Genomic DNA, 576,716 nt, shown 5'->3' on the forward strand with positions numbered 1-576,716 from the left:
TATTATTTTATCTTGGAGGGGAGCGGGTCGAGCTTTCCTCTCCGCCCCGACCGGGGCCCTGGCAGCCGAAGACCTCCAGGACCAGCTACCACCATGCTGAGACCACTCTCCGCACACATGAAGGTACTGGCAGAGGGACAAAGCCATGCGGGTTCCGGGGCCGAGACCTCCAAGCCTACTCGAATTGGAGTCGAGCATCTTCCACCCAGATCCTCCAAATTCCAGTAGGCGGGGGTCACACCCACCACCTGGCCCCCTGGCGCCATGTAATCCCATCAGCGGCCAAGACTCAGAGACTATAAAATCCAGATCCCGGAACCGCGCGGCCGCATTTGCTGCCGCGCAACATCTTATCAGAACTTTTCTTTATGACATCTTATTATCTCATTCCTACTTTGGACAAACTTGCAGGCTATCGAATGTAGCCTGCCCACAGGGCAGAGTCTGGCAAACTCCCCGTGGCGTACCAAATATGCCAAATACCAGTAACAATGATGGGTCTCATTCTCCTAAAGAGCCGTGAATATAATCTCAGGGCTAGGATGAAAGAGACGTTACTGGGGCCTGCTCGAGGCAATCGACGATCAACAGGATGATGAAATGAAAATGAAATGAAATCAGTTGTTGTGAAGAAATTTTTGACAAATTCCTACATTCATTCATAAATGGATATAAAAGCCCTCAACAAATAGGAATAGAACACACCTAAAACCATTTTCATTTTCAATAGTGTAAAACTGAAAAGATTTCCTCTGAGATCAGGCACAAGGCAAGGAAGTCCAATGTCTTCAGTTTTATTCAATATGGTGTTAGAAGTCCAAGCAATAGCAATCAGGCATGAAAAATAAATCAAAGGGATCCAAATTGGAAAACAAGTTAAACTACCACTATTGACATATGACATGATAAAATTCCACTAAAACGTTACTATAAACTATAAACCTATATTGCAAAGTAGCAGGATAAAGATCAATAGAGAAAAATCTCCTCAATCCTATGCAAACAATGAACTAGGAAAAAAAGAGATCAAGAAACTACTCTGCTCAAAACAGTGTTCAAATAACCAAGTACCTAGAAATCAAAAGAAAACATTTATTATGGAAACTATAAATAGCTTTTATGAAAGAGATAGAAGAGGACCTCATAAAATGCAAAAATATTCCATTTTTCCATGGGCTAGGCAGACCAATATTGTCAAAATAATTATACACAATCTATGCAATCCCCATCAAACTTCTGATGACATCTTTCAAAGTCTTAGAACAGTCATTAATAAAGTTTGTATGGAAGCATAAAGCACCCTTAATATCCAAAGTCACACTGAGAAAGAAGAAAGTGGGAGGTATTACATTCCATAACTTGAAATTATACTTAAAAACTATAGAAATTATAACAGCATGGTACTGGAATAAGGATAGACATGCTGAACAATGGGTTAGAACTAAAAGCCAAATAACCCCTCAGGTCTATGGTCAACTAGTTTTTGACAAAATGTTGGGTATACAGAATGGGATAAAGATAACGTCTTCAGAAACATAGGCAGAACCCTTTATAAAATTGAAGGTAAAGGCGTTTTCAAATATGAAACACGGGTGACCAAGCAAATGGGAGAAAAGATAAACAAATGTGACTACATTAAATTAAGAAGCTTCTATAGCTCAAAGGAAATGATGACCAAGATACAAAAACAGCCCACGGAGTCAGAATAATTATTTACCCAGTAGTCATCTGATAAGAGGCTAATATCAAAGATATATAAGCCACTGGTAGAACTTTACAAAAAGAACTAACTACATCCAAAAATGGGGAGAAGAAATGAACAGAAACTTCCTCAAAGAAGAAATACAAATGGCCAAAAGGCACATGAAAAAAATATTCCCATCATTATTCATCAGGAAGATGCAAATGAAGACAATAATGAGCAATCAACTCACACCACAACAACTGGCTCACATAAAAAAAAAAAAACAAGAACAATCAGTGTTGGCATAGATGCAGAGAGAAAGGGACTCACATTCATTGTTGTTGGGAATATCAATTGGCCCAGCCCTTTTGGAAAACAATATCACTTCACTTGTATCACTTGTTATCCTGTTGATCATCTATTTGCTCAAGTGGGCGCCAGTAATGTTTCCATTTGTCCCTGTCGTGTGCTAGTGTAGCCCAATGGCATCTGCTCGCTCCAGGAACACGAAGAGCCTCAAACTGTTTTTTCAGGGTTTTGACAAAGAAATCTGACCATCTCGTAGATGGGCGGCCACGTGTTCTTTCGAAGTCCCATGGAATCCAGTTGGTAACAGTTCTGGTTCAGTGGTCATCTCTAAATTGCATTACATGTCCGGCCCATCTGATTTTCGACGCCTTTGCGAACGAGACGGTGTCCCTGATTCTCTATCATTGATGGAGGTTGGGACTCTAGATTCCTTCTCTCACTTGAGTGAAATGTGATATTCCAAGCATAGTTCTTTTGATTCCTCTTTGGGTACCCGAATAGCATTCTCGTCCTGCATATGTTAGTGCAGGAAGAATGGTGGAGTTGAAAAGATGCGCCTGGAGCCAGAGGTTCTTTCTCCTCTTAACTTCTTCAACGCTCTTGAAGGCATTCCACACCGCTCTCTTCCTCCCGCAGTTCTGGCACCAAGTCATTCCTCACGTTGAGTACTCGACCCAGGTACACATAACTGCTGCATTTGCTGCATATTCGGAAAACAACATGTTTTTTTTTAAAAAAAAAAAAACCTAAAAGCGGAGCTTCCATAAACCCAACAATTCTACTCCAGGGATTATATCTTAGGGGCCCCAAAACACAGCGGAAACAGCACACGCACTTCTATATTCCTTGCAGCACTATTCACAATAGCCAGAATCTAGAAACTAACCAAGTGCCCAAGAACAGATGACTGGTTAACGACTATGATACATCCACAGAATAGAATACTATGCAACCGCCAGGAAAAATAAAGTCATGAAATTTGCTTATATTTGGAAGGATATGGAGAGTATTGTGCTGAGAGAAATGAGTCAGAGAGAGAGGAACAGGCATAGAATGATTGCCTTCATCTGTGGGACATAAAAAGCATAGTATGAGACCAATACTGAAGGATCATAGAAACAAGGGCCAAGAGGATTGGTTAATGGGTGGAAGCATGTCACAAGTGGTAAGGGTCCACTATGACAATGATACTTGGAAATGATCGCTCTGGTCAATAACTGAGTGTTGAAAGAAGGTAAAGACATATACATGATAACATTTCACTATCTGTATTGCAAACCATGATACCCAAAAGGAATGAGAAAGAAAAAGAGATGAAGAAAGAGAAAGAGTGAAGAAAAGTGCCTGCCATAGAGGCGGGCTCTGTGGGGAGGGAAACTAGGGACACTGGTAGTGAGTAATGTACACTGGTGAACTGATGGGTGTTGGAACATTCCATGACTGAAACTCAATAACGAACAACTTTGTAACTGTATATCTCACAGTGATTCAATAAAAAATAAAAAGACAACCTCTTCAGCAAATGATGCTTGGAAAACTGGATAATCACATGCAAAAATATTAAAAAATAAAGTTGCATTTGTATTTCAGTCTATTTATTTATTATTTGTATACACCTTATGCAAATGTCAATTCAAAGTGTATCAAAGACTCTGAGATTAGATCAGAGCCTATAAAATATATTTAGGTAAACATAGGAAGGATACTTTAAACCTGGACTTCAAAAGTATTTTCAGTGATATAATTCCATTGGCAAAGATAACATAAACAAGAAAGAACAAATGGGATTACATAAAATTAAAGTTTCTGCATGGCAAAAGAAATCTGTACTAAAACTAAAACGCAGGGAACTTTTAGTTCCCGTAGGGACAGGATGGCATAAATTATTTCACTTAATGCATTAGAAAAAGGGCTGGTATCTCATCTATACAAAGTAGTCAAAAATCAGCAACAAAAAATCCAAAAACCCTATCAATAATCCTGGAGAGGAACTTAACAAATGCTTCTCTGAAGAACTAATATGGTGAGGAAAGAGTGATAGTAGGGTGAGTAGTGCCAAGCAGCCAACCTGAGTTTGGCTCCAGGCACCCCATATGACCTCCCAAGCCTGCCAGGAATGATCCTTGAGCACAGAGCCAGGAGTGAAACCTGAGCACCACAAGATGCTGCCCCAAACTCTTCCACACCAACAAAAAAGAAGATATACAGATGTCCAATAGGTATAGGATAAAGTGTACATTATCAACAATGATTATAAGGAAAATTAAAATGTATATGAGCATATGATATTATCTCACACCGGTGAGATTGACATATGTCAAAATAACTGGAAAGAATCCTATGACAGTGGGGATTTAGTGAAAAAGGAACTCTCATCCACTACTTGTGAGAATGTTGTGTGGTTAAACCCCTATAGAAAACAGTATGGAGATTTCCTTTTTATTTTTATTTTTTAAATTTTAATGTAGAAAAAAGCTACAATTTTTAAAAAATGTTTATTAGTGAGACACCATGAGGCACAGTTTTAGACTTACAAATTTTGTGCTTGGGTAAAAAAGCTACAATTTTTGATACAATTCTAAAACAAATTGATTAGATAACAAAGCTACAATATTAAAATTGATAAGTATAAAAAGTCAATTTTATGTGAAAATTGTTTTATCTCATCATGGAGTTGTTAAGTCCTTGTCTAAGAATTTAATAAGCCACTTGTTGCCAGTTGAGCCTTCTGTGTCATTGTTTTTGTTTGTTGAATTTAGTTGGTTTCTATGTTACTTTCCCATTTAATTTAGTGTACTCCTACTAGAATTTCAGTATTGAGGAATTAGGAAGTGTTTCACAGCCGCTTATGCAGCCACACAGTCCAGAGACTTCAGGATCTATGACCTGGGCCATTAGTGAAGCAGTGAAGTTGAACTGCTGTGTGTGGCATGGCTGCTGAACCGTGTGTGGGTGCATCTACAGGGGCTTTGGCAGGGCTTGCACTCAGCTTGTTCTCCTTCCAAGGCTGCTCTAGAGTTTTCAATCATAGGGCCCGGTGTGTCCATGAATTTTAGCTGATTGACTTGCATCTCCTCAGAGACTTAATCTTGAATTGGTAGAGCATGGGCAGTAGGTGAATCACTATGACGGTGGCTGTGGGAGGTGGGCTGTTATGGAGATTTCTTTTCTAAAAACCAAGAATATTTCTGCCATATGACCCAGAAATTTTACTTCTCAGTTCTACCTCCAAGACACAAAAACATTCAGTGTAAAAGGATACACCATTGTTCACTGCAGCGCATAGGTGCAGCACATAGGTTTCTAGAATATGAATCAACCCAGGTGTCAAATAACATTAGAGTGGCTGATGAATGTTGTATAGACACAATGGAATGCTATGTAGCCACAAGGAATGATGAAATCATGCAAATGAGTTGGAGGATATCATGTTAAGTGAACGATATCATGTAAAGTGAAGTAAGCCAGAAGAAGAAGGTCGAATACCAGATGATCTTACTTATCTGTGAGAATAACATGACAAAGGGATACAAAGTACGTAAAATGCCAAACCCTCGGCTCTATAGAAATGAAAAGGACAGGGTAGAATAGAAATGAAATATGGAAGTAATAAGAGGCAGACTAGAAAATAAAGGGTCAAGGGCATTGAAAATATTAGTGATGTAGCGGTATGGTATATGTATATATTTAAACCACACAGCCATCGATGTTCTAATAAATGGCACCCAAACCAAAATAATTAAGTGCTTAAAATGTGTCTGTAAAGGTGGCAGGCTGGGGAGAGTCGGGATTGTGGGGGCAGTGGTGGAGAAAAGTTGACACTGGTGGTGGGAATAATGTTGGATCCTTGGATGCCTAAAATACTATTATTGAATAAAACACTATTATTGTCATATTTGTAAGTCACGGTTCCTAAATAAAAATTTTTATTTGAAAAGAAAAGTTCTGTGGGTCTTTCTGAACCCAAATCATTAAGTTCAATTGCAGTCATACACTCACCTGATGCCCCATGGTCAGTTTGTTCCATTTCTGCAGGATGTCTTTATTTTTCAAAGGCAGAGTTTTCCTAGTAGTGTGCAGTTTCCTACTATAAAATCTCATGAATCTTCATTGTGATTATTCTATGGTCTTTTTCATAAACTCCACATAGCCTCTTTTCCCATGATTACTACAATTAGTGCAATAAGTTACGTTTGTGTGATGGCCAAGGCAGGAGGACTGTTTGCACTGTAGTATATACCTGCTGCAGAGCGCATCCTACTTTGGGATGCATTCAAAATTGTCCGTCTTCACATAACACAGTATATGGGACAAAGCACAACTTCATAAACCAGAAATGCCCAACCATATTTTGTACTTGCCTTCTTTATGTTAAAAAGTACAAAGTGCAAGCAGTTTATTTTACACCTTATGGAACTCATGGTACATTTAGTGGCCACCCAAGAAATTTATTGATGTGCCAAATTCCTGAATTTTCTAGGATTTATTTCCCATGTTGTGAGTGATTATCATTCAGCAAGAAAACTAATGTTCAGACCACTTTCCTTTTTTTTTTGATTTTGGGGCCACCCCCAGAGGTGTTCAGGGCTTACTCCTGGCTCTGTACTCAGCAATCAATTCTAGAGGGGCTTGGGTGCCAGGAAAAAACCCAGGTTAGCCACATGCAAGTCAAGTTCCCAGCCTGTTGTACTATCTCTCTTGACCCTAAACTATTTAAATTTTTACTTTAATTTTTCGGAATCAAGACCTCTGGTCTTAATTAAGCCGGACACCTCTGGTACCCAGTCACCGCCATTTCAAGGCCACTCTCCACATGCTCAGACAAGCCTCACGCATGAAGGAACCGGCAGAGGAACCAGGTGCACAGGTCCTGGGACTGAGATCTCCATCCGATCGGGACTGTGCCGCCTCCACCCAGATCCCCCATTTTCCAGTACATAGGCAATTACACCCATAAATTGCCCCTGCCGCCATGAAATCCATCAACGGCCAAGATTCAGAGACTATAAAACAAAGCTCCCGGAAGAGAGTGATGCAGAGTCTCCTGCCCCCGCATCAGGGTGCCTTCACCGGGCCCCCTAGGAGGTGAGTGGGTTGAGTTTCCTTCCCCACCCCGAGCAGAGCCCTGGCAGCCAAAGACCTCAGGTACCCAGCCACAGCCATGCTCAAGTCCACTCTCCACACTCTCGGACAATCTTCACACATGAAGAAACAGGCAGAGAAACCCAGGTGTGTGGGTCTCTGGGCTGAGATCTCCAAGCCTGCTCGGATTGGGACTGGGCCTTCTCCACACAGATCCCCTATTTTCCAGTAACTAGGCAGTTACACCCACAAACTAATCTGGTGCCATGAAATCCCATCAAATGCCAAGACCCAGAGACTATAAAACAAAGCTTCCATATATCCCTCTTATAGTATAGTTCTCCTTCTCGTAGAACCCGACAAGCTACTGAGAGTATCCTGCCTGCACGGCAGAGCCTGGAAAGCTCCTGTGGCGTATTCAATATGCCAAAAACAGTAACAATGATGTGTCTCATTCCCCTGACCCTGAAAGAGCCTCTAATGCGGCACCATTGGGTAGGATGAGTAAGGAGAGGCTGCTAAAATCTCAGGGCTAGGACAAATACAGACATTACTGGTGTCCACTCAAGCAAATTGATGAATAATAGGATGACACTGATACAGTCATACAGTGATTTTAATTTTTAATTGTTTTGTTACAATAGTGATTGCAGCTGTGGTTTTGATGTACAAAGTTATTGCAACTAAACTACTAGCAAATTTCCCCAAATCCTTCACTGACATATTCACTCCTAGCCCACTTCTTCCCCTATCTCCCCACTTCTCAGCAATCTAAATTTTTATAATCCAAAGCTAAGGCTCATCATTGTTCAATATTGTTAATTTTTTTGTTTTATTTTCTATAAACCACAGAAAGGTTATATCATTCTGTTTTTGTCCTACCTCTAGCTTATTTTGCCTAACCTTGTTCCTGCAAGTTCCATCCAAGTTGTAGAAAACTCCTTTGTGTATATATACCACAAATTCTATATCCATTTGTTGTTGTATATTTAGGTTGTTTCCATAACCTGATTATTTTACAAAGGACAACAGTGAATATAGGTGGGCAATCACCGGGTCATATATAAGCTCTATTCTCTTTCAGTTACTGTTTTTGAGAGTCCCTCCTATCATAGAGTCTGAACCAACTACACTTGTGTCTTTTTCATCACATCTCTGTGAACCCTGGTTATTTCCAATCTTTTTGATATATGCCATTCTCAAAAGTGTGACATATCTCATTGTAGTTTTAATTGGAAATTCTCTAGTCATTAATGACAATTCACTCCTTTAAATTTTTTTCTTTTTGATTTTGAACCGGTATCACCCTGCTGAACCCCTCTCTTGACATCAATGATTACTTCTTTGTAGAGTGGTGAGATCCTGGTAGTGAATTCGCAATACAGCTCACGGAGGATCTTGATGTATTGGGCTTGAATGCCCTGATTGGCTAGGGCTTCAATGACCGCTTCCGTCTCAACAGAATCAAAGGCCTTCTTTAAATCAATGAACATGCCACCCTGGAGAACATCATGCAACGACTGGAATGGGAAGGAATGGGAGTGAAGATAGATGGTCAGCAACTACACCACCTCCGCTTTGCTGATGACATTGTTTTAATAACACCAAACATCAGCCAAGCGGCACAAATTCTGGCAGACTTTGACCGTGAGTGTGGAAAGGTAGGACTACAGCTGAACCTTACGAAGACAATGTTTATGAGAAACAGCCTCGTTCCTGATGCCCCATTCGCTCTCAACGGAACGACTATCTCCGAATGCAACAGCTATGTGTACCTAGGTCGAGAAGTCAACATGACAAATGACCTGGCACCCGAGCTGCGCAGGAGGAAGAGAGCAGCTTGGAACGCCTTCAAGAACGTCGAAGAAATAGCTAAGAGGACGAAGAAACTCTGGCTCCGGGCACATCTCTTTGATTCCACTGTTCTTCCTGCATTAACATATGCCTCAGAGACCTGGGCCCTACACAAACAGGATGAGAACGCTATTCAGGTCTCCCAAAGAAGAATAGAAAGAGCTATGCTTGGAATATCACGTTTCACTCAAATGAGAGAAAGAATCCGGAGTTCCCACATCCGTCGACGATCAAGAATCAGGGACACTGTCTCGTTTGCCAAGGTGTCAAAAATCAGATGGGCTGGTCACGTAATGAGATTTAAAGACGACCGCTGGACTAGACCTGTTACCGACTGGATTCCACGGGATGTCAAAAGACGGCGTGGCCGCCCACCTACCAGATGGTCAGACTTCTTCATCAAGATCGTGAATGATCGGTTTGAGGCTCTTCATGTTCCCAGAGCGAACAGATGCCATTGGGCTACACTAGCACGCAACAGGGACAAATGGAGATGTTACTGGTGCCTGCTCGAGCAAATCAACGACTAACGGGAAGTTAAGTGATTAAGTGATTTTGAACCACATCCAGCAGGTCTCAAGTTATACTCTTGGCTCTGTATTCAATAATCGCTTCTGATGGGGCTCAGAGATTATATGAAGTGCTGGGTATCTAACTTGGCTTAACAGTGTGTATGACTAGCATCTTAAGCCCTGTGCTATCTCTCTGGCCTACAATGAACTTTTTTTCCATATTAGTAATGTCCAACCATGCGTTTACTATGTGGATGTGTCTTTTCATTGCCTGTCTCCACTTTTTGATGAAAATAATTTTTTATTTTCTTGTTGAGATTTCAGAATACTTTATCTATCCTAATAATTGTCCTTATTTAATGTGTGTTATACAAATATGTTTCCCCTATTCAACTGAGTGTCTTTATTTTTGCCTAAGTTCCCTGTCCTACATAAACTTTTAATTTTTATGCTGTCTCAATTGTTTTTGGTGTTGTTGTTGTTTCTGTTGGCTATGCCAATAGAATCAAATCATTAAAAGCATCTCTAAGATCCACATCTTGGGGAGATTTTCCTGTTTCACCAATGTATGTTATTGATTCTGGTCTCATCTTGAGGTCTTTAATCCACTTTAAATTAACTTATGTGTATAGTGTGAACTATAGATTCCAGTTTCTTTCCTTTTTATTGCACATGGCTATTCATTTTTCTCAAGACCTCTTGTTGACAGAATAAGAGACTAACACCGAAGAATAGTTGAGATAAGTACCACGAGGTTTGCTCCATGGCTTGGAGGCCAGCTGCACATGCTGAGGGGTGGGGGCGGGGAAGGCAGCTCAGATAGAGAAGGGAACACCAAGTAAAGGGTGTTGGGAGGATCCGCCCAGGATGGGAGATGCATGCTGAAAGTGGACTATAGACCAAACATGATTGCCACTCAGTACCTCTATTGCAAACCACAACACCCAAAAGGAGAGAGAGAACAAAAGGGAATGCCCTGTCACAGAGGCAGGGAGTGGGGGGGGCTAGGGGGGAGGGATACTGGTATCATTGGTGGTGGAGAATGGGCACTGGTGGAGGGATGGGTACTCAATCATTGTATAACTGAAGCCCAAGCACAGAAATTTTTAAGTCTATAACTGTACCTCATGGTGTTTCACTAATAAAATTTTTAAAAAGAATTAGTAATAACTGGAACATGCAAAAATAATTTTGTTACTGCTCATATTTCTTGGAGGATAAAATATAACAAAAGACAATAATAAAAACAATTTCAATTGTGATTTTAGGAAAACCTATTCTTTCATCTATTCTATTAGGAATATATAAAAATATAAATCATATTTCATGGTTTTCCATCACAATGTTTGCATATTAAAAGAATACAATATACAAAGGAGCAAAGGAGCTTTTAAGTAAAATATTACAGACTTAAGAATGCTTATGCATACCTATGTTGTTCAATATCAGAAATAAATATCTGATGATTAAATAAATACATTTACTATAAAGAAAAACAAAAAGACCTCTTGTTGAAGAGGCTTTCTTTGGTTCACTTCATGTACCCAGTTCCTTTGTCAGAGATTAACTGTTTATATCTCTGAGAATTAATTTCTGGGCTCTCCGTTCTATTTTATTGGTTTGAGAATGTGGATTTAACCCAGAACCACACGGTTTTGATAACTATAGTTTTATTTCACAGTTTAAAGTCAGGGCATGCAATGATATTCATTTCTTTTATTCTTTGGGTAGCTTTAGCTGATTAAGGGAATTTAATGATAACATGCAAATTTTAGTATTTTTTCTAATTCCTTGAAGAATGTCTTTGAACTTTTGATGGGGATTGCGTTAAATAATTTTTGAAAGCAGTTTCAGAGTTGTAGGAATCAGCACACTTACACTGAAACAGTTTAGAATACACATCGTTAGAGCAATGTTTTTCTACAGTTCTTTTATGTAGATGTTTCAAACAATGAAAACCACCAAAAAAGGGCAGAAAGATATAAGCCTGTGTACTATAGCATTTAGTACACCCTCTCCATATATAAACATTCACCTGGGAATGGCTCCACCTGGTGAACTAACAAGGGACTCCTTTAGTCCTTCTTTCCTCTGAACATCTTGTTTCCTGTGAGCACAGATCCTTAACTTTTAGCTCAAGACAGGACTCGTGGCCAGCTGGCATCAAGAGCACTCCCAGGAGAGATAGCTTTTGGTGGGAGCTTTTAGCACACATCTGCCTGATCTGGAACATGGAGCCCCTTGTCCGAGTCTCCTGCCCCCACCCCGGTTCTATCCTGGCTGCAACTTCCTCCTCCTTCCCCTGGAGAAACTCTGAAATTCTCTTTAGATGGGAACAAGGAGGTGGATTGCCCAGATTTGTGATGGGAAGGTAGAAATCAGGGAGAACACGTGCTCTGTACTGTCCAGACTCCAGTCCCAAGGAGTCCCAGGGGCCCGTGCAAAGCTGACTAAAAGAGAGAAAGAGTGAAAGCAAATGTCAAGCAAGTCCAGACAGCAGTGAGGCTGTCTGTAGGCAGACTTGATTCCTTACAGTGAGCACAGAGTGAGGGCAGGGACTGAGCTTCACACACACACACACACACACACACACACACACACACACACACACACACACACACACATACTGAGCCTGACTCTGGTATGGGGAGGTGAGGAGGCAACACTGGGAGGAAGACTGGACCCAATTTAGCACTTAGTTCCTGGCTTCTTCTGGGACTAGCAGTGTGAGTCCCTCCCAAGCTTTACCATTTCCTAGAGAGCCATCCATCATACTGAGCTCTGGGCCCTGATATGCCCGCCTGGGACTTCTCCCACATAGCTTCCTCCTGCGCAAAGCCCCCAGTCAGGCGTGCTGTCCTGACCCCTCCTTTCATGGTGAGAGCTCCCTGGCTCCATTATACAGGAGCTCTGTTTCCCTTTCTATAAAACTGCCTCAGTAATTCAGCTCTCTGGATCTATTTAGATCTCTAATTGATCTGCTAGTCGGAGAATATATCTCCCCAACCTCTGCTCTTTATTTTCTTTATTTGTTTTCTGAAATGCGTTCGCTTTTCCTGACTCTTCACAACTGGAACTGAAACCAGAGCTGTAAAACACTGTATGCCAGTAGCTGGAATGAAACTGCATCTCTATTCAAACTGCTTATTCATATTGTATTCCAAATGGTCTTTTTTGTGTGCCAAAGTTTTTACCAGTAGCAACAAACTGTTGGAGAAATAAGTGCTAAATGTAAATTAAGTTAGGCCAACCATTGGAAATGACTGGTCAGCAGAGATAAATCTGAAGAGTGGGAAGCAAATTCCTTTTAATTAGGAAACAGGGATTTACATGTTCCATCAATATGTCTTTATCTTCCTTCTTATCTTCCACTTACTTAGAAAGGAAGAAGCCAAAGAATAGGAAGTCTAGAAATGCAAATAAATTTCAACTAGTTTCTAAAGTCTAGATCAGTGGTTCTTAAATTTGAACTACCAAACTCACCTTTGAAATTAAGCTTGAGAGTTTGGGTCTCAAACGTGTTCTCTAGTGGTACTGATGGTATTGGTCTGAGAACCACAATCTATGTATTGACACCCCCTGCTTAATGGTCTGCTTTAGGCTTGATGATCAGTCCTAGGACTTGACAGGGATCACCATATGAACTGGAGGAGCTTCTAGCTCAGTGAGGTTGGGCCTTGGGTGGTGCTCAACCGCTGTATCCTGTGGCAAAAGAGCACAGGTTGCACCTGTTCCTTCTTGTCTCTTCACTGCCTTGGCTCTTCCTGGGTGGTGGAGGGAAAAGCGGTGTAGAGAACCCCAGATCTCCTGGCCCAAGATGTGTCCTTTGCTCACCTTGCTGTAGATCTGGGTGTTCTCAATGGGAGCTTGAGACAGTCTCCTGGGATAGAAATTGATTAAGCCCAGGTATCTGGACCCACTGCCACCCAGACCTTTATCTCAATAGTTTTGGGACCCTGCAGCTGACAATATACATTTCTGACAAATTCCCAGGTGATGCTGAGTGGTGCCTCCTGGTCAAAGGAATAAAAGTCTTCCTGTGTTCTTTTGTCCGAGGCAGTAAGGATTGGGCACTAAGAAAACACAAAGCAGGGAGCAGCCTCACCAGAGGCTGAGGATTTACTTGGCACTGTCCTCCCGTTGTTCATCGATTTGCTCGAGCGGGCCCAGTAACGTCTCCATTTTGGAACTTTTTACTGTGTTTGGCATATCGAATACGTCAGGGGTAGCTTGCCAGGCTTTGCCGTGCGGGCAAGATACTCTCCGTAGCTTGCCAGGCTCTCCGAGAGGGGCGGAGGAATTGAACCCACTCGGCCGGGCTGGCTGCGGGCAAGGCAAATGCCTTACCGCTGTGCTATCGCTCCAGCCCTTACTTGGCACAAGACTAAAATTTTAAGTAACTTGGATTTTTAGAGTTAAGGATTTCTAAGAAAAGTACCAAATTAAATAAAGTTTTCATTAATCCTAAATATATTTGAGACGAATTGTTTCACAATGTTAAGGATCAGCTATTTCAACAAAAGGGAAAAGGTAAGAGAATCAATATTTGTTGAGTCTGTTAAGCCTTGCATTAGAACCTTCAGTCTATTGCCTATTTGCTTCCTGCAACAATCATAGATGAAGGACATCAATAAAAGATGATATTCCAATCTTTTCAGATGAGGAGGAAACTGAGTCTCAGGGAGCTTAGGTGAGCTGCCTATGGTCACACAGTTGATAATAACTCAATGATGGCTTCCAATTCAGGCCTGAGGTCCCGGGGAGATGGCTCAAAGGGTTGAAACACATGCTCTGCATGCAAGAGCCATAGGTTTGATTCCTGTCACATCTGGAAGCCACCCCCCAATACTGCAGTTTTTAGACCTGAACAAAAGCAAACTCAGCCCTGTCTGACTCCACAGCCCGTTTCACTGTACCCTGCTCCTGAACAAAAAAGAACGCATCTTTATTGAAAGAGCAGGAAATACAGGGCACGGTGTTTTCAAAGAAAACATGAGACATGAAATGATTGTCATGGCAACTAGGTAATGAGAAAGGAGGCTGAAAGGATAGGTCAGGGATAGATTGCGAATGTCACTCCAGGAATTTGTCTTTTATTGTCGTCAATGAAGAGTCATTGCACAAATTGAAGAAGGGGGTGGGATGTTAAATTGACCGCAACTCAGAGGAATGGAGGATAAAAATTGCTGTTAAGAGCAGAGAAAGGGGGCACATAGGGCTCAGGGACGGGAATGGAGCTTACAGCCTGTCCCGGTATCTCATCTGGCAGCAGAGAAAACAAGATCCAGAGTGGAGAGGCAACTTGCTGAAATGATGTTGTGAGACTCTGTCCCCCGCCCCCCACCTATTAGTGCAGAAGTCCTTTTCTCCCCCAGCATCAGTGAGCTTTGGTGATCAACAGAGCACAGCTGAGCCCCTGGCCAAGAATGATCCAAGGTCAAGAAACAATTTCTTTTCTGTGACTGGCCAGTGTGGGAGCATAAACCTCTCCGCCTTTTACACAGTGTAGAGCAGTGTTTCATATGGTGGCTGCTACCAGCCCCTGGAGGTTGCTGGAAACTTCTGGCGTGGGGGGGCACAGGAGTAGCCCAGGTGCAATTGCTAGGTGTTTTCTTAAAATACGGAAATACGGTTGAAGGTTGATTTCTAGGGACCTTGTGAAAAGTGCTTTTTTTTTCTTTTTGAAAATGAATCAGGTGGTAAGCCAAATAAGTCTGGGAAGCTCTGAGCAGATCAACTCAGAATCATACTTGTTCCAGAGCTTTCTGCAGGATGGGCTAAGATTGTTGTTGTGGATGTATCAAGTTTTACATCTTCCTGGGGCTCAGGTATTGGTTGTGAGATGGTTCAATCAATAAAGCTTCTGTCCCTAGAGCTTTGTCCGACATTGTTCCCCTGGGCATACAGCCTGGCATTCTTCCCTAAAGTTAGTTTGGTGTAATTGCTGGAACAATACAGGGCTTAAGTTTTTCATGCTTTCACACCTAGTTCAATCCCTGGCACCATATAAAGTCCCCAGCGCACAGCATCAGGAGTAAGCTCTGAGCACTGTCAGGTGTGGTTCCAAAACAACTACGAAAAATAGAACAATTTGATGAAATCAGGACAATAATCTGTGTCTTCTGATTCTTAATCTATCCATCACACCTTGTAGACCTCTTGCACATATTTCTCCTTGACTCTCTCCGGGTTCCAGATCCATCCAAGAATTTGGGGCAAGGGAACTTAGAGTATGGGTCAAAAGATGCAGGAAAAAAGAGCTCCTCACCACCCCCTCACTACTCAGCCACCACCAAGAGTGCTCTGCATGGAGTTGTGGGTATAGGTTTATCAAAAGTGGGAACTCCCTTTTATAGGTAAATCATCCAGGAGGAAATCTGAAGTGATTGTCTGACTCCTCCAGGGCTCTTCCACTAGCTTGCAACAGTTGCAAGCAGAGCTCAGTCTGGGTCAGGAGGAAATTGAAAAGACAGTGATGTCCGTGGCTCAGGGCTTCAGACACAAGGATGCCTTGTGCGAGGGTGAAACTGGGAATGAAGCCTGAAATTCCATCAAGAGGGAGATATACTAGAGATTCTAAAGCATTCCTCCCCTTTACTGTTTTGCTTCCTGGTCTATTCCCTTTCTTGCTTGCTTTATGTATGAGTTAAATCATTGTGTATTTGTCTTTCTCCCTCAGATGCAGTTCACTTGAAAATACACCTGAAGTTCTACTCATCTTGTAGCAAAAGGCAAATTTCATCTTTTCTTCTGACAGATCTGTATACCGTTTTGTTTACCACATTTTCTTTATCCACTCATCTGTTTTTGTGCACTTGGATTGTTTCCAAACCTTGACTATTGCAAATAGTGCTGCAGTGAACATAGATTGTATTATCTTTAAGAATTAATATTTTTATATTCTTGATGTAGAACATAAGGAGTGAAATCACTGGGTTATATTATATGGTAGTCCTAGTTTTATTTTTTTAATTCTCCATACTTTTTCCATTGAGACTGAACCAAACAAAAGTCTCACTAACAGTCAAATGAAGGACCCCATTTTACTACATCCTCATCAGCAGTTAATTACAACCTTTTTGTTATATGCCTGATGTAAAACAATTTGTTGTCATTTTGATTTTCAATTTCCTGATAAAAAGTGATGAGCAGTTTTTCATATGCCACCTAAATTTTGATAGCTTTATTCAAATGTATGACATCTATCTTTTCATAGAAATAAAAATCCTCATTTCTATAGTGAGTCTAATTATGTTATGGTCTACACTACTGTCTAAATTTAATTCCTAGAGAGGAACGCTATCACCAAATTTCTTAGTTGTTCTTGTGCTCCTCTCACCGACATTTATTCAGGTCCTGCCTAAGGTGTAACCTGTGTATTCCTGTCTAATTTTTCAGTCTTGTTCATTATATCCACTTCAGTCTCTTTACGTCTGTATCTTTTCTTCTATTTTCCACTATTGCCACAGATATCTTGGTGTTCTAATTTCACTTAGGGTAGATCATCACTTTTTCAATACTTTCAGGAACCACCCTATTTGGTATTGCTCCTGGTTCTTGCCAAGGTGTTAAATCCCATACTTCAGAATTGTGTTCCCACTGATAAACTTTATTTAATCTTAAAGTCCTACTACCTGATGAAACATGCTCAGAATACAATTTCATGTGACCTCTAACAAATTCTGCCAATCCATGCTGCCTACATTTTGAAACTCTTTCGAGTATAGTCACTTTCTTCTTTACTCACTTTCTTCTTTAGCAGTTCTATCTAGCATGTACCTCCTCTCTGACTTAACCATTAAGTTAGTTCTAATTACTAAGAGGAAATGCGCTCATGTGTTGCCTTGTGGGGCAGATGGTATTCACCATCCCCAAACAAGGTGTTGGGTGAAGGACAAGAATTAGGAGGGAAGTTGTGACAATTCTGTACCCTCACCGATGTCAGGGAAACGTGGAGATTCCCCATTTGGGTGGCATCAATCTAAAAACCACCCAATCATGTGTCAGAGTCCTATTTTTTCCCATTTAGCTACCTGGTTTTGGAAGAGCAAACCTATGTCTCCTGTTGGAGTGCAATAACCACACAATGCTATAGGTCTCATTGCTACTATTTCCCTCATATTTCTCAAATGTGTAATTCATTCCCTTCCTCAAATATACCACCCCAATTTGCCAGTTGGTAAAGTGCTTAACAATAGTAGGACTGCCACCTTGTGGCAGGGGAGTATCTATGTTCCACCTGTCCATGATGGAAGGTTGGCGGGTCCTCTGACTGCCAACTGGGCTATGATTGATCTAGCTTCCAAATCCCATCCCAGTGAAAGTTTAACTCTCAATTTCAAGAAGTATAAATTGAATTCCCCAGAAATTACAGTCCAAAGCAGAATATAAGCATGTAGAGTGCTTATTAAGAGGTGCCTTTTAAAATTACACCTGTGAAAGGAAACATATATAGACAGATGCAAAGGTTGGACTGCGTTTCAGTTCCAACAACAACCTCAGCCAAAGAAAGATCTGGAGGTAGACGGACCTTTCAAAATTGTCTCAACTTGGACTGAGATACAGAAATCCTTCATCCTTTTTTATCTGTTATTGCCCTAGAAAATTTTGTGACCTTGACTAAGATAACTGTGTACCCGTGGCAATCACAAAAGGGACTAAAAATTGAATGCAGCTTGCCAACAATTTTCTCAGCAGTTCAGCCAAAATGTTATTAAATGAAATGGGAGTTGAGTTGCCTCACCACGGTATCCACTACAAGCACCAACTCTGGACATTAAAAATTGTCAATTAAGAGTAAAGAACAAATCACCCCATGTTTCCATACGAACTGTATTTCAGAGTATGCAAATGACCATGGTTGATGAGGGTGAATTCTATCAGAGGGAGCCAATAATAGTACTGTAGCACTGTAGCACTGTCCTCCCGTTCTTCATCGATTTGCTCGAGCAGGCACCAGTAACGTCTCCATTGTGAGACTTACTGTTACTGTTTCTGGCATATCAAATATGACATGGGGAGCTTTCCAGGCTCTGCCATGTGGGCGGGATACTTTCGGTAGCTGGCTGGGGCTCTCTAAGAGGGATGGAGGAATCCAACCCGGGTCGGCAGCATGAAGGCAAACACCCTACCCACTGTGCTGTCACTTCAGCTCGAGCCAATAATAAACTTCAAGAAATGATTGGATTAGACTTTATCATTTTGCAAACCCAATGTTTTTTTCAGACAAAAATATAATTGTTTCAATTAATTAGATCATACGGTAACAGGTTGATGGGGAACCTCTAGTGGAAAGTTCAGGGTGATTCTATGTGAACCCACTAATCAACATCCCTGTGTTGGCCAGTGCATACCTCCTGATGTGAGGCAATAAGAAGGGTACAGCACCACTTATCAGTGTCCCTACCTTTAAAATACTGTACTGGGTCCTAATCTTTAAAGCCAATTTACAGTATATAATTAAGTCACACTTATTTCTCTGCCAAGAGAAGCAAGCTTACAGCAGAAAGAAGCAAGTTGACAAATCAAAAATGAGGCATTCAGCAGTGCAAGTAAATTGGTACTCCCCAACAATTCAATAGTAAGAAGAGAGAAAAAAAGGGAAAATGTCAGAGAGTACAATGGGTAAAGTGCTTCACTTGCCTTCATGCTGCTGACCTGGGGTTGGTCACTACCAGGAGTGATCCCTGAGAAAAACGCCAGGAATAAGCCCTGCACACAGTCAGAAGTAGATTTAAGATACAAAGCCAAATGCAATCTTATTTGGTTTTAGGTTAAACAAAATGACTTTTCTTTTTAGATAGTTGAAGAAATCATAATATGGTATATGAAGTAGAGAAAACAAAGAAATTTGTTTGTTGTGAAAGTGTTATTTGGGGCAAAAATTTGTGAAAGTACTGTACTTCAGTATAATAAGCATTTGAATATGCATTCAACTAGATAGACAACTACAATGTTAAAGATATACTCTCTCTTTGACTTGCTAAGTTATATGTCTATATTTGGTTCTGGAGTAGAATTTCACACCAAACAACACCAACTACAAAAGGTGTTTTTGTTTTTGTGGGGGTGGTGATGGTGGGGGCCATACCTGGCAATGTTGGGCTTACTCCTGGCTCTGCACTCAGGGATCACTCCTGGTGGTGTCCAGGATTGAACCCCAGTTAGCCATGTGCAAAGTAAGCTTTCTACCACTGTTTATTGCTCTGGCCCCCAAATGAGAGATTTTTTTTTTAATTCAGAAGCTTGACAAAAAGTTGAAAGATCAGGATTATCTAGTTCTGTGAACATGGCAAAATACGTGACTTGTTGACAAGAGCAAATGATCTTTATCTTATAGTCTATGCTAAAAGCAAACCCCGCACATGCTATTAGAAAGCACTATTCTGTAGAAATAGTGCCATAAACCAGTGATCTGTACTTTAAGTTGTTGAAACATGCAAGCCAGAGTAGTCAGAATGCTTTCCCATTCCTCGAGCCTGCTACCTTACCAACAGCACTTATCTGCGCTGCCCAAGCCCCCACACCCCTCACCAACACCCAACTTTCGGAGCAACATGAATTATCATAGATGAATGATCAAATTAAGGTTCCATTATGTCAAAGAACAGTTCATTAAAATTAAATCGCTTTTTTAAAAATATAATCAAGTTGTGTACCTAAAAGTGTACGTTAGAAAATAGAACGAAAGAGGAAAACAGTCCTTAATTCTAACCCTCCAAACACATTCTTGGACTTTATCATTTTAGGTATTTTTCTATGTGTGCATGTATTTGCCCAGCAGAACGGGCATCCTGTTCCTTGCTTGATCATTTACACCGTTGAGTTTCTTTAATTCCCTCCCAAATCTTTGCCACATCAGCAAGTATCCAGCCAGAAACTTATCAACTGCACAACGTGAGAGAGCGCGCGCCTCACTGAACCAAGTTTCATTGGGAAGAAAGTGTGTTTCAATGTCTCCGTTCACAAAGGGCTTCCCCGTCTGTCTGCACAGCTTTCGGGGCGATTTGCTACTTTCTAGAAAGTTCTGTGTGCTTCTGGAAGCATGCTAGCCGGCGTCATCAGAAGCCTTTGCCCATCCCACGAGCCTGCTATCTTCCCAGAGAGCAAAACCGGAGAGTCTTTCGAACTTGCGAGACTTGTCCTGTCCTGCCCGTTAGTCACGCCGCCCGACTGGGGACTCTTCCAGAAAGCCCTACACCCTCTCCCTCCTCTCCTTCGACCCCTCCCCTCCCCCCGGACCCCCCTCCCCGCGCTTTCCCGCTCGGGCGCCTGGCCTATGGCAGACGCCGGCAATTAATGAGGGGCGGGGATCGAGGAGCGGCTGTCAGGAGGCCGCCATATTCCTGTACGGTCCCCGAGGCCGCCCCGAAGTCGGTGGGTCGGGAGAGGTGCTGACAGGGCGGGGCCGCCGCGCGCCTCTGCCGGCCTCACCCCTCCCTCCCGGGACAGGTGGCTGCGGCGCGCCCCGCCCCCGCCAGCTGCGGGGGTCGGGAGGGGGGGAGCGCGGGAGGGCGGTGCGCGGACGGCCGCCGCCAGCTGCGAGGCGGAGTGGAGCGGTCGGCACTTCGGGACGGCGGGGCGGCCGGTCGGGCGGCAGCGAGCGAGGACCCAGTACCGTGGCGGCCAAAAAAATGCTCCTGTACCGAGGGGCCCCGCCGGGCCCGGGAGCGCAGGGCGGCACGCCCGGCCGGCCAGGCGGCAGCCCGCAGGCCTATGGCATTCGCCTGAGCACGGTAGGTCGGGGGGCCCGAGGGGGCGAACGCGCGGCGGGGTGCGGGGAGGGGGCGCGGGGAGGCCTCACTCGGGACGGGACGCCCTCTCGCCCCGCAGATGAGTCCCCGCTATCTCCAGAGCAACTCCTGCAGCCACACGCGACCCTTCAGTGCCATCGCGGAGCTGCTAGGTGAGTGGCGGGGGCGGGCGCGACCGCGCGACCACCCGGGGTGGCGGTGCCCACGCGCGGGCCGCCGACGCGGGAGAAAGGTGCGTGGCGGGCGGGGGCGGGGGAGAGAAGGGGCCGGGACCTGGGCGACTTGGGGACCCGCCGCCGGGGCTCGGCTGGCGAAAAGGGGCGGTGGGGGGGACGGTGCTCTCTCTCCGGGATGGGACGCGGTTCGGAGGATGAAGCTGAGCACACCAGGAGCGTCCGAAAAGTTCGAACTTGTGTGTGATTTTTCTCTCTGACTCGCGATGTTCCGCGCACTTGGGGCTAGTCGCTCCGTTCACGTTGAATAGGCGATGCATAGGAATATCGGGATTCGAGGCGGCCGGGCTCCTTCGGGGCTGGCGCTGGACGGCGGGCACCCTGCTAGCGGAGAGACGTTGGAGGGGAGCCGGGAGGGACGTAGGGGAATGGTCTTGGAAACGGAGTTATTTAACGTTTGGGACCAGAGAGTCTGGGAATGATGGGACATCTCTTAAGAGATGACACGAGTGCATTTGGCTCCCTGCAACTGGGGAGGGCAGGATCCGTGGTCCACGAGCGCCCTCACACCGCTGGAATGAATACTTAACCTCTCTCTGCGCCACCGATGTTTGCTTTTAAAGAGCTTTTGGTTGAGCCCTCAAAGCCAAGCACACAAGGCTTTTGCAGCCGTGTGCTAAAATATTCCGTGGAAAGCAAAGAAGAAACACATTCCTGCACCGAAAATTGAAGCCGCGCACAGGGCAGGGCTAAATGGTCCGAAAATGCAAAGATGAGAGGGAGATTTTGAAGGGCGAGGTAGCGCCCAACAAAACCTGGAAATGGTTTCAAAACTCCCCAAACAGGCCCCGGGCCCTACCTAAGTTGCTCTGGGTTGTCCTTGGTAAGAAAGTGAACAGCAGAGGGATGTGGTCAGGAGGGTTGTTTATTTGGAAGGGTGATTGTGATTAGTTTTACCATTACACGGAATGCTTGCAAGATGCATGATGATTCGAAACTGCAGGGAAAATACCTAACACTGGCACGTTTTGAGCCCAAGAGACAAAACTGTATCTTTTACTGCTGTGGGAAATATCTAGGTACCTGCAATTTACAAAAAGGGGAAGGACAAAGAGAATAAAGTAACAATTTATATCCTCACAGGACAAAAACATCATCCTATACTAAATTGGGGGTTGGGGCTCTCCTTGCTAGAAGCTTCCAGAGCTACAGCCAGCCTGGGGGGGGTAGGGAGCAGGGATAGGAGGAGAGCTGTGTACGCAGTAGCCTTTTGAGTCATCTCTCCAGCTCCCTGCGCACTGAATTTTAAGGGTGGCTTGAAGATGGCTGTTTGGTATTTTTGTGTAAAAATGATTTTTGATTTAAGCATTATTTAAATAACCTCCGCCTGGCCCAAATGTGGCTTAGATTCCCTGTATTGTTTGTGTATATGCATTTATACATGCTTACACACATACATACCAACACACAGATTACAAAAACAGATAATGACTATTGATGATAATGCTTCTAAATAGGGAAAGGGAAAAACAAAGTGTTAAATGGTGGTCCAAAGCTTTCATTTTATGTTTTCTTTAAAAATAATTGTCTCCATTTGCATTAATTTTCTAGCGAATCATTCAATAAATATTTATCAAGCAATAACTGTGGATCAGGCCACGTGGGAGTACAAAAATGAATACAACAAAGATTCACTACAATATGGGGAAGACAAATTAGGTACAGAAGGTTGGTGCTTTGTAATGCTGGATAGAAAGACAAATCAGAAAAAGATACAAACAACAGCTGAATAGAAATATACATCAGAAAAACTGCCATGGAGTTCAGAGGAAGGAGGGATACCTTTCAGTTTACGGGAAAGATGAAGGTTGGGGAAAGCTCTGTAGAGAGGTGACATTTGAGCTGAGATTAGAAGGATTGGGACAAGTGGATATTTTCCAGAAAATTATTCATTTGATAAATATTTATCAAGTGCTGTCAGTGGACCTGGCCATGTGGGAGGTACAAAAATGAATACAACACAGGGGAAAATAAACGAGGCGCAGAAGGTTTGTGCTTTGTATAATAATAGATAAATCAGAAAAGATAAAATCGTCTCATGCTGCGACATTCAGAGGAAGGAAGGATGATTTCCAGCTTAGCAGAAGGTGAGGGTTAGGAGAGGCTTTAAGAGAAGGTGACACTCGAGCTGAGATTTGAAGGATTGGGACAAGTGGATTCGGCTGTAGGGAGGGGAGGGCATTCCAGGCAAAAGGAACAACTGTGTGAACAAAGGCATGAAGAGTACTGAGTTTTATTAAAACATGGAGTTAAAAATGATCAAAAGTGTAGGTCCTTAGACTTTACAAAGCACTTACACTAATATATTATATTTTGGTTTGGGTCACACCCGGGGGTGGTTAGGACTTATTCCTGGCTCTGCACTGAAGGAACATAGATTCTAGGAGGGGCTCAGGAAACTTTATTAAGCATTAAACCTGGGTCAGTCACATGCAAGGCAAGCACCCTACCTGCTGAATTCTCTCAAATAACAGTCTAGACAAATAAAAATTTTCATTTTACTCTCCAAGGTCAATGTAGTCATCATCATTATTGAGATAAGGAGAAAGCTCAGAGAATTTAGTTGCCATTTCTATAACTACATTGTAATCTTTCACATTGAGGAATCAAATACAAATCCTTTTTATTCCGTGAACTAAAAGGGGAATGAGTTTAGAAAAGCAGAATGTGATTAGAAGGCTCCAGGATTTGGCTTTCCCTTCCAGAAGCTTCTTTTGCAGCAGTGGTATTATCATGATCAGGTTACACTTAAGGAAAACTAATCTTGTTGCATTTTATTGAATGGATTGGAGAAGCTAGTAGTGTGACTTTGAAATTCTAGGTAGGAGATTATTGCAGTATTCCAGATGAGAGAGAATAAGCTCTGTAAGAAAGTGGCAGTCAGTGAAAATGGCAAGATAGGGAAAAAACTAACAGTATATCATGTAAGAGGGCAGGAGGGAATTAAAAATGACGTTAGAATTTTGAAACTATGGCCCTTTGAATGTTGGCACTATGTACATATAGGGAACAAAGGGAAAATGAGTGTGTCAGAAAGGATGGCCCTTGATTTATACCAAAAATACTTGTAGATGCAGGATATCTTTAGGGCTAACAGCTTGGCCATGGTGACTTTGCAGGAATCCACCTGGTTTTCCTCTTAGAACAGTGAAAGGACAGGAGGCCCGTGAAACACTTTGTCAGAACCATTTCCTACTTGCCATCATTCTCTCCTGACTGGCCGGGACCAGTTTTGCTTTCTCTGCCAGGTTCTGAGTCCTGAGGCTTCAGTTCCAATGCTTTTGGGATAAACAAGGGATTAGGGAGATAGGGTCAGAGGAGAAGCTAAATTCTCTGCAGTCTGTTTTCTCATGCTCACCCCTAAGTGTTTGAGCAAGGGGAAGGATGGAGGAGGGACCCTCTACTAAGGAAACTGTGTGCAAGAGAGAAGACTCCCTGGGATCTGGTATTACATTGAGTTGTGTGAGACCAGTTAGAAGATAAAGAAACCCCTGGGTCTGGTAGTGAAGCTGTTGCCTAGATGGTGGTTAAGGGCATAGGTGTAAGTTTCTCCCACAGTCCTCTGTTCATATGCTATGTGCCCTGAGATGTGGGAGAAGAGAGATCCCTGGCATCTATTACTACGTGTTTGGAAGGTTAAGCAACAAGAGGAAGGACTGAAACCAGCCACTAGATTGGCACCTTATGCTTTCTTTTGCTTAGGCTGATTTCATTATTGCATTTCCTTGCTTGAACCCAAGTGGAAGGCCATTTAAAACTGAGAGTGCAAAGCTGTGGCAAGTCCTGCTACTTGAGCTCACCCAGATCTCTACGTGTCCCCCTCCCCCCAGTACTCTACCAGCTTACAGCCAAGGAGATAAAATAGCTAGCTGCTTCTGGCAACTACCTTGTGACTCCTGAAGTGCTTCAGCTAAAACTCTTGGGTGTGTTCCTATAAAAAGCACCTAGTAGGTCAGAGAGAGTTCAGTGGGCTGAGTTCATGCTTTGAATGTGGGAGGCCTGATTTTTTTTAAGTTATTTTTTGGACTGGGCATGCCTGGCTGAGCTTGGGGCTTATTCCTGGTTTTGTGCTCGGTGATCACTTCTGGTGGAGTTCGGAGACCATATGGGATACAACTCAGTTCAGCTGAGTGTGAAGCGAGTGCTTTACCCATTGTACTCTCTTTAGCCGGACACCTGGGTTTAATCCCTGACATCACATGGTCCCCTGAGTACTGCTGGAAGTGGCCCCAGGAACAGGTAGCTAACTGCAAGTAGCCCCCTGAGTACCTCTGGGTATGCCTCCCACCCCTTCCCCAGAAACCCAAAAAGAAACCAATAAAGTTGGAAAACTCAATTGAAAAGGAAGATGAAGTGATTTTATGGAAGGCCTGCAAGCTGATTAATTGAATACATTGATATATATGGAATATATATATGGAATATATATGGAATATATATATATGGAATTGGAGCTGATTGTGTCTTTGAACTGTTTGTATAGTATTAGGGAAAGTATCCCATGTGTCCAAATTTTCCAGTGTAGAAATGATGACTTATTGGTTAACAAGCTCAGTGTATCAATCACAATGACCCTGGCTGTCTGCCAGCCAGAGTGACTGATAGTTCCCCAAACAATTCAGGCCTGCCTGCTTGGCAAGTAGTTCCTTAAAACAAAGTAAGCAGCTTTTCAATGCTCAGTCTGTCAGTTCAAGGAAAACAATGGCTGGCCCCTAGGAGAAAATAAGTAAACTTCTGATAAAGCTGATGCTGCACATCAAATTTGCAGTTCCTGCCCAAAGTTGGCCTACTTGACCCTACCACATGATGCAGGTCTTTGGCCCCACCTGGTCCCCAAAGATCTGAGGTTGTGGGTGATGTATGACTGCTGTTGAGGCTTTTTGGGTTACATGTTTGTAACAACATGGTTTTATTGAGTACTCTGGTAACATCTTTGTGGCCCTTGACATGAAGCTGTCTTACTTTTGTTTGGTTGGCATTCACTACATCCAAGTGGTTGCAATTGATGATATTAAACATACTGTAAAAATGACTATTTGGAGGCTAGAGGGTTAGTACGGGGGTTAGGGCACTCACTCTCCTTGCTTTCAGCGAGCTCTGGATTAATCCATGATACTGCACAGGGCTGGAGCGATAGCACAGCGGTAAGGCATTCGCCTTACAAGCGGCCAACATGGCCGACCCGAGTTCGATTCCTCTGCCCCTCTCGGAGAGCCCGGCAAGCTACCGAGAGTATTCAATATGCCAGACACAGTAACAACAAAGTCTCCAATGGAGACGTTACTGGGCCCGCTCGAGCAAATCGACGATCAACGGGAGGGCCTTTACCTTTTACTGCACATATGAACTCCAAGCACAACCAGAGTGATCACTGAACACAGAGCTAGCAGTAAACCCTGAACACACTCAAGTGTGGGCCCCAGCACCCCATCCCAAACTGATAGTTTGGGTATGTGAAACACCTCTCTTCTAAGGGATGTGGAGATTCCCAGTAGAGAAATGTCATGCTTTAAGCAGTGGTAGTAGGATGGATATGTAACCGTAACCCCACCCAATCTCTCAGTTTAGCCAGGTAGTATCAAGTAAAATAGTATAAAGGAAGCGATGAAAGGGAAGATTTGTGTCTTGATTTGAAAGCTAGTAAAAATAAGAGTGTTTAAGGAACCTGTCCAACAGATTGCACAGACTGGCCTCCCATTCAGACCAGTGAACCCTGTGATATCTTTACATGATGTGTGTTAGCGGCTGTTGATTATATATAAACTTGTGGCAAAAAGACATGACCCTTAGATAGTGGTGCCCCCTGGGTCACCAACACAACGCATATGTTAGACTATGGCTGTACTGAAAGTTTAACTCCTTTAATTCTAGGTTCTCTATTTCTAAGTGGAATCATTTCTCTGTAAGCATTCTTGCTACAACAACTAGAATCTAGGAAGGGAATTAAGTGCTTTTACTTTACTTTTTTTAACTAAGAATTTTTTGTATCCAAATATGAATAACATTAAATTTACCCTTTCACCTATTTTATTGTATTGTTGAAGAATTTTAAGTACATTCACATTACTGTGCAACCATTATCACCATCTACCTCCAGAAACTTTTCATTTTCTCTAATAGAAATGGTCTTTGTCCAACACCAATTCTCCATTGCTCCCACCTTCCAGACCCCAGCAACTACTTTCTTTTTATAAATTTACATATTTAATGTAAGTGGAATCATAAATCTCTTTGTCATTTATTTCTCTTAGCACACTATCGCCAAGGTTTGTTAATATTGGAGTTTGTGTGATAACTTCCTTCTCCTTCAAGGCCAGACAACATTTTATTGTATATCCCACATTGTGATGATGCATGTGGTCACGTGGACTTCTTCCACATTTTGGCTATTGTGAATAATGAATATAAAGGGAATATTGTACAATTTATGGTTGTTATTGAATATTATGAATATTAGTGTACCAATGTATGTTTAAGTGCCTGCTTTCAGTTTTGTGTTCACCTAGAAATACAGTTGCCAGAGCATATGTCAATTCTATTTATTTCATATTAATCAATTTTTAATCTTTTTTCAGGAATCGTTATACCATTTTACACAGTTTATGCATTGTTTTATACTTTCAAGATCAATACACACAGTTCAGATTTCTCCACATACTTGCCAACATTTTTCATTTTCGGTTTTTGGTAGTAGCCATTCAAGTGGATGTGAAATGATATGCCATTGCTATTTTGATTTGCTTTTCCCCTAGTGATAGATGTAGAGCATCTTTTCTTGTGTTGAGTGAACATTTTAATAGTTCCTTTGTAAAAATATGTATTTAAGTCCTTTGTCTACTTTAACAAGGTTGTTTTTGTTGTTAATTGTAGTTCTATATATATCCTAGATATTAATTACTATCAGATGTATTATTTGAAAATATTTTCTCCTACCCCTATGGGTTTTTTTTAATTCTGTTTATAATGTCCTCTAATATGTTTATAGCAGTCATAAACATTTTAATAACTAACATTGTACTATAATGTACCAGGTTCCCATAATTGAAGATTACCCATCATTAGTGGAGAAACTCTGGTGAAGGATGTGGTATTCAAATGTTGTATACATGAAACCTTATCATGAACAGTACTGTAAATCATGGAGCCTAAAATTTTGAAATAAAGAAGAAAAAGGCAGTAGACTTTCAAAAATAAGTCCAGTTCTATCGTTCATCATATGTTTGTTGCCTTTGTCTTTATTTATACCTCCCTATCATCCTTTTCTTCCAGTAACCATTGATTGGGCTGAAGCGATAGCACAGCGGGTAGGGCGTTTGCCTTGAACCCGACCGACCTGAGTTTGATTCTTTCGCCTGTATTTCCTCCGCCCCTCTCAGAGACCCCTGCGAGCTACTGAGAGTATCTTGCCCGCACGGCAAAGCCTGGCAAGCTACCCGTGACATATTCGATATGCCAAACACAGTAGCAATTGTCACAATGGTACTGGGCCCGCTTGAGCAAATCGATGAACAATGGGAGGACAGTGACAGTGACAACCATTAATTTATTTTTAAATTTTTAGAATTTTATTTTATGTTTACTCTGCTTTCATATGAAAGAAATAATTTGGTGTTTGTTTGATTTACTTTACAACCATAATACTCTTTAGGGCCATCCCCTATATAGCAAATTACAGGATTTCATCTCTTTTTTTGATTTTTGGGTCACACCCAGCAATGTTCAGGGCTTACTCCTGGCTCTGCACTCAGAAATTACTCCTGGCAGTGCTTGGGGGACCATATGGGATGCTGAGAATTGAACCCGGGTCAGCCGTGTGAAAGGCAAACGCCCTATCCACTGTGCTATTGCTGCAGCCCCAATTTCATCATTTTTAACCTGAACAGTATTCCACTGTATATACAAATACCAAATCATTTTTGTCCAATCATCAGATGATGGGGCAATAAACATGGAGATATATAAGGCTCTTCAAATTAGCCTTTTTGGGAAAATACGCAGAAGTGGAGTATCTGCAGTATATGGAATTGCGTCTGTTTTAAATATGAAACTAATTCTCATTGCCTCTTAGGCTGGCAGAAAGGATAGTGATCTTCTGTGCTCTATAACAAAAGAGGTAATTCATAAAATTAGAAAATATAGTGTTCACAAATGAGCTTTAATATAAGTAATATGCAACTTGGTACTAAAATTTCAGCTTGCCTTTTTTCTTTCACTGAGTGTGTTCTAGGGCAGTTAAGTGGCTGGAAGACAAAAAGTTATAAGATGACAACAGAACAAAATGCTTTGTGTATAGGATGAATTATAGTTCCCAAAGACCCTGAATTTTGAAGGGAGAAAAACAGACTGCATATCAGTCATCAAAGGAAATAAAAAATTCAGCTTCGTAGCCATATTTGCAATCCTACTTGCTGTTGCTGTAACCTAGCGATTGTATTACTATTAATGTTTTCTGCTCACCTTCTGGGACATACCTAAAAAGGGAATAGAAGACAATTTTCATATCTATAAGACTCTAACTTGAAGAAACTATTAGAAAAAGAGACCTAATATCTAAGATTTCTACCTTTTTCAGATAATGCTGTAGATCCAGATGTATCTGCCAGGACAGTCTTCATAGATGTTGAGGAGGTTAAGAATAAATTCTGTTTGACCTTTACTGATGATGGATGTGGGATGACACCTTATAAGCTACATCGAATGCTCAGGTAAAGATGTCTTTATTCTATTTCCTTTGTTTTAAGTTAATGAATTTTAAGACTTAATAGTTCTCTTTAAAGTTTTGCATTCCTTTTTAATTTGTTCAACACATTTTTATTGAATGTCTATTATGTGCAACAGTACTGGTCCAGAAACACATTGTTTTTTGTGCTCATATAACTTTTGGCCTAGCTGTAAATTCATTAAAAATTGAGCCTTTAATCACAACTGATAAGTATATTTGGAAAGTAGAGAATGTAGTGGGATAAGCCAAGCAGGGGGAACACAGTCTGATGCAGGAGGCAAAAAGCCTTTCTAAATCAAGTGATATTTAGGCTGAGATCGAGTAGAATTTAACTCGTAAATAATTTATAAAGGTAATGATGGATGAGTGTTTCCTCAAGTCATTCCTTCTCTCTTTTTCGCAGATGAAGTTGAGTACTGTCCATGTGGCTTCCCTTGCTAATGTGCAAAGCATGAGTAATAATAGAGGGGTGCTATAGAGGAGGGAAAGGGTTCTAAACTAGTAAAATGAAAAGCATTTATTTTGTTGCACTTTCCTTTGAAGATATTATAATCCTAAAATCCTTTGGGTAAGGAAATTCCTTTGATCCTTCAAAGAAAAATTAATTTGAGCATAACCAATTTTAAATTTGGTTGTTCTTTTTTCCACTCAACAATCTGTGGACCGTGTGTCTCAGACCCTCATAATGAGAAGAATATTTGAGGAAAGCCTCTTAGAAGTAAGACAAGAATGTGGCCAATATGTTGGTGAAAATTTGGAACTGACTCTATCTTTTAACTTACGGCATCACTTTTATCTCCTAACATTAACATACTAAGAAAAATAGAACTTCATTATTTTTTCTTTTAATTTTTTTATTTTTTCAAATTAAAGAACTGTGATTTATGAAGTTATAGATTGTTGAATTTTAGGCATACAATATCTCAACACCAATCCCACCACCAATATCAACTTCCCTCCACCATATCCCCATATTCCCTTCCCACCCCAACCCCTGCCCCATCCCAGCCTGTCAACATGACAGTTACATTGCAAAGTTTCAGTGGTTTCAGCTTAGATATCATGTTTTCAGAGTTGTTGAGTCTGCTGCGTGTTGGATATATGGCTGTACCCTTCATTCATATCACCAGTATAACTGAAGCACTGAAGCCTATTCACCTATTACTTCCCCTTCTCTTCATCTGCACTTGATTTTCTTTTCTACTCTATACTTCTCTAAACACTGGGGTCAAGGGTTATGTAGGCATTACTCTTTTACTCTAATACATTTCCTCATCCAGTAGTCTGCATTACACAGATAAGTGAGATCATCTCGTGTTTGTCTTTCTTTTGGCTTACTTCACTCACCATATCTTTCAGTTCCAACCACATTCAGCAAGTTGCATGGTTTTATCATTCTTTGTAGCTATTGTGTATATATACCACATCTTCACAATCCACTCATCTGCCATTGGACATATAGGTGATTCCATATTTAGCTATTGCAATTAATGATGTTGCATATATGTCTTTTTGCGAGAGTGCTTTTAGTCCTGGAGTAGATGCCCAACAGTGTAATTGCTGGATCATAGGGTAGTTCAATTCTAAGTTTACTGAGAACTCTCCATACTGCTTTCTGTAGGATTTTACCAAACAATATTCTCACCAGTAGAGGATAAAAGTTCTTTTATACCACATTCCCACCAACAGAGATTGTTTCTACTATTTTTTTGTGTGTGTTTTGGGTCACACCCGGCGATGCTCAGGGGTTACTCCTGGCTCATGCACTCAGGAATTGCTCCTGGCGGTGCTTGGGGGACCATATGGGATGCTGGGAATCGAACCTGTGTCGGCCATGTTGGCTGCGTGCAAGGCAAACGCCCTACCCGCTGTGCTATCACTCCAGCCCCTGTTTCTACTATTTTTGATATGCGCCACTTTCGCTCATGTGAGGTATCACAATGGTATCACAGTGGTCTTCTTGATCTGGATTTCTCTGTTGTTAAGTGATGCTAAGCAAAAATATAGAACTTTGGATGTGATGGAGACAAAGTGTTTATATACTTTATTTAAGTTGACGTGGTAATATATTTTTATATAATTTAATATTTATTGGAGTTTCCATTAACATAACTTCTCTCCAATTTTTGGGCTCTTCAGTTGGTGCTCAGAAGGCCTTGGGGGACTTTTCCTGTGATTTTTAGCTGTTCATTATTGTTGCCCAAGGATGTGGTGCCGTTGGAACCCCCAGTGCTACCCCAGAGGAATTCTGGATTGTGTATAGTAAATATACTGTTTTTTGGAGGGTTGGACCCACAACTAATGCTGCTCAGGATTTTTTGCTCACTCTGCACTCAACTATCAGTCCTGACTGTGTTCAGGGGACGATCGGAGATACTAGTGTTTGAACTCAGCTTCATGCAAGGCAACTTTCCTGTCCGCTGTACTAACTCTCTAGCCCCTGGATTTTATTCTTGCTTGTATCTTAAAGTTGAACAGATAGAATTTCCCATTTATTGAAGAGTATCATTTGTTTGTGATATCTTTGGATTTTATTACTAAGTATATTAATTTTCCTAATTTTAGTTCAGGAACATTACTTTTTGTCTTTGGAAAAAGTTACAGAGGTCATAATTCAAAATTATGATGCCTATAGAAATTCTTTTTACTTAAAACTTTTGCTTCATTCTGTCCACATTTCCTAGCTCTTAATGCTACTCTTATTATTTTCAGGCTAATAAAAGTTATATAACTGTAGCAACACTTTCTGCCATAAATAGAGATTCCAATGAAAATCAAATTAAAAAGGGAAAGCCTATCATTAAAGTCCTTTAAGGTCCATGATTAACTTCTGGGGATAGTATCTGAACCAGATAATCTCTGTCTTTAGTTCCCTTTTTCAGCAAGGTGAAAAACCACTTTTAAAGGTCAAGCAAGGATTAAACAGCCACAGAGCCATAGATTGAAGATTTTTGCTACCCTCTTCTTGGAAATCCATTTCCTAGGAAGTCTGTTCTAAAAGGAACAGAGAGTAGCAACGTGCCTAGCAGTTGTCTTTCATTCTTTTATTACACGTGTTACATCACCAGTACATCAAGGCAACAGCAGTACCTGCCATTGTATGTCCCTGGATTTACTAAGGTTATGTTGGTCAGAGGCCAGTCTGAATTTCCTTCTTTGAGCCTGGAGAGAAAATACAGTAGGGCGCTTGCCTTCTGTATGGCTACCTGGGTCTGATTCCTGGAATCCCATATAGTTCCTCCCAAGCCCCGCTAGGAGTGATCCCTCAGCACAGAGCCAGGAAGCCTGTGCACTGAGCATTTCTGGGTGTGACCCCAAAACAAAAATGTAAATTCCCTTCTCTGGATCATCAGTTAACGACATTTTAAGGAATTCTGGAGCAGTCTGCTGCATTTCTAGGTTGTAACAAATAATAGGTGTCCAGGCTCTCTTTGTGTATAAACAGTGTTGTCTCTTGCATGAATTGATAGAACAAGTCTCCTTGCCTAAAGCAGAATATCACTGTAGAAAATTATTAAGCTATACCAAGCTATGTTAGATTCATTCCTATAATTCTGTTATTGTGAAGGTCTTTATATTGAGTATAGCTCATCTCATTTTATTGGACTTCATTGTGCTTCACAGGATCTGTATAACTTTGAAAATGAAAGTTTTTTTGGCAAGTTGAGTAAGTCAGGTAACACCATTTTCCAACAGCATATGCTCACTTCATATCTCTATCACATTTGAGTAATCACACGATATTTCAAGCTTTAATATTATTATTAGTATTATTATGGTGGTCTATGAACTTTGTTCTGTGATGTTACTGTTGTTTCTTTCTACCAGTAAAAATGGTTTGACTCACTGATGATGGTTAGGTTTTAGTAATGAAGTGTTTTTATTTATTTTAGTTTAGTTTAGTTTTTTTGGGGGGGTCACAATTGGCTGTGCTCAATTCTTACTCCTGGCTCTGTACTCAGGGATCATTCCAGGCAGGGCTTAGAACATCATATCTGCTGTGGGGCATTAAACTCAGGCCGGCTCTTTGCAAGGCAAATGCCCTTCTTTCTCTGCCCCCCCAAATGAAGTGTTTTTAAGTTAAGGTGCATTGATTTTTTAGGCATAGTGCTATTGTACACTTAAGTAGACTACAGTATAACTTTTATGTATAATGGGAAATAAATTCACATGACTTGCTTTATTATAACATTTGCTTAATTATGGTGGTTTGGAATTGAGCCTGTAGTGTCTCCAAGTGTACCTATGTATTTGAGAGGTATCTTGAATACATTTTGCAGTTTGCTGTTAGAATGCCTAAAATTGGAATATAAATGGGATAAAAACATAGCTGAGGGGTCAGAGTGATAGAACAGCAGGTAGGGTGTTTGCTTTGCATGCAGCTGACCTGGGTTCTATCCTTGGCATTCCGTATGATCTCTGGAGCACTTTCCGAAGTTATTCCTGAGGCAGAACCAGGAGTAACCCCTGAGCATCATTGGATGCCCCCCCCAAATAAAGGATACATGGGAGGAATTAAGAGACACATAGCAAAAAAACAGGAGTATACAGGACCAGTAGCAAAAAATATCCAATATTTTCAATTTGTCTGTTATTACTAACTTTGTGGGGGGTGTGTGAGGGGAAGAAACCCATGGCAATGTTCAAGACCATGATGGTGCCAGAGAACTAACATGGTGCTACTACATCCAGCCCATGCACTCCAGCCCTTGGACCATTTCCCTGGTCCTCGTCTCATAATTCCTCTCCATTTCTATTCTGTCCATATCCAACATGGGATTTTTTTCTCTTTGGGTGGTTCCAGGGGTTGAATCCAGGGCCTTACGTATGCAAGGCAAGTGCTCCCATCACGGAGCCACATCCCAGCCCCTCCCAATTCTGCTATGGTTCTGTCCCTGGACTACTGCTTATCTTCTCAGACTTATACAGTTATTTGGTCACCTCAGACTAAGTCTGCTTATCTTCTAAGCCTTATATCTTCTCAGTTATTTGGTCACCTTAGACTAAGTCCAACAACAAGAACTTAAATGTGTACTGAGGGACAGAGACAGCAGAGAAGGCAGGAATGACTAGGGAATTAAGATAGCCACATTGTTTTTATGTTTTGATTCCTTTCTGATGACCATCTAGTTGAAATTTCTGTGGCATTAGAGAATATTACAGTCCAGGAAACCATACAGTTTCATTTTGTGCAGAAGATAGAATTATTATTTATGAAAAACCTTGAGTTTCAGTTGTAATGTTAGATCTGAAGTAGAGGTAGAGAATAATACACAAGTCTTAGAATGACTTCTAGAGATGCTTAGAATCAAAGTCCCTTGCTACTTTATTATTTATAATACACTGTGTACTTGGTATGTAGTAAATCCCATAACCACCCTGTCTTTTCTAGCCAGTTCTTCCACAAAAGGAGTATGAATGCCCATGTCTTACCAACTTCTATAATTTTTATTTCATACTAAGCCCCATAGGCTACTCCTGACTTGGTGCTTGAAGGTCACTCCCACCAGTGCTTGTACTTGAACCCTAGGAACTTGTAAATCCTGGGCTCCTTTTGAGCCATCTTCCAAGCCCTTAGAAATCGCTTTCTGGAGCACCAAATAAAGGGTGTTGGGAGGATCCTTCCAGGATGGGAGAAGCATGCTAAAAGTAGACTATAGACCAAACATGATTGCCACTCAACGCCTCTTTTGCAAACCACAACACCCAAAAGGAGAGAGAGAACAAAAGGGAACGCCCTGCCACAGAGGTAGGGTGGGGTGGGGGGAATGGGAGGTGGGAGAGATACTGGGACCTCTGGTGGTGGAAAATGGGCACTGGTGGAGGGATGGGTATTGAAACCCAAGCACAAAAATTTGTAAGTCTACAACTGTACCTCATGGTATTTCACAATAAAAATTTAAAAATAAAAAAAATTTTAAAAAGCCATAAAAAATAAATCGCCTTCTTTTATGTGGAAGAATTATACACAAAGCTTCTTTAAGTGTTTACTGTAGAAGAAAAGATTGTTGTTGTTACATAACCTTGACATTGGAAATTAAAAGGTCTTAACAAACCACGATTTGCTCAAGCGGGCCCAGTAACGTCTCCATTGGAGACTTTGTTGTTACTGTGTCTGGCATATCGAATACTCTCGGTAGCTTGCCGGGCTCTCCGAGAGGGGTGGAGGAATCGAACTCGGGTCGCTGGAGCGATAGCACAGCGGGTAGGGCGTTTGCCTTACAAGCGGTCAACATGGCCGACCCGAGTTCGATTCCTCCACCCCTCTCGGAGAGCCCGGCAAGCTACCGAGAGTATTCGATATGCCAGACACAGTAACAACAAAGTCTCCAATGGAGACGTTACTGGGCCCGCTCGAGCAACAAACCACAGCTTTTTGGAAACAAGCAAGAACCTCATCTCTTAAGTAAGAGCCAAGGCCAAGCTGCTCACGTGTTGTAGATAGAGCATCTGGATTTTTTTGAAAAGTATAACTTCTATTTACATGCAAGAGATGCCTTTCTTAGACTGTAAAACACAAGGATAAGAATCATGACTCTTTTGAACAGTTGTGTTTCCAGGGCGTAACACACTATATGGCACATGGTAGATTCTTAATGCATATTTATTGAATAAATGATGTGTTGTAAGATGTTGAATAGTGCAGTATTTCTCAGTTGTGTACCACATGGCCCACTGTGGTCCCCCAGGATATTCCAAGGGGATCACACATGAATATCACATAAACATGGGGTCACAATACAAAACTAGTGGCTGAGTAGTAGGATAGAAGTTAAGGTACATTGATTTTTTAGGCATAGCCAGTTATTGCTGGCTCTGCTCTCAACTGTCAGTCTTGACTGTGTTCAGGGGACAATAAATTAGGAAGAAAACAAGGTTTAAAGGTTACCACGATTGGAAAAAAGTTATCTAGTCCGTCTAGAAGGAAACTTTAAAATTAGTTGGTGTTAAAGAAAGGTATAATGAGGACAATAATAATTTCTTAGATTTCAGATCTTTGATTATTTTTGTTCTGTTATTTTGGTCAGCTTCTGAATGGAGAATTTGACTCACAGAGTAAATTGGTTTTTTAGGGACTACAGAGCTCGTTGAGGTGACTCAGTGAAAGGCCCTTAATAGACTAAGAAGAGAGACATACTGCAGCTGTTTGCTGATATTCAGAGGAGAACTACCTATTTTTATCCCTTGGCCATATTCCAATAAACTGTCCCAGCAGATAGGGCAGAGGATAAGAATTAGAAGGGTTATCCTTTGGGTGGAGAGTTGAAATTGTCTCAATACATTAATCAAGATGTATAAATCAAATTTCTAAACACTGATTGTCATATTTCTAAAGGGCGATATAACCAGATTAGGGAATGTCTGTTTTTGAACCTCTGACCAGTTTCACTCTCCAGTGTTTTGGTTATCTCTATAGGATATATTGTGATATAAAGACTCTTTCTCCCTTTACCTTCATTCTACTTCTATCCTTCAGAGCAGTTTTTATCTTGAAAAGAATGCTAATTGCCCATGACCTTCTTCAGGTTGCTCTGTTAGTAACAAGAGGCTACTTTTACGAAATGTGACTCTAATTCAATGAAAGTATTTGTTTATACATAAATATCAGAGCAAAATAAGTCTTATTAACCCATAGTAATATTCTGTGCTTTTAGTAGATTTTCTCAGAAAGCCCAAGAGGAAGAGAGAAAGAAAAGGCTCCTTACAAAGTGTTCTTTTGTAATTATTTCAAAGTTAAACATTGTCCTTCACCTAGCCCTGGGCACAGTTTTACCTTTCTGTTTTCTTTTTTTCTTCTTTGTTTACAGCTTTGGATTTACAGAGAAAGCAATAAAGAAGAGCCAATGTCCAATCGGGGTCTTTGGTAATGGTTTCAAATCAGGCTCCATGCGACTTGGAAAGGATGCTCTTGTTTTCACCAAGAATGGGGGTACTCTCTCTGTTGGACTCCTCTCTCAGACCTACTTGGAATGTGTCCAGGCCCAGGCAGTTGTTGTACCAATTGTTCCATTCAGCCAACAAAACAATATCCTTTCTGGAAATGGATAATATTGGCTTAAAATGAGCCTAATATGGTGATTTGGGGTTTTTTTTGGGTGCCCACATCTGATGGTGCTCAGGAATTAGACAGGATCACTCTTGGTGGGAATCAAGGATGCTGTGGGATGCCAGGGATTGAACCCAGGTAGACTGCTTGCAAGGCAAGTGCTCTACTTGCTCTACTATCTCATGAGTTTGATAGAAACCTTTCCCTTCAGTAAGTTATGTTGAGTGATCAAGTTTTCATTTTTCATATAGGTGTCTTAAGTGAAATAGAATGCCCTTTGATGAAATATATACATTTTAGCAGGAGAAAATAGATGTTTAACAGTATTTACACCTCCTCTCTACATAGGAGACAACCCAGGAAATTTGAATAACTTCTTGAAGTGGCCCAACAAAAGATATTTGGGGTTAAGGGAATGCTACTTTGGAGAGTTTGAAAGAGGAAAGGCACAACAATCAAAACTATGGTTGCTAATGCTGAGTAAAATCTTTAATTCTCCATTAAGAGTTTCTGGAAGTTTGTTCTTTCTAGTAGGGAGGAGAATAGGCCTTACAAATGAAGATTTCCCTTATAAATGTAAATGTATCTTACTGAAGGGCAACTTAGAGATTTTACAGCTTTTCTTATGTTTACTGTTTATGAATTTTTTTAAATAAGTGAATAAGGACAGGGACTCAGAAATGCTTTTCTCATTTTGAAATTTCCACTGTGTCATGATTTCATCTAAATTATAAATTATATAATTTATCTCTTCTCTGCATCGTTATCAAGGAAAAGTGCCCAGAGCTTGCTTGCTATCACTCTTGCTTCTCTCTTTTGGTTTTGGACCACACCCAGTGATCTTAGGGGTTATTCCCGGCTCTACACTCAGGAGTCACTCCTTGTGGTGCTTGGGGAAACATATGGAATGCCAGAGATAGAACCCAGGTTGGCCATGTGCAAAGGCAAATGCCCTATGTGCTGTGCTTTCTATCAGAACCCAAGCTTTTTCTATTTTTTCTTTTGTATGTACCTGAATTTATTACATGCTCCTAGAAAAATATTGGTTATCAGCTTATCTGAGAGCAGATGAACTCCTTTACCTGTACCTGAGAAAGCTCTGTTAGACACCAAGTTGTTTTGACCCTAAGTATTATGGCAGTATATTTTGAACTCGTTTTTTTCCAGAGTCTAAGTAAGACTCAGCCTTTGATATATTTCACAAACACAGTTCTGTCTTTGTTTATATTGTATATTTGAAATTACATCCTGAAGGAGTAACTGACCTTGATACTTGTCTGTACAACATTTCTCTATTCCCCTGTTTGTTTTTTTATGTAGCGGTAACATCCCATTCTTGCTTTCTCTCTAGTATTTTGTTAAATCTCTCTCGGAGAGCTCAGCAAGCTACCGAGAGTATCCCCCCTGCACTCCTGCACGGCAGCCTAGCAAGCTCCCAGTGGTGTATTTGATATGCCAAAAACAGTAACAATAAGTATCACAATGGAGATGTTACTGGTGCCCACTCTAGCAAATTGATGAACAACTGGAGGATGTTCACAGTACTACAGTGCTATTTTGTTAAATGTAAAACCTAAAAGGCAGATTGTCTTAATAGTATCTCTTACAATGTTAATTTTTCTTTAACTACATTTGCTTTTACAAAAAATGATTGTTACTGAAGATTCCTTGCCAAGCCTAGAAGCCATCCTGAATTACTCCATTTTCAACAGTGAAAATGAACTACTGTCTCAGTTTGATGCCATCCCAGGCAAAAAAGGAACTCGTGTTCTCATTTGGAACATCCGCAGGTATAGTATTCCAAGGGCTAAGGATTCTAGTAAGATAAGGTATGAAGCACATTTAAATTAATCTGTCTAGATATGTGGAGTAGATGAACGATAAGAATTTGCTCATCAAGTCATACCTTTTGTTAACTTTCTTAGAATTACAGCTGTTTCAGATAGTGGTTCTTGTTGGTAACTTGGTGAGGTAGAAAATGCCTGTCCATCCAGGGACTGTTTACACCAAACAATTTAAATGGTTCAATATTAATCTTTATATCCTCAAAAATCTTTAAAAACAGCTATTTTTATATGTATGGGCATTGTTTTGAGATGAGTAATTGATAGTTACTGTTTCCTTTTGACAGAATATAAACTACAAGAAAGAGAAATCAAAGTAGCAAAGCTCAAAGTAGCTGGATTAGAAGTATAAAATATCTCTAAGGAATATGAATTTGAATTATAATGTGATTGGATTGAGACTGTGTTTTCAGAGCTAATAAAAAAATCTCAGAATAATCTATAATCATGTCCTGTCAAATGGATATTTAACAGTGTTTCCTAAAAATCTTTAATATGAAATAGAGGTATGTCTGGTATGTTTAATATAACAATGTCAGGTATATTCATTCTGTGTTCTCCATAGGTCAAGAAGTTTCCATTATTTAGTTGGGTAAGACATAGAAAACCCACAAGAGAGAGATACTTTGAATTTAAAAGTGGCATCATGTCTTAATTTAGGTCTTTATGTGTCCTTATGGAACATAAGTAAAATAATTTATTTTATAAAGAACTGTTTCCTAAATTCTCTTCAGTGATTTAAATACATTAAACTGGCTTATTTATCCCTTCATACATAGATTTTAAGTGTGAGTAAATAAAAGATACAAGGGTGATATAAGTTTGAAAAAAGGATTGTTTAAATAGTGTTTACCAGGTTGCTTTATTACAGGACTTCTCCGAAGCTTAAATATGCCAGTGTGCATTGAATACTTGAGAGCACTGTAGTAATGCAATATATACTAATTTCAAAAACTGCTTCTCCAGAGCTCTTTTATTTGTCTGGCTAATAGTGAGAGGCAAGGTTATTAGGGAACCCCTCCACATTAGTAAAGTAACAATACTAAACATTATCCTGGAAAATACAGAATATGCTATTATCGTGATACTGCCTTTATACATGCTACATACAAGAGTGACTTTGACCCACTCCTGAAGACGGAGCTATAGTTTTCTACATGGAAAGTCTGAGCTCACAGAACCTGGAATGTGAGGGAGGTAACTAACACTTGAGGTTGAGGTGGGTCTGAGAGCTAAGAATTATTTCTCAATTTTATTTTATCACCCTCCGCCCCTCTCAGAGAGCCCGGCAAGCTACCGAGAGTATTCGATATGCCAGACACAATAACAACAAAGTCTCCAATGGAGACGTTACTGGGCCCGCTCGAGCAAATCGACGATCAACGGGAGGGCCTCGAGCATTTTATCACCCACCTTTTTTATTTCTTATTTAATAGTATCTTGGGAGACTAGTAGTTTATAGAAAAACATTTGGGAAAAAATTTCTAATATATTTTCGTACCACCCATAATTTCTTATAATTTTTCCAGGGACAAAAATGGGTCTTGATTTTTTTCTCTGGTAGTTGTTAATATAGCATACAGTGTTGGAATGGACCAGAGCAAAGTGGCCCCAAAGGATTATGGGAGCAATAAAGGTCCTTATGAACATAATATAAATACTATTATAGCCAATTGTTACTTAAATAGATGTTCTAGAATACAAGCTAGAATATTCTTTCTATAATAACCTTATTTTCCTTCTGAGAAATAAGGTTAAATCTGGAGAACGCTTGGGCATCTTATTAATCCTACATTAGTGACTAATTTAGTAAAACTAGATGTTGACACTTTTCCTTAGTTTTGGGGGATGAAAATAACATTGAGTGGCCTACCCAACTATTCCCAGAGAGATGGGTTTATCTTAAAAATCTGTTTTAATGATAGCTTCATTACATTTGGTCATCAGATCAGAAACACTATTGCATTTTTTTCTGTGCTTAATATGACTACCTCTATAAAACAGTATATTTGCTTAGACTGGAAATACTTTAAATATATTATGTCATTCTTTACACGTTGGTACTTGTCTTTTTTACTCAGAAATAAAGATGGAAAGTCTGAACTGGACTTTGGTACGGATCAGTATGACATTTTGGTGTCAGACTTTGACACAGAAGAAAAAGAAGGCAGCAGTGTTACCTCTGCATTGCCAGAAACAGAGTATTCATTAAGGGTGAGTAAGAGTGTTTTTTCTCAGCTATGAGAGGTAAGATTTTCTATAAGATGAAAATATTATAGAACAAGTTCTTACTTTATTTACATAAAAATAACCTTTTAGCCCTGTGCTAGGATGTCATTTTATTGTCTCCACTGAAACAGTTGACCTAATGTAGTCAACAGCACTTTAGTGTGGTAGCTGACATAGTTTAAAAAGATGTAGAAACTGGAGCCAATTCTTTGCCCAGAATAGATTTCAGTTGCTTGCAGTGTTTTATGGTGATGTCAGTAGCACTGGCAATACAATATAATAACTTTCCCTTCACGGTTCCACAGGCATTTTGCAGTATTCTATATATGAAACCACGAATGAAAATTTTTCTGCGTCAAAAGAAGGTGACCACCCAGATGATTGCCAAGAGCCTGGCCAGTGTTGGATATGATGTATATAAACCTACTTTTACAGTATCCTTATAAGTATATGAGGTTCACCTCTTCATAGATTACCAGGTTGGCACAGAAAAACCAAAATATTTTTAAATTAAATGTACTTTACAGGGGTCAGAGCAGGTACAGCAGGCAGGATACTTGCCTTGTATGTGGCCAACTTGGGTTCAATCCCCAGCATCCTATATGGTGCCACTTGCCTGGCATGAAGATGAACCTGTTTCATCCCCTGCACCACATATGTTCGCCCAAGCACTTTCTGCAGCTTCCTGAGTACTGATTTGGGAGTAGCTCTTGAACACTCCTGGGTATGGATCAAGTTCCCCTGTTCCAAAAAAAATCACCTGAAAATTATGAGAGTAATGTAGTGCTTGACTTTTTGAGATTTTTCTTTAGCAGGTTCTCAAATTATTTTCATATAAGACATACTTCCATTTTAAAAACCTCAACTGAATGTAAAGAGTTGCCAAGTTTGAGAATCTCATCTCTGCTATAAGGAAAAATCCATATTGATGGGTTTTTGCTGATTTTTATTAATATGTTATTACATTGAAATAATCAAAATGTGGACAACTTGTTCATCTTATGGATTTAGTGTGCTGTTTATAGTAACAAATGTAGACTTAAAGCTGACATAATTTAGGACAGTGGGAATTAAGGTTAATTTTCTATGGTAGTATTAATCTTCAAGTTTTACATGGATTTCCTGATACTTGTTGCAGCAACTAATAAATAATTACTTATTTTAGCTTGTATCCCCCATTACACTGGAAACACATTTCAAACATGTGAGAAAATCTTGAACCATGGAAGTTAGGTTCACTTTGTTGAATTTTGGAGCAAAACAAGTCTTTAAAGGCTGAGAATTTATAAGCTGTTTTAAATAATTTCTCTTCTAATTTATTGTCTTCTAAACAAAATTCTTGGTCCAGGAGACATGTTTACGGTCTATTTGCCTTATCAGAGGCTTTAATATAACTTGTTATGTCTTTGTTTCTCTGCCCCAATATTAGAAATAGTCATTCTCATTAAAAAATTGTATAGTTGTTAATCATTGGTTGGATTTGGGGGCAAAACAAATCTTTAAAGGCTGAGAACTAAGAAGCCATTTTAAAGAATTTTTCTTGTAATTTAATTTATTCTAAACATAGTAGTTGGTCCAGGAAACATGTTGACAGTCTTTTTGCTTCATCAATAACTTTAACTTATCTTTCTCTGGCCCAGTGTTAGAAGTTATGTTCCCCTTTGAAAAAATCTCTGTAGTTATTTCTCCTTATCAGATTGTTTTTCTCTTTGGGGGGAGGGGGCACTCCTGGCAGTGCTCAAGGCTTACTCCTGGCTCTGCACTCAAGAATCACTCCTGGTAGGCTCAGGGGACCATATGGTATGTTGGGGATTAAAAAGGGTCAGCCGTGCGCAAGTCAAGTTCCCTACCCACTGTGCTATCACTCCAGCCACTCTCCCCTTTATTTAATTCACATCTTGTTTGCCAGAAAAAATTAAAAGGTCTTACATATATTTATCACAACCAGAAATAGCGTTATTAGTGTTTATAGGTGAGTTTGTTCCAAAATCACTATAAACTAGGATCTTGTTGCTATATAGTTTTTTTAACTTAAAAATTTAGTTTGGAGGAATAAATTTTAGTTTAGAGTAAAAGCAGTCATTATCATTTCTCCTTACAGCAATTGTAGATTATGTATTATTTTAAGTGATTTATTTTGATTATTATGTCATAACTAATAAAGAACAAAATCAGTTTTCATGTTTGTTCTTTCCGTTTTGAAAAAACAAATAATGAGCATTAAGTTATAATCATGAAAATATATAGTACAGTAGTAATAAAATGGTGTATTTCCTGTAGAGATAACTTACCAAAATATTACAGGAAAATGAATTAATTAAACAATATACTTTTCTTCTGATAACTGAATACTTTACCATGAAATGCCCCAAATCAGTCCAGTATTTAGAATTTTTTTAAGTAAAGTAGTATTTTCTGGGGTGCTGGTGGTGTGTGCCGTATCTGGAGGTGCTGAGCTTACTTCAGGAATTATGCTCACAGGAACCATATGTAGTGCTGGAGATCGAATCAATAAATCAGTGACTACATGTAAGGTAAGCATCTTCCTCTTATACTATTTCTTTGGCCCCAAGTAAAATAGTTTTTATTTAGAGTATATGAGAGAGAGAGACACACACACATACATGAGAGAGAGAACATGGGTTTCTCCAGAGGGAACAGAGCTGAGAGTACTTATCCCAAATTGAAATGTGGGTGACTTCCAAGTTGGAGAATACTCCATAAAGTGAAAGAAAGAAATTACATATCTTAATGTTGAGCACAGACAATTCCAGCTCCTACGATAGCGAATATGCTTGGCCATAATATTTTTTTTATTTTATTGAATCACCATGAGATAGTTATAAGCTTTCATGTTTGGGTTACAGTCACACAATGATTAAACACCCATTCCTCAACCAGTGCACATTCTCAACCACCAGTATCCAGGGTATACACCCCCCCCCGTTTCCCACACTCCTCCTGCCTCCATGGCAGACATGATTCCCCATAATCTCTCTCTACTTTTGAGCATGGTGGTTTTCAGTACAGGCCCTGAGAGGTTATCATGTTTGGTCCTTTATCTTCTTTCTGCACACATTCCCCCATCCTGACCGATTCATCCAGCCATCTTTTTCTTAGTTATCCCTTCTCTATTCCAGCTGCCTTTTCTCCTTTGCTCACGAGATAGGCTTCTACCTGTGGAGCAATTGATCTGTCCCGTGTATCTACTATCCTTAGATGTCAGCCTCATGTAATGTTGTTTTATACTCCACAAATGAGGCCACAGTATTTAATGCCCAAAGTTGTGACTGTTTGAAAATTCTAAAAAAAAAAAAAAAAAAAAAAAAAAAAAAAAAACCCTTTGATTGAAACTGTAGTCAAGCCATCTTTATCCTGGACCTTTATAAACCTCTTAAGATGTCAAGTGACCTACATTAATCAATTTGTGTTTTATATTGGATATATGATTGACTTTAATTTGAAACCATAAATGTGAAAGGTTCCATTAAAATAGATTCATACTACTAGCACTGCAGTAAAACACTATTCTTCTAAAGATACAGAGTTGAAGTTCAAGTTAACAAATGGAAGTGCTGGGTTCAAGTAGCTGACAATGTGCAAAATTAGATTTGTAATTGACTTTCTAAAGCAATACCAACAATGACTAGAAATAGATTATAGTTATTTTACATCATCAATCAATAATTTTAAGTGAAGGACTTTTCTACAGTTCTCTGTTAATAAACTTGCCGCTTTCAATGTACATTTGGAGCTACCACGAGGAGAATAAATTTGATGTAGCGTTTTTTGCTGTCCTGTATCCTTGAATTTCTTTCAGTGTTTTTTTTTTAATTTTTAATCTGTTATGGCTTCTCATATGGTGAAGAGGTGACGCAGGGGCCATTCTCAGCAATACTCAGCTGCCACCCTGCTGGTGGTTCAGTGCTAGGACCCAAGGATACAGTGTTTCTTGGGCCCTGTGGTGCTTGAGAGGGCCAGAATCACCCTCACAGTACGAGGGCCTCCTGAATAGCATAGGAAACTATATGCCTTCAATTCAGGTAGGCCTCATGCCAGGCTTGTACTCTAGCCCCTGTAATATCTAACAGTCCTTGTATTTCAATGTCTTTTTCTTGTTCATTTTTTTTGCTCTTTGGGTCACACCTGGCAATGCACATGGGTTACTCCTGACTGCACTCAGGAATTACTCCTGGAGGTGCTCAGGGGACCATATGGGATGACGGGAATCGAACCCAGTTTGGCTGAGTTCCCTACCTGCTGAGCTATCTCCAGCGCCTTTGTTCATTTTTAAGGCACTGTGATTTATAATCTTGTTAATAATAGAGTTTCAGTCTTACAGTGTTCCAATTCAAAACCCACCATCTTGGTGTTCTGTTTTAAAGAAATCCACTCTAAAATATGTTTCTTCTGGTTATTGTTTTTAAGCACAAGGGTTGGTGCAGTGGTACATCAAGCAGGGTCTTACTTTACACAAGTCAATTCTGGTTCGATCCCGGGTACCTCATATGTTCCCCCAAGCCTTGCCAGGAGTGATCCCTAAGCACAAAGCCTGGAGTAAGGCCTGAGCATTGCTGGGTGTGGCCCCCAAACTAAATCAAAAACAAAACAAAAATATACTAGTTTCTTTCTTTTGTGGGTTCCTGTCAGAGCAAATCCTATACATACATTCCATATGTACCTCAACTTTTCTCAAACCCTTTCCATTGAACCAGCTACCTTCCTCTATTAGAATTCGGGCTAAATGAATTCACTTAATAGGCATGAGTAAAATTAACCACTAATAGAATTTCCCTTGAGGTCACTGAGGGACAAATTTACTGATGCTGATTTATTTATAGCTCAATTATCAAAGACCTTTTTGTCCTTTCTTTTACTAGTTTGAGGAACTACCCAGTATACTCCTGCCCAACAATTTGAAATTTTTAAAGCAAGCAACAGAAAGTATTTAGCATTCTGTATCCTAAAATGTTCATTTTACTTATATAGATATACCAGACATCTATCCCCAATAACATGTACAAGGCCCTTGCTCCACTTACTTTCCTTCTTCCTCTTTTACTTTCCCTCAGTTCCTTTCCTTCCCTGTCCTCCTTCCTGTACTCTAGGGTCAAGAGGACATAGGCATCCCCCGACTTTAGTACTTTCAGCCCCTTGTCATGATAGTCTACATATCACAGATAAGTGAGATTATCCCTGTGATTGTCCTCCTTCTTCTGACTTAATTCAATTAACATTATACTCCTCAGTTACATCCAATTTGCAGTGACTTGCATGGTCTTACTGTTCTTTGCAACTGCTTAGTATTCCATTGTGTATATATACAACACCCTCATAATGCACTTGTCTGTTTTAAACACCTAGGTTTTGGGTTTTTTTTGGCTTTTTTGAGGGGTCACACCTGGCGATGCTCAGGGTTACTCCTTGCTCTGCACTCAGGAATTAATCCTGGCGGTGTTTGGGGATGCCAGGGATCGAACCCAAATGCACTACCCACTGTACTAGCATTCTGGCCCACACCTATATTTTTAAATATAGTAATTAGTTATTTTATCTACCCAAGATTTTGAACTTCTTCCCATAAAATGTGTTATACAAGGAATATCCATTATTTCTTACCTCTAAAAAAGCTTTTGTTGTTAAGTACTTTTGCTTTCATTGTATTTCAAGTGGATAATGGAGTGAATAATGGGTCTTACCATATTGCTTATAACTAGGCAGATTTGTTTTGTATCATTTTCAACTTATGGGAGTTGTAGCAGAGAGACTTGGCAGCAGATTGAGCAACTAGCCAAGTTTAAGAAGAGTCTTGCTATTATCAGTGAATTATTATTTTGATATAGTGTCTCACATTACAGTTTTTCTATACACAAATTTGTAGTTACGTGTTTTAGAAACTGTTCATATATTTTATTTTTGCTTTTTATTTGGGGTGTGGGCCACACCCAGTGATGATCAGGGCTTACTTTTGGCTCTGTGCTCGGGGATTAGCCCTGGTGTGGCTCAGGGGATCATATATGGTTGCAAAACAGGTTCCCTAACTGTTGTACTGTTAATTTTGTTCTGTTCATATATTTCAAATATTTCTGAATATGTTTAGTTTCCATTTATGGACCATACCAGTGGTATATTGAGCTACTCTTGGCTAGGTGCTCAAGGGTCAGCCATGGCAATGCTCAGGGGACTGATTGTAAAGTGCAGGGAATTAAACCCCAGGGTCCTACATGAAAAACATAAATATTACATTGCTCTCCCCACTAATTTTAAAGACATAATTTTAAGAGCTAAATAGTAGACCTTGTGAATATACCAATTTTATTCAGTCATTTCCTTATTGTTATTTACATTAGTCATATTATCTTTGCAATATTTTTCTTGCAATATTTTTTTGCAATTGGTATGTTTCTGTATCATAAAATTTTATGGGTTTCCCTTTTTCTGTAGGATAAGTTATTAGAAGGATAATTACTTTGTTCTAAGTTAAAAATACTTTTAAAACTATTGCTACAAACTTTTAAAATATCCTCCAGAAAAGTTTCATCAATTTATTTTCAGAGGCATTTGACGATTTTCGCTGTGATAGAACACCACATATGTGTTAAAGCTTATGGTTTGCTCCTTAATAATTTTCTCAGAATAAGCAGGTGAAAATAACTTTTGGATTTTCTTGCAAAAGTAATAACCAGTTTGGAGTAATGATGTACCATAATAATCGACTCATAAAGTCCTTTGAGAAGGTGGGCTGCCAAGTGAAGGTGAGTGGTCAGTGTTTTGTTGTCATGGGATGCTAAAATAGAATGGAAAGGAATTAAAATCTTCATGGGGTATAGATTTCATTCATGACTTTTACCCCTTATTTTATGATGGTTGTTAAATCTGATCCTTAATTCTGTCTTGTAACAGTGAGCTTTCTTGTATTGAAAGTCTTTCTGCTTCTCACTCTTCAGTTAATCAATCCAGCAATTTTACTGAATGCACTTTCTAGGTATCTGTTAAAAAGAAAAGTAGAACATCAACAATTATGCCATGTCTATAAGTTTTTAGTGCTTAAGAGTAACTTTATATTGGGGGTGGGGTAGGGAGACTTGAAATATAGTGGATGTATAAAATTCGACGGCTGATGACCAGGATTTGGGTCCTGTGTTTTTAATTTACAAGCTGTGTAATGTTGGGTAAATTAATTTCTCTGAGGTTCAGTTTCCTTACCCATAAAATGGAAACAGCTATTTATTTGCTCTTCCTACTTCACAGCTTACATGACTGAGATAATTAAATGAGATAAATTAAGTAAAGGTAGTTTAATCTCATATCAACAATTTAAAGTAGTAATATTCATATGTATCTCATTCATTGTTGTTTTACAGATAACATTGTAAAAACACACAGAATAATAAATGGCTTTACATTACACAGTAGAGCAGGGGCTGGAGAGATAGTCCAGGGGTTAAAGTGTAAGTGAACCTAGTTCCATACCTGGCAGTGCTGTCCCCAGAGCACCTCTAGGATGATCCCTGAGCACAGAGTCGGGGGAAAGCCCTGAGCACCACCTGGTGTGGCCCCAAATGCAAAGGAAACACTTGAACAAACTAATATGAAACCAAGCTTAGCTAGTTTCTAGCCTATATTGTATAGTCTTGTTATATGTTATATATGATCTTTTGCAATTCATGTTTATGTACCAGTCTAATTACAGATTGCCTCACTTTCACTAAAGAATAAAAAATTTAAAAGATTTTTAAAAAATTTCCAGGTCTCTTGAAACAACTTGTAATCATTATAAGACTAATTCTCTGTAGTAGTTGTTTTGTGAAATACACATACAAAAATATTTTATAATGTTTGATGATTGCATATCATCTTACCTTTTACAGATGAAGTTTGGTTTTAGTTACCTAGGAAAGTAGTATTTAGCCTTGATTTATAATATTGTCATTTAATTATTCAAATTAAGTCTTACAGGAATCCTATAATATAAAACTGATAAAAGTGAAGGTAATATAGGTTTTAATCCCTAGGAAATGCAGAGATATATGGATCATCGAGTGCAAAATCTCTGCTGTAGAATTTGCTAGAGGTTCTAGTTCAATATAACATTTGCGATGTATTGAAGTACATTCTGAGTGTTTCATTACAAATATTGACCGCTTCTTACCCATGAATGTTATGTGATATTTCTATTATTGCTTGAAACAAAAGGAATTGCCTCCAGGCATTCAACAGTAATGTGAGTATTAAGATTAATATTTTTCTTTTAAGCCAACTCATGGAGAAGGTATGGGAGTAATTGGAGTTATTGAATGCAACTTTTTAAAACCTGCATACAACAAACAGGACTTTGAATATACCAGGGAATACCGGTGAGTTATTCTGAACCTGAACTATATCTGGTAGTTGAAGATGATTCTCTTCTCTGAAGTTTCCTTAAATAATTTCTAAAAACCAGTCAAAGCATATATTTTCCAAAATTAGATACTTTTAAAATTTAAGTTTTTATTAAAGTAACATTATTTTAAAAACATTATATAGCACTGGTGGAGGGAGGGGTACTCGATCATTGTATAACTAAACCCAAGCACAAAAAAATTGTAAGTCTACAACTGTACCTCATGGTGTTTCACTAATAAAAACTTAAAAAAACATTATATAGGTTTCAGTTAGAGAGAATTATAATTTAAATATATTTATACTACATTATGCTAGCCAACAGAAAGTCTAGTTTCCATCTAAAACTGTAATTTTTTTTCCTTTTTACCCACCTTATCCAGCCACCTCCTTCTATTTCCCTTCTGGTTACTATCATTTTGTTATTTTGGGGGAGTCTTCAGAAATAACTAATTCTCTTATTTTTTTATTTTCCTTAATATTAATGAGGTAACACAGTTTATAGTAGTCTTAATATTTATGTTATAGGCCAGGGATGAAGAATATCCATCCCACAGACCATATAAGGCCTTCAGAATCTGTTGGTCTGGCACTGGTATATTACCAGAGAGACATGTATTCTTGTCAGCTGTTTGCAACCCTGTCAGCTGTTTGAAGCCATCTGCCTGTATTATATGGCCTGCAAATGGTGTTCTGAAATATCCAAATGGCCCTTGGCCGAAAAAAAGATTCCCCACCCATGCTGTAAGCATACAATGCTGCTACACCACACCTACCACCATAGTGCCAATATAACTCCACCACCATCACTATATCCCTTCTCATCTGCCCTTCTTCCCCAACTCTTTTAGTCCTCCTTCCCCCTCTTGATAACCTCCATTTTCTTATTAGAATCTGAAAGTTTGTTTCCATTGGCCGTTTGTCTATAAATGAGATCATCTGAAACTTGTCATTTCCCCTGAGATTTATTCCACTTAACATGAGACTATCAGTTGTATTAATCATATAGCAAAAAGTTAGATTTTACCTTTCCTTGGAGTAGAACTGTATTCCAAAGTTTATATAATCCACATATTCTTTATTTACTCATTTGTGGGACACTTGGGTTGTTTCCAGATTTGGCTATTGCAAATATTGCAAAGAGTGTAGATATGCATACATCTTTTTGAGTTAGTGTTTTTATGTTCTTAGGATAAATTCAAAGGAGTGAAGTTTTATGTAATACGGTAGTTCTATTTTTAAATTTTTGAGAAAGGTTCAGACATTTTCCATAGATACTGAATTAGTTTACAGTCCCACCAAGAGTGGATGAAGGTCCTTTTTCACTATATTTCCACAAGTCCTGATTGTTCAATATGCTTCCTTGAATATCCTGTTCTCATTCTTGTGAATTTTTTTATTTGCATCTCCCTGATTTTTATATACTTTTCATTTTAACCTCCCTGATAATCAGTGACATTAGCTAGGCACTTTTTTGTTGTGTATGTTGGCCATCTGTATGTCTTCCTTGAAGAAATATGTTATACACATATCCTACTTTTTTAATGGGTGGGTTGTCATTGTTGAGTTTGTTGACTGCTTTATATATCTTGGATATAATTTTTTGTAAGATGCATGATGTATGAATATGTTTTTCAACACAGTGGGGTGCTTTTTCACTGCAATGAAATATTTTAGTTCACAGTGAAGATTTTTTTTGATGTAATTCCGTTTGTTTTGCTTTCTCCTTTTCCTGACACTGAGGTCAAATAATTGAAGAGACCTTTGGAGAGTTCTATGTTTTCCTTGTTTCATTTTATGGATTCAAGATCTTTAATTCACTTTGAGTTAATTTGTGTATGCAGTGAGGAAGTGATCTAATTTGAATACTTTGAATATGGCAACCATAATTCCCATCAGCATTTGTTCAAGAGCCTTCTTTCCTCTAAGCTGTGTTGTTCGCTCCTTTGTCATACATGAACTGTCTCTATATCTAAGGGCTTGCTTCTGGGATCTCAGTTCTATATTTCTGTGAGTCTTTTATTATAGTACCATACTTTTTTCATTACTACAACTTCACAGTATAGTTTAAAGTCAGGGAATTTAAAGCTTCTCATATTTTTTTCTCAAGATTGCCTTAGCTATCTATAAAGTTTTATGGTTTCATAAATTTAAATAGCATTTTATGTATGTCCTTTAAAATGTCATCGGCATTTTGATAGGAGTTGCATTGAATATGTGTAATGCTTTTTTAGCTGAATACCATTTTAACAATGAAATATTAAAATCCAAGGAACATGAACTATTTTTCCATGTCCTTGTGTTTCATAGTGACCATATTCATTTCATAATAACCATTTTCAGTTATTTCCTTTCATCTTCTTTATTGAGTAGATTCCTAAGTACTTACTTTTTTTGACATTGTTATAAATGGAGTTGCTTCTTTGATTTCTTTGTCTTATATATCATTGCTTCTTTGATTTCTTTGTCTTATATATATCATTGTATACATCTTATATAAAATACAAGATTTTGTGTATTGATTCTGTAGTTTGATACTTTACTATGTATGTTGCTTTTATAATTTTGGCAGAGTTTTCTGTATAATATCATGTCTTCTACACGTAGTTCAGCTTCTTCATTTCCAATCTGAATCATTTAAATTTATTCTTCATGCCTAATGATTATAGCTAGGACTTCCAGTACTGTGTTTAATAATAGTGGTGATAGTGGACTTTCTTGCCTTGTGCTTAATCGTAGAAGTAAGACTTGTTTTTTTTTGCCACTGAGTGGTATTATAAATGTCTTTATTAAAGTATATTCCATCTATCCCCATTTAGTTGAGATGTGTGTGTTGAATCTTATCAATTTCTTTCTCTGCAGTAATTTATGATTTTTATAGTTCCTTTTGTTGATGTAATGTTTTATGTTTACTGATTTGCATGTACTGAACACATGCTGCATTCCTGGAATACATCCTACTTTATCTTGGTATATCATCTTTTAATGTATTATTGAATTTAGTTTGCTAAATCGCTGGAGCGATAGCACAGCGGGTAGGGCATTTGCCTTGCACGCAGCCAACATGGCCGACCCGAGTTCAATTCCTCCGCCCCTCTCAGAGAGCCCGGCAAGCTACCGAGAGTATTCGATATGCCAGACACAGTAACAACAAAGTCTCCAATGGAGACGTTACTCGGCCCGCTCTAGCAAATTGATGATCAATGGGAGGGCCTTTACCTTTACCTTTGGGCTGGAGCAATAGCACAGCAGTAGGGCGTTCGCCTTACAAGTGGCCAACATGGCCGACCCGAGTTCGATTCCTCCGCCCCTCTCTGAGAGCCCGGCAAGCTACCGAGAGTATTCGATATGCCAGACACAGTAACAACAAAGTCTCCAATGGAGATGTTACTGGGCCCGCTCGAGCTCGAGCAATGATTTACCTTTCAAATGTAAATGATAATACCACCAGATGGAATATTCTTGTTGAAGTGCTCATTTTGTTGAGGTTTTTTTTTTTTTTACTATTCTCTCTTTTCTGACTAGTAAAAATCTCATCTGCAGATCTGCTTTGTGAATCTTATGGGAGTTTCTTTGTATTTAAATTACTTTTTTGGCCTTGTAACTTTCAATATTCTGTTTCTGTCTTTGGCTTTTGTCATTGTGAGTACAATGGGTCTGGAGCTATTTGGGTCTATTTTTGCTAGGTCCCTTTGACATCTTGGCTCTGGAAGCATGCACTCCTCTACTCTGGGAACTTTTTATCAGATATTTTTGGTTACTCTTCATCAGATTTGTCTTCCTGTTTCATAAGGTCTCCAACGATTGTTGCATTGTTACTCTTGGACTCATCCAAGTTATCTGATATGCTGTATTTTTTGTCAGACTTTTTTTCCCATCTCCTTTATATCTAAAGGCTTCTTAAATCTTTTCTTATAACTTACCAATCTTTTTTCTCATATGCTGTTATTCTGAGGATAACCTACTCAGATCTTCTATTGAGTTTCTTATGTTACAGTCATACTCTTCATTCCTGTCGCTTCTTTTTTCCCCAATTTTGGTTCACACCCAGTGAAGCTCAGGGGTTACTTTCTCTATACTAAGGAAACACTCCAGATTATATTCAGGGGACCATAAGGAATGCACAGGATCAAACCCAGGTTGGCTGCATGGAAGGCAAATGCCTTACCTTCTGTACTATTTCTCTAGCCCCTTCTGTCACTTCTGATCATAGTTTTACTTCACTTTCATTCTTGTGCTTTGCTAACTGTACCATCGTTTCTTTAAAATGTTTAAAAATTTAATTAAAGGACTGTGATTTACAAAGTTACTGATACTTGAGTCTTGGATATACAATATTCTAACCCTAATTGCAGTCCATGTCCCTTCACCTGTGTTCCCATGCTTCCTACTGCTCCCCCACCCCACTGCCAGCAACCTCATCAGGCACATTTCTAAGTTTGGTGGTTGTAGGTAGGATCTCATGTATCCCACATCACCAATATAACCAAGACCTCTAACTCTTTTTCCCACATTACTTCTTCCCTTTTTATCTTCTTCCTAGATTTTTCCTTCTCTGTCATTTTCCTCCCTATACTCTGGGTTCAGTGGTGATCTAGGCATCCCGATTTTATTATGTAATCTTTCCTCATCCAGTTATTCCATATACCACAGAAAAATGAGTACATTCCATGTTTGTCCTTATTCTGGATTTCTTCACCAACCATATTTTCCACTTCCAACCTGGTTGGAGCAAATTGCATGCTTTAGATGAATTATGAAGGTGTGCTATCATTCCTTGATGCTCATTAAACATCCTCGGCATGGTGTCACTAAAGTTATTTTCTTAGAGTTTATAGATCTGACTGTTATTGGTAGAGTCTTTCAAGCTATTATTTTCACTCAATAAACTTGGTGGACTTATATGTGTGTTTGCTCTGCTTTTGCTTTGCTGGGGTTGAATTTTTTTTGAGTCTGCAATTAGGCTGGATGTGAATCTTTTCCTTCTTTGCCAGTATTCACCAGTGACAGGAGTTACAAGTGTGTGCAGTGTGAGGTGTGATGCGTAGAGCTTATATGGCTGTATGGTTTAGAGTATATGCAACCGTGTTATGGGCATGGGGTGTGTGTGTAGGTCGACAAGATTAAGTGAGAAAATAGGGTCTGAGATATGGATGTGGGCCTATTGAGATGGCAGAAATCAGATGTGGAGGCCACCAGGACCCACCTGAGAGGAAGGGGAATCCACCTTTCATCCCAAGAAGGCACTTGGGGATGTCTGCTGGTGGTTAACCTCTAGTGGAAGGTTGAATGAACAAGTAGAGGCTCTGAGTTTTAGAGGTTGGCTTCTATAGGTTCTTTCATTTAGTGACACAAAGTTGATAATAATAGTTTATGTTCTTTAGTATTTTTGTGGTATCAGTTGTATAAGCAAAGTGGGTAAGGCATTTGCCTTGCACATGGGTGACTTGAGTTTTATCACTGGAATGATATATAGTCTGTGAGCCTGCCAGGGGTGATCGCTCAGTGCAGAGCCAGGAGTAAGCCCTGATCACTGTCAGGTGTGGCCCCCAAATAGAAATCAAACAAAAAATATTGTGAGATTATATTTATTATTTGAAACTTGTTTCCTGATGTAAGATTGTATTGCTGTGAACTCTCCTTTAAGTGCAGCTTCTGCTATGTCCCCTATATTCTGATAGTGCATTTTTTCATTCTCCATTCTCTCTTGCTTCCAACAATCACTTGATTCCTTTGATTTGCTCTTTGATTCAATGATTGTTCAATACTGTGTCATTTAGTCTCCAAATATTTGTATTTTCTCCAAATTTCTATGCTTTGTTTCCTACCTTCATAGCATTGTAGTCTGAAAAGATGCTTCATACAATTTCTATTTCCTTGATTTCATGAATACTTCTTTTGTCTACCTTCATGCGGTCTACCTGGACACTCTCCCATATGTACTGGGGAAGAATGTGTACGTAACCTTTTGGGGGTTAGAGAACCCTCTAAATATTGTTTAAACCCAGCTCTTCCTGTTCATCTTTTAAGTCTTTTGTTTCCTTCAAGATGGGTTGGAGGTTGTCTGGTTGATCTACCCAGTGGTGAGAGGAGAGTATTAAAATATACTGCTTTTGTTGTGCTGCTGAAGATGGTCTTTATTCCAGCCTACTAGTAGCTGCTTTCTATATTTGAAACTTCTTTATTTGGTATATGTATCTTAGTGCACAAAACTTTTCTATATGGATTGATACCCGGATATTATATAATGTCTCTACCTCTCTCTTACTGCCATTTTCAGTTTGAAGTTTATTTTGCTTTGATATAAGATGAAAATCTGCCTTTTATTTTATTTTTTTCTTTTTGGGTCATACCTGGCGATGCTCAAGGATTACTCCTGGCTCATGTACTCAGGAATACTCCTGGCGGTGCTGGGGGACCATATGGGAGGCTGGGAATTGAACCCGGATCAGCCGCACGCAAGGCAAATGCCCTACCCGCTGAGCTATTACTCCAGCCCCACAATCTGCCTTTTTAGACTGTTTGCCTGTGGAATTGTTTTGCAGAATATTTACTTCTAATCTATGTTGATTATGAAATTTCAGGTGTGTGTTTGTAAGCAGCAGGATGTTGATATTTCCTCATCTGACCATTCTTTGATTTTAATTGGTGATTTCAGGCCATTTCTGTTTACTGAAATTACTGAAGTAGACATTTGTTACCATTTTTCTATATGGAATTTGGGTATTTGTGAAGTTTATCTTTGTTTATTTGACCTTCCTTTACTTTTTCCCCCTTGTACTTGAATGCTTGCCTCTTATGTTCCAGTGGCCACTTCTTGTATTATTTGTCTTGAGATTTCCATAAAGTTCAACTCTGGAGTTGTAAGCTTATATAACCTCTATTATATTTAAAGCAAGTCAACATTGAGTTCATTATAAGAGATCTTGTTATTTCTCACATTTTATGTTGCTTGTATCTTATTATTTCCAAGTACTACTACTTATTTTAGAGAAGATTAGTATTTAGCATTTAGTGGCCATGCATTTCTTTAATAATAATTTATTTGAAAAACTTTGTGTCGTTTTTTCTAATTTGATGGATGACCTAGCTGGATTATTTTTATTTGGACATCCTTTTTTATTAAACATATTGACAGTATCATACCATTACTTTCTGGCTTGTTGGTTTTATTTTAAAAATCTGCTGTGGGTCTTATTGGAGTTCCCTTTTATGTGAGCCTTTATTATTGCTGCTTCAAGACTTCCTTTTTAAACATTTTTTGAGTGTTTTGGTGGGCAACACCGTATTCCTGGCTCTTTAACTTCTAGTGTTCAGGGGTACTGTATGGGATGCTGGGGACTGAATTCCAGTCAACTGCATGCAGGGGAAAAGCCCTACCTGCTCTATTATTGCTCCATCCCATGCTTTCAGACTTGTATGTCTATCTTTGGCATTGCTGTTTTAATTATAATGTGTGCTGGTGTTTGTTCTTCTCTTTGGCTCTCATTCGTTTGTAACTTTTAGAACCTCCTAAATGTGTATGTATGACTTCTTCCTTAGATTGGTGGAATTCTTGGCTGTAATTTGTTCAACCAATAATTTTTAAATAAAATTTATTGTTACAAAAGATGAGAAATTTATAAAACTTCCATATATTACAGTCATTTTCCCTTTATTAAACATCTTACTATTGTAATAGAAATTTTTATAATTGACTAATATCTGTGTATTCTTTGAAACTAGTTATTCATAATTAAGTTTTTACTTAATATTTTTGTTTTGCTCCAGAATTCTATGTAGAGTAGATTACATTTGTTACCAAACCTGTTTCCTTAGCTCCTTTTTTTAATTAATTTTTATTAGTGAAACACCATGAGGTACAGTTGTAGACTTACAAATTTTTGTGCTTGGGTTTCGATTATACAATGATCAAATACCCATCCCTTCACCGGTGCCCATTTTCCACCACCATGGATCCCAGTATCCCTCCCACCCCCATCCCCCCATCCCACCCTGCCTGTGTGGCAGGGCATTCCCTTTTGTTCTCTCTCTCCTTTTGGGTGTTATGGTCTGCAAAAGTGGCATTGCGTGGCAATCATTTTCGGTCCATAGTCTACTTTCAACATGCATCTCCCACCCTAGGAGGATCCTCCAAACACCCTTTATTTGGTGCTCCCTTCTCTATCTGAGCTGCCCTTTCCCCTAGAATGCCTGGCTGGCCTCTATGCCATGGAGTAATCATCCTGGTACTGATCTTGACTATTCTTGGGTATTAATCTCCTATTTTGTTACTTTATGTCCCCCAGATGAATGCAATCTTTTTATGTCTATCCCTCTCTTTCTGACTCATTTCGCTTTCTTAGCTCCTTTTGACTGTAACTCAATCAATAAATGTTATCCTTTTTCTTCCCTTTCCCTTCTGAACATTTGTGATATGGATGTCATCCCATAGATCTAAGATTTTGTTAAAATTTTTCTGGTCTGTTCTTTCAATGGTTTCATCTACCTTATTCCAAAAACACTGGTATATTCCTCATATATGTTACTTTGCTGTTGAGCCCCTTGTGTCATTTTTTGTTCAAAACTGTGTCATTTAGCTCAGTGATTTATGATTAAAATTTTCTCATGTGCACTTTCTTAGTTTCTCTGTCCTTGTTGTGGTTTTCTGTTTCCTCAATTCAGTAAACATCTTTGGTATTGTGGCTTGGAAGTCTTCATCAGGGAGCTTGGGGTCCTTCCCCAATTTTTGTCTTCATCTATAAATCCAGGTGAATCTCTGTTGTTTGGTGCAACAGGAGAAGCAGGGAGAGGGTCTGATTTTGTGTGGGCCTGGACATCAATCTGGGGTTTTCACTTGCTAACTCTAGTCAGGGACTGTGGCTCTGAGTTGGTGTCATTTTGGCCTGTTGCTGGGAATTTGCAGTTAGAAGCTTACTGGCAGACCTGGACTGTGTCCCAACATTTGCAGTTGTTGGTGCCTGAGAGTGGCTATGGTGTCAGTATCCAATAGGCTTGAGCAGCAAATGGGGACTTGTAGTCACAAATACCAAATAGCAACTGTAGCACCAAGCTAACTTACATAGCTACCGGGGTATTTGCATTTGTCAGGGTCTGGAAACAACTATATGCCAGGCTCAAGAAGACCTTGAGCCTAGAAATATACTTGCCAATGTCTTACAGTCCAATAGCATAGCATTTGGCAAGGCCTCTGGAAACAAATTTGACTAGGCCTGTACTGCAGCTGAATGATCAGATGCTCAGAAACGGGCTGTATATGGGCACAACTGACAGTGGGAGGAATTGCCAGTTTAGATTTTCATTTGAGCTATCTGCTGTCAGCCAGGTGGGTGTTGGGAGGATCTGGCTTTGGTAGCCTGGAGTGAGTGATTGTCACTAAACCCTCTGTTATTGGCATCTAGCTTAGAGATGGTGGAATTTGCCATAAGGTTGGCTCTCACTCAAAGAGAAATCAAGTGATGGCTTTTTTAAAATCAAATTGAAAGGTATCACTCAGGCCCCTCAATAGTTTTCCCAATATAGCTTTTGCCTCCCTATTAGGTTTTGTAGAATTGTAAATTTAGGCTACCTATTTTTTTTTGTTTTGACTCCTCTTTTTCCTAGAGCAGAATTCTACAATTTAGAAGCCCTTCCTGGACTGTTGGTCAGTGCTTTGCCCTGCCCTCTTCCTTGGTGGCATTGAAGTCTTTAGCTTTTAATTATGGCTGTTCTATGTTCTGTAGATCTGGATTGATAGCTGGATTTTCCAGTGAACTTTTTCAGTAGAGCCTCACACAGAAGTTTTTATTTAATTTTGGGAGTAAATACTACTGTGATGACAGGAGAATCCTGTTGTTTCCTTCTTGTTTAGGCTACTTGGTCCCACCTCTTTGCCATTTTATTCTTATTAAGAGTTTTGTTTTTTTTATTTCCTTATATTCTACACATTAATGAAACGATATAATACTTAAGGCTTACCGATACATTTTTGGAGCTTGGTTGAGATAAACTTTACTTTTAGAAATAATGGACAGAGCACTGGAGTTACATACTATAATATTTATGAAACAAAAGCCTTGAAATTGTACTTAATGTAAATAGGCAAGTGGATTTGAACTAATTATTTTGGATGATAAGCAGAAGATTGACGTTTACACTGTAGCACTGTAGGACTGTCCTCCCATTGTTCATCGATTTGCTTGAGCGGGCATGAGTAACGTCTCACAAAAAATTGTGAGACTTATTGTTACTGTTTTTGGCATGTTGAATACGTCACAGTGAGCTTTCCTGGCTTTGCTTTGCAGGTGAGATACTCTCGGTAGCTTGCCAAGCTCTCTGCGAGGGGCAGAGGAATCGAACCCGGGTCGGCCATGTGGGCCGCGTGCAAGGCAAATGCCTTACCCACTGTGCTATTGCTCCAGACATTTACACTAAATGATATTTTTGAAGCCTGTGGAAAAATCGAGAAGTATGTATTAGAGAAACAGAAAAACATAGTTTTTAAGTAAGAATCTGGACCATAATGGGAATTTTTAATTTATTTATTTTATTAGTGAAACACCATGAGGTACAGTTGTAGACTTACTAACCTTTGTGCTTGGGTTTCAGTTATACAATGATCGAGTACCCATCCCTCCACCAGTGCCCATTCTCTACCACCAGTGATTCTAGTAGCCCTACCCCCCAACCCCATTCCCCCCTATCCCACCCCACCTCTGTGGTAGGGCATTCCCTTTTGCTCTCTCTTTCCTTTAGGGTGTTGTGGTTTACAATAGAGGTATTGAGTGGCCATCCTGTTTGGTCTATATTCTACTTTCAGCACACATCCTGAGCGAATCCTCCAAATACCCTTTACTTGGTATTCCTTTCTCTGTCTGAGCTGCCTTTTCCCGCATCATGTGCTGCCAGCTTCCAAGTCGTGGAACAGACCTCCTGGTACTTATCCACAATGTGAATTTTTGACTAGGACTTTGACCTTTAGAATGGAAGTTTAGAAATGGTAACAATTTGATAAATTTCTCAAATCTGTCATACTCTTTCTCTTATTTTAAAGGAATAGTTGATGTCTGGTAATTATTCAACTAATTACTGTAAAATACAAATGTTATAGATAAACAATTACTATATATCTACAATCTATGCCATCCTTCACACGTGCCTTTTAAATTTTAGACATATTAGACTCTTGGGTCAGTATTTTTAGTTTCAGTATGATGAGTTTCAGGAGATTGCAGAGGATTCAGATAGATACTGGAAAGTAGATACAGTTGGTTAAACACACAGGATTTCTAATTTAAGTATTAAATATATGATAAAAATCGTATTGAAGAGAGACAATTAATATACTACAATGTATGCTTAAGTCTATTGAAGACCATAAATTTGTATAACTCTTACCCCAGTTCTGGCATCCCTTATGTTTTATGCTCAGTTAATTTTTATATAAATTGAAAAGATATTTAGTTTCAAGAATAAATGTATTTTAGAAAATTAGAAAGTTTGGTTATGAATCCATTTGAAGATGAGTATTACAGGTATCGAATTTACAAATGCTGAGTATCTTACAAGTCATGCTGTGGTACTGTCTATAAATAAATCCTTTGGTATCATTTTTAATAGTTGTGGATATCTTATTTCATCTGCAACCATCAGAGCTCAAACTTAAACATTTTAGACTAAAGTTCAACTTAAGAAATTCAATCAGGGGGCTGGAGCAATAATACAGCAGGTAGTGCATTTGCCTTGCATGTGGTTGACCCATACTCAACATCGCATTTGCCTTGCATGTGGTTGACCCATACTCAACATGCACACAGCTAGGAGTAATTCCTAAGTGCAAAGCCAGGAATAACCTCTGAGCATTGTTAGGTGTGACCCCAAAAAAGCCAAATCAAAAATTTCAATCAGGAGAGATAGCTTAATATGTTTAATACATACTTTAGTATGGAAACCCGTGTTTGATTCCTGACCCTGCGCGGTCTCCTTAGCACTGCTCAGAGTGACGCCTAAACACATTGCTGGAAATATTCCCCATGAATCACCAGGTGTGGCTCAAAATAATGAAATAAAGGAAAAATGCAGTCTGTACATATTAACTAAGTCCCCCCCCCCCCCGGTACATAGGCTTTTCCAGAAAAACCTAAAATTTGGTTCCTGTCTTTGGGGAAGCTGCAGTCCATTTTTAATAATAACATACTGTTAAATACATAAAATAACTTTGAGGGCAAGAAAATGGCTACTTGATTAATTAGAACCGCAGTAGTATATAGAGGAAAAATTCCCTGATAAATAGATAGAAAAGGTTTTAGTAGAACGTGAGAATAGAGATTTGCCCTAAAGGATGCAGACTTTAGAAAAGGGAGGGAAGGAAACATGATTCTAGGATTGAATTGTTGTATGAACTAAAGTTCATCGAGACTCAGAATGGTAAGAATATAGGGAGGAACTGGGAACGTAGTTCAAAGGAGATGGAATACATTCCTAGAATGTGAAGCCCTGACTTTGATCCATGGCTTACATGGATCCCTGTGCACTGCCACATATTTCCCTGGTAGCCCTTGAGCACCACTGGCATGGCGCTGGTGGCCTAGTACCTTTGGGTCTGAGCAGCATTGCTTGGCCCAAGCAGGGCTATGTCAAGTGTTTCTGGGAGTGACTCCTGCACTCTTTCAGTACTGCTTTGGAGTCTCCACACTGAAAAGAATATAAGGAGTTATATAATAAGAGAATTATACTCGAGTGAAGGAAAACAAAGAAAAATAGAGGAGGGCTGTATCCTAGAACAGGGATTGGCAAACTGTTAAGGGTCAGGAAGTTTTGTAGGCTTTTGGGGCCATAATGTTTTATGCTACAACTGTTCAGTCCACTATAGCATAGAAGCAGACATAGACAACAAATAAATTGATGAATATTTATTTGTGTGTATAGTACAGTTTTCTTTCTTTAAAAAAGGAGGGGCAATAGCCTGAATGGACTTAGCCACAGGAGATAGTTTACTGACCCCTGTCTTAGAGTCCCAAACTGTGTGCTGAGCTGCATACAATGAACTCATGGAGAAGCAGTAAGATATTTTAAATCTTTGCGGGAAGTATGTGACTCCTCTGTTCATGTACAATAGAAATTGCTTTCTATTGCCGTCCTAACAGATTGCCACAAAAGCAGTAGCTTAAGACATTTATTATCTTAGAGTATTACAAGTTGGAAGTCCAACATGGATCTCATGGAACTAAGAACGTGGGGTATTAGTAAGGCTGCATTTATTTCCTGAAGCTTGAGACCTGTTTCCTAGTCTTTGTGGCCCCTATTCTCTTCTCCAGTCTTCAAAAACCCCAGTGGTGGCTTGAGATTGCTTCTCATCACATCTTCCCAAGACCTGGCATCTGTCATCACAACTCTGACTCTGACTCTTATACTTCACTTTTTGCTTTTGAGCCACACCCAGAATTGTTTCATTATCATTCCTGGTGGTGCCTGGGGACCATATGCTGTTATAGGGATCAAAGTGGGATTGGCCACTTGCAAGGCAAGCACCTTGTAATATCCTTCTAACCTCTGCTTTACTCTGACTGTGAAAAAATGTCCATATTTTCGTGGAAAGAGGTTTCTCTTTGCTGAATATAATTTGTATATCTATCGACAAATATTACTGCACTGCTCTCACTATTCTATGTAGCACTGTAGCACTGTCCTCCCGTTGTTCATCGATTTGCTCAAGCAGGTCCAGTAACATCTCCGTTGTGAGACTTGTTACAAATTTTGGCATATTAAATATGTCACGGGTAGCTTGCAAGGCTTTGCCTGGCAGGCGAGATACACTCAGTAGCTTGCCAGGCTCTCCAAGAGGGGCAGGGGAATCGAACTCGGGTCGGCCTGGTCGGCTGCATGTAATGCAAATGCCCTAACCGCTGTACTGTCGCTCCAGCAGGTATTCTATGTATAGAATTATAAAATAGTCAAAGACAATAAAGACTGCAGATCCCCCTTAGAACCAGTCAGCTAAAACTAAAGGCTGTGCTCTGAATAATTTATTTGTTGCTGTTGTTATTGGTGTTGCTGTTGGAATGCTGGAGTTGGGGAAACTTACTTTGGCAGTTCTTGTGATACCAGGGATTGAACCCAGAAACTCAGGTGTACAAGGTAGGTGTTCTGTCACTTGAGACACATCCCTTGACCACTGACTTAATTTTTGTATCATTTTTTTTTACTTTGTATTGGGAACCTTTGTAAATATCTTATTTTCTTTTCTGCACTTCTTTTTCTATGTCCTTCAAAGTAAAGCACACTACGTTTACTTAGATTCCCTTCACCATTTTTCTTGTTAATCGCTCCTTTTTCTAAGATTATCTTAGTTCTGCTGTTACTATTCACTGGTTTATTTTTATCTTTTTTTTGGTCCGTCAATTTTTATCTCTGTAATGCACTTATGACTCATCATCTAAGACTTGTCTTGATTGTTCTGACTTTCCCTCTTTGTATAATCGCCCCCAAATTTATTCTGTTTTGTTGAAAGTAGAAATCTTTTCCATCCTTTTAGTGCTGGGCCAGTGATGCTCAGGAGGTGCTCCAAGCTCTGTGCTTTGCCTGCTGTACTACTGTACTCCAGTCCCTAGTCCTTTATTCTTTTCTTTCCTCGTTTTTAATTTGTTTGGGAAACTCACCCAGTGATGCTCAGTAGCTATATTTTTAACATATTAAGGAAGCTTATTGGTTTTTTCTATACATTTTTAAAATTTGCTCATTTTGATGTGAGTCAGTCTATGAGGTAATAATCACTTTTAATTTTTATTTTTCTGGTAATCACTGATTGTGAGCATCTTTTTTCTTATTAGCTGTCTATATGTCCTCTTTGGGGAAGTGTCTGATAAAATTCTATGCCCCCCTTTTGATATTTACCTTTTTAGTTGTTTTTTGCATACCTTAGATGTCAGTTGCTTATCAGATATCTGCATATATATATATATATATATATATATATATATATATATTCAGGAGGCCATTTTTCTTTTGTTCTATACTTTTGCTATGCAAAGCTTATAAATTTAATGTGGTTCCAGTTTTTATCTTTGCTTTCATCTTCCTTGCAGTTGGCATCTAGTTCCCAAAGAAATCTCTTTTTTAAATGTTCCACAACACTGAGGTTGTGTAACATTTACCCTATTATCTCCTATGTGCTTATGGTTTTGGATTTTACAAAGGTCTTTAACCCATTTTGATTTACTTTTCTGTAAATGACGTTTTTAGAAACCAGTCTAATTTCATTCTTTTACTTGTAACTATCCAGTTTTCTCATTACAGTTTTTTGGGACCACACCAAGCAGTGCCCATGAGCTACTTCTTGATCTGTACTAGAGATTACTTCAGGAGATTCTCAAGTGGATATATGTGATGCCAGGGATCAAACTAGTGTCTTGTAAAGCAAGTGCCCTAACTCCCATTCTTTTCCTCCAGCCCTTAGTAACAATTGTTGAAAAGATTTTTGTTTCTGCGTTGAGTGACCTTGACTCCCTTGGTTAAAATATCAATAATCTATGGGTTTGTGGGCTCTTAATTCTTTTCTGCTGATCTCTATGTATACTTTTATTCCAAAAGCAGTTTTAAATTACTATCAATTTGTAATATACAGCTTGAAGCCAGGTAAGATGGTTCCTTCATTACTGAGTCAGAACTGAGAATATTGAAATTGCTTTTAAATTCAGCCATTAGTTTTTTTTACAATTCCATAAAACCTTAGAACATTTTTCTGTTTCAGTTAAACATATCATTGGGATTTCATTGGGGTTGCTTTATATTTGTGTTAGCTTTCATTCGGATGAACATTTGACTTTATTCTTTCCATCCAAGTACATGTAATGTCTCTTTTATATTTTATGTTCTATGACTTTTAACAGTGTCCTGTAATTTTGATTATGCAGTTCTTCACCTCCTTTTAAAAAATTATTCCCAATGATTTCATTCTTTTAGACAAAAAATAAATGGAATTTTAAATTTATTTTTGATTGTCATTTGCATATAGGTATGTGTGATGATTTGTAAGCAATTTCTAACTTTATAATCAAATATTTAGTGTTTTTTATTGCATCATCTCTATTGTATCATTTCTATACCTTTCTATGTATTCATCTGCACATTATGTTTTCACTTATTTTCCTATTTCTTTTTTACTTGTTATATAAGACCTCTAAAATCAAATTAAATATAAATAGTGAGAATGGGTAGCCTTGTCTTGTTCCTGATTTTAAAGGAAAGCTTTTAATTTTCATCATTGAGTGTATTTACTGTGTGTTTATAGCATGTAACATTTATCATATAATATAAATATATTATTTTATCTCTTTTAATCATAATTGGGTGCTGAATCATGTCACTTTCTCAGCATCTATTTATGATTTTCATCTTACCTTTTACTGGAACTTTTTCATCAATTGATTTGCATATGTTCAACTATCCATATATTCCTGAATTAAAACTCACCACATAATTCTTTTAGTATATTGATAAAATTTATTTTCTATTTTGTTGATTTCTTGTCTCTATGTTCATCATGGATATTCATCTGTAGTTTACTTTTTTAAAGATATTTTAAGGAGTCTAAAGAGAATTAGTTTAAATACTTATTTGAAGGTTTGGTAACTGTCATCTGGTCAAGGATTTTTGTATTGTGGGATATTTTTATTATTGTTTCAGTTTACCTACTTGTGATGTTTCTACTTGGGTTTTCAGGAAATCTATCTTAAGGTTAGCTCATGAGTAATTTTAATTCCATCTGCAACCTTAATTTCCCCTTGACAAGTAACCTAATATATTCAGAGGTTTTAGGGATTAGGACATAGGCATCTTTGCAAGACTATTATTCTTCCAAACACAAGCTGCTCTTTTGCCCCATAAGATCCACTTACAGGGCAAGGGAATTAACTCACATGCAGGAGTCCTGGTCCCCAGACAACACCAAGAGTAACTATGAGGCATCAGTGGGTATGACCCCCAAACCAAAAAAAGTTGACACCCATTTAAAACTAATACAGAATACACTAAGTCCCTTCAAAAAGAGACCAAAAATCTCATTGGTTGTGGCATCAACTCTAAACTAAACTCTAGAATCTATACACTCTTGTGTTACTTAATAAACTTAGAAGTTCTAAATCTCATCATCTAAATCCGGTATGAATGATATTCTGGATTGTGACACATCCTAAAACAAAATTCTCCTCCAGTTGTAGATGTATCTGATTGGTTGGATGCTGATTATTTTCCTTCCAGTGGTGTGGCAGCTGTAGACACAGATATTCAAATTATAGATATTCCAATTTAATTAAGAAGTGAAAAATAGAAAAATAATGAGTCACAGTTCTAAGATTATCACATCAGTAACCCCATTAAATTTCAAAAGGCCCAGGGAGATAGTATAGGTGGTAAGACACTTGCATGTAACTGCATCAGCCATGATGCAATTTGAATACCTACTATCCCCTATGGTGCCTTGAGCCCCACAAGGAGTGATCTTTGAGGACCGTGACAGGAATAGCCCCTCAGGGTGAAGCCCCCTCCCCAAAATAAAACAAATTAAGAGTCTGAAAATAGGGTCCAGGAAGATAGTACAATGGTCGCCAGGACATGGCCGATGATGGTTCAATCCCTGTCATCCCATGTGGTTTTTCAAATACTGCTAGGAATTATCCCTGAGTACAGAGCCAGGAGCAAGCTCTGAGCACAGCTGAGTGGAACCCCAAAATTAGCCTTATAAACTGTGGTTGTGACCCCCATCTGAGGTTATATGAATTAATGTGGGAGTTGTAAAAAATATAAGTTCACTTTAAAATTAATATATAATTATCATAAATGCTTGAATTATATACCTACTTTGTATGCCTGCATAGTGGACAAAGCTCATGATGCTCTGCTGTAGACCACAAATACCAGAATAGAGGTTGAACATTAATCAACAGTGGAGTCAAGGCAGGATTTTTGTAAGAATGCATAGGATTTCTAGTATACAAGTGCAGTGTTTTGATTGAGATGATAGTTAGATGATTGTTTATAGTTGACAAAACTGATATAATTATTAACTTTAGGGACATTTAGTCAATGCTTTATATAGAAGTCCAGGGTATGATCTCTAGGACTGCATGGTCCCCAGAGCACTGCTAGGTCCCAGAGCCTCAATGGGAGTGATCTTTTAACATTGGGCTAGCAGTGGTCATCAGAACCTGTGGATATGACCTGACATATACAAAAACAAAGACTTTATTTGGTTGTTAAGCCTAGCAAACAGTGCTTAGGAGACCCAGGGTCTACTCCCAGTGCTACTCAACCAGAAAAGTCAGATGGTTCAATTCTCAAACCCAGACTCAGACTATTCCACTGGGGATCAGGAGCCTCCAGGGCCTTGTCTAACAATGCTGGAGGGATTGTATAGTGCTTGGGCTCAAACCTGGATCAGCCATAAGAGAAGAAATCCCCTGAACCCCTGTACAATCTATACATAACCATTCTTAACCATTTTATGTGTACAATTCAGTGGTGGTATTCAGCACATTTATATTCTTTTTTTTCTTTTTGGGTTACACCTGGCCATTCACAGAGGTTACTCCTGGCTTTGCACTCAGGAATTACTCCTAGTAGTACTCAGGGGACCATATGGGATGCTGGGAATTGAACCCGAGCTGGCCACGTGCAAGGCAAATGCCCTACCCGCTGTGCTATTGCTCCAGACCCCGCATATTTATATTCTTATGCAACCATCATGGCCGTCCATTTCTGAACATTTGATCTTGCAAAACTGAAACTATATACCAATTAAATAGCTCCCTGTTATCTCCTCCTCCTAAGCTATTGCAAACACCATTCCACTTTCTGTTTCAATGATTTTGACCATTCTGAGTACCCCATTTCAGTAAAATCAATTTGTCTTTTTGACATTGGCTTTTTTCACTGAGCATAATGTCCTCAGCTTTCTTCTTCCATGTTGTAATTGTATCATAACTTTTTTCACTTTTTAAAGGCTGAGTAATAATCTGTATATGTATACAGCCATGTGTCGGTTAAGGATGTGTAAGCCAACAACATATTACACATATGGCAGTGGTCCAAATAGGTTCAAATGGTTTATGTATAGTCTAGGCTTGTAGTAGGCTGTAACATCAAGGTTTGTATAATTGTACTCTGACATTTTCATGAAGATGAAAATCACTTAATAAACTAGTCAGAACATATTTTCATCATTAAACAACACATGACAGTATGCTGCGTTTTCGCTTGTGCATTAATCCATAAAGGAAACTTGGATTCCATCCACATTTTAGCTATTGAGCTGTGTAGTTTATTTTTTCTGTTGTTAGTTTATCGGTCCTTTCTTTGGTTTCTATTTCCATGGAATACCTTTTCCCCCCTTTCACTTTTTCTTTTTTTCTTTGCTTATTGGGTCACATCTGGTGATGCACAGGGATTACTCTTGGCTTTGCACTCAGGAATTACCCCTGGCGGTACTAAGGGGACCATTTGGGATGCTGAGAATTGAACCCGGGTTGGCCACGTACAAGGCAAATGCCCTACCTGCTGTGCTATTGCTCCAGCCCCCACCCTTTCACTTTCAACCTATATTTCTTTGAGTCAATAGTTTAGTCTTTTTGGATGAATATATTAGAATCCTTTTAAAAATATTTGTTTTATTTTTCATTTATATTCTTTTAAAATACTATTTTTAAATATTAAGCACCATAATTTACAATACTAATCCTGGTAGGATTTTATGGATACAGAGTTCCAACACCACACCCTCTACTATTATTTTTTTTATTGAATCATAATGAGATACAGAGTTACAAAGCTTTTTTTTATTGAATCACCATGAGATAGAGTTAAAAAGATGATCATGATCTGGTTTCAGTCATACAGTAGTCCAACACCCATCCCTCCATCAGTGTACATTTATCACCACCAATGTCCCCCAGTTTCTCTTACAAAATCCTCCCCCCAGCCTGTCTCTATGGCAGTCTCTCTCTCCCTCTCTTTCTCTTTCTTTCTCTCTGTCTCTATCCATCTATCTATTTCTATCTTTCTCCCTACCCCCTTTCCTCCCTCTCTCCCTGTCCCTCTCACTCACACCCTCCTCTTCCACCCTCTCTTCCCCCCTCTCCCCGCTTTGGGAAATTATAGTTTGTAATACAGAGACTGAGAAGTTATCATGTTTGTTCCTTTACCTGATTTCAACACATAGTTCTTATCAAGAGTGATTATTTCCAACTATCTTTGTCATGGTGGTCCTTTTTTCATCTCAAGTGCCTTGAGGTAGGCTTCCAACCATAGACCAGTCCTCCAGGACCTTATTTCTACTGTCCTTGAGCATTGGTGTCATATTATATTTTTTACAGCCCACTAATGAGCCACATCATTTTATGTCTATCCCTTTTCTGATTCATTTCACTCAACATGGTATTCTTCATCTTCATCCATTTATAAGCAAATTTCCTAACTTCATTTTTCCTAACTGCATTGTATTCCATTGTGTAGATGTATCATAATTTCTTTAACCAGTCATCTGTTCTCAGACATTCAGTTTGTTTCCAGATTCTGGCTATTGTTAATAGTTCTGCAATGAACATAGAGATGTAGATAGAATTTCTGCTGTGTTTTTGGGCCCCCAGGGTATACTCCCATAAGTGGAATTGTTGGACCATATGGAAGCTCAATTTCTAGATTTTTGAGGCATGTCTATATTGTTTTCCAAAAAGACTGCATCACTAGACTTCCCACCAACAATAGAGTGCTTTTCTCCCCACATCCATGCCAACATTGGTTTCATTGCTCTTGTTCTTTTTGATGTGTGCCAGTCTTTGTGGTGTGAGATGGTATCTCATTGTTGTTTTGATTTGCATCTCCCTGCTGATAAGTGATGTAGAGCATTTTTTCATGTGTCTTTTGGCCATCTATATTTCTCCTTTGAGGAAGTTTCTGTTCATTTCTTCCCCCCATTTTTTGATGAGGTTAGATTTTTTTCGTGTACAGTTCTAACCAATGCTTTAAGTATCTTTGATATTAACCTCTTATAAGATGGGTATTGCGACACCCTCTGTTAGAATGCCCACTTCCTCGTAAATCAAGGTCCTAGGTTCTTCTCCCAACCCTAAAACCCCATTCCCAAACTTAGTTCTGTAGACCAGTTTTCAGGTGCTGTTCTTAGGGCATTGTTGTTTCCTTATTATAGACCACATATGAGAGATCATTCTGTATCTGTGTCCCTCTCACTCTGGTTAATATAACTCAGCATGATACTCTCCACGTCCACCCACATGGCAACAACCTGCATAATTTTTCTTATAGCTGATTAGTGTATAAGTGTATAATTTTGCCTTATGTATATGTACCATAGTTTCTTTATCCATTCATTTGTTCGTGGACACTTGGGTTGTATCCAGATTTTGGCCATCACAGATTTTGGTCATTATGAATAGTGCTGCAATGAATATAGGGATGCAAATCTCTTTTCTCAGTATAGTTTTTGTAGGAAACCAACAAGTGGAATTTCTGGGTCCTATGAAAGCTCACTTCTTAGTTTTTTGAGAAATTTCCATATTGTTTTCCCAAAACGTTGAATGAGCTGACATTCCCATTATCAGTAGATGAAGTTCCTTTTCCCCCACAACCCCTCCCAACACTGTTTCTTTTTTATGTTAAGTGTCGTCACTGGTATACGATAGTGTATCACTGAATCCCCCTGATAACAATTGATGCAGATCAAGTTTTTCATACACATTTGGTCATCTATATGTCTTATTTGAGGAAGTTTCTGTTTATCTCTTCTCCCATTTTTTGATGGGGTTGTTTTTGTTGTTGTAAAGTTTACCAGTGCTTTATATATCTTAGATATTAACACTGTATCAGATGAGTAGTGTGCAAGTTTTTTCTTCCAGTGTGTGGGTAATCTTTTTTATTCTGGGCATTGTCTCTTTTGCAGTAAAGGAGTTTCTTAATTTTGTGTAGTCCCATTTGCTATCTTTTCTTGTGTTTACTCAGCCAGTAGAACTGAATCACTGTAGGAGCCTCTTGATTCAGTGTCATATATGTTCTGCCTGTATCTTTGTTAATATATTTTATCAGGGGGTATTGTGCCGCCAGCAGGTCCATCTCTAACTGTGAGGCAAGTGTATCAGCAGCCTGATGGCACTGTCAGACTTTCAGATACCCCAAAATTGCTGCTGTGCCTTTGACTAGACCCCCAAAACCTGGGCAAAGTTTACCAAGAAAGTAAATGGCCAAAAGTTAGGTATGTGGGAGACACACCCACAAGCCACCTCTGGCTCAGCTATATAATTTGAAGCATGGCCTCTCTGGTTCCTGATCGAACTGCTTAATGGCCATGATCCCAGAGACTCAGAAACAAATCTCAGAACCCAAAGGCTTTTGGCAGAAATGCGTCCTGTTCCTGCAGTAGGTTCCTGGCGCTGGGCCCCTCCAGGTGGGAATAGGTTTCGTGCCTTGGCCTGTTCCCCCTGGCGGCCCGGTGACTGCCATCGTCCATTGGACAGTCAGGTTTGGGCCTGCAGTGACGAGACACGCCGGGCCTCACCAGATGGGGGTGAAACCGGCCCTTTCCTCTCCATCCCAACGAGACCCCGAGTTGCCTCCTATAAATGGCCTCTCTGGCTACTGATCAAGGTGATTAACGGCCATGATCCCAGAGACTCAGAAACAAATCTCGAAACCCAGTGGCTTTTGGCAGAAATGCATCTGGACCACATACAATGTGGCCGCTGCCTCAGAGCTTATAGGAAAGCCAGGTATGAGCTGGCGGTGATGGGGAAACTGCAGTCTCATGGGAAGCGGGGTGGTACTGGCTCATCCTTCATGCCCTATGAGGTCACGAGTTGCCCCCCATGAGCGGCTCTCCGGCATGGCCATGGCTCCAGAGGCAAAAAGACTTAGTCCAGAGCCCAGCAGCTTGTGGCAGAAAAGTGAATGGACCATGCGTTAAACTACGGTGCCATGCCTCCCCAGGAGGGAAAGGGTGTTGCTCTCTTCCACCTTCCTCCCCCCCCCCCCCCCGGCAGCAAGGTGGCTGCTGGTTCAGAGCTTATAGGAAAGCCAGGTATGAGCCGGCGGTGACGGGGCAACTGCAGTCTCATGGGAAGGGGGGCGGTACCGGCCCATCCTTCATGCCCTACCGAGGTCACGAGTTGCCCCCCACAAGTGGCTCTCTGGCACAGCCATAACACCAGACACACAGAAACCAATCTCCTAATTATCTGGCTCTTTGCAGAAATCCAAAATCCAAAATATGATTCTCATAACCAGCTATAGAAAAAGTATTTCACAATGCCTTTTCAGCAATTCTGATTGGTTGGGGAGGGGAGAATTCTAAACAATAATGGTGAATCTTTTGTCGAAATAATGTAATCAATGTAGGGAAGTGTTAAGTAGAAATCATCTGCCTTACAGGCATTGGAAGGAGTGGGAGGGGGGTGATATGGGGGTTCTTGGTTGTGAAGAAGGAGTACTGGTGAAGGGAAAGGTGTTTGATCATTGTATGACCGAGATTTAAACCTGAAAGCTTTGTAACTTTTCCCACAGTGATTCAATAAATAAATATAAGAAGAAAAAAATAATAAAATTCTGAAAAATAAGGTGGAGTTCATGCCCAGTTCAATCAGCTAATCAGTGGCTGAATAAATAGCAGTACTCCTACATAAAAAAAAAATATATATATATATATATATATATATATATATATATATATACACTTTATCAATCCAGGTTTGATAGCAAGATTTTTAACACATTTTGAATTGAATTTTATGCATGTTGTGAGAAAAGGATCTGAGTTCTTTTTTTTATAGATGACCAGCCAGTTTTTCCTACACCATTTGTTATTGGATTGCTCACTTTATACTTTTGCTCCTTTGTCAAAGATTAGCTATCTCTATACTTGTCCATTTGTTTCTGAACTCTCTATTCTATTAGTCTTAGAATTTGTCTTTAATCCAGTACCATACTGTTTTGATAACTAATTACAGATTTATAATATAATTTAAAGTTAGGGGTAGAAAACGCACCCCACCCCCTGCTAATTTCCCTTTGATTGCTTTGGCTATTTTCGTATATCGGAATGTTAATATTACTTATAAATTTTAACAGCATTTAGTGTTCATTTTTAAGTGTTATTGTCATCTTATAGGAACTTTATTGAATATGTACATTTATTTGTTTTTTTAATTTATTAGGTACCATGATGTTTATTCATGATTGGGTTTCAGGCATACATTGTCAACACCAATCCCTTCACCAGTTCCTACTTCACTCCACCAATTTTCCCTGCCTCTTTTCCTCCCACCTACCAATCTGTGTCTGCAAGGGACACTTTTTAGAAATACATGATTTTTGCATGTGATTTGCTCTACTGTTGCCTGTAGAGTTTCATATATAACACCTCACTTACTTTGAACACTACCTCCCTTTCCCATTTGATCTTTCCTGCATTTTGAGTTGTCCTTCCTTGTCCTGTTCCCCAGCCCCCTCAGTTGGTATGTTTCCTGCTGACTACCAGTTCTCGTGTTCTTTGTTTCCATTATATTTCCCCTTTCTTAATTCCCACATTGTTTCCTTGCACTCCACATATAAGAGAGGTAATTCTGCGTCGGTTTCTCTCCTCAATTACTTCACACACATGAATTTCGAGGTCCTGCTATGTAGCAATAAACTGTATGACTTTTATTACAGACGAGGCTTTAGAGAACTGTCTCAATTTCTGTTGAAATTTAATTGGGCTGTTAATGTGCTCTGTTTACACTTGATTCAACTTTGTGAGGATATAAGAGTGCAAAAACATTATCCATTTACTTTAGGTTCTCCAGTTTTATGACATAAAAAGTTTCATAGTGATGCCAGATGAGTTTTTGTATTTTTGCTGTGTCTGTTGTGATAGCTAATCTTCTCTCCTTTCATTTCTGATTATTTTTTAAAGTTTTCTCTCTTTCTTTGTGGGACTTAAAATGGTTTGTGTTATTTATCCTTTCATGACACAGCTTTTGATTTCATTGATCTTCTGAATACTTTATTTTGATAACAATTAGTTGATTTCTGCTCTGATTTTTATTGTTTCCTTCCTCTTGCTTGTTTTGGGTTCTCCCTGTAAGTCTTAATATTTTCCTTTTTAAAAACTTTTTATTGATATTCGCAGATGATATACTATACTTAGAGAACCCTAAAAACCTCTACCAAGAAACGCCGAGAAACAATAGACTTGTATAGTAATGTTGCAGGCTATAAAATCAATACCCAAAAGTCCATGGCTTTCCTATATGCAAACAGTGAAAGAGAAGAAAGTGACATGAAGAAAACAATCCCATTCACAATTGTGCCCCAGAAAATCAAATACCTAGAAATCAACTTAACTAAGGAAGTAAAGGACCTGTACAAAAAAACTACAAAACGCTACTTCAGGATATAAAAGCGGATACAAGGAAATGAAAAATATCCCCTGTTCATGGATCGGGAGAATTAACATTGTCAAAATGGCTACACTTCCCAAAGCACTGTACAAATTCATTGCGATCCCTATTACGATACCCATGACATTCTTCAAAGAAATGGAGCAAACAGTCCTGAAATTTATATGGAACAATAAGCCCCCACAAAGAGCTAAAGCAATTCTTGGGAAAAAGAAAATGGGAGGAATCAACCTCCCTAAATTCAAACCCTACTACAAAGCAGTAATAATTAAAACAGCATGGTACTGGAACAAAGACAGAGCTGTAGACCAGTAGAATAGGGTTGAATATACGGACATCTCCCCTCAAGCATATGATCATCTAATCTTTGTTAAGGGAGCAAGAAAAGTGAAGTGGAGCAAGGAAAGCCTGTTTAACAAATTGTGTTGGCAAAACTGGATGGCTACATGCAAAAAAGTAGGCTCAGATCTCTGCCTAACACCATGTACAAAAGTAAGATCAAAATGGATTAAAGACCTCAACATCAGACCGGAAACCATAGGGTACACTGAAGACGAAGTTGGCAAAACCCTCCATGACATTGAAGCTAATAGTATCTTCAAATACGTCACGCCACTGGCCAAGCAAGTGAAAACAGAGATATATAAATGGGACTATCTTAAACTAAGAAGCTTCTGCACCTCAAAAGAAACAGTGACCCAAATACAATGACAGTCTACAGAATGAGAAAGGATATTCGCCGAGTACACATCCGACAAGGGGTTGATATCAAGGATATACAAAGTACTGGTTGAACTCCACAAGAAGAAAGCACCCAACCCCATCAAAAATGGGGCGAGGAAATGAATAGAAACTTCTGCAAAGAAGAAATCTGAATGGCAAAAAGGCACATGAGAATATGCTCTACATCACTAATCATGAGAGAAATGCCGATCAAAACAACAATGAGATATCATTTCACACCACAGAGACTGGCCCACATCCACAAGAACAAAAGCAACCGGTGCTGGAGCAGATGTGGTGAGAAAGGGACCCTCCTTCACTGCTGTTGGGAATGCCGACTGGTTCAGCCCATCTGGAAAACATTGTGGACGATTCTCAAAAAATTAGAAATTGAGTTCCCATATGACCCGGCAATACCACTCCTAGGAATATATCCCAGAGAGGCAAAAAAAGTATAGGCGAAGTGACATCTGCACTTGTTTGTTCATTGCAGCACTCTTTACAATAGCCAGAATCTGGAAAAAACCTGAGTGCCTGAGAACAGATGACTGGTTAAAGAAATTTTGGTACATCTACACAATGGAGTACTATGTAGCTGTTAGAAAAGATGAAGTCATGAAATTTACATACAAGTGGTACTTCATGGAAAGTATCATGTTAAGCGAAATGACTCAGAAAGAAAGGGATAGACATAGAAAGATTGCATTCATTTCGCGAACAAAAAGTGTCAAAATAGGAGACTAACACCCAAGAGTGGCCGAGATTAGTACTGGGAGTTTTGCTCCATGGCTTGGAGGCCAGCCACAAACTCTAGGGGAAAAGGGAGCTCAGATAGAGAAAGGACCACCAAATAAAGGGTGTTGTGAAGATCCTCCCAGTATGGGAGAAGCATACTGAAAGTAGACTATAGACCAAACATGATTGTTACTCAATGCCTCTTTTGCAAACCACAACACCCAAAAGGAAAGAGAGAACAAAATGGAATACCCTGCAACAGAGGCAGGGTGGGACAGGGGTTGGGGGTTGGGAGGGATACTGGGACCCGTGGTGGTGGATAATGGGCACTGATGGACCGATGGGTGTTTGATCATTCTACAGTTGAAACCAAGCACAAAATTTGTAAATCTACAACTGTACCTCATGGTGTTTCAGTAACAAAAATTTTAAAAAGATGTAAATGATGGAGAATGGGCACTGGTGGAGGGATGGGTACTGGATCATTGAAAAACTGAAACCCAAGCACAAAAATTTGTAAGTCTACCACTGTACTTCATGGTGTTTCACTAATAAAAATTAAAAATAAAATAAAATAAAAACTTTTTTATTGAATCACTGTGAGATACAGTTACAAAGTTTTCATGACTGAGTTTCAGTCATACAATGATCAAACACCCATCCCTCCAGTGTGCATTTCCTACCACCAGTGTTCTCAGTATCCCTCCCCCCACTCCCACCCCATACCACTCCCGCCTCTGTATCAGTAACCTTCTTTCTTACTCTCTAATTTGGGGCTTTATTGTTTGCAGTACAGATAATGAGAGTTCAGCATGTTTGATCCTTAGTCTTCATTGAATACATATCTCCATCCCAAGCGATCCCTCCAAACATCATTGACTTAGTGGTCCCTACTCAATCCCAACTGTCTTTTCCCCCATCACATTTGGCAGACTTCCAAACTGTGGAGTGATATTCCTGGCCCTTGTTCCTACTGTCCTTAGGTGTTAGTCTCATATTATGTCATTTTTATTCCACAAATGAATGCAGTCATTCTATGTCTGTCCCTCCCTTTCTGACTCATTTCACTTAGCATGATAATCTCCGTGTCCATTTACTTATAAGCAAATTTCATGACTTCATCTTTTCTAGCAGCTGCATAATATCCCATTGTGTAGATGTAGCAAAATTCCTTTAACCAGTCATCTGTTCTTGGGTACTCAGGTTGTTTCCAGATTCTGGCTATTGTGAACAGTGCTGCAATAAACATACAAGTACAGATGGCATTTCTACTGTCTTTTTTTGCATCCCCAGGATATATTCTCAGAAGTAGTATTGCTGGGTCATATGGAATCTCAGTATCTAGTTTTTAGAGGAATGTCCATATTGTTTTCCAAAAAGGCTGGACCAGTCAGCACTCCCACCAACAATGAATGAGAGTCCCTTTCTCCCCACATTTGAGCCAGCACTGGTTGATCTTGTTCTTTTTGATGTGTGCAAGTTTCTGTGGTGTGAGATGATATCTTATTGTTTTGATTTGCAACTTCCTGATGATTAGTGATGTGCAGCATTTTTTTCATGTGCCTTTTGACCATTTGTATTTCTTTTTTGAGGATATTTCTGTTCATTTCTTCTCCTCAGTTTTGATGAGCTTGGACGTGTTTTCTTGTAGATTTCCACCAGTGTCTTGTATATTCTGGATATTCAGCCCCTGTCTAATGGATATTGGGTAAATAATTTTTCCCGTTTTGTGGGCTATCTCGGTATTTTGGACACTCTTTCTTTTGAGGTGCAAAAGCTTCTTAGTTTAATGTAGTCCCATTTGTTTATATTTGTTTCTGCTTGCTTGTTCAGCGATATTTCATCCTTGAAGATCCCTTAAGCTTCAATATCATGGAGAGTTCTGCCTACATTTTCCTTCATGTACCTTATGGATTCAGGTCTGATATTGCAATCCATTTTGATCTGACTTTTGTGTTCAGCATTGCACAGAGGTCTGAGTTTATTTTTTGCATGTAGCTGACCAGTTTTCCCAGCACAACTTATTGAAGAGGATTTTCTTGCTCCACTTCACGTTTCTTGCTCCTTTATCAAAGACATTTCACAATTATCACCTTTATCAAAGACAATTCACAATTCTTGCTCCTTTATCAAAGTGATCATATACTTGAGAGTCTATAACAGAATATCCAATTCTGCTCTATTGGTCTCTGGGTCTGTTTCTATTCTAATTCCATGCTGTTTTAATTACTACTGCTTTGTAGTGCAGTTTGAAGTTGGGGAAGGTGATGCCACCCATCTTCTTTTTCCTAAGGATTGCTTTAGCTATTCTTGGGGGATTATTGCTCCATATGAATTGCAGGGGTGTTTTGTCAATTTCTTTGAAAAAAAGTCATGGTTATCCTTTTAGGAACCACATTGAATCTGTATAATGGTTTGGGAAGTATTGACATTTTGACAGTGTTAATCCTCCAAATCCTTGAGCAGGGGGTGTGTCTCCATTTCCTAGTATCCTAATTTATTTTCTGAAGTAGTCTTGTGTAGTTTTCTTTATTTCAAGGTACTTGATTTTCTTTTTTTATGTTTTTTTTTTTGTTAGTGAAACACCATGAGGTACAGTTATAGACTTACAAATTTTTGTGCTTGGGTTTCAGTTATACAATGATCAAGTACCCATTCCTCCACAAGCGCCCATCCTCCACCACCACGGGTCCCAGCATCCCTCCCACCCCCATCACCCCCATCCCATCCTGCCTCTGTGGCAGGACATTCCACCTTGTTCTCTCTTCTTTCGGGACCTGTGTTTTGCAAGAGAGGCAGTGAGTGGCAATCATGTTTGGTCTATAGTGTACTTTCAGCATGCTTCTCCCACCCTGGGAGGATCCTCACAACACCCTTTATTTGGTGCTCTCTTCTCTATCTGAGCTTCCTTTTCCACTAGCACGTGTGGCTGGACCCCAAGTCATGGAGCAAAATTCCTGGTACTAATCTCAGCCACTCCTGGGTGTTAGTCTCCCATTTTGTTGTTTTATGTTCCCCAGATGAATGCAATTTTTCTGTGTCTATTCCTTTCTTTCTGAGTCATTTCGCTTAACATGATATTTTCATGTAGTACCACTTGTATGTGAATTTCATGACTTCATCTTTTCTAACAGTTACATAGTACTCCATTGTTTATATGTACCAAAGTTTCTTTAGCCAGTCATCTGTTCTAGGGCACTCAGGTTTTTTCCAGATTCTGGCTATTGTAAAGAGTGCTGCAATGAACAAACAAGTGCAGATGTCTCTTCGACTGTACTTTTTGCCTCCCTGGGATATATTCCCAGGAGTGGTATTGCTGGGTCAAATGGGAGATCAAATTCTAATTTTTTGAGAATCATTCATACTATTTTCCAGAAGGGCTGAACTAGTCGGCATTCCCACCAGCAGGGAAGGAGGGTCCCTTTCTCACCACATCTGCGCCAGCACCGGTTGCTTTTGTTCTTGTGGATGTGGGCCAGTCTCTGTGGTGTGAAATGATATCTCATTGTGGTTTTGAGCGGCATCTCTCTGATGATTAGTGATGTAGAGCATATTCTCATGTGCCTTTTTGCCATTCGGATTTCTTCTTTGCAAAAGTTTCTGTTCATTTCCTCGCCCCATTTTTGATGGGGTTGGGTGCTTTCTTCTTGTGGAGTTCAACCAGTACTTTGTATATCCTTGATATCAACCCCTTGTCGGATGTGTATTTGGCGAAAATCCTTTCCCATTCTGTAGACTGTCTATGTATTTTGATCACTGTTTCTTTTGAGGTGCAGAAGCTTCTTAGTTTAAGATAGTCCCATTTATCTATCTCTGTTTTCACTTGCTTGGCCAGTGGCATGACATCTTCGAAGATACCATTAGCTTCAATATCATGGAAGGTTTTGCCAACTTTGTCTTCAATGAACTTTATGGATTCCGGTCTGATATTGAGGTCATAAATCCGTTTTGATCTTACTTTTGTGCATGGCGTTAAGCAGAGATCTCAGCCCACTTTTTTGCATGTAGCCATCCAGTTTTGCCAAAACAATTTGTTTAAGCGGCTTTCCTTGCTCCACTTCACTTTTCTTGCCCCTTTATCGAATATTAGATTATCATATGCTTGGGAGGAGATGTCAGTATATTCAACTCTGTTCCATTGGTCTGCAGCTCTGCCTTTTTTCCAGTACCATGCTGTTTTAATTATTGCTGCTTAGTAGTAGAGCTTGAAGTTAAGCAGGTTGATTCCTCCCATTTTCTTTTTCCCAAGAATTGCTTTAGCTATTCGTGGGGGCTTATTGTTCCATATAAATTTCAGGAGTGTTTGCTCCATTTCTTTGAAGAATGTCATGGGTATCCTCATAGGGTTCACATTGAATTTGTACAGTGCTTTGGGAAGTATTGCTATTTTGGCAATGTTGATTCTCCCCATCCATGAGCAGGGGATATTTTTTCATTTCCTCATGTCCTCTTTTATTTCCTGAAGTAGCGTTTTGTAGTTTTCTTTGTACAGGTCCTTTACTTCCTCAGTTAAGCTGATTCCCAGGTATTTGATTTTCTGGGGCACATTTGTGAACAGGATTGTTTTCTTCATGTCACTTTCTTCTCTTTCACTATATGCGTACAGGAAAGCCATGGATTTTTGGGAATTGATTTCATAGCCTGCCACTTTACTATACAAGTCTATTGTTTCTAGGAGTTTCTTGGTAGAGGTTATAGGGTTCTCTAAATATAGTATCATATCATCTGCGAATAGTAAGAGCTTGATTTCTTCCTTCCCTACCTGGATGCCCTTAATATCTTTTTCTCCCCTAATCGCTATTGCAAGTACTTCCAGTACTATATTGAACAGTAGTGGAGAGAGTGGGCATCCTTGTCTCGTCCCTGATCTTAGAAGGAAGGCTCTCAGTTTTTCCCCCTTGAGAATGATGTTTCCTGTAGGTTTGTGGTAGATGGTTTTACTTTTATTGAGGAAAGTCCCCTCTATCCCCATTTTGGCGAGGTTTTCATCATAAATGGGTGCTGGATCTTGTCAAATTCTTTCTCCGCATCTATTGATATGATCATATAAGTTTTATCTTTTCTTTTATGATATGATGGATTATGTTGATTGATTTCCAAATGTTGAACCATCCTTGCATCCCCGGGATGAATCACACTTGGTCATGATGTATGATCTTTTTGATGAGTTGTTGAATTCTATTTGCTAGTATTTTGTTGAGAATCTTTGCATCCGTGTTCATCAGGGATATCGGCCTGTAGTTTTCTTTTCTTGTGGTGTCTTTGTTTCCTTTTGTTATTAGGGATGTATAGGTTTCATAGAAACTGTTTGGGAGAGTTTCTGTTTTTTCAGTTTCCTGGAAAAGCTTGAGAAGAACTGGCAATAGGTTCTCTTTAAATGTTTGGAAAAATTCGCTAGTAAATCTATCTGGACCTGGGCTTTTGTTTTTGGGAAGACTTTTGATTACAGTTTCAATTTCCTTGATGTGAATAGGTCTATGCAGGTACTGTATATCTTCTTAATTCACCTTTGCGAGATGATAGGAATCCAGGAATTTATCCATTTCTTCTAGGTTCTCTTGTTTCGTGGCATACAGACTTTCAAAGTAGTCTCTGATGATCTTTTGAATTTCTTTGGTTTCTTTTGTGATTTCCCCGTTCTTATTTCTGATCCGATTTATTAGGATTCTGTACCTCTGTTTCTTTTTGAGTGTTGCTAGTGGTTTATCTATCTTGTTTATTTTCTTGAAGAACCAGCTCTTGGTTTCATTGATCTTTTGGATTATTTCTTTGTTTTCCATGTTTTTGATTTCTGCTCTAAGTTTTATGATCTCTTTCCTTCTGCCCAATTTGGGCTCTTTCTGTTGTTCCTTTTCTAAGATCTTGAGCTGCGAAATCAAGTTGTTTATGTGAATTCTTTCTTCTGTCTTGAGGTATGCTTGCAGAGCTATAAATTTTCCCCTTAAAATGTCTTTTGCTGTATCCCATTAGTTCTGGTAGCTCGTGTCTTCATTCTCATTTGTTTCCAAGTATCTTTTGATTTCGTCCTTGACTTCCTTCCTGATCCACTCGTTGGTCAGCATTGGGTTGTTTAATTTCCAGGTGTTTGATTTTATTCTCCGTGTCTGTGTGTGATTCACTTCTGTCCTCAGTGCATGGTGTTCTGAAAAGATTGTTGATACTATTTCTATCTTCCTGTTTCCGTTTAGGAATGTTTTGTGGCCTAGAACATGGTCTATTTTGAAAAATGTTCCATGTGTACTGGAGAAGAATGTGTATTCTTTCTTTTTGGGGTGGAAAGCCCTGTATAGGACTATAAGCCCTTTCTCTTCTATTTCTTCTGTCAAAGCCAATGTTTCCTTGCTGAGTTTTGTTCTTGTTGATCTATCCAGAGATGATAAGGCGACATTGAAATCTCCAACTACTATTGTGTTGCTAGCAATGTCCTCCTTAAAATCTGTTAGCAGTTGTTTTAAATATTTAGCCGTTTCCTCATTAGGTGTGTATACATTTAAGAGTGTGATTTCTTCCTGTTGTATGTATCCCTTGTTGAAGAGAAAATACCCTTCACTGTCCCTTCTAATCTTTTTCAATGCAAAATTAATGCTGTCCGATACTAGTATGGCCACCCCAGATTTTTTGAGGGAGCTGTTTGCTTGCAGGTTTGTTTTCCATCCTTTGACTTTGAGTCTGTGCTTGCTCTGACTGTTGAGATGAGTTTCTTGTAGGCAGAAGAATGTTGGGTTCTGTCTTTGAATCTATTTTCCAAATCTGTGTCTCTTAATTGGTGAATTTAGACTGTTGACATTGAGAGAGATTATTGTTATTTGGTTTTGTGTCATCTTTCTGTGAGAGTGTTTTGTGGTTGTAGGGTGTGTCTTGTCTTATAGTAGTCCCTTTAGGCCATGTTTTAGGTTTGGTTTTGAGTCTATGAAGTTCCTGATTTGCTGTTTTTCTAGAAAATAGTGTACTGTTCCTTCGATTTTGAGTGAGAGTTTAGCAGGATAGAGTATTCTTGGTGAAGCATTCATTTCAGTGTGTTTTTTCACTATATCTCACCACTGCCTTCGGGCTTCGAGGGTTTCCTCTGATAGATCTGCTGTGAATCTAAGGAGTGCTCCTTTGTATGTGATTTTCTTCTTTGACCTTGCTGCTTGCAGTATTGTATTTCTATCGGCAGCATCAGTCATTCTAACTGTGATATGTCTTGGAGTGTTTTTGCTAGGGTCTCCTTTAGCTGGTACCCTTCTGGCTCCTTGAACCTGAATGGCTGCATTGTGGAGCTCTGGGAATTTTTCAGCAATGATATGTTTGACCGTGTTTTTTTCGTTAGGATTGTTTCCCTGAGCTTCTGGTAATTCAATGATTTTAATGTTGTTCCTCTTGGAATGATCTGCTAGGACTCTGATTCTCTGTAGAGCTAGTTTGAGGTCCCTTGCCACTGTTTGTTGTTGCGTGTTGGCTTGGTGCAGCTGATCTTCCAGCTCACTGATTCTTTCTTCAGCTGCAGTCATTCTATTGTTAAGAGAGGAGACTGAGTTTTTCATTTAATCTACTGAATCTTTTAATTGTGACATTTCTGCTCTCATTTCTTCGTGTAATTTGTCGATTTTTTCTGTCATGTTACTGGATGTCTGTCTGACTGTTTCATTGAGTTGATTGAACATCTTCATAACTTTGTATCTGAATGGTATGTCAGAGAGATCCCTTAGGTGAGCAGTATTGACAGAATCTTTTAGATTGTTTTCGTTGTCCTCCCCTTGTGGTGGGGATTTGTGTTGTTTCTTCATAATGCTGTGTGGGTTGGGGACTAGATTTCTTGGGGACTAGGTTCCTTAGTATGGCTAAATTACCTGCAGCCGCTGAAAAATTGGCCACGCCCACTCATACAGAAATCACGCCCACTTGCAAAGAGGCTACGCCCCTACAGGAACCTGGGTTTGGGACGAGATTGGCGCAGCGTGAGGAGTAAAGAGGGGAGGGCAGAAGCTCAAAACTGTTTTTCTCCAGGCATCTGGGGGGACTCCTGGGGTCTTGAAGGGAGAGATCCAAGTCCCGGGTTCAAGAACCAGCGGATGAACTGACCTGGGTTTGGGACGAGAGCAGCCCAGCGTGAGGAGTGAAGAGGGGAAGGCAGATGCTCAGAACTGCTTTTCTCCAGGAGTCTGGGGGGATGTCTGGGGTCTTGAAGGGAGAGATCCAAGTCCCGGGTGCAAGAACCAGCGGATGAACTGACCTGGGTTTGGGACGAGAGCCGCGCAGCATGAGGAGTCAAGGTACTTGATTTTCTGAGGCACCATTGTAAACGGGATAATTTCTAAATATCTCTTTCTTCTCTTTTATCATTTGTATATAGGAAAGCTATGGACTTTTTGCTATTGATTTTTGTAACCTACCACTTTACTATACAATCCTATTGTTTCTAGGAGCTCTTCTGTAGAGTTTTTAGGATTTTCTAAGTATAGTATCGTGTCACCTGAAAATTGTGATAGCTTGATTTCTTCCTTTCCTATCTGGATGTCCTTGGTATCTTTTTATTGCCTAACTGCTATGGCAAGTACTGTATTGAATTCAAGTTGTGAGAGTCAGCAACCTTTTCTTGTCCCTCATCTTAGAGGGAAGGCTTTAGTTCCTACTCATTTAGAATAATGCTTGCTGTGTGCTTGTGGTAGATGACTTTTTCTATATTGAGGAAAGTTCCTTCAAATCCCATTTTGTTTAGAGTTTTTCATATAAATGGGCGCAGAATATTTTCAAAAGCATTCTCTCCATATGATCATATGGTTTATATCTTTCTTTCTATTGATATGGTGCATTATGTTGATCGACTTGTGAATGTTAAACCATCCTTGCATCCCCGGGATGAATCCCACTTGGTCATTGTTTATGATCTTTTTGATGAGTCATTGGATTCTATTTGCTACTGTTTTGTTGAGGTTCCTTGCATCTGTGTTCATCAGGGATATTGGCCTGTAATTCGTTTTTTTTTGTAGTGTCTCTGTCTACTTTTGGCATCACTTAATCACTTAACTTCCTGTTAGTCGTCGATTTGATCAAGCGGGCGCCAGTAAAATCTCCATTTGTCCCTGTCGTGTGCTAGTGTAGCCCAATGACATCTGTTCACTCTGGGAACATGAAGAGCCTCAAACCGATCGTTCATGATCTTGATGAAGGAGTCTGACCATCTGGTAGGTGGGCGGCCATGCGGTCTTTTGACATCCCGCGGGATCCAGTCGGTAACAGGTCTAGTCCAGCGGTCGTCTTTAAATCTCATTACATGACCAGCCCATCTGATTTTTGACACCTTGGCAAACGGAACAGTGTCCCTGATTCTTGATTGTCGACGGATGTGGGAACTCCGGATTCTTTCTCTCATTTGAGTGAAACGTGATATTCCAAGCATAGTTCTTTCAATTCCTCTTTGGGAGACCCAAATAGCATTCTCATCCTGTTTACGTAGGGCCCAGGTCTCTGAGGCATATGTTAATGCAAGAAGAACATTGGAATCAAAGAGATGTGCCCGGAGCCGGAGGTTCTTCGTCCTCTTAGCTATTTCTTCGACGTTCTTGAAGGCGTTCCAAGCCACTCTCTTCCTCCTGCGCAGCTCGGGTGCCAGGTCATTTGTCATGTTGACTTCTCGACCTAGGTACACATAGCTGTTGCATTCGGAGATGGTCGTTCCGTTGAGAGCCAATACATCAAGATCCTCCGTGAGCTGTATTGCGGATTCACTACCAGGATCTCACCATTCTACAAAGAAGTAATCATCCATGTCAAGAGAGGGGTTCGGCAGGGTGATACCATTTCACCAAAACTGTTCAGTGCCACCCTCGAGAACATCATGCGACGACTGGAATGGGAAGGAATGGGAGTGAAGATAGATGGTCGGCAACTACACCACCTTCGCTTTGCTGATGACATTTTTTAATAACACCAAACATCAGCCAAGCGGCACAAATGCTGGCCAACTTTGTCCGTGAGTGTGGAAAGGTAGGACTACAGCTGAATCTTACGAAGACAATGTTTATGAGAAACAGCCTCGTTCCTGATGCCCCATTCGCTCTCAACGGAACGACCATCTCCAAATGCAACTTTTGGTATGAGGGTGATATTTGCTTCATAGAACTTCTTGGAAGTATTCCCATTTCTTCAATTCTTGGAAACGCTTGAACAGGCTTGGGAGTAGGTCCTCTTTAAAGCTTTGGAGGAATTCACTAGTGAATCCATCTGAGCCAGGGCTTTTGTTTTTTGAGAGGCATTTGATTACTATTTCAATTTCATTGATATTGATAGGTCTGTTCAGTTATTCCAAGTCTTCTTGGCCCAGCTTTGGGAGATTATGGGAGTCTAGGAATTTATCCATTTCTTCGAGGTTCTCTTGTTTTGTGTCATAAATATTCTCAAAGTAATCTCCAATTATCCTTTGAATTTCTGTGGTTTCTCTTGTGATGTACCACTTTTTGTTTATGATTCTGTTTATTAGGGTCTCTCTTTCTCATTCCTTTTGAGTCTTGCTAGTGGTTTATCCATCTTGTTTATTTTCTCAAAGAACCAGCTCTTGGTTTCATTGATATTCTGGGTTATATTTTTGGTTTTCATGTCATTAATTTTTGCTCTAAATTTTATTATTTCTTTCCTCCTTCATGGTTTGGCCTTCTTTTGTTGGTTATTCTCCAAGATCTAAAGCTGTGATGTATGTGGGATCACTCTTCCTTCTGGTAAAATGCTTGTAGAGCTATGAATTTTCCTCTTAACCTAGATTTTGCGTTGTCCCATAAGTTCTGGTAACTGGTATCTTAATTCTCTTATGTTACCAGGAATCTTTTGCTTTCTACTTTGATTTCCTCTATAAGCCACTGGTTGTTCAGTAGTGAGCTGTCCAATTTCCAGGCATTTGATTTTAATTTTTGTTTCTGTGTGTGATTCACTTCAATTTTCAGTGCATCTTGGTCTGAAAAGTTTGTTGATACAATTTCTATCCTTTATTTTATGGAGGTATGTTTTGTGACACAGAATATGGTCTATCTTGGATAATGTCCAATGTGTACTTGAGAAAAATGTGTATTCAGTTTTGGGGGAATGAAATGTACTACATATATCTACTAAACCCCTGTCTTCTATCTCTTCCTTCAGATAAAGTATACCCTTGCTGAGCTTGAGTCTGGTTGATCTATTAAGAGGCAATAAAGTGGTGTTGAAATCTCCAACTATTATTGTGTCATTATCAATGTCTTTCTTCAAGTCTATGAGTAGTTGTTTAAGCATTTTGCTTGCCCCTAGTTGGGTAGATATACATTTAGGAGTGTGAATTCTTCATGATGTATAGATCCTTTGATCATTAAGAAATTACCTTCTTGCAGCTGGACTGGAGAAGGAATCACTAAGTAAATGATGGTTGGAGGGTTTGTTTGGGATGGGAAATGTGTGCTGAAAATAGAAAAAGGGCCAAATATGATATCCTCTCAGTATCTATATTGCAAACCATAATGCCCCAAAGTAGAGAGAGTATGGGGGAAATTGTCTGCCATTGAGGCAGGGTAAGAGTTGGGATAGGGGGATACTGAAGACCTAGGTGGTGGAAAATGTGCAGTGGTGGAGGGATGGGTGTTTGACCATTATGTGACTGAAACTCAAACATGAAAGCTTTGTAACTGTATCTCACAGTGATTCAATAAAGAAATGACTTTCACTGTCTTTTGTAACATTCTTCAGTATGAATTCTATGTGGTCTGTTACTAGTATGGCCACCCCAGATTTTTTGAAGGCATTGTTTACTTGTAGAATTGTTTTACATCCAATGACTTTGAGTCTGTGTTTATTAAAACTGTTCAGATATCTTTCTTGCAGGCAGAAAATGTTGAGTTCAATTTTCAGATCCATTCTATCCACTCAGTGTCTTTAAATTGGTATATTTAGCCCACTGATATTGAGAGAGATTATTGTTAAGGTGTTTTGTCCCATATTTCTGTAGTAGGTTTGTGTGTTTGGGGAGCTTTGTCTCATCTTAAAATAGTCCACTTAGTTTTTCCTGCAGCCATGGTTTTGAGTTTGTGAAGTTCCTGAATTGTTTGCCTGTGAAGCTGCATATTCTTCCCTCAAGAGTTAATGAGAGTCTATCTGGGTAGAGTATACTTGCTGAGGATTTCATTTCATTAATTTTTTTCATGATGTACCCCAACTGTCTTCAGTCCCAGAAAGATTTGTCAGATAAGTCTGCTAAAAATCTTTTTTTATTTTATTCATTTATTTATTTATTTTTAATTTTTATTAGTGAGACACCATGAGGTACAGTTGTAGACTTACAAATTTTTGTGCTTGGGTTTCAATTATACAGTGATCAAATACCCATCCCTTCACCAGTGCCCATTTCCCACCACCACAGATCCCAGAATCCCTCCCAACCCCCATTCCACCCATCCCACCCTGCCTCTGTGGCAGGGCATTCCCTTTTGTTCTCTCTCTCCTGTTGGGTGTTGTAGTTTGAAAAAGAGGCAATGGGTGGCAAACATGTTTGGCCTATAGTCTACTTTCAGAATGCTTCTCCCATCTTGGGAGCATCCTCCCAACACCCTTCACTTGGTGCTCCCTTCTCTATCTGAGCTCCCTTTTCCCCTAGCATGTGTGGCTGGCCTTCAAGCCATGGAGTAAAATTCCTGGTACTAATCTCAGCCATTCTTAGGTATTAGTCTCCTATTTTGTTACTTTTTATTACCCAGATGTAATCTTTCTATGTCTATCACTTTCTTTCTGACTCATTTCGCTTAGAATGATACTTTTCGTGTAGTACCACTTGTATGTAAATTTCATGACTTTATCTTTTCTAACAGCTACATAGTACTCCATAGTTTAGATGTACCAAAGTTTCTTCAACCGGTCATCTGTTCTCGGGCACTCAAGTTTTTTTTCAGATTCTGGCTATTGTAAAGAGTGCTGCAATGAACAAACAAGTGCAGATGTCACTTCAACTATACTTTTTTGCCTCTCTGAGATATATTCCCAGGAGTGATATTGCTAGGTCAAATGGGAGCTCGATTTCTAATTTTTTGAGAATCATCCATACTGTTTTCCAGAAGGGCTGAACCAGTCAGCATTCCCACAAGCAGTGAAGGAGGGTCCATTTCTCGCCACATCCGCGCCAGCACCGGTTGCTTTTGTTCTTTTGGATGTGGGCCAGTCTCTGTGGTCTGAAATGATATCTCATTGTTGTTTTGATCTGCATCTCCCTGATGATTAACGATGTGGAGCATTTTCTCATGTGCCTTTTAGCCATTGGGATTTCTTCTTTGAGAAAGTTTCTATTCATTTCATCTCCCCACTTTTTGATGGGGTTGGATGTTTTCTTCTTGTGGAGTTCAACCAGTACTTTGTATATCCTTGATATCAACCCCTTGTCGGATGTATATTTGGCGAATATCCTTTCCCATTCTGTAGACTGTCTTTGTATTTTGGTCACTGTTTCTTTTGAGGTGCAGAAGCTTCTTAGTTTAAGATAGTCCCATTTGTCTATCTCTGTTTTTTCTTGCTTGGCCAGCAGCATGACATCTTTGAAGATACTATTAGCTTCAATATCATGGAAGGTTTTGCCAACTTTCTCTTGGATTCCGGTCTGATGTTGAGGTCATAAATCCATTTTGATCTTACTTTTGTGCATGGCGTTAGGCAGAGATCTCAGCCCACTTTTTTGCATGTGGCTGTCCAGTTTTGCCCGCACAATTTGTTAAAGCGGCTTTCCTTGGTCCACTTCAATTTTCTTGACCCCTTATAGAAGATTAGATGGTTGTATGCTTGTGGGGAGATGTCAGTATATTCAACCCTGTTCCATTGGCCTACAGCTCTGCCTTTGTTCCAGTACCATGCTGTTTTAATTATTACTGCTTAGTATACAAGTCTATTGTGTCTAGGAGTTTCTTGGTAGAGGTTTTAGTGCTAAGTATAGTATCATATCATCTGTGGGTAGAGGTTTTAGTGCTTTCTAAGTATAGTATCATATCATCTGTGAATAGTGAGAGCTTGATTTCTTCCTTTCCTACCTGAATGCCCTTAATATCTTTTTCTTGCCGAATCACTCTTGCAAGTACTTTCAGTACTACATTGAACAGCAGTGGAGAGAGTGGTCATCCTTGTCTCATCCCTGATCTTAGAGGGAAGGCTCTCAGTTTTTCCCCATTTAGTATGATGCGTGCTGTAGGCTTGTGGTAGATGATTTTAACTATATTGAGGAGAGTCCCCTTTATCCCCACTTTGGCGAGGGTTTTCATCATAAATGGGTGCTTGATCTTGTCAAATGCTTTCTCTGTATCTATTGATATGATAATATGATTTTTATCTTTTTTCTTGATATGATGGATTATGTTGATTGATTTCCGAGTGTTAAACCAGCCTTGCATCACCAAGATGAATCGTACTTGGTCATGGTGTATGATATTTTTCATGAGTAGTTGAATTCTATTTGCTAGTATTTTATTGAGAATCTTTGCATCCGTGTTCATCAGGGATATCGGCTTGTAGTTATCTTTTCTTGTGGTGTCTTTGTTTCCTTTTGGTATTGATATGGGCTTCATAGAAACTGTTTGGGAGAGTTTACATTTTTTCAATTTCCTGGAAAAGCTTGAGAAGGACTGGCAGTTTGCCCTCTTTAAATGTTTGGAAAAATTCGCTAGTGAATCCACCTGGACCTGGGCTTTTGTTTTGGGGAAGACTTTTTATTACAGTTTCAATTTCCCTGATGTTAATAAGTCTATTCAGATACTCTAGATCCTTCTGATTCAGTTTTGGGAGATTATAGGAGTCCACGAATTTATCCATTTCTTCTAGGTTCCCTTGTTTCATGGCATACAGACTTTCAAAGTAGTCTCTGATGATCTTTTGGATTTCTTTGGTTTCTGTTGTGATATCCCCCTTCTCATTTCTGATTCGGTTTATTAGGGTTCTGTCTCTCTGTTTCTTTTTGACTGTTGCTAGTGGTTTATCTATCTTGTTTATTTTCTCGAAGAACCAGCTCTTGGTTTCATTGATCTTTCGGATTGTATCTTTGGTTTCCATGTCATTGATTTCTGCTCTAAGTTTTATGATCTCTTTCCTTCTGCCTGATTTAGGCTCTTTCTGTTGACCACTTTCTAAGATCTTGAGCTATGAAGTCAAGTTGTTTATTTGTATCCTTTCTGTAGTCATAAGATATGCTTGCAGAACTATAAATTTTCCCCTTAATACGGCTTTCGCTGCATCCCACAGGTTCTGGTAGCTCGTGTCTTCATTCTCATTTGTTTCCAGGTATCTTTTGATTTCGTCCTTGACTTTTTTTTACCCACTCGTTGTTCAGCATTGAGTTGTTTAATTTCCAGGTGTTTGATTTGGTTCTCTGTGTCTGTGTGTGATTCACTTCTGTCCTCAGTGCATGGTGGTCTGAAAAGATTGTTGATACTATTTCTATCTTCCTGATTCTGTTGAGGTATGTTTTGTGACCTAGCACATGGTCTATTTTGGAAAATGTTCCATGTGTACTGGAGAAGAATGTGTATTCTTTCTTTTTGGGGTGGAAAGCCCTGTATAGGACTATAAGCCCTTTCTCTTCTATTTCTTCTTTCAAAGCCAATGATTCCTTGCTGAGTTTTGTTCTTGTTGATCTATCCAGAGGTGATAAGGCGATGTTGAAGTCTTTAACTACTATCGTGTTGCTAGCAATGTCCTCCTTAAAATCTGTTAGCTGTTGTTTTAAATATTTAGCTGTTCCCTCATTAGGTGCATATACATTTATGAGTGGATTTCTTCCTGTTGTACGTATCCCTTGATGAAGAGAAAATAGCCTTTGCTGTCCCTTCTGATTTTTTTCAACGTGAAATTAATGTTGTCGGATACTAGTATGGCTACCCCAGCATTTTTGAAGAAGCTGTTTGCTTGCAGGATTGTTTTCCATCCTTTGACTTTGAGTATGTGTTTGTTCTGACTGTTGAGGTGAGTTTCTTTTAGGCAGAAGAATGTTGGGTTCTGTCTCTGTATTCATTTTGCCACTCTGTCGCTTAAACTATGAATTTAGACCGTTAACATTGAGAGAGATTACTGTTACGGGGTTTTGTGTCATCTTTTTGTAAGGTTCTGTTGTGGTTGTAGGGTTTATCTTGTCTTATAGTAGCCCCTTTAGCCCTTGTTTTAGATTTGGTTTTGAGTCTATGAAGTTCCTGAGCTTCTGTTCATCTAGAAAATAGTGTACCATTCCTTCGATTTTGAGAGAGAGTTTAGCCGGGTAGTGTGTTCTTGGTGAAGCATTTATTTCATTGAGTTTTTTCACTATATCTCACCACTGCCTTCAGGCTTGAAGGGTTTCCTCTGATAGATCTGCTGTGAATCTAAGGGGTGCTCCTTTGTATGTGATTTTCTTCTTGTACCTTGCTGCTTGCAGTATTGTGTGTCTATCGGCAGAATCAATCATTCTAACTATGATTTGTCTTGGAGTGTTTTTGTTAGGGTCTCTTTTAGCTGGTGCCCTTTGGGCTCTTTGAACCTGAATGGCTGCATTGTGGAGCTCTGGGAATTTTTCAGCAATGATTTGTTTAATCGTGTTTTTTTCGTTGGGATTGTTTCCCTGAGCTTCTGGTAGTCCAATGATTCTAATGTTGTTTCTCTTGGAATCGTCTCCTAGGACTTTGATTCTCTGTAGAGCTATTTTGAGGTCCCTTGCCACTGTTTGTTGTTGCCTGTTGGCTTGGTGCAGCTGATCTTCCAGCTCACTGATTCTTTCCTCAGCTTTGGTCATTCTATTTTTGAGGGCACAGTCTGAGTTTTTTATTTCATCTATGGAATGTTTGATTCGTGACATTTCTGTGTGTAGCTTTCCAATTTCTGCTCTCATTTCTTCCTGTATTTTCTTGATTGTGCGACCTATTGTTTCTTTCATGTCCTCTTTCAATTTACTGGATATCTCTCTGGCTGTTTCATTGAGTTGATTGAACATCTTCATGACTTCATATCTGAATTCTTTGTCAGAGAGGTCCGTTAGGTGAATAGCACCTACTGAGGCTTCTGGACTCTTTTCATCGTCCTCTCCCTGCCGTGGGGATTTGTGTTGTTTCTTCTTGTTGGTGTGTAGGTGTAGGGACTAGATTTCTTGATATGAGTAAACTACCTGTGGCCGCGTGAGCGTTTGCCCGCCGAAAATTAGGTCACGCCCACTTCACAGACGCCATGCCCACTTTTAAAACGGCCACACCCCCACGGGTACCTGGTGTGGGGGGGCAGTAAAGACTGGGTGGGGTGAAGACCAGCTCAGCTTGGGGGACGAAAAGGAAGAGGCAGAGAGGCTCAGAGCTGCTTTGTCTCCCAACATCCAAGAGGATGCCGGGGGGCTTGCAGGGTGAAATCCAAGTCCCGGGTTTGAGAAGTGGTGGATAAACTGACCTGGGTGGGGGAGAAAACCAGCTCAGCTTTGGGGACGAAAAGGAAGAGGCAGTGAGCGTCTGCTGTAAATCTTAAGGATGCTCCTTCACAAGCAATTTTCTTCTTTGATTTTGCTGTTTTCAGAATTTTCTTTCTTTTTCTTTAACTCAGAAAATTTGTTTATTATAACTGCATCAGCTCAACTTTAATCCTCCTGAATTAAATCTTCATTTAAGTAATGGAGAAGGAATTCAGATTTAAAAAAATAAAATCTAGGAAAATGAGGAGGTCCTTACAGTCTCCATTACAATACAGATTCAATGAGGAAATGGCAAGACAAGAGAAACAATATACTTAATCACAGTTCATAATGATTAATCCTACTAATTACTGCCGTGCCTTTCTAAAACAACAAATATTTTAAATTCATTCAACATTAGAAATGAAGGCGAGGGGGAAAAATAATAAAATCAAAGTCATTTGTTCTTCATGCACTGAATTTATAATCATCAAGGGTAGTCGGAAATTAAAGAGGATTTTTTTCCTTTTTTTAAAAAAGTTTCTAAAAATGGAGAAATTAAATTTCGGGTCTAACCTGAATTGGTGACAGCCATTTGCCACTAAGTGTGAATGAAGGTTGGGGAGGAAGATGGATAATCTGGTGGCAGTTCAAAGTTCAGCACAAGTGAAGGCAGAAAGCAAATGGTGTGTTCAAAGCCACCATTCTGGAGACACTCATTTGAATTGTCTCTCACAAATATCTTGAAATTCTGTAGCAAGTCCAAGTAGATCCTGGTTTCTCCGCCTTGGACAGACTCTGCTTTTCTAAATTCATCTCCATCATAAATACTCGCCAGGGCCAGCAACTCATCCTCCTGGGCCTCTCGGTCCTCAGACAACATTTAATTTTCTAAGGCGCTGTTAATAACCACCAGAAGAAAAGGATATCAACACCGTGGTTCGGATCTCAGTTCAGAGTCTGGGAGGGTGCAAACCCCATAGGTTCTGAAGACAATGGAGATGGGACAGCTGGAGCTCGGGGTAAGGCCAAGCCATGGAACTCATACAAGAAACACTATAGAAATTCAGCCATCCTGTTTCTTGGTCCTTAGCCGAGAATAAACCAGGGCGCCCCTTGGCCCCAGAGACTCGGGGCCAGTTCCAGATGAGTCTGGGCAAACCGGAAGTCGCTGACCCCCAGAATTTTATTTCTATCTATGGTTTTTGTCATTCTGATAAGGATGTGTCTTGGAGTATTTCTATTTGGATTTCTTTTAGCTGGTACTCTTCAGGTATTCTAAATCTGCTTGCATGCACTCTTAAGCTCCGGGAATGTCTTAGCAATGTCGTTGACAGTTGCTTCTTCATCAGGGTTTTCTTGTCTTTCTGGGAATCCAATGATTCTTATGTTATTCCTCTTGGCTTCATCCCGATTTTCTCTTGATATCTCTTGATTTATTTTGAATCTCATTTCCGTTTTCTGCTCTTGTCTGGAGGTCCTCTGCACCTCATCTTGGAGCTCACTGATTCTGTCCTCAGCAGCTGTTATTCTGCTGCTTTGGCCTTCCACCGAGTTTTTCATTTCACCTACAAAGTTTTTAGGTATGTCATTTCTGCTTGTATTTTCTTTTGCACTTTCCATATTTCTGCTCTCATATTCTCTTGTATTTTATCAAGAGTGCATAACATTGCTTCTTTGACCTCCTCAGACACCTTAAAAGCTCCATTCTAAATACATCATCTGATAGGTTTTATAGTTCATTATTATTGTTTGATTCATCTGGGCTAGCAACTTCAATCACTAAGCCTGGTGAGTTTCTGTGTTTTTTTTCCACTGTGACCTTTGAGTTTTGAAGTTTTTTCCTGTGTGTTGTTGTATGTGTTGGCCCCTGAAGTAGTACTGTCTTTGTGTGTTAACCATGGGTTATGACTATGTAAAGAAATGTGAGGCCTGGGTTAACTAATACCTCAAAGGTAGGATGTAGATGAAGTAACCTCTTTGCATAGATGTGATAGCATCTGTGCACATAAGTCTTTTTCTGGTTATTTAAGTTGTAGTGTTAAAATGTTTATTTGGGTCCTTTCTTTCTTCCTAATGAATGATTGTGTTGCTGTGAACTTCACTTTTGACACTTCTTTGCTTTGTCTCATGTTCTGGTAGCTTGAACCTTCATTCTCTATTGCTACCAAGGATCTTTTGATTTCCTCTTTGACCCTCTGGATGTTTATTAGTGAGTTGTATTTTGAATTTCCCCCACTTGTTATTGTAAATAATACTCTACTTTCAAAGCTTTGTGGTCTGGGATGTTAGTTGGTATCATACCTATCTTCTTGATTTTATGTAGTTGTTTTGTTACCCAAATGTATCTATTTTAGAAAATACCCTGTGTATACTCTAAGAGAATGTGTACTCAACTTAGGGGGAAGTAGGTAAATGGCCCTATATCTTTCTGCTACATTCACTTCTTCCTTCAAGACTAGAGTTTCTTTACTGAGTAGTTGCCTAGTTGATTTACAGAATGATAGTCTCCTACTACTACAGTGGTGGTGTTAATGTCTTCTTTCTTCATTTCTCTTAACAGTTACTTTATTTTGATGGACAATCATTAGGTGCATATATGTTTAGGGATATGAGTTCTTGATATATCAATTCTTTGGTATTTGTGAAGTGGCTATATCTGTCCCTTACTGCCTTTTTAAATTTCAAGTCTGTTGCCTGATAAAAATATAGCCATCTTGGACTTGCAAGTCAAATGCCCTACTCACTATACTGTTGCTCCAGATCCCCATCTTGGCATTTTAAGGGAATTGTTTGCCTGTAATATTATTTCCTAGCCCTTGACAGAGCCCATATTTGCCCCAACTGTTCAGGTGTGTTTATTTTTGTAGGCAGCAAAAAGTTGGCTTCAATTTTCTGATTCATCCTGTTGCTCTGTGTCTCTTCAGTATTTCATTCTCTGAGTTCAACATGTTCCTGAGTTGCTTCCTGGCAATCATCTGATAATCATAACTTCCTCTCAACATATTATTTGGCTCTGTTCTAGCTTTGCAATTTAGCCATTTGACACAGTCGATAATGTCAAGCACCTTTATCTCAAGTCTAAAAGTTCCCCAAAATTTGATGTCATGGTACATTTTCAGACTCATAACCATGTTACCTTCAAGCAAAGTGACTGTTTGACATTTTGATTTGGTTATTTTGACATAAAATTTATGAAGGAAATTTACAAAGTCATTGTGTTCTTATTTTCATTTCTTAAAGTGTAGATGTTCAGAACTAATATTCTGAATTGTTGACTTTTGTTAGATGGTAGTATATAGAAATTGAAAATCTTGAACATATTCTGAACATTAATTTTTTAATTTATTTTAGATTGACAATAAATGCCCTAGCTCAGAAGCTCGATGCTTATTGGAAAGAACATTTTGATAACTCAACCATTGCCAGACCAATACCGTGAGTAGTAAATACTGAATCTGAAGTGGGTAATGTCATTAAAGTTAATTGACATCATGAATAATTTCTGGTTAGTATCCAGAGAAAATGCAAGGAACAAGTGGGAAAGAGTAATTTGTTTTTTGGGGGTGGAAACACAACTAATGGTGTTCAGGGGTTACTCCCTGCTCGGTGCTCTGGGGTTGCTCCTTGTGGTGCTAGGAGATCATGCCATGTTGGGGATTGAATCCAGTCCTTCTGCGTGCATGTATTCAGTCAGTCCACTGATATATTACTCCAGCCTGGGAGAGCTTTTCTTATAAAATTCAGTTGACTAAAAATAGGAAATCATAGGTACTGATTTATCATTCTCTAAAACTACATCATTCCAGTTTAACACGTGTGATTTTGATAATAAATAGATTTTAACTCTGTAAGTTTATGCTACAGATAGTAAGATATAATGGAAGATAATAGTCATTTAAGTCGTACAGTCCTGGGGGAAATATGGATCTGCTTCTTAATAATTTGATGAGCTATGTTATGTAAGTAACTTTATCTCTCTGAGAATAGTAAATTAGATAACAGAACATTTTAATCCAGTGCCTAGCATGGTAATTATTCAGAAATGTTAGCAAACTTCGCTTTCCCCTTCTACTGGTAAATGTTGTTAGACCTGATTAAAGAAATTTGAGAGTAGACATATAGAACCTTGCATATAGAAGAAATATAGAATTTATTGAATCTAAGACAGGGAGATAAAGGATAATGTATCAAGATGAAATGGCTAGGTTGGCCAGGAATAGAACATAGTAAAGAGGGTAGAACATTTAAACTGCACATATACTCAGTTAAATCACCATCAAGACAGATTAAAGTATTAAAAATATATCTGGGGGTAAACTCCTTTGTTTTTTAATGGAAATGATAAGGCAAATTTTGTTTGAAATGCAAAGTGATTGATAAATAAATATTAATAACTTTTGCTGATCCAATCTATTTCAACCTCCATAGATTGAAAGAATTACGCATTTGAATGAGATTTCATTATTTACCTTTCACATGATCATGATCGTGAACTTTCACATTGCCAATGAAATTGAAAAGTGTTTGTTTACTGCTGAAGTGTGTATATGCCTATCTTTTTGGAAGGAGAATTGTAATGATGATTATTATTTGAATACTTACTATGTTCTTTTATGTGTTTGCACTTATTTATCACAATAATCCTAAAATATACTTTTATTATTTCTTTACAAATATAGAGAGCTTAAGTAATTTTCTCAAGATAAAAAAATAGAGAATGGGAGGCAGAGAGGTAGTATAGGGTTAAGGCATTTACATTGCAAGATTCCATCTCTACTTCAAGTCCTGGCACCATATGTAACCTCAAGCACAGAGACAAGGCTATCCCTTGAACATTGCCTGTTATGCCCGCCCCCCCCCCACAAAAAAACCCTAGAAGACAATGATAGATAAAAGATTGAATTATAGGTAATCAAGCCCACAAACACAAGTTCTTTACCATGATACTCTTCTTGATAGATGCAGTGAGAATTATAGCACAACCTCCTCAACACCTATTTATCACAAAAGCATGAGCTAAAGACAAGCATGAGTTCATGAATGAATCCACCATGGTTTGCATATAACCCAAGGCAGGGACTCGCTGTCTCTTAAATGTGTTTGTGCCCAAGAGTGTAATATTGGCATGCTTCTGCAAAAGACTGTCCTGTACATGTAAAAAAAACCAAATCTCTCCATTTCCACTACTGCTCAAACTGCCTTTTGCAGACTTTGGTTCAAAATAAAATAGACTGTATGGACCTATATTGACACAAGAGGTCAGACCTGAGCTTAGAATTTAGTGTTTGCTTGCTACATGGAGCTCCCTGAACTAGGATATAATCCCAAAATGTGTAAAAATCTATTGGGTAAAGCAGAGTTTTAAAATAAGAGAATGTTTTCTTTGATTGATAGAATTTCAGGTGTTTGTATGCTTGCTTTATATATTTCTGTGTTTTCCAGTTTTGGCATAGTTGAACCTGTTTTATAATAAGAAAAATGCACTACTAAAAATAAGAAAAAAAATAAGAAAGTTACATAAATCACACCACTGTATTTAAAAGTGCATTGAAAGAAGAATAACATATATAACGTAACATAAAGTCTGTCCTTGTCTGTCTTTTCTGTAGCCTTTCCCAATCCTACTCAAACCTTCCTTTCACACCTTAAGTGCTAATTACTTCCAATAGATGTAGTCTGTGTCCTTTCACAGAGAAGTGAATTCACTTTAAGGTGTGAATTAGATAGCTAGGTTTTTGAATCCTGAGAGACGGAGTGGATATGCATCTTAAGAATAGAACACTCAACATAGGAGTACAAATGAGTAGTATTTCTTAATCATACAGTAATTTCATTTTTATTGAACTTTCAAAACTTTTCTGATCCATACCTGACAATGCTTATGAGTTACTCCTTGTTCTTTGCTCTGAGTTCTCTCCTGGCAGTACGCAGGGAACCATATGATGCCAAGGATCTAACACAGGTTGATTTGCATGCAAGGCATACAAATCTCTTTGTCACTTTGCTCCCCAATTTTGGCAGGGCCTCAATTAGCGGTACTCAGGTTACTCCTGGCTCTGCACTTAAGGATTATTCCTAATGGTGCCGTATGGGGTGCCTGGGATCAAACCTTGGTTGGCTGCATACAAGGCAAGCACCCTACCAACTGTACTATCATTCTGGCCCCATGCACCCTGTTTTCAAAAGGAATCTCCATACAGTTTTCCATAGAGCCAACACTTGATGATTTCAGTCTTTTTATATAAGCCATTTTCTTAGGTGTGAAATAGTATCTCATCATTTCTATTTCCTTTTCCCTGATTAAAAAGTGATGTTGGATATTCCTGTGTCTGTGGCTACCTGTATGTCTAATTTGGATAAGTATTTAGTTGGCCCATTTAAATTGTGGCTTCCCAAACTTGTTTGGTTTTTGTTGTTGAGTTATGGGAGTCCTTTGTATATTTGAATAGTGACCCTCTGTCAAATTAATGATGTGCTGAATAGTTCTAGACTCAGTAAACTATGGTGGTTACCAGAGGGAAAGGAGAGTAGGAATAATGAGCAGTAGGATCTTTTGTTGGTGGGATGGCACTGGAATTTTGGTAGTGAGTGTGGTGACAATTATATAGAGAGAAGCATTAAGTTAAACCTCCAAGAGTCTATAATATTGTGGGCTAATGATGAGTCAGTGAAAATATAAAGTTTAAAACAAATTAAAAGATAGAACTCTAGAAAGGTTTTATATTAATAATGTACCCCAACTGTTTAACTAGATCCACCATTTCTAATTATATCACTGTCACTGTCCTCCCGTTGTTCATCGATTTGCTCAAGTGGGCCAGTAACATTGTGAGACTTGTTGTTACTGTGTTTGGCATATCGAATATGTCACGGGGAGCTTGCCAGGTTTTGCTGTGCAGGTGAAATACTCTCGGTAGCTTGCTGGGCTCTCCAAGAGGGGCAAAGGAATTGAACTTGGGTCGGTCTCTTGGCCGCGTACAAGGCAAATGCCCTACCCGCTGTGCTATCGCTCCAGCCCTAATTTATATAACTTAACCAAATTTATATTACTTTTAAAGATAATTTGGCTATATCATGCTAATAAAAGTGTGATTTAAATATAAACAGAGACATTTTTGAAAGAAAACTCTAGGGATAAAAGGACTAGGGAGCCTGAACGCAAATATTTTGGAGGAATTTGGGGGACTCCCAACTGTACTCAGAACTTATTCTTGGCTCTGAGCTCAGAGATCACTCCTGGTGGGCTCAGGAGACCGTGTGCGGTTCTGGGAATTGAACCAAGGTTAGCTGCATGCAAGGCAAGAAGTTTGCCCACTGTACTGTTTCTCCAGCTCCTGGGGACAAATGTTTTGATGATGATGTTTCAGTAACACTTTCAAATGTATTCAAACCTGAATTTGAGTTGAAGCAAATAAAATGATTCTGTAGGTTCTGTATCTCAGTAATGCTGTAATACATAACATTTTCATAGTGAATTTTAGAGTTAAAATGAATACAGGATTTCAGTATCTGTGTATTATTGAGCATAAATAAAGGTGACTCTCCACATTAATACATGCTACTGTTTTTTCCATATGCATAACTGGTATAGTTCTATCATTTTATTTCTTGAGTTCAGGCACATTTTAGACATTTAGATCACAGTAGTTTCAACACATAATGTATGAAAATATGTTCTTTTACCTTCAAGGTGAGCTTTTCTTTCTGTTTTAGTTTCTGTTTAAAGGTTATACTCGACTATTCTCAGGGCTTACTCCTGCCTCTATGCTCAAATATTCCTGGTGGGGCTCAAGACACCGACCATACATTGTGCTAGGGATCAAACCAGGGTTGGCCTCGTGCAAAGCAGGCACCCTACTCTCTGTACTATCTTTCCAGCTCCTTTCTTGTGTTCTTTTTGTTTTGCTTTGGTTTTTGCCACACCTAGCAGTGTTCAGGGCTTATTTCTGGCTCTGACCTCAGACATTACTTCTGGTGAGGCTTGGGAGATCATATGAAGTCCCTGGGATTGAATCTGAGTCCACCACATGCCAAGCAAGCACCCTCCCCACTGAACTCTTTCTTCAGCTCCTCAAAGTGAAGCCTTTCTAATGTAAGATAGCATAGAGCTAGAATAGACACAGTCACACTTTTGTTTACTTTAATTTAGGAAAATTCCTGACCAGACCTGGGTACAGTGTGATGAGTGCCTTAAATGGAGAAAGCTTCCTGGCAAGGTTGATCCATCTACATTACCTGCAAGATGGTTTTGTTACTACAATTCCCATCCAAAGTACAGGTAAGGCTAAGGTTCAAATGCTATGCCTCATATAGCTCCTGATGTGTGTCAGTATTCTAAAACACTATGCATCTCAAGTCTGTACCTGTTGGCCTAGCAATCCAATCTCTGTTCTAACAGGCTTCACCTTTCCTATCCTCCTTATTTTTCATAAAAATACAAAATTTAGACTTTAACCAGGCCTGTGGCTCTATTGTTACCCATATAGTCCTACTTATCTACTACTCCATGATTAGATAATGTTATTCCTCTTACTCAAAATGACTGCTCATTCTATCTGCCTATGCAAATCTTACCTATTTAGTAAGTTAAAATATTCTATGTGATATTTTTCATGTTGGTAGTAGTTTATAGCGCTTTTACTCTTCAGTCATTTGCTCATTTTTCATTTTATAGTTTTGGTATATATTTCTTATGTATATAGGTTGGTTCTTCAAGAGATTTAAGCTCCATGAAACCAAGGGCTTTGGACTTCAGATTGAGTTGATGATTCTCTTCAAATGCTTCCTGTACTTGTATCTGTTGTTGAAGCTATTGTATATTCAGTGCTTTCTGTTTACATGTTTGCTTTCCAGATATGCTGTATGTTCTTGGACATAGAGCCTGATATATTCATAAATACTTATTTTCTTTAAACAAATAATTTTCATTTTACTTAGTAGTCTGTGAATTCATAGTAATCAGTTTAATACAGCCATGATTTTCTTAATTTTTTTCCTACAAGAAATGTGGTATTAAAAGATACTAAAATAGCGTATACTCTCTAGGAAAAAATTAAATGGAGGAAATTAGATTAAGTGAATTCTAAATCTATAATATGTAAGCGGTCTCCTATAGACTCCATATGTGCGTAAGCACATCTCCATGGAAATTAAGTAGGTAAGCAGGAGTGTGTGATTAGAATATGGGACTAACTGCTTAGAATACTCATTTTTGTCTGTACCACCTATAAGTTCACACTTGTGGAATATTTTGCCACTTATGAAGTAGAATATCCTATAGGATTCCAATTATTACTAATTTTTATTTTGAGGATACTTTTGACAAATGAATTGTAACTTTTAATACTCATTTTAGATTTTACTGTTGAAATTCTGATTCTCATGTTTTACATATAGCGATGTCTTTCCATTTATAGAATTTCTTTATTTTCCTCTTCTTAAGTCTCTTTAAGTAAGTAAGTAAAGGCCCTCCCGTTGATCATCGATTTGCTCGAGCGGGCCCAGTAACATCTCCATTGGAGACTTTGTTGTTACTGTGTCTGGCATATCGAATACTCTCAGTAGCTTGCCGGGCTCTCCGAGAGGGGCGGAGGAATTGAACTCGGGTCGGCCATGTTGGCCGCTTGTAAGGCGAATGCCCTACCGCTGTGCTATCGCTCCAGCCCTTTAATATTCATTTTATAGTGTCAGTTCCTCATCACTTTTGCTGTTCCCCACTCATAGCTTCTGTTTTTATCCTTCAGGCATTATCTTCTACTATAGGGATTCTCGTGCTTCTAGACTACACTGTTAGAGAGAAACTATGTACCTGCACCCATAGAGTGGCCTTGAAGGAAGAGAAGCATAGTAGAGAGGAGAAAGCAACTCCAGTTAGGAGTCCAAAGTTCCAGTTTCCCAACACTATAGTATAAAGTAAAGTAAAGGTCCTCCCGTTGATCATCGATTTGCTCGAGCAGGCCCAGTAACGTCTCCATTGGAGACTTTGTTGTTACTGTGTCTGGCATATCGAATACTCTTGGTAGCTTGCCGGGCTCTCCGAGAGGGGCGGAGGAATCGAACTCGAGTCGGCCATGTTGGCTGCGTGCAAGGCAGACGCCCTACCCGCTGTGCTAGGGGTGGTCATATCTTTGAATGCTTCAAATATCCATGGTATTGAATAATAAGAAATATTTTGAAACTTTATGTTACAAAAACTAGTATAATATGAGATGTTAGAAATCAAACAAGGAAAAGTCCCAAAACTTTAATGCCTAAATGTATACTCCTCTCTATACTGCAGGAGATGCTCTGTTCCAGAGGAGCAAGAACTCATTGATGAAGACCTGCACTTGAGCAAAGCCAAGAAACAGTTGAGTATACTGATATGGTGTTCCGTGTCATAAAGTAGATGCCCATCATAATAGGATGGGGTGGGTATTGTGATGATAAAGGATGTATTTTATTTATTTATTATTATTATTGTTTGGAGGTTCTAGCAGGGGAGCGCAGCTACTCGTATACCCTCGACCGAAGACTGGTCCGTCGAGCGATAGCACAGCGGTAGGGTGTTTGCCTTACAAACAGCCAACATGGCAGACCCGAGTTCGATTCTTCCACCCCTCTCAGAGAGCCCGGCAAGCTACCGAGAGTATCTTGCCCACACAGCAGAGCCTGGCAAGCTACCCGTGATGTATTCGATATGCCAAACACAGTAACAAGAAGTCTCATGATGGAGACATTACTGGGCCCGCTCGAGCAAATCAGTGAACAACGGGAGGACCGGACCAGATTATTATTATTATCATTTGCTTTTTGGGTGACACCCGGTGATGCAAAGGGGTTACTCCTGCTTTATGCATTCAGGTATTACTCCTGGAGATGCTCGGGGGACCATATGGGATGCTGGGAATAGAACCCGGGTTGGCCGCGTGCAAGGCAAATGCGCTACCCGCTGTGCTATCACTCCAGACCCTCATATCTTTAATTCTTGATTTTTTCTGATCATCTTATGAATATCTCAGCTATTGGGTGCCTTTAGTTTATTCCCCTCCCTCCACAGTCCCTCTCTATTTTGATGAAGCATTTGAAATCTCTATGGAGTAGCAGTGTTCAGGAAGGCGCTCTTTGTTACTCAATGAATCTCACACCATTTGTAATTTGGAAAGAACTTTGTAATCTAAATCTACAGTGGTGATCCATGTCAGACTGAGAAATTTCAAAAGTGAACTAAAAACACTTTTATCTTCTAGAGATCAAACTGTTGAGAAGAAGAAGGTGCCAAAGGAAAATGAAACCCAACAGGTAAGAGATAGTCTGCCCTCTTCCTTTTCTCACTTAACGTTTTCCCCAACAGAGGACACAGGTTGAAGGAAGCAGCAATCTTGAAAGCTGACATAGAAATATTGAGCCATTTCCCTTGTGGTCTTTTTCCCCTTGATTTCACTTTGTTCTGCTATTGCTAATGTTCAGAGCACCAAAATTAGAAGAGCTAAATTATTTTCTTAGAGATGGTCTTAGTACTCATTGTGGACAGTGTAAATGTCACATTCTGTGTCTTAATATTCGGGGCTGTGTTCCATCCTCATACAGGCTGCTCCTGTTGAGTGTGTGGTTTTCCTCAGTCTTTTTTTCTTCCAGGATTCAGAGGTGATGCTTTCCTCCTTCCTTTTGGGAAGAAAGGGTGGTTCTTTGTGTTCCTCCCCCATCCCTGCTTTCAGGCTGGCTGGCTTTTATAAAGACTCTGCTGTTTTGAATTTTCAGGAGCACTGTCTCTCGGACATGGTTGCCCAGCTCCGGACGCTGAAGGGTGCAATAAGGTTGGCCGTCCTTTCAGGGACACTCCTTTCCTGACAGCCACCATAGCACCCATGAATCTACCCCACCCAACCTTGACTTTCTGCATGACTTTCCTCTTGATCGTCTTTCCTAGAGATAGCTGCTAGTCGCATGTTAGACTCACCTTCCACCCACTCAAGCCAGGGTAAGGTCAGACTGGTGAGGATAGAGGCAATTTAATACCATTTCCTCTTCTGACATCCTACCAAGACCCAGGTATATAAACAGGGTATCATACCCTGAAGTCTTGGCCTAAGAGCCTGATCTAGAGATTGGGAGATTTCCTGGGTCTGCCTTGTCCTCATTCAGTTTACCTCCCTTTAATATACCTGTACCTTCATCACTTATTCTATCTTCATAAGCTGGCTCTCCCACGAGATCCCAGACGCATGTCTCTGTGTGTGCACTATGAATATATGTTAGTCTCTCGCATGCATTTCTTCAGCACAGACACTTGCAGCAGTGCTTATTCCCTAAACCTTCCCCTCATTACAGCTCTCAGAAGAGTGAAAGCCCAGCTCTAAACTGGGTCACAGGAGAGAACTAGATAGTTGTTAGGGGGCCTGGGTTAGCTGTGGGTGGGATAACTCTAGGAGCCAATAAGTGAGCTGGGGAGGTCTGATGGTGTTTAGGTAAGGTTATAACTGAACGTGCCTGGGTTCAGTGTGTCCTAGTGTACGTTACTGCGCGCTGTTTGTTTTGTGTAGGAAACACTGTTTTTTTATTTGGTCAAGTATTTTTTCCTAGCATCCGAAGGATTGACTCATCCTTTGGTATTTAGTTTGATATTGGATTTTTTATCATTTCTTTCTTTCTTTTCTAGGCACCCTCTGTTCCATTTAAGATTCCTACTATTCAAGATATGGATGAATCAAATAACAAGACAGTTAGATATGAGGGAATTAATAGCCCTACCCAGCTTCCATCTCCTGGAGAAGAAAACAGAACACCTTCTCTTCAACTTAAGCCCCTGGACACCAGTGCTTTTCAGTTTTCCAGGTGAGTAGAAAACATGGACTGCTCTTTAGTAAGACTGAGTCAGTTTTCCTCTAAACTAAGCTGATGTAGTTATCTTGTTTATTTTCCTAAGGTCTGTGCTTAGGACTCAGAAGGAGAAATATCATTTTTGTGTTAACAGAATTATATCTTGTATGTGCCCCCCACACTTTTTTTTAACATTTTGTTATATTAAAACTGCTGCTCTGTGAAGTATATATAATTTTTTAAGAAAAAAATTCTGATATCATCATAGATGAACTCTTTTTTGTATCTTATGTGTTCACATTACTTTGGAAATTGTGTAAGTGAAATATGGGGCATGAAAAAATTTTTTGAAGAGCATATGCAAATGTAAGGCAGCATTATATAGATATGCATTTTATTAGAATTATGTATATCCAGTTTTCTATGCTCCTTATGCCTATCAAATATTGCCCATGTCATTATAAAAATTACTATTAGAAGTTTGTGCCGTTAGGTACTAGCCATTTAGTTCATTGTTTTCTGGAATAAATTATTAGAATAAATTTTGGCTTTGAAATTTTGGGACATTTCCTTGTTTAACTTCTAGCATCTCATCAATACTACTATGCTAGTCCTTGTAACATATAGTGTCAATATATTCCTTTGTGTTCAATATCAGGAATATTTGAAGCATTCAAAGATATGACTGCCCCAATCCTATAGTGTTGGGAAACTGGAACTTTGAACTCCTAACTTGAGTTTCTTTCTCCACTCGACTATGCTTCTCTCTTCCTGCAAGGCCACTCCATGGGGCAGGCATATAGTTGCTCTCTAATAGGAAAAAGTTCTACATTCATCGATAATGTGACTCATATAGTAGGGTATGAATGTTTCATTGACTTTTCCAACTTAGACATATTTTATAAGATCATTTTATTAGTTTAGCTTCTATTAAAAATTTTATTCATGTGCTGGGTGTTATAAGGGTCTTCTATCTGCAGCACTTAATTATGGAATAATCACTGTATAAGGAACTTGCATACCAGTAGAGATGTGTACCTACATGAGATACAGAAGAAACAAGAAACAAGCAAAAGAGTCATTAACAGTCGGTATAATGTGTGTGGGAGAACATAATTAAGTGCTGCAGATAGAAGAACCATATAACACCCAGCATATGAATAAAATTTTTAATAGAAGCTATACTAATAAAACTAATAGAACACTAAGGAGATTGAATAAGAATATATGTGAAGCATCTAGAGCAGTCTAGTATTGAAACTACATTTCCTGAGATTGAACTATAGGTAACCAAATGATACAGTTCAGTTTTAGTTCTTGGAAGGCTTAAGCCCAATTTTTCTCTGTTCTCAACCAATTGGAATATCCATTGTAGGTTAAGAGGAGTATATAGTAAGTACTATGTGTTTTTAATCATATTATTCTCTAAGATGATTATGGAATATTAAGGTATCATTGGTTTTGAAGGATATCCTTTCTCTACTGTTAACCACTTTGGTTTTCTTTGTTTTATATAAAGTGAGTGCTAGCCTGAAGATGTAAAAGATAACCATGTGTGTATTTGATCAGTGCAATGTGGCAGCATATCCATTGGGTGGCATACTACATCAATATTTATTGGGAATTTTATATGTAGAACTGCTATATTCAGAGTTATATTTTGGCTATAGAGTACATCCGAAGTACTTTGTGTGAAATTTCAGTTTGAGATAGTATTCTAAGGAGAAAGATATGCATGTAAGTGAAGTCAATAAAAACATGTGTCATGTAAGTCAGTAAATGATGATTGTATCGGTCATTTCAAGTAAAATGTATAAGGAAATTCATGTTCTTTGAGTGGAATCTGCTACTAAACAAGGAAAAATGAAGGTGCTCATAAGATTATTAAAATATATTGGATTAAGGTCTAAAGTAGCCATAAGCATATGCACCAAAGGGAGAATCAGTGACTGTAATTTATTTAGCTATTTAGAGAGATTGTGATTGTGTTTCAGAAGCTGATTTGTTCCTGTTTTTAAATGATAACCAAAAAACCCCTTCCAAATTACACTGTAATGGTGGCAGGCAATATATTCTAATATGTTTAAAGGAATACTTGGAACAACAAATACGAAGTAGAAATAGAACAGTTCTGCAAATGAAAAATATTGTTTCAGATGCAAGGATGAACTGAGAATTTAAAAATATCATCCTTTTGGGAGCTGGAGCAATAGTACAGAGCATAGGGCATTTGCCTTGCACGTGGCCAACCCGGGTTCGATTCTCAACTAAGCACCGCCAGGAGTGATTCCTGAGTGCAGAGCCAGGAGTAACCCCTAAGCATTGCCAGGTGTGATCCAAAAATCAAAAATGAAAGAAAATAAAATAAAAATCTCATCCTTTAGAAAAATTTCCAGAATACAGAAATGAGTAGCGTGTTAGATTCTTTCACCAACAAATAACTATTTAACTGCAAGAAATCAGAAACTACTTTTTTTAAAAAAAAAAAGAAACTCATTCTGTATTCCTAAAAAATGTTCTAGTGGCAGTCAAAAAATCAAATATTCGGGGCTGGAGTGATAGTATAACAGGTATGGTATATGCCTTGCACATGGTCAACCGAGGTTAGATCCCTGGCATCACATATGGTCCCCCGAGCACCGTCAGGAGGAATTCCTGAGTGCAGAGCCAGAAGTAACCCTTGTACATCACCAGGTATGACCCACAAAGCCAGAAAAAAAGAAAACAGTCATATATTCATTCAGGATGACCAATTAAATATCAAGAATAACAGCAAGAATTGCTGGCATTTTGCCAACCCCATTCCCATTCCAAAGCTGTGTTTTAAGAAAGCAGCTTGAGGGGATGTCATCCAGTGTCTCACTGTGCTTTCACCCGGGAGGGACAAGTCTCTAAATAAAATATTTTACTCTTGGAAAATTACCACCCCTCTCCCCAGACTTTGCATGGTGGCATAGAGATTCTGTTAGGGAGAGAGACAGGCCTTGAATATGAAAAACTAACTCTACCTGAAGGAAATGACTCTATGAATCAGATTGTGGAGAGTTCTGTTCCTAAGGGAATTATGAAAAGTAATGGGAATATTAATAAAGAAAAGAAAATATTCATAGTTCCATGACACAGGTTACCCCAAGCAGAATGGCTGAAAAATCAGAAATCTGGTTAACAGAAGGTCAATGAAAAAATACATTTAAAAAAACCCTTTGTAAGGTGAACTTGAAAGTAGTCCCCTAGCTTTATACACTGATAAATCAGTAAAAGACAGGAGTCTCAGTCACACAGTCTCTGGCAGTCACTGGCTAACCAACAAGCTTCTTTGATTCAGTGTCAACACCTGAAAAATCAGTATTAAAAGTAAATCATCCATAGCCCTGGTATCCTGGAAGATTGAGTTACTACTCAAGGCTGTGTCTGTCAGAGGTGATTGTAATGGGAAATCTAAGCTGCTATTACCCTATTGTATATGGAGCACAAACAAAAAAAAAACTGTAACTGTTACAGCAGTCTCCAAACCACATATCCCATGGTAAAAGGCAAATATCAAACTTTTTTAAGGGGGCCCAAGCACAGTTTTGTTTTGTTGCTTTTTGTTTTGTTTTGTTTGGGGCCACACTAGGCTATGCACAGGGATTACTCCTAGCTATGAACTCAGGAATCACTGCTGATAGGGTTCAGAGGACCATATGGGATGCCAGAGATCTTAGGTGGACGACTGCATGCAAGACAAAACAGTTATACTATGACTCTAGCCCTCAAACACAATTTTTGATAAGTGACCTACGATGCTCAGATCAACATTGAGAAAATAACCTGAGCAGGGACAGTTAGAAACTGAACACTGTGGAAGAAATAAATTTCATGGAGGTTAACTCCTGCAAGTCACTAAAGAACAACCAAGCAAACATAAACAGCATTGACTCTTCAAGAGGAGGGGATAAGAGTTGTTACCTTATGTTATTTGAAATAGCTCACTGTCAGTTCAGAGAAATAGTATAGGGGTTAAGGCACATGCAGCTGACCGTAGGTAGAACACTGGCACCACATATAGTCCCCCAAGTACCACCAATAGTGATCCTTGAGCACAGATCCAGGAGTAGGCCCTGAACATCACCGTGCAAAAATATCCCAAATCAGAATAGCAGGTGTTTCAGTAAGAGAGATAGTATGGGATTAGAACACATGCTTGCATGCAGCTAACCTTGATTAGGTCCCTAGCACCTCATCATCCCCCCTGGCATTGCCAGATGTAGCCCTAGAGGTGTTCCCAAGGACCATTATGGTGGCTTGGGAAGTCCTTGGCACATTAGGACCCAAACAGCACCATATCCTCAGGCCCTCTCATTGAGGAGTAAGCCCTGAGTACAGCTGAATGTGGCCCCCAAACAAAAAAAAATGTAATTTTATCCCTAACCCGTTACACATACAATTTGCTGACAACAAGTGTTATTAAAGGAGAAATGACAATAGTAGGAATAAAGTAAGATAGCATCTAGTTGGGCTGAAGGAATAGCACAACAGGCTGGGCGTTTGCCTTGCAAGCAGCCAACATGGTCGACCAGAGTTCGATTCCTCCACCCCTCTCAGAGAGCCCGGCAAGCTACCAAGAGTATCTCGTCCGCACAGCAAAGTCTGGCAAGCTCCCCGTGATGTATTCTATATGCCAAACACAGTAACAACAAGTTTCACAATGGAGACATTACTGGACCCGCTCAAGCAAATCAATGAACAACGGGAGGACAATGACAGTGACAGCATCTAGTTATAACAGAATCAGTCTGATCTTGGTGTTAGTCTCGTATTTTGTTACTTTATGTTCGCCAAATGAATGCAGTCTTTCTATATCTGTCTCTCTCTTTCTGACTCATTTCGCTTAGCATGATACTTTCCGTGTAGTACCACTTGTATGTAAATTTGATGACTTAATCCTTTCTAACAGCTACATCACGGTCACAGTCATCCCGTTGTTCACCGATTTTCTCGAGCGGGCCCAGTAACGTCTCCATCGTGAGATTTGTTACTGTGTTTGGCATATCGAATACATCACGGGTAGCTTGCCAGGCTTTGCCGTGCGGGCAAGATACTCTCAGTACCTTGCCAGGCTCTCCAAGAGGGGCGGAGGAATTGAACTCGGGTCGGCCATGTTGGCTATGTGCAAGGCAAACGCCCTACCCGCTGTGCTATCGCTCCAGCCTGAACAGCTACATGGTACTCCATTATGTAGATGTACCAAAGTTTCTTCAACCACTCATCTGTTCTTGGGCACTCAGGTTTTTTCCAAATCTTGGCTATTGTGAACAGTGCTGCAATGAACAAACAAGTGCAAATGTCACTTCTACTATACTTTTTTGCCTCTCTGGGGTATATTCCCAGGAGTGGTATTACTGGGTCAAATGGGAGCTCAATTTCTAATTTTTTGAGAATCGTCCATACTGTTTTCCAAAAGGGCTGAACCAGTCAGCATCCCCACCAGCAGTGAAGGAGGGTCCCTTTCTCGCCACATCCACGCCAACATAGGTTGCTTCTGTTCTTTTGGATGTGGGCCAGTCTCTGTGGTGTGAGATGATATCTCATTGTTGTTTTGATCTGCATCTCCCTGATGATTAATGATGTGGATCATTTTCTCATGAGCCTTTTAGCCATTCGGATTTCTTCTTTGAGAAAGTTTCTGTTCATTTTGTCACCCCATTTTTGATGGGGTTGGATGTTTTCTTCTTGTGGAGTTCAACCAGTACTTTGGATATCCTTGATATCAACCCCTTCTTGTATGTTTATTTGGCAAATATCCTTTCCCATTCTGTATACTGTCTTTGTATCTTGGTCACTGTTTCTTTTGAGGTTCAGAAGCTTCTTAGTTTAGGATAGTCCCATTTGTCTATCTCTGTTTTCACTTGATTGGCCAGTGGCATGACATCTTTGAAGATACCATTAGCTTCAATATCATGGAAGGTTTTGCCAACTTTGTCTTCAGTGTACCTTATGGATTCCGGTCTGATGTTGAGGTCTTTAATCCATTTTGATCTTACTTTTTTACATGGTGTTAGGTAGACATCTGAACCCACTTTTTTTGCATGTAGCCATCCAGTTTTGCCAACACAATTTATTAAAGAGGCTTTCCTTGCTCCACTTCATTTTTCTTGCTCCCTTAACAAAGATTAGATGATCATATGCTTGGGGAGAGATATCAGTATATTCAACCCTGTTCCATTGGTCTGCAGCTCTGCCTTTGTTCCTGTACCATGCTGTTTTAATTATTACTGCTTTTTAGTAGAGTTTGAAGTTAGGGAGGTTGATTCCTCCCATTTTCTTTTTCCCAAGAATTGCTTTAGCTATTTGTGGAGGCTTATTGTTCCATATAAATTTCAGGAGTGTTTTCTCCATTTCTTTGAAGAATGTCATAGGTATCGTAATAGGGATCGCAATGAATTTGTACAGTGCTTTGGGAAGTGTAGCCATTTTGACAATGTTAATTCTCCCGATCCATAAACAGGAGATATTTTTCCATTTCCTCGTGTCCTCTTTTATTTCCTTAAGTAGAGTTTTGTAGTTTTCTTTGTTCACACGCAACTTCTTAGTGTTAAATGGCTCTGTTCAGTAGTCACTCTTGGCTGTGCTTAGGGGACCATATGTAATGCTGAGAATTGAATGAGTCAGCTGTATGCAAAGAAAGTGCCTTAACCTCTGCACTATCTCTGTGGCCCCAGAAACTACCCTTTAAGAACAGAAAATAAAAATGGAAATTTTTGAGAAGAAACTTACAATAATAGTCATGAAAATTTCAAAGAAACGGTTCAACAGCAAATAAGATTTGGCAGAAGAAAACTTCATCAAAATAGAACATAAATCAGTCACAGATTATGATATCTGGAAAACTGAAAGAAGAAATATGGTATATTATTGAGTACAGGAACATAGTTCAAATGAGAGAACAAGAAGAGAAGAAAATCGCTAGAAAATTATTTAAGGACATAATGGTTTAAAGTTTCCAAATTGAATATGAACACATATTCAGGAAGCTTAGTGAGCTTAAAATTGATTCAGTTATTAGAGATTGACAACAAAACAGCACAAATATTGAAAGAAAATGGCATTTTGAGACTTTCTTGCCCTAATGCAGCTTTGTTCCCACCCACTTCATTCATCGTATATAAGAGAAATTAGTGCCTGACTTATGAGAAATAATGCAGACCTAATGGCTGAAAGCAAATAACACCAAATAATAATTTGAATTTATATGAGAAAACAGTACTGGCAATGGTAACTATAATTATAAAGGAAAATATAATATGTTTCTTTTTGTTTCAATCAATTTAGATTATATAAAACTTTATATCAATATGTAATTTTATAGATGTGTATAATTTTATCATTGAGTTCATATGTACATATAAAATTTGACAAAACCACCACCAAAAGAAGTTGGTGGAAGCAAAACTGTGTTATAGTAGAAAAGTGCCAAGAGATACAAAAGAAATGAAGAAAATGAAAAAGGTTGATAGAACATAAATATTATTAATAATATAATTATATCATTGCTCTGTTTCTCCTCTGAGCTTTCTTAAAGACATATAAGACATATAAGGAAATAATTTATAATTATTTTGTTATAAATATTAAGCTAGACAAATATTGACATGAAAAGAGGAAAAATAGAACAAAATAACCAAAAAGAAATGACACATACAGGAAACAGAAATCTAAGTAGGAGAAATAAATTCTATAATGTTGATAACAACAGCAAATGTGACTAAACAATCTAATCAAAAGACAGATGATCATATTGATTTTATAAAATTTAGTTATGCTGGTAAACAAGAAAAAACACTTTATATTTAAAGATGTAGCACTGCACCGTAGTACTGTCCTCCTGTTGTTCATCGATTTGCTCGAGCAGGAACAAGTAATATCTCACAACAAATTGTGAGACTTGTTGTTACTGTGTTTGGCATATTGAACACGCCATGGGTAGCTTGCTAGACTTTGCCATGAGGGAGAGATAACTCTCAGTAGCTTGCCGGGCTCTCTGAGAGGAGTGGAGGAATCGAACCCGGGTCAGCCGTGTACAAGGCAAACACCTTACCCGCTGTGCTATCGTAAGTTGGTTGAAATTTAAAAATTGGAAACTGCAACCATAATAAAGCTGGAGTAGTTCTACGAGTGTCAGACAAAATACACTTTAAACAAAAATGTTACTAGATATGTAGAGAGGGACTTTTAATTATAATAAATTCCATCAGGAAGATACAATAATTATATCCATATGTGAACCTAACACCCTCCAAAGGTAATAAAGCAAAAACAGAATTGAAGGGAGAAATAGATAATTTAACAGTGGTAGTTATAGATTTCAATATCCCAGTTTCAATTAAGGGTAGAAGATCAACAAGGAAACAGAAGAACAATAAGGAAATAGAAATGTTGAAATGATAGCATAAACCAGCTGGACTTCACAGATATATATACACATAGAACAGTCCATTCCATATTCATTTTTAAGTGTACATATTGCTTCTTAAGAATAGACCATGTGTTAAACCATAAAAGGATTGACATCATACAAATTATGTTTTCCAGACACAACAAAATTAAATCAGAATTAAAAACAGAAAGAAACTTGAAAAATTAAAGTATGTGAGAATTAAAGAGCATACTACAGTATGCTGATGAACATGTGGAAATGAGCAAATGAAAGTAGCAAATGAGTAAGAGAAGGAACCACAAGGGATGCTAGAAAATATCTTGAAGAAAATTCAAACAAAATAAAACAAGTTGTAAATGCTTACATTGAAATTGCTTCTTGCTATTTGGGTATGTGGGCGAGCAACATCTAACCTTCATGTTGTTTCTGACTCAGTTCAGATTTCCCTCTTGGGAGTGCTCAGGAGCATCAACAGGGTTGGCCTCATACAAGTCAAGTACCTTAACTCCTTGTACTATCTCTCCTGCTCCACTTATATTTATGTTGAAACTATACCACAAATGATCTGTACTCAAATTTTAATTACAAAACTAGAGCCAGTTGAACTCAAATCAAGGAAAGAAGGAAATATTGAAGTTTGAAATAGAAGTGGAATAAAAAACAGGAAAATAGAGAAAAATCAGTGGAGTCAACACTAGTTTTTAAGAACATATTGGGTTGGAGTGTGTATTACTGGTGTTCACAGAAATTGCAGAGAAATGTGGGCAGGGCAGAGATGCCTGACATGATCAATATCACACTTGAACTCACTGAAAATTGAAAATTTGTTTTTACCTAGAAATATTTTAGTTTTCTGGGAAGAATAGTCATAAAGATTAAAATGGGGGCCCATTTTGTTGCAAGATACTACATTGCCTATGGATTTTGCTGGAAGCCAACTGTTTTGTTAATTCCTTCAGCTGTTCGTGCATATCATAAATGAAATGGAAGGTAGTTTGAGTTCACTATCCTGGGCTTCCCCAAAGAAAAGAAGGAGTGACTATTTGCCCACCATAGACGTTTCTCCCCCGCCCCAGGGGTAAATGCTTTGAGTTGGTTGATTACATTTCTTTATTTCCGAAACTTGGCCCTGTATTTTAATTTTTACAAATGAATAAAGTCAGTAACCATAAACGTTGGCTAGTAAAGCCAATATATGGTATTCTCTTCAAATATAAAAGTCTGTCTAAATGTTTGAGACTGGAAGGTTTCTGTGACCTGTTACAATTTATGAATTAACTAGGTTCTTCTCTTTTTCTCTATGTACTACACTAATCTTTTTCATGACCTCTTATCTTTAATATTATCAAAGAGGAATTTGCATGTGCATTTTTTTTGGTTTGTTGGTGCCATTTTTCATTTACTTGCATTTTGGACAGACATCTAAGTCAGACTGCTTTAGTCATAGTTTACAAATTCTTACCAAGGCCAGACTGATTCTGTTATAACTTTATTCCTTCCATTGTCATTTCTCCTTTAATGACACTTGTTATCAGCAAATTGTATGTGTGAAGGGTTAGGAATAAAGTTACATTCTTTTTTTTGTTTGGGGGCCATATTTGACTCACTCCTGGCTGTACATTGAGGGATCATTCCTAACAGTTTGCAGTGGACCTTATATGGTGCCACGAATCAAACAGCATTCAAGGCAAGAACCCTACTCGTTGTACAATCTCTCCAGGCCCTGAAGTTGTATTCTTGATGTGCAGTGATCTGCAAATGTAATTTGAGCTCAGTTTTAACCTAGGCCTATGGAATAAAAAGAGCCCCATAACATAAGAGCCTTTATAGTACCCATTTCAAATGTGATTTCTTCTTCTTGCAGTAAGTACAAATGGATCCTTGGTGAGGAACCTGTTGAGAAACGAAGAAGGCTCCAGAATGAGATGACGCCTCCTCTAGATTATTCTATGCCTGGATCGTACAGAAGGGTAGAGGCGGCTGCAGCCTTCCCAGAAGGGGAGAATAGCCGTGATAAATCTAGTTCTGAGAGAAGCACACCACCCTATCTCTCCCCAGAATACCCAGAAGCAAACAAGAATACCAGTCGAAGTAGGGAGGTCTCAGTTCTGTGCTCTGGTGCTCAAGATCAGCACCAGGGGTCCTTGTTTGCTGAAGAGGTAGAAAATCAGATGCCAAGATTGGTAGCAGAATCTAACAGAAGCAACACCACTGTACACAAGGAAGAAGTAAACAAAGGACCTTTTGTAGCTGTTGTTGGTGTGGCAAAAGGTGTTCAAGATTCAGGGGCTCCCATTCAGCTGATCCCTTTCAATAGAGAGGAGCTTGTTGAGAGAAGAAAAGCAGCAGCTGAATCCTGGAACCCAGTGTCTTTTGCTTCTGGGTCCTCTACTGCAAGCCCTTCTGCAGCCACTGGTGAGAAAGGAAGAGGCTATGAGGAGGGTGCAGGTCGTAATATGCCAAAGGTGAAGAACCAAAGAGAGCTGGACGAACTGAAAAGAACCACAGAAAAATTGGAACGTGCTTTGGCTGAAAGGAATTTGTTCAAGCAAAAGGTTAGGACAGTATTTTACGAGCAGGAGTGCAGTTGTTGTTTGTAAGGGGCCAGCGAATTGGAGCTCTGATGGATTCATGTTCTGAAACCCTTTAAGCAACATAAACTATTGAATAACTCTATGATATATCCCAAATAGATTAAATCCTAAGGGACTTGTCATGTCCGGGAATGAGAAAGATTCATATGTAGATGCATATGTATAGAGGACTCTCAGGTTAAATATATTCAGTCAGGGAGGAAAGGAGAAGAGAGATAGGAGGAAAACAAAAGGAGAGGAAAGGATGAAAGAAGAGATTTGAGGATGCGATGGGGGAGGGGAAGAGAGAGGAGAGAGTAGTGGAGAGGGAGGGGAAGTGAGGAAAGGAGAGGTGAGGGTGGGGAGAGGAAGGTAAAGAGAAAAGACTGGAAAAGAGCAAACAGAACAGTAAAGGTTAGAAAGGGTCTAGAGAATATATAGTCTGGTGCTCAATCCAGTATGTGATTTGCCTCCAGCACTGTATACAGGATCCCATCCACTTGTTCTGAGTGGAATTTCTGGCATTTGCTTTCGATTTCTATATTATGTGGGTTCATTGACTTGCTCTTTTGTGGGCTGTAGGTGGAGGAGCTGGAGCAGGAAAGAAATCACTGGCATTCTGAATTCAAGAAGGTCCAGCATGAATTGGTGACCTACAGTGCCCAGGAAACTGAAGGCCTGTATTGGAGCAAGAAGCACATGGGCTATCGCCAGGCTGAATTCCAGATTCTGAAAGCTGAGCTGGAAAGAACCAAAGAGGAAAAGCAAGAACTGAAAGAAAAACTGAAGGAGACAGAGATGCACCTGGAAATGCTGCAGAAGGCTCAGGTGTCCTGCCGGACCCCAGAGGGAGATGACCTAGAAAGGTTAATTAATAGGGTTTAGTTATCAGCTTGTGAGTGCTAACGGGAAGAAGCCCTTAGGACACCCCTCATCCCCATGTACCCCATGTACCCATGTTAAGGGAGAAAATCTTAACTTTTAATTCATGAGCCACCAAAGATTGAGGAATTACTGCTTAGAGAGTTGTAGTCGCTTTCCCTGTGCTTGGTGGCTTAAGTCCCTGCGCTTTCTTCCTTCTTTCTAGTTAATGGAAACATAATTGTTGAAAAACTTAGGTCCATTTTTAAGGAGCTTCATTTTGTTCTGTTGGCTAATGACTTCATGTCATCTCTTCTCCTGCCCATCATACAGGGCTTTGGCAAAGCTTACGCGGCTGCGTATCCACGTCAGCTATCTCCTTACTTCTGTCCTCCCTCATTTGGAGCTTCGTGAGATCGGGTTTGACTCAGAACAAGTGGATGGGATCCTGTATACAGTGCTGGAGGCAAATCACATACTGGATTGAGCACCAGACTATATACTCTCTAGACCCTTTCTAACCTTCGCTGTTCTATTTTTCCTCTTCCCTTCTTTTTTCTTTACCTTCCTCTCCTCTCCCCACCCTCCCCTTTCCTTTCCTTTCCTCACTTGCCCTCCCTCTCCACTCCTCTCTCCTCCTCTCTCTCCCCCTCCCCTGTCCCATCCTCAACTCTCTTCTTTCATCCATTCCTCTTCTTGTGTTTTCCTCCTTTCTCTCTGCTCCTTTTCTCCCTTCCTCTCTTCTCCTTTCCCCGATCCCTTTCTACTCCTCTCCTCTCTCTCACCTATTGCCTTATATAGATAAATTTGGGTAAATACTGGCTCTTAATCAGTCTGCTTCTATTCAGCTTTTGGTGTGGAGGAAGAATCTAGTTTAAATAGCATTTCAAGAATTCAGGAATAGAAAAACAACAATTGCCAAAACTAGGTTACCCGAAAGCTTTAATGTTCGTGATACTTGGCCTATTTCATATGCTTTCTAAAATAGTTTATATTCATTTAGGTTAAATAAGTCAGCAAATATTGGGTCCAATGAACCAGGTGTTTTGGGACAAATTGTGAAGTTTAACTCATGGCTTCAGCTTTCAAGGATCTAATAATTTAGTTGGAAACAAAAGACATGCACCAAGTGAACTAACTTGTACATGGAGGTGATAGAGACATAAGAATTTCGGGGGTGGAAATGCAAGGACTCACCTCAGAAATGGAACCTAAACTATTCTTTGTTTAAAAACTAAGCATGACCACACTGTTAACATTGGTTTTTCTTTAGGTGGTAGGACTGTGGTTGATATTTTTTCTGCTTCCTCTCTTCTGCCTTTCCAAGTTTTCTATATAATAAAGCTGATTTTTCCTTCATTGAAAAAATAAACTTCTTTAAAAGATCAAGTAGGACTGGATTTACATATCAAATGAAGTATTGTGTGTAAAAATATACAAGTAAAATAGATGTATGGCTTATGTTAGCATTACCTCAGAATGAATAAAATGAACAAGGGCACAGGAAAACACTAGAATGTGAAAAATGTGTTTAGTAGGCATGATGCTAAAAGGAGGTAACATTAAATCATGACCCATCTACCCACTGCCCTGCCACACCTTTGGCAGTTGGAACTTCATAAAGAATTTTTGAAAAAAAATCGTAATATATATTCCAAAACCACAGCGGGTAGGGTGTTTGCCTTGCATACTGCTGACCTGGATTCTATTCCTCCATCCCTCTCGGAGAGCCCAGCAAGATACTGAGAATATCTCGCCCGCACAGCAGAGCCTGGCAAGCTTCTCGTGGCATATTCGATATGCCAAAAACAGTAACAACAAGTCTCACAAGTCTCACAATTGAGATATTGCTGGTGCCCACTCAAGCAAATTGATGAACAATGAGAGGACAGTGCTACAGTACATATATTCCAAACTCATATATAACCAAACTGCCATTTCAGCTATTGAGTGAGATATTTTATAGCAACAGGATCTATTTGCTATCCCTCAGAACACATTTCCCAATCTCTAGGTTGGTATCGAAGGCAAGTCTCTATTCATTGCTTTATTTCATTTATATAACAAGTACTCTCAAGAGTTCAAGGTACTCTTCAAACAATACTGAACAGTGAACACATAAAAATATACCAAAAGTAAGACATTTAAAGAGATGTAATAAGAGAAAGGTGGTGTCAGGCAGGTGCAAAAGTATTAAACAGTCCAGAGGAATTTTGTGGATATTTATTCTTTCTCTCCTCTGGGGAGCTCATTCAGAAGACTCCCAAACTAAGGATAGACATTCCCATGAGGTTGCAAGAAGTATGGATGGAGGGAGAGCTGAAACCAAGGATTCCTTATTAGAATCAGTATTTTTATTTGTTAAAAATATTTGAAAAAATTGGTCACTGTGAAATTGCAGTTATTTATGATTGGTTTTCAGGCATACAGTATTTCAATGTTACAGTCCCATCACCACTGCTCACTTCCCTCCATCAATACCCCTACCCCCATTTGCCTCCCACCCATAAGTCTGCTTCTACAAGAAGTCTTTTTTTAAAAAGTGTGTACTCTGTGGTTTACAGTACTGTTGCTAATAGGGTTTCAGACATAACCCTTTACCGTCCTTCTGCCTCACCACTTCCTCCTAATTGAATGCTTCCTTCTAGCATAGAGGTTGTCCTCTACCTGCCTTATCAATCCTTTTTCCCTTACACTCACCAATACTGTTTTTTCAAATAAAAGCTGCTGGGCTAGAGCAATAGTATAGATGGTAGGGGGCTTGCATCACACACAACTAACCCAGGTTCTATACCTAGCAAATCATATGGTCCCCCAAACACCACCAGGAATGATCCCTGAGCACAGACCCAAGAATACCCACGCCCAGGGCTGCTGGGTTTTGCCATAAAACAAGAAAGATGGAATCTGCATAGGCTATGCATACAAACAATATGGATGTGAAGGTGGTGGAATACAAAAGTCAGGAAATTCGGGGTGTGTATGTGTGAAGAGTGTGTGAAATCTGTCCTAATCCATGAGACATAAGTGAAGGCATTTCCCACTTCCCAGCCCCATTCTGCTGCTTCTAAACTCGGATACTTGTGTGAGTACATTCATGATGATACCAGGACTACCTCTTTAATATAGGTTTATAATGAAACCATACCAGCAGTCCCAATAGTATGTTAAATGTCACAGTTGAGAGACTGGCATGTGTGGTATTCTTAGCCGGACTTAGGATACTGTGTGGAGGCAAGTGACATTCAGAAAATGTGGGTTTTCTGGCTATTCTGTTAAGTAAACTATCTTCTTCACAGATGTCTCACATTTCTCCCCATAACTTTACATTTCTACAACCAGCATTTAGGTCTTTATTTCCCCATGCCTTGCTAATTGAAATAGTTTCTTTACTACCCTTCCTTTTCGTCTATTCTTTCTCTTCCAATTACCATGCTGCCACTAAACAGTTTTGATTACTTCATCAGGTTGTGCCTCTTCTTAAAGTGTAGTGCTCCCAGTTGCCAACCAAGTGCAATAGCTATTCCCATCTGGCTTCAACAAAGCTTTCTCTCAACTCTCATCTTCCAACATTCCAAATACAAGCCAAGTTCCACGTAAACAGCATTTTTTTCCGTGTGTAAAACTGCCTCTAGAATATCTTTTTCTCTACTTTGATGTTTTATTCCCTTTACCTGGAATGCTCTCTCTTGTGTTCTTTCCCTTGGCTCAAATGTCATTCCTCCCCACCACCCTCCGCGAAAATTCCTCTCATTAACTCAGCCAGATATGACATTTCCATTGAATATTTTTTGTGTTACATCTAAGAGTCAGTAAAAATGTCTTCAGTCTTGTCATTCCTATTAGAGTCATACTAAAATATTTATCTGCCTAAATTTACAGTGACACATCTAACATATTTCAAATAAAACATTAAAAAATAAAAAGTGACACCAATACCTCATTTTAGAAAATGGTGCTTCAATCCATCCAGTTGTTGAAACTAGAAACATGTAAGTCACTCTTATGTTTCCTATTATCAAGTCCTCCATACCAAATTATCAAGAAATATGTCCATTCTGTCTCCAAAATGTATCTAAACTCCATTAAATTTTACTACAGTTACCTTAATCCAGAGACTACTGAGAGTGTTTCGTCCAGATAGCAGAGCCTGGGAAACTATCCGTGGTGTATTCAATATGCCAAAAACCAGTAAAACCCTGACCCTGAAAGAGCCACCAATATGGCAGCGTTAAGAAGAATAAGGAAGGAGAAACTGATAAAAATCTCAGGGCCGACCTAGTCTGCCACAACGAAGAAAGACAAAAATGACTGTCTGTACTTTCAATGCATGTACGCTGGCATCGGATTCATCCATTGAAGACCTGATAGTACAAGCGCAAAAGATCAAGTACGACAACATTGGTCTGACCGAGACGAGAAGGCATCAATCACATCACGCTATTTTCGACACTGGGGAAGAACTGTTCCTGGAACATGCGACAAAAGAGGCGTTGGTGGTGTTGGTGTCCTTCTCAACACGAACATGGCCATAAACATTGATTCATTCGAATGCCTAACAACCCGAATCGGACAATTACACTTGAATAGATGTGGCTCACTGCCAGCAGTTTCTATCTTCATTGTCTAGGCAACAACATCCAATTATGATGAAGGAGAAATTGAGAAGTTCTACATGGAGCAGGAGAAGTTCTATAAAGAAGACCACACCTTCTACAAGATCACTGTCAGTGATTTTAATGCCAAGATAGGACCGAGAAGATCAGCTGAAGAACTCCACATTGGGACCCATGGCCTAGAATGGAACAAACAGGGTGAGAGACTGTCTGTCTGAGTTCATCATGTTGACGGAGACCATCCATGGTAACTCACAGTTCCAGAAGGCCGAATCTAACCGTTGCACATGGGAGTCTCCTGGTGGACGGTTCCACAATGAAATTGACCACATCATATTCAATTGACAGTTTTGCCTGAATGATGTTGCTGTTGTCCCAAAATTCCAAATGGGATTGGACCATTTTCATGCAAAATTCTACTTCATAGAGCAGGGAGAAAAGGCTGCAAAGTTTAAGAAGAGAACTCCCAGAACAACCACCAACTGGGAGCTCCTTGGCACTATTACAGCAACATGGGAAGATACCGTTGTTGACAACATTGACGAGGAACACGATCGACTGGTTCAGCCCCAACATGATTGTGTGAGGAATGCCAATAGAGAGATAGCCACAAAAAAAAGCCTGTCTTTGAAAACTCTTGAGCTTATTCGCCAATGTGTTTTGGCGCATTCCTCAGGCAACCACAAGCGAACATCCGAGTTTGCAAAGCAGTGCAGAGATGCGATAAAGGAAGACTTCAAAGAGAGAAGAGCAGAAGTGCTGGTAGATGTGGCAGAAGCCGGGAAAAGCAATTCGTAACGCCTGCCTGTCCTTCGCCAACTACAAGACCAAGATGACTGCCCTCCGACATCCTGATGGATCTGTCACATCTTCCAGAAGGGCAATGGAGAAGAATATCCATGACTTCTACTCAGATCTCTTTGATAGCCACGTCCACCTGCACACATAGCAAATTCCGCAGGATGGATATGTCGTTCCCAATGTTCTTCCTTCCGAAATCCAACATGCCATGTTGTTGGTAAAGAAACGAACAGCACCTGGCCAAGTAAAGTTCAAACCTGAACACCTGAAGAACCTGCTGTCAGTACTCATCAGTTACGCTGGCTCGGCTCTTCACACGCTACATGTCTGAGTGCAAGGTTCCGTCCTAATGGAAAATCAGCAGGACTGTACTACTGTACAAGAAGGGAGACATCCACGATATTGGCAACTATCGCCCAATCTTCCTATTGTCATCTACAAGCTGTTCACTCGAGTCATCCTGAATAGGATTGGCAGAACACTAGATGAAGGACAACCATGCAAGCTAGCCAGGTTCCTAAAAGGATTTAGCACCATCGACCATATCCACATGATAACCAAGCTCATTGAGGTTTCTCAGGAGTTCAAGATGCCACTCTGTCTAACGTTCATTGATTTAAAGAAAGCCTTTGATTCTGTTGAGACAGAACTGGTCATTGAAGCCCTAGCCAATCAGAGCACTCAAACTCAATACATCAGGATCCTCCGTGAGCTGTATTACGGATTCACTATCAGGATCTCACCATTCTACAAAGAAGCGATCATCAATGTCAAGAGAGGGGATCGACATCGGGAAGTCCCAGATGGGGTAGGTACCGCATCCCGCCTCCCCCAGATGGAACCCCGGTGACCAGAAGCCTCTACAAGCACAGCTCAAGTATGCGGGAACTAGGACTTTTCCTCAAATCTGCCGGGACTACAGCTCCCAGGTAACCTCTGATTCCGGAAGTCAAGCCCACAGCCCGCCCCCTAGCGCCATCTTTACAGCATACAGCCGAAGAGAAGGGCCACATGGAGGGCGGGATCCACAGCTCCCAGAGGGAAAAAAAAAACAGGTTCCAAAAAGAGCCGAGATCATCGGGAAGTCCCAGATGGGGTAGGTACCGCATCCCGCCTCCCCCAGATGGAACCCTGGTGACCAGAAGCCTCTACAAGCACAGCTTGAGTATGCAGGAACTAGGACTTTTCCTCAAAACCGCACGGCCGCATAAGCGGCCGCGCGACATCTCTCTATATACAAAGTGATCAATGGGAAGTAAACCACCAAAGGTTTCTCCCTGAAAATCAGAGTTAAGTTTGGAGCACGGCCACAGCCCCAGAAACACAAGGACTTAATACAGAACCCAGCAGCTTGGAGCAGAAAAGTGAACGGACTATGCGTTAATCCAGGCCATCATGTCTGCCCGGAGGGGAAAGTGTGTTGCCCCATTCGCCCTCTCTTCTCTGGAAAGAAGGATGGCGGCCACATGGGAGCCTTGTGGACAGCAGGTATGAGCCGGGGGTGTGGGGGCGACTAAAACCTCCTGGGAAGGGGGGGCGTTTCGGTCCGCCCTTCACGCCCTACCGAGGCCACCAGTTGCCCCCCACGAGCGGCTCTCCAGCACGGCCACGACTCCAGAGCACAGAAACCAATTTCTTAACTATCTGACTTTCAGTAGAAATACTTCCAGGGTCAATAAGTAAAATAGCAGAAATCCAAAACCAACATTTAATTCTTGAACCCAGCTGTAGAAAGCAAATCACTTCACAATGCTTTTTCAGCATGTCTGATTTGGGGGGGGGGTAAACTCTAAATAACAGTGGTGAATCTTTTATTGAAACAATGAATCTAATCAAAGCAAATAGAGTGTTAACTAGAATTAATCTGCCTCACAGGGACTGGGTGAGGTGGGGGGTGGGGTTTTATTGGGGTTCTTCATGGTAAAACATAAGTATTGGTAAAGGGAAATGCGTTTGATATTTGCATGACCGAGACCTAAACCTGAAAGCTTTGTAACCTTTCCCACAGTGATTCAATAAATAAATAAATAAATAAATAAAAGAGAGGGGATCGACAGGGTGATACCATTTCACCAAAACTCTTCAGTGCCACTCTCCAGAACATCATGTGATGACTGGAATGGGAAGGAATGGGAGTGAAGGTAGATGGTCGGCAGCTATACCACCTCCGCTTTGCTGATGACATCGTTCTTATAACACCAAACATCAGCCAAGTAGCACAAATGATGGCCATCTTCGACCATGAGTGTGGAAAGGTCGGACTACAGCTGAATCTCATGAAGACAATGTTTATGAGAAACAGTCTCCTTCCTGATGTTCCATTCACTCTCAATGGGATGAACATCTCCGAATGCAACAGTTATGTGTACCTAGGTCAAGAAGTCAACATGATGAATGTCCTGACACCTGAGTTGCGCAGGAGGAAGAGAGCGGCTTGGAACGCCTTCATGAATGTCGAAAAATAGCTAAGAGGACAAAGAACCTCCGGCTCTGGGCACATCTCTTCGATTGCACTGTTCTTCCTGCATTAACATACGCCTCAGAGACCTGGGCCCTACGAAAACAGGATGAGAACGCTATTCGGCTCTCCCAAAGTGGAATTGAAAGAACTATGATTGGAGTATCACGCTTCACTCAAATGAGAAAGAATCCGGAGTTCAGACCTGCATTGACGGTCAATAATCAGGGACGCTGTCTTGTTTGCCAAGGCATCAAAAATCAGATGGGCTGGACACGTAATGAGATTTGCAGATGACTGCCGGAATAGAGCCATTACCGACTGGATTTCATGGGACGTCAAAAGATCACGTGGCCGCCCACCTAAGAGATGGTCAGACTTCTTCGTCAAGACCCTGAAAGATCGGTTTGAGGCTCTACGTGTTCCTAGAACGAGCAGACACCATTGGACTACATTAGCACGCAACAGGGACAAATGGAGACATTGCTGGCACCTGATCAAGCAAATTGATGAGTAACGGGATGTCAAGTGATCAAGTGACCTTAATCCAAACCCTCATCTCCCATAATTGCAAGTCCTGACTGATATCCTTGCTTCCTCTCTTTGTTACCTCCGTTGTCTTACCACTCCAAACATAGTGATTTTATTAATATATAAATCATATCATGTGACTGTTACCCCTCTTTAAAGACCTTCAGTGACTTCTTATTGCAGTTAAAATAATTTATACTCCTTACATTGTCCTAAAAATAACTCTGCACATTTCTGATTTGTCCTTTGCTACTCCTACCATATCACCCTTACTCTTATTGTGGTCTTCATATTATAATATAATAAGGTCTTGCCTCAGATCCTTTACCCACACTGGAATGCTCAAATCTCCAGTCTTGGCCTCATCCTTTGGGTCTTTGTTTAAATGTCAACCTTCTGAAGTCTTCCCAGGCCACTTTGTTCTCTATCACTGTTTCCTGTTTTAAAATACAGCACGTGGGGCTGGAGCAATAACACAGCAGATAGAGCATTTTTCTTGCACGTGGTCGACCCGGGTTTGATTCCCAGCATCCCATATGGTCCCCTGAGCACTGTCAGGGGTGATTCCTGAGTGCATATCCAGGAATAATTCCTGTGCATTGCCGGGTGTGACCCAAAAATCAAAATAAAATAAAATACAGCACTTGCAATTCTGTATTGTTTCATCCTTCAGTAATGTTAATTTGGTACCTACTGTGTGCTGTGATATACAGTATTAACATAAAGTCTCACTCCTCCTTCACTAGTAAGTTCTATGGTGGGAAGGGCAATTCCTATTTTCGACTGCAAACATATGCTAGAGCTTATCACAGTGCCTGGCATACAGTAGGTAATCAGGAAATAATTGTTGGTGAATGAATTTATGACAGGAACTGTTTTGTTCATATCTCAGTCTTAAAAGGCCTAAAACAGCACCTCATTCAGAAAAGGAGTTGGATAAATACCATATAAGGGAGGTAAATAACAATCTAACACATTAAACTCTAATCATGAAAAAAACGGACACATTACTGGCAGAGAATCAGTGTGAGTTGGCATTGCCTAATGTGTCTCTTTAGCTGATCTTTGATTAGGATAATTAGAATAGCTATCAAACGAGAACAGGAATATGAATGTTCTTTACCTCATTCTGAATATTCTCAAAAGGAGTCTCCCAAGAACGCAATTTTATTTTTTTTAATTTTTATTAGTGAGACATCATGGGGTACAGTTGTAGACTTACAAATTTTTGTGCTTGGGTTTCAATTATACAATGATCAAATACCCATCCCTCCACCAGTGCCCATTTCCCACCACCACGGATCCCAGTATCCCTCCTCCCCATCCCCCCCATCCCCCCATCCCCCCCATCCCCCCCATCCCCCCCTGCCTCTGTGGCAGGACATTCCCTTTTGTTCTCTCTCTCTTATTGAGTGTTGTGTTTTGCAAAAGAGGCAATGGGTGACAATCATGTTTGGTCTATAGTCTACTTTCAGCATGCTTCTCCCATCCTGGGAGGACCCTCCCAACACCCTTCACTTGGTGCTCCCTTCTCTATCTGAGCTCCCTTTTCCCCTAGCATGTGTGGCTGGCCTCCAAGCCATGGAATAAAATTCCTGGTACTAATCTCGACCATTCTTGGGTGTTAGTCTCCTATTTTGTTACTTTATGTTCCCCAGATGAATGCAATCTTTCTATGTTATCCCTTTCTTTCTCAGTCATTTTGCTTAACATGATACTTTCCATGAAGTACCACTTGTATGTAAATTTCATGACTTCATCTTTTCTAACAGCTACATAGTACTCCATTGTGTAAATGTACCAAAGTTTCTTTAACCGGTCATCTGTTCTCAGACACTCATGTTTTTTTCCAGATTCTGGCTATTGTAAAGAGTGCTGCAATGAACAAACAATTGCAGATGTCACTTCGACTATACTTTTTTGCCTCTCTGGGATATATTCCCAGGAGTGGTATTGCTGGGTCAAATGGGAGCTCAATTACTAATTTTTTGAGAATCATCCATACTGTTCTCCAAAAGGGTTGGACCAGTCGGCATTCCCACCAGCAGTGAAGGAGGGTCCCTTTCTCGCCACATCCGCACCAGCACCGGTTGCTTTTGTTCTTGTGGATATGGGCCAGTCTCTGTGGTGTGAAATGATATCTCATTGTTATTTTGATCTGCATCTCCCTGATGATTAATGATGTGGATCATTTTCTCATGAGCCTTTTAGCCATTCGGATTTTTTCTTTGTGAAAGTTTCTATTCATTTCATTGCCCCATTTTTTGATGGGGTTGGATGTTTTCTTCTTGTGGAGTTCAACCAGTACTTTGTATATTCTTGATATCAAGCCCTTGTCGGATGTGTATTTGGCGAATATCTCTTCCCATTATGTAGGCTGTCTTTGTATTTTGGTCACTGTTGCTTTTGAGGTGCAGAAGCTTCTTAGTTTAAGACAGTCCCATTTGTCTATCTCTGTTTTCACTTACTTGACCAGTGGCGTAGCACGCAATTTTAAATACTGAGAAATAAAGAATCAAATCAAGTGACATCTATTCAGAGCAGATCTTGAAAGTGAGAACTAAAAATAGGGGGAGAACCTACAGTTCTTCATTACTTTTACTTTAAACTGCTACGGTTTTATTTCATAAAAAAGGAAGAGGAATCATCCACAATCAAAAACCGGAGGGCTAAAATGGGTAAGGTGTTTGCCTTGCATGCTGCCGAGTTGAGTTCGTCCCCAGCATCTCATATGGTCCCCCAAGCACCGGTAGGGGTAATTTCTGAGTATAGAGCGAGGAGTAACCCCTGAGCACTGCAGGGTGTGCCCCCCCCAAAATCAAAAGAACAGGGGGTAGAGAAATAGTACAGCGGGTAAGTCACTCATCTTGCATGTCACTGACTCTGGTTTGATTCTTGGGGTCACATGGTCCCCTGAGCATTGCGGAGTGACACCCGACCACCAAGCTAGGAGTAGACCACCAAAAACTGCGTTGTGTCACCCCCAAGCAAAGAAAACAACATGTCTCAAGGAAATCAATTCTTAATCCATGTTAACACCCAAGAATGGCCGAGATTAGTACCAGGAATTTTGCTCCATGGCTTAGAGGCCAGCCACACATGCTAGGGGAAAAGGGAGCTCAATAGAGAAGGGAACACCAAATAAACAGTGTTGGGAGGATTCTCCCAGGATGGGAGAAGCATGCTGAAAGTAGACCATAGACCAAACATGATTGCCACTCAATGCCTCGTTTGCAAACCAGAACACCCAACAGGAGAGAGAGAACAAAAGGGAGTGCCCTGCCACAGAGGCAAGGTAGGATGGGGGGTGGGGGAGGGATACTGGGATCCGTGGTGGTGGGAAATGGGCACTGGTGGAGGGATGGGTATTTTATCATTGTATAATTGAAACCCAAGCACAAAAATTTGTAAGTCTACAACTGTACCTCATGGTGTCTCACTAATAAAAATTTAAAAAATTTTAAAAAAGAAGTCATTCAGCACATGAATGCTTGTTGCAGGAACAAATAGGCACCTAGCAGTGGACTAGAGGATGGAAGCAGATTCTTTGTGGCCCCAGGGGATAGGAAGATTCGCTTTCCCACATCCTGTGATTGCAGATAATCGGGTTTAACAATTTAGAGACAGAGGTTTAATTGGCAAGCTCTCAGTTCCCAGAGGCAATCGCCAGTATTAAGGCGTTTTTTTTTTTTTTGTAGCCCCAAGTTCACTCTGAAGCCTGGGAGTTTACTTGGGAAAGCTGGTGCTGAGCTCAGGCTATGTCTAATTTTGCCAAAAGAATAACCTGTACTTGGGCACGAGAGTATTTCTAACTCCTGATTTACATTAGACAGAGATAAAATTCAGGAGCCATATCTCCTGATTTGAAAAGTAAGGCTCAAGATACAATAATAATAATAATAATAATAATAATAATAAATGAGATTATTTGAAATAGCTGAGAGTTTGAGGCTATATAAAGGCTTTAATCTTTAAGTGAGACCCAATGAGTATTGAATTCTCTATTGGAAAATAAAATCTGCCAAAATTTTTTGTTAATTGTCTCTAATACCAAGCTAACAGTTTTTATATGAATCACCAGAAATCCACAGCTCACTTTTAGGTAATAATTGCTGAAATTTTTGAGCTGCTTTTAGTTACCAAACACATACCATGTGTCTGCTCACTGAGTCCTTAAGATGTGTCAAGAAGACTTAAGGCAGGAGCTCAAAGAAGCGTTTCAAAAGTCCTGATCTTCTAGATGCCCTATTCTACAAGGAACAGAAAGGTGGAGGTGTGTGGGGCGGGTGTTTCTGGTATAGGGGACAGTATATGAAAAGTGACAACTGGGTAGAACGGTGAATAAGAAACATCATAGGGGGCTTGAGGAAAAGGACACATGATCTGAAGGATAAGGAATGAGGGAATAAGGGATTGGGAACAACAGCAAGAGATGGCTGTACTAAATTTGCTTAACAAAGGTGCAATCAGATGGCACAGATTCGTTAAAACTTTCCTCATTTTGTCCTGGTGTTTGGGAAATTAACTTTAGTTTGCTGGTCCCTTGTATAAAGTATTTACTTTAGTACTAGAGCTTAATGGATGCCGGTTTGTTCCAGTGAAATTTTTCATAGAACCTGAATAAAAAAGTTATCCCCCCTTTCCTTCCAATTTCTGGCTTATGTTTTTTCTTTGGTTTCTTTTAGGGAAGACAGTGTTGGGACGGACCCGGTAGTGTTGGGAGGTAGGGAAAAACTACTCCGGGCTCTATACTCAAGGGACCACATGGTGCCAGGGATTGAACCGAGGTTGACTGCATGCAAGGTACTATGCTTAACCACTGTTCTATCTCTCCAGCCCTCTCCTTAGATTTTGTTTATTTGGTTGCAGAAGGCTGGGCAATACTTGACCACACACTATCACGGACCACACATTCTCTCTCTTGCCTGCCATTGACTTCCATTAATAGATTCTGGTGTTAAGAAGCCTGCTCAAGGTCTTCATGGTATTTAGACTTTTGCAGAATTTGATCTTGAGAAGTTTGGTCTTTGGAAGTATAATTCCTTATTAATATCAATTTGGATCTGCAGTAGAAGGTATGCTATGTCATCTGCCTTTACTTCCCAAAGGCATACACGTGCATTCTGTTGTGACTTTGACAATGCCCTTTAGGTCACAAATATGGATAAACAAGTGAGCTTTTTGTTGAGGATCTGATGTATGCACTGACTATGCTCTGAGGCAGATATAATCCCCATTTTTACAGTTAAGAATACTGAAGAGTAAAGAATTGAAGTGCTGTTCCCCAAAAGCACAGATAGAGAGTGCAGTGGCAAAAGCAGGCCCAGCTTTTTCTGACCCAAGAGCCCAGACTATTTTCCCACTCCATCATTACCTCGAAAATGATTAGTCTCCTCTTCTTCCTTTTGGTAATAGAATACTAAAATTGACTCACATCAGTAGGAATTCCCAAGAAAGAAAGTTCTACAATCTCAGACAATGTTTAACGGCCCTCATGATCAGGAAATTATTCGCTTATGTAACGAGTATCCCTCCCAACAACGTGAAAGTTCATGTCCTCTTGACTGAGTTTTTCACTCAGAGCTGTTTCTTGGCAGCATTCCTGATATCAAAACAGCCGTAGAGATCCTAATATTACACTCCAGGAGGTCTTGGACTTGTTGACCTCTGCTTGTGAGTGTTCTCACTGGCTCCTTTGAACACAACCTACCCCGCCCCGGACAGTGCTGAGTTGGGTAAGTCTCTTGTGGAGTGAAAAAGTGACACTCAAGAACATACTGGTTGTTACATGGAGAGGAATCAAATTAACTACTCAGGGTGCCTCTAGAATTGACAAGAGGAATATGGTACCACCTTTCTCATTTGTCTGCATATTTCTGTCTCCATTTTTAAAATTATTGTATCATTTGGTTGAAGGGTATTTAATATTACTGAGTCTTCTATTCCATACCCCACACCCATTCAAACTTCAAATATCCATTGTCTCTGAATTTGTGTGCCATATAAAAAATCCATTCATCTCATCTTCTCACTTCTTTCAGGGCTAAGCTGAGAACACCCACAATTTCTTGTGTTCATGGCAAATCTATGGCTGAATGTATTTCTCTCCCTAAAAAAGTGTACTTGCTCCTTAATCAAGGCATTCAGTTCCTTTACACCAAAGTAGTAGGGCCTTTACAATATCATCTGATATTCTTTCTGAAGGATGCATATCTGCCCTCTTGAAACCCATTAGGTAATACAAGAAATAAATCCAAGTGAAAAGACTGCAAAGAAGAGCTGGAGCAATAGTATAGAGGGTAAGGCATTTGCTTTGCATGCATCCAACCCAGGTTCAATCCCTGGCACCTTTTATGGTACTCAAACTCTGCTGGGAATTATCTCTGAGTAGTGAGCCAGGAGTAAGCCTGGAACACTGCTGGCTGTGGTAAAAATGAAAAAAAAAGACTATAAAGAGCATCTTCTCTTGGTACTTTAGGTGTGATTTTTATGAACCTTGAGCAACCCGCATAGACCTGTATCCAATAGCAACTGTTAGAATTATTGAAGGAAAAGGGCTACACAATTCTGGATTTCCTGCCACACATCTCATACTCACGTAGCATCTAGTTTCACATCTCATTATACTTGCTTCTATCTGTTTGAAAGCATTCAAGTTATCTCAATGCTATCCCCACAAAGTCTTAGGCAAATAGAAACCTTCAGAAAGCCCTCTTAGGAGTTGACTAAGTGCCATTCTGGAGGAATGGGACTTCAAGGATAACAGAAAATTGGAACCTACCTGATGATTTGCCTTTATATATAGTACATACTATTTTGTTGGGACCTAACACTTGTTTTGTGGAGAATGCACAGAATTTATTGTGGGTGAGAGTTAGCTAGAAATTACTAAGCTTCAAGAAAGTGGTAAATTGTGTGAAGTGAGGAAGGTGGTTAGATTATAGCCTCTGCATGGCTTTGCCTGATAACAGCCTGTTAATATTTTATCTGCAATCGCATCATAGCATGTAGTGAGCCACCACTTAAAGAAAAAGGGAGCGATAACCTGCTGGACTTCCTGTTTGAGGTTTTTTTCCCGTTGAGATAATACAACTTCTCATTAAAGGTAGGAGCCGCTTGGGCCGGGAGATCAAGCTGGATGAAGGCCAGGTGTCAATCAACTGCGGAGAAGCATATGTATATTCTAGTTTGAGGCCTTGGCATTCCAGAGTGGGTATCTAATAGCATAAATCAGTCCTCTTGTCTACATATCCAGACTGATTGGAAAGGAACAGTTATCTCAGCAAGGCTTTGTTTCTGTGCCACGAGAACTGTACTCATTCTCTTCTTGTTGTATTTTGGGGCTAAACCCAATGGTCTTCAGGACTTACTTCTGGCTCTTTGCTCAGGGATAACTCCTTGCAGGACTCAGGCACCATACATGGTGTTGAGTATTGAAACCAGGTTGAACACATGTAAGGCATTTGCCCTACCTGTTATACTCTCAACCCAGCCCTCTCTTTTCAGATGTCTTTTAACTACTGTTTTATCTCTGGTCCTGAATTTTTTCTCAGGTTGCCTCAATAGGCAATAAGTCTGCTCCATAATAGTTTTGGAGACATATTTAAGAGAAGGAGATGAGGGGAGAAGGGCTGGGACCCAGGTCACTGTCTCCATTAGCACTACTTTGATGGATATGCAAAGGAGTTCTGGGTATGTTAAGAGCATAATATTACACCTTAGTCCCTCCTGGTCCCACTATTTCTCCATTTCCTGTGGTCTTTTGTCTAGCAGCAGTTTTTTGGGACAGTCCTGTACGCAGAAACTCAAATAGTGCTAGACCTTCATTTCATATAAATGGAGACTTGAGTTGAACTCCACAACTTTTTAAGAAATGAGCTCCTGATACTCTTAGCTTTGACTCTTTATCCAGGTCTCTAACAGAACAGACCATGTTGTTCCTTGTACCACAGTGAGATGTGCATATCTTATCTCCTCTATCTCAGCTATTGGTTCATACAAGGTATAGACTTTACCGTGTTTTCCCTTTTTGCCCTCCCACCCTTTAGCACATTGCCTGACATGGAGAGTATAGTTGGCAGAGGTTGTCTAGATGACAGGCTAGAGAGAGGGATGAATGGATGTTTTGCTGGAGGAAGCTCTTTCAGAAAGTCTGAGCTTGGCTTGCTGCAAAAAGAAAAAAACAGTTTTGACCTTTTTCCCCCCATTAACCATCACATTAGTGGTAGGTCACTAAGGGCCCAAGGGGGAGAAAACGTGAGTCATACTGTTATCAGAGATATGAGGGAGGGCTGAAATATCTCACCTTGTGCAAGGGTCAGAGCAGTGCAGTAGGGGCAAAACACAATGGCCTTTTTAACCCCTTGGTCCATGGTTAATCTAAATTACTTTATGATGGGAGGCAATGGGGTGAGCGAAACACTGTTCAACTTGGATACAGATGCAGGAAGAGTTCTAGGAAACTATTTAGACATAGCTTTTCTTGCTCAACCAGCCCAAGAGTACAGTTGCACTTTGTCAGGTATACTCAGGTTTCTCTAGCTGAGAATGAACTTCTCACTTCTGTCATAGAATCTTTCCAAATTATATGGAAGGAATACTTATCTCCCAAACAGCATCATCCTAAGAAGAAAGGATACTCTTAGCTCTATTTCTCTCCAATGTGCTTATATTCCAGTAGCAGCAAGCAGGACTGCAAAACTCTGAAGTGCAGCAGTTGCCATGACACCTTCTGAGAGAACTTCCCAGCCCCATATTATGGTGGAAAGAATTTCGAAGTTGAGGAACTCTGGTCTCCATGAGTATAAGGAAATGACTATTCTGATATTCCATTTGGCTACCTAGAATACACCTGCATTGTTGGGGTATTTGGAGAATGCAATGAAATCATAACCATGAAAGTTATTTGGCTACCAAGAAAGGGCATCATCAAAACCCATACTGCTGCCCCACTCATCAGTGCAGAGTTAGAAAGAAACATGCCTGCCACCCTTCAGAGGCCCCACTTAGTAACTCTGCGTGGCTCTTGATGTCATATCAGGGACATGACTTATCAAGCTTTGGTCCATAGAGCCTTTACTCTCCATCCATTTTTTTTGCCTTTTTGGGTCACACCCGTCATTGCACAGGGGTTTCTCCTGGCTCATGAACTCAAGAATTACTCCTGGAAGTGCTCGGGGAGAACATATGGGATGCTGGGAATAGAACCCAGGACGGCCACATGCAAGCCAAATGCTATCTGTGCTATCGCTCCAGCCTCTCCTCTCCATCCTTATTCCTATCTATTACCACTCACTGTAATCGGGCTTGGAAATGTCAGGATCCTAGCCTCTGCATCAAATAGGTCTCATTTTAGGAGTGTAACCATAGTGCTGTGTGTACAGGCTTCAGTGGACTGAGGCCCACACGACTTGATTAAGCTGAACCTTGTAGGGTACCTTTATTGTGCTACCACAGTTAACATTGTTATGAATTAGGTTTTGTTCATCCCCCATGAAGTGATAACAGGGTAAAATTGCAGGTCCTCTTAGACTCTCATACCTCCAGCATTAAGGGAATTTGATCCTCGGTGTGTGTCTTAATCAAATGAGGACTTGATGTCCACATCCCTGACACACCATGATGGCAAGCTATGGTCCTCCACAGTAGGAAAGAAAGTTCTAGGTAACACAGTGAATTGGTTCTTCTTACAGTCTCCCACTCATGGGAGACCAGGAGAACTTATATATTTCCAATGTTACTCTACTTGCCTCATTTTCCTTTGGGTGTATAGGGGGAATTTAATAGATCCTTCCTACTGACTATGAATATTATTTGATCTGTAGACTCCTATTTTGTGCATTAGAATATTGGTGAACTTATACCGACTGTGTGACTGGGGAAATCTCTTATGTAAGTCTATGCTTCCTCATCTACTTAATTGCAATGAACAAATTTATTATACCACCTTTATAACAATTTTTAAAAGAATGAAAGGAATTCACACACAGCCATTTAATAAGTTAAGTACTTTGCATGAAAAGCATGAGCCATTAGCAAGATACAAAGGTTAATTTCTCCAGAAAGCGGGACTGGATCTTGGTTTCTTAATGTCTCAAGTAAAAGCCAGAATTTTCTATCCACCCATTGGAGATAAGGACCTTCTTCCATTCTATCCTCCCCTTAGCCCTTTTTTATCCATCATACTTGTCTTATCTGGGCTACCTTGAGTTAATAAAAAACAGTTACTCAAGTAACAAGTGTTTATTAATCACCTACTGTGTGCCCAGAAGCCTTACAGATAGCCTAAAATATGGCCCTTAACCTCCAAGAGTTTACAATACATGTGTAGAATCACAGACACACACAAAGATTAACTTAATCAAAATTTACAAATGATAAGCATCAAAGAAGCAATTTATGCATCGAAGGTTGCAGGGCAGAGGGGTAGGTGAGGAACGGAGTGATCAGAGGTGGCTCAGTGAAGGAAATGGTAATGAGCTTACTCTCCCTGTATGAGGAAGACTTGGCTAAAGAGTAAGGGCCTTGTATTATGCAAGAACAATGTATACATAGGCAAGAAGGCAGAAACATGAAAGGCATCTTAAATCAAATTAAGGGTCTCCTACTAGCACTGAGATTTTTAGGGGTGTACTGGAGTTTGTCAGTAGATGATCATACTTAGGCTAAGGGAAAATTTGCCTGAGACACCTAGCCTAAGCCCCCATCAAAGGAAAAATGGTGTATTGCATGTTCTATAGCTATAACTGTATTTCTACCTGGGAAACATTCTCTATTCTCCCACCCTATGGAAATCCTAGGCCAGTGATGTGCTAGCGCTCAGATTAAGGCTCTAGCACCTTGAACACCATTGCTTCATACTGGAGACCTAAGATGACTTCTAGAAACTGTGGAATGTCTGGCAAAGGTTGGTGGGGAATATACAAAGTATGACAGAGATAATTTGGTGCTGCAATCTTTCAGGGACCATAGAGCTTTGTGGATGAACTCAGGGACCTGACTCATGCTTTAAGCTGATGTTGCACATGGCAGACTCTCTGACCTGAAGAAACACCCACTGGAGCCCCCATCATCCAGTGTCCACGTGCCCAATCAGCATTTTAGATACCAAAGTCCTTTCTCAGACATCAGGGAGTGGTATCATCTTCCCCCACATCTCCCACATTTTCATCCCACAGCCAAGGGATATCTCTAGAAAATACAATTTCCCCATTCCTAAGGAAAGCCAAGTGGAAGCTCTTAGTCTTGCTGTTTAGCAGGAGTGCCCTAAAGGAGGCGGGGTGGGGGGGTGGGGAGGAGGCAGAGCTTCAAGGAAAGTTGGGGCTGCAGCTTCTGAGGCAGTTCCTCAGTGAAGTCAGTCAGCTGCTGCATTGAATATCTGTAATGTCTTCTATGAACAGTCCCCAATATGTGGGCTAGAATACCAACCCACAAGCTTGAGGAAATTTGGACAAATGCCTTTGGCAGTGGTTCTGTTCTTGTTGTTCAGCTGCTTTTTCTCCCTCTCATTTCATACCAAGTTGTTCTAAGTTCGCTTGGACTGTGGGATGATGCTTTTCTGTTTATTCACAAAGCAGTTCAGACAATGTGGAGTCATAACATAACAAGATGGGGATGGACGCGTTGTTACTGGCCGATTGGAGGATTCTTTTTGAGAGGGGATTGTTAATTAAGTCAGAGCAATGCCCATAAAATCCAACAGTCCTCCTTCTCTCTTAGAGAGAGGGTCCTTGATTACAGAGCAGGTCAGTCAGTGGGGTGTGAAGAATGGTTTGTCAGACGAATTCCCAGATGAACCAAATTGCATAGAGGAGCCTCTGTGGTCTGACCCAGCCTAGGAAGTTGGGACTTGGGACTGTGGGCTAGAATTCAAGGCTGGGGATACAAGGCAACCAAGCTGAAGGGAAAAGAAAGGGTGTCTTTGCAAGCATCTTGACAATTCAACCTACGCACTGTCACACCAGCTCCCACTTATGCCTTTGCTTGATCCAGCAGCCACAGTCAGTCTATCCTCAGCAGCACCTTCTGACATCCTCCAGTGGCAATGCCCCTCACCTGTGGCCCTGGCAGGCTGTCCACTGTTTGTCACAGACCCAGCCACCCCCAGCTTTGGCCCCTGGTTCTTCACACATACCCTGTTAGGCTGTAGGAGTTAAACTCATTCTTGGTTTTGGATGGTTGAACAGGCCTTGGAGAGCTCCTAGTGGTGAGGGGCTGAGCCTGGTAGGCGTCATAGTAGTTGGGGCGATTTCGCTGGGATGGACAGGAAAAGCAGAGGATGATTCCACCTCCCAGGGAGAAGAGGGAGGAAATAATGCCCAAGTAAAGTGCCTCTCCAATTTCAAATTTCATGCTGTCAGGAACCAGTGGGGAGTAGAAGTCCCGCAGGATTCCATGAAGATTCCAGGCAACCGGGATGAAGCCCAAAAGGCCCCCAAGGAAGAATAAGACTCCGCCCACCACAGCCACCTTGTCTTTGACGTGGGAGTTCTGGCAGAAGACTGTGCATCTCATGCCGACCACAGAGATAATGCAGGCCAGTGAGGAAATGGCGCTGGACGTCACCATCATGGCCTGGGCTGCCTGGATGTCGGCAGGCAGGCCTAGAAGGGTGCTGTAGATATCACATTGGGTGATGCCTGTGCTATGGGTGGCACACTCCATCCAGAGACCCTTGGAAAAGCCGACTGCTGTCACAATGCTAGCACCAACGTAAGAACTTGTTCGCCAGCTGGGAAGCAGCATGGCCACCACCGTGCCCAACAGCCCCAGAAGGCCCAGGAGATAGCCTATAAGTTGGAGGCTAAGAGAGGCCATGGCAGACCTCTCCAAAGAAATATCTTCAGGCCTTGTTCCTTCTTCTTCTGGCTGCAGCTCTTGATTTTTGGATTCCAGCCTCTAATCCCTCATTTCAGAGCATTACTGCTAGGCTGACTTCTTTCCTCCTTAGAAGAATCTGTGGGTGGCCACAAGCAGGCTCAAGAAGGCATCTAGAAGACCTAAAAAAATCCATAAACCAGATTAAATATTGACCAGAAGCTTATGAGAAACTAGAAAATGCTGGATGCCTTTTGACCTTTGTTATCTTTAGAAATAACACATGAGAAAGGAAGGAAAAAAAAAACTTTGAAAGTAGAGCCAAAATGTCAGCTCCTCCTGCGTAGGCACATGCTTTAGATTGGCAAATAGACAAAGCCAGGGGCCAGACAGGTGGCTGCTTTCCGAGAAGGTAGTGGCAGTTGTGACTATGTTAACTCTGGGTCAGGCTGTTGGCTGGCATGATTCTGTTTCAAAGGCTTGCTGTTTAACACATTGCCCAGCAACAGTGTCACGGGGCCCCTCAATTGCAGACCAAGGCCAAACTCCAGTATACTGAATCAGGAGTGCAGGTCCTAGCATATAGCCTTGGACTCCAGGTTATCAGACGCCTCCTGAATCTTTAAAGGCCTGTAGAGCAGTGGTCTGGCCCTGGGTCATCATGTCCAAGGTGAAAACAAATTCCAAGGAGTTGGGGCAAGCAAAAAACTTTCAGTGTATACTCTGAGAGTTCATGTCCTCACAGAAACCACCCAATTCCCCTTCCACTGGCTAACCTATGGCCTACTCAAGGTAGCAGAGTTCAGACATTTCCTATCTGCTTTCCTCAGAAATATCCATCAAGTTAGGTGATGTTGGAGGAATCAGGAAAAAACACATTGTTCCAGGGCCCAATGGACCCTGAAATTCTCAATAGTATTTTAGGGGGACTAGGGTGAAATAAGGATAGAGAAGGCATTCTGTAACAGAGGACTATGTGAAAGGCACAATTCTGAACTAATGCTTTTGAATTTCAGAATTTATCACAATTTTTTTTATGTTCCAGGAGTGCTCATTTTTTCCAATTTCAAGGCATTAGGGTCAAGGTCATGACACGTCCTTTCCCCACCGTTCCAGAGCCTCAAGCAATGGATTTTTAGACAAAAGTTTCAGCAATTTCATTTTTAGTCTTCAAGTTTTCTCTTTCTCCATTCATATCTTAAATGTGAGTATTTTCAGAAGCTCGTTCTTTATCTCAGTCAACACTGTAACTCAGAGCATACAGATCTACCCCCTGACTTCTCTCTTAGCTATCAATAGGTATTCCTTAATCTTTATTTCCAGTATAGAATTCCCAGACTGCCAGAGAAATAACCTATTTAGAATTTTCACTTGGAAGGCTGGAATGATAGTAAAGTAGGTATGACACTGGCCTTTTATGCAGATGACCCAGGTTGATCCCCAGTACCACATCTGATCTCCTGAGCCCACCAAGAATGATTCCTGAGCAGAGTCCAGAGTAAGCCCTGAGCACAGCCAAGCATGATCCAAAAAAACAAAACAAAACAAAAAAACAATGTTCAGGTGGAAATTTCACAGTATTTCAAATGTAACATTCTAAATAGAACTCATCCCCTATCCCATTGCACCCTCTCTAAATAGTTTCTTTTTGAATTCTCTTGGTCACCAAATGTCATCTCAGTGGATCAAAATCATAGGAGTAATCCTTGACAACTTCTTCATACTTATCCCTCACTCTCTCTGATTACTTTGCACCAATTCTATATCATGGTTATACCCCAGATACACAGAGCTCCTTTATCCATCCCCACTGCTGAGCCCTCATTTCAGAGTGGCATTGTCCTCTTTTCCATGAATTATAGAAATGGCTTCTTAACTGATCTTCCACTCTCACCTCCTCCAATTCATTACCCCAATGTTGCTAAAGTGATTTTTCAATGTATTAATCTGATCAAGTCACTTCTCTGAATAAAACATTCCTGCAGTTCCCTGTAGACTAAAGTCCAAACTCTTCATGATCTGTGATCTCTTAAACTTCCATATCTTACTATTGTCCTCCACATACCCTAACTCTTGCTGAGTCGAATTTTTCTTACTTGCTCAAACTTGGTTTTTGTTTCTAACCCAGAATTCAGCTGTCTTTTTATGTGGAATTTCTAACATTTGTCTCCCTCTATTTAACATTTGTCTTGTGCTTTAGGGTTCAGCTCAGATGTCTTTTCTCCTTGCCTGGGTAAAATGTTCCTCCTCTATGTCCTTATAGTAACTTGTGTTTACTTATAGCAAAAGTAACAAAGGTAATATATACTGTAAAGTGATTCCTATGTGACCATCATATGCCCTTGAAATGTGTTAACTCAACACAGTAACCCTTTATGATAGGTATAGATGAGAAATTGAGACACAGGTGATACTGAATTATACTACACTTCCTTGTTTAATTCCTTACTCTTCTTCACCAGTCTGAGTTATTTGAGATCAAGGGCTATTTACTACACATTTCTATATTAAGTTCCTTTCACAGGCATAACCCAGAAAAAAGTCCAAAAATTCATTTGTAAGTGACTGAATAAAAGTAGTAAAGACCAAATATTTCTGTTTGCATGGTGACAGGTGGGGGTATGGATTAGGGGTAGAGATAGAATATGGGAACACTGGTGGGGGGTTAATGTTGAGATGTTATATGCCTAAAACTCAACTATCAATAACTTTGTAAATCAGGTTCTTTAATTAAATAAAATTATGAAAATTAAAAATAAGTACATAAAATTAAAATAAGAAAAATAGTTAATACTGAGGCTTGAGAACAATAAGATATTACTTTTCTAAATTAATGAGTGACACATAGGAGTAAGAAACCAGAGCCACCTTAGAAAATATTGATAGGGTATCCAAAGAGGACAAGGAAGGAGAGGGAATGGAGAGGAAAAGACACAAAGAGAACAAACACAGAAAAGTAGAATAGAAGAGAGAAAATAACAAAACCATTTTATATGTATATAAAGTACCATTTTATATGTATATAAATTTGCTGAAAATGTATCTCTTGTATCCAATTCTAAACACTTTGAAGGAAGAGACAGTATATTAAGCTTCTGTAGCAGCACTGGCACATAGTGGATAGTCATCACTGATGAATATGGCAATGCCAGTGTTGATGCAAAGCAACATGGACTGAAGCCAATGAAACATTTGCTCATTGGTGGGGAAGGAAATCTAGCTTGAATCTCTGTCATTTACTCCATGTGATGCCAAGCAAGTCCTTTCTAGGCATTGGTTTTCTTACTGTCAACATGAACACAATTCTACCTTTCCTCACCAAAACTATACATCATCCAGGAGCCTTCAATGCTGCTTGGCAGTCCTTATACCGCTCCTTGTGACAACTGCAGGTACTTTTGTATTCTTTACCCTACCTTTCCACGCTCTGTAGTTTGTATCCTGTATTGAATGTTGTCTTCACAAACAGGAGTCTTAGACAAACCCTTTAATGCTGATGTTTCTACCTCTTCGCCATTCACTTCTATATTCAGACTTATTTCATTAATTTTACACTAAAAATTTTATCAATGGGGTTATCAACAATTCCATGATCCCAAACCCAAATATGAAAGTGATCATAAGAGAAGAGTCTGTATCCAGAGGCAGATCTGACTTGGTAGGAAAAGGATTAGGAAAAGGGTTGAAAAATGGTTTGGGGCAGTAAGGGTAGAGTCACATAATGTCATCACTGAGGCTTGGACTCTTTAGTCTGAGTTGGCATAGATGGGCAGGAGGAAGAACAAATTTTTGGAGTTTATTCAACTGAAAGAAATGGCCCAATGGGAATAGCATTTAGCTAGGGTCAGGAAGGCAAGGGTGAACAAAAAAGCAGATGATTGGGTAGTTGGGTTAGGTTATATTTTTTGTTTGCATATGAGCAGTAAAGAGTTTAGAGATCTGAAGACTACCTTCCCATCTCTGTTCAACCTGGAACCAGTTGAGGAAGTTCCCTCACTTATCCAGGTCCTGAGAATGAATTTGCTTATCTCCAATTTTGAGTCTCAAATAAGGTAACAAGGAAAGGAAAGTCACTTTGGCCAATGTAGGCGACTAAGCAGCTGTTATTAGAAGCAGGCATCTTTAAACTATTCTCTTTAAGGAGATCATCCTAGAAGTAAAGCCTGGCTACTTGGAAGAAACAGAAATCTAAACCTGACCAGCTGAATCTGACTTCTGGGCTTGGGGCCAACACACCCCAGGGTCCAAAGGCTGAACAAGAAGGTTTCATTTAGGATCCTTACCTAATCTTCCTTAGTGGAGGGATTGAAAAGGCAGAAGAGGATTAGGAGAGTCAGGACTGACAGCAGCTCCTGAATTAACTCCTTCTTGCCTGGGCAATTGCCCCGCTAAACTCTTCATTCCTTGTTCTAAGAGTTGTGCACATTTCTCCATTTGGGGCACCCACAGAAGATTGAGTGGATCAGAACAAATTGGGTTGTCAAGTCCAGAAAGGACTTACATAAGCATCCATTGGAGGATGGAGTCCTCATTTCTCCATCTCTTGGTCTCAAAGTCATTCAGAGGTATCAGAGATTCCTTCCCACTTCTGGGAGCTTTGGCAAGTGGCAAAACCATTCCCTTGGAGCCCTAAACTTTATAAACTGCTTTGTGGACAAAGTAAAAGTTTGTCTTTGGCGTAGTTCACCTTACTTCTGCATCAATTGAGGACAATTTGAGGGACAAAAGGAGAACCTGGGAGACTTTCTTCCTTAAAAAGATGAGTTTTGTCATAGTGATCAGAAAAGCCTCTCACTTTAGAATTCTAGAAGACACTAAAGGTCAGAATGTAGAAAACAGTCATTACCCATAATCCCCAATTTATTTTGCTATAAGTGTTTTATTTCCAACTTCATTTTCAAAAGGATACATGAGAATAATTTCACTGTACACTTGTAACTGCAATTGGGCTCTAATTGACATGTCACATTGTATTTGTTAGCGTTTAACAGCATAACAATTTGATACATGGACATATTGCAAAATGATCACCACAATAAGTTTGGTTACTATCACCATGCACAATCAGTATTTTTTGCTTTTCTTGTGACAAGAGTTTTAAAGATCTTCTTACCAGCTCTTTCTTTTACAGTGCCAGGTTATGAACTGTAGTCTCTGTACTAAAATTACATCCTCAGGAATTGTTCATTTTATTACTGGAAGTTTGTCCTTTTGACCACCTTTATCCATCATCCTGATGTCCTATTTTTGGCTCCTGGGCAATAGCCAACCCGGTTTTTTGCATCTATGAAATTGATTGTTGTTTTAAATTTAATATTAAACTGAGTTCCTATGTTGTTTTTATGTGATTTCTTTTGCTTAGCTTAATGCCCTCAAAATCTATCCATGTCATGGAGAAGGGCAGGATTCCCTTCAAAGAAGGACTCTCTCATGACAGACTTACAAACAAGTGGAGGAACATTAAAGTCTCAAGGAAGACTTTATAATGATTCAGAAATCCATACTCTTTGGACTCCGTGAATCTTTATGCTAAGATAGAGGCACTGGAGCTGACTATGAGGGAGCACCCCTTCTTACTCTCCTCAATTCCACCGTTAGGGTCAACTGTAAGGGGAACTGTAGTTCCTTTCCTTGCATCCAGATATAATTCTGGGCTTTTTTGTCCTTAAATGCTCCATTGTAAATGATCTGATTTGGAGAGTACCGCATTGGCCCTGCGGGCTCAGGGGCTGGAAACTGTGTGGTGCACTTAAGGAAACAAACGTTGCCAACCTATATGCCACCTCAATTTTACTTCTCATACCCTCACCTCAGAAACCCAAGATGGCCTAGCCTGGCTGCATCACTGGCCAAATTGTGAACAAGTAGAAAGCAATAACCCACCTAAATGAACACAAAAGTCAGCAAATAAATTAGAATTGAAACACTTACAAAGCAGTTTTCTTTGCAGAACCTTGGAGGTTGCTGTGCCTGGAAAGAATAGAAAGAATCTTGAGTACTGGAGAAAGGTACACTGGGACCCAGGTGAAGGTGATAAAGGCTTTCTAATTGTTAGCCACAGCTTTGCAAAATCCATCTGCAAATCTCACCCTTGGGTCAGAGACTTATTACAGATCAGAATTAAACCCCTGGAGGCTATGGAAGATTGAGGTACTAAAAGGAAAAAAAACTTGGGTGAGATTTTTGTTTTTCCTGTCAAAAACTCCAGCTGGGCTTTTGTGTGGTGACCTCTGAGAGCCCAGGAGAAGCCTTGTGGGGGAGTGGGGTTTGGTCCAAAGAAGAATTCAGAACATTCCAGTTTTGTAGGTGGGGAAAGAAGGGGGACTCTGTTACTGTTAGGTGTCTCTGGCTGGCAGCCCTGAATCCCAGCAGGAAGTATGCCTCATAAACAGCCCCCTTGAGCCAAGCAAACCTTCAATGCCAACAGCTCTGCAGACTCTTCCACCCGACTTGGTTCTCCAACAAGTTCCAAACCCTAGTCCACCCCCAAGATTGGTCACGGGGCACTGGAAAAACATGTGTTCTGCCGGTTCTGACTCTAGTATGCTCAGGGTGTAGATCCTTAAAAAAGGACTGGCCATGATGACCATGATAACCATTGGCCATCCCTTTGCAATCACGGTCAGCTTTTATCATACATACTCTGCATCACTTTTGACTCTTTTTGGGGTCTGTGTATCACACATGAGCTTAGTCTTGGTTCTGACATTTGGCATCACTCCTGGTGAGCTCAGGGAACTGTGTGTGGTGCCAGGGATCAAGCCCAGATCTGCCGAATGCAAGGCAAACATCCTACCCGCTGTACTATGGCTCTAACCTGAATCACTTGAGACTCTTAGAAGTGCCATGTAGTGGCATACAGAAATTGGCTTTCTTCTGATGGAAAACGATGTTTCTTGGTCATTTTTTTCTCATAAAAACATATTAGAGGCTTTTGCAAAAAATACATTGTAGCACTGTCCTCCCATTGGTCATTGATTTGCTCGAGCGGGCCCAATAACATCTCCGTTGTGAGACTTGTTGTTACTGTGTCTGGCACATCAAATACGTCATGAGTAGCTTGCCAGGCTTTGTCGTGTGGGTAAGCTACTCTTGGTAGCTTGCCCAGCTCTCCGAGAGGGGCGGAAAATCGAACTCAGGTCAGCCGGGTGCAAAGCAAACGCCCTACCCGTTGTGCTATCACAAAACACAAGATCTATAAATAGAAAAGTAGATGTCCTCATAATACCACCAGTAAAAGATATAATGCGGACCACCATAAGCATTTTGATATGCTATAGATGACATGAATAGAAGTATTTCTTAAAAATAAAATAACATTATATTCTAAAATTATCTGATTTCCTATTATTTCTAAATAATTTGATGATATGGCGTTGGCATTCTCTATTTCCATGTCAATTAAAATTCAGAACTATATTATTCTCTCATAATAGCACTGTTTTCTATCACACACTATCAAGCCATTAACTCATTACGCACTTTCGTATTTCGCTTTTCACTCTTATAACCTAATATTATTCTCTCATAATCACAGTCTCCTATCTTATAGAAATGTATCATCAAGCCACTAATTTATTAGGTAACTTCATATTTCCCTTTTCACACTTATAACCTAATATCTTTGCATATAATAATTACAAGTTCCTAGTAATAGACTTCCTAGGTCTAATTTAAAAGTCTTACAATAAATTGCAAGAGTAGAGTAGCTATTGCTTTTCATATATTAGATATGCCTATTACAATGTAGTGGAATTAATGAATTAGCCATCATTTCTGTTGAACAGTAATAGACTTGACACCTTAGTTTCTAGATATCTGGCTCAGTAAACTTTAAACTTTAAAGCGTACACACAAAGCACCAACTCTTTCCCAGTGATTCCCATGTAGAAATGATAAAGCCAGCAGTATTGAGTAGGGAGGACACAATTCATCCAACACTTTCCACAGTGCTGAGGGTTTTTAGACACACTGTCTCATTGAGCTACTGCAGAGGAAAGTCAGGCTTGAAACAACTCTTGAGCTTGGCTTTTAATAATTGTGTTTTAGCCCATTGTTCAAATAATAATAAATTGAGGGTCATGTGTTGCTGAATGTGAGTTCAGTGAAGCAAACTAGAAATCCTCCCCTTCTCCAAGATGACCCATATAATGCACTTGTGAATAGGGAATGACTTCCTCACTCCGATTCCATCTTTTTTAATTTTTTATTTTAATGAATCACCGTTGAGATACAGTTACAGACTTACAAACTTTCATGATTGCTTTTCAGTCAAACAATGTTCAAATACCCATCCCTCCACCAGTGCCCATTCTCCACCACCAATATTCCCAGTATCCTTCCCCCTACCCCCACCCATTTTCATCCCCTGCCTCCATGGCAGGCACATTTCCTCTTATTCTCTCTCTCCTTTGGGGTGTTATGGTTTGCAATACAAGTACTAAGCGGCCATCATGTTTGACCCATAGTCTATTTTCAGCATGCATCTACCATCCCAAGCAATCCCTCCAACCATCATTCACTTAGTGGTCCCTTCTCTGTCCCTTCTGCCTTTTAACCCAGCATATGAGATCGGTTTCCAAGCCATGGAGTGATCCTCCAGATCCTTTTCTCTACTATCCTTAGGTGTTAGTCTCATATCATGCTACTTTATATTCCACAAATGAGTGCAGTCCTGTTCACAATAGTCCAAATCTGGAAACAATCCAAGTGCCCTAGAACAGATTTCTGGTTAAAGAAACTTTGGTACATCTACACAATGGAATACTATGCAGCTTTTAGGAGAGATGGAATCATAAACTTTGCTTATAAATGGATATACATGAAGAGTATCATGCTAAGTGAAATGAGTCAGAAAGAGAGGGACAGATGTAGAAGGACTGCACTCATTTGTGGAGTATAAAACAACATAACATGAGGCTGACACCTAAGGATAGTAGATACATGGGACAGGAAGATTTCTTCATAGCTGGAAGCTTGCCTCATGAGTGGAGGGGAGAAGGCAGCTGGAATAGAGAAGGGTTCACTAAGAAAATGATGGCCTGAAGAACCGGTCGGGATGGGTGATGTGTGTTGAAAGTAGATAAAGGACCAAACATGATAACCTCTCAGTGTCTGTATTGCAAACCAGAATTCCCCAAAACAGAGAGAGAGTATGGGGAATATTATCTGTCATGGAGGCAGGGGAAAGGTGGGAAAGGGGGGATATACCAGGGATATTGGTGGTAGAGAATGTGCACTGGTGGAGGGATGGGTGTTTGATCATTGTGTGATTGTAACCTAAACATGAAAACTTGTAACTATCTCACGGTGATACAGTAAAATTTAAAAAAAAAGAAAAATCATGTCTGAGTTTCAAGCCTAAGGAATTTTGGTCATAAAAAATGAAAGTAAGCAAAACTGAAAGGGTGGGAGGGGTACCAGGCTTATCTTCTAGCCAGTTGTACTACCTGGGAAAGTCTTCAAATTTTGTTTTTCCAGGCTTTGCCAATTGATTTTCTAAAGCTGGGATAATGCACATGAAAGTATTTTGACAAGTAGACTATTCTTGTTGTGTGAAAGATAGAATGTGTGGTGGAGGGGCACCTTATCAGCTTACAGTGACTATGTGCAATTGAGGACAGGGAAAAGCAGAATCGTGGGGGCAGGTGCCAGGGCGGATAAGGGCATTGCGTTGGCAGGATGTGGTTACCAGATTGGCAATTACTCAAGGACTAGGTTCTAACTCTTTGTTTTCTATAGGCGGGCACTGTCAGATCCTGTTGGAAACAAGCCAAAGACTATGACTCCTCAGTATTGAGCCTGGAGGCTCTTTAGTCATCTGCTAAGATCCCTGATAAGATCAAACGTGTATAGATATTTTGGGGAATGGAGTGAGGAGTGAAAGAATACAGGAAAGAATAATAGGGAAAAGCAGTATCTCATTAAGAAGACTGAATAATAAGAAAATCAAGGAAGATAAGGGTGTGGGAAGGGATGGGCTGAGGAAGAGAGCAGTTAAAGTAGGAAAGGGATCTTAGAGGAAGAAAAGCTAAGAGAAATTTGAATAAAACAAGATTCCGAAGGAGATGGAGGAGATGATGCTATGAAAAAGAAATACAAGGATAAAATATAAGAGGAAAGGGGCAGGCCTCTATGAGGGGTTATATCTAAGGCAGAAAGGGGACTAGGAACATTCTATCCTTGCCAGTCTAACAAACCAGGTTCTTACCAAGGTAGCAAATGAGCCATAAGTCACCAATATAATTGGAAAACGACCATTTTCCAGTCCTCCACTTTGCTGACCTTTATGTACCAGCACCCTTCATGGCTTTGCCTTTCTTGAAATGTTTTCTTCTCTTAACCTATGTGGTATAACTCCCCTGGATGATCCGCCTATATCTATTTTCTTCATTGATTTCTCCTCAGACACTCCCTTAAATATGGTCCTTCTTAGAGCCTGAACATAGGTCTTCTTCCCTTTTTATTTGATATTCCCACTCTCAGAAGTTTCATTTATTGCCATTCGTTTTGATTACCTTAATAACTTCCAAATTGTCCCTTTATGTCCAGATTTCTTTGCACTTCAGACCTCTATATACTTCTGTTTGGATAGCTCAAAATTGTCTCAAATCCAATATGTCCAAAACTGTATGCTGGATTCCTTTTTAAAAAATCAATCCGCTCTCAGTCCTCTCCATCACAGAAAGGCATAATTCAAGCTAGAAATATCAGTCAGAGTTAATTTTACACATTTTCTCTTTGTCTCATACAATACAATCCATTTTATCTAGAAATCTTCCCAATCTTACACACAAAGTATAGCTCTTTCATCCATTTACTGGATTCTCATGTGAAAATGATACCTCTGTAACTGTTACTACCACTTCTCAAAATATTTAGTTTTAAACCACTTTTAAGAATTATTTAAAAGGGGTCAAAGTGATAGTACAGCAGACAGGGCTCTTGCCTTGCACATGGCTGACCCAGTTCAATCCTCAGCAGCTCATATGGTTCCCCAAGCCCTGCCAGAAGTTATCCCTGAATGAAGAGACAGGAGTAAGCCATGAGAACTGCCATGTGTTCCCACCTCAATCTTCCAAACACATAAGGATTATTTAGTAAATTATTTAAATTTCTTTCAACTAGTGAATTGATAAACTGGCACATATGTAGAACAAAATACTACCCAACAATAAAAAGAATGAAGCTCAGATATATTATGCTGAGTTAAAGAAGCCAGACTCAAAAGACATATCAGTGCTTGATGTATGGAGCGATAGCACAGCGGGTAGGGCGTTCGCCTTACAAGCAGCCAACATGGCCGACCCGAGTTCGATTCCTCCGCCCCTCTCAGAGAGCCCGGCAAGCTACCGAGAGTATTCGATATGCCAAACACAGTAACAACAAAGTCTCCAATGGAGACGTTACTGGGCCCGCTCGAGCAAATTGACGATCAACGGGAGGGCCTTTACCTTAATATTCTTGAAATGACCAGATATTAAGTATAGAGAAGAGAGAAGCATAGCAAGGGCTGTACTTGGGTTGGGGTGGAGAACAGCACTGAGTAGAGGGGTGTTATACAGGAATTTTTTGTGTGTGTTTTAACTACTACGGATGCTTCATAGTTCTACGCAATGCTTAAGATTCATGGAACTGCACACCTAAATTAATGAATTTATGCATAATTTTACATTTTGTTTCACAGACAAAATGGTGTGTATGTGTATTTAAAATAAATAAAGGTATTTATTAGTTAAATATATTGAAGATGCCTGGGGCTGGGGAGAAAATGCAACGCATAAAAAGATCACCTTGCATACAGCCACTTCAGGTTTGATCCTCTGCATCCAGTATGGCCCCCTGAGCCCACCAGAAGTGATACCTGAGCACAGAGCTAGGAGTAAGTCTTGAGCACAGCTGGATATGACCCCAAAACAAAAGAAACAAAAACTTGAAATTTCCTAAGGGCTTCCATTTTAGGAGTATTACCTATCAATGCTTACTACATTAATTTATCATTGCTAAATATTATAACAACTTTTATATAAAATATAACTTAAAACACATTTCAATGTTAAAATAATAACATTTCTATAAGAAATAATTTTCCACTACAAAAAACAATAAGGCAGGAACACTGAATTTTTGCAAATATTAATATCTGGTTGAATGAAAAAACAATTTAATTTTTACCTCTGTCCTTGCACTTAATTTGTTATAAAATATTGTTTTACATGAAGTACATGAAGAAAATCTCATAAGAAAGTATAGTCAGAGAAGAGTAGTATTTAATAGCTTTTTAAGGCAGAAATCTAAGAATGATTTCCAACACACCATTATCTGTGTACACATTTCTACTTTTTGAGAATGGGTATTTGTGATGCATTATCATTTTCATGATCATGCCATGTGCATAATCTTTCTTTGATCTACTCATTATCTTTTAAATTTTGTGTGATTCTTTGCTATTTTTTGAGTGCCCCACATTGAACTCAGGGCCTCAAACATACAAAGCAAGTGCTCTATCTCTTAGCTAATTCCCAGCCATTTATGTCAGCTATTTGGGAAAGGAAATTTATCCAGTGATGTCTAAATCAAATTACTTTCAATGTGATCAGAATTCTTTCTAATTTTCTCTGGCTTGTGGCAGAAAAGGAAATTAGAGAGCTTTGAAAAGTCAGAGTACTTGATGTGCCATTTGTGGTTTGAAAATGGAATGGACCACATGAAAAGGCCATTCAGCTTCTAGGAATACTGATTGACCTTTAACTACCAGTCAATAAGGCAATAAGAGCCTCAGACTTACAACCTGCTCTGAATTGTTCTAACATCCCGAATAAGCATGGAAACAGATCATTTTCCCCAGAATTACCAGATAAGAGTCAAGTCTAGCTCACACCTTAATTTCAGTCTTTTGATATCCTAAGCAGAAAATTCAATTGAGCTCAGGTGGACTTCTGACCTACAGAGCTGTTAAATAGTAAATGGTGGTTGTATAAGTTGTTAGTTAAGTTAGAGATAATTTGTTATGGCAGCAATAGAAAAATAATGCCTTGTGAATATTCTTCTTTAATACTACACCTAGGGGCCAGAGTGATAGCACAGTGGGTAGGGTGTTTGCCTTGCACACAGTTGACCCAGGTTTGATCTCCAGCACTTAGTATGGTTACTTAAGCACCGCCAGAAGTGATCCCTGAATACAGAGCCAGAAGAAAGCTTTGAGCACTGGCAGGTGTTGTCAAAAAAACAAAACAAAAAACCCACATAAAAATGTCACAAATGATAGTTTCTTGATATAATATTCTTGAAATGACAAAATATTAAGTATAGAGAAGAGAGAAGCATAGCATAGCATTGTGTATATATGATGTTGATCTCAAATCATATGATCTTATTGTACTCTGATACATTAAAATCCATCGTTCTAGGGGTTAGAAGGATAGCTCAATAAGCTGAGTTCCTGTAAGCATACAGGAGGTCTGGGTTTGTTCCCCAAGGAGCAACCCCTGAGCACAGAGCTAGAATTAGCGCTAATGTTATATCTTGCCATTTATTATCCTTGCATTATTTTTAATGTCACACATTAGTGACCTGGAAAATTTTGGCCCAACCAGATTTATAGAGCTTCCAATTATTGAGTCCTTTAATAATTGGAAGACATTTTAAAACCATATTTATTATTATTGACAGATCTTATTAAAATATCATTTGACCAGTCCTCCTGACCCCTGTTTTTAATTCAATGGTTGGAAGCTTTCCACATGTGTATGGGGGGCAGTTAGAATAGAGAAGGGACCAGTATGGCAATAATAGTTGCAAGTGATAGCTAGAAATGATCACTCTGAACAAGAACTGAGTGTTTAAAGTCGGTAAAGGGATAAACATGATAAACTTTCAGTACCTGTATTGCAAACCATAATGCCCAAAAGGAGAGAGAAATGGAAACAGACAGAGAGAAAGAAGGAGGAGGAGGATAAGGAGGAGGGAAAAGGAGAAGGAGAAGAAGAAAGAAGAAGGAGAAGGAGAAGGAGGAGGAGGAGGAGGAGGAGGAGGAGAAGGAGAAGAAGAAGAAGAAGAAGAAGAAGAAGAAGAAGAAGAAGAAGAAGAAGAAGAAGAAGAAGAAGAAGAAGAAGAAGGAGGAGGAGGAGGAGGAGGAGGAGGAGGAGGAGGAGGAGGAGGAGGAGGAGGAGGAGGAGAAGGAGAAGAAGGAGAAGAAGGAGAAGGAGAAGAAGGAGAAGGAGAAGAAGGAGAAGGAGAAGGAGAAGGAGGAGAAGGAGAAGGAGAAGGAGAAGAAGAAGAAGGAGAAGGAAGAGGAGGAGGAGAAGGAGAAGGAGGAGGAGGAGGAGAAGGAGGAGGAGGAGGAGGAAGAAAAGGAGGAGGGGAGAAGGAGAGGTAGGGGAGAAGGAGAAGGAGAAGGAGAAGAAGAACCTGCCACGGTGGGTGGGAGAAGTGACAGGGAAAGAGGGAAACTGGGGTTATTGCTGGTGGGAAATGGACATTGGTGAAGGGACAGGTGTTGGAATATTATATGACTGAAACCCAATTATGGACAACTTTGTACCAAAACATCAGTGTTCCAAACACATACACGTGTGTTTATATGCTGTAAAATTAAGCACCGGTGGACAAAAAATTTATTGTAATTAAAAATGCATAAATAAAATGTCATCGGAGTATTAAGTATTAAACTCATAGTAACAGATGCATGTTTTCCAAACTTCTATTTTTTCTTGACAGATCTATTTATTCACTTTCAACAATAATTCTACCCACATACCTATGTCTGAATCATCAGTTTTTATTCCTTCAAGTTAAAAAAAAAGTGTTCCACAAAACATTGGCTAGATTAGCTTTCATTACAATGACACAAGTGAATTCTCTCATGATAATCACTATTTACTATGGAGTAAAAATTGTAAAAAAGTAATGAAATAGTTCATAGATTGTGCAGCAAAACATTGTATCGGAGGGAAGAGGGACTCAGAAGATTAAGTCATTTGCTCTAGGTTACACAGTGAAGGGCTGGAGCTGGGACTCAAATTTAACCCTGTAGCACAGTAGCACTATCCTCCCGTTATTCATTGATTTGCTTGAGCGGGCACCAGTAATGTCTCCATTGTGTTACTTATTGTTACTGTATTTTGGCATATGGACTATGCCACAGGGAGCTAGCCAGGCTCTGCCTTGCAGGTGGGATATTCTCGGTAGCTTGCCAGGCTCTCTGAGAGGGATGGAGGAGTCGAACCCGAGTTGACTGCATGCAAAACAAAATGCCCTACCCGTTGTGCTATCCCTCCAGCCCTAATTTAACCCTAGCATCCCAAAATACTTTTCACAGTAATCCAATACATAAGGGCCTGGGAAAATGGCTGCTTTCTATGTAAACGCATAGTTGAAATGGATAGTAAGAGCTGTGTCAAGCGTTATCTAGAAAGAAGCACTGATCAAAATTTCAGTTGTCTCTATTTTGTAGTCAGGATTCGGTACCATTGGTAGGTCAGATCTAGCCACAGAGCTCTGGTGATGGCCATGATAAGCACCTATATGGGGCACCATCAATCACTTCCATTGGCCCCTCCTGCGATCTGCCTGGCTCCACAAGTAACACACCTGGCCCTCTAACAAAGGACACTTCAAAGCAGTAAAGTGCAAACATTGTAAGCAGTCACTAAAATGTAAACTATTTCTGAAGTGGGGGGAATGAGAGTTGTAGTCATTAATTTGTCAAACTCCTCCTTCCAGAAATGTCAGTAATTACTACTATCCTTTGTTTGCTTGGGTAGGGCCATGAGAATACTGAGACTAAAGAGAAGAGAAGTGAATTCAGCATTGCTCCATCTTCTCGAGGCCTAAGGTCAGACTAGAAAGGAGGCTGGCTGGCAAAAGAGGGGTTAAAGAGTCTTGCCAGAGAAGCCAAGGATGAGCTTGGATGCATTAAACTGAGGAGGGAAGTGGGTGACTGGGAGTGACCTTCCCCAGCACCCTCTCCCCCATCCCTCCTCCTTCCTCAGAGCTCTGTTTTTCTAGGCCCTGTAGTCCAAATGAGGAGCAAATGGGGAACTGCAAAGGGCTCAGCCCGAGAACTCTGCACCACATGGGCCACAGTCTTTGCTCAAATGGTGATCAGAGAAGCAGCCCATATACTTGGAGAGCTGATCCAGCAACAAACTGTTCTACAGAGGGGACCCCTGGTCTCAACAACCTGGGGGCTCCATTGCTTGGCACATTTGGGACATTTGGACTTGGAGGTAGAGGATCCAGCCACCATTTGCTATTTTTGCTTTAGGAACAGTCTTTAGTGAGTGTCTCATAGCAGACCCTGGTTTACCTCTTGCTTCCCCTGGACCTCCTAATTGGCCCTTTAGTCTTCCTCCCACAACTCTAGGATCTCTGGAATAAGACATAGGGAAGGAGGGAGATAGAGTAAAATCTTTTTTCAGGTGTTCCTGATGCTGCCAGTTTAGCATTAAAGAGCTTCCTCCATAAGGTTTCTCCTGTCTTGGGCTTTCACCTCTCTCTCTGGAAAGTTCTCTTTCTTTGTTGTCCGTTGTCCCCAGTGACAGTGCAGTACAGTATAAAATAGGGGGTAAAATCCCAGACACTGAGTTCAAATCCCAACCTGTCAAGTTTAGCACTTAGACCTCAGGCAAATTCAGTGAGGCTTAGAGTAGTATCTTTCTCATAGGATTATTGTGAAGCTTAAATTCATCCATGCAAAATGCTTAGAACAGTGTCCTGTACATAAATGTTTAACAAATGTTCTTTACTCTTGCTAACTGCCTCTGTACAGTTCTCCCTGCCCAGATGCCAGTCTCCCTTCTTTCTGCTCCCTTAAGCCAAGTCCCATGCAATCAGCCTCTTCTATATGAAGTCTTGGCATTACCACTCTCCTGGTCACTGTTACAACCCCCAGTTGAGCTAAGAACCATGTTGACACTAAAGCCTGCGACATAGGCAGAATTGACATAATTTATCACAGATGGCAATGAATGTCCCAAATGTAGTTAAGATTTGTGAGTGGAACCCAAGGTAAGTATGGTAATTTATTTTGGCAGCAATCATAGCTATTGCACAGAGTTGTTGAATGATCATGTTGTATACCTGAAACTTACACAATGTTCTAAATGAATGTTAGCTAAATAAATTACATGTTTAAAAAAGAAATGTATTTTGGGGGCTGGAGCGATAGCACAGCAGGTAGGGTGTTTGCCTTGCACGTGGCCGACCTGGGTTCGATCCCTGGCATCCCATATGGTCCCCCAAGCACCGCCAGGAGTAATTCCTGAGTGCAGTGCCAGGAATATCCCCTGAGCATAGCTGGGTGTGACCCAAAAAGCAAAAAAAAGAGAAAGAAATGTATTTTGTAGTATAACCCAGTACATTCATGGATATCTCTCTACATCTAGATCTAGTTATATGACTAAAACGAAATGTTTTGCCATGCTCCATTATTTGCTATCCCTTTATTCCGTTAAATGGTAGTTGCAACATACTGAAATTATTGTAAGCCCTGTCATTAATTGTGACTCATAATTTTCCCTATGATAAGCCCTGCATAGGGTGGGAGTTTGACCTTTGAAACCACCCCCAGCAAACATACATATAAAAGGTCATGGTCTGTTTACAGAGGGAAGGTCATGTCAAGGAGAGCTGTGGTGGAGTGTAAGGAAAGGGCACTGGAGGCAGCTGATGGGACAGGCTGAATGGGCTTAGGCAACAAAGACCTTCAACTGCCACAAATAGGAAACAGGATGTTTGCTATAGGTGACTAGAAATCATTGGGAGTTTTTAAGTAGGAGAAGGCCATAGAAGGGAGATCACTGGAATGGCTGTGAAGAGGCTTGATTGGAAAGATCAAGTCAAGGAAAGGGAAAATTATCTAGAAACTATACATATCTATGAAACTATCAGACCTCTGGGTGATATAGGACAATTGAATAATTGAAGAAACAAGTAGGAGAGTGCGGAGCATGGAGAAAAGTAATTAGTGAATGGCGAAGACTATAATCAGCAGAGCTCAGTGGCTAAGGATTTTAGCTTGAGTGACTGGCTAATATAGTGCTATGGGTTGGGTAATAGTTAAAAGGGCTGGGGCCAGGATGTATACTTTCATGTGGGAAGCCTGGACTCGATCCGTAGCAGTATATGGCCTGTGAGTTCTGCTGGAATCAACACCCAGGCCTCAAATAGCTCCTGAGAACCAATGGAGATGCCCCCCACCCAAATTTTTATGTATACACACATATATACACATATACATTATATATGCATATCTATATATGTAATGCTGGTTACTAGAAAAAGTACATAGGAGGTTTTGGAGGTGGGGACAACCGTTGGAGTGAGTTTGAGATATTCATGGGGAAATTTGAGCTCTTAATGTTACATTCATTCAACAAACATTCAGTCTTATGGGACTGACAGAGAGGGTCAATTTTATTTTAAAAAATAAGAATATTTTTAAATGAACTAATATCTACTATTCTCATCTTAAAAAGAGAGAACATTTTGCCACTAAAAAAAGGAAAAAGCATAATATTGGGATAAAAGACATTAATTCACCAAATCAGCTTTCTTTTTCCATGCTCCCTATTCTCCTACTTGTTCCTTCAATTATCACTTCATTCATCATCTATCAACTGAAGACTTGATAGCTTCATAGATCTGTATATTTTCTAGATAGTTTCCCCTAGATAGATTATGGAAAATCTCTGCTTTTGAAGTTTTTCCTATTTTGCCATGGTCCTTAGTAAACATGACTATGACTAATCTGATTTGTTAACTGTAATTGAGAACCACACTGCTTAGGAATGGGCAGAGGAAGAAAATTCAGCAAAGAAAAGACCCCTTCAAAATAAGGTTTTAGAAGGAGTAAGAAAATAAGGAATTTCAGAAACAAGGTTTGTGGACTGGCTAGATAGTACATTAAGCCACTTGCCTGCCATATGTCTGGCCCTGATTTGATATCCAGCACTGCTTGCTGGCCCTTGAGCACTGTCAGTAGAGACCCTTGAGCATTGCCAGGTGTGGCCAGAAGCAAAAAATATAGAAAATGAGGTTTTGACACACAGCATCTTTTGTCACTCATAGTTCACAGAGATCTTTGAATGTAGCCAGTAGGAGGTTCATAGTGACCTTTTGTATTGTCCTTTCACAAGTGTGAGAATGGGCCCTAATTGTTATTGGTTGACATTTGAATCAGAAGTGGAAAAAGTGAAAGCCTATAGGAGTGTTTCTCACCCAGGGGCCGGATGGCCCCTTGTGGGCCCCCTATATATTCCAAGGGGACCACAGGTGAAAATCATGTCAGTGTAGGGAGCCAGAGTACAGCCTGAGACTAAGAGATCAACTTGTAGTATAGAGATGGGAGAGCTATAGAATGGTAACAAGGTGGAAAAAGAGTGTCATAGTCAGAGACATGGTTGAGAAAAACTGCGCTAAAGTATGGACTCTACTTTCAACAAATTTAAGGATGTATCACTGTATCACTGTCATCCTGTTGTTCATCGATTTCCTTGAGCAGGCACCAGTAACACCTCCTTTCTTCCTAGCCCTGAGATTTTAGCAAGTGCCACATTGGAGGCTCTTTTAGGGTTAGGGGAATGAGACCCATCATTGTTACTGGGTTTTGGCATATCAAATATGCCATGGGGAGCCTGCCAGACTCTGCCATGCAGGCAGGATACTCGCGGTAGCCTGCGGGGTTCTCCAAGAGTGAGAACTAAACAATAAGCTTGAACTAGACAAGCTTCCAGGAGCATGGTTTTATAGTCTCAGGATCTTGTCCGCTGATTGGATTACATGCCACAGGGGGAAGTTAATGGGTGTAACTGTCTAGCTACTGGAAGATGGGGGATCTGGGTGGAGGAGGCCCAGTCCTGATTCGAGTAGGCTTGGAGATCTCAGCCCCGGGTCCCACACACCTGGGTTTCTCTGTAGTTTCCTTCATGCATGAGGCTCATCCAAGCATGTGGAGAGTGGTCTTAAGCCTGGCTGTGGCTGGGTTCCAGAGATTTTCAGCTGCTGGGGCTCTGCTCGGGGTGGGGAGGGAAACTCAACCACCCCAACTTAAGGATGAAGGAAATGAAAAGGAGAAGGAAGGAGAGGAGAGATAGTGTGTATATGTGTGTATGAGCTAGAGAGTGAGAGTGAGCGGTGTGTGTGTGGGGGGGGGGATGAAGGGAGTAAGAAAATTCATTTGCAGAGGGACAAGTTTTGCTTCGGTGGGTAACAGAGACAGTCATTTTGTTACCATGGAAAGATCTGATATAAAAAAGTGGACACCTTGAAGATAGACTCATGGAAGGAGTATGGGTGGAGTTGGTGCCAGGGATTAGCCTTTAAAGAGTGGAGTACCTTGTGCCCTGCAAAAGGAGAGCTGGAGGTTAAGGAAGTTAGGCAGGTGGGCCAATTTGGGGAGGGCAGGGCACTGAAGTAATTCACGCATGGCACCAAAGTAACTCAGGCATGAAGGCCTCTGTTTTCTCAGGCAAGTGGGAGGAGAGGCTATTCTGTTCAGGGGCAGGGCAGGAACATGGTTGGGAGTTGAAGTAACTCTGGCATATGGCCCAGGGAATTGTGGAAGCTGTTGCTGAGAAGCAAGTCATGGTCAAAGTTGGTTGAGGAGAATCAGGGCCAGTTGTAGTTATATGAATCTGCCTTCTTCTATGAAGATCTTGTCTCCTTTCCCAGGCTATAAGCATCGTGGGACAATGTTCACGGCACTCTCCTCTGATGCATGTTCCCTTGGCAGGCAATGACCATCAGTGTCTGGCCCAGTCCTCTCAGAAAATTCTAGCAAAACAATCATTGACCAAACTCAGAAGTACTTCAAGGCTGTTGGGGGGGGGGATATAGAGGTAAGAGTTTTAAATGCTCTGAAAGCAAGTTCTTAATTTTGACAATGTCCACCATCCTGTTGACCACCATATTTCTGTTTTGTGCAAAGACCAAAATAGAGCAGCCATGCTCCCACATCACCTAACAATGTTGGCAGGTTTTAGACTCCTCAGTTACGGGAAAAGGCAGCAAGAAGTGCCAGTGAGTTCATTTCCCCTAAGTTTAATGAGACAGAGGCAAGATTAAAAGAGAGCAATTGTCTAGTGAGAACTTTTTTTGAACTTTTTTTTGTCTAATGAGAACAAGAGACTTTTTTTCTTTTGGGGTCACACCCAGCAATGTTCATGGGTTACTCCTGGCTCTGCACTCAGGAATTACTCCTGTCAGTGCTTAGGAAACCATATGGGGTGCCAGGAGTTCTACCCAGATTGGCCGCATGCAAGGCAAATGCCCTACCTGCTGTACTATCACTTGGGCCCCACAAAAGAGCCTTGAAAGTTCTCTGGACTCTGTGAAAGGATGGTGAAAGCTGGTATGAAGAGAATTGCCATTCAAGAGAGTGAAAGACCTGGTTAGTCTCTGTCATGGAAGGTTCTGGCTTAATGAACACAAGTTCAAGGTGGGGAGATGGCGTGACTGGGTCTGCTTGGGCCTGAGCCCTGGACTCATGCCCAACTATCCTTCTCTTCTGCCTCCGTTTATAGGCCATTCACCCAAAGTCAAAAATGCCTTCCTTTTGACATTTCCAATCATGTCTCTTCAGTCTGCCTAGCTCCATTTAAGTTCTGTTCCCATTTTATTTTATTTGTTATAACTTTTTTGTTGTGTATTTGAGAAGTTCAGCTCCCCCTTTAGTATGCAATTGTTTTTTTTTAAATTTTTATCTTTGGTGATGAACTTGGTGTTGCTTTGATATTTTGAATTAGTCTGAAAGTTTCTGGTAATAGTTGAGATTTAGTCTACTTACCTAGCTAATCTGCTTCTTGTCAGTAAATTGCTTCACCTCTTTAACGTTTTGACACACATGTATGTACAGTTTTCCAAAACTAAAAGATAGCCATTGACATTCTTTACTGAAAGAGGATATTATTTAGAATATTAACTTTCCTCACCTTTTCCTCTTCACTCTCCATTTTAGTCATTGGCGCAGTGCAAACCAAATCTTGTTTTCCAGAGATAAATTTAGCAAGAACTCTCATTAGCTTGATAGAAGCTGGAGCTGCAATTCTTTTTTTTTTCTTTTTGGGTCACACCTGGCCATACACAGGGGTTACTCCTGGCTCTGCACTCAGGAATTACTCCTGGTGGTGCTTAGGGGACCATATCAAATGCTGTGAATTGAACCCAGGTCGGTCACATGCAAGGCAAATGCCCTACCCGCTGTGCTATCTCTCCAGCCCTAGAACTGCAATTCTTTTAGCAGCTCCACTTACTCCTGCCACCCTATCCCCCCGACAAGATTTCCCTCTCCAGAATGCAGTCTTCATCAGTACAGGGGCCGAGAGCTTCCTTCTGTTCAAGGTAGTGCATTCCACTGCACTCTTTTCACCACATATAATAAACCTCTGTTTATTGGGAGCCAGTACAGTGCCAGGCCCTTGGTATAGGAAGTGGATGGATTGTTAGAAAGGTTTCCTTTGACTGAGCCAAAATGTGTCTCCGTTTGGCTTCCAGTCACGGGTCTCAGCCATGCCCTTTGAAGTTACACAGAACAAGTGTAATCACTTTGCAGTCTAATCCTCAGATATTTGAAAATGGCTGTCATTTTCCACAGCCACTCCTTTCCCCTGTGTAGATAACTCTTTCTTTCTTGTTTCTTTTTATGTGCTTTTACTTCTTTTACAGCAAGTCTGGTAGAACTTTTTAGAATGTTCAGGAAAGCATGAAGAAGGGAGAAAAGGCCATACTCCTACTTCCAAAACTAACCACAAAAAGTGTATCGTCTTTTCTCTACTAAAATGGAATCATCCTCCATGTTACGTTACCCAGGTTGATCATTTTCACTGAGCACGAGTCATCAGTGTCTTAACTTTAATATTCTACCAAGTACAATTTAATCTGTAATGATTTCTTAAACCTTCTTCATAGAAAGGGGCGTCCTCTCAGGAGGTTCTCAAAGGACTGAAGGTCACTCCTGGTGATTCTCTACAAAACTGGCTCAATGGAAGGCCCTGTTGCTTTGACCCTGTGGTACTGGGGATTACCTTTGTCACCCCAGTAGCACTTGGGGCCTTCAGGGCTGCACCTGATGATTCTGGGAGGGAGAAGTAGTGCTAGGAATTGAACCTTGATTCTGCATAGGCAAGGCAAGTGCTTTTACCACTGAAAGATCCCCTGGCCTGAACCAGATTCTTTTTTTTTTTAACTTTTTGGGTCATGGCGATGCACAGGAATTACTCCTGGATTTGAACTCAGGAATTACTCCTGGCAGTGTTTGGGGGACCATATGGGATGCTGAGAATCGAACCTGGGTCAGCCGCGTGCAAGGCAAATGCCCTACCTGCTGTACTATTGTACCAGCCAATGAACCAGCTTCTTAAAGAGACACACTTTTATTAGGTACTTTCCAGTTTTCCTTTGCTAGGAACAACATAGTGAGGCTAGCATTGAAGTGAAGGGAGGGGGTAAGTGAATAGAGAAATGAGGAGCCTTTGAATCAAATTATTCACTCTATTCTAGAGTCAGATTTTTTTTCTGTGCTGGGAATCATATTTCCTAGAACCTGATTGCACATGGACACTTATCATTTGCTTGCAAGGCCTCATGCTAGTTAGTATAACTGGTCTCCTATTACTGTTAAACATTAGGGTTGATCCTAATTGCTGACAATTATGAGCCCAGCTGTGATGAAGAGTAAGAAACTAAATTGGTGCTGCGACTGGACACTGAGGCCCTGGGTCCTATTTTAAGGGCCACTAAAGCATAAGGAGCTTGCCCAGTAGTTGTAACTGGAAGCGTGTTGGCAAAGGCCCAGAAGACTGGCTCAGGCCAAGTATGGTGCTCATGCTGCAGAGCTTGCCTGGAGTCAGTACCCATTTTCCCAACCCCTGTCACAGACCATTCAGGCTAGGGTGGCCCTATGAGAACAAAGGCCTAGAAAAAGCCTCATCTCACACATGAGGGAACTGAGGCCTTGGGGCCTCAGCAACTTATCAGATATAACTCAGCCTCTCTGCAATCCCCATGCCCTGGAACTAGAAGCTGAGAGAAGAGAATTGGAAACTGACAAGAAAGAGTACTGCCTGTTACTCTCCTTTATTCCCTCACTGGAAACCACTAAAACCAGAGAAGGGATTCAGGTACTTGAGCAAATAAACATTCCAGTAAATGGGAAGGCCAGGAAAGATGTCTGAAAGATGAACTCACAGGCAATTGGACCCCCTCAACTAAGAGTTTCTTGTTGTCCTAAATGAGGTGATGTGTGTGATGACAGAATCCCTCTATGGGACCCACCTGGCAAATCTATTTGGGGTTTGAGCTCAAATCACTCGGGAGTGCCTCAGGTTCCTTAACCAGATCAGCCCTGCCTTCTTGGTGTTGGGAACTCGCTTTGCACAAAGCCTATCTTGCCAATACTCTGTGCCCGGCAACTTTCTGTGGTTTGAGGTGCTAATGACCTCCCTCCCTATCGCCCCCTCCCCCGTCATTCTGGTGTTGCTACTGCCTGGGAATTCGCACAAATGGTGTGTGATTTGCCCCTTCTGTGTTTTCCTTTCTGAGTTGGAGCAAAAGAAAACCCCTCACCCCCTACTAACACTCTGTTTATTCAACTGGAAGCGATTTCACACCCAGGAACCCCACTCGCCCTCCCTGAGTCCCCTTCTTAAATCTTTATCCCTCCTCCAGGTCACTCAGCTCTGCATTTTTCTGAATAATTTATGAGTCCAGGCAGGCCTTTATAAAAGGGTCTACAGGAAAGGGCTGAAGAGCGCTGGAGATTCTGAGAACAAGGATCCCCTCCAGCTTTGACAACCTTAGGATGGACCACGCTGTTCCTGCTGCTGCTGCCCCTGCTCCAAGCCTAGTCCCAGCCCTGACCCCCATAGGGCGTCCTGGCCTGTCCAGCATCTCATTCCTTTTCACTTCTCGGCAAGAAGGGGATGAGAATAGGAGGTAAGTGCAAACTTGGCCTCCGTCAACCTGAACTCGGGTTTTGTGGCATTTCTTAAAGAGGCAGGCCAAGGGCCATCCAGGGTGGCTCTGTTCTCTGAGGAGGAGAAATGCAATTTTTACAGCCCAAAACTAATCATCCCCTCACTAATTCCTCTGGATTGTCAGAGGGGAATTGGTGACTGTGGATGTCACCAAAGATGAAGACAGCACAAACAGCCCGAGTCACACAGTTCACAAGGGAAACTGGAGAGTGTCGCAAAACCATGGGTTTAGCACAGCCCCCGCCAAGCCTCAAAAGCAAGGGCAAAGCATTAAGAAGTCTTTCACAGGAAGGGGCACTATGTATTTCTGGGGGCATCTTTCAAGATCTCCATCTGCTTCCCATCCTTTGGAAGTCTTCTGAGGAAGAAGTGGAATTTTTCCTGGGAAAAGCCCTGGACTATTTCTCTCTGCACCCCAGAAAGATAGGAGGACTCTGGGAGGCAAGATATTTTCCACCCAACCCTGGTTCATTCCTCTAAACATTTAACAGATCACAAACATTTACTGAAAGGTCTGCTCTGTGGCAGGCATTGTGGGCTTCAGATCTGATCAAACATGAAGCTGCCCTTAAGAAGCTCAAAGGCAAATAAACAGACAATTACAAAACAGGGGTGATAAGAGCGATGATAACATTATTGACGCAGAGCAGAGGGACATCTGTCCTCACCTGGGCTCAGGGTCCTTTGGCAAAGCTTCCTGGAGGCGACAGCACCAAAGCCAAGTTTTCTGGAGACCGCTTTTGTTATCTCAGGGAGTCAACATTTCAGTCTCTTCTTCCACCAATAGATATCTCTTGTTTATTCTAGACATGTTTGGAGACCCTGGTTGTCTTCTACAAGTGACTCCGTAAGGCAGGTGAGAACGTTTGTGAATTTGGTGAGTTTCAACCGCTGTTTTAAGTGTTCATGCAGCTCTCTGCAGTTCCACAAACCTAGTCCCTTCCCTGAGGGCACTTGATCTTAGCCCAGGGCAGCAGTCCTGGGAATGAGACAGCATACATCTTCACTGCCTCATTCACATTTGATTCTCACAATGGCCCTAGGCATAGGCTTAGACCTGGTTTCAGTGACAGTTTGAAAGATTAAAAAGACTGAGGGTCCAGTTTAGGGAAGGGGTTCAAGCAGACCTACAACTAGTCTTAACTAGAACTGAGGTTGTACCCCTGGCACCTTGCCACAGGGTTCTTCCCCTATTCCTGCCCCAGAAGCTTTAGCTGCTCTGGGAGAATTCTGTCCCCTGGACCATCTCCAAACTTGTGTTAGAACAAGGCCAGGAAAGCAAACAAACCTCAGGACTCTGTCCACTTGTTTTTCAACTACCACCAGGACAAACCCCTGGTTGTGGGAGGAGACAGGACCCCAGAGATATCGTAGGTCTCTTCTAGGTCGTTTTACCTGCAGATTTCTGACCCCTGACACAGTGGAGGCAATTATCTGGCTATGGACTTTGAGCCACATGCTAGCTTTTGCTTTGGACAGGCCATTTGTGGGGCAACAGGTGCTGAGTTCACCAAGGCTAACTCCGAGTTCCATCACCCCGTCAGGTAAGCTTCTGGAACCAAGTTCAACATTTGACTTAGACCCTTTGGCTTTCTAAATCTTCCCAGCATCTCTGTGAATAAGGGGGAGGGAGGTAAAGCTATGACCCCAGTTTCATCAACCAGAAAATGGAAGATTAAGGCGCCTAATCAAGGTTACCAGCCCTGGATTCAAGTCCTTGATCCCTAACAATGTGTCCCTTATGGGTGAGTCAATGAAGGAAACCTCAGAAGAGATAGAGGACACAGGGCTAAAGAAATCTTAGTTAGAGGTCTTCTAGGATTGAGGGTGGGATCAGTACAACGTTGATATCTACTAAGCTGGAGATTACCCACAGCTATAGCACCAGCTATACCTTTATACCCCAACTCATTTTGAAACATTCCAGAAGTCCTGTGAGATCTCCTGTTGCTTTCCCTCTCATCTGTTTGCTGCAGGGAGGAAGAGTTTTTTGGTAGGCTTCCAGCTTGGCCCTACAGCACCTTCTTCACATATGAATTCTAAATTAAGAAGCATGTCACTTCTCTGTCTACAGGCTCTTCTGGCCTAAATCTCGCTCCTTTGACTACCTGTACAGAGATGGGGAGATTTTACTGCGAAACTTCCCTGTTCAGGCAACTATCAATCTGTATGAAGACTCGGACAGTGAGGAAGAGGAGGAGGTGGAGGAGGAGGAAGATGAGAAGGAGAAAGTGGAGAAAGATCAAGAAGAGGAGAAAAAGGACACAGATGGAAAAGGACCACAAGGGGATGTGAGGGTACAACAGTCAACACCACACAGAGCCCCAGCTTATCCGCCTTCACCACCTCTGCCTTGTCCAAATTGAACTATTCTTCTTCTGATAGAGCTCAGTGTCTGGAAGGACTCCAGGACATCGATTAGCCAAATATCTTTAGGCACATTTCCCAGGCTTCAAAGCTGAGTCTTTGAGTTCCTAGCTCACCCTTTCTATGCCTAACTGGTCTATGGCATCTCATGGTGTGGGCTGCTCTCATGGAGATAGTGGGAGGGTCCTAGGAACACTAAGGGAACTCAGATCTGCTTTGTGAAGTCACATGACAGCAGATCAGGACTGAGCATGTACAAATAGAGAACAGTTACTCTTTTTTTCTGTTTTTTTTTTTTACAGTTGTAGACTTACTTACTTTGTGCTTGGGTTTCAATTATACAATGGTCAAATACCCATCCCTCCACCAGTGCCCATTTCCCACCACCACGGATCCCAGTAGCCCTCCCACCCCCCATCCCCTCCATCCCACCCTGCCTCTGTTGGAGGGCATTCCCCTCGATAACAGTTACTCTTAGGGGCCTCTTTATACTCCCAATCTTCCAAGTGACAGCATAGTCTTGTCTCCTGATTAAATTCTGAATTCTTACTTTACCTTCATAAATCCTAACATTAGATCCAAGCTAAGTTGCTTTCTGACAGACCTTGTAGTAAGGGAAAGGGGCTTCAGGAGAATCGGCTTACTTTGGGGACCTCTCCTATGCCCCATTTTTCCTGCTGTACATTGAAGGGGTCTGTATGTTGGCATGAGATAAAACAGGAGAAAAATAAACTATGATGTTTGACCTTTTCCTAGAACTGTGCTGATTTCTTAACTGAACTCTGCCCATGTTATGAAGCCAGGAGCAGAGAGGGTCAGAGACCAGCTCAAGGCCAATTCATTGCTCTACCTGAGGTTAGTTGACAGTTTTTTTCTCCCTGGGATGTAATCAGGCTTGATTAAACTTCAAAGACAGCTTAAAAAGGGAGCAAAAAGCCTCTCTGAGGGAAGCTTGGAAGTTGGGAGTTTTGATGGGGATTAAGGAGGGATAGAGAAATGCAGTTTAATTTGAGCCTTGTAGATGGGTACGTGCAAGTGGGGAGGGAACCTCAGGCATTACTAAATCCTATCAATTTGCTTCCTTAATTCCCTTTGTTTCTACTGCAGTAGTTAAGATCCTCAGGCCCACTCGTGCTCCATTTTTCTTGCCTCCAGCATGTACCTTTGCAATCATCCCTCACACTAGCTACAAGAACAGATCATGTTGTATCCCTATCATAACTCTTCATTGCTTCAATGGTTGGACTCATATTTAAAAAATGAAGCCACAGTTCATCTTGAGAATTTATGGTTTCTCTACTTATATATTCACAGACCAAGCCCTTCACTTGCTATTCTTACTTCTTGTCTACACCATACAATTGTTTGGTTGTAGCCTGTCTCTTCAGACTAATCTCAGTATTTGAAGTCTACACTGCTTGATCTTGAATGTTCCATGCTTTCTAAAATTTTTCATGAAATGTGTTTTTATTTTTCACACACTTCATAAACTCCCATTCAACCAGTTCGGCTGATGAGTGAAGATACCTCTCTTATGAGAAACCTTCACCAAATGTCAAGTCCATGTTGGGTGTCTCCATATGTTCAGTGCCTCTTGTATACCATATCATCTGTTCCATGTCTGTAAAATAAGATGGCACTGTGTTTGATTTGATAGTATGCCATCATCGCATAGCACACTACCTGGTAAAAGGAGGCACCTAGAAAACATTGGAGGAAAAAAGATTCTAAAGCAGCTCTTGGGAGAGCAATCTCTGTGCCTCCACTATATGGCTTCCCATATCTGTTTAGTTACAAACAATACAGGGTAGTGTCTTCTGGTTTAGGAGCAAAATACTTTCCTTTTTCCCCTCAATGTGACACAGGCCACTCCAGTTAGAAGCCTTGACAAAAGTTTTTCCAGAATTGGACACAGCCTTGAGCAGGACAACCAAACTCACACATTGGTGCCATCTTTTGGTCAAAATTTAACTTTGTTCCTTACTTAACACTGCCAGGCAGGTAGATGAATTCTGACCACTTTAACGGCTATAGTCCATTATGTTTCTACTTATAAAACTAAGTGAAGTCTTTCCTGTGCTAGCTGTCTGACTTCGGAAAAATTATATACCCAATCTGTGTTCCAAGATTGTCATCTGTAAAATTGGGCTAATAATGACACTTCCCTTTAAGAGCAGCGTTTTGAGGATTAAATAAGATAATAGTGCATATGCTTCCCGAGCCCATGTGCTGCTTGTGCCCATGTGATCGAGCACATGTGGAGCCCAAGCACATGTGTTGCCTGCATCTCCCCTCTTGAGACGTGTACTTTCATATTTCCATATCTAATGCTGGTGTGTGTGTAGGGACTTTCTTGGAGAAACCCGGATTCTCCCTTGAGTGAGTTACTCTCTCACTTTCTCTCCCTCCTTCCACCTTCCTAAAAACCTCCAAATAAAATATGTTTTTACTTCAAAAAAAGAGATAATATATGTAAAGGACATAGAATTTCCCCCAGCACATAGAAAAAGAACCAGATGTGGTATACATAGGAATCAGATTCATAGAAATGGTTAGTATTAATTTTACAACAGAAATGAGCTTACAAGCTAGAGGCAACTAATAACAGGTTGTTTTGTTTGTAGTTATGATTCATATGGGTCATGGCCGCCTGATCTCCTAAGCACCATTTAATGGCTCCTCAGAGAAAGAATCTTTGCCGTATCTGTCCTCCATTACTTTGTAAAAAATGAAAAAGACCACATATGGCTTCCTAAACAACTCTTTACAGTTTTCAAATTCCTTTTTCCTTAAGACATAAGTTTCAAACTTCTGTTTTTTTGTGCTCTAGCAGGAACACCCTTCTGAATCAAATGCAGAAGCCCAGTATATGCACCAAATAAAGATGAAGCTGCACTGGAAGTATCCACAGTGGGATTCAGAATTCCACACCCCTCTTTTCACTGTCGTGTAAATGAAAACTTTCCACGCTCATCTGTGTGGCATATTCAGGGATTCCTAGAGTGTGGCAAAGACCAATCGGAACTTACTGTCCCAAGGGTTAAGCTAAGATCTGAAGTGTATGGAGGATTAGTATTTTAATGTGTCCAGTGTTCCGTTTAAAATCCTTGTTTTGGGTCTTAAGGTTCCAAGTATTTTATAGCTCAAAAATTTATTGAGTCCTTTTACCATAGGCAATAGGGTTTTAAAAGCCTTGGAACCCCAATATCCTTGGTATTAGATCACATAGAATTACAAATCCGTAAATCCGAGGCTTAAAGACCCTAGAAAGCCTTGGAGCAGTAAATCTAAACTCAGAAAGAACATCTTTCACTTTTCCTACCCTCCTCCACCTTTCTGCAAACAGACAAGGGCTTACTGGTGGACATTTTACCTCACTTTGTCTCATGCCCTGAAATGGCTTCTGACCCTCTCCCCCACAAGGAGTTACTAAGTGACTGGTATTCACTGTTCTGACCAATCAGAGACCAGCATGGGATACTTCTTCGTTAATGGGTGTATCCAGTTGCAGCAGCAACCTCCATATTTGAATCTTGCCTCAGCCGTTTAATGATTGTGTGAATACCGAGAAGATTCTGTAACCTCTCTTAAACAGTTTCTCCACAATGAAATGTGGATAAGAACAATATTTATGTTTGCATGCACAACTCTGGCTCAGAGCCAGCTGGTTCATGCCAGTGCCCCACATTTCCTCCATCTGTCTTCCATCTCCCCCACCTCATTGCAAAAGCGAGGGCACATTGTTAATGTGATAGCGATAGCATAGACACACACAGAGGTGGGGGGAGAAATATTACCAGAAAGAGACAGCCGCAGTTCCTTAATTAGAGAAACATTCGTTGAGCACCCACTCTATGCCAAGCATTAATATCCAAACAATTAAGAGCATTGCAGGCAGATGCACCTGGGTCCAAATCTCATCTCTGCCACACGCTGGCTCTATCTAGAGACCCATTTCCCTTGGATGCCAAGGTCAGTTCTCTGCTCTTCGCCCTCTCACTACTACTTATAGTTCCTTATTATACCTCTCTGTCGCTTTCTCTCTCACACACACATCCACACACATTGCACATAAAAGAGTTGCCTAGTCTCTAGCTCGGGTTAATGAAATATCCCTTTCCAGCCCCCAGTAAGTATTATCAACCCTCCTCTCCACACTCGCCCCAACTGTACCTGTGTGGTTATCTAGTGGGCAGTTGGTCTCCTTTCAGCCCCAGGCCCCTGTTGTAAAATGGTTGCCAATCCTCCTCCCAAACATGGTTGTTAGGTGCCCTGGGTTCACTCTTCTGACCTGTCAGAGGTCTGGTGTTTCTTACTGCATTTTTGGTTTACTCCCAGCTGGCAAGGCTTGTAGCAACCTCTGTTGTGTGCACACAAGCCTGGGTACAAAACCCTTGCTAAGAGGGAGTGCTCAATAAGTGGTTGTCGCTACAACACTCTGTCAGGCGCTTGCTACTCATGTTACACTCAGGAGCTCCTCTGGTACTAGAATGACAACAATCCTAGAAGATCTGCATGGTGACTGTGCCCATGTATGAATGACAAGCGAAAAAGTTAGCAAGGTGTTCATACCTGAGTTTGTGTGTTTGCACGGAGGTTGCTACAAGCCTTGCCAAAAACAATAACACGGGGCTCACATTAGTTGGGTACCATGAGCTAAGCCCATCATTCATAGCAGGACATGGAGAAGGAAAGGAGACAAATGTCCTAAATAACAACAGAGGTGCAACTGGGGAGTTGATAGTAGATGGCAATACCCACTGAGGTGGAAGTAAGGGCTTTCTCCATCCAAAGATTAGGTAACAGGGTGATTTAGAGGATTAAGTTTATCATAACTTGTGTTTATTAATCCTTTCTATGTACTGGTAACATGGCTAGAAGTTTTACATAGACTAACACCTTTAACATAGACTAACCCCTTTAACCCCTTTAACATTAGCACGCTGAAGAATGGTTAAGTTAGGGAAACTGAGGCTTATATCTTATATATATAAGAATATTTATATATGAATAAATATATTATTTTCAAACATGCTTCCAGGTCCATGGATGTGGGTCTGTGGTATGGCACATCTTGCATGTGGAGGAGCTGGGTTCCATCTTTGGCACCACACACACACACACACACACACACACACACACATATCCCAAGTGCTCTCAAATAACATGGTTGGCACTTTACACATATGACCTACTTAATCTTTATATTAGTGTAACTACTGTTGTATCCTTAATTTTACATATGAGAAAACTTTTTAAAACAATTTTTGAATGTAAATTTTTTGGGGGGGGTGCTAAAAAGAGAGTACAGTGGGTAGGGCGTTTGCCTTGCATACAGCTGACCCGGGTTTGATCCCTGACATCCCATATGATTCCCCAAACACTGCCAGTAGTAATTTCTAAATGCAGAGCTATGAGAAACCCTTGAGCATTGCTGATGTGGCCCCAAACCCAAACAACCCCCCCCAAAATTATATTTTTATAGCATAGTGGTTTACAAAGTTATTCATGATTGAGTTTTGGTCATACAATGCTCCAAGACCAATCACATCACCAGTGTCAATCAACTTCCCTCCACTTTTGCCTCCAGTTTCTCACCCTCCTAATTTGCCTTCTCTATGAGAAGCAACTTTTAAAAGCAGGCACTGTGGATTACAATACTGGTAGGGCTTCATGCTTGACAACTTCCTCCAGAGTGGCCACCATTCTCTGCTGTTGTATCAGTGTCCTCCTCTCCATTCTAACCCCCCATTCCCTTCCCTGTGATCAGTATCCTATGAAATCCAATTCTATTTCTATTGCCTTTAAATATTTACTGTTTCTTTACTATGTTACATTATATCTCACCATGAAAAAGGTCATTTTGTGCCTGGTCTCTTTTCTGACTAACTTCACTCAACATGTTACTCTCCAGCTCCATCCACTCATCAGCAAAGTGCCTAATTTCACCTTTCAGTACAGCTAAGTAGTATTCCAGTATGTACATGTACCATGATTTCTTTAACCAATCGCATTTCCAGATTTGGGCTACTGTGAATAGTGCTGCAATAAACATAGGAGTGCAAATGTCTTTTCTGAATCATGTTTTGGGGCCCTTGGGATAGAGTCCACGATGTGGAATTACTGGATTGGAAGGAAGCTTGATTCCTAACTTGTTTTAGAAATGTCCATAAAGGTTGGACCAGTCTGTGTACCCAGCAACAGTGAATGAGGGTCTTCTTTTCCCCAAATCCATGGAAACTGAGGCTCAGGGAAGTTGAGAAATCAATTAAGGCCACGCAATTCATAAATGGCTGAGCCACAATTTGAGAGACTAAAGCACTTTTCCTAGGATTCCATTCTTTCTAATTACAGAGCTATTTGTTAGGGAGATGAGGTCTGCAGGGCTTGCTGAAGGGGTGAGTCTGTGGGAGGTTGGGAAAGAGCAGTTTTCAGTTTGGGCTGGAGGGAAATGAGTCAGAGGTTAGGAAGAATTCCAGACCATGAAGAGTTGAGGGTCTTGAAAGTTGTCACCAAGGAAAAGAAATCCAGGGGCCTCCATGCCAGGCTGAGCTTCCAGTAAGGGGCTATCAGAGCTAAGGATTGATGAAGGCCTTCTATTCTTCCTCAGTGTTGCGTGGATCCTGAATGTAACGGACCTTGCCTGGACCAACGTCCTTCTGACTGAAGAATCTGAGTCCAGAGAGAAGAACTAGCATACCTTGTGTTTAGCATTGCTCTTGCATTATCCAAAGTTTGTTTAGCATTATCAGCAGGGTGGGTGACACTAGTGTCATGTTTACAGACAGGAAACTAGGGCTCAGAGAGCTGAGATGACAGTCAGGATGTGAGGAAGCTGAGGAGAGAACCAGACAGTATAACTAAAGAGTCCTGTCCCTTAATTCTGGACTTCAACTACCTTTCTTTTCAACTCATTCCCCAGAGAAGCCCTGAGAGTTCATCAGGTCTTCAGTTCATCTCATATCGTGTGACATGCATGAAAGAGAAATGTACACTTCCATGCACAGATATTTAAAAGATCTCTATTATTGGGCATGCCTGGGTCAAAACGCCAGTGAAAAGGACTGAACTGTAACTAGGATTTGGGTTCTTGGAAAAATCTTTCACTCCTGGCGTCTATTAACAATACAAGATGTGCGCCCCCTGGTGACTGCATTCTAGACTGATCAAATAAAGCTCTAGGTAAGAAACCAAGAGGCCCATCCACAGAGACTCTAGGGCCAGTAATTTAGTGCATGAAGATTGCAGGGGCAGGCTCTGGAATGACACTAGACAGGCATTCAAATACTAGGTCTACGTTTTGTTAATTAAGTGATCATGGTTGAAATGCCTAATTAACCTCTAAGTCTCATTTTCCTCATCTGAAAAAAGGGATGTGTGATAATAATACCGACTTTACTAGGTTATTGTAAGGATTAAGTGAGATAGTGCATGTAGATAACTCACAAGAGTGCTTGGACTTTGTAGATGTGAGATACATCTATACATTACATATGTGTGTACAGTGTATGCATGTGTGCAGATACTCATATGTGGATATGTAGATAGATATAGATAGATACAGATATAGATATAGATGGATATATAGATAGAGAATAACTTATTTTTTATAGATGCTATCATTTTGATAGTTATGTACTTGATCTTCCCAATACCCTGTCTTACAGTATTAAGTCTTTGATGCTTCCAACTTCACTGTCTAATTCCAAGGAAGTTACTATCAATACATACATTAAGGGCTGGAGCGATAGCACAGCGGGTAGGGCGTTTGCCTTGCACACAGCCAACATGGCCAACCCGAGTTCGATTCCTCTGCCCCTCTCGGAGAGCCCGGCAAGCGATTGAGAGTATCTCGCCTGCACAGTAAAGCCTGGCAAGCTACCTGTGGTGTATTCAATATGCCAAACACACTTGATCACTTGATCACTTTACTTCCCGTTAATCGTCAATTTGCTCGAGCAGGTGCCAGTAATTTCTCCATTTGTCCCTGTTGAGTGCTAGTGTAGCCCAATGGCATCTGTTCGTTCTAGGAATACGAAGATCCTCAAACCGATCGTTCATGATCTTGATGAAGAAGTCTGACCATCTGGTAGGCGGGCGGCCACGTGGTCTTGAAGTCCCGTGGAATCCAGTCTTGTGGGCCAGAGCTGGGCTAAAACATTTACTTTTACCCATGTACTTTCAATAATCTTGGACTGCATACTTTTATCCTTCAATATCGGGTTAATATTAATTACCTTTGCCTACACAGGTTTTTATTCAACAGAGCTTTACATCTATGATCTGATTTTAATCTCAGTATTTTTTCATGAGCTCTGCCAGCTTTCCAATGTGGAAATTGTAGATGATGGGAAAGGAAGTGACTTCCTCAAGGTTGCACCACAAATCACAGGACGACTCAAGACTAGCTCCAGGAATCTTCAGTGTTTTCCTGCCAATACTTATAGTGCCTCGGGATCCTGGGTTCTGACATGAGAACTCAGGATGCAGGTCATTATTTGGAAGCCTCATTCCTGCATTCTCACAGTTTATAGCTCTACTGAGGCCACGGCTGGATCCCCAGGAAATTATCAAAATGATGATTCTCCTAAAAGAAATGGCAACTTGTCTTAGTGACATAAGAGAGCACGTCTCCTGCCACACAGGCCAAAAATACAATTAAACATTAGCTGACAGGATAGAGGGAAAAATGATCATTATCTCCCTGTGCATTGGGGAGAAATTAGTTGCTGTCCTGTACTCACAGTTGTCAGCTTGATTTAGCTAACCATGTCATGCTGAACAGAACTATGTGGGCAGCTCTGTCCTTAGCCAGGGTGAGGATTTGGAGGCATCTATGTGTGTCATCAGCATAATTCCTGATGGCAAGCACCTGTTGGTAGTCCATGAAGGAGGCACTATGAGCTTTCTGTATCACTTGACATGACGCTGGCAGCTGAGAATACAGAGCTTGATGGTCAGTCCCGGGTGCTGGCCTCCTCTGGTTTGAACACACTGACAACAGCACAAATTCTAAGCACAAAGACTTCCCCCCTTAGTCCCTCCGTGACAAGCTGACATACTATCAAGTTGGGGGGTCTCCAAAGAGGAGCTTCTTGTTAGTTACTTCCTCCTGGAGCATTGGATCTCCTCCAGGTGGCACTGAATTTCTTTCTGCTGTGAGCTGTTCTTCCTTCTCTCATCACCATAGCAACCAAAGAGCCAGGAGTCAGCACTGACATCAAATCCGACCCACTCGATATTTGTAGAACAAGAAGTATACTTCCTTTCTAATTTTTGGGAGAGGCAACATTTGCAACCCTCTCCCAAACGCTTCAGTCTTGGTTCACAGTGGAGAGCAAATGTGTTTACCTGTAATACTGGTATTTTATATGCTGCTTAGACATTCCTATATCAGAGCTACTCATCTTATTGGTCTCAGATGCATCATCAAGCCATGGCAGTGAAAAATCATATACACCTTGTGACTACTGAATCTCCTCTTCTGGATGATTAGGTCAGGCCAAATTTGTTCAAGATCTTCACTTCTAGATTCAGAGTTCAGGAAATAGCTTAAGCAGCATTTTCCAATCCATTCAAAAACAGTAACAACATAGAGGTTTGTACTATAAAATTAGAAAGAGGGGATAAAGGGTTACTAAACCTAAGCTGGATTCCTAATGTCAGATTTTATATGAACATGCTGTAGCAGTGTTGCAATTCTAAAAAAATAAGCACAAATATAGCAAATGCAATTAATTAAAACAAATGTTATTTTGTTTCTTGCTATTCCATTGGGGTTTTTTTTGCATATAGAGCTTTCTTGGTGGTAGAGCTTGAGGGGAAGAGTGAAGGGTACAATTAAGACATGAGAATCCTTCCTTGAACCTGTAGAATTTAGGAATGTTTGCCCAGCGTCTGTCTTGAACAGCCAATGGTTATCCTGGGCAGACGGAATTTACATGTTAAACTTCCTCACTTTCCTCTGAACAATACAGACCCGGGAAACAAAAATCAGTTTAAATTTAAATCCTAAATTGACCTACTAGTTGCATACAGCTCTTTCATGAACACCTGTTAGTGACCTGACTACAGAGGGAAACATGAGCCAGGAGAAGGAGCTTTGTCTTGGACAAACAGCAAAAAATTTCTTCTGCTCAGATGTGGTTCATCAGCAGAGCACTTGCCTTGTGCGTGTGAGGCCCTGGGTTTGATCCCGGGCACTGAAAAAAAATATTATCTTGTTCAGATTCATGGAAATCTAATTATCATGACATTCTAAAACAAAGGGCATTCTAAAACAATCCATACACCCCTCCTACACCCTGCTGACAGAGTAACTGTTTTAAAACTTAAAACAGGAGGCTCAGAGTCAGTGGCTAAAAGTGCCTCCGTTGTTAGATTGAGCCTTGAGTTCAATCACCAAACACATATGCTCAGCATGACCCTGGAAACTTTGGCACCACAAGAGTGCATGTGATCTCTAGCATTAAACTCGATGGTGGAAGCAGAGCAAGTAAATGATGCAAGGCCCTGCGTCACAACTAAAGATGTGCAAACACAATGCCCACGAGTGCAGGCCCCGGAGACCTCAATGAGAATGTGCACAAATGAGTGTGATCGCCAGTGAGCTCATAGGCATGAACCAGAACTAAAATATGCAACCCTCAGTGAGCACCATATCTAAGTGTTCAGGCACCACAACCAGATGTGTGATTCCCCAAGCCATTGCAACCGCAACAAAAGGGAAAGGACGGAGGAAAAGAAGAGCTTAAACTACAAGTCATGCTAGTACTTGCTTTATGTCCAAGAGGATCAACTAACAATTAACCCAAAGACAAGGACACTGAGAAAGTCCTGCAACTGGGGGAAACTAAGCCCCCTATCCCTTATAACTCAAGAGAGGATCAACACATTTGTTGCAAAGGGGAGGGACATGGGGGAAATTCACAGTTCATCAGATAGAGGTAGGTGAAGATCTCTAACGGAGGTGCTGAGGTGCTCCACTCAGGCCAGGATTTTGAGTAAGGAGAATAAGAAAGATAAAGATGTAGAATTCACTTTCTGCCCTCATTCCTTGGGACTGCTACTGACCCCCTGAAGCAACTGATGGCAGACTGCTAAAGCTTAATACAGAGCCGTCTAGGGATCCATGGGATACAAACAGGAACCCTCCGTGGCATGTCCCAAACAGCAGCTGGAATCCCCACTCCCCTCCTACACCCTGCTGACAGAGTAACTGCAAAACCTTAGTACCTGCAAAAGTTAGCTGAAGGGCAGACTTCCTTGCCAGACCCCTCAAAAAAAAAGCATCAGTGCCACCTGCTGGATAAACTGCAGAAGTTCATTAGTTCATCTCTCTCTCTCTCTCTCTCTCTCTCTCTCTCTCTCTCTCTCTCTCTCTCTCTCTCCCTCTCTCCCTCCCTCTCCCCCCACCCCGTCTTTTTCTCCTCCCCTTCTCCTCTCTCTCACAAACACATACCATAAACACACCAAGGGATATTCAAAGCTGAACAGACATAGACAAAAATAAACATGTGCAAATCTACAATCTCAAAGGAATATGACATCCCAAGGGGAGAACAACTTTCAGAACCCTACCTCAAAGACATTGAAGAGAGAGATACAGTACAGGAGATAAAGCACACACCTTGCATAGGGCCGACACAGGTTTGATCCCAGACATCACATGATATCCCAAGTATTTCTGAGTGCAGCCATGGAGTGCCCCCTTAGCATCTCCAGGTATGGGCCTAAAGTTCCCCAAGTACACCAGGGTTGACCTGGATAATCTCCAGCACCATAGGGCCTGAGCATTGCTGTATTCTTGGACCCTAGCACTTCACCACCAGCCCAGATGGCTTAGAATCTCTGGGAGGGGCCCTAGGATTCCTAAGCTTTCTGAATACTGCTTGTGAGAACCCCCCCGCCCCCCCCCCCACGGACACATACTAAAAGAAGTCATAGAAGAGTATATTCCTCTGAAGGCAGCTGGAATAGAGAAGGGAATCACTAAGAAAATGATGGCTGGAGGAACTGGTAGGGATAGATAATGGACCAAACATGATAAAGTCTCAGTATCTGCATTGCAAACCATAATGCCCAAAAGTAGAGAAAGAGTATGAGGAATATTGTCTCCCATGGAGGCAGGGGGAGGGTGGGAACGGGGGAGCTTACCTGGGATATTGGTGGTGGGGAATGTGCACTGGTGGAGGGATGGGTGTTTGATCATTGCGTGATTGTAACCCAAACATGAAAGTTTGTAACTATCTCACGGTGATTCAATAATTTTTTAAAAAAATAAATAAAAAATAAAAAGTCAAACAATAAAGAGTATCTTCCCTTAATAGACAGCTTTAAATAGCTTTACTAAGGAAACTGGAAGAATTAGAAGAAAATTCAGAAAGATAAGTCCAACTGATACATGAGAACTCATATAAAAGCTACCCCCAGAGATGCAACAAAAGTTTGAAAAAGAAATAAGCTCAGACATAAAATTAGTTAACAGAAAGCAGAAATTGAAGCTTTAAATAGAAAATTGCAAGAAAAGGGATGTGAAGTGTCCAGTAAATGAGATAAAGAGTACCAAAGAAATCTAGTGAAATATAGTAGACCAAAGGGAGGAGAAGGCTAAATTCAGCATAATGCACCAGTAATTTAGGTGGAAGAGAGAGAGACATAAGACGCAAAAACATGAAGAAACTCTATGAGAACTAGTCAGCTCCATTAGGAAAGGTAACATTAGGATAATGGATTTCCTCATAGAGGAAGAGAGAGAGAGGGAACTGAGAGCCTGTTCGAAGAATTAATAGCAGAAAGTCCCCCCCCCCCGCCAAAAAAAAAAACCTGGGGAAGGAAATGAAGAACATGATGATAAAACAGTTCCTGGATATTTAAATGCAAAGAGACCTAAACCAACTCACATAGTAGTAAAACAATGAAGAGTTCAAGACAAAATTAAATAATATTAAGTATTTAAAAATATTAAAAATAGTAAAATTAAATAATATTAAAATAATTTACTTTTTATTATTAAATAATAACAAATAAATTATAAAGGTATGCCAGTCTGGCTACCATCAAATTTCACAGCAGTAACTGCGGAAAAGGAGAGAATAGAATGACATAAAAGTTAAAGAAAAAAGCTGATAGCTAGAATACTTTATTGCAGCAGACTCACATATGAGGGAGAAATAAAGGTCTTATAGAGAAACAAAGAGTGAAACCATTTGAAAATGGTTGACATCCCCTTCAAAGTTCTATCTAAATCAAGAAAAATGAAAATTCATTAAAAATTGAACAAAAAATAGGGTCGAGAGTTAGTCCAGCTGGATGGGTGCTAGCCTTGCATTGTTCCTGGCTTTGTTCTCAGGGCCCAGCATTGCTCCTGGCTCTGTACTCAGGTGGTGCTTGGGGGATTCCCATGTAGTGCCAGAGACTGAAACAGAGTCAATCTTGTGCGAGACAATTGTCTGAACTCCTGTGCTATTCTCCAACCTGCAGAATATACCTTCTTTACAAGTGCCTACAAAAAATTCTCTACAACAGACAATATGTTAGGGACAAAAAACAAATCTCAATAAATGGATAAAGATTAGCTACATATATCCATATTTTCGAATAACAATCTTTAGATCATAATCTTTTCAGATCATATTGTATAAAACTAGAAGTCAAGCAAAAGGAGTGGAAAATCATGAATGTGTGGCAAATAGACAGCATGCTATTGAAGAACTATTATGTCAGTGATGAAATCAAAAGTGAAATAAAAATATACTTGAGATGAATGAACTCGAAGATCCAAGAGAAACTGTAGGATACAGAGAAAGCAGCACAAAGAGGAAAGTCTATAGCAATAAGCTTATCAATTGAAACAAGAAAAATCACAAATAAAAATTCTAAGATTCCTGCATGCAAAGCATATATATTATTCCTATTGTTCTGAGTTACTCTCAACATCAGGATAGTATTGGCACTCCACGATAAGTACTTCTGCCTCATGTGAGCTAAAAGAATATGTGTGTGAATGTAAATGTAAATGTGACAGATGGGTACACACATACATATAAACAAGTGTTAAATATGATGCTAGAATATGTAGGAAGAGTGCAATAAAATTTAAAATATAGAAATCCTATTAGAATATGAAACTCTCTAGAAATATCAAGTTACTATATACAAGAAAAATTGATTTTAGGAGAAGCATATTCGTTTCTTTCTGTTAATATTGTGAAAATATGTTGCTTGGCTTTATCAAATTAAAACTAATTAATAGGGAGCATATAGATATGCTGTTAATGAAAGTTATGCACAATGAAACTCAAACTTGTGTATATATGTGTATATTACAAATATTAACTGAGATACAAGAATTCTGTATAGTTGTACAACAAACTTGAATAATACCGAATTTATACTAGTGAAAAGATAAGACAAAGATAAAACAGAAGGTCAAAAAAAGAAAAACCCTCTCTCTTAGGCATTTGCCTACACGTGGCCGACCTCAGATCCCCAGCAGCATATTATCATCCTTTGAGTAATTCCAGGAGCGATCCCCAAACACAGAGCTAAGAGTAAGCTCTGAATATGTTTCTCGTGACTCAAAACGCTAAAAAAAAACTGAAGAAAGAAGCAGAAAGAAAGTTATCATAACCTGTTTTGAATCTTGCTGTGTGTTCGTATACAGTTAGGAAAGTCACTTAATGAGAACATCATTTTTTTGGACATTTGTCTAACTTCAAATAATTTTGTTCTTCCTTAAACTGTCTCTGGGACTCTAAATTACCAATCATGTCCTCCTCCTTATTTTGCAAGCTTTCTTTTCACCTTGAACAAAGAAGATTCAATTCTTCTTTATCTCAAAGAAAGCTCAAATGGAGGAGGAAGACAGTGATGGAAGGCAAGTGACTCTAGTGTTAGTGGTGTGAAGTAGTATTGCAAGTATGAAGCAATAATTTGGAACTTGCAAAACACATCATTTTAATAAAAATAGAGAAATATTTCTAATATTGTCATTTATATTCTGAAACTAAAAACTGCATTTATTCTTTCTCCTTAGTATATACAGATATTGATTTATAATGACGCATATTGAAAAACAATATACAAGCACCACAGTGAGCTGTACAACCCCTGATCATAGCAACAATAACAACATCAATGAAGGGAAGGGAAGGGAAGAGAAGGAGAAGGGAATGGGTGGAACTAAAGTCTAGGTCAAGATGCTTTTTTGGTGAATTCTATCCAACTTTCAAAGAATTAATACCTATCCTTCTCAACTCATCTATAAAATTGAAATGAGGGTAAACTTCTTCTCTAAAGCCCATTCTTTATAGCCAGTATTATCCAATCCTAAAGCCATGCAAGAACATCACGTAAGAAAAGAAATATGTTCAACAATCACTCCTGGCAGTGTTCAAGGTACCATAAATGATGCCGGGGATGGTGCCTGGGAAGGCCATGTTTAAGGCAAATGGGCAAGGGATTTCTTCAGTTGATCACTTGACATCCCTTTACTCATCCATTTGCTCGAGCGGGCGCCAGTAACATCTCCATTCATCCCTGTCGCGTGCTAGTGTAGCCCAATGGTGTCTGCTCGCTCCAGAAACAGGAAAAGCCTCAAACCATTCATTCAGGGTTTTGACGAAGTAGTCTAACCATCTTGTAGGTGGGTGGCCACACGTTCTTTTGACATCCCGTGGAATCCAGTCGGTAACATCTCTAGTCCAGTGGTCGTCTCCAAATCACATTATGTGTCCGGCCCATCTGATTTTCAACGCCTTGGCAAATGAGATAGCGTCCCTAATTCTTGATCATCGATGGAGGTCAGAACTCTGGGTTCCTTCTCTCACTTGAGTGAAATGTGATACTCATTTAAAAATTATTTAAATGAGTATAGAAATCTGTGATATTAGAAGTGATAATTGTATTTTTTCTGGGGATGAGGGAAAGGGATAATGATTGGGTGTACACAGGAAGGGGATGTCTGGAGTGCTAGCAAATTTGTACCCTACTGATGGTTGCATGGGCATGTTCAGTTTTTGATAATTTATGTATAAAGTTTAATAATTTATTAATAAAATTTAAAACTTATACAAGGTTGTCAAGGATCAGGTACATTTCCCCAAGCCCATTTAGCCAGCTGGCTTTCTCAAAGCTAATAACTGTCATAGGCACTTTATATACTTTTCTAGATATATACTACTCAGTAAAGAAAAAAATCTTTAAAAATTTCTGGTTTGGAGGCCACACTTGGTGGTTCTCAGGGATCACTCCTGGTGGATCTAAGGGAACTATAAGGGGTGCCAGGGATTGTACCTCAGTTGTCCACATGAAATCCAAGTGTTCTGCCTGCTGTCTCTTCAACCCCACTGAATCATTTATTTTTCTTTTGAAAATTTGTTTTTTTTCTTTTTGAGTCACACCTGGCAATGCACAGGCGTTACCTCATGGCTTTGCAGTCATGAATTAACCCTGATGGTGCTCGGAGGACCATATGTAATGCTGGGAATTGAACCCGGGTCGGCCGTGTGCAAGGCAAATGCCCTACCTGCTGTACTATAGCTCTAGCCCCTTTCTTTTGAAAATTTTAATTCTTCAATTATATACGGAAAAGTTGATTTGCTCATATGGTTTAGTTTCTGAGTTTTAACATATGTATAAATTCATGTATTTACTATAACAATCAGGATTTAGGACAGCTTTACAATCTCCATACTCACATTCCTTTTTATAAACACACCTTTCCTTGCCACTCACACCTGGCAGCTACTGATCTATTCCCTCATTAATATAGTATGATCTTTTTCCAAGGATATTTATCCCTTAATACATGTGAATAAAAAGAAAATGCTGAATAATACTGTGTTTTTGTCTACTTACGTCAAAACAAGACCTGACAGTGAAGGTAGAAGTTGGTTTTACATAACTTCTGGGTAAGAAGAATTAGCTCTTACTGAAATATGTACCAAGGGGAGTTTGGTAGACAAAGCCCTGAAGCAGCTGTCCAAAACGAATTATTCCTATCAAAAGATAACAAAAGCAAAGATGAAAATGCAGTGTGATGAGAGAAGGAATAGAAAATTTGTGGAGGCCAATTTCAGTACTACTGTATTTTCCACTTCTTTTCCAGTCTTATTTTGGGGCCACAGCCAGTGGTACTCAGGATTTACTCCTGGGTCTGTGCTCAGGTATCATTTCTGTACTCAGGAGACCATATGAGATTCTGGTAATTAAATCTGCATCAGCTGCAGGCAAGGCAAGTTGCACCCGCTATGCTATTGCTCCAGTCCCCATTTCCCCACTTGTGTTTCATTATGAATTTTAATCAGATGAAAGCTAGTAGTTAACATTCAGCCATTTTCATATTGATTGAGGTCTTGGGGCTTAGTAGATCACCATTCACCCAGATGTCTGCAAATTACTAACCAGATAGAAGAGATGCACAACTAAATCCAGTTGTCAATTCCAATCATATAAGGAGGTTCTTCTAGATGTGGTAATCAAGAGAGTGAATACTGTTCACTAGTTAGAGTGATGTTTAGAATATTATTAAGTTAGGAAGGTAGAAGTCCTTAATATATGTCTGATATAACAGGGGAAGGAAAAAAGCTAATCCCCTGAGGTATTTTTTTATTTCTAAAACAAAACAAAGACTGTTTCCATCTCCTCTTTCTTTTCAGTCTCATTTTGAAGATATGAGAAAATAAGCTACTCTCCATAAATTATGCTAACCAATGAAGTAAATGAGACATGAGCATTGAAATACATACATATAAGGGAAGAAAACAAATTCATTTTTTTAATGTTTGGGGAGGGTATTGGATAAAGTGTACACAAGACTGGTGGACCTCGCACACAAGACAGCCCTGAGCACACGAACTGAATTGTAATATGATTCATTAAGGTCTTTGTATGGCAAGGAGAATCCTTTCTCTGTATATAGGTGTGTGCGTGTGTGTGTGTGCGTGCGTGCGTGCACGTGCACATGCTCTCAAGCAAATGTGTCTATCTGCGTGGGTTAGGGAGAGAGATAGGGCAGGGGATGTGACAAAGAGAGAGGATGAATGGAAGGAGGTGAACATGAGGTACCAACTTCAAAAAATCTTGAGGAAGACTGAGTACTGGTGATGTAATAGGCCATCAGGAGGTTGATGATCTGGCCTTTCTCCCTTATAACCTCAGAAAATCCTTAAGAAAATATTGAAAAATTACCATATACTGAGTGTGTTAGATTCATTTTAGAGGAAGATGAGGGTGGGATTTTAGACCAGGCTCTAATGAAAGTTCTCAGAAAGCTCATGTGAATCAGAGAAACACAATAAGTAAAATCCCAGAGAGAATTCTGTGCTTGTTGTGATACTGAATTGGGGTTCAAGCTAAAATCTTTGATAAGGGTTAGATACGGTGGCTTGGTATTTTGCTCTATAGCACTTTCACCCCAGTGTGTCTGTCTGCAGTGCTGGTAAAAGCACAAACCCAACTTCCCAGATCTCCCTACAGCTTGTGTACTGAACATTCTTGAGCATAAACTGAATGTCCACACAAGAGGTGTAATACAATTCTTGCTTAACTTCTGCTGTCTCTTGCTGATAAGCACAGTGGTTGAGATGTTATTCTTTGGGAGGATTACAGGGCTCAGTCATTAACTGTGTGGGAATCAAGATGCGGTTCATGCAGTTCCTATTGTGCTGGTGTAGCTTGTGCTATGATGGCTTCCTGATGGTAGCAAGGCCAACATGGCTCTGGGGTTAGAAATGTAATGACCAGAAGCCATCTTGGTTTTGTGGTGTGATATGGAGAGTTATTCTTCAAAGTTTAGCTTAGCATGTTTCTTCAGCCCACACATGGAATTTCAGAAACCATGCAATACACTTTAAGAAATTACTTCCTCTTTAGACTAGGTAGTCTTCTGTTCTCTGAAACTGGACTTTAACCAAGAAAATAGGCCATGCTAGGAGTGCTGACAGACAACTGTATTTCAAAAAAAATGGGAAGCTGCAATAGTAACCTGATTGGATTAGATTTATTGATGATTCTGTATGAGAAGATGGGACTTTGGTGATCCATAGCACATAATGGCATTCCAATCCAATTACCACGATTTGGCATCTACAACCATGTCAAGACTTTATAGACAAGGTTAATGCTGCACTGGATTTTTTGGTACCTTAAAACTATGATGTGGTAGAAAGATTGCACTCATCTGTGGTATCCAAAGTAATGGAATGGGAGACTGACACCCAAGGATAGTAGAGATAAGGACCAGGAGGTTTGCTCCACAGCTTGGAAGACAGTTTCAAATTCTGGGGGGAAAGGCAGCTCAAATAGAGAAGGGGAAACCAAGTAAAGGGTATTTGGAGGACCAGCTCGGGTTGGGAGATGTGAGCCGAATGTAGAATATAGATAGAACACAATGGCCACTCAATGCCTCTAGTGCAAACTACAACACCCAAAAGGAAAGAGAGAACAAAAGGGAATGCCCTGCCACAGAGGTGGGGTGGGGTGGGGGTCTGGGGGGAGGGTGGGATACTGGGATCATCGGTGGTGGAGAATGGGCACTGGTGGATGGATGGGTACTCGATCATTGTATAACTGAAACACAAGCACGAAAGTTTGTATGTCTGTAACTGTACCCCCACGGTGATTCACTAATAAAAAAAATGAAAAATAAAATGAGATGGAATGCAACACAAACACACACACACAAACAAAAGAACTGTGATGTGGGATAACTTATAGCTGAACTCCTGAGGTTGAAGAGTTGGAGGGGACCCAGGGATAGTGTTGTGGCAGAGCAACCACTTTGTAGCCATGGGACTGAGTTCAGCCTGTGGCACCAACCCAAATACTGGGTGCATTCTCAATAGCACTGCTTTTACAATCTTGGGCACACTACACGAAGTGTGTGCAAGCATTGTAACTATAGTGTGCCACACCCAGAGAATACCACAAGCAAGTGTGTGGCCCAGGGAAGCATTGCAAAAAAAAGTCTGCATGAGCACCACTAAAGTATGCAACCTGTAGTAAGCACCACAACTAAAATGTGTAAACACCACAACCAAGAGCATCTAAGCTCTGGTCACTGAAACAACTACCAAAGGGAAGGAAAGGCAAGGGATTGCAAGGAAGAAGAAATGTCCATTTCAAGATTATATTCCCACAGAGGACCTGGTTTATATTCTTTCATCTGCTGACATATAGGTGATACAGCTGAAATTCAGCCTGGTCCCAAAGGTCATTAAGCTATAACATGCAGTAAAGAAACAATAAAGCAATAAAATTTTAATTAAGAATTATGATACAGTATTGAACTCACAGCCTGTTCATGTGACTTTTGCGAAAGGACACTTATTAGGTTAGAGTAACAATCCTAGAATAAAGTGGGATTTCTTGTAGTTTACATAACGTGATTACAACAGTGTGAAAAAACTTTCATGGCTTGGCTGAATAAAATAACCACACTGCACCACCACTAATATGCAAAAGGACCTTTGGCCTTGTGTCACCCTAGCCCTGATCTTCAGCCCCTCTCCCCACCACCAAACTGCTTGATAATCCCAGTTCTGGAACTGAAGCTAAGAGTTTGTCCTTGTTTAATATTGTCTAGTCCCTTATTTCCCTTATATACTGTAAATGAGTGAAATGATTAAGTATTCATTCTACTCCTGACAAAATTGAGGTTTTAAAAATAAGTATTGTCTCAGCCACTCCATGCGGTGGTTCGGGATCGTGAGGGTCACGCCTAGATGTGTCTGGGACAGTCACGAGGTGCCAGGGATTGAACACAGAGCTAGCACAAACAAGAAACATATCCTCCCACCTGAGAAATAACTCTGATGCCTGAAATTGGGGCAATGGTCATTCATTGGTCATTCAGAACTTATGTAATCAAAAGACAGATTTCAATGCTGAATTTATAGGTAATGAGCCAATAAATTTACAAATACTGTATGGTTAGTTCTTAGTATAACACTGATCTCCCGTTGTTCATCGATTTGCTCGAGCGGGCACCAGTAACGTCTCCATTGTGAGACTTATTGTTACTGGTTTTGGCATATCGAATATGCCATGGGGAGCTTGCCAGGCTCTGCCATTCAGGCGGGAGACTCTCAGTAGCTTGCCAGGCTCTCTGAGAGGGATGGAGGAATCAAACCCAGGTCAGCCATGTGCAAGGCAAACTCCTTATTGCTCCAGTCCATTCTAAATGTATGAATGCATATTTGAAGTACCCATACTCAGCCACTGATAGAAATACAGTTCTCTGATCAGTATAGTAAGGGTTAGTGATAGTAGGAAGAGCAAAGAACTGATTGTACTGTGTATCAGAAAATCAGAGAGCTGAATGCATATCAAAAATCTGAAATATGTGTGTATTTGTGTGTGTTAAGTGGGGAGTGATTTTTTTTTATTTAATCACCATGAGAAAGAACATCACAAAGCTAATCATGTTTGGGTTTCACTCATACAATGTTCCAACACCCCTCTATCAGCATACATTTCCTACAACCAATGTCCCCAATGTCCCTCCCACCAGTCCTCTACCTACACTGCCCTCACCTGCCTCTATAGCAAGCTATTCTCTCTCTCTCTCTCTCTCTCTCCTCTCCTTTTGCACATTATGGTTTGCAATACTAAGAGGTTATCATGTATGTTAAGGGCTTTCAGTAACTTTATCAGAAAGATATAGCTGGAGTAGTCTTTTAAAACTAGGTGGTGTCCCAGACGCATGGAGAAAAGCAGTTCTGAGCGACTGCCTTCCCCTCTTCACTCCTCATGCTGCGCTGATCTCATCCCAAACCCACGTCAGTCCATCTGCCGGTACTTGAACCCAGGACTCGGATCTCTCCCTGCAAGACCCCAGGCATCCTCCCAGACGCCTGGAGAAAAGCAGTTCTGCGCATCTGCCTTCCCCTCTTCACTCCTCACTTTGCACTGATCTCCTCCCAAACCCAGGTTTACGTGGGAGCATGGCCTCTTCATAAGTGGGCGTGGCTTCTGTAGAAGTGGGCTTGGTCTATTTTTCAGCAAGCTAACACAAACACGGCCGCAGGTAGTTTAGCCATACTAAAGAACCTAGTCCCCAAGGAACCTAGTCCCCAACCTACACAGCAATATGAAGAAACAACGCAAATCCCCATCACCAGGGGAGGACAACAAAAAGAATCCAGAAGACTCTGTTGATACTGCTCACCTAAGGGATCTCTCTGACATAGAATTCAGATACAAAGTCATGAAGATGTTCAATCAACTCAATGAAACAGTCAGACAGACACCCAGTAACATGACAGAAAAAATCGACAAATAACGCAAAGAAATGAGAGCAGAAGATCAGCTGCACCAAGCCAACACGCAACAGTGGCAAGGGACCTCAAAATAGCTCTACAGAGAATCAGAGTCCTAGCAGATAATTCCAAGAGGAACAACATTAGAATCATTGGCCTACCAGAAGCTCAGGGAAACAATCCTAACGAAAAAAACACGGTCAAACATATCATTGCTGAAAAATTCCCAGAGCTCCACAATGCAGCCATTCAGATTCAAGGAGCTCGAAGGGTACCAGCTAAAAGAGGCCCTAACAAAAACACTCCAAGACATATCATAGTCAAAATGATTGATGCTGCCGATAGAGATACAATACTGAAAGCAGCAAGGTCCAAGAAAGAAATCACATACAAAGGAGCACCCCTTAGATTCACAGCAGATCTATCAGAGGAAACCCTCCAAGCCCGAAGGCAGTGGAGAGATACAGTGAAAAAAAAACTCACTGAAATGAATGCTTCACCAAGAATACTCTATCCTGCTAAACTCTCACTCAAAATCGAAGGAACAGTACACTATTTTCTAGACAAACAGCAACTCAGGAACTTCATAGACTCAAAACCAAACCTAAAACAAGGGCTAAAGGGGCTACTATAAGACAAGACAAACCCTACAACCACAACACACCCTTACAGAAAGATGACACAAAATCCCATAACAATAATCTCTCTCAATGTCAATGGTCTAAATTCACCAATTAAGAGACACAGAGTGGCAAAATGGATTCTGAGACAGAACCCAACATTCTGCTGCCTACAAGAAACTCATCTTAACAGCCAGAGCAAACACAGACTCAAAGTCAAAAGGTTTGAAAACAATCCTGCAAGCAAACAGCTCCCTCAAAAAAGCTGGGGTGGCCATACTAGTATCCGACAGCAGTCTCTGTGGTGTGAAATGATACCTCATTGTTGTTTTGATCTGCATCTCCCTGATGATTACTGATGTAGAGCATTTTCTCATGTGCCTTTTAGCCATTCGGATTTCTTCTTTGAGAAAGTCTCTGTTCATTTCCTCGCCCCATTTTTTGATGGGGTTGGGTGTTTTCTTCTAGTGGAGTTCAACCAATACCTAGTATATCCTTGATATCAAGCCCTTGTCGGATGTGTATTTGGCGAATATCCTTTACCATTCTGTGGACTGTCTTTGTATTTGGTCACTGTTTCTTTGGAGGTGCAGAAGCTTATTAGTTTAAGATAGTCCCATTTGTCTATCTCTGTTTTCTCTTTCTTGGCCAGTGGCTTGGCCAGTGGCGTGACATCTTTGAAGATACCATTAGCTTCAATATCATGGAGGTTTTTGCCAACTTTGTCTTCAATGAACTTTATGGATTCCGGTCTGATGTTAAGGTTATAAATCCATTTTGATCTTACTTTTCTGCATGGCGTTAGGCAGAGATCTCAAAATGGGAGGAATCAACCTCCCCAACTTCAAGCTCTACTACAAAGGAGTAATAATTAAAACAGCATGGTACTGGAACAAAGGCAGAGCTGCAGACCAATGGAACAGATTTGAGATCCATCTGGACCTGGGCTTTTGTTTTGGGGAAAACTTTTGATTACAGTTTCAATTTCCTTGCTGTGAATAGGTCTATTCAGGTACTCTATATCTTCTTGATTCAGCTTTGGGAGATGGTAGGAATCCAGGAATTTATCCATTTCTTCTAGGTTCTAGGTTCTAGGTTCTCTTGTTTCATGGCATACAGACTTTCAAAGTAGTCTCTGATGACCTTTTGAATTTCTTTGATTTCTGTTGTGATATCCCCATTCTTATTTCTGATTCGATTCGAGACTCTAAAAATTAGAATTTGATCTCCCATTTGACCCAGCAATACCACTCCTGAGAATATATCCCAGAGAGGCAAAAAAGTATAATCGAAGTGACATCTGCACTTATTTGTTCATTGCAGCACTGTTCACAATAGTCAGAATCTGGAAAAAAAACCTGAGTGCCCGAGAACAGATTACTGATTAAAGAAACTTTGGTACATTTACACAATGGAGTACTATGTAGCTGTTAGAAAAGATGAAGTCATGACATTCACATACAAGTAGTACTTCATGGAAAGTATCCTGTTAAGCGAAATGAGTCAGAAAGAGCGGGATAGACACAGAAAGATTGCATTCATCTGAGGAACATAAGGCAACAAAATGGGAGACTAACACCCAGGAGTGGCTGAGATTAGTACCAGGAATTTTGCTCCATGACTTGGAGGCCAGCCACACGTTCTAGGTTAAAAGAGAGCTCAGATAGAGAAGAGAGCACCAAATAAAGGGTTTGGGGAGGATCCTCTCAGGGAGGAAGAAGCATGCTGCAAGTAGATTATAGACCAAACATGATTGCCACTCAATGCCTTTCTTGCAAACCACAGGACCCAAAAGGAAAGAGAGAACAAAGGGGAATGCCCTGCCACAGAGGCAGGGTGGGATGGGGGGGATGGGTGGTGGGAGGGATGTTGGGACCCGTGGTGGTGGAGGATAGGCACTTGTGGGGGGATGGGTACTTGATCACTGTATAACTGAAACCCAAACACAAAAATTTGTAAGTCTCTAATTGTACCTCATGGTGTTTCACTAATAAAAAAAAACAAAAAAAAGAACTAGGTGGTGGCTTTGGGGTGTGGACATGACTGTTAGGGCATCCAGAAATACAGGGAGGTGGGGCAGGTAGCACATCCCAACCCCGAGAAAGCCTGGAAAGTTTAGTCACAAAACCTGCATATCTGAATTTTTCTGAAGGTTAATGTCTCAGTGAGGTCTAACAGTGGAGTCCATTCAGGGGCATGGTGGCAATTTTGGACTGTGGGAGCAAGGGGCTCCTGGGTGCTCTGTTTGTGCAGGCACTGGGCTAACGAACTCCTCCTCCATGGTATCCTTGTCAGTACAGCCTTCTGCAGATCAGAGATTAACTGCAACTTTTAATCTATTTTGAGATTTATTCACGGGTCTCTGAAGCAAGGCTGATAAATGAGCTTGTATGGCTGAGAGGAAGGTGGTTTGTGAGTATGGCTCCTACATACCTAACTTTTGCTGGTTTAATTTTTTTCTTCAGGAAACTTGGTTCTGAGTTGTTGGAGTCCAACCAGAGGCACAGTGGCTATTTTGGGGTGTCAGGAAGCCCGAAATGCACCAACAGGCTATTAATGCACTCATCTCACAAGTCCAGGTTGGGCCTGCTGGTGATGCTGTGTCCCCTGGGTCCCAGTGGTGATGGCAGCAGTGGCCCTAGTTGGGACCAGGACTGGGACAAGGGCTTCTACCATTTGTGGCTTGGGCGCTTTGGGCAGGCTGCAGCCACGAGTCCAGTAGAGCCTGACCAGTGGGCACACACCCCTATACTGTGTCTCGAGACAGCTGGTGCTCAGGGACGTTTTCCTCGAGAATATGCTTTGGGTGGTGCAGACTGGTCTGAGGATGAAATGGCAGCAGGGATACCCTGCCAATAGTTAATCACTGGGGCCCTATGGTGGGAACCTGGGCTGCACCATCAATGCTAGAACCTGCACTACATGGTGGTGCTGAGTTGGACCGGAAGAGACCTATTCAGACACGTTAAAACTCTGTTGCTGCCCAAAGCGCTGGGAGCTGCAGTAGTTCCACCAGCTGGTAGCTGCACCGCCGCTATCATCTGCGGTGGGCAAACAGTTTGGTTTCATTTATTGGCACTCTTCCTGAGAGAGAATATCCAAGGGGCACCCACATTCACTCATGCAGAAATTTTATGACCCTATTGGCTGGTCACAGCGCTGAGAGCTGCCGTCCCTCTGCCAGCTCTGGCACTTGTCACTGTAGCGCTGCCATCTTGACCCTTCAGTGACTTTTTTTTTACTCTCATTTACCTTACCTGTTAAACCTACATAGACTTGAGTAAGACTTGGATTACCAAAATTGAATCATTCGTCCCCAATAGGAATGTTTTCAAAGCTAGACAGATCGATAGATCAATCGTCAGAAATTGCAATACACTGAAAAGAACAAGATTTGATATGCAGACAGAGATAAGAACCTGCTGCTTGGGTCGGTGGGAGACTTCCTGCCTTCCCTGTGTGAGGCCCTGGTTCAATTTCCTGGCACCACCCCACATGGCTCAGTGCCATTCCCTTGCACCACGACCACCACAGAAATAAACGGAAGGAAACATTAAGAAAGGACATTGCTTGCAAAGGAAGATAAATAGAATTAGAAGCTATTGCTTGATGTTTCTGGGATGGGGAAAAGATGTTTTGATGACAGAAATGGAAATTGCAATGTAATGTGAATTGAGTGATTTTTGTCTTGGAAAGTTGCTGGCCGGATACTTTGCACATAACAAGCTTAATTTAAATAGCCAAAGAAACAGTCTGGCCATTAAAGGCTGGGGGAAAAAAAGACTTCGTTGAACTTGTTGAATTCAAAGATTAACTAAAAAGTTCCAGTGATGTGAAGGACAGCGTCTTGGTGTCCAAAAGTACTGTGGGTCAGAGTGATAGCTCTTGCCATAGAATACTGGGAAGGGGAGTTTGCCTTGCACGTGGCCAGGCCTTGTTCAACCTCCAGCATCTAATACAGTACCCTAGACACCTCCAGGAGTGATTCCTGAGTGCAGAGCCAGAAGTAAACACTAAGCATTGCCGGTTGGGTTCCCCAAACTAACAAAAATATAAAATCACTCTAAGTTTGTCCACCTTAGAACCAGAGCATTGATGTAAAAAAGCTATCAATTGCCATCCTACTCTGCTATAGATTGAGATGCTCTAGTTAGAAGCCTCTAATTAGTAAATCCTTGCCAATAAACGGAAGCGATTCTGGGAAATCAAACATCTGAGCAATTTTATTACAGTGGACAGAGTACTGATGAGTGATCATTAGTGGTGGAGAAAGTGTGACTTTACATGAGGAACCACTTTCTCCCCTTCTGGTTTAGGTATATAGTTATAGATAATTATCAATTCATTTCCCCATTTTTACACTAGTTTTTAAATCAGGTGAATTGTGAGTAATTGCCTTTTGTAGCTCATGGTACAGCATATATAAATGGGATTGAGATGGATTAAGAGGACTGGAGACCACCCATTGATGAATTTCAGTAACCAATAGGAATTTGAATTTCCTCTTAGGAGGAATGGTTAATAGGTTAAAAGGGTTAATTTTTGTTTGTATAAGGGGAATTTATGTTATGATGCACAGCAGTGTACTATTGAATCCATTAAGTATACTGGAGAAGTATGGAAAAAGGATTTGTTGCATGATAAAAGAGGTGGATAAGTTTAACAGATGCCTGCAGTGGATAACTTCCATGATGCAGTGCCTATGCAGTTGAGCGGTCCTCTTCCCTTGAGAGTGGAGTAAGTGGGGAGACCTGACTTGCTTTTAACAAGCAAACTATGGCAAAAGATGTCTCTACCCTGAGATTGATACCTTAAACAAGACCCCATCTTGCTACCAGACCTGCTCTACAGGTTGCCCTTGTTGCACTGATGAAGTGGCCATTGGGTGTGGGGACCCACATAACAAGGAACTTGTGTGTATCCTGAAATTCAAGAAAGCTACTGGTAGTTATGAGGTTCCATAGATTCTCACAAAGGCCTCTATGAGCTGAAAGTGCCTTCCTGCCACCTGCACAGGTGGAAACTGAGGACTCCAGATCTACTTATATGAGGAGATGGATTCTGCCAACATCCTGAATGAGCCTGGAAGTCCAATCTTCCCTTGGTTGGCACCAGCTTGCCTGACACCTTGGTTACATAACCATTTATGATCCTAAGCAGAAAACACTTTTATGAGCAGAGTACTGACGCAATGAAATACGAAGTATGTGCTTTGGTAATCTGTTACACAGCAACAGAAAGCAAATATAGTGCTATCAAAGCCTATTACAGCTTCTTAGAGGGCCTGCATTTACAAGATTCCGTTGAAACTTGTATTCTGGTTATATTATATAGACCAATCAGATGGGTACTGAAACTTGAATGGTAAAGGGAGGTGGGAACTATGATTTGACTATTTTTGATGATCAATCTGGTTGCAGAGATGATTGTTTTACTGCAATGTATTCAGTAGCTTATGAGTGCTGAAAGGCAGGATATTTGGAACTGATTTTGCTGGTGTAAATTATAGTAAGTAAAGCATGGCTTTGGAAGTAGCAGCTGTAGTGTTGGTTTCCATCATGCCAGTAGGAAATAGCAGATTCCTAATTGTAGAAGAGTTAGCAACTCCCTTGGTGGCCTGGTTCTGCCAGTGTAGCTTTGCAAGTTGTTCTTGAAAGCTCAATTTAGAGGAAGTTCTCTTGATAATTCTGTAAGCCATTGTCTGTGTGGTAATAAATCATTTCCTGTACTGCCTAAACTAATTAGAATGAATTCTATTCTCTACAACTGAAGCTCAACGAATATAGGAGGGAAGTCTTCAAATGTTGAGTTAAACAGATATAAAAATACATTGCAATAAAGAAGTGTAGCACTTTAAGCCATTTTTATATTTAATAGATTTATAGAATTTATTTTTATAAAGACAATTACAGTTACCTTATTACATAGTTAATTTAACATGGAAGATATAATGCATTGGCTCAGTTTGACACAACTAGGAAACAACTATAAAACTCTGTTTTTAATATTTCTCCTTGTAGACTCAGAAAATAAATACTCTTTGGGGGACTGGGCTACCAAGAAGTACTCAGAGAGGCCGGGGTAATTCTAGTGACAGTCAACCAACCAGGCAGGATGGTTCAACACTTAGGCCCAGCAATGTGGTGCTGTGTGGACTTATCTGGGTCACTATGGTAGAGCTCATATGCCTCTCAGATTACACCTGTTGGTGCCTGGAGTGACCATGAGGTGTTTGAGATTGCATTGTGGGCCTTGCACGTGGCAGTCATGTACCCCTGAGACCTGAACCTTAGCCTCAAAAAATAAATGATTTCAACTTCCACATATACTCTTTTTTCAACTCAAAAATATAAGTATTCAAATTTAATCTAGGTGAAAGGACAATGCTATAATCTTTAATATCCCAACTTTAAAACCATATTAAATATTAGTTAAGAATTTTTTGTATATACAGCTGACAAAATATTCAAAGTTTGTGCAATAGTATCTTTTCATATTATCACAGAATCTTGTATCTTTCTAGAGATATTTTATTATAATTTAATAATTATTGCATTAACATCCAACTTAATACATATAAACTATTAACCAAACTAAAATTTGGATGTATTTTACCAAATAAGTTTTGAGAAGCGTTATAGAAGCTTATTTACTATTTCTTTAAATGCTAACTTTCTTAAACAGATGGGACTGACCCAAATCCTTTTCAAGACATTATTATGAAGTGTCTGGCCAAATCCAGATTATAAAAAATTTTAAAAGTCAACTTGAAAATTCTCGAGCCTCTCTGAAAATAATATACTTAATGGTGATGCTGCTTCCTATATTAGGTCTTCTCCACTGTGGATTCTTGCCAAAGGCAAAGGTTGTCTCCTGGGTCACTCTAAAAGATCATACGTAAAAAGTCTAAAGACTTGTTATTTTTCTTTTAGAAATGTTCTTAGAGCTCAGGAGTCTTAGGAGTCACATCTGGTGGCGCTCAGGACATCAATCAGTGCTGGGTCCTCTGCATGCAGCCTAAAACACCAATGGGCTTAAAATCAAAGCATATGAAGAAAAAATAAAATTCCAAAGGCTGGGTGCAGTTATGTGTGCCTTAAGTGCTGGGATTATTTGGGAGGCTGAGGCTAGAGGATCTCATGGATCCACTACTAGCTTGTAGTGCACTATATAAATTGAGCATTTTCCCTAAATCTGGCAATATATGACCTTTTGGGAATATTATTTAAGAATCAGACCAGAAGAGAAAAAACTCCAATGGATGATATCTCCTTACAATTTCCTAACAATTAATTTTCTTGAAGAAATAACACAGAAATTGGACTGGTGTAGTTCGTTGTATATTTTTTCTTCTTTAAAGTGCTAAAAATCCCATTATTTCTAAAGGAACTTTCATTGTAATTAATGGAATGTAAAATGCATAAAGTTTATAGAAATTATACATCTAAGTCAGATAGTCAAAGCTTTTTAGATACCTGCAATCCAATAATTTAATAATCTTTAAACATAAACTCTATGGGCCTGCTAGGCTAATACAATAATTCAGTCTATCTAACATAAACATGACTGGTGAAAAAAATCTAAAATATAAAGCTAAAACTAAAACAGCCACAAGCTAGTCTGAGACAAATGTTACAAGAGGCAGTACTCAAAATTTCAACTAATTTATCAGTCTAACGAAAGACCTATACAGTTAATTGAATCATTCCTTACCCTTTCTGAAAAGGCTGGCGTTATCCAGCGTAAATCTAAATTCAATATCAGTATTCCTTACATCAGCCCACAATTTTGAGCTCCTGACTTTTTACTAGTAACAGTTAAGTCATCAGTTACTGAATCACTCAGTTAAGAACAAACACGTTTACTAAAAACTTTTATTATTAGAAGACTGAATAACACTAACTTTAAAAAGTCAGTATTATTACTAAGAGGTTACTTGAAAAGAGGCCTCCATATGGTAATTTTGTAGATAATTAAGGCTATAGATCTAAGAGCCTGGTTTTCCAAAGCATTCTAATAGGATTGAGGCAATTTGGTAAGTAACTTTTATCTACATGGCACATAAACATTACTAATACTTAAATACAATGCCACATTTTCAAAATAATCAGCAATTCATATGTAAATAGCAGCACAGATTAGTAATTTTTAAAAGTGGTATCATGGTGCCCTCTGGTGGTAACATTTAGCCTATTCCCCTGATACAGCATATAATGTGAAATACAAAAAGTACATTTGTATCGGAGGATATAAAAATTAGAGTTCACCATGAAGGAACGAGTTGTTGTGCTTCCGAATACCTAATACCTTTAAAAAAAAGAAAACAACAACTTTCAAGCATATCGGTAACAAGATAAATCCTTGAATGTCTACTCACAGATATCTTTAAAAAATTACTTGTATTAGTAGGCAATTCATGTTATATCTTAATTCTACAATTTAACTGAGAGCTCTTTGCATTTTCTAGTTTAGCTTTTACATCAACGGGCTTCTCAAAAAACCTCACCAGTGCTGGCTCATTCAACAAAGAAGCAATAATCTGTTCAAATGCAAATGACCACTGAGGTTCTTCCTTGGGAGAGGAAGAATCTTTCTCTAATAGCCTCTCAGTTTCCTCCAGCCCGGGTCCTCCAGGAGCACAAACTATCTCAGAGAATCCTTTGGCTGATGGTGGAGGGCTATGCAGTTTTCTTCCAACTTCTTCCATCCTGAGTAAAAGGTTGGTTACAACAGCAATGGCTTGATATAATGACTCTTCTTCAGGGTCCCCGTGAAATAAGTTAAATAGGGTCTTTGAAAACTGAATAAATTGTGACTGTAAGACACAAGTTGAAAATATCATAATCAACATTATACTTAGAAAATATTAAAAAAAAACCTCAAAAGTGATTATGTATAATACATAGAAGTTGGATCATATAACTTTCACCACAAGTAATTAGAACTGATTAGAATTAGTCCTCAAATAAATCCTGGTTATAGAAAGATGGCTATAAACCATGGAAGAAAAATTTATGTAAATTTTCTTCTCATCTGTGGCCTAACAGCAATGCATTTTATATATATATATAATAATTAAACACGTATACATATGACTATATATCTATATATAAAATAATTTCTCAATAGCTTACCTGCTCAGTGTTAGGTGCTATATTTAAAATTAGGCAAAGTATTATATTTCCCTATATATAAGTCATTTATTTGTTAACTGATCTTAAAGCAAGGTTTATGAATAAATTTTTCTTGATGTTCCTGGAAGACATGAGTGGCAACTCAACAATGATGATTTATATTACAGAATGTTCGGTGATTTATCTAGTACAATAAAACAGCTCTTAGAAGCCTATTTGGACATGATTCTCTTTAAAAACTAAGCTGAGGCCCAACAGAAAAAATATCATGGCTTGTAACTGATAATTCATGAACATTTAGAGGAAATATGTGTCAACTGAAAAATACCAGTTATTAGATGTTGATTGAGTTTTTGGACTGAGGAAAGGAGAAAAACACTTTAAGAGGTATTTTGCCCATGGGCAGTCAGGAAGGGCTTTGGAATACCTCTTAGGTGGTCCTCAGGAAGGGCTTTCTTGTGTTGATTTGGCTACTTGATTGGGTGCAGTGTCGGCCCAGAATGCTGGGGAGTTGGAGTGACAAGAGAGATGGAGAGAGAAACAGAGTTGGAGAGATGAGAGAGAGAGCAAGGCAGCAATATGGGCTGTGGAGAGACTAGCAAGGGGCACAGAGGGAAAAGAATATAGAAGGATACAGGAGCAGGCACATGGAGAAAGAGCACCCAGGCTGCAAGATGGAGTGCAGAGAGATGAGTGGGAGAGACAGGAGGAGACCGGAATGAGGGGGCAGTGTGAGACTAGAATGATACTTTCCCTGTAGTACCACTTGTATAACTGAAACCCAAGCACAAAAATTTGTAAGTCTACAACTGTATCTCATGGTGTTTCACTAATAAAAATTTAAAAAAATAAAACAAATATTGTAAAGGTAAAGGTAAAGGTAAAGGCCCTCCCGTTGATCGTCGATTTGCTCGAGCGGGCCCAGTAACGTCTCCATTGGAGACTTTGTTGTTACTGTGTCTGGCATATCGAATACTCTCGAAAACAAATATTAACAAAATAAAATTTAAAAAGGGAGACTGGGGCAGGCGTGTGGGGAGAATGGAATAAACAGCAACCGATCAACCAACCAGCTTGGCCCTCATTTCCTCCACCGTTTGCCCCATGACCTGGGTGGCTAGGGGAAGAGCCACTGGGGCCTCCTCCTGGCCGCCCCCGGAGATTTTATACACATGGTGCTATCTCTTCAGAATGATTCTTACTATTTATTATCATACACTAAGTAGTCTATAAGGGGCTTAGACTTGTGTCAGTAGTAATTATTAGTATTATTTGAACAGGTTCAAATACAAGATGATTAGTGAATCCTTATTTATTTAATTTTAGTAATTTCTTAGCTTTAGTGCCTAGAATCGGGAATTTCATGTAGCAGACACTAAAAAAATTACTGAATTAAAGTGAAAATGGAAGGTATTAAAAATATACATTTTAGGAGCTGGAGTGATAGCACAGCGGGTAAGGCATTTGCCTTGCATGCGGCTGACCCGGGTTCGATTCCCAGCATCCTATATGGTCCCCTGAGTAGTGCCAGGAGTAATTCCTGAGTGCATGAGCCAGGGATAACCCCTGTGCATCACTGGGTGTAACCCAAAAAGTAATAAATAAATAAATAAAGGTAAAGGTAAAGGCCCTCCCGTTGATCGTCGATTTGCTCGAGCGGGCCCAGTAACTTCTCCATTGGAGGCTTTGTTGTTACTGTGTCTGGCATATCGAATACTCTCGGTAGCTTGCCGGGCTCTCCGAGAGGGGCGGAGGAATCGAACCTGGGTCGGCCTTGTTGGCCGCTTGTAAGGCGAACGCCCTACCACAAAATAAAAATTAAAATATACATTTTATTGGTGCAAATGTCATAGCAGAGGAACTATATTAAAAAACTAAGTGCACATCAGTATTTAAAGCAAACAATTATTAAAAATGTGGCTCCTGGAGCTGGAGAGATAGTACAGTGGGTAAGGCACTTGCCTTGCACATGGCTGACCTGGGATTGATCGTCAGCATTGCTTATGATACCCTGAGCACAGCAAGGAGTAATTCCTGAGTTCAGAGTCAGGGGTAACTCCTGAGCATTCCGGCATGTGGCTCAAACCCTGCCACTCCCCCTCCAAAAAAACCCCAAAAAATGAAAAAAAAATTCACACGACTGTATGCCTGTCTAGAATTGTAATTCTTTGGGAATTTATTCCCAGAGAAACCCCAACTGTAGGTTTACAAAAAATGTTATACCTGAAATTTAGAAACTATGTGGATTAGTTAACTATATTTACAGTATAAGAATTCAGAATTTTGTGGTCACAAGACAGTTCAATGGGCTGGAGTGAATATATTGCACCCAGAAGGTCCATGTTTGGTCTTGGTATCAGATGGTCCCCTGGGTACCACCAAGAGTGGCCCTGAACACTGAGTCAGGAGCGGCCCCTGGGCCTGCTGGTGTAACAGCCCTCCCCCAAAAATATTTAGAACTTTTTTACTTGAAAATACTATACCTGATTCATTCTTGGTAAATCCTTAATGCTTTCTTCTTTTTTAGAAAGTTCATCTTGCCACTGACTCAGATATTCTTGAATATCAACTTTTTCTTTGCCTGAATGAGGGGAATTAAATCATTTTATAACGAGCAAAATATATTTTTCTCAATCTTAAAAGGACTAATCTGGTGGAAAGATATTTCATTATCACTGAGATGCAAAATTCTACTTCTAAAATCCAAGAAGTTATATAAAGTTACCTTTTATTTTACCCATTGTATCAGAAAATTCTCCATTTGTATTAAATTAAATTAAAACTTGAAATTTGTTGTCTGCCATAGAGGCAGACTGAGAGGTGGTAGAGGTGGGAGGGAAACTGGGGACATTGGTGATGTTAAATGTACACTTGTGAAAGGACTCATGCTGGAATATTGTATGATTGAAACCAAACCATGAACAACTTTATAACTGTGTATATCTAACAGTGATTTAATTTAAAAATAAATAAAAATAAAACTTTTACGTTTTGGGGGGAGGGGGGCGGGGCGGGGCAGAACACAGCATATGGTGGTGCCCAGGGTTTCCTAATGACTCTGTGCTCAGGGATAACTCCTAACAGAATTCAGAGAACCATATGGGATACCGGGAATGCAACCCTGGTTGGATGTGTGCAAACAAGCATTCTATGTGCTGCACTATCTCATCTCTCTGGTTCCTAAAACTTTTGCTTTGGAAGGAATGGGAACTAGGGAAGACACCATGAGCGAGGGAGAAGGACACATTTTTGATTAAACAGCACATTATGGCTTGATGATATACATTTCAGGTAAATATTCTCATATATTATATTATGTTTAAAATAGCTTCTATATAATATTCTTGATCACTTGATCACTTGACTTCCTGTTAATCGACGATTTGCTCGAGTGGGCGCCAGTAAAATCTCCATTTGTCCCTATCACGTGAGAGTGTAGCCCAATGGCGTCTGTTCCCTCTGGGAACATGAAGAGCCTCAAACCGATCGCTCATGATCTTGATGAAGAAGTCTGACCATCTGGTAGGTGGGCAGCCACGCGGTCTTTTGACATCCCATGGAATCCAGTCGGTAACAGCTCTAGTCCAGTGGTCATCTTTAAATCTCATTACGTGACCAGCCCATCTGATTTTTGACACCTTGGCAAACAAGACAACATCCCTGATTCTTGATGGTCGACGGATGTCGGAACTCTGGATTCTTTCTCTCATTTGAGTGAAACGTGATATTCCAAGCATAGCTCTTTCAATTCCTCTTTGGGAGACCCTAATAGCGTTCTCATCCTGCTTGCGTAGGGCCCAGATCTCTGAGGCATATGTTAATGCAGGAAGAACAGTGGAATCAAAGAGATGTGCCTGGAGCTGGAGGTTCTTCGTCCTCTTAGCTATTTCTTCGACGTTCTTGAAGGCGTTCCAAGCCGCTCTCTTCCTCTTGTGCAGCTCGGGTGCCAGGTCATTTGTCATGTTGACTTCTCGACCTAGGTACACATAGCTGTTGCATTCGAAGATGGTCGTTCTGTTGAGAGCGAATGGGGCGTCAGGAATGAGGCTGTTTCTCATAAACATTGTCTTTGTAAAATTCAGCTGTAGTCCGACCTTTCCACACTCACGGTCGAAGTTGGCCAGCATTTGTGCCGCTTGGCTGATGTTCGGTGTTATTAAAACAATGTCATCAGCAAAGCGGAGGTGTTGTAGTTGCTGACCATCTATCTTCACTCCCATTCCTTCCCATTCCAGTCATCGCATGATGTTCTCGAGGGTGACACTGAAGAGTTTCTGTGAAATGGTATCACCCTGCCGAACCCCTCTCTTGACATCAATAATTACTTCTTTGTAGAATGGTGAGATCCTGGTAGTGAATCCGTAATACAGCTCACGGAGGATCTTGATGTATTGAGCTTGAATGCCCTGATTGGCTAGGGCTTCAATGACCGCTTCTGTCTCAACAGAATCAAAGGCCTTCTTTAAATCAATGAACGTTAGACAGAGCGGCATCTTGAACTCCCGAGAAACCTCAATGAGCTTGGCTATCGTGTGGATATGGTCGATGGTGCTGAATCCTTTGCAGAACCCAGCTTGCTCGCATGGTTGGAACTCCGGCTTCTTTCTCTCATTTGAGTGAAACGTGATATTCCAAGCATAGCTCTTCATCTAGTGTCCTTCATCTAGTGTTCTGCCAATCCTATTTAGGATGACTCGAGTGAACAACTTGTAGATGACAGACAATAGGCAGATCGGGCGATAGTTGCCAATGTCATGGTTGTCTCCCTTCTTGAACAGTAATACAGTCCTGCTGGTTTTCCATTAGGACGGAACCTTGCATTCAGACAGGTAGCGTGTGAAGAGCCGAGCCAGTGTATTGATGAGTACTGATGGCAGGTGCTTCAGGTGTTCAGGTCTGACCTTGTCTGGGCCGGGTGCTATTTGTTTCTTTACTGACAAAATGGCGTGTCGGATTTCAGAAGGGAGAACACTGGGAACGACATATCCATCCTGTGGAATTTGGTATATCAGCAAGTGGACATGGCTATTGAAGAGATTTGAGTAGAAGTCATGGATAATCTTCTCCACTGCCGTTCTGGAGGATGTGATAGATCCATCAGGACGTTGGAGGGCAGTCATCTTGGTCTTGTAGTTGGTGAAGGATAGGCGGGCGTTATGAATACTTTTCCCGACTTCTGCCGCATCTACCAGCACTTCTGCTCTTCTCTCTTTGAGGTCTTCCTTGATCGCATCTCTGCACTGCTTTGTGAGCTCGGACGTTCGCTTGCGGTTGCCTGAGGCATGCGCCAAACCACATTGGCGAATAAGATCAAGAGTTTTATTAATACTCTTAATATGCAGATATCAAAGTGGTCTTATAGTGGCTCTTTTTTTCAAAGATTTAACACACTTCAAAATCATGATATCAATTAATGTGATATTTACAGTCCTATTTAAGGACTGTAAATAACTAGGTGGATATACTGAACAACCTGGGGGAAGTTTCATGATCACGATCATGACCATCCTGTTGTTCGTCGATTGCCTCGAGTAGGTCCCCAGTAACGTCTCCTTTGTCCTAGCCATGAGAATTTTCTTAAAAAGTGCCAGATTTGGGGCACGGAGGCCCAGCTCTGGGCAACAATGCTGAACGGCTCCAATTCCAAACAGGTACAGCCCGCCCCCAAGGGCCTGGGACCCTCTCTGGGCATGCGCCGCTAGATCCAGCTCCAAGAAAACCGGTTTTCTCCCCTGATCTGCGCGGGACGGGCACGGAGGCCCAGCTCTGGGCAACAAAGCTGAACGGCTCCAATTCCAAACAGGTACAGCCCGCCCCCAAGGGCCTGGGACCCTCTCTGGGCATGCGCAGCTAGATCCAGCTCCTAGAAAGCCGGTTTTCTCCCCTGATCTGCGTGGGACGGGCACGGAGGCCCAGCTCTGGGCAACAAAGCTGAACGGCTCCAATTCCAAGCAGGAGACGTTCCCAACTCCTCGCCCAGTGCCAGGGACTCTTTCTGGAGCCGCGGCCGCTAATGCGGCCGCGAAATATTTTCCCACTACATATGCCATAGGAACCATAAGCTACCTTTTTAGATGGAAACTTCTCTAGTTTAGCTCAGCCACTAGAAACTCAGTAGCCAATGACTCATAAGCCTATCTTAACTCACACTGCATATCAAGCAGAATAGTAACAGTGAACGTGAAGGACTAAACCACACTTCTCACAATGGTAAAGCAACGCAAAAGCCCACCAAACTTTCATATTGAAGAGTCTAGCCCAGATGACACCAACAGTACTGTAGTGTTAGACAACCACTCTGACAAGGAATTCAGAAGGGAGCTACTTAGGATGCTTAGGGAACTAAAAGAAACAATGGAAAGCAATGCCAATAGAAGACAAGAGGATTTGAAGGCAGAAATGAGGAAAATGCAATCAGAAATGTCAGACCTGAAAAATCTTGTAGGCGAATTGAAAAGCTCAGTGGAAGACCTCAGCAGCAGAGTAACAGCTGCTGAGAACAGAATCAGTGAGATCAAAGATGAAGTTCAGAGACTCTCTAGAAAAGAGCAGAAAATGGAAAAGAGACTCACAATTCGGGAACAGATGGCAAGAGAAGATCGTGATGAAGCCAAGAGGGGTAACATAAGAATTATTGGAGTCCCAGAGGGACAGGAAGAAAACCTCGATGAAGAAGAAACTGTCAAAGACATCATTGCTACAACATTTCCAGAGCTGAAGAAAACTTGTGACCACATTCAGGAGGCCCGAAGGGTACCAGCTAGAAGAAATCCGAATAAAAATACCCCAAGACACATTCTGATCAAAATGACCAAAACCTTAGACAGAGACAAAATTCTGAAAGCAGCAAGATCGAAGAAAGAAATCTCTTACAAAGGAGCATCCTTAAAATTCACAGCTGATTTTTCTGATGAAACCCTCATGGCCCGAAAACAGTGGTGGGACATAGTAAAAAAACTCAATGAAATAAATGCCTCCCCCAAAATACTTTTCCCAGCAAGACTCTCATTCATAATAGAAGGAACAACACACAGTTTCACAGACAAACAACAGCTCAGGAACTTCATAGACTCAAAACCATGGTTACAAGAACAACTAAATGGGCTACTTTAAGGCAAGAAAGGCCCCTCAAATACACCAAATTTTAACATAACAATGGGACAAAATCCCATAACAATAATCTCTCTCAATGTCAATGGGCTAAACACACCAATTAAAAGACATAGAGTGGCAGGATGGATTAGAAAATTGAACCCAACATTCTGCTGCCTGCAAGAAACACATCTCAATAGTCAAAGCAAACACAGACTCAGAGTCAAAGGCTGGAAAACAATCCTACAGGCAAACAGCTCCCATAAAAAAGCTGGGGTAGCCATCCTTATATCAGACCACATCGATTTCAGAGTGAAGAAGGTCATAAGAGACAGTGAAGGCCATTTCTTATTGATCAAAGGATCTGTACAACAGGAAGAACTTACAATAATAAATGTATATGCACCTAATGAGAGACGAGCAAAGTACTTAAAACAACTACTCATAGATTTGGAAAAAGACATCAATAGCAACACAATACTAGTGGGAGACTTCAACACCGCTTTGTCACCTCTTGATAGATCAACCAGACTCAAGCTTAGCAAGGGCATCCTTCATTTGAGGGAAACAATGGAATAAAGGGACTTAGTAGATATATACAGGACACTTCATCCACAAAAAGCTGAATACACATTCTTCTCAAGCGTACATGGAACATTCTCCAAGATAGACCACATGCTGAGCCACAAAACATGCCTCCATAAAATTAAGAAGATAGAGATTGTATTAACAATCTTCTCAGACCATAATGCGCTGAAATTAGAGGTAAATCACACAAAAAAACAGAAAACTAAATCAAACACCTGGAAATTAAACAGTGCACTATTGAAGAACGAGTGGATTAGACAAGAAATCAAAGAGGAAATCAAAAGATTCCTAGAAACGAATGAAAATGAGGACACGAGTTACCAAAACTTATGGGACACAGCAAAAGCTGTGTTAAGAGGAAAGTTTATAGCTCTACAAGCATTCCTCAGGAAGGAGGAGCGAGCACACATAAGTAACCTAACCTCACAGCTAAAGAGCTTGGAGAAGGACCAAAAAAATGAGCACAACCTGAACAGGAGAAAGGAAATAATAAAACTCAGAGCAGAGATTAACGAGATGGAAACCCAAAAAACAATCCGAAAGATCAATGAAACCAAGAGCTGGTTCTTCGAGAAAATTAACAAGATCGATAAGCCTCTAGCAAAGCTCACAAAGAAGGGGAGAGAGAAAACCCTAATAAACCGAATCAGAAATGAAAAGGGGGTCATTACAACAGAAACTACAGAAATTCAAAGGATCCTCAGGGAGTACTTTGAGAAGCTTTATGCCACGGAACATCAAAACCTTGAGGAAATGGATAAATTCCTAGACTCCTACAGACTCCCAAGGCTGAACCAAGAAGACCTGGAATACCTGAACAGACCTATCACCATCAAGGAAATTGAAATGGTAATAAAAAGTCTCCCCAAGCACAAAAGTCCTGGCCCGGATGGATTTACTAATGAATTCTTCCAAATCTTTAAAGAGTTCTTACTCCCAATGCTCTTTAAGCTTTTCCACGAAATTGAAATATCAAAAACACTTCCGAACAGTTTCTACGAAGCAAATATCACACTGATACCAAAAGCAGACAGAGAGACAAGGACTTAGCACAGAGAACCAACCGCTTGGAGCAGAAAAGCAAATGGACTATGTGTTAAACCGAGCCACCAAGCCTGCCCGGAGGGGAAAGGGTGTTGTCCCGCTCACCCGCTCCTCTCTGGAAAGAAAGATGGCGGCTGCACGGGAGCCTTGTGGACAGCAGGTTTGAGCCGGGGGCGGGGGGTAGCAGGGGCCTCATGGGAAGGGGGGCGTTCTGGGCCGTTCTTCACGCCCGACCGAGGTCACCAGCTGCCCCCCACGAGCGGCTCTCCGGCACGGCCACGACTCCAGAGCACAGAAACCAATCTCTTAACTATCTAACTTTTAATAGAAATACTTCCAGGGTTAATAAGTGAAACAGCAGAAATCCAAAACCGCGCGGCCATGCGGCCGCGCGACATCATTTTGTTCTTAAACCAAACTGTAGAAAGCAAATCATTTCACAACACTGTTTCAGCATATCTGATTGGGGGGGGGTCGTAAACTTTAAACAATAATTGTGTATCTTCTATCAAAACAATGTATCTAGTCAAAGTAGATAGAGTATTAACTAGAACTCATCTGCGTCACAGGAATTGGGAGGGGTGGGAGGTGGGGTTCTATTGGGGTTCACGGTTAAAAATAAGTATTGGTAAAGGGAAATGTGTTTGATACTTACATGACTGAGACCTAAACCCGAAAGCTCTGTAACTTTTCCCACAGTGATTCAATAAAGAAATAAACTATTAAAAAAAAAGCAGACAGAGATACCACAAAGAAAGAGAATTACAGACCGATATCCCTGATGAACACAGATGCAAAGATCCTCAACAAACTACTAGCAAATAGAATCCAACTACTCATCAAAAAGATCATACACCATGACCAAGTAGGATTCATCCCAGGGATGCAAGGATGGTTTAACATTCGAAAATCAATCAACATAATCCATCATATTAACAAAAGAAAAGATAAAAAGCATATGATTATATCAATAGATGCAGAGAAAGCATTTGACAAGATCCAGCACCCCTTTATGATGAAAACCCTACCCAAAATGGGTATAGAGGGGACCTTCCTCAACATAATTAGAGCCATCTACCACAAGCCTACAGCAAGCATCATCCTCAATGGGGAAAAACTGAGAGCCTTCCCTCTAAGATCAGGGACGAGACAGGGATGCCCACTCTCTCCACTGCTGTTCAATATAGTACTGGAAGTACTTGCAATAGCGATTAGGCAAGAAAAGGATATTAAGGGCATTCAGGTAGGAAAGGAAGGAATCAAGCTCTCACTATTCGCAGATGATATGATACTCTACTTAGAGAACCCAATAACCTCCACCAAAAAACTCCTAGAAACAATAGACTCGTATAGTAAAGTTGCAGGCTATAAAATCAATACCCAAAAGTCCATGGCTTTCCTATACGCAAACAGTGAGAGAGAGGAAAGCTACATGAAAAAAACAATCCCGTTCACAATTGTGCCCCAGAAAATCAAGTACCTAGGAATCAGCTTAACTAAGGAAGTAAAGGACCTGTACAAAGAAAACTACAAAACGCTACTTCAGGAAATAAAAGAAGACATGAGGAAATGGAAAGATATCCCCTGCTCATGGGTCGGGAGACTTAACATTGTCAAAATGGAAATACTACCGAAAGCATTGTAAAAATTCAATGCAATCCCTATAAGGATACCCATGACATTCTTCAAAGAAATGGAGCAAACTCTCCTGAAATTTATATGTAACAGTAAGCCCCCACGATTAGCTAAAGCAATTCTTGGGAAAAAGAAAATGGGAGGAATCAACCTCCCGAACTTCAAACTGTACTACAAAGCAGTAATAATTAAAACAGCATGGTACTGGAACAAAGGCAGAACTGCAGACCAATGGAACAGGGTTGAATACACTGACATCTCCCCTCAATCATATGATCATCTAATCTTTGATAAAGGTGCAAGTAATGTGAAGTGGAGTAAGGAAAGCCTCTTTAATAAATTGTGCTGGCATCACTGGACGGCTACATACAAAAAAATGGGCTCAGAACTCTGCCTAACACCATGTACAAAAGTAAGATCAAAATGGATTAAAGACCTCAACATCAGACCAGAAACCTTAAGGTACATTGAAGACAAAGTTGGCAAAACCCTCCATGACATTGAAGCTAATGGTATCTTCAAAGATGCCACGCCACTGGCCGAGTAAGTGAAAACAGAGATAGATAAATGGGACTATCTTAAACTAAGAAGCTTCTGCACCTCCAAAGAAACAGTGACCAAAATACAAAGACAGTCTACAGAATGGGAAAGGATATTCGCCGAATATACATCTGACAAGGGGTTGATATCCAGGATATACAAAATACTGGTTAAACTCCACAAGAAGAAAACATCCAACCCCATCCAAAAATGGGGCAATGAAATGAACAGAAACTTTCTCAAAGAAGAAATCCGAATGACAAAAAAGCACATGAGAAAATTCTCTACATCATTAATCATCAGGGAGATGCAGATCAAAACCACAATGAGATACCATCTCACACTTCAGAGACTGGCCCACATTCAAAAGAACAAAAGCAACCGATGCTGGCATGGATGTGGCGAGAAAGGGACACTCCTTCACTGTTGGTGGGAATGTCAACTGGTTCAGCCCTTCTGGAAAACAGTATGGACGATTCTCAAAAAATTAGAAATTGAGTTCCCATTTGACCCAGCAATACCACTCCTGGAAATATATCCCAGAGAGGCAAAAATGTATAGTCGAAGTGACATCTGCACTTGTTTGTTCATTGCAGCACTCTTTACAATAGCCAGAAACTGGAAGAAACCTGAATGCCCAAGAACAGATGACTGGTTAAAGAAACTTTGGTACATCTACACAATGGAGTACTATGTAGCTCTTAGAAAAGATGAAGTTATGAAATTTACATACAAGTGGTACAATATGGAAAGTATCATGCTAAGCGAAATGAGTCAGAAAGAGAGGGATAGACATAGAAAGATTGCATTCATCTGGGGGATATAAAGTAACAAAATATGAGATTAATACCCAAGAATAGCTGAGATCAGCACCAGGAGCATTACTCCATAACTTAGAGGCCAGCCGGGTATCCTAGAGGAAAGGGCAGTTTAGATAGAGAAGGGAGCACCAAATAAAGGGTGTTTGGAGGATCCTCCCAGGAGGGGAATGCATGTCGAAAGTAGACTATGGACTGAACATGTTTGCCACTCAATGCCTCTTTTGCAGACCACAACACCCAAACGGAGAGAGAGAACAAAGGGGATTGCCCTGCCACAGAGGCAGGGGGGGATGGGAGGATGGGGGGGGGATGGGGGGATGGGGGTGGGGGGGATATTATCCAGGTGGTGGAAAATGGGCACTGGTGGAGGGATGGGTATCTGATCATTGTATAATCGAAACCCAAGCACAAAAAATTGTAAATCTACAACTGTACCTCATGGTGTTTCACTAATAAAAAAAAGGAAAAAAAAGACAAAAAAAATAAGAACTGGTATTACTAGAACATTAGGAAGAAAAAAGAATTCAACTTTTTGAAAGGTTGTATCACTCATTTGTTTATTCATTCAATGAAATATCATGGAACTGAAAAGTGAAAATCCAAAAATATAAATATGGTTCCTTCATAGATCTAATAAAACAATCACTAGTTTTAATGATTATATAAATATGACCGAGTTGTAGAAGAAACATTAATTTGGCTCTCCTCTACAAAAAAGCATGTTAATGAAAATTAAGCATCTTTCTCAAGTAAGTAAAGACAGTCATTAAAGTAACAGGATTTGAGAGGTAGGAAGAATATTTTGCTACTATTTCAAGAATCCCCCTACCAAACTTAGTAGTGATTTCATTCATGTAACAGTTAAACAAAAGTTTCAGCCCCTTCATGTCTACAGTTAGAAATAAATGCAAATAAAGATGTCTCAAATGCATAATTCTCTGTGGCTTTAGAAACCAATAAAATAAATACATTTCTTCAAAAAAAAAAGTGCCAGATTCAAGGTTCTCTCAGGGTTAGGAGAATGAGACCCATCATTGTTACTGGTATTTGGCATATTGGGTATGCCACGGGGAGTTTGCCAGACTCTGCTGTGTCGGCAGGTTACATTCGGTAGCCTGCCAGTTTGTCCAAAGTAAGAATGAGATAATAAGATGTCCTTCAGGAAGCTGGGTTTTATAGTCTCTGGGTCTTGGCCGTTGATGGGATTACACGGCGCCAGGGGGCGAGTTGGTGGGTGTGACCCCTGCCTACTGGAACATGGAGGATCCGGGTGGAGGATACTCAGGCCCTGATCCGAGCAGGCTTGGAGATCTCAGCCCCAGGTCCCGCATGCCTTTGTTCCTCTGCCAGTACCTTCATGTGTGTGGAGAGTGGAGGTCTTCGGCGCCATGTAATCCCATCAATGGCCAAGTCCCAGAGACTATAAAACCCAGCTCCAGGAAGAGAACAGGGCAGAGTCTCCTGCCCCCATGCCTGGGGGAAGTTTAACATTTAAATAATTCTTCAGCAATAAATCACCTATTAAGTAAATCTTAACTCAAAAACATAAAAAATGATGTGTTTTTGGAGAACAACTAGAGAGTTCTCTATCACATAAAAATTGCAAAGAAGCTAAATGTCCCTAAATATTAGGTTAGTTGTTGGAATGAATTATTCTGCAACAAAACAATGGAAGAATTTGTTCTCATTAAAAATGTGATAGCTTAGGGCATATCTTAGTGCTCTGGAGTGCATCCTTTGCATGTGGGAGACCTAATTTTGATCTCTGGCAATCCATGATCCCCAGAGCATCAAGCTAGGAGTAGCCCTTGACAACTGTAAGATTGGCCTCCAGAAAAATAAAGATAGATCCAAATATACTAAAATGAAAAGATGTCCATTGTATACTGAGAAAAAAAATTAAAAGTAAGTAGTAAGGGCAAGGAATATGATTCGTTGATTAATACACTTATCTTGAAAGCATGAGACCTGAGTTTGATTCTTGAAACTCTAAGAAAATAAAATGAAAGAAAAAGCAAGGATAGGGTGATAAAAGGTGATAAAGTGATTTGCAGGATGCCCTCTCAACAACGATATTGCAGAACACAGTGCTTAAAAGAAAAGAGAAAAAGAAAAAAAAGGAGGAAAAGGTGTGTGCCATAGACTCATGATGGGGGTGGGGAGGAAAACTAGGGACATTGGTGGAGGGAAATGGACATTGGTAAAGGGTGTTGGAACACAGTACACCGGAAACTCACTGACATAAAGTTGTAAATAACTTTATAACCTTGTAATTTATAATGATTTAACCAAAAGAAAATTTAAAAACACCAAAAAATGCAGATAGTTGAACTGTATACAATACATGTTTTTTTTTTTAAAAAGAGAGGAATGTCTACCTATGTATATACCTAAAAAAACCTGGAATGGATATTGGTCAAAATGTTTTCACATTTGATTCAAGGTAGGATTGAGTAATAGATCTGTACTGTATGAATTTTTTTATAAGGATAACATCATTTTTAAAATTTTGGGGCCACACCTGACAGTGTTCAGGGCTTACTCCTGGCTCTGTGCTCAGCGATCACTTCTGCCAGGCTTGGGGGACCATGGGGTGCCATCTAGAACCCGGTTGGTAGCATGTAAGGTAAGTGACCTACCTGCTGTACTATCGCTCTGGTCCTTTAGGATAAATTTTAGAATTAAAGTAATTATGGAAATAATAAAAATGAAAAGAATATGGGTCTGTTTTACTATTTTATATAAAATCTAAGACTTAAGTATCAGGAGAAAAAATAATAAATTGCTATACACAAAGTAACTAAAACTCGAGGCAAATCCGCAGCTTTTAAAGAAAATCCATTTTTCTTTTATGTATATATAACTCAATTTACAAAAATAATAACAATAAGCTAAATTATATTACTAGATCAAAGTACCTTTCTCAGGGCTGTTTTTTATGGATTTTGCTTCCTTTTCATCCAAAGGCTTGGAAACTAGAAGAAAAGAGGGCAATTGAATTTTACAAAAATATAATAAATTCTGAAAGTAAACCAATATTTTATACAAGACCTAATAAACACATCTTCTCTTCAATTCAACTAAGTCAACTGAACTGACCTGGCATCGTTCCCAAAATGTAATCAAGAACTTGTTCCTTTGTTTTTGAGTTATACCCAGCAGTGTTTTGCGGGTATTCCCACCTTGGTAGGTATTTAGGGTTTTTTCCTGCCAGTGTGGGATCAAACCCGGGGCTTCCACAGGCCTGGTATGTGCCCTAGCTTTTTGAGCTATTGTCCCAGTCCAATCAAGAAAAGTTAATTTTTTACAGTAAAAAAAAGAACACTGGTGATAAAACCATACTAAACAAAAAGTCTGAGAAAAAAACTATGGGAAATATTTAGGTTATATTTAATTACATTAATTTTGGGACTATATTATATTCTTAATAACTTTTTAAAAATTATATTTCTTTCATTACCAAGGGAAAATGAAATCAGAATATGAGCTACTAATCTGGATTACTGCAAAAAATTCATTGTACAATTTGTCACAATACTTCTCTTTTCCTAAAGTATGCCCTTATCTATAAAAACAAGATTTTGGACGAGATCAGTAGTAAGTTCTCTTCAAATGTAAAGTCCAAATACTAACACAGAATGACCACAGACATATTAATCTCAACACAGACCTTTGTAAGTCATTGCATATGTATGAAAAAGAAGTAAAGGGCACAAAATAAATTCTTAACAGCTCCAAATTATTGGCTGGATACATATTCATTCCTGTTCTCTAGCCCAAGGAGTGATTTATAATAAGTATTCAGTTGGAACAATAGCTATGACCTTCAAATCTCAATGATTCTATTGTCTTCTTTGCAGTCTAACAATGCGTGAAAATGGTATTATACATTTAAAAAATGTCTGCAATGTAAGTAGAAACCATGCACTTCCTTTTTAATCCTCCAGTAAACAAGAAATTCCATAAACCCCAAACCAAAAATCCAGTTTAGGTAGTTAGTCAAATATTTATGGAGTACTTACTATATATTTAGCACTGTGCTGCTATCATAGCACCAAAGAAAGGTAAAGCATAATTACCCCTAATTTTACTAGCAGCTAAAGCTTTCTTTTTGTCTCTTTATTTGTGTATTTATCTGTTTTTTGGATAACACCCGGCGATGCACAGGGGTTACTCCTGGCTCTGCACTAAGAATTACTCCTGGCGGTGCTCAGGGGACCATATGGGAAGCCAGGAATGGATTCCGGGTCAGCCATGTGCAAGGCAAACACCCTACCCTCTGTGCTATCACTCGAGCCCCAGGTAACGCATTTTTAATGATTTTTCATTAAGATCTGTCTGAATGACTAATCATTAACACAGGTAATTTTTTAAACAGATATTTACCATGGAGTTGACTGAAATAAAGTAATTCTTCCTTGGAGAGTTCATCTCTCTTTGAAGGATCCTTTGGTGTCACTTCAGTATAAGCTGAAAACAGTCCAAATCACATTTACTAACAATGAGGGTCAAAAATGAATCATATAATGGGTCAAGTAAATTTAAGGGGAGAGTGAAACAATGGGCATATGTGAAGCGATGTGAACAAGTAAGTAAATAGCAAAAAGTACGGTATCACTCTGAGTTCTGCTATTTCTCCTATTAGCTTTGAGACAACTTCCTAAGGGTCATTACAAATTGAAATAAGAGTACATGGCAGTTAGAAATCTCTGGGAATGTGAACTTAGTTATTTAAAAATTCTTGCAATAAAGAATTAAAGGGGAAAAAATCATGAAGTTCAGCACTTTAACACATGCAAACTATTGTGCTCCCCCTTTCTATTTTTGGTCCTTCTACTGAAAGCTTATTAATTCCTAGGAATACAAGACATTTTAGTGGCAAACTGACCTGACATGTAAAATACTTCATAAGGAAATTATTAGGTTCTTTTGTTTGTTTTAATGTTCTGCTTCTGATTTGAATGTGTGAAGGGTTAAAAATGGCTTTTAGCTCTTGGGTTTTATAAAGAATGGTTCTTGGCTATCAAAGGGTAACTGAAAAAGATCTCAGATATAACTTTAAACAAATAATGAGGTGTGATTTATTTTGTGAATTTCCCTATTCAAGTTAAGAGATAGTTTTGCAATGTTCCCTTAATGCCTAAAATCATTTTCCCAAAATTTGAAGTGGACTTGGAAAAGGAAGCCTCTGAAATTCAGTAAGAAACACTTGACTCATTTGCTTAACATTGAGATAGTGTGAATAGAAGAGAAAGAAACTTCAGCTTTCGTGTCAGACCTGTTTGCCTCTTTGCTATGGATCGTATTAACTATGTGTGAGCTTTGGCAAATAATTCAGCATTCCTTTTTATTTGATTTTGGGCCTAATGGGCAGTGCTCAGGTCTTACTCCTGGCTCTGTGTACCTGATGGGGCATGAGGGATCATATGCCCAAGGCAAGTGCCTTACCTGCTGTATTATATCTCTAGTCTCGGGATTTTCTTTTTTGCTTTCTTTGGAAGGGGAGTTATACTTGGTGATGCTCAGGGGTTACTCCTGGCTCTGCACTCAGGAATCACTCCTGGTGGTGCTCGGGGGAGCTATATGTGATGCCAATGCTCGAACCCGGGTCGGCCGCATGCAAGGCAAACATCCTACCTGCTCTGGCCCAGGCCTTTGGATTTCTGACCCTCAGTTTCCTCACTGTCAAAATTAGAAGGCTGATACCTACCTTTTAGTGATATTACAAGAATTAAATAAAGGAAGTTGTGTAAACTCAAAACCTCAACAGAGCAAATTCTGAGTAAATTCTAGCATATATTTTATTTCCTTTTTTAATTTTTTATTATCCTTGTTACCATATCTCATTCATCAGAATAATATAGTGTTTTTTCAAATTTGTCATTTTGTCTAAAGATGTATTCTAAAATCTAATGACAACAACAACAACAACAACAAAGCTCAACCTTATACCAAGGGTTAAATGATGAATAGTTCTATACACAAATTATGATTAAATTCATTAGCCACTAACAGGAAGGGAACAAATCAGTCAAGCTGTTACATAGCACTTGATCACAAATCAGCAAAACTAATGGCAATATGATCGGTGGGCCACAACGAAATATCACCTTCCATAACATAAAAGTTATTTCAATTGTTAAATGTAATTATATTTATAAATAAAAATGTTAATACAGAATCAACTCTTGTACATCTTTAAGAACTTTGTTTTAATTCTTTTTTAAATTTTTGCTTTTTGGGTCACACCTGGCATTGCACAGGGTTACTCCTGGCCCTGCACTCAGGAATTACTCCTAGCAGTGCTCAGGGGACCATATGGGATGCTGGGAATTGAACCCGGGTTAGCCGTGTGCAAGGCAAATGTCCTACCCACTGTGTTGTCGCTCCAGCCCCTGGTTTAATTCTTACCTGGAGGAATATGCAGTTTAAAAAGCAGTTTAATTTTCTCAATAAAGCTTCCATTGTACATTATGTCTGTCCAAAAAAAATCAATTGAAAATAATCATGTATCCAAAGCATATAAAATCAATTCCAAGAACACAGATTAAGATACAGTCAGGTCATGGTCCTCCCGTTGTTCATCGATTTGCTCGAGCGGGCCCAATAACGTCTCCATTGTGACACTTGTTACTGTGTTTGGCATATCGAATACGTCACGGGGAGCTTGCCTGGCTTTGCCATGCGGGCGAGATACTCTCGGTAGCTTGCTGGGTTCTCCGAGAGGGGCGGAGGAATCGAACTCGGGTTGGCCATATTGGCTGCATGCAAGGCAAATGCCCTACCACTGTGCTATCTCTCCAGCCCAGATTAAGATACAGGTATTAGGAATTAGATTCATAAACTTCATGCTATTTACACTAACAGTTAAACTACCACTCAGACAGATGTTTTCCTTCAAGCACATGTAACTTAAGGCAAAAAATATCCTTCGTACAGAGGGTAAAATGTTCTTTTCCCCAAACTCGAATTGACTTTTTTTTTCTTTTAATAAGGCCTTATATCTCATTTTAGGAAAGAACTCTGATTCTTTGGAAAACCCATGATTAGAAAGCATTCTAGGGTATCTGGAAAAGCAAAGAAATCATACAATTGTAAGATTATCTCTAGGAACAACTAATTTGTTGGGTATTTGTTTCTATATCGTATTTTTAGGCTACATGTTAGTTTTGTAGGTTTTTTCTTTTTGGTTTGTTTTTGGCCACACTTAGTGGTGCTCAGGGCCTACTCCAAGTTCTGCCCGTAGGGGTCACTGCTAGTGAGTTTGTGAGGACCATATGGTGATGGGGATCAAACTTGGGTCAGCAACATGCAAGGCAAATGCCTAGTCTCCAGTACTATCTCTCTGGTCCCTTAAATGTTAGACATTCTTTAAGTGGCGAAAGCCCTTCTAAAGTATCATTGTGTCTGGGTGTGGGAAAATGGGGATAGTCATTTCCTTTATGTTAAGAAAATGAAATAATATATGTCTAACAGTTCGCTTTTCTCAGAGGATTGGAAAAATGAAAGCAATATACTGAAAATTTTGCAGCAAACACCCAAAGAGCAGTTATTGCTAATGCTAACTCAGGCTGTCAAAATCTAAACTGTCAACAACAGGCAATATTAAGTATTTCTATGGGTACCTTTATATATATGGGCTGGAGTGATAGCACAGCGGTAGGGTGTTTGCCTTGCACGCAGCCAACATGGCCGACCCGAGTTCGATTCCTCCGCCCCTCTCGGAGAGGCTTGGCAAGCTACCGAGAGTATCTTGCCCGCACGGCAGAGCCTGGCAAGCTCCCCGTGACGTATTCGATATGCCAAACACAGTAACAACAAAGTCTCCAATGGAGACGTTACTGGGCCCACTCGAGCAAATCGATGATCAACGTGAGGACCTTTACCTTTATATATATATATATGCACATATATGAATATGTACATATATAAACTACAGTGCTACAGTACATATATAAAGAAGAAGATTATTGGATGTAACCCTACCAACTGCAGAGGAGAATTCCTTGAAGTTTATAAGGCAGTCAGAGTTTTCATCCAGCAATCTGAATGTCCATAAAGCTAGTGAGTCTCTGTTTGGAGAAGAAGTCCAAGGACTCAACAAATGATACAACACTCTGAACTGCTGGCAGTCAATCTGATATTGTTCCAAATATGGCAGACTGGGATCATGGTACTTCAGAACTGGACAACTCAAACACCAATAATAAGAAAAAAACAGTTCTTTCTATTAAAGACAAACAAGAAAAAAGAAGTCATTAATTAAGTAACTGTATTATAATATTTTTTCTTCAAAGATATCTACTAAAATAACTAAAGATAAACTATGTAAGAGTGGTTCCAGTAAAATACTTTAGAAAGGGTATTTTATACTTAAATAAGAAAAACAGTACCTTAAATATGACATAAAGTTCATCCAACTCATGAAGGCTCAATTTCACATCTTGTGATACGACACGCAACTTTGAAAAGATTAAAATCACTTTAGAATTTAACACTTGAGCATGGAAATTCCCTACGAGTCCATATACAAATCCTTTGCCAAAATGAAATAATTTTCTTTTACTTTTTTTAAATGAATACTAAAGAAAAAAGCACCACTTTGTTCCTTAAAAAAGTTCTACATAGACTATAGTTCATTTCTATTCTGCATTTTGACTTTCATCTTTTGAGACTCAGAAATCACTGCCAAAGGATATCCACTTAACATCTATAAATATAAGCAACAGAATTCTAAGTATCATTCCATATATTCCTCTTTCACCACATAAGCAATTCATCAAGTCATCATGTGAGGCTCTCAGGAAACACTTCAAAGGCATTAGGATATGCATATCCCTTCTCCGTGCCAAGAGACCTAATCCAAGAATGAATAACCTTACCAAATATGTAATATTATCCGAATCCATGAATAATAAGCACTGTTTCATACATTTAGAAAAGTTAAAGAATAAATACAGAGGCTAGTTTTGTTGCTTTTAACCAGTTTGCTTCATTTAACTCCTCATTTCAAAGAAAACTCTGGTGCTTATGAGAAGAAAAGGGGGAGTTGGTGGAATGAATTCATGTAGAGATGTCTTTTTATGATGGAACAGACTACAACTCCTGTCACGGGTTTGGTGAATCCTATATACATACTTAAATGCTAACCTTTTTTAAAAAATTAAATTTTATTATAATTTTTGTGTTTTTCTTGGGGGAGGGGGAGGGTTACATCCAGCAGTGCTCAGGGCTCTTATTCCTCAGGGCTCTTATTCCCAGTTTTGCACTCAAGGATCATTCTTGGCAGGCTTGGGGAGACCATATGGAGTGTCGTGGCAAGCTACCCGTGGTGTATTCACTATGCCAAAAACAGTAACAGTAATGGGTCTCATTCCCCTGACCCTGAAAGAGCCTCCAATATGGCAGCACTGGGAAAGACAAGTAGGGAGAGGCTGCTAAAACCTCAGGGCTGGGACAAATGGAGATGTTACTGGTGCCTACTCGAGTAAATCAATGAACAATGGGATGACAGTGGTACAGTGACAGTGATTTTTTTGTGTTTTTCTGAGGGGGTCACATCCAGCAGTGCTCAGGGCTCTTATTCCCAGCTCTGCACTCAAGGATCATTCCTGCCAGGCTTGGGGGACCATGTGGAGTGCTGTGGATTGAACCCAGGTTGGATGCATGCAAAGCCTGAACTGCTGTATTATCTTAACTACTCTATATTATTTAACTTATCATTTCTTATTACTTCTTATACACTACATTATCTTAACTGCTATATCTTATTTTAACTGTTGAATATACCTTAACTACTGTAGTATCACTCTGCCCCCAGAGGTATTATGACGTACTGCTAAATTCTATAATGTTGTAAACTAATGATAACTTTAAAAGCAGAAAAAAAACTGACAGAGGTCAGAGGAGAAAATGATAGAGGTCAGATAAATTCTCATTAGTGAAATAAAAAACTCTTTGCCAGGAGTAATTCCTGAGTGCATGAGCCAGAAGTGACCCCTGTGCATCACCAGATGTGATCCCTAAAGCAAAAAAAAAAATTTAAAAAAATAATAAAACGTCCCTTGTTACTTGGACTTAAAAAAAAACCCAGTAGTACAGACAAAGGAAATGTTGGCTTATTAAACAAACAACAAATATCAAGCAAATATGATAAAAGAGATCATAAATAAACATCAATAGAGGAAAGAACAAAATAAGCAGAGATATATTACAGTCTAGCACAGGGGCAAGGTATGTTATTCAGGGGTAGAGAACATGCCTCACATGTGTGAGACCCTGAGTTTGAGCTTCAGCATTAAAATAAATAAACAAGAAAAAAAAAACAACAGAAACAACCACCCAGCACCCAGATACTAGTAATAAATATCTGCCTAATGAATTCCATAAAGATTATTCCATCATATCTGAAAGACTAATGATATTCACACAATGGACTATTTCAATTGGGAAAATCATTAATCTATTTCACTGTCACTGTCACTGTCATCCCGTTGTTCATCAATTTACTCAAGCAGGTGCCAGTAATGTCTCTATTCGTTCCAGCCCTGTGATTTTAGCAGCCTCTTCTTACCTGTCTTTTCCAAAGATTGGAGGCTCTTTCAGGGTCAGGGGAATGAGACCCGTTATAGTTACTGGTTTTGGCATATCGAATACAACACAGGTAGCTTGCCAGGCTCTGCCCGTGTGGGATACTCTCGGTAGCTTGCCCGACACTCTGTAAGGCATATATATATATATATATATATACACACATATATATGTATATGTATATATATATGTGTGTTTATGTACACACTCATATATAGTTTTTTTCTGCTTTTAAATATATATATATATATTTCTCTCTATGATCTGTTGCCCACTGTCTGAATTCCATCAAACATGGTATGGTAATTATGGACAATGGATAGAAATGGTCCCATGATGTGTCTGGAAAGTAGCCTGGAGCGTGGTGGTGGTTGGGTAGTGAAGGTCGGCTGCCAGGACTGGGTCCCTTGGGGCGGGTCCCTTGGCTTTCGCCTGCCCCTCTCTGGGGCTCCCCGAGTGGAAACAGCCTGGCGCAGAGTCCCTAATCTATTCATACAACAAAAATTATATTAGTTGTGTTAAAGATCTAAACATTAAAAGAGCAATACAACTGAATTTAATATTTATAAGATAAAATGGTTATAATTCAAGTAATTTTATATAGGGAAGGCCTTGCTAAATCTGACATGAAATCAACAATATAAGAAAACAGAGAAAAGTTTGACTACAATAACTAGAAACTTTTATACATTTTGTTATACTAATAAAAAATTAACAATATTTGCAGAGGGAAATATTAGTCACAAATATAATTAAGGATTAATATCACTAATTTACAAGTTCCTACCATTAATAAAAATAAAAATAAAAGACAATAAGAAAAATAAGCATAAACTATGAGTAGGAAATCACAAAATAAAAAAGACTAACATGGTGATCAATGAAATAAAAACAAAAGTGAGTCTTGATTTTTATCTATAAAATTGGCATAAGTTAACGATTTTTAATAAATTATTTTATAGGAATGTGGGGAAATGGGCATCCTTACACACAGGTGATATGATTATAATTAATTTTTAAGATTTTATAAAATTTTGGGTGATAAGTTCTATCAAATTTAAAATGGGAACAACACCCCACTAAAATTTTCAGTGGACACACCCACTTTTACTTTCAGAAAATTACACTGCAAACTTAATACTACAAATGTTTGATACAAGATGCATAAGGGCATTCAGATAAAATATTTCTGTAAGAGGAAATTATGGCACACACTAAATGCATCATAGGAAAAATATACATTGATAAGGAAAAGTTAACTGACTTTCATATTATGGTAATTAAGTATATTTCAATTTAAAACAGTAAGACAAGTGGTGTACATATAGATGCACTCTTATGTACTGAGCATAATAAATTTCTGAGTGATGAAAGTAAACTGCACAATAAAGTGACTGATTTGATATTGTTTACAAACCAGTGTTTCCTGCTCCCCCAACATACACATACACATCTATATCCATAGATATGTAGAAAAAGGATCCGGAAGAACATATAGCAAATCATTTTAATATTGATTATTCCTGCAGTGAGAAACTTTGTTTTATACATTTCTATCATGTCTAAACTATTTAAAATGAGCATTTGTTATTTCAGTAATTTAAAAGGTTTCTATTTATATCAATCATTTTTCAATAAAACTAGTGGAAAAGTAAATCAGAAAAAGGAATCTAAGATGCTGACAACAAAGGAAAAATTTTAAAATAAGGGCTCTATGTAACTATGTCACAGAAACATAACTGAATTATTTAACTGAAATTTATACCTGGAACAGTCAGAAATGTTGATCCTCCCAGATTTGTATCTCTGAGGACTTGGCTTTGAAATAGGTTTACAAAATAAAAACATAAACAGTACAGAATGATCTTAAATATTAAAGTAACTTTTCTCACCAGGATTCTAGTAATCTTACCCACTTTACAGATCAAATCAATATCAACAGCTTCTTATATAGTCATACAAATACTGAAATAATGTGTATTTAAAACACATTCTTGTGTATATTTTTAGGCTTTACCTTAGGTATCAAAAATAGTTATACACACACAAACACATATACATACTGGTTATCACATAGCTTAGTTGTTCATTTATTCACTTTTTTATTTTTGGGCCACATTTGGAAGTGCTCAGGGATTACTCCTGGATCTGCACTCAGGGATTACTTCTTGTGGGGCCCTGGGGACTATATGGGGTGCCTGGGATAGAATTCCTGTTGGTCACATATGAGGCAAGGCAAAGCAAGCTGCTATACTATTTCTCCAGTGCCAGTTTTTTTGATGTAGCACACCACAAATAATCCTTACCTTCTTACATCACAGCATTCAATACTAAAGGTCAAACAACACAAATAAATTGGAGAAGCCACTATAATTCAAGCAGAAAAACCCAACGTATTTTCTCTCCAAAAACTTACAGTAAGCTGAGCTGTGTCAAGCACTGAGCTCAAAAATTTAGTTATTTTAGAAATTCTTTTAGGGGTTGGAGCAATAGCACAGCAGGTAGGGAGTTTGCCTTGCACGCGGCTGACCAGGGTTTGATTCCCAGCATCCCACATGGTCCCCTGAGCACCACCAGGAGTAATTCCTGAGTGCATGATCCAGTAGTAACACCTATGCACTGCTGGGTGTGACCCAAAAAGCAAGGGAAAAAAAGAAATTCTTTAAAAACAAATATTACTTTTGAAATAAAGTTGGGAAAAGTTACTCCCATTGGTTTTTCCCTATTGGATGGAAACTCACCACATTGTGCTTTGTTGTTTCCTCTAGTGTCTGTATTACATATAACCTGTTTCGACAGCGCATGCTGTGTATATCTTCATAGCGAATAGTACCAAATTTCTGTAAGAAATATGATTTCAGTGGATACTCATTCATAATACACATCTACCCCTCTCAATTAAATTTCATCAGATTTGGTTCTCAGAAGCCTTGCTAGCTATTTCTAGCTATTTTCTAACTTGTTCAGTGATTATGCAAATCTTCACCTCCCACATTTCAATTTTTCTACACAGTTGCTAAAGAGAATTCCATTTACTATGTGTCTTGTCTAGACTAGTACAAGATCATTAGCAAAATTCTTAGATTCTAAGAAGAGAATAATTTTCTCCTTTTTATATAGAGTGTGGGTATTCTTAAATCAGCCATTTTTTTATGAAAGCAAATGAACAGTTTCACTTAATGAAAAGAAAACTGAATAAAATATGCTGTAAGGTAGACTCCCTTTATCTGCAAGGGACAGTACTATGCTACTTTATATAAAGAATATCAGTATTTATTTATTTTGGTATTCACAGGGGTCCTAGAACCAATTCATCAGATAATCCACGGGATGCATGGATACTGTTTTTTTTTTTCCCGAAACACATATACCTATAGTAAAGTTTATAAGTTAGGTACATTAATAGCATAATAATAGCACTGTAGCACTGTCCTCCCATTGTTCATAGATTTGCTCGAGTGGGCACCAATAACTTCTTACAACAAATTTTGAGAACTTGTTGTTACTGATTTTGGCATACTGAATATGTCACGGGTAGCTTGCCAGGCTCTGCTGTGCGGGCGAGATACTCTCGGTAGCTTGCTGGGATCTCCTACCCGCCATGCTATTGCTCCAGCCCAGCATAATAATACTAATAGTAAAACAGAAAGAATTATATCATAATAAAAATTATATACAGGTAATGAGCAATCTCAAAATATCTTGTATGAAATGCTGTTGATCAATGGCAAATTGAACCACAGAAAGTAAGACTCTCACTAATGCAGAACTACTACAGTATAAACTGAAGAACAGTTAATAAGATTCATTATTAAAGTGATGCTGGATTTCAAAATGACATTGTAACTGGTACCTTATTCTTAATAAAACAGTAGAGATATATAATATAGAATTAATCACAGTAAACATAAGTTCTATTTTATTTATGGCATAGAAACACTTACTTCATTTGATTCTCTAATCAAGTCTGCAATATCCACTTTGATATGACTGCTTTTTTTCCCATCACTTATATTTGAGCCCTGTTGAACACTCGAAGGCAACGGGCTATCCTTATTAGTGACACTGTCAAAGAACCTATGCAAAAGTGATACTAGACTCAGTTGAGGTAACATACAGCTGGTGATGTTACATGGTAACTGATTTTGCCATAGTTAGTCAAAGGTGAATTTCAACTACTTGAACAAGCCCTCAAAGCAATAGAATTTAACAACAGTTTAATGACAGTTTAACAACAGTTGAGTGCTAGGGTACTGTTGGGTACAGTGGGTTGGCTTGCAAGCAGGCAAGTGGGGTTTGATCCCGGGCACCAAATATGGTCCCCCAAGCATCCCCAGAAATGATCCCTGAGTATAAAGCCAGGAGTAACTCCGGAGCATTGCCGGAGTTATTTGGTTGTGGCCCCCAAACCAAATAAATAAATAGGAAGCAAGTCAGGGAAATGGGATGGTAAAGAAATTGAAATCAGAGAAGGAGAAGAGGAAGGAAACAAACATGCTTCAAAAACATTTAGCAAATAACAAATAGCCCAGTAAGTATGAAAAATCAAGGGACATGTAAAAGATATAGTAAGGGCAAATAATAAAGCTTTGATAGTGTTCTTAAAGCCAGAATGAGATGTTTGTACTTGTATGAATGAAATGAGATTCTGTATGTAATGGGATTTGATGCATGAACCATTACAAGAGTTACCAAATTAAACTTCATTTATATAGTATTTATGTAGTGTACACACATTTTAAATATATTTCATTACAAAAATAGTGTTAATTTGTGGGGGTGGGGGTAGGGTTGGTCCACACCTGTCAGTGCTCATGGCTAACTACTGGTTCTGTGTTTAAAGGATCACTCTTTTTTTGCTTTTTGGGTCATACCTGGCGATGCACAGGGGTTACTCCTGGCTCATGCACTTAGGAATTATTCCTGGCAGTGCTCAGGGGACCATATGGGATGCTGGGAATCGAACCTGGGTCAGCCACATGCAAGGCAAACGCCCTACCCGCGATGCTATCGCTCCAGCCCCTAAAGAATCACTTCTGGCAGGGCTCAGGGGACCATCTGGGGTGCCAGGCATTGAACCTGGGTCAGCTGCATGCAAGGTAAGTGCCCTACCTGCTGAACTACGCTCTGGACCTCTACCTTACAAAATAGTATTCACAGAAAGGTACTAGGAAAATAAAGCTCAACGTAACTGACCCAAACCAGTTGGAAACCAGAACAATTTTCCCTACTGGATATTTAACATTGCCAACTATTATCCTCCCCACCTTAAGTTAATTTTACATAAGTATATTTTAAAGTTCATCCTAGGCTATAAGTCAAAATTCTAGCACATGGAATCAACGGTATTAATAGAACTTTACAGATAATTTAGACTTTCATTTCAAAGTGATTTACTTTGGTTATATTCTACTTGGTGACTGAAGACTGGACTTTAGGTGTAGACTTTTCATTAAAATACTTTCATGAGCTTGGGCAAACTGTTCAAGGTTTCCAGAACTCAGTTTCCTCATCTTTAAAATAAAATAAGGGTGATCCCTGGCTGCAGAGTCAAGAGCAAGCCCTGAGTATAGTGGATGTGCCCCCCTGCAAAAAATACAACAGCAAAAAAGGAATTTGAGCAACATAATCTCTAAGGGTCTCCTCACATTTAAATCATAATGTTATGGGACTGCAGAAATAGTATAGCCAACAGGGGGCTTGCTTTGTACGTGGCTGACCCAGGTTAGATCCCCAGAACCTCATATACTCCCCCAAACCCACAAGGTGCAATACCTGAGCATAAAGTCAGGAGAAAGCCCTGAGCACTGCCAAGTATGACGCCAAAACAACCTCCCCCAGATGTTATAGGTCTGATAGTACCTGTTTAAAGTTGTCACAGCTTCAGCATCATCTTTACATGCCAGCAGTTTATCTAAATTATACTCAATTATAGTCAATCCCAGCTGTAAAATGGACCGTATTCCATCATAGAAGAAACAGTCTACCACGTTCACTGCACTTTCAATAGGCAGCACACTAATAAAAAGTGTGAGGAACCATGAAAGAGAAACTGAGGAAAAGAATGTCATATCAGTCATGCGTTCTGTGAGCTGGGGGAAGTGGTCCCTGATAAGTTCCTCAAATACTGCCTGATCCACCAAGGCACCTGGAGAACAGAAAAGAGGTTTTACGATGAATACTTCTCAAAATGATTTGTTTTAATACCTTCCTAGTCCTATTTGTATGCTGATATAGCTAACTTCTCTTTTATAAATTATGACCTACTTTAGTGTTTTATTTAGATTTCGCATCTCTGTATCTACTAGCAGTATCATGTATCAAGTATTTGAAAAGCTCAATTCAAATGTCAAATGCATTCAAACAGTTATTTATTGAGTATTTATTATGTGCAGAAATCTGAAATAATTATGGCATGAGATACATCAATTTAAGAAATGGCTTCATCTTAAAATAGCTTCGATCTAGTCAAACTTAATATAAAAACACAGCTATGGCAAAAGATAATAAAATAAAATGACCCGAAGGAAAGTACGCAATTTGTGCTACATGGATGGATCTGGAGAGTGTCAAGCTGACTGATGTTACTCAGAAGGAGAGGGACAGATATAGAATGATTTCTCTATATGTGGATATAAAGAAATGTAGTAGGGATCCCAATTAACAGATGCCCAAAGGCAACAGAAATTGAGAATTGGTTTTCAATAGGAAGCTTAGTACATGTGAAGTGTGGGGGTTTAACTCAGACTATGGTAGAGGGAAGCAGACAGTCTGGTGGAGAGTTTGTGATGTAATCTTTAATGTATAAAATCCTACCAATAATAGTTTTGTCAACCATGGTGCCTAAAATACTGTTTAATAACTGACACAATGGTTTATGAATGTACAAAAGGGAGAACACTTATTGTTTTATGTAGGGGGTCATAGATCTTATATTTGATGAGTGAAGAAAATATACAAAGAATTTAATTAAGAATTTAATTCTTGGACAGAGAGAAAGTATAATAGGGAGGTTGCCTTGCAGATGCCAATGCAAATTCTACCCTAGGAACCATATATGTTCCCATGAGGACCACCGGCATTGACCTCTAAGCACAGAGCCAGGAGTAAGCCCTGAGTACCAACAGCTATGGGCTCCCTCCAAAAAAAAACCCTAAAAATAAATAATTTAGTTCTTTTTTTAAAAAAACCATGCAATCAACTATAAAATCCAGTAAATATGGAGATTTTTATGCTGATTAGAATTCACACCTTATCAAGAAACTATCAGAAATTACACAGTAATTCCCAGTATTTCAGATTTCCATTGTTCTAGTATTACAAAGATGGTACACTTATATTTTCTATTTTAGGAACAGAGCTTCCACGGGAGGGTTGGAAACGGTAAAGGGAAGTGGGCTCTCTGGGGATGATTGTGGTGTTGGAATGATGTATACATGAAAAGTGTGATTAAGATATTGTAAACACTGGTACCTCAATAAAATGTTTTTTAAAAATAAGTAAATATTGGGCATTTTATTTTATAGAGGTCCATTAAACAAGCTTTCTAATTGGATATTCAACAACATGTCAGTGAATGGGACATGTGAAATCAAAATATCACTTCAATATTATTTTCATTTTTCTATTTCAAAACCTTGGGGTAGAGAAATAGGACAGGGTTTAAGGCACTTGCCTTGTATATGTTGTGACCAACACTGGTTCAATCCCCAGTCCTGCATAGGGATCCCTCAGCACCACTAGAAGTGATCCCTGAGCACAGAGCTAGGAGTAGGCCCTGAGTACTGTTGGGTGTAGCCCAAACCTCTCCTCCCCACACCAAAAGAAACCCTAGTCGATCAGTTTATACATTTGACTGGTAATTGGCTGAGCAAGAGATTTAAATATTTATAAAAGAAAGATGTTTTTATGTGAGAATTTTTTTACCAATGATTCGACGATTAAAATAATCAGGCAACATTCTTTCACAAACCGCAACCAGAAGCCAAAATGCTTCTTCCTCTTTTGCATACAGAAGCAATACTGAAGTCAAAATGTTCATTGCCTAAAATTCATAGAAAACATCAAAAGTAAGTAGGGCCCAAGTAATTACATTTTTCCTTCAAACACAATAGTTCTTAACAGTAACTACTACAAGAGTATTCAGAACATAAACATTAGAACACCGAGTCACTGCAAAGCAACAGGAAGTAAAGTCAAGGTAACATTTGTTAATCATATATTTTACATAGTAAATTCAATGAAAATAACGCAGTAATATCATGAATATAGAAAACAGTAAGTAAAGCCTCTTAAATGTAGGCAGTATAATTTCAGAAAGCAAATTCACGGTCACGGTCCGGTCACGGTCCTCCTGTTGTTCATCTATTTGCTCGAGCGGGCCCAGTAATGTCTCCATCATGAGACTTGTTGTTACTGTGTTTGGCATACCGAATACATCAGAGCTTGCCACGCTCTGCCGTGCGGGCGAGATAGTCTCGGTAGCTTGCCGGGCTCTTGAAGAGGGGCAGAGGAATTGAACTTGGGTCGGCCATGTTGGCCGCTTGTAAGGCAAACGCCCTGCAGCTGTGCTATTGCTCCAGCCCAGAAAGCAAATAATCATAATTATTGAAAATCTGAAAAAATAACTTTTATGCACATACTAAAATGGTGAAACAAAGTTCACCTCTATTTTCAACCACTGCAAAGCAGAATATCCCTTAAATGTCAATCAACTTCAGTTATGTCTAGAACCAAACACTTCTTTCCCTAGGGAAAGAAAGATCCTCTGCTTTGCTATTGTAATTCAATTTGTCTTCAGACCCTAGAGCTACTCCTTAACTGTATAAAACTTCAAGGGCAGCCAGGGGTGGCTCCAATGGCTCTTTCCCTGGTTGCCCATGTTCTGGGTGGGCCTGGGCCTCTCCCCCAGCCTGGGCGGCCCTGGTCCTAGGGCAGATGGCAGAGGAGCTGAGGGCCAAGCCGGTGTATAGATAAGACGCTGTTTATTCCATTCTCATCCCCGTTCACTTCTGTCTCTCTGTCTCCTCTCCCAGGTCCCAATCTGTAACCCCTTTCTCCTTCTGGCTCTGACTCTGGATCTCGATCTGGATCTTGGATCCCCCAGTCCACTATTACAGTCTAGTTAAACCCCCCAAACCTAGGGGTTGGGGCTTACACATAGGTGTGGTCACAATCAGTAGGGGTAAAGTTCTTTTCCTCAGGGGATGCTTCTTCTAGGACAGATTCTCTTTCAGCAGGATGACCCACCCAAGGGCAGAATCCCATGGGTGTGTTTCTCCTCTCCTTGTCCAACAAACACATAAGCATTCATAATATTAATCATTTTGTATGGACACAGTAAGAGATGCATTAAGCTTTATAGAATTGCTCTCCTTGGGTCATCCCGTTCTGAGACTATCGTGCTCAGGCCAGATAAGTCTTTCCTATCCCTAGCAGGGTCCTAGTCTCATCGTTACTTTTAGATCACGACAGCATTTGTCCATGATCAAGCTCTTAACTTATGGTTAAGAATTGTGGCACTTTGGCCAGGCCCATCTCAATGCCGGGGTAGCACATAGCTTACCATCCATCTAGTCCCTCGTCGGGACCCTGCTTTGGGGGACGTTAGGAAGTAAGGGAAACTGAGGCTTAAGTTGAGAAAGCAGATGCCCAGGAATGAATAATATTTGAAGCCAATTAAATCCCAAGTTACAAAAGCATAATATTAATTGTCTTCTTGTGTCTATACAAAAGGACATGGCTTTAAAGTAAACTATTCAAAAAAAATAAGGAGAAGAGAAAGGCAATAAATATTAACTTATAATATAAGTCCAGTGTCCTAGAAAGATCTGACCTTAGAAATTAACAGAAACTGATTAGGGGAAAAAACTGATTGATGGAGAAGTGGTTAGAGATAAACAAAAGAACAGGAGTGACTCTGGAGCACTTTGATTAGTGTGACCTGGTAAACCTAAGCTCCTTGTGGCAAGAGAGAAAGGACAAAGCAATGTTATCCTACACTCCACAATATATTTTACATTTGCTTTATCCTCTCTAGTCCCTTTAACTGCACACCTTTCTCCTTCTAATTAGTTTGCACACATTTGACTATAACTTTCATTTAACATTAGACAAAAACCCTTGTTATAAAAGTACTGAATCTTTCAAGTATAGAATTTGGAAAATGTGGAAAGGTGTGGAAAAGTTAAATCTTTCCTACGTACCCAAAGATCACCACTTTCAACACACTGGTGCTCTTTTTGTGTTTTTTCGTCCCTTTCTCTCTTTTAAAATTTGGACCAAATAGTATATATTTTTTCATTTAGTATTAAACATATTCAATGACATTAGATAGCACTGTAGCACTGTCCTCCCATCATTCATCGATTTGCTTGAGCGGGCACCAGTAAATGTCTCCATTGTGAGACTTGTTGTTACTCTTTTTGGAATAGTGAATACACCATGGGAAGCTTACCAGGCTCTGCTGTGCGGGCGGGATACTTTCAGTAGCTTGCCGGGTTCTCTGGGAAGTATGGAGGACTCAAACCCAGGTTGGCCGTGTGCAAGGCAAACACCCTACCCGCTGTGCTATCGCTCCAGCCCGAACTTCTAAAATGGTATTTTGTTTAGCACTGTCCTCCCATTGTTCATTGATTTTGCTTGAGTGGGCCCAGTTTTGGGTCTATACCCAACAGTGCTCAAGGCTTTTTATGTACTCAGGGATCGCTTCTGGTAGGGCTCGGACAACCATATAGGGTGCTGGGAATCCAAACCAAATTGGTCTCATGGAAGGCAAGCTCCCTACTCACTGAACTTTCTCTCTCTCCAGCCACTAAAATAGTATTTTAAATGACTATAAGATTATTACATCCATTGAATTTAGTATAATTGAATGACTATTGTACATTTTGGTCAACTCTAATTTTTCATAAACATATAACAATGAAATTGGCCCTCCCGTTGATCGTCGATTTGCTCGAGCGGGCCCAGTAACATCTCCATTGGAGACTTTGTTGTTACTGTGTCTGGCATATCGAATACTCTCGGTAGTTTGCCGGGCTCTCCGAGAGGGGCGGAGGAATCGAACTCGGGTCGGCCATGTTGGCCGCTCGTATAAATATTTACCTAAGTGTTTTAAAATTTTCTTATGTAAGACACCTAGAAATAAATTTTGTCTAATAATACTATTTTTACATGAGCTGATTTCTCTGGGAACATAATATAGAGGTCTTCAATGTGTTCAATCCCCAGTATTCCATATAGTCACTCCAAGCAGTGACAGAAGTGATCCCTGAGCACAAAGCAAGGAGTAAGCCCTGACCAACACTGTCTGTGGTACCCACACAAACAAACAAAACATAAGTTGGTATTTTCAAGTTGCATTCCAGAAACACTACATCAACTTAATTTAAACCAAGATAGTTTGTTGGATGCCTAATTTATTACTGCTTGCCAATACTAAGCATTATAGTAATTATAATGGTCTATGTTGATTTAATAGTGAAAAAATATCTCTTTTTAGTTTTAATTTGAGGATGAAAATTTTTATGGTTTTTGGCCACATCTGGTGATACTGGGGCTTACTCCTGGCTCCGTGCTCAGAGATCTCTCCTGGAGGACTCAGTTGTGGGACATATGTGATATTAGGGATTAAACCCAGCGATTTGCAATGCAAACATTCTACCCACTGCAGTATCTGTCTGACCTGAGGTTGAACTTTTTATGGTTTTATTGTTAATCTATATTTTATGTTCTGTGATTTCATGTTTTCACTTTTTTCCTTATATTTTTCGGGACCCGGGGCGTAGATCTCCAAGCGTGCTCGGATTGGGACTGGGCCTCCTCCAACCAGATTCGCCATCTTCCAGTATGTAGGCTTTACAACCACCAACTGCCCCCGGCGCCGTGTAATCCCATCAATGGCCAAGACCCAGAGACTATAAAACCCAGCTCCCGGAAGTGCACGGCCACATTTGTGTCCGTGCAACATCTCATTATCTAGTTCTTACTATGGAGAACTTTGCAGGCTACCAAAAGTATCCTGCCCACACGGCAGAATCTGGCAAACTCCCCGTGGCTTTTTCAGTATGCCAAAAACCGGTAACAATGATGGGTCTCATTCTCCTGACTCTGAAAGAGCCTCGAATGTGGCACTTGCTAAAATCTCAAGGCTAGGACGAAGGAGACATTACTGGTGCCTGCTCGAGGAAATGGATGAACAACAGGATGACAGTGATACAGTGAAGTATTTACATTAAGGTATCAATTCCTTGTCAGATCTGGCATATTTTATCACAGCCTCAATTTTGCTTATTATGCTCCTAGTCAGGAAGCCATATTGGGAATGATGCCAGTCAAAATGGCCTCTGAAAATGCTCTTTTGGGTCAATGACAACAGGATCCTTTTAACTGGAATGTTCTTTCATTCTATCTTTTTCTCTTAATTCCTCCATGATAATAAATTATTATACAAATAATTTATTCCTATTATAAACTATGATGGAACTCTGTTTATTTAATAATTTGTTGCATTTGTTTTCATTTGCCAATGAATATATTTTAACACCTACTGGTCTATATACTTTAAAGGGTAGAACGCTTACCTAATTCAATGTCATGGCCTTAAGCAACTAACACGGTATCATTTTTACAAACCAAGGTATTAAGGTTTCCTTAAGGTATTGTTACACTTAAGGAAAAATTTAAGTATCCCCAATACTATTCTACTTAGAATAATAACATCTACTGTCAAACTCAATTCAACTTCTGTTTGTATTACCACAGTTTTCAATTTTTTAGAGTTGGATTTAAAATAATAAAAGATAAAGGCCCTCCCGTTGATCGTCGATTTGCTCGAGCGGGCCCAGTAACGTCTCCATTGGAGACTTTGTTGTTACTGTGTCTGGCATATCGAATGGTTTTATCCCTTCCCCCGCCTGGACGAGACCCTGAATTGCCGCCCACAAGCAGCTCCTCTGCTCCTGAATGGCCATTACCTCAGAGGCATACAAACCAATCTCGGAATACAGTGGCTTTTGGCAGAAATCCCTCTAGACTTAATTATTAAAATACCAGAAATTCAAAATCGCACGACCGCATTATCATACACGCTTCATTATCAGCAATAGAAAACAAATTATCTAATGATGCCTTTTCAACAGGTCTGATAGTTGTAGGGAAATTCCAAATAATAACAGTGGGTTTTTTGTCAAAAAATTGAATGTAATGAAAGTAGAGAGTAAAGTGAAAATCAAATGCCACACAGGCAGGGGGAGGGATGGGATGGGGGGTATACTGGGGTTCTTGGTGGTGGAACATGTGCACTGGTGAAGGAATGGGTGTTTGATCATTGTATGACCAAGATTTAAACCTGAAAGTTTTGTAACTGTTCTCATGGTGATTCAATAAAAAAATGGTTTTATCATTTATAATTATGCAGAGAGCTGAGCTCATACTTAAGTCATACCTGGCAGTATCCAATTTTGGGATTCCTGTATGCATAAGCTGTAAGCACCCGCCTCAGGGCAGATATACCAGTATCACTCTGAAAGGCTGGATGCTCAGGAAGAGAGCGACGCAAATCACGTTCAATTTCATCAGTAGTCAAGTTGCAGGTACCAAAGGACTTCTCAACCACGTTAGCATAATAGCCAGGATTAGTAGCCATATCATTAACAGCACCTGTACAGATGAATGCATTAAGTTATGGTACCAAAGGAATATAGTGAAGCTACTATTTCATATATACATGAAGAATGAATTACTGTAAAATTTAGCTGTATGCTCAAGCGATCTCAAAATACAAACAGAAGGAAAAGCTCCACACTAGAATCTATAATCCCAGACCATTAATCTTACCTAACAGATGAATATCCTGAAGTGGATTTCCTCTTAAATTTGTTTTGACACTAAGAATAAATATTTTTTCCTACCATCAATCATATCTTTCCTAATAAACTAATCTGCTGAGACAATGGATGTGTGAATATATAGCTAAGTAAAGATAAATCTTCTGTTTGATTAGTTAGAAATTATGAGTATCTTCCTAACAATCTTTGTAAATATTTTAATTTAGCTTAGTGTATAACTAATAGAATGGGCACAATTAGTATCTGATAAATGAATAAAGTAAACACAATACCTGAAAAAAGGAGCCAGAGCTCTCCTCTTAAGGTCTCTGGAATTCCTCTTACAACCAGATCTCGAGTTCTTTTGGTTCGGAACATGCTAACACCACGCCCACATTCTGCAAATAGGATGTTCCATGACTGTTCTTTCATCTTTTCTTTCAGCTATAAAAAAAATCAAAGCTATGGAACACAGAGAAAATAACTATTTTCAAATAACTGATTACTCTATTTCTCATGAAACAACACCTATGAAAATCAAATATAGAAAGTAAAAGTCATTATTTACATTGGGCCACTGTATCATCTTTTAAACTCATGTGAGTATAATGATTAAAATTTACTATGTAAATGTTTAGTTATTTTCTTATATATAAGATTCTTTTCCATTATACTTGAGAGGCAAAGTGTTGATCCTTCATTCTTCCCCAAGCATCCCAATTTTAGGATTAGCTGAAATCTATGCAAATAAAAGCCAATGGTATATTTTAATCTTCTATATTAATTCTTGATAACACTGTTTATGTGTAATGGAACTAAACAAATCGTACATGGTACTTAGTGAAAAACCTTTTCAGCCCTGAAGAGTTTTCAATTGTGGTACTCTCTAATCTGTACCAAATTTTAATTATTTTATTTTGAAGCACAATATCTTTATTCAGGTAATATAATAGGAGAGAAAGAGCAAAAGTAAGGGAAATAAGAACAGGAAGGGAGAGGGAGAGATAGGGAGAAGCTGAGAGGGGGAGAGAGAGAAAAAGAGATATGTTCAAGATTGGGTTTCTCAAGGGAGCAGAGAGCCGATGTATTTTTAGTTTAATTTAAAAACAAAAGTTTTGAAGTCACACTCAGCAGTGCTCAGGGGCTACTCCTAGAGCACTGCTCAGGGGACCATAAAATGCTGAGGATAAAACTTGTTGCTGGATCGGACCTCCACATGCAAAGCACACGCTGCAGCATTTTGAGACATCTCCCAGGCCCTAAGATATTTTGTTTTGTTCATATGTAAGAGCATAAATTTAAATAGTATCTTTTCCTACCATAATGGAGTTAAGAGTCTCCAAATTCTGTGGATGAAATACTGTCATTAAGGCTTCTGTGTTCACAGTTTTGCTGCACTCCCTCTGATCTGCTGGTACTTCAGTACTGTCAGGTGAATCTACAGAATCAGAACTTACAGGAACCTGAAAAAGAAAATTGCGACTGTTCCAAATGTATCCTTAAAAGGTCCTGCATTAAGGACTTCATATGATGATATGGGATAGTGGTCTAGCCACATATCCAAAACACAGAGTCCACAACACTGAAAACATGAGATCTAAGCTGCAACCATGGGAACTTTGTGATGTGCCTGTCAAGTTGACAGTTGGGGATGGGGCAGGAGTTGGGTGGAAAGGGAATATGGGAACACTGGTGAAGAGAAGTTGACACAGGTGGTGGGATTGGTGTTGAAATACTATATGCCTAAAACTCAACTATCAGTAACTTTGTAAATCATTTCTTTAATAAAAAAAGTTCCTGCATAAGAAAAAGTACTAAAAGATTACATGTCATTTATAACCAGAACCTATAAACATAAATAACAAAGCACTGTTTCAGAAAAACGTTACTTATATCAAAATTAAAGGTGTTAACAAACAAATGTCTGGAGCAGTAAACTTGGGATTCTAATTAACCCACTCTTCAACGGAAGCAACAAAACATTGATTGAGAAAACGTCTGAAACAAACCAGTTGATAGCACTGGAAATTAACCCAGGATACACAACACTCTAAAGGATACATTCAAGTAAAATTAGTATCACCAAGAACACAAACTGTGATAACTCAAGTATATTACCAACTCCCCCTCCTCCCAAGCTCTGAAATATGTTTGCCATGAAAATCAGCATTATCACAGTCAATATATTTTTTGAACTTCATTAAAAGTCTCATCCCCAGAATACAGTCTGGTATTTTCATCAAAATAGCAGCACCCTGGAAAAATGTACATTTCTAGCATGTTATTATCTTATTTGTTATTATTATTTGTTATTTGCTTCGAGTTCAACTCTTTTGAAAAAAAGCATGATCTCTTGGAACGTTACAGAACACTACAGAACTTTATTGGTAATAAATATCACAAGTCCCTATTGGCAGTTAAAGTGGGAAGGTCGGAGATGTTTGAGCAGTAGCATTCCTGCTGAGATACATTGCTCAAAGTCTGGTCAGGTCCTATTCGCTAGAGCCTCTGCTTGTGCTCCTCAGGCAATGTGTCTCTCTTATCAGCATTTTCCCATAGCCCTCTACCTCCGGTCCTCTAGCTAGATCCTCCCCAGGCCTTTAACTTTGTACACATTTCAATAGGTGGGGTTAATAAAGTCTACATTCCCTACTTTGCCTCTGCAGGGGACACCCAGTATAAAAGAGCAGAAGAGCAATTGCTCAAGCCTGGGTCCCTGCCAGGGTGTGAATAAATCGTGTCTCTAAGGGCTTTGTGAGAGAGTTCTCTGGTTTTTCCCATTTTGGCCTGGTGAAAATTCCACAACATGTAAGTCTATGTATGATTTCTATTTGGGGCACAGAACATCCTGGCTAAAAAAAATTAAAAGACCTGGCAATGCAGATGACCCTATGGAACTCTGGAAAACTCCAAAATATTCTTGTGGAATCTAGAAGTATGCATATACAATGCAAAGCTGTAAATATGACCAGGAAAGATAAGGGCCTGGAGAAGCTCCCAGGAACTCAACTCTGGCTGACTTAGAAAACAGGAATTATAAACTAAGACTGATTTATGACATGTCTGCATAGGACCTGCCTCTTTTATAACTTGATTTTCACACAAAGATAGCCCTAGACAAAAAAGTAAATAGTGTTCCAAGGTATTGAAGGCAATCTAACATTCCATTTGATCGATCAATTTATATGAACTACATAAATTATTTATGAATCAGGGTTAAAAATAGAAATAAGACTTAATTATTTTTAAAGTAACATAAGGAATGTCCTGGAAGGAATCCAATTCTTAGATTTTGTAAACAGAGAATGTAAAGCAGCTATTATATAGTCAGAGAACAATGCAAAGAAAGCTATGTTTAAAAAAATAAAGAACCTATTTAAAAACTAGGCAAAAGATTTTAACATAGATTTCACATATACATATCCAATAATAATATGAAAAGATGCTCAACATTAAGTCATTAGGGGATTACAAATTAAAACAACTATAATTGCATATCTATTAAAATGGATAATATTCAAAACACTAATAATTCCAAGCACTTCTGAGATATGGAGCAACTGTTGATTCACTGCTGATGGAGATATGAAATGGCAAAACCACTTTGGAAAACTGGCAGTTTCTTAAAAATATAAACATAGTCTTACCACACAATACTGCACATTTGTTCCTGTGAATGTATGTAAGAGAGAAAATTTATGTTCATACAAAAACCTGCATGTGAATTTTTTTGCTCTTTAGGTCACACCCAGCAATGCTCAGGGGTTACTCCTGGCTCATGCATTCAGGAATTAATTGTGGTGGTGCTCGGGGTACTATATGGGATGCTGGGCATCAAACCCGGGTCAACCACATGCAAGACAAATGCCCTACCCGCTGTGCTATCACTCCAGCCCCGGATGTTTTTTTTTAAATGTAGGAGTACTGCCATTTATTGTACATAGACGTTTATAGCAACTTCTTTCACAGTTGCCAACCAAGGTGTCCTCAAATATATGAATGAATAAATACTCAATTATATATAGATACTGGGATTTTTTCTTTTTTTAAATTGAGATGTATTTAAGAAATAAAAGAAATAAAATACATAACCTTTCAGTACCTGTATTGCAAACCATAATGCCCAGAGAAAGGGAGAGAGAGGCAGAGACAGAGACAGTGACAGAGACAGAGAGAGAGACAGACAGGCAGAGAAACAGAGAAGAAAATTGCCTGCCATAGAGGCAGGCTGGGGGTGGAGGAGGGTTAGCAGGAAGGAAACTAGAGATATCGGTGATGGGAAATGTACACTGGTAAAGATTGGGTATTGGAATATTGTGTGATTGAAACCAATCATAAACAACTTTGAAACTGTATCTCATGGTGATTCAATTTTAAAAAAATCAACTACCAACAAAATTAAAGTTTAGATTGAAAAAGTCCTATCATACCAAAAAATGTGGAGACTGCTTTAAATAAGTTGGATATCCATTCATGAGTAATCTCAACCATTGCTGGCACAGATGCGAGGAAAAAGAACTCTCACTGATCGTTGGTTGGAAATGATGACTATTCAACTTACAATTATAAAAGCTTCTCAAAAAATAAAGGTTGAACTTTCATATGACCTAGCAATTCCACTACATGACATCTACCCCAACACACTATTTTGAAAGACATTTGTGCCTGTATGGTCAAATGCAACACTATTAACAACAACTCTGATCTATAAACAATTCAAGTATCCAAGAACAGAATACAGGACAAAAAATGTGGTATATATACACAATGAAATAATATTCAGCTACAAGAAAAGATGAAATCATGAAATTTGCTGTTATGTGAATTGAACTAGAAAATACCATGCTGAGTGAAGCCAGTCAGAAAGCAATGGATGGATAAAGAATAATCTCCCTCATGTGTATAAAGAAACACAGTAAGGAAGTAACAAATGTCCAAAGGCAACAAAAAACTGAGAACTGATCTTCAGATATGAGCTTATCAAGAGGGTCCATGGGCAGATGGCAGTGAAAGATGGGGCACTGGTATGGTGAAATAGACACTCTGATTGTAGTGTGGCATTGGAATGTTGTATGTATGAAAGTATTAACAGTACTGAAATCACAGTGTCTTAAAAACTGAAGAAAGAAAATATTTTTAATTAAAATTTAGGAAAAAATGGGGAAAGGAGATGGATGTATCTGCAAAGGGGACAAAGAGATGACCAGAATCCATAAGAAAAAAGTGTTTATCATTGTTTATTATCAGGGAAGTTCAAATCAAAATGACAATGAGTTATTATCTCACATCAGTGAGAATGGCATATTCCAAAAAGACTGGAAAAACCAGTGCAGCAGGGATCTGATAAAAAAAATCAGACAAACCTCATTAACTTGAGGTAGGAATGTTGTCTGGTTTAATTTCTATAGCAAACAATATTAAACCTTCTCAAGAAATTAAAAATAGAACTGCCATTTACTATTGTGATTTGACTCCTTGGAACAAATGCATACCTTTGTTCTTTGTGAAATTATATGTGCACACAATGATATATTATTATATTACCCAAAATATGGAGACAAGTCAAATACTCAATGACAGTGGGTAAAGAAAGTGTAGTATATTAAAATCTTTTACATGATTATTTAAAACAAAATAAAGGGTTAGAGGCTGGAGAGATAGTACATTAGGTAGGGTGCTTGCTTTGCATACAGCGAATCCAGGTTTGATCCCTGAAACCACAAATAGTCTCCCAGACACCACCCGGAGTTATTCCTGAGCACAGAGCTGGTAATAAGTCCTGAGCACCACTGGGTATGGCAGAACATAAGTCGTGGAGGAAGGAACACGAACATGGAGCTAGCTCAGGCCTACTGATAGTGGGAGCTGTTTACAGCTGGTGGTTCTTGCTTTGCAATGCTGAATTACAAGACAGAGTTGAAGCTCAGGAAAAGCCAAAGTACTTCTTCAAGCCAACCATGAAAGCATGAATCTAATATGTCTGTTTTTATTTTTTGCTTTTTGAGCCACACCCAGCAATGCTCAAGCAATGCTCAGGGGTTACTCCTGGTTCTGCACTCAGGAATTACTCCTGGCAGTGCTTGGGGAACCATATGGGATGCCAGAGATCAAACTCAAGTCGGTCATGTGCAAGGCAAACACACTATCCGCTGTACTATCTCCCTGGCCCCTGAATCTAATAAGTCTTCATGGTCACCCTTCCTGAATGTAAAAACAAATTTTACTATCAACATGAATCTCTTCTCCAAACAAACATGCCTTGAATTGTTCTTCAAAGATGGGTTTTCCACAGGGGCCAGAAGGACTGGTAAATGGTTAGAAGCTTTCCACAAGCTTGGGGGGTTAGGATAAAGAAATGACCAGTATGATAATAATAGTTGGAAATTATCACTTTGGACAGGAACTGAATGTACAAAGTAGGTAAACAGATATACCTGAAAACCTTTCAGTACCTGTACTGCAAACCATAATGCTCAAAAGGAGAAAAAGAGAGACGAGTGAGCAAGAGCAAGAGCAAGAGCAAGTTAGAGAGACAGAGAGAGATAGAGAGAGAAAGAGAAGAAAAGTGCCTGCCATGGGAGGAGGCAGGAGAGAAAGTGGGGATATTGATGGTGGGAAATGCACAATGGTGAAGGAATGGGTGTTAGAACATTATGTTACTGAAACCCAATCATGAACATCTTTGTAACTGTGTTTCTCACGGTGATTCAATTAATTAATGCATATTTTTTAAAAAGACACTTTTCAAAAGCTACCACATTGTCAGGGGGTTCTCATTTTTTAATGTCCAAAATATAAAGTCAAAACATTTCAGATGACGTATAATGAATATGCAATGGAATAGAATCACGATCACGATCACGACCACCCTGTTGTTCGTCGATTGCCTCGAGCAGGTGCCAGTAACGTCTTCTTCGTCCTAGCCCTGAGATTTTTTTTTTTAAAGTGCCATATTCAAGGCTTTTTCAGGGTTAGGAGAATGAGACCCATCATTGTTACTGGTATTTGGCATATTGGGTATACCACGGGGAGTTTGCCAGACTCTGCCGTGTGGGCATGTTACATTTGGTAGCCTGCCAGTTTGACCGAATTAGGAATGAGATGATAAGATGCCGCGTGCTTCCGGGAGCTGAGTGTGATAATCTCTGGATCCTGGCCGTTGTTGGAGTTACACGGCAGTTGGTGGGTGTAACTGTCTAGTTACTGGCAGGTCCAGTCCCAAACTGTACAGGCTTGGAGATCTCAGCCCCGGGTCCCACACACCTGGGTTCCTCTGTCAGTTCTTTTATGCGTGAGGCTCATCCAAGTGTGTGGAGAGTGCTCCCAGCAAGGCCTTGGCTGGGCCTCGGTGGTCTTCAGCTGTTGGGCCCTGGTGGAGACAGTCAGGCATAGGGTAGGAGACTCTGTGGAATAGAATAAACACTCCTATATGTTTGTGTCCTACAGCTTTATTAAGAAAGTCTCCATTTGTATGTTTTCTAGATTTTTGTTAAGAAAATAAGTTACTGGTGGAGGGATGGGTACAAAATTGTAAGTCTACAACTGTACCTCATGGTGTTTCACTAATAAATATTTTTTCAAAAAAAGAAGAAAGTAAGTTTACAATTGCATTTAAAAAAGAAAATGTAGGGGCTGCAGAGATAGCACAGCGGGTAGGGCATTTGCCTTGCATGCGGCCGACCCCAGTTAGATTCCCAGCATCCCATATGGTCCCTTGAGCACGGCCAGGAGTAACTCCTGAGTGCAGAGCCAGGAGTAACCCCTGTGCATCGCCAAGTGTGACCCAAAAAGCAAAAAAAAAAGAAAGAAAATGTAGTATATATACATAATAGAATACTTCTCAACTATTTGAATAGCTTTCATTTTCTACAACATTGATGATAGTACATGAGAGTGTCTTGTTAGAAAAATAAGTCAGAAGGTGGGCAAATGCTGGATACTCTCACTAATATTTGGTATATAAAGAAATAAAGGAAGTGAATGGACAGTATCCAATGGAAACAAATCCGCGGGCTTTGACAACAGAATAGAGGTTGCTTTATGTGTGTGTTGTGTAGGCATGGTAGGAGGGTATTCAGGCATGGGGAATAAAATAACAGACTAGAAGTGACAAGAGGATAGTCATGGAAGTTCTTTAGCATTTTGGTGGGGGAGGAGGTAACTAACTTTCTACTTCAAAAATATTAGCATTAACACTACTGTAACCATGTTACCTTAGTAACAATAAAATACCAAAAAAATAAACAAATTTTAGCTATGTATTATGAAAAAGTGGCTGGTTCTGGAGGTCTTTGGCTGCCAGGGCTCTGCTCGCAGCGGCGAGGGAAACTCAACCCACCCCCTCCAAGGGGCTCCAGCGAGGACTGCCATGCGCAGGTGCAGGAGATTCTGTGCTATTCTCTTCTGGGAGCTGGGTTTTATAGTCTCTGGGTCTTGGCTGTTGATGGAATTACTACAACCATTCTGAGACCACTCTCCAAATGCACGAAGGTACTGGCAGAGGAACAAAGGCATGCGTGTCCCGGGACTGAGATCTCCAAGCCTGCTTGGATCGGGACTGAGCATCCTCCACCCAGGTCCTCCATCTTCCAGTAGGCATGGGTCACACCCACCAACTGCCCCCAGCACCGTGTAATCCCATCAACGGCCAAGACCCAGAGACTATAAAACTCAGCTCCCGGAAGTGTGGCTGCGTGACATTTTATTATCTCGTTCTTACTTTGGACAACCTGGCAGGCTACCGAATGTAACCTGCCCACACGGCGGAGTCTGGCAAATTCCCCGTGGTGTACCCAATATGCCAAGTACCAGTAACAATGATGGTTCTCATTCTCCTAAACCTGAAAGAGCCTTGAATATGGCACTTTTTAAAATCTTAGGGCGAGGACAAAGGAGACGTTACTGGTGCCTGCTCGAAGCAATCGACGAACAACAGGATGATCGTAATCATGATGAAAAAGTAATAAGACTCAAAGTTAGAAATGAAAGGGGAGATATAACTGATACCATAGAAATAAATTATAGGAAACTACTATAATAATTACATGGCAACAAATTGTACAAGATAGAAAAGAATTCTTAGAAAAACAACATGAAATTGAATCATGAAGAAAACTCTAAATAGCCAGTAAAAAGGAAAATGAACCAGTAGCTAAGATCCAGAGACCTACACTATTGAATTCCTCCAAATATTCAAAGAAGAATTAATACCAGTCCTCCTCAAACTCTTCCACAAACTGAATAGGAGGGACAACTTCCAAACCTGGTTTTATGAGACAAGTGTTTTCCAGATACAAAGCCCAAGTAAGGAGACTGAAAGAAAAGAAAACTATAGACCAACATCCCTAATGACTACTAATGTGAACACTTTCAGTCAAATACTACCAAACCTAGTTCAACAACATAACACTATGATCAAGTGGGATTTATCCCAAAGATAAAACGATAGTTTGAGACACACAAAAGAATCTTGGAACCAAGCAGTCTGCTACCGAGATGCCTCGACACTTTGCACCAGGCCCCTCTCACCAGGCTACTCCAGACGGAAGCAGGTGCTGTCCCTCTGCCTGCCCCCTAGAATCCCGGCTATCTCCCAGAACCCAATGAAAAGCCCAGGTACATGGGAGCAGTACCGGCAAAAGCCAGGCCTCACGGGATGGGGAAGGAGCCAGTCCCTCCCCTCCCCCATCCCCGCCCTGTGGGACCCTAAGATGATGCCCACTAACTGCTTCTGGCTACTACTTAAGCCCCTTAATTGCCGTAATCCAGAGACACACAAAAGAATCTAGGAATTGAGCAGCTCACTGCAGAGATCTCTCCAGACCCAAATTATTAAAGGTAAAGGTAAAGGCCCTCCCGTTGATCGTCGATTTGCTCGAGCGGGCCCAGTAACATCTCCATTGGAGACTTTGTTGTTACTGTGTCTGGCATATCGAATACTCTCAGTAGCTTGCCAGGCTCTCCGAGAGGGGCAGAGGAATCGAACTCGGGTCGGCCGCGTGTAAGGCGAACGCCCTACCCGCTGTGCTATCGCTCCAGCACCAAATTATTAAAATTTCAGAATTTCAGGAGCACATGGCCACTCCTGCGGCCATGTGACATTACATGCTGTTCATAACAAGCAACACAAAATAAAGTTTCTAGCATTGCATTTTTGGCAGGTTTGAGTGGTGGTGGGAAAATTCCAAATAATGGTGGGACTGGTGTCGAAAGATTGAATGTAATCAAAGTAGAGAGAGAGTACTGTAGATATTTTCGGCCACACAGGCAGGAGAAGGAGTGAGATGGGGTGTGGGGATACTAGGGATTTTGGTGGTGGAAAATGTGCACTGGTGAAGGGATGGGTGTTTGATCACTGTATGCCCAAAACTCAAACATGAAAGTTTGTAACTGTATCTCATGGTGACTAAATAATAAAAAAAGACAGATTTCTGAAGTGATGCCTGCACTTGTTTGTTCATTGCAGCACTGTTTACAATAGCTACAGTCTGAAAAATACCTGAATGCCCAAGATCAGATGACGAGTTAAAGAAAATTTGGTACATCTACACAATGGAGTACTATGTAGCTGTTAGGAAAGATGAAGCCATGAAATTTATATACAAGTAGTACTACATGGAAAGTATCATGTAAGTGAAATGAGTCGGAAAGAGAGGGACAGACATAGAAAAATTGCATTCATCTGGGGAACATAAAGTAACAAAATAGGAGACTAACACCCAAGAATAGCCGAGATAAGTACCAGGAGGTTTACTCCATCACTTGGAGGCCAGCCGCACATGCTAGGGGAAAAGGCAGCTCAGATAGAGAAGGGAGCACTAAATAAAGGGTGTTGGGAGGATCCTCCCAGGATGGGAGATGCATTCTGAGAGTGGACTTTAGACCGAACATGACTGCCACTTAATGCCTCTTTTGCAAACCACAGCACCCAAAAGGAGAGAAAGAACAAAGGGGAATGCCCTGCCACAGAGGCAGGGTGGGATGGGGGGATGGGGGAGTGGGAGGGATACTGGGATCAGTAGTCGTAGAGAATGAGCACTGGTGGAGGGATGGGTATTTGATCATTGTATAACTGAAACCCAAGCACAAAAATTTATAAATCTACGACTGTTCCGCATGGTGTTTCACAATAAAAATCTAAAAAAAAAATTTCCCGACATGTAAAAGCTCTGTACAAAAATATTATAAAATGGTCCTTGGTTTTATAACGATACAAAAGATAGTTCAACACATGCTAATCAATAACAACATTAATAGACTGAAATATATAAGTTACTTGATTATCTCATAAATGGAGAAGAAACATTTGGCAAAATTTAACATCCACTCATACAAAGTATAGGCCATATATGACAAGTGTTGAGCTAATATATTCAGTGGTGAAAGGTTGAATGCTTTCTAAGATCAGGAACAGGACAAGTAAGCATACTCCAACTACTCCTATTCAATTCAGATAAAGGAATTATGCAAGAGAAATAAGGATCCAAATCAAGAAGGAAGAAGGAAAGTTGTTCCTGCTTATTACACAATCATGTTTCTATAGAATTAAAGACTACCAAATAAGCTGTTAGAACTAATTTATGAATCCAGTAAAGTATCAGGATAAAAAAATCAATATACAAAAAGTAACTATATTTGTATATACTAATAATGAAATATCTGAAAAATAAATTAAAAATCCCATTTATATGGACATAAAATGATAAAATATTTGGGGATAAATTTAGGAAGTTAAAATGCCATACATTAATATAAATTATTATTTCAAATTATATAATGAAATAAATTGAAGACATAAATAAATGACAATATACCCTTTGTCTATGGTAAGAGAATGTTTATATCCATAATATTCAAAGTTATCTATAGATTCAATACTAATAAAATTCCTAATAAAATTCCAATAATTTCTTGCAGAAATAGAAAATAAATTCTAAAATTCATAGTGAACTACATGAGATCTCCTGTAGCCAAGAAATAGCAAAGCTGGAAGCATCTTCCTGATTTCAAAATATATTACAAAGCTATAGTAATCAAATAAATGACATACTCGAATAAAATCATAGAATTGAAAGTCTCCCCACTTCCCCAACCCCATATATAGAGCCAATTAATATTTGACAGGGAAACCAATAATACTAATTGGGGAGATGATAATCTCTTCAATAAAGTATGTTAGAAAAACTGGACAGTCACATTCAAAAGAATGAAATTGAACCTTAATCATAGTCCATGTGCAAATATGATCTAGTTTGACTAAAGTCTTAGACATAAGATCCACAATCATAAAATTATTAAGGAAAGGAAAGGAAAGGCTCCATGATAAGATGCAGTGCTGGTGATAAAACTCTAAGGCTCTAAGGCATGTGCTCTAACACTTGAGTCACATTCCTAGAACTTTGTTAAAGTTTTTGGCTATGACATTAAAAATATAAGCTAAAGTCAACAAATAGGACTAAATGAAACTAAAATGCTTGTACACAAATCATGCAATTTGACACTGCATTGATGGATCTGTAGAGTATCATGCTGAATAAAATCAGCCAGAAAGATAGAGATAGATACACAATGATCTCTCTCATGTGCAGGATTAAAAAACATGGTAGGGGAATAGCATTCACAAATAAAACATAAACTGAGAACTGATTTTCAGTCGGGAGCTTTCCACATGGGAGAGAAGGAGGACATAGCAGGAGGGTCCACTGGAGTATTTGGACATTCTGTTGGAGGATGTGGTAGAGGAAAGTGGACATTCTTGTGGAGTGTGGTGCTGGAAGCTTTATGTATAAAACCATACCAATAACAGTTTTGTAAGACAGGGTACTTAAATTTTCATAGAGGTGGGAAGGCAGGGGGTGAGGGTCGGGGGTGATAGGAGGGAACCGGGGGAGACTGGTGCTGGGAAATGTACACTGGTGGAGGGATGGGTGTTAGAATACTGCATGACAGAAACCCAATTGTAGGATAACACTCTTTTGTCCTTCCTCAGGTAGCTTAGGTTTGTCAGGTCACACCCATCTAAGAACACTGAACTTGTATTGTAAGCAATGTCCTTTCTGGGTGGACACAGGAAGACAGTTAATAATAATTCCGAATAATATTTACTCCTGGGCATCTGATTTCTTGACTCAGTTGCCCTTAGTTCCTAGCACCCCAAAAGCAGGGTCCCGAAGAGGGACTGAATAGACCCAGGGCAAGTTGTGAGCTACCCTGGCATCGAAATGGACCAGGCCAAAGAGCCACGATACTCAACTATAAGTTGAGGGCATGATCATGGACAAATGCTGTCATGATCCAAAAGTAAGTAACGACGAGACCAGGACTCTGATGGAGCTAGGAAGATTAACCTGGCCTGAGGACTGCAGAATGTATAGTGAGATATTCTCAGGAAGAACCAAACTAAGTTTATATCTCTTACTGTGCTCATACAGAATGACATTGCTAGAAATATTAGAAGTAGATTTATTACAACTATTTAAGAAGATTACTAACTGAGGGGAGAACACACTCTTGTTGGGATCTCACCCTTGAAAGGATCTCCTAATAATGTGGAGTAATCTCTGTAAAATGGGATTTTATCCTTGAGTTAATCTCCTGGAGGAGTGGTTTTACCTCTCTTTGTTGATTTGTCAATATTCAACCCACCTTTATGTCACCGCCTTATGTGACTGCTATATAAACTAAGATGGTAGGCTCGGGGGAGGAGAGTCAGAAGCAAGAGAGCTCGGGCTCCAGAGATCCAGAGTCAGAGAAAGAGGGGCGCAAGCTTGAGAGAAAGAACAGCCATCCTGATCCAGGCACACACAGGGCTCAAGAACACCGAACACAGGCAGTGAGAAAGAGCCATCCAGTGAGCCCGTGAACACACAACCTTCAGTGTGATAAGATTTTACACCCAATCATGAACAGCTTTGTAATGGTCTATCTCACAGTGATTCAATAAAAAAGTTAAAAAAAATTTAAAAGCTTATACATAGCAAGGGAAACTAGATGAAGGACAACCATGTGAGCAAGCTGGGTTCCGAAACGGATACAGCACGATCAACCATATCCACATGCTCATTGAGAGTTCAAGATGCCACTCTGTCTAATGTTAATTGATTTAAAGAAGGTCTTTGATTCTGTTGAGACTGAAGCAGTCATCGAAGACCTAGCCAAACAGGGCATTCGAACTCAAAACATCAGGATCCTCTGTGAGCTGTATTAAGGATTCACCACCAGGATCTCACCATTCTACAAGGAACTGATCATTGACGTCAAGAGAGGGGTTTGGCAGGGTGATAACATTTCACCGAAACTCTTCAGTGCCACCCTCGAGAGTGTCATGCAACAACTGGAATGGGAAACAATGGAGTGAAGGTAGACAGTCGGCAACTACACCATGTCTGCTTTGCTGATGAAATCATTTTAATAATACCAAGCATTAGCCAAGCAGCACAAATGCTGGCCAACTTTGACCGTGAGTGTGGAAAGGTCGGACTGCAGCTGATTCTCACCAACACAATGATTATGAGAAACAGATTCGTTCCTGATGTTCCATTCGCTCTCAATGGAATGAACTCTCTGAATGTAGCAGTTATGTGTACCTAAGTCGAGAACTCAACATGATGAACAACCTGGCACCTGAGTTGCTCAGGAGGAAGTGAGCGGCATGGAACGCCTACAAGAGCATCAAAGAAATAGCTAAGAGGATGAAGAACCTCCAGCTCTGGGCACATCTCTTTGACTCCACCATTCTCCCTGCATTAACATATGCCTCAGAGACCTTGGTCCTATGAAAACAGGATGAGAACTCTATTTGGGTCTCCCGAAGAGGAATTGAAAGAGCTATGCTTGGAGTAATATGCTTCACTCAAGTGAGAGAAGGAATCTGCAGTTCCGACCTCCGTCAACAATCGAGAATCAGGGACTCTGTCTTGTTTGCCAAGGCATCGGAAATCAGATGAGCTGGACACGTAATGCGATTAGGGGATGACCTCTGGACTAGAGCTGTTGCTGACTGGATTCCACAGGACGTCAAAAGATCGTGTGGTCGCCCACCTATGAGATGGTAAGACTTCTTCGTCAAGACCCTGAACGAACGGTTTGGAGCTCTTCTTGTTCCTGGAATGAGCAGACGCCATTGGGCTACACTAGCACGCAACAGGGACAAATGCAGATGTTACTGGTGCCCGCTCGAGCAAATCGATCAGTAACAGGATGTCAAGTGATCAAGTGATACATCAAGTGAATATTATGGAATGAAAGAAATTACTATTTTAAAGCCATAGATAAAATATATGCTTAATGTCCAATATATATGTATGTATATATATATATATATATAAAACTCATACAACTCAATACCATAAAGATATGAATAAGATGGTCAAAGGGGAATGACAGATATAACTCAAATTGTAGAGTGCATGAAAGGCCCTGAGTATGATCCCTTGCATCACATGACTACAAAAGCAAGCTGTGTATATTCCTTCTGGTCCCCATGAACAGAAACAATTATAGTACCAGGGTGTCTGACCACAGAAACATTAGGTCTGCACTGCCAGTCCAACCCTTACAACCAACTTCACCAGCGTACTTGGTGTAGCCCTGTAAAAATGGGTAAAGTATCCGTATAGATACTCTTCTAAAAATGGCATTACAAATGAGCAGCAAGTATAGAAAAAGGTGTTTTTTTTTCTTTTTGGGTCACACCTGGCAATGCACAGGGGTTACTCTTGGCTCTGCACTCAGGAGTTACTCCTGGTGGTGTTCAGGGGATAATATGGGATGCTGGGAATCGAACCCAGGTCAGCTGCGTGCAAGGCAAACGCCCTACCCACTGTGCTATCTTTCTAGCCCCCAGAAAAAGGTGTTTAACATCACAAATTCTGAAGAAAAAGTAAATCAAAACCACAATGAGACATCGCCTTATACCTGTTACAAGGGCTATTATAAAATGCAAGAGAGAACGATTTTTGGCAAGGATATGGAGAAAAGGGAATCCTGTAGGCTGCTAGAGTGAATTGGTACAGCTAGTAAGGAAAATAATATGGAGCTTCCTCAAAAATTAAAAATAGAACTACCAGATGATACAGCAATCCCAATTCTGGGTATATACCTAAAGAAAATAAAATCATTATGTCAGAGCAAATTTCTGCACTGCTATGTTCATTGAAGTATTATTTACCATATCATGGAAGGTTCAGTTTACTCTTTATGATACACAGTTTGTTGCTGTAAGACATGAAACAACCTAAAAGTCCATTGACAGAATGTGCTATATATTCACACATCCAATGGAATAATTCTTAGTTCTAAAACTGGAAGTACTGCAATTTGCAATAGCATGAAAGAACCTTGAAAGCATTATACTAAGTAAAGGAAGTAAGACAGAAAAAGACAGCTATGTATGATCTCACTTTTATATGGAATCTACAGTAGCTGAATCTGAAGTCATAGAAATGGAGACAGGAACAGGACATAGCACAAAGGTAGGGGCAATTAGAAGTTGTTGGTCAAATGGGACAAACTTACAGTTATATTAGAAGTCCTAGAGATGTAATATACAGAACAGTGACTATAATGAACAAAATATAACGTATTGTATACTGGGAAGCTGCTGTGAGAGATTTAATTTATTTCAAAATATAAAACATTTTGAGGGCTGGAGAAAGTTCAGCAGGTAGGGCACATGACTGATCCAGTTTCAATCTCTTGCATCCCATAAGGTCCCCAGAGCCCTGTGAGGAGTAATTCCTGATTGCAGAGGAATTATTCCTGAGTACTGCCAGATGTGCCCCCCAAACCCAAAAAGACCCTATAAGACATTATCACACACAGGAAACAAACTGGACATGTGAGTGGAGAATATTAACATATTTACACAAGAAAGTTAAGAATTGAATTGCGCTTGATTCTAACTTTTGATTTCTAAGTCAGAAGTTCCATGAGCCTGTACAGGCTAAAAGTTAATAACCAATACTCAGCGAAACTTTCAAATCAAATGCCAAAGCCCTGGACTCAATCTAAATAAATTGAACTGAAATTTCTACAGGTGAGGTATGGATGTACTTTGTTTCTGGTTTGGTTTTGGGGCCATACCAAGGGTGTGTTCAGGGCTTACTACTGGCTTTGTGCTCAAGGATCACTCCTAACCCCTGATCTAGTAGGGTTAAGGTGGCCATATGTGATGCTGAATAACAAACTTGGGCCAGTCATATGCCAGGCAAGCACCTGGGCTGCACTGTCTCTCTGACCTTGATGTAGTTGTGGTTTGTTGTTTTCTTGTTTTTTTTTCAGAGGTGGGGGGACATACCCAATGTGGGGTGCCTAGGATTGAACCTGGGTTGTCTGTGTGAAAGGCAAACACCCTGATCTCTGGTCCCAGAGCATATTTTTTATGTAGGAGTACTGCTATATTCAGCCACTGATTAGCTGATTGAATTGGGCATGAACTCCACCTCTTTTTCCCCATTTTTCTATAATTTTATTTATTGAATCACCATGAGAGCAGTCACAAATCTTTTGGGTTTAAGTTTCGGTCATACAATGAAACACCCATACCTTCACCATAGCACATTCTCCACCACCAAAAACCCCAGTATACCCCCATCCCACACCCTCCCCCTACCTGTGGGGCAGATGATTTCCACATTACTCTCTCTCTATTTTGATTACATTCAATATTTTGACACCAGACCCACCATTATTATTTGCAATTTTACCCCAACACTCACATCTGCTGAAAAGGAAATAGTAGACAATTTGTTTTCTATTGCTGGCTATGAATAACATATGATGTCGCGTGGCTGCAGCAGCGGCCACTCGATTTTGAAATTTTGAAATTTTAACAATTAAACCTGGAAGGATTTCTGCCAAAACCTGCTGGGTTCCGAGATTTGTTCCTGAGTCTCTTGGATCATGGCCATTAAGCAGCCTGATCAGGAGCCAGAAAGGCCACTCATGGGCAGTGACTCGGGGTCTCATTGGGAAGGGGAGGAAAGGGCTGGCTCTATCCCCATCCTGTGAGGCCCCGCATGTCTTGTCACTGTGGGCCCAAACCTGACTGTCTAGTGGCCTATGGAGGATAGTGGCCACCGGGCCGCCAGGGGAAACAGGCCAAGGCATGAAACCTAGTCCCACCTGAGGTGGTCCAGCGCCTGTAACCTACTGCAGGGACTGGACACATTTCTGCCGAAAGTCATTGGGTTTTGAGATTTGTTTCTGAGTCTCTGGGATCATGGCCCTTAAGCAGTTTGATCAGGAATCAGAGAGGCCAACGCCTCCAATTATATAGCTGAGCTGAAGGTGGTTTGTGGGTGTGTCTCCCACATACCTAACTTTTGGCCGTTTACTTTCTTGGTAAACTTTGCCCCAACTTTTTGGGGTCTGCCAAATGCACAGAAGCAATTTTGGGGTATCTGGAAGTCTGAAGGTGCCATCAGGCTGCTGATGCACTCGCCTCACAGGTACAGATTGACCTGCTGGCGGCACCATACCCCCACCAGACCATATTTATTTTTAAGAAAAAAATTACAGCTATATCTAATGTGTACTGATGGTAGAAATCTAGTGCTACATACCAGGCTGTTCTACTGCTATTTCTCAAATTGTTCATTGATGGCAGGTTTATTTATAAAGAGAAAAACATATAAATTAAGTGATACAAATGCTGAGATTAACAAAAGATAATACTGTCTTTTGAAAATTTGTTTGGAGAAATTAGGGTCTGGTACCATTTTACTCCCCAAAAATGGGAGCAAAATGTTCAATTGTCTACTAACTGCGCAAATGTGAGTAATCATTTTCAAATTATGGAACTCAATTTCTTCATCCATAAATCAAGGTTTATAAATTTTATTAACACGTAACAAACATAATATGATTAAAGAATGCATATGTAAATGTATTATGATATTAAATGTATATGGATATTATTTTTGTGACAATAATACCCCTACATATAGAGTTTATATATATATAGTTTATAAAGAGGTCTTTTTCAACTTTTAATGCTGATTTGAAGTCTTGTCTCTAAATTAATGATAGAAGCAAGAAAATGCATTTACTACAGACAGATGTGATGGATTTACTGAAAAAGGATAAAAATAAAATAATGAACAAAGCATATAAATAAAATAATTATTAAATAACAGTTACAAGAGAGTCAATTTTAAATGTTTTCACTACGAAAATAACAAAATGGTAATTATTTGAGATAAAGAATATGTTAACTTTACTGTGATTCTATTTCACAATACTTACATGTTATCATACCATTATATCGTATACCTTAACTGTAGCACTGTAGCACTGTCCTCCCGTTGTTCATCCATTTGCTCGAGCAGGCACCAGTAATGTCTCCATTGTGAGACTTGTTACTCTTTTTGGCATATCAAATATGCCACAGGGAGCTTGCCAGGCTCTGCCATGCGGGCGGGATACTCTCGGTAGCTTGACGTGCTCTCCGAGAGGGAAGAGGCATCCAACCTGGGTCAGCTGCGTGCAAGGCAAACACTCTATCCGCTGTGCTATCACTCTAGCCCTTAAACAATGTTATATTATATTTCAGTCTGAAGGTGAAAGAACCTAGAAGTTTCTGAATACATACTGAAGTTCAATACATATATTGTTGAATATATATGCATATACATATACATATACATATATGTTATCAAAGCACAAAAACATAAAGGAAATTTAAATGTATTTTTCTAAGGAAAATAAGCCAGTCTGAAAATAAAACATATGAAATTATTCCAACTAAACAACGTATGAAAACGGCAAGATCACGGAGGTGGTATGAAATATCAGTGGTTGACAAGGGATACTGGGATACAGAGATGAAGAGGAAGAAAACAGGACGTTCAGATAAGAAAACTATTCTGTGTGACTCTAAAATACTGAACCAAGTTGGGGCTGGAGTGATAGTATAGGGGAGTGGGCATTTGCCTTGCATGCGGCCAATCTGGGTTCAATCCCTAGCATCCCATATGTTCTCCTGAGCATCACCAAAAGTAATTCCTGAGTGCAGAGCCAGAAGTAAACCCTGAACTCTGCTGAGTATGACCCAAAAAGCAAAAACAAAACAAAACAAAAAACCCAGTACTGAAAAAGTATATTACACATTTGGCAAGACTCACATTGCTGTACACCATAAAAAAGTATGGGCTTTAGTTAACAATGCATTAGAGGCCAGAGAAATAGTATAGAAGGCAGCACACTTGCTATGCATGCAGCCAACCCACTTTAGATCTCTAGTACCCCATATGGTCCTCTGAGTTAGCCAGGAGTGGTCCTTGGGTACAGAGCCAGGAATAAGCAATGAATACTTCTGGGTATTGCCTCCCAAACCATGATGATGATGATGATGATGATGATGATGATGATAATAATAATAATAATGCATCAGAGATCGCTAACAAGAACATGAATCATCATCAGTGATTATCAGGGAAATGCAAATCAAAATCACAGTGATAAAATGCCTCACACTAGTGAGAATAGCCTATGTCAAAAAAGGTCAGAAACAACAAGTGCTAGATTGTTGGGGAGAAAAAGGAATCCTCAGTCATTTGTTGGAAAATAGGCACCCTCATTCACTGGTTGGGGCAAATATAAATGAGTTCAGCCTCTGGAGAACATAGTATAGAGAGATCTCCAAAAAAGAAAACTAAAACTATCATATGATCCAGCAATTATTGTCCTAAGTATTTTCCGAAAGAATACAAAAACACAAATTTGGAAATAAAATATAAATTTACATGTTTATTGTAGCTCTATTCAAAAGAGTTAAGATCTGGAAACAACCTTATGGAAAAGGACTTGGCAGACATATACATGGAATAATACTCAGATTTAAAAAAGATGAATTCTTGCCATTTGTGGCAACGTGGATGGAACTGGAGGGTGTCATGTGAAGTAAAATAATTCAGAAAGAAAATCCCAATAAATCATATAAGTCATAGTGCTTTCATATAATAATATTTGAGGAAAAAAGAAAAGAAAAATTTTCTTGCTTGCAAGTGGAATACAGTCCAGTTTCTGGCAGCCTAGCCTAAAACAAGTCAATGTCCCCTGATCTCTCTCATACACACACATGTGTGCACACACAATGAGACTGTTGAAATGAAATAATCTGCATTTTAAATGCTCACAGCTTATTTAAAATCCCCCATCTCAGCATAACTTAAATAAAGTTTTAAAAAATATTTAAAAAGAGAGAAGTAGAGGGACTGGAGCAATAGCACAGTGGGTAGGGCATTTGCCTTGCATGTGGCCAACCCTGATTCGATTCCCAGCATCCCATATGGTCCCCCGAGCACCACCAGAAGTGATTCCTGAGTGCAAAGCCAGGAGAAACCCCTGAGCATCACCAGGTGTGACCCAAAAAGCAAAAAAAAAAAGAGAGAGAGAGAAAGAGAAATAGAGTGAGATGAGACAATGTTCAATAAATAAATATAAATACAAATCTTTAAAGTCTGATTATTGAAGTGAGGTCACCAAGATGGAGGAAGTAGGATGAAATGATTCAACTGTCTATGGTGTCAGGATATTGGCATTTTGGTGGTGGTGGTGGCACATGGTGTAGTTATTGAGTTTGAAGTCAATAACCAGTATTTATATTAATATAAAGTGTATCCTGAGAGCACAACGAATGAGTGAATGTTCCCTCCCTCAATGTCCTCAATGTTAACAAAAATACCAACTATACAAATGCAACAAGTTAATAACAGGGAACACTGGGCACTGCAGAGTGGGTAGACTATATGGAAACTGTACTATCTGTGCATTATTTCCATAAACCTAAAATTGTTCTAAGAAATATTTAAAATCTAGAGTATTTAAACCTAAATAAAGTATGGGCCGGAGTGATAGTATAGTGGGTTGGGCATTGGTCTTGCATGCGGCCAACCCGGGTTCAATGCCTGGCATCCCATGTGGTCCCCCATGCATTATCAGGAGCAATTACTGAGTACAGGGCCAGGATTAACCCAAGCATCGCTGGGTGTGATCCAAAAAGCTTAAAAAAATAAAATCTAAAGTATTACAGCTGTTTAATCAGAAAAGAAAGCATTAAAAGATAAACCAACAATGGATGATTTTTATTTTTAATGTCTTCAGTATCTTTTATTCTAAATATATAGTAATATACATAAATATACTAAATATATGTAGTATATAAAGATATACTACTATATCTTTTATCAGTGATTTATTACTATAAATGATTATTTATTACTATAAATAATACTATTTGGAGGGATTCCTGAACAGTGCTCAGAAGGCCTAGGATTCTTGGCCAATCAGGCTGGTTGTACAATGTAAGAATATGAGTGTTCTTGAACACTGCAGTGCTGGGGATTACCAGGGTCAGTTTGGTTGTGCTCAGAGGCCTCCAAGCTTGCACCCATCAATTTACAAGAGACCATGTGTTGTTGAGGATTGAACCCTGGTCAGCTCCATGCAAGGCATATGCCTTAAACCCTGTAATATCTCTGCACCCTCAACTGTCCTCAAAAGAAATCCTCTACTTTTTGGGACAATGCCAGAAATCTAACTCAGGGCCTCACATGTACAAGGCAAGAAAAGCTCTATAACTGAGTCACACCCCCCAGCCCTTTGTCATTTTATTATGCCACACTTAAATGCTATTTTATTATGCCATTATGCCACTTATTAGGAACTCCAACTGGGTGCAGAAAGTTCTCTCATTGTGGTTTTGAGTTTAATTCCCCATATGACTAATTATACTGAACATCTTCCTGTACTTATTGGTCTTTTTTGGAACATAAATGCCTTTAGCATCATTTGTAACAGCCAAAACCACAAAACAATCCAAATGTTAATCTGCAGGAGAATATAATAAGATCTTCATATTAACAAAGTGGGATATGACTCAGCAATAAAAAGAGTAAATTGTTAGTATATATAAGCACAGGAATATATCTCAAAGTGATTATACTGACAGAAAGAAGTCAGACACAAATGAGTACATGCTATACAAAATTCTTGATCTGCTGTTGCTGAAGAATAGGAGGACAAGGAAATTTTGGAAGTAATTGTTGCTTTTTAAGTCTTTACAGATGTTTAAAAATCATCATATTGCATGTAAAACATACCTCAGAAAATCATATAAAATGATAAGTATTGGCCATTCTTACAGATACAAGGAATACAAATATATTATAATAGATACAATAAATATATAGTATATACATTGAAATATTTATTCAAATCCTTTGACCTAATCAAATACTTTGCTTCCTATCTATTCAAGTCCTTTGACCTATCTAGTATAATGTAATATTATAATAGATACAATAAATATCTATTCAAATCCTTTGACTATTGAAAGCACAGGCTTGTTTGCCTTTTATTATTGAGTTGTATTCTGATCAAATTCTGATTCCTATCTATTCAAATCTTCTGACCTATTATAACAATATTATAATAGATACAAGAAAAATCTGTCCAAATACTTTGACCATTGAAAACCAGGCTCGTTTGTCTAATATTATGAAGTTATGAGAGTTCTTTGTATATAACTGAAAAGCTGACTTTTTTAAAATTGAGATTCTATGGTTTATAATACTATTAATAATGGTTTCTCATGCACATAATTCCAACACCATATCTATCACCAGTGTCCCATCTTCATCCCTCAAAAATCTCAACACCCCTCCTATTTCTCCACACCCCTGCTAACCCAACTGCCCATTATGTTGCCTTTGGACTTTTGTGCTTTTCCTACTGTGTGTCTTTATGTCTCACACATGACAGATCATTCTGTATCTGCCCTTTTCCTTATGACGGACTTTCCTTAGCATGATATCCTCTAGTTCCATCATGTTACTGCAAATTGCATGATTCTGTTCAGTTTTAGAGCTGCATAGTACTGAAGAGCTGACTCTCTTGGACATTAAATTTACAAATATTTTCTACCATTCTTTGATTATTTTTCACTTTATAGTACCTCATTGTAGTATTACTTATAGCATATTTATATTACCACTTTTCATGTTATTGCTATTCAAACTGCCTACTCTTTTTCTTTTTTGGGCCACACCCAACAGTGCTCAGGGGTTACTCTTGACTCTGCTCTCAAGAATCACTCTTGGCAGTGTTTGGGGGACCATATGGGTTGCCAAAGATTGAACCTGGGTCAGCTGCATGCAAGGCAAGTACCCTACCTGCTATACTATAGCTCCGGCCCCTACTTTTTAATTTTGTTTTGGTTCTTTGTGTTAAAGCTAAGAAATAAAAACTACCTAATGAAACATCTGGAATATTTATTCCTATGGTTTCTCCACAAGTTTTATAGTTTCAGCTCATATATAAATCTGATATATCTCAATTTTTTGTATGGTATGAGGAAAATGTCAAACTCCATTTTTCCTGTGACTATCACTGTCCCACACTGTTTGTTAAAAATACCATTTTCAATAAAATGAGGTTCCCCCATTGAATATTCTTAGCATCCTTGCTGAAAACTCCTAATCAGAAATGAAGGATTCTATATCTGGATTCTCAATTCTACTACACGAGTCTATATTCTGCCCTTCTACCTGTGTCACACCATCTACATCTGCAGTAAAATTAGAAAGTGTGAGTCCTCCAAGTTTATTTTTCCTTTCAATACTGTTTTAATAGTTCTAGGTCCCTCACATTTCCATATAAATCCTATAAAACCCTATGTTTGACTTTTAAAACATATATATTACCCTGCTGGATTTCTAGAATTTTGAGTTACCACTTGAATTACATTAAAATAAAGCTTACCGACACATTCCTTTCATTTCAGTGGCTTACAGAGTAAAAAGAATGTCCTTGACTGAGGAGGAAGAAAAGTATCAGTTGAAGATAGAAAGCCTGAAACCCAAGAAGCCAATAAGTCTTGAAGTGTTAGGTAGTAAAAGGATTCAGCAAAAGCTAGAGATATCCAAATCAACAGAAGAAGCAGATAAAGATAAAAATAGTGAAAAAATGAATATGGATCCTAAATTATATTTTTTAAAGAGCCTATTTTTGGACAAGTCTATTTTACTCCTCTATGCTAAAATTAGGTGTTTGAATGAGGTATTGTGTTATTATAAATACAGACTTTAAGAAAATCATGGTTATCATTTAGATTCCAAGCCTCAGTGAAAGACAAATGCTAAAGGAAGAATTTTATCTATTGGGAGTGGCTCCTGAGCACTGAACACCACTAAGTACTACCTAAAAAACAAGCAAAAAATCCCCCCTAATAACAAAGTTTTGGCCTAAATCATACAATATTTGAATTTTTGAAGAACGACTGAACTATTATGTAGATTGGTTTTTTAAAAAAAAAAAACTAAGCTTGGGTCAGGAAAGATAGTACAGGGGATAGGACTCATGTCTTCCATGTGCCAACCTGTGTTTGATCCCCAGCACTACCTGGCCTTTTGGGCATGGCCAGGGAAAGTCCTGAAGACGTCTGAGAATTGCCAAGTATGTCCCCGGAAGATTCTTGCACCACAGGGCACAGCACTGAACTTCCAGCCAGACAGACTGAGTAACACAGGAGTGACACTTGGGAGAATTTCTCTCTTGAAGAACCACAACTAATAAACAACAACAAAACCCCACTAATCTTAATCCTCCCAAAGGTTTTAATTTTTGGTTTTGGGGCTAAACCTGGTAGTGCTTAGGGTTTATTCTTGACACTGTACTCAGATTCGCTACTATTAGGCTCAAGGGACTATATGGGGTGCCAGGTATTGAACTCAAGTCAGGCACATGCAAGGAAAATGCCCTATCTGCTGTACCATTGTTCCATTCTGAACAGTATTTTTGCTTTGATTTTTCTGAACCTAAGATTCTACCCATGCCATACCAGGTCTTAAACATCCATTAATTTGGATGGTCACATTTGTGACAGGAATATTCTATTGAACAATTAATGCCTAAGCAGAAACTAAGTCACATGTAGTAAGTGAGTTGATTCCATAATAGGTATTCCTAAATCAGTTCGGTTTTTGGTATCTGACACTACCAAAAGATGTACCATATGCGTCTAACAGTGAAGGAATGGAAGGGAAAAATTAAATATTTTTAAATTGTGCAACTTTTCTACAAACAGGTTTAAATTAGAATACCTTGGAGGCCAGAGTCATAGTACAGTGAATACTTTTCTTACAAGCGGCTAGCCTTACAAGTGGACAACTTGGGTTAGATCCCTGACCCCACATACAGTTCCATGAGCCTGCCAGGAATGAGTGCAGAATCAGGCATAAGGCCTGAACAGAGCTGATTGGTGCCCCAAAACCAAAATAAATGGATCAATTAAAAACTGATGTAGGCTGGATCTATAAAAATTAAATTTTTTAAAAATTTTGTTTTAAAATTCAAACAAAAATAGAAAGAAACATTGCTCTCAAATATTAAAAGCTGATCTGAAAATATGTTCCTATTATGGTTTGTAATTTAAAATTATAATTGTATCTTTTCAAGGCGAGAGAGACGGTACAGAGAGAGACTAAGGTTTGCCTTGCAAGTTCCTGACACAGGGTCCCTGGAGCCCTGCCAGGTGTGATCCCTGAGCACAGAGCCAGGAGTAAGCCCTAAGCACCACTGTATGTGGCCCCCATAAAAATTAGACACTAATTTTATCTTTTAACAAATTTCTGCTTTTGTTACGTCGAAGTAAATCAATCTATCCCACAGACCAAATCATTTGTGTTTTAGTTGTGATTTCTATTACAGTTAGATATAATATGACATATTATAGTCACAGGAAATGTTACTAATTAATGCACATAAACATAGTGTGTGCTAAACTATCATTTTCTGCATTACTGTGTGGAATACGGAACCAAAAATAAGAATGTAAGGGATCAGAGACAGAGTTAGGCAAGTAAGATGCTTGCCTTGCATGCGGTCAACCCAGATCAATCCCCAGGACTCCACATTGTCCCCCATCTCCAGCACCCACCAGGAGCAGTCCCTCAGTACAGTGCCAGGAGTAAGCTCTGGGTACAGTCTTGTGTGGTCACAAAACAAAAAAGTTTAGAACATGACATAGTGTTGGTTACAAAGACTAGTGAAACATGTTTATATGGGTAACATGAACAACATGGATCTGAGCGGTACATGTATAAGTAACTCTGGACTTTCTTCAAAACAGGCAACATAAACTTATGGTGTACAGTCTTTTAATGCATTTTCTCTTATATTTTTCTTTTCTCTAGCTTTTTAAAAAATAATGCAGTATCAATGCATACAATTTGCAGAAAATATTTGCTCAGTGACTTTTTCTTATCAGAAAGCTTTCCTGATATAAATGTTTAATTTTTTCGGATGCTGGTCTGCAGAAGATATTTGCATTTCTAAATACTTTAAGCCAAAGTAACTCAATTTTTACAATTTCCTGATAGTCTATAATTCCTATTATTATAATGTAAGTTCAAAGCATCAAGTAAGAGACATTATCTTTTAGGCCACTGTGTTTAAAACTAAGCTAAATGGCTCAATTTTTCTTTCACTTAGTAATTTTGAAAAATAACTTTGCTTAGTAGTGTTTATTTCTTGAGATATGAATAAAAGACTAATTTATTTTCAAATCCCTGGATCAGAATTTTTCAAAGCCTATGTATATAACTAGAATTTAATGTGACTTTGTAAAAGGTGGAATTCAACTGATATCTATGTAAAAATTTAGATAGAGTAGCTGGGGTTAACTGCTCTTCAGATTCACAAACTAAATCTCCGAGCAGATGTAAGCCAAGCAACTGGTCCTTCCAACTAAAACTCTGGTATGCCTCGGGGATGAGGCAGGCCAAGTCCCCACACCCACATGCCATTGCTTTCACCATGCCAACAGCCTGCAGCCTAACTTCACAGCTTCACTAAGAATCTTGAAAGACACATGCCAATGCTGCAGATTCTTTAATTTTTGGATCATGAGGCCACATATGCTGTCGTGGAATATCTCCAAATTCCACAGTACTGAAATTCCAGTCAGAGCACACCAATTTTGATGGGTAACATATAAGTCAACTAAACTCAATCAAAATCAGTAACACAAAAGGCTCAACTAGCAAAGAGCAGCTTAGTAAATTCTCAGACAAAGGCTTGACCCCATGATTAGATATAACAATTTTCACAAATCTTCTTTTACTCATTTTGATAATTCTTTGGTTGCAACAAGCAATATAAAACAAATAATTTGTGTACACTAAGGGGGCAGTCTTTTGGCATGACTGGGAAAATGGGGACAATGATAACTCAGGTGGTGGGATTGGTTCTGGGAACATCAAATGCCCATAAAAGAAGTACTATGAACAACTCTGTAAATCATTCAATAAAGTAAAAAATAAAATTAAAGGAGAAAAAAAGAACTGAAGCTTATATGTAACCCTAATTACATTGGGGAGTATTTGTACTTTGTTTTTTTTTTATTTTTATTAGTTCTCCTTTTATTACTATGAGAGTTTACCTAGGGAAGCCTGTATTCAGAAGACAGTAATATAGAATATGCCATAAAATAATATGAGTGGTGGCAATCCATTTTCTCATTACTAAATTCCCAGGGGTCGCATCTGGAGCTGCATTTATTTTTTTATATTTATTTATTTTTTAATAGTGAGGCACCATGAGGTACAGTTGTAGACTTACACATTTTTGTGCTTGGGTTTCGATTATACAATGATCAAACACCCATCCCTCCACCAGTGCGCATTTCCCACCACCACGGATCCGAGCATCCCCTCCCCCCCAGCCCCTATCCCACCCTGCCTCTGTGGCAGGGCATTTCCCTCTCTCTCCTTTTGAGTGCCACGGTCGGCAAAAGAGGCATTGAGTGGCTATCATGCTTGGGCGACAGTCTACCCTCAGCATGCTCTCCCATCATGGGCGGATCCTCCCAACACCCTTTATTTGGTGTTCCCTTCTGTATCACATTTTTGATGGACCCACAGGAAAAATTTTCTAAAGTCTTTCCTTATTTCCATTTAGGTTTGTTGATTTATCCTTTTCAAAATTATGTTTAAAACAGTATTTTTGGGTGAAATTTATCATGCTTGGTAAAATAATGTACTGCATGCATTTCTTCTTGTTTATCGAGGTGTTGCTATGTAAGTGAAATAGAAATAGTTCCTGTCTAAAAGTACTCTTCATTGATTTTTAGTGTACTATTGTTAAAGCTAGATATACAGAAAATACATATATGAGCCAAGAGTCTTCATTATGATGAAATAAAAATCTCAAGTGAAGGAACTGGAAGACAGCATGTTGAGTGAAGTCAGACAGAAGAAGAGGGATAAACACAGGATGATCTCACTTATTGTTGGTATATAGAATAACTAGATGAGGAAACGACTTGTGACCTCTAACCCTTTAACTATCTCCCTTGCCCTTCAAATTTGAATTTTAGTGAAAATATAAACAGTTATAATTGGATATATTTTATTCTATGAAAAATAAGATTCTAGCATTGAAAATTAATTTGACTTGAATTTACATTTTCATAAAATATTTACTACACATCAAAATTACGATCTTATCTCTTCTTTGTTAAATTTATTTTCCTTTTCTAATATTAGAATAGTAAATAAATAATACCTTTTTCTTTGATCCACAGTATATATTAGACTGACCTATTCAAGAATTTTATTATGGTATAGATAACAAAGCTATTTCTTCGACGTTCTTGAAGGCGTTCCAAGCCGCTCTCTTCCTCCTGCGCAGCTCGGGTGCCAGGTCATTTGTCATGTTGACCTCTCGACCTAGGTAGACATAGCTGTTGCATTCGAAGATGGTCATTCCATTGAGAGCGAATGGGGCGTCAGGAACAAGGCTGTTTCTCATAAACATTGTCTTCGTAAGATTCAGCTGTAGTCCTACCTTTCCACACTCACGGTCAAAGTCGGCCAGCATTTGTGCCGCTTGGCTGATGTTTGGTGTTATTAAAACAATGTCATCAGCAAAGTGGAGGTGGTGTAATTGCCGACCATCTATCTTCACTCCCATTCCTTCCCATTCCAGTCGTCGCATGATGTTCTCGAGGGTGGCACTGAAGAGTTTCGGTGAAATGGTATCACCCTGCCGCACCCCTCTCTTGACATCAACGATCACTTCTTTGTAGAATGGTGAGATCCTGGTAGTGAATCCGCAATAGAGCTCACGGAGGATCCTGATGTATTGGGCTTGAATGCCCTGATTGACTAGGGCTTCAATGACCGCTTCCGTCTCAACAGAATCAAAGGCCTTCTTTAAATCAATGAACGTTAAGCAGAGCGGCATCTTGAACTCCCGAGAAACCTCAATGAGCTTGGTTATCGTGTGGATATGGTCGATGGTGCTGAATCCTTTGCGGAACCCTGCTTGCTCGCATGGTTGTCCTTCATCTAATGTTCTGCCAATCCTATTCAGGATGACTCGAGTGAACAACTTGTAGATGACAGACAATAGGCAGATCGGGCGATAGTTGCCAATGTCATGGATGTCTCCCTTCTTGAACAGTAGTACGGTCCTGCTGGTTTTCCACTGGGACGGAACCTTGCATTCAGACAGGTAGCGAGTGAAGAGCCGAGCCAGTGTATTGATGAGTACTGACGGCAGGTTCTTCAGGTGTTCAGGTCTGACCTTGTCTGGGCCGGGTGCTGTTTGTTTCTTTACCGACGAAATGGCGTGTCGGATTTCGGAGGGGAGAACGTTGGGAACAACATACCCATCCTGTGGAATTTGGTATGTTGGCAAGTGGACATGGCTATCGAAAAGATTTGAGTAGAAGTCATGGATAATCTTCTCCATTGCCGTTCTGGAGGATGTGATGGATCCATCAGGACGTCGGAGGGCAGTCATCTTGGTCTTATAGTTGGCGAAGGACAGGCGGGCGTTACGAATACTTTTCCCGGCTTCTGCCGCATCTACCAGTACTTCTGCTCTTCTCTCTTTGAGGTCTTCCTTGATCGCATCTCTGCACTGCTTTGCAAGCTCGGACGTTAGCTTGCGGTTGCCTGAGGCATGCGCCAAACCACGCTGGCGAATTAGCTCAAGAGTTTTCGAAGATAGGCGACTTTTTGTGGCTATCTCTCTCTTGGCGTTCCTCGCACATTCATGGAGGTGCTGAACCAGTCGATCGTATTCCTCGTCAATGTTGTCAACAATGGCATCTTCCCATGTTGCTGCAATAGTACCAAAGAGTTCCCAGTTGGTGGTCATTCTGGGAGTTCTCTTTTTGAACTTTGCAGCCCTTTCTCCCCGCTCTGTGAAGTAGAATTTTGCACGAAGGAGACGGTGGTCCAATCCCGTTCGAAATTTTGGGACAACAGTGACATCAGTCAGGCAAAACCGTCGATTGAATATGATGTGGTCTATTTCGTTGTGGAATCGTCCAACGGGAGACTCCCACGTCCATCGTTTAGATTCTGCCTTCTGGAACTGTGAGTTACCATGGATGGTCTTGGTCGACAAGGACGAAGAACCTCCGGCTCCGGGCACATCTCTTTGATTCCACTGTTCTTCCTGCATTAACATATGCCTCAGAGACCTGGGCCCTACGCAAACAAGATGAGAACGCCATTCAGGTCTCCCAAAGAAGAATAGAAAGAGCTATGCTTGGAATATCACGTTTCACTCAAATGAGAGAACGAATCCAGAGTTCTGACATCCGTCGACGATCAAGGATCAGGGACGCTGTCTCATTTGCCAAGGTGTCGAAAATCAGATGGGCTGGTCACGTAATGAGATTTAAAGACGACCGCTGGACTAGAGCTGCTACTGATTGGATTCCATGGGATGTCAAGAGACCGCGTGGCCGCCCACCTACCAGATGGTCAGACTTCTTCGTCAAGATCATGAACGATCGGTTTGAGGCCCTTCATGTTCCCGGAGCGAACAGATGCCATTGGGCTACACTAGCACGCGACAGGGACCAATGGAGACGTTACTGGCACCCGCTCGAGCAAATCGACGACTAACGGGAAGTTAAGTGATTAAGTGATAGATAATAAGGTTGTAGCAGTGTTAATATTTATGGGATTGCTGTACAAAGTTACTATACTCCACAATCACCAAAGTGTTCAAGATCCTCCATTACTATCCCCAAGATGCCTCTAGTCTGCCTCAATATATCCCTACTACTTGGTAATCTGAGTTTTGGAATCCAAGGGTTTGCCATTTTTTGACACTGTTTATTCCCTTGTTTTACCTTTCCGTAGCATAGATGAGTGAAATCATTCAATACTTGTCCTTTTCTCTGACTTATTATGCTTAATGATACCTACCCATTCCATCAACAGTAAAGCAACACATAGATTAATCTTTTTGCCCAGCTGCATAATATCACATTATGTATATGTACTACAAATTCTTTATCCGTTCATCATCATTGACATTTGAATTGTCTATGTGGGCTATTATACTTAGTGTAATACTGAACATATCTGTGCATATATCTTTTTCAATGAATGGAATTGTGTTTTGGGGTTAGATGTCAAGTAGAATCACAGGGTAATATGGAAGTTCTGTCCTTATTTTTAAAGAAATTTCCTTGCTTTTAAAAAAGGTATTCAGACTGTGTTAAAATTGTTGCAACTCTATAGTGATAAGAACACATAATCATTTGATAATGTCAATAAAGTTTTAAATTATGTTTCCTTAAAAAGTATACAGTTCTTCATTCTTCTGCTTTATGAAGTAAATCAGAAAAATGATTTCTTTAGTTTTCAATTAAGGAAAAAAAAACAAATATGCTTAGGAATGTTACCATGAATTCTATTGGAAAGAATGGACAAAAATACAAACATTTTCATCAAAATGATTAAATTACTATATAATTACCTCTGTGCCAGTATCAGGATTCTTAACTGAAGCTGCCCCACACTTTAACTTGAGTTTTGACACAAGCTGCTCAAAATCTTTTACTTCACTGAAGCGATATGCTCTTTTTCCTTTGATGCTAATGACAACAGATTTGTTGGTATCATTTATCTTATCTATAGCTAAAACCTGGAGGGTAAAAACATACATGAATTAATCACATTTTCTAAGCTGTTGACACCTTAATCAAAATGTATTTTATGTACACTTTGGTGGCTAAAAGATTTGGTCCAGTTGTATGACCTATGAAGAAATAGACTAGGAATATGAATTATACCACGAAGGTAAAAATAATCTTAAAGCATGTTATTAATTTCTCCAAAAAAAGGTTTAACTAGCATGTAGCCTGTAAAAATAACACAATAAAGACAAAACCATTTTAATAAAAATATAAATTACAAACAAAAAATGACAATACATAATTAAAAATTAAGTCCTGCAATGGGCTAGAGTGATAGCACAGCGGTAGGGCGTTCGCCTTACAAGCAGCCAACATGGCCGACCCGAGTTCGATTCCTCCGCCCCTCTCGGAGAGCCCTGCAAGCTACCGAGAGTATTCGATATGCCAAACACAGTAACAACAAAGTCTCCAATGGAGACGTTACTGGGCCCGCTCGAGCAAATCGACGATCAACGGGAGGGCCTTTACCTTTATAAGTCCTGCAATGAACTGAGAAAAAAAAACAAGAAACTTATATACTTGTGGAAAACTATAGTAGCTACTGGAGTAAATGGAAGGTGGATATGAGGAATGCAGAGAGGTCTCTTTGGTAATAAGGTGGTAGAGAACTTTGATGGTAGGTGAGTGATTCGTATATAAATATATAGGTGTCAAATTATATCCCGTAAATTATATAATGCTGTAAACTAATGATAAATCAATTTCAAAAGTGGGGGCATTATGTGATGCACATTAATCCCAAATGCCCAACACGGAGTCAACTTAAATATCCGTCAACAGATAGCTAGATTTAAAAAAAAATCTGTTGTATATATATTAGATGAAATACTATTGTGCCATTAAAAGAGATGAAATTGTGTCTCTTGGAACAGACAAAACGGATGGATTTTGAGGGGACTGGGAGACGTGAAATGAGAAAGTGAAAGACACTTATCAGATGGTTTCACTCGTTGGTGAAATTACTAAAGCAAACAAACAGGACACAAACAGCAAAACGATCACCTAGAATCAGTAAACATTACAGTGATTACCAGAGGGATGGAAGAAAAGTGGGAGGAACAAATAGAGTGCTAAATATAAATAGAATGCTAGAAACAGAGATAGGCGAGAAAATGAGAGCTAGAGTTAAGGGAAAAAATGTAGTATATGAAATCAAATTTGATATTTTGGGGTTATGTTTTGGTTTGGGGCGGGGAAGCTGTGCATATGTAGAGTGGGTATACTTTCAATTTCTTTTTGTTTGTTCTGGGACCATACCCCATGTTGCCAATGGCGTACTCCTGGTTCTATGATCAGGGATCACTCCTGGTGGAACTGAAAGAACAAATATGCTGGGAATTGAAACCAGGTCAGTCATGTTTAAAGGCAAGTGACCTACCCACTAGTGGTACTACTGTGTCAGACCCTGTACTTTTAATTTTCCTGTGGACCTAAAATTGCTTTGAAAAGATAAAACCTTAAGAAGTGGAAAACAGGCTATGGGACACATTTGGTCTAGGATCAGAAAACAAATAAATAAAATCAGTGCTGAAAATTTATTTCAGAATTATACAAAGGCTACCAATTTTCTCTGGATCATGTGCTTCAATGTGATAGTGTTGCTTATATTGTAAATGTGTGAGTGACCAAATTCCATTTTGAGTCATCCCAAACCAGTATCTTGTTTGTAAAAATTATTTTCCTTTCTATTTTCATTCACAGTAAGGACTCTTATCCATGTATTAAGAGTACTCATCCATGTCCTGAAGAGTACTCATCGTGAAGTATAACACTAAACTTAAAAAAATAATCACTTAAAATTACTTAATGGATGTTGCATATTGAGTTTTTAATCATTTACAGCATGAAGGGACATTTTAATCTGTGAATGATAACATTTTCGAACTAAAAACTGGTATGCAATCAAATTTACAGTACCTCTCGTAATGGGATGATTACACTACAGAGATTACCATCCTGGCTAGCAAAGCAGACATAGTTTTCTGAGATGCACATTTTCCCATGAGTATTGAAGTGGCTGAATGGTACCCATAAGAAACATTCATGTACTTCTTTCAAAGTCTCCTCTTTGGGCAGTCTAAAAAAAGCATTAAACTGCTCACTATGGGCTCGATTTTCCAGACCCCTGTAGGAAAGAAATAAAAGGCAGGGGGAATCAAACGATGGCTTCTAAAGGATATTACCCATATTAATCTAAATGTACTATAAAGCAAATAATGAATTCCTAACAAACTCCTATTGTTTAACTTGTAGATAATAATGCACAAAAGTGGACCCCCAGGAGCGGCTCTCCAGCAGGGCCATGGCACCAGAGGCACGCGGACTTAATCTAGAGCCCAGCAGCTTGTGGCAGAAATGTGAATGGACTATGCATTAAACTACAGTGTCATGCCCCCCTGGGAGGGAAAGGGTGACTGTCTCTTCCGCCTTCCCCCTCCCTCCCCACACAGCACAGCAGCCGGCCGCCTCAGAGCTTTTTGGACAGGCAGGTATGAGCTGGCGGTGACAGGGCAACTGCAGCCTCATGGGAAGGAGGATGGAACCGGCTCGTCCTTCACGCCCAACTGAGGCCTTGAGTTGCCCCCATGAGCGGCTCTCCAGCACGGCCATGGCATCAGACACACAAAAACCAATATCATATTTATCGGGCTCTTGGCAGAGATCCCTCCAGACTTAATTAGTAAAATATCAGAAACCCAAAATCATATGGTTTTCATAACCACTAATAGAAAACAAATTATTTCACAATGCCTTTTCAGCAGTTCTGATTGTTGGGGGGAAATTCCAAACAATAATGGTGCATCTTTTGTCAAAATAATGAATGTAATCAAAGTAGAGAGAGAGTTAAGTAAAAATCATCTGCCTCACAGGCATCGGGAGGGATGGGGGGGCTATACTGGGGTTCTTAGTGATGAAAAAGAATTACTGGTGAGGGGAGGGGTGTTTGATCATTGTATGACCAAGACTTAAACCTGAAAGCTTTGTAACTTTTCTCACAGTGATTCAATAAATAAATTTAAAAAATAATAATGCACAAAAGTTAGAGACAAAACAGGTCTTTGAACCATCTGTTAAGCAGTGATTTTCTGCAAGATTGTTATAACCGTACTACATATTCATAATATGTAAATATGGCTAAAGACTATCTTGACAATCATTTTTGTATCTGTCAATTAAAAAATCAAGTTACCCAGTTCAAACAAAATAAATAACAAAAACTGAAGGCATCAAAATACAGAATGGAAGAACAGTCTACTGAATTTTATAAGTATGTGAAGCAAAAGTCTTAATAGATTTAAAATATATTTAAACTGGGGCTGGAGAGATGGTACAGTGGATAGGGCATTTGCCTTGTACACGGCCAACCTGGGTTCAATACCCAGCATCCCATATGGTCCCCCAAGCACCACCAGGAATAATTCCTGAGTGCAGAGCTAGGAACAACCCTTGAGCATCATCTCCAGGTGTGGCCAAAAAAGCAATATATATATATATATATATATAAATAAATATATATATATATTTAAAGTGTAGGCAAAATACAACAACATTGCTTATATAGTATTGGTAAAGTTTAGGTGTCAATAAATACATATGACTTGCTAACTGATATATATATATATATAAATGAAAACTTAAAATAGCACAGTTTTTCTAGAGATACTAAATACTTGTGCTGAGCAACAATGTCATCTGGGGTAATAAATAAATTATGCAAGTTATAGCTCAAATCCAATGAAGTAAAAACTAAATTCATCTTTTCAGCAAATACTACTGATATGTGCAATACTTTACGTTGACTTCAAAAATAATTCTAATGTGAACAGAATATAATTTTTAACCTCATATAATTTGTAATTTGGTAGATTATTTAACTATTATTTGTATGAATTAAATTTTATTCATATTATTTATATGAATTAAAGTATATCCATGCTATATTAGTTTAATGGGCAAAACACTGTAGAATAATATGTATTTGATTTCATTCATTTTTAGCAATTATTTTTTAAACTCATATATACTAAGGCATAGGTTACACACTGTATTTAACCACTGTCATTGTCTCCTATTGTTTAAATTATAGAACACATATGAAAAAATGAAAAGCCAAGCAGTAAATATAGTTCATTTTAAGAAAAATATCATCTGGAAACTAATCTATTATTCTTAACTTACCAGGATTCATATATATATATATATATATATATAATTTTTGGTAAGCTCTCTTCAAATGCACATTGATATAATATATTTACTATATCTTATTTATTACAATGAAAAATTTATAATTATCGTTTAGGAGATATTTTAAGGGGAATCAGATAACTAAAAATTTATGTTTAATGGTGGCCAATCTAGGGATAAACCATAAAAACAAATGCCTAACATTTATATTATAACAAATAAGATCCTTAATCCTTTTAGAGTTCTATTTATAAATCTAGCATACTAGGACCTAATTTTGGCAATAAAGTATAAGAAGTTTTTCTTGCTAATCTATTTCACCCAAAAGCAGGCAGTATCACAAAGGAATTATTATGTACACAGATTTTAGAGAATCTTGGGAATGAATAAAAGGAACAATTGTACCAGTTAAGGCTTGCAGTAATCATACAACCCTCAAGGACACTTATTGTGACCTATCTATAAGACTGCAGCTTAGATTTCACTTACACTTTTCCTTACAGTCTATACCCTCATCCTCCTTGACAGAAGCTGCTTTCACTAGCTATTTCTGGATTCTCTCCTCTCTCCCTCCCTTGCTTTGGCACGCTTATTTTAGTCAACAGCTATGAGTGGTGAGGAGAATGAATGGGTTCTGGTCAGTTTCACCAAACCAAATATCATGGCAAAAAGCTATCAGAGGCTTCTGATGTAGGTAGTGATAATGATTAACGCTAATCTAGTGCTTTATATTTTACAGAGTGCTTTTGAGGCCTAGAAAAGCACTTTTAAGCTCAGTGGCTTAAAAAATCTGTCCAGGAAACACCAGCCAGGAGGTCAGCTCTCAAACCCTGGTATCACCACATGCACCACAATGACCCTGACAGTCTCACAGTCTCATCTCTGGCAGGAGGAAAACATGTTTTTATATATTATATTGCTTATTCCCCACATGCATTATTTTCTTTGTCGGGGGTGGAGGGAGTTTCGGCCACACCTTACAGTTTCCAGAAACAATTCCTGTCGCTGTGGTAAAGAGTTCTTGGGGGACTGTTTGTGGTGTTGTGGATTAAACATGGGTCAGTCACATGCAAGGCAAACACCTTTTTCCTCTGCTATCTCTCCAGCCTCACATAAATGCACTTCGAAGTGGAAATAACAGAAGAGGAAATTGAGGTCCAGAGAGATTATGATACATCCAAGTGTTATGGTAGTCTCATTCTAAAGTTCATGCTCTACTTACTCTACTAACTTACCTATTTATGGAAAAAAGCCACTCCCTATAGATATGTGTAAAAATAAATAATACATGTAACAACTTCAGACCTCAAATTATCCAGACAACTTGCAGAGAAATTTAAGGTTAGATTAAGCATGCATATAAAAATCTCTACATTTATAAAGAACTGGGAAAATCCCGCCAAGATCTCAAGAACTAGCTTTCATATCTAGCATCTACTCCTTAGAATTAAATTTAATGGAGATGCTATTTATGTAATGTATATGAATACATAAAATATCCCAAATACTAATGATAACCATCAAAGAAAACCTATATTACACAGAAGTATGATTGTACTTACATCTTTTAATGCTAATAAATTCTACACTTTGGTCAAATAATACTTTTAAAACATTAATTAAGCTTTGATTACCTCTTGGTAATTTGTAGAGGATCATCGAGGACTGGGTCATTATCAAATGTTTCCTTATCAAAAAGTCTCTTTATAGCATAGTTGGCCAATTGTTCCATCAGAAGGTATGTCTGGTTTATATGCAAGAACATTGAAAAGTAGTGATTTTCTCCTTGGGAACACACATGAATGCTCTCAGTCAGTAAGACATTGGAGCTCTTTTCAAGTTTTGAAATGGCATCCCAGGAGATAATGAGTTTTACTGCAAATAAAGAATTATAGGGAGATAATTAAAATTAAGTAAAATTTATATTTTACTTAACTAATTAAAATTTTCAAAATTGACTTATGGTTATCAATAAAGTCTGTTGAATCAACCACATCAAAAACACCATGGACAACTAAAATACTTTAGAGTTGATGGTTAGTTAAAAATTTGAAGCATAGGGCCAGAGCAATTGTACAGCATGTAGGAGCACTTGCCTTGCATGTGACCGATTGTGATAAAATCCCTGGCACACCATATGGTTCCCCAAATCCTTCCAGGAAATTAATCTCTGAACACAGAGCCAGGAGTAAGACCTGAGCACAAAGCTAGGAGTAAGCCCTGAGCACTGCCAGATGTAGCCAAAAAACAAACAAAATTTTGTGGTTCACTTGTTTGTTTTGGAGCCACATCTGGTGACATTCAAGGATTATTCCTCACTCTGTACTCAGGAATTACTCTTAGTGGTACTCAGGGGACCACATGGACTACCAGGGATCAAGCCTGAGTCAGTCACATGTAAGGAAAGTGCCCTATCTGCTGTACTATCTCTTCAACCTCAACACATTTTTTGAAGTATAACCATGAGCATATAATTATGGACACTATAAAGAACAAACAGAATGTTATTGAAAAAATAAACTGTATTTAAATGTTATTTTACATAATTACCATCATTTGATGCAAATTCTATCTGGATGTGATAAACGATACTGTTGATCCCTTTTTTGTACCTGTTGCAGTTTGGGTACTATGGCATTTCTTTTACTGTTGTCAGGGATCAAATACAGTGCTCACACATTCAAGGCAAGTTCTCTACCATTTATCTAAATCCCTAGACCAATATATATAGAAAGAGGGAGAGAGGGTAGGGGAAAGAGAAAGTTTTGCAGTGACAGGGATCAAACACAGGGCCTCACATATGAGAGGCATGTGCTCTACAATAAAGCCATATCCCCAGTTTCTGGGTTTTATAATGACATTGTATTTCCAAACAAGTACTAAAACAGAAACAAACAAGAAGTTTAACAACAGGGAAAGAAGCAATAATATACTGGATTGCTCCATTATTTAATATTCATTTAGTCCCCCACAATATTTAAGGAATCCTACACATACTTTTAATATTTATTTTCCACAACCAGGCTAAAAAGTACTCTTTCTCCTGATGAAATAAACCTTTTAATATCTAGCAATAATTGCACTTTATATAAGGGCTAGAATGTATCTCAGTGGAAGAGAGGTTGAGCTGCATACTCAGTACCCTGGTTTTCATCCCAAGCACTGTACAAAACAAAAAAACAGAAAAAATTACTTTTAATACCAGCACTTTATATACAACATAAAACCACCACATAATTGATAGGGCAGTCAGAAAGCTCCAAGTTCTGGTAAGCAAATGAAACTACTTACTTTCTGATCCCAACAAAAAAGAATAGAAGCTCAGAAAATTGGTGCTTAGATAAAGCCATCCCTGGCAAGGAACCCGTCCTTTCCAGTAACTGCAGGAGTAGTAGGTGACTAACTTCTCTTGCTCTGGCAAACCAAAGCATTTTTCAAATTTCAAAAGGGCTTCCCGAAATTTCTCTGGATCATCTTCTTTCGCAAAAGATTGCTTTCCCTCTTCAGCAATTAACCCCTAAATGAATCAAAATATGTCCTGAAAATTAATCATTAGCTACTAAGAAAAATACATTCTATACATTCAAATAGTGCTTTAAAATGGAATATAGCCAGGGGCTGGAGACATAATCCAGCAGATAATGTGCTTGATCTCATATAACTGATCTAGGTTCAATCCCCAGTACCCCAAATGGTTCCCTGAGACCACAGAACAAGCAATAAGCTCTGAGCACAGCCCGCTGTGACCCCCATATAAAAAACAAATAAACAAAAAAAACTAGGTACATAGATGTGTATGTGTGTGTGTGTATATATAGATATATATGTGTGTGTGTATATATAGATATATATGTGTGTGTGCATATATATATATATATATATATCACTGTCATCCCTTTGTTTATCGATTTACTCGAGCAGGCACCAGTAATGTCTACACTCCTCCCAGCCCTGAGATTTTAGCAGCCTCTACTTACTCATCTTTCCCAACGCTGCCATATTGAAGGCTCTTTCAGGGTCAGGGGAAAGAGACCCATTATTGTTACTGGTTTTGGCATATGGGTAGCTTGCCAGGCTCTGCCAGATACAAAGAAGCAGGGACCAGAGTGATAGTGCAGCAGGTAGGGTTCTTGCCTTGTATGTGACTGGTCTTAGTTCAATCTGAGGTACCATACATGGTCCCCTGAGCCCTCTGGAGTGATTCCTGACTGCAGAGCCAAGAGTAAGCCCTGAGAAAAACCAGGTGTGGCCCAAAAAACCAAAATAAGAAGAAAAATATCAAAGGAGCAGATTTTTTTCAGTTTTATAGCTAGACTTTTTCTAAAAGGCAGCTATCACAAAAATAGGTGCTACATGTAAGCATTTTAATTCACTGAAGAGTTGATTCAAATTCTAAACTTAAGAGGGATTAAAGTTAAAATATCCTTAAGATCCCGCCTTCTCCAGATGGAATCCCGGTGACCATGAGCTTCTACAAGCATGGCTCTGGCATATGGGTACCAGGGTATTTTTTCCGAACTGCAATGGGGCCGCCCCGGCTCCCAGGCAACCTCTGATTACAGAAGTCATGCCCACAACTCGCCCCCCAGTGCCATCTTACAGCACACAGCAACAAAGAAGAAAACCGGCTGGAGGGCCCCACAGCTCCCGGAGAATGCTCTGGGCCCCAAACAGAGCCATCACTGGAAGGTCCCAGATGGGGTAGGTGCTGTCTTTCCGCCTTCTCCAGATGGAATCCCGGTGACCATGAGCTTCTACAAGCATGGTTCTGGCATGCGGGTACCAGGGCATTTTTTCCTAACCACGCGGCCTCATAAGCGGCATTTCCTTATATGCAAACTGATCAATGGAAAGTGAAACATCCAGCATTTCTCACTGAAAATCAGGCATGAATGGTGGTGGGGAAATCTGAGCAAAAGATAATGCTCAACCAAAATGCATCTGGACTGTGTATTTAACTATGGTCCTATGCCACCCTGGGAGGGGAAGGGTGTCTGTCCCTCTGCCGTCCCCCTCTGCAGGGGTGACATGGTGTTCTGCATTTTTTAGAGCGTAATGAACAGCCAGGTATGTGACTGCATTGATGAGGCACGTGGGGCTTTATGGGATGGGGGGGTGGAATCGACCCTGCTCTTCGCCATGACAATGCTCCGGGTTGCTACCCTCAAATGCCTCCTCTGGCTTTTGACTAACCATGAACCCAGAGGCACACATACTAATCTCGGAACCCAGGGGCTTCTGGCAGTAATCCCTCTCGGTATATTACTAAAATATTTGAATTCCAAATTCACGTGGCCACTATTGTGGCCACACAACATCATATGCTCTCCATAATCAACATTAGAAAACAAATTTTCTAATGATGTCTTTGTGGCAGGTCTGAATGTTGGGGAAAATTCCAAATAACAGTGGTGGGTCTTTTGTTGTAATATTGAATGTGATCAATAGAGAGAGAGAGAGAGAGAGAGAGAGAGAGAGAGAGAGTAAAGTGGAAATCTGCCACACATGTGGGAGGTGGGTGGGAGGGGAGTATACTGGGGTTCTTGATAGTGCAAAATGTGCACTGGTGAAGGGACAGGTGTTTGATCATTGTATGACCGACCGAGACTTGAACTGAAAGGCTTTGTTACTGTTCTCATGGTGATTCAACAAATAAATAAAAAATATATTTAAAAAAAGGGAAAAAAGTTGTTTTACAGTTACTACAAAAAATATCCTTAAGAACATTCACAAGGTTACTAAAGACTAGCCATCAACTTTATAATTTTCTTTAGCAATATTTTGGGAATTTGTATGTCTCAGCCAATCCTAAAAGGTATCTGTAGAACAATGATCTTTAATTCAGTTTTTGATATGCAACAGAATCAAAAAATGTATATTTATAAAATATATTCATGCCGCTTACTCTTATCTTTCCTTGTACAAAATTAGTAATATCTTCATTTGAATCAAACACAGACAAAGTCTTCATTATATTTTGTTCCAACCAGTCCCAATGTTTGGTTATTTCTTCTCTGTTGGCCCCTGATCAATCATATAAGAGAACAAAGAATCAAGTAAAGCTCCAGAACAACACTGCTCTTGAAGTTGAAGTTGATAAGCTCAGTTTAACAGTAAATATATATTTTTTTCATTTTCAAAAATGATGGCCATGAAGGATGAAGGCAATACATATATTCTCTACTTCATCCCTCCATGTAGACATGAACAATATTTTCATTATAAATAGAATAATGCATTTAATTAAACCAGATAAAATAAATGCAACTCACACGAAGAGATAAACAGGATGGGTTACTACAGGATCAGTGTGTTTTAAATGACCATGCAGAAAACCACAGTATATATAATTTAACACACTGCAATATACATAATTTAATATTAAGTCCTCGAACCAGAATACTGTCCTATAATCTGTGACTGATTATAACATGTCATGTAATAACACACGTGCTATGTAACAGTATGCATTTGTACTGCCAAAATGTGGATTTCAATTGAGGCAACTATCTTTATCATAATGTCTTAAAGTTTTGCTCAGGGCCACACTATTCATTAAAAAGCATAGTAATCACAGGGGCTGGAAAGATACAGTACAGTGAATAGGGTGCTTGCCTTGCACATAGCTGACCCAGATTTGATGTGCAGGACTCCATATGATTCTGAGTCCAACAGGCATGATCCCAGAGTACAGAGCCAGAAGTAAGCCCTGAGCACAATTGGGTGTGATCCAAAGCCAAAACACAATAAAACAACAACAAAAACCAAAAATGCATAGTAATCTTACAGAAATCTCATGAAAGAGGTTAGAATCTCTGTGGCAAAGTTAATTCATGTGAAGTGCTGAACCAATTTTAGGTGATTTATTGAGGGTAGATTAAGAATTACGTTAGTTTTGGGTTTCTTTGGCTTTAAATAACTTCCTATCTATCAATATCCTATAGCCTACATAATCTTTAACATATCCCCAGCACTGTGTGTTACATAAATTTCATTCAAAAGATTCACACTTCTTAGTATATTTTATAATACATGGACTATTATAAATTAAAAATGAAGTAATACTACATAATAGCCTACTGTCTCAAATTTCGTTAGTGACCATAATGAGTTTAATAACTTTCTATGATGAACCACTCTAAGTCAGGGGAGAAATTTCAAGCCGGTACATGGTCCTTTTGGCATATGGGAACTTCAATTAGTTTGAAAATACCTTTTTTAGCATTAGGTTAATTTGAGGGAAAACATTATATAATCATGCTTTTATTTTAAGGTAGAAAGGACAGTTTTTCTAAGTAAGACAGAAGTCTCATGATGTCAGCAGGTGTAATGTCTTCTTCATTTAGTTTAAATGGCAGCACACATGGAGTTTAGGAGGAAGATATGAAAAACAAGTCACATGTCTTAAAAAATAACCATATGTACATTCTACATTCACACATGAGTTATCTACAACAGTGTTTCCCCAAATTGGTCAATAATTTCCCCTGGGGAGTGCTGGGATGATGGTGGGGTGTTAATTAGTATCCATGGCTGCAACTGAGGTCCATTGAGCACTGTTTTCCTGAAATAGGAATCGTAAGCCAAACATGTTTGAGAATCTCTGACCTAGAAATTCATGTGAATCCTTTTAAAATCTATTTGAAACGAAGAAGGAAAGAATGAAAAGGTAGTCATTTAACATTAAAAAGGCCAGAAATCTGGTGTTCTAATGATAACCAATACTATAATAGTATAATAAAAAGAAGTAATTATCATTGGTTTTGTCTATTTGGGGGTTTGGGTCACACAGCGTAACAGGCTCTGGCATTCAAATACTTTGACCTATCTCCCAGACACATTGTCATTTTTGTTATTGTTGAGTTGCTGGAAAAAATTGGAAAAGTTGGAGAAAAATATCCATATTAGTATCTCAATAACAGTAGCATATTTATATAGAATTACCCATAAGTTCTTCCATTGTGTTTCAAAGATATAACAAAAAGTTGTTCATATTTCATATTTCCTAAAAGAAACAATCTTTAGTTTTGGGTTTGATTTTATTCATCTGAGTTACAGAGTTCAAACAAAGTAATTCAAGGAAAAGTTCTCATACTTCCAGGAGTAGGATGAAACAGAAGTAGACTGAATAAATGAGTCATACAGCAATAGCATTAACCAAAATCTGAAACAGCACCAGTGAATACATGCTTCAGGCTTCTCATGATAATGATTTTTTTAAAAAAAACTAGAATCTGTAATCCTTAACAATTAAGTTATTCTTATGTCAGAGTGGCAGAGGAGTCATTCATAAATCTCAAAACATTTTGCATGTTAAACAATTTTTAGTTTCTTAGTATGCAATTTCTTAGTATTCTCATTTGTTAAAATTATGTTTTAAAAATATACTTACCACATGCAATTGACAAGTAAACTTGAGAATCAGGTGTCTGATGTAGGATGCGAAATGGAGCTACTTTTGCAGTTGAGTCTAAGACTGAATCAAGTGTCCCAACCAGAAGCCCTATTGTAATAAAGAGAAAGGTGTATAAAGATTTTTACCAGAGATAAAAACAATAAAATATCCTGTTATATGATAAACAACTAGTGGATGCACCACTTATCTTCTATTCCAAAGTTACCAGTTAGAGAATTTTCTTAAAAAATATTCAGAGGGTCTGTATTTTCTTTCAACCTAGAATTGTCAAACTCAATTGTCCAAAAAAATCACAATATACTTGCAGTAATCAAATACCACTTTCAGAAAGTTGTAGGCGTAAAGGTTAAGACTGCAGATTCTGATACCAGACACTTCTTGGGTTTGTCTGGATCTTGGCTCTGTCACTTGTGTCAAGTTAAGCAAGCTGATTTATCTTTCCTTCATTCCCATTTGTATTATAGGGGGGTTAAAACTTAAAACTAAGTTTGAAAACAAATGAGTTATTGATAGATGTAAAACTCTTAGACAATGTTTGGCACATTCATTCTAAAAAGAATCTAAGAAAATGTTGACTATTTAAATAAGTAAAAATTTTGAGTAATTAAATACTAAGTTTAAGGAATTTTTAACAATGAATTCCTCTATTTGGAACTGAAAGGTTTTGATGTTTTAGTTCTACCTCATTTATCTAATTATATTTCTAAATATAATTTAAATCTATTCCTACCTAGAATAAATTTTGCCATTTGAAAAATTCTCCCATATTAATCTTATCTCTATCTAGATTAATAACTAACTCTGAGGACAATAACCTTGTCTTCTTCCTCTAGGTTTGCATGCCTAATTTTCAACATACAACCCCTAGCAACAGGAACAAATTTTGTTGACTCAACAAAGTAAATAAATCTACTTTCCTTTTCTGGAAGATTTGATTATTTGAGTACTGGCTTTGTTTTATGATGTACTTCCCTTTAAATTTAGCTACAAATTCTATAGGAAAATTTAAAATCAATTATAAAGTAGAATACTAGGAAAATTCTCTATCTTTACTGACTATAAAGAGTTAAGATTTTAAGCAAGTCTTGAATTAGAATACAGGTAATCTGGTAGATATGAGGTAGAAAATTATTGTCATAGAAGAAATCAGAAGAGAAGGAGATAGAACAAAAAGATAAAGTAAAATCTGACTCAGTTGAAAGGGTGAGAGTGGTTGCAATAATCAGTAAAAAGCAAAAATAAGGGTCACAGATGCAGCATAATACCAATTAGCAATCCCATAGAGGATTTTGACAGTAAAGTAGCAATCAATAAGATTTTTGGGGGGGCGGCTATAGAGACAACTGAACTAACCGGATTGCCTTCTTTGCATACTGAAAGCCTGGGTTTGTTCCCCTGTATAGCATGTTTCCTTTAGCACTGCTAGGAGTGATCCCTGAGTACTGAATTAGGAGTATCCCCTGAACAACTTGTTGCCCACCACCCATAAAAACCCCAAATATTTTGGCAATAGTAACATGTGCATATTACAGGGAAAAAAGTTACCTGTTAAGAAAAAAATTATGGTATAAATCAAAGACTTTAACACTTTGATGAGAAACAAGGAAGTCCAAACAAATACTACGAAAGGGAAAGTAAAGGGAATAAGAGCACAGGAATAAGAAAAGACAGAGCAGCTAGAGAGTAAGAAAAGACAGAGAAAGCAACTATATTTAAACTTATAATGCAATTTGGTGAGTTTCCGAGTGATACTCAGAGGGTTTAGGGCTACTTCCAGTTTTTCTTTGGTCAACCAAGTCAGCATTGGCCACGTGCACTTCAATCCTTGTATTATTTCTCTAGTTCCTTATAATGAGGAAATTACTGGAAGGTTTTAGGATAAGAGGAAACCATTCTATCACCAGTGCTAATTCATCAGCAAAGCACATAATTCATATGTGAGACCTAGGGTTTCTTCCCTGGAACAACATTAAAAATGTAATAATTCTACCATCTTCAGCAAGGAGTGAGACATTTGAGACTTTGTCAAAAGATGAAAGGTTAAAAACAAAAGTGGAGTTCCTCAAAGGCTAAGTAAAATTAAAAGCTGAAACATATGTGACAGCTTCTTTACAGCAATGAAACTGAATTTATTTAGGAAGTAGAAAAAAGAGGAGAATGTTTCCATTTCAAGACAGGAGAATAAAAATATTCAAAGGAAAGAGAACAATGAATAAAGCAATCAAAGGAAGCAACTATCTTCAGGATGAAAAGGCAGATGAATATCTCTGTATATAAATATACATACAACAATGATAAAAACTGTCAAAATAAAGGAAATCTACATTCAAATAAAAGCATTAACTAAGTGGTACTGTATAAATTGCTGCATTTGACAATCTTTGTCTTCCAAGAATTTAAAATCTAAAAATGGCTCCCAAAGAGAACTATTATTAAATTTGGGATAGGAAAATCATTTATTTAATCTTCACTACATTTCAAATAAAACTAGCTTAACTCTTATTTCCTAATTATATATGCTAGGAAAAAAATAGCATTATAAAGAATGGGGGAAAGAAACAAGGCAAAGAAGGGCTTGTCTCAGGAAATATAACAGTGAGTAAAAGTAACTGTGAGATGGCAGAGGCCACAGATAACCATTCCTGAGTAACATATAACAATCCTACAATAGTGAGTTTTGAGACTGGAGATAAAACAGCCAAAATCTCTGGTTAGAGAGGTCTTTTTCGATAGCAAAAATATCTGCAAGATTTTATGTATCTTATTATGTAGCAAGGAAACTGTTCAGCTTTTGTAAGTATATTAAATCAGGCAGTTTGCATAAAGTTAGGTTAAAAAATATCTGGAATCTAGTACTAGAATACCTTTCCAGTCATTAGGGAAACTCTTCTCTCATTAACCTACCATAATTACCAAGTGCCTGCAAAGAATTGATATGTGCTGATGATAGGGTGAGAGGATGGAAGGATGGTTGAACGGGGACCCTAAGACAACAGTGGAAGGAAGGAGGCACTCTGGTGGAGGGTCTGGTGTTGGAACAGTGAATGTATAAACTCTTATTGATAACAATATGTAAAGCTTGGTCCTTAGAATTTAAACGATTTAAGCACACAAAAAAACCCAAGCAGAAAACTTTGAGTTTCTTCTTTATGTACCAGAGCTTAGACTCTGACAGCCTGAATATCAAGGTCATGACTCAGCCTACACCATAGAAGTCCCATAGCTCTACTAAATTTGGAACTGAGTAGAGACTGCTAGCTGCATGACTTAACAAGAGATTTTTAAAAATATCAAGAAATTAGAACCATCTATAGAATTTCTAAGCTATATTAAAGGTACCAAAGTCCAAGATCCTGGTTAAGTTCTATGTATTTTAGGTAGCATTCTGCCCCACTCAAAAAACATCAACCTGTTTTTAAAGGGGGAATACAGGGGCTAGAAAAACAGTGCTGTGTATATGGCATTTGCCTTGCAAGCAGCTGACCTGGGTTCAAGCCCAAGTACTCCATGTAGTTCCCCCAAGTCCCACCAGGAGTGATTTCTAAGCATAAAGACAGAAGTAAAGCCTGAGCACAGTTGGACTGGCCCCCAAACAAAAACAAGTCAAATAAAATACAAAGGAAATTCACCATATGATTGATGTAAAATACTTTTTATTAAATGGCCCAGCAAGATAACAAAATGAGAATTTTGTTGCTTTTTAAAAGACATTTGCAAGTAACTATTTTTATTCGCAAATAATTTTTTTGGACTGCAGAGAGATAAATCACCATTGACTTAAGAGATGAAATACATTCTAACAGGTCCTGAAGTCTATTTGCCAGCATATCCATCTACTCTATCATTGACAGAAATTCTGCCTAGCCTTTTCCTTCCTAAGCCCGGAGTTTAATTCTTCCAAGAAAGCCAATTCCACACTGGTAGGGATTTATTGTTTGTTTTGTTTTGTTTGGGGGCCACACCTGGTGCTGCTGAGGGCTTACTCTTGCCTCTGCATTCAGGGATCTCTCCTGGCCAGGCTTGGGGAACCAATCATATGGGGTGCTGGGGATGAAACCTGAATCTGTCACATGTAAGACAAGCCCCTTCTTACTGTAGTATAGCTCAGACCAGGTAGGGATTTCTATTTAGTAGAAATTCCTTTCTCAGATACATGTAAAGTTTTATATATATGTTAGTTATGGCTTCCTCCATGAGCTTCTACCTGCCTCTGAGGTTCCATGCTCAGAAAGGCTGTGCTTGGTTTAACTGGTTTAAATATGTGGTTGAGCTGGAGCGATAGCACAGCAGTAGGGTGTTTGCCTTGCACGCAGCTAGCCTGGCCGAGCCGGGTTCAATACCTCCACTCCTCTCGGAGATCCTGGCAAACTACCAAGAGTATCTCGCCCGCATGGCAAAGCCTGGAAAGCTACCCGTAACGTATTCAATATGCCAAACACAGTAACAACAAGTCTAAAAATGGAGACGTTACTGGGCCCGCTTGAGCAAATCGATGAACAATGGGAGGACAGTGTTTGTTTGTTTAAATTTGTGGTTACTCTTCTGTAGTGACCACCTGAAATTCTCAACTTTTTAAAAAATGTTATTTTCCAAAATGGGAGACTAACACCCAGGAATGCCTGAGATTAGTACCAGGAATTTTGCTCCATGACTTGGAGGCCAGCCACACGTGCTAGGGGAAAAGGAAGCTCAGATAGAGAAGAGAGCACCAAATAAAGGGTGTTGTGAGGATCCTCCCAGGGTGGGAGAAGCATGCTGAAAGTAGTCTATAGACCAAACATGATTGCCACTCAATGCCTCTCTTGCAAAACACAGGACCCAAAAGAAGAGAGAGAGAACAAAGGGGAATGCCCTGCCACAGAGGCAGGGTGGGACGGGGGGGATGGGGGTGGGAGGGATGCTGGGACCTGTGGTGGTGGAGGATGGGCACTGGTGGAGGGATGGGTACTTGATCATTGTATAACTGAAACCCAAGCACGAAAATTTATAAGTCTATAACTGTACCTCATGGTGTTTCACTAATAAAAAAAATAAAATAAAAAATGTTATTTTCATTCCACACTAGATCTCTCAAATTATGTAGCCAATCCTGGTTATAGTGGCTATTTCTGAACTGAGAGCAGATAGTTGAACAGTATTTCCTTCTTTATACCTCCAGGTGTTAAAATATTTTAAATATACACACTTTTTAATTTGGCCACAGAAAATTGGTTGGATCTGTTGGCAATATCTGCATCCTCCCATAAGATGCACCCCTATAGCTGTATCTACAAAGTCAAAGAAATGCCCTTTTCTGCTGAACTTATTTTATCATCTCAATTTCATAAATCTTTTCTGTTGTTTTTGTTTTGGGGCCACACCTGGCAATACTCAGAGGCTACTCCTAGCTTTACAGTGTTCGGGGAAACACATATGGTGTGGGGAATCCAACCAGGTCCAGAAGCACACCGGACAAGTACCTTAGCCCCTGTATACTTTGCTCTATGACCCTCAAATTCATTAAATGTTAATTAATAAAAAACTAATTAGTTATTAGCCAGCACCCTTTGTAGAAATTACATCTGATTTTGTTTTCCTTTGTATTCGGCCCATACGCAGCAGTGCTCAGTGCTTACTCCTGGCTCTGTGCTCAGGAATTACTAGTGGCAGGGCTCATGGGTTCATATGGGATGCTGGGAATCAAACCTTGGTCGGCCACATACAAGGCAAACACCCTACCTGGTGTACTATCTCTTTGGCCCCAAGAATTACACTTGAACAAGAGAAAGTAGTGCTCTTTGTAGGGTTGTGTGTTTTCCTAACTCACTTGCTTTTTCTACTAAATATAAGTGCTTTAAAACAGAACTATGAATGCATGCTTATGTTAGAAGAATCCAAAGCCAGTGTTCTAGCATTTTGAAACCTGCCAACTTTACACAAACCACTTTGGAAAAACAAAGAAATTATTTTATCCATTCTCCTCTTCCTGCATTTTTTCAATGATGCTTACTTGAAAACTGTATGTATGTAAAGAGCCATTTCCTTCTTTAAACCACAATCTCTGTCTACTAAAAGACTTAAAATTGGGGGTATACCGGGGATATTGGTGGTGAGGAATGTGCACTGGTGTAGGGATGGGTGTTTTATTATTGTGTGGTTGTAACCCAAACATGAAAGTTTGTAACTATCTCACGATGATTCAATAAAAAATTTTTTAAAAAAGATTAAAAATTGTTAAGAGAAATAACTAATGTCACAAATGGCATATTACTATTATATAGGTGAAAAATTAAGAATTATGACCATCTTTACAGCATCTCTTTTGGGGTAGGGTGGGAGGCTCCTAAGCAGTTCTTAGGGGGTCACAGGTGCCACTTGCAGCAATATTCAACTGGGTAAGCAGTTCACTGCAAGATCCCTGAACAGTATTGTTCGGGCCAGCAGTCGGACTACCAGGGACACACTTAGTAGTGTTTAGGGTCCTTCAGGGCTCTGCTGTGTCATGTGGTGCTGAGGACTGTTGTGTGCACCCCTGACCTCTGGGCTATCTACTCAGTCCCTACAGTACCTTATTTTTTTAATTTTTCATATTTTCTTTTCTTTCTTTTTATTTTTTAATTTAAAAAAATTTTTATTAGTGAAAGACCATAAGGTACAGTTGTAGACTTAAAAACTTTTGTGCTTGGGTTTCAGTTATACGATGATCGAGTACCCATCCCTCCACCAGTGCCCATTCTCTACCACCAATGGTCCCAGTAGCCCTCCCACCCCCCACCTCATCCTGCCTCTGTGGCAGGGCATTCCCTTTTGCTCTCTCTTTCCCCTAGGGCCTACAGCACCTTCTTATACTTTATAACAGATGCACTACTTTTCACTCTGATGTCAACTCGATCCCTAGTGTCTGGTTGCTTCTCTCTGACCTGACAGGGTCAGATCCCAACCTGGATCACAGGACCCTGGGAAAGACATTAAGGAGATATGAGAGCTCCACAGAGATAACCAAAACTTAAAATACAAGGAGGTGGAGATAAAATGGCAGAAAAGGGAGCAATTTCAGACGGCTCCTTGGCCTCCTCAACAAAGTCACAGAAAACAAAATAAAACACAGAATTAGGGTGTTTGCCTTGCACGCAGCCAAACCAGGTTCGATTCCTCTGCCCCTCTTGGAGAGCCCAGCAAGCTACCGAGAGTATTTCACCCGCACAGCAATGCCTGGCAAGATACCTGTGACATATTCTATATGCCAAACACAGTAACAACAAGTCTCACAATGGAGACGTTACTGGTGCCCACTCGAGCAAATCAAAGAACAACGGGAGGACAGTGCTACATGGGACCTCAACTGAGAAAGTTCACTGGAGAGTCCAGCAACCATATGCAGGAGATTGCTGTGGAACAAGGAGGAACAAGCAGTGAAACTCAGAGCTAAGGAGCAGGAGTTCAGGGAGGGGGAGGTGTTGTGCAGAGGCTGCCAAGGCAATGAACTTTGCCCTGGGCAAGATGAAAACTGGCACCACAACCCTGAGACTCTACTCTCACAGAACCTGATCTGGAGAGGAGAACCAGGCCAGACCTGCCTTTACAGCAGGCACACATGGGCATCCCCTTGTAAGCCTGCAGGGGGCTCTGATCCCTTTCAGAACAAGAAGCAGCTCACCAGCAAATTATACTAATCCAAGCTGAGAGCTGACCTGTGGTAAAGTGACATCTGTTTGCCCCAGGGAAAACAAAAGCAGCCCTCCTCCCAAACGCATGTGACCAGAGTACAGACAGAGGAATAAATGCCTAGAATCAAAAGTGACTTTCACTGGAGACTAATGAAAGCTAGCAACAGACCAACCATTAGCTGCCGTGCACACCTTCAGCCTGCATTTGAATGACTTACTTTTGCTTACAGCCAAGACAAAATTAAACAGTGTTTGATGACAGCAAATGCTTCCCAGATTGATTTGCATGTAGCAAATAATCAGGCGCAGGCAAATGCAAATACCCTAGTAGATAGCAGATCTGACTGAAGTTACAGATGTTACTGATCACTTCTGAGGACAAAGCCCCATTTGATGCCCAAACCTTCGGGGTAATGGCACCACAGCCATACCAGTCATAGGCAACTGTGAACTCTGGGATGTAATAAAGGTTTGCCTGTTGTGGCTGCACATTCCCAGCAATGCTCTGGGGCAAGCAAGACAAGCTAAAGAACTATGGTCTCTGGGTGAAAAAAGCCAGTATGAACTTTAAACCACCATCCAGGTCTGCACAAAATGAGACCATAGACTTCATATCACATATAACACAATAAAGAGAAAAAATAATTTTTCTGCATAGATAGACGAAGACAAAAAGCCCAGGAAGGAGCCCAAGTGCACAAGGAAACTCTAAATTCCTCGATGACCACTTCAAAGTGGCAAAGGTAAGGATGTTCACTGAATTTAGCAGAGCAACAAAACAGGACTCCAGCAAAGGGAAAAAAAAGTATGGGAAACTTCCCATCAGAAATCAATAACTAAAGAACATAGTAGACGAACTAAAAACCATGACAGAGTGGGTAGGCAGCAGAAGGACAAAAGCCTGGAATAAATAACATAAACTCACGTCTTAAGAAAGCAGTAAAAGAACAACAGCTGAAACCCAACGATGAAGGAAACAATAAAAGTTAGAGAAGAAATCAATGATATGGAAATAAAAACAGGAAGTATGAATGAGCTCAAGAGCTAGTATTTCAAAAGAGTAAACAAACTCTTATCTAGACTCACAAATAAAATATAAAGAAAATTCTAATAAATTATAGAAGTTATAAGAGATAACATAACCATAAAAGATCAGACAAGAATTACTATAAACAACTTTATGCCACTACCTTGAAGAATTTAGAATGGTTAAATGTTTAGAATTCTATTAACTACAAGACTGAATCAGGATGAAGTAGAAAAACTAAACACATCAATTACTAGTATAGAAATAGAAACAGTAGTCAGAAATCTCTCACAAAACAAAATCCCAGGTCCAGATAGGTTCACTACTAAGTTCATCTAAACCTTCAAAGAGAATCTCCTACCCATTCTTCTCAAGCATTTACAGAAAGCAAGATAAACAGGAATTCCTCTTAACTGTTTCCTGGAGGCCAACATTATCTTTATAGCAAAAACAGAGAGGCATGACTGAAGAGAAAATTACACACCAATACTCCTGTTGAACATAGATGCAAATATCCGCAACAAAATCTGAAGGAATTAAATACAATATCTGTATTGGAAAAATTAACATTGTTAAAATGACCTATGATGTAAGCATTATACATATTTAGTGTAATCTATATCAAAATTCCAATAAAATTCTTAAATGACAAAGAAAAACCACTAATAAATTTGTATGGAATCATAACTCTCCAAATAGCTAAAGCAATTCTAGAAAAAAAGGATGGGAGGCATCACTTTCCCTGATTTTAAACTATAGTATAAAGTCACAGTGTTCAAACAGAATGGCTCTGGAATAAAAGTGGATACTTGCAGCAACAGAACAGAATTGGGAGCCCATAAGTAAACCCTTGGATGTATGGACAGTTGATAGATAAGAAAGGATATAAAGGATATAAGAGCTTTAAATAGAGGAAAGAAAGTCTCTCATATGGTGTTGGAACAAAGTGTATAGCTGTATGCAAAAAAGAAAAAAAAAGAAACTTATCCCCTATATAATATCCTCATAAAGGTTAATTCAAAATTAATCTTTTGAAAAAGGGAACTACAAACTGAAAAGTATCTGTGCTGTTAAAGAAACAATGTTAACATAAAGACAACTCACTCAATGGAGAAAATATTTGTACACCCTACATCTTTTGATACCAAGATATATAAGGCACTCACAAAACTAAACAACAACAAAAAATAACCCTGCTAAAAATTGAGAGAAATTATAAACGATATATCTTAAAAAGACAAACAGCCAACGGGTACATGAAAACAAATGTTCAGAATTACTATGAGGGAAATAAATGTCAAAAGTCAATGAGATCTTACTTCAAACCAGTGAGAATGGCCTATATAAAAAAGTGTGAAATAACCAGTGCTGGTGGGGATGTGGTGGGAAAAAAGCACCCTAATTTACTAGTAGTGGGGATGTCATCTGGTTCAGCTTCTATAGAAAAGGACTTTTCTCTGTGGAGACTTCTTGAACAATTAAAATAGAACGTCTTTAAGCATCTGGAGACTCCCCTACTTGGCATCCATCCTATGAACAGAAAAACTAATTTGAAAATATATATGCACATCTATGTTCAATGCAGGGCTGTTTACAAAAGTCAAGATCTGGAAATAACCTAAATGCCGAATAATAGATGAGTGGATTAAAATAAGTTGTATATATTCCCAAAGGAATGCTTCTCAGCTCCAAGGAAAGAAAAAGGAGGGCAAGCACTAGATGATCTCAGGCATATTTTGAGTATAAAGAAATAATGCAAGGGAATAGACAATGGCTAATGAAATAAAATCCCGAGACTCTGCCAACAGAATTGAGTCTGCCAAAGTGGAGGCGGCACAGCAGAGGTGGCTGAGAAGGGACCTAGGGACAGCAGTGGAGGAATATTGGCATTATATGATGAAAACAGTAATATTAATACTATTTTAAGCCTTGATACTTGACTTAAAAATGATTACTTATCAACAAACAAGCAGGTAGCTCTCAGAAAATTAAAGAAAATAAAACATCTGGTTAGGTAAAGGAGTAAGAATTACAGCACATGAATGAAGTCATATATAATACAGGGTTTTGGTTTTTGACTGTTTTGTGGTACTGGGGACCTAACGCAGGGTCTCACACATATACTGCCAAATACTGTACCATGGCACTTACATCTCTGTCATAGTATAGTGAGTATAGTGACTTTTAAAACATTACTTAATATACAAATGTGATTATCCCAGTTTAAAAATGTCACTTCTTTTTATAGTCATGATGGGAAATACATCCTGAGAAACTGAGACAGATTTTGTTGTTATGCTAATGTCACAGTATGTCATTACACAAACCTAGGAAGCATTCACATGCATTAAGCTATATGGTATATGCTATTCAGATCACCATTGTAAATGCAGTCTGCTGTCACTAAAACACTGAAGCAAAACAAAAACAAGATCAACAAGACAGTAGTTGAGAGAGCAATGGAGACAAAAACTAGCGTTTCCCGGGTCCTCTTTTATTCAATGCACTTCCTCTTTCTATTGCTGAAGTATATTGCTATTCTACAACCTTTTTCTAGTTGCTCAGATAGATTCTAATATTTTAAAACAGAAATAAATGAATCTGAATCACTTATGTCCACAACTGCCATCTTTTTGTTTTTGTACTCTCATTATTCCTCCTACTTAGAAAGCCCTCCCCACTTCTCTCTACCACATCACATCCCAGATCTCAGAGAGGAATGATTTAATTAATAACAACCCAAACCAGGTTTTGGCAAGATACTCCACAGATGGCACTCTGGGATTCTGCCTCCGGTTCTTAACCTATTGTATTAATCATCTTTAGGAATTCTCTGTACCATGTAACAGGACATCTAATAAGCATACAAGACCAGAGATGCCCAGAAAAAAATTGATTTGAGATTTTCAAATATCCCTCATTCATGAATATGACAGCAAAACCATGTTGATATTATTATTTACTCTCCACGTAATTATATATTGTTTGCTTACTTGTCTGTCCCAAAAGATTATACACTCAGTGACAATAGAACTGTTTTTGTTTTATTCACTAGTTCAAATCAACACCCTAGAAAGTGTTCAGCTGCTTAACCCATTTCTCTGTTCCTCTTCATAACAAAACCTATGAAGAACTATATATAGTTACTCTGACCCCAAACTGGCATGACTCATATACTCTAATGCCCTTGGTTAATAGATCATTTTTAAAGGCCCTCTATGTTTCAAATGTATACTTATATAACACTTTTTCATCACACATGTCTGGGTCCATGTCCCCTAACCCTGTTACCCTCCGCCACCTTTTATAACAAAACTGCAAGTAGGAGATCCAAATTACACTAATCAAATTTTAAAATGTGAGTGTCAAGGAGAATGCCTGGGAGTGGGGTGGGTTGGAGGGAAATTGTCACTGGTGATGGGATAGGCAATGAAAAACTGTGTACGTGAAACTCAGCCCTAAATAACTTTACAAATTAAAATGCCTAATTAAAAATGCATTGCTAAAAGGAGAATTTTTTTTTAAAAAAGGCCTTCTTTGACCAAAATCATTTAAGTTACCAACCTTCTCTCCACTCTGTACCATATTTTCGTTTTGTTTTTATAGAGGCACAGTGATTTACACTACTGTTAGTGACAGGAGTTTCACACATACAGTGTTCTAACTCTCACCACTGGGGTACCCACTCTCTCTACCAATGCTCTATGGTTTCTTCTCATCAGCACACTCTCTCCTCTTTGGTAAATTCAGTTCTGTAGACTATTGTCTTTGGGCATTTGTTATTCCCTCATTATGTATCTTTACACCCCAGTCTGAGAGAGAGAGCATTCAATATTTATCCCTCTCTTTCTCATTAGCTTCACTCAGCCTGATACTCTCTAGCTCCATCCACATAGTGGCAGTTGCATTTTTCCATCTTATCGCTGAGTAGTATTCCATTGTGTATATAGATGTCATCATTTCTCTATTCAACTTGGACATGTGGGCTGCTTCCAGATCTTGCCTACTGTAAATAGTGCTACAATGAACAAAGGAGTACAAATACCTTTTTGAAATAGTGTTTTTGGGCCCTCCCTTGGGGTAGATGCCATAGAAGCTGGATTGTATGGAAGCCATACTCTTAGTTTTTCAGAAGCCTCAAAACTATTTTCCATAGAGACTGAACCATTAGACAGTCTCACCAACAATGGATAAGGTTTCTCTTTTCCCCAAATCTGTTCCAGCGCTGGCTTTTATTTGTTCTTTTTTATGTGTCAATCTCACTGATGTTTGGCAGGAACTCATTTACAAAAATTTCGATTTCACTGATCACTATTTTTCTTTATAGCAATTATCACTAAGACATGTTGCTTACTTCTCTCCCTCAAGTAGAATATGAACTCCATGAAAATAGGGATTTTCAGTTCACTGATGTTATTGCCAGCACCTAAAACTGTGCATGGTTTTTTTGGAGGGGGAGGGAGAGAAGGGAGGCTTAGGAGTCTAGGGGCCAATCTTGGCAACACTTGACAAACCAAGCTGGTGGTTCAATGTTTGGTTTCTCCAGCACCACCAGGTCCGGTGGTTCTAGAGTGCCTTCTGGACCACACCCAGCAGTGCCTGGGGGCATGTAGTGTTGGGGTTCAAACTCAGGTTCTGGAACATGTTTGTATCTTCCCTTGAACACTGAGCTATCTCCCTGGTCCTCTCCTCTTGGCTTTTAAAAGACACTGGGTAGGGCAGGAGAAATATTGCAGAGGTAACATAGCCCATGTTTGATCTCTGGCACCTGTTAGGGTCCCCTGAGGTCCACCAGGAGAGAATCTGAGCACACAGCCAGGAGTAATCCCTGAGCACCATTGTGTGGGGACCAAAAGAAAAACTAAGAATAAATAAAAGGAACTGGATAAATAAATATGTTGAGTGAGTCTTTTGTAAGATCACTTTAAAATTTATTCTAGCCTTGCTGCAAAAATAGTGAAAAGCTAGGGAAATTTTCTAAAAGAAACATATGATAAAATCTGTGTCATAGCTGTAAGCAATGTAATGGGAATTATACTGTATTTTACTTTTTATCATTAATTTGTTAGATTAAGTTTAGCTCATCTTCAACGCATAGTCTTCCCACAACTGGCCACTAGAAGTTTTCACGAGCTGAATTGTTACTTCTTCTCCAAGTATTATGCTTTAAAAATAATGCTAAAGGTTTGGCACATGGGACTCAGTGACAGAGCACATGTCTTGCATGTGTGAAACTCTGGGTTTGATTCCTGATACCACATGTTCCTTCATTCCTTCAAGCACTGCCAAGTATGACCCCTAAGCATTAATCTGGAAGTGGTCCCCAAGCAGTGCAAGGTGTGGCCTAAAAACAAACAAACAAATAAAAATACCACTGATGAAGAAAACAGTCCCTTGCCCACATTTCAAACAGACTAATTTCAAATAGGCTAATACCAGAGCAGCAGCAGCTGCTGCTGCTGCTAATGGGAGCTGAGTCAAGGAGACGGAACATAATCAAGAAATGCATTCAGGATGTCCTTGAGATGGTCAGAGTCCCTTTGTAACCTAGGTAACCTGGGAATGTACTCCCGATGTGCTCATGTCCTTAAGATAGTCCTGACCCTTCTTTGCAAAATAACATTCTTTGAAATTTCTGCTTCTGTCCTCTTCAGCCAGCTGCCTGCAAATGCCCCATCAGATATTCTATAAAACAAAGCTCTCGTCTTTGTTCAAGGCAGTCTATGTATAGAAATACTGTTTAAGCATTCCAGGTTCAGGAAAATCATATCTTCAAAAAAGAAAGATTTTGTGATATTTTATTCCTATTTGGTACATTATTCTGATAGTATACTATTAATGCATTGTAGGAATATTAACATTTTGCTTTTGTGGTGATACCATCACTTGCTGGATACACTGTCATATTTCAAATCAATTTTATACAGGACATGGACAAAGAATTACAAGGGGGTCTTGGGAGATAGTTCAAAGGATTGGCATACATGATCTGCATGCCAGAGACCTGAGTCCAATCTCTAGTGCCACAGGGTCTCCAAGCACTGCCAGGGAGCAACCTCAAGCACTGAGTGGGAACAGACCTCGCAAATCCAGGTGGGGTTCAGAAATCAAAACCGAAAAAGTTATTACTAGGAAAAATTGTTCCTTATTCTTCATCACAGAAAACGAACTTTACACCTTATTCCTTCATTAATGGGCAAATGAGCATCAAAAATTTATATAGCTCCTTATGAGTTTCAAAACCCATTTGTCGCAATAACAGGGCTATACAAGAGGGATTATAATTTCCTTTCTAATTTAAAGTTGAAGAGACACATAAAATTACAAAAGAATCTGGGAGGGGCTGAGAGACAGCACAGTGAGCAAGGCCTTGCAAGCGGCTGACCAGTGTTCGATTCTTGGTACCTCATATCATCCTGTGAGTACTTCTAGGAGTGATCCCTGAGCACAGAGTCAGGAGTAATCCTTGAGCACTTCTGGGTATGACCGCAAAACAAAAACAAAATATTAAAAATCTGATAACATAAAGTTGACTGGTAAGTGGAAACACCAAACTCTGGTATCTTCATCTATCTGTGGATGTTAGATTATAGCTTTCCTATTAAAAGGAAAGCTATGTGGGGTATCTTATTAGGGAGGGGAAAGTCACACTGTGCACTCCCTTCCACCTTCTTTGGCATATTTTGATCCTTGTGAAGCCAAATAATGGTATTTTTGAATGAAAAGTGGGAGCTTTGTAGGAGGTTTAAGAAAAAAGGAATACTCAGAGCCATCAATTGTTTTTAGTCTTGCTTTCTTTTTTTTGAAGGGGGGGTACAATTGGCTGTACGCAGAGCCTGCAAATGGTACAGTGTTCACTTGTCTGCTGACTTGGTGCTCAGGGGTACTCCTGGCGGTGCTCAGGACATGTGGTATGTGAGGTAGAACCTTGGTTTTCTGCAAGCAAAGCATGTGCTGTTGCCCATTGACATCTAAATTTCTGGATCCTCTGCTTTTATTCTTGAGAATGAAATTTGACAGAAAAAAAATCAGTTTCCTATAGCATAAATATCCACAATCTAAACAACAAAATTTACTCTGCACATAATCTACCTCACTATTACTTAAACTTAACTCATTTTGTTTGGGGGCCACATCAGGAGTGGTGCTCAGGGGAAATTCCCAGCTCAGTGCTCAAGGGTCACTCCTGATGTTGCTGGAGCGGGAATAGACCAAGAGATTCTGGATCTCTAACCCCCAAGGAGGTTTCTTACTTGCAAAGCACAGTTATATCCAGTTGAGCTATCTCTCCTGTGCTTAACCTTAACAGTTGAAGGTTCATGCCCCTAAGGTAAATTAGACTAGGAGTTTACAGTTCAAGGAAACACCCCAGTACAAGGGAAGTGAAGGATGAGAAAACACTATATATCCCAAGAGTTAAAAAGAGTCAGAAAGAGCGGGATAGACACAGAAAGATTGCATTCATCTGGGGAACATAAAGCAACAAAATGGGAGACTAACACCCAGGAGTGGCTGAGATTAGTACCAGGAATTTTGCTCCATGACTTGGAGGCCAGCCACACGTGCTAGGGGAAAAGGAAGCTCAGACAGAGAAGAGAGCACCAAATAAAGGGTGTTGGGAGAATCCTCCCAGGGTGGGAGAAGCATGCTGAAAGTAGACTACAGACCAAACATGATTGGCACTCAATGCCTCTCTTGCAAACCACAGGACCCAAAAGGAGAGAGAGAGAACAAGGAGGAATTCTCTGCCACAGAGGCAGGGTGGGATGGGGGCGGATGAGAAGTGGGAGGGATGCTGCGACCCGTGGTGGTAGAGGATGGACGCTGGTGGAGGAATGGGTACTTGACCATTGTATAACTGAAACCCAAGAACAAAAATTTGTAAGTGTATAACTGTACCTCATGGTGTTTCACTAATAAAAAATAAATAAATAAATAAATAAAAGGAAAAAAAAGAAAATTATCATTTCTCAAATGAGTACTGGTGAAGGAAAGGTGTTTGATCATTGTATGACTGAGACTTAAACCTGAAAGCTTTGTAACTTTTCCCACAGTTATTCAACAAATAAATATAAGAAGAAAAAATAAATAAAATTATGAAAAAAAAGAGTCAGAAGCTTATAGGTAGGCAGTTAATAATCCCTCCGCTAACAAGAATAGTGATGACAAGAATCATCACAACTTCCCTGTTCCCCCCTAAAACTGCTTTCTATCATTCAAAAATATATTGAAAGGGATTTTTTTTTGCTTATTGAGCCACACCTTGTGTTGCTCAGAGTTTACTCCTGGCTATGCGCTCAGGAGCTAATCAGAGTGGCAATTGCTCATGGATCATATGAGGTGTTGGGCATCAAACCTGGATTGGTTGCATGCAAGGTGAGTGCCTTACTCTTTGTACTATCTCTAAAGGCCCTCAAATGTCTGCATTTTAATAAGTTTTGCTTCCTATTCTTATTTCCATAAAAAACAAGATTTAGTAAAGTAGATTAGCAACACAACACGCAAAGACCTGCTTCTATGGTATTGGAATAAAGACAGACCCTAGATCAATGGAATACAGTTGAATATCTTAACACAGACTCTCAAATATATGATCATTTAATCTTTGATAAAGGAGCAAGAAACAGTAAGTGGAACAAGGAAAGACTCCTCAACAAGTGGTACTGGGAAAACTGAGCAGCCACATGCAAAACAATGAATTCCGACCTTTTTAATGCCAAGCACAAAAGTCAGAACAAAATGGATTGAAGACGTCAATATCAGACCTGAAACCATAAGGTATATGAAGGAAAATGTAGACAGAACCTTCCATGACACTGAAGCTAAAGGCGTCTTCAATGATGAAGCACCCCTAATCAAGCAAGCGAAGCAAAGATAAACAACTGGGACTACATTAAACTAAAAAGCTTCTGCAATACAAAAGAAATGGTGACCAAGATACAAAGACAGCCCACAGAATGGGAAAAATTATTTACCCATATCCTATAGGGTTAATATGAAAAATATATAAGCACTGGTCGAACTTTAAATGAAAAAAAAAACATTCAATCCCATCAAAAATGAGAAGAAATAAACAGAAACTTCCTCAAAAAAGAAATACAAATGGCCAAAAGGCACATGAAAAAATTCTACAACACTAATCATCAGGGAGATTCAAATCAAAACAACAATGAGATATCATCTCACTCCACAGAGACTGGCATACATCAAAAAGAACAAGAACCAGTGCTGGCGTGGATACGGGGAGAAAGGGACTCTCATTCACTGTTAGTGGGAATGTCGACTGGTCCAACCCTTTTGGAAAACAACATGGGCATTGCTCACAAAACTAGAAATTGAGCTTCCATATGGCCCAGCAATACAACTCCTGGGAATATACCCTATGGGTCCAAAAAACAATGCAGAAAAGTCATCTGCACTTCTATGTTCATTGCAGCACTATTCACAATAGCCAGAATCTGGAAACAGTCTGAGTGCTCAAGAACAGATGAATTAGATAAAGAAATTCTGGCACATTTACATCATGAAATATTATATGGCTACCAGGAAAAATGAAGTCATGCAATTTACTTATAAATGGAAAGACAAGGAGAGTATCATGCTGAGTGAAATTAGCTAGAGGGAGAGGAAGAGACAGAATGATTGTGCTCCTTTGCAATACAAAAAAAACCCACAATATGAGAGTAATACTCAAAAGGCAGTAGAAATAAGGGCCATCAAAGGTAGTAGAAATAAGGGCCAGGAGATCTGGTACATAGATAGAAGTCTGCCACAAGTGTGTGTGTGTGTGTGTGTGTGTGTGTGTGTGTGTGTGTGTGCGCGCGCGCACGCGCACGATGAGGGGCAATTAGGAGAGAGAAGGAACTACTATGACAATGATAGTGGAAATGATCACTCCAGAAAAGAAATGAGTACTGAAAAGGGGTAAAGGAATAGGCATGATAACCTTTCATTGTCTGTTTTGTAACTCATAATGCCCAGAAGGAAAGGGAGACAGAGGGAGAGAGAAACAGAGACAGAAACAGATAGAGACAGAGAGACAGAGTTAAAGACACAGAGACAGAGACAGAGACAGAGTAAGAAAGAGATGAAAAGTGTCTGCTACAGAGAGAGCCTGGGAGCAGGGAGAGAAAAGCTCCAGGCATTGTTGGTGGGAAATGTATGCTGGTGAAGGAACGGTCGTTGGAACATTGTATAACTGAAATCCAATCATAAACAACTTTGTAACTGTGTATCTCACTGCTATTCAGTTAGGAAAAAATCCCTGGTTATACTATTTACAATGGAAAAATCAAGAGTAAAATATTCCCAACAAACTAAAGATTCCTGACAGATTTTTCTGAGTCTCATTACCAGTACTTTATAGCATAAAACCCCAAGATTCCACTCCATGATTCCACTAGCTCCCATCTGTCAAGCAAAGGAAATTGTTGATTTATGCTTAATAAAGCAAATAAGCATACATTATTTTAATTACATCAAACTAGGTGCTAAATTTAGGTGCCACAGAAAAGTCATTATCCTTATCTGCCAGGAGGCATAAGGAATAATGTAAGGCAACTGCAAAGTTCCAGAAAGTTCAACTATTTGTGGAAATGGAGGAAAAGTACATTATCTATGAAATAATCTTATGTATAACAACTTTGTTATCAATTTTGTTAACAATTTTTAAATTTTTTATCCATAAGATATGCGACCCTGCTGTAAACCAGGACAAAAAGTAAGAGAGATAGACAAATGCTAAGTAATCAATTATCCACTAGAGGACATTTAGGAAATTTAGAAGAGGATTCCAGTATCCTAACTCTAAACTAGTTACCTAGTAAAACCCTCTTAGGATGCACTGTGGTTCCAATTCTGTTATTGGGGGGAAAAAGTCAACTAACTTCAAGTCTACCAATAGTGTTATTTATATAGCTGGGAGTTACTGCCAATGATCAAATGGTGAATAAAAGAAATCTTAAAAGTATAATTCTTAACTATCGAGATAATCATATTTTCTTCATTTTAAACAAAATGTATAAATACATCTTTATTATTTTTGCTATTTTTGGTGGAATACTCCAGCAGTATTCGGGGGCTACTACTAGTTTTGTGCTTTGTGGTCATTCTGCCGGTGCTGGAAAACCATTTACAGTGACCAGGATTGACTCCGTGCACTGCAAGGGGTCACTCCTTTTTGTTGTTGCTATTATTATTTTTGGTTTGGGGGCCATGCCCAGAGATATTCAGGGCTTCCTCCTGGATCTGCAGGAACCACTTCTGGTGGGGCTCAAGGGAGCATATAGGATGTCGGACAGGGAACCTTGGGTCTTCCAAGTGCCCTACCAGCTGTACTATCACTTTGGCACAATAAGGGGTGACTCCTGAGCACTAATGAGTGTGGACCATTCTCTATCCCCAAACACACACAAGTCAAATGAAAAATAAAATACAAAAAAGGAATGATTATTTAAAGTAAACTGCAACAAATACCGCATAAAGTTGATTTGATTTTCAGGAGATTCATTTATCTATTATTTTTCATAAATACAGTTGTACAAAGTGAAATAAACTTATTTGATAAATGTTATCAGGAGCATCAGGAAAATTATGATGACCAATTAAAATTATAAGGAACTAATATATGCTATATCACACTGGCCTATAAGATCTACTTTATATTCTGACCTGTTCCACGATGGTCTTATATAAGTAAATTACATCACTATGTAATTATGAACCATGATTATCGTTTTAATCTGAAATATTTGCCACTGTTGACTATACTCATTTGCAAAATAACACTTATGATTTAGAAGCAAACAAACAAAATGAGTGTCAGGGAAATACTACAGGAGGAAATGTATCTGACATACTAACCAAGTTTGATCACCTGCACATTACATAGTCCCTTGACTAACCACTATCAGGGCATCATTCCTAAGCATACAGCCCTTGAGCTCCGGTGATGTTTTCCAATCCATGCTCCCAACATCACCAAAAAAAATTCAGATGTGACAAAATGTGAAGCTAAAGAAGGCAATTTCTGTTGCCTTTTATATTTGTCTTTTGGAGGAAGCAACTAGATCTCCCTCATGCAGAGTGTTCAGCCCATTGAGCTATCTCTCCAACCTCCGTTGCTTTATTTTCATGAATCCTGTAAGATTCAAATAAAAAGTCTAATAGAACCTCAGAATTCTCTCCACTCTCTTAGTTCCTTGGTAAAAATAAAATTAACAGTACATGTTATCATCTTTAACATGCTTTGATTTGGCATTTATCTTTCATTTCATCCTCTCAACGGTAAGGTAGACACCATTTTATAGAAGAGCAGCGTGACTTTCTCCACGAATGTTTACTCAAGTCTCTGTCATTTAATTATAATGATAATGTTCCTGCTTTATTAGATGCTAGTTATAATTGAAATGTGCCCTGTTTACTAGTTTACTAACCCGGCCATCACTTGTTATCCAGACTATTTCAAAAACAGGGAACCGAGTTTTAATATTGTAGCATTACATGTGGCACAACAGTGCGTGCTAAGGTTGAAAACGTGGGAGCAAAAACGAGCAGATTCCAACAAGAGATGTGGTTGGGACCAAAATCTAGGGTTTCAGACGTTTCCTCCCCTTTAATCACGGGGCAAAAATCAAACCTGGTTCACCACTTCAAAGACACAGACCAAAGGAAAAATTGACACAAAGTCGAACCCTCGGGTGCCAGATTTCCAAAAGTTACAAGGTCTCTGCCCAAGACCAGGGATCCTAAAATAAAAATTCTTACAGACTTGAAATACTTAACCAAGGCACATTTCTTAATCCATAAGGCAAGGAATGGGAGGTGGGCTGCTTGAGGGGGTATGAGTTAATTTCCGTTGGTTTCCCTGGTTTGATCAGGGCTTTGAAAGGACAAGGACACACACTCGAGAAAGAGAGAAACCAAGCACAACGCTGAAATAGCCTTTTGGGGAGGTGCAGGGGAACGGGATCCCAAGGACTGAAAACTTGAAGATCAAAAAAAGATGCTAAATTCGGAGAAAACGGCAATTCCTAGTCCTATCCCTCGTCCCACCTCCTATGACCGTCCCCCCACCCCTTCCTGAATGTCTCATTTGATGCCTCTTTCCCAGGATGTGATCGGGGCCCCTCCCTTTCTTCTCACCGTAACCACCGCCCTCCCACCCGCCCCAAACACACACACACTTAAAACTCTCCAAGGTGGTGATTATCGATCCGGAGGTCAGTGGGCAAAAGTTAAGTCCGCACTTGCTAACTGGCCCGGGTCACCACACTCAGCCCGGCTAGGCGAGGTCTACCAGCCCTCATCAGCCCCCTCCCCCATGGGAAGCGTCAGGGCAGGTGTTTAGGCTCCTCGAGAACCCCTGATTTGCCGGGAAGGAAGCCCTCCTCCCTCTTTCTATCCCACCCAAAGAGCCCAGTGCCGGTCCAGGGGCGTTCTTCGGTCTCGCCGAGGGCAATGCAAAGGTGGTGGCGGGAGACGAACCCGCGTCCCGGCGCTCGCGGTCTGGGATGGGGTCGCAGTTCGCTACGAGTAACTGTTTCCCTCCCACCTCTGAAGAACCCACAAACCTAGTCCCAAGACGGGTGGGGGGCTGGCCAAGAGCTTACCTGTGAGCCCCCCTCCGCCTTCCTCCCCGTAGCCCCGACGCCGTTGCAGCACGAAGTAGTCATTGGATCTTTCCATCATCCACAGCTTCAGCGCATTTTTGAGGAGCACTTCCTCGGGCTTCAGCCACATCTCGGAGAACTTTGGGGCGCCGGGAGCGGCGACCCCGATGCCCTCCTAGCCTCACCGTGCACCCGTTTCCTCCCTCTACTCTCACCGAAGCTTCTTGAGGCGGCAGCGTCTCGGGTTCAGCTTTTCCACACTCCCCCCCCCCCCCCCCTTCTCTCCCACGTAGGCAGAAGGATCGCCAATTCCCTCCCACAGCGCCACCGCTCGACGGGGAAACAGCTCCCTCGCACTGCCTCCTGGGAGTTGTAGTTTTCTGACGCTCTTGGGTCCGCAAGGAACCGAAGCGCTGAACCACACTTCCTACCATGCACCGGGGCGGGGGTGAGCAGGGGGTGTCTTTCAAAGCCATACCCGCCACCGGTTAAGTGGAGTTTGCAGAGTGAAAGTTTAAAGCTTTTCGCCGGCCTTAAAATGAGAGAGCCCCAAGTTTGCAGACACTGCTGCTTCTCACGTCGAAGGCTTAATCCAGTTCCCGAAATTCAAGACGGCCCATTCTGGGAAGCAGCATCTGACGTTTATTGAACTCGTAGTGGATGCTATGTTATCCCATTTACAGAAGTCTGGCGAAGGAAATCCTCTCCCCTACTTGGTCAGTTGCTGATGATAAAAACGCAGATCGGCGACATGACTTATCCAAGGCCCTCAGACCAAGAGGGTCTGATGTAAGTTACATCTAATTCCAAATCTTCCATTAAACTCCTTTTGTTCGTACAGGAAGAATAGAAAAATCAGAAATACCCAGTTTTTTTCCACTCCGACCACCCCTCCCTCTGCCCCACCGCCTGCCGAATCTGTTGATTTAACTGCTACGATTTCTTATTAAGTCACGAGAAGGTCTGACCTTGCTTTTAAGAATCTAATAAAGGATGTTTGGAGGATCCTCCCAGGAGGGGAGATGCATGTCGAAGGTAGACTATGGACTGAACATGTTTGCCACTCAATGCCTCTTTTGCAGACCACAACACCCAAACGGAGAGAGAGAACACAGGGGATTACCCTGCCACAGAGGCAGGGGGGGGGGGGATGGGGGGATGGGGGTGGGAGGGACATTATCCATGGTGGTGAAAAACGGGCACTGGTGGAGGGATGGGTATCTGATCATTGTATAATTGAAACCCAAGCACAAAAAATATTGTAAATCTACAACTGTAAAAAAATAAATAAATAAAAATTAAAAAAAAAGAATCTAAACAATTATGAGCTCTTCTTATTTTTGTAAACTCTCCGAGGAATATAAAACCTTTCATGACTAACCTTAGCAATGATTCCCAGCAGTTTAAAGCAAGGTGAGTGAATCCAGTGGTTTCTGTGATATTTTGAGGAACTTTATGTGTGTATTTGTTTATCATGCTAATTTAGTCCACCAGAATTAGGGTTCACTGCATTGAAAAACAAACAAAAAGTGTATGGAAGGAAGGAGTCAGAAGTTTACTTACGAAAAAATTTTAAAAGGACTTTATGTTCAAAACCAAGGGGCTTTTAGAAAGCAGGCTCAAGGTTGAAATACTGGAGCCAAGAATTCTGCATTGGAGATGTTACCCTCCTTTTCTTCACTCTCCCAAGATATAGGCCAGCTCAAAACTGATAGATATGTGCTCACAAGTAGGAATTTTTCTTGGTTTAGAAGAGGATGAGTTCTAGGTTCTTTTTTTTACTAAACAGTCCAAGTAGTCCCAAATCATATTTCTGGAGGTGATAAGTAGCAAATTTTTTTTGTTTCCCAAAGTGCAGTCTATCTTTGGTGTGCAGCCATTTCAATTTGGATACACAAAGATTGTTTTCCTGGTAAAAGATCTGTAAATATATCAGTACCAGAGAGATGTGAAGCTTCCTTATTTCTTTTTACCTTCACTTTTCTTTTTTATAGCCTTCCTCATCAAATCACATTCTTTTCCAATATTTAGCTCTAATCTTTAAAAATTAGAGCTGAACATGAACTTTCCAGACTGGTTTTTCTGCTTTTCTCCTCCATAACTCCATCCAGATATAACCACATGCTCCTAGTCATAGAATTAGACACACTTCAGACTCAGAGCAGGGAATGTGGAGTTTCTGCGTTAGTTAAAAACGTTTGCCATTTAGAGAAAATGCTTTCTCCAAATTAAATTACTCTTAAATTACTCCTGTGATGTAAAATGTTGGATTGATCATAAACTCCTCTTCAAGCCTTTGCAAATAAAAGCATCCCTCTGAAAGTGCTTAAATAACAGAGCCTGCCACTCTACTCAATGTACAATTGTGTATGTTAATGTAAATTGCTTCTAAAGAAAAAAGATTGAAATAACATACATTATATACATTATATGTTTATATATACACACATATGTGTGTATATATGTGTGTACATATGTAATATATATATGTAAATGTGTGTGTATCCAGCAATGAAGGTCAGAGAAGTCAAGTGACTTTCCTAAGATCGCATGATGAAATAAATGGCAGGGGTGGAATTTGAACCTAGATTTGTCTAATTACAAACTACGACCTGCATATATACATATATATTATGTATAAACACGTATATGTATACGGCTTATATATAAACATGCACCCCCTTCCATGGTCCAAAGTTCTTCTATTACTCAGTTCTCATAGTTTATATCACCGTTGTTTATTCAAAGTAAAAACTCTGGAATAATTTCAAATTTCCTACTCTCACCATCTGCACAGTCTCAAACACACACCCCTCTGCTTCTCATTATGAAATTCATGCCATCCTAATATCATTTCAAATTAGCCTCATGTCACTTTCTTGCTGTACTTGTAGACTACTTTCTGAACTCACCTGACTCTTTTTATTTTTGTTTTCTGGTTTGCCCAAATCACATATTGATTGACACAATGTTATATTATGCAAAGAATACTTCTTTCATCTAGACTCAGTCTTTCAACTGACACAGTTTTTTAAAATCTGAGCCTTAAATAACTACGTGAAGGGATACCAGGAAATTCCAGAAAGTAATTCCATACTCTGTGTTATGGAATCACCAAGGCTGTCATTCATGACTATATTTGCTTCTTAGTTAAAACAAACTTTACAAGCTTGGTTTATGATTTACATCTGCAGTAGGTTTACAAGTAATCAGATTCAAAGTAGATGGACTACTACTAGAGGGTGACAATTTAGAGATTTGCTGCTCAAAATTCAGGGTCAGGACAGCAACATCTGCATGATTTGGGAGTTTACTAGAAATTCATAATCTCATACTCCATTCCAGATCTAACAAATCAGAGTGTACATTTTAACAAGTCTCCCAGGTAATCTGCAGACATGTCAATGGCTAATATGTACTAATTTAAAGCAAATTAGATTTTTGAAATCAAACTCTACAATAAACCGGAGGTGATTATATTTTCATTAAAACCTACATAGCTATTTTAAAAACATAAGCTTGTTAATAAAATTTAGATAAAATCCTTTTGTGTTTTGTGTTTGGATGCTCAGGACTCATTCCTGGCTCTGCATTCAAGGATCACTCCTTGCCAGATCAGAGATAATATAGAGTGGCAGGGATAGAACCCAATTGGCTGCAAGCAAGGCAAGTGTCATACACAATGTACTATCTCTCAGGGCAATACCTTGAAAAGAACAGTCCCTTGACATTTTATTTAAAAAACTAACATTACCAAATGGGGTGGCCGGAGGCAAGGGATGGAAAAAATGGGCTAGGGTTGTGCTTGAGGATGGTAATGAAAGGTCTTGGGCACTCTAATGGTGATGAAGTACAAGGCAAATGCCCTATCTTCAAGATCATGAAAATGCACAACCTTGCAATCATGTTATAGAAACTGCAATTAGAATATTGAAAATTAAATCCAATATTGGAAAATAATACTTTTATTTTCAGAATATGCTCATTTAATTTTTCTAAGGGCAGTGTCTTCGAACTGGGATATTTGTAGCACTGTAGCACTGTCCTCCCGTTGTTCATACATTTGCTCGAGCAGGCACCAGTAACGTCTCCATTGTGAGACTTGTTACTATTTTTGGCATATCAAATGCGCCTCGGGGAGCTTGCCAGGCTTTGCTGTTCGGGCCGGGAGACTCTCAGTAGCTTGCCAGGCTCTCTGAGAGGGGTGAGGGATGGAAGAATCAGCTGTGTGCAAGGTGAACATTTGGTAAACATTTATGATTCTTTGAATTTTTACCAATTATTAAAGAACAATTGACAAACTAAAGTTCATCCATTGTAAATGTATAGTTTGGTGATGTTCAGTGAATATTTAGAATTATGTAATAATCGGGAAATTTCAGTTTCAGATCTTTCCATCACTGAAAAATTGTTCCCTGTGTGCAAGGCAAACACCCTACCCGCTGTGCTATTGCTCCGCCCTACGGATATTAGTACAAAAGAAATTAACCATTAACTAGTTACATCTACTACTCTGTAGCCCCGGCTGGAGCTATAGCACAGCAGTACGGAGTTTGCCTTGCACACGGCTGTTGCAGCTGACCCGGGTTCGATACCTCTGCCCTTCTCAGAGAGCCCAGCAAGCTACTGAGAGTATCCCGCCCGCAGGGCAAAGCCTGGCAAGCAACCCCTGACGTATTCAATATGCTAAACACAGTAACAAAAGTCTCACGATGGATATGTTACTGAGCCCCCTGGAGCAAATTGATGAACAACCGGAGAGTGCTATAGTGCTACTCTGTAGCCATCAAAATCTAGATCTGTAATACAAAAAATATTTTACATTAATGAACTTGTTGGGTTGGAGCAATAGCACAGCGGATAGGGCATTTGCCTTGCACGCAGCCAACATGGCCGACCCAAGTTCAACTCCTCTGCCCCTCTCAGAGAGCCCGGCAAGCTACCAAGAGTATTTCGCCCGCACGGCAAAGCCTGGCAAGCTCCCCGTGGCATATTCAATATGCCAAACACAGTAACAACAAGTCTCATGATGGAGATGTTACTGGGCCTGCTCGAGCAAATGGATGAACAACGGGAGGACCGTGACTGTGAACTTGTCAATTTCTCTAGTGAAAAGGTTAAGATGTCGTGGGTAGTATTTTTCAAACTTTCACTGAATTAGTCTAAGGTAGAGGACCTGATTTCTGCTACTCTAAAATTAACTCTCAGAAAATCTCTCCTTCTTAAGTCAGTGTCTCCCTGCACATTAAATTTACCTATTGCTACTGTTAATGAGCTCACATTTAATTATATGTATAAAATATAACACCAGAATTTTCTTTTTATTATCATTATCAGAGATTATTGAAGAAAATTCACAAGTGACACAGAATGCATTGCCCTTGTTTCTATACCCAAAACATTTGAAAACATACATCTACACCAAAAGATAATTTTACAATGCCACAATTTATAACATGTAAAATGTGGCGGGACAAACTTCAATGGAATATTATTTAGCAATGAAAAAGAATGGAGTACTTGAAATGCATACTTCAGTATGAATGAATCTTGGAAAAAATGCACAAGTGTAAGCCAGTCATGAATCCACATGTTCCTTAATTTTATTTATATTGAATGACCTAAATAGGCAATCTTTATTTAGGTGTGGGGGGGGTGTTGACCCACATCAGCAGCACTCCCGGGCTTTTCCTGGCTCTGTGCTCAGGAATGACCCATAGTGGTGTTCATGGGACCATATGCGGTGCTGAGAATCAAATCCTGGTCAGATTCTTACTAGATTAATGTCTTTTTTTTTCCCCTTTATTGTATTTTTTTTAAAGTTGTAGATTTACAATTTTTTGTGCTTTGGTTTCAATTATACAATGATCAGATACCCATCCCTCCACCAGTGCCCATTTTCCACCACCATGGATAATATCCCTCCCACCCCCATCCCCCCATCCCCCCTGTCTCTGTGGCAGGGCAATCCCCTGTGTTCTCTCTCTCCTTTTGGGTGTTGTGGTCTGCAAAAGAGGCATTGAGTGGCAAACATGTTCAGTCCATAGTCTACTTTCGACATGCATCTCCCCTCCTGGGAGGATCCTCCAAACATCCTTTATTTGGTGCTCCCTTCTCTATCTGAACTGCCCTTTCCTCTAGGATACCCGGCTGGCCTCTAAGTTATGGAGTAATCCTCCTGGTGCTGATCTCAGCTATTCTTGGGTATTAATCTCATACTTTGTTACTTTATATCCCCCAGATGAATGCAATCTTTCTATGTCTATCCCTCTCTTTCTGACTCATTTCGCTTAGCATGATACTTTCCATATTGTACCACTTGTATGTAAATTTCATGACTTCATCTTTTCTAAGAGCTACATAGTACTCCATTGTGTAGATGTACCAAAGTTTCTTTAACCAGTCATCTGTTCTTGGGCACTCAGGTTTCTTCCAGTTTCTGGCTATTGTAAAGAGTGCTGCAATGAACAAACAAGTGCAGATGTCACTTCAACTATACATTTTTGCCTCTCTGGGATATATTCCCAGGAGTGGTATTGCTGGGTCAAATGGGAGCTCAATTTCTAATTTTTTGAGAATCGTCCATACTGTTTTCCAGAAGGGCTGAACCAGTGGACATTCCCACCAACAGTGAAGGAGTGTCCCTTTCTCGCCACATCCATGCCAGCATCGGTTGCTTTTGTTCTTTTGAATGTGGGCTAGTCTCTGAGGTGTGAGATGGTATCTCATTGTGGTTTTGATCTGCATCTCCCTGATGATTAATGATGTAGAGCATTTTCTCATGTGCTTTTTTGCCATTCGGATTTCTACAAAGCAGTAATAATTAAAACAGCATGGTACTGGAACAAAGGCAGAACTGCAGACCAATGGAACAGGGTTGAATACACTGACATCTCTCCTCAATCATATGCTCATCTAATCTTTGATAAAGGTGCAAGTAATGTGAAGTGGAGTAAGGAAAGCCTCTTTAATAAATTGTGTTGGCATCACTGGACGGCTACATGCAAAAAAATGGGCTCAGAACTCTGCCTAACACCATGTACAAAAGTAAGATCAAAATGGATTAAAGACCTCAACATCAGACCAGAAACCATAAGGTACATTGAAGATAAAGTTGGCAAAACCCTCCATGACATTGAAGCTAATGGTATCTTCAAAGATGCCACGCCACTGGCCGAGCAAGTGAAAACAGAGATAGATAAATGGGACTATCTTAAACTAAGAAGCTTCTGCACCTCCAAAGAAACAGTGACCAAAATACAAAGACAGTCTACAGAATGGGAAAGGATATTCACCGAATACACATCTGACAAGGGGTTGATATCCAGGATATACAAAATACTGGTTAAACTCCACAAGAAGAAAACATCCAACCCCATCCAAAAATGGGGCAATGAAATGAACAGAAACTTTCTCAAAGTAGATTAATGTCTTACTCATTTACTGTCTCTCTACCCAACCCCTCACTCCCCACCCCCGAATAGTCAATCTTTAGAAACAGAAAGAAGATTGGTAGTTGTCTGGGACTGGAAATGGCAACAGAAATTGACCATATCTGACTCTGAGGGAACAATTTTTCAGTGATGGAAAGATCTGAAACTGAAATTTCCCGATTACATAATTCTAAATATTCACTGAACATCACCAAACTATACATTTACAATGGATGAACTTTAGTTTGTCAATTGTTCTTTAATAGTAAAGTAAAGGCCCTCCCGTTGATCATCGATTTGCTCGAGCGGGCCCAGTAACGTCTCCATTGGAGACTTTGTTGTTACTGTGTTTGGCATATCGAATATGTCACGGGGAGCTTGCCAGGCTCTGCCGTGCGGGTGAGATACTCTCAGTAGCTATAGCACAGCGGTAGGGCGTTTGCCTTGCACGCGGCCAACATGGCCGACCCGAGTTCGATTCCTCTGCCCCTCTCGGAGAGCCCGGCAAGCTACCGAGAGTATCTCGCCCGCACGGCAGAGCCTGTTCTTTAATAATTGGTAAAAATTCAAAGAATCATAAATGATCACCAAAGAACCTCCACAAAACTTGAAATATTTTGTTCTAAATATATGTATCATTTATTTAGTGGCATCAGATAAACATACTGCTGCCACAGAGTCATGGTTCTGAGATTTTGATCCATGCATGTTTGTTCCTAAAATGCTTTACAAAAACAGTTGAATACAACTGTTTTTCAAGGGCTCGAGTGATAGCTCAGCAGTAAGGTATGTGTTGACTCCAGTACCTGCCTGGATTGTGTTGCTCCCTAGTGCTACTGAAAACTTGAGAGTACTGGGTATAGCCCTAGCAGACTCCAGCATCATCTAGAACATCAGAACATCCTCCCTGGCTGGCTGAGTACCCTAGGAGTAGCCTCTGGATTCCCTGATCACTTTGTAGCTCCACTCCAAGACAAGAAGATACTTCATGAACAACATCCCAACAGCTGTACTGCTAAAGAGAAAGAAGAAGGAAATGTTTTTATTCCCAAGGGCCAGGAGGATCGGTCCATGATTGGAATCCTACTTCAAGTGCTAGGAGATAAGACAGTTGGGATAGAGAAGGGACCACTATGTCATTGATGGTTGGAGGGATTGCTTGGGATGGGAGATGTGTGCTGAAAGTAGACAAAAGATCAAACATGATGGCCTCTCAGTATCTGTATTGTAAACCATAATGCCCCAAAGTTGAGAGAGAGTAAGAAGGAAACTGCCAGCCATAGAGACAGGAAATGTGGTGGAGAGGGGGTAGTAGGAAGGTTACTGGGGACATTAGTGGTAGAAAAGCTACACTGGTAGAGGGATAGGTGTTTGATCATTGTATGACTGAAACTCAGTCATGAAAGCTTTGTAATTGTATCTCACGGTGATGCAATTAATTTTTTTTTAAAAAACTGATCTTATTCCTTGGATAGTATAACGATAGATTGGCAGGACAGGAGAGATAGCTAAACTGACTGGAGATCATGCTTTGAATACAGAAGGCGTAAGTTTTATTCTTGGCACCATATAGCTCCCCAGTCATTGCCAGGAACAACCACTGAACACAAAAACACGAGTTGTCCCTAAGCACTACTGGGTACAGACTCTCAAACAAATTAACAAAAAGAAACAGACATTAAGATTTTTTTCTACCCTAATATGATAATCATTCTCATTATTTACCTTGCATTAAAAATTAGTTTATAACAGGTTCAGTAATATTACAATGGCAGTAATTCCTAGATTCGTAATGAAATATGTGAATTTGAGAGAGCAATAGTATAGCAGGTAGGGTATTTGCCTTGCATAATAAATAAACATGCAAGCCTGGCATCCCATATGGTCTGTGCACCGCCAGGAGTAATTCCTGAGTGCACGAGCCAGGAGTAACCCCTGTGCATCACTGAGTGTGTCCCAAAAACCAAAAAAAGTCATCATATGTTAAGCAGACACAAACTTTTATTGGAATATTTATTTACACTTTATATTTAAAGAGAATCAATACAAATCAGCACATATTTACAGCATTTCAAATCAGTGTACAAGAATGCAATGGTTTCATCCATTTTACACTTTAGCAAGCAAAATACATGTCTATTCTGATTTTGCCTAAATTCTACTGGAATTTGCACTGGAAACAAAATTCTAGAACCAAAGATAAGCCACAGAGAATACAAATAAAGTGCATTTATAAAGAGCTATATATCACTTTGGTGGATGAAGCTTCAAACTTTATATTAAGGCACCAGGAATTCTCCCCCCACCCACTACTCTTTTTCAAACACCAAAAAAAATGCTTTTCACAAAATTTATAGATATATGGATGGATTTCTGTTTACCAAATACAATTTTAGCCCATTTAGGTAAAATGTAAACTCAATTTTCAAAAGTTGACATTGTTTGAAAACATTTTCTACAGACTAATTTCTGTAGATTCGTACACAAAGATCAGTTTCTAGTTTTTGTGAGACTTAATCATGATCATTTTTACAGAGTGTGATAATTCACATATTTGGCTTTGGAGAATTCTACAAGTTTGATAAATTGTCCCATGGCATTTTTGTAAGAAACTATTTTGCCTGTAATCATGTATTAAATTGGTGTCACTAGTAATGCCTATCAATCCAGTCCTGTCTATAGTCTCGTATAAACGATGCTCAAGATCTCACACAAAACACATTTAGCTTAATTTTAAAAACAAGAAATAGTTAAAATGAATATTCAGCTTTAATCTTGTTCTAACAACTCAATGTAGCTTAAATAGACATGTCATGAGGTTTTAGCCTAAATTTGTATTAAAATTTCAGATCAATATACACACCTGGAGAAAAACCTTGACACATACATAGCCCAAGCTAACATAGTATTTTAATTAAGATAGTATCATAAAATAACATGATTACAGCTATTCCACATTTTAAAAGCAGCATGTTTTTATAAGAAATTTGTTACAAATGAACAATATGACTACTTGAAGACAGTTGTTAATGTTTAAAAATGTTCTATAACTATTGAGAAGAAACTCACCTATGAAAACCATTAAGAGTGTGAGTTTGTGGAAAAACAGTTAATAGGTTAAATATTTTAAGCCATTTAATTATAGCATAGTATTAGTCATCTCAGCACTTTCAGTATCATTCTTATTTTATTAAATTTATTCAGTCCACTGATAGTAAACTAGGCCCTCATTGGCAGTTATGTTACGACTAAATGTTCAAGTTTTCTATTGACACAGATTTACGATTTAACTTCTTGAACAGCAGACTCTTGATCAGTAGTTTCATCTTCTTCAAAGGTTGGGTTATCAACATGAGGAACAACATCCACGGTCACAGAATTTGCTTCATGGTTTACCAGCTGCAGATTTTCATCTTTAAAAAGAAATATCAACTTTAGAATCATTTCACCCCTCTCTTCTTTAAGAAAAATTTCAACATGCACATTCAAGAAACTTTTGTCACATTCCATCATACTGTGGTTATTACATGCATTTCCTATTCCTTTAGTAATTACATAATTTTTACTATGTCTTACATTAAGTCTGGCATATCGAATACTCTCGGTAGCTTGCCGGGCTCGTAACAACAAAGTCTCCAATGGAGACGTTACTGGGCCCGCTCGAGCAAATCGATGATCAACGGGAGAGCCTTTACCTTTTACCTTACATTAAGTACATAGAGAAGTATTATATTGATTCAAAGTTACTTTTAAAAATGACTCCTTCTGCGTCTTTACTCCAATTATAATAGTTCTTAAATCTGGCTTTACATTTCAGTTACCCGGGGCACTTAAAAATTAATTACACTTTTTTATATGAAGAGAGATAATGATGATGATGATGATGATGATGACGACGACGACAATGACAGATGGATAAACCACTATAACTAACCAGGAAATTTGGGGAGTTCCTAAGATGAGAGATGAACAATGATAAATATAATTGGGGTTGGAGGGCAACAGGGGACACTGATGCACAGGGGAAAGGGTGGGTGTTGACACATTATATGACTAAAATCCAGTTATGAACAACCTTGTAACTGTTTATCTTACAATGATATAATTAAAAAGTAATATAATTATATTGAAGATGAAATATATAACAATTCTGAAGAAAAAGAGACAGAAAATAAGTAACTGTGGAAAAAACAGTTTTCCCATATCCCATAGACCAAAAGCAAAAGTTCCATGCAATAGTTAGTGAAAATATTTTTTTACAAGGATGTGAGCTTGAGGAACAGAAACTATTTTATGTTCATTCTAAGACTGAATAAATAAGTAAACGTTGTGAATTATGGTAGTAGAATTTCTCATTGTCAAAGTAAAGAGTTACAAATAAGGAAAGGGGTAAAAGAATAAATCCCATGGTGTTGGGAATCAGTATGAGCTTGCTGAAGCATTTTTAAAAGTGTTGTGAAGAGATAGTACAGAGGTTAAGGTACTTGTCCAGTACCAGCTGATTCAGTATGTTTCTGGTACAGCATACTCTCCAACACTGCAAGGAGTAACCCCTGATCACAGAAACAGGAGGAAAATGTGGCCCCCAAACAAAACAAAAAATGTTTTAATATGTCTGTGTATATATATATATATATATATATATATATATGAGTATATTCACTATTTCTTAATTTTCTTCATTGGAAGAGCTAAAAGCAATCAATAGTAGTTCAATACCAATGAGTATATCTTGTGTCTAGATCTTGTTCTGCAAAATTCAGTTACCATAAAGCCCCAGGTTGGTCACTATGGGGAAAGCTCAACTATAAAACTACCTCTGGAAAGGCATGCAGGGTACATTTTCTCTGTCTGAGAGATTTACTTGCCTCTCATCCTAAGATGAATGGATCGGATCTCTGTTTCTGTCTCTCTCCCCTCTATCTCTCTCCTTCTTCTCTTTTTCCCTCTTTTCTATTTCAGTAAATAAACTATTTTAATATGTCGCCTAATTTAAAAAAAGAATTACCAATAAAAGGCCTTCTGAAAAAATGGCTGATTTTTTTCAAGCTAGGGCGATGACAAGGTTAACCTAGATTTTTGCCTGCAAAGCACAGTCTGTAAGCCAAATACAAAGCTAAAAATGGTTTGCACATATGTTTAAAAGGTAATGTAAACCTAAAAAGAATTCAGAAGCTTTATGACTTCAGAGTCAAAACTTCTTACTATCTGTCCCTTCAAGAAAAATATTTGGGACCAGAAGGATAGTACAGTGGTAGGGTGCTTGCCTTGTTCACATCTAACCCAGGTTTGATCATATGGTCCTCCAAGTACTGTCAGGAGTGGTCCCTGAACAGAAAGGCAAGAGTAATCTCTGAGCACCCCAGTTGTGGACCAACACAATAAAAACAAACAAACAAAAAAAATTTGGCAATCTCTATCCTAGAATATCTTGTAGTGCCAGAAAGTAAGGAAGTGCTCAAAACAAAGATGAGCTGTTGAAAGAAAACAGAAACCAATTTGAGGAAGTTCCTAATGACCAAATCTAAAATAATCTAAGCAATGAAAATGAGATTAACATATAGGACACAAAAAATATCTATGAACCCATACAATTATAAATAAGTGCAAGGATAAATGGAGAAAGAAATAGCTCCACTTTAAAATAGAAACTTAATTAATGTAGATAGATGGAAATAAAAATCATCATTTGGCACACACTTCAGTAATAAGTATGCAAGCTAAGAAGCATCAATGACTGCTAAAATTAGTGATGAAAGTATGATGAGAAACAAGAATATTTATATAGTCTCCAAGTGTGTCTCTATAATAATTACAAAGAGAAAACGGTAACTTTAAGGAGAATCTTAGCTGACACACCTTAATGAAGTGAGCATAGTTAAAATAATCAGTCTTAGTAAGACATGGACAGCCTGTGCTTCTCTATATGGTATGAAGCAGACAAGGGCACAGCATCACTTCTGTTAACTATTACAAGAATTAGAAAATAGACAATGCACATAATTACTGGAAAAGAGCAGACAAGATAAACTTGAGACCATAAAATAAATAACCTGTATTCTTCGATAGTGTTAAGATCAGAAAAGGCAAAGACTAAGGAACTATCACAGGTTGGAGTCATGAAATGACATTATGAAGAACAATCTATGCAAATGCAATCTATGCATTCAGCTAGACACTGAAATATTTCCCTCTTAATTTAGGAAGCACAGCGGTAGGGCGTTTGCCTTGCACGCAGCCAACATGGCCGACCCAAGTTCAACTCCTCTGCCCCTCTCGGAGAGCCCGGCAAGCTACCAAGAGTATCTCGCCCACACGGCAGAGCCTGGCAAGCCGCCGTGATGTATTCGATATGCCAAACACAGTAACAACAAAATCTCTAATGGAGACGTAACTGGGCCCGCTCGAACAAATCGATAATCAACGGAAGGGCCTTTACTTTACTTTACTTTTAATTTAGGAAGAACACACTGTCACCATTCCCAATTAACATGGTATTGGAAGTTATAGCCTGAGAAATCAGGTAAGAAAAAAGAAGTAAAAAACATCCAAACAATAAAGGAAGAAGTAAATCTTTGTTTTCATATGACATGATATAAACACTCCACACAAAAACTGAATTCGGTGGTTACAGGATACTAAATCAACATACAAATATCAGCCACATTTACATACACTTAATTTGTAATACTATTAAGGAGGTAAGATGCATATGCTAAAAACTGTGAGATACTGGTGAAAAATCTGGGGATAGAAACAAAAATATTTTTAAAATGTCTATATTATAAAGCCTTTTTGATTCATGTAAACTCATCAAAATAATAAAGGTATTTTCACAGGAATATCAAATCAATTCTAAAATTTATATGGACCATAAAGGACTCCAGGTAGGCAAAACAATTTTAAGAAAGAAAAAGATGAAGAAACCACATTCCTGGATTCAAACTATAATACAATGCTATAGAAATAAAACTTTAAAAAATGTAATACTGACAAATAGATCATAATCATAACCCTATGAATAAACCCATGTATTAAAAAACTGAAGAATTAGCAAAGAATACTCAGTGCATGAAATAAATGGAACTTGAAAAATTAAATATCAACATGCAATAGAATAAAATTGGACCCCTACCATACATCACTCAAAAATTGAACTCGAGGGGCTGGAGTGATAGATAGCACAGTGGTTAGGGCGTTTGCCTTGCACGCGGCCGACCCAGGTTCAATTCCCAGCATCCCATATGGTCCCCCAAGCATGGCCAGGAGTAATTCCTGAGTGCATGAACCAGGAGTAACCCCTGTGCATCGCTGGGTGTGACCCCCCCAAAAAAAATTGAACTCAAAATAGTTAAAGACTTAATTGTAAAACATGAAACCACAAAAATACTAGAAGAAAACATAGGGTAAATGTTCCTTTACATTAGTCTTGGCGATGTTATTATGGGTAGGGACCCAAAAAGCATAAAAAAATTAAAAATATACACAGGGGGTACATCAAACTGTCAAAAAAAAAACCACTGTCCTCCCATTGTTCATTGATTTGCTGGAGCAGGCCCAGTAACATCTCTACTTTGAAACTTGTTGTTACTGTGTTTGGCTTATTGAATACATCACAGGTAGCTTGCCAGCCTTTGCCGTGCGGGCGAGATACTCTTGATAGCTTGCCGGGATCTCCAAGAGGGATAGAAGAATCGAACCCGGCTCGGCTGGGCTGGCTGCACGCAAGGCAAATGCCCTACCGCTGTGCTATCGCTCCAGCCCACAAACTAAAAAATATTATGTACAGCAAAAGAAGTTATCAATGGAATGAAGACGCAACCTACTGATGCGAGAAATTATTTGTAGATCTTAGATAGGGGTTAATATCTAAAATATAAAAGAACTCATAAAACTTGATAACAAGTAAGCAAATTATACCATTAACAGTGAGTATAAACGGGACTGTAGCAATAGTGCAGCAGGTAAAGTACTTGCCTTGAATGTGGCTGACACAGGTTCGATCATGGTCACCACATATGATGCCCACCCACCAAGCTCACCAGGAGTGATCCTGAGTGCAGAGTCAGGAGTAACCCCTGAGAACTAATGGGTGTGACCACATAAAATAAAAATTAAGTGTAGTAAATGAATATTTTCCAAATAATATATGTAAATGACTAACAGGTACTTTATTTATTTATTTATTATTTATTTTGCTTTTTGGGTCACACCTGGCACTGCACAGGGGTTACTCCTGGCTCATGCACTCAGGAATCACTCCTGTGGTGCTCAGGGGACTGTATGGGATGCTGGGAATCGAACCCGGGTCAGCTGCATGCAAGGCAAATGCCCTACCTGCTGTGCTATTGCTCCAGCCCCCTAACAAGTATTTTATTTTATTTTATTTTTATATTTTTATTAGTGAGACATTATGAGGTACAGTTATAGACTTACAAATTTTTGTGCTTGGGTTTCAATTATACAATGATCAAATACCCATCCCTCCACCAGTGCCCATTTCCCACCACCACGGATCCCAGTATCCCTCCCACCCCCCATCCCCCCCATCCCATCCTGCCTCTGTGGCAGGGCATTCCCTTTTGTTCTCTCTCTCTTATTGGGTGTTGTGGTTTGCAAAAGAGGCAATGGGTGACAATCAAGTTTGGTCTATAGTCTACTTTCAGCATGCTTCTCCCATCCTGGGAGGATCCTCCCAACACCTTTATTTGGTGTTCCCTTCTCTTATCTGAGCTCCCTTTTCCCCTAGCATGTGTGGTTGGCCTCTAAGCCATGGAGTAAAATTCCTGGTACTAATCTCAGCCATTCTTGGGTCTAACAGGTATTTTAAATGATATTCACCATCACTAATCATCAGGGAATGAGAATCAAAATGGGAAAAATGTATTTTCACATTTGTTAGCATAGTTGTTATTAAAAAGACCAATAATAAGTATATAAATATTTGGATAAAAGAAAAATATTGGGGAGCAAGTTTATAGACTGTAACCAGAAGTGCTCACAGGATTTTCCTAGCTTGCTGTTTGGCGTAAACTCTTAGTGATTCTTGGAGAATCATGTGAAACCAGTGATCAAAGCATATTCACTTGCCCTTTATGGTATCTACTTGGTCCCTACCTCCACCCCCCCCCCCCAAAAGAAACATTAATGCGCTGCTGGTGGGGATATAAATTGGTTCAATCACTATGGCTAACAGTATGAAGAGTCCTTAAAAAGACTAAAAATATAACTATACATAATACATCAATTACCATTTATGGGAATTTATCTGAAAGAAATTAAATTCCTGGGGCAGAGAGATAGTACAGTGTAAGGCACTTGCTTTGCATGCAGCTGATGCAAGTTTGATCCCTGGCACCACATATGGACTCCACCAGAAATGATTCTTGAGAGCAGAGTTAGGAGTAAGCCTTGAGCACTGCTGGGTGTGGCCCCCAAACCAAAACCAACCAACTAAACAAAAAAAAGAAAAATAAAGAAAGAATAAAAGAATGAAAAAATGGGCTGGAGAGATAGCACAGAGGGTAGGGCATTTGCCTTGCAAGCGGCCGACCTGGGTTCGATTCCCAGCATCCCATATGGTCCCCTGAGCACCGCCAGGAGTGACTCCTGAGTGCAGAGCCAGGAGTGACCTCTGTGCATTGCCGGGTGTGACCCCCCCCCCAAAAAAAGCAAAAAAAAAATTAAAAACTTAATGAAAAAATGAAAGAAAGAATCTCGAAGAGATATCTGTACCCTTATATTCATGGTAGCATTATTCACAATAGGCAAAAACATGGAAACATCTTCACTGTCTGATGTCAGATGGATAAAAAACATTCCAATATACATAACGGAATACTTTCTTTAGCAACAAGATGAAAATCCTGCTATCTGTAATAATATGGGTGGAAGCTGAAGGCATTCAGTGATATGCAGTAAACCAAAGACAAATACTGTCTAATTTCACTCACATGAGAAATTATAAAGAAAAATATCACTGAAATAAAGTAGCATTACGAGGGTCTAAGTTTTGAAAAAAGGGAGAGAAGATGGCTAACAGTGACAAAGTTACTTTATGGACATCAAATTCCAGCATCTTGACTAGAATTAACCATACTGTTGAAAGTTGTTATCCTTTTTTACCTTTATTTATACTGTGAACTTTTTCTTTTCTTTTTCTATTTTTGCAGTGCTGTGGATAGCCAGGCCTCACACATTAAAGGCAAGTGCTCCAAGGAGCTACATCCACATCCCTACACTACTTTTTTTTAAATAATTACAAACATTTGTATATATTACATTAATTTTCACCACTAAAGGTTGAATTCCATTTTTATCATAAACATGACCGATTTTACCTTCATTCATACTTCCCCTGCTGATTTTATACCCTAAAATTTTACTTTAATTTTATTTAGTTAAATGATTTTTTTTATGCCCCACACAAGGGGAATCATATAGTGGTAGCTTTTCCTCATTTGATTTATTTCGGTAAACATAACAGCCTCTAGGTCTATCCATCCATGTTGTTGTAAATGTTAAGGTTTCATTTTTATTAAAAATAGCTGGGGCTGGAGCGATAGCACAGTGGGTAGAACATTTGCCTTGCAAGTGGCGAACCCGGTTTCGATTCCCAGCATCCCATATTGTCCCCTGAGTACTGCCAGGCGTTAATTCCTGAGTGCATGAGCCAGGAGTAACCCCACTGCATTGCTGGGTGTGACCCTCCCCCTAAAAAAGCTGAGAAGTAGCATTTAACTATGTACATATACCACCACCTTTCTATTTTAAAATTTATTTTTGGGACATCACTATACCCACCAGTCTTCAGGGGGCACTCCTGGTTTAATGTTGGGGGTATTTCTCCCTCTTGGTGGTGCTCAGGTGACCACGTGGTGCTAAGGATCGAACCTAGGGCTCTACAAAGCACATTGCAAAGCACACTTTCCAGCCCTTTGAACCATTTTCCAGTCCTATACCACATATTCCTGTTTCAATAATTTCTTGATGGGACCCTTGAGTGTTTCTAACTCCTAGCAGTTGTTCATGATGCTGCAATGAATTAATATTCTTTTTATAAATGTCCAGCATATAATAACTATTAACAGACTTGTATTTTTAATTTTTGAGAAATCCACGTATTGTCTTCCAAATAATAGCGACACCAAATTACATCACCAACAGTATACAATGGTTCCCCTTTTCTCCACATCCTCACATTTGTTACTTCTTGTCTTTTTGTGAATAGCCATTCTCACACTTGTGAGGTGATAGCTCACTGGGGTCTCATTTGCATTTCCCTAAAATAAGTGAGGATGAATATATTTTTATGTGCATTTTAGTCTTTTCTGAGTCATCCTGGAAGAAATGTCTATTCAGGTAAATCTGAATTTTTTTTTCAACACACATATGGACATTTTTAAATTATTTGAGGTTATGGATTAAATAAAACTTTCCTTGACTGAGGATGTGATGTGTTTGGTTATGGGTTTGGTGTCTCGTCTCATGAAGAAAAATAAGTAGCAAAGTAACTTTACTATAAATTTAAATTTAATAATTTAAAAACTTTAAATTAAATAAATTTACTATGATAACCACTCTGTAATAAAGTGTAGCAAATAACCATGTTATATATAACAAAGTTAAAGTTCACAATGCTATTGTTTATCTTAAATCTGGGGGATGGGGAAAATAAAAATATAAAAGCAGGTAGTGGCCCCTCTGTTTCAATAACCCTCCAGGTTACTTGATCCTTAATAGAATTTTAAAACCAGTGCCCTTTGAGTTTGAGAAACAGAATGTAACAATGGTGTACATGGATATGGTCTTAACAATTTTATGCCTATTACATATTAATTTTTGGGGGGAGAGGCATACCTGGCAGTGCTTAGGACAATGGGATTCTGGAAATAGCATCGGAACCTTCCACATACAAAGCATGCATGCACTCAGCCCTTAGAGCTATCTCCTCTGCTCAAAGGTATCAATTATCACCATAATAATCAATGGTTCATATGCAGAATAACTAAACAGATATACATAATAACAGAGAACATCAAATCTATTCTAGAGACTATTTGTTCAGCACATATTTGAGAGAGGGAGATAGATATACGTGATCTGAAGAGAAACCAGAGTATCAGCATATGTCTATTATCTACTATATTGCAGGCATATTTCTCTATATGTAAGTATACATAGTATACATTGTAATATACTAGGTGCTAGGTATACTAAAGTGAGTGAGACATTTACCTACCAAAAGAACCCTAAAAATTTTTAATGCAATTTAGTGCAATAACAGCAATGACAGAAATTCTATGGAAACATATAGTAGAGCCACTCATGAGTTAAAGGAGGTTGGCCAATGGTGGGACCAGCTTTTAAAGGAGGAACAAGAGTTAGATACACTGGGTTTCCTCAGTTTCTTACGGGACAAGTGGAAGGAATGACAGAAAGAAGATAGTAGTTCAAATGATGAATTTAAGGTGGGAAATTAGGGGATGAGTTTGAGATAAAGTACACTGAATCAGGGGCTGGAGCAATAGCACAGCGGGTAGGGCATTTGCCTTGCACGCAGCTGACCTAAGTTTGATTCCCAGCATCCCATATGGTCCCCCAAGCACCGTCAGGAGTAATTCCTGAGTGCATGAACCAGAAGTAACTCCTGTGTATCGCCAGTTGTGACCCAAAAAGCAAAAAAAAAAAGTACAATGAATCAATAGGAAAGGGGAAGAAGATTTAGGTCCCCCTAATTTCTTCTTCATGGCAATTGGATAGGTATGAGTATTACTGTTTATCCAGAGAGAGAATACAGGAAGTAAAATATGTATCATGTCATGTGCTTCTCAATTGCTCTGCAAAAACTGTTTAGCTTATCACCTTCCCACACAAGAACAAAAGAACACCATAAAAGTTGGTCGGAACAATTTTTAAACAACCCTTGCATTACACTTAATCATGCTTTCCTTTATCTTCACTGAATTTTTGTTAGCAAAGTTATGAGAACAAAATTGACTTGGAGCAAATAGATAATGGCACTGTGATAGGAAGAACAGCCCACATATTCTTAGGTGTCGTAAGATTCTGTTATAATCTAGGGAATTTCCACAATGAAAATGCAAGAAATACAAGATATCTGCCTTCATAATAGCAGTATTCCTCTCAATGTCTCCAAAAATGTGATCTACTACACTGATAAGTCTACAAAGAACAAAGGCTTATGACACAGGAAACAGAAACTTCCTAGAGTTATTTTAACAATAAGATCTTCTGATTTTATGCCAAAATGAGAGTTGAGAAAAATCGTTCAAAATTTTAATTATATTTTCCTAACTGAGGTAAAATTAGATAAAAAGAGTGTTAATCACAATGTTAACACCACACTAAACCCATCAAGAAAGTGCTAATATCCTTCTACCACAGTGCACTAAAAATATGGAAAAGTTCAACATTAAAAGTCTGGTGGGGGGGTTCTAAGAAAAGAAGTGACAATATTTCCTAAAATTTCTTGACTAGTATGACATTAACATCATGCATTCGTGGTTTGCATGGATTCTGAATAATATTCAATTTTAGTTTTTGTGGTTTGTTCATTCATGGCATATAATCAACAGGTGGCAGCAAATACAATCCTTAAATATAGTTTCTGATCGTGCAAAATATGGGGTAGGGAGAAGTTTTGTATAAACCAAGCATTTAGAAACTGAATTATATATTGTTATTTCTAAGAAACCTTTATCTGAAATTTTTGTTATTCTGTGAACTACAACATCTTCAAAGGTTTAAATCATCTATTTAGGCTCCATATGTCAGGAAGCAGATAGTAAATGCATTCTAGAGAAGTTTTCCAATAAACCTTTTTCTTCTGACAATAATGCCTTCCTGATGCCTTTCATGTTTCAGGTATACTTAAATAAATGTTTGTTAAATTGAAGTAGAGGTGCATTCTTATTGCATCATTGTTCATGGAAAATAAACTTGAATGTGTTAATGGATGAATGGAAGACATGCTAAAATCACAACTATCCTGTAGAGTACATAATCCACAATGGAACAGTTGCTGAGCACTCATTGACTCCCAGCTTGGTGCTTACTTGTTAACTGCACATGTTCCTCCACAGGTGGTTCATCTGTCCCTTGAACTGAAGCATATCCAGATGATGCAGTCTCACTGCGATTATCCTCCTCATGAGGAGAGGCACTGTTGGATGCTTCATTGGACACAGGGACCTGCAGAGACACTGATCCATCCTCAACATCCACCTATGGAAAAGATTTGAACAAAATAAAAAATTCTCAGAGTACGTGCTTTTCTTGAAATAGCATTACATAATTACTTTATAGGTAACTTATTAGAGCAATATTTAACTGGTTTATTTTGGTGGGCTGGGGGAGAAGTTTGGGCCACATCCAGATGTGCTCAAGGCTACTCCTGCCTCTGTATCCAGGTATCACTCCAGGTAGGCTCAGGGGACCATATGAGGTGCCAAGTATTGAATATTGGCCTGTCATGTGCAAGGCAAGTTTCTTGCACTACAACTCCTACTCCCTGTTTATTTATTGTTTTTATTTTTGGACCATAACCAGCTGTGCTCAGGATCTGCTCTCAGGGATTACTCCTGGATGCCTCAGTGAACCATCATGCCAGATATCAAACCCAGGTCAACTTTGTGCAAGACAAGCACCCTTCTCATGTACTATCTCTCTTAACCATTTGAACCTATATAAAATCCCTTTTGATGAGAACAAAATGTCTTGCTGGTCCCAAAGAGGGCAGATCAAATAACTAGATCCATTAATGAGATGGAAGGTCCTAGAGGCAGAAAATTTTGACATCTGACATATTTCTCTGGGTGATCCTAGCACTTTATAAAAAGTGTCTAGAATAATGAAGTCATTCAAAAAATTTCTTGCCATCCCCAAGAGAACTGAGAATTTCTGCAATCTATATATCTCCTCAAATCTGGGAGATTTTGATGAGATAAACTTTCTGTGTGTACTGTGAGGTAGCAAGTAGGTATTCATTTAACCAAATATAATTCTGAATTTGGATTTATCATACTTGCTCAAACTATACTCATTCAACTAACAGTTTGGTTGCTATGCAAAAGTAGGAAAGTAAAATATAGGGATATCAAAGTCCATTTGGTAGATTACTGGCAATCACTTGAAAGAAAAAGTACATTTGAAGAGAAGGAGGAAGAAGGAAAATGTAGGTGGTTCACCATGGCACCTATCACTATACTATGCCAATGTCACTATATGCTTAACCCATTACATGTCTAAAAAAAACTAAGGATATTATGTTCCGATCCAGTTACATAAATAATACACTGATTAATTTCCCATCTATAAACTCTTAGCAATGCTCACCTCAATTCCCAAAGCTTTGAGAATGTCACATTTGCACATGGGGCAAGTCCTGTGTTCCAGCAGCCATGGGTCAACACACGTCTTATGGAATATATGGCTAATAAAAGGGAAAAATCCACATAATTCAGTTATCAGTTATGGAAGTGCAACAATTTTCCCAATACACTAACAGGTCACTCTGTAATTTTGCTTAAGTTATCTATCAGATGCCTCCTTTAAACAAGCTATGGCAATATTAACACTGGAGAGGACTCACAGAAAGAACATTGAAAATTTTATAACACGATTTTTTAAAATACAAAAAGCAGACTGAAAAGATAGTATAAAGCTGGGGACAGGATAAAGTGCTTGCCTGCATGAGGCTGACCCTAGTTCAATCTCCTGCATTATGCACGGTTCACAGTGCTCTGTAAGGAGTGAGCCCTGAGCACAAAGCCAGGGGTAAGTGCTGAGTACTTCAGGGAGTGGCACCACACTTCTCCATTATGATATTATAGAATATTGTATATACACAAATATATAATATATAATACTATATATATATATAAAGCCTCATTACTCTGGCTTCAAAAGATGTTTTCAATACTCATTACTTTTGTAAAAAATAGCTAATATATTCCCAGATCTAACACTTAGTTCAGTATTTAAAATCTCAAAGACCTATAATTACATATAAAATGGTGGTATGGTTAGCCAATAATTTTCAATAATATAGTACAATATTGCACTGAATATTAACATCGTGCTGAAACTTCAGAAATGCGATGCATTCTGAAGGGTCGGAGAGATTGTGCAGGGGTCAAGGTACTAACTGTGCCTGCAGCCGATCCTAGTTAAATCTCCAGCACTTCATATGGTCCACCAAGAATTGTAAGAAATCATTTCTGGCCACAGAGTCAGAAGTAGCCCCTGGACACTGCCCAGTGTGGCTAAACCCTCTCCAGACAGCCCCAATGTGATGCATTCTTAGAACATCAGTACTGACTAAATGAATGAGTTTTTCAGGGTAGCTGAGGTCATTCAATGGGCTGGAGTGCATGCTTGGGATGGAAGGAACTGAGTGTGATCACGACCACCAAATTCAGTGGGTGCAGTGCTGGTAGGTGTGAAGCATCAGCATTGATGTGGCCCTGGCGATCCAGCACTGCTAGGTCTGTGCAGCACCACATCACTGTACCAAGTACCAAATCATCCAGTCCACATCTAGGCCAAGGGATAGAATGACTCCAGGGCCCCACCAGCTGAATAATGAGTGTTCAAAATTGACTTTTAGGATTGGAAATATAGTCCAGAAACTAAAGGCCCTTGCCTAGCATGTGGCTCCAGTTATGAACCTGATTTGAATCCTTGGTACCACATACGGTAACCCCAAACTTCATCAGACATGACCTCTGATGACAGAGCCAGGGATGGACCTGAATACTTCTGGATATGCCCCTCTCCTGAAATGTGACTTTCAATAGAGGAAAAATAAAACACCCAGGAAGAAAGATATCACAATAGGTATGCATATGCTGATTTTTATTTTTTTTGATGTCATCCAGCTGTACTCAGGGTTTACTCCTGTGCTTAGGGATCAATCCTGGCAGGGCTTGGGGGATTATATGTGACTGTAGAAATTGAATTCAGTTTGACTGCATGGAAGGAAAGCACCTACCACCATTTAGCAGGGTATGTGGGGGGACTTTCATTATCTCAATGGCATCCTTTTAGAGAGCTGGGGCTTGGGGCCACATCTAGTGATGCGTGTGGCTTACTACTGGCTCTAAATTCATGTATCACCCCTGTCAGTGCTGGAGGAGGAACGATTTGTGATGCTGAGGATGAAACCATCCTCAGTTGGCTGCATGCAAAGCAAGTGCCTTGCCCCATGTACTAGCTCTCTGCCCTCCAATAGAATTTTTAGAATGAATTTAAATAACTTAGTTCCAAACTGCACCAGATTGTGGAAATCTTATATGTTAATCCTATAACAATTTCAATAATAGAAAATAAAGTACTCTCCAATAAAGTAAAAAGTAGAAATAAATACTTATTAAAGAACTGCTGCACTGCATAAGGTATTAAGGGTTAAACCTAGAACTTAACACAGGCAAGACATGCAATGCTTGCTCTATCACAAGAGCTACATTCCAAGCTACTCATATAAATACTTTCTTTCCATCAGTTTGGAAATATTCAAAGTAGTTATTTCCCACTACAATCACTTTTTTGGTAAATGAGCAATTTTTATTGGTGCAAAAGAAAATCAAACTTACTTGCAGGTTAAAATGCGCACTAAGTCATTTGGCTTATACAGTTCAATGCACACAGCACAGCTATCTCCATCAGGGCCAATTTCCTATGAACAAATAATATTTGTTACTCTGTTGACTATGGAAAATATGTAAAAATGCAGAGCAAGATGGAAATAAGCGTGAACTTAAATTTCTTTAGAAGAAGCATCATATTTTGAAATGACTACATTGAAAAAATAATTTAAATTTATTTAAACTTAATTGAAATCTCTTTAAAGGACAAACTCATAGAAATAGTAAAAAAGGTTGTTTCTGGGGACTAAAAAATTAGGGTGAGGTTGATAGAGTATAGAATTTCATTTAGAAGATGAATATGGCATGAGGATATGATATAAGATATAGCAACTAGAGTTGATCACACTGTAATTAAAATTTGAAAAGAAAATTATTTAGACTTAAGGTAAATGAATAAAATCAACTAAGAGGGGAAGAGCACAAAGAGAAGAATTTAGCCCGATTTAAATTGTCTTTTCTCATTTGAGAATTCACATAATTCCATTTGTATAAATTCTATAGGTAGCTTTTCCCATTAAAATGTTTATGGTAAATCTAAATTTCACTTTTTATACAGTTTTGGAAACATGCAGCCATTTAAGTCTCTCTCCACCATGAAGATTTCTATTGCTGCCCTAAATTCCTCAGCACCCCTTTGTTGTGAATTCTTCCTCTTACTCTCTGGAAACCACTAGATACATTTTTAGACCCTACAGTTTGAATTTTTCCAGAACATTCTATTAATGAAAACATCCATTATATATTTCAGGGCTTATTAAACTTTTTCCACTCACAATTCATTTCACCAGAGAAATTCAACATGGGTGAGTACTTCCAGAACCATTTCTAATTCATTACATATTTGATTTTTAATTAATTTTATACCATTTTTACTTAGGCATGGGGATTTAAAAACTTTGTTACTCATACTTTTCATGGATACAACATTCCAAGACAACACCCACCATCAGAGAGCCTGCCTCCCTCCATCAGTGTCCCAGGAACACACCCTCTACCCATGTAGGCTCAGTTCTACAAATACAAATCTTCAGTTCAGATAAACTCAACCATTTGTTGTTCCCGTACTATGTTTCTTTTTATCTCATATTTGAGATAGATATCTCTCTTTTTAAATTGTGGAGATGGTAACACCTTGCTGGAAGGGAGAGGGATCTGCACCCTGTTCCTAAAGGCCTTAGTGTTGTCAGAAAGTGCCTCACAGTTGTTAGCTAAGAGACTGAAATCAATATACCTGGCTGTGTGTGGCAGGGAGCAGATATTAAGGAGATGTGGAGTTGTTTAATTAATTTTCAGACACTGTATATGCAGAAACCTTTTACTGTAGCAAAAGTTTTGCAGCCCCTACTTCTCCACCCCAATAAGTTACTAGAGCGTCATATGTGGTTGTGACCCACAATTTAAGCCAGTATCGACTATTGGGCATGCCTCCTATTTTTCTTTTTGTAGTTCAAGTAACTCCTAAAAAAATTTACTTAAGAGTATAAAATCTTTTATATAATAATGAGTACTTTTGCATAAGGCAAAAATTATTTCTAAGTGAATGAGACTAGATTTGACTTTGGACTTTATTCTTCAAGTTGTAGAGAACAGAGGAAAATAGATTATTTATAGAAAATTCTATTTATATCCTTAGAGTACAATTTAGTGATGGAAGAGACACTAGTAAGCAAATTCTGGCATCTCAGAAGCTGTTGTCAAAGACCTTTATTTTCTTGAATTTTAAGAATGCTTAAGTTCTTTCTTCATCCTCTATTTTGGGTGCCAAATAAAATTCTGAATGTCTCATATTGATGATTTTATATTCTACAGCCAGGGGTACACCTGCAGACATACTGCTATACAGGAAAGAGTGCAGTGGCTTTTATAAAGAGATTCAAGCACCTTAGTGCAATAGTTAGCTGAAGTGGCTCATTACTCTCTACTGTAACAGTTTTCTCCTCTTTAATGATATTACCTGCTTGTGTCTTCCATTTCCAGGTTCTCTATTTGCATAAAAATTCACTTCATCATTTGCACAAAAAATTATCACAGCATCTACAATATGGCTTCCTTTCCTTTTTGTTGGCTTTGGGGCCACACCAGCCAGTGCTCTGAGCTTACTTCTGCCTCTGTCCTCAGGGATCACTCCTGGTGGTACTCAAGGAATCATATTTGGTGCTCAGGGGACCATGAGTTGCTGGACCCCAGAACATCTTCAATATGACTGAGATCTCATTATATGTGTGTAAGCTCAGCAGAATGAATTTCTACTACATAACTGTCCTCAAGTTCCAGAATTCCAACCTGTTCATCTAAATCCATTAACTTTAATTCATATTCAGATTTTTTTCTTGATTTAGAGCTTTGAACTCTAGTGCCAAGGTATCAGCATTACCTTCAGCCCTTTATGAAATGATGTCTTCAATGCCAACATATTTTAGTATTTTGGACATGTTACAGAAATGCACACCCTGGGCTAGGTTGCTGTCACAGTGGAACATGTCAAATCCCTGGGTAGGGTAGAAAAAGCTGCACCAAGATGGGATGGGACAAGTCCAAGCTCTGCAAGTTCACAACACTGAAGCTGATATCCTGGCAGGTCTTGTTAATGAGATACTTATGGACCTTCAGAATCTTTTTCAGGATGGGACCTTGGACCAGGCATGCCTTGAATGTGGTGCAGGATCTCAGTGACAAGGATACAGGTTAGTGAAAAGGAATCTCCAGCTTAAGATTCACAGGGTGAAAGCGAGAAGACTAACACAATAATTGTACCTGAGATGGAGGAAGAACTCAGCCCATGGGGCCTGTAACTGTTTACTAGAGTATTGGGTATGATTTTTTCACTTAATATTGTGCATTTGATATTCACCCATGTTGCCTTTCTAACAAATGAAATACAGTATGTCTTTATGGTTTTAGTAAGCACTTTCCTAGTTGTGAAGAACACTGAGCATATTACATATGCTTTTTGTGCCATCAATTAACTTTCTCCGGTAAAATATCTGCTGTTCCCATTTTTCGCTAGGTTAGCTCCTCAATGCACAACTTTTAGAGTTCCTACATATTCTGGGTATAGTCATTTATTAGATATGTGATTTACAAATGTTTTCTCCCAGTTTATGGTTTGTCCTTTTAGAATTATTAAAGTATATGCAATATTATACTGATCTCACAGATAATCTATAATGAGTCAATATGTGTACTTATTGTGCTTAAATTTAATGAAATTTACGACCATACAATGTTCACTGTATCACTGTTATCCTGTTGCTCATCGATTTACTCGAGCAGGCGCCAGTAATGTCTCCATTCCTTCCAGCCCTGAAATTTTAGCAGCCTCTCTTTACTCGTCTTTCCCAATGCTGATATATTGCAGGCAGTTTCAGGGTCAGGGGAATGTGACCTGTATTGTTACTGTTTTTGGCATATCGAATACACCACAGGGAGGTTGCCAGGCTCTGCCGTGCACCATACAATGTTAGTTTTAAGAATTTATTCTTTGATAATTCTTGAAGTAAAAAAAAATTTCCCTTTAGGAAACTTGATTTTGGTTTACTTTCTGAGTAACTTTTGTCTAACCCAAGATATGACCGTATTTTCCTCTAAAATTTTCTTCTAAAAGTTTCATAGTTTCATGTTTCATATTTAGGTCTTTGATCGATTTTGAATTAATTTTTACAGAGGGTATAAAGTTTTGAGGTTTTTTTTTTATTATGGATAGTCAATCATTGCAAATAGAGAACTAACCACTAGCTATCGTTTTGTCATTGAATTGCCTTTGCTTCTTTGTTGAAATTTTAAAAATAATCCTTCAAATCAGGTAATGTGAGATACCCAAATGTGTTTTTCATCAAAATTGTTCTAGTTATTTCAGTTCCTTTGCTTTTCCTTATACTCTTAACATCAACCTGTCAATCCTAGAAGATTCTAATAGGAATTTCTTTAAAACTTCCCTGAGTCCAGAGATTCATCAGGGGAAAAGTGCAACTCCTTACAGCAGTGAGTCTTCTGACACATGAACCTGGTCAGGGTATAGTGCCACATTTATTTCTGTTTTTAAAATTTCTTCCTTTCACTGGTGTTTTGCAGATTTTAGCACACAAATCTTGTATGTATAAGAGTTACACCTCAATATTTAAAGTTTTGGGCGCTACTAGAATTTACATTTGTATTTCAATATGGTCTGTAGCATTCTGATGTTCCGTGAACCTGAACAGGGTATAGCGCCACGTTTATTTCTGTTTTTAAAATTTCTTCCTTTCCCTGGTGTTTTACAGATTTTTTTGACACACAGATCTCGTATGTATAAGAGTTATATCTCAATATTTAAAGGTTTGGGTACTACTAGACTTTACATTTGTATTTAAATATGTTCTGTAGCATTCTGATGTTCCATATCGATGGTAGTTTTCAACCATCCTGAATCTGAAAATGAATGATCCTAATCAAAACTGTAGTAAAAGACTTCTTGGTTTCCTATTGCAGTTCTAACAAACCACCATCATTTAGTGGCTTAAAATAACTAATTTATTCTCTTATTTTTCTAGACAACAAGTCTAAAAATCAAGTTGTTAGTAGTACCGAATTCATCCTAGAGACTTAGGAGAGAATCCCTTAACTTTTCCAACTTCTAAAGGCTGTGCACATTCCTTGGATTTAGTACTTTATATCACCCCAACATCTTGCTTCCATGGCCACATCTTTTCACTTGCTGTAGTGAAATATTCCTTTTCTTCCTCCCTGTATAATATAGGACAATCTCCCCTCCTCAAGAACCTTAATGACATCTGCAAAGTCCTTTTGTGCCATATAAGGCAACATTCCAGGGATTAGGACATTATTATCTTTCTTGTAGGGTGGTGGTGGTGGTCATTATTCAGCCTATATTCTGCACAACACATATAAAACTGTCAGTAAGATTTATAAATTTCAATAAAAAGCAAACTTTGGGAGAACAGTTTTAACAACAGCTTGGTGTGTTTCTTTAAACCAAGTAGTATTTTAAGAAAATCATAATTGCACCTTGTCTCCTTGTTTCAGGGTACGCAGCTGAAGCCTTCCAATAGCCTTTTTAGCATCTGCCTTTAATTGTCTCTGTAATAAAAAGGATAACAGGTATTAGAAAAAACAAGTTTCAAGAGAAATTTGATGAAAAAGGTAGAAGAAGTTAAGAAGAGTAATAAATATTTATCATGCAAAAGTCAAGAATTGCAAACCACAATGCTCAAAAGTAGAGAGAGTATGAGGGAAATTGTCTGCCATAGAGGCAGAGGGAGGGTTGGGTGGGGGGTGGCATACTGGGTACATTGGTGGTGGAAAATGTACGCTGGTGGAGGGATGGGTGTTTGATCACTGTATGACTGAAACTCAAATATAAAAGCTTTGTAACTGTATCTCATGGTGATTCAATAAAAAAGTTTTAAGTGAATATAGCAACGATTTTTATCCTATTTTTTCTTCTATTTTAGCTTTTGGGGTCAAAACCAATGGTACTTAAGGGTTCTTCCTGGCTATGTGCTCAGGGATTGCTTTTGGCAGTGTTTGCAGGACCACGTGGCACTGTGAATCAAGTCTGGGCCTCCTGTATGGAAAGCATGCATTCAGCCCATGGATGACCCCTCTGGTTCTATAGATGAATTTTAAAAGACAGCCTTAGGAATGAAGAGATTGCTCAATAGTAGAATACATGCTTCATAAGTATCAGGCCCTGGGTTCTGTCACTGTCACTGCAAAAAAGGTAACATTTACCCCATTTCTTTTTGATCAGGAAGTTTCTCAGATTAATAAAAAGTTTTTCTGTATTATGTTTGCATACCTTCTTAAATAACAACTTTGGACAATAATGGCAAGAGCACATATTTCTACTCCATATGGATTCTCATGCTATTATTTTTTTTGTTTTGGGGTCACACCTGGATGTGCTGAGGATTTACGTCTTACTCTGGCTCAGAGACCACTCCTGGTAGGCTTGGGGAACCATGTGGATTCCAGGGACTGAATTCAGGTCAGCCACATGCAAGGTTAAACACCCTACCTGCTGTACTATTGCACTAGCCCGATAATACCAATTTTTAAGAAGCTTTTCTCAGTAAAAAATTCAGTAAATGAAAACATACGTGATTCAATAAGCATAATGAGTTCATGTGATATGTGTTTAAATATCTGTGGCAAATACATATAGCAATTAAATAATTTATGTATATACATAGGTGTTTAGGGAAAACTCCTGAATGCCCAAACTTACTATTACGTAGTTATCTTTCTATGAAAGATGTATGGTTTAATGCCAAGTTTATTAGATAAACTACTGCACTGCTACCACAGAAAAGGATAAACTTCTATTGCTTCCTAACCAGCAAATAACAGCAGTTAGTGTAATTAACATAGCTGCTATTGTAGCCTAGCCCTTAGCAGGAAAGATGTGTTAACCAATGCCCTTTCATTCTCACTTTGGATTTAATTGTAAATTTGCACATAACAAAATTCTTTAAGGGTACTTCATTTTGAGCACAAATACTGTCCCTTCAGTTTTGTTACTTGCCATACTAATAACAGAGTGACAGTGAAACAAAGTATACCCAGGGCCTTTAGAGCTGATGCCCCAAAAGGAAGAAAGCTTTGCTCAAAATCTCAGAGTTGGTTGGTGTTGGTAATACCAAAGTTCAGGGCAAAGTATTCTTTTTCTTGATATCAAGGTAGTCTTCTTTCTTGAGTGTAGCTTTGGAGCATAAAGTCAATATAATTACTTTCCTCTATTTCTATTTTATAATTCAGTTACCTTTTCTATTTCTTTGAGGTGAAATTGGTTTATAGTAGCGTTTAGGTTTTAGGAAAACAGCCTAACACCTCTTGAAATATTTTGGGGGGGAGGTACCTTAGGTTACACCTAAGCACCTTAGGCCTATTTCTGGCCCTATGCCCAGGAAAAACTAGTGGTGCTCAGCAGATCTTATTGGGTAAGATCAAGGTTGGCAATATAATGTTCTATCAGCTGTTATTGCTCTCTGATCCAGTATCTATTCTCTTAATGGTCATAAGATTTTCCTTAAGGATATAATATTCCCTTTTCAAAGATAAGCAAGTGGAGTCTTTGAAAAATGTCACGTGACCATCCAAAAGAGCATGGAGTCTCTCCCTGATGGCACCTGTGCTAGAACTCTGCTTTTCATATTCTAAAGTTCTATAATATGAATATCTGTTACTCAACTTCCATCTGAAGTTCTTCCAACCCTTGAGTTTTAGGGTCAGATAAACTGGGGTCAGTTAGTACAGTCAACAACCAGTATGCCCACAATATTCCGGCCCTGAGATCTTTCCATAGAACAGGAGCTATATAGGTACCAAAATGAGAAAAAAAAAATCAAATGGTGAGAAAAACTGATCCAAGAAGAGCAAATGGGGTAAGAAAAAAAAGCAGTTGATGATAAGCCTGGTAAGTCTTTGACAGTCATTTTATACATTCTAAAGAAATCTTTAGACCACTTCTGATTTGGGTTATAGCAACAAGCTCTTCAACAGTTGTGGAAATGCTCTCATAAGGGGGTGATACATTTCTAAAGTGTTTACCTGATTAAGTCACTAGTCATAACACCTGAGTTTGCAGTGTGAGTGTTTATGGATTAGGCATGAATACTAAATATATTATTTTATGTAACCATGTTCAAGACTAAGGTCAATTAATTTAAGGGATGGTGTCAAAGACAAGCTTTAAATGCAATATCCCAGTCTATGCTGATGAAAAGAGTAGAGGCTACCTGCAAAAGAAAAAAGGTGGGGACTATCCAAAATATACAAGCCATAGAGACAGGCTCAGGGAGTGTGGCAGGAGGGAAAACTGGGGACATTGTTGGTGGGAAATACACACCGTTAGAGGGATCAGTGCTGGGACACTGTATGACTAAAATCCAACCATGAACAGCTTTGTAACTCTGTATCTCATGGTGATTCAATAAAAAAAATACAAGAACATCTAAGATTCCAGAAGATCCGAAGGAAGGCTCTTGATTATGAAGGGCTCCTAAAAATGATCTATTAGGATCAGGGAGGTGGTTCAGTAATAGAACTCAGTCCTGGAATGTATGAGGCCCTCAGTTTCATGCCACCCAACCCCAAAACAAAGAAACAAAAACAACCAGGATGGGGAGAGTGCAGCAGTTAGGGTGCATGCCTAGCATGCATACAATTTCAGTTAGATTATCAGAAGCACAAGGTCCCCCAGGCATCACAGGTGAGGCTCTGAGGACCCTGGAGCATCACTAGTGTATCTCCTGGGTGGGGCCCCTTTATCCTCAGCATCACAGGGTCCCAAGAGCATTGCACCCTGGGGGCCTTGCATAGAACTGCCAGCCTGGTTGGTTAAGAGAAATACCTGTGGGGCCTCTGGGCCTCCTGAGAACCTCCTGGGAGGTTCCTAAAAGGGAAAAAAATATCTAAAAGACTTGAGCATAGCACAAAGCAACGTTTAAAAAAGTAGTCCTAAAATTTAAAAAGTGGTTTAAAAGAAAATTTGAGTATATAACACTTCCATTGAGCTTTATTTTAAAGTATAGAAAAGTCATTTTCTTTCTGGAAAGAGAGAGAGAGAGAGAGAGAGAGAGAGAGAGAGAGAAGAGAGAGAGAGAGAGAAGGGAGAGGGGGCTCAAATAAAGGCCACTCTCAAAACTTCCATTAGTACTCAAAATAATACTATCACACTGATAACTAAGAATTTCCAAGTTGTATTCATTTCTCTAAAGTGAAAATACGGGGCTGGAGAGATAGTACAGCTTGTAGGGTGCTTACCCTGCACATGGCTGACCAAGGTTCTATCCCTGGCATCATAGATGACCCCCTGAGCACTGTCAGGAGTGACTCCTGAGTGCAGAGGCAGGAGTATTCCCCTGAGATTTGCTAGGTGTGTGATCCAAAAAACAGAAAATAAAAATAAATATATGGGGGGTGGGGCATGCAGGGATATGGCTCAAGCGGTAAGGGACATGCCTTTTGCATGTGAAGTCTTGGTTCTATTCCTAAAACTAACTGGACCCTCAAGTACTGCCCGAAGTTGTCCTGGTCCCCGGAGAACTGCCATTTGATGCCTCCACAATAAACTAAGAAAGCATGAGAATAAATTTAAGACTAAGTAGATTATACTAAATATATGTTTAGGTAATAATTTAAACAAGATTTCTGAATGCACATGTCTCAGTATTTAACAATAATATGACCCAGTGCAAACTATAATTATATTTTATATTTCAAGAATCTATATTTACACAAATTATATTGAATATGATTTACTGAAGCCTCTCAACCATATCAGATTTTGCAGCACACTGTTTCCATTTCCTACCATATTTTATAACTATAATATTTATATATTTTCCCTCTTACTCTTTTGTGAGTAGCTGAAAGATGGGGACTTAATTATTTGTATTTAATGTGCCGGTAGTGACCAATTGATTTAGAAAATGAAAATATTTTCATAATTTTCTCATCCAAGTCACAAGTTCAGTCATTAAATCCTGTTTTACTAAGTTTGGAAAAGAATGTTTTAAAACAGCATTTTTAATGGGTATATAGCTCCATGTGAATCTCCAGAATACACCAAGAGGGCCACAAGTTAAAAATTACCTATCTAGGGTCTGATAGCACAAGACTAAGGAGCCAACTGTTAGGACAGAGGATCAAAAGAGGAAGGGGCCACAGTTAGAAAATAGTTGATAAACATTGTTTTAAGGACATATTTTAGATCTGGACAGTGTGTTGGGTTCAACCCTACACTTTTGAAAAATGTCATCTTGGTTAATCATTAACAGCCACATGGAAGAGGCATTTTAATACCCAGGTTTTATAGACAAGAAAGGGTTTAGAAACTTGACTAAAGTCCAGACAGCTGTTAGTTGCAAAGCTGTGATTCAGTTCAAGCCCAGGTTCTATCTGGTTTTAAAGGCCGGATCTTGCCATTATAGTACATTGCCTCTGTTGTGTAACAGCAAAGAAACCTTTAAAAGGTTTAACATTCTTGTAAAGAAGAGAAATGAAAGGAATAAGAAAAAATTCTGTTAGCTATTATAGAATCCTTGAATCCTCTTAAATTGACTACTATGATTGAGAGAAGACTTATAAACAAGTATTTTATACCAAGGTCTGTCCTCATACTCTTCAGTCTTAAGAGATAGATAGCTTAAGTATATTTGACAGTAAAGTTAAAGACTGAGTCAAAAAAGTTTCTGTTTGCAAAGAAATCCAAGCTATAAATGTAGCTTGGAAGACGTTCGACTATAAAACCAGCTTTTGAAGAGCATGTGGGGCTCATTCTCCACTCTGGAGATTGGCCTACATCTCAACTTGACATATGCACCCTTGGCTATTTCCCTTGAGAGAAGCCCCTGTTCTCTCTTGATCATGTATCTTTCTCTTTTTCTCTCTTGGCATTTCTCTAATGTGAAAAAATTTCTTTAAATAAATCTATCTTTACTTAAAAATAATTTTGGATACTGGGTAATATTCTTAACAGAGGAACCAGAGTTATAGTACAGCAGATAGGGCACGTGCTCTGCATGTGGCTGACCTGAGTTCGGTCAAAATATGTTTCCTGAGCCTGCCAGAAGTGATTTCTGAGCACAGAGCCAGGAGGAAGCCCTGAGCACTGCTTAGTGTGGCTCAAATATCACACAATGATCAAACACCCGTCCTTCCACCAGTGCACATTCCCCACCACCAAAATCCCGGGTATACCCCCTGCCCCCCCTTTCCCACCATCCCCCTGTCTCCATGGCAGACAATATTCCCCATACTCTCTCTCTACTATGGGGCTTTATGGTTTGCAATACAGATGCTGAGAGGTTATCATTTTTGCACCTTTATCTACTTTCCATAATAATATTCTTAACAGAAGCGTAATCATTATTCAAATTATTCAGCTGCTACTATCACTCTTGTACCTGAAGAATTTCAATTACATAGGTCTTTTCTTTTTGGTTCTGATTTTGACTGAAATTCAAAGCCAGGCCAAATTTTTAATCTATATGTCAGTGTGTATATTTTAAATTATAGTGAAATCAAAGAAACCTCATTTGTGTTTTTAGAAGCAATTAAATAAAATAGACACTTTAGTCTGATGTGGTGTCAATTTTGTCAGTCTGGTTTTTGCTCGCCAACTTGTTCAACTTTTAACTGGAATTCACATAGTAACACTAAGCATTTTGTCAAATTTGACAAGGACAGTGTGTACAACAGTAAAAAGGAGGGGTGGGTATAAGCAAGCAAGATGTTTCTTCATATAAATCAGCACTTTAAAACTATTTTCATTAAAATTTGGCACAGAATTTATAGAACAGAGTACTAAAATGAATTATCGTAATGAAATTCTCTGCTTCAGATATATTCCTGGGAACAAAATCAATGTCTGAGTCATATGGCTATTTAGATATATAAGTGAAAGAAATTTCCCAATTAAAATCCCACACATAGTATTTTGAATGGGTTTTGAATGAAAGTATTCCCAAAGGAAAGAATACATAAAAGTCCTGAGATCCAGCACAAAAACTTCCTTCTGTTCAACAAGAAAGTCAGAGACTATATAAAGCTGGGATCTACTCAAACAAGAATTTGTTTAATCTGCTCTTCTTCTACAAAAGCCAGAATAATGCTTTATGTTAAAATACTCTAATTTTCACATGTAGACAGGAACAGATGTCAATGTGCAGACACTGCTTAGTTTTCCAGTTCATTTCTTGTGCTAACAGGGAAACCAGTGCCACTGAAAATACTTCAGATATCATTAGTCATGTTCTAATGTCAAGGACACATTTGAAGAAATTAATGTAGCTTAATGCTTACTCATCAGAGACCACACAAGAGTGCTATCTCTTAGACTCAAATCACAAGGTCATATCTCTGCCTAAGGCTAGGGAACCAATTTGAGTCTCAGAGAGAGTCCAAGGCTCAGAGGTGGGGCTATCACTGGGCAATCCTGCTAGCATCCAGCCAGGCCTACTTAAACACCAGGAACCAGACAGTGAATCCAGGAGCATATCATCAATCTTAACTCTTCTGTGAGGCAGCCATGGAAAGTTAGTACAATGGTCACATTTTAGTAATTTAGCATCATCACTAAAATGAAGAACAGTTCAAGGGCCAAATTCCCAGGATTGACTGAGGGCCAGTAATATTTTCTTGGGAGATCTTTAAGGAGTAAGCAAATAGATCTACTGATATTTTTTTCCTTAAAATCCATTCCCTTGATCTTTTCAATTTTTATTTGGAGGCTGGAGTGCTCCTACACAATACTCAGGGGGCATTGGGGCTACTCCTAGTGAAGTCCGTTGTCTCAATGCTTGGTTTAGCAATATGGGGTATCTTGGCCTGGTGGTGCTGAAGGTTACATGCTATGAGGCTCAGGAGACAGTGTTCAAACCCACCAGCTGGGTTTGAACACAGGTATTGCACGTGCAAGGTATGCATCCTTGACTGCTGAGCTCCAGCAGTCTGTTGGGCCATACAGCTTTGGGCCATACTGTTCCAGCCCTCCACCAACAAAACAATCACAGTTGCTAAGTTTTTTAGGAGTATGTTACAATAAAATATTTCTAATATTTGTAAAAGCCAATGAAGGCTGAAAATAGTCTCAAAGAAGAAATTATTCCAGGCTTTAGGACTCACAAATATTTTCATATTTAATTATCTATGATCACTTGTTCTTTGCGATACACTTATACAGATATATTTACTAGAGTAACAAACTAAACCAAATTCTTTCTCAGATCAATTATTCTCCATTGGTATCACCTCTTGAGGAGGATTCAGCCAATTTTCAAATACATTTTATTCCTACATTATTTATTTATACAAGGTGATTGAATAGTTATCAACATACATCACAAATGGTTATGTATGGTACAGGTTGGCTTCTAAATAAATATGGAATCATCACAGGGCATACATATTTTACCTCAACAGGTTGTGTTTTCCATGACAAAGTCTATTAAATCTTACTAGAAGAATCATTCTTTGCCTACATACCTGGTAGTGTCATAGACAAGTGTTACCTAGTGGTGATGATCCTGTCATTTCTAGATTCCCTGTTAGTAAAGGACAATTATAATTATTTGTCTAAATTTACATTTTATTATACATTTTAAAAGTCCTCCTTGATCACTGTGTAGCAGGGCAATTTCTCTCCCATGGGAAATACCTGGGTATTATTCACTGGCTTTTCTATTCCTATTGGCTAGTCATAATTTTCGAACAGCCTTTCTTCAAGAGTCCAATGACGTAAAGTTATGATTTCACTCAGAAAATTTGCATAAGTCTTGGGGTCTATGTATTCAAAGAGGCTCTCTCTGAGTTCCATATGTAAAATTGGAAAACCATTTGAAGTAAAATTACAAAATATGCCTTTTCTCCATTGAGTGTTAATATTCTCCAATATTAAGTATTGGGGCTATATAATAGAGTGCTATTACCAAGGTTTTATTATTTTATCAAAGTAGATTCCTATTGTTTACCCTTACCTTTCCTTCCTTCCAATCTCTCTTAGTAATTTTTCTTTTCCCAAAAAACTTTTCATTCTTCATTAAAAGTAAACTGAGTTTGTTGAATTATCCCTCACCTAGATCCTATTTAACCTAGAATCCTCTTTTATCTCACTAGACAATGTTTGATCCCACACATGCCTTATTGCCACTGAATCTGATTACTTGAATATAGTTATGGTATGGGCTGAAGCAATAGCACAGTGGGTAGGGTGTTTGCCTTGCACACAGCCAACATGAATTACCCAAGTTCAATTCCTCCACCTCTCTTGGAGAGCCCAGCAAGCTACCAAGAGTATCTCGCCCACATGGCAAGGCTGGCAAGCTACCCGTGACTTATTCAATATGCCAAAAACAGTAACAAGTCTCACAATTTGTTGTAAGATGTTACTGGTGCCCGCTCGAGCAAATTGATGAATAACGGGAGGACAGTGCTACAGTTAGGGCATACGCATTTTACCTCAACAGGTTATGTTTTCCATGTCAAAGTCTATAGCAGTCAGTTTAGTCTTAGCAGTTTAGTCACAAGGTATTACACAGTTTTCCTTATCTTGGATTAGGGTTTTTTCCCGGGGGTGGGGGGACACAAGGCCATATTAAGTTCAATATCTTTTTCAACAACATGCCATTGATACTTTTCACCTTGCTTAAAGTTTTTCATTACTAAAATAGGACAAAGTTACATATGCTCTGACAGGTCAACTATGTAAGGTAAAAGGTAAGGTAAAGGCCCTCCCGTTGTTCATCGATTTGCTCGAGCGGGCCTAGTAACGTCTCCATTGGAGACTTTGTTGTTACTGTGTCTGGCATATCGAATACATCACGGGGAGCTTGCCAGGGTCTGCTGTGTGGGCGAGATACTCTTGGTAGCTTGCCGGGCTCTCCGAGAGGGGCGGAGGAATCGAACTCGGGTCGGCCATGTTGGTTGCGTGCAAGGCAAACGGCCTACTGCTGTGCTATTGCTCCAGCCCTATGTAACCTCTGTGTTCTATTCATTAAATATAAGCATTTCTAGTAATCAAATCTTTTACATTTATCAGTTTGCCTCACGTGATACAGCTTGTGTCAAAAAACATTCAGATGATACATGGGTGGTTCAGTGGGAGAATACTTTTTTTTTGCTTTTTTTAGGGTCACACCCAGAGATGCTCAGGGGTTACACTTGGCTCTGCACTCAGAAATTACTCCTGGTGGTGCTGGGGAGACATATGGGATGCCGGGGATTGAACCCAGGTCAACCACATGCAAGGCAAACGCCCTACCCATAGTGCCCCAGTCAGTGGGAGAATTCTTGCCTGCCACACAGGAGGTCGGGTTTGATTCCCAGCCCATGCAATGGATGTTTTCTGGAGCCAGAGTGATAGCACAGTGGTTACGGCACTTGACTTGCAATGCAGCCACTCCGAGTTCTGTCCCTGGCACCCCATACAGTCCCGGAGCCCAAGCGAGAGTGGTCTCTGATACTGGTGATAGGATGATGCTGGGAAAATTGGACAAAGAATTTGATCATGGCTCATTGTAAAGTTGGGTGTTATGAATAACTTTGTAGATTACAGGACCTCAATAAAAATATCCTTAAAAATCGTTCAAAAGGAAGAAATTTATGAACACTCGATGTCCTGGTATTCTAAAGTTTCCATAACTCAATTTCATTACCATATATACCAGTAATATGAGAATAATGCTGTGAACAGTTAGTTGTAGTTATAGCCATTTTATATACTAAGCTCTGTTTTTACAAAAAGGAAGTTCTATCTTTACAAATAATGGTTATTTATTTACTTGCAAATAAATATCATTAACATGTAAATGATATCCTATACTCTCAAATAGTGATAAGCAAAAGGAATCCAAATCATATATCCAATTCTTTAATCACCAAGGGATAAGCAAACAGCTCATTAAGTAGTAAAAGAAACCCTTTCAAAAGAAAACCCTTTTCAAAAGATGAGAAGTTGTGTGAGTATCTTTCCGTGTGTGTGTGTCTTTGTATGTGTATAAGTTGGTGCCAAGAATCAAACCCAAGGCCTTATACAGGTAAAGCATGAACTCTTCCAGTGAGGTACTCACCTGGCTAAAATATTTATGGATTATTTCTATTGATGATCTTTTTCACAAAAGTTAATTTGTAAAAATATAATGAACTATGAAAATTAAACTGCAAAATGAAAGCAAACTATTCCATAAATCTTATGTAACAACAGGGAGCTCTTTACAAAGTCTAGAACAAGTTGATGAAGTTTAATACTACATATCAGATTATTATAGCCCTAAGAACACAGAAACACACACCCCACAACAAATATATGCAAACACTCCTGTCACTGAAACTATATCCTTTGAATAGTCAACCGTACAAAATTTTTTCCAACCTCAGAGACAAAAATAGCATAACGTCAAATATTAACAGTGTGAAACTACTGAATGGTCTGGCGCAGGAATTTTAAACATCCTTTTGACACAGCAAGTAACAGGCTGAACCTGTCACCAATGTGATAAGCTGCTTCTGAGGAGAACGATAGAAGTCAATTAACTTTAAGCACTGAGATAATCATCACTCATTACCACATGCTGGTTATAATCTTTATGAAGGTCTTATAATAAGATTTCAATTTCTCATCTGTTCCTGAATTCAATTAACTCTCTTGTCATAGGGAAATCCTCATTGTTCCCACACTCCCAAATAAATTGGGCTCCTTTTCTTTGACTACAGCAGAAAGAGTACATGACCTAGCCAGAATTTCACTGACTTTGAAGGAACTTCAGGAGATATGAAAATGTATTATTGTCTTTTCTATGGAATAAGCTGAAAGCACTAAATACTGAACATTCTGGAGATGGAGCAAACCACTCTGTGGGAAAGGAATGAATGATGATGCAGAAGCCATAGAATGGTTGCAAAGTAATCAGATTCTGAATATGGAATGGACGTAGAGCCAGCAGGATTTACTGGTGGAGATTATATGGAAATGTGAGAAAAACGAGGAGTGAAAAACCCTGATTTTTTAATTATAGGGTATTATAAAGGCACATATTATATAGAATATATTATGTTATATAGTCCATATAATATGCATATATTATACATGTTATAGGGTCTAGAAATTCTTTTGTAAAATGGAAGTCATAATAATATGTCTGTTGTGTGTCCACAGTAGCAGAAGGCAAGAAAGAGGACAAGATATGTAGCTTTAGGTGCATATATCTGGGTAGAAGTTGCAGGAGCTTGGGGAAGTACTCTTTGTATTACTGCCATTTCCTCACTATTAATTAACTTCCAGCTTTGATGTTGATAGTACAGTTGGAGGTTTTAGGGATTTGTTTTGTTTCAGTTTTGGTCCACACCCAGTGATGGTCGGACTCCCTCCTGGCTCTGCACTCCGGGATCATTTCTGTTGGGAATCAGGGAACCATATGAGGTGAAAGGGATTGAACCCGGGTCATATGTGTGCAAATCAAGTGCCCTACACACTGTATGACCATTCTGGTCCCAGGTTTAGAGATTTAAGGAGAAGGGAACATGTATCATTAGTCACCCAGTAACACAGGAGAGGGAATGGTTGAGAAAACATAATATGATTGCTAGGCAGCATGAACGGCTCACTCTGAGTTTATGGCCATAAATTTAATGTGTGATCAGCCAATATAGATGTAAATGTTGTTCTGCTACTTCAGTGATGCAAAGGGCAGGCAGAAAGCATGCTGGAAGTAGGATTTAACCAGGGTTATTTTTTGATAGCAAGTGGAACAAAGAGCAAAAGGGATCAAGGGAACAAAAGTCATATGCATGGCAATTAGCATGGAAGTTGAGCTGGGTAAAGAAATAAGTGAAAATATTCAGGTGGAATGAAGGAGCAATTTAAAGGTGGCAGGATTAATTCCACACTACCATAGGATGTGGTGGGTACTGTTTAAACTACCAGGATACTGTTGCTCGGCTATTGCCATACCTTCTATTTAATCAGTATTATAATGAAAACTATGAATAAACAAATCTTTGGAGTTGAGCACAGTGAATTATTTACACCAACTTCCTCAATTAGTCCTACTCTATCTTTCCCGATCTGTCACCCATGCAAACATATGTACAGACACATACATATATACATACCTTTAAGTGGTGACTACAAGTTTTCTATTATGTGGGAAATGGGGGTAAGGGTTATTTCCCTTGCACTTGACTTTGGGGTTGCACAATGAACTGTGTTCAGGAGTCACTCCTGGCGCTGTGCTCAGGCATTACTCCTGGTGGACTTGGGGGACCATATTAGGGTTCTGGGATTGAATTCAGATCAGCTGCATGCAAGGCAAGTGCCCTGCATACTATACTCTCTCCAGCCCCCTCCCTCGAACTTTCTAATTATTAACTTTTCCATATTGAATTTGAAGTGCTTTTCTAATTTAGAAAAATAGCACTGTAGCACTGTCCTCCCATTGTTCATCGATTTGCCCTAGCAGGCACCAGTAACATCTCACAACAATTTGTGAGATTTGTTATTACTGTTTTTGGCATATCGAATGCATCATGGGTAGCTTGCCAGGCTTTGCCATGCAAACGAGATACTCTTGGTAGCTTGCTGGGTTCTCCAAGAGGGGCGGAGGAATTGAACCCGGGTGAGCCACATACAAGGCAAACAAACGCCTTACCTGCTGTGCTATCGCTCCAGCCCTTAGAAAAATATATTTTGATAAATATATTTACACCCAAATAAAAATTACAGGCTGGATATGCTCCCTGGAGTTCAAAGATTTCATGGGGGCAGGAAAAGAATTGTACACAAATTACAAAATTGCCATTTTTTGGGGATAAAAGATAACATATTTTTGAGTTCTTTTGTTTTGGGGCCACACCCAGGTGTGCTCAGGGCTTACTCCTGCCTCTGGGCTCAGGGATTACTGCTGGCAGTACTTCGGTGACCATATGAGATCCTGGGGGTCGAACCCCGGTTGACCATGTGAAAGATAAACACCCTGCCCACTATACTGTCACTCTGGCCTCAGCTGATATACTTTTAAAAAATTCACAGGTTTCTGGGATGGATAGATAACTCAAAGGGGTGGAGCACATTCCTTGTCTGCCCAAGTGCCCCAGGTTTGATCCCTGGTACCACATGAGCTCTGCATGAATCCAGCAATCCTGGGAATAGCCCGCGTGGTTCTCAGCACACTGCAGAGCGTGCCTGCCAGAGCTTCTGATCATCAGATCTCAATCACTGGCAGTCGATGTCAGGCCTCTCAGACCAATAAAGAAAAACAAACCTCACCAGGTTTTATTAAGTTTATGCATGAATTATTGTCTGGCCAGTGAAATTTTCTGAAAATACACAACCCCCAAACTATAATTAATACAGCTGAATATTTTTAAAATTGGAATAAAGGAACATTACCAACCTGCTTCCGGCTTTGAGCTCTTGCATTTCGCAATCTTCGAGCAGAATAAAAGATAAAATAGCCCACGGTTGCCGCCGTGATAATAAAAAAGGACACAGACACGAAGAAAATGGAATAGTGATTCACCCAAGGGCCGTGTTTCTTCCCTACTTCGATCACCATTGTTACTTGTATGCCTCTTTTAATAGACTGTAGAATTTTTGTGCCTTTCAGATTGCCAATCATGATTGCAACAATACCATCAGCACCTGTAAAAGAAAAGCAATTCAGTTTTAGTTTGTAAAAGTATTCTTCATCTAAAAATCAAATGGCTAAAGTGATCTTAAATGATTTTAAAACAGTCAGAGGAAGGATATGTATTGAATTAACATTTGAGCCTGCTATGTGCATCTAAGTTATTGGAGGGTGTAAGCATACAGGAGACTTGGTTTCTTATTTAAAGAAATAATAACTTAGTAATGAAGGTAGCTATCATATGTAACGAAAGCCACACACAGGTTAACTTCTAATATAATTCAGCAGCATTGAGATGGTGCCCCATTTGCATCTTGTAGAAAGACTTTAAGACAGCTCCCTAGATACTGGAAAATAAAGGGTTATTCACTAGAAAATTTGAAAAATTGGGAGAACATAAATATTCAATAGTATATTTCTTAACTTATAAAGTGGCAGAATTTACTAAAATATGTAAGAGTTTACATAAGGGTATTCATGAATTGAGATAAAAACGTTTATAACGTACCTCAAATTTACAACCTACACATATATGTTCATGCGCCATTCTTTCCATAGTCTCAAGAGAAAGAAAAAAATTGTTTAAGGTGATCTAAAGTTTTGCATGGACTTGATAAGGCTATCAATGCAGACAGGTAGAATTTATTAAATGGCATGATTCTATTAAGCACTGCACAGTATAGCACTGTCCTCCCGTTATTCATTGAATTTCTTGAGCGGGCGCCAGTAACGTCTCCACTGTGAGACTTGTTAGTGTTGGCATATTAAATACCTCACGGGTAGCTAGCCAATCTTTGCCATGTGGGTGAGATACTCTCGGTAGCTTCCTGGGCTCTCTGAGAGGGGTGAAGGAATCGAACCGGGGTCGGCCCAGGTTGGCTGCGTGCGAGGCAAGTGCCCTACCTACTGTGCTATTGCTCCAGCCCTTCTTAGGACAGTAGGCAGCACGTCAGTCTCATAATCTGAAGATTTTATTAACACCAAATAAAATCAAATCTGATAGTAGACTGAGCTTATTACTAAAGGCCTACACTTTAATACCCCTTTCTCTACTCTTCACTAGGTAAGTACTGGGCAAAAAAGAAAGGACAAACATTACCTCTTACAGTGCTATGAGCATATCATATTACTTATGTAATTTCAATACATATCAAAATTTCTATCCATTTTAGTTAATATGACCTGCGACCAATAATCTTAAGGGAAAGAGATTTCACTGAATGTTAAGAGACTGCCAATGAGAGAGCCCTCCCACTGATACTAGGTTAAGGTACTAAACTAGGTTAATGATTAAACTCTAATCTGGAATAAACACAAGCACACAGACATGTGACTCTTTAAAAGTTCCTTTAGACCAGAATTTAAGTATAAAAGTACATTATTAGACTAGTATTCACACTTTCAATGATGAAATTAGGAGCACAAACCTTAAATGACAATGTATATAGAATTATTGCCCAAATAATCCCTTAAGTGTATGATACTTGTACCAAACCCTTTGAAAGATCAAGACCTTCTCTTTACTGGAAGTTATTCATTTAAAATACATTCACTGGATGTTATTTTAGTGTGGTGAATTTCTTATAAGCTGTAATAACTGTTTATTTAATAGTAATAGTATAGAAATAAAGTTCTTAAGGACATATTTTATATATAATCACTATTTAGCTAAGTCCTTTTATAACTCTGATACCTTTGTCATCACTAAGTTTGGTAGATGCTAACAACTCTGTTCTCATGGGGAAAATCTCAGTTTCTAGCACTACCTAGTTAGTGGAGCACTGGAGTCGCCCCCCAAACTGCTTTTGTAACAGCCCATAAGCAATTCTAGATATGGCCCACCCATTCCCTTCCTCTCACAAACACATAAAACCTCATGGCAAGTGAAGAAGTCTTAAATTCCTTCTTTTCCGAAAGTCTGTCAGTGTATGGTCAAATATACCTTATGTGTCTAGACTCTTGTAATTTTGCAAGATAGTAGCTCATTTATCTATTTTTGTAGAGGTTTTAAATTTCTAGCCTTGGTGCTAAAAGCACAGATATTATTTCAATAGTCTTTTTTTCGCTTCTCTACACGCCATCTGTCAGGAAAATTCTGGATTGTGAAGTTTTGGTTAATTATATAACCTTGAACATATTTCTAATACCGCAATCTGTAAAATCTTTGAAAGCACAGCTAACACTAAAAATCTGGTTTGGGAATATCTGTAATTTTAAAGATTTGTAAAGATTACAGATAGGTCCTTTTGAGGTTTGTTGAGTAATAGAAACAATTTTTCAGTCTTTCAGAAGATCTGAGGTAGGTGATATCAGTGTATGCTCAGCAAAATGCAGAACAATGAGATCAGAGAAAAACTGAGTCACAATTTTTTTGAAAATACTGATTGGGGAAGAAAGAATTTGACTCATACCTTGCATTATTAGAAGTGATCCCTGGCAGGGCTCAGGAGACCATATGTGGTGCCAGGGACTGAAACTAGAGTTGCAGCAGCTGCAGCTGCAGCCGTATGCAAACCAAGTGCCTTATTTCCTGGACTACCTCTCCAGGCTCCAGATGAATATTTAAAAACAAGGACAATCAAGAACTGTATGTTGTCTACATATACGAAATAATCTTTGCTTCAATTCCAGAGTCCATGTCAATACATGCTATTGTCAATTGTCTATTAAATTATCTTTGTAATACTATGAAGACCTATTTCTAAGCACTATTATCAATTGCCTCCTTTCCCTTTTCATGCCCTTATAATTGCTTAAAATTTTGCTTACTCTCAACTGATTCCCTACTAGTTAATGGTATCACACTCATTCTGACAACCTGGTTTGGTAATCTCAGAAGCATAGTAGAATCCTCATTGCTAATCTACTCAGTCTGTAGATGCCACTTTCTTGACATGTCCCACAATCACATCCTTTACACAGCTGCTGCTTTGGTTTGCACTACTTCAACAACCTCTCAACTGGTCACTCTATCTCTAATTTTCCCTCTTAAAGTTTCCTCTAATTTTAACCTTCCTGGTTGACTTTTGTCAACATGTGGTAAGAGTGTGCCTCTTCCCTGCTCAAAAGTCATTAGTAGCTTCATATTACACATTAACGCCTATCTCCGAACACCCTTTATTTGGTGCTCCCTTCTCTATCTGAGCTACCATTTCCCCTAGAATGCCCGGATGGCCTCTAAGCCATGGAGTAATCCTCCTGGTACTGATCTCAGCTATTCTTGGGTATTAATCTCCTATTTTGTTACTTTATGTCCCCCAGATGAATGTAATCTTTTTATGTCTATCCCTCTCTGACTCATTTCGCTTAGCAAATAAAGGGTGTTTGGAGTATCCTCCCAGGATGGGAGATGCATGTTGAAATTAGACTATGGACTGAGCATGATTGCCATTCAATGCCTCTTTTGCAGACCACAACACCCAAAAGGAGAGAGAAAACAAAAGGGAATGCCCTGCCACAGAGGCAAGGTGGGATGGGGGGGATGGGGGTGGGAGGGATACTGGGATCCATGGTGATGGAAAATGGGCACTGGTGGAGGGATGGGCATTTGATCATTGTATAATCGAAACCCAGGCACAAAAATTTGTAAGTCTACAACTATACTTCATGGTGTTTCACTAATAAAAGCCTATCTCCCTGGCCTAGCTTTTAATATCTATATAATATGGCCCTACTAACATTTTTGATATTTGTCTACTACAATCCCATCTCATAAACATTAAGATCCAGCTTCATGGGCTGGGGAAATACTACAGGAAGTAAGAAAGGATGGAACTTATTTTGCATCTCACTAACTCAGATTCAAATCACCTGCACCACATATGGTTCCCTGAGTAGTGCAAGAGATCGCTCCTGATCACAGAACCAGGAATAGTCCCTGAGCATACCAGGTACGGCTCAAACCCCTTCAAAAAATAAAAAGGGAAAGGAAAAAGCAAAGAATCAAGCCACAGGGGACTGGCTATTGCTATTCACTTTGCATAACTCTGCTGTTGCTCATTCTGATCCCTTATCCGAGTACGTTCCACACATCTCTGTGATACTCCCCAACTCATTTTCTCTGTATCACTCAAATTCCAGCTCAAATGCTGCTTTTTTATTATTTCCCAAGGTTCCCAATGAGAATGTAAACATCCTGTCACCTGGTTCTTAACCTCTCCCTTGAACTTTATTTTTTGGCCTTTCAGTTGGCAAGCAGTATTCTGTTCTCTAAATTCTGAACCTTTTAAGGGCAGAGACTGTCTTTTAATTAACTACAGTAATGCTTTCCTTTATCTGATATTGTCAGGGAATTAGGCCTTCCACATAAATAAAATTCCAAGTAATAAGTTCTACAAATGCTTCATTTTAAATAAACATTTTTTAAAAAGTCATCTACACTGCTATACTTCCTTTGGGTAAGAGGCCTCTCAAGCAGTGCTCGGGGGGCTTGGAGGCCACTCTTGACAACACTTGGCTCAGTGCTGGGGGTAAACATGCAACACCAGGGATCCAACTCATGCCTCCATATGCCAGATCTGGATTCACTCCAGTCCTTTGAGTTAATGCCAGGTCCTGCTCCATCTTGTTTTATTCTTGATTTATTTTTTCATTTTTCATTTTTTAAAGAACTGTGACTTACAAAGTTATTGACAATTGAATTTTAGGCATATAATATTTCAACACCAATCCCACCACCGATTTCAGCTTCTGGCAATGCATTTTCTGGGAGTTCCTCCTAGTGATTCTTGCCCATGTGGTCCTCTGGTTCAATATGAAGGCCTGAAAATACAGTGCTGTTCAGTCCTTGCAATGCCAGCCACCAATGCAATGCACAGAAGCCTCCAGAGTAACACCTGATGATGCTCATGGGCCCTCAGAGCTGTGCCTAGCAATGCTCAAGTGACCAAATGGTGCCAGGAATCTGTGGTAAATCACATGCAAGGCATGTGTTTTCTTAACTAACATATTTATTATGATTCATTACTGATTATTCACATTTGTTTTTTTAACTGGGTGGGGGCACACCTGGCAATGCTCAGTATTTTCTCCCCTAGCTCTGTGCTCAGAGATCACTTCTGGCAGTATTCAGGGGACCATCCTACAGTGCCAGAATTTGACCCAGGTAACCTGTAATCAAGGCAAGCATTGTGCCCACTATAGTATCTTTCTGGCCCTGGATCATCTTGTTAAGTCATTATTTAATATAGTAGTAACTTTACCCTCAAAAGTATTATGTTTATTTTTCACTAAAATTATAGATTTTTGGAGCCAGAAAGAATATTAGAGATAATATTGTCTGAATCATTTTCAAGTTCTCATTTCTAGCAATTTTCTTTGGAAAGAGAGAATTTCACTCCCTGCCTTTTTTAATTTGTTGGCAGCACCAGGAACTGAACCGAAGACTTTGCACATGCAAAGCAAGTGCTTTTTACCACTGAGCCACATCCCCAGCCTTGATATTCTCACTTTAACTTGGTGTTTCTAGCAGCATTTCTCACTTCTTTCTAATTTCATACTTCAAGTCTCCTGTCAACTCTGAAAAATTCAATCAAACTCAGGTCTAAAGAAAGAGTAATACAGACTTCAGTGCCAAGTATCCTCTGATATTTATACTGGTTGCTCAGTGACATTTCTATTTACTTCCTGAATCTTGGCTATGCTCTGGATAACTGAGGTTGCCAGAAAAGATTTATACATAAACTAGGCCCTCTTGTAAGTATTTTACACTGCATTAACATAATTTATTCTCAATCAACACTTGAAGGTACTTGTTGCTATTATCCCCATTCAAGATAAGACTAACTTGCCTAGGATAATAAGTACAAAATTTGGGACAAGAGAGATAGCTAAATAGGCTGGAGCACATGCTTCGCATGCAGGAGACCTAGGTCGAATCCCCAGCACTGCATTATTTCCCAAGCATTGATACTGGGGGAATAGTCCCTTAGAATTGCCAGGTATTGTTAAAAAGCACTAGAAAAATAAAGTCGTGAAGTTCATAGCAACCTGGATTGGAATAGAGGGTATCACTCTGAATTCAATAGACAAGAGGCATAAGGATAAATATAGTATGATCTCATTCATCTGTGTTATATAGAGAAACAAAACAAGGGTCTGGACAATATCAATTAATAAACCTTGGATACTAGAACACAGCTGAGACTGTCGGGGGGAGGGTAATAGAAAGGCTTGTTGGAAGTAACACAGAAAATATGTGAAGGGTCTGAAACACCTGCGTGGTGCTAAAGAAGGCAATAGTATTCACCAAAACTTAACTATCAATCAATAGACAATGGTGGGAGGTGTGTGGTGGGTGGAAAGATGGACTGGAGGTGACATAGGGTTGGGGAGAGAGGGTCATGGGTAGTTTGGTGGGCTATGAAGTAACTTTGTACATCAATACCAGAAACGATTGTAACCCCATTACTAAACTATAAAAACACTCAAATTAGAAGTTGGCAGTTTGTTTCAGTACCTCTTCACTATCATTATGTATTCTGCCTTCATTGAAGCCCAAATCTGTGATTGGACTGTAAAAATAAAAATTAAATAAGCATATTCAGGGGAGGAATTACTAACAACTGGCTCTGGGAGAAAGACAGTAGAAGGCCTATATTTGTATTCTGTGTTATTGTTAATTTTGTGCTAGTTTGAAAACTTTTCCTATGACCATATGATTGGGAAGTTGATAAAACCGGGGCAAAATCTGCAGAACTAGCTGACTCAAGCATACCACTGAACATTGCAGAGTCAAAATTTAAATAGGCTGGAGAGATAGCACAGTAGGGTAAGCTGCTTAATTTGCATGTGGCTGACACTCATTTAATTCCCTGAATCACATATGGGTGCCCAAATACCACACCCCCAAAAAAATTTAAGTAGAAATAGTATACAATTCTAGACTTACAACATTACTACTGTGCATATTTATTTCACTAATATGACCCACCGTGAAGATAGTATCTTACATTTAATACCAAATTAGATGTCTTACTACTTGCTACTCCGTGAAAAACCATGAACCCAGGAACTTTAAAGAATAATCAAATTTCTTTAAGTGGAATAAAACAATAACAAAAACCCTCTTTATGATTGTGTGTATTGGTAATGACTTTTTCTACCTTAAATTTCTCTGTCCTTAAAATACTGAAGTCAAGAGGTGTTTATTATGGTTCACTTATTCTGCACTTCTCAAAATTAGTGACTTTGCAAGTGTCCTCAAAAAATCACAAAACATACTCTGTATGTAAAGTTATCCATTTAACATAGATATGGTAATATTCAGAATTTACTTTGTTTAATCTCTGATTTCTGGTGTACTGAGGATTAGATAGTGCAGAGAATTTTCATTAATATTTATATAATCTTTCCTAGTGGAACTTTACCAATACCTCTCTATTGTAATTTAATTACAAAACACATCTTCAAGATGAACATCTGAAAAACTATCCCTGAAACTCTATGGAAATGTAGTTAAAAGAAAAAGTGGTCTCATTGAAACAAAAATTAAAAGGGCCAAAATGAAAACAATTTACCAAACCAAGTATTCAGTGGAATACTGAAGAAATGAAATACCATTGGTAAATTAAAATAGAAGATATCTGGGCACCTTTCTACTATTGGTTGACATAGGGCTGGTAATGGTATTTACTTTGGTTCCAGGAGGCTCAGTTATAGTGAAAAAACAAAATACTTTATGAATGCTAATTTATAGTTCTCTGTACTTTATAATTTGTTTTAAAAATTGTTATTAATATCCTAGTTCTCATTTTCTCCCTACTGAAATATCCACCTCAACCAAATCAAGTTTCTTTTATGGCTGTTTTATAGCAAGGAATGAAGTTAATCTTGTTGATATTTCTAAGGGGTATTTATAATTGTACTGGGGTTTCTTGTTGTAGCTTCTGCTACCATCATAGTGTTTAGGGATTTCTATTGGTATTTAGTGCCAGAGTGCTAAGTAATCCTAAACCTCCTCCCAATAAAACAGTACTATAAAAATGCTCAAATAAAGTGCTCAAAATCTTGTAAATATCAACAGTGTGACTTCTCATATTTATGCGCACAGTGGGAGGTCTAGCCTGTCTTTTATCAGTGATAAAAATGAACTGAATGGTTGTTATTCAGACTCATGAAAGAATTTGTTCTATTAGTTTAGAGCCAAATTGTTGTTTTAATTTTTATCCACTATTCTGATGATGGGCTGGAGGAATAGCACAGCAGGTAGGGTGTTTGCGTAGTACACAGCCAACCCAGGTTCGATTCCTCTGCCCCTCTCAGAGAGCCTAGCAAGCTACCAAGAGTATCTTGCCCACATGGCAGAGCCTGAAAAGCTACCCATGGTGTATTTGATATGCCAAAAACAGTAACAACAAGTCTCACAATTTGTTGTGAGACGTTACTGGTGTCCGCTCGAGTAAACTGTTGAGCAACGGGAGGACAGTGCTACAGAGCTATTTATATAATATAAATATTTATATGCTGAATCTAATGAAGATAATGCTTATGAGAAATGGTCTTGTTCGTGACGTTCCATTCACTCTCAACGGAACGACCATCTCCAAATGCAACAGTTATGTGTACCTAGGTCGAGAACTCAACATGACGAATGACCTGGCACCTGAGTTGCGAAGGATGAAGAGAGCGGCTTGGAACGCCTTCAAGAACGTCATCGAAGAAACAGCTAAAAGGACAAAGAATCTCCGGCTCTGGGCACATCTCTTCGATTCCACTGTTCGTCCTGCATTAACATACGCCTCAGAGATCTGGGCCCTATGCAAACAGGATGAGAACCTTATTCGGGTCTCCCAAAGAGGAACACTTCACTCAAATGAGAGAAAGAATCCAGAGTTCCGACTTTCATCGATGGACAAGAATCAGGGGCACTGTCTCGTTCGCCAAGGTGTCAAAAATGAGATGGGCTGGACACGTAATGAGATTTAGAGACAACTGCTGGACTAGAGCCATTACCAACTGGATTCCACGAGACGTCAAAAGATCGCATGGCCACCCACCTATGAGATGGTCAGACTTCTTCGCGAAGACCCTGAACAATTGGTTTGAGGCTCTTCATGTTCCTAGAATGAGCAGGTGTCACTGGGCTACATTAGCACGCGACAGGGATGAATGGGGACATTACTGGCGCCAGCTTGAGCAAGTCAATGAGTAACGGGATGTCAAGTGATCAAGTGATCAAATATTTATGAATATAAATATAAATATTTAAACCACAACCACAAAGACAAAAGCTTTTCTGATCTTGCACAAGATTAAGAAAATGTGAAGAATGTCACTGGTTTCAAAGGGATAATGAAAGTATATTTTTCCCTTATGGAAGAGTGAAGAGATGCTTTTCCCTTCCTAGAGACTCAACCACTTTATCAATGCTAAGAACAATCTTTCCTGAAGACACAATTTCAGACCCCAAAAAATCAAGTTTGTACCAAGTTATATTACTGCTATTTCCTTAAGATCTTCTAATAACTGATTTTTAAAATTCAATGCCAAAACACCAGTACATACATTCCCATTCAAGTAGTCAACCTTTCTACTGTTCTATTCAAAATGTTGTAAAAATGACCATCTCTTAAATATCATTTTTATTTCATTAAATAAACATGATTTGCACAGTTGTTGACAGTTAAATTTTAGGCATACATTACTCCAACACCAATCCCACAACAGTGTCAAATTCCAAACACCAGTATTTCCATACTCCCTCTTGCCATGACCCTCTCCTCCCCCTCCCCCACCTGCTACCTTGACAGACACATTTCAAAGTTTGGTGGTTGTAGTTTAGATCTCATGTTTGACATGTTGTTGAGTTTATGCTTTGGATACAGAGTTATACCACTCTTCTACATCACCAATATAACCTAGACCCATGACCTCGGTTACACAGTTACTTCCTTTTGTCACCTTATTACTTCCTCCCTTTCATTCTGTGTCCTACTTTCTATACTCTGGGGTCAAGGATGGTCTAGGCATTCCCCTTTACTACATTACAGTTCCTCATCCAGTTATTCTATTTACCACAGATAAGTAAGCTTATCCATGTTGAGTGAAGAAAGCTAGAGATGAAAAAACAAGCATCTCTTTTGAAAAATACTAAGCTTAAGAAGTCAAGTATGGGTGGGTTAAAAATATTATACTACTGAGTCAGAGATGTTTCACATGTATGAAATCCAGGATTTGATTCAATTCCCAGCACCAAGAAACAAACAACAAAACTATAGGGCAAATCTGATCATGGCTATCACTAAATTAACCTTCCTAAGGAACAGTTATACAGAGGCAAACACCTTTTATCTCACTTATTAAGCATCTTTTTAGAAACTATATATATTAGAAAAAGTAGTAGCCTTTGGTGCTACTGAAAGGGTTCGAAATATAATCTCTTCTGTCTAGGTACTTGTAAATAATCTCCAATACATTAGCCATTCACCACTAGAAAGAATATGGACTTATTGAAATGAGTTGTTTATATCTATTATCATGGCATTAATAGAAAAAAATAATTTCCAAAACCAGGTAGCTGGCTCAAAGGGCTAAAATGTCTGCTTTGTGTGTGGGAGCCCCAGATTAAATCACTGGCAATGCATGTTCTCCTTGCATGCTAAGTGTTGCCCCAAACCAAAAACAAATACAAACCTCCACTCTGAACAAATAATAGTTTACTAGATTACAAAGAAAACCTACTTTTTTCAGTTTGTTGCCATTTGTATAATTGTACTTATTTTGATATTTTGTGGTGGATTTTTATTTAAAAATTGAGAATTAGGAGCTTTTACCACTCTAGAAAATTTCCTGTTCTGTCTTGAACATGCATCTTTCTCTCACCCCTCACATCTCTAAATTTCTTTCAATAAAACTGTTTGTTTCACTAAAACCATAACTAGGATAATGGATATGACTCAGAACTCTATCACTTGCCTTCTCTACATGGGTGAGGCCCTGGGTTAAAGTCCTGGCTCTGCCAATAAATAAATGCATAAACAAATTAATAAACTCGTAACCGAAAATAAACTGGTCTTTTAGTGAGGGACAAAATATAATTCACTAAAACCCAATGAACCAACCAAACAACAACAACATAGCCCCACTGATGTAGGCATTAGCGGATTAGGTTGCAATTTTTCCTGAAAGACCAAAGGCTGTAGGAGGTTTATGAGTTTCTGTAATCAAGTCCAGCAAAATAATGCATCTATCTTTCGTGTATCCTCATGTGATTTCAATCAAACTGTTAATTTCATTTTGTTTTCATAAAAAAGGACTATCAAAAAAAAAGAAAATCATTATTGTGCAGAAAGTATCTTATGAGGAAAACCTGATCATTAATTGGAAAACGAACCACTACAGTATGAAGACTGATCACAGAACAGCTGTCATTTCGGGATCTGACTGTCCCAAAATTTAAACTCCATTTCAAAGGTGACTGTGAGCCTGTTATACATCTGTTTTTTTACTGAAGTCGAGGTGCAATCATTAAGGAAAACTGTAAAAGTTGTTGGCTGGGGGAAACAATGAGAGTATCGTAGTTGGGCACTTACCTTGCACATGACCTACCCAGGTTTGATCTGTAGCATTCCATATGCCCCCCCGCCCCCCCCCCCCCCGCCCAAGCCAACCAGGCGTGATCCTTGAAAATAGAGCTAGGAGTAAGCCCTGAGTATGGCCTGGTTCAATTCCCCCCACAAAGAAAGAAAAAAATAATTCTAGCCGAATGCCTACCTGACTTGCAGAAATATAAATGACTTATTCATAAATTTTAATGGGTTGTAAGTGATAAATATGAAGTGTGAACAGAAATTTAAATAGGTGGAAAGACTGCCATTTTTATAATTCGAGTGAAGTATGCTATTTTATATTTGACAACTTAGTGATCAGGAAAATATAATATGTGTATATATACATGTATACATAAATATAGCAATTTGGACTCCAATGCTTAAATACAACTTTATGAGCCCAGTATAGTTTACATACTTATTTTGGTATCAGAAATGCGGCAGTTACTCAATTTTGAAAGAGTCCCTGAATTTCCTACTTAAAAATGATTAATAGATAACAATATGATTCAAGTTTTTCAATTCACTCTCCTTTCTATTTTTGGAAAAGGGAGTGATTAGGAATTGGCAACAATTAAATATAAGAAGAAATACAACTTCCAATTTCAAATGTTTAACAAGGTACAAATCCTTTGGCATGTGCCTATCGTGGGAAGAAAGGTAATAAATAAGCTATGGCAACTTTTACTATTGCTACTAACAGTCAATTAAAAATCAATGTAATTTCGGGGGATTGGGCGACAACAAAATTAATATAATTAAAGTGTGCTTATCCTCAGCTCTAGAGAAAAATGCTTTATAGTTATTATTCATAAGAAATATTTAAAATTTGGGGCTGGAGCAATAGGACAGCGGGCAGGGCGTTTGCCTTGCACGCGGCCAACCTGGGTTTGATTCCCAGCATCCCATATGGTCCTCCGAGCACCACCAGGAGTGATTCCTGCGTGCGGAGCCAGGAATCAACCCTGAGCATCACTGGGTGTGACCCAAAAAGCCAAAAACAGGAGAAACATTTAAAATAGGATTATACTGGTGGTCATTCCCTTCATTTCTTTCAGAAATCTATTATTTGAGGCCTAGTCGAATTTAAATTATTTACAAACACAAAAATTCACTGAACAAATATTTATCAAGTGCAAACTATATAAATTCCACTTTTCTGGCCCTTCCACATTTTAATATTAATATGCATCAGACTTTAAAATAACATAAAGCATTTTACTATATATGAAATATTCTATGCATAATGATGGCAGACTTACTGTACCTTGGCAGTATGTTTGTATTCAAAAACTAAATAAAAGGAACTGAGGAAAGGAAAGCTGTTCTAGTATTTCTTTCAACTAGTATCCCACTTGGAATATTTTAATATTACAAAAGAGAATATTCATAATGTTTGACTTAGAAGGAATAAATAAAGACCAAGACAGCTCTTCTAAAATGAATCTTTAGCAATACTCCTACATTAAAATTAAAAATAAATAAGATGAATCTTAATGGCTTATACCAAGCAGGTTAGAAACAAAACATGCTGGCATGGGTACAGAGAAAAAGAACCCTCCACACACTGTCGTTAGGAATATAGATTGGTTGAGCCTCCGGAAAGCAGTATGATGATTTCTAAAAGTATTCAAAATGGATCTAACATATCATCTAGAAATTCCATTCCAAGGTACATATTCAAAGTGGAAAAATTCACAAATTCAAAAAGATATGTGCAAACCTATTAGTTTATTGTAGCACTATTCACAAAAGACCAAGTATAAAAACAACTCATGATCCCAACAACCGATGAGTGGATACAGTGTTATGTATTTATATATATGTGTGTGTATGTGTACATGTATACACACATATATACACACAATGGATTTCTACTCAGTCATAATACAAGATAAAGTCTTTCCTTTTGCTGCAACATGAATAGAACTGGAGGGTGTCATGCAAAGCTAGAAAAGTTAGAAGGGAAAAGACAATATTGGATGTTCTCACTCTTAGGTGGCATAGAAAGAAAGAAAGAAAGAAAGAAAGAAAGAAAGAAAGAAAGAAAGAAAGAAAGAAAGAAAGAAAGGGAACAGACAATACTTAATGAAAAAATATCAGACTCTGACCACAGAACTGATGTTACTAAGTGGTAGAGGCTAACAAGGTGAAAACAGACAAGTGGATTGTGGTGGAGGGGTATTGGCACTTTGCTGGTGGGCATGGTGTGGTAACACTGCATGCCATAAATTTTACACTCTTGCAAACCAAAAATAATATCAATAAAAATAAGTACTCAATAAATCTGACTCATTTTCAATGTGGCCCAACATATTGATAATAGAATGAAGCCAACACTTATGAAATCATTCATATTTAGAATGAACAAGATCTAGATGTGAATAATTCCATTTTTATGCTCTAGTACACATTTTCAAAATTTGAAACCATATGGTAGTTCTACTTTTTTTTTTAGGAACACCCACTATTTTCTATAGATACAGCTGTTCCACTTCTTGGAATTTACCCAAAGTATGTGAAAGCAGTAATCTGAAAAAGATAGATCCACCCCTAGGTTCACTGTAGCACTATTCACAATAGCTAAGATGTGGAAAAGACAAAAATGCACACATGGATGGATGATAAGATAAAGAAGACTTAGTACAGATACACAATGGAGTAGTATCCCACTATAAAATACATGGATTCTCATGATTTTTATCTTTCAAGGCTGTTTTTCTACCTATAATTCAAATTCTTCATTTAACTATGGAAAAATTAAGGTATATTATTTCAAAGAAGGATGTCAAAGTTCATCAGACCAGACAGTCATAAAAGTCACTTTGGGGGGAGTCAAGAAACCATGTCCGTCCAGTGATGCTTGGGGCCTATTCCTCATTCTGTAGTCAGGAGCGACACGGAAGAACATAAATGGTGTTAGGGATCTAACTGGGCAAGTGGAGTAAATTTACATGTAAAATAAATGTTTTATCTCACATACTATTTCTCTGACCCACAAGTTGCATGTTTTATAGCCAATCTAGTCTTTGTTCAGGGCTCTGTCTAGGAATCCTTGAGGGAGAGGTCTTAATTGTGGGCTTAAAAAGTTCACAAAGTTTTACAAAATTTTGACCAGCCCCACCCTTCCTGGAGATTGGTGATATAGACACCAAGGAGGAGACTAGATGAAACCAGTCTGTCAGCCATCTTGACGTCCTAAAGAATCTTTGGCTTCATTTCAATGCTAAGCTCTCCTCCCTGGGGGAGAGACATAAGATGCTAATGAGACATGAAATGAGGCCTGTAGCCACGACTCCTTTCTTCCTGCCGCACAGGGAAATAGCTATTTTATCACTGCTAGCTCATCCTTTCCATTCGTTGGCTACTAAATATTTTTTTTTCTGGTCTACGTTTCATAGTGATGTGTGATTTCAGACCTAGTTTGATGTACTGGGTAAATAACCAAATTTTAATCCTCCTACAAAGGCATATCTATGGTTCCCTATCTTTGGATATATAAGAATTGGAAGTAAAGAAATGTGGAGTTGGAGAAATTTGGGGCTAGCTTGCTCCCTGCTGGCTCAAGATCAACAATTCCACATTGAGGGAAAAAAGAACAAAATTTGAAGGGCGCCTTCAATAGCATCATTACTCTTGGCAGGGGCATTTGTGGTCCCCTGATTACTGCCGGGAATAACCCCTAAGAATTTAACCAGGAGTAGCCCCTAAGCACCACCTGGGTGTGGCTCAAACCCCTCCCCTGCCCTATAAAAGGTTGCTTTACAGCAGCTCTCTTGATTTCAAAGAAACAGTTTTATTACTCTACTACATCAAAGAAACAAGTAAACAATTGATTTCTTAAAAGCACCTGGAAATATATCTTTTGCTGGGAACCAGGCAAATCAGTACCACGCAACCTTTAATATGCCATTATGCTCCTAACTAGCCTTTAGTTAAAGTCTAGTCTTTTACAGAATAGGAAGCAGGCTATTAACAACAGAGCAAAGCTATTGGTTCTCACTGCATGGGAATTAACCACTGACTAATGTACAGGCATGGCTACTGACTAAAATCTAGGTTCTCAACACTTAATGTTGTTCCAAATCATTGCTTTAGGGCATGGGGTGGCAGAGAGGGTCACCAAAACTATTTCAATTTATTCTGATCCTTGTAAGCCAACAAATCAAAGGAACACAGCTGTATGTGGTATAGCATGTTGCCTTTCTCTCTGTCCTGCACCCCCAATATTTCTGACAGCAATAGAGTAAGTCCTGAATATCACTGTTACTTGGTTATTGAAAACTGATTTCAAGCAAAATGACCCATAAAAAACTATGTCCTCAAATTTAAATTTTATTCCAACTCGGCTGGGATTATTTTTCTCCTCATTGGCTTTGTAAAAAAAACTATGTGGAATGAAACAATATTATTCAAAGGTTTGCTAGACTCCATGAGGGTGTCAGTTACAGATTTGAGATGGCAACAAAAAATATGTATCTTGCAAATGGAGTCCTCAGAAAGTAAAGAGAGTAACTGTGAACCAGAACCAACATTGTTCAAAAGGTCACGGATGCAAAATCTGTGGCTGACACATCAACTGATAAATTATTTCTTATAATTATTTCCAAATACCTAGTCCTGAGGTCGAGGGAGTGGCTCAAATGATAGAGCACATGCCTTGCGTGTACAAGTCCTTAGGCTCAAAACCAGTATTACATAGTCCCCTGGAGCACTGGCCCTCACAATTTAAAAAATCCCAGTTTTGCTTGGACTTTGTTTTTGTTTGGGGGCCACACCTGGTAGTGCTCAGGGCTTATTTCTGACTCTGCTCTCAAGAATCACTCATGGCAAGGATTGGGGAACATATATGGTACCGGGGATCAAAAACCTGAGTCAGTTGCATGTGTGTAGTCCTACCTGCTATACTACCTCTCCAACCCCTGCTTGGACTGTTTTTATTAATGGCATGTTTGTTAACCTGTTAGAAACCAAGCACTAAATAAATTTGAGGCCTCAAGTTGAGGACTCTGAAGATTTTTGTTTGCATAGATTATTTCTGTTCATATGCATATTCAAAATTGAGAATTTTAAAAAAATAATTAATTTAAACTAAGTGTCATGAAGGTGTGTAATAATATTAACTAGTTCCCCTTCCCAAATGTAATAAGGGTGGCATTGTCATCTGTGTAAACCTCTTTAATGTAGAAAACAATTAGGTTGTACTATTGGCAGCTATATTAGATCGACTGCAATTTGAAGATGAAAAAAATATGCATGCACACAGATACATAAATTGAAGAATAAATAAGAATTTTAATAGCATTCCAAATAATTGTAGATACTCTTACTTGATACTACAAAAACTCAAAAAGTCCTAGCTTCTTAAATATTGAGTTCATTGTGGGATTAAAAACCCTATCAATCAACACTGTACTTGGTTATAGAATAATCCTTTGATCAGTGTTGCCACTGAATGAATTCTTTAATTTTCTATTGAATCACCATGAGATAAGGCATTACAAAATTGTTCATGATCTCGTTTCAGTCATACAATGTTCTAACACCATCCCTTCACCAGTGTAATCTTCCAGCACCAGTGTCCCAAGTTTCCCTCCTAGCCCGCCTCTATGGCAATCACCTCTTGTCTCTCCCGTGCTCTCTCTCTCTCTCTCTCTCTCTCTCTCTCTCTCTCTCTCTCTCTTACTTTCTTTCTCTTATTTTAGGCACTGAATGAATTCTTTACTCATGTATTGGTCATATGAAATGTATTGGTTCACTGAGTTAAATAAATCTTATAAATGGTGGCTTATTAAAAGATTATATAACATCAACAAAAGCAACGTTTTTAATATCATTATAGATGTCATCGGAAAAGTTTAAGTATTACAATGCTGTAAACTCCACAAAGATAAAACTTTGCAAAACCTGAATTTTTGCTTGAGCACTTAAATTGTAGCATTGGCACCACATTCTGTCAGTTGTTTTTCTGACTCAACTTAGTTCAGTTTTAAGAAAAAGTTTTCAAAATACCAAAGTCGGAATAAGAATTTTTTGTTTAAATAGTTCTTTCAAGTTAACAAGGAATTGTTTGAAGAAGGCATATAGTTCATCCCATAACTCAGCCACACAAGTACTTTTTCTTCCGATAACCATCCTACTTTGGTATGCTGCTGACGTGTTTTTTGTCTACTTCCCATTACATCACATGTAATATACAAAAAATAGTTGTGGGGGCAAGGATATAGTTCAAGAGGCTGGAGTACATGCTTTGCATGCAGGAGTCATGGGTCTAATCCCTGGTAATACATGGTTCCTTGAATCTTGAGCACTGCTGGGTGCCCCCTCCCAGAATCAAAAAAAATATAGTTGCATAAGATAGAGAAGATATTTAGTAAAATTAATTCTTCATCTGCCTCAAGGCCATTCTTAAGTGAAAGTGGCATTTTCTTTTCATTGTGAATGTCTGGAACTAGAGTATACAATAGTCTGTCCTCTCTGTCCTAACTTGTTTCAAGGTGCCAACAGATTTTTCCTCACTATTACTTTGAAACAATCTGCATAAATCCCAACATAGTAAATACAGGAAATAATTTGAGCATGTTATTACAAAAATAACATTGATTTAGGGCCAGAAAGATGATACAGCAGGTAAGACACTTGCCTTGCATGTGGGCAAGCTGGGTTCAATTCCCAGTGCCCACGTAGTTCCTCAAGCCCACCAGGAGTGATTCCTGAGTGCACAGTCAGGTGTAAGCCCTGAGTACTCCCCCCCCCGACCAAAACTTTGTGGCCCCAAACCTAAATATAATGTGCATGAGAAACTACTAGTAAGTAAATCACTGTCACTGTCCTCCCGTTGTTCATCGATTTTCTCGAGCAGGCCCAGTAATGTCTCCATTGTGAGACTTTGTTATTACTGTGTTTGGCATATTGAATTCATCGATTTGTTCGAGCGGACACCAGTAACGTCTCTATTCTGAGACTTGTTGTTACTGTTTTTGGCCTATCAAATACACCACAGGGAGCTTGCAAGGCTCTGCTGTGTGGGCAGGATACTCTTGGTAGCTTTCCAGGCTCTTGGAGAGGGACGGAAGAATTGAACTCGGGTTGGCCAAATGCAAGACAAACGCCCTACCTGCTGTGCTATCGCTCCAGCCCCTTGATCAAATAATTAAAAAAAATAATAAGCAGCTTGATTTCACAAAAACTTGGAACAGTATCATTATCAGTGGTCCCAAATTGTATGTTCAAAACTATGGAGATATTAGGGATGTGGCTCAGTGATATGCACAATGGCCTTGTATGTTTGAAAACCTTAGTTTGAACACTGCAAAAATATTTTAAGAAAGAGAAAACGATTGGTCTAGATCACTGCAAAAATATTTTAAGAAAGAGAAAACGATTGGTATAGATCAGATCACAGTCACGGTCCTCCCATTGTTCATCAATTTGCTCGAGCAGGCCCAGTAATGTCTCCATCGTGAGACTTGTTGTTACTGTGTTTGGCATATTGAATGCGCCATGGGGAGCTTGCCAGGCTTTGCCGTGCGGGTGAGATACTCTCGGTAGCTTGCCAGGCTCTCCGAGAGGGGCGGAAGAATCAAACTCAGGTATGCCATGTTGGCTGCGTGCAAGACAAACGCCCTACCCCCTGGTTATTGCTCCAGCTCCTAGATCAGATATTAATATTAATAGTGCCCTCCTAAAAACTGAATGGATAGATAGCTCAAAGGTTGGGCTGTACTCAGGCTTTGCATGAGGGAACTCAAGATTTGATCTTCAACACTGCATGGTCATGAGGACTTCTGAGCCTCCATGTCCCCCCACCCCCACCAGTACCAAACCTGGAATGGTCCTGGAGCATTTCTTGGGTGGTATCCAACCTCACAACCCAATTTTATCTACATTAGAATTGTTTGGTAAGTTGTTAAAACATTGAACTCCCTGGAGCCCCATTTCCTGATTCAGTAGGTCTGGGGTGAGGTTTGGGAATATGCAGGCATACCAAGTTCTATGAGATATCTTGCTGCATGTAGTCGAATTCCCAAACTATTTTTTAAAATTGGGGGCTGTAACATGATTATGCTCTTACGGTCTCAGAGTTTCACAGTATTATTCCAGTCATTCAACAAATCAATGACAATCCTTTACCATACACAGTAAAATTCCATGAAAGGGAAAAAACCAAAAAAGTAAAAAACTGTTAATGCAATCTTTGTAATTTTATTACTAATTGTACCATATAAAGATGTTTGAAAATTAACATATCAGAAACAGGCCTATTTTGTTCCTGTTAAAATACATCTCCATTGCCACCATTATCTGTCACCTAAATCACTTTAACAACCTCTTAACTGCTATTCAAACTACCCCTTTTAGCCCTCCAATTCATTAACCTCAGGGCTACCAGGGACATTTTTCTAAAACGTTCATATTTTTCTTTGCTAAAAGTACTACAAAATATCTATTTCAACTACAGAGTAGAGTTAAACTTCCTTTCACAAACCTAACTTATCTGGGTTAGATATAAGAATTTATACTGATTCCGGTTTCCCTTGAAGTTAGCCGCCTTCGTTGAGCTTCAGTTAAGGACGAACCCCTTCAAGTTAGGGACTGGGCCTTTTTTTTCACTGTATCTATGTCTTTTAAGTGCTTGACACATAATACATGTCAAATAAATGTCTGATGAATCCAACTGTAAGTATGCTAAAATCAGTAATATTATGAATTTTGATTCAATCTGAAAACAAACTCATCCTTAAAGTTTGATTATGGGGAGTACAGTGTAAGGTACATCTTTTTCGTAGTTTCAAAGATGGCTTATCTTGATACAGCACATCTGCCTAGAGAAAGAAGCTAATACACACACATAAAGTTAAATACTAATTCTTCTCTATACACATTAAGTTCAGGGGCCAGAGTGATAGTATAGTGGGTAGAGTGTTCGCTTTGCATGTAGTCAACCCATGTTCGATCCCCATCATCCCATATGATCCCCCCAAGCACTGCTACAAGTAATTCTTGAGTGCAGAACCAGGAGTAACCTCTAAACATCACTGGGTGATTCAAAAAGCCACCCCCCCAAAAAAAAACAAACAACAACCAAAAGAAAAAACCCCTTGAATTCAGTGAGATGCTAACTGCTATAGTGCTGATACCACTGAACATTACAATCTTGCCATAACAGCAACAATGGTGGCAATAATTCAGTTCCAACTAAGAATTGAATATTATCTATGCCTCATCTTTCTCCTTACATCTAGGACATAGAACAGATGCTATTTTTGTCCCAATCCAAGCTCAAGTTAAAACCTAGTCATACTGGTTCACTCTAGTTTGGGTAGTTAGGAGGAGGTTCAGAGGACTGAGAGTCTTGAAGCAGTTTGCTCAGTTTTTACCACCGTAAATTTGTTCTGATCTTAATGAAAAGAAAACAAGAGCCCATAATGCAAGGTGCTGCAGAAGTTGTAGCATATAGGGTCTTGAGTTAATATGGTACTCTGTTGTTTTAAAATAGTAAGTTTTCTAGAAATCAAGTTCTACATTGGTGTTGTCATGAATTTATTTAGGTTACTTTGGAGGGTCACACTTGACAGTGGTCAAAGATTACTCCTGTCTCTGTGGTCAGGGATCACTCCCAGTCACAGGTACATATGTTGTGCTTGGTATCGAATTGGGATCAGCTGGGTACAAGGAAAGAACCTTACTATCACTTCAACCCAGTGATCGTAAATTTTTAATCTCAGAAACAATGGTTAGTAAATGCTACAAACTTATTTGGGTTAACTGCAATTAAAATAAAATCACTCACTGCCCATCCTCGAAATCTTTTAAAGTCAGTTGTTTCTAAACCTTTCCCCATCTGTGCTCCCTCTGAACCCTTTTCTTTCCTGCCCCCCACATACTACCTAATGAGCCTCTAATCTTGTTATGCGGCCCATCCTTTATGTGATCTTCATCAGGAGCCCTGTACAATACTCTGGGGGTCCACAGTGGGGTCATATGGCCCTCAGTTGAGAACCACCGCTTTAAGGAAACAAAAAGAAAAAAAACCTTCTTCCATTTTCACAGAAACTACTAGCATCTTTGTGTATCTATAGTTCAACCCTTTCTCTCCCCAGACAGGAGGCTGTATCCCCCACTTTGGGAAACACTGCTCTACAGAATCAGTGTCTTCAATCCTTGGGGATAGCAAATTATGCAATATCTTGGGATGTTCTGAATCTGATAAAATGGATCATTTTGGTTTGTGTACCAGAGTTGGTGGTGCTCAGATGGTGGTGCTCTTGGATAACTTCTTGGAGTCCCTCTTTGTTATGTTTGGATGGGGGTGGGGTGGGGTTGTGGGGTCCAGGGTTGAATCTAGATCTCTTACATGCAAATAATGTGTTCCAGTCTTTTGATCTCTCTTGGCTTGATGCTGTAAGGTGAAGCAACTACTCACTTAACAAGATATACACAAAAGGTTAAAAAAGCAATTAGAAAGTTGGTTTTTAAGGTAAATGGGAGGTTTAGAAGTTTCCAGCAAACCAAACTTATACAAAGGCACACTGGAAAGTATGGTGATCCTTTTGTCCTTGAATTCCTATGTTCTGTTTTCCTGTAACGTGAGACCTTGTGAAGGAGAACTCCATTGCATAAATTGTGGCTGTGTCCAAGGGAGACGTATGAACCTCAAACCAGGTGACAGCCTAGACTTTACAATGAAACTGGGATGTGATGTGGTCTCTGTCACTTGCACCCTGCAGTCAACCTTTCAGATCAGATGCAACTAGTAAAAGAATGCAAGGAAGGATGCACACTCTTACCTCCAATTTTGCCACTTAAGACAAAATTTCCATTTTTTTGAGATAAAAAAATGGTAATTGAGTGCCAGTCTAAATTAGCATTATTAACAGTTTCTCCCCACCCCCATCCCCTGTCACCGCCCCAATACAACAGAGATCGAAAACATGAGCTCCCTGGAAGAAATGGATAATCTCACTTATTTCTCTTTTGCTACTTTTGGAGTGATAGCATAGTGAATAGGGTGGCTGCCTTGCACGCAGCCAACCCAGGTTCAATTAGTCCACCCCTCTCGGAGAGCCCAGCAAGCTACTGAGAGTATCTTGCCTGCACAGAAAAGCGTGGCAAGCTACCCGTGACGTATTCAATATGCCAAACACAGTAACAACAAATCTCACAATTTGTTGTGAGACATTACTGGTGCCCACTCGAGCAAATCGATGAACAACAGGAGGATAGTGACTTCCTGCTCACACTTCTCCTACCACAGCATCTAGCATAGCACAGGTCATAAAGCTATGTTCAAATTTCTTATAGATATTGGAATCTCTTTTGTCCACCTCTTCAGGTGTAGATTGTAAGAGAAGAATTAGGCTGGACTCTGCCTTTATGACTAATGTTTGGACTAGTCTTATGTTGAGAAATAGAATACTCATTTTTTACTTGGTCACAGAGCCGAGGCTGCAAAAGTTACAGAAGTCTGGTTAGTATTCTATGAGACCACCAAATTGCAGAAAAAGAGGTGTGCTGGTGTGGAAATCTTGGCATTGTTTAGCATCAAAATTCATAAACATGAACAGTCTAACAGAATATTAAATATATATCTTAGGAAGTATTACAAATCTTAATTCTGTACCAAAGCCCAAACACTAATTATAAAAGCATGAAATTTTTTGGTGTCTTCATCCTTTCCAAAAATTCTGAAAATGTGTAAGGAAAAAATTAATGTAATCTCTATAACTATACAGTTATGTTAGGCTGATATAAAAGCAACTATATCAGTACAAAAGGAATATAATTAAATGCCATTGCAGTTGAAACACTCTGTTCCTATTACAGGAAGATAATATTATTGGTTTAGTCACTCCATGACATTGACAAAACTGATACAGTTAAATATGATTCAGGCATAACAAATGTGTATATGAGAGAAGTGGAGAAAGAGCAATGAGAGAAAGACAGAAGCCCTCACATGCATGTCAATCAGTGTTTTCCAAAATAAGTTTCAGATTCAAAGTACTCTAAATGCTTCTATACCAAAAATATTAAAAAGTGTTTGTTTTTATCAGAGGTTTTGGGAATCCCTTACAGCAGTGGTTTTTACCATTTTTTATACCTGTAGACCTGTACGAACAGAAGAAATACTTCACAGACCATGAAGGCAGAAATAAAATCATTATTTATAATAGTGTTTTGTATAGTGACTTGTAAATCTTAAAATAAAATATTAAAAAAATAAAATATTAAAAAAATGAAAACCACGTGTTAAGTAACAGTAACTTTTCCACAGACAGACAGAAAATTTTTGTGGACTATCAGCAGTCTGACTGGCAGTTGAAAAACACTGTCCTATGGTGATATAAATGACCAATTGCCAAGGCAGAGCCACAGATGAGAGGGAACCAGTGGAAAAACTAGCCTTCAATGAATCATACTGTGTACTAAATGCTTTATAAACTGTTAAATTTATCTCTGACAATAGCCCTATGACATAGATATGACTGTCACCCCTTGTACAGATGAATAAACTAAGTCTTCAAGAAGTTATTTAAGCCAAAGTCACTAAGCTGCAGTGCTGATTCCATGACAAAGCTGGGTTTTCAATCAAAATCTGACTCCTAAGTCCACTCTGTTTCTCACTAAGCTAGGAAACCGTTTATAGCCTTTCCCACTGTTTAAGTGCCACATCTTGATTTTAAGGTCTTGCTGCTACTTAGATGGGAGACTATTGTGCAGAGAAGGAGGACAAGATAATTGTTTCAGTTTCCTTATTATGTTATTTCTCTCTGCATTTCTCAGAAATTGCCCGGAAAAATAGCAATTTGGATGTCACAGCTTTTTTAGTGCTTCTACATATAAAGCAACTGCATAATTCAAATTGTAGCAGTGAATAGCTATAAAATCCAAGGAGAACTATTATGTTTAGTGGTTAAGTTTTTAATAAAAGATTCGAGAGAACTGGCATTTACTAAATGTCCACCGTATGTCAAACATTTAATTTACCGCATCGTATAAAATGGCTAATATACTCCTTTTTTGGGGGGGGGAGTTGAATCCCATCCAGCGATACTCAGGAAGTACTCTTGGGTCTGCACTCAGGAAATACTCCTGGCAGTGTGCAGGGGACCATATGGGAAGCCAGGGATCAAACCAGGGTTAGTCATGTGCAATGCAAGTGCCCTACTGGCTGCATGGCTGCACTATGGCTCTAGCCCCTATCCTCTCTTCCTCTCTTTTTTGAATAAAATAAGTGAAGTCCAGGATAAAAACTTCTCTCCAAGACTACATTTATTTATTCATTGATAGGGCTAAAATTTAAGCTGAGCAACTCAAGGACACCTGCTCTTTCATTGTAATATATTCTTTCCATTTTCAAATGAATGGAACACATTCATCTTTTTATAATAGATTGAAATTAAAGCAGAGCAATCATGTAGCTTTCTCTTATCATCAAAGGATAATTGGTGATTCTTTAATTACATTAGCCAAGGTAAATCCATTTCCTCGTCTTGTTTGCCAGTTCAACTATAAAGCATCATCAAAGCAGAGTAGCAGCGTAAAGGGTGGGTGTTTGAGGTCTAGGGCAAAGGGAATGACTGGAGGTTTTGGAGCACTTCAGTCCCTCCTACACATCATCCTCCCCGCACAGCTAAAATGAAAACTACATGGTGGGATGGGGCGGGGGAGGGGGGGAGGGAGGGAAGAGTCTGAAGCCCTTCTGCAACTATTTATGCAACTGTTAAGAGTTTTCACACAGAGTCTAAGAATGAGAACCTCACCCAATTTAATCACCCTTTAAAAGTTTCATCTAAATGTTGAAAGTCATCTTAAAAGAGTCATACCAACTTAGAAATCTACTACAGGCTAACTAAGCCACAAGTCAAAGTTAAAAATATTTCCCAAAACTTTTTGGAGCATTACACATGCTAGGAAAATAAGTCAACTTCTTTTAAGATCATTGTAACTTACTAAAATAAAATGTGTGGTAGTTAACACAAACACACAGAAATGTTGGGTGGAAGACTCAACAACAATGAAAACAACCTAAACCACCAAACTGTATAAGGTAGGGGGTGAAAGTGTCAGGTTGGGTTGGGGTGAAGGCTGGAGGGAACCTGGGAACACTGGCTGTGGGAAGCTGACACCGGTGATGGGACTGGTGCTAGCACATTATATAATATCAATCACTTTGTAAATCACTGTTATTTAAACAAAAAAAATAAAAAGGAAAATGTGTGATAGAGCTTTTGCAACTATTACCAAAAACTGAATAATAAAACTCTTTAATTTTGCCTGGTTAGGAAGAATATAACAAACCCACATCACATGCCAGTTTGTGGGTCTATCATTATGACTAATAAGCATATCAGGAACACTAATGGGTTGGTTTTCAAAAATACATTTGTAAATCAGTTGTTTGTAACTACAGACAACACAGAGTAATACTGCTAAATGGAAGTTAGGTTTCAGAATGAGCCCAAGTATTGTCATACGGAAACATGTTTTGAGAACGTAAAGAAAGCAAATTGTTTAATTCATATTTACAATAAATATGAAGTAAAAAGACTTATGCACTTACACTCACTACAGCTACTATTTAAATTAACCTGGAAACGACTGAGAGTTCATCAAGAGACTGAGTGGGTAAATAAGATGTGATATATTTATACAGTGGAATATTACTATGTGAAAAGATGGAATTTTGTCTTTTGCTGTAACTTGAATGCAACCAGTTTCATGTTAAGAAAATAACTGAAGAGGAAGACAAACACTGGATATTCTTACTCATATGTGCTGTATAAGCAAACAAAGCAAGGGAATACATAACATCCAATGAAAACAAACTCAGTCTCTAACAACACCACTGAGTTTACTGAGCAGGGGTGTAGGGAATACAGGCAGGGGGAGGTGGGTGTAGTGCGTAACACTGTATCTCTAAAACACCTAAGCATTTACACTCTTGCAAACCAATGTTTCCACAAAAAAATAAAACTTACCAGGGGATAAAAATATATTATATGGCCTAAGGGACATGTCTTAAATGCAGCCAATCCAAGTTCCATCTCTGGCACCAAATGGATTCCTGAGATTTGCAAAGTGCAGCCCTGGAGCCTGACCCCTCTTCTAGCTCTGCTGGGTGTGTTTTGGTGGTCCCCACACTGTAAGTCTGAGTAGCACTGCATCCTTGGGTCCTTGCATTGACCCTAGACTAGTTGGCAAAGAATTACTCAGAGGGTCCCTGATGCCTCCCAAGCACCACTTGAGAGGCAGCAAAAAAACAAATAAAAATGATCAAATAATGCTATCAAAATGTATTGAGAGCAAACCAAAAAGCTTTTAAAATGTATCCTAAATATCAGTGCATGGGGGAAATGTGCATTTAATCAGAAGGACATGGTAAGAGGTTTTGTTAAGATTGTGGGAATGATCAGTGGATACACTCAATGTTTTATATATTAAGGGCTGAGCCAGCTTTTTATGTTTAATTTCACTTCATAATGAACAGAATCATTATGAAAGCTCCATTTTTTTGAAAAAGTGGCTCCCAGAAGTGGGTAATAAGAAATAAGGGAAAGGAGAGGTGGGAGATAGAAAAAGAAAGAGGAGAGCAAGAGGAGAGTGTGAGAGAAAAATAGAGATCAAAGACTAAAGGGAGAGAGTGGAGGAGAGAAGGGGGAAAGGAGCAGAAAGGATGTGTAAGAATTAATGGAGCTCTGAAAGGCAGGGGAAGGAAGGAGAGAAGTAGGGCATAAAATGAGTCCGAAGAGGAAAAGAAATGGCACAGAAGCAACACTTGACATTGTCTTGTGCAGACTACAAAATGGTAGCGTTTTACATGGTGCACTGTAATTTCTAGGGAAAGCTGGAGGACCTTATGTTAAGGGATTCAAGTTCAAAGGATAAAGACAAATATAGGAGGTTCTTACTAATCTGTGGTGCACAGAATAACATGAGTAGAAGAAAAATAGGTAGAAAAGGTGGGGAAAACATGGGTTCTATAGAACAGAAACAAAAATGCCAAGGAAGGAAAGGAATGGAGGAGTGAAACAAGAAGAGGTCTAGAAGTTACATAGGGGTAAGGGCCAGTGGCCTGGAGCTCCTTGCAGTGTAGAGTTGAGACATCTCTATATAGCTAAACCACTAGATCCAGCACTACTATAAGTATAGAGCCCAAAATAAAACAATACTTAAAAATGTATTTGTCAATGAGTCAGGTTGAAAGGTGGAGGAAATCTGGGGTCACTGGTGGAGTGATGGGATCATGGGGTGTTGGGACTGGAGGTGGAAACACTGTATGCCTTAAATTCTATTGTAAACCACAGCATCTAAACAAAAATGAGAAACAAATTCCATTTTGATGATGTCTTAAATGCAATTTTGATTACATCTGTATGCTCTACATGTCATTCATAAAGAAGAAAGTACAAACACCAAGATGTCCTTATTTAATCTGATGAAAGTCCTTCCTCTTCTCTAGGACAATAAAGACTACTTTCATTAGAGGAACCCTGTGTGTCATTGTGAAAACCAGCCATATATTGGATTTTTCATATTAGACTATTAGATTTAACACCAATCTTAAAATGTGTTGATGGGCCAGAGAGCTAGGACACCACTTGTTTTGCATGATGCTGACCTGGGTTCGATCCCCAGCACTCCATAGGGTCCCCCCAGCACTGCCATGAGTGATTTATGAAAACAGAGTCACAGGTAAGCCCTGGGAACCATGGGGTGTGGCCTGGAAACAAAAAATAAGTGTGATATAGAATACATATTTTGGATGTGGGGGGGAAGCTGGTCTCTCACGGCTAAGAAATATAGATATATTTTTATATTTTATATATAAAATGTGATATATAAATGTGTATATATGCATGAAAAGGGGAAAAAGAAAATACAAGTACTGATGCAAAGGATTCAGAGAAGAGAAAAATTCCTTACTAAAATAGGAAACATGGTGCTGGAGCAATAGTACAGTGCAGAGGGCACTACATATGCCCACCCCAGATTCAATCTCTGGCATTCCATATGGTCCCCAGTGAGAGCCAGGGGGAAGTACTTATTACCACTGAGTGTGACTCAAAAACAAACAAAAAATAGGAAAAGTTAGTTTTTAAAGTTATTTAGTGTTTAAGATTCATGTTAATATGGAAAAAACAATTGGGGTTAGCAAGGAAACACAACACTGACAATCAAACATGTTCAGTACCTTCAAAAGATCAGGGCAATTTCTCTGAAATTTTCCTAATAGGACAGGGCTGGAGCGATAGCACAGCAGGTAGGGCATTTGCCTTGCAAGCGGCCAACATGGCCAACAGGAGTTCGATTCCTCTTCCCCTCTCGGAGAGCCCGGCAAGCTACCGAGAGTATCTCGCCCGCACAGCAAAGCCTGGCAAGCTACCCGTGACGTATTCGATACGCCAAACACAGTAACAACAAAGTCTCATGATGGAGACGTTACTGGGCCTGCTCGAACAAATAGATGAACAACGGGAGGACAGTGACAGTGACAGGTGCAGGGATGTGGCTCAGTGGCAGAGTACATACTTTACAGATCTGAGGCTGTGGATAGATCCCTGGTACAGAAAAAGAATTCCCAATGATCTGTAAATCATTTCTGTTTACAAATAGGTTTTGTTGTTGGTACTGTTATAGATACATTATCAATGCTTTCTTTGGAATTTATCAACATTATTGGAGTGTTTTTGTATTGTTGTCACACGCAACAGTGTTCAGGGACTACTACTGACGTCGGTGCTCATGAATGAACCCTACCTTGGGGACCATACATGGTGCTAAGGATCTAAATGTAGTCTGCAGCACCCAAAGTAAATGCCTTACTTTCTGTACAAGCTCCCTGATCATGTATTGTTTTGTATTAAATAACTTATTTCTGATTACAAGTGGAAATAATATTCATTAATAGGAAATGTCACAAAACAGAAGGAATAAGAACCATTATCACCTACAATTCCCCAACAAGAAATAACTAATGCTAAGAATTTTGTGTATTTTCTTTTGAAAAGATAGGACTTTGTAGTTGCATACAGCACTGAACTTACTTCAACATTTTATCTACAAATGATAATATTTACTACCTTTAGAAAAACATATACACAGAAAAGTGAGCTCTAGTACCATCTAACCCTGCTGCATTAATTACAATAAATAACTCAAAACCAGCGATTTGTATCTAACTCAAGCAGTCAAGCATTAAAACCCAGTAAATCGCGACTAGATTTTAAAACCAACAGAACCCATCTAGTCAGGCATGAATCACCAATGTTTCCTTTTGAAGTAAATCAATTCTTTAATAAGTCTCAGAGTAAAATCAAGCCAGAGTATATAGAAAGACATACATACAGTGAAAGAGGAAAATCCAAAACAGGAAATGGAATAACAACAAAGAGGCCTTGTGCTCTGCTTTGCCCATAAGACTCTAAAGTGGGTGTTAACTGCAAAATTGGCAATGCTGAACTAGCTGAGCAAGTAAGTATGCATCAGAAAGTACATGTAACAGCAAAGAAATGGTTCAGTGCTAAAGAACCTACTTGGGAAGCATGAAGCTGTGAGATCAATAGCTGGGGCTGCCCACATACATACCTGAAGCACAATTCCTGCAGCTCTGCTATCTGTGATTTCCAGCCCCTATAAGCAATATGTAGCTTTAACATGCTATGCTTGTGCAAGCACCACAAAACTAAAGACCAGTGCCACAACTAAAATCATGGGCAAACACCCAAGCCAAGTGTACAAGCACTAAAATATGTGTTACCCCCATGGGTACCACCATAAAATGTGCAAGTATTACAACTAAGCCTGTGTGTGATGCATCTCTCCCTCCTCTCAACAAGAGAGGAAAGGGGAGGGCTCAGGGGACCGTGCATTCTCTCATGCTTTAAGTAATTCCCTATGGTATATAGCTGAGGACCACCAAGGCAACCAGCTCCAACGCAGTGCAGGAGATTGTTTGTGTGGCTGGTCAAATTTCTATTATGTGCTTTAAAATATCATTCTCAAAAGAGGCATTGAGTGGCAATCATGTTCAGTCTATAGTCTACTCTCAGCACACATCTCCCATTCTGGGAGGATCCTCCCAACACCCTTTATTTGGTGCTCCCTTCTCTATCTGAGCTGCCTTTCCCCCTAGCGTGTGCGGCTGGCCTACAAGCCATGGAGTAAACCTCCTGGTATTTATCTCGGCTATCATTGGGTGTTAGTCTCCTATTTTGTTACTTTATGTTCCCCAGGTGAATGCAATCTTTCTATGTCTGTCCCTCTCTTTCTGACTCAACCACAGCACCCAAAAAGAGAGCAAGAACAAAAGGGAATGCCCTGCCACAGAGGCAGGGTGGGATGGGGGGATGGGGAGTGGGAGGGATACTGGGATCAGTGGTGGTGGAGAATGGGCACTGGTGGAGGGATGGGTATTCGATCATTGTATAACTGAAACCCAGGCACAAAAAATTATAAGTCTACAGCTGTACCTCATGGTGTATCACTAAAAAATTTTTTTAAATAAATAAATTATCATTCTCTCAGAAGGCAATGCTTCAAATCTTTAAAAGTTTTGGGGTATAAGGAAATCCTCTGGGGTTCTGGTGTGGGTTCTGGGAGTCCTTATCTAGGAGCCAGTACATATTTCTTGTAACTGTCAAAAGTCATTGAGACACTAATAATTTCTCTATTATTTCAGTGTATATGCTAGACACTTCACTGATATATACGCATATATTGATCCCTATGCATTATTTGTGGTACCTTATCACACAAACTTTAGGGGACACACTAGTAATAGCTTACAGTTCAGTGGCCCATCATGAAAGAGAAGTTATTTTAGTCAATCAGCAAACAGAAAATGGATTGCAAACCCCATTTGGTCAAAATTTTATCACCTACAGACATAGATGTCACTCAGAAACAGAAAATGGCATATTTATATATAAATATATATAAGTATGTATATATACATATATCTAAAAGATCCTATATATCCATAGACATATAAAGATGTCACCTATAAAAATAGACAAATATGTCACCTTTATGTCACCTGTTTCAACAGATGCAACCTATTCCTATAGGTGACAAATATATCACCTATATAAATATTACAGGAGAAAAATAGTTAAAAGGTTAATGGTGATTAATTTGTTCTTTGACTCAAGGGTCTGATTAACATTTCGGGGGCACTTGCAGTTGCTTCACAAGCAATGCTCAGAGGTTGAAGAGCCACTCCTGGTGATTCTCAGCCAACAGGGCTACCAGTGCTAGGGCTCAAGGATATGGTGCTGCTTGGACCATATGGTGCTGGATACCACCAGAGCCACACTTGGCAATGGTTTGAAGACCATGTGGTGCCAGTGATTGAACCTGGGTCTAGGGTAAGCAACACATATGCCATAACTCCTATAGTATCTCTCTGGCCAGTGATCAACCTTTTAAAGATCTCGGCCATTATAAGGGGCAAAACATGTGAGCTAGATCTGATCACATATATGGCTACTGTCTTTTGTAATGTGAGGAATCAAACCCAGAACCTCACACATAAAGGGCTATGTTGTGTCACTAAGGCACATGCTCAGTCCTAGTGTGGACACTTATATGTAAAACTGTGTAGATATATAGCACAGCGGGTAGGGCGTTCGCCTTACAAAATTTAACACGATAGCACAGCGGGTAGGGCGTTCGCCTTACAAGCGGCCAACATGGCCGACCCGAGTTCGATTCCTCCGCCCCTCTCGGAGAGCCCGGCAAGCTACCGAGAGTATTCGATATGCCAGACACAGTAACAACAAGGTCTCCAAGGGAGATGTTACTGGGCCCGCTCGAGCAAATCGACGATCAACGGGAGGGCCTTTGCCTTTACCTTTATGTCCCAATTCATTAATATGCTTGTCATCGTTGCTGTACTTTTTTTCTGATAGCTCAATTGATGGCTCTAGCCCTCAGAGATCAAGAGAATCTGCTTTCTAGTTTGTGTGTGTATGTGTGTGTGCCACAGACAGCAGTGCTGAGGACTTACTCCTGGCTCTGTTCTCTGGCATCACTCCTGGTGGGGCCTGGGAAACACTATGGAATGCCAGGGATGAAGCTGGGTTGGCCATATGCAAGGCAAGCACCTTGTTGGCTGTATTATCTCTGCAGCAACTCTACTTTTAATTATACAAGGGAAATGCTTACAGTAACAAGCACAATACTAAACTGTATAAATAGTTTTAATTATTTAAATAATATTTAAATAGAGCAAAAAGACAACATTACTAAATACTAAAAGAGGTTACACAGACTTTTAAATTTCATTTCTCTGTATTTTAATATGACAATATTCATGAAAAGTATTGTGATAGTTCATCAATTTGCTCGAGCAGGCCCAGTAACGTCTCCATTGTGAGACTTATTGTTACTGTGTTTGGCATATCGAATACATCATGGGTAGCTTGCCAGGCTTGCCGTGTGGGCAAAATGCTCTTGGTAGCTTGCTGAGCTCTCTGAGAGGGGCAGAGGAATCGAACCCGGCTCAGCCAGGCAGGTGGCTTGCAAGGCAAACGCCCTACCACTGTGCTATCGCTCCAGCCCATTGTGATAGTAGGATATGAAAATATATCAATGTGTGGAAAAAGAGACAAGAAAGGAGCTGGAGAGATATTACAGCGTATAAGGTGCTTGCTTTGCTTGAGGATTCAATCCCTCACACCCCATATGGCCTCCAAACCCTATCAAAAGTGATCTCTGAGTGCACAACTAGGAGTAAGTAAGTGGGCACACACACTGCTAGGTGTGCCCACCCCCAATAAAATCACTAAAAACGAGACAAGTAGGAATATTTCATTTACTTTTTTGTAGATTCATGCTTATTTTGTTCATGTTTGGGCCAAAATGGGCATTGCTCAGGGGTTTCTCCGGGGTCTGAGCTCATGGATCACTCCCGGTGGTGCTTGGGGGATCATATGGGATACCAGTGATTGAACCCAAGTTGGCCACATGTAAAGCAAGTGCCCTACCCACTCTACTACCACTCCAGCTCCACATGCCTGTTTAAATTTTTTTAATTGGGGTCCTGTAAATTGTTGTTCCTCATGAACATAGTTTCAACATCATACCCATCACCAGTGTTCCCACCTCCCTTCTGCAAGGACCCCAGCCCTTCTCTTTCAACCCTACCTACCACACCAACTCAATTGTGTAGCTCAGTTCTCCCTTTATGTTGCCTTTGATCATTGTTGCATTCTCATATGTGTAATTTAAATATTTATTTTTATTTTTGTAGTTTAGTGACATGGGCTGGAACAATAGCACAGTGGGAATGGCACTTGCCTTGCACGCGGCCGGCCCAGGTTCAATTCCTCCATCCCTCTCAGAGAGCCTGGCAAGCTACCAAAAGTATCTCGCCCACACGGCAAAGCCTGGCAAGCTACCCGTGACATATTCAATATGGCAAAAACAGTAACAAGTCTCACAATTTGTTGTGAGTCATTACTGGTGCCCACTTGAGCAAATCAATGAACAACACATCGGGAAGACAGTGCTACAGTGCTACAGTTTAGTGACATAGTCACAGTAGTATTGTTTTAGTTCTGGTTCCTATGCCCCTTCACTGTTTTTTTTAAAATTTAGTATAGTTTAGGTTAGATGTTTATACTAAAGCAGACATTGTTTAGTTATAAACAGTGACCTTTCTTTACCATCACCACCAGAGTTGCCCAAGATTCTCCACCAATGTGCGCATAGTTACTTCCAGTGTATCTCATCACTCCCTCCACCTTGCTGCCCCTCCCAACCTGCTACTCTCAGGTCTTTAATTTAGTGCCCAGGGTTTGTTATCAATTTATATAACCTTTATTGTTAATTTCTTTCTGTATATAGCACAGATGACTGAGATCGTCTGGTAGTGAGGCACGAAGGAGTATTAATGGAGCTGCCTGCACTGTAAATGTATGAGCAGTTTTTATACTTACAAATTTTACCTGCATTATTCAATTTTTCTTAAAGTACAATGATTAATTTTACTGTCAGAAAAATAACTTTAAAAATGACTATAGGACCCTCCTTTCTTTCCTTCACTTAAGGTAGAAACTGAGATTAAATATGATTAAAAAGATAAAACTTTTTTTTCTTCTTCAATCAAATGTTTAGGACAGTTTTACCTGCCAGCAATATTTTCAGTTTCAATAAAAGACCACAAGAGCAAGAAATGGAGTATATTACTGCCTTGAGGTAACAAAAATGTAGAGAGGATTAGAAAAAAATGATTCTTGATAGTATTTACTAAGGCCTGCAGAACAGTGTTTCAGAGGTTCATCACAGTTGTTTCCCAGGGTCACTGGGTCTTTTTAGGATCTGACATTTTCTTGTGGCTGTGGCTTTTATCGAGGGCACGGACTTTCCAAGAGACAAGTTCACATACAAATGAAGGGAGGAAAGTAAAAGGGAAAGGTGGCATGGATGGAAACTGAGGCACTGGTAGAGGGAAAGGTGCATTGGTGAAGGGATGGATGTTGGAACACTGTATGACTGAAACTCAATTATGAAAAACTTTGTAACTGTGTATTTCACTGTGATTCAATTTTTAAAAAGACAACAGAGAAGGTAAGTGTAAGAATTGAGGCTCATGCTGACATCCAATTAAGAGAGGTTTGGGTGCCCCCAAACTTGCAGGTGAGTCAGCTACATCCTCTTCTGTTCCCCCAGCTTCTGTCAGAGTGTGCTCAGAGATAATGTTCAGAAAAAGTTGGGGTTATTTTTTGAGGGGGACTTCAATTCCATAGGAAGAAGTACAGAAAGTTGATTCTCACTACAAGCTTTTGTTCAGGAAATGGGGTTCAGGTGGAATTGGAGAACTTTCTCTAATTTAAAATGCCTCAAATCATGTAAACTTTCAGTACAGTCATCTTGTATGTGACGTTACATCTTGTAAAAACTGAGCTAGCCACTAGTGAGTCTGCAGGACAGGATATGAGAGCCAAGAGAACAGAGGGAACACATACGACTCATGTCTCCAGAACGCCTCCTTCAGACCTAGCCTTTGTAACTGGGGACAGATCCCCCTCCTCAGCCCCCATAGGGGGAACCCAAGACACATAAAAAAAATAACAGATAATTTGGGAGCTGGAGTTGGGGTGTAGTTCCCTTATTCTTTGAAAAACGATTTGCTGATGAAATTCTTTTTCTTTTTTTGGGAGAGGTAGGGCAATATCTAACAGTGATTGGACACTATTCCTGATTCTGAGATCTGTACACCTTGTGGTGCTTTGGGAACCATATGCAGTGCTGGGGGTCCAACCAGTGTTAGTAGCATGCAAGAAAGAACCTTATGATACCTGATAACCTCTCATCTGTATTGCAAACAATAAGGCCCGAACTGGGGGGTGGGGAGGGAGAGAGGGAGGGAGAGAGAGAGAGAGAGAGAGAGAGAGAGAGAGAGAGAGAGAGAGAGAGAAAGAAAGAGAGAAAGAGAGAGAGAGAGTGTGTGTGTGTGTGTGTCCTTGCACAGTGGCAGAAGGTGGGACTGCGTGTGGAGAAAATCCGGGACCATTGGTGGTGGAAAAAGTACACCGGTAAAGGGACGGGTGTTGGAATTTTATATAACTGAAATGACTGAAATTCCCTCATGAACAACCTTGTAAAAATGTGTATCACTATGATTCAATTAAAAAATAAATGCGGGAAAAAAAGAGAAAGCACTTTACCTCCTATACTAGCTCTCTGTTCTGCAAAATGGAATTCTTTTTTATAGTGTTTTGTATTATGGGATTCCATATTCACCAACATATTCAATGGAAACACTGTAACTGGAGACATAAATCAAATGGTTTAATAAAGCAAGTTTTAAAAATACTATAAACAAAACAGGGAAAGGTCAACGTAAAACCTCACTGTCACTATTTCCTTATCACACAGACTATCTTGTCATTAAAAATCCATAAATCGGTATGTGATGGTGATTACTATAAAAATGAGGGAGCCTGGCCCAGAGGGATAGTTCAGGGGTTACAGCATTTTCCTTGCATGAGTCTGACTGTGACTTGATCTCTGACACCACATGGTTCTGAGCAGCATTGAAGGGTGCAACCTTGGAGGTACTAGGGTGGACACACCCCAGGGCCTGACTAGCACTGTACCTTCAGGCCTCAGAAAAATTATTTTTCAGTTAGTATTTGTATACATTTTATTCTTCCACTTTATTTTGTATATTCATGCAAAAAACATAGTACCTAACATACAGGAGGCCCTTGATAAGTGCTCAGTGAATTAAATTTCAATACCCTTCCATTAGATCGTTTCTTAGCATCTTATGGTACTTTGGCATTGAGTCCTTGGGTATTTAAGGCAACTCAACACCGTTTTTCAGAGCACATCCAGTACAAAGGTTCCTATGGGAAATATTAAAATAAAACATTGAAACGATTACAATTCAGTATGAAGGTAAAATATACAAACAGCTATCAGAAAAATGCTGAATGTACAATAAGGGATGGGGCGCTAGAGCAACAAAGGGAACAGATTATTTTGTTTTTTTGTGTGTGGGCTGTGGTGAAAAGAAGGAACGAATTAAGAAAGGCTTCAAAGTTGAGGCGACATTCGTGTTCAGACTTAAAAGATGGCTGAGTTTTTGAACAGCATTGCAGGGAAGAAAATGATGTGCACACAAAAGAATTACAAGCAGAGGAATAATGGGAAATGTTAGAGAAGTATATAAAGCTCAAAAGGAGGACGGAACTGGATTATAAGAAATTTTTTAATCCATGTTGAGAAATGTAGTCTAAAACTTAAGTGTGGGTTTTTGAGCAGTCACTTAGATATCATCAGTGCGTGTACCAACAGCAATGTGAAAGAACTGAAGGTAAGAAAGGATAGGCCAATTAAGAGAGTAAACATTTGTTCCCAGGAGAAGACAAAGGAACTGAAAGCAAGGCAGGAACAGTTGCAAAGGAGAAGGAAACGTATGTGAGAAGACTTAAAGTGATAGAATTATCTGGATGTCAGTCATTTACTGGAGAGGATGCGTTGGGGAGGTAGGTTGAATATAAAGAGAAAAAGGTGTTAGAGGAATGAATTGGTACAAGAAATAGAAGAGAGACTAAATAAGCATGATACTGATTGCTTGCAAGATACGAAAATGGTTTCAAAGAAAGAGCGGTTAAGAGTGGCAAAAAAATAATGCAGATTTTTCGAAAAGAATGCATGTCATAGAGGCAGGCTGGGGTGGGGTGGAGGGAACTGGGACACTGGTGGGGGGCAGTGGACACTGGTGAAGGGATTGGTGCTGGAACAGTATACCTGAAACCCAAACATGAACAACTTTGTAATTTACAGTGCCTAAATAAAGAAAAGGAAGTGCATGCAGACGGATTTTGAAAAGATATTTTACACTGGAGAATCATCATCCAATCTTTTCTGAATGTTTTAATCAACAAAGAAAAAAAAGAAGTGTTATTCAAATCAAATATCCCAGGGGCAATAAATGTAAATACCGTGTGACAATAAATAAGTATAGAATACTATTTCAATGTGTTTGTGAATGGAAAGAAGACTGGCAGCTTGTGAAAGAAGCAGTTATTTGATAAGAAATAAAGATGCCAAGCATGGGTGAAGGAAAGAACTCAGTTTACTCATCTTATTCCTAAAGGGTTAAATGAGGTAATGTGGATTTTGAAACAATCTGCTCACTGTTAAATTATGTTTTACATTACGTACATTAGAATCGATTTTTATTTCCTAAAATATATCTATTTTGTGATTTAAAATACAGTTGCTTCCTTGTATGCCAGGCATCGTGCTATGCCCTTTAACCATAGTATTTCATTTGATCCCAGTAACTTTATGAAGTATTATTATGCCCACTTTTCATAGGATGAAACTGAGACTTAGAGAAATAAAATAATCAGACTGCAAATTTAAGAACAGTAATCAGCAGAGCCCAAATCTCAATACTCATTACTGCCTTTTTTATGGTATAATAATTTACACTCTACTGTACTTGAACAATGTACACAAGCAACTTGTTCATCAGACTGTATCCCACCAAAGACCAAAAAAACATTAACATAAACTACTTGGTTCACACACCTTACAGACTTTAGGACTGTTCCTCCATCGGTCCCTTTGAATATTCTTCAAGTTCTAGCACATATGTCATGGATTCTGAAAATTGTAGCTCTACACAGATCGCTCACTAAATTCATGCCTGCACATGTTGACTCAAGGAATATTGGACAAGCAAGCACCTACATCACTTCAACCCGTGGGCTGTGCTCAATTAAACAGCATGTAAGGCTCAGTTCCATCTGCTTGAACAAAGCTGAAGTTAGCTGCGCAATAATGAGACAATGCCTATGGCTCATCGAGATAACCTCACATTTTTTTGATGGCTTCAATGCTTATACTAGGTTTTGTCTACCTCTTATCTTGATTTTCAGATTTATATAAATAGCAATTAAACTCGGAAACCAAAATTTTCTGTGAATTTTCTTTCAGGTCTAGATAAAAGTGACAAGAAAAGTTCCAAAGACTATGAGGCCAGACTTTTATAAACATACATCATTTGCTTATTGGATTTTCTGACAACTTTGCAACCCAAATAAACCCTCCTAAACAAAGTTTGTGATTTGATGTAAGGCTACAAAAATAACATTTGTATGCCCTACATGTAGCAAACCGCCATTCTGAACCCAGGTACTGCGTATGGTTTCCTGCACATTGTCAGGGGTCACTCATAAGCACAGAGCCAGGAGTAGCCCCGAAGCAGCACTGGAATATAGCCCCAATTCTCCACACCCTCAGTATCATTTGTGACACTTTGGTAAACATAACAGCAGCCTTATTTTTAACGGACTGATTTTACATGTTTCTGTGTAATAAGTTTTTGTTTGCTTGGGTTCAAGGCTGTTTGCACTCAGGGGATACTCGCAGATCAGTGCTCAGGGATTTCTCTCCCAGGGTACTCAGGGGACTAAATACAAAGCTCGGAATCAAAATCCAGGCCTCCTGAATGCAAAGCATGTGCTCAGTCCATTAGTCGTTTTCTCTGACCCAAACAAAAGTTTTAAAGCAATTGTTCTAAATTAGTTGTGGTACTTGAAACAAGAGGCTGTTTGTGGTCACATGACTACTACAAGCAAGTGTCAATCTCAGCACAGAGCCTGAACAATGGATAAAACGAGGAGGCCCCTACAAGGGCAGGTAAAGGGAGATTTGTTTGTTTTATTTTTCTTTTTAAATGACAGAGATATCTCTTCCACATTTGGTGGCCCTAGTGTTAATTCAGAGCAAATACATAACTGAGTTCATTAACACTTAAACCATTCTGCCACTAACATCCAAGGTAACGCATTTTTGATCAGAGATTACAATGCTGCCTATACTGACACAGGAATGAACAAAGTACACAATACAGCACTTTCCAAGTGACTACTCAAAGCAACATGTCGATGGAATGTAAACTTATTATTTTCCTATGTTGAAAAGCAGTTTTCTCCAGCAATAGAGGGGGAAGTATATGATTCTGTAGCACAAGTAACTAGCTACTTATACTACTGAACTAGTCTAATAGTAAAATGTCTATAGTTGTCATTTTAGAAAATAATATATTTGGAAGTATGGCCACACAGTGGTATTTAGGGATTATTCCCAGCTAAGGGCTTAGGGCTGACCTTTGGAGGTGCTTGGGGGCCCAAGTACAGTGTCAGGAATCAAACTAGGGTGGGTCACAAGACCAACATCCATCTTACCATTTTACTTCCTTTAATGTCCTGCCAGCCCCTACATCTTTAGGTTTCAAAATTCCTTTCTGCATATAGTTTACTTAGTAAAGTTTTACTGCCATATAATGTCTTCAAATGAAATTGTTATAACTAGATTCCCATTTTTCACATCTTCTGACAGTTTCATATAAGTATAAATTTGTGCATTAATTTTTACATCATTTTAAAATTAATCTTTTAACAATTTTGAGTATTTGTCTGGTTCCCATTACACCATAATGTCTCTCATTAACAAGAAATATGTAGCATGCTGGCTCATAATGGGAACGCAACAAAAATTACCTGTCTTTTTTTTAATTGAATCACCGTGTGGTAAAGAGTTACAAAGCAGTTGATGGTCAGTATTCTGGCATACAGCGTTCTAACACCCATCCCTCCACCACTGAAAAATTATCTTTCTTGTACTCTGAGAGGACCAGATAAATATAAGAATTTATCTGTAATACAAGTAAGCTGAGTGGCACCTAGAAACTAATGAGTATCTCTTGATTCCAAATCACTCAGGGGAAAAATTCTTTATTTCTGTGCCAGAGAGAGACCTCAGCAGGCTGAGTGGATGCTTTTCATGCTGGAGGTCTGAGTTCAACCCCCAGCACCACAAATCGTTCCCCCAAACACTGCCAGGAGCAACTACTGAGCACAAATCTGTGAGTACCCTAAGATCACAAGGTGTGTCCCCCCCCAAAAAATAAAAATATCATTTGGATTCCGTTAGATTCAAAAATATCATTCAGATAGTTGGAACATAAGGACTTTTAAACTTTACCAAGTCCTTATTCTTCAGTTTTATTAGCCTTTAAAAAGCAATTTTACTCTAATCAATAAATTATCAACCAACAGAGCTACACTTCTTTGATCAGTCTAAAATCTAAGAATCACAGCATATTAGAGCTGGAAGGGATCCAGCTGGAAGAGTTCATCTAGTTCACTTTTGTTTCTGAATACTTGGCCAATGTTGGCTTCCACTTCTAAACTCTATACTATCATTTTACTTGTGAGTAATATGTGTGTATACACACACATACAAGGTCACAATGCTGGAAGATGAAAAGAGACTAAACAAGCCAAAACCTCCTAGTACAAGCACTCTTCAAGCAAGGGCAGACAAACTGATTGAAGAAAACCCCAAACCTCTAGTAGTTAAATAAGCAGATTCATCACTCCAGTGAATCCTAAAAGGCTCATCAATCCTATCAGCTAACCTTTATTGAGATAATGATGTAATAAAACTTTTTTAATAGGCGTTATTTCATTTCATCTTCAAGGTAAGCCTGTTGGGTTAGTTCTTTCTGAGCTCCTTTTCATTTGATTGATAGGGGAACCCAGACTCAAAGACTTCAAATAAGGTGCCCAAGGTCACAGGACTAGTAAGCAAAGGAGTTGGAATCTAACCAAGGTCTGAGGGCCCAGTTCTTAATAGCTATGACATGCTGCTATTATGCCTCATTCCTCCCCAACCCCCACCACCCCAATTGTTATTTTTTCTTTCTGTCCTTTGAGGCCTAGGATCACTACATTCATAGAGATGTGCCTAATAACCAAAAAAGGATGTTTTTGGAAGGGTAAGTGAGAGAGAAGCACCGTAACCCATATGAGCCTCACAAACGGTTCAGATCCCCCTGGACACTTTCCCCAAAGTCTTTAGGCCTTTGCTATCTTCAGGCATAAACCTCTTCTTCATTTTCTCAGTAGCGTTAATCACCTGTTTCGCAACTCACTAGCCTAAATCATATGTATTTTTTAAAACTATCCGTATTTTTAAGGGCAAACAAAAGCACTGACAGGAGCAATCGCCTGGGACCTGCGGACCCCCCATCCAGCCCCTCCCGAGAAGAGCTAAAAGACCAGTCGAAACAAAGTTTCCTGCAACACTGCAATGAGGTTAACAGAGCACAGTAACACAATCTTGTACTTGACACCAGGAAACTGAGAAAAACAGGGAAGAGAGAGACAGAGTGACGGAGAGAGACAGTGAGAGGCAGAGAGAGAGAGAGAGAGAGAGAGAGAGAGAGAGAGAGAGAGAGAGAGAGAGAGAGATCGGCTGCTAAACAGGAAAAGAGTGAGCAACGGCTTTGCAGGCAGTCTTCCCCGCAGTCACTTCAAAGCCCAAAGCCCATGCCTGGCCCGCCCCGTCCGCAGCAAGGCACCCGGTGCAACCCCAGGACAGGCGACGCCGACAGCTCCATAGTCCTGGAGTTGCGAGCCTCCGCACTCCGTGTGTCTGGCCCCTTTCCACCGGAGAGACCAATTCACAGGCTTTTCCGCCCAACCCCCACGACTCTTGGAGAGGAAAGGACCCAGCCTCACTCGGCGGGGACAGAAAGGGCACCCGCTCGCCTTCGGAGCAGAGGGGACGAGGGTCAGGAGAGCACCGAAGGGTGGGGGGAAAATCAGAGACGCTGGCCGCGGCTGGGGTGTGTGTTTATTTTCTTTTGGGGGGGAGGGGGCGTTCAGAGTTGCACTCACCCGGGTGAGACATGGGGATGACCTCATTGCGGGTCCCCGGGAAGTTAAAGATGACGGCTCCGGACGCCCCTCTCTCGTAAGCCAGCTGGATCTTGTCGGCGAAGGTGCAGCCCCCGCCGCGCTGGATAAGCGCCAGCCAGGACACTTGCACGTTGCTGCCCCAGCTTCCCGGGACCGAGAAATTCGTGTGCGGGTTACAGGCGTTGAGCGCCCCGGGCCCGTCGGGCGGCACCAGGACCCCGGCCACCGGCTGCAGCGGCGAATCTTGGCCGTACACACCCTCCTCGCTCAGCTCCCACACCGTGCGGTTCACTCCGGTGTGCGGGACCCGCCAGGACACGTTGAGGTACGCGGTCCACACGGCTTCGGCTCCCCGGGAGCACGGGGCGTGCGGGCTGAGCGCCAGCAGGAAGCACCAGGCCAGCAGTCGGGAGGAGACCCCGGCCCCCGGCGGCGGCCCCATGGCGCGCGCGCTCCTCGGCGCTGGCCCCCGCGGCCCTGGCACCGGCCCGCCGCGGTCTGGGCACGACCTGGGCCTCGGCCAGGTGCGCGCCAGGTGGGGAGGAGGCGGGGAGAGGCCGGCACGCGCCGCCAGCTCGGTCGGGGCCCGCGCCGCTCGCCGCGTCCGGAGAGACGGTGCGGCAGATGCAGTTCCCGACGTCTCGGCTCCTGCCGCGGCCGCCGGGAGCTCGGGGGCAATTAGCGTGAAGCTCCGCCCCGCCGACGGGGGGTAGAGGTGGCTGCGAGCTCGGAAAGGACACTGCGGGATCCGCCTCTTAAAAGGGGAACCGGATGGGCTGGCGTTAGAGTAGGAGCCGAGACTGGAGTGGCCAGGTGTGTCGCGTCGTTTTCTTAAAAAAAAAATACGGACAGGCGAAGAACTGAAAGAATCTGCGAACATCCATGCGCTCTGGTGACAGCATTGGAGTTGGTGCGGAGTTGCAAGGAAACGTTTGGGTGTGTGTGCGGGGTTTTTTTTTTCTCCTTCCAAACATCTGCCGAAAGGGCGTTTCGGAGTCCTCAAATGTGAAAATACTTCTTAAAAGCGCAGATCCCAGGGGTCTGAGTTTAGTCTAAAACATTGCGTTGGTTGTGTTGGGGCACGCTGCTGACCGATTCACTAGAGGTGGGAGAGGGCAAACGCGTGGTTCTGTTTTTTTTTTTTAAATAATTTTATAAAGCCTTTGTCTTTTCCTGCTGCAAACACGCGTCATACCTGTTTATTTCCTTCTTAGGCATACCCCTGCCTAAATAAATTGATCAGATGGCCCTTTAAAAAGTAATCTCAGTCTTTCAAAAAGAATTTGTTTTCACACGCCTCAAAACTATGTCCCTTTTCATCTTCCACAAACTAGTTTCACCCAAACGGATATGTCTGCGCCATTCATGACCTTAACTACAGAACCTTTCTCCATTTTCCACTAGGAGCCTGACTCACCCGTGGCAATTTACTCGGGGCATTGTTGTCTTAGGAATTTTCCTTACTTAAGAACACAATTGGTGTCATAGTTGCTCAGTATTGGTGTGCTGGAATAAACTGAATATACCTGATTTTTGACAGTTCTGCAGAACTTTTGTTCTTGGGGAAACTAATTTCCTGTGCTTCGGTTTCCTCATCTGTAAGATGCAGATAATAGAACCAACCTCATACAGTTGTTCAGATGATCAAATGAATTCATACATACATGTATAGCACTTAGAAGAGTGCTTAGCAGGGTGGACAACCTGTATCTGTGAAACACTATTATTCTTAAACAGGTTCAAGAACTCAGGACTTTGAAAATAATCCTAAAGTTGTTACTAAAAGGTAACAGAGAAAATGATGTCCACGATATAGTTTTAGTCACTTTTTCAGTTCAGAGAAATACAGCCTGTTTCATACAGCCCAACGTTTGTTAAAATCCTGACCAATCACTCTGCTTGGTCCTTAGGCCAGCATTTACTTAATCATTATGATTGCTAAGTATTAAGTATGGGACAGTTCTGTACCTGATACTTTTATGGCTTGAGAGAAATCTAGGGGGAAATTAACACCATAACCAGACAGCATCTAGAATCTAAATAATGGGCAATTTGGTGAAACATCAAGCATGGACACTGAAAAGATTTGACAGGTCAGGGTGATACCTGTAGCATGTGAGGCCAATAGCATGGCATCTCTGTATATAGATGATTTCCACATTTGAGAGAAAAATTACCTAGAGGAAAATAAATGGATAGGGTCCTCCATCTCTAAGGAGTGATACAATTCCAAAAAATGTCTAAATTTGGTGAGGAATGGTCAAAATTCAAAATATATTACTTTAAAGGAACAAAGCATTCAAAAGAAGAGAGATCTTTTATAAGGTATCTACAAAAATGAATTTTTGGGGCCAGAGAGATGGAGGGAAAAGTATTATAGCATATGCCTAGCATGCAGTCAACCCCAGTTCAGTTCCTGGAACTATATGGTCCCTTAAGCAGTTCAGTGTACTGGAGGCCTCTGAATACCACCAGGGTGGCCCAGGTAACCCCCCAGTGAATTTTAGGGCCTGAGTAGCACCATATTCTTCCACCCTTGCATTGAACTGCTGGCATTCTTGGTGGAGAATTACAGAAAGGGACCTCTGAGTCTCCTAAGTATTACCTGGGAGATCCCATTAAATGAAGATTGGAGAAACATTTTTAAAAATTTTATTCTTTTTGTTTTTGGGGACACACCTGGTGTTACTCAGGGACTGTTACCAGCTTGGTATTCTGGGATTAATTCAAGACATGCTTGGATGACCCTGGGATTCCAGGGATAGGACCTTTGGCTCCCTAGTGCATGCGCCATGCTCATTGAGTTTTTTTTTATACAGCCCTGCTTATTCATTCTTTTCTTGCTTGCTTTTATGGTGGGGGGGGGCGCATACGTAGCTCTGGTCAGGGCTTCCTCCTGGCTCTATACTCAGGACCTACTCCCTAGCAGGGCTGTAGAAGCCATATGGGGTGGGTGCCAGGAATCAGACCTGGGTCAGCCACATGCTAGGTCTTATCCACTGTACTAGCTTTCCAGTCCTCCTGTTCTTAATTATTTTCACAGATACTTTGTATAAGCCAGCTAAGCATTGGAGTAAAACATCGAAAAAGGTATTAATACTCTTATCAGAAAGTTCAGAAATGGCCTTTGATGAGACAAACTAATATTTGCAGTATATGCTGCTTTTGCATACAGTGTAAGCACTAGATTATGCATAGGGCATTATAGGTAATAAAGGAAAGGATCCTAATGCAGACTTAGAAGTAAGGAAAGCTCCCCACAGGAGGTTATACTTGTGCTCTGTTGGAGAAGGTTAGCTTTTCTAGGCAGAGAACAATGCAAGAGAGGCAATGAGGTATGAAACTGGAAAGGTTGGGAAATGAGTACTACAGACGCTATAAACATAAAATGGTTGGAATTCTGAGTACAAGAGCAAAGTTATGGAAGTACACATGAGGGCAAGTTGCTTAAGTGTCCTTCAGGTAAAGCCAGGGCTTTTGGACTTTATCCAAAAGGCAAGGAGTAATCTAATCAGCATTTGACTAGGGAGTGAGAGCATCAGATCTGAATTTTAGGGATCATTATGGCTTACCTGTGGATAATTAACCAGAGGGGACAAGAATAGAAGCAGGGAGCCCATAGAAGATTGTTGAGCATGCTCCAGGTGAGAGATGAAAGTGGTTAGGACCAAGCATGTAGTGGAGGTGAGGAGATGTGGAAAGATTGGTATCTATTTTGGGGATAGAATCAACAGGACTTGTTTGGAAGATGAAAGAGAGGGAAGAGTTATGGATTGCTCCAAGGGGTTGAAACTGGAAGACTGAGAATTTAATGAGAAGGAAAGTTTTTAATGTGTGGAGTGGGTAGGAAGAGCTAGGAGTTCCTTTTAGACACGTTAATTTAAAGACACCTATGATGTAACTAGAAAAACTGTCTAGTAGACACTTCAGTTTTCTGGTTAATGAATAAGAAGATCAAGGCACTGGGGAGTCTAGGTATACAGAAACAAAAGAAACAGCCCCTTCTCTAAATAAGTTCAGAGTTTAATGGGAAAGTCAAATGATAAAAGAACTCAGATAACAAACAATAGACAATAACAGCACAATGCTATAAATGTCATGACTGTAAAAACTTCCAGTGTGATGGAAACATGAGTATGGCTAAATCTTTTTGGCTGTTGTTTGTTTTGGTTCCCCCTTCCCTAGTGGTGCTCAGGACTTACTCATGACTCTGTGCTCTGGGATCACTCCTAGCATGGCTCAGCAGACCAAATGAGGTGTCAGGAATCAAACCCGGGTCAGCCACATGCAAGGTAAGCAACCTGCCCACTATACTATTGCTCTGATGTGGGGTTGGCTAAATCTTTAAGAGCAAATAGTTAATCAAGCAAAGAGTATAAGGACTCTGGCATATTATGAGAAAATTCAAGGCACAATAGGCCACTAACATTCAGTTCTGAAGAATGGATAGGATGTAAGTTTCAAGGACAGAGCCAAGGGAAACACAGCTTGTTTAATAGGTTGTGCCAGAACAGGAAAAGATTAGAACACTATGTTAAAGAGTGGACTCAATATATGTGTACACATGCACATACACATAATAATTTGGTGAATAAAAGTTGTTGGATCTAGCTGGTGGGAACATAGGTGCTCATTATACTGTTTTTTCAACTTTTCTCTGTAACACACTTCTTAACATTTTGTAATGGTGAGTTAAAGTATTTTCCATATTAACTCACCATTAATTAGGTGAGTTAGGGGTTAGGCCATACCTGTTGGTGCTTGAGGAATCATATGTGGTGGTGGAGATCAAAATTGGAGTCGGCCACATGCAAGGCAATTGCTTTAACCCCTGTACTATTTCTGTGGCTCTGTAATGGTGAGTTTAAAGTTGTGAATTTCTATTGAATTCAATAGAGGAAATTAATGATACCATAAAACTTATGCTTAAATAGATTGTTTAATTGCATGAAGGCAAGAAGGAAGGTGGGGGACTAGTTGTAGGCTAACATTCCTAGTACTACTTTGGAAGTTATGCCCAATCGTGGATACTGAGATATAATATTATCATAGCTTGATGATGACAAAAAAAACATTAAAATCATCCTATGAACTCCCCTTGCCCTCAGTCCATCCTCACCAAGCAACCTTCCTATTATCATTTAGCTCCTCATGTAAATATGTCTATAGGGAGATAAGGCACCGATCAGCAAACACTAGTTCTGGTATAGTTGGAAGTTATACTTCTCATTATAAAGTAATCAATTGGCATTCTGGATTATATATTGGTCTCTTGTGAATTTGGTTAAGTATGAGTCAGTCCTCAAGAGCCCAGTCTCTGGTTATACTACCAATCAAAATTCAAAGCTTACAAGCTAATAACTAGACTTTAGATCATGACTGCATCAAAGTCCTTCTACTCCATAGAGACATTTCTGCATAACTCTTTGGCCTTCACCAACCATGTCATTCTGGTTCACTGTGATTTCTTGTCCAGCTGCAGCAGAACTTTCTACTAAGAATGAAGTCTGTTCATAAGGAGCATCAGTAAAAGGTAAGGTAAAAGGTAAAGGCCCTCCCGTTGATCGTCGATTTGCTCGAGCGGGCCCAGTAACGTCTCCATTGGAGACTTTGTTGTTACTGTGTCTGGCATATCGAATACTCTCGGTAGCTTGCCGGGCTCTCCGAGAGGGGCGGAGGAATCGAACTCGGGTCGGCCATGTTGGCCACTTGTAAGGCGAACGCCCTACCGCTGTGCTATCGCTCGCATCAGTAGCATCAGTAAATTCATGAGAAATTAATAATCTTGGGCCCCATCCTGGACCTACTAAATTTGAACCTGTATTATAACAAGGACTCCCAAGTGACTTTTACATATTTATACCTTTTTAAAGTCCACGGGTATTGCTGACAGGTACCCATCACCCAGATTTTGCTTGAACACTTTGAGGGAGGAAGTGAGTCAGTACTCACTGTCTCACAATGCATTACCACCTAGCACAACAATTTTATTGGAAAGCTCATTTAAATGTAGATTCACTTTAGTCTGTAGTCTTCCTCACTGTGATCCCATTTAACTCCAGCCCCAAGACTTTTCATGTTACTCTCTGGCTATATTGCCATCCCATCAAGGGCCTTTGCTTTGAACAGGTCTTGTATTATTTCTGACCCTCGAACTAAGTTTACTAGTTCTAGATACATTCTCTCAGGACCCTACAATCCCTAAGGCTAATAAGAACTACTTTGAACTTAACATTAATCACTGCCTTACATGTATTATATCTAACCATGCATTATTATCCTCATTTTCAGAGAGGAAATGTGCGCAGAAACAATTAGCAACCTGCATGAACTCATATAAGAGAATCAAGATTTCAATATAGTTCAGACTCTACTAATAACTTATAATGACTCAATAATTCCCTTTAGACAATATCTTTTGCATTTTAACATTATCTTATACCAAATAAAGTTCAAACGAAAAGTTTGTCATATGCATGTCACGCCCTATGACTCATGAGGGAGATATATTTGGGCCAGGAACCTATTTTGAATTGTTCTTCTACCACAAAGTCTGTTCCTGCCAAATATTTTTATCTACAATCTTGAACTGAAATTGGCCTTGATCAGAACACTATCTAATGATGAACTGATAAGCAGAGCAGCATGCTGCAGAAGCAACAGCAGGGCACCACTGTGCAGACTGTTACCGATCACATTGACTTTCTGCAGAGACACAGAGATGGATGATGGTGTTCAGACATTAATATGTCTGCAAGAAATAAGACATCACATCTGGTGTCTTATATTACAATAAATGGTAATGCACCATCTGTGGCAACTAGTGTCCTGGCATTAAAACAATGCTGTGGCCACACAGCTCGACAATATAGATGCAGATAATGTGTAGAGAAGGTATTACAACAAATTTCCACTGTAGGAAACTGCTCTATGGGCAGCAAAAAGAAAATGATGGGGGTATTAAGAGATTGAATAGCCAAATGAAACTAAACAAATGGTAAAGTGTGATACTGCAACATATTTTCAAATAACATAATATCACTAGCAAAGGCAGGTAAACCTCAGTCAGCTAAAGCTAGGTATATAACTACTAGAAAATGGGATTTAAGAGAAATGGATTTCATAAAGTCAAAGAAAAGACAGAATTTTGGATAAGGATTTTACAGATACAAGATGTACTACATCTGACACTAAGAGTTGTCTTCCATACACATAATAGTAATAACTACCACTGAGAGCCTATTATTGGCCAAATGATTCATGACTGTGTACTAAGTATTATAAAAGTATCTTACAGAATGAGAAACTGAGTCTCAACTGTAATTTTCTGGAGCTGGATAATTAGCACAGCAGTTTAGGCACTTCCAAACTTGTTTAGATCCCTGTCACTGCACATGCGCTCCTACCCCGCCCCCCAGCACTACCAGGAGTGACCTCCCAAGCACACAGTCAGCAGTAAGCCCTGACCACCTCCCCAAAATATTCCCCCAAAATAGAGTAATTCTTTGCAATAATTCATGGTAATTGTGTGGCAGAGTTGAAATTTGACCACATGACAGCACAAAATGATACTCTTCCCAACATACCATTTTCTACTCTATCCTACATTATTTTCTAAAGTAGATAGGAGGGAAACATTTATTGAAAGTCTATGTACCAGCCACATTACTGCATTCATTATACCATTTGATTCTCACAGCAGATAATAACAGCTTGTTATAAGTTCTGATTTTCTGGTAAGGAAATGAGGTTCGGAAAAGTGAAATATCTTAGAGAAGGTCACAAAGGTAGTAAATGGCAAAATTGTGATATATTACAGAATATTTTGACTTCAAATTCCATGCCATCTTTGCTCTGCTGTACCGGCGCCTTTATATACACAGTGAGGATATTATTACAAAGTGGAGAGCATGGGTGTTTTCTTGCTGTATCTAGTCACATATTTTACCACACGAAGAGCTTTCTCACAAGAGTGCCCTGATTTTCTGTGAGTGGCCTTCAAAATCCTAGATAACCGATTATGAGAGTATATTCAGTCAAGTTCTTCATCACTTATAAATGTCTACATCTTAAGTTCTACATGCTTGCTCACATGAGATTGGTATACGAACTTGTATAAAGAGGAACTGTGATGGAGAACAATGCAGAAAACTTGAGCTAACTTGTTTTTAATTGATTGCTGCTAGGAAAGAGACTAGATTAGTTGACTTGAGTTTAGGGAGATGATTGAGAGATTACAGATAGCTGAAGACGTGTAAGAATGGATGGGAACTGCCCAAAATCACAGGAGTGGAGGGGCAAGGATGTTTTCAGGGGATTCTGGGCAGACAAGATGTTGGAGGGAATGATGAACATGAGCAGTTTCTCTCATTCTACTCTGGTATCAGGACAACATCATGAGAAATCATCTGTTCTCATGCAGTCTCTTCTCTTTCTGTTTTAGGCTCCCAGTAAGATTATGATTGCAAATAAACTAAATCTGTGGCCATGAGTGGTTTATGTTTATGTTACTAAAAGAAAAACTCGGGGGGGGGGGAAATTAGAGAGAAAAAATATTTTTCATGAATGGTACCTATATTTATGACCACATAGTTGAGGTTTATTTTCAGTCCATTCATGATATTCAGTAGGCAAGATCCACAGAACTCCCCCCCCCCATTCCAGTCTGTTATTTTTAACTTTGTTGCTGACTGGTTATGTGACACCAAAGAAGTTTCTCCTTCCTCAGCTACAGAATAGGGATAATGATTATAACTTATATAGAAATATTTGTCCCACTTAGTGTTCCTATAGATTAAAGTCTAACAATTTAAATCGTGTATCTTAAATATCTATGATCCTGCCTAGGACAAATGACAGAATCATAGAAGGGAGTGGGCTTGGCAAGCATGGACAGTATCAATTTACTAAGTTAGGGAGGAGTTAAGTTCTTAAAAATGCACATGGCCAGTGATTTTATTTTTAACCTACAGAGGGGGATTTCTTTTAATAGGAACCTAATTTGATAATTCCTAGTAATGCTGGGACTTCTGAAAAGCAATTTAAGAATAAGCATACTCAGTATGCATAATTACAATTACCTACTGAGGCCAAGTCTTGCCCTTTAGAAGCTAAAGTCAGCCTGAATATGGAATGGGAAAATTCAGTCTTTGTATTTCAAGGGGCAAAGTCGCAAACTCTCAGCTGCCAACTATATGCATTAGGATTAGCTGCAGCTGCCCGGGACTCAAAACTGATCAATAACTGGGAGTAAACAAGTATCTGGCAATAAGTGACCAGGTGCTAGCACATCGTTAAGACAACAGAAATCAGCTGGCTTACCACTCATGAGTCTCACAGTAATTAAGTTGTCACATCAGAATTAGATAAGTGTTATGGTTATGTTGGGAGCAGGAAACAGGCAGGAGACAAGCAGTCCTTCAACAAAAGGGTATTTTTTGGCTACAAAATTTGTTTTGGTTTAACTTCAGCACAAATTGTGCAGTATAAAACAGAGGATCTTAAATGAGGGGGAGAATATGGGAACATTAAGAGGAAAAATATGTCCAGATACATTGAGTGCCCTGGAATTTATAAAATCTGTTCTCCCTTAATTGACAGTCTTCCAATTAGCAGGGGGTAGGTACATACTTTTCTAAGTTGTCTATGAAACTTTGAATGGAGATAATATCAACAAATCTATATTTTTCACAGCAAACTAGTTGAGACACAGAAGTCAGTTACTGCTTAATATTCTGTATGTTTGTCAAGTGTGTACCCACAGAAAGACTTTTTTTTTTACCAGAGGCAATGATGTGGCTCAGCGATGTTTGCTTTTTGTAAAGAGAGAACGTAGAAAATGAAAGCTTAAATTTTGTGTTTGTTTGAAGAAGAGGCTCATCAAGTTTACCCTCAGTGATCCCTCCAATTCATATAGAATGTTTTTGTTTTTTTAGGTGGGTGATGGTTGGGGTGTTTGAGATTTAATGAGATTTTACTTGGAGAACTTTAGAGCACAGCTTCCTTTTGATTTTAGAATCTGTTTGTGTTCAAGGCAGAATAAAAACTTTTTAGCACACAATTTCCAAGATGCAACCTATTTGTTATCCCTGTTGTCAGTTTTTCCCCATAGAAGGAATTTTTTCAAGTTCCAGGACAATAAATTGGATAAAAGTAGTATATGATACAGTGGATCTATATCTTCTGTATTAGACAGCTATCTTAACAGAATCTTACCATGTCATTGCACATTGTTAGGTAGTGCTGAACAAGTGAAGTGCCAACAGAAGTTGGGGGGAAACAATATTAACTACACTAATCCCACCTGATCAACTGCAGTCACTATTCAAATTCAGCAAGTTTTTTCCACTAACTTTTATCCTCTGGGCCATCTGACGTACAAAATTGTAGACTATGAACATCACTGGGGACACAGGAATTACAATTTTCTTTCTTCCATTTTTTTGCTTCTGAAGTTTGTGTTCAAGTGCCCATAAGGCCTGGAAGCTCTCCACCCCGGGATTCTTGTCTAACGTAATGACAATTAAATGCAAGAGCCAAGGGTTAGGAGGGGGCATTTATTGGGGTTCTTGGTGATGAAAAATAAGTACTGGTGAAGGGAAATGTGTTTGATGATTGCATGACCGAGACAAACCTGAAAGCTTTGTAACCTTTCCCACAGTGATTCAATAAATAAAAATAAATAAAAATAAAGAATAAAAAATAAATAAATAATAAAAAATTAAAGAATAATAATAAATGCAAGAGCCTGAGAATGGAGTGTTGCTGCTCTGGTCCTTTACATGGGGGGATTACTTGGGTCACACTAGTGGTGATTGAAGGACTCCAGGGTCACACCCAGCAATGCTGGGGAGCTATGTGGTATCAGGTGTCTAACCAGATTGGCTGCATGGAAGGTCACTGTATTTTTAATTTTTTATTAGTGAATCACTGTGGGGTACAGTTACAGACTTACAACCTTTCATGCTTACGTTTCAGTCATACAATGGTCGAGTATCCATTCCTCCACCAGTGCCCAGTTTCTATCACCAATGATCCCAGCATCCCTCCCACTACCCCAGTCCCATCTCCTCCACCTCACCCTCTGTGGCAGGGTATTCCCTTTTGTTCTCTCTCTCTCTTTCTCTCTCTTTCTCTCTCTCTCTCTCCTTTTGGGTGTTGTGGTTTGCAGTAGAGGTATTAAGTGGTCATCATGTTTGGTCTATAGTCTACTTTCAGTCCGCATCTCCCATCCCAAGCGGCAAGGCTTAACATCTGCAAGCTACCCGTGATGTATTCGATATGCCAAACACAGTAATAAGAAGTCTCACAAAGGAGACGTTACTGGGCCCACTCAAGCAAATCGATGAACAATGGGAGAACAGTGCTACTCTCTATATAGCACTAGGAATTTTAGTTTTCTCCTTACAGGTTTAAGTGATTTAAAAGAAAATTCAGGACCCGAGCTATATAGTACAGCAAGTATGGCATTTGCCTTGCATAAGGCCCACCTGAGCTTGATCCCCAGAATCGTGTATGGTCCACTGAGAGCAGAGTCACCCCTGAGCACAGCTAGTGTGGCCTCCAAACCAATAAAAATCACAAATAAAAGATACTTTATCCATTCATTAATTTATTCATTAGAATAATAAGTGTGTTTTAGAGCCTAAGTAGACCACAGTGTCCTGTGATAGTTGCTGGGGCAAATAAAAGATGAATGTAACAATGTCTCTGTATTACTTAATTCTACTGGGTATACATTATATCAAGAAGAATTTTGTGGATACTCCTTTTTCCTATATGCATCTAGATGATTGACAGTACAAGTTTTAATTGAAAGAATAAATCTAATCCTAATTGTCCACTAACAGAGAAGTGAAATTAATTTTCTTGAGATACTGTAAACAGTTTTCTAATTGTTCTCCCTGCTTTTAATCTTTCCTTCATTCTAAATCATCCTTTATATCACTGACAGATTTCATTTACTAAAACATATTCATTATCATGTCACTTCTCATTGCATAAATTTTTTTTGATCCACATACCCGACAGTGTGCTGTGACTATTCCTAGCTTGGTGCTTGGAGGATTATGTGGTGCTGGGGATCAAACTTGGGGATCCAGTATGCAAAGCATATATCCAGCCCAGAGAACTATATCCGTGGCCCTCCCACTCCATATTTAATGAAACATAGGTTTCTTAAGTTGGTAGGCTGAAACCCAAGCACAAAAATTTGTAAGTCTACAACTGTACCTCATGTTGTTTCTCCAATAAAAATTAAAAGATTTATCTGTCTGCTGTACACCATTATACCTACCACTACCCAACACCTATATTTATGTACAGAATCTTTTATATGCATTTATTTCATTAGAGACCTATTTCTGCCAGGAGATACTTGAGAGATGATGTACGTGTCTTCTTTGTATTCTCAACTCTTGGTTTGGCACATTAAAATATGTAACCAAAACATGTGAATGGATACAAAACCTTGAGGGCAAGTTGGCTAGCATCTTAATTAGTTGGCATAAGTTTTCCCTACTGTTTTAAAGTAATATTTATATGTCAAATAATTCATCCTATTTAGTAATCAGTCCAAAAGTTTTAACAAATTTATGTAGTATATGTAGCCACTACCATAAACAAGATGTGGAGCAGTTTCATCACCCCCAAGCTCCCTATGTATTTATAGTCAAGTCCACCCCAAACCCCTTTAAACCCAGGAACCACTGGTCTATTTTCTGTCCCTTTTATTTTGCCTTTTCCAGAGCATCATATAAATGAAATTATTCAGTATATAGCTTTCTGTGTTTGGCTTCTTTCACTTTAGCAAACTGCATTTGTGACTCATCCATGTTACTGCGGTGGCATGGCATTTAAACAAAAGAGTGGTCAATATGATGAGTTCTCTGAAGGGGTATAAAGTCCTTGTGAACATAAAGGCAGGAATGTTTGCAACTGATTCAAATAACTAGGGGAGATTTCACAGAGAAAGTAACATCTGAGCACGGCCTTGAAAGATAGGATTTTTATAGGAACAATTGGTGGGGAAGATAATATCAGTAAAGGATGTAGAGGTAACAAAAGCTCACAGTGAGGAAGAACAGTGTGGATTGGGGGACATTATTTCAACTTGGCTAGAACACAAGAGGAGGAGGAGTGAGAGGGCAGAGAAGATAGGTTAGGGTTTTGTTGACTTCAAATAATACATTGAAGAATTTGTTCTTGGTTTACTAGGTGGTGGGTGGCAAGCCACTGATGAGTTTTAAGTCAAACTCTTTTTCAAAGAAAGAGGAGTTCTACTTGGAGATAATTCTGCTGTCCTACCTGAGCTGCAGCTGACTGCTTTCTGTCCGAGTGAGCATTCTATTTGTGACTCTTAACACAAGGCAACCGGTGACATTTATAAAATATCTGCTACCAGTACTTAGTAGAAAATCCATTCATTAAATGACTAAATCCAATATCTACAATGAATCTCTTAAGTTCCTAGCTCTTTTATTCTCAGTTTTGTCTATAGTCCTGGTATCAAAATATTGTTCCTTGGTTATATGTTGCTAGTGCATTTCAGAAATATCTTAACAGGAGTAAGCAAAACTATGGAACTTCCAAATTATCAAATAGCTAGTAAAAACTCATTTTAGAAACATTACTTTGTAAAACAACACAAAAAAAACCATATAGGGGCCAAGTGTTCATGATTTGAATGCATAGGTACCTGAGTTTGATCCCCAGAACCAGATATTCCCCAACACTGCTGAAAGTATCCATGGAGAACCCCAAATTCTGTACTATTGGCATTGAATCATCTGGCTTATTTAACTGAATATTTTTAGGAGTGATGCTCGGAGCCTCCTGAGCACTCTTTGAGAGGTCTCCCAAGCGAAACAAAACAAAATAAAATATTACCCACTGACATCATTCACACTCGTGTGTCAAATAGAGTATATACAAATGTTAAATAGGTAAATGAAAAGTATTCTAATCACCAGTAATGTGAGAAAAGTGAATTAAAACCATGATGTGGTATCACTATGTACTTTAACTCCCAGACAGATTAAAAAATTTAAAAGTATAAGCACCAAATGGTGATGTGGACAATCTTTTCCATATATGTATTATTGGTGGGTATACAAGATACTATAGCCAAATCTAGAAAACAGTCTGGTCTTTTTTTTTTTTATAAAACTATACATACAGACTGAGTGGCTCAAAAGACTGTCCGAAACTCTTCACGTGCTGGAGCCCTGGGTTCAATCCCCAAGATCATATGTTCTCCCAAGCACTACTTAGAACAGTAGCCTCAAGTACTGTTTTGAGTGGCCTTCACACAAAAATGAAAATAAAACCAAGAAACTAAACTAACTTATAACTACCATGTAATGAAACAATTTCAGTCATGGGCCTTTATCTCAGATAAATGAGAATCTATGTCTAATACTTGTTTACAGTGTTCTAAGAAGCTTTATTTATATAGCCTCAAGCTGTAAGCAATCCAAATGTTCTTCAATAAGTGAATGGCTAAAAAAACTGTAGTACATTTATATCATGGAATTGTACTCAATAGTAAAAGAAATGAACTATGAATATATTTATTCATAGTTTATTATATATTTATATATAATAAACACGTGAATATATCTCCAGAGAATGTTGCTGTGTGAAGAAAATCCAATCCCAAATTGTATGTACTTCATGATTCTATTTATACAACGTTTTTGAGGAAAATGAAAAACCAACAATGGGGAACAGGTAACTGGTTATCCTGAGTTAAGGCCAAGGCCTGGTTATAAAAGGGCAAAATATGGTAGATGGGAATTTTCTTAACCTTGGCTGTGGTAATGGTCACATGTTTTTACCCATGTGATCAAATATGATTGAACATGACAATGAGTACATGTAAAACTAGCAAAATCTAAAAAATATGGGTACATTGTATTAATGCAAATTTCCTGGTTTGTGGTTTTATAATCATAGTTTTGCAAGATGACACCATTGGGGAAATTGAAAGGTAAATAATATATTTCTTCTTTTGTTTACTTTTGTTTTGGGATTATACCTGTTAGTGCTCAGGTGACTACACCTGGCTTGGTGTTCAGTGGTCCTGTTTTGTCAGGGGTGGGACATGAATCTTCTGCACACAAAACATGTGCTCCAGCCCATTGAACTACCTCTCTTGCCCAAAATCTCTCTCTCTTTAGTTGTTAAGCCACACCTGGCAGTTTTCAGGGCTTACTCCTGGCTCTACACTCAGGGATTATACCTGGAGGGACTCAGGGGCCCATATGAGTTTCTGGGATGGAATTCAGATTGTTCACATACAAGGCAAGCTTCCTACCCACTGTATTATCTCTCTAGCCCCGAAGATCGCTATTTTTATCACTGTATGTGAATCTATAATTTTCTCAAAATAGTGAATTTTTATTTTTAAAATGGCAGGGTTTTGGTCACATCCAGAAGTGTTCAGAGCTTACTCTTGGCCCTGCACTTAAGGATCAGTTCTAGCAATGTTCTGGATACCATATGGGGTCCCAGGAAACAAGCCCGAGTTGACCGCATTCAAGGCCATCACTTTACTGGCTGTACTAACTCCTGGCCCAGACAAAGTTTTTTTTAAAGGAATATTTGTTTCTAGTGTATAGGGACCTTGTCTTGCATGTGGCACACTTGGGTTCGATCCCCGACATCATATATGGTCCACCAAGCACCACCAGGAGTAATGGGTTTTACCCAAAATCAAAACAAGACAAAGTAATTTTTTGCTGACTGTTGAAATGTGTCATTTTCTGAATGTCACTTTATGAGAAGTATGTTATTTATGAAATTATTTTTGTTTATTCTTTGGATATTTCTTATGACATTAAAGAAAAATAACAGACAATAAAGTTTGACATGTTTGTACCTGTAACTTTGTTGATAGGAAACACAAAGCCCAGACAGGTCAACCACTGCTTCTACTATAGAGTATATTAACTTTTTCAGGGGATTAAGGTTCTTCTGGGGACCATATGGGATGCTGGGAATCGAACCCGTGTTGGCCACATGCAAGGCAAACGCCCTACCCGCTGTGCTATCGCTCCAGCAGCACAGCGGGTAGGGCGTTCGCCTTACAAGCGGCCAACATGGCCGACCCGAGTTCGATTCCTCCGCCCCTCTTGGAGAGCCCGGCAAGCTACCGAGAGTATTCGATATGCCAGACACAGTAACAACAAGGTCTCCAATGGAGACGTTACTGGGCCCGCTCGAGCAAATCGACGATCAACGGGAGGGCCTTTACCTTTACCTTTACCTTAAGGTTCTTCTGAGAATTGGTGAACATCTGTCTACAGAATAAATGAACTCTCACAATTTTGTGCACAATTTCAAGCAGTTTTGCAGTTTATCTGCTGACACAAACACCCACCTTTCCCTTCTTGGCTACTGTTGGGGGTTGACAGGAGGTTCCATAGGCTTAGTTGTGGTGCTTGCCAGGGATTGCACACTTTAGCTGATTTCCAGAGATTATGCTCAGTTGTAGTGCTTCCTCGGATTCACTGCATGCTCACAATTTTTTTTGCTAGGAGTTTTGCTAGGACTCACACTTCCTGGCCATAGTGCTTGCATATCTTTTAGTTGCAGTGTTCACTGATGGTCACATACACCTGGCTGTGTAGTTTACTCTGTTGTGGAGTTGGGCAGGTAAAAGAACCTCTGTGACTGTGCTTGTCACCTGTGGGCAGCAATGGAGTGCTTTGGCTACTAAGCCATCCCATAGGCACTCTGAATGACCCCGTTTTAATGCCAATGTATTGCTGTATAGTGTGAATGGTAATTAATACCCTACTGTACTTATTTACAATTAGATAAATTTAACATTCTATTTCTGATGCAGGAGAGATAATGCAAGTTTGGGATTCATTTACTGTATACACCCATCTCTGATTTGATTCCCAGAACTACCTGATCCTTGAAGCATTGCCATGGATGGCTCTGGTGTTCTCTGAAAATCACAGGAGTGACCATAGTGGTTCTTGGCACCAACAGCTTGAGCAACACCTTATCCTTATGCCCTTGTTTTGAACTGTCTGGCCAGGTTTGCTGAGAATCATATAGCGTGACACCTGGGCCTCCTGAACACCACTTTGCAGGCCTCCTAAATTCAGTTCTTCAGTTGCATTAGTCATATTTCAAGCACATAATTGATGCAAGTGGTGCTAACTACATCAGATATGGAAATTTATATCTCTGGATAGTGATCATTGGTAAACATGACTTCAGACCATTTAGAATAAAATTTTCTTATTTTATTTTATTCTGGGCCGGATCAATAGCACAGCAGTAGGGCGTTTGCCTTGCATGCAGCAAACATGGCCGACCCGAGTTCGATTTCTCTGCCCCTCTCGGAGAGCCCAGCAAGCTACCAAGAGTATCTCGCCTGCACGGCAAAGCCTGGCAAGCTCCCCGTGATGTATTCGATATGCCAAACACAGTAAGAAATCTCATGATGGAGACGTTACTGGCCCCGCTCAAGCAAATCGATGAACAATGGGAGGACCATGACTGTAGGATAACACTCTTTTGTCCTTCCTCAGGTAGCTTAGGTTTGTCAGGTCACACCCATCTAAGGACACTGAACTTGTATTGTAAGCAATGTCCTTTCTGGGTGGACACAGGAAGACAGTTAATATTATGCTTTGTAACTTGGGAGTTAATTGACTCCGAATAATATTTACTCCTGGGAATCTGATTTCTTGACTCAGTTGCCCTTAGTTCCTAGCACCCCAAAAGCAGGGTCCCAACAAGGGACTGAATGGACCCAGGGCAAGCAGTGAGCTACCCTGGCATCGAAATGGGCCAGGCCAAAGAGCCACGATACTCAACTATAAGTTGAGGGCATGATCATGGACAAATGCTGTCATGATCCAAAAGTAAGTAACGACGAGACTAGGACCCTGCTGGAGCTAGGAAGATTAACCTGGCCTGAGGACTGCGAAATGTATAGTGAGATGTTCTCAGGAAGAACCAAACTTAATTTATATCTCTTACTGTGCTCATACAGAATGACATTGCTAGAAATATTAGAAGTAGATTTATTACAACTATTTAAGTAGATTACTAACTGAGGGGAGAACACACCCTTGTTGGGATCCCACCCTTGGGCGGATCTCCTAGTAATCCAAAGTAATCTCTGTAGATGAGATTTTATCCTTGAGTTAATCTCCTGGAGGAGTGGTTTTATCTCTCTTTGTTGATTCGTCAGTATTCAACCCACCTTTATGTCACCACCTTATGTGACTGCTATATAAACTAAGACGTAAGCTCGGAGAAGGGAGTCAGAAGCGAGAGAGCTCGGGCTCCGGAGATCCAGAGTCAGAGCCAGAAGGAGAAAGGTTCCAAGATTGGGGCCCAGGAGAGAAGGAGGCAGAGAAAGACAGGAGTGAAGAGGATTGGAATAAACTACTATTGATATAGACTGGCCTGGCCCTCATTTCTTCTTCTGTCTGCCCTTGGCCAACAGCCGTTCCGATCCAGGCCACACACAGCGGCTCAAGAGCACCGAACGCAGGCGGTGAGACAGTGTCATCCAGGGAGCCCGTGAACATACAACCTTCAGCGTGAAAAGATTTTACACATGACCATGACCATTTTATTCTGTTTTGGTTAGGGGGCAATACCTGGTGTTGCTCAGGGCTTACTCCTGGCTCTGCACTCAAGGATAACTACCAGAGGACTCATAGGACCACAGGATATGCCAAGGATTGAACGTAGGTTGGCTGTGTGCAAGGCAAACTCCCTACTTCTTATACTATTGCTTTTACTCCCTTATTTTATATTTAAATTTAAACAAAATTTAATTTAATTTTGGTATTTGAGCCACAACCCATGGTACTCAGGACTTATTCCTGGCTCTATGCTCAGGGGTCACTATAATGCTCAGGGAGGGAACCTGTAGTTATCTGTGTGCAAGGCAAAAGCCTTAACCCCTGTACTATTTCTCTAGCCCTCCTCAGTAGCCTTCTATTAATCTACTATGGTTGTTTTGTTTTTGTTTAGTTTGGTTTTAGCACTGCACTAGGTAGTACTAAAGGCTTACTCATAACTCTGTGCTCAGATATCACTCTTTGTGGGGCTTCGTGGATCATATGCAGTGCTAGGAGCTGAACGACATTGGTCTTATACAAAGCAATGTCTTAACCCCTATACTACCTCTCAAACACAAGATTTCTATATTTTTGATAAATCAACTCATGTGCCTCAGATCCATAAATATCTCTGTTGTTCCATCTCTTTACCATAGGAACCTCCCATCATTCAATAGCGCCTATTTTATCTATAATTCTTAATCACTTAATCCCCGTTATTCATCGATTTATTCGAGCGGGTGCCAGTAACGTCTCCATTCATCCCGGTTGCGTGCTAGCGTAGCCCAATGGTATCTGTTCGTTTTAGGAACATGTAGAGCCTCAAACCGATCATTTAGGGTCTTGACGAAGAAGTCTGACCATCTTATAGGTGGGCGTCCACGTGATCTTTTGATGTCTCGTGGAATCCAATCAGTAATGGCTCTAGTCCAGCGGTTGTCTGTAAACCTCATTACATGTCCAGCCTATCTGATTTTTGATGTCTTGGCAAATGAGACAGCGTCTCTGATTCTTGAGCGTTGACGAAGATCAGAACTCCGGATTCTATCTCTCATTTGAGTGAATCGTGATATTCCAAGCATAGTTCTTTCGATTCCTCTTTGAGAGACCCGAATAGTGTTCTCATCCTGTTTTCGTAGGGTCCAGGTCTCTGAGGCATATGTTAATGCAGGAAGAATAGTGGAATCAAAGAGATGTGCTCGTAGTTGGAGGTTCTTTGTCCTTTTAGTTATTTCTTCCAGGCCCCAACCAAGGCCTTACTGGAACCACTCTCCACACACTTGGATAAGCCTCAGACATAACCGAACTGGCAGAGGAACCCAGGTGTGTGGGACCCGGGACTGAGATCTCTAAGCCTGCACGGTTTGGGACTGGACCTGTCAGTAGCTAAACAGTTACACCCTCCAACTGCCGTGTAACCCCAACAAAGGCCAGGATCCAAAGATTATCACAACAAGCTCCCGGGAGAGCACAAGGCAGAGTCTCCTACCCTGTGTCTGACTATCCTCGCCAGGGCCCAACAGCTGAAGACTTCCAGGCCCCAACCAAGGCCTTACTGGAGCCACTCTCCACACACTTGGATAAGCCTCAGACATAACCGAACTGGCAGAGGAACCCAGGTGTGTGGGACCCGGGACTGAGATCTCTAAGCCTGCACGGTTTGGGACTGGACCTGTCAGTAGCTAAACAGTTACACCCTCCAACTGCCGTGTAACCCCAACAAAGGCCAGGATCCAAAGATTATCACAACAAGCTCCCGGGAGAGCACAAGGCAGAGTCTCCTACCCTGTGTCTGACTATCCTCGCCAGGGCCCAACAGCTGAAGACTTCCAGGCCCCAACCAAGGCCTTACTGGAGCCACTCTCCACACACTTGAATAAGCCTCAGACATAACCGAACTGGCAGAGGAACCCAGGTGTGTGGGACCCGGGACTGAGATCTCTAAGCCTGCACGGTTTGGGACTGGACCTGTCAGTAGCTAAACAGTTACACCCTCCAACTGCCGTGTAACCCCAACAAAGGCCAGGATCCAAAGATTATCACAACAAGCTCCTGGGAGCGCGCGGCCGCATTTGCGGCCGCGCGACTATTTATTTAATAAATTTCAGGATACCTTAAATATCCTTAAATATCCAACCCACACGGCAGAGCCTGGCAAGCTATCCGTGATCTATGCCAAATAGATTATTATCTATAATTAAGTTATTTTTATTTGATTTTAATGAAGGACCTGATTTAGTAACTTGAATTAAGTAGGTTATATATATTCCACATTTTTCAACTTCTATTATATACAATGTAAGAAAAGAGGGATGGCACTGGTAAGCAGAAACAGTTTCAAATACATATTTTTGAAGGAAGATGTGGCTACAGATAAATAGATATTAGTAGAGTTATATTTCCAGGTAGAAATGTGGCTGAATGGTAAAACATATAGGTTGCATGCATGAGATGTGGGTTCTATCCTCAGCAGCACAAAACAAACAAATAGAAAAGATCTGGGTTCGTCTGAAGTATACCAAGATGATTGGTTAAGAGGAAAACATTCAATTGCTTGGTTCAACTAATACCTTATACTTAAGTTTCATATAAATAAACATGATACTAACTGTGGCAAAGGGCTCTTAAACTAGAAATATTGGGAACAGAAAGATTTTAAATGCTGTGATAGGAAAACAAAGAGCTGAGTTGAGCAACATGTTAAATGTAGGCAGAAAAAAGATAGAGGAAATGAAAGGGACTTTTGCCTTTAAATAAGTAAATGCTTTCTGGTTCACTATGGTTTGTCAAGTATTTAAGAATAGAAGGCATTTATGCTGAAAGTATAATTTACCAAAGGCCTTATGCTTTTTTCTATAATTAGAAAAATGATGTTTCTAAAACAAAAAATAATAATCTGACGTCTGGGTTTTCTACTTCACGTATTGGAATCAACTGTTTTCTTCTTTGAAATAACTAAAAAGTTTCCACCTAGAGCTAGGTACAAGCCAGAATTTATTATACCAAAGGTACAATTTTATCAGTGTCATTGTTTATTAGTCCCTGAAAAGAATTTTTTTAGAGCTCAATTTTAGATACTACTAGATGGAAAGCAGTGATAGAGATAATGCAAATGAACGGATAATCAAAATGACACTTGGAGTTGGCTTTGAAAAGTGTTTTTCAGCATTTTTTATCTTTATATTTTATGCAAGCATTCCTTTCAAACCCATAAAAGATGATTCTGAAGTATGCTAAGTGATCAAAGAAAGTTGATGTATTATCGAAGCACTGTCAGTGGATTAGCTGCTTTCAGATAATTAAATTACTGGCATAACTTAATATATTTATATTTTGTATATCATCTTGGAATATATAGCCACTGGAATATATAATCACTAAAGAGAATCTGTGTACTCAATGGTTTTACTAATCCCAGGGATTTATTCACATCTTCTAGGTGCTTGGTTTTAATGTAATCAATTAGATTGATTTTTTTTGTTTTATTCAAATCTTTATGGTTGACCTTGACTGTGTATTTTTCTGTCTCAGAGTTGAAGAGTTGTTGTAGAGTCAGAAGACACTGCAAATTTTTACCTCATATGGTAAAATAGCAAGTTACTGTCTAAATGTGCTTGAGACAATAGCAAGGTGTTTGGATTTGGATAAACATGCTCAATGTGCCCTCTGCTGGGCTTTTCTTTTATAAGGTTTGAATAGAAAGTGCTGTGTCATCTGCTTGTATGTGAGTTGGGCAAAGGAATTCCATGATGACTATCACATGCAACTAATAAAACTGAAAGGCAAATTTGCAGGTCTTTCTGGTACAAAAAGCTTGACTCACTGAGATAGTTTCAAAAGGAAGAGTTAAAATGTCGTTAGGCTCCCCAAACAAAAACCGTTTCTTTTACAAACTCCCGCATGTTTTCTAAAAGAAGATAATCTGATTGTCAGGTAATGTCTCCACATATATGTCCTGACTAAATAGTTCTACCAATATTACATCATGTGAATATTAACTTTATTATGCACATCAATTAAATTTGCCAGAAGAGGCAGTCTGGATTAATATCCCAGTGGATCTTAATTCAAAATTTTTGCAAGGTTTGCAAAGATGCATCTCTGTATACCACCCCTCCCCAGGATGGATTTGACAGAGAACTCATCCTATAAATCAGCACATAGGTCTATAAAATTACTGTGTGTTTTGCTTATAAAAAGTAATGGGGGATTAGATTCACTGTTTTCTTTAGATAATAATATTATTCACATATGATTTGTGCATTAAATATTTTTAGAGGCCTCAGCAATAGTACAGTGAGTATAGTGCTTGCCTTGCATGTGCTGACCAGGGTTTGATCCCTGGCACCACATGTAGTTCCCTGAGTCATATCAAAAGTGATCCCTGAGCACAGTTCCAGGAATATGCTCTGAGAATTTCCAGGTGTACCCCCGCCCAACTATATATACGCCTATATATTTTAATACCTTTTGGGAATGTACCAATTTCTAGCAATTATCTTCTCAGTAATTACCTTAAGATTCAAATTTCAGTTGTACAGGATTCAGTTTTATAACTTACCATTTTATCAAATACACAGTTCAGGGCCAGTGGATAAGACACTTGCCCTGGAGGCAGCAGATCCCAGTTTGATACCTGGTATAGCAGATGGTCCCCTGAGCACTACCAGCAGGACTGATCCCTGAGTCAGGAGTAAGCCCAGAGCACCACTGCATATGTCTCAAAACCCCCACCCCCACCTTCTACCAAAGAAATGTCAGAACCCGCTTAGCTGGAGAACTGCCATGACAGTCTCTGAGTAACTTAGGCCTATTCCAGGAACAAGAAAAGCAGAAAAAACAGATGCTTTTGTCAAAGATTACATCCCCAGAATGAGATTAGTTCTCTGGAATGTAATTGTCAGGAGGTGGGCTAGATGTTGTGGGCCAAAACAACAACGGAAAATATATGTGTACTCTGTAGGTAATAGAAATTTGCTGAGTAATGCTTACTTGCCAAAATGAAAGCATAAGAACTTGCTGAACTAGTGCTCGGGGTCCTTGTTGAGACCTGCTGTGCCAGGTCAATACTTGGACCCCAGCTAGCTAGAGCAATAAACCTCGCTATGTGATTTGCATTATCGTCTCTGTTCTATGTCCTTGTACTCTGTACTCTAAAGAAACAAAACAAAAAACAAAAACAAAACCCACCCCAAACCGAAACACATGGTTCAGTTGTATAAGTTGTACATTTTGTAGTGGACCACATATTCTTCCTCATAGGTTCAGGAAAACCAAATCATGAAATCTGGAGAAACTATTCTCTTTATAAACCACTGGCACTCTTACTAAAACCAGTGGTGCTCAACAAACAGAACTGAGGGTCTGAGGAGCTATCTCAAAGTTCAGGAACACATGCTTTTAATGCACTAGTCCCCGAGTTTGGTCCCCAACACTGCATGACTCTACCAGCACAACTGGCTGTGAAACTGGTGAACTCCAGCATCACTGGGTCTGAGAAGTGCCAGGCCCCAGCACTAGTTGTTAGACCTGCATGGCCTGTTGAAAGTCTTTGGGAGTGACCACAGGTGCCCTTGAGCATTGTTTGGGAGCATCACTCGAATAGAACAAAATGGATATTTTCTTTATTAATTCCTTCCTATGATATCAAGATCAGCTTTTTCCCCACAAATCAAAAAGGTTCTCATTTCATTCAACTGAAATTTCTTCTGGACTTATAAATAAGTCAATACCCTCAAATCATCATTCTCTGAGTTTTTTACAACATTGTCCTTAATCGCTTACACCTTTATCAAATGAACAATAACAGGTCTACAGGCAGTACTTGGATCTCTAGGAATTTTGCCTTTTGGTGTGTAGTAGTCTTTACTCCCTCCTTTTATTGGATGTTAGTGGTGTGTCAGAGACAAAGCTGAAACTGACCCAGGACACAAAAACTTATTATATGAAGGGAATTTTATAAATTAAAAAAAACTTCTCTTTGTTGTTAGTGCTGCAGATGGTGTGCTAACCCAAGGGATCACATACTTGGTTGCAGCGCTTGAATCCTTGGTTGAGGTTGTGCTTCACACCAGGAGTTGCACACTTAGACATTAGATATATTAAATTATATTATGAAAACATCTCATATATTTTCATTATGTGCTCACACACACTTAGTTGTGGTGACTGAGATCCCAAGTAGCAGAGCCACAAGGTTTGTGTTCAGTGTATGTGGGGTACTTCTGGGGCATTGGCTTCCAACTCCCTGCCTCATTGGCATCACGCTGTCAAGACAGGAGCTTTGCAATAGAAACAATCCCAGATTCATCTGGGTGAAACGGTTATGCTATATCATCTTAGGGGAATATTTCTATTCCATATACTGTTAAAATGCTTTCTCAAATCACACACACTATTTGCACTTCAGAGGAAAAAAAATGTTACTATAAATAGAAACGTCATTTGGGACTTGGGTGCTTTTAGCCAAATAAAATGGCAAACAAACAAAAAATCCATTATCCTAAATTTACTTTGAGATAAACTTAATTACTCTGTAGAATATATTATAGATCTGAGTAACTAAGCAGTCAAATACCATATTTCACAGGACACAGAAATATTATATATCTATATTTGAAAAATCCACCTGAAAACGTATTAAAAACACATCACAACGTCAGGTTTTAGAAAGGTATTTAGGGTTGTCTTTTGTTTGTTTGGGGGATACACCTGGCTGTGATCAGGCCTTTTACTCTTGGCTCTGAGCTCAGGGATCACACCGGATGGGCTCAAGAGACCATATGGGGTTCTGGGTCAAACCCAGGTCAGCCCAATGCAAGGCAAACACCCTATCCTCTGTGCTATCCCTCTGGCCAGGTGTTTACAGATTAAGGGGACAGTTTATTCAAATGGAAGTCTAAAGTACAATATTATAAGGCATCATGATCAAAGAAGACAAGTTTTGTCAGTATTTACCATTTTACTGACATTTTAAGTATCCATCGTAAGGATTGATAGACTGAGGACATCAATTTCTTCAGAGAAATATTGATGTGGTATCTAATTATCTAAACTTTTTTTTACAAAGGAATAGGTACATTCTTTTACATTTAACTTCCTACAGTCCCTGAAGTGTAATACAAGCAAGCAGAAAAATAAAAGTAGAACTCTGCTTTCATTGTGAAATTGTTTTGCAGCTAGAGTAAAATTTAAGCTTAATGATGACAAGCTCTATAATTGGAATAATAGATCCTAGTAAATATTTTGTTCTTTTGGAGGAAGTAAATTATTGCATATGTAAGTTTTTCATTGGAAACAGTTGCCTTGTACAAATAAAATGCAATTTCTCTAGTACATTTGGAAGTATTTCTTTACATAAAAACAATTAGAATAGGGGCTGTAATCATGGTACAGGGGGTAGGTCGCTTGCCTTGCATTACCTCACCAAGTTTTGATCTCTGACACCATATATAGTCCCCTGAGCTCAACCAAAACTTATCTATGAGCACAGAGTCGGGAGTACTCCCCAAGTAAAGCCCAAATGTGGCTCAGAAATCCCTGCCAAATTAGACTATTAAAATCAATTATATTTTTCTTTGAAACATATTTCAGTATTTTGTTAGCTTTGAATGCATTTTTCTACATAAAAGTTTGAATATATCCTATCATTAATGAATTTCCTTTCAGATAGAGATTTCTATTAAACTTTTTAACTAAGTACACAATAAAGGTTTATATTTTTCAAGCAATAAAATAACACATATGAATTACTGTTAAAATAACACCTAAGAGAATCACTGTTGTAGCTTTTAATGCAAAGGCAAAGATTGCAGGAAAATACTTTAATATTCTGCTGATAAGAATTTTCTGTGCTCTGGTAGCAGTTATTTGCCTACTCTTCTAAGTGCCAACCCCACGTTTATAAGTTAGATTAAATACTGGTGAGAATGAATAAGCTTTTATTCTACTTGATGCAAATTTACAGAAAGTGATGCATGTCACTACATCTATAACTGACATAAATAAGTGAAAGAGTAACATTAGTACTGCAGCATTGTTCACTGAAACAAGACCTGAACTAAAATGGCTACTTCACTTCATGCCCCTGCGTGGGTTTAAGCACTCTATGTAGGTGTGTGAATCACTGGTGGTAATCTAGGCAGTTCCTATTACCAGAGCTTTATATAGAAACAGTCAAACAAGTCATGTCCCTCATTGCTGACTGAAGGTGAGACATCAGATAGTTTTAGGGAGAGGCTACAGAGATAAAACAAATACTCTGTTAATAGTCAGCAAAACTCCCTATCATTAAATTGAGGAACCCTAACATTTCTGGTATAACAACAATCTGTGGCTCTAATGTATTTATAAAGTAGGTAATATTTGTGTGGGGGATTAGACACCCCCCTTTTGAAGTCAAATTCATTCATTAATTTGTCACTGTGCTAAGTGCTATATATCCTGAGAGGACTGAAACAATTTCTTAACATCTTGGAATAACTAACATTCTTCGACTAGACTCACTGGTGGTGGGAGAGAAGACTGAAATAGGAAGTAGGAGAGAGAGAGTGTGGAGGGAGAGAGACAGAGGCAGAGAAATGCAGAGACAGAACACTGCTACAAAGAATCAGAAATGGAAGAGGTAAAGTTACAACTCATATTCTAAAACTACACAAGATAACAAGAGACTACTGTGAACATTTATATACAATACAGTTGGACCACCTGGAAGAAGTGGACAAATTTTTAAAATTAAATTCCATGCCTTATCCAGGAAGAAATACAAAGCTAGAACAAACCAATGACAAAGCATAAATCAAAACAGCAATAAAGGAAGGAAGGAACATGCCTCAGGATAACAAAGGCCATTATGACAAATTCATAGTTAGTATGGGGACTTTCTCCCTAATCTTGGAATAACAAGGGGTGTCTACTCTCAGCACATTTTGTTCTGATTTTTGGCCACACCCAATGGGTATTAGTGCTTACTCCTAGCTCTGTGCTCTTGGATCTCTCCCACCTTTGGTCAGGGGACCATATGTGGGAACAGGGATCAAGCCCAGGGATTGTAAGGCAAGTACACTACTTTCTCTACGATAGCTCCAGTCACTCACTCACTACTACTATTTCAACAAAGTTTTGGAAGTCCTAGATATAGCAATTAGGCAAGAAAAATAAATAAAATTCTGATAGGAAAAGAGAAATAAAGATATTGTTACATGCAGATGATTTGATCATGTACATTGAAAACCCTAAAGACTAAACTAAAACAGAACAATAATTAATAAATTCATTATTAATAAGTGCATGAGTAATTAATAAGTGGAATGATTTAAAATCAATATATGTAAATGTATTACATTTATATATACAATAAATCAGAGGAATGGGATATTAATAAAATAGCACCACTTACAAGGGCATGAAAAGATGTCATATCTGAGAGGAAACTTAACAAAGGAGGTGGAAGATTTATGCAATGTAAATTATGAGATATTTCTAAAAGACTTGAAAAGGAATCTAGTTCTTATGGATTGGATGAATACATGTTAAAATGGCCACCAAACATATAGCAATCTACAGAATCAATGCAACCTCTATCAAAATACCAATGATAGTTTTAAGAGAAAGAACAATTATACAATTTATATAAAATCACAAATGATCCCCATCACCCAGGCAATTCTAATATTTTTTTCATTTTCATTTCATCATCCTGTTATTCGTCGATTGCCTCGAGCAGGCCCCAGTAACGTCTCTTTCATCCTAGCCCTGAGATTATATTCAAGGCTCTTTAGGAGAATGAGACCCATCATTGTTACTGGTATTTGGCATATTTGGTACGCCATGGGGAGTTTGCCAGACTCTGCCCTGTGGGCAGGCTACATTCGATAGCCTGCAAGTTTGTCCAAAGTAGGAATGAGACAATAAGATGTCATAAAAAAAAGTTCTGATAAGATGTCGTGCGGCCGCGAATGCTAATATAATAAAAGAAAAATGGAGGCAACATGTTCCTTTATTTACAAATATATTACAAAGCAATAGTGTGATATTGAAACAAAAATGGGAACAGAATGGGGAGCCCATAAGTAAACCCATACATAAATGGACATTTAATCCATGATAAAGAAGTTAAGTACATACCATGAAGAAACCAAAGCCTTTTCAATAACTAGTAGTTGGCAAACTGCCACTGCCATATGCAAAATGATAGATTTGGGGCAAGGAAGATGGCTCAAAGGGCTGAAACACATGCTTTGCCTGTGGAAACCTGGTGTTTGTTTCTCTACACTATTGATGAAGCAGCTCTTAGGCACTGCCTAGTGTGACCACCTCCCTTCAAAAAAGGTAAATCTTTGCTGGACAGATAGTACAGCAAGTAGGATGTTTGCTTTGTACATAGTCAACCCAAATTGGATTCCAGGAGCCACATATGGTCCCTGACCTATACAAAGTCAGTAGTAAGCTCTGAGCACCACCAGGTATGCTTTCATTTTTTAAAAATATGAACTTTCATCACAAACACTATACAAAAATTAACTTAAGTGAATTACAGACTTAGATATCTTACCTGATACCATATGTAAATAGGCAATGTACTCCAGTACTCTAATAAGAGAAATCTAAGTACTTGAACAATACTACAGTAGGTAGGGCCCTTGCCTTACCTGCAGTAAACCTGGGTTTAATTCCCAGTACCCCATCTGGTTTCCTGAGCCTGCCAGGAGTTATCCTTGAGCACAGACCCCATAAGTGAGCCCTGAGAAAATATGGGTGTAGCCCCCAAACAAAAAATAATAAGAGAAATGTATTCAGATACTCAACTCCACTGCCAAGACTAAAAAATGCAAGAATAAGTGAATGGGACTATATGGAATCAAAAGCCTCCACAAAAGATAGTATGGACATTCCTCAAAAAACTAAGAATTGAGTTTCCATATGCTCCAGCAATTCTACTCCTTGGAATACACCCCAAGAGCCCCAAAGCACAATGCAGAAAAGGCATCTTCACTCCTATATTCACTGCAGAACTCTTCATAGTAGCCCAAACATGGAAACAACCCAAGTGCCCAAGAACAGATAAATGGATAAATAAAGTATGTCCGTATACACAGTACATGGTATTCCATAGTCACAGTGGAATACTACTTGGCAATAAGAAAAGTTGAAATCATGCAATTTGCTGATGCATGGAAAGATCTGGAGAGTATCATGCTGAGTGAAATGAGTCAGAAGGAGAAGGGGAGATAAAGAATGACCTCACTCATATATAGGCTATAAAGAAACATAGTAAGATAATAACTAATGCCCAAATGCAATCTAAGGAAAAGCAGGGTAAGTGTTCCTTAGTAGGAATCTTGCCACTGTTGTGGGAAAATAGGTCAGGAAAGGGACCACTATGGCAATGATAGAGGGAAATGGTAACTCTGGACAAGGTGATATGCATGATACACTATCGGTAATGGTGTTGTGAACCACAGTGCCTGAAAGGTAAAAAGAAAAAGAAAAAAGTGTCTGCTGTGGAAGCAGGTTGGGGAGGATGAGAGGGAACTGCAGACATTGGTGATGGGAAGTGGAAACTTGTGAAAAGACTGGTGTTGGAACATTGTACTCCTGAAATCTAATCATGAATACTTTGTAACTTTGTATTCAAGGTGATTCAATTTTGGAAAAAAGCTTCCTCCAAAAAATAAACTGTCACTGAAACCAAAATGTAACATAGTCATCAGGAGACAATATTTGCACATCATATGTATTATAAGAGGTTGATATAAAATGTGTAAAATTCTCACAAGTTAACAATAGCAAACCAGGGGCTGGAGCAATAGTACAGTGAGAGGGCATTTGCCCTGTACATGGCCAACCTGGGTTCGATCCCTGTCATCCCATGGTCCCGCAAGTACCACCAGAAGTAATTCTTGAGTGCTGAGCCAGGAGTAACCCCTGAGTATTGCGAGTGTGGCCCAAAGTCAATAAAGAAACTACGCACACACACAAACACACAAAGAAACAATCAATAACAATCCAACAAAAATGGGCAAAGGCATTAATAGACTCTTACCAAAAGATATGAAAAAGATGACCTACAGATCAAAGGAAAATTTTTAGCATCAGTTATTACTCAGGAAATACAAATCAAACTGACAATGAGCTTATCACCTTGCACCCATGGGAATTGTCAACATGAAGAAGATTGGAAATTGAAAGTGTTGGTGAAGATGTGAAGGAAAAGGTACATTGCTGTTTGGAATATAAATTGATGGTAACTCTATAGAAAATTATATGGAAATTCTTTAAATATGTAGAATAAATGGAGTGTATGGTTCAAAGGAGTGTATGCTTTGCATGAGGGCACCCTAAGGTTCAATTCTCAGCATTGATTGCTCCCAATTTACTGTGAAGAGTGGCTCTTGAGCATTGTACTGAGAATGGTGGCAAGCACTTCCAGGTGAGACCCCCTTTAAGAAAGGGAAATGTCATATGTTCTTAGGATACTACTCCTAGACATTTGTTTGAAGTATATGAAAACACTAATTTGAAAGTATATTTGTACCCCTGTATTCATAGCAATATGATTCTCAATAGTCCAAATATATAATCAACATATGAATATATAAAGAAGCTATGGTGCAATACAATACAACCCTGACAGTAAAGAGATGAAATTGTGCTTTTAGGGACAAAATGGATAGACCTTTAGCGATTACACTAAGCAAGGAAGAGAAAGACTAGTATCAGATGGTTTTATTCCTATGTGTTGTTTGAGCTACTAGAGCAAACTGGCAAAAAATATAGAAAAACTTACAAGACTCAATAAAACTATGGTGGTTAGTTAAATGGAAAGGGTTGAGTGCTGGGAAGAATGAATGGAGTGTTCTTTTTTGTGGTGGGTGGCACTGGAATTTTGGTGGTGGGAGTGGGGAGAATTATACACATATAGAGGTGTGAAGCTAAAATCATAAAATTCCATAATATTTTAAACCAAAGAAAAAATTAAAATAAAGTCAATAAATTCATATGTAAGGAAGGTAGCATGAGTAGGATTGTTCATTGTTGGTGAAAAGATATAGTGAAATAAAGAGATTAGATGTCAATGGTCATATAGAGTGATAAGCACTTTTACTTTCAGTTACTGAAAACCCTGAAAATCCCATTTTAATATACACTAAGCAGGCAGGATACTTACTGGATAGTGTCCCATTAAGTCATCAACTCAACTCAACATAGGAACAAATAATTATTAAGGTTTCTATATATCTATCATTTTTATTTCTAGGCAATGTGTTTGTATACAGTACATTTTGCTTTCTTTGGTACCTAGAATTTTTACATTCTGGAAATATAGTTCAATAAGAAATAAATTTTGGCTTGATTAGTTTTAAAATGGCCATTTTGAGGCTGGAGCGATAGCACAGTGGGTAAGGCGTTTGCCTTGCATGCGACTGACCAAGGTTCAATTCCCAGCATCCCATATGGTCCCCCAAGCACCGCCAGGAGTAATTCCTGAATGCATGAGCCAGGAGTAACCCCTGTGCATCGCCGGGTGTGACCCAAGAAGAAAAGATAAATAAATAAATAATAAAAAGGCAATCTTAAAAACAAGGCTACTACCAAATAACCAAGTTATTTCTACATGTGACTATCTTCAAAAATCCTACTTTCATAGGACCACTGAAATAGTACATGGATACAATAGTCTACTCTGTCATACTGTTGAAAAAAATGGCCATTTTACCTAACACACTGTTCTAATTCTAAAAATTACTATCAAAGTCCCAATACTATTATTCACATAAATAGAACCAAAATATATAGCCAAATCAGTCCAGAGGATAAAAACCCAAATGACTTCAAACTATACTACAAAGCAATGGTAATCAAAATATTATGATATTGAATAAAAACAGGTATGGAAAACAGTGAAATAGAATTTGGGGCCACACATATATGGATAACTAATTTTTGACAAAGTTGCTAAGGACATGCAATAGAGAAGTGAAAACATTTCCAATATGTGTTGTTAGGAAAACAAGTAACTTGATGCAAAAGAATGTAAATGACCACTCCCTAAAATATACACAAAAACTAATTCAAAAATAGACTAAAGACTTGATTATCAGACCTGAAATCATGAAATACGTAGAAGGCATAGTATGTTCTTGCGCCTCAGTAATGTTTTCATATATCTACATCTACATCAGCAAGTAAAATAAAAGCAAAAATAAGAAAATGGGATTAAGTAAAATTAAAAAGTTTCTACTTATGAAAGAAAATATAGCCCCAATAAAAAGGCAATCTACTCAATGGGACAAGTTATTTGCATATCATACTTTTGGCAGAGTTTGATTTGTAATTTACATAAAAGCTTGCATAATTAAACAACATTGATCACCTCACAAGCAAACCTATTAAAAGGCAGGCATTTCACATATAGATGACATATAGATGGTCCGCAGACACACGGAAACATTCTCATCAGTTCACCATTGCTTATTGTTAGGGAAATGCAAATCAAAACCAAATAACAAAATCAGCTCACATCAGTTAGAATGACTATTATTAAAAGACAAGAAACAGCAAATTTTGGCCAAGATGTGAAGAAAGGAAGTCCCTGTTACACTGTTGATGAGAATGTAAATTGGTGCAGCTGTGAGAGAAAACAGGATGGGGTTTTCTCAAAAGTTACACATGGAAATACCATATGATTCAACTATTTCACTTCTTGAATAAGAAAATTCATTCCAAGAATAAGAATATACAAATTTGCAAAGATATACACATTCCTATGTGCATCGCAGCACTATTTACAACCCCTGTGGAAATAAACTAAGTGTACATCAACAGATGAATAAAGAAGCTGTGATGTCTATACACAAATGAATACTAAGCTACAAATAATATGAAATCTCACCACTTTCAACAACATAGAGATGGATGCTGAACAGATTATACGTAGTGAAGTAATTCAGATGAGAAAAAAGGAAGTATATGTTTTCATTCATTTGTGAAAGATTAAGGGACAAAGCAAATAAACAAATAAAATAAAGCAAACTCAAACACTTAGATTCTTATAAAAGAATTGTGATTACCAGTGAGGAATGGGATGACGGAGCAGGTAAAACAGATAGAAGAGGTCAATTGCAAGGTAATATATGGAAACTGGACTTTTGTGGGGATCATACTATAGCATGTACAAATCTGATTCAGAGCTGGAGAGATAGTACGGACATTAAGGCAAATACCCTGTATGTAGCTCACTCAAGTTTAATCCTCCACACTACATGATCCCTCAAGCATATTTGGGTACAGCCCCAGAGGTCTCTTAGCACCACTTGGGTGACCTGGGTAATCTCCAACATCTCAAGACTTGAATAGGCTTGATCCTTAGGCTCTAGCATTGACTCAGCAGGAGAGGTCCCCAAGCTTCCTGAGAACTTTGCTTCAAACGTTAATGATGCGCACTTGATACCTATATAAAGTTGTAAACCAATGTTTTTCAATAAAATGAAAAAAGAAAGTCTTTATGTGCAGGGTTGGGAAAACATTTTTCTGTCTAGGGCCTTTTTGCATATTGATAAAATCATTCACAGGACATACAAGACAGGCAAATGGCCCAGAGACAGTTCACAAGAAGCATATATGTAGGTCCTATCATGTACCAGGGCCAGATCATGTGATTTTACAGGCTGCAGGCTGAATGTTCCCATCCTTGATATAGACCATAAAATTTTCCCCAGAATTTTACAATGAGAAACTGCGTGGTGAGGCAAAGAAGTAGAATAATTCCAGAACAGGGATGAAATCATCAGCATCACTTTACTGCTACGATTTTTTGTAGTGCATCTGTGGATTAACACTGTGCTATGTTCCTTTATATATGTATGTTATCTCAATTAATACTTAGATACGTCCTCTAAAGTAAAGTAAAGACCCTCCCGTTGATCATCGATTTGCTCGAGCGGGCCCAGTAACGTCTCCATTGGAGACTTTGTTGTTATTGTGTTTGGCATATCGAATACATCATGGGGAGCTTGCCAGGCTCTGCCGTGTGGGCGAAATACTCTGGGTAGCTTGCCGGGCTCTCCGAGAGGGGCGGAGGAATCGAACTCGGGTTGGCCATGTTGGCTGCGTGCAAGGCAAACGCCCTACCGCTGTGCTATCACTCCATCCTCTAAAGTAGCACTACTAATTATACATTTTGTAGATGAGAAGTGTGAGATAAAATGACTGAAATTCAGATTTCAAAACAAATATCTAGGAATTAAAGCATGTGATAGACTTATGCATCCAAAACTGTAAGTCACTATTGAAATAAAAAGAAGAGTATACTAGGAATGGAAAAAATATTCCACGCATTTAAAGGTGCTAAATATCATACGGATTCTCCCCAAAAAGCCAAAGCTATTCTGAAGAAAAAAAAAGATGGGAGGTATGGTGGTGGGAAATGGGCACTGGTGGAGGGTTGGGTATTTGATCATTGTATAATTGAAACCCAAGCACAAAAATTTGTAAGTCTACAACTGTACCTCATGATGTCTCACTAGTAAAAATTTAAAAAAATGTCTGCTTTCGATTATAAGACTATAGCAATCTAAAGTGTGTTGTACTGAAATAAAAGGTGATTCTCAGGTCAAAGAGATATAATTTAGAACCTAGAGACAAACCCTTAGATATGATAAAGCAGCTGATTTTATGACTTGGAGCAAAGAAAGCCTCTCCCACAAGTGGTACTGAGAAAAATGGATAGCCACAAAGAAAAAAATAGAAACTGGATCTCCGTCTCACACTATATATAAAAATTAATTTACAATGAATTAATAACATAGAGATTGGATTTGAATCCATAAAATACCTGGAGGAAAACAGAGGAAGAATTGTCCAGAATATGGACCTCAGAGGCATCTTTAATTTCATTCCTCTGGCAAAGAAAACAAAAACAAACCAAGCTAATGGAACTGTATCAAGTTTCCAAGGTTTTACATGACGAAAGAAATTTGTGTTAAAATAAATAGACCAAACTGAATGAGAGGAAATATATGGACACAATACATTACATAAAGGGCTGAAATCCAAGTTATACAAAGCACTCAGAAAGCTAAAAACAATATAACAAATACCCCAAAAATAAAACTGTACTATTAACCTCATCGAAAAATGGAAAAGAGGAGATGGACAGAGACATCCCTGCAGGGGACACAGGACTGGTCAGAAGGCATATGAAAAGTGCTTATTGACATTTATTTTGGGTGTGGTGCAAATCATGATGACAGTGAGTTATCTCACACTAGTGAAACTAGCATTTATCAAAACAACTGGAGACAACCAGTAATGACTGTTGGAAATGGAACTCTCATTTACTATTGGTGGGAATGTCATCTGATTTAGCCTCTATGGAAAAAAGTATAGAAACTTATAAAAGAAGTAAGAATAGAGCTTCTTGGTATAAATTTCATTTTTGTAATTTATCCCAAGAACACAAAATATTAATTAGAAAATAGGTATGCACACCTATGATCTTTGCACTGCTAAGCACAATAGCCAGAATGTGGAACAATTCAAATATCAAATGACAGATGAGTGAGTAAAGAAATTGTGGTATATATAACTCAATGGAATGCTACTAGACTATTAGAAAAAAATGAAATATCATGAATATCACTGCAATGTGGATTGAGCTGGAGGGCATTACTTTAAGCAAAATAAGTTGGAAAGGAAAGGACAAGCTTGCTCAACTGTGGTCACTGTCGCTGTCCTCCCATTGTTTATCAATTTGCTCCAATGGGCCCAGTAACATCTCCATTGTGAGACTTGAGACTTGTTACTGTGTTTGGCATATTGAATACATCACGGGTAGCATGCCAGGCTTTGCTGTGAGGGTGAGATACTCTCAGTAGGTTGCCGGGCTGTTCGAGAGGGGTGGAGGAATCAAACTCGGGTCGGCCATGTTGGCTGCGTGCAAGGCAAATGCCCTAGCCACTGTGCTATCACTCCAGCCCTTCAACTGTAGTATAGAAGGAAATAAAACAAGGCAATAGACAGTATCAAACTATAACAAACCCTTGACCTTTGATCATAAAATTGAGCTTACAAGCAGTGTGGGAGGTGGAGGGAAGAAGGAAGAGGTAGACTAGAAGTGACACAAGGACAGTAATGGAGGATCTTGGGCATTTTTTTAAAATTTGTTTGTTTTGGGGTCACATTCGGTGGTTCACTGGGTCTCTCCTAGGAGGGCTCAGAGGACCATATGATGTCAGGGATGGAAACTTGAATCTCTCACATACAGTGCACGCACTTATGTGGAGTTTTCTCTCTGCTCCACGTTCTTGGGCACTTTGCAGTGAATGTGCACTAATTTTGTATATCAAAATTGTAAACAATGTTAATACCATTTTAGCCATGTTACCTAAACTACAATAAAAATTTTACAAAATGGCTTGTTCAAATCCCAATTAGAAAACAGATGATCTGTAGTATCATCCAGATCTCTGAGCCCACAAAGCCTATAATCTGAATCACTTGTACCTTTCAATGCGTCTCATAGAAACCATGTTGTTTGCTTGAAGGCTCAGAAAGAGAATTATGAAATGTAAAGTTTGGGAGGACAAGACAAATAGTTGGTCCTTAGCAAATATTTGCGAATGAATAAGTAAAACCCTGCTTTGCAGGAGGTTTAGGGGACATATTTTAATGTCTTTAATCTTGTGTTTAAAAAAATCCAATTGTCAACTAGAGTTTGCTCTCTCTAAAAGATTTGTTCCTAGCAACTGCAGAACTTCCTGCCTAAGCTATAGATATGTAAACAACAAGAATAGTACCCCAGGGCCTTATGCTCTAGAGTTTAACCTCACCTCTTGTATCCCAGGTGGGAGAGTCATCCTGTGGTAATATGTATCAGTTTACAGCCTTAGTATTTTTAAAATCTGTTCTTTAAATATTTCTTATTGATCTAAAACATTGTAGTTTTCAATGGAGAAAAGAAGGCATCTTTGAAAAAGCAGTCAAACTAAACATCTTCTTGAGTTAAAATGTTCTTTTATTCTTCACTCTAAGTTCAAGAATTCTCCACAAAACTCTTTGATAAATATAACCTTTGCATATATCCTGGCTTATGACAAAATTAATTTTTAAAAGCATTTGCCAATGGTACTACATTTCTCAGAATTAACCACTGCATCTAATTTAAGTTACTGAGCATTTAGACATTGGTTATACTCATTATGAGACTAATAAAAACAATTAGAGGAAATTTATTTCTTACAAATGGTTATTTGGTTCATGTAGACATTTCTAGAGCTAAAATAATGTCAAGCATCTTATTTGATTCTATAATCCTCCTCCTCCTCCTCCTCCTCCTCCTCCTCCTCCTCCTCCTCCTCCTCCTCCTTCTCCTCCTTTCCCTTGTTGAATTGACTGCTTTGAGGAAAAAAACTCAATTTACATTTACATTTAATAGCTAAAAATATACACAAATAAATGTAGATTGGATTTAATTCAATTCTGGAATGCAGAGAATTTAGGCATTTAATGATTGCAATTTGACGTCCTAAAGACTTGATTAAATTTCTATTAGTTTTTACTAAAATTCTAGTTTGCTCAGTGCAGATAAGTAATTAGCATTAGTCATAACAAGCAGTTCATTTCCCAGAACATTTAGTTTAGTAAAATGTGCCCAAGAATTTTGTGACATACTCATTCTTTAGAAATCTTTTATATTTTTATATAACATCTTCCAATTTTTCAGGTAACATTCAACTCAAATCTCAACTTATACCAGATTTAAATCTTAAAGTTGTTCTATTTAGAATTTAGAATTAGTTCAGTTTTATACTAATGTCACTCAGCAGCTATTACCCTCCAAACTCCCCTTCAATGCTTAGATATTGACGTGCTTTTTCATTCTTATAACTTAAAATTAAATCTCTAGAAACAAATGCTTTTGATGCAATTTTTTTGGTCGTTTTCTGATCACACCTGGAATTTCTCAGGGGTTACTCCTGGTTCTCCACTCAGTAATTACTCATGGCAGTGCATGGGGGACCATATGGGATGCTGGGGGTAGAACTAGACTCAACTGCATGCAAGGAAAACACCCTGCCCACTGTACTGTTGCTCAGGCCCCTGATGTAAATTTTTAATATTTTCATCTCTAACTTTGCCCAGCCCTTTTGAATATATTGACTTGTAAATAGTTCTCTGATGCCCTATATATATGCTGATGACCTTCTATACTGATAAATCAAATTTTGTTCTTGTCAGACAATTTTATTCCAGAATTTCATTTGAAACCGTTATATTAATGCCCATTGGCCGTACACTCATGTCTCCCTGAGTTATTGCTCCAAATGGAAGCTAACTTGATTAATATCCACTTTTGTGTTCCCCTATTGCATGGCTTACTACTATTTCCACCATTTCTCCCTTCCCAATAGTGCACCTTCTAGATATAGATCTCTAATTATATGACACATACTTACCTTGTTATATTCCCTCATCTCGTCTTCACTGAGACTATACTAAGGTTTATACTATTTTCTTATGGTTCCTGACCGTCTTACTCTTGATGATACCACTTCTTTAATCACTTTCAGTAAAGGCAGCTCATCTTTCTGTACCATTTCAGGGCTATAAGAGGTCTCCTCACTCTCATAGGTTTTTGGCAGGTCACTCCAGGCCCCTGCTCTCCGCCAGCTAGCATCATGAATAAAATTCATTCCTGGATGTGAATGGCAGTCAAGTCTTATGGCACTTGCTTTTACATCCTCTATTCCTTCTGTCTCTGTTTGGTCGTCATCCCCCCACATATATGAAGATGTTTGTCATTTGGATCTTAGTCATTCTTTCCACACTAAGCCCTTCTATTCTTATCTAACACTCTGGCCTGATGGTGATTCAACTTCAGTGAATGTTGCCTCCACTCCACATTAGTCAGCCTAGCATTATGGTGATAGTTTGTGTGTTATCATTTTCCTCATGGGCTCAACCTCTGAAACCTTAAGAGAAATATTCCACTTCCTGATTGCATGCACTGCGACTCTTCCCTTTCATACTGCCACAGCTAGCACTTGACTTTTCTATTACCTTCCATAATTTTAACATCCACATTGATGATCCTTCAAGTACACTGATTTCATAATTTATTAATCTCTTCAGCTACCTAAATCGTGACAGTTTTACTACAGTATTTTTAATATTCTGCCACCTACTAGTTATATAAATACCAATCTTTCTTACTATATATTTCTCTTTGAGGTCAATGGTCATCTTTTTGTTGCTTTTATTATTGTTACTTGGATACCTCACCCTGTGGTGCTTGGAGGCCATGCATGCAAGTGATCAAATCCAGGGCCACAGACCTACAAGTCAAGTACACTACCACTTGAGCTACATCCCAGCCACAATGATAATGTTACTGTACTATTTTCGTACAGTACCTTTTGTAGCATATGTTCACTAGAGAAGTGGTGTTGTACACAGACTCTGTGATCAGAATGTTGGCTTCAAATCCCAGCTATGCAGCTTACTGTATGATCATGTAGAAGTTGACTGTCTTGTATTTCAGTTCTCTTATATACAAAATGCAAATGCAACACACTGTACTTTATGGAATTGTTAAAATTACCACACTTGGCAAAAAACTAATAAAACTCTTACTTTGAGAGGTGCCTTTTTAAGGTGCAAGTACAGATTTTAAGAGATATTAGGTACAATTCTGGGGGAAAAAAAGCTTCAACTATTAATGATACTAAGATGGTCACTTAAAATATAAATCGAAAGCAAGTGGATTATTATGCAAATTTTCATTCCCTTTTTTCTACTTTCCCATGTAATGCCAATTTTTTATGCTAGAGATGCCTTTATTTGATGGCATAGCATAGATATCATTGCATGATGCAGTCATTAGAAAGCCACACTGATATGTATTGATAATTTTTATACAAATATGATAAACTGGGTGGGGAAATATACAGTGGTTATGGCACATATCTTGCAAGCACCTGACCTGGATTTGATTCCCAGCACTACATAGTCTCCTGAGTACCCACAGAGTATAGCCCTAGAGGCCCCAAGCAGCACTGGGTATGGCCCTGAAGGCCTCCAGTACATCATGGTAGCTTGGGTATCCCTGGAACAGCAAGTCTTGAGCAGCCAAGAATGTTGGGGACCCAACTCCTGAGCACCACTTGGGAGCCCCCCCATGTGATATACGTCTGAACATTTAAAAAGTTTTATAATATTATTTGCTTAGTAGATTATGAGTATAGGTGGAATTGGTGGTTGCTTACATGGTGTGATGAGGGATTCTCTGAAATAATATTTCTCCCAATTTATTTCTCTACAGTCCTGTCAGGGCTGGAGTGATAGCACAGCGGGTAGGGTGTTTGCCTTGCACGTGGCCAACCCGGGGTTTGATTCCTCTGTCCCTCTTGGAGGGCCTGCTAAGCTACCAAGAGTATCCCACCTGCATGGCAGAACCTGGCAAGCTCCATGTGGTGTACTCGATATGCCAAAAAGCAGTAACAACAAGTCTCACAATGGAGACTTTACTGGTGCCCGCTCGAGCAAATTGATGAACAACGGGACAACAGTGCTACAGTTTTGTCAAAGGTTCTGACATCACCTGTTTAAGATCGAGTTTCTTTGCTTAAGTCGTGTTGCTATCAGGTGTGTGACAAGTAAAGCTCCTCCTGGGATAATTTATTAAAATATCTCCTGAATATATAACAGTTCCCTAGTGAGGACACCTGACTTGCAAGCTTAGATGGAGAAAGGCTCGTATTTACATAGTGTCATTGCTGCCTAGGAAGATAGGCCTGAATGATAGAAGACCGGTAGCTCGAAGAAGAGGAATTAGGAAACAAGGATTGCTGAAAGGAGGCAAGACAATGCTTAAGAGGGACTAGACTATCATAATACTTCTCAGACAATGTTCTCTTTCTCTCTCTCCCCTCCTCACCTACTCCCACCTTTAATAATTCTTAGAAATTTGTGGGGTTTTTGTTTTTGTTGTGGCTCTGAAGGCCTCCAGCACATCGTGGTAGCTTGGGTATCTCTGGCATGGCAGGTTTTGAGCAGCCAAGAATTGCTGGTGGGGACCCAAACTCCTTAGCACCACTTAGGAGCCTCCCATGTGATATACATCTGAAAATTTAAAGTTTTATAATATTGTTTGCTTAGCATTCATATATCGAAGGCAGATTATGAGTATAGGTGGAATCGGTGGTTGATTACTTGGTGTGATGAGGGATACTTTGAAATAATATTTCTCCAAATTTAAGAGAGTGTTTGGGGCTTACCCCTGGCTCTGAACTCAGGGATTACTCTTGGCAGGCTCATGAGACCATATGGGATGACAGAGGTTGAACCTAGGTCAGTGACATGTATGGCAAGTGCCTTACCTGCTGTACTATCTCTTTAATACAATAATTATTAAAATTTGGAAGGAGATTGTAGGATAAAATTGGTTTGTCCTTTCTGCCTTGCTGCAGGGAGCTTAGGTTTATTGGGTTATTCCCATCACAGTGCTCCCATCCTCTCTGTTTATTTGTAACTTCTTTCATTGTGCTCTGTTAACTTGTAAATATTGTTTTTCTCTTCTCCTTAATCTTTGTGTAGTTAATTCAGAGCAATATCTTTTTTGTATGGACACAAGAAGATAGTTAATGCTATGCTTTTGTAACATGGTTTTAATTGACTCCAGGTAATATTACCTCCCAGGCATCTGTTCTCTCGATCTAAGCCTCAATTTCCCAAGATCCCAATGAGAGACTGAATGGACCCAGGGCAAGCGGTGAGCTATGTGCTACCCTGGCATTGAAAATGGGCCTGGCCAAAGTGCCATAATGCTTAACTATAAGTTAAGAGCATGGTCATGGGAAAATTATGTCATGATCCAAAAAGTAAGAACTAGATTCAGATCCTGCTAGGGTTAGGAAAGATTAATCTGGCCTGAACACTAAAGTCTGAGTCTGACAAGATGTTCCCAGGAGAGCCACCTTATAAGCCTCAATGTATCTCTTACTGTGTCCATACAAAATAACTAATATTAAGATGTTAATTAAGATGTTAATTTAGTTATTGGACTAAGGAGAAGAGGAATACCCCTAGGTGGTGTTTCTGCCCTGGAGCCTGATGGGCAGTCAGGAAGGGTTTTCTTATGCTTATTTTGCTACCAGACTGGGAGTAATGTCTACCCCCAGTGCTGGAGAGTTGGAGAGATGAGGGAGTTGTGGAGATATGAGAGAGATGAGAGAGAGTGCAGGGCAGCAAGAAGGGGTGCAGAGAGACTAGCAAGGGGGACAGAGGGGGAAGGATATAGAAAAAAGATGGAGAGAGAGAGTCCAGGCTGCGAGATGGAGCGCAGAAAGATGAGTGGGAGAGACAGGAGATGGGAATGAAGGGCAGTGTGAGACTAGAATGGGGGGAGGGGCTCAGAGAGACTGGAATAGGTACATGGGGAGAATGGAATAAATGGCAACTGATCAATCAGTCGGCTTGGCCCTCATTTCCTCTTCCATCTGCCCCATCGCCTGGGCTGCCCCTGGTGGGTGAGTGACCCGGGACCACCCAACCTCAGCTGTGAGGGGGAGAGACATCAGGGCCTCCCCTAGTCACCCGGAGATTATACAGGTGATAAAGTTTTGTCAGAGAGTGATAATATATTAAGTAAAACATTTAAACTTTTGAAGAACAGAGCCAAAGAGTTAAGAAAAAAATGGTAAACAAAAAGTATGTACTTTCAAAATATTCCACTATTTTAAAATGGAAAAAAGAAAAATAAAATGCACTTCAACGAATTCATAGTAAGTTCTATGAGTTCTAAGAGCTAAGAACTGGGAACAAGTATCCAGAGGGACTGTTTATTTGACTTTTAAATAAACATATTCTTACACAGTTATGTATGTATGTACTTGTGTTGGGTTGTATTGGGGGAAGGTGGACACAGAGAGAGAGAGAGAGAGAGAGAGAGAGGAGAGAGAAAGGGAGAGAGAGAGAGAGTTAATGACAAAGTGAAAAGAGAACTAAATTCTTGCCAGGTTATACTAAGGGTTGTTATCTGTGCAGATTATTGTGAATTTCATTCACAATTAACATATTTTTGAGACTAAATATATTATTACTTGTTAGTGTATCTTCACGATAGCCTTGTGGTACCATGCAACTGTCGATTTTCTTTCTTATAGACTATTCTTTCCCTTTCTGTTTTTTTCTCATATCTTTATCATCATTTGCTATTTACTCTTCACTTTAGCACTTTAGCTTATTTTTAATAAATAATTTTCCTTATTTATCATGGTGCTTAAAATTGTGTTTTACAATCTGACACTCACCTTGGAATTATATATAAGAGCAGTAGGAATAAGCTAAGATTTGGACTCAGCCTTGTCTAAAAGAAGGCACGTGATCTTGAAGATGTGGTTGTATATGCACAATGGAATTCATAAACATATATGTATAGAAACAAATATATAATTCATTTATTATGTAATAAAATAATTTTATATTTATAAAACAAATATATAAACAAATATATGAACATATAATAACAGTTATTACAGCTGTAAGTAATGATGAAATCACATGATTTGCAGGAACATGGATGGAACCAGAAGACATCCTGTTAAATAAAATAAGTCAGAAGAAGAAGGATTAATAACTGGATGAGTGCATGCAGTGTTTTAAAGGGGGGATGCCCTGATCAACGTTGGCCCTAGAGTACTGGGAGGAGAAGGAAAGAGTGGAGGGGAGAAGAAGTCAGGAGAGTAAGGTACAATGGTGGTGTTAAGGAATGATAGAGCCAAATATCCAAACCACAGAGCCAACACTAAAATCAAGAGATATAAACTTTAACAACGGTACTTAGAAAGGTACCTGTCAAGAAGGCAGGCTGGGGAGATAGGGGGATATAGGAGAGAACCTGGGAACATTGGTGGAGAGAAGTTTGCACTTGTGGTGGAAGGGGAGTTGCAAAATTGTATGTCTATATTTCAACATGAATGACTCTTTAAATAACACTGAGTTAATTAAAAAACTGTGGGAAATAAAGCAGTAATAATGGTTGTAGATTCACAGATAGAGCAGATTGACTAAAACTACCAAGTGATAGAAGAGAAACCACATTCCATAAATTCCAACGTGACAACTTCAGGGTTAAGATTTTAACAAGTTGAAAAAGTTATCTTTAGTGTCTAAAGTAAATGTTAGTAACCCCTTTTGTAGAGCACACCTGACAATACTGTCTACTGCTGGCACCGTGCTCATGGTTCTTCCCTGCAGTGCTTGGGACATACTGTACAGAGAATTGAACCAGGGTTTCTTGTACATATTCAGCTGTTTCACCTATCTCTCAGGCCTATGAACTAATTTTAATATAAATCAAGAAATACTAATTTTATTTCCACACTGCTTAAAAACTATGAGTATATTTAGGTACAGGATTTACTCATTAGTATAGTTCCTAGCTTCTCAAATTGTGGGTTGCAACCCTTTATGGCGTTGTATGACTGAGTATGGGGGGGTCACAAAAAGTTAGGCAAGAGTAAAAATATTCCAAGCACACAACGACTGAAAAGTAATTTAAGATTGTTTGATAAATCCAAGGTGCAGAGGATCACTTGACCACATTTCATGTCTTGGGAACAATAGTGTCATGAAGGTGTGGAGTAATATTACAGAGGGTCAGGCATTTGCCTTGTATGTGGCCAACCCAGAATTTCATGACTTAATTTTTCCTGGTGGTTGTGTATTATTCCATTGTGTAATGTATCATAGTTTCTTTATCCAGTTGTCTGTTATTGGGCACTCAGGTTGTTTCCAGATTCTGGCCACTGTGAATTGTAACTGTGCTGCAGTGAACATAGAAATGCAGATGACATTTCTGCTGTGTGTTTTTGGGTCCGCAAGGTATAATCCCTGTAGTGGCATTTCTGAGTCATATGGAAGTTCAAGTTCTAGTTTTTTGAGGAATGCACTTAATATTTTCCAAACAGGCTTGACCAGTTGGCATTCCTAGCAACAATGAATGAGGTCCCTTTCTCCCCATATCTCTACCAACACTGGTTTTTCTTGTTTTTTTTTTTTTTGATATGTGCCAGTGTATGTGGTGTGAGATGATATCTCATCCTTCTTTTGGTTTGCATCTGCCTAACGATTAGAGACATAGATATGCTTTTCATGTGCCTTTTACCCATTTGTATTTCTCTTTTGAGGACGTTTCTGGTTTTTACTTCTCCACATTTTTTGCCAGAGTTGGATGTTTTTTCTTGTAAACTTCTTCCAGTAACTTGGATATCTTTGATATTAACCCATTATCAGATGAGTATTGGTTAAATATTTTTTTCTAACCTCTGGACTGTCTTTGTATCTTGGTGACCATTTCTTTAGAGGTGCAAAAGCTTGTTAGTTTAATGTAGTCCCATTTGTTTATGTTTGCTTCCACTTGCTTGGTCAGTGATGTTTCATCCTTCAAGATTCCTTTAGCTTCAATGTCATGGAGTGATCTACCTATATTTTCCTCCATGTACCTTATGGATTCAGGTCTGATACTGAGGTCTTTAATCATTTTTATCTTAGTTTTGTGCCTGGTATTAGTCAGAGTTCTGAGTTTATTTTTTTTTCTTTTTACTAATTTTATTGAATCACCATGAGAAAGTTACAAGCTTTCATGTTTGGGTTACAGTCACACAATGATCAAACACCCATCCCTCCACCAGTGCACATTCCTCGCCACCAATCTCCCCAGTATACCCCCTTCCCCACCACCCCCTGCCTTCATGGCAGACAATGATTTATTTTTAATATGAAATTCATATTTTGAGGCCATAGTTCATTGGTTTTTCATGTATTTACTATATGATGGGCTGGAGCGATAGCACAGCGAGTAGGGTGTTTGCCTTGCACACGGCCGACCCAGGTTCGATTCGTGCACCCCTCTCGGAGAGCCCGGCAAGCTATCAAGAGTATCCTGCCCGCATGTCAGAGCCTGGCAAGCTCCCCAAGGCATATTCGATATAACAAAAACAGTAACAACAAGTCTCACGATGGAGATGTTACTGGTGCCTGCTTGAGCAAATCAATGAACAACGGGAGGACAATGCTACAGTGCTGCTAGTGATGTAATTATCACCACTGTCTTAATTAAAAAACACTCTCATCACCCCAAAAAGAATCATTATAACTATTATCAGTGAGTCCCAGCTTTCACTTCTTTGCATCTCTGGGATACCACTAATCTACTTTTTCTCTCTGTGGATTATTCTGTTCTGAATATTTCATCTGAATATTTAATCATATGATATCTAGATTTTTGTTTGACTTTTTATACTTCTTTACATATTATAGTGTATGTTAGTACCTAATTATCTATTATTATTACTATTATTATTATTTTAGGTCACACCCAGCTGTGTTTAGGGCTTACTCCTGGCTCTGTGCTCAGGGATCACTGCTGGTGGTACTCAGGGACCAATAGTTGGTGCCAGGAATCAAACTGGGGTCAGTTGCATGCAAGGCAACTACCTTATTCACTGTACTATCTCTCTAGTCCTTAAGTCTCTTTAATAAAATAAACAATGTATTGTGTAGTTCTACCATATTTTGTTTATCTGCTCATTAGTTGATGGATACCTGGTGGTTTCCACTTTTTTTGGCTCTGATGAACGAGAAGTGGCATATAAGTTTTTATGTGAACATATTTTTCTGTTCTTCTAGATACCTACTCTCTAGGAGTAGTATTGCTGGGTCTTAGGGTAACTCTTATGTTTGATACTTTGGGGAAATGCTAAAGTGTTTTCCATGTTTTATAATCCCACTAGTGATGTATAGGGTTCAATTTATCTATGCTCTTTCTAACACATACTATTTCCCTTTTCCTCCTTTATCACGTTCCAGTAGTGGCTCATTGTAGTTTTTGATTAGTGTATTTAATAGTGTTTTGCAACATAGTTTTTTTGTTTGTTTGTTTTATTAGTGAAACAGCATGAGGTACAGTTGTAGACTTAGAAGTTGTTGTGCTTGGGCATCAGTTATACAATGATCGAGTACCCATCCTACCAACAGTGCCCATTCTCCACCCCCAACAATCTCAGTATCCCTCCCACCCCCCATCCCCCATTCCACCCTGCCTCTGTAGCAGGGCACTCCCTTTTGTTCTATCTATCCTTTTGGGTGCTGTGGTCTGCAGAAGAGACATTGGGTGGCAATCATGTTCGGTCTATAGACTACTTTCAGCATGCATCTCCCATCCTGGGCGGATCTTCCCAGCACCCTTTATTTGGTGCTCCCTTCTCTATCTGAACTGCCTTTAATCCTAGAGTGTGCGGCTGGCCTCTAAGCCATGGAGTGAACAACCTGGTATTTATCACAGCTGTTCTTGGGTGCTAGTCTCTAATTTTGTTACTTTATGTTCCCCAGATGAATGCAATCTTTCTATGTCTGTCCCTCTCTTTCTGACTCATTTCGCTTAGCATGATATTTTCCATGTAGTACCACTTGTATGTAAATTTCATGACTTCATTTATTCTAAATGCTACATAGTACTCCATTGTGTAGATGGACCAAAGTTTCTTTAACCAGTCATCTGTTCTCGGGCACTCAGGTTTTTTCCAGATTCTAACTATTGTAAAGAGTGCTGCAATTAACAAACTGTGCAGATGTCACTTCGACTATACTTTTTTGCCTCTTCGGGGTATATTCCCAGGAGTGGTATTGCTGGGTCAAATGGGAGATCAATTTCTAATTTTTGGAGAATCGTCCATACTGTTTTCCAAAAGGGTTGAACCAAGTGGCATTCCCACCAGCAGTGAAGGAGAGTGCCTTTCTCGGCACATCTGCGCCAGCACCGACGGCTTTTGTTCTGGTGGATATGGGTCAGTCTCTGTGGTGTGAGATGATATCTCAATGTTATTTTGATCTGTATGTCCCTGATGATTAATGATGTAGAGCATTTTCTCATATGCCTTTTAGCCATTTGGATTTCTTCTTTGAGAAAGTCTCTGTTCATTTCATTGCCCCATTTTTTGATGGAGTTGGATGTTTTCTTCTTGTGGAATTCAACCAGTACTTTGTATATCCTTGATATCAACCCCTTGTCAGATGTGTATTTGGAGAATATCCTTTTCAATTCTATAGGCTGTCTTTGTATTTTGGTCATTGTTTCTTTTGAGGTGCAGAAGATTCTTAGTTTAAGATAGTCCCATTTGTCTATCTCTGTTTTCACTTGCTTGGCCAGTGGCGTGACATCTTTGAAGATTCCATTAGCTTCAATGTCATGGAGGGTTTTGCCAACTTTGTCTTCAATGTACCTTATGGATTCTGGTCTGAGGTTGAGGTCTTTGATCCATTTTGATCTTACTTTTGTACATGGTGTTAGGCAGAGATCTAAGCCCAGTTTTTTGCATGTAGTCGTCCAGTTTTGCCAGCACCATTTGTTAAAAAGGCTTTCCTTATTCCACTTCACATTTCTTGCCCCTTTATCAACGATTATATGATCATATGTTTCAGGGGAGATGTTAGTATATTCAACCCTGTTCCATAGGTCTGCAGCTCTGCCTTTGTTCCAGTACCATGCTGTTTTAATTATTACTGCTTTGTAGTAGAGTTTGAGGTTCGGGAGGTTAATTCCTCCCATTTTCTTTTTCCCAAGGATTGCTTTAGCTATTCGTGGGGGCTTATTGTTCCATATAAATTTCAGGAGTGTTTGCTCCATTTCTTTGAAGAATGTAATGGGGATCCTAACAGGGATCGCATTGAATTTGTACAGTGCTTTGGGAAGTATTGTCATTTTGACAATATTAATTCTCCTGATCCATGAACAGAGGATATTTTTCCATTTCTTCTCATCCTCTTTTATTTCCAGAAGCAGCGTTTTGTAGTTTTCTTTGTACAGGTTCTTTACTTCCTTAGTTAAACTAATTCCTAGGTAGCTGATTTTCTGGCATAAAATTGTGAATGGGATTGTTTTATTCATTTCATTTTCTTCTCTCTCACTATTTGCGTATAAGAAAGCCATGGACTTTTGGGTATTGATTTTTTAGCCTGCAACTTTACTATACAAGTCTATCGTTTCTAGGAGTTTCTTGGTAGAGGTTTCAGGGTTCTCTAAGTATAGTATCATATCGTCTGTGAATAGTGAGAGTTTGATTTCTTCCTTTCCTATTTGGATGCCCTTAATCTCTTTTTCTTGCCTAATCGCTACTGCAAGTACTTCCAGTACTATGTTGATCAGTGCTAGAGAAAGTGGCCATCCTTGTCTTGTCCCTGATCTTAGGGGGAAGGCTCTCAGTTTTTCCCCATTGAGGATGATGCTTTCTGTGGACTTGTGGTATTTAACTACTTGTGGCTTTAACTATATTGAGGAAAGTCCCCTCGATCCCCAATTTGGCGAGGGTTTTCATCATAAACAGGTACTGGATCTTGTCAAATGCTTTCTCTGCATCTATTGATATGATCATATGATTTTTATCTTTTCTTTTGTTGTTATGATGGATTATGTTGATTGATTTCCGAATGTTAAACCATCCTTGCATCTCCAGGATGAGTCCCACTTGGTCATGCTGTATGATCTTTTTGATGAGTTGTTGAATTCTATTTGCTAGTATTTTGTTGAGAATCTTCACATCCGTGTTCATCAGGGATATTGGCCTGTAGTTTTCTTTTCTTGTGGTGTCTTTGTTTCCTTTTGGTATTAGAGAGATATGGGCTTCATGGAAGCTGTTTGGGAGAGTTTCTGTTTTTTCAATTTCCTGGAAAAGCTTGAGAAGGACTGGCAGTAGGTCCCCTTTAAATGTTTGGAAAAATTCCCTAGTGAATCCATCTGGACCTGGGCTTTTGTTTTTGGAAAACTTTTGATTACAGTTTCAATTTCTTTGATGTTAATAGGTCTATTCAGGTATTCTATATCTTCTTGACTCAGCTTTGGGAGATTATAGGAATCCAGGAATTTATCCATTTGTTCTGGGTTCTCTTGTTTCGTGGCATAAAGACTTTCAAAGTAGTCTCTGATTATCTTTTGAATTTCTTTGATTTCCGTTGTGATATCTCCATTCTTATTTCTGATTCGGTTTATTAGGGTTCTCTCTCTCTCTCTGTTTCTTTGTGAGTGTTGCTAGTGGTTTATCTATCTTGTTTATTTTCTTGAAGAACCAACTCTTGGTTTCATTGATCTTTCGGATTGTTTCTTTGGTTTCCATGTCGTTGATTTCTGCTCTAAGTTTTATGATCTCTTTCCTTCTGCCCGATTTGGGCTCCTCTGTTCATCCTTTTTCTAAGATCTTGAGCTGTGAAGTCAAGTTGCTTATGTGCACCCTTTCTTCCTTCCTTAGATATGTTTGCAGGGCTATAAATTTTCCCCTTAATATGGCTTTAGCTGCATCCCATAAATTCTAGTAGCTCGTGTCTTCACTCTAATTTGTTTCCAGGTACCTTTTTATTTCTTCCTTGACTTCCTTCCTGACCCACTCGTTGTTCAGCAGTGAGTTGTTTAGTTTCCAGGTGTTTGATTTGGTTCTCTGTGTCTGTGTGTGATTCACTTCCATCCTCAGTGCATCGTGGTCTGAAAAGATTGTTGATACTATTTCTATCTTCCTGATTCTATTGAGGTATGTTTTGTGGCCAAGCACATGGTCTATTTTGGAAAATGTACCGTGCGCACTGGAGAAGAATGTATTTTCTTTCTTTTTGGGGTTTAAAGCCCTGTATAGGTCTATAAGTCCTTTCTCTTCTATTTCTTCATTCAAAGCCAATGTTTCCTTGCTGAGTTTTGTTCTTGTTGATCTATCCAGAGGTGATAAGGTGATGTTGAAGTCTCCAACTACTATTGTGTTGCTAGCAATGTCCTCCTTAAAATCTGTTAGCAGTTGTTTTAAGTATCTAGCTGTTCCTTCATTAGGTGTGTATACATTTAAGAGTGTGATTTCTTCCTGTTGTACTTATCCCTTGATGAAGAGAAAATGGCCTTCACTGTCCCTTCTAATCTTTTTCAGCCTGAAATTAATGTTGTTGAATACTAGTATGGCCACCCCAGGTTTTTTGAGGAAGCTGTTTGCTTGCAGGATTGTTTTCCATCCTTTAACTTTGAGTCTGTGTTTGCTCTGGCTGTTGAGATGAGTTTCTTGTAGACAGCAGAATGTTGCTTTCAGTTTCTGGATCCATTTTGCCACTCTATGTCTCTTGGTAGGTGCATTTAGACCATTGACATTAAGGGAAATTATTGTCATGGGGTTTTGTGCCATCTTTCTGTAGGAGTTGGTTGTGTTTATACGTGTTTTCCTTCTTATCTTACAGGAGCCCCTTTAGTCCTTCTTTTATATTTCTTTTGAGTCTATGAAGTTCCTGAGCTGTTGTTTATCTACAAAGTGGTGTATTGTTCCATTGAATTTGAGTGAGAGTTTAGCTGGATAGAGTATTCTTGGTGAGGTGTTTATTCCATTGAGTTTTTTCACTATACTCCACCATTGCCTTCGGGCTTGGAGGGTTTCCTCTGATAGGTCTGCTGTGAATCTGAGGGGTGCTCCTTTGTATGTAATTTCCATCTTTGACCTTGCTTCTTGTAATATTGTGTCTCTTTCCACAGCATCCATCGTTCTGAGTATGATAGGCCTTGGATTGTTTTTTCTGGGGTATATTTTAGCTGGTACCCTTCTGGCTCCTTGGATCTGGATGTCTGCATTCCTTAACTCTGGGAACTTTTCAGCAATGATTTCTTTGACTGTAGCTTTTTCATTGGGGTTTTCTCCCTGTCCTTCTGGTACTCCAATGATTCTAATGATTCTCTTGCCGTCAGCCCCTAGGTCTCTGATTCTCCTTAGAGCCATTTTGAGGTCTTTTCCTATTGCTTGTTGTTCCCTATGGGATTTCTGTTGTTCATCTTCAATCTCGCTGATCCTCTCTTCAGCTGCACTTATTCTATTGCTAAGGCCACTTACTAACTTTTTAATTTCATCTACTGAGTCCTTTATTTGTGACACTTCTTTGTGTAGCTTTTTTATTTCTGCTCTCATTTCTTCCTGTGTTTTCTCGACTATCTCTTATATTGTTTCTTTCATTTCTTCTTTTAGTTTTCTGGATAACTCTTCCATTGATTCTTTGAGTAGATCCTTGAACACCCTCTGCATTTCATCCTGGATTTCTTTATCAAAGAGAGCACATAATTGTGGACAACCTCGGTTGAGGATTCGGGATTATTTTCTTCATATTCTTCTTGTGGTGGAGATTTGCGCTGTTTCTTCATGTTGTTTTGGTTGCCTAGAGGTAGAACCCTGAAATCACAGGTACTGTTCCCTCATATCATTGGAAAGGATTTTGGATAAGGTTGGTCGATGGTAGCCACCCTTCTCCCTTTCTAGAGTCCGACCTTCTTGTCAATCAGGCATTATTCTTTGTTTTATAACTGACATTGAGTGAAGCTTTAGAGATGGGGTGGTGCTTTTTAGTATTGAGCTTGTACAGCTTATTTCATACTGGTCTTTTGTTAGAAACGGAGTAGGCGAGTGGGATGTTGTTGTATTGTAGTAGAGGTGGTCAGAAATTTTTGGTCAGTATTAGGCAACAAAGTGTGGGATGAAATTCCTGGGTGCTTTGATTGGGAAATATAACTGAGGGTGTGTAAGCAGCTGCCCGCCCAGGAGAAGGCGACGCCCACTTTTGAGAAGCCACGCCCCATACGTAGTGGCCACGCCCGCAGCCAGTCCCAGGGTCACTCCCACCCAGGATCCTGGAATGGAGGAGGGGCGATGGACAGTCCCACTGAGCTGCATCAGGTGTCCCCCACTGGAGGGTGTTGGGTTTGGCGGGGAAAGGCGCAGGGTTGGAGGGAGGAGCGGTGGTCCTGGCTCCCTGAGTTTATTTTTTTGTGTGTAGCTACCTAGCTTTCCCAGCACCACTTGTTGAAGAGGCTTTCCTGGCTCCACTTCATATTTCTTACTCCTTTGTCAAAAATTAAGTGATCATACATTTTAGGGTCAGTGTCAAGATATCCAACTCTATTTCATCGATCTGTGGGTCTGTCTTTATTCCAGTAGTGTGCTATTTTAATTATTACTACTTTGAACTACAGTTTGAAGTTGAGAAAGATGATTCCTCCATGTTTTTTTTTCCCAAGGATTGCTTTAGCTGTTCATGGGGGTTTATTTTCCCATACAAATTTCAGGAGTGCTTGGTCTATTTGAAAACTATCATGGGTATCCTTATAGGGATGGCATTGGATCGGTATAATGCTTTGGGGAGTATGGCCATTTTGACAATGTTATTTCTCCCAATCCATGAGCACGTGATGTGTCTCCATTTCCTTATGTCCTCTTTTATCTCTTGAAGTAGTGTTTTGTAATTTTCTTTCTATAGGTTCTTCACCTCTTGGTTAAGATAATTTCGAAGTTCTTGATTTTCTGAGGCATAATTGTGAATGGGATTTTAAAAATATCACTTTATACTCTTTCAGTATTTATATGTCAGAAAGCCATGGACATTTGGGTATTCATTTTGTAACCTGCCATTTTACTATACAAATCTATTGTTTCTATGAGCTTTTTAAAAGTCTTTATGATTTCTAAGTTTAGTATCATGTCGTCTACATATAGTGATACCATGACTTCTTCCTTTCCTATCTAGATGCTCTTGATACTTTTTTTCTTGCCTAATTATTATTGCAAGCACTTGGACTACTATAATAGAAGTGGTGAGGGTGGGCAACCTTGTCTTGTGTCTGTGTCTTGTCTTGTGTCTGAAAACTTGTGTTTCTTCTTAGAAGAAAGTTTTTCCCTATTGAGGATAATGCTTGTGGTAGATGGCTTTGACTATATTTAGGAAAGTTCCTTCAATCATATTATCATATCACTTCCCTGTGGTACATAGAGAAACAAATCTATGATATGAACAATAGCAATTGATAATAAACTTTGCATCCTGGAATACAGATGCAAGAGTACCAGATTTGGGACGAAGGGGTGAGGGTAATAAATAAGAAAACCAGAGATAACAAAGCGACTTAAGTGGAGTATCCTGAGCATATGTATAGTGCTAAGGGAGGTAACATATATCCAAACCATCTGTCAATATACAAATAATTGGAGTAGCGAGAGAAGGGAAGAAAGTTAGATCAAAGTTGACATAGGGACCGGTGAGGGGAAACTCATGGGCACTTTGGTGGTGGAAGTTGAAACTTGAGCACCATTGTAACTGTTACCTAGACTATTACAAAAACAGATTAAAAATCCTTTTTGAAGTTCCCAAATCTTGATAAAAGTGATCTGCCAGAAACTTTTATCAAGCAACACATTTAATCATAGAAAATGGAAACACATTCTTAGTAAAATCTAGAAAGCTGAGGACGTATACTGCTACCATTACTGAAGTCACAAACAATGGAGGAAGACCATTGAAAAGAATTAAGGGATGCAGCTAACCAAAAGGAAGAGTCAAAACTTTATTGAGAAAATAACCATTATTTTTGAAGATTCAAAGGACAAAATATCAATATTAATAAGAATTGAGCAACTTGTTCAGATGTAATTATAGTGTTATTGATGTATAAGTAGTAATAGATTTCTTATGTATCATAAATAATTGTGTTTATTTAGGTATTGTCAATAAATTCACAGTATCAAGACAACCTAAATATTTACATATAAGGGAGTGTTCAAATTATGATGTACTTATTATAGAATAAAGGAATGAATTATATAAATATAAATCTATTGTTTGAAGGTTTGGGGCACACTGATGAAGGAGTGCAGTCACATTGTACAGCAATTCCACAAATTTTAACACTGCACTTTCCACACGGTCTAAACTATATCTATTTATCTGTATGAATAGATATATACATAGACATGAAAATAACTTAAAGTTATATATAGTTATATATAGATGGATCATGTTCACATATGGATTCAAACTAAGGTCAGCTGAATACAAGACAAATGCCATACTTTCTGTACTCTGGCTCAATAACTCAAATTCTTGTTATTGAGAGAAAAAAGCATGCACAGAAGAACTTTGTCAATGTTAAAGAAATAAAGCACAGGTAGGCTATTTACTATATGCGCTCATGTATAATGCCTATATTTGAAGAGTAATAGAAAAGGTCCAAAAGACTACATGCTGAATCTCCTAGAAGAGGACTAGGTTTGGTGGTGGCAGTTAAGAGGAACTTAAGTATATCTTTAAATGGAAATATTTAATCAAAGTGATTTGCAATTCTGTTGATAAAAATGTATAAGGAATGCAATGTTGTAATACCACACCTGCTACCCAATTATCAGTTTTATTCTAACACTCCTCTCACCCTGTTCAAAAGAGAAAATATTATTTGTATGGGTAAACATAGAAACAAGTTCTAACTGCTTAAATTTGGATAGGGAATGTAGCTCAGTGTTAGAGTACACAACTCACATGCATGTGTGAGTCCCTGGGTTCCCTGAAAAGGCAAAGAAAAAAGGATAACGTGCATAAGTTTGCTGTAATTTACTAGACAATTTGTGCATCTTTTCATATAAAGAAAAGGAAATGCCATGCTGGGGAGATGACTCAAAGGACTTGAGTACATATTTTGCATGTGGAAGCCCAGGGTTTGATCTCTAGCACTGCACGGTCCCCAAACACTCCTGGAAATGATCCCCAAATACTGCCAGTTGTGAGCCCCCAACTAAAGAATTTCTTTGTAGTATCTTAAGCTTTCATCAATTCAACAACTAGTAAATAGCATGTATGCTGAGTATAATTGATTCTGGTGGTAAGCCTAACAGCTATGGCTCTGCTCTTCTGAAGCAATCAATCAAGTGGGAGGGCAGACAATAAACACTTAACATAATCTTATACATTATGAAATATTTAACAGTTTTGAATGGAAAATGATGTGGTTGAGGATAACTTTTCTGAAGAGGGATTTGAACTGATATTTGGGATAGGGATGGTGGTAATAAGGAGAAAAAGAATAAAAAATGGTCTCACACAGAAAAAGGCTTTGTGTTTTTGGAAAAAGTACCAAAAGGTCTGACTGGTAAAGCATTATGAGCATGAGGTAGAGCAGTTTATTAGATTGGAGAGGCATGTAGAGACCAGATCATGTAAGTCTTTTTAGCCACAGTAAAGTTTAGGTTTTAGTCTTAAGAACAATGGAAAATCTCAGGGGGTAGGTTTTGCAAAAATGTAATGAACTGTATTTTGAGAAAATCATTCTGGCTACCATGTAGAGAAATATGGGCTAAATAGCAAGAGTAAAAGAATTCAACTTTGCTCAGTGACTTAGAATACTTAATTTTGTAAGCATAAGGTCATGAATTCAATCCCCTGTGCCACCACATCTACCAAGTGTAGTCCTGTAACTTGCTATTTGAGCCTGATAGCTTTGCTCTTGAGATCCCAGGTACCACACATTATTTCTGGTCACACTATAGCCAAGTGTGTACAAGCACCACAACAAAGGTATTCCACACCAAGTGAGCACCACAATTGAAAAAAACATGTGTGAACCCCATATTGAGCACCACAGAAACCCCCCATTGAGCTGTATAAGCAGAATGTGCAGTGATACCAAACTAAAGACAGTGGCCCCAGCTAATCACATGTGCAAGTACCTTTAATAAAGGAGCAAAATCCTTAGTGAGTACTATGGCTGAGTAAGCAAGCTCTATACCTTGATATGGGAGAGTCTGCAAGCATAACAACTGAAAATGTGGGAATACCTTAGCTGAGGGCGTGTCCAAGCCCAGTCATCACAACAGGGCTTCCAACACTAACAAAGGAAAGGGAGGGATTAAAAGAAAATAGTGGAAGGAGATCACTTTGGAAATCATTTTAAGTAGTCAATGAGAGAGAAATCAACACCCTGCACCAGATTGGTGATAGTGCACTTGTATTTCTGGAGGTAGAATATGGTGAAAATATAAAAGAGGCATGATTTAGGTAGAAGGAATAGCAACTATGAAGATGTGCTCATATTTCTCGATCAGTTTAGAAATAGCAAAGAGACCAAGGTGATAAAGACATAATAATGCTAGGTGAGGTGCATAATGTCTCACTACAGGTTCTTGTAGAATATAACATGAATCCCAGATTTTTATGGGCTTTAATGAGACTGAATTTTATTTTCTGTTGGACTGTCTTGGCTACTGTATGGAAGAGAGATTTTTGAGTACTCAAAAGACCTGTTGGAAGGCTATTGTGATGTACAGAGAGAGATAAGATTGGCTTAGGTTTCAATGGAAGAAGCAAGGGAGGGGAAATGAATGTATTTGAGAAGTTATGGGAAGTTCTGTTTTGTCACAGGGCTTTGTTTAATGGGATGAGAGTATCAATAAGAAGGTGTTAAGTGCACAAGACAAGGAAGAGTTTAGTGAGATTGAGGGTATGAAAGGAACCCAGCTCAGTGAGTGGGCACAGGGTTAGGTGTGAAGAGAGGAGGGTAAGTGAATGATAAGCTGGAACCAGATGATTCAGGGTTGGGGACAGACACAACAAAGGTTTTGAATGTATTCTAAGTGCAATGTGCAGCTACTGAAGAATATTCGACTGAGTGTAATTTTTCTTTTTAAAAAGCCATTTTGGAAGCTGATACCTGCATACAGAGCCAAAAGTAAGCCCTGAGCACCCCTGGGCGTGGCCTAATATCTCCCAAAGGCAAATTGGCTTTAGTGTGACAAGTGAGCTTAGAAAGAGACAGGAGAATCAGGGAGATCAGTTTGGAAGTTATAGAGCTGGAGAAATAGAAGAGGACAAGTTTGAATTCCCAGTACCCTTATTTGGTCCCAAGAACATAAGCACCATAAGCACAGAGCTAGGATTAGGCCCTGAATAGAGCCAGGTATGGCCTCATTCCTACTTTGGACAAACTGGCAGGCTACCGAATGTAGCCTGCCCACACGGCAGAGTCTGGCAAACTCCCTGTGTCGTTCCCAATATGCCAAATACCAGTAACAATGATGGGTCTCATTCTCCTAAAGAGCCTTGAATATAATCTCAGGGCCAGGCTGAAGGAGACGTTACTGGGGCCTGCTCGAGGCAATCGACGATTAACAGGATGATTTGTGATTGTGATTTTGTGATGGCCTCAAAACAAACAAACAAACAAGCAAAAATCAAAGTTATTGTAGAGGAGGTCTAAAGAAGAGGATGAAGTTTTGGAAATGAATAAAACTAGATAAAAACTAAAACTAAAAATCATTTAAAATGGAACTGATAATTTATTTTAAATCAAGACCTTTTAATGTACTTATACGACTCTGAGCCTTATAGAAGTTTTTATTATCTTCTGATTTTTGTTTACATACATGCCATGTTTTCATGTGTCCTTTCATGTGTGATGCGGTTACCCAAAGTTAGTAGAAAAGTAGATGGCTGCTAAAAGATAGCAGGGAAGCAGGACGAGACCCTCTAAGAATACAAGTACACAATACCTAGCGAAAACTGAGTCCACACTAGGTAGCTATCACACATTGCTCTTTTCAGCTGCCAAGTAGAAAAATTCTTTAATTGTTTAAGGCTAACCACAAGTGACTGGCTTCTGTACTTTAACTGTGCTTGCTTGTTTTAGCTAATGAGAAAGTTGATTGATGTAGCCAAACAGAATATGATAAGAAATGTTTAAAAGGTTGCCTGGACTTACATTCCAGGCTATTTGTTGCATTGAGACCCTTGTTTTCAGGCTCAACAGGCCCTGCAGGTTAATATAGTCTCTTCAAGTTGGCAAACAAGTATGTTCTAGGCATCTTGGGCAATCTATCACCCCAAAACAGATGTACAGAAAAATGATATTTCTAAATCCTGTGAGCCTACTGCTTTAATTAAATCCTTCCTTTCTGTGCATTTAATTGCGCTAGAATTTGTGGGTTTGGGGGATCCTGAAAGGTGCAAACCTTATCTTCTAATTCACTTCACTAGTCATGGGCAACATTATAAAAGTATTTCAAATTATTGACTTTGCAAAAATAAACAACAGTAAAGTAGATGTGTTTTTGTAGGCAGTTTACCTGATAAGATAATGTTGTTTGTTTGTTTATGCCTCTTAAACAGTAGTGAGGTCTGGTGGACACTCCCAGCCCAACTCTATCATCCGAACAATTCAGTGCTGGGATATTTAATTAAAAATGGACTAAGGACCTCGATATTATATTGGAATCCAGAAAATATAGCAAGGAAAATATAGGCAAGATTGTCTATGAAATCAGCTTCAGGACTGTCTTTATTTAGCTGATCCCATTCACAAAGAAAACAAAAGCAAAAATAAACAAATAGAGTTATGCCAAACTAAAATGTTTCTGTGAAAGAAACTAGGAATAAAACAAAAAAATCCCATATAATACTGAATGGGAGAAATGTTTGCATGCCATACATCTTATAAAAGGGCTAATTTCCAATGATATATAAAGCACGCATGACTCTCAATAACAAAAGAACAAACAACTCAATCCAAAAATAGGGAAAGGAGAGGAACATTCACTTCTCTGAAGAAGATATGTGGATAACAAATAAGCACGTGAAAAGGTTTTCAGCATCACTTATTATTAAGGAAATGCAAGTATTATTAAGGAAATGCAACAATGCTATGCCAGTAAGAATGCCCTATATCAAAAGGCTAGAAACAAGAAGTGATAGGGATGTGCTGAGAAAAGTACCCTTAATCACGTATGTGGGACTGTTGTCTGGTTTAGACTCTAAGGAACACAGTATGAAGAGACATTTCCAAAAATTAAAAGTAGAACTTCCAAAGAACCAAATGACTCTATGCCTTGGCATCTATCCTAAGAACATAAAATCATTAACTCAAAGAGATATTTGTGCACCTACATTGATTGAATCATTATTTATAATTACCAAGATCTGGAAACAACTCAAATTTCCATGACAATGGAATGGACAAGAAAATGTGGTGTAGGGGACCAGAAAGATAGTATAGCAGGTAAGGCACTTCCCTTCCAGACAGCTGACCCAGGTTTGATTCTTGACACCATGTACCTAGGAATCTAGGAATGATTCTTAGTCCAGAGCCAGAATTAATCCCTGAGCACTGTTGTGTGTGGAAGAAAGAAAGAAAGAAAGAAAGAAAGAAAGAAAGAAAGAGAAAGAAAGAAAGAAAGAAAGAGTGAAAGAAAAATCCGGAGTTCCGACATCCGTGGACAATCAAGAATCAGGGACACTGTCTCATTTGCCAAGGTGTCAAAAATCAGATGGGCTGGTCACATAGTGAGATTTAAAGATGACTGCTGGACTAGAGCTGTTACTGACTGGATTCCACGGGATGTCAAAAGACCGCGTGGCCGCCCACCTACCAGATGGTCAGACTTCTTCGTGAAGATCATGAACGATCGGTTTGAGGCTCTTCATGATCCCAGAGCGAACAGATGCCATTGGGCTACACTAGCACGCGACAGGGACAAATGGAGACGTTACTGGCGCCCGCTTGAGCAAATAGACGACTAACGGGAAGTTAAGTGATTAAGTGAAGTGATTAAGGGTAACATTGGTTTGTCCTTTCTGCCTTGCTACAAGGAACTTAGGTTTAACAGGTTACTCCCATCACAGTGCTGCCATTCCTCTGTGTTTATTTGTAACCTCTTTCTTTGTGTTCTGCTTCCCCAACCTGTTGGTCAATCACCTTTATCTCCTAATCAGACTCTGTTAACTTGTAAATATTGCCTTTCTCTTCTCTTTAAGTCCTTTGTATAGTTAATTCAGAGCAATGTCCTTTTTGTATAGCACTGTAGCACTGTCTTCCCGTTGTTCATCGATTTGCTCCAGTGGGCCCAGTAACGTCTCCATTTTGATATTTGTTATTACTGTGTTTGGCATATCAAATACGTCACGGGTAGCTTGCCAGGCTTTGCCATGCGGGTGAGATACTCTCGGTTGCTTGCCGGGCTCTCCGAGAGGGGTGGAGGAATCGAACCCGGCTTGGCAGGGCTGGCTGCGTGCAAGGCAAAACCCTACCACTGTGTTATCGCTCCAGAAAAGACTGTTAATGCTATGCTTTTATAACTTGGGAGTTAATTGACTCCTAATGATATTTACTCCTGAGCATCTGTTCTCTTGACTTAAGCCTCAGTTGCCTTTACTTCCTAGCACCCCAAAATCAGGGTTCTGATGAGGGACTTGATGGACCCAGCGCAAGCTGTGAGCTCCCCTGGCATCAAAATGGGGTCAAGCCAACGTGCCTCAATACTTAACTATAAGTTCAGAGCATGGTCATGGACAAATTCTGTCATCATCCAAAAAGTACAACTAGATAGGACCCTGCTAGGGTTAAGAAAGATTAATCTGGCCAGAGCACTGTAGTCTGAGATCTATAGTGAGATGTCTCCGGGAGAGCCACCGTACAAGCTTTATGTATCTTACTGTGTCCATACAAAATAACTAATATTAAGAAGTAGAAATAAGATGTTAATTAAGTTATTGGACTAAGTAGAGGAGAAACACTCCTAAGTGGTGTTTTGCCCTTGAGCTGAAGAAGGGCTTTCATATGTTGATTGTGCTACCCCACCTTAGGTGTGGTGGCTACCTCCAATGCGAAGAGATGGGATGAGACTAGAGACCAAGGAGGCGAGGCAGTGGGTGGAGAGATGAGCAGAAGAGACAGGAAGACACAGGAATGAGGGGCAGTGTGATACTAGAATGGGGAGCTTAGTGACACTGGAACAGACACGTGGGGAGAATGGAATAAACGGCAACTGATCACTAACCAACCTGACGGCCCTGTTCCTTCCTTCATGTGTCTGTTGGCGGCCGCTGCCGGCTGGGGTGGGGCAGCGACCCGAGACCACCAAACGCAGATGGTGAGATAGGACCATGGCGTTCCCTGGTCGCCTGGTGATTACACCTGAATGAATGAATGAAGGAAGGTAGATGGTATATGTAAACTATGGAATACTACTCAGTATGAAATCTTGTATTTTGCTAAAATTTAGATGGAGTTGGAGGTCATCAAGTCAAGAGAAATAAGTCAGAAGGAGAAAACAAATATAGGATGAGTTCACTCATATGGTGAATAAAGATGCAAAGCAAGAAAAGTAAGGAAATGAACTATATTTAATGATAACAATCCCCTGCACTTGGGCAATGGAACTAAGATTACTAACTGGTGGGTGGAGGGGTGGAGGTGGGGAAGAAACAGGTCAGTTAGCAGTCACATAAGAATGGTGGTGGGAAGTATTTGACACTTTGGTGTTGCTGTTGATACAGAAAAAAATCAATATTAACACTACTGTAACCATGATGCCTCAACTACAATAAAAATGCATACAGAACACATTGAGAGATATTAAATTAAAAATACTTAAAAAAAAACTAGGCTATACTATTCCTCTTAAGCAGGAGCTTTTCTCAGAAAAATAACTTTCCAAAAAAGAACTCTGCTAATGGGAAGGTTGTAAATAGTCTGGGCCCAGGAATAAGGACGTTCTGTAGTCACATTGTGAAATAATAAATAAGAGGCCAAAAAAAGGATATAGAAGCAAATGTTAGGTTTGTTCAAAACCTTGAAGGCAGCCTATAAGTGATGGAGATACAAAGAAATGTAAAACGATTAAGGAGAATATCTGTACAACAGTAACAGCAGAGCATGGGCCCTGTGTGTTGTTCATGAGGTAGCAGCAAAGAGTCCCTGACAAATGTGACTTGACCTGGTACTTTCAATTGAGCCTTCCTGTCTTCTTGTTCAACATAAAAAAATTAACAAAATATGAACATTATAGAAGGCTTGACTGCTGATGAACCAAACAATGACAAGACCACTCCATATTAAATCTTAGCACAATTTAAATATGCACAGTGTCCAAGCCACAAATATGACCAAATAACTCCCATCCAAGATAACATGAATGTTTTTCCCCATTAAGAGATTTTAGCTTCAAGCTAGTTTTTCTCACTTGGAAATAAGAGTAATTTAGAAAATAAATTTGGAGTCATATTACAGGGGGTAATATGTTTGCCTCACATGCAGCTAACCGTATTTTAATCCCTGACACCACGTGTTACCACAAGCACTACCAGGAATAATCCCTGAGAAGAGCCAGGAATAGCCCTGAATGCAGCTGGGTGTGACTCCAAACAAAGGAAAGCAAAGAACTAAACCATCTAGAATGAACAAAGCGCCCACATTTTCCCAGGAATTTCCTGGTTTTTGGCAAAGAAGTTTCTCAGTCTCAGGCAAATTGGAATGACTGGTCAATGACTGCTTTCTTAAACCCTCTCCCAAATCATCTAGAACAATGGTTTTCAACCCTTTTACATCTGCTAAATAGGAGGTATAATTCATGTACCACTAAGGCAGAAATAAAACCCATTGTTTATAGCAAGTATTCACAGAAATACTACCACTTAATCCAGGTTTACCATGCATTTAGTGGCAATGAATTTTCTTGGACCAAAAGAAAATTTCTGAGAACTGGAACTGGTCTCAAATCATGACTGAAAACCACTAATATAAAGGAATTCATAGACTTTTTTCATACTCTCTTCCTGAGGAGCTGGAGCAATAGCACAGCGGGTAGGGCATTTGCCTTGCACGCAGCTGACCCAGTCGACCCAGATTCGATTCCTCCACCCCTCTTGGAGTGCCTGGCAAGCTACTGAGAGTATCTCACCCCCACGGCAAAGCTTGGCAAGCTACTCGTGATGTATCCCATATGCCAAACACATAACAAGTCTCACAATGGAGACATTACTGGGCCCGCTTGAGCAAATCGATGAACAATGGGAGGACAGTGCTACAGTGCTACAGGTTATTCTTTATGAAACCTTTCATAAGATGAAAGGGCCTAAAGTTAAGAAGCAATTGCCACTAATTTTCATGGAATATTGTTTGCGTTTCCCAGTTCCAATAAATGAGATGCCTCATAGTATCCATGGTGTCCATTCTCCATTGCTGCAATAAGTAATAAATGGTTTTCTAACTAACTTTACTGGCCACGTAGGTTTCTACTATCTTTGATTGAAGAGCATTGATATCAGTAAAAAGTTAAAAGACCCAACATTTCAAAAGGCTAGTTTGGCTACAATGTGTTAAATGGAACTGAGAGAATGAAGAGGTAGAAGAAAGTAGGAAAGAATGAAAGAGGAAGTGGGGAAAAGGAAAAAGAACAAATTCCCTGAATAGCCAAAGCAAGTGATAGCACAGCAGGTAGGGCGTTTGCCTTGCACGCAGCCAACATGGCCGACCCGAGTTCGATTCCTCCGACCCTCTCGGAGAACCCGGCAAGCTACCGGGAGTATCTCGCCCGCACGGCAGAGCCTGGCAAGCTACCTGTGATGTACTCGATATGCCAAACACAGTAACAACAAGTCTCACAATGGAGACATTACTGGGCCTGCTCGAGCAAATCAATGAACAATGGGAGGACCGTGATACCGTGACCGAGCCAAAGCAATTGTGAGGGAAAAGAATATGGGAGACATAGTTCATGCTGAGTTCAAACTCTACTGTAAATGTATTATGATAAAATATTATGGCACTAGAATAGAAGCAGAATTTCTGGCTGATGGAATAGAATGGAAAGGCTAACAATGACCAATTATATATATAAACAGATAATCTATGACAAAGGAGCTACGGGCATTAAGTGAAACAGGAAAGTCTCTTCAACAAATGATGCTGGAAAAACTGGAAAACCACACTCAAAAAATAAAATAAAACTGGACCCCTATCTCTCACCATATATAAAAGTTAATTCAAAATGCATTGAAGATTTGAAATATTAGACCAGAATCCTTAGCATACATTCAGGAAAACATAGGTATGACTCGACAGAATATGGAGCTCAGGAGTGTCCTCGGTGATTGAATTCCACTGGCAAGGAAAACAAAGGGGAAAGTAAACAAGTTGGACTACATCAAACTAAAAAGAAACTGGGATGGAAATTAAAAGATGTAGCACTGTAGTGCTGTCCTCCCCTTGTTCATCAATTTGCTTGAGCGGACAGTAGTAACGTCTCCATTGTGAGACTTGATGTTATTGTTTTTGGCATAGCAAATACTCCACGGGGAGGTTGCCAGGCTCTGCCGTGTTGGCGGGATACTCTCGATAGCTTGCCGGCCTCTCCTAGAGGGACAGAGGACTCGAAACCTGGTCAGCCACGTGCAAGGCAAATAACCTACACGCTGGGCTATCACTCCAGCCTGAAAATGTCAGCTGGAGTGAAAATTAAAAGATACCCTATTGAATTTGAGATAATATTCACACACCACGTATCAAAAAGAGCTCATCTCCAAGATACATTAAGCACTCCCCAGTTCAAGAGAAACAAAACCAGTAGCTATATCAACAAATGGGGGAAATGAGGAGCCGAGAGAGAATACAGCAGGTAAGGCTTTTGCCTTGCACACTGTGGACTTGGGTTTAAACCCTGGCACCACATATGATCCTCTGAGATTTGATCGGAGTGATCCTGAACACAGACCAGGAGTGAGCTCTGAGAACTGCAAATTGTGGCCCCAAAACAAAAGTAAAACAAAAACAACCAAGCAGCATTGGCAGGCATATGGTAAAAAGGGACTCTAATTGGTGTGTATATTATCTGCTTCAGCCTTTATGGAAAACAGTATGGAGACTTCTAAGAAAGTAAGAATATAGATTCACATGACTCCTTGAATCTACTTCTTGCATCAATCACAAGAACACAAAAATATTAACTCAAAAGATAAATACTTATGATCATTGGAACACTAAGTACAATAACAAAGATAAAGAAACAACCCAAGCACCCAACAACAGATGAATGCACTCTGTGGACTTGGGTTTAAACCCTGGCACCACATATGATCCTCTGAGATTTGATTGGAGTGATCCTGAACACAGACCAGGAGTGAGCTCTGAGAACTGCAAATTGTGGCCCCAAAACAAAAGTAAAACAAAAACAACCAAGCAGCATTGGCAGGCATATGGTAAAAAGGGACTCTAATTGGCGTGTATATTATCTGCTTCAGCCTTTATGGAAAACAGTATGGAGACTTCTAAGAAAGTAAGAATATAGATTCACATGACTCCTTGAATCTACTTCTTGCATCAATCACAAGAACACAAAAATATTAACTCAAAAGATAAATACTTATGATTATTGGAACACTAAGTACAATAACAAAGATAAAGAAACAACCCAAGCACCCAACAACAGATGAATGCATAAGGAAGCTGTTTAATACACATGCAATGGAATATGTCATTATTTAGCTATAGAAATAAAAAGTCTTGACTTTTCCCTCAACTTATGGGGAGATAGAGTAGTATGTTAAGTGAAATAAGTCAGAGGGAGGACAAATATTGCATTATCTCACTTATACATGACATGTAAAGAAACAAAGAAATGGACAGGATAATATCTAATGACAACATTACCCTTGGACTTTGAATTTAGCTGAGGTTGCCAAGTGGAGGAGTAGAGAGGGCAAAGAGGAATAGGCAGACTAGAAGTGGAGACTGGTGGAGGGTTTTGAACACGTTGGTGTTGGAGAAGAGGCAGTGACTTTATACATCAATATCATACCTTAACAAAATTTTAGCCACATTTTTAACACTATAATAAAGAATAAATAAAATAAATGAGAAAACAAAACAATATATTTTAAGCTGACATTAGAAATTCACACAAAGGATAAGATTAAGCTAACAAAAATAAAGATACAGTTCAGTGTCTCATGTTTTGATGAATTTTCCCTACTAGTTTTAATTTTAAATCACCTTTGGTCTAGGGTGGCACCAAGACTAAGTAACTGAAGTGACATTTCCTTAGTTACCATTTTCCCAAGAAGTTTGAAACCTTTTACAGAAAAATTTGAATTATTGCAGACTCTTCATAAAAACCCCATCAGTCATTTAATGGAGAGACCCTCAGAAAGGACACAGAGTCACAGATTTTTTTCACCAAGAGGAAAATTTTTAGTTGTAAGAAGTTTAGTTTAGTTTTGCAAGCTTTAGTTGCAAGAGGTTTTTTTTAATTTTTATTAGTGAAACACAATGAGGTACAGTTGTAGACTTACAAATTTTTGTGCATGGATTTCAATTATACAATGATCAAATACCCATCCCTCCACCAGTACCCATTTTCCACCACCACGGGTCCCAGTATCCCTCCCACCCCCCATCCCCCCATCCCACCCTGCCTCTGTGGCAGGGCATTCCCTTTTGTTCCCTCTCTCCTTTTGGGTGTTGTGGTTTGCAAAAGAGGCATTGAGTGCCAATCATGTTTGGTCTATAGTCTACTTTCAGCATGCTTCCTCCCAATACCCTTTATTTGGTGCTCCCTTCTCTCTGAGCTCCCTTTTCCCCTAGCATGTGTGACTGGCCCCTAAGTACCAAAAGCTGCCTTAAGGAGCATTGTATAACTGAAACACAATCATGTACAATTTTTTAATGCTTGATTTCATGGTATTTCAGTAAAAAAAATACTGTAAAAAATAAAGCTATATATAATTTATTTCCATTATCAATATAGAATACTGGTTTATTTGTCTAATCACTAAGATTGTTATTAGAGATATTCTGGCAAAAATATTTAAAATAAAAGAAGAAATACTTGAAAAATCAAAAGGCAGTGGTTACATGAAGCCTCCTAGCTCACCAAATCTATCATCCTCACTTATAATGTCTAAAGAAGAGAAAATGAGTTAAACCCAGGGATCATTGCAAGAGGCAGGCATCATTTTATTAGTCTTTCCAAATCTTGGGGTAGTATTAATGGTTGAAAGATTTTTTTCTTTTAAAATTATAATTTATCATTTGACTCTCATAACTTATAGGACTTCTGCTGATAAACCTGGTCTGAGTGGCTTTATATGTCACTTTACTTTTTTCTTAAAAACCTTTAATATTTTTTCCAATTCTATTTTTTTGGGTCACACTCAGCTATGCTCAGGTGTTACTCCTGGCTCTGTACTCAGGAATTATTCCTGGTGGTGCTCAGGGGACCATATGGGATGCCAGGGATTGAACTCGGGTCAGCTGAGTGTAAGTCAAATGCCCTACCCACTGTACTATCGCTCCGGCCCCAGTGTATGTCTTTTTGAACTTAAAAACCTGAGTGTTTTTATCACATGCTGTATTTTAAAAAGTGTTCTATATGGACTGTTGTATGTGACTTAATGATAGAGCACCTGCCTTGCAAGTGTGAGGCTTTAAGTTCGATACCTGGCAATGAGCACTGTGAATCTTGGCACCACAAGTGTGTGATCTCTGTGCTATATTCCAAGTATGTCATTTGGTTGGAGTACAAGTATGTGAAGTATGTCAAACATGTATTGTAATATCGCTATTAGACATTACATTAACTGTGCTGTATGGAAGGAAAGGGGCATTTAAAATTCAAAGTATGGGCCAGTGATATAGTATAGAGGGCAGGGCATTTCCTTGCATGTGGCCAATCTAGCTTCAATCCCCAGTGTCCCATATGGTTCCCCACTCCACCAGGAGTGATCTTAGGTGCAGACCCAGGAGTAAGCCCTGAGCAGCGCTGGGTGTGGCTCCAAAACAAACCATACAAAGAAAGCAAAGTATACTTATATGAGAAATGAATAATTGACTTAATTTTCTATCCTTGATTAATTGGAAGTATATCTTGGATGATCAATGTAACTGATTTGTTTTTTAAACTCTGTTCAGAGCCATACATTAAAATGGTAGTGTGTACACCCTTTGACGAGAGTTAATGTAAGTTACATTTGGTAGATCTTAAATTTAAGTGGCTGTGTTCCTTCAGATGTTGGCCACTCCTGTACATCGTAAAGTAAATTTTGATAAGAAGACTGCTCTGCAGTTTCAAGCTGTTTATACTTTTAAAAAGCAGGGAAGTAAATTATCAAAATGCAACTATCCCTGTAAAATTCTGGAAAGCTCGAATATCCTAAATTGTCACATTAAAGGACATAGATCCATTAGAATATGTTTACCTTTTAACTTTCCTTTAAAACCTGCTTCATTTTATTTCTATAAGGATTAAAATCAATTGTAAAAATTACAATATTCAGGTATGTTTATAAATGCTCTTCAAAAGAAAAATTTGCATTTCTCCCCACATTTTACAATATCCAGGAGGGTACAAAAGGTAGCAAGGAGAGTTTTGTACACTTATAATAATTTTTTACTGGTGAAGAACCATCCCACCTGTTTTTGTAATACTTAGAAAAACAAGAAATTTCTTCTTCAAACATTAGTACTAAATGTCCATATTGATACTTTTACAGCCTGAAATATTCCTATCATCATGCTACACTTAACAAAAAATTAATTTTCTCTCTTTTACAATTCTGAAGTCCATTTAATTTAGTTTTATTAAATTTTCAGAGGTCAAATTCAGTAGTAGTAATACCAATTTATAGCGATACTGTATTCTATCAGTTCTCAACTTATTTTAAATAATAATTATTTTTGATTTTTAGCCAAATCTGTGGTCCAAAATAGTACTGATACTAATACACGGTATATAAAAATTGTGCCAGAAGTCTAATTCTGTGCTGGTTTGAAGACAATTTACTTGTGGATGTCAGTTGTAGCTCAGTGGTAATACACATGTTTGAATTCCTGGGTTATATCCCCAGCACTCAAATCATACAAATATGTGGAAGTTTATTTACTTAGAAAATGAAATTTTTTCAAAATTGAAAAAAACAATAATTCTCAGAAGTTGAAACTTTAAGTTAATAAATTGATGATTTTATTTACTGATGTGAAAGGTAAACTTTCCTAAGGAAAATCTTTACCTTTGATGTGAATTACAGTGATACTCCAGTTCTACTGTTTATCCTTTTGAAAATGTTTCTTACAGAGTAGTTTTCATGTAATAGTCTCAAACAATTTATTACAATATGCCATCATTTTTATCTTAATAAGGAATAAATTTAGCAGTTACCACATACTTAAATCCATATAATATCCCCTTTGCATGAGAAAAATATATAAAACTGAAAAGTACAAATTAACAATGAAATTATAATGTCTACAAGTCTTTTAATATTTCGCGGTAAAGTTAGTTACAGCTTACTGAATAATTATGTAATATGCAGCAAGAAACCAAATCAGCTAAGAAAATCTGAAGGGAAAGAGGACCACTTTATGAAAAGCTATTTTCTTGAAACAAATTAATTATAAATGTTAATGAATAGAAAAGCAATTCTAACTCAGCAAGAAAAATTGGAAAACGATTATTTCACAACTTCCTTGCCAGATCAGAGAGTAGTTCTAGATGGAAATAAGATAAACAAAGTCATTAATTAGCACTTCCGGGGAGTTGATTATTACTTACCAAAATTTGCCATCTGCAATGTCTGGTTGCCAACTTCTGGAGGAGCATTGTAAATCACAACAGCCTCAGCGTTTCTTCTGCCCGCGGTTAAAATTTTTTCAGTAAACGTACAGTTACCTCTTTCTATCAGCGCAATCCAGGGCTTATCAGTTTCAGTAAATTCTGTATCGGGGTCACAGGCTTGTGGAATATTGTCCTTAGGGATGCCCACCACTCCCTTAGCATTAGCCACTCGTGAGGCTAATCCATAAACACCACATTCACATGTCTCTGTTGTAGTAAAGTTGCTGGTTGTATTATGATAAGTCACAGTCACATAGGCATTAAATGAAAATGATGCGGTGGTTTTAAATAAAAAGGTGAAAAATACAAGAAGCAGCCGAAAACAAGTAGACTTTTTCTTCTGGTTCATTGCTTGTTCATTTGAACTTAAAAATTAAGGTATCTGCTGATATTTTCAGCTCTCACTCAGCATTTGTTCACTCAGGTACCCGCTAAGCAGAAGTCTGAAATTTCAGTTGCAAGTAGGTAACTGATCTCACCTCTAGCAACATAAGCTCTATTTCACTTATCTACATTCCCCTTTGCAAGCTCCTCCTCCGACTGTACACACACGTAACCCTTAACCACGATTATCTTAGCAATAAATAACCTCATCAACTTTATTCCACATGTCAACTTATCAGGATTGGATGACGTCCTGCACTGACATTTTTTTCTTTTTTACTGTTCCAGCTAATGCACTTTCATAAACATGGAGTGATTTGGAATGAGGAACTGGACTCTTGGGAATCCCACGTGACAAAGCTGAAAGTCACCTCTCTCAGAATACCTAAAACACCAAACTGGTTTTCCAAGCTCTGCTAAAATACTGTCAACCAGTTCAACTGGGAATAATTTGAAAACCATGATTTTAATTGCTATAGCATTAGTAGACTTGATTAACAGCTTATTTTTCCTTTATTTCTTTATGAAATTTTTCTTAGCAGACTCCCCAAGGACTCTTTTATGCCACCTTGTTTATTCGCTGAAAAATATACCTACTTTCGTGGCTAGAGATCCTTTCCATTCTAGTACAATACCTGGGATATATAGATACTCAAATATTTGTTGATTGATACATATGAGTCAGTACATTCCATTAATTTTCCCCACATATTACATTCTGACAGAAGAAAATTCAATGTTTATTTTTTAATATTTAGAATTTAAAATTTTATTTTTTCAAATGTATGAATAGATTTATTTCATAGTTTCCTTTACTGTAATGTGAACTGTTTTTAATCAGGAGTACACTGGACTTTAGCAACACTTGGATGTATATTGCTGTGGAGTCAGTTAGTCTGGGCAAGTTGCTTGAATAGGGAGATTGCAGTGTGTGCCAAGGACTGGTTGAGTAGATGAACAGACAAGACAGAGATACCAGGAGTCTGATTGGACCAAGAGTCAGCAAACTAGACAAACATGCATCAGGTTGTCAGAAAATCATAAAGCCAACAGATCATAAGGAAGGCAGGCACAACAGAAGCCTGAAGTTCAAAAGAAGCAGTCTGGAATCAAAAAATTACTAGAGTCTAGGAGTCAAGGGAACAGAACACCAGAGAAGAAGGTTAAAAGGAAATATTGTTGAAGGAAGTGATCTGCAAAACCATTTCTACCCCAGCCTTTCTCCTGCAACCCCAACCCATTTCCTGATTTGTGCTTAGTCATCTCAGATACTGTGTTGTGATGGAATCAAGAGTGAACACCAGTCAATAGAGAGGAGGAATACAGAGAATCAGCAGTAAACTGATTAAATCTCAACAGATACACAATATGAATGCAAGCCTTTCTATTACATTACAACTGTTTGATTACTCATCTATGGACCCCTTCCCATGACTGTACCTTATATTAGGTAGCACATTACACACAGCAATCACTAAATTATTCATGGAACTGAACTTTGAAAAGTGTAATGGTTTTGTGTATTAGTTTATAATCTATTTAAGAGCAAATGCAAATTGTTAATTATTTTGTTTCATAGTAAATCCTGTAACACTAGATAAGGAAAACTATTAAACTGAAAATAGAGACTATTAGTGTCAAAATTATTTGTTTGCTGATGGCTAACATACATCTATGATAAATCAGAATAAGCATGGAAGTAATTAGTAAAGTAATAACATTTAATTTAATCTTTTCTAACAGTTATTTAATTGCTTCAAGAGGAAGGACTTTTAATGGCATAATTTTAAGAAGATTAGTGGGACATTAGATAAATCCATTATGAGTTTAATTTGGTTAAATAGGTAAAGGTAAAGGTAAAGCCCTCCCGTTGATCATCGATTTGCTCGAGTGGGCCCAGTAACGTCTCCATTGGAGACTTTGTTGTTACTGTGTCTGGCATATCGAATACTCTCGGTAGCTTGCCGGGCTCTCCGAGAGGGGCGGAGGAATCGAACTCGGGCCGGCCATGTTGGCTGCGTGCAAGGCAAACGCCCTACCCGCTGTGCAAATTCTCACAAGTTTTGTACAAGTTAAATCACTATTTTGGGTCACACCCAGCAATGAACAGGGGTTACTCCTGGCTCTGTGCTCAGGAATCACCCCTGGCGTATATTGAATATATATTAAATGGGCTGGAGCGATAGCACAGCGGTAGGGCGTTTGCCTTTCACATAACCAACATGGCTGACCCGAGTTCGATTCCTCTGCCCCTCTCGGAGAGCCCGGCAAGCTACTGAGAGCACGGCAAAGTCTGGCAAGCTCCCCGTGGCATATTCGATATGCCAAACACAGTAACAACAAGTCTCACGATGAAGATGTTACTGGGCCCACTCGAGCAAATCGATGAACAACGGGAGGGCCTTTATGCCAGGCTGTGGGGCGGGTGAGAGCCCTCCCCACCTCAAGGGACCCAGCCTTGCCAGCTGACCTCCACTGCCCAACCATCGCCATACTCCAGGCCTCTTTCCGGACCATGCAGCTGCAAAGCACCCGCACAAGACATTATAAGACACTTCCTGCGCATTTATCCCCATTGGAGAGGCCGGCTAGCTACTGAGAGAATCCCACACTCACTGGCAGAGCCTGCCAATCTCCCCATGGCGTGTTCGATATGCCAAATACAGTAAAGACAATAGGTCTCATTCCCCTGACCCTGAAAGAGCCTCCAATTCTTTGGAAAAGATGAGTAAGATGAGACTGCTAAAATCTCGGGGCTGGGAGGAATAGAGATGTTACTGGCGCCTGCTCAAGTATTTTGACGATCAATGGGATGACAGTGATATACAGTGATATATTTAAAACTCACATGCTAAAACAATCGGCCTAACTTAAAATGGGCTTATAATAGAAATTGACATTTCACCAAGGAAGACATAAAAATGGCCCAAGGCTGCAGCAGGAAAGATAATATAGTGGGTATGGCACTTGCCTTGCATACTCTTGATCCAGGTTCGATCCCCAGCCTTATATGTTTTCTGAGCCCCACCAAGGAGTGCTTCCTAAGCACAGTGCCAGTAGTTAAGCCCTGACAACTTCTGGGTGTTACCCTAAAACAACAAAAGCAAAACAAACAAAAAATAAATGGCTCACAGACACATAGAAACTCTCGGCATTAATTTTAGTGAATTGAAAATCAAAACCACAATGAGAAATCAACTCAAACCAACTGTATTTGTAATTTGCGATAGCACAACGGTAGGGCGTTTGCCTTGCACACGGCCAACATGGCCGACCCGAGTTGGATTCCTGCGCCCTCTCGGAGAGCCCGGCAAGCTACCAAGAGTATCTTGCCCGCACGGCAGAGCCTGGCAAGCTACCCGTGACGTATTCGATATGCCAAACACAGTAACAACAAAGTCTCCAATGGAGATGTTACTGGGCCCACTCAAGCAAATCGAAGATCAACGGGAGGGCCTTTACTTTACTTTTACTTTATAAAGGTAATTGGGGCAGGGGATGTGGCTGAAGTGGTAGAGTATATGCATAGGAAGTGTGATGAGCTGAGTTAGACACCAAGCATAGCTTGCCTTTCCCCAGCATTCTGAGCATAATATCTACAAGTCTTTAATATTTAGAGGTAAAGTTTATTGAATAAGGTAAAGCTTATTGAATAATTATGTAATATGCAGCAAGAGGGCTGGAGCAATAGCCCAGTGGTAGGGCATTTGCCATGCACTCGGCTGGCCCGGCCGAGCTGTGTTCAATGTCTCCGCCCCTCTCGGAGAGCCCAGTAAGCTACCGAGAGTATCTCGCCCGCATGGCAAAGCCTGCAAGCTACCCATGACATATTTAATATGCCGAAAACAGTAACAATATGTTTCACAATAGAGACATTACTGGGCCGCTCGAGCAAATCGATGAACAATGGGAGGACAGTGCTACAGTGCAGTGTTAAGCAGCAAGAACCCAAATCAGCTAAGAAAGTTTAAAGGTAAAGAGGGCAACTTCCTGAAAAGCTATTTTCTTTCAAATACAAGAAACATTAATTTTTTAAATGTCTAGAGAAAAGTACTGTAGCACTGTAGCACTGTCCTCCCATTGTTCATTGATTTGCTTGAGCGGGCACCAGTAATGTCTCACAACAAATTGTGAGACTTGTTGTTACTGTTTTTGGCATATCGAATACATCATGGGTAGCTTGCCAGGGTTTGCTGTGCGGGCGAGATACTCTTGGTAGTTTGTCGGGCTCTCTGAGAGGGGGAGAGAAATCGAACCTGGGTCAGCCAAGTCGGCCTCATGCAAGGCAAACACCTTACCTGCTGTGCTATAGCTCCAGCCCACAGACAACAGTAAACAGAATTTAATTGTCATATGACCCAGCAATTCCACTTTAAGACTTCTGGAGAAAAGGGACCCTTTTAATCTGTTGGTTAAAATTGGCACAACCATTACAGAAAGATGTATGGAGATTTCTCAAGAAGTTCTGTATCACTGCATCACTGTCATCCCATTGTTCATGGATTTGCTCAAGTGGGCTCCAGTAACGTCTCCATTTATCCTAGCCCTAAGATTTTAGCAGCCTCTCCTCACTTATCCTTCCCAATAGTGCCATAGTGGAGGCCCTTTCAGGGTCAGGGGAATGAGACACGTTACTGTTACTGTTTTTGGCATATAGAATACTTCACACAGGGAGCTTGCCAGGATATGTCATACTTCTCAAGAAGTTAAGAACAGAAATAACACATATCCAAGGATTCTATTTCTGGGTATTTATGTGAAGAACATGTAAACTTTTTATTTTATATATTTTTTCATTTTTGGACCATGCCTAGTTGTACTCAGGGATTATTCCTGGCTCTGTCCTCAGGAATCACTCCTGGCAGGGCATTGGGAACTGTATGGGGTGCTGGGGATTGAACCTGAATCAACCATATGCAAGGCATTTCTTGCACATTTCTTGCTGTACCATTCCTCCAGTTCCACAAGCTAAAATTTCTCAGGAGGTTGAAATGCATGGTATATGATTTTACGTTTTCTTATGGATTTCAGAGAGAATCATAGCACTATAGCACTGTCCTCCCATTGTTTATAGATCTGCTTGAGCAGGCACCAGTAATGTATCCATTGTGAGACTTGTTACTGTTTTTGGCATATTGAATAAGCCGTGGGTAGCTTGTAAAGCTCTGCCATGCAAGTGGGATACTCTTGGTAGCTTACCGGACTCTCCTAGAGGGATGGAGGAATCAAGCCCGGGTCGGCTGTGTGCAAGGCAAACGCCCTACCCGCTGTGCTATCATTCCAGCCCAAGAGAGAATCATAATTTACAAAAATATATAGATTGCTTTAAAATTTGTAATAAGTAAAATTAGTCCTGGAATAATAATTTATACGCATCAATGCAACTTCCTTTTTAACTCTGAAGGCAATTTGTTGGACAATGGGTGATCTATTACTTATTTTGTAGTTTGATATTTAGTGTAAGACATTTTTACAGTGGTATCCCGGATGGTACTTAAAGGGGTGCACAGAGCCCATTGTGGCGATACTTCTTCCAGTGATGTAGTGGGTCAGGTGCTTGGGACAGTGATGCAACATTGCATGGCCAAGTGGTGCTGAATCACAAAAGGGCTTAGGGAGCACCAACATTAAGCAGAGCAGTACTGAGGAGGAGGGAATTTGGTTCTAAGATCAAAACATTGAGCATATGCTCCATCTCATTTGAGCTATTTTCCTAGCTCATAAGATACTTAGTGAGTACTTGTATACAAAAACCAGTATTAAGTCTGGTCAATGGCTCAAAGGGCTGAGTACATGCATTGCAGATGCAACCCTGATATTGATCCTTGGATCTACATAGACTCATGATCACCACTGTGTGTGTCCCCCCCAGTAAATAGTTTTGAGAATTTTGTGTTTTAAAAGTTGCATTTGCAATCACCTACATCAGACTCACTTGGAAGTTTGATAAAAATGAAAATTTCTGTGTCCCACCCCAGTCATCCTGAATCAGAATCAAAGGGAAAATTATAGACATTCACATTTTATCATCATTTAAAATTTTTAGGAAAATGTATTCCCCTTGTGTTCCTTCAGTTTTTGTTGCTGATGAGCAGTGGTAACCCACAGTTAAGTGTGATGCTCAGATATTTTTGTTTCAGTGCCTGCCAGGAGAGACACAATTGATTGTAGTGTTCACTGGAAGTCAAACATGTTAGTTGCAGTGCTAATACACAGCTCTTAGAGATTTCACACTTATTTGTGACACTGAGGATACCAAATGAATTGTATCTCATTAAATAAATGTAAACAAATGCCAGGGATGAAACTCATGGTCACACACTTCCAAGGCATGGTCTTGACCACTCAGCTATCTTGGGCCCTATTTTTCTCAATAACTTATCATTGATTTATAATAGTGAATTTCAGGGGTTTAGTCTCATACCTCTCTATGTTTATAATTGTCACTACTCTCTCCCCCAATATGATATAGTGTCATTTGAGCACCAAAAGAATTCCACCTGCTTATTCATCCCACAACCCATTCCTCTTCCCAGTGGTAACCAATGTAGTATTCACTGAGTCTAGAAGTTAGTTTTTCTTGGTTCTTGGCCAGTTTTGTTTAAATTGGATCACCATTAAATTTAGAGTTTATATTTCAGTCAAACAGTGTTCCAACAACCATCCCTCCACCAGTGTACATTCCTCACCATCAATTTCCCCAGTTTCCATCCCTCCACCCTCCTCCAGTGTAGGATAACATTGGTTGTCCTTTCTCCCTTGCTACAGAGAGCTTAGGTTTTTTGGGCGATTCCCATCACAGTGATCCTGAAACACCTCCATTCCTCTGTTTATTGGAATGTAGCTCTAAACATTTTTAGGATAAGACTGGCATGTCCTGTTTCCCTTGCCACAAGGAACTCAGGATTATTACAGTGCTCCCGAGGCACTTCCATTCCATTGTGTTTATCTGTAAACTCTTCCCTATGCTCTCCTCCCCAACCAGTTTATCAGCTTTCCCCCCTAATCAGACTCTGTTAATTTGTAAGGTCAGATTCTTCTAGGACAATGAACTTGTATTGTAAATTAACATTGCCTTTCTCCTCTCCTTATGTCTTATGAATAGTTTACTTTAAAGCAATGTCCTTTTTGTATAGATACAGGAAGATAGTTAATTTTATGCTTTTGTAACTTGGGATTTAATTGGCTTCGAATATTATTCACTCCGGGGCATCTGCTTTCTCGACTTAAGCCTCAGTTGCCCTTAATTCCTAGCACCCCAAAAGCAGGGTCCTGACGAGGGACTGAATGGACCCAGGGCAAGCTGTGAGCTACCCTGGCATCGAAATGGGCCAGGCCAAAGCGCCACAATTCTTAACTATAAGTTAAGAGCTTGATCATGGAAAAATGCTTTCATGATCCAAAAGTAACAACGAGACCAGGACCCTGTTAGGGATTAGTCTTTCCTAAGACTTATCTGACCTGAGCACTGTAGTCTGAGATCGAGATGACCCCAGGAGAGTGATACTATAAGCTTAATGTATCTCTTACTGTGTCCATACATATTGATTAATATTATGAATGTTTATATGTTTGTTGGATGAGAGGAGAAACAAATCCATATAATTTTTATTAGTGAAACACCATCTGCTAAAGTTGTAGACTTACAATTTTTTGTGCTTGGGTTTCAGTTATACAATGACTGAGTACCCATCCCTCCACCAGTGCCCATTCTCCACCTCTATTGCTCCCTGTATCCCTTCCCCCCCATTCCCCCATCTCACCCCACCCCTGTGGCAGGGCATTCCCTTTTGTTTTCTCTTTCCTTTTGGGTGCTGGAAACACATCCATATTTGCCTTTAGGCCAGTCATCTAGCTGGATAAGAATCTGTCCTGGAAGTAGCTTCCCCTAGGCAAAGACCTACATCCGCTGATTATATGATGATACCTATGTGTAACAGTTACTCCAACCCCTCATGCTGGGGGATTTAACTAGACCGTTAGAGTGGGCTGGGGAAATCCAGATTCCAGAAGCAGAAGGAGAATGAAGAGGGATCGAAGAGGAGAATGAAATAGTATGGGGGAGGAAGAAGCAAGGGGAAAATGAGAGGAGAATGGAGATGGGAATGGAATAAACTGCAACTGACACCAACCAGCCTGGCCCTCGTTCCTTCCTTTGCCTGACCATCTCAATCGACCTCCCCAGGGTGGCGGAAATGGCCTGAGACTACCAAATGCGGGTGGCGAGGAGAGATAGAGCTGCTGTCCCATTTTTGTGTTTACACACTACAGCCTGTCTCTATGGTAGGCACCTTCTTCTCTCTCTCACTCTCTCCACACACCTTTCTCATTTTGGGAATTATGGTTTCCTTGTCAGTTGTTTGATTTAGTGAATCATATTGCCTGTGAAACTATTCAGTAGCTGTCTTTCACTTTCTTACATATTTTGCTTAGTATAATCAACTCAAGATCCATTCACTTTGTCACAAAGGGAGCAATATCCTTTTTTTAATGGTACAGTAGCATTCCACTTGAGTATAAACACCACAGTTTCTTTATCCAGTTAACTGTTGATAGGCATTGGGGACGATTCCGCGTTATTGTTTTGCTTTGAATTCCAGTTACTCTTTTTCAATGTTTTGGCAACTGTAAATAATGTGACTATGAACATACAATTGAAAATATCCTTTTGAATTAGTATTTTCATATATTTCTATAAATACCTAGGAGTGGAATTGTTGGATCATGTGGAATTTCCATTCTTTTAAAATAATTTATTTTACTTTTATAAAATTGTTCACAATAATTGATTACATTTAATATCTGAACAATAATTCACCATCAGTATAACTTCCCAACACTGTATTTCGAATGTTTCCATCCTGAACCCCAAAACCCTGCCCCAAGAGCAGAACTGAAGTAATTTACTTTGTATTGCTTGTTATGAATAATCCACCAAAAATGATGCAAAAAGTTTTCTTAGATCCACTAATGGGTGAGGCTTGTCCAAGCCTGTATAGAGTAGCTGTGAGAATGCCAGCAGTTGAGTTCTGGAGGTTTTTGACTGCCAGAGCTGGCTCCACTGGGGCCAGACGGGGACCTCACTTGCACCCCTCCAGGTTGCCCTGAATGAGAAAGCCTGGAGCGTGATCTGGAGACATCTCTATGTCATATCATTCTGTGCTTTCTTCTGAGAGATTTATTCTTGAGTCTCTGGATCATGGCCATTAATGAGATAATAAGGTGCCAGAGGCAGTTTGTAGGTATGACTGCCAAGCTGCCGAAAATAGAGGGACATGGGGGAAGGTCACCCATTCCTGTCTCCCGCAAGCCTGGAGTTTTCAGTCACAAGTCCTGCATCCCTTTTTTCCCCCTGTATATTCATTTATGGGTGAGGTTCATCCAAGCCTGTGGAGAGTGGCTGGGTACGTAGCAGTGATTGAGTTCTGTAGGTTTTTGACTGCCATGGTTGACTCCATTGAGGCAGGGAGGGGCTTTAATGGCTCCTCCTCTGGGTTGCCCCGGATGAAACAGCCTGGTGTGGGGTCTGGAGGCATCTCTATGGAGTCCATTAGTATCTTTTAAAAATTTTTTTATTAGTGAAACACCTTGAGGTACAGTTGTAGACTTATACATTTTTGTGCTTGGGTTTCAATTATACAATGAACGAGCACCCATCCGTCCACCAGTGACCATTTTCCAACACCACTGATCTCAGTACCCCTACCACACCCCATTCCCCAATCCCACCGTGCCTCTGTGGCAGGGCATTCCCTTTTGTTCTCGCTCTCCATTTGGGTGCTGTAGTTTGCAAAAGAGGCATTGAGTGGCAATCATATTTGGTCTGTCGTCTACTTTCAGCATGCTTCTCCTATCCTGGGAGGATCCTCCCAACACCCTTTATTTGGTGCTCCCTTCTCTATCTGAGCTTCCTTTTCCCCTAGCAAGCCATGGAGTGAATCTCCTGGTACTTATATTGGCAATTCTTGGGTGTTAGTCTCCTATTTTGTTACTTTTTGTTACCCAGATGAATGCAATTTTTCTATGTCTATCCCTCTCTTTCTGACTCATTTTGTTTAGCATGATACTTTCTATGTAGTACCACTTGTATGTAAATTTCATGACTTCATCTTTTCTAACAGCTACATAGTACTCCATTGTATAGATGTACCAAAGATTCTTTAACCAGTGATCTGTTCTCAGGCACTCAGAGTTTTTCCAGATTCTGGCTATTGTAAAGAGTGCTGCAATGAACAAACAAGTGCAGAGGTCACTTCGACTATACTTTTTTGCCTCTCTGGATAGATTCTCAGGAGTGGTATTGCTGGGTCAATGAGAGCTCAATTTCTAATTTTTTGAGAATCGTCCATACTGTTTTCCTAAAGGGCTAAACCAGTCGGCATTCCCACCAACATTGAAGGAGGTTCCCATTCTTGCCAGATCCATGCCAATACCGCTTGCTTTTGTTCATTTGGATGTGGGGCAGTCTCTGTGGTGTGAGATGATGTCTCATTGTTTTGATGTGCATCTCCCTGATGATTACGGATGTACAGCGTTTTCTCATGTGCCTTTTTGCCATTCAGATTTCTTCTTTGAAAGTTTCTGTTCATTTCGTTGCCCAATTATTTGATGGGGTTGGACGTTTTCTTCTTGTGGATTTCTACCAGTACTTTGTATATCCTTGATATAAACCCCTTGTCGGATGGTATTGGGTGAATATCCTTTCCCATTCAGTAGACTGTTTTGTATTTTGGTCACTGTTTCTTCTTAGGTTCAGAAGCTTCTTAGTTTAAGATACTCCCATTTGTCTATCTCTGTTTTCACTTGCTTGGCCAGTGGCGAGACATCTTTAAAGATACCATTAGCTTCAATGTCATGGGGGGTTTTGCCAACTTTGTCTTCATTGTACCTTATGGATTCCGGTCTGATGTTGAGGTCTTTAATCCATTTTGATCCTACTTTTGTACATGGTGTATGCAGAGATCTGAGCCCATTTTTTGCACATAGCTGTCCAGTTTTCCCAGCACACTTTGTTAAAGAGGATTTCCTTGCTCCACTTCACATTTCTTGCTCCCTTATCAAAGATTATATGATCATATGTTTGAGGAGAGATGTCAGTATATTCAATCCTGTTCCATTGGGCTGCAGCCTTGCCTTTGTTCCAGTACCCTGCCTTTTTAAGTATTACTGCTTTGTAGTAGAGTTTGAAGTTAGGGAGGTTCATTTCTCCCATTTTCTTTTTCCCAAGAACTGCTTTAGCTATTTTTGGGGGCTTTTCTTCCATATGAATTTCAGGAGTGTTTGTTCCATTTATTTGAAGAATGTCATGGGTATTCTTATAGGGATCACATTGAATTTGTACAATGCTTTGGGAAGTATTGCCATTTTGACAATGTTAATTCTCCTGATCCATGAGCTGGGCATATCTTTCCATTTTCTCATGTCCTCTTTTATTCCCTGAAGTAGCGTTTTGTAGTTTTCTTTGTACAGGTCCTTTACTTCCTTAGTTAAGCTGATTCCTAGGTACTTGATTTTCTGGGGCACAATTGTGAACGGGATTATTTTTTTCATGTCACTTTCTTCTCTCTCACTACTTGCGTATAGGAAAGACATGGACTATTGGGTATTCGGTTTATAGCCTGCAAATTTACTATACAAGTCTATTGTTTCTAGGAGTTTCTTGGTAGAGGTTATAAGGTTCTCTAAGTATAGTATCATATCATCTGCGAATAGTGAGAGCTTGATTTCTTCCTTTCCTATCTGAATGCCCTTAATACCTTTTCCTTGCCTAACTGCTATTGCAAGTACTTCCAGTACTGTATTGAACAGCAGTGGAGAGCATGGGCATCCTTTTCTCGTCCCTCATCTTGGAGGGCGCTCAGACTTTCCCCATTGAGGATGATTGTTGCTGTAGGCTTGTGGTAGATGACTTTAACTACATTTAGGAAGTCTACTCTATTCCCATTTTGGCGAGGGTTTTCATCATAAACGGGTGCTGGATCTTGTCAAATACTTTCTCTGCACATATTGGTATGATCATAAGATTTCTTATCTTTCTTTTGTTGATATGATGGTTTATGTTGTTTGGTTTTTGAATTTTAAACCTTCCTTCCATCCCCGGGATGAATCCCACTTAGTCATAGTATATGATCTTTTTGATGAGTTGTTGAATTCTTTTTGCTAGTATTTTGTTGAGAATCTTCGCATCCGTGTTCATCACGGATATCAGCCTGTAGCTTTCTTTTCTTGTGGTGTCTTTGTTTCCTTTTGTTATTAGAGAGATGTGGGCTTCATAGAAATTGTGAGAGTTTCTGTATCTTCAATTTCCTGGAAAAGCTTGTGAAGAACTGACAATGGGTGCTCTTTAAATGTTTGGAAAAATTCGCTAGTGAATCCATCTGGACCTGGGCTCTTGTTATTGGGAAGACTTTTGATTACAGTTTCAATTTCCTTGATGTTAATAAGTCTACTCAGGTAGTCTAGATAATCTTGATTCAGCCTTGGGAAATTATAGGAATCCAGGAATTTATCCATTTCTTCCAGGTTCACTTGTTTCGTGGCATAAGACTTTCAAAGTAGTCTCTGATGATCTTTTGAATTTCTTTGGTTTCTTTTGTGATATCTCCCTTCTCATTTCTGATTCGGTTTTTAGGGTTCTCGCTCTACTTCTTCGTGAGTCTTGCTAGTGGTTTATATATCTTGTTTATTTTCTCGAAGAACAAGCTCTTTGTTTCATTGATCTTTGGATTGTTTTTTTTTTATTTCCATGTCGTTGATTTCTGCTCTAAATTTTATGATCTCTTTCCTTCTGCCTGATTTGGGCTCCTTTTGTTGATGCTTTTCTAAGCTCTAGAGCTGTGAAGTCAAGTTGTTTATGTCGGCCCTTGCTTCCATCATGAGAAATGCTTGCAGAGCTATAAATTTCCCCCTTAACATGGCTTTAGCTGCATCCCATAGGTTCTGGTAGCTCGTGTCTTAATTCTCATTTGTTTCCAGGTATCTTTTGATTTCGTCCTTGACTTCCTTCCTGACCCACTCATTGTTCAGCATTGAGTTGTTCAATATCCAGGTGTTTGATTTGGTTCTCCGTGTCTGTGTGTGATTCACTTCTATCCTCAGTGCATCGTGGACTGAAAAGATGGTTGATACTATTTCTATCTTCCTGATTCTATTGAGCTTTGTTTTGTGGCCTAGGGCATGGTCTATTTTGGAAAATGTTCCATGTGCACTGGAGAAGAATGTGTATTCTTTCTTTTTGGGGTGTAAAGCCCTGTATAGGTCTCTAAGCCCTCTCTCTTCTATTTCTTCTTTCAAAGTCAATGTTTCCTTGCTGAAATTTATTCTTGTTAATCTATCCAGAGGTAATAAGGTGATGTTGAAGTTTCAGGGTACTATTGTGTTGCTAGCAATGTCCTCCTTAAAATCTGTAAGCTGTTGTTTTAAGTAATTAGTTGTTCCCTCATTAGGTGCGTATGCATTTAAGAGTGTGATTTCTTCCTGTTGTATGTATTCCTTGATGAATAGAAAATGACCTTCACTGTCCCTTCTAATCTTTTTCAACCTGAAATTTATGTTGTCGGATACTGGCATGGCCACCCCTATCTTTTTTGCAGGGAGCTGTTTGCTTGCAGGTTTGTTTTCCATCCTTTAACTTTGAGTCAGTGTTTGCTCTGACTGTTGAGATGAGTTTCTTGTAGGCAGCAGAATGTTGGGTTCTTTCTCTGAATCTATTTTGCCACTCTTTGTCTCTTAATTGTTGAATTTAGACCGTTGACATTGAAAGAGATTATTGTTATGGGGTTTTGTGTCATCTTTCTGTAAGGGTCTGTTCTGCTTGTAGGGTTTGTCTTGTCTTAAAGTAGCTCCTTTTGCCCTTCTTTTAGGTTTGGTTTTGAGTCCATGAAGTTCCTGAGCTGCTGTTTATCTAGAAAATAGTGTACTGTTCCTTCGATTTTGAGTGGAGTTTAGCCGGATAGAGTATTCTTGGTGAAGCATTAATTTCAGAGTTTTTTCGCTATATCCCACCATTGTCTTCAGGCTTGGAGGGTTTCCTCTGATAGATCTGCTGTGAATCTAAGGCGTGCTCCTTTGTATGTGATTTCCTTCTTTGACCTTGCTGCTTGCAGTATTGTGTCTCTATCAGCGGCATCCATCATTCTAACTATATGTCTTGGAGTGTTTTTGTTAGGGTTTCTTTTAGCTGGCACCCTTCGGGCTCCTTGAATCTGAATGGCTGCATTGTCCAGGTCTGGGAACTTTTCAGCAATGATTTGTTTAACCGTGGATTTTTCATTGGGATTGTTTCCCTGACCTTCTAGTACTCCAATTAGTCTAATAATGTTCCTCTTGGAATCATCTCCTAGGACTCTGATTTGCTTTCGAGCTATTTTGAGGTCTCTTTCCATTGTTTGTTTTTGCCTCTTGGATTGGTGCAGTTGATCTTTCAGCTCACTGATTCTGTCTTCAGCTGTGGCCATTCTGCTGTTGAGGGCAACAGTTTTTTATTTCATCTACCGAATGTTTTATTCTTGACATTTCTGTGCGTAGCATTCCAATTTCTGCTCTCATTTCTTCCCGTAATTTCTCGATTGTTTCTGTCATGTTGCTGGATATCTGTCTGACTCTTTCATTGAGTTCATTGAACATCTTCATGACTTCATATCTGAATTCTTTCTCAGAGAGGTCCCTTCGGTTAGTAGCACCTACTGAGGCTTCTGGTCTCTTTTCATCGTCCTCCCCACGTGGTGGGAATTTGCGTTGTTTGTTCATGTTGGTATGGAGGTATGGGGACTGAGATGTTACACTAGATTTCTTGGTGTGACTAAACTACCTGCGGCCGCGAGAGCATCCACCCACCTAAAATTATTCCACACCCACTTCTGTTGAAACCAAGCTCACTTCTGAAGAGGCCATGCCCCGCAGGTACCTGGTGTGGGTGGTGGGTACCAGCTGGGAGGGGAAGAAGATCCGCACAGCATTGGGGACGAATAGAAAGAGGCTCAGGGCTGGTGGGCGACCTAGAGTCCTAGAGGACACCCCGAATACTTGCTCGAAGACAGAGAGTTCCCGGGTTCGAGTACTGGCGGCTTAACTGACCTGGGAGGTGAAGCATTGGGGATGAACAGGAAGACGTTCAGGGATGGTGGGCAACCCAGAGTCCTAGAGGACCCCCAGGGCGTTTGCTGGAAAGAAGCCAATTCCCAGGTTCAAGTACTGGCGGCTTCTGCAGGTTTATTTTTAAAGACCCCTGATTGGGTGTTGATCGCTAAGCAACAGGCCTTGCAACTCCGTGGCCGGTGCACCCTCCCATTAGTATCTTTTAAGGAATATTAATACTGTTTTCCAGCTGTACCAACTTCTATTCCCAGTATCTGTGCATCAGAATTATGAATTTGCATTTTAAATAAATACTCTAGGCAATTCTTATATACTTTTCATTTAAGAACTTTAGGTAATACAGCGTATACATTATGATTAGTACTATATGTAGATGTAGTTTTGACAAACTAGTTGAAGTTATTGATTTTGGGCCTCACTGTGCTTTAACTTCCCATTTTCCAAGGTGTTTTGTCTGTTTTTACTTTTTTGTAGTACTCTGAAAATTGTGAGATATCTTTCAAACAAAAAATCTGAACAGGTACTGCTCTTCAATACCTAGTATTATATTTTCAGGAATTAAAATTTTTTTTCTAAGATTTTCATTTATTTACAGTTAAAAATGTTGTAATTTATGAGTTTTTTAGATTCCATTGCCAGAACTCCATAAAAGTAACTTATTTATTTTTTCCCTTAAATTTTTATTAGTGAAACACCATGAGGTACAGTTGTAGACTTACGAATTTTTGTGCTTGGGTTTCAGTTATACAATGATCAAATACCAATCCCTCCACCGGTGCCCATTCTCCACCACCACCAGTCCCAGTATCCCTCCTACCCCCTTTCCCCCATCCCACCCTACCACTGTAGCAGGGCATTCCCTTTTATTATCTCTCTCCTTTTGAGTGCTGTGGTTTGCAAAAGAGATATTGAGTGGCAATCTTGTTTGGACTATAGTCTACAACCATCACACATTTCCCATCCTGAGAGGAACTTCCCAACACCCTTTATTTTTGTGCTCCCTTCTCTATCTGAGCTGCCTTTTCCCCAAGCATGTGCGGCTGTCCTCAAAGCCATGGAGTAATCCTCCTGGTACTTATCTTGGCTATTCTTGGGTGTTAGTCTCCTATTTTGTTAAAAAGTAACTTATTTAGAAGCTATTAAAATATCCCTTTCCATGAGCATAATTCAATATGAAGCTGCATCGATTGTAGATGAAACCAAAGCATCTAACTAGCTAAGTTTGTTATTGTCACTGTTCTCCCATTGTTCATCGATTTGCTCAAATGGGCCCAGTAACGTCTCCATTTTGAGACTTGTTGTTACTGTGTTTGGCATATCGCATACGTCATGGATAGCTTGCCAGGCTTTGTCGTGCGGGTGAGATACTCTCGGTAGCTTGCCGGACTCTCCGAGAGGGGCAGAGGAATCGAACCCGGCTCAGCCGGGCTGGCCGCATGCAAGGCAAACACCCTACCACTGTGCTATCACTCCAGCCCAGCTAAGTTTGTAACAGGACTATGTCCAATTATTTGCAAACTTGTCTACATATTAGAATTACCCACAGAGCTTTCAAATACTGTGATGCCCAGGGTAAAAAAAAATTGGGAGTGACACTTAGGAATTTTTTTAAGGCATATATTGGGCATTCATTTGTTGTCATCACAAAACTGCAAATTAGTTCTTTTTAATTTTCTTAACTTCACAGTATGTGCCTGGAGCAATAGCAAAGCGATAGGGCGTTTGCCTTGCATGCGACCGGCCCAGCCGACCTGGGTTCAATTCCTCTGCCCCTCTCAGAGAGCCTGGCAAGCTACCAAGAGTATCTTGCTCGCATGGCAAAGTCTGACAATTTAACTGTGACGTATTCGATATGCCAAATACAGTAACAAGTCTCACGATGGAGACATTACTGGGCCTGCTGGAGCAAAATGATGGACAATGGGAGGACAGTGCTACAGTGCTACAGTATGTAGATATGAAAGTACTATTATAAATTGAGAGCAAATATATATAGGTTGTGGTTACTTAGTAAGACTCGTTCATAGGTCAGGTTATTTGAAGAGTAATATAATGGCAAAGCTGACACTTAGGGATTTTTGAGGGGAGATTTCCAAACAATTCTCAGTGGGCCAGAAAACCACTTCCAGTGATAATCAGCCCAGTTAAGCAGAGTGACAATTCAGTGCCCTGGCCCAGGGCACTTGAGGGCTATTAAAGCCATACCCAACGATGTTTGTAGATAACAGAATTAGCCACAACCAATGATGCATACATTTTAGCTCCTTGCGTTAATCTCGCCTCATTCTAGGCAAAACTATTTTGAATTTTCATTTTTTTCTGTCATTTTTTTACTTCTAGGAATTGAATTAAGTAACTCACACATTCAAGGCATGTGATTTACTGTGAGGCTTTATCCCTAACCCCTGGCACAGTAATTCTTAAAATTCCCAGGAAGTACTATTATGAAGCTAAGTCTGAGACCAATTTTGTGTAATATTGTCTCAACTATTTAATAATCTGCTATTCCTTCTCTACTACTTGTAGCTTAAAATTAATTACCTTATTAAATGTTAAGTATCTTAGTAAGGGTGCATGATTGATCTTAATAAAGTTATGGATAAGAGAACACTCAACTCTTTTAAAAATTTATTTTGGTTATTTTGGTGCCACATGCAGCTCTACGTAGGGTTTATTCCTGGCTCTTTGCTCAGAAATCACTCCTGGGATCATATAGGGTGATGGGGATTGAAATTATGTTGGCTGTGTGCAAGGCAAATGACCTACCTGTTGAACTAACTCTCTGGCTCTGGGAACACTCATCTCTTATGTAAGGTACATGTTAACCTTTTCAATATGAATTTATATAGAAGCCATAGCAAACCCATTTAAAGATTAGGAAGCATAATGCCATTCTTCTAAGTATACTAACTTGATTATTTATAGAAAACTTTCAAATCTGATCTGTGTAACTCTAACTTAATGTATGTTAAAAAAAAAGGCTAAAATGATGTTAAGATTAGAACAAGCCAAATAAAATATAAGATATATGATGCTTTACACCACTTAATGCCTGAAGTCAAATAAGCCTAGAAGCATATAACAGAAAAAATACTGAAAAATCCACATTTACTTGGTTACTAAGATAATGGCTTTTGAATTTTTTGGAGGAAGTCTTTTTTGAATTAGGTAATTTTTTTTCTCTCATTGTGAAGATATCAAGAAAATACCAGATCGTTATAATTAGGGAAGATGCCAGATGCTGTATTTTTTCATAATTTTAATTTTTCTTCTTATATTTATTTATTGAATCACTGTGGGAAAAGTTCCTAAGCTTTCAGGTTTAAGTCTCGGTCATACAATGATCAAACACCTATCCCTTCACCAGTACTCATTTTTCACCACCAAGAACTCCAATATAACCCCCTTCCCACCCCTCCCAATGCCTGTGAGGCAGATGATTTCCATTTAACCCTTCTCTACATTGATTACATTCATTATTTTGACAGAAGAGGCACCATTATTGTTTAGAATTCCCCCCCCCAACAATCAGAATTGCTGAAAAGGCATTGTGAAATACTGTTTTCTATAGCTGGTTATGAGAATCATATAATCTCACGTGGATGCAATAGCGGCCTCACGATTTTGTATTTCTGCAAAGAGCCAGATAATTACGAGATTGGTTTCTGTGTGTCTGGTGTTATGGCTGTGTAGGAGAGCTGCTCGTGGGGGGCAACTCGTGACCTCGGTAGGGCGTGAAGGACGAGCTGGTACCGCCCCACTTCCCATGAGACTGCAGTTGCCCTGTCAACGCCAGCTCATACCTGGCTTTCTTATAAGCTCTGAGGCAGCGGCCACATTGCTACTGGAGGAGGGGAAGGCGGAAGGGAGCAACACCCTTTCCCTCCCGGAGAGGCATGGCACTGTAGTTTAACGCATGGTCCATTCACTTTTCTGCCGCAAGTTGAGGGCTCTGGACTAAGTCCTTTTGCCTCTGGAGCCATGGTCGTGCTGGAGAGCCACTCGTGGGGGGCAACTCGTGACCTCGGTAGGGTGTGAAGGGCGAGCTGGTACCGTCCCCTTTCCCATGAGACTGCAGTTGCCTCAACACCGCCAGCTCATACCTGGTTTTCCAATAAGCTCTGAGGCGGCGGCCACCTTGCTGCCGGGCGGGAAAAAGGTGGAAGGGAACAACACCCTTTCCCTCCCGGGGAGTCATGGTGCCATAGTTTAATGCATGGTCCATTCACTTTTCTGCTGCAAGCTGCCGGGCTCTGGATTAAGTCCTTTTGCCTCTGGAGCCATGGCCGTGCCAGAGAGCTGCTCGTGGGGGGCAACTCATGACCTGGGTAGGGCGTGAAAGATGAGCCGGTACCACCCCCCTTCCCATAAGACTGCAGTTGCCCCATCACCGCCTGCTCTTACTTGGCTTTCCAAGAAGCTCTGAGGTGGTGGCCATCTTGTATGTGGTCCAGATGCATTTCTGCCAAAAGCCACTGGATTTTGAGATTTGTTTCTGAGTCTCTGGGATCATGGCCATTAATTAGCTTGATCAGGAGCTAGAGAGGCCATTTGTAGGAGGCAACTCGGGGTCTCACTGGGATGGGGAGGAAAGGGCTGGTTCTACCCCCATCTGGTGAGGCCCCACGTCATTGCAGGCCCAAATCTGACTGTCCAGTGGCCTCTGGAGGATGGTGATCACCGGGCTGCCAAGGGGAACAGGCCAAGGCACAAAACCTATTCCCACCTGGAGTGTCCCAGTGCCAGTAACCTACTGCAGGAACAGGGTGCATTTCTGTCAAAAGCCTTTGGGTTCTGAGATTCGTTTCTGAGTCTCTGGGATCATGGCCATTCAGCAGTTCGATCAGGAACCAGAGAGGCCATGCCTCTAATTATATAGCTAAGCCGGAGTTGGTTTGTGGGTGTGTTTCCCACATACCTAACTTTTGGCCATTTACTTTCTTGGTAAACTTTGCCCCAAGTTTTTGGGGTCTGGCCAAAGGCACAGCAGCAATTTTGGGGTATCTGAAAGCCTGACGGTGCCATCAGGCTGCTGATGCACTCACCTCACTGGTACAAATTGACCTGCTGGCGGCATCATACTCCCTCAGATGCTGTATTTTAATGTTATCTCCAAAAGAGTTTCTGGGGGGATTGAGCCAGGGATTAAATCTGGGTCTGCAGTGTTGTGAGGCATGTTCCTTAACCCCTATAATCCCAAACCCATCTCTAAAATTTTTATGAATTATACTCACTAATTCCAATTTCATTTGTCACCTATCTGGTCCTCTTTCTTTCATTTTGCCTCTTGAATTAAGATTAGACTACAAATTTGACTGCTGGTTGGACACAAAAATAATGATGGCACACATGTTTAATTTTCTCTCATGAGGCAACTGGAGAGACAAGCAGTACATGTCTGGTATGGAAACTCCACAATGTTAGGGACAGGCTTAGGTTTCTATTAGCAAGTTGCATTGACATTCTTCTGGTGTTGCCTTTTCTCTACATGATGCTAGATGTCTCATCACTGTGCTCACAGGCTACAACCAGCAGGAAGCTCACTGCTGTGCTACATCACTCTGCTACAACTTACTACCATGCTATGTAACAGGAAGGGAAAGGGAATAACAGCTTTCACTCTTAAATTTTTTGGTTCAGACATTATACATATGACTTAAGCTCACATCCTAGTGAATAACTTATTTACAGAATGCCACCTTAAAAGGAATCAGGAGAAAGTTAGGCTAAGTAGCCATGAGCCCAGTTCTCCTAATAATTGACAGGTCTATCTATTAATATGGAAGAACAGATGTTGGGAATGCCACTAAAATTTCTTCCAACCTCCTTGCAGTCCATTTTCCTTCCAGCAGACAGTGAAAAATCTTAAAATCTGAATCGGGGCTGGAGTGATAGCACAGCGGGTAGGGCATTTGCCTTGCACTCGGCCAACCCGGGTTTGGTTCCCAGCATTCTATATGTTCCCCCGAGCACCACCAGTAGTAATTCCTAAGTATAGAGCCAGGAGTAACCCCTGTGCATCACTGGGTATGATCCAAAAAGCAAAGCAAAACAAAACAAAACAAAACAAAACAAAAACAAAAAACTGAATCAAATCATGCTAGATGCTGACCATAAACTCAATGAATTCCTATATTCTGATGACACAAATTAAAAACCTTTCTATCTTATCATCAAAGATGCAACACATTAGCAAGAACCCTAGCAGTAAAAGTGATTGGGAATTTAAAAAATGTCCAAGATTTTTTAAAAATGAGTTTCTAGGGTCCATAATACAGCGGGTATTTGTCTTGCACAAAGCCGACTTAGGTTTGATCCCTGGCATCTCATATGGTCCTCCCCGCCCCAAGCACTACCAGGAGTAATTCCTGAGTGCAAATCCAGGAGAAACCCCTGAGCTGTCCTGAATATGGCACCAAAATTTAAAAAAAATGAGTTTCTATAATTGATGATAGTTTACTTTCTTAAAAAATATTTATTTTAATGTAGACAAAAGCCACAACTGTTAATGCAATTCTAGAGTTGAGATTGATTAGATAACAAAACTCATTTAGCAAGTACATATATGTGTACCACAGGCTAATAATATGGAGGAAAACATCAAATACATTAAAAGTGAGACTGGAGGGGTCGGGAAGATTGCAGACAGGACTGGAGCACATACTTTCCATATGGGAACCTTAAATTCAATCCCTGGCACAATGTGATACCCCAAGTGCCTTTAAGAATGTCCCCAGAAATCTGAACAACAAACTGAGACAGGAGACCATTAGCTATTTTATTAGATTTTTTAATTTAAATTTTAATGTGGCTGCTCATTTTAATTAGTACAATTATAAAGAAAAAATACTAAGCACTATTTATGAACTAACCATAGCATCTATCTTTAGGTTCATGAGCTGCACAACACATTAAAATGTAAATCATAAGAAGTTACAGAACTATAGGGATCACCATAGAAGGAAACCCCACAAATAGCTATGCACAATTAGAGATATCTTAATACAGAATAATTTGGAGTTCATGTGATGGTAATTTTTGTACAAGTACTAACCATCAATATAGGTTCTTTACAAATATGTAATGGCATTTACTGTTAAAACACAAATCCAAAAGACAATGAGGATGAAAATAGTTGTTTGCATATTCTATATTTTCAATATGAGCACTTGCATGATAATGTTAGGTAACGTTTCATTCTTTAGACTCAAATGACATGTACCAATTATAAATAAATCAAGAACACAAAATTTTGTTAGCCTCTGGTTTTGTGATCACACATGGGTCAATATACTTAAAAATCAAAATGACATGGAATCACAATACTAAGTAAAAACCTTAATACTGTTTAACTGAGTGCACTCATTGTGCAGTTGGCCAAAGGAAAAATCAGGGCAATTCGATCATAATACTTTATGTGTGCATTGAATGTAGCTGACCAATTTTAAAAAATTGAACCTTCAATTTGACAGTTAAAAATTTCTCATTATATGTGAATAAAAGTGGAAGGATGTTCAATCTATGTGAATTTACTCTAATAAATCAGAATATTTCATACTAAGGCTCTACAATTAAAGTACACTTCGCAAATAGAAGTGATTACAAATTTTTACAAATCAAGATAACAGTCATAAAAAATAAGATAAATTATCTTGACACAGTTTTAGAAATTACCAACAAAATGACAGAATATTTTAAGGCAGTGCTATTTTTAAGACATGAAATACTTTCATTTGGCAACTTTAAAAGGCTTATCTGGTCTAAAAATTCTATGCAGAATAACTTCTAACTTATTATCTCCCAAATTACAGACATCCAATACAGCGATGATATGCACTCCATCCAGTTGAGCTACTGCTTTTATAACATCACCTAAAAGTAAAAGAAAAAGATGGTACTATAAACAGTTAAATATTTACTTGGATCACATAGGCTTATTATTTTTCTTCTAACACTTATACTATCCTTCATCTTCTCCCCCTTCCCACCAATTCCTATACACATTCATTATTGTTATGTTATAGTTAGTTCTGAAGACAAAAGTGAATATATTAAACAGATGTCAATGATATCAATATATGAGTAGGTGCTTTAAACCAACAGTTATTTTTAATGTTTTAAATTTTTTTAGTGAAACGAAGTAAATATAAATATTTTAAGGTCATATATATGATGTCAGTTAAACAACTTACCATTACATTTAAAGGACATGCAAAGATAAAATGTTCTATTTTGAAACATTAATTACTTGTACATTTTATAAGGCATAAATAAAAATTTACAATGTATTTTAGCTTTCTTTCAAAGGATATTTCCATTGAAGTTACTTTAGAAACAAACTAAGTTTTGATTACTATCAAGAAACTTTATAAAGGATTAGTTAGTACCATTGCCAAAAGTGTTGCAGGCGGGAATTCCCGGGCTCTGTCTTTGCACTTATGAAATTTATATCCTGGCAAAAACTCTTACATACTCTTTTACAAACTCTGGAATCTATACAAAAACGTTAAACAATTAGGGAAAAGATCCACAAAGATGTTTCTGTGGTATTTTAATTTATCTTTCCACCACCCTTCACTCTCCAAAAGTTACCTAGGCAACCATGAATATGGCAGTTTTTATTTAAGGTAGAGATTGCTAGAAGCAGAGAGAGCCTGTGAATTTTATTCCCAAAGCTATGACTGCGTTTTGACCTTTTGGGTAGTTCCACCAAGGACAAAAACATGGATATTTTTTGTTTCTCCCTATTTGGAGCATTCCCACGAGTGGGGTGGATTTCCCAGGCGCTTTGGTAGAAAGCAAATAAAGACAAAAGCATTGGTCAGAGCAACTGGGGAGAGGTATTAAATTGGGGCAAGCAAAGGACAGATCAAAAATGCTCAGGGCGGAAGAGATTGGAAAATGTGAAGGAAGTAAGTTATCTAAGGGCTCCTTTGTATATCCATAATCGCAAGGATCAATATCCAGGGCTGGAATCATGCTCAGAAAATGCGTGAGTAATACTAAAGAGATAATACAGTGGGTAGGGTGCTTGCTTAAGGCATGGAATCTGGGTTCAATCCCAGGGGAACTCCATATGGTCTCAGAGCTTGCCAAGTGTGATGTCTAGCATAGAGGCAGGAGAAAGCCCTGATAATATCCGTGTGTGGCCTCAAAACCCAAAATTATATATATATATATATATATATAAATAAATATATATATATAATTTTTAAAAATCTGTGAAAAACTTCACTATTCGACTATGGTTGGTCTTCAGGTTTCTCAGAGCAGGAAGTAAAAACAAAAAATTGTAAACAGTCTGGCTAAATGTTGAAGGGTGTTGCAAGATAGATCCCCTCTGCAAAAACTGGCAGATGATATTTTTCTTTTTCTCTACTTGGCTCAGGTGTTTAAGGAAACTCCCTCAAAACATAAAATGACCACTGCTAAGGGGAATGGACCTACTTTAGTGGCTAAACACTACAAATAGTTTATTTTAATATGAGAAAACTAAAATACTTAAGGGTGTAAGTAACTTAAGCAAAGTGATTCCAATCCAGAAGTCTAGCTTAAAGGCACATGCTTTTAACCTTTTATGCAAGAACATTACTTCCACAAAATTGTGCTAAGAGTCAATAGTGGATATGGGTTTTTAAGTTCTTAAGAGAATACTGTCTGAGAGGATCTTCTATGAAAAACTACTAAATATCAAAAGGGACTTGGGAAGGACCTATACAGGGAAGGGCTCTTTAGGTCTCAATTCCTTAGCATTGCTGCAAATCCATTTCCATTAAACACATCACAAAGTCAAATGAATTATTTAAAGTTGTGCAAGTTTGCATAATCACAGTCACGGTCCTCCCGTTGTTCATCAATTTGCTCGAGCGGGCCCAGTAACATCTCCATCGTGAGACTTGTTGTTGCTGTGTCTGGCATATTGAATACGTCACGGGGAGCTTGCCAGGCTCTGCCGTGCGGGCAAGATACTCTCGGTAGCTTGCCGGGCTCTCCGAGAGGGGCGGAGGAATCGAACTTGGGTCGGCCATGTTGGCTGCGTGCAAGGCAAACACCCTACCGCTGTGCTATCGCTCCAGCCCAAGTTTGCATAATGAATATAATAAATACTGCTAGTAATATTTAATTTTCTCCTAAGAGTGGGAAGGGCTTTAATCCAGATGCTTCAGTCTGATACAAATGGCAGTAATTCAAAATTTAATAATAATTCTAATCATATAGACAATTACAAATAATTATCTTTTTCTTAAAGTATCTACAACAAAAATATGTCTCAGTTTAGGCAACTATGACTAGTTGTGCAGTAGATTGAGCAAATGGCAATACTTTATGTGCCATAATCTGCTCATCTAGTAGCTACATTGTAGAATATTGTGACGATTAAATTAATGTCAAACATTAATAATGGTAGTTAATACATAACAATAACTCAAATATCAGTAATGTTATTTTTCTACTTAGGAGAAATTAGGATATTATGTATATCACAGAATTATCCCCATTAAAAAGATAATTAAAGGGATTATATCCCTGTTAAACGGACTACAGATTTTACCTATAAAATAAACTTTTGAACCTCTAATTTTAAATTTGTATAATGACAAAAATATATACATTTTAGAAACATCATAAATGCATATGGTGAATGCCGGGGATGTGATTCTGTGTTATGACACGCCTGAGACCTGTGTTTGATACCTGGCACTGAAAAACTAACAAAATTCTAAGCAAATAAGACAAAAATCCTAGGAAAACAAATTCATAAGGTTAGTGTTTAAAACATATCTGGCAATACAGCATTGTTAAAAAACATTGTTTCATACTCTTCATGTCACATTGGAAAATATCCATATGAGTGAGTTCTGACATATATGAAGAAGGCCAGCAGAAGTGATATCTCTCGCTCCTAGTCCAACATGATTAAAAGCTAGTGTCTCCCTTATATCTCTCATTTTCCATCTTTCATCTTTTCAGAGTAGAAACTGTGTGTTCCTGTTGGGCCCTCATCATAGTAGAAGCAGGTCAGCCTGCTTCCTTATTTACAGCTTGGGAAGAGAGCTAAATGCTCATTGCAACTGACTTGAATTGAACAAGAAATCCACATTTGCTGTGCTAAGTCACTTTGACATTGGAAATTACTTTGTAACTGCAGCACGATCTAACTACTCTTGTATCAGTGATATTCCTGTCCCTGAAAAAATATGGGAAACAATATCACAATCAATAGCTTACATATGTTAACTCCCCTTCATATTATGTTATGCTTCTGAGATGTCTATCAGTGGATAAATTTACTCAATGTTTTAAAAAAGATGAAAGGCATATTTACATATATATGAGGGCTATATGATATGTACATATCTAACAGCTTGTAATTTAATCCTGATTAGCACATTAAACCAGAAAAATTAGTCCAGCATATTATTTAATATATATGACTTATTAACTTGGAAAAAGAATAAAGCTGGATCCCTATATCACTTTCTATAACAATGTTTCTCAAAGTAGTCAAAACAGTCCTCCCCCCTTCCAGAGGTATTGTTTGTTTATATTTTTATTTTACTTATTTGGACTGGAGCGACAGCACAGCGGGTAGGGTAGGGCATTTGCCTTGCAAGCGGCCAACATGGCCAACCTGAGTTCGATTCCTCCGCCCCTCTCGGAGAGCCCGGCAAGCTACTGAAGTTTGCCGGCAAGCTACCCATGATGTATTTGATATGCCAAACACAGTAACAATTGTCACAATGGAGACGTTACTGGGACTGCTCGAGCAAATCGATGAACAATGGGAGGACAGTGACAGTTTATTATTTATTTACTTTTTGTTTGGGGACCACAGAGTATGGTAATCAGGAGTTACTCCTGGTTCTAAACTCAGGAATCACTCACTCCTGGAAGGCTCGGGGATCTGGACACCATATGGGATGCTGGAGATGGGGATAAACATCCTATTTGCTGTACTCTGGCCCCTGTTTCTCTGTTTAAAAAAGTAGATTTCTGTAGCAATGCTGAATAAGTTTTTAAGGGAGGCAGCAGGCCAAAAAAGTTTGGAATTTTCTGCTCTATACCAAATAAATTTCAAATGGATTAACATTTTAAGTTATAAGAATTAAGCCACATTAGCAACAAAAAACTCAAATAACATAATTAAAAATGGAAAAAAGACAACTCAAATTTTCCAAGGATTATATACAAATGGTTAATGAGCACATGAAAAATATGCTCAGATCATTCATAATTATGCAAATGAAAATGAAAATCACAAGATGCTACTAGACTAGTTGCTATCAAAAAAATCTTAACAGAACATAGCAAGTCCTAGTGAGAATTTATAAAAACTGGAATCCTCATGCATTGCTTATGGGAATGTAAAAGAGAGCAGCTGCTGTGAAAAATGGTTAGGTAGTTCCTCCAAAAGTTAAATATAGAATTGCCACCACATGACTCATCTATTCCACTCTGAGGTATATTCCCAAAGGAATAAAAGCTAGGATTCAGATAATTTTATGCCAACATTCACAGAGAATTATTCACAATAGCCAAGAGGTGGAAATAAGCCAAAGGTGAATGGAAAAACAAAATGCACATAGAATGAAATATTATTCTGCTAAAATGAATTAAATTCTCATGCATGTTATAATATAGATGAATTTTGAAAATATTATATTAAATAATTTAGATACAGGTAAAATATTTTATTATTACACTTATATGAGGAATTCTAGGATAGAGAGACTGATAGATATAAAGTAGAATATAGGTGAGATTGTCAAGGGTTAGAGAAAAGGTGGGAATAGGTGGTATCGTTTAACAGGTACAAAGTTTCTGTTTGGCATAATCAGAATTCTGAAAATGGGTAATAGTGATAATTGTACAACATTGTGAGTTTACTTGATGTCACTAAATTGTACAATTAAAGTGGTTAAAGTGATCAATTGTACATATATTTAACCGCAATAAAATCAGTTATTTGTAAAAAATGAAGTTATAAAATTACCATAAAAATTACCTAAGAATATTGAACTGAGTATGACATAAAATAAGGAGCTACAATTATAAAACATTGATGTATTTAGTACAAAAAATAAAATTGCTTCAGTTATCAGAACCAGCCTCCCTCTAAATAAATAACAAACATGGTAAAGGTGTTTACAACATATGCTATCAAGCTAATTTTTTGTTATTATTTTTGTTGTTGTGGGAAACATACCTGGTGGGGATAATAGGGCCATAGTCACAGGCCACCAGTGACACATCTTGCAGTGCTGTGGACCATGTGTTGCCAGGAATCAAACAGAGGCTCACACATGCAAAGCAGGTGCTCTACTAGAGCCACATCTCTAACACCCAAGGTATTAGTTTATTTAATATGTAAAGAGAGTTTACAAATTCAGAAAAAAATGGAAAAATGAAACCAGCAGAGAAAGTTCTAGATCGCTTTTAGAAGGAAATTATATTAATGGTTCACACACATCGAGATTTTCAAACCTACCAATAAAAGTAATGAGAGTACTTTTTTTTCTCTATCAGTCTGCCAAAGAATAACAAGACCAATAACACCTATGTCTAAGGGTGTAATAAAGTGGAAACCTTGATTTTGACTATAATACAAATTGATAATAATCTTTCTGGAGGACAGTGTGATAGATATATATCGACATTTAAAATACACACACCTGTAAGTCAGTGATTTCTCTTTTAGGAATTCACCTTATAAACACACATGTATACCACATAGATAGTAACTACAATTACAATTTGATAATAAAAATCACTTGGAAACAAACTAAACATTCATAAATAAGGAAATAATTAAGCAAACTTTGTTATATCCACACAATGGAATGTTTGTAGTTGTTAGAAGAAATGAGGTAGTTCTCTCTATAATAATATGAATGCTATCCAAGTTATATTAACAAAAGTTTTTCAAAAGCTGATTATGGGGTTTCATATTGATATTTACCATAATTCCATTTGGTGTTTTTTAAAGAGTGTGTATGTGTGTGGAAGGGAAGTAGTAGAGAATATATACTGTTATATGTAAAAAAAAAGTTTCTTAAAGATTGAAAACATTTTGGTTATCTCTAGAGAGTGGTTGAATAGGATGTCAGAGTGGTAAGGTATTCAAAAGCAGGGTCAGGAAGAGGATCTCAAATTTTTGCCTTATACTTTCCTGAACTGTTTGAATAATTATATTATAGGTATTCATATAATTTGCATGAAATGATTTGGGTTCAAATCCTACTACTACCCATGCTAGTGATTTTTTTTCTAATTTTTTCAGTCTATTTATCAACAGAGATAAAGTTTATATTTTTAAACTCCCATTAGCTGTGATTTATATGAAATATGTAAGCTTTGTTCTAGGCACAGAAGTAAATGGATATTGCTATTATTAATAATGGTATATCATGGAAACATGGTATTCCATTTGAATCATATTTCTTTTACTTATAATGTTATTTTATTCTCCAGTGACTCTTGTTCAAGCCCCAAATATTAACTGCTAAAGAATGATAAGCTATTTTCATTTCACATTGTTAGTGACTTCTGGAAGAATACTGGTACCAATGACTAGTAGGCATCTGGAATTATATTTAGATTTTTTTTTTGGTTTGGGGGCAACTCCTGGTGTTACTCAGGAGCTATTCCTGGATCTGTGCATGGGAACTGCTTCTGGAGAAGCTTAGGGTTCTGACCTAGACCTACTGAATGCAAAGCATGGACTCAGCCCACTGAGCTATCTCTCTGGCTCCTCACCTTTGATTTTACATAAATAATAGCCAGCATATTTAGCAAAAGAAATGTGACACAGAAGTTTATACTATATGAAGCAAGAATAAGTGTACAAATATTTAAATTACCTGTTAGCATACTAATTAAGAATTTTGGGGTTTCTGGAACTTTAAAGAACAACAATATAGGAAGTAATACTGCAGGTCAACTGAAAATAATATCTAAAATTGTTGGCAGAGCAAACAAAAGGCACTCATCTCTTGTAAAACTACATATTCAAGTTTAGTTTGTACTAATATTTACTAAGTTACTTCATCATCAGGCACAGCTCTTAAAACTTGAAAACAACATATACTCAAGAGTTTCATCAGCTTAGAAAGACCTACCACAAAATCCCAAGGTAATAAAGGCTTTCTAAAAAATTCAATCACTGTGAATTACAGAGTTACAGATATATTTGTGATTTTTCAGGCAATGTTCCAACAACAGTCACTTCAGTATTATCCATTACCCTCCAGCAGTTTCCCTCTCCAACACCCCCCACCCCTAGGCTGCCTCTGTGGCAGGAATATTTTCCCTCCACAAAGTCCTAGTGTTCCCAAAGCTATCTTTAAGGCAATGTCCTTATAAACTAAACAAAAACTTCTAGAAACATTTTCATATATTTAGTAAATAGAGCTGACAATGTAAAATGAATAAGATGACTTGTGGATACTTAATTTTATAGGTATATAGAAATAAGTTAACATTTGATAACCTAAATATTACTTGGCTGAAAGGTTTCACTATTGGGACTATGGATAATCTGAGCTGTCTACAAGGAATTTATTGCACAGCACTTGAATAACTATGCAATAACATTTGTAAGTTAAAACAATAGCACTGTGATCTACTATGAAGACAATAAAATTTGGGGTAGTTATAAGGTGAAAGGAAAAATTGTCTATTGAGATAACAGGAGAGAGAATAAATTTTACTATTCTATTTTCATATCACTTAGGTCAAATTAATATTTCACACTTAGAGTTGTATTATAAGGAAGCGTTTTTAATGCCTGCCTGAAATAGAAGCCATTAATCTTTTCAATTTTATTAAAAATATATTCTCATTAATAAATCTTCAGCTTCATTTAGCAAATAACCTTTTGAACTATATGAAATGTTAACAGTAGGAGTATTTACTCATTATATCTGAAAGTTAGAACTCTTTAAAATATTAATTTTATTTTATGCATGAAAGTAATACAAAGATTGTCCTACCTGCAATTTTTTTTGCATATGGCACATTTTTATTGTCAGTTACTGGTGGATGCACACAATTATAATTCATGCTGTTTAAAAGTGTGCTCACTTGAGATGTTCGGATATCTTCTTGAGAATACATGGGTAGAAATGCAACATCAATTGCTATCTCATGGTTCAGACCTGTTACAGAAAAACTTCACTTTATTAAAAGTTCAGTGAATTTGACCCAGAGGAATAGCACAATGATTTATAGCACCTGCCTTAAAAGCATACAGTAATGAGTTTGTAATCCCTGGCATCCCACAAGTGCAAACAAGATCCTGGTTTAAATAGCTCAGCTATTTAAGCCTGGCATCTGTTGTCTGTGATCCCTAGCACTGAAAGCAATTTCCAGCTTCACTGCAGCTACGTGTGTGAAAGCACTGCAAAAAGGGGTGCCACCCCCAAGTGAGCACCACAACTAAAAATATGTTGGAGAATCACAACCAGACTATGGTGAGTACATGTGTGAACACACTGTCACGATACCTTGTGCGCAACCTAATAGTAACTTGTGTGTTTTAACGAAAAGTTTGACCTTTAGTGAGCATGTATGCAAGAACCACAACGGAAGGAGTGATAAACCTCAGTAAGCACTGGGTCAAGTGTGCAAGCAGTGTAACCTGATATGTGACTCTTGGGGCGCACCACAGCTGAAATTGTTCGGGAACCACAGCCAGGCATGTGTGTGTGACCCACCGTCATGGCAACTGCATCAAGAACAACAAAGTAAAGTGTAAGGTAAGGGAATAAAAGCTCAGTGCGTTAGTACATAGTATTAATGAGGCCAACTTTATTGGTTTGATCCTAAACTAGTAAGTGGAAAACAGCTTTGCACCTATAAAAAACTATTCAAAGGTGTAATTAAACCCTTAAGTGTGCAAACATGAGTGAATACATGCTATTGGTTGAAAGATGAAACACTTCATTACAACCTTTGATAACTCTTCAACATGATCCAAAATATCGTCTCTACTGATGCACAGTTGAAAAATAAGTACTGGTGAAGGGAAAGGTGTTTGATCATTGTATGACTGAGACTTAAATCTGAAAGATTTGTAACTTTTTCCACAGTGATTCAATAAATAAATATATGAAAAAGAAATTTTTAGTATCTGGAGGACAGTTTGGAGCTTGTTTACATAAAAAGGAGTATCTTGAATTATTTCTTCCTCATTCATCACAGTTTACATTATAAGGTAGGAGAATTCAGGGATGACTATTGGTTCTCAAGGGCTGAGTTTGCATGTGTGAGCCTGGTTCAATCCCCAGCACTGCATGGTTCCCTAAACATAACGGTCTATGATTCCATACCCTTCTATAAAGGATGTATGACTCAAGCAAGGGCATAAGTAGGCCCTTAAGTTCTCAAATATGATAGACAAGTTTCGGTTAATAAAGGAGAGAATTTTTTCAAGAATGGCAGGTAATTGCAAAAGTATAGGCCAGGATAAGGAGTCCATTTTGTCTATTGCAAGGGAAACACAGAGCATAGGCTTTAAACTCTAGGACTGTACCCATACATATTCTTGTAATCCAAGCTCAACTTCAGCAACATAAACAAAACATTACTGGTGACTTCAACACTTCTGGGTATGTCCCCTGGATAAAATGGCAACAATATCATCTCTAAAACTCTCTAAATTCCTACCATTTTACCAGTCAGAAATCTTTGAGTTATCCTTAAATTCTCCCTTTCATTCTTCCATGATTTTTAGTGATTCCTATTGCTTCTATGACCACAACACTGCTCTAATACCTTATGATATTGACATTAATTCCTAAGTATATACCAATGGTGGGTGAACAAAAACCTTTCTATTAAGATGTAAACTGATCCAGATACTATTTTTCCTACCTTTGTTCCACACTAAGCTATATCCCCCTGTCTCCTGAAATCCACTGGTGTTTTGGGAGAGGAAGAGGACTTGACTGACGCCTTGTGGTGCTCAGGGTTTACTCCTGGCTCCTGTAAGGCAAGCGCCTTAACCTCTGTTCCATCTCTCTAGTACCCCAATTCCTTTAATGGAAAATTGTCACTAAATTCTATAGCCTAATTTTATTTATTTTCGATTTGGGCTGTGCTCAGTGCTTACTCCTGGCTATGTGCTCAGAGAAATGCCTGTAGCGTGCAGGGGGCCACATGCAGTGCTGACAGAACCCAGGTTGGTCACATGCAAGGTAAATGCCTTACCTGCTGTACTATCTCCTTTCCATAGCTTTATTTTAGCATGCAACTAAGGGCTACTTATTTTTTTAAGAATTACTTAAGGCTTGTGATTAATAAAGTAGAGCAGTTGTTATGATATCCAGAACTTACTGAAGATAGCAGTTAATAATTATAAAAAGTATAGACACCCCATAACTACTCACAATGCTACAAAATTCAAAGACCACAAACATGCTAATAGATAATTTTCTGAAGTTTAGAACAGAGGTCAGAAAACTGACTTGGGGAGTCAAATCCATCTTATGCTTAGCTTTATAGAATTGATGAGCTAAGAAGAGCTTTTGAAATTTATTTTTATTTTATTTTGTTTTGTTTGGGGACCAAACCTGGTCCTATTCAGGTATTGCTACTGGCTGTGCATTCAGAGATCACTCCTGGTGGGGTTTAGGGAGCTATAATGGTGCTGAGGATGAATTTGATCCAGGTCAGCACGTGTAAGGCAAACACGCTACCTGCTGTACTATTTCTCCAACCCTTTTACATTTTTAAATGATTGAAAAATGACAATAATGTTTTGCAATGTGCGAAAATTATTTACAATTTAAGCTTCAGTGCCCATAAATAAAGCTTTACAGGGTAGTGCATTTACTTACATTGTATCTATGAACGCTTTTATACTGAAATAGAAGAACTGAGTACTTGGGACAGAAACTGTAAACATGCTAATCATTCATTGCCTTTTCCTTTATAGAACATAGGTGCTCATTTGTTCTTGATGCACCAGAATTACTTTTATGCTTTGAATTTTATCTTTTAATCAGTAGTAAATTAATAAGAAATGTAATTCTCTCTTCTGAGTTGAGTGCTCATAGCATGTTAAAAATACATAGGCCCTTTGTCTAATATTTTAACACAATTTGGGTTTGTGCTTTCACAAAGATATGATAATAGTCACCATTTTACAACTGGTATTCATCTCTTATTATAACAAAAACAAAGAATTCCTATACCCCAAGTACTATTAACGGAGTAGTAATTCTCAGTCCTTGGCTGGAGCACAGCGGGTAGGGTGTTTGCCTTGCACACAGCTGACACGGGTTCGATTCTTCCATCCCTCTCGGAGAGCCCGGCAAGTTACCGAGAGTATCCCACCCGCATGGCAGAGCCTGGCAAGCTCCCCGTGGTGTATTAGATATGCCAAAAACAATAACAACAAGTCTCACAATGGAGACGTTACTGGTGCCCGCTTGAGCAAATCAATGAACAATGGGAGGACAGTGCTACAGTGCTACAGTGCTATCTTACTCCTATATCATGGCACACAGGATACATTCTTGTTAGTGATTCTCAGTGGTAATAAGTATCCATGAAGGAGGACATAGAAAATAAATGGGCTATTTCTCTAGAATGTATTGTAATTCCAAGGAGTGTGAGTAGGTGTTTTCAAAATCACCTACACATAAAACTGGGTCCAGTACCATTATTTTAGTGCTGTAGATTTTTTTTCTTTTTGGGTCACACCCGGCGATGCACGGGGTTTACTCATGTGATGCCCAGGAATCACTCCTGGCGGTGCTCAGGGGACAATTTGGGATGCTGGGAATCGAACCTGGGTCGGCAGCATGCAAGGCAGACACCTTACCCCCTGTGCTATCACTCCAGACCCTAGATTTTATTTCTTTGTTAAATCAAACCATTAGAGAACTAAGTTCTTAGATTAAATAAAAACAATTTAGATGAAAATATTCTTTTTTACAAAGAGAATTTGACAAATTCAAAATCTAATTTGACAAATATTTGACAAATGATTATGCTAACTATATATAATGTTGATGTAAGAATGAACTATCTGAAAAGCATTTTCGTATTTCTCACAGAAAACTAATTGAAGATATCAAGCCACTTGTTAGTCTATGTTATTTCTACAATAGCTTCCTATAGGAAGTTCAGACTTGGGTTTTGTTAGGGGACAAAAATGACATGGTTCCATATGTAAGTTTTTGTTTTATATGCAAAACGTGATGTATTTTCTTTTAGATTTATTTTTTTGCTCAGTGGCTACTCCTGTTCTGTGTTTGGGTACCACTCCTGGTGATGCTAGTTATCAAACTCAGGCCTTCAACATACAAAGTATGTGTCAGACCATTGAACTATTTCTCCAGTCCAAGACATTTCTTCTTTATTAACATTTAATTAACATTATTTTGCAACATTATAGAATTTCGTAGGTATATCTTAACATTGTTAAAGGTATACAGGATCCGGGCGTACTGAGCATCCCAGTTCTGCTTAGGCAGTAGGGCTCTGAGATACTGAGACTTCTTTTAACACTAAATCTTACCAAGAAAACTCCCCTTTTTTCCTTTCTGTTAAAAGTTCAGAAATAACTATCAAGTGGTAGCAATATGGTTATTTTCAAGTACCTAATAATATCTACGTTTCCTGTTTCTTTTTATTTGTTATATTATTTATGCATGATTTATTTTCCACTGCCATTTATCCCTTATACTATCTAAAGTCCTGGAAAACAGCTTAATTCTAACATAGAACCAGCATTAGAATTAGTTGATAAAAATGATAAACCTGTCTTCTTCACATTTTATTCTTGCTTTTAGGTAAAGCACAATCTAAACTATTAAGAGTTACAATAACTGAAAATACAGCTGAGTTCTTTAATGGATCAGTAACTTGTTAAAAATAATATAAATACCCAAATTCTATGTTTTCAGATAAATTCCTTATTTTCATGGTGACATTTGTGATATGTGGGAAATATTCGCTATCATTTTTGTTACCAAAATACTATTGACAAGCTATCCAAAGAAACCAGTCTGGTGAAAAGAAATGTCTAAAATTTAGGTCTATGTTTGTCTAAGAGTCACTAGAAATTTATACATGTATCTGCAATATACATACATTATGCACATATACACAATAAAACATATACATATTTATGTTTGAGGCAGTAGGGAAGAGGAAATGAGAGACAGAAAAGGAACAAATGGAATTTTGATAAAGTTCAAGGCAATTAATTCCAGTACTATAGAAGTCAAAAAATTGAATATATGAACAATGATTTCTTTCAAGCACTAATTTGCTAAAATGGTTTTTCCTCACTTAAACTTTTACAGTAATAAGACCTACATTAAATCAGAAATCACATTTCAGTGACACACAGTGCATGCCTTTCATGTATGAGGCCCTAGGTTCAATACACAGCAACAAAAAGAAGAAACCTAAAATATACAAATAATATTTTATTTCCTAGAGTAATTTTTATTAAGATATTATTTTAAAATTAATTTTACATATATTTTAATTCATAATTTATAAATTACATATATTTAATTTATAATCAAACAAGGAAAACAGAAATTTTAAAACGTGTTGATGCTTTCAAATTTCTCTAAGTTATTTAGTTATTTCTCAGTTTTGAACAACCTGAGAAAATCAACTTTTTACTGAGAGTATCTTGCCCGCACAGCAAAGCCTGGCAAGCTACCCGTGACATATTCGATATGCCAAACACAGTAACAAGTATCACGATGGAGATGTTACTGGGCCCGCTCGAGCAAATCAATGAACAATGGGAGGACAGTGACAGTGAATGTATTTTAATTACAGTTGATATTAACTTGCTTTTAAAAAATTGGCCCCACTCCCAAAACAAGTCCTACATGAACTCCTATTGTTTAAAACCAGAGGATAGAAGCACTGATTCTGGAATATATTGAGCTCTAATATATTGGCTTTTAATTATAAGTCCTTGGAATGTACTTGGGCAAAGAAGAATGGAATCTGAGGGAGCATGCCTCACCCCTGACATCAAAAAACTGATTCTTTTCTCTTTTCACATCACATTTTTGCCATGTTATCTGCCTCTTGCTCACTTTCTGAACCACTGAAAGATAAAATCTAGGTTAAAGGGAAAGAGGTACTAACTAGAAGAATCTCCTATAAACAGATTTGTTTAGCTCTTGAAAAAATTAAAATTCTCAAGTAATTGATGCAGAACATGAAGAAGCTATTAGAAACACTTCCTGTGTCTAATAATAACCTTGGTAGCTTGCCGGGCTGGCTGCGCACAAGGCAAACGCTCTACCGCTGTGCTATCGCTCCAGCCCTAAAATACATTAAATCAATAATATTAAAAAAGAACTTACCTAGAATAGTTATTTCAAAATGTCCATCAAGACTTACGGCACTCTTAAATTTTTCAAGTTTCAGGTGTGCTTCTATTGGTGGATTATACTTTGCAGGCTGAGAATTAAACTGACTAGAGAGAAATCGACTGTGTTTTAAATCAAATTTCCGTGGAATACTTTCAGGATGAACAAAGCTGTAATGTAGGTGATCTGCTAAGCCATACTTTTTCTTTCTCCACAGATGACTTTCCCAGCTAGTATATTGAGGGTTTCTGTATAGACCTTCTTGACCTAGATTAATAAGGCATAATTAGTGTAATTGTCCTATATTCTAAGAAAATCAATATTTAGCTACAAAAAGTACAGATTAATGAGGAATAGTTATAGTTAGCATTAAAAATCAAATGAAAATGTCAGAAATCCAAATTCAATGCCCCAAAGATAACTTTTATGAAAGTGAATAATAACTAAATTTGTTTTCAACATTTAAGATTTTATAATTTATTATATTGTACTTAAAATATTATAACATGATATTATTTATTGGGATTATGAAAAAAGTTAATCATCTTCTTTATAACTTTCTCTATTTTTAAAAAGTGCTCTGAATTAAATATGCATCTATTTATATTTAGTGACACATTCAAGCTAAGTCAAATTTATTAGAATAATAATCTTTAAAGATGTGAAGAACCTACTCGGGATGGGAGATGCGTGATGAAAGTAGACTATAGACCGAACACGATGGCCACCTAATACCTCTATTCCAAACCACAACACCCAAAAAGAGAGAGAGAACGAAAGGCAGGTGGGATACGGGGGTTTGGGGTAGGGGTGATGAGAGGGATACTGCGATCACTGGTGGTGGAGAATGGGCACTGGTGGAGGGATGGGTACTCGACCATTGTGTGACTGGAAATAAAGCATGAAAGTTTATAACTCTGTAACTGTACCCTACAGTGATTGACTAATAAAATTTTTTTTAAAAAATGTGATAGAGTCACAAGTTACTACTGGTGTAATATGAGCTTAAAGAAAATTCTGTTAAACTTTGCTAAAAGTAGTCTGAGCAAAAGTAATCTTTTGCCTGAATACAGTTTCATTCAAGTGAACCATGAATTGATTATATGATATTTCTTTCAGATATAAAAATACGCGAAGAGAGAACTAAACTGAAATGAAATGTCCATAAGATTTCATCAAATCAATTTATTATTTATGTATAATTTTATAACCCATTTAGTTTCTAAGTCAGAATATAATTTCTCCTCTACACACAGACATTTCTTTGTTCAGAATAACATTATTGAGAACCGTTTATATAGTGTGCTAAGAAATTAGATAAAATTGTATTTTAATTGAATAAAATTGCATTTTAATTGAATAATTCAGTATGCCCTTAGAATTGAAAACATCTGGTAGACTAAGAAAAAAACACCTTTTTTATTAGTCTGCTATCAGTTCTGATATCTGATGTGAGCATACAGTAACTTTGTTTCAGTTTACTAATGTTGCTACAGTGCTTCCATATAGACCTTGGTGTTCATTACTCTAGCATGAGTCTCATAGAGGCAGGCTGAGACATCAAAAGCAAGATTTCATGGTGGATAATTTAGAATTTCAATGTCAGATTTCCAAACTTAATTTCATATTCCCAGGTTACTTTCTTGGTTTCTCAAGCCTCACCAGACACATTCTGAACATTTGTTATTATAAGGTAAAATACTAGGTTGATTTGTAAGCAGTAATGATGTAATTTAACACACTTTTAAAAATTATTTTATAATTAGTTCACAATGTTTTATTACATTTAATATTCAAAAACTAATCCTACCACCATTATACCTTCCCACCACCATATTTGGTATGTTTTTATCCTAAACCCCAAGCCCTGTCCCAAAACACAACCAAAGTAATATATTTTGTATTGTTATGAAAAACTACTGAAAATACTACAAAAAAGTATCCATAGAGGAAATAGTGTGAAGATTGTTCTATTTTGGCAGGGGCCATTAAGACCTTCTTAGGATATCTCAAACATGTTGTTAAAGGTTGAGTGATGTGAAATTTTGTATATATATATTAAATATATATATATTTCCCTTTATGATTGGTTGTCTACTATTTGAACTCATCAGATGTGGTGAATGGAGAATGGGTAGGGAGTGTCTTATGATGTTCCCAGCTGCACAGTCCAGGGATAGGTTCACTCGTGCGTTTAACACATACTTCTCTTTTTTTTTTTCTTCTTAGGTCACACCCAACGATGCTCAGGGGTTATTCCTGGCTCTGCACTCTGGAATTACTCCTGGCTGTGCTCATGCGACCATATGGGATGCTGGGAATCGAACCCAGGTCAGCCGCATGCAAGGCATTTTCCCTACATGCTGTGCTATCACACCAGCCCCTAACACATACTTCTTACCAGAAATTCAACCTTGTGCAATGTGGGCTGGAGAAATAGCTCAAAGGGCTAGAATACATGCTAGGCATGCTCAAGGAGACCCCACATTTGGTGCTCAAAACCACATGCCCAGCATTGATGGATGTAGCCCTCTGATGGCTCAGAAATCTGCTGGGCTTCCTAGGAGGCCCAAAACAAATTATACTGCAAAATTTGAAAATTTTTTAAAACTCAAAATTCACTTGATGTACACACTTCACTTTCTACAATAATGTCTGAAAATATGATAAAAATCTAATAATACATGTAGGCCCCCCAGCGCCATCTTACAGCACACAGCAACAAAGAAGAAAACCGGCTGGAGGGCCCCACAGCTCCTGGAGAATGCTCCAGGCCCCAAACAGAGCCAATATCACCAGGAGGTCCCAGATGGGGTAGGTGCTGCCATCCCACCTTCTCCAGATGGAATTCTGGTAACCATGAGCTTCGACAAGCATGGCTCTGGCATGTGGGTACCAGGACATTTCCTTATATGCAAAGTGATCAATGGAAAGTAAATGACCCTGCCTCTGAGGCAAGGTGGGACGGGTGGATGGGTGGGTGGGAGGGATACTGGGACCCGTGGTGGTGGAAAATGGGCACTCGTGGAGGGATGGGTGTTTGATCATTGTATAATTGAAATCCAAGCACAAAAATCTGTAAATCTACAACTGTACTTCATGGTGCTTCACTAACAAAAAATTTAAAAAAAGTGAATGATGGAGAATGGGCACTGGTGGAGGGATGGGTACTGGATCATTGTATAAATGAAACCCAAGCACAAAAATTTGTTAAGTCTACAACTGTACCTCATGGTGTTTCACTAATAAAAATTTTTAAAAAATCTAATCATACATGTAAAGGAAAAGAATCAAAAAAGAAAATTCAGTCCAGATGCCATCACCTCGTGGGTAACTGAACTCACCCATGACTTCACCTGCTTCTGGGCTCCTGTTTTAGGTCAGAAATCGTTCCTAGCCCTGACCCAGTGCCTCTGGTTGCCACTGTCTCTGGAAGCATTGAGAGAGTCCATAACTGCTCATAATGCTGCTTGTACCATGATCCATGCAGACAGTTACATGGCAACACAACTGCTCTTTTGCTTACACTGAACACTGCAAACAAGCTTACCCACAGGGAACCCAAAGTAATCACAAAAATGGAAATAAAAAATCTTGAGAGGAAACAAATAAAATGGAAATCTAAAAATCATTCAAAGATCAACTAAACCAAGAACTTGTTTTTTTAAATAAGCAATATTGAAAAATCATTTGCTAGACAAAAAATTATTAGAGAAAGATAAAAGGAAGGAAAGAAAGAAGAATGGAAGAAAGAGAAACTAATAAACCAAATCAGAAATTAAAGGGGAGACATTATAACAAATACCACAGAAACACAAAGAATCAACAGGTATTACTCGTAAAATCTTTATGCCACAGAACTGTAGAACCCAGAAGAAATGGATAATTTTTGGACTCTTAAAGCCTTTCAAAGTTGAATAAAAAGGAAACAGAACACCTGAACAGATCAATTACTAGCAAAGAAATCAAACCAGTAATAAAAAAATCCTCAAAATATATGCCTGGGAATATTGAAATAAATGAGTTGTTAATTCATTGTTGAAAATGTATACATTCCTTGGGGGCTGAAGTGATAGCACAGCGGGTAGGGCGTTTGCCTTGCACGTGCCCCGACCCGGGTTCAATTTCCAGCATCCCATATGGTCCCCCGAGAACGGCCAGGAGTAATTCCTGAGTGCATGAACCAGGAGTAGCCCCTGTGCTTCGCTGGGTGTGACACAAAAAGGAAAAAAAAAAGATAAGAAAAGAAAAAGAAAATGTATACAATCGTTTAGCAACCTTGGAGTAAACATAACTTCTTTAATCTAGTAGAGAGCAACTATAGTACCATGAGTGAATGCCATACACAGTGCCATATGTTGAGAAGTTTTTTCTGTCCTTTAAAAAGTTCATTTTATGTTTATAAAACTGGGGTTTCAAGACTATGAGTTCCTTAAGCTGTGTTCTGTCCCTGAAGCTTTCTATTCCTCCTTCAAATCTGAATGATAATCTACCTAGATAGAATATTCTTGGTGAAATGTTCATTTTGTTGAGGTTTTGTACCATATTCCTCCACTCCCTTCTGGCTCATAGAATCTCATTTGATAGATTTGTGGTGAATATAAGATCTCATTTATATGTAAGTTGCTTTACTTATCTTGCCACTTTCAATATTCTGTCTCAATTTGGAGTATTTTTCATTTTGAGAACAATAAGTCTTGGAGTTTTCCTAGTTGTTTCAATTTTCACTGAGACCCTTTGATATTCTTGGATATCAATGCCTATAATCCTCAACTCTTAGTAAATTCCTGTAAATGATTTCTTTAAATATTCTTCATGAAATTTGCCTTACTGTTCTTCAAGGACTTGGATGGATGATCCTTATATTTTTCCACTTGCGTTCAACCTGCAGTTCTATGGAATGCTTTTCATTTCTTTTCAGAACATTTCCACCTTCTGTTGCTTTCTAGCAGTTCCATTTATCTCATTTTGGAGCTCCTTGATCTTTTGCTCAATTACTGTTCACCTGCTGTTCAGAACTTCTATTGACTGTTTTTAAAATCACCTACCCAGCTCTACATGTCTGCTTGTAATATTGTAATATTTCATTTCAGCAATCATTTTTCTTTACTGCTGTCTTTGCTGACTACATATGCTCTTGTTTCTTTAATGTCATTAAATATTCTCACAATAGTGTCACTAAAGTTACTGAGGACTTACTGAGCTAATTGCTGCTGTTTGAGCCTTCTTTGTTCTTGTTTTTGCTCCATGAACTTGATTGGCTTTTATGTATATCTTCTAGATTGGGTTTACTGTGCTCCTACTCTGCTGTAAGTAGTGTGAAATTAGGAGGAGCTATCACACAGCTTATGCATCTCTGTGCTTCGGGAGTTGTGGAGCTGGGCCCCTTGCTATGGAGGAGTTCAGGTGTGGGGAACTGCAGGATCTAGCAGGAACAGAAGGATATCTGAGGATATATGTCTGCCCTGGTTCCAACAAGGTCAGGGATCTAGTTACCTGGGAAGTTTCACAGTGTGTACAACTCTATATTTGTGGAGCTGGGCCCTTTGCTTTCTTGAATAAAGCACTTAATACTTTTATATGCCCATTCAAATTTTCCCCTTAAATTTTTCTTAATTCTCTTCACTCTTACTAAATTTTATAGTTGTAAACTTTACTTATTTCATGTAAACTCTAAAATATAGTAGTGAAGAATTAAAAATAGGCCTCATTCAAACAGGTACCCGCCCGGCACCAAGGCAACCTTTCCGGGACTGCAAAGCTAACTATGTCCCCTGAGAACACCCGGGTTTCACCCTTGGTCTGCACGGGACGGGAACTGAGGCACACCGCGCAGAAACAAAGTTGAACCGCTCCGGGTACTCTCTCCTCACTCAAACAGGTACCCGTCCGGCTCCAGGGGCCCTTTCTGGAGCCATGGCCACGTTAGCAGCCATGAGTTATTCTCCCACTACATATCCCATAGGAACCATAAGTTACTCTCTTAGATGGAACCCTCACTAGTTTAGCTTAATCACTAGAAACATATTAGTCAATAATTCATTAAGCCCATCTCAATTAATTCTGCATCTCAAGCAGAATAGTAAGAGAGAATGTGAAGGTCTAAACCACACTGGTCACAATGGTAAAGCAACGCAAAAGCCCACCAAGCTTTCTTATTGAAGAGGCTAGCCCAGAAGACACCAAGAGCATTGGAGTGCTAGACAACCTCTCTGATAAGGAATTTAGAAGGGAGCTACTGAGGATTCTTAGGGAGCTAAAAGAAACAATGGAAAGCAATGCCAATAAAAGACAAGAGGATTTGAAGGTAGAAATGAGGAAAATGCAAATGAAAATGTCAGACCTGAAAAACTTGGTAGGCGAATTGAAAAACTCAATGGAAGGCCTCAGCAGCAGAGTAACAGCTCACTGACAGAATCAGTGAGCTCAAAGATGAAGTCCAGAGACTCTCCAGAAAAGAGCAGAAAATGGAAAAGAGACTTTCAATTCAGGAACAGATGGCAAGAGGAGATCGTGATGAAGCCAAGAGGGGTAACATAAGAATTATTGGAGTCCCAGAGGGACAGGAAGAAAACCCTGATGAAGAAGAAACTGTCAAAGACAGCATTGCTACGACATTTCCAGAGCTGAAGAAAACATGTGACCACATTCAGGATGCCCGAAGGGTAACAGCTAGAAGAAATCCAAATAAAAATACCCCAAGACATCCTGATCAAAATGACCAAAACCTTAGATAGAGACAAAATTCTGAAAGCAGCAAGATCAAAGAAAGAAATTTCCTATAAAGGAGCATTCACAGCTGATTAAGATTCACAGTTGATTTGTCTGATGAAACCCTCATGGCCCCCCAAAAGTGGTGGTATATAGTGAAAAAACTCAATGAAATAAATGCCTCACCAAAAATACTTTACTCAGTGAGACTCTCATTCATAACAAAAGAAACAACACACAGTTTCACAGACAAACAACAGCTCAGGAACTTCATAGACTCAAAATGATGGTTACAAGAACAACTAAATTGGCTACTTTAAGACAAGATGGGCCCCTCAAATACACCAAATTTCAACATAAAAATGGGACAAAACCCCATAACAATAATATCTCTCAATGTCAAATGGGCTAAACGCACCAATCAAAAGACACAGAGTGGCAGGATGGATTAGAAAATTGAACCCAACATAATGCTGCCTCCAAGAAACACATCTCAATAGTCAAAGCAAACACAGGCTCAGAGTCAAAGGCTGGAAAACAATCCTACAGGCAAACAGCTCCCATAAAAAAGCTGGAGTAGCCATCCGAGTATCAGACCACATTGATTTCAGAGTGAAGAAAGTCACAAGAGACAGTAAAGGCCATTTCTTATTGATCAAATTATATGTACAGCAGGAAGAACTTACAATACTAAATGTATATGCACCTATTGAGGGACCAGCAAAGTACTTAAAACAACTATTCATAGACTTGGAGAAAGACATCAATAGCAACACAAAACTAGTGGGAGATTTCAACACCGCTTTATCACCTCTTGATAGATCAACCAGGCTCAACCTTAGCATGGACATACTTCATCTTAGGGAAACAATGGAAGAAAGGGACTTAGTAGATATATACAGGACATTTCATCCTCAAAAATCTGAATACACATTCTTCTTAAGCGTACATGGAACATTCTCCAAGATAGACCACATGCTAAGGCACAAAACATACCTCCATAAAATTAAGAAGATAGAGATTGTATCACCAATCTTCTCAGACCATAATGCACTGAAATTAGAAGTAAATCACACACAAAAACAGAAAACTAAATCAAACACCTGGAAATTAACCAGTGCACTATTAGACAACCAGTGGCTTAGAAAGAAATCAAAGAGGAAATCAAAACATTTCTACAACGAATAAAAATGAGGACACAAGTTACCAAAACTTATGGGACACAGCAAAAGCTGTGTTAAGAGGAAAGTTTATAGCTCTACAAGCATTACTCAGGAAGGAGGAGTGAGCCCACATAAGTAACGTAACCTCACAGCTTAAGAGCTTGGAGAATGGCCAACAAAAGGACCCTAACCTGAACAGGAGGAAGGAAATAATACAACTCAGAGCAGAGATTAACGATATGGAAACCCCAAAAAACAATCCGAAAGATCAATGAAACCAAGAGCTGTTTCTTCGAGAAAATAAACAAGATCTATAAGCCTCTAGCAAAACTCACAAAGAAATGGAGAGAGAAAACCCTTATAAACCGAATCAGAAATGAAAAGGGGGTCATTACAACAGAAAATACAGAAATTCAAAGGATCCTCAGGGAGTACTTTGCAAAGCTTTATGCCACGAAACATGAGAAACTGGAAGAAATGAATAAATTCCTAGAATCCTATAGCCTCCCAAGGCTTAACCAATAAGACCTGGAATACCTGAACAGACCTATCACCATCAAGGAAATTGAAATGGTAATAAAAAGTCTCCCCAAGCACAAAAGTCTTGGCCCAGATGGATTCACTAGAGAATTCTTCCAAATCTTTAAAGAGGACTTACTCCCAATCCTCTTTAAGCTTTTCCACAAAATTGAAATATCAAAAACACTTCCGAACAGTTTCTACGAAGCAAATATCACTCTGATACCAAAGCAGACAGAGATACCACAAAGAAAGAGAATTACAGGCCGATATCCCTGATGAACACAGACGCAAAGATCCTCAACAAACTATTAGCAAATTGAATCCAACGACTCATCAAAAAGATCATACACCATGACGAAGTAGGATTGATCCGAGGGATACAAGGATGGTTTAACATTCGGAAACTGATCAACATAATCCATCGTATCAACAAAAGAAAAGATAAAAAGCATATGATCATATCAATAGATCTGAGAGAAAGCATTTGACAAGATCCAACACCCGTTTATGATGAAAAGCCTTGCCAAAATGGGAATAGAGGGGACTTTCCTCATTATAGTTAAAGCCATCTACCACAAGCCTACAGCAACAATCATCCTCAATGGGTAAAAACTAAGCACCTTTCCTCTAAGATCAGGGAATAGACAAGGATGCCCACTTTCTCCACTGCTGTTCAATATAGTACTGGAAGTACTTGCAATAGCAGTTACGCAAGTAAAAGATATTAAGGGCATTCAGGTAGGAAAGGAAGAAATCAAGCTCTCACTATTCTCAGTTGATATGATACTACACTTAGAGAACCCTATAACCTCTACCAAGAAACTCCTAGAAATAATAAACTTGTATAGTAAGGTTGAAGGGTATAAAATCAATATTCAAAAGTCCATGGCTTTCCTATACACAAACAGAGAGTGAGATGAAAATGACTTGAAAAAAACAATCCCGTTCACAATTGTGTCCCAGAAAATCAAGTACCTAGGAATCAGCTTAACTAAGAAACTAAAGGACCTGTACAAAGAAAACTACAAAACACTACTTCAGGAAATAAAAGAGGACACGAGGAAACGGAAAGATATCCCCTACTCATGGATCGGGACAATTAACATTGTCAAAATGGCAATACTTCCCAAAGCATGTACAAATTCAATGTGTTCCCTATAATGATACCCATGACATTCTTCAAAGAAATGGAGCAAACACTCCTGAAATTCATATGGAACAATAAGCCCCCAACAATAGCTAAAGCAATTCTTGGGAAAAAGAAAATCGGAGGAATCACCCTACCTAACTTCAAACAAAGCAGTAATAATTAAAACATTGTGGTACTGGAACAAAGGCAGAGCTGCAGATCAATGGAACAGGAACAGGACCAATTGAATATACTGAGATCTCTCCTCAAATATATGATCATCTAATCTTTGATAAAGAAGCAAGAAATGTGAGGTGGAGCAAAGAAAGCTTCTTTAACAAATTGTGCTGGGAAAACTGGATGGCTACATGCAAAAAATGGGATCAGATCTCTGCCTAACACCATGTACAAAAGTAAGATCAAAATGGATTAAAGAACTCAACATCAGACTGGAATCCATAAGTTATATTGAAGAAAAAGTTGGTAAAACCCTCCATGACATTGAAGCTAATAGTACTTCAAAGATGTTATGCAAGTGAAAACTGAGATAGACAAATGGGACTATCTTAAACTAAGAAGCTTCTGCACCTCCAAAGAAACAGTGACCAAAATACAAAGACATTCTACAGAATGGCAAAGGATATTCGCCCAATACACATTTTACAAGGGGTTGATATCATGGATATGTAAATTACTGGTTGAACTCCACAAGAAGAAAACATCCAACCCCATCAAAAAATGGGGCAATGAAGTGAACAGAAACTTTCACAAAAAAGAAATCTGAATGTCAAAAAGGCACATGAGAAAATGCTCTACATCATTAATCATCAGGGAGATCCAGATTAAAACCACAATGAGATATCATCTCACACCACAGAGACTGACCCACATCCGAAAGAACAAAAGCAACCGGTGCTGGCGCGGATGTGGTGAGAAAGGGACCCTCCTTCACTACTGGTGGGAATGCCGACTGGGTCAGCCCTTTTGGAAAACAGTATGGACTATTCTCCAAAAATTAGAAATTGAGCTCCCATTTGACCCAGCAATACCACTCCTGGAATATATCCCAGAGAGGCAAAAAAGTATAGTCAAAGTGACATCTGCACTTGTTTGTTCATTGCAGCACTCTTTACTATAGCCAGAATTTGGAAAAAACCTGAGTGCCCGAGAACAGATGACTGGTTAAAGAAACTTTGGTACATCTACCCGGTGGAGTACTATGTAGCTGTTAGAAAAGATGAAGTCATGAAATTTACATACATGTGGTACTACATGGAAAGTATCTTTCTAAGCAAAATGAGTCAGAAAGAGAGGGAAAGAGATAGAAAGATTGCAATCATCTGGGAAACATAAAGTAACAAAATAGGAGACTAACACCCAGGAGTGGCCGAGATTAGTACCAGGAGGTTTACTCCATGGCTTGGAGGCCAGCCACACATGCTAGGGGAAAAGGGAGTTCAGATAGAGAAGGGAACACCAAATAAAGGGTGTTGGGAGGATCCTCCCAGGATGGGAGAAGAATGCTTAAAGTAGACTATAGATTGAACATGATTGCCACTCAATGCCTCTTTTGCAAACCACAACACCCAAAAAGAGAGAGAGAAAGAAATGGAATGCCCTGTTACAGAGGCAGGGTGGGATGGGGGGGATGTGCAGTGGGAGGGATACTGGGATCAGTGTTGTGGAAAATGGGCACTGGTGGAGGGATAGGTATTTGATCATTGTATAATTGAAACCCAAGCACAAAAATTTGGAAGTCTACAACTGTACCTCATGGTGCTTCAATAATAAAAATTAAAAAATAGGTTCTATCAATGACAGGAAAGACAGGATTATTACCATAATGGAATAAAATCCAAATTAAAAATGCAATGCGTTTTAGACCTCAGAGTTGAAAACATACCTATGTAAGTGAAAATAGAAATATTATAGTAAATACTTTTAATTTCTTTATTTTCTTAGGTTAATATAATACAGCAATCAATCATCACAAATCGACTTTTTAAAACCTTTTTTCTGATATGGTCTGAATAAATACTTTGCATGTCACATAAATTATAAATTATAGATGAACTAAATAACTGCTTTTAAAGCAATCAGTTTTCTCTTCTTGGGCATTCAGGTTTCTGATCATTGTATAATCGAAACCCAAGCACAAAAAATTGTAAATTTACAACTGTACCTCATGGTGTTTCACTAATAAAAAATAAAAAAGAAAAAAAGAAAAAAAAGAATGTCATTGAAATTTTGATGAGGATTTGCATTAAATCTATATAATACTCTTGAAAAAAAGCAATCAGTTTTTCAGTTCTTGCTCAAAGATTTTGAAAAAATGTTGCATTAAAATCTAAAGATGGATATTTCTCAGGGAAAGAAAAATGGATGATTAAGTTATGTATATTTTGGTTTGGGCTGGAGCAATAGCACAGCGGGTAGTCTATTTGGCTTGCGTGCGGCCGACCCGGGTTCGATTCCTCCATTCCTCTCCGATAGCCCAGCAAGCTACCGAGAGTATCCCGCCCGCATGGCAGAGCCTGGCAAGCTCCCCATGGCATACTCGATATGCCAAAAACAGTAAAAACAAGTTACTGGTGCCTGCTCAAGCAAATCGATGAACAACGGGAGGACATTACAGTGCTACAGTATTTTCTGATAATCATATTTGCCTTTCCTCTAAGTTTTCTTGGAGTGTGTAATATGAAACTTTTTGTGTGCCTGCTAAGGGTACAAGCTGGACGAAAGAGGGAAACTGAGGACATTGGTGGAGGGAAGCTTAAAGCATTCATGGGACTGGTGTTAAAACATTATATGCATGAAACAACTATATTATTCATAACTTTGTAAATCACAGTGTTTTAATAAGCATAAGTTTTTTAAAATGCCTGGGCCCAGATGATTTTATTAGCAAGTTCTTCAAAAAAAATTAAAGAAGACTTATTTCCAATCCTTCTCTGTTTTTTTCCAGAAATACAAAAAGACAGGGATATTCTCAGGCTGTTTCTATGAAGCAAATATTGCCCTGATGCCAAATGCACAGTGAGCTATCACTAAAAAAGAAAAATATAAGCCTATACTCCTGATGAACACAGATGCAAAGATCCTCTACACAATAGTAGCAAAACGAATCCAACAATATGTCAAAAAGATACACATCATGATCAAGTAGGATTTATCCCAGGGATGCAACAATAGTTTAATTGATAGCCATACCTCTAATACACAAGACAAGGCTTCCCACCCTCACTGTTATTCAACATAATACATGAATTCCTTGCATAGTCATTGGACAAGAAATAGATATTAAGGGGATCTATATTGGAAAAGAAGTCAAATTATCACAAATTGTACTTTGGAAACCCTAAAGATACTACCAAGAATTTCCTTGAAATGATTAACCAGTACAGTCTATTGGCAGAATACAAAAGTAATACACAGAAATTTGTGGCATTTCCATAGGCAACAATTAATTATGAGAGATAAATACAAAAATAATCCTATACAAAGTCGTAACTAAATAAAGATCAAGTTCCTGGGAATAAGCTGAACAGAGGATGTAAAAGACAAACTGTCACTATTATAAAATAAAAGACACAGGAAATAAAACACATACCCTGCTTATGAAATAGAAGATCAATACTGTAAAAAAATAACACAGAATATTACACAGTTTCAATGCTGTCCCTATAAAATACCGGTCATTTTTTTTTTGAGACAGAGACCAAGCACTATTGAAATTTAAATAGAGCTATTGATTCCTGGAATAGCCAAGAAATTGTAGGAAAAAATTGGAGGCTTCTATTTTCTGAACTTTAAATTATAGTATAAATCTATAATAGTAAAGACAGTGCAGTACTGAGAAAAAAGACAGACCCTCAGACAAATGGAATAAAATTAAGAGCCCAGAGACAAGATTCTCAGATGCATAGACAAATCTTCACAACAAAGGAACAAAATGTATGATATGGAAAAAAGAAATTCTCTTCCAAAAAGCGTGCTGAGATCATCACTTAATATAAGGGAAATCCAAATTAAGATAACATCTCAAATTAGTGAGAAAGGCACTTATCAAAAATACTGGGAACAATATGTTGGTGTGGATGTGTTGAAAAGGGACTCTAATCCACCGCTTGTGGGAATGTTGCCTGATTCAATCTTTATTGAAAACAGTATGGAGATATCAAAGTTAACTAAGAATTGAGCTGTCATATGACCCAGAAAATCCACTCTGGCTATCTACTCCCAGAACATGAAAACATCTATTTAAAGACGTATGCTTATCATTATTCAATACAGCACTGAGTACAGTGGCTAAGATATAGAATCAATTTAGGTATCCCATGAGAGATAAGTGCATCATGAAGGTGTAGTATATATACGCAGTACAATACTACACAGATGTAAAGGACAATGAAGTCATGCAATTTGCTGCAATTTATGGTTGTAACTGGAAGATATGCTAAAAGTAGTAAGCCAGAAGAAAGATAAATACGGGCTGATATTAATAAATGTGGTATATAGAATAATTAGAGAGGGAATGCAATGTTGAAAAGGGGGGATTTCTAGGTCACCTCTGGCCCCAAGATATAAGAAGGAGAAGGAAAGAAATCAAGGGAGAAGGGAGAAGAAGAGCTAGGCAGGAAACAATGGGTAGCAGGAGTAAAGGGGATCTGAGTACATTGGTGACGTATAGTTAAATATCCAAACCATAGAGTCAAGAACACTGAAAATAAGAGATCCAAACTTCAACAACCAAATTTAAAATGTGCCTGTCAAGGAGGCAGACTGGATATACTTGAGGAGAAGAGAGCCTTCGGACCCTGGTGGAGGGACAAAGACACTTGTGGTGGGACTGATGCTGGAACATAGTATGCCTAAAATCCAACCATGAATACTTTTGTAAATCATGGTGCTTTCATAGAAGTTTTTGAAAAAAAATTTAAAATGTCCTGAGAAAATTCACCAGTCACATGTGAAAAATAAACTGGGACCCATATCTCACACCACGCACATAAGTCAATTCAAAATGGATTAAAGATCTCAGTATCAGTAAAACAGCAGAACCCTTTATGGCAATGAATCTATAGGCATCTTCAATGACTGTTATTGGTCTAGAAAATAGAAGCAATGATAAACAAGTGGGACTACATCAAATTAAGAAGTTTCTGCATCCACAATAAATGATTAAGTATAATAAAAAAACATTCCACAGACTGGGAGAAAATATATATAAAACACTGGTAATACTTAACAAGTTAAGATACTGACCACATCAAAAATGGGGAAGAGATAAATACTCCATTGAAGAAGACATAAAAGATGACCAATAGATATATGAGATAATGCTCTCTGTCACTTTTTATCACAGAAAAGCAAATCAAGCAATGACATATAACCTCACAGGTGTGAAACTAGCACATATATAAAAGAAGAAATACAACTAGTGCTGGCCTGGATGTGGTGGAGAAGGTACTCTCATCCACTACTGGTAAGAATGCTAACTAGTTCAGCCTCTTTGGAAAACAGTATGGATGACACATCTCAGAAACTAAGAACTGATCTCCCATATGACCCAGCAAGTCCACTACTCAGCATCTACCCAAGGGTTCAAAAAAGATATTTACACTACTTTTTTTTATTGCAGCATTACTTACAATAGCCCAAATCGGTAACAACTCAAGTGTTCAAGAAAAAAATTCTTGAATAAAGAAACTTGCATAGAGATCCAGTGGAATACTAGTCAGCTGTAAGAAAAGATGAGATCATACAAACTGCTATATATGGATTGAAATAGAGGGTATAATTCTGAGTGAATCGTCAGAAAGAGAGAGGCAGATATAGAATATGTGGGATTTAAACATATAGTAAGGAAATAACAGAGGTCAAAGGCAACATAACCTGAAAGCTGGTCTATAGAGTTAAGCTTACTGGTGCCCTTCCCTCAGAGAAACACTGAAAAATAAGCAGAAACATTCAGAACTTGATTCGTCATAAATCTAGAAAAAGCTAGGTAAGCTTTATAGGAATGAAGAAAATGCTGTGTCAAGAGAGATGGAACTTAAAAATTAGTATTAAATTAAAAAAATTTAAAAAACAATTCAATTAAGGAGTGCTTATTTTTAAGTACTTGCCCTTGCAGAGGATAACCTATATTCCTAAAGTGAGACCCCAGTCTCACTTCCAGAGGAAGCAGAGAAGTTCATATTCACAAATTTCTGGGTAGGTCTGTTCTAGCTTATCTACACATTATGGGAAGGAATGACACAAGATTCTTGTCTTTGTTTCACCTCACATGTAACTAATCCAGGTTGAAATAGCAGTCGGTATTACTAGAAAACATCAGGAGATAAGGAATAACCTGTAGGCACCTGGGGAAGATTACAGTTGAGAAAAGCTGCTTAAGGCTAGGGGAAGACAAGATAGAAAGAAATTTTGTAGGAAAATGAGTTCATTTTAAAGTATCCTAATAAAGAGAACTGGTCTTCAATAGGAAGCTTGCCACTGGGGCGGGGGAGTCAGGGATAAGTTAGGGAAGAGAACATTAGGGCAATGGAGGAGGGGAAACTGCCTGCCACTGAGGCAGGGTGGGTGGTGGGAGGGAAACAGGACTTTGGTGGAGGGTAGTGGGCATTGATGAAGGGATTGGAGTTGAAACAATATAAACCTGAAACTCAATAATAAATATCTTTGTAATTTTGTAATTCATGGTGATTCCATTTTATTTTTAAAAAGCAAAAGACAGTTTCCTATTTAAGGCTAGAGAGATAATACAGCCAATAGGGCACTTGCTTTGCCCATGGCTGACCTGGGTTGAATCCCAGAAACCCATTTGGTCCCCCTCACTCCCATCAGGAGTAATTCCTCGGTGCAGAACCAGGAATAACCCCTGGGCATCACCGTGTGTGGCTCCAAAACAAAAGTATCCCAGCATCCTGGGGACCCAGACACATTGTATTGTGGCGTTCCAGAGCAGTATATATATTCAGAAAAAAAAATCTAGAATCTTAAGCTTTCACTGGGTTAATTACATTCTCTATGGGTTACTTCCAGTGCAAGCCCAGAAGACCCCCAAGCACAGATCCACCTATAAAGATTGAAAATGGTAAAGAGGATTTACAGTGTTCATATTTAAGTTCCAAAAAGAATTCTGGCAGAGTAGCAACTGAGTAAAAGGTAAGGAACAGAAAATCAATGATCACACATAACAACAGAAAAAGTATCTCTGAAAAAAAGTAAAAATTCTCTTGACAAATTAATGGATATTAAACATTTGAAAATCCTTCAAACACTAAGGAGGAAGAGAATATAACTGTCACAGTTACCATATTATAATATGGGAATCCGAGAATTTTGACAAGAAATATAGAGCATAGAAATAGGAAAGTATTGGGGTGGTGATATCTTTATTTTTCTTTTGTTTTGAAGAGCGAAGTATTGGGGTGGGAATATCTTTATTTTTCTTTTGTTTGGGGGCCATACCTGGAATTTCTCATGGCTTGCTTCTTCTGTGCTCAGGTATGACTCCTGACTGAGCTCTGGGGACCATGTGCAGTGTCAGGGACCAAATAGGGGTCAGTCATGTGCAAGATAAGCAACTTACCTCCTTTACTATCTTTGTGGCCTTTGTTTTGTCTGCTTTAAAAAGATATTTTCACAGTGTATAGAGCTCTAGGTTTAAAATTGTTTTCTTTCTATTGTCTATAAAAGCTGCACTCTATATGTCACTGTTACTGTCCTCCCATTGCTCATCAATTTGCTCAAGTGGGACCAGTAACATCTCCATGTGAGACTTGTTACTGTGTTTGGCATATCGAATACATCACATGTAGTTTGCCAGGTTTTGCCGTGCGGGCGAGTTACTGTCATTAGCTTGCCGGGTTCTCTGAGAGGGGCGGAGGAATTGAATCTGGGTTGGTGGGGTTGGCTGTGCATAAGACAAATGCCCTACTGCTGTGCTATTGCTCCAGCCCATAGCTCTATATAAAAACTAACATATTGTTATATTTCTTATTCACCTGTAAGAAATAACTGCTTTTCTATTTTACTTCTTTTGTGATTACTTTTCTTAACTTTTTCTTCTTTCAAATGAGAGAAAGAATCCGGAGTTCCGACATCCGTCGACGATCAAGAATCAGGGACGCTGTCTCATTTGCCAAGGTGTCAAAAATCAGATGGGCTGGTCACGTAATGAGATTTAAAGATGACCGCTGGACTAGAGCTGTTACCGACTGGATTCCACGGGATGTCAAAAGACCGCGTGGCCGCCCACCTACCAGATGGTCAGACTTCTTCGTCAAGATCATGAACGATCGGTTTGAGGCTCTTCATGTTCCCAGAGCGAACAGATGCCATTGGGCTACACTAGCACGCGACAGGGACAAATGGAGACGTTACTGGCGCCCGCTCGAGCAAATCGACGACTAACGGGAAGTTAAGTGATTAAGTGACTGTTTTTCTTCAATATATGTGTGCTTATATATTTAATAATCTTGTGTCTCCTTATTCTCTTACTTCAAGAGAGAAGTGCATTATGATTGTAAATGTGGTAGTTATTCCTTTTAAGTCCACCAGGTTACTTAACATTTTTTGGGGATCACACTAGGGTCTTTTCAGGGCTATTCCTACTTCTCTGCTCAAGGATCATTCCAGGTAGTCTTGAGGGAATATATGGGTTGCTGGGGATTGAACCCGGGTTATTTGTGTTCAAGATAAGCACCTTACACTCTATACTCTCTTTCCAGCCCACTTACACTTTAACTTATGATATCAAATATATTTGTGTATATATAGTTATTGTATTTTTGATAGAATGCTGCTTTTATCAACATATACTGTTGCCTTTATCTTTACTTAGTTTTTGTCTTAAAATATATTTTATTTGATACTAATACAGGTAGGCTATCTTTCTATTCTTTTAGTATGGCAAGTATAGTTTTCTTTTCTTTTCTTTTCTTTCCTTTTCTTTTCTTTTTTTTTGCTTTTTGGGTCACACCCAGCAATGCACAGGGCTTACTACTGGCTCTGCACTCAGAGTGTACTCCTGGCGATGCTAGGGAGACCATATAGGATGCTGGGAACAGAACCTGGGTTGGCCACGTGCAAGGCAAACACCCTACCCACTGTACTATCGCTCCAGCCCCCATTTTTCATTTTTAACCTTATAAATAAAACAATGCTTAAGGATATGTCTTTATGTGTAACAACTAAAATTTTATAACAAAGACGTGAAAAATTAACATTTATGTTTAATAAAAACCGTTGCTCTCTTTTTGGTTTATGGGCTACACCCAGCTGTGCTCAGCTTACTCCTAGCTCTGTGCTTAGGGATCACTCCTGGTGTGCATAGAGCACTATAGGGGTTGCCAGGGATTGAACCCAGCTCAGCCACATGCATAGCAAATGCTCTACCCACTGTACTATAGTGCTCATCCCAAATTTTGGCTATATTTGGAATTAAGTCATACTATTTTGATTTTGTTGTTTTATGTTTTTTATTTGGGCTCACATATGGCAATGCTTAGAGACTATTCCTGATTATGTGTTCAGGGTTCACTGTCTGAAGTGTTTGAGGGACCATGTGGTATGGTGGAGTGAACCCAGTGCTTCTACATGCAAAGCTCACACTCAAGCCCTTTGAAATCTTTTTATCTGGCTCCTGTGTTTTCTCTTAACATACTTTTCTTTGCTTTTTTCCTGGTTTATTCTGTCCTGATATCCTTTTCATAATTTCTCCCTTTTTTCCTGTGCTTATCTGAGAGTTATACTTTCCACACTCATTCTTTCCATACATCTTAAAGTTTTAACTTTCATGCTTCTATAATTTTACTTTTACTTTTTAATTTAATTTAATTTGGGAGTGCACTCTCAAGCAGTGACGGGGCCCTGGAACTCTTCATAGTGACTATCTGCCAACTGGGGCATGGGGTTGAATCTTAGGGCCCAGGATGCATTGTTGCTTAGGCCTTGCAATGCAATACTGAGGACCACCAGTTGTGGGTGAGGGGTCTCCTGGGTCATACCAGGTGTAGTTTTGGAGTCTTCAGGGCCATACCAAGGACTAGTTGTGACCATGTAGTGTTGGGAATTGAACCTGGGTGGGTCACATGCCCTAAACTCTGTACTATTTCCCAGTCTCCTTCATTTTCATGTTTAAAAGTAAAGACTAAATAATTTATCAACTATTTTTAGCAAAATACCATGATCTTAGGATTTTTAAATTCTCATCTTCCTATTTTCTTCAAATTTTAGCTTTACTTTATTTTAAATTTCATGCAATTATTACTAGTATTATATATTCAGGGCCACACTTGGCACTGATGGGGTCTACTATTAGCTCTGTGCTCAGGGGTTGCTTCTGCTAGTGATTGGGGGACCACATACCGCAGATAAGAATAAGCACCTTAAATCCTATACTCTCTTTAGTTCATTTTAATTTTGTGTTTTTTTGACCACCTTCTTTGCTTACTATTTCTTCTTGCATGCTACTTCCTTTAGATTTTACTTCCCTTCATTCAGAATTCTACAGTAACTAATTCACCAAGACTTATAAAGAACAGTCTCTAAATAAGTAAAGATATACTTGTTTAACCATCACTCTTTTTTTTAAACATCCCAAGCAATGTTCAAGAGACTCCAAGGGGCACTCACAGCACAACTAATTCAGGCTGTGTAGGCCTGATAGTTGAACGCCAAGTCCTCTGAATGTAGTGCTGTTCAGATTACAGGTTCTGAGAGACCCTTGGGGCTACCCCAGTGATCCTTTATAGATTTTCAGTGTTACTTTGGGGGTGAGACAGCATGTGGTAACAGGGACTGAACTTGGGGCCCAGCACATGTGAATTCTGTGCTGTCGCCCACTGAGCTAATCTCTCTGGCCTATAACCCTCATTATTTAGTTTGTTTAGTTAGATACATAATTGTATGTTTGAAAACATTTCCTTCCAACATTTTGCCATTATTACATGCACAACTGCCAGTCTGCATGTGCAGAAAGGTTGAAAAATATTGGTCTAAGGCATATTGCTGTAAAAGATCTTCCAGTCGTTAAGGAGTTGTAGTTAATATTAATATATATGAGTATATATATTTATGTGGATATTATGAAGAAACAAAAATAGTCATGTAGTTACAGCAACTTGGATGAAATTGGTTATCATACTAAGGAAAATAAACCAGAGATAGAAGTATACATATTTAATGATCTTACTCATCTGTGACATAGAGACAAATAAATCAAGGGTATGACAATATCAATCAATAATAACTCCTAGACACTGGATTACATATCTAAATGCCAAGTTCAGAGTATATTTTCTTCTGTAAAAATACACCAAATATTTATCTTCATTTCTTTATGCTTTTGCCCATGTTATATATAGCTATCTTTTTCAAACTGATATTTTCCTGACCTAGAGTTACTATTCATTTTTTTATAACCCATAATTTAAACATTATTTCTGACTGCTCTAGTATTTCTAGATCTGGGGGTAAAAACTATGTATTATACCTATCCACTTGCATTGCCTCTCAGAGTAGTGTTACATTTACATGTGGAGTTTGTAATTAAAAGGCTTTTAATATAGTTAATATGTTTACAATGCTGTTGACATGTATGCTCTTGATATACAAAGTTATCTCACTTTACTACCACCAAAGTGCCCAAGACTCCCCACCCATTCCCACCCATTGACACATTTTAATTTCTTAAACCATGCATTCCTTTTCTGTAGACATTTCCCATGGCATACCAAATGCTCAGGATTGTAAGAAGTTTCCTTTTATGCAGTTTCACACTTATCACTGTCAACTCTATCAAAATCTTAGGGATTTTTTTTGGAAAAAAAAACCAGACCAGATAGTTTTAATTCCATAGCTCAGTATCCTCACATTTTAGCCATCTGAACTGTTACCACACTTTCGTGCTTCCTGGACATATAGTCTTAGGATCTTCATTTCTTTTGATTTGATTTTTCCTACTCATTGCCTAAGGAATACAAGGAAGCTTCTTGATACTTTCTGTGCCGATGGGTATACTTTTTTGACCCTTTATAACCGTCCAACTTTAAATTAGTTCTACCAGTGTCATTTAGAACCTCCCTTATATATGGTTATTATATATCAATCATAATAGCACAGCGGGTAGGGCGTCTGCCTTGCACGCAGCCAACATGGCCGACCCGAGTTCGATTCCTCCATCCCTCTCTGAGAGCCCGGCAAGCTACCGAGAGTATTCGATATGCCAGACACAGTAACAACAAAGTCTCCAATGGAGACATTACTGGGCCCGCTCGAGCAAATCGACGATCAACGGGAGGGCCTTTACTTTTTACTTTTAATAATTTAGGTCTCTATCTAGTTCAGAAATGCCCATGAGAAGTTTGCCTTTGGTTTTACCTGGGGATTTTTCTTTCTTGTTATGAGCTTGGTTACGTATTTAAGCTATAACTTTTCCCTACATTTTCTGATTTTATTTTTGTGGGATTGGGGGATACTGCCATGGGTTTTCAATTTCTTAGATTGACTAAAAGCTAATCCTTATGCAAAAATTAGGCAAGTGGCAAGAAACATACAGTGTTTAATAGTCTAGTCCAAATAAAAGTCTAGTCTAAACCGTTATGAGATCTGGTTTAAGCCAAACAACTTTAAGGATGCCTGTCACAACTAAGTTGAAATCACTTTAGAAATAAACCCAGTATTCAATATGTCAATCCTTTAGTAAAGGAACAACAACTAATAACTACTACAACTACAATTACATTTTAATATAAAATAAAGTAAAATTAAGCTATCATAATTATTCTAAAGTAGCACATTTGAAGGTATGTACTATTCAGGATTTTATACACATATGTAAAATGTAAGTCTGTTTATATTTACTTTAATTGTGGGACGATACCAAATTGTTCTAACATTAAAACCAGTACCCCCATTTTATTTAGGCACTATGATTTACAATACTCTTAATAATAGAGCTTCAGGTTCACAATGGTCCAACATCACAACTACCACGTATCAGTGTCCCTTCACCAGCGTCCAAGAGATAAAGCACTTTGACAAGGACTTAAGTGAGAATAAATAAAACCAGAAAGAAAACAACTATACATATATTGAAAGTACTTATGTTATGCTAATAAAAGCAAAATGTAGGATCAAATAAAACAGAATTCTGTATATATTTGTTTCATAAATATGATAAAATATTATTAATAAAAAAAACTTACATGTGTAGCGACTTGGTTGGCTACAATTATTTCCTCTTGCTCCCATAGAAATTTCTGGTTGAGGTACAGGATTCCTATAATAATGTTGAAAAATAGCCATCAGTTATAAAGAAACTTGAATGTAAAAGAAATAGTTGCTGCCATTCAGAACTTATTCCAAACCAAGCAATTTATATAATATAGAGGTTTAGTTTCATGTGTTGATAAGAAAAATATTTTAAAATTATTAATAAATATCCAATATAACAAATAAAACACTGTTGTCAGTTCAGTGAAATATACTTTCAAGTAGTCAGCTATATTCAATATTAACAAAAGAGGAATATATTTTCATTGTCTATAATAGGACTTTAAAAATTAGTTTAAATGGCTATTTTTATGTTTGCTTGATTCAAATATTCTGAAAAACAACCTGGCCTAACTTTACAACTTAATTTAAAAATTTTCTATAAGACTCAAGCTATTTCAAACCTTCATGCCTAGAACAAACCTATGCCACTTTTCCTTTTCTTTGGTTAATTCTTATTTATTGTTCAAAGTTCATGTCAGGTATTATTTTCTATTAAAATTCATACTTGATCTATATCCAGTAATCACTTCTCCCTGTATAGGCTATCATAGTTGCATGAATAAACACCTATCATTGCATTTATCAGACTATATTGAAAGTACAGGTTATCTATGTCTCTCCCACAGATTCTACCATGAACCCTACTGCCCATTATTTATTTTTATATATTCATATAATAGCTGTTTACTGAACCGAAATAAATGGATAAAGGAAAAACATCTTATTTTGAAGTTTAGAATCTTATTTTTACACAAATTTTTAATAAAATATTTTGTCTTTTAAAGATAGTTCTATATTATGGGTTTTTAGTATATTTCTAAAAATATAAAGCAAACCTGAAATGTATCATGGTAGAATATCGTAGCATATTGCTTATTTTATCAGTGAATTTATTGTATCTTATACACAATAGCATTCATTTCACTAGTGAGTTGTTGATAAACAAAAAAGTAGTTTTCATGGATGAAAATACATTTATTTATCTATAAAGAGTCTTAAAATGAAAACATATTTTTTGGTTTGGCTACACCTTGATGCTCAGGGCTTATTCATGGTTCTCTACTAGGGACTATATATAGTGTCAGGGATCAAACTAGGTTCAGTGATTTTCTGGGCAAACATTAATTCCTGTACTATTTATCAAGCTCCATATAAAGATATATTTAAAAATTGTACTTTCAACTTTTTTCTATCCTAGAAAATATTTTTAGAAATAAGAGAACTTAAAATAACTAGGAGAAATATCTATGTAATTAAACATATTGTTTGTATCTATGTAATTAAACAAATTGTTTTGACATCCTTAACTTGTACAACTGGTACTATTTAAAATTTAAAATGTGATTATAAAATAATTTTTCATCTTAAATATACTAAAAAAGTTTTCCAAACTCTAACACTGCCATTATATTACATAGAATTAAAAAGTGGCTCAGGAGAATTTCACCAGAATATATAATCATACACTGTGTGACTTAAAAGTCCTAAGGTGAGGGGATAATTGTCTATTGTTTCAATTAATGAAATTGAAAAAAGATGAAATACAAATATAAGAAATATAGGATAACCTATATTTCAATGTTCAACTTTTTTCTAGTAGATGCCCCCTTCTGACTTTATTTTCTTTCTATGTTGCCTGTGTCCTACTACATATCTCCCTTGTCTTATGCTGTGGTCCCCTTTATGTGATTTTCACCTGTAACCCCACTGTAATATCCTAGAGGTCCACAGGTTACCATATAGTCCCCAGTTAAGAAATTTTATTACTTCTCATGTATAAAACTGAGATGGTTATCCTATCTCTTTCTCACAGATAAATTAAGAATAAAATAAGGAAATTTAAGGGATCTTTCATTATGAACTGCAGTGCTCCAATCTATACAAACAATTGAAGAAATATTTTCAGTGACTTCTACCTACAAAAAGCAGGATACTGTACACAAAAAGGGCAGGAATATATTATTTGCTAATATAAGTCAATATGAAATAATTTATCATGATAAAAATGTTAAATATATTGTGATTATTCATTTAAATTATATTTTTCATGAACAGAAACTTTCGCAAAGAAGAAATCCGAATGGCAAAAAGGCACATGAGAAAATGCTCTACATCACTAATCATCAGAGAGATACAGATCAAAACAACAATGAGATATCATTTCACACCACAGAGACTGGCCCACATCCACAAGAAAAAAAGCAACAGGTGCTGGCGCGGATGTGGCGAGAAAGGGACCCTCCTTCACTGCTGGTGGGAATGCAGGCTGGTCCAACCCTTTTGGAAAACAGTATGGACGATTCTCAAAAAATTAGAATTTGATCTCCCATTTGACCCAGCTATAGCACTCCTGGGAATATATCCCAGAGAGGCAAAAAGGTATAGTCGAAGTGACATCTGCAATTGTTTGTTCATTGCAGCACTCTTTACAATAGCCAGGATCTGGAAAAAACCTGAATGCCCGAGAACAGATGACTAGTTAAAGAAACTTTGGTACATTTACATAATGGAGTACTATGTAGCTGTTAGAAAAGATTAAGTTATGAAATTTACATACAAGTGGTACTACATGGAAAGTATCCTGTTAAGCGAAATGAGTCAGAAAGAGCGGGATAGACACAGAAAGATTGCATTCATCTGGGGAACATAAAGCAACAAAACGGGAGACTAACACCCAGGAATGGCTGAGATTAGTACCAGGAATTTTGCTCCATGACTTGAAGGCCAGCCACATGTGCTAGGTGAAAAGGAAGCTCAGATAGAGATGAGAGCACCAAATAAAAGGTGCTGTGAAGACCTTCCCAGGGTGGGAGAGACATGCTAAAAGTAGTCTATAGACCAAACATGATTGCCACTCAATGCCTCTCTTGCAAAACACAGTACCCAAAAGAAGAGAGAGAGAACAAGGGGGAATGCCCTGCCACAGCGGCAGGGTGGGACGGGGGTGGGGGGGGTGGGGGGGGATGCTAGGACCCGTGGTGGGGGAGGATGGGCACTGGTGGAGGGATGGGTACTTGATCATTGTATAACTGAAACCCAAGCACAAAAATTTATAAGTCTATAACTGTACCTCATGGTGTTTCACTAATAAAAAAATGATTAAATAAAAAAATTATATTTTTCAGGCAACAAGTATTATCTAAATAATCATTCTGGGTTAGACATATAGTACAGGCATTAAGGCCTTGCTTATCTTAATGTCTCCTAACAGACAATTTTCCAGACTAATAGAAAATATAGAAGCAATAAAACAGCAGAAAACAGACCTGCAACCTACTCTAATTATCCTTTAGAAATAAAAGTAATTTTAGGGTAAATGTCTTTTTTTTTTTTGCTTTTTGGGTCACACCCAGCGATGCTCAGAGGTTCCTCCTGGCTCTGCACTCAAGAATCACTCCTGACGGTGCTCGGGGGACCATATGGGATGCTGGGAATCGAACCCAGGTCGGCCGCGTGCAAGGCAAACACCCTACTCGCTGTGCTGTTGCTCCAGGCAAACACCCTACTCGCTGTGCTATTGCTCCAGCCCTGGGAATAAGTCTTTTGAGACTATGTAATTTGTCTGCATTGAAATAAATGCTGATAGGAATTTTTCAGTGAGAAGGAGGCTGATCTCACAAAGAAGCATGGAAATACAAGGAGTGATGAAAAGCATCTAATTAATTAATATGTGGGAAAACAGAAATTGATGCCAGCCATATAAGAAAGACAATTCTAACTACACTTTACACACAAAAATGCAATAAATCAAAAACTTCACACACAGTTTCAGTAGATATTCTTTCTGAATATTTAAGAAAAAAACTTATTTGAGGAATGCACGAGCATTTAACATGAAATTATGTAACTTAATTACATTAAAAAGAAAGCAAAAATCAATAGATCAATGGATTCAGTATAAAATTAAAATCATATTCAAGAGAAATTTTAGCAAACTTGAATTAGAAGGAAGCTTCTTTAATATGATCAAAATTAATTGCTGATTTCTCGATGATAAAATCTTGAGACTTTATCTTCTGACGTAAAATGAGAAATAAAGCTGAATTCACAAAAATAATAGAATGTAAGCTGTCAAGAGTTGGGAAACAGGAAGACATGAATACAAGAGTATAAACTTCAAGAATATAAACTTCTAATCATGAGTAAATTCTGAGGATCTAATGTATATAGAATGGTAACTACAGATAACACATTACTATAGTCTATACCTCAAAGGGGCTGAGAGTAGATCTTAAATAGTCTATACACAAAAATGTAGTAGTTATGTTCAGTGATGAATGTGAAAGCTAATATTGTTGGGGTATTCATTTGCAATATACATGTGTATCCATATTGTACTGTACATATTTTAGCTAGAGCGATAGCACAGTGGGTAGGACTTTTGCCTTGCATGTGGCTGACCCGGGTTCGATTCCTCCACCTCCCTTGGAGAGCTTGGCAAGCTACCAAGAGTATCCTGCCTGCATGGCAGAGCTTGGCAAGCTCCCCGTGGTGAATTCAATATACAAGAAAACTGTAACAAGTCTCATAATGGAGACATTACTGGTACCCGCTGGGGCAAACTGATGAACAATGGGAGGACAGTGCAATGCTACTGTACATATTAAACTTTAACAATATTCTATAGCAACTATATCTGGATAAAGCTGTGTAAAAATGATAAAGGAGTCACAGATGTTCTTTACCAACAATTCTAATCCATACATTATTAGAGGTCCTGATGTAAAAGAAATAGAAGTCATTTTTCGAAAGGCAGAAATAATATATAAATATTTTCAGATTACATAATTTTTATTAACAAAAAATTTTAAGACCTACAAACTTTAGAATAAGAGAATTCATCAAGGTTTCAAGATAGAAGCTCAGCATAGAATCAAAAACTCCTGCCAACTTGGAAGCTGGCCTCACATGCTGGAGGAAAAGGCAGCTCAGCTAGAGAAGGGACCACCAATTAAAGGGTGCTTGGAGGTCCTGCTCAGGATGGGAGATGCGTGCTGAAAACAGACTATAGACCAAACATTACAATACTTTCATGATTGAGTTTCAGTCATACAATGATGGAACATCCATCCCTCCACCAGTGTACATTTTCCACTGTCCCCAGTATCCCTCCCACTACCCCCACTCCACCCCATCCCCTACATCGATAGCAGGTACTTTACTTCTTACTCTCTTTCTAGTTTGGGGCATCATGGTTTGCAGCACAGATACTGAGAGGTCATCATGTTTGGTCCTTAAACTACTTTCAGCACACATCTCCCATCCCAATTGATCCTTTCAACCATCATTGGATTAGTGGTTCCTTATCTATCCCAACTGCCTTCTCTCCCAGAACATGGGACAGGCTTCCAACCATGGAGCAATCCTACTGACCTTTGTCTACTGTCCTTGGGTGAAGACTATTTCTAACAAAATATTGAATACAAAGCCAGATTTTTCCTTGATGCATATAGTAAAATACCAACACGTTGAAGGGATTAAGAAAAAAAGAACAGAACCTCAATATTGGAAAATTCTCATATATCCATATTTGTGAAAAAAAATTGTCTCTGGAGAAAACATGAAGAGTGTTGTTGAACAGCCATTGGTACCAGAGCTAAGATGTGTGACTTGTGGATCTAATCAATCAACTGCAGGGATTCTGTTAGCTTAAACAAAAATGGACATGCACATGTGGGATGACATGAATGAAGAGTGTAAGAATTCTCAGATTCTCATCAGCAAAAGAGCCAATAGAGATATCAGCAGTGATGATTTGATTTTTTTCAAGAAAAAAAGGAAGAATGGACTTAAGGGTGAGGCTAATTTCCCGGCCATCATTTAGAGCTAAGGGGTTGAGGCTGCCACATCATCTACCCAGAGGATATATTATTATCCAGTAGTGTTCTGCAGTTACTTCTGGCTCTCTTCTCATTGATTACTCCTGGGAAATACTCAAGGAACCAATAAGATGTCAGGGATTGAAACTGGGTCAATCACATGCAAGATGTCTTACTTACTATACCATCTCTCTGGCACACAATAGGTGATAATTCTTGATGTTTAAAATCAAATAAATTTGGCACTGCTAAGTTTCAGGCTTGCTTCTGATACCTGATATGTCTATTTACTTCCAGTGCTTCCCTTTTAAAAAGAGATTCCTAGGTTATGTGCCTGTACCACTACTGTAGTTTGGACAGATAACATGTCTAGTTTCACAGGCTCACAGAAAAGTATATTTCTCAGGTTAAAAAACCTTGTGTAGAAAACACAGCAACAAAGAACACTGCTGGAGGGCACCACAGCTCCCGGAGAATGCTCCAGGTCCCAAACAGAGCCGACCTCACCGGGAGGTCCCAGATGGGGTAGGTGCAGCATCCCGCCTTCTCCAGAGGGAACCCCGGTGACCATGAGTCTCTACAAGCATAGCTCTGCCAAGCAGGAACCGGGACATTTCCTCCAAACTGCAATGGAGCCTGCTCAGCTCCCAGGCAACCTCTGATTCTGGAAGTCACGCCCACAACCCGCACCCCCCCCTCCCAGCGCCATCTTTACAGCACACAGCAACAAAGAACACCGTTGGAGGGCACCACAGCTCCCGGAGAATGCTCCAGGTCCCAAACAGAGCTGACCTCACCAGGAGGTCCCAGATGGGGTAGGTGCCGCATTCCGCCTTCTCCAGATGGAACCCCGGTGACCGTGAGTCTCTACAGGCATAGCTCGGGCATACGGGAACCAGAACATTTTTTCCAAACTGCGCGGCCGCGTAAGGACATCTCCTTATATATACAAAGTGATCAATGGAAATTAAACCATCCAACGTTTCTCCCTGAAAATCAGCCTTAACTCTTTTGCAAACCACAACACTCAAAAGGAGAGAGAGAACAGAGGGGAATGCCCTGCCACAGAGGCAGGGTGGGATGGAGGGTATGGAGGGGGAGGGATACTGGGATCCATGGTGGTGGGAAATGGGCACTGGTGGAGGGATGGGTATTTGAAATAAAACAAGACAAAACAAAACAAAAAATCTTGTGTAAATCCATACATGATTTAATAAGAGATTTGGGACTTAATGTTGGAATAGATTAAGGTTTTTTTGTTCGTTTATCTTTTATTTATTTTCATTAAAGAGTCATTATTTACAAAGTTAAGGCTTTTTGAGGACACTTTTATGGGAAGAATATATTTTGTATATGACAACATTTCATGTTCAAATTTGAAATTTTAATTTGGGACTAGAGAGCAGACTATTATGGGTTGAATTATAACCCTCACAAACATTAATATAACTAGCATTGTGTAACTAATTATATCTTCACTGACCCTTAGAATGGAAAATAGGGTCATTGCAGATGTAACTGGGTAATTTAAGATAGGGTCATAGTGGAAGAAACTATTACATCAGAGTGGTTCCCTACTTTAGTAGGACTGGTGTTATCAAAATAGGACATTTGGACCCAGATATGGACCCAGAGAAAATGATGTTATGTACAGATGAAAGCAGAGATTAGGATGATGCCTCTGTAAATCTAAGGAATGGCAAAAATTGCCAGTATACCACTAGAGGCTAAGGGAGAAGTATGGTACAGATTCTTCCTCAAAGTCTTCAGAAGGAACCCACCTAATGATACCTTATTAAAAGACTTCTAGCTTCCAGATTCCATAATTGTGAGATAACTAATCATTTTTAAATGCCAGTTGTATGTTTATGGAAACCATAGAAAACTAACAGAGATATTAGTATGCCTATTCATTTTATAGGTTAGAGACAAACCAAGAGAAAATGAATATGATATGTGTGCACATAATACTGGTGACTTACAGTATAGCGTTTGGGCCTTGCACAATTCTCATCTTCCTGCTTGGGATTAAACTTGCATATGTAGCTGGAACAGACTGAAATCTCATAGGGACATCATTTGGCCGCTTTTCACCTCTCCTATACCAACTTTGAGTTCCTCCATTCACTTTGGATGTTGAAGGCTGATTAGCATTCTAAAACCAAAAATTTAGAAAAAAAGTTAAAGTAATTCACAAGATTATTTCCCCCTTTAAAAACTCTAAATATTTATTATCAATTTTCATTATCTTAAGATTTGTGATGAAAGTTCATAATTATAACATTTATTTAATGAAGATTACCTCTAAACCATATTCTATGAAATATCCTACCATATTATATTTAAAATTTTTAATATTTTAATGAAAATTAAAATACTTATATTATTATAACAGAAAAGTTGTGTTCAGTGCTCATTTCTATATGAACTGTAATTGTAGGAATATTATAAAAAATAAACTGAATATTAACTAGTCTGGATGGTGACTAGAGTCTAAAAGTGCACTGTAAGTCTCACTATTTCACAGAATCTAGAAAGGATAACCATCATAGTAACATAGGTCAAAGCTTCCTGCAGAATCATTCCTACAGTTCTGGACTGGATAAAAGATATAAAAACAGTGTAATACATGCCATTTGGGAATTTTGGTAAAGATAATCATGACAGGTATGAATTCTGCAGAAATTGAAAACAAACTACCAAGTTTTGGTGGCAGAAGTAATAATTGTCTGTAATGTTTAGTCCAGACTGTTCCTTACCAAATGACCAGAAGGAAACAAAACAACCATAATTTTTTCTTTTCGGTGTATATCATTAAGAATCAATGCATGTGAAGGGCTGGAGAGATGGCACAGTAGTAGGAGCTTATTTTGCACATGGCTGCAAAATAAGCTGGAGTTTGATCCCCAGCATCCCATGATCCCCTGAGCATTGCCAGGAGTATTCCCTAAACATCATTTTAGGTGTGGCCTAAAACCAACAACAACAACAACAACAATCCTCCCAAAAGAACCAGTACATATAAGCTCTGAATAAAATGTACTCAGTAACAGATGGACCATTAATTCTGGCATCATACCTGAACTGTTTGTGATGCATAGGTTCTTTCAGTTGCAACACTATGGGGGATAAACTTTATAACAGTAACTACCCCCTGAATTGCAATTCTCTTTTGTTCCCTATATTGCACATTTTGAATCACATTCTTCACTTCACTTAGAGCTGTCAAGAGCAATTCAACTGCAAAATAATTTCCAAGAAATTGTAAGTTTTCAAGAACAGGAATGATAAAAATAAGTTAGACCTGCAATGTAATTTCACAACATGTAATTATAAGCTATATAAGTTAAATTTGAGAGGATTTTTATTTGTACTTGCACCCCTTCTATAACTTTTGAAATAGGCAAAGCATCTTTTTTCAGTTAAATTGAGAGAGTCTTCTAATATAGGGCCCTAATCTGAAAAAGATTTGCATATTGAATATAATTTGCATATCACATCTCTAAGTGATACTGAATAGGAATACATATTTTAACACTTTCAACCATAAACTACATATTGTTGACATTATGAAGCACAAGAGGACGCCAATATTGAGGTGATTATAGGTCAAATGCATGAAATATCCCCATAAGTTAAAAAATTATTGGGTTGGCGTTATAGTATCACAGATAGGGCATTTGCCTTGCATGCACCCCATCTCCGGCACCCTATGTCGTCCCCCAAGCCTGCCAGGAATAATTCCAGAGCACAGAGTCAGGAGTAAGCCCTGAGCACTGATAGGTGTTTCCCTCACCCCCAAATTATCTGTGTCATACTTGCAAAATGTTTTCTTAATTATACTAAAAAGTAAGGTGAGTCATTACTGTCAGACTTCTCATGAGTACGTTTTCTATATACCATTTATTGTAGTGTAATTTTTACTTAAAGATCGTGTTGAATTGTGTCACTGTAGCATTGTAGCACTGTTGCCCCTTTGTTCATCGATGCTTGAGCAGGGACCAGTAACATCTCTATTGTGAGACTTGTTGTTATTGTTTTTAGCATATCGAATATGCCACAGGGAGCTTGCCAGGCTCTGTCTTGCGGCTGGGATACTCTCGGTAGCTTGCCGGCCTCTCCGAGAGGAACAGAGGAATCGAACCTGGGTCGGCTGCATGCAAGGCAAATGCCCTACCTGCTGTGCTATCGCTCCAGTCAAAAACAGTAAAGTAGAGTAACTGACATCAAATTAATATATATCTCCATTATCTTCTTTCAGTTTAATAAATGTTTCCATCTCCCAATTTAATAAAATAAAAATACTAACTTTTAAGACTTTAATATTATTATCAGTAAGTACTGTTATACTTTGGTACACTCACATAAAATAAATGGAAAATGGCATATATCAAACATAGCATATAGACATATCATAAAGGGATACAAATTACATATTTACCTCTAGGAGAATGTGTATACTTGGAAAATGTACCCACGGGTGGGTAGGCATAATATCCACCAATAACAGTATAAATATTCATTTCCCCTCTATAGGTTTTTTCTCTAACCCAATGAGAAAAACGTCTTACTTTGTCTTCACGGGTATATGCTTGACCTTTATGACCTTTTGTAGAAAGGGTAACACACACACAAAAGGTGGGGGAAAAGAAAAATAGCTAAGTGTAATAAACCATATGGATTATATATATTATATAATTTAAATTGATATACGTTAAGTATAATCTCTTGTATCACTGAGGAAAGAAAGTCATGTCCGCTAAGTCACCATGTAAAGGTAAAAGGCCCTCCCGTTGATCGTCAATTTGCTCGAGCGGACCCAGTAACGTCTCCATTGGAGACTTTGTTGTTACTGTGTTTGGCATATCGAATACTCTCGGTAGCTTGCCAGGCTCTCCGAGAGGGGCGGAGGAATCGAACTCGGGTCGGCCATGTTGGCCGCTTGTAAGGCGAACGCCCTACCCGCTGTGCTATCGCTCCAGCCCAGTCACCATGTAGCAGACAATTATATATATACACATTATTTATTTATTTTTATTAGTGAATCACATTGAGGTACAGTTACATACTTACAAATTTTTGTGTTTTCATTTCAGTCATACAAAGATTGAGTACTCTTCCCTCGACCAGTGCCCATTCTCCACCACCAATGATCCCAGAAGCCCTCCCCACCACCCCCATCCCATACCCCGCCCACCCCACCCCACCCCACTCCACCTTTTGTTCTCTTTCTCCTTTTGGATGTTGTTGTTTGCAATATAGGTATTGAGTGCCCATCATGTTTGGTCTATAGTCTATTTTCGGCTCGTATCTCCCAATCCGAGCGGGTCCTCCCAACACCCTTTACTTGGTGTTCCCTTCTCTATCTGAGCTGCCTTTTCACCCAGCATGTGAGGCCAGCTTACAAGACGTGGGGCAAGCCTCCTGGACCTTATCTCTACTGTTCTTGGTGTTAGTCTTCTATTCTGTTACTTTCTATTCCACAGATGAGTGCACTCTTTCTATGTCTTTCCCTCTCTTTCTGACTCATTTCACTTAATGTAATACTCTCAATGTTGATCCATTTATATGCAAAGCAGACAATTATATTTGATATGCATTAAAATATCAGTAAGTAGAGCATTCCTTAGTCAAAAAGGAAATGAAACATATGAGTTTAAGTGGACTAAAATGGACCTGTATATGGAATACTTAAAAACCACAGGAAAAAAAGAGGAAACAATCTCTGGATTTTTTTAACTATCAAAATAGGATCTTCAAACTCTGATGGAGGGAAGTTGACACTTGTGGCATTGGTATTGGAATATTGAATGCCTCATCTATCAATAATTTTGTAAATCATGGCTCTTTAGTTAAATTTATTATTTAAATAAAAGGAAAAAGAGAAAAATAAAAACCACGCGTTAACCGCAGGTAAGCTAAGACTTATTAGAACACTCAATAATATTCTGGTCAGAGCAACAGCACAGCTGACAGGGCTCTTACCTTGCACGTGGCTAAACTGGGTTCGATCCCTGGCATCCCTGAGCCCCACCATGGGTGATCCCTGAGCACCAAGCCATAAGTAAGTTCTATTCACCATTGTTTGTGAACCAAAACTAAAACAAAATAAAATACTTAAAAATATCATATAAGTCTCCCAGATGGCATGGCCTCTCAAGCATCACCAGAGTGGCCCCAATGATCCTTGGCACAAATAGATCCAAGCAACATTGCATCCTTAGAATCGGCACTGGACCACTGGCCTGTTTGGCTGAGTATTGCCAGGAGTGACCCCTGAGCACCACTTTGGAGTATCCCCAAATTATCATTTAAATATTATATTATTATAAATTTATTATTACATATTTACCATTTGATATTAGTATTTATAAAATGAAACATTTGACAAAGATGTGTTACATCTTTCAAAGGACCACCCTCTTTTTGACAAATTTTCTAGCTATTATTCTATTGCCTTTGTCATTTGGAAAGATTTATCTTGACCTGGTTACTCCTGGCTCTGCATTCAGGAATTACTCCTGGTGGTGCTCGAGGGACCATAGGGGAAGCTGGGAATCAAACCCGGGTTGACCACGTGCAAGGCAAACACCCTACTTGATGCGTTATAGCTTCAGCGTCAGAAAGATTTATCTTTGTTTTGACTCTATTATGAGAGGAAATAGAGATAAACCACATACATGTAATGAGATACTTCTTGCTATGTAAGAAAAATAGGAGATTCAGGGATCAAAATCTGATGTACCTTTTTGTTTGTTGAGTATTCAAAAATACTGGCATAGGGTCAAACTCTCTTAACTCTATCAAAAAATTCTAATACTCTACCTTTTATATCAAACAAAAAATAAAATTAATCATAGACATATCTAGTTCTTGAATAACAAAATTATTGCCTTAGTTGTTAAAAATCTAGAAACAATATATTACATAGATTAAATTCTATTGTTAAGGAATTCTTATTTTAAGTTAAAATAAAGTTATCATGTTGAGTAAAAGTACCTTTCATAAGGGCGATTAGAGGCCACCCAAAAAGCCTCTTTCCCTCTCGGAGAGCCTGGAAAGCTACTCAGAATACATTTCCAATAAAATAAATAAATTACTCACCAGTAATAAACATTCGACTCTCATTTGTAGTGATGAGGTAAAACATGTTATAAACTTCACTGTTGAGTCTAATAACTTTCAATTGTGTGCCCACAAAATATGTCACTACAGAATAAGAAATAATTTATGTATTTCAAAGAGAACATAGGATCAGAATCTAGCACTATGTTTCTCAAACATTAATGAGAATAGGAATCAACTGGAACAATTGTTAAACTACAAATTTGGACTCAGAAATTTGAGTGTGAAGTCTAAGGTTCCTATTTTCTAATAAGCTCCTAGGTGATAGTGCTGCTACAAGTCCTTTTGCCACACTTGGAGTAACAGAGATTTAACCCTTGCTCTTCCGTTTAGATACAGGATCTAACACCTTTCCTATACATAGCGCTATATCTGCAGTTAACAGAAGTCAGTTTGATGCACAGTTGAAGAGATCAAGAATCTAATCAGGCACAAACTGAGTGTGAACAGTTATCTTCTACAGAGAAAAAAAGCATAATTTCTTCATAATGTTTTCATGTATTAATCCAATGATCCTTGAAATCACTGATTCTTCATACTAGAAAAACTAATACAATATCAATTTTGAGTCTGGTTATGCAAGTTTTAAAAATATATTTTGCATGTATACCTTAAGCTTTAGTGTATATGGCAAGTCTTACATCACCTTTTCTGTACACCTTACTATTCAATTTGATATACTAAAAATAATTCATAATGCCCTGACTCATCAGCTCTGTTTGTTAGAATGTAGTGCTGAAAAGAATTCATGAAAATTTTAACAGTCTTCAGACTAAAATTACTTATAATAGCCAAGAAATGGAAAAAACCTAAGTGTGTACAGATAAATGTGATAAAGATACAAAATGGAATACTATTAAGCTGTAAAAGATTAAATTCTGCCATTTTCAGTAAAATAGTTGGAGCTAGAGATATTTTAGTGAAACAAATAGCCACACTGAGAAATAGCTACCATATTTCACTCATGTATGGTATATATAGACAAACCAAACAGGTAAACTAATTAAAACAAAATTTTAGAATATAAGATCAATTAAAACAAAATTTTAGAATATAAGATCAATTAATGGTTACCAGAAGGGGAGAAAACAGGTGGATAAATCGGTACAACTGTATGGTGTAGGAAATAATTGACTTTCAGTAGTAAAGTCACAATATAAACATGATGCACATATGAAACTTACATTATGGTACAAGATTACTTAAATTAAAATATTTTAGGGGTTAAAGAGATAATATAGAGGGTAGGGCATTTGCCTTGCACATGGCTGATCTGGCATCCCATATGGTCCCTTGAATCCACTAAGAATAAATTCTGAGCACCACTGGGTGTGGTCCCCGAACCCCAAATTTTTTTAAAAAATGTTGTTTAGTTAATGAACCCAGACAATTTCCTTTCTGTTTCATACTTTTTAGTTTTGGAGGGCAGAAAGGCCTCCCCAACATTGCTGGGGGCCTGAGGGATATTCCCAGTGATATTCACTCACTGGTATAGACCTGATATTTCAAAGCTCAGGCTGGCAATGTTGTGGTGTTTAGTAGTGCTAGTGGCCATAGGGTTGCATCCAGCAGTGCTCACAGGCCTTATGGTACAAAGGATTAAATTGATTGGGTGGTTTTTAGTTTTTTTTTTAGATTTTTATTAGTGAAACACCATGAGGTACAGTTATAGATTTACAATTTTTTGTGCTTGGGTTTCAGTTATACAACGATCAAATACCCATCCCTCCACCAGTGCCCATTCTCCACCACCACTGATCCCAGTATCCCTCCCACCCCTCCCCCCATCCCACCCTGCCTCTGTTTTATATTGTTTGTTTGTCCATTTTCAGTGGTGTTCGGGACTTATTCCTGACTCTGCAGTCAGGAAACAATCCCAGCAGAGATCTGGAGTATATAGGATATATATCTGGATCTATATATGAATATATATATCCTATATCTGAAATATATAGGATACTGGGGTTGAAACCAGAGTCAGCTGTGTGTAAAGCAAGTGCTTTACCTGTTTAACTCTCTCTAGTCCCTGAATTTTTAAATGTTATGTCTGAAATGCTTGTTTTTGGAAAAACTGATTTCAGTGAAAATTAGAAAACTAGAAAATGGTTAATACATAGTAGCAAATATATTAATATAGAAAATATGTAAACATGCATTAGATTGTCTGCACTGGTTAAATTAATCATGTGACTTTGTAAATGGGATTATTCTAGCATTTTTAGGCTACTGCTCCTACTTCCCAAAATAAAAAGATAAAAGTATTAGAACTACGTACTTGGGGAAATATATTCAAACATTCCTGGCTGAGATGTAGAAAACAATTTCACTATAAATGGAATTTTTGAAGTCCCATCAATAACATGAATCCAGCGATATACCAAAAAATCTTCAGGTTTTTCTGTATGGATAGAATATTAAAATAAATGAATAATATTAATTATATTATAAATAAATGATAATCAATTATACAAATATGAACACAGGGCTATTCACTGAAGCACTTTATATGAATTCTACCTTTAAAAACTCACCTTTCTTTTTTTTGAGTAGTAGAGAATTTAATTTCAAAATGAACAGATCATAACAGAAATTTCCACAAGGAAGACATACCTATGGCCAATAGGCAAATTAAAGGACGTTCAATATCACTAATTATCAGATAAATATGTATAAATCAAGACCACAATGAGATAACATACCACATTTGTCAGAGCCACTATTTTACAAAAAGACAAAAATAGTGAGTGTAATAAGAATAGAGAAAAGAGTATTTGTGCACTGTTAGTGAAAATGTGAGCCACTATTTACAGTCTCACTATTGGTGAGACTGATACCACTATTATGAAAAACAGTGTAGGGTTTTCTCAAAAAAATTCAAAATAAAAACTCACCTTTCTTTTTTGACCTCTGAACTCTTCCTACAAAAGTTACAAAGCCAATAATATCACAAATAGTATTTTCTGGTGCATTATCCAATTCTGATCTAAAAAACAAAAAGGGTTTAAAAAAACACAGTATTTTTAAAAAGTGAAAAATTATTCTATAATTATGATTGTGAAAAAGCACCTCTATGTAATTGATACGGCAAATTTTGTGTATATTTTAAGCAAAGAATGATGAATTGTTTCAGTTATTAACATTTAAAATATTATTTCAGGGTCCAGAGAGATAGTGCAATAGGCACACCACTTGCCCTGCATGCAGCCAACCCATATTATATCTCCACCACTCCACATGGTCTCCCAAGCCTTTTGGGAGTGATTCCTGAGTACAAAGCCAGATATTAGTTATGAGCACCACTGTGTGGCCCTAAAATCAAAATAAGTAAATTAGTTAAAATGTATTACTTAAGATATTTTCCAAGAAACTATTTTACCTTAAGAGAAAGTGGTGACTTAAATATGGCAATTTCCATGATGGTTTCACCTGCTTTTCTGGAATTATAATTATATTATTTGGAGAATCATGAAGGCTCAAGCAGATTTCTGAAAAACAAATATATTACTTTTGATATTTTCTGTATACCTATAAATACTTAAGTGTATAAACTGATTAGAAAATAATAGATTGAAAACATTGAGCCTGCCACTAAACCTAGAACAGTATCAATAGCTTTCTTCAGGCCCCATTTGATACAATCACTTGTATACCCTCCATGGGTTAATCAAACCTTAAATTTTCTACTTTATTATCTCATCAATTAAAAAAATTATCACAGGAAAGAAAGATGGCAGCTGCTTGGGAGCCTTGTGGGAAGCCAGGTATGAGCCGGTGGTGACGGGGCGACTAAAACCTCATGGGAAGGGGGGCGTTCCCGGCTCGTCCTTCACGTCCTACCGAGGTCACCAGTTGCCCCCCACGAGCAGCTCTCCAGCACGGCCATGGCCCCAGAAGCACAAGGACTTAATGCAGAGCCCAGCAGCTTGGAGCAGAAAAGTGAAAGGACTATGCGTTAATCCACGCCACCATGTCTGCCCGGAGGGGAAAGGGTGTTGGTCCCTTCTGCCTTCTCCCCTCTGGAAAGAAAGATGGCAGCCACTAGGGAGCCTTGTGGAAAGCCAGGTATGAGCCGGTGGTGACGGGGTGACTAAAACCTCATGGGAAGGGGGGTGTTCCCGGCTCGTCCTTCATGCCCTACCGAGGTCACCAGTTGCCCCCCACGAGCAGCTCTCCAGCACGGCCACAGCTCCAGAGCACAGAAACCAATCTCTAAATTATCTGACTCTCAGTAGAAATATTTCCAGGATTAATAAGTAAAATAGCAGAAATCCAAAACCGCGTGGCTGCTATTGCGGCTGCGCCACATCATTTAATTCTTGAACCCAGCTGTAGAAAGAAAATCATTTCACAATGCTTTTTCAACATGTCTGATTGGGGGGGTAAACTCTAAATAATAATGGTGCATCTTTTATCGAAACAATGAATCTAGTCAAAGTAGATAGAGTGTTAACTAGAATTCATCTGCCTCACAGGCATTGGGAGGGTTGGGGGGTGTTTAATAGGGTTCTTCGTGGTGAAAAATAAGTATTGGTAAAGGGAAATGTGTTTGATATTTGCATGACCGAGACTTAAACCTGAAAGCTTTGTAACTTTTCCCACAGTGATTCAATAAATAAATAAATAAATAAATAATTAAAAAAATTATCACAAGTGATTTTGCCCCAACAAAATACTGTCTGAATTTCTTTGTTTTGAACTTCATTTAAATGTAATAATATTCACACAGTATTCTAGGTACTTTTTTTTTCTTTTTTTTTCCCTTTATTGTATTTTATTTTTTTTTAAAGTTGTAGATTTACAATTTTTTGTGCTTTGGTTTCAATTATACAATGATCAGATACCCATCCCTCCACCAGTGCCCATTTTCCACCACCATGGATAATATCCCTCCCACCCCCATCCCCCCATCCCCCCTGTCTCTGTGGCAGGGCAATCCCCTGTGTTTTCTCTCTTCTTTTGGGTGTTGTGGTCTGCAAAAGAGGCATTGAGTGGCAAACATGTTCAGTCCATAGTCTACTTTCGACATGCATCTCCCCTCCTGGGAGGATCCTCCAAACATCCTTTATTTGGTGCTCCCTTCTCTATCTGAACTGCCCTTTCATCTAGGATACCCGGCTGGCCTCTAAGTTATGGAGTAATCCTCCTGGTGCTGATCTCAGCTATTCTTGGGTATTAATCTCTTACTTTGTTACTTTATATCCCCCAGATGAATGCAATCTTTCTATGTCTATCCCTCTCTTTCTGACTCATTTCGCTTAGCATGATACTTTCCATATTATACCACTTATATGTAAATTTCATGACTTCATCTTTTCTAAGAGCTACATAGTACTCCATTGTGTAGATGGAGTATTCTAGGTACTTTTTTCACTCAGCATTACAGTGCGTAAATTCATCTAAGTAGCTTCATAAGGCATATTTTACCCTTAGTATCAATAAGGAATGCTTTACATTTAGTCACTGTCACTGTCCTCCCGTTGTTCATTGATTTGCTCGAGCGGGCCCAGTAACATCACCATTGGAGACTTTGTTGTTACTGTGTTTGGCATATCGAATACATCACGGGTAGCTTGCCAGGCTCTGCCATGCGGGCGAGATACTCTCGGTAGCTTGCCGGGCTCTCCAAGAGGGGCGGAGGAATCGAACTCGGGTTGGCCATGTTTGCTGCGTGCAAGGCAAACGCCCTACCGCTGTGCTATCGCTCCAGCCCCTACATTTAACTACACTATAATAATGTTAAATATATGCCACTATATTTAAAGTAATATTATAGTATAATACTATATCATAGTTTATCCAATATTGTGTTGATGGGTATCTATAAATCCAATTTTTGCTATGACTAATAAGATTGATAGGACAATTTTTACATATAATCCCGTGCACATTGAAGTTTTCCTAAGGAATTATACCCAGGAAGGAAAACCCAGATTGAACAATTCGTAAATGTTCAGCTCTGCAGGATAATTCTAGCCATCTTAATTAAAGAACCCACTTACACTTCTGCTAACAATGTGTGAAAATTCATAGTATCCATGACCTCTTCAAAGTTTGGTATTGTCAAATTAATTTTTGTTTAATCCAGGTATATAAAATAAGAAATTGTTTTCATTGTATTTCACATTTCCCTTTTCTCTAATTAGACTGAATTTTTCTACATCTAGGATTCTCTTTCTCCGTCTTCCCACCCCCTTCCTTTTGTCTCCTTTCTATCCTCTTTCTTTCCTCTCTCTCTTTCTTGTTATCTCCCTCTTTCTCTCTCTTTTTCTCTCTTACTCACATTCTCTCTTTCTTTTTTGGGTCAAGACCCACCAGTGCTCAGGGATTACTCCTGGCAGACCTTGAGGAGACAGTATCTGGTGCCAATCGACCACATGCAAGGAAAGCACTTTACCTGCTGAACTACAACTTTTACTCTAGATCTGTTTCTTGATTCTGTATTGTGATTTACTGGTCAATCTGTCTATGCCAGCACTACATAGTCATAAGTACTTATAGCTTTATAAGAAGTCATATTTAATTATTTCATACAGGCGCTGCTATTTATGAAGTTTTTAATGACCATGGGCATTCAGTGTCTCAACACCAAAACGACACTGACATATGTAGGACAAGTCCTTGCTTCTTCTTCAGCATCTTATTATTTTTTATCACAAGTACCTTACTTGTTATTAATAACTGTGTGCTTCATAAAATTTAGAACCAGTTTGTCAGTTCCAGAAAAAAAACTATGATGAAATAGTCATAAATCAATAAACCACATATGGGAGACTTAACACGTTGATGAAATTGAGAATGAATTATCTAAGAACAGGATATTTCACCTAGTGGTTTTAATACCTTTCAACACAGTACTATAAGATTCTTCTAATAGATATTTTACATTTTATTAGATTTATTTCTGGATATATTATAGATGAGTACTGACGGCAGGTTCTTCAGGTGTTCAGGTCTGACCTTGTCTGGGCCGGGTGCTGTTTGTTTCTTTACCGATGAAATGGCGTGTCGGATTTCGGAAGGGAGAACGTTGGGAACGACATATCCATCCTGTGGAATTTGGTATGTCGGCAAGTGGACATGGCTATCGAAGAGATTTGAGTAGAAGTCATAGATAATCTTCTCCATTGCCGTTCTGGAGGATGTGATGGATCCATCAGGACATCGGAGGGCAGTCATCTTGGTCTTATAGTTGGCGAAGGACAGGCAGGCGTTACGAATACTTTTCCCGGCTTCTGCCGCATCTACCAGTACTTCTGCTCTTCTCTCTTTGAGGTCTTCCTTGATTGCATCTCTGCACTGCTTTGCGAGCTCGGACGTTAGCTTGCGGTTGCCTGAGGCATGCGCCAAACCACGCTGGCGAATTAGCTCAAGAGTTTTCGAAGATAGGTGATTTTTTGTGGCTATCTCTCTCTTGGCGTTCCTCGCACATTCATGGAGGTGCTGAACCAGTCGATCGTATTCCTCGTCAATGTTGTCAACAATGGCATCTTCCCATGTTGCCGCAATAGTACCAAAGAGTTCCCAGTTGGTGGTCATTCTGGGAGTTCTCTTTTTGAACTTTGCAGCCCTTTCTCCCCGCTCTGTGAAGTAGAATTTTGCACGAAGGAGACGGTGGTCCGATCCCGTTCGAAATTTTGGGACAACAGCGACATCAGTCAGGCAAAACCGTCGATTGAATATGATGTGGTCTATTTCGTTGTGGAATCGTCCACCGGGAGACTCCCATGTCCATCGTTTAGATTCTGCCTTCTGGAACTGTGAGTTACCATGAATGGTCTTGGTCGACATGATGAACTCAGACAGTCTCTCACCCTGTTCGTTCCATTCTAGGCCATGGGTCCCGATGTGAAGTTCTTCAGCTGATCTTCTCGGTCCTATCTTGGCATTAAAATCACCCACAATGATCTTGTAGAAGGATGTAGAAGGATGTCAAAAGACTGCGTGGCCGCCCACCTACCAGATGGTCAGACTTCTTCATCAAGATCATGAACAATCAGTTTGAGGCCCTTCATGTTCCCGGAGCGAACAGATGCCATTGGGCTACACTAGCACTCGACAGGGACAAATGGAGACGTTACTGGCGCCCGCTCGAGCAACTCGACGACTAACGGGAAGTTAAGTGATTAAGTGATATTATAGATACTGTTAGGGATACATATTGTGTTTTGGGAATTATAAATTTAAATCTGTTATTTAAGTATATAAGACTATCTGATGCTTGCATGTTGATTTTGTAGCTAGCTAGCTGTGCCAGTCTTATTACTTTTTAAAAATTTTTATTAGTGAAACACCAGGAGGTACAGTTGTAGATTTACAAATTTTTGTGCTTGGGTTTCGATTATACAATGATCAAATACCCACCCCTCCACCAGTGCTCATTTTCCACCACCATGGATCCCAGTATCCCTCCCACACCCATCCCCCCATCCCACCCTGCCTCTGTGGCAGGGCATTCCCTCTTGTTCTCTCTCTCCTTTTGGGTGTTGTGGTCTGCAAAACAGGCATTGAGTGGCAATCATGTTCAGTCCACAGTCTACTATCAACATGCATCTCCCCTCCTGGGAGGATCCTCCAAACACCCTTTATTTGGTGCTCCCTTCTCTATCTGAGCTGCCCTTTCCCCTAGAATGCCCGGGTGGCCTCTAAGCCATGGAGTAATCCTCCTGGTACTGATCTCGGCTATTCTTGGGTATTAATCTCCTATTTTGTTACTTTATGTCCCCCAGATGAATGCAATCTTTTTATGTCTATCCCTCTCTTTCTGACTCATTTCGCTTAGCATGATCCTTTCCATGTAGTACCACTTGTATGTAAATTTTATGACTTCATCTTTTCTAACAGCTACATGATACTCCATTGTGTAGATGTACCAAAGTTTCTTTAACCAGTCATGTGTTCTTGGGCACTCAGGTTTTTTCTAGATTCTGGCTATTGTAAAGAGTGCTGCAATGAACAAACAAGTGCAGATGTCACTTCGACTATACATTTTTGCTTCTCTGGGATATATTCCCAGGAGTGGTATTGCTGGGTCAAACGGGAGTCTTATTACTTTTAAATCTTTCCTATTATCTTGGCTTTTTTGCTGTAGAAAGTAATTTGATTGTGAATAGTTGACAATGTTGTGATTTTCTTTAAAATCCTTATGCCCAAAATGCATTTTATACTCTTACACTGGTTAAAGCAGTCACAAAATATTAAATACAAAGCGTAGGAAGAGGCATTCATGTTCCCTGTTTTAAAATGAGTGTTAAAATATTTCCATTAAGTGATAAATGAGTCATAAGGAGAGGGACAGACATAGAACGATTTCACTCATTTGTGGGATATAACAAATATACACATCACTTAATCACCCAACTTCCCATTAATCGTCGATTTGCTCGAGCGGGCGCCAGTAACGTCTCCATTTGTCCCTGTTGCGTGCTAGTGTAGCCCAATGGCGTCTGTTCGCTCTAGGAATATGAAGGGCCTCAAACTGATTGTTCATGATCTTGATGAAGAAGTCTGACCATCTGGTAGGTGGGCAGCCACGCAGTCTTTTGACATCCCGTGAAATCCAGTCGGTAACAGCTCTAGTTCAGCGGTCGTCTATAAATTTCATTACGTGACTAGCCCATCTGATTTTTGACACCTTGGCAAATGAGACAGCGTCCCTGATTCTTGATCGTCAACGGATGTCGGAACTCTGGATTCTTTCTCTCATTTGAGTGAAACGTGATATTCCAAGCATAGCTCTTTCAATTCTTCTTTGGGAGACCTGAATAGCGTTCTTATCCTGTTTTCCTAGGGTCCAGGTCTCTGAGGCATATGTTAATGCAGGAAGAACAGTGAAATCAAAGAGATGTGCCCGGAGCCGGAGGTTCTTCCTCCTCTTAGCTATTTCTTCGACGCTCTTAAAGGCATTCCAAGCTGCTCTCTTCCTCCTGCGCAGCTCGGGTGCCAGGTCATTTGTCATGTTGACTTCTCGACCTAGGTACACATAGCTGTTGCATTCGGAGATGGTTGTTCCATTGAGAGCAAATGGGGCGTCAGGAACGAGGCTGTTTCTCATGAACATTGTCTTCGTAAGATTCAGCTGTAGTCCTACCTTTCCACACTCACGGTCAAAGTCGGCCAGCATTTGTGCTGCTTGGCTGATGTTTGGTGTTATTAAAACAATGTCATCAGCAAAGCGGAGGTGGTGTAGTTGCCGACCATCTATCTTCACTCCCATTCCTTCCCATTCCAGTTGTCGCATGATGTTCTCGAGGGCGGCACTGAAGAGTTTTGGTGAAATGGTATCACCCTGCAGAACCCCTCTCTTGACATCAATGATTACTTCTTTGTAGAATGGTTAGATCCTGGTAGTGAATCCGCAATACAGCTCACGGAGGATCTTGATGTATTGGGCTTGAATGCCCTGATTGGCTAGGGCTTCAATGACCGCTTCTGTCTCAACAGAATCAAAGGCCTTCTTTAAATCAATGAACATTAGACAGAGCGGCATCTTGAACTCCCGAGAAACCTCAATGAGCTTGGTTATCATGTGGATATGGTTGATACTGCTGAATCCTTTGCGGAACCCGGCTTGCTCGCATGGTTGACCTTCATCTAGTGTTCTGCCAATCCTATTTAGGATGACTCGAGTGAACAACTTGTAGATGACAGATAATAGGCAGATTGGGCGATAGTTGCCATTGTCATGAATGGCTCCCTTCTTGAACAGTAGTACGGTCCTGCTGGTTTTCCATTGGGATGGAACCTTGCATTCAGACAGGTAGCGTGTGAAGAGCAGAGCCAGTGTATTGATGAGTACTGACGGCAGGTTCTTCAGGTGTTCAGGTCTGACCTTGTCTGTGCCGGGTGCTGTTTGTTTCTTTACTGATGAAATGGCGTGTCGGATTTCGTTAGGGAGAACATTGGGAACGACATATCCATCCTGTGGAATTTGGTATGTCCGCAAGTGGACATGGCTATATACACATAGACATAGTACTATATACACATAGTAGGAGACAGATATCCAAGGACAGTAGAAACAAGGCAAGAAGGACTGGCTCACTAGATGGAAGCTTGTAATACGCAGTGGTGGTGGAAGGGCAATTAGGATAGAGAAGTCCACTCTAACAATGATAACTGGAAATGATATCTCTGGACAAGAACCGAGTGCTGTAAGTACGTAAAGGGATAAACATGCAGTACCTATATTGCCAATAATAAAGTCCAAAAGGAAAGAGACAAAAAGAGAGTGAGATAGAACAAGTGAGTGAGGAGAAAGAGAGTAAAAGAGAGCAAGCGAGTGAGCAGAAAGGGAGTAAGAGACAGCAAGCAAGAGTAAGCTAGTGAGGAGAGAGACAGAGAGACAGAGAGAGAGAGAGAGAGAGAGAGAGAGAGAGAGAGAGAGAGAGAGAGAGAGAGAGAGAGAGAGAGAAGAAAAGTCCCTTACCATAGAGACAGAGTGGCTGGAGGAAAACTAGGGACATTTGTGGGAAATGTACACTGGTGAAGGAAAAGGTGTTGGAATGACTGAAATCCTATCCTCCCCTTGTTCATTGATTTGCTTGAGCGGGCCCAGTAACGTCTCCATTTTGAGACTTGTTGTTACTGTGTTTGGCATATTGAATACTTCACTGGTAGCTTGCCAGGCTTTGCCATGCGGGTGAGATACTCTCGGTAGCTTGCTGGGCTCTCCGAGAGGGGCAGCAAATGGAACAAGGCTCGGCCGGGCTGGCTGCGAGCAAGGCAAATGCCCTACCACTGTGCTATCACTCCAGGGAAGATACCATGATCACGACTGAAACCCAATCCTGAACAATTTTGTAACAGTTTGCCTCATGACGATTCAATAAAAAATAAATAAATATTTTTTTTCTTTAAAAGCTGGCTATTGTATTGTTCGGATTTTATTAACATCATTTACTAGGTTAAGGAAGATTCCTTCTACTAGCTATTTTCTTTTCAAAATTTATGACTGTTGGGGGCTGGAGAGATAGCACAGCGTGTAGGGCATTTGTCTTGCACGCGGCCGATCTGGGTTTGATTCCCAGCACCCATATGGTCCCCTGAGCACCGCCAGGAATAACTCCTGAGTGCAGAGCCAGGAGTAAACCCTGTGCATTGCCAGGTGTGACCCAAAAAGCAAAAAAGAAAAAAATAAAAATTTATGAGTGAACTTGACAAACTTAAGTTAATGGATTAACAAAAAGGGATTTAAGAAATTCCTTTTGTGCCCCTACTAGGATATTCACTTGATCACTTGATTTCCCATTAATCATCAATTTGCTTGAGCAGGCGCCAGTAACGTCTCCATTTGTCCTAGGATATTATCTACAAAGCAAATATCCCAACCCTTTGAACTATTTCCTTATCCCCAAGAGTCATAAAGTATATCAATATCGCATAGTTATCTCAGAGTAAATAAGTCAGAATGGGGTGCCAGTAATTCTTTAAAACTGTACAGGATAGAAGTATCAGTCAGGATTGAGATCTACTTTTATACATGTAGGCTCTGCAAACTACAACCTGCAGATGATTGCCTATTGTTGCAAATAAAATTTTGCTATAAACACAACCATGGCTATTTTTGTTTGTTTGTTTTGAGGCCACATGGATCAAACAGAGGGCTCTCACATGCAAAATATGTGCTCCAGACCTTTGATCCATCTTCCCCGTATCTAGTTTATATACTTACCTCTGACTTCCATTATACTTCTATCTTCCATTCTACTAAAGAGTAGTTTATGACATAGATTATATGGATTATATAGTATAAAGTTTACTTTTTTTCTTTATAGAAATAGCTTGCTTCCTCCTGATAAAGATGAGGAAAGGACCTAATTTTATTAGTCATGAGAGAAAATAGAAATCCATGCTAATAGCTACAAATTATAAATAAAAGTCATATGTTCAACATATTGTCATCAGGACTTCCTTTAAAATAATAATTTTTCAGGGCCTGAGAGGAAGTTATGCTGGTAACAGATTTTTTTCTTGCACACAGCTGACCTGAGTTTGATCAATCCGCAAGACTGCATATGGTTCCCTAAGCCCTACCAGGAGTGACCCCTGAGCACAGTGTTAAGCTTAGGGCCTGAGAAAAGCCAGGTATTCTCTCCCACCACCCCAAGAAACAAAAATAACAGCTAAGGGAGCTGAAGAGAAAGTATAGGGTTTCAAGTGTCTGCCTTGCATGCAGTCAACAGTGAGTTTCATGCAGCACTACAAAGTTCCCCAAACATCATCGAACATAGCCCTGGTGGATCACTGAGCACCTCCAGACCACCCAGCATTCCAGTAATATCTTGCACCATAGGGCTCCAGCAGCACTGAATTCTTGGCCCCTTAACTCTGGGCTGGTTGGCAAGCGAATTCCCCCAAGTGTCTTGAACATTTGAGAACCCCTCCCCAAATGCATTTTTATATTTATTTGAAAGTATATACCCTTTCATATCTTAGAAAGTTTCCCTTACTAAGATAAGGTCCTATAAAGACTATGCAAACATTGCACAGTCTTTGTTTCAGTTTCCATACTATGTTTGTACTGATTACATGCTGTCTATAGTCCTACTTTCCTATTTTTGTTATTGTTGTTGCTTCTGGACCACACCTGCCGATGCTCAGGGGTTACTCCTGACTCTGTATTCAGGAATAACTCCTTGCAGTATTTGGGCAAACATACAGGTCACCAGAGATTGAACCCAGGTCAGTTGAATGCAAGGTAAATGTCCTACCTGCTGATTATCGCTCAGTCCATCCAGCTGCTTCTAAACTTTAAGGTTTTAAAGTTTAAGGTTTTAAAATTTAGAAGCAGCAGTAAGTTATCAGACACATTTCTACATTTGCCTACAGACATGTACACTGGTGATTTAATTTTCCCTTTATACCAGAAAACAACATCTCTAGTAGAAAAAAATTGTCTGTTTCGTACAGCGGTAGGGCGTTCGCCTTACAAGCGGCCAACATGGCCGACCCGAGTTCGATTCCTCCACCCCTCTCGGAGAGCCCGGGAAGCTACCGAGAGTATTCGATATGCCAAACACAGTAACAACAAAGTCTCCAATGGAGACATTACTGGGCCCGCTCGAGCAAATCGACGATCAACGGGAGGGCCTTTGTACAAGAAAATATAGATTTTGGTTGTCACTATAACAGTGATTTGTTATGTAACATTAGAAAAAATCACTTATTTTACCTGTTACTGATGAAGACTATCTCAGTCTTTACTAACACATTTTTGTCATCTAAATGGTTGTGGAAAAGGACATATACATTGGTAGAAATAATTCATGCTGTTATTTACCTCTCTCCCACTTCTATTGTCTTTTAAGTAATTGTAGCAATATGCAAACATTATCAGTTTAATTTACTTGCTGCTAATTAAGAATGAAAAGATAGGGGCTGGAGCAATACTACAGTGGGTAAGGCACTTGCCTTACATGAGACAGACCTGAGTTTGATCTGTGGCACCCCATGTGATTTCAAGTCCACCAGGAGTGATCCCGGAGCACACAGGCAGGAGTAAATCCTGATTACTGCCAGGTGTGGCCCCCAAAGCAAAAAAAAAAAAAATTAAAAGATAGTGGACTACCTGTATATAATATCTATGTAGTACTTCTTTACCCAAAAAGATGTGAATGATGTCTAATAAATGCTTTAGATTTTGATAAAGACTTACATATTTTCCTAAATAAATGTATATGTAAGGTAACAATATGTAACTTAAGTGATTAAGTGATTAGAGGATTTAGTAGATATAAAAATGTATGTACACACATAACTACTATTGGTCTAGCATTAACAGCTTATTGAGTAATACTGCTTATAATTCTGAAAAAGGGAAATGCAAAAAGTCATATCCACACATTAAAGCAATCACTTAACACATTAATTATAATGCTTCAAAGATTTCCAAATAATATCAAAATATCAAAATATCAAAATTTTCAATATCAGCACAATTTAGAAAAAGACTTAAAATTGAATAATTAGCAACACTTAATATTGACCATTATGGTTAAAGAACAATATTGTACAAATTTTATTAATAATGATTTTGATGACTGTAAAACGCTACTGACGAGGATGGATGCCTTGAGTTTCCCTCCCCACCCCGATCAGAGCCCTGCCAGCAGAAGACCTCCAGTTCCAGCCACAGCCATGTTTAAGACCACTCTCTACACACGTTCTGACGAGTCTCACGCATGGAGGAACCGGCAGAGGAACCCAGGTGTGCGGGACCCGGGGCATAGATCTCCAAGCCTGCTCGGATTGGGACTGGACCTTCTCCACCCAGATCCCTCCCCATCTTCCAGTATGTAGGCGTTACACCGACCAACTGCCCCCAGCGCCATGTAATCCCATCAACGACCAAGACCCAAGACTATAAAACCCAGCTCCCGGAAGCGCGCAGCTGCATTCGCAGCCCTGTGACATCTTATTATCTAGTTCTCACTCCAGAGAATCTGGCAGGCTGCCAAAAGTATCCTGCCCACACGGCAGAGTCTGGTAAACTCCCCATGGTGTAATAAATATGCCAAAAACCAGTAACAATGATAGGTCTCATTCTCCTGACCCTGGAAGAGCCTCGAATGTGGCAATTTCTAAAATCTCAGGGCTAGGACGAAGGAGACGTTACTGGTGCTTGCTCGAGGCAATCGATGAACTGGATGACAGTGATACAGTGATTGATGACTGTACTGAGATATGCAATAAAAATACTCTTGTTATTAGAAGTAATACAAGTGTAGAGGTAAAAAGAGGCAGAGGTAAATAGGTATGTATTTGATAGTGCTCCAATATTTTTTTTTGACGGGGGGTTACACCCAGCAATGCTCAGGGGTTACTCCTGGTTTTGCCTTCAGGAATTACTCCTGGCAGTGCTCTGGGGACCACATGGGATGACAGGGATCAAAACCAGGTCAGCTGCATGCAAGGCAAGCGACCTACCCACTGTTGTATCTCTCCAGATAAAACTATTACTTTTAAATAGTAAAAAAAAAACCCTAAATACATATTGAAAGCTGGAGGGAAGACAGAAAGAACAGAGAGAAAAAGATGAAAAAGAACAATACTGTCAAATTTGTGTGAAGAGTATATCAAAATTATTTATACTATCTTGTCAACTCTAATATATGTTTGAAATTATTTAAAAAATAAAAATTGGTTAGATCTTGTTTGAATAGCACCTTGTAATAAAAGAAAATTATATTGAAGTTATTAAAATGTTATCATATATGATAAAATGAAAATAAATACCAAGTGGAGATTATTGTTCAACAATAAATACTTTAGATGATTTTTCTTAATATAAAAGACTAAGTCTGAAATTAAATAAGTATTTTTAAGTGACTGCTTGAATATGTTATAGTTAAAGGAATCTAAAGATTTACTAGGCTCTAAAAGCTTCAGTAATTTTAAGGGGGAGTTTTGAGCCACACTTAGAGTACTCAGAAACTCTTAGGCCTGAGCACAGAGGTCACTCCTAAGCAGTGCTCAGGGGGACTATGTGATACCAGGGACTGAACTCATGTTGGCTTCAAACAAGGCAAGTTCTTAACCCCTGTACTATCTCCACAGGTTCTTGAAGCTCCAGTAATTTTTGTAAAGGTCTGTGTCTAATATGGTACTTTGTACCTAATATACTGTGACTATCACTGTCCTCCCGTTGTTCATCGATTTGCTCGAGTGGGTCCAGTAACGTCTCCATTTTGAGACTTGTTACTGTGTTTGGCACATTGAATACGTCACGGGTAGCTTGCCAGACTTTGCCGTGCAGGCGAGATACTCTCGGTAGCTTGCCAGGCTCTCCGAGAGGGGCGAAGGAATCAAACCCGGCTCAGCTGGGCTGGCTGTGCGTAAGGCAAACGCTCTACTGCTGTGCTATCGCTCCAGCACGCCTAATATACTATTTACACAAAAAGTATTAATAAAATAACAAAATTATCAGAATACTTTACCTATTGAAGAAATAACTTTTATATGTGGATCCACTGGGAGTGGCTGTTTCCTGAATGGAAATCTCTTTCTAATGGAATAATTTTGAAGCAGAACAACGAAACCAACATTCAGACTTCTATACCACTCACGACAAAAGGTATTCCACAGAGTCACTGTCACAGTGCCTGAGCTATCAGCAACTTCCAGAAAGGCCTAGAAAACAGCAGAAGAACACACGTCACACATATTTATTATTTTATTTACAGGACATTCAAAATTTAAAATTACAGAAGCAGGACTTAGGGAATAATTAAGCATCATATGACTGAACCTATAACCTGAAAGTTATGAATAAAGAATTTTAGGACAGAAGAGAAAAACATGAGACAATGTAAAATGACATTTTGTGTGCAGTGTGATTTCACATTTTGTAAGATAATTTAATGTGATACAGAACACACGTGGTGATATGAAATAAATTAAATATATTTACAATTAACAATTATATATGTACTATAAACATATCATGGCTATGTACATATAAAGTATATGGGCATGTAGCCACATGATATTAAAAAAAAGTAAATAAGACAAATTAGAATATTAACTCTGAGAAATAAGTGTTAATTCTGAGGATCTCTTAGTGACAGGATTCAGGATGATATGATTTCCCTTATATACCTTCCTATACTTTTTAGTTTCTCAAAGAGTACGTATAACTTCTATAATAAATTATTTTAAAATAATAATTTTCATAATAAAGATAATATTAATAAAATATATAAAAGAATTCTTGATAGTGTTAAAGTTGAAAGTTTAATTTAAAATTTGGGACAAAAATTTTAAAAAGTATTTCTCATTAGCATTATATGGCACAGATATTTAAATAAAAATTAAGCTTATAATTATTACTTAAATGAAAATTATCCTAATATGTAGTCAAATATAAAGTTATACAGCACTACAGTCAAAATTTATTTTACATAATTTTTATCACTACTTGTACCTGGTATGGCTCAATAGATTTTCTAGAAGTTTTTCCATAGTATCGTAGTTTTGATTTATGCAAGATTCTCACAAGTAAAGCAGGAAAATTGTTTCCTGTCTTCCAGATCATTTCAAGGTGAGAAAGGGAAACTATTTTGATACCTAGTATATAAATAAAAAGGAGAGAGTCTTACATAATGTCATGATAATTTGAAAGATTTATTTCAATGGTTTATAAAGGTACCCAGATCATGCCAAAAGAAACTTTTCTTACCAACACAATCTACATATTTTAGATATAAAATTTAATAATATACAGTCTACATAAGAGTCAGATTAGATCACTGTCCTGCTGTTGTTCATCAATTTGCTCGAGCGGGCCCAGTAACGACTCCATTTTGAGACTTGTTGTTACTGTGTTTGGTATATCAAATACATCACAGGAGCTTGCCAGGTTTTGCCGTGCAGGCGAGATACTCTTGGCAGCTTGCCGGGCTCTCCGAGAGGGGCAGAGGAATCGAACCCCACTTGACGAGGCTGGCTGCGTGCAAGGCTAACGTCCTACCGTTGTGCTATTGCTCCATCTCTACATAAAAATACAAACTAAAATATATTTAAAACTTACTGTGTGCTGAAACATATACGTAAAAAGAGGGTAACAGGGAAATGTATAAACCCAAATAATTTATGGTGGCAAAAAAATTGAAATATAGTTTAAAATCGAATGAAGCAATATGCAAAATTATATCATTGACGTTCCTAAATATCTTGTCTTATTGGCAGGGGCTATCATAAACACTGAATAATTCTAGGGATTGGCTTAAAAGTGTAAATTAAAATAACTACTGGAATATTAGAAGTAATCACTACCTAGCACAAATATAGTATATAATTTTCAAAACCCTAAAATAAAAAAAGCTTTTAAAATATTGTAAAAATTAAAAACAATACATGTTTTGTTTTTGCTTATTCGGTTTTTGGGGCCACAGTGTCAGTGCTCAGGACTTAATCTTAGCTCTGCAATCACTGCTGGAAGGCTGGCGGGGACCTTATGGGGTGCGGGAGATCTATCCTGGGTAGGCCATGTGCAAGGCAAAAGCCCTGTCCCCTGTACTATTGCTCCACATCCGCCCAGGTTTTATTATATTTTGATGGTTACTATTTTAGTCCAATTTTGATATATGATCAATTCATATTAACCTAATAGAAATAAGTTGGAAGCTCATTTTTCTTGTGCTTACAGAAATTGTGTGTTCATTGGGAGTTTGGTGAAATTTACTGCTAAAAATATTTGAAACTCTTAGGGCACTTATTATAGATTTGAAGAATGTTTCCTTTCCAATTTCTTATCTAAAAATAATAAGGGCTGGAGAGAGAGTACAGTGTGGTAAATAAGGCTCTTGCCTTGTACACATCAATTGAGGGTTCAATCTCCAGCACCATGTATGGGCTCCTGATCCCTTCCAGGAGTGAACACTAAACACAGAGTCGGGAGTATACACTAAGCACATTAAAGGGCACCATAAGTGATGGCAGGGATTGAAAGGGGGTTAGCAGTGTACAAGACTTAACCCCTGTCATATCTATCTGACTTCTTATTTTTGTTTTTTATTTTATTTTGCTGTTGTTCAAGTCTCACTACCATTAAGCCACATCTCTTTACCTTACGTTTTGAAAGATATTTTAATTTAGATATTGGTGTTGTATGTAAAGTTTCAAAATATACCAATATCTTGTTGAACTTTCTTTGAGAATGGGAAGGAATAATCCAGAAAATGTGAACATTAGGAAAAGCACAGAGTCTGAGGGAGAAAACAGAATGGAAGTTTCGAAATCAAAAAGAAAACTTGTAGTTATAAAACAAAATTGAGAGGGCTTTAGAGATGAGATTGTACAGCAGAGTTAGAAAATTAGATTACATTGGCAAAATCTGGTTTTTTTGACTGTTTTTGTCAATAAAGTTTTACCGCAACACATCCAAACTCAGTTAAACTTTGTATTACAGCCTTTTTTTCATATAAAGGCAAAGCTAAATCATAAATCTATTACAGTCCAGCAAAGACAAAAAAGAATTACTATCTGGCTCTTTACAGAAACTCTGCCTACCTGCTAGAGTATCTTATAAAACTCAATAATAATCTGGATTATTATTTAATGCAAGCAGAAACCACTTGGGATAATTAGGCAAAAAAATGTGGCATGGCATAATCTAATGTGTTTTAAAAGCTGTCTTTGAGATGCTACAATTAGTCACCTTTGGGAGCATACTATTGATCAGGACAGGGTTTTAGAGAGCCCTTAGGGTGTTTTAAACATTATAAACATATATTTATGTAAAACTTAAAAAGTCTCTAGTTCTAAGGTAGTATTTGTAAGACAAAATTTTATTTACTGTCTTCACATTGTGCCTTAAATAGCAAAGCTTTAGAGGTAGAAAAATACAGCTAAAGAAGAGAAAAGGGACAGAATGTGAGAAAATTTGCAATATGTAACAGACAAAATTACCCATCAGGAAAATACTATAAACAAGTAAAAGTAACTTGGTGTGACTGTAAGTACAATTTTTTTCTGAAGATAACTTGTCAACTACCACGAACTAAAAAATTCAAATATCCTTTAAATCAATAATATTACTTCTCCAAATTTATCCATTTACAGAAATATCTGAACACAGTGAACAGATAGATGTGTGTATATCCTAATAGTGTGCAGTATTAGTTCTAAAGTAAAAAAAATTGGTAACTGTCTAAATTAAACCCCTTATGGAAACATTTATATAAATTCTAGTACATCCATACAGATGCACATTAAAAATGCGGAGTTAAGAGGAAATAGTAATCATGCAATGCAGTAGAGCCCTTTCTTCCAAGAAAATAAACAACACTGCTGAAATTTTGAAGTTTTGAAACAAAATCTAAAGGCTTAGGAGGTGAAAAAGAAGTTTTTCACACCACCTAGATATTCTATTCTAAAATATTTCAGACATACAGCAAACCTGAATGAACACCGAGTACACATATCTTTACATACTTACTATACTTGGGTTTTACAATACACTGAAAATGCTTTTAAATAAATTGTTTGGGTTTGAGGAAGTAGGTTGGGGCCACACCTGGTGATTCTCAGTGCTTATTCCTCCCCCTGTGCTAGGAGGCCCATTTGTGGTGCTGGACATCCAACAGGAAAAGTGCAAAGCAAGAAAAATGTTTTAACACTTGTATTATCTCTCTGGTGCTGAATAGTTTGGATTTTTAAATACATGGGTATTGTGCCTTTGAAAAAGTTTTGATAATGAATATATCACTTTCATAAAAAATCTTTGCAATTATTTCCATTATTTTCTAGAGAGCCATTTTTCATTAATACATTAGATTAAAAATTAAAAATGATAAAAACTCAGAATAATGCACTGCTTCCACTCTTGTGACAGTTATCTATTATTTTCATCCCTAAAATGAGTATATTTATACATTTAATCACTGTGAGATAGACAATTACAAAGTTTTTATCATACATCCTCACACCAGTGTGCATTTCCTACCACCCATGTCCCCAGTATACCTCCCAAATCCAGGCCAAAGGTCCCATCCCCAACCCCACACCACACTCCCCCCACCCAACCCCACTGCACCCCGCCCTGCCCCACCCCAGCCTTTCTTTTTTTTGTTTTGTTTTGTTTTTTCCTTTTTAAACTTTATTTTAATTTTAAAAGTCATCCTCAATAACTTATTACATTTAATATTACACCAATCACACCACCATCACACTTTCCCACTTTTAAGCCTGTGTGCAAAAAAATAGAAATAAAAAAGTTTGCCTTCTACTTTACGGGCTGGAGCGATAGCACAGCGATAGGGCGTTTGCCTTGCACACAGCCAACATGGCTGACCTGAGTTCGATTCCTCCGCCCTTCTCAGAGAGCCCGGCAAGCTACTGAGAGTATGTCGCCCGCACGGCAGAGCCTGGCAAGCTACCCGTGACGTATTCGATATGCCAGACACAGTAACAACAAAGTCTCCAATGGAGACGTTACTGGGCCCGCTCGAGAAAATCGATGAACAATGGGAGGACCTGACCGTGACTTCTACTTTACACACATCAAATGAGGTGTGCTACTCTTGGTACATGAGTGGCGTTTTAAAGTGTGAGATGTCGTGTAGTCGCAAATACAGCAAGTGCTCCAGAAATTCTAAAATTTTAAATACCCAGCCTTCCTTTTTGGCAGGCACTTTTCTTCTTTCTCTCTTTTTACTTTTAGGCATTATTAATACAATAGCACAGCGGTAGGGCGTTTGCCTTGCACGCAGCCAACATGGCCGACCCGAGTTCGATTCCTCCGCCCCTCTTGGAGAGCCCAGCAAGCTACCGAGAGTATCTTGCCCGCACGGCAGAGCCTGGCAAGCTCCCCGTGACGTATTCGATATGCCAAACACAGTAACAACAAAGTCTCCAATGGAGACGTTACTGGGCCCGCTCGAGCAAATCGATGAACAACGGGAGGGCCTTTACCTTTACCTTTAATACAATAGATACTGAGAGGTGATCATGCTTGGGACTTTACCCACTTTTAGCCGGGCACTATTTGGGTTTTGGACTTGTTACTTAAATCATCCTTAGCTACAAATTTCTGTAATTTTCCTCCCCTTTACAGCTGGACAATACATTAACTGCACATTTTTGACTGCAAGAATCCTTTCAGTTTCAAGTTTGACCCTGTCACATATTAGCATGAGATAAACCCAGCATTATAATGTAAAAACAAAAACCCAAACAAACCGGAAAAGCTGTAAGTGTAGAAAATTATCATCCTTCTCATCTAGTATTTTAGATTTTAGAATTTGCATTTTATTTCTTCCCCATTTCACAACATGCATGCCTATATTATAATTATTTGCCTTCATTCCATCAAAAAGAAAATATTTGGGTTTTGGGCCACACCCAGCTGTTCTCAGAAGGGCCTTACTCCTGTCTCTGCTCTGAACAATCACTTCTGGTAGGCTGCAGGGATCAGATAGATTCTGGGTAAGAATCTAGCTCTGCACCATGCAAAGCAAGAGTCCTGCCTTCTGTACTATCTTTTGGGCCTCTAACTTTTTAGAGCAGTTTCTCAGGGTGAGGTGCAATTTTCAGCTTAACCACCCACTTCTTTTTTTAAATTTTTATCAGTGAAACACCATGAGGTACAGTTGTAGACTTACAAATTTTTGTGCTCGGGTTTCAATTATACAATGAGCGAGTACCCATCCCTCCACCAGTGCCCATTTTCCACCACCACTGGTCCCAGTACCCCTCCCACCCCCATCCCATCCTGCCTCTGTGGCAGGGCATTCCCTTTAGTTCTCTCTCTCCTTTTGGGTGCTGTGGTTTGCAAAAGAGGCACTGAGTGGCAATCATGTTAGGTCTATATAGTCTACTTTCAGCATGCACCTCCCATCCTGGGAGGATCCTCCCAACACCCTTTATTTGGTTCTCCTGTCTCTATTTGAGCTGCCTTTTCCCCCAGCATGTGTGGCTGGCCTCCAAGCCATGGAGTAAACCTCCTGGTACTAATCTCGCTATTCTTGTTAACCACCCACTTCTGATACAGAATTACTTAAATTCTAAAATAAGTATTGTCCACAGTAAGTAATAAAACAACAAGAATTCCAACAAAATTACACTTTTAGAAAGTTGCATTTCCATTATCAACATACTCAAAGTCTTACAATGGCATTTTATTAATGTAATTTACTAATTAAAAAAAAGCACAAGCACCCCTTTCTTGAACATAGGCTAAAGAAACCAAACCAAACTATCAATACTTATGACTTAAACTGTAATGTCAACAATTAGGCTGACTTAAAAAAATATGGTCTCCAACCAGTCCAGACCAGGATTCAGACTGAACTAAAGAGACACTCCACTGCAGTCAAATCTATAGCTAGTGAGCACATTAAATTTAAGGTAAATTTGAACACTAGTGAATGGGTAATTTATAATTCAACAATCATAAAACTTCTCTAACACTCCTGGCTTGTGACTGAGATCATAGCCCCTTCTGATTGAAAACTATTTTCTCTTTTTCTGTTTTTGGAGTATATGAGGTCCCGGGAATGAAACTTCCTTTGGCCTAGTACAAGGCAATCACCCGACCTGCTGACCCGCTGTACTATTACGCAGACCCCCGAAAACATTTTTCCTACAGTCTATTCTCCCCCCACCCCCGCCACTTGGTGGGGGCAAGCACCCTATTTGCTGTACTATCTTTCTGGCCCCTATTTTTTAAGAGTAGTTCCTCATCGTGAGGTGCCATTTTCAGGTTAACCACCCAGTTCGGTACAGATTTACTGAAATTCCCAAATCAGTATTGCCCACAATAAAAATAAGATATAAACGAAAACTGCAAGACTTCCAACAAAATCACACTTTCAGAAATAGACATTTACATCCACGCCGTACTCAAAAGGTCTAACAATGGCATTTTACTAATGGAATATATTAAGGAATAAACCACCAGCACCCCTTTTCCCGAATAACTGAAACTGCCAATATTTACAACACTTAGGCTGACTTCAAATCAATACACTCTCCAACCAGTACAGAAAATACTACAAACACACACACACACACACACACACACACACACACACACACATCCCCGCCCGCCCCTTCCCACCGTTTTGGAGTTTTATTGGGCCACACACGATGGTTTTAGGGTTTTCGTCTTAGCCTTGCGCTCGCTCAAGATTACTCCTGGGAGGACTCCTGGGGGGCCCTGTGGAGAGCCGGGATCAAATCCGGCGTGAAAGGCAGGCACACAATATGCCACACTCAGGTTCTAAACACAATTTTTCCAACAGCCCGCGTTCTCGTTCCTTCCCGCCACTTCCGCCCGCTTCCATCTCTCTCCCCCACCGCCATTTTTGTTTCCTTCGTGACAAACCCGTGGCGCTGTATGATTGCTCTAATCCCCAGAGAACCATTTGTTCCCAACAGTCCTCTCTCCCCTAAGTTCCCCACCACGCCCCTCCCCCACCTAGCTCCCCCCCCTCACATTTACCATTATAGTTGTATTCCTCAGGATGCTTGACTTTTAACCAGATATGGCCGTAGGGATCTTCGTTATGCCAGAGAGCCAAGTAATGATTCATTCCGCCCGTCAGTGGTCTCTCTGGAATCTCGCGCTGGACTCTACTTCTAAAGGGAATTTCTAAGCTAATAGTATCAAAGGCCTTTCCACAGTGGATCTTATGTAAGCACAGTATGCCCTGACCTACCCTTCTTTCATTGTAAAGAAAAGAGACCTTGAAAATTTTCATTTCTATGCCAACTCTAAGGATATTTTTATAGACCAGATGGTTTAAGTCTGGATCCAGGTAGCATTTTTCCTTAAACACTCCATCAGAGATAGTCACATCATAGCAGTAAAAGGGTGGCTTGTGTCCTGTAAAGTATGACTTACCCTCTAACAGGTATCTTTGGACGGCCACTACTGCAACAGGAACCACCTCAAAGGGGGTAACCCAATGGAGAGGTGAATCCGTTATCTGGTCAATAATCTTCTGGATCCAGGACTCGGACTTTCGGGCATAGGCCCTTAGAATCACCCACTCCGGGAGAACAACCAAATCTCTGTCTCTATCATAGTTTGGCTCATTTTGCTCCACATTTGACTGCCTGGTGATTGCCTGATCTAGCTCATCAGACATTGCTGACACAACTAACTACCCTCTTAACTCCTAAAACCTAGTTCCTGCCGACTAAACGGGAGAGAATTACAAACGCGTCGTTCCCTCTCTCGAAGCTGGCCGCAACTAATTTTCCGGAACTTCTGAGAGCTTAAGAGACTACACCCCTCATGAAGCACCGCCCCCAGATAAAGACCAGACCAATGGGGAGCCTGCAAAATGTTCCTCGCGTGCTCATTGGTTCTCTCCGTGGTCTCTCCAAGCCCCCTGGAGGTCACGGCCCGTAATGGTTGCCTTCTAATTGCCTCAGGGAAGGCGACGTGAGAGGACTGGAGAGACAACTGTAATGGTTTCCACAGATCGGCGTGAAGGGGAAGAGTGCTAGGGAAGGTTTTAGGTAGATGGGTGTGGTTAGGAAATAAAACAAACGGCCAAATACAACAGAACCCAAAAAACTAGTGTATAAAACTAGTGTACAAAAAACTAGTGTACAGAACTGTACGTGGGTGTGGGAGTGAGCAACCCTGAGGCACTGGGACACTGAGGCCCCGCCTGCGGGGCTCGCTCGTGCAGCCTGAGCCCTAATCCATATTAAAGCCTCCCGTAACCAATTCTTCTTAGGACAATCTTTCATCGATATCACCTTATGTGATACCACTCATTAACATTTATCATTTAATACCTTGTAAAGAAAAAATAAAATTTCTAGCATGTGCATCCTTGATCTCAAGCTTTCTCAACCTAGACATAGGACTTCCCGGGTCAGAGAATTATTTGTTTTTTGACTGGCTGTTGATAACGTTAAGAATTTGTTCCTAGCCTCTAACCACTAGATGACCCTTACAAATGTCCCTTGGTTAGGTGAGTAGAATAAACTCTGGTTAGAATTCACCAGAATGTTAGTCATTTGAGAACTGAAACATGTTCTTTTTTGTTTCCTATAATTCTTTTATTACCATGATGGCATAAAAGACACTTAAAATGTTACATAAAATCTATAATTCCCACAGCCTTTTGCCCAAAAGAAATGCACACAAGTGTGTATATCTCTGTCTGTCTGTCTCTCTCTCTCCCTCTCTCTCTCTCTCTCTCTCTCTCTCTATATATATATATATATATATATATATATTGGGGGGGGCAGCCACACCAGTTGTACTAAGGGATTACTCCTGGCTTTCTTCTCAGGGATCACTTTTAGCAGGCTCAGGGAACCGTAAGGCATACTGGGGATTGAAACCAGGTTGACTGAGTGCAAAGCAAGCGCCCTACCAGTCCAAGTGTGCCTGTTTATAAAGAAAATAAGTTTCCAGATTGTAGATATTTGTCTTTGTTGGAATTTGCAGTGCCAAAAATCAGTCTCTAGCACGTAGTAAGTGCTAAAAAGTGCTTATTAAGTACATAAAATTATTGATTTTTATTGAATTTACCAAAGGAATCAGTAAATGGAATTTTTAAATGAAAACTGGTTTGAAATCTTTCAAATTTGCTTCACCAACACACCCTAAAAATATTCAATGAGATTAATATATAATATTATTATATCAACATATTCTGGACCTTTCCAAATAATTCTTAATAGAGGTCTCTTGGAAGTAATAACCAGTAATTGGACAATTAGTGGAATTAGGAAGAAATAGTAATTATATTTCTTTATACAATTGCAATCACAATAACCTGTGTATACTATGTGTTCACATTTGGGGTATCTTTATTGTTTTATTGACAAACTGCTGATAGTGAATGACTCCAAGTATTAAGGAACATACTTGAGTGGTCAGCACACCTATGTAAGAATGCTCCCTGATGAAACGACATAAGCATCTTTTTTAAGGGTAAATTACACAGTAACATAATAAATGATTTTTAGAGTACCCTATAGGTATGATTCAGGTTATTGATAGGTGTTTTTCCTCTTTTGTAGAGTGGTCACTAGAGTTTAAAATAGCAAAAGCAATCAAGATACTTTAGCCAATAGTAATGTTTTATGTTATTTGAAAACAGTTTAAGTACATTGTGAAATTTATTCTTTATTCCACTTTGTTTGAGGTGGCTATCAGACACATTAGTTTTCCTAATAAAGTTATAAATCATAAATTATAATAAACTAATAATAATTAAAGAATAAAATTGGTCATTGTTGAAAAATTAGGTTATTCCAAATATTTCCCATTCACTTAAATGAATAAAGTGCTCAAAACTGTGTCTACGGGGGTATGGTGCTGCCAGCAGGTCAATCTGTACCTGTGAGGCGAGGGCATCAGCAGCTTGATGGCCTCTTTAGACTTCCAGATACCCCAAAATTGCTGCTGTGCCTTTGGCCAGACCCCAATATCTTGGGGCAAAGTTTACCAAAAAAGTAAACGGCCAAAAGTTAGGTATGTGGGAAACACACCAACAAACCACCTCCAGCTCAGCTATATAATTGGAGCCATGGCCTCTCTGGTTCCTGATTGAACTGCTTAATGGCCATGATCCCAGAGACTCAGAAACAAATCTTGAAACCCAGCGGCTTTTGGCAGAAATGCGTCTGGTCCCTGCAGTAGGTTACCAGTGCCGGGCCAACCCAGGTGCGAATAGGTTTCGTGCGTTGGCCTGTTCCCCCCGGCAGCCCAGTGGCTGCCATCCTTCAGAGGCCACTGGACAGTCAGGTTTGGGCCCCCAGTGACGAGACACACAGGGCCTTACGGGATGGGGCTGGAGCCGGTCCTGTCTTCCCCACCCAAATGAGACCCCAAGTCATCGCCCATGAACGGCCTCTCTGGCTCCTGATCAAGGTGCTCAATGGCCATGATCCCAGAGACTCAGGAGCAAATCTTGAAACCCAGTGGCTTTTGGCAGAAATGTGTCCGGATCCCACAGTATGTTACTGTCGCCGGGCCACCTCAGGGGGGAAAGGGTGCTGTCCCTCGGCCTTCTTCCCCCTGGCAGCTCGGTGGCCATCATGCTTGAGAGGCCATCAGACAGTCAGGCTTGGACCCACAGTGACAAAAGTTGTCAGACCTCACCGGATGGGGGTGGAGCCAGACCTGTCCTCCCCACCCCAATGAGACCCCAAATCATCGCCCACAAACGGTCTCTCTGGCTCCTGATCAAGCTGCTTAATGGCCATGATCCCAGAGACTCAGAAACAAATCTTGAAACCCAGCGGCTTTTGGCAGAAATGTGTCTGGACCCCGCAGTAGGTTACTGTCACCGGGCCATCCCAGGGGGCAAAGGGTGTTGTCCCTCAGCCTGCTCCCCCTTGGCGGCTCGGTCATCCTCCAGAGGCCATTGGACAGTCAGGTCTGGGCCTACAGTGACGAAACGTGTAGGGCCTCACCAGATGGGGGTGGAGCCAGTCTTGGTCTCCCCATCCCAACGAGACCCCAAGTCATCGCCCACGAACGGCCTCTCTGGCTCCTGATCAAGGTGCTCAATGGCCATGATCCCAGAGACTCAGGAGCAAATCTTGAAACCCAGTGGCTTTTGGCAGAAATCCCTCCAAATTTAAGTGTTAAAATTTTGGAATTTCAAAATCACATGGCCCTACTGCAGCCACGCGACATCATATGTTATTCATAACCAACAATAGAACACAAATTGTCTACTGTTGCCTTTTCAGCTGATCTGAGTGTTGGGGTAGAATCTCAAATAATAATGGAGAGTCTGGTGTCGAAAAATTGAGTGTGATCAAAGTAGGGAGAGAGTAATGTGGAAATCATCTGCCCCACAGGTAGGGGGAGGGTGTGGGATGGGAGTATACTGGGGTTTTTGGTGGTGGAGAATAAGCACTGGTGAAGGTACGGGTGTTTCTTTGTATGACCGAGACTTAAACCCGAAAGCTTTGTAACTGCTCTCACGGTGATTCAATAAATAAAATTTTAAAAAATGAAAAAAAAAACTGTGTCTAGCAAACTAAGAGTTAGATCAATGCCAGCTATTGGTACTTTTATTCTAAAGCAAAACATTAAATCTCCAGAGAACAATAAGTAACTCACTGGTATGGGATGTAATGTAGAAGCCAACCAATGTCAGCTAACAAAAACATTAAAACAGAAGCTTAACTTGCAACAACAACAGCTGAGTAAAACTTCAGACAAAGTAAAAACCTTTAATGTCTCCATTTAAGAATCAGCAGTTTTCACAAATTTGCTTCTAGGGAAATAATTTTTTGATCATTCCGTTAGCCACTTAATGGTAAACAATATAAAATAAATTATTGTGTGCCTACTATGAGGGCAAGTTTGAAAGGTGCCTGGGAAAATGGAGACAGCAGGGAGGAATTGTGACAGTGGTGGTGGGATTGCTGTTGGAATATTGAATTCCTGTAACAAATCATCATATACAACTTTGTAAAACATGGTGTTTAAATAAAATGGGGAAAAATAAGAAACACACTTGTTTATAGTTCTTCAAATTGTACATTGTGAGTCATTAATAAGGTCATAAATTCAATTTATTAGCATATTGTCAGCATTTAAAATGGTAGAGAAGAAAAGAAATAGTCAGAGTGTAGCTCATATAGTAGGGATTATGATTGGCTTATAAAATTTTTGCCTCAAATTTGTTGGTATGCATATATGTATTACTGGTTAATGACATAAAATGCTTTTCTTACTATAGTTTGTGAATGAAAAAGTTTTAAAACAACCAATATAGATTGATTCCCAGTTATTATGAGTGTAGAAACTGAGGCCTAGAAAGGGGGATTAACATGACCTTATTTGATCGTAATCAAGGGTATTCCAATGTTAAGTTTTTTTAACCAGAAGGTGAAAGTTTCGGTTTCTTTGTTTTGTGTGCCTAAGCAGAAGTTTCTAACCATAATAATGAATTCAATCTTCTTTTTACCCTGTAGTATATAAAAGAAATGTTCATATTTGTACCCATGTCTTTGCTTATGCTGAGGACATAGTATATGCACAGTGAATGGTTGATTGATGCTATTTATATTTTCTGTAGATTCAAATCCATTTTTATGAAGATGTGAATGAGTTAGCTTTTTGTCCCAGTCTCAATAGTATATACATGTTATAAAATGTAGAAATTACAGTATGTGTTTGATAATTTTCAACTTATTAGTTATCCATTTTCCTGATTGTTTTTTATTATTTTTTGCCTACACCTGGTGGTGCTCAGGGCTTTCTCCTAGCTCTGTATTCAGGATCACTCTTGGCAGGTCCTGGGACCATATGAGATGCCATGCATTGAATCCTTGTTGAATGTACAAGGCAAGCATAGAGCCCACTGTACTATTTCTCTGGCACCCTGCTTATTAGTATATATGGAAGACATTCAGTAAATTCCAGAGTGCCATAGATTATTTTTCCAACCAGGTTTGTCATCTTAAAATGATGTATCTACCATACTTAAGTGTTTATATTACTTCACTTAAGAATTTGTTTGGTTAAAATTTTTATGACATTTCAGAAAACCAAATACCAGTGTACATATGCTGGGTTTTCTAATCTGAAACAGAACTGCATGAAAAAGTGTTTTTAAAAATAGATTGTTTATATAGATATCTATTTATATATGTAAGTTTATTTTTAATAGTTTTAATTCAATATACTTCACAAAACATATGACTGGCCCACTTGAAGTGAAAGCTCCTGTTTTTAATTTCTTCAAACAGCTACAAATTTCCACAATCTGGCCTTTACTTTACTTTACTTTACTCGAGCAATTATAAAACATTTTATCATTCCATAAATAAGGTAAAGGTAAAGGAAAAGGCCCTCCCATTGATCATCAATTTGCTCGAGCGGGCCCAGTAACGTCTCCATTGGAGACTTTGTTGTTACTGTGTTTGGCATATCAAATACGTCACGAGGAGCTTGCCAGGCTCTGCCATATGGGCGAGATACTCTTGGTAGCTTGCTGGGCCCTCCGAGAGGGGCGGAGGAATCGAACTCGGGTCGGCCATGTTGGCTGCATGCAAGGCAAACGCTCTGCCACTGTGTTATCGCTCCAGCCCAGGTCTGCATCCATAAATAAATCCCATATATATTAGCTGTCAATTCCAATTCACCTTCACCCCCAGCCACTGGCAACAAGTGATCTACTTTCTTTCATTATCAATTTTCTTATTCTAGGCACTGTAGCACTGTCACACTGTCCTCCCATTGTTCATCAATTTGCTTGAGCAGGTACCAGTAAAATCTCCATTGTGAGACTTGTTGTTACTGTTTTTGGCATATCAAATATGCCACAGGGAGCTTGCCAGGCTCTGCCATGCGGGAGGGATACTTGCTGTAGCTTGTCGAGCTCTCAAGAGGAACAGAGGAATGAAACCTGGGTCGGCTGCATGCAAGGCAAATGCCCTACCCACTGTGCTATTGCTCCAGCCCATTTTATATAAATGGAAATATGCAATGTGTTTGACTTCATTCATGCTAATGGTTTCAGGGTTTATCCATGTTATAGCATACTTTATTTTTTTGGATGAATGGTATTTCATTCATAGAGAAACTACACTATCTTTATCCATTTACCAGTTGTAGACATTTAGGTTGTTTCTACATTTCACAATTATAAGTAAGGTGGCTATGAATGTGAGCATATAAGATTTTGTGTAGACACTTGTTTCCAAATATCTTACAAGTGAAATGACGACTATAGAGCAACTCTATCTTTATTTTCTTTAGGATTTGTCACTGTATTTCTAAGTGGTGCCCAATATCAACTTCCCACCAGCAATGTAAGAGAGAGCCAATTTTATACATCCTTGAAAAAAATTGCTATTGTTCATAATTATTTATTTTAGCTATTCTAGTTGAATATAAAGTTGCACCTCATTGTATTTCTGATTTTCTTATTTTGATGATTAATTTTAAGCATCATACCATGTGCTTATTGGCAGTTATATACCTTCTTTGGAGGAATATCAGTTAAGGTCCTTTGCCTATTAATTTTAGGGCAATAATATTTTACACAACTATGTGCTTTAGGAGTTCAAATATAGATTTATCAGATACATGATTTGAAAATATTGTGTACTTTGTGTTATGTCTAAGAAACCATTACCTAATCCAAAGTCACAAAGAGTCAGTCATGTTTTTAATTTAAAGTTTTATAGTTTTAAGTTCTTTTAGCTTGGTTTATCTTCTAGTTAGGGTTACTGTTTTTATGTAGTGTGAAATAGGAGTCCAAATTCATGGTTTGGACTGTAGAATCTAGATGTTCCAGCAACATTATTTGAATATACTTTTCCCTACTAAATGATCTGACCACCTAATCAAAAATCAATTAACCATAATTTTAAGAGTTTATTTCTGGACTCTCAGATTTATTCCACTGGTGATTAGATCTATTCCTATGTTAAGGACAGAATAAATAGCTATTGATTTTTGTAGTTTTAAAATTAGAAATTGTGGGTCTGGAGATAGAGTACAGAAGGTAGGGCATTTGCCTCGCACATGGCCTACCAGGTTTTGATTCCTGGCATCCTTAGCAGCACTATGGCATTGCTGGTGTGGACTAAAACCAAATCAATAAAATTGCAATTGTGAGCCCTCCAACATTGTTTCTCCATTTTCAGTGTTGTTTGGGCTACTCTCAGTCCTTTGCATTTCCATATAAATTCTAGGATCAATTTACCAATCTTTGTGAAACTAGCTTCTGGGATTGTGATTCTGTAAGTCAATTTGGAGAATAAGGTTATCCTAATAATTTTGTTTTCTGAACCAGAAATATGAGAATACTTTCTATGTATCTAAATACTTTCTAATCACTTCAAATGCTTGAGGTGCTCAAATTCCATGCCATTTTTCTGAATTTATTCCAAAAGTTTATTTGTTTTGAAGTTCTTATAAATTAGTTGAAATTCTAATAAATATGATTGGGTATCTCTAAATAGGGCTGCAGTTTGAGTTAGGTATTCATGTGACTCCAGAGGTTAAACAGTGTGACAGACAAAATAGAAGGGGAAAGCTCCTCTGTGGTTTTGGCCTTAACTTGGAAGTGTCAGGAATGAAATATACTCAGAAAAATAGATCCTAGAGATTTACCCACGAATTGGGTAATAGGAAATCAAAGATTTCTACTCATGAGGGGAACCATTTTGGGTTCACGATTTGTAGAAGGGCATTTGGATCTACTGACAATAATCTTAGACAGTACTTGAAATCTCCCATGTCCTAGCTCAGACAGCACTGATCGCCTCTGACAATCAGGAAACCGATGCTTTAGGATTAAGAATAAACACTAATGACTAATCTTTCAAAAATATACAAATTGGGTGAATTGAAAAGGTGACCACTTTTGTACCCAGGGGTTGGGAATGTTGTTTTGCCAATATGCCAAATTTCCCTTGAGGAATTGTAGCTTGATTAATGCAACAATAGTAATGTCTCTGCTCTAAACAATAAAAGATGACTGACAATGGAATATGGAGCCATTCACCAGAATTCCCAACTGGTAAAAGATTCACAAGGAAATTATAGAGGTCCCTTTCCTTTGTATGAGGATTCTAAGTATGTCCTGGTGTGTGTGTAACCTGCAACTGGTCTAACTCGAACTTCCCCTTGTCACCACACAAACCTGGTGCCACCTTTAGAGGATTAAAGAATATGAGTATCACATACAGATATCATGGTCAAATAGAACCTCGCTTCTTAAACTATGTGTCATAACCTTTAAAAACTTTGTCTTACAATAAATTATGGTTTATTACTCTATCAATAACTATATTATCAGTAATGTTTTGTATACTTATTTTATAGGGCTATATACCTAGGACCAAATAAAAATTTCTTAGTTGATATGGGTAACAAGAGGGAAAATTTTTAAAAATCCCCGTGGGCCAGAGTCATAGTACGGCAGATAGGGTAACTACCTTGCACTCAGTCCACCGAGGTTTGATCCGCAGCAGGCCATATTGTCCCCAAGACCGTCAGGAGTAATTCTTGAGCACTGCCCTGTGTGGCCCACATCCTCCCCCCTCCAAGACAATCCCCCAACTAGGCAATGATTTGAAATAAATTACATTTCAAATATCATATAATGTACAAGTTTGGGCCAAAAATGTCATTAAATGGAGGTTCCATCTCCTCAAGAATTCCTACAAGCAGCAGAGTTGACAGAAAGAAAATTTGAAATATTTAAGCAGAAAATCACCATAAAAGGTGGACTAAAGACCTGTCCCAGGTTTTAGTATTTTTATGTGATCAACTAAAAATATTTGCATGATCATTATATGCTAGACTAGAAACCCATGCAGAATGAAAACACCGAGCCTATAACACCTAGGATAAACATTCATGTACTGCATTTGCAATGAGGTAGCCTACTACCAGGAAGACTGTTACTTCATGCTCTTGGTTGTGAACTATTCAACCCCTGCTGTGAATTCACTAGCCTGCTCTGAATTTACTGTTTGGAGTTGGTCCTATGAAATGGACTGGATCTGAGTTGGAGCAAGCAGCTCTGAAAGAGGGTAATAGTTGGGATATCATTCTGGCATATCCTTATTATAATTCATCTTACACCTAACAGTACTATTTTTCATAGTCAACAAGTATGGCATATACAATTAGATCAAGTTACTAAAGCTGTCACCTCTCCATTCTTGAGACCAGGTGGGAATGTCCTGTTTTCACTGGTTTACTATAATCTTTCTCCCTCTTTGTTTGCCTGAAGGATAATTAGTACAGATACAGGCTTTTATTTTATTTTATTTTTAATTTTTATAAGTGAAAGACCATGAGGTACAGTTGTAGACTTACAAATTTTGTGCTTGGGTTTCAGTTATACAATGATCGAGAACCCATCCCTCCACCAGTGCCCATTCTCCACAACCACTGATTCCAGTATCCCTCCCACTCCCATCCGCCCGGATACACCCTGCCTCTGTGGAAGGTCATTTCCTTTTGTTCTCTCTCTCCTTTTAGGTGCTGTGGTTTGCAAAAGACGCATTGAGTGGCAATCATTTTTGGTCTATAGTCTACTTTCAGCATGCATCTCCCATCCTGGGAGGATCCTCCCAAAACCCTTTATTTGGTGCTCCCTTCTCTATCTGAACTGCTTTTCCCCCTAGCATGTGCGGCTGGCCTCCAAGCCATGGAATAAACCTCCCGGTACTTATCTTGGCTATTCTTGGGTGTTAGTCTCCTATTTTGTTACTTTATATTTCCCAGATGAATGAAATCTTTCTATGTCTGTCTCTCTCTTTCTGACTCATTTCACTAAGCTTGATACTTTCCATGTAGTACCGCTTGTATGTAAAGTTCATGACTTCATCTTGTCTAACAGCTGCATAGTACTACATTGTGTAGATGTGCCAAAGTTCCATTAACCAGTCATCTGTTCTAGGGCACTCGGGTTTTTTTTTGTTTTTTTTTTTTTTTTTTACAGATTTTGGCTTTTGTGAACAGTGCAGCAATGAACATAGAAGTGCAGATGTCATTTTGACTGTACTTTTTTTTACCTCTCCAATATATAATTCCAGGAGTGATATTGCTGGTCAAATGGGAGCTCAATTTCTAATTTTTGGAGAATTGTCTATACTGTATTCCAAAATGGCTGAACCAGTCGGCATTCCCAACAGCAGTGAAGGAGGGCCCCTTTCTCGTCACATCCGAGTCAACACCAGTTGCTTTTGTTCTTTGGATGTGGGCCAGTCTCTGTGGTGTGAGATGATATCTAACTGTTGTTTTGATCTGGATCATCCTGATGATTAATAATTTAGAGATTTTTCTCTGTGCCTTTTTGTCATTTTGATTACTTATTTGAGAAAGTTTCTGTTCATCACCCAATTTTTAAAAAAAATTTATTAGTGAGACATCATGAGGTACAGCTTTAGACTTACAAATTTTTGTGCTTGGGTTTCAATTATACAATGATCAAATACCCATCCCTCCACCAGTGCCCATTTCCCACCACCATGGATCTCAGTATCCCTCCGACCCCCCATCCCACCCATCCCACCCTTACTCTGTGGCAGGGCATTCCCTTTTGTTCTCTCTCTCTTCTTTTGGGTACTGTATTTTGCAAGAGAGGCATTGAGTGGCAATCATGTTTGGTCTATAGACTACTTTTAGCATGCTTCTCCCACCCTGGGAGGGTTCTCACAACACCCTTTATTTGGTGTTCTCTTCTCTATCTGAGCTTCCTTTTCACCTAGCACGTGTGGCTGGCCTTCAAGTCATGGAGCAAAATTCCTGGTACTAATCTCAGCCATTCCTGGGTGTTAGTCTCCCTATTTGTCGCTTTATGTTCCCCAGATGAATGCAAGCTTTGAACAAACAAGTACAGATGTCACTTCGGCTATACTTTTTTGCCTCTCTGGGATATATTCCCAGGAGTGGTATTGTTGGGTCAAATGGGAGCTCAATTTCTAATTTTTTGAGAATCGTCCATATTGCTTTCCAAAGGGCTGAACCAGTCGGCAATCCCACCAGCAGTGAAGGAGGGTCCCTTTCTCGCCACATCCTCGCCAGCATAGGTTGCTTTTGTTCTTGTGGATATGGGCCAGTCTCTGTGGTGTGAAATGATATCATTGTGTTTTTTTTATTAGTGAAACACCATGAGGTACAGTTATAGACTTAGAAATTTTTGTGCTTGGGTTTCAGTTATACAATGATCGAGTACCCATCCCTCCACCAGTGCCCATCCTCCACCACCACGGGTCCCAGCATCCCCCCCCCACCCCCCTATCCCCCCGTCCCACCCTGCCTCTGTGGCAGGGCATTCCCTTTTGTTCTCTCTCTCTTCTTTTGGGTACTGTATTTTGCAAGAGAGGCATTGAGTGGCAATCATGTTTGGTCTATAGACTACTCTTAGCATGCTTCTCCCACCCTGGGAGGGTTCTCACAACACCCTTTATTTGGTGCTCTCTTCTCTATATGAGCTTCCTTTTCACCTAGCACGTGTGGCTGGCCTTCAAGTCATGGAGCAAAATTCCTGGTACTAATCTCAGCCATTCCTGGGTGTTAGTCTCCCTATTTGTCGCTTTATGTTCCCCAGATGAATGCAATCTTTCTGTGTCTATCCTGCTCTTTCTGACTCGTTTCACTTAACATGATACTTTCCAGTAGTACCACTTGTATGTAAATTTAATAACTTCATCTTTTCTAACAGCTACATAGTACTCCATTGTGTAAATGTACCAAAGTTTCTTTAACCAGTCATCTGTTCTCGGGCACTCGTATTTTTTCCAGATTCTGGCTATTGTAAAGAGTGCTGCAATGAACAAACAATTGCAGATGTTACTTCGACTATACCTTTTTGCCTCTCTGGATATATTCCCAAGAGTGCTATAGCTGGGTCAAATGGGAGCTCAATTTCTAATTTTTTGAGAATCGTCCATACTGTTTTCCAAAAGGGTTGGACCAGCCGGCATTCCCACCAGCAGTGAAGGAGGGTCCCTTTCTCGCCACATCCGCGCCAGCACCGGTTGCTTTTGTTCTTGTGGATGTGGGCCAGTCTCTGTGGTTTGAAATGATATCTCATTGTTGTTTTGATCTGCATCTCTCTGGTGATTAGTGATGTAGAGCATTTTCTCATGTGCCTTTTTGCCATTCGGATTTCTTCTTTGCGAAAGTTTCTGTTCATTTCCTCGCCCCATTTTTTGATGGGATGGGTGATTTCTTTTTGTGGAGTTCAACCAGTACCTTGTATATCCTTAATATCAACCCCTTGTCGGATGTATAAAGGTAAAAGGTAAAGGCCCTCCCGTTGATCGTCGATTTGCTCAAGCTGGCCCAGTAACGTCTCCATTGGAGACCTTGTTGTTACTGTGTCTGGCATATCGAATACTCTCGGTAGCTTGCTGGGCTCTCCGAGAGGGGCGGAGGAATCGAACTCGGGTCGGCCATGTTGGCCGCTTGTAAGGCGAACGCCCTACCGCTGTGCTATCGCTCCAGCCGGATGTGTATTTGGTGAATATCCTTTCCCATTCTGTAGTCTGTCTTTGTATTTTGGTCACTGTTTCTTTTGAGGTGCAGAAGCTTCTTAGTTTAAGATAGTCCCACCTGTTTTCACTTTCTCGGCCAGTGGCATTAGGCAGAGATCTGAGCCCACTTTTTTGCATGTAGCTGTCCAGTTTTGCCAGCACAGTTTATTAAAGAGGCTTTCCCTGCTCCATTTCACTTTTCCTGCCCCCTTATCAAAGATTAGATGATTATATGTTTGGGAGGAAATGTCAGTGTATTCAACTCTGTTCCATTGGTCTGCATCTCTGCCTTTGTGCCAGTACCATGCTGTTTTAATTATTACTGCCTTGTAGTAGAGTTTGAAGTTAGGGAAGTTGATTCCTCCCATTTTCTTTTTCCCAAGAATTGCTTTAGCTATTCCTGGGGACTTATTGTTCCATATAAATTTCAGGAGTGTTTGCTCCATTTCTTCGAAGAATGTCATGGGTATCCTTATAGGGATTGCATTGAATTTGTACAGTGCTTTGGGAAGTATTGCTATTTTGATAATGTTGATTCTCCCCATCCATAAACAGGAGATATTTTTCCGTTTCCTCGTGTCCTCTTTTATTTCCTGAAGTAGCGTTTTGTAGTTTTCTTTATACAGATCCTTTACTTCCTTAGTTAAGCTGATTCCTAGGTACTTGATTTTCTGGGGCACAATTGTGAATGGGATTGTTTTCTTCTTGTCACTTTCTTCTCTCTCACTATTTGCATATAGGAAAGCCATGGACTTTTGGGTATTGATTTTATAGCCTGCCCCTTACTATACAAGCCTATTGTTTCTAGGAGTTTCTTGGTAGAGGTTTTAGGGTTCTCTAAGTATAATATCATATCATCTGCAAATAGTGAGAGCTTAATTTCTTCTTTCCCTATCTGGATGCCCTTAATATCTTTTTCTTGCCTAATCGCTATTGCAAGTACTTCCAGTACTATATTGTGATTTTGATCTGCATCTCCCTGATGATTAATGATGTGGAGCTTTTTCTCATGTGCCTTTTAGCCATTTGTATTTCTTCTTTGAGAAAGTTTCTATTTATTTCATCACCCCATTTTTTGATGGGGTTGGATGTTTTCTTCTTGTGGATTTCAAGCAGTACTTTGTTATGCTTGATATCAACCCCTTGTCAAATGTGTATTGGACGAATATCCTTTCCCATTCTGTAGACTGTTTTTGTATTTTGGTCACTGTTTCTTTTGAGGTGCAGAAGCTTCTTAGTTTAAGATATTCCCATTTGTCTATCTCTGTTTTCACTTGCTTGGCCAGTGGCTTGACATCTTTGAAGATACCATTAGCTACAATGTCATAGAGGGTTTTGCCAACTTTGTCTTCAATATACTGTATGGATTCTGGTCTAATGTTGAGGTCTTTAATCCATTTTGATCCTACTTTTGTACATGGTGTTTGGCAGATATCAGAGCCCATTTTTTTGCATGTAGCCGTCCAGTGATACCAGCACAATTTGTTAAAGAGGCTTTCCTTACTCCACTTCACATTTCTCTTTCCCTTATCAAAGATTAGAGGATCATATGTTTCAGGGGAGATATCAGTATATTCAACCCTTTTCATTGGTCTGCAGCTCTGCCTTTGTTACATTACCATGCTGTTTTAATTATTACTGCTTTGTAGTAGAGTTTGAATTTACGGAGGTTGATTCCTCCCATTTTCTTTTTCCCAAGAATTGCTTTAGCTATTCATGGGGGCTTATTGTTCCATATGAATTCAGGAATGTTTTTAGAGGCTTTTATTCAATTCACTAAGCAAGTATTTAATTATGCCATGCAAAATATCATGGCAGAGCCTAGCAAGCTCCCTGTGGTGTATTCGATATGCCAAAAATAGTAACAATACGTGTCTCATTTCCCTGACTCTGAAAGAGACTACAATACAGCGCCGCTGGGAAGGACGAGTAAGGATAGCCAAAATCTCAGAGCTGGGGCAAATGGAGATGTTACTGGCACCCACTCAAGCAAACTGATGAATAACGGGGTGATAGTGATAGAGTAATGCAAAGTATGTCCTTAGTGAACCCTGAAATGGTCTAATTAGAAAAGCTGTTTTTTTTTAATGTAGGATTATTGCTAATTATTCAGCCACTGATTAGGCTGGTTGAATTAGGTATGAACTCCACCTTACATTTTTTCTTTTTTATAAATTTATTTATTAAATCGCTGTGAGAGCATTTACAAAGCTTTAGCGTTTAAGTCTCGGTCATTGATGAAACACCCGTCCCTTCACCAGTGCCCATTCTCCATCACCAAAAACCCCAGGATACCCCCCATCCCACATCCTCTCCCTACCTGTGGGGCAGATGAATTCCACATTATTCTCTCTCTCTACTTTGATTACATTCAATATTTCGACACCAGACCCAGCATTATTATTTGGGATTTTACCCCAACAGTCAGTTCTGCTGAAAAAGCAACAGTAGACAATTTGCTTTCTATTGCTGGTTATGAATAACATATGATGTCACATCGCTGCATTGTGGCCGTGCGATTTTGGGATTCGAAATTTTAACAAATAAATCTGGAGGGATTGCTGCCAAAACCTGCTGGGTTCTGAAATTTCTTTCTAAGTCTCTGGGATCATGGCCATTAAGCAGCTTGATCAAGAGACAGGGAGGCCTTTTGTGGGCAG

The 576,716-nt window shown here is 39.2% G+C and overlaps 6 protein-coding genes and 1 non-coding gene across 9 annotated transcripts; 3 read left to right on the forward strand and 4 right to left on the reverse strand.

The window, feature by feature from the left end:
• The first annotated feature begins 21,048 nt into the window (after positions 1–21,048).
• On the forward strand, positions 21,049–120,444 carry MORC4 (MORC family CW-type zinc finger 4). Of its 2 annotated transcripts, none has more exons than XM_056125799.1 (17): positions 21,049–21,176; positions 21,274–21,346; positions 30,000–30,132; positions 37,958–38,175; positions 39,839–39,986; positions 42,122–42,254; positions 42,575–42,703; positions 48,905–49,024; positions 50,526–50,626; positions 98,250–98,333; positions 103,048–103,176; positions 105,178–105,246; positions 106,127–106,178; positions 107,536–107,711; positions 117,977–118,667; positions 119,268–119,551; positions 119,880–120,444. In XM_056125799.1, exons 1-17 carry the CDS (start codon positions 21,075–21,077, stop codon positions 120,031–120,033), a joined length of 2,796 nt encoding a protein of 931 aa, XP_055981774.1. In that variant the 5' UTR covers positions 21,049–21,074; the 3' UTR covers positions 120,034–120,444. The 2 variants fall into 2 exon arrangements, with proteins under 2 accessions (XP_055981774.1, XP_055981776.1); XM_056125801.1 differs by having other exon boundaries at positions 119,268–119,513.
• Positions 120,445–137,580: 17,136 nt separating this feature from the next.
• On the reverse strand, positions 137,581–172,390 carry CLDN2 (claudin 2). Its single transcript, XM_056125802.1, has 3 exons — positions 172,283–172,390; positions 146,700–146,738; positions 137,581–140,950 (listed from the first exon to the last, which is right to left on the reverse strand). The coding sequence occupies exon 3, from the start codon at positions 140,766–140,768 to the stop codon at positions 140,076–140,078; it is 693 nt and encodes a 230-aa protein (XP_055981777.1). The 5' UTR covers positions 140,769–140,950; positions 146,700–146,738; positions 172,283–172,390; the 3' UTR covers positions 137,581–140,075.
• RIPPLY1 (ripply transcriptional repressor 1) lies at positions 165,568–168,108 on the forward strand. The gene is made up of 4 exons (XM_056125688.1): positions 165,568–165,701; positions 166,550–166,619; positions 167,222–167,286; positions 167,817–168,108. The coding sequence occupies exons 1-4, from the start codon at positions 165,568–165,570 to the stop codon at positions 168,106–168,108; spliced, it is 561 nt and encodes a 186-aa protein (XP_055981663.1).
• A 27,020-nt stretch (positions 172,391–199,410) lies between the features above and the next one.
• TBC1D8B (TBC1 domain family member 8B) lies at positions 199,411–304,386 on the reverse strand. Its single transcript, XM_056125763.1, has 21 exons — positions 304,159–304,386; positions 281,852–281,962; positions 279,365–279,483; positions 276,751–276,976; positions 275,094–275,334; positions 271,189–271,396; positions 269,052–269,219; positions 237,584–237,727; positions 236,558–236,708; positions 235,883–236,097; positions 230,362–230,479; positions 228,298–228,583; positions 226,380–226,512; positions 225,177–225,275; positions 220,239–220,307; positions 219,832–220,072; positions 218,257–218,322; positions 216,232–216,315; positions 214,764–214,820; positions 202,609–202,706; positions 199,411–199,806 (listed from the first exon to the last, which is right to left on the reverse strand). The coding sequence occupies exons 1-21, from the start codon at positions 304,286–304,288 to the stop codon at positions 199,411–199,413; spliced, it is 3,360 nt and encodes a 1,119-aa protein (XP_055981738.1). The 5' UTR covers positions 304,289–304,386.
• Positions 304,387–313,572: 9,186 nt separating this feature from the next.
• Positions 313,573–462,375, reverse strand: RNF128 (ring finger protein 128). Of its 2 annotated transcripts, none has more exons than XM_056125666.1 (7): positions 461,964–462,375; positions 348,151–348,398; positions 334,265–334,336; positions 329,207–329,289; positions 326,949–327,045; positions 325,670–325,838; positions 313,573–315,004 (listed from the first exon to the last, which is right to left on the reverse strand). In XM_056125666.1, the coding sequence occupies exons 1-7, from the start codon at positions 462,373–462,375 to the stop codon at positions 314,871–314,873; spliced, it is 1,215 nt and encodes a 404-aa protein (XP_055981641.1). In that variant the 3' UTR covers positions 313,573–314,870. The 2 variants fall into 2 exon arrangements, with proteins under 2 accessions (XP_055981641.1, XP_055981640.1); XM_056125665.1 differs by lacking the exon at positions 461,964–462,375 and adding an exon at positions 391,151–391,778.
• Positions 363,389–363,519, forward strand: LOC130034312 (small nucleolar RNA SNORA38). The gene has a single exon (XR_008794084.1). It is a non-coding gene; the product is annotated as a small nucleolar RNA SNORA38 (small nucleolar RNA).
• A 22,860-nt stretch (positions 462,376–485,235) lies between the features above and the next one.
• Positions 485,236–561,206, reverse strand: RADX (RPA1 related single stranded DNA binding protein, X-linked). Its single transcript, XM_056125690.1, has 14 exons — positions 560,558–561,206; positions 553,538–553,680; positions 552,552–552,744; positions 538,994–539,102; positions 538,509–538,600; positions 537,893–538,015; positions 535,597–535,701; positions 532,934–533,098; positions 531,572–531,732; positions 530,475–530,647; positions 522,604–522,677; positions 499,856–500,128; positions 493,499–493,663; positions 485,236–485,378 (listed from the first exon to the last, which is right to left on the reverse strand). Exons 1-14 carry the CDS (start codon positions 561,204–561,206, stop codon positions 485,236–485,238), a joined length of 2,568 nt encoding a protein of 855 aa, XP_055981665.1.
• Positions 561,207–576,716: the final 15,510 nt, after the last annotated feature.

This window comes from Sorex fumeus, unplaced genomic scaffold, assembly GCF_029834395.1.
Source record: "Sorex fumeus unplaced genomic scaffold, SorFum_2.1 ptg000058l, whole genome shotgun sequence".
Classification (NCBI taxonomy): domain Eukaryota; kingdom Metazoa; phylum Chordata; class Mammalia; order Eulipotyphla; family Soricidae; genus Sorex; species Sorex fumeus.

What these genes read in the sequence shown, in the direction of transcription:
- MORC4 (XM_056125799.1), top strand. Translation starts at nt 21,075, where the DNA reads ATGCTCCTGTACCGAGGGGCCCCGCCGGGCCCGGGAGCGCAGGGCGGC. An exon ending in AAGCTACATCGAATGCTCAG is followed by an intron (nt 30,133 to 37,957) that starts GTAAAGATGTCT and finishes CTTTGTTTACAG; the next exon opens with CTTTGGATTTACAGAGAAAG. An exon ending in CTCATTTGGAACATCCGCAG is followed by an intron (nt 39,987 to 42,121) that starts GTATAGTATTCC and finishes TTTTTTACTCAG; the next exon opens with AAATAAAGATGGAAAGTCTG.
- CLDN2 (XM_056125802.1), bottom strand. Translation starts at nt 140,768, where the DNA reads ATGGCCTCTCTTAGCCTCCAACTTATAGGCTATCTCCTGGGCCTTCTG.
- RIPPLY1 (XM_056125688.1), top strand. Translation starts at nt 165,568, where the DNA reads ATGGACCACGCTGTTCCTGCTGCTGCTGCCCCTGCTCCAAGCCTAGTC. An exon ending in GAAGGGGATGAGAATAGGAG is followed by an intron (nt 165,702 to 166,549) that starts GTAAGTGCAAAC and finishes TGTTTATTCTAG; the next exon opens with ACATGTTTGGAGACCCTGGT. An exon ending in TGAGAACGTTTGTGAATTTG is followed by an intron (nt 166,620 to 167,221) that starts GTGAGTTTCAAC and finishes TGCTTTGGACAG; the next exon opens with GCCATTTGTGGGGCAACAGG.
- TBC1D8B (XM_056125763.1), bottom strand. Translation starts at nt 304,288, where the DNA reads ATGTGGCTGAAGCCCGAGGAAGTGCTCCTCAAAAATGCGCTGAAGCTG. An exon ending in AGGCGGAGGGGGGCTCACAG is followed by an intron (nt 281,963 to 304,158) that starts GTAAGCTCTTGG and finishes TTATTACAATAG; the next exon opens with GGCTTCTGGTTGGGACACTT. An exon ending in GGAATTCTCCTCTGCAGTTG is followed by an intron (nt 218,323 to 219,831) that starts GTAGGGTTACAT and finishes TTTTTTGGACAG; the next exon opens with ACATAATGTACAATGGAAGC.
- RNF128 (XM_056125665.1), bottom strand. Translation starts at nt 391,613, where the DNA reads ATGGGGCCGCCGCCGGGGGCCGGGGTCTCCTCCCGACTGCTGGCCTGG. An exon ending in CATCCCCATGTCTCACCCGG is followed by an intron (nt 348,399 to 391,150) that starts GTGAGTGCAACT and finishes TTTCTTTTACAG; the next exon opens with GTGCTGATGGTATTGTTGCA. An exon ending in GAGCTCAAAGCCGGAAGCAG is followed by an intron (nt 334,337 to 348,150) that starts GTTGGTAATGTT and finishes TTTTTATTACAG; the next exon opens with AGACAATTAAAGGCAGATGC.
- RADX (XM_056125690.1), bottom strand. Translation starts at nt 561,206, where the DNA reads ATGTCTGATGAGCTAGATCAGGCAATCACCAGGCAGTCAAATGTGGAG. An exon ending in CCAACCAAGTCGCTACACAT is followed by an intron (nt 500,129 to 522,603) that starts GTAAGTTTTTTT and finishes TTATTAATCTAG; the next exon opens with GTCAAGAAGGTCTATACAGA. An exon ending in ATATGCAAAAAAAATTGCAG is followed by an intron (nt 485,379 to 493,498) that starts GTAGGACAATCT and finishes TTTTACTTTTAG; the next exon opens with GTGATGTTATAAAAGCAGTA.